The sequence below is a fragment of the Cucurbita pepo genome, chromosome 7 (genome assembly GCF_057944985.1).
Source record: "Cucurbita pepo subsp. pepo isolate OVF chromosome 7, ASM5794498v1, whole genome shotgun sequence".
Classification (NCBI taxonomy): Eukaryota; Viridiplantae; Streptophyta; class Magnoliopsida; order Cucurbitales; family Cucurbitaceae; genus Cucurbita; species Cucurbita pepo.
In genome coordinates, this window is record NC_141804.1 from 2,907,803 (window position 1) to 3,464,388 (window position 556,586).

Consider the following 556,586-nt stretch of genomic DNA (forward strand, 5'->3'; position numbering starts at 1 on the left):
ATATATATATATATATATATATATATATATATATATATATATATATATATATATATTTATATTTATATTTGTTATGTTGATGTCAAATCATAGATTTGTGAAAATATGTGCATGGTGATGAAAATTAAACATCGTGACTAGTGGTATAATAATCTATCTTATCCATATCTATGTGTTGATTAAAAAAATTATAAAAAATAAAGTGTTCATTAATTTTAGTATTATTTCTCCTAATTATTATTTTTTAAATAGAATGGTCATTCTAGAAGGAATTTTAATTCCATTAATTTAAACTTACCTCATGCCCGTTGCTAGTTTGAAAATCAACATTCCTATCGTCTAATATAAAATTGATCCAAAACATAGTTAACGATGGAGTTTTTATGATTGAATATACTTTGTTGGTATAGATAGTAACCTTCAATTCTTTTAAATTTTTCATAACCATTCTATTCTCATAACAGCTCTCATTCGGACGTGACATTTGGTTGATTCATGTACCCCTTATTTACCTAAGTGTGCGTGAGAATGCTTTCAAAAGCTACCATAATAATACCCTTCTGTTAATTTTTTTTTTCAAAAATACATTTATCGATGGTATTTGATGGAAACGAAAAGTACCTTCAAACTTTTTCAATATTATTTAAAAAATACTCTTAAATTTCAATTTTTTTTTAGTTAAAAAATATATTTACTACTGGTATTATATTAAAAAAATACCAATAAAATTTATTAAAAAAAAAAGAAAAGTTATTACCCGTTAATATATATAGAAGAGAATCGCTTGTCTACAATTCATAAATTATCTCCAAAATTTTTAATATTACTTTTCAAAGTTCTGTCCTCAATTATTATACCATTCAAATTATTTATAAGAATATTTTTTATTTGGTAAGTGTTGGATGAAAGTCCCACATGGACTAATTTAGGAAATAATTATGGATTTATAATCAAAGAATAATTGCCGTACAGTAAGAATATATATTTTTTTTTAATTTTTTATTAATTAAAAGATTATTAATGATTTTTGTAAAAAGATATTAATTTTATCCCTTTTTTTTTTTTCTTTTACCGGACTTCTCAACTTTCGATCCTTTCGTTCTGGTTCCGCAAAGAAAAGTTTTCGACGTTTCGCGTATCACGTGCTGTTCTTGTTCTGCAAAATCAGAATCAGATAAGTGGCGGAGGAACATTCCATCGAATAAAAGCGAATATGCTTTGATTATGCCAACGGTTTATGTTCTTCGCGGTTCTTTCATACATGAGTTTCGTTTGCATATCAAATCAGGCTTCCAATTATGGCGTGATCGCTCTCTGATCAATGGAGTCTTCAGGTTGTTCATTACTCAAAATCCATATTGTTGTTAGCTTCTTTCTTTGCATTGAATTGGCTCACTGCTTCTACATTGATTAGGTCGGTGGTTTATCTATCTGGGTTTCGTTTAATAATTGATTAATTGAACTGATTGATTCCGCTTGTTCATGAGATCGTAGTCTTGAAATTTTGTGATCTGGGTTAGTTGTGTGTATAGCTTGCTTTTCTCTTTATTTCTAGGAGTTCTGGAGATATATGATTGGGGATCATTGAGCTAAAACATTGTACGTACAATTTTATGGGGGAGCTTGTACAGGTTGTTATGTGATGGCCAAAGATTTTGAAGTTTTGATTAGGGTGATCTGAGGAATCACAGTTTTTGGACGATGAACGCTGTGGGGATACTAGGTAGCTACATTTCGAAGGGCGTTTATACCGTTGCTGCGCCATTTCATCCGTTTGGCGGAGCTGTGGACATTGTTGTAGTTGAACAGCAGGATGGTAGTTTTAAATCATCGCCTTGGTATGTACGGTTTGGGAAATTTCAAGGTGTTTTGAAGGCAAGGGAGAAGCTGGTCAATATAATTGTAAATGGGGTTGAAGCTAATTTTGCGATGTGTTTGGATCATAATGGAGAAGCTTATTTTTTGAGGGAAGTTGATGTTGAAGGAGAATCTGGACCTTATCCTGAGGGGAAATTGCTGCATGAACTGAATGGTGGGAGGATCCTCAGTTCACAAAGTTGCAAATATGATGCTAGGAGTTCGATTGATGGGATTGAAACGAGTAAGGATAATGGGAAGATCCTGATGAAGACTAGCTCTCGACAACGGATACTTGGATTTGTTTGGGGTCGTAGTAAAACAGTTAAAGAAGATCATCGTGAGGATACATCTATTGCAAGGATAAACTCACTGGAGCGTGCTGAGATTGCAGCTGATCTTTTAGAGGTTAGGTGGTCTACCAATCTAAGCAAACAAAAGCTTGAGAAATCAGATTCTTCCAAGTTTACTTCCATTGATACTTCAAACAGCAAAGATGAAGAAAAGTTGAAGAGAAACGATGGGAACAACCACGTCGCATCAGCAGTCGAAGGTATCATGGGAAATAATCTCAAGAAAGACTGTGATACCTGCAGAGAGCACATAACCAATGACTCTCAATTACCATTGGAAGACGTAGAGCTTAGAGAAATATCAAGTTTAAATTCCAAGGATGGAGTGGTCGAAACTTCCATTATCGGGGAAAAGGCTTTCGACGAGACATATGAAGTGAAATCTGCAGCAATAGATACTGAAAAGAATTCCAAATCCCAAATTTCATCGTCAAAGAACCGTGATTCATATAACGGACACAGGGAGAACTTTATACGAGAGCGCTTATCTGATGAAACAAATATTGTTTCACAAGTATTCAGTATTTCTGAAGACAAGAGTGAACCTGATGCAGTCCGATCCTCAATGTTCTATGAAACTTCCAAGAGCTTAATGTCGACATTGGATGATTCAGTGGTACTGACTCATAAATTCTCCCACCTGGCCAACGGAGGATCCGGGATCGCTGGAGTCCATACTGAGGGATTGCATGTGACAACTGAAGTTCATCCGGAGGTAAGCTCTATTCTGACGTGAACAAAATTCATTCATACATATGTTCCATTAAGCGACTTAGGATTGTAAAATTCAGAGCCTAGTTCTAGCATTTTTACTGATACAGAGAGTTAATAGAAAGAATCTACCATGATCTGTTAAAGTTCGAAAGTTCACTAAATTCTTTTTAATTAGCACTGACATATCAAAAATTTAAAATCAGGATACACATTCTAGCATGGTAGCAGAAGATTTTGAGATAAAGATTGAAAAAGTTGAAGTCCTTATGAACTATTCTCAACAAGTAGATCATTGTAATACTTCTGTCTATGAAGTAAACACAATGGACCAAGGAAAGTCACTGACACTCGAAGCTGCCTATTCTCAAATAGTCTCCACAGAAGAAAGGCCTGGTTCAGTTAAAGAATTGAAGTCTGATAACATAGTTTCAAGTTTCACCTCGGACTTTCAAGATGACGAAAGTGTGGATGGAAGTGTCACAAGCAAGTTCCAAAATTCTTTGAATTCTATTGATAATAGAGTCATAACAAAGGAAAGCCATATAATTCCATCATCAAATTCAGATGATGAAGAATTCCTTTTCAGTAATTTTGATGTTTCAGAAACCGAGGTAAATGGGAATGTAGGGTCAGACAGCCACCATTACAGTGATAAAGAAGAGTATCCATTAGTATATCCAAGTAGCACTGATGAAGAGGATAGATTTGTAACTAAAAGTTTTGAGACATGCACTTCTATTGATAGTCACGAGATCTTCAGTCAGGGGATCGCAAGTCCCATCTCGATTCCTCAAAGCCACGCAATTTCTAATACAGAAGTTGACCGTCTGGCAGCATCATTACCCAATATGCAGGCCGATATTAATAATCCAATTGCCTCTGAGATCAATCATCCTCGAAGCCACTCTGTAGACTCAAATTCCAAACCATTAAAGTGGATGGAATTGTGTAAAGATGGTTCAAGCTCCAAGCTTGGTGGAGATGGAGAAGAGAAAGCGGCAGAGGAATGCTCAAAAACCAAAGAATCCTTGGCTTCAGAAGAACAAAGTCTTCTTCCGAATTCTACAGTGGGTAAGAGACCTATGTTCCAATCAACCCGAAAGCTGATATGATAATTTTAATTATATCAACACTTTAACAGATATCTTATTGTAAAATTTTACCTTTGAGTACTTTCATAAAAAATTTGTAAATGAGTTTAGGCTCTAAAGTATATACATGATCCACCGTGACTTTTAAGAATTATATTGCTTTTTTTTTTTTTTTTTTTTTTGTGATTTATTAACCTGCACGTTGTATATCTTTAAGAACAGCTTTTTTATGTTATAAAGACTCCTTTAGGTAAACTCTTGCCCCCTTAATAGTTAGAAAAGAGAAGCACTTGGTTTATCCAAAAGTGATGCAATTACTTCTCGGGAAACACAACTGTAGGGAACACGCTTAAAAGTTGGCAATCATTCCTTATGGAGTGAGGTTGCCTCTCTTTTTTTTTTTTTTTTTTTTTTTTTTGTGAGGATCATTATAGTTCAGAACATGAATTTATTATCCATTATGAAACATTGTTATAGTTGTTGACCCTATTGAGAAACTCTTACAGGTAGTCCAGCAGAAGCAACGGCTGTCCCAGTTGGAAACTGGAAACTTTGGCCCTTCTCTTTCAAAAGATCTAGTTCTGGAAAAGTAACTCCATCAGCTGTTGATGGTTACACAGATTTTGATACTAAGAAGGGTTCAGATAGGAACATAGGCGTGGATGGAGAAGCGAGCATCTTTAAGCGCAAAGTGGAGAAAAAGATGGTTAGATTCATCTCGCCAACATCTAAGCAGCTGGCATCCTTAAATCTCAAGGAAGGGGGAAACACGGTAACTTTCACATTCTACACTGCAGTGCTGGGGAAACAGGAGGTCGGTTTTCTCTTTATAATTTGTCCTTTTTTTTTTTCTTCATAGGATTCTGGTGATTTCAGCCTTCCCTGTTTTATTCCTTCCTTTGTTTCCCTTTCACGTTTGCATTTCGTGTCTGATTATGTTCCTCAACAGGTTGATGCCAGGATTTATTTGTGGAAATCGAATACTCGCGTAGTGATATCAGATGTGGATGGAACAATAACAAAGTATGGTTTTTCATCCTAGTGATTTTGAATGTGAAATTCTGATTTAAGCATAGAACTCATATTTTGGATTGTTTAATCAAGTTCTTGGCTACTTTCTAATCTTTTTCAGAATGAAAATATTTCACTTGGACTAGTCATTAGTATCTTTCAATGATTTAGTTACTAAAATTAACATCTGCTGGAATCTAGTTTCTTGGATACTTGAGAGTTATTTTCTTTGAATTATTCACTTGGTGATAGGAAGATTTCTCTCTTGTTAACTTCATCATGGACAGACGCTAAACGGTTGTGAACGAACTAAACATGGTAGATAGCTCTTCAACACTTTCCAATTTCCGGGATAAAATTCATTAGTAGGAAGTTTTTGGGGACACAAGCCAACTATATCGCCAGTGCAGGACGATAACTATCTCTGATTTCCTCCTCAAAATTCATGATAGTTAGGAATCAGAAAAGTCCTTTTGTTCTGTTGGCTGTGCGGAGAATGTTTGTTGAATTTTATTTTTGGAGGAGTGATGTCAAAGAAGAGAGGTACCTTTTGGAAATGTCTGGTTTCAGCAGTTTGTTGTTTGGTCACCTGTGTTGACAGAAAAAAGAAGACTCTTAGGAGGATGTGCAACGTAGTTGTTCTAGAGTCCTTTTTTTTTTTTTTTTTGTCAATTTTAGGATTTCTTCTGTACCTACGTACTCTAGGTGGATTCCCCTTTGACAATTTGTTATTACGTCGGTGAACGTCTATCCGCTTTCCATTTTCTTAATAGTTCTTTTCTTAATTATCATATTTTTATTTTCCAATGGAAATGGTAGCATTTCATGCAGTAACTTCTCCTAGCTTCTTTTCTATCGTTTGATCAAATCTAGCTTACTCGTAGCACAATCTATTGAGTTCTTTGTTGTTTGCTACAATGTTTTGATGCAATAAATAGCTTAGGCTCGCTTTGATAACCAACCGTTTAATTTTTTTGTTATTAAAAAATTACACTTGTTTTCTTAGATCTGATGTTCTAGGTCAATTCATGCCCTTTGTTGGAATGGATTGGTCACAAACAGGCGTCACAAATTTATTTTCTGCTATTAAGGTATGTTTTATCTCACCCTCATGGAGTTGGATGATTGGCTTTGATGAAACTATGATGCAATGAACTCTCTACAAGTCTTTGTATTTTCAGGAAAATGGATACCAGTTGCTTTTTCTTAGTGCACGATCAATATCTCAGGCCTATCACACCCGCCAATTTCTTTTCAACCTCAAGCAGGTAATGTATTCACTATTCAGTGCTTAACTTCTTTACTTAATATGCACGCTTGATCTTTACTTGGTTTTCATCAATGCAGGATGGGAAGGCTTTGCCAGAGGGGCCTGTTGTCATCTCCCCTGATGGCCTTTTCCCTTCACTATATCGAGAAGGTTACTGCCTTTTATCCCATATCTTTTCGTTTGAACCATAACATCCGTCCAGTTATGTGACTATGCTTTGAGATGGACCATCCAATACTTCTTCTTTGAAGTCTAGATTTTAGTATCCTTCCCCTTAAATGTTTAGTTTAACAGACATGTGGACCCTTGAGCCTTTTATTACATGGGTGACTATGCTACTTGGTGTGGGTGTGCGGGGTCGGGGGCGGGGAAGAGCATGTATCTATGTATGTATATAGGCCTGCTTGGATTTGTCGCTAACACCTTACAGCTTATTTCCTTCCTCTCAGTTATTCGGCGGGCTCCTCACGAGTTCAAGATTGCCTGCTTGGAGGTCGGTTTTCCTTCTATCCCCTGATAGTTTCATTGTATTTAAACTGATACATATTTTACATTTTTCATTCTCATGTTGTGATGAGCTGTGCTTTCTTGGATGCATGGACTGTTCAAGTTCAAAATATATTACTTGGATATTAAGCATCTTTTATTCACGCCATCGTTCAAATACGAAAACTCGAGTATCATCTCTCACATGGGTTCATAATAAAATGACTCATAATCTGCTTTTTATAACTTACAGAGAATCAGAGAACTATTTCCTCCGGATTGCAATCCATTTTATGCTGGGTTTGGAAACAGGGAAACGGATGAATTCAGCTACCTTAAAGTTGGAATTCCAAAGGGGAAAATCTTCATTATTAATCCCAAGGTGATTGATTTGAGAGGGCATCAACATATTATGTTATTTGGTAGCATCAAAATTCAAAAATGTTCATAATGGTTGTAGGGGGAGGTTGCTGTAAACCGTCGCGTCGACACAAAATCTTACGCTTCGCTTCACACTCTCGTCAATGGCATGTTTCCACCCATTACCTCGTCCGAGCAGGTTGCGTAAGCTTTAAACCGAACTTCGACTAATTCTACATATACTTTTTATCAAATCAATTCCTTGGTTGCTTCACAGGAGGACTTCAATTCATGGAATTACTGGAAATTACCACCTCCCTTGATAGATTTTTAATGTTGCCTCTCTGAAATATTCTCGTTTAAGTTGGAGATCCTTGAATATGGGCTTTACCTGTGCTGGGTTAGTAGATTTTTGATTTTCATTACCTATTTTATGGCATATGCTGAAGTCTTAACATGTGGTGACATGCTCCAGGTGATTTCCCTTGCAAAATTCATTGGTAGAGATTATTAAAACTTCTGGATCAGTAGCTTTGATCCAACCAGTTGGTTCGCACCAAAATTCATGAGCAGAATCAGTTCATATTTCATGCTGATCACTGCGAAGTTGATTTTTTTTTTTTTTTTTTTTTTTTTTTTTTTTTTTTTTTTTTTTTTTTTTTTTTTTTTTTGTGTTGCATGATGGATATAGTATTATTGTACAGTCTGGTGCTTCCATCCAACAAGAGTTTAGCTTTTGTAGGTATGTAAGTTAAATGAAGGTAAATAATTAAGCTCCATAAATTATTTATTTATTTCCATTGATTGAGGGACCTTGAATGTGAATAAGTTCCCATCTTGATGGAGATTTTGTTTTTCTTATAATTATCTTACCTTTGTGTATATATATAGATATATATCTACACCTCATTAATTATTTCTTCGTGTTCGTGATGATTTGGTTGGTATAATCTATGAGTTTGTCAAGCTCAACTCAGTTTCATAGAATGGATTAATTGAGCTTAAAAAATTAAAAGTTTTTGTTATCTCTCTTATGTTGAGAAACCATCTTTTTTTTCATCGGCTCTCTACTAAGTGACATATTTAGATGCTTTTCGTTAAAACTTTTGTAGAGGATTTTCTAGTTTTGCCTTGTACCTGTATTTTTTGGTTTATATGAGCATTTGAGCTAAACTTGTTTGTAACATTGTCGTTTGCTTTTGGGATCTTAGATACAAAATCCTCGATTGTTGAGTTGATTCTCAAACATCAGAGAAAGAGAATTGTAGCTATTTTTTTTTAGTGAGAACACCATCACTGTTTTTGTCGTACTTCTTGATCAATTCATTTGCTTTATTCTCGGCCCAAGCTTGGAGTTTGGGGACATATATTGTTAAACTAAGGCTTTGTTAGTTGGGAGGAAATAATTGTGGATGAAAGAAACCGTTTTTTATAGCAACTAAAAAAGGAACGTTTTGACTTTATAACCTTATTCCTTGAATCAATACTCGTGGCTAGACACACAAATGAAAATATAACGATATGAATAATACTTGTTTGTTTTTCTACTTTGCAAAAAAAAAAAAAAAAAAAAAAAAAAAAAAAAAAAAAAAAAAAAAACATGAATCGCGTGTTTGAAGTATAAGTTTATAAGGTTGGTCATTGAATCGACGCTAGTGCATTGAATCGACGCTAGTGGGAATGAACTTAGAACGATGAGTGTCCCAACGTTAGTATACGAATCTTACATCATAGAATTAAAATCTACTTTTAAGATCATTTTAGTCTTGAAATTAAATAGATTGGGCATGTTACTTTAATGTTACATGTTTATAATATGAAATTTAATTGCCCTATTGAAGATGCAAAGCATTTGCTATACGTTGAATTCCCATTCAAAACATTGTGAATAAAATAAAATTAAAGTACAAATCAACTCAAAGAATCTCATAACATAACTTTAAAACAACATAGAATAAAACAATCTACACATGAAACATTGTAATGTGGACATAAAACATTCTAGATGTGCTGACGTAGTTTTCATTGTACATTTAGTAAACAACCTCGACCATTATCTTGTGTGTGCTTCTCGTTTCTCAAAAAAACATATTTTAGAAAATGTTGAGTTTTCAAATATCGTGTAAGCGACTATATTATTAGATCAATTGGAATTTGCAAATACATGTAACATGATTTATGGAAATTTTCCTCTAACGAAGCATAAAACGTTTCATCTTTTATTTATTTATTTTATAATAATAATTATGTGACACTCGAGTAAATGAGAGATATAGATATGAACCGAGATCGAGACCATATATGAGTGAGAGCGAACATGAAAATAAAATGACTAAGAAAAACTTAAAAGAATTGAATCGCTCTTTATACCAATAAGTTGTACTTTCATTTTCGATGGCTCAATCATAAGAACCTCTAGATGTATGCTTTGCCTATCTGCACTCTTAGAAGTAACGAGTGTTGGCCTATGACAATAGTCTTTACTTTTAGAAATGAGGAGTAAATAATGAGACCATGTAACAGGAGATGCAAGGAAATGTCGGGGCCATCAAGTACTAAATCCATATTTTGAATCTAATCCGAATTATAAACTTTTTTTTTTTTTAGTTACAGTCATGTGTAGACAATTAATCCAAACATTCCTCTCCAAACTACTTGGTATAATAGACCCTTTCTAGGCTTTACCCGGGTAGATGATTAGTTGACATCCGGCCAGCTTTGAGCTAAGCCACGATCTACTAGGTTGTAACGACTTGACTTTTTAGACATAACTATAGATGGTCACCATGTAAAATAATACACTTTCCTCGTAAAAGATATAATTTAATTTATTAAACTACTCAAAATAACATAATATTTAAAGATTGAATATTCAATTGCCTCACAAACAAAATTTTCATTTCATTAGAAAAGTGACGATATTTAAGGTTTAAGATGTAATCACAAGGGTAAAATGGACTTTTGACCCAGCTACAATGATGAACAATTCGTGAACGATCAACTTGGTCTTCAGAGCATAAGAGTGCAACTTTAGGTCTATAGTGAAGTGATATATATTAGTGAATGAAAATTGATTCATTGCTTAAAAAACTCATATCTAAGATTCAAATCATATTTAAAATCCAAATTCGGTACCTAATAGCCCCGTCATTTCCCTACATCTCTGCGACATAGTCCAATTACTTACTCTTTGCTTCTAACGGTGAAGACTGTCTTCACACAGCAACACAAGTCCTTCCAGCATACTTTGTTCTCACTCATATACATTCTAGAAAATTTGGGGTAAAATAGACTTTTGACCTAGCTGCAATTACAAACCATTTGTGAATGATCAACTTGCTTGTAATGATTATATTAATGAACACAACTTGTTCTACAAAGCATACTAGTGCAACTCTAGTGGAGTGACCTATAATTAGTGAATTTATCTTATAGTGGAGTGGTCTATAATTAGTGAATGAAAATTGATTCATTACTGTAACGACCCATACCTAGTATTCATATCAGGATTTAAAATCCAGATTCGACATTTGATGGTCTCGATATTCGCCTACATCGTTGCGGCATAGTCTCATTACTTACTCTTTGCTTCTAACCGTGAAGACTATCTACACAGAGTGACACGAGTCCTTCCAGCATGCTTTGTTCTCTCACTTATATGCATTTTAGGAAATTACGGACACCCCAACATAGAATTGCAGTCACTCCCATTAGAGAGTTTAACTTTTTTATTTATTTTAATTGGAGCTTATATTATAATATATTAATAATTGCAGTAATACTAACCGAATCAAATTAATATTTAATATATTAACTATAAAAGACAAAATATATTTAATTTATTTTTAAATATTGATATTTAATAATTAATTATAATCGATATACTTTGATGGATTAACTTATGATTTATTTGTGCCAATATTTTCACAAAGAGAAATTAACAAAAATAAATAAATAAAAAAACAAATCTTTATTTCCAATTACAAATTATTGATTTACAACAATTTTCTCTTTCTTTTATTTTTAAATAATTCTTTTCAACACGGACTTCAAATAACAATAATCTTCTAATATGAAATTCACGGGAAAGTAGTTTACAAGCTCATTTCTTCTTGATGATTTTACAGGCATAATCTACGAGTTTTTCAAGCTCAGCTTCACTGATAAGACCATCGTTATTAGCATCAGCAAAAGTCATAGCGTACTGAGCCTTGTAGAATGGATTAATTGAGCCTAGAAAGCTAAATGCTTTCGTTACCTCTCTTCTATTGAGAAAACCGTCTTTGTCGCTGTCATAATATTTGAAAATTTTCTTTATCTGCTCTCTACTAAGTGGCACGTTAGATACCTTTTCACCAAAAACTTTTGTCGAGGAGTTTGTAGCTTTGCCTTGTACTTGTATTTTTGGGTTTGTATGAGCATTTGAGCTAAGCTTGTGTGCACCGTTGTCATTTGTTTTTGGAATCTTAGATAAAAACCCTTGATTATTGAGTTGAGTTGATCCTCGAACATCACGGAGAAAGACTTGTAGCTCTTCTTTAGTGAGAACACCATCACCGTTTCTGTCATACTTCTTCATCAATTCATTTGCTTCATTCTCGGCCCAAGCTTGGAGTATGGAGACAGACATTGTTGAACTAAGGCTTCGTTGGTTGGGAGGAAATTTTTGAGGATGGAAGAAATCTTAAGATGGTTCAAGTGTTTTATAGCTACTAAACGATGAACTTTTGACTTTATAACTTTATTCTTTTTTGAGGTGAATGGAATAAAATCTTAGAATCAATACCGTTGCTTTGGAAAAAGATATTGCCCGTGGATATATAAATATATATTTTCCCTTTGCTATACGAATTCAAATTTGTTTCGGTTACTTGTTGAAAACATGTTTTTTTTTAATGTTGGATGGAATTTTATAAAAAGTCAATGTTTAAAGTATCTAAAAATCCATTTATAACAAGTTTTAACCTGAATTCATTGAATGGACACTTTATTAAAGTAAAAGTGAATTTAGAACGTGAAATATCTCGTAAAAAAAAAGAAGTTTAAATTTAAAGAATAACTAGAATGCGATAGATCTCACGGTATTACATGTTTAAAATATGAAATTTAATTGAAAGTATTTGTTATAAACTAAAATACAAAGTGTTCTTAGTATTTGAAGATTTCCATGCACGTTCATAAAAGTTCGAATATAAGTCTTATGAATCAAATATATTTAAGAATCGATTGGAGAGGGGAATAAAACATTCTTTATACGGGTATGGAAACATCTCCCGAGTAGACGCATTTTAAAATTGTGAGGCTAACAACGATATATAACAGGCCAAAACGTATAGTAATTAGTTGGCATCCAGTTAGACTCTTCCGTCGTAATTATAAATGATTACTACTATTGGTATGTAAAAAATAGTGTTTACTCATTAAAAATAGAGAACTTGAATATGTAACGTCTATAATTATCTCCATAGTCTTACTACACTGAATGTCTTGATCACGATCCATGTAGATTCAAGTTTCATATTATACGTACAAGGAGTATAAAAATATTTAATAAGTAGCTCTGCTTGCACGACTGCTGTATCATAAACGTCTATTCATACTTATCTTAAAATACAAAGGTCTGAATTAAATAGGTTTAGTTATACAATTAACTTATGTATTCTCTCGTTGTTATTGCTAGTCGTGGAATAGCTTTGCATACTTGAATCTCATTTAGTCTTTTCGGTCCCATGTTGTTTCTAAATAAGAGTTATTTCTCAATTACATGACGTCTTTCTATTTTTTATTCTATTTTTTACAAGAATTTGCATGGACTTTCTGGAACATAAGTTGCGTTCTCGGTCGAAAAATTTATTTTAGCATTTTGATTTATTTTGTGTCAATATTTCGACTGTGATCATATTAATAAAGATAATATTTTTGTGCTTGCTTCGATATCATTCACAAAGAGAAAATAACAAAAAGTAAGATAACTTCTTTATTTCCGAATGCATATTCTTGATTTACAACTACTTTCTCTTTATTTTATTGTTATCAACGATGACTTCAAGTACAATATGAAAATTCACCGGAAAGTAGTTTATAAGCTCATTTCTTCGGGATGATTTTACTAGCATAATCTATGAGTTTGTCAAGCTCATCTTCATTGATAAGACCATCATTATTAGCATCAGCATAATCCAAAGCGTACTGAGTCCTGTAGTATGGATTAATCGAGCCTAGAAAACTAAAAGCTTTTGTTACCTCTCTTTTGTTGAGAAAACCATCTTTGTCGCTATCGTAATATTTGAAAATCTTCTTTATTTGCTCTCTACTAAGTGGCTCATCAGATGCCTTTTCACTAAGAACTTTTGTATGAGCATTAGAGCTTATCATGTGCGCAGCATTGTCGTTTGTCTTTGGGACCTTATATAAAATTTCTCGATTGTTGAGTCGAGTTGACCCTCGAACATCACGGAGAAAGAATTGTAGCTCTTCTTTACTGAGCACGCCATCACCGTTTTTGTCATACTTCTTCATCAATTCATTTGCTTCATTCTCGGCCCAAGCTTGGAGATTGGAGACAGACATTGTGAAGCTAAGACTTTGTAAGTTTAGAGGAAATGTTTGAAGATGGAAGAAATCTTAAAATGGTTCACGTATTTATAGCGATTCGAGAAAGAACTTTTTCACTTTATAACCTTATTCCTTTTCAGGTGAATGGAACATAATCTTGATAATTATTATTATTATTTTTTTTTTTAAAAAAACTTAGAATCAATACGGTCGATTTGAAAAAAGATGTTGCTCGTGGATAGACATAAATATAAAAATGCTTTGTGTAATATTTGCTTTAATAATTTATTCATGGATTCGTTTGTTGGTATACGTAGTAATAAGTTCCTTGAAGCCTTTTCTAGTCATGCTATTCTCAGAATCACTCTCATTCGTATGTAGTCTCAGTTCATCATGTACTGCTCCTTTACTCGGATATCACAAGCCCACAAAGTTTCGCTTTCATTTGTCTCCAAACCACATCTTATAGGGAGAGGTATCGCTCCAATACAATTTGTAACGGCATATACCTAGGATTCAGATAAGGATTCAACACTTAATGACCTCGTCATTCCCCTGCGTCCCCTGCAACATTGTCACATACCTACTCCTCATTTTTTAAGATGGAAGACTATCCCCACAAACCAACATGAGTCTTTATAGCATGATTTTTCCTGACTCATATGTATCTTAGGAAAATTCACTAGGCCTGACCTAGAATTGTTCTAAGTAAAACACGATGAATCATATAGAGTTCCTATGATTGATCCACTAAAAAGAAAGGTAAACATTGTTGGCATAAGTAGTGTAAATTCTTTTTAATCTTTTCTTAGTTATCCTAGTTTTATGATCATTCTCGTTCAGATGTGGTCTCGGTTCATTCATGTACCCCACCAACTTTCGCCCTTGTTTTCTCCTCGAACCACACTTACTAGGAGAGGGACCACTCTGATACTATTTGTAACGACCCATGCCCAAGATTCAGATCGGGATTCGGAATTCGAATTGAGTACCTAATGACCCTTGTAGTCCCCCATGACATGGTCATGTTACCTACTCATCCCTTCGTAAGAGAGAAGACTATCCCCATGAACCAACACGAGTCCTTCCAGTATCTTTTGAACTCAGTCACATGTGTTAGACGAACACGACTCTCCACAATGGTATGATATTGTCCACTTTGAGCATAAGCTCTCATGGTTTTGCTTTGGGCTTCCCCAAAAGGCCTCATACCAATGGAGTTAGTATTCCTCACTTATAAACCCATGATCATTCCCTAAATTAACCGATGTGGGACTTCCATCATCCAACACCTCCCCTCGAACAAAGTGCGCCTCCCCTTAATCGAGGCTCGACTCCTTTGGAGTCTTAGTCATTTTTGACTGCCTTCGAGGAGGGGCTTGACTCCTTTTCTTTAGGAGTTCTTTGTTCGATATTTGAGGATTTACCAATTTATTGGCACGACTAAGTTTAGGGCATGGCTCTGATACCAATTGTCACGGTCTTACATTCTTGACCGTGCGGCGTCGTGACCGATACACGCTCACGACCAGCCTTAAGGGGAATTAAGCCCCATATATATTTTTCGCCCCGGCTTTGTGGCTTCGTCGGACCTTAGGCGAGGTTTGTCTTCGCCAATCGAACATCGCTTGTGCGGAATCCAAGCTTGTTCAACCACACACGCCGCCTGCGCGTGTATGTTCAATCGTCTGCGACACATCCGACTTGCCTCTACGCTAGGCCAACTCATTCGGCTCGACCTTGCCTCTACTCGGGTCAAGGTCTCTCAATACAACGTCGCATCTCATCTTGCCATCTCGATCTCCATCGACGGAGTCCATATGTCTTGACGCCATCCCAAGTCTCGGGATGTCGTCGACCATCATAACTCGTTCGGTCGTGCCATCGAGAATGGGCCCGCGTGTCGTTCATCTCATTGGGGCTTCCCGAACATCCATCCATCCGGGTTCTATCGAGGCATAGACCCTCCCGTGCCCATGCCGAGTCATTTACGGATACCGTACCGGATAGCGGGTGTATGTAGCAACCTCCAACACGCGGGCTAGGGCGCAATACCGGCACACCCGTGCCGTCCGGTACTGTCCTTCAAAAACCCATTTCAAAGGAAGTCGCCCGAGACACTCGTCTCGGCACGCTCGCCCACACTATGACACACGTATGTGCCACAGGGTAGCTCACTTAGGCCACAGGGCCCAGGGGTGGTGGAGAGCTAACACCATGGTACCCCCTATAGTACATTTTGAGCCATTTTCATTCTACCAGGAGTAGACATGATTTTCGTGAGGTGTCATACGGTGTCGTGCATTGTCCGTCCAATGTCCGATTGACACCAAACTTGGCGAGCATTCATATTTCATATGGACGGACTTAACTCCCGAACCGCATGACCAAATTCCTTCCGAAACCTCGACTTTTGAGGTTAAGGCCCGGGGCCCTACCCGGCCCTTCGACAAGCCTATCTTGTCCTTCATGTCTATGCTGATGTCTCTGTTATGCTTGTGTCTCAACATGTCTTCAATACCCACTTTGCGTGGTGGTGTGTTGGATGATGCATCGTCCTCCTCGATCGCATCATGGCATTCTTCTACGTTGGCCCGTCTCTTGAGGGACACCCCTTTGCTTGTCTTTCGTCAGGTGGCACCACGTTCTGACTCTTGACTTGGTCAGTTGTTGGGTGAACTTGTCCTCACTTAGGCTTCAATACCTACCCACTTTGCGTGGTGGTGTGTTGGATGATGCATCGTCCTCCTCGATCGCATCATGGCATTCTTCTACGTTGGCCCGTCTCTTGAGGGACACCCCTTTGCTTGTCTTTCGTCAGGTGGCACCACGTTCTGACTCTTGACTTGGTCAGTTGTTGGGTGAACTTGTCCTCACTTAGGCTTCAATACCCACTTTGCGTGGTGGTGTGTTGGATGATGCATCGTCCTCCTCGATCGCATCATGGCATTCTTCTACGTTGGCCCGTCTCTTGAGGGACACCCCTTTGCTTGTCTTTCGTCAGGTGGCACCACGTTCTGACTCTTGACTTGGTCAGTTGTTGGGTGAACTTGTCCTGCACCACGTTCTGACTCTTGACTTGGTCAGTTGTTGGGTGAACTTGTCCTCACTTAGGCTTCAATACCCACTTTGCGTGGTGGTGTGTTGGATGATGCATCGTCCTCCTCGATCGCATCATGGCATTCTTCTACGTTGGCCCGTCTCTTGAGGGACACCCCTTTGCTTGTCTTTCGTCAGGTGGCACCACGTTCTGACTCTTGACTTGGTCAGTTGTTGGGTGAACTTGTCCTCACTTAGGCTTGTTCCTTTATCTACGGGTTGTCCTCACTTAGGCTTGTTCCTTTATCTACGGCTATCCCCATTCGGACCTATTTCTGTTGTTCGCCCATCTTGGACTCGGCCACCGAGACTCGCAACGTAGACGTGACTCTTCAGCGTTTGCCATAGTTGTGGGTGAGGCTGACTCTCTTTGCAGACACTCACCAGACAAGTGTGGACTTCAAGGGCACTTTTGCCCTATTTTGGCCAACTTGGCCCCAGTGTGTGTATCCTCTTCGGATCACATAAACTAGTGCACCCCTTGGGGTGGGGCTCGCAAGCCCAACCGCGACACTCTTTGGTCGCGACCACTTCATAATTTATTGGCACGACTAAGTTTAGGGCATGGCTCTGATACCATGTTAGACGAACACGACTCTCCACAATGGTATGATATTGTCCACTTTGAGTGTAAGCTCTCATGGCTTTGCTTTGGGCTTCCCCAAAAGGCCTCATACCAATGGAGTTAGTATTCCTCCATTATAAACCCATGATCATTCCCTAAATTAGTCGATGTGGGACTTCCATCATCCAACAAGGTCCATTTAGAGGAAATTTTGCATAAACCATATTGTAGGTATGTATTAGATTCCTCAACATTTTCTAAACGTGTCATATAGCCTTTGTCGGTATGTTTAGAATGTTTTATGTCCATATGTATGTTTTTTCTACAATGTTTTATTTTATGTTGTTTTATGTTGTTTAGAAGTCACGTGATATGCTTTATATTGTTCTTTTAACCATGAAAAATAATATTTGAGGTAAAAGTTTTAGAAAGTTGGTTTTTTTTTTTCTTTTTTCTTTTTTCTTTTTTCTATAATGTTTATATTCAAATTTATCATACATATTCTATTAAAAAAATCTTCAAATACTTCGAACATTGTATACTTTTAGCATAGAGCAAATACTTTGTATCTTTAATTGGACAATTAAATTTCATAATTTAAACATGAAATATTAAAATCCATCTTTAAAGTAGATTTTGATTGTATGAGGTAAGCTTGAAGATTTTTTTTTTTAATTTTTTTTTTTAAAAACAAATATTAAGCAAAAGTATAGATTCTAAGAACCTTTTAAAAAACAATAATAAAAAATAATAATGAGAGTAAATCAAAAGTTGTTATAAAATATTTGAACCATCTTAAGATTTTTTCCATCATCAAACATTTCATTCAAACTAAAAAAGCCTTCGTTTAACAATGTTTGTTTGCAAACTCCAAGCTTGGACGGAGAATGAAGCAAATGAATTGATCAAGAAGTATGACAAAAACGGTGATGGTGTTCTCACTAAAGGAGAGCTACAATCCTTTCTCATTGACGTTCGAGGATCAACTCAACTCAACTCAACAATCGAGGATTTGTATCTAAGATCCCAAAAGCAAACGATAATGCTACGCACAAATTTAGCTCAACAAAAACACAAGTTCAAGGGAAAGCTACAAATTCCTCGACAAAAGTTCTTAATGAAAAGACATCTAATGTGCCCGTTAGTCGAGAGCAGATAAAGGAGATTTTCAAATATTATGACAGCAACAAAGATGGTTTTCTCAATAAAGGAGAGGTAACAAAAGCTTTTAGTTTTCTAGGCTCAATACATCCACACTACAATCAGTATGCTTTGTCTTACGTTGATGCTAATAAAAATGGTCTTATCGATGAAGCTGAGCTCGACAAACTCATAGATTATGTCTGTAAAATCATTAAGAAGAAATGAGCTTATAAACTACTTTCTCGTGAATCCCATGTGTGAAGATTATTGTAACTTGAAGTCGATCTTTGTAAAGATAATTGAAAATGAAATAAAGAGAAAGTTAGTAGGAAATAAAGATTTCAATCCTACTTTATTATTAATTTTTTTTTTTTTTGTTTTTTTTTGTTAATGTTTCTTTTTGGAGCAAGCACAAGAATGTTGTTAATATGATCATAGTCAAAATATTGTTAATTCATCAAGTATTTAGATTATATAAAAACATCAAAAATAAATAATTGAATACGAAAATAAATAAATAATTTTTGGAGCTTAATTATTTACGTGCATTTAAATTACATGCCTACAAAATCTAAGCTCGTGTATAATACTACCATATCTATTTTGTAAGACAAAATATCTAATACGTACGACAAAAGTTAAAGTTCCTTTTCTTTGATTTCTTCTTTGTTCGTACAACACATGAGTCCTGACGAGGCATTTAATGAAGAAATTATATTGATTCGAGTTAGGTAGGAAAAGATATGAAAATCGAAAGAAATTAAAAAAACTACGAAATCTGGAAAAAGAAATGTAGAAACGCGAGGGCACGTGTAAGCGAAGAGGGGAGACACGTGCCGACCAACCAAGGAGGACACATGTCAGGAAACGACGGTCGACTATCGGGGGAGAAAGCGCAGTTAGGTTACTGCATGACGCATGTCAGTGTCTGGTTGACAAGTGCGAACCCATGGGTGACTCGATCTGAGATTCACAACCGACCGACCCAAACCGTTTACATTCGACTCATGACTTGTGACCGTTCGTTTGTGCCACGGATCACGACAAGATAATTTAAAGATAAATTTGCGTGCCTCTAAGTTAGAATGCACGTCGCCGAAGCTGAAAGAGCTAATCGTTGATCGACACATGTCACCAGCACCAAGCGTGAATAGGCGTGTATCCCTCCTCTGGTTGCGCGTGTTGGAAATCCTCCAAGCATGTGAATAGGCTCGTGAGTATTTGACCTATTCGACCTCTGTTTGTCAGTTCAAGAGCTTCTTAGAGTTTCAATGACAACCTTCGTAGTATCTTGTAAAATCTCTTCCAATTCATGTCCTACTTCCGTTTCAGATAAAGTATATGGAAGACGATTTAGAATTTTATGTATAATAAAATTTGAGGCGACGCTAGGGTAACTTGAGGCCTTCTATACAACAAATTTCGAGGTCGAATAATGAGTCAATTGAGGGGAGAGATATGGGGGAGCGTGTGACTGAAGAAAAATGTGGAGAGGATACTCTTGAACCGTTGTAGTTTCGTAATCGTATCTAAAACTCATTTTCTCATCTATAATAAATTTGAATGACATAGTCGGGTAATTGAATTTGATTTTGTGTTTAATCATAGTGTTGCTGTGAACCCTAAACCCTAAACCCTTAAAATCATTCCATAGATAAGATTAAATTAGTTCGGATTGTATCCCAAATTTATTCTCTTCGGTAATAAATTTGAACATCATCGACTTGTAAAGAGGTTTGTTTTTTATGTAATTGTGGTGTTTGTTGCCTCTATTTCGATTTAAATTTTATTAGATTTTCATATATTACTTTTATTTATATTTGTTTTGGTCGGTGTCTTTTTAATCACCAAATTTGAAGCCTAAAAAATCAGACCATGACACTTATTAATTGCTATTCTTAAATTTTTGTACCCAAAATTTGAATTTCACCAAATTTAGATAAACAAGTGTTAAGAATAAGGATGTTTTGTTTGACCCAACAAAATTCTATCCAACATTAAAAAAAACATGTTGATAACAAGTTACAGATACAAATTTAAATTCATGTTTTAAATTTATGTCTTTTTTTCAAAGTGGCGGTATTGATTCTAATCTTTTTAAAAAATAAAAATAATAATTAAGATTATATTCCTTTCACCTAAAAAAGGAATAAGGTTATAAGGTCAAAAAGTTCTTTTTTGAGTCGCTATAAAATACTTGAACCATCTTAAGATTTCTTTAACCCGCACACATTTCTTCTCAACTAAAAAAGTTTTAGTTTAACAATGTTTGTCTCTAAACTCCAAGCTTGGGCCAAGAATGAAGCAAATGAATCGATCAAGAAGTATGATAAAAACGGTGAAGGTATTCTCACTAAAGAAGAGCTACAATCCTTTCTCCGTGACGTTCGAGGATCAACTCAACTCAACAATTGAGGATTTGTATCTAAGATTCCAAAAGAAAACGATAATGCTACGCACAAGTTTAGCTCAAATGCTCATATAGACCCAAAAATATAAGTACAGGGAAAGCTACAAATTCCTCAACAAAAGTTCTTAATGAAAAGACATCTAATGTGCCATTTAATCGAGAGCAGATAAAGGAGATCTTCAAATATTATAATAATAACCAAGATTGTTTTCTCAACAACAACTTTTAGTTTTCTTAGCTTAATTTGTGAATGATGTTGGAGCATAATATGATCATAGTCGAAATATCGGCTCAAATTAAATCAAAAGTTAGAATGAATTTTCCAATTTAATCCGTTAAGTATTTAGGTTATATAAAAAACTCCTTCACTAAATGGTATAGAAATCTATTTAATAATTAAAAAATGATAATCAATAGATCAATGAGTTAATCTCGAGAAATACAAGTTTATCATATCGTTTGAAATTCTTGAGAGAATCGGCACTATAGCTTACAAATTGGTTACGCCGGTATCTCTTTATAGAATCTATGAATTGCTTTACGTCTCAATATTGTAAAAATGTGATATGAATAAAGAAACATCAATCATACAATATATTTCAACGAAAATATGAAAAAAATGCTCTTGAAATTATCAAAAGATATTTCAATTCATGCCATATGGAAGAAAAATGAAGTTTCATGTGATAAATTTTGGGTAGATTACAATTTAGAGTAATTTAGAGTCATTGTATTTCATTAATATGTTTTAAGACTTTTTATTTACTTTAGGTTACATTTAGATAATGGTTAATTATGTTCGTATGAATGCTACAACTCTTGGAATGCTTTTAATAGTTTCATTTTGAGGCTATATAAAGTCATATACGTTGTATGTTGTATTTGTAAGTAGACTTGGAAAATATAGTAAAAGAAGTATTTGTGCTTTCTTTCGCCAATGATTAAGTTTTTTTTACAATTCTATGTAGTTTAAATTGCATGTAGAATCATTCAAGCTCGACAGGATCAATTTTGTTTGTAGAGTGATTCGAATTTCAAACAATGTTCTTACCTTGAGATATTCGATCAATAAAGTAATCTGAATCTTACTCCCTTGTAGTGATTTTCATATCATTTGATATCAAAGTCTTACCTTGGGTTGATTCCATATGTTAAATTTTTAAGACAAAATTATTCCAAGATTAGAAATTTTTTAGTATAAAAGTTCTTAAGGTGTGAGGATTGTAACATACAACAAATTTGTCTTTAATGTTGATGTGAGATCTATTCAATGACTTATTTAAAATTTTTTAATGACTCGGACCTTCTTAGAAGAAAATTTGACTTTTAAAATTCACCTCTAATAGCTCTAGAAACTTAGAAAAAAAAAAAATAGTAAAAACATAAAAGGGATAAAAACTCTACCACTCAATTTGAAGTTTTGTGCAAGGAGATACTCTTTTGTTGGGGTGTTCCATATTGACTAATTTAGGGAATGATTATGAGTTTATAAATAAGGATTTATATGAGGCAAAGCCATGAGCTCAAAATGGACAATATCCACACCATTGTGGAGATTCGTGATTCCTCTGCCTTTCGAATGTTTAGTGAATGTTATTATTGCTCTGGTTCAAGAAGATGTTCACTCATCTTGAGCTTAACTATCCACTCGAATTCTTGAAACCGGGATGGGGTATCCCGAGTAGAAGTGGAGAAGCTGACGTAAGAAGTCTTCAAAAAAACTTTTGTATAATCAAACTTACATTTTATTGGTCTTAGAGTTTCATTCAAATGGATCTCGTTTTCTTTAGTTGCAACAGAGAAACAAAAACACACTAGTATTGATAATATAGAAAGAAAATTTTATTATTCTAACATACTTCTCTTTATTTTATTTTCAAATCATTCTTTCACAATGATTTACTTGAAGTTACATAACTTCATACATAGAATTCATGAGAAAGTAGCTAACATTTAGGCTCATTTCTTGTTAATAAATTTACTTGCATAATCTATGAGCTTGTCAAGTTCAAATTCACTGATGAGACCATCATGATTAGTATCCGCATAAGCCATAGCATAGTGAGCTTTGTTGAACGGAAGAATTGAGCCTAGAAAACCAAAAGCTTTTGTTACCTCTTTTATGTCGAGAAAACCATCTTTGTTGCTATCATGATTTTTGAAAATCTCTTTCATTTGCTCACGACTAAGTTGCAGCTTAGACATCTCTCCATCAAGAAATTTTGTCGAGGATTTCTTACCTTTGTCTTGTACCTGCTTTTTATGCTTCATGTGAGAGTTTGAGCTATGCTTGTGCACAACATTGTTGCTAGCTTTTGGGATCTTAGATACAAATCCTTGATTATTATTGAGTTGCGTGGAACCCCGAGCCTTGTGGAGGAAGACTTGTAGCTCTTTTTTAGTGAGCATACCATCGCCATTTGTGTCATACTTCTTCATCAATCGATTTGCTTCATCTTCAGCCCAAGTTTGGAATTTGGAGGCAGGCATTGTTAAACTAAAGCTATGTTAGTTTGGATGAAATGTTTGAAGATGGAAGAAATGTTAACATGGTTCAACCATTTTATAGTAACTAAAAAGAAACTAGGCTTAACTTTCTAGCCTTTTAGATGAATAGAAAATAACACTAGTTATTATTATAATTATCATTAGAATCTTATACCATCCCTTTGAAAAAAGATATGGCCCTCGTCCAAACATCTATTCAAAAGGGTTTTATGAACAATATAAGTTTCTTCCCTTTTGAAAAAAAAAAAAAAAGAAAAATCTCTTGTAGACATATTAGCCTCGATTTGACTCATTAGGTGTCGCCATCAGACTCACGATTTTAAAACACTTCTACAAGGGAGAGGTTTCCAAACCTTTATAAGAGATGCTTTATTCCTCTCTCCAACTAATGTGTGATCTCACATGAACTATTAAGATGGGTCGACATTTATATGTGACGATAAGATGATAGATGATCTTTAATGGACTAGATTATAAGAAACAATGAACTCTGAGTATCTAAGGAAACAATAAATTCTAAGGGTAGATTATGATGAATGATTGCAAGGAGTATTAAAGAGTTAATTAACTAGATTATAAAAAATAAAAAAAAGTAATCATAACGAGATAGATGAGTTCCAAGGAGCTATATGGTGATCATTCATGAATGATTTGAGCTCCAAAGAGGCTGGTTATGAAAATTGATGTGCTCCAAAACTTAATAAAGATTTGAAAGTCCAAGTATTTTTAGGATCTATCGATGCTACTTTACATGTTCAGATAGAATTTAAGCTATGCAGTTGAGACGAGAGCGTACACAAGCTATGGTATTATAGAAATCGAGATAGATCTGAATTATGATTCAAACTCTTTGGATTTTACATGAAGATGTTTTTTTATTAATATTTTGTGAACAATGTTGATTTTTATTCTCAGTTTTGTTAGAAAATTCGGATCAAAGTCAAATAAAGAGAAAATTGTTTTATGGTTTACTATTTTTTTTTTTGGTACTGTTTGTACATATTCGTGTAGAAACTGTGGATGTGAATTTGTGTATCTACACTCTGAGTGTTGTTATCGCCCCATAAGCATGTAATTGAAAAGGAAGAAGAAAGATAGAAAAGAAAAACGATCTCCACCGTCGTTGGCACTTGAATCAATCCATTCCGTCAATAAACAAGCAAAAAATGCGAGATTAATCTACGGGTATTTAACTACGATTTACCTTTAACATCTATGAGCTAATGATGAACTATTAGACCGTAAAATTTTAGAATATTTATCTTGGAGTGGATCTCCATAAGTTTTATATAGAAATATGGTAAAGAATCGCCTCCAAAATCAAAAGTAAGACTGAATAAATTCTGTAATTTGAATGTGTTTATTTTAATACGCCGTTGTTTAAAAATTATAAAAAAATTACATTTGGATGGTTAGAGATTTACAACTCTCATCTAGGAATAAAATCATTTTGAGTTAAGAATTAAGAGTTACAAAAATAAAAAGAAAATGGTTTGGAATGCAAAACTCACAAATTCTAACCAAAAAAAAAAAAAAACAAAAAAAAAAAAGAACCTATAGACACATGTCGATCATCGTCCATGGAGGCATGTCTCAAGTCAATGGTGGACACACATCACATGCGTAACAGAGTGACGCATACACTATGTGCACCGATACATGACACAGACCCTCACCCAACCCGACATTGGAGTGCGACTCACACCACAAAGGCGTATCAATCTAGGACATCTATCTTTTCCACATATTTTTTGTAGTTTGTCATATCATATACATCTTTTAAATTCCGATCCTGTCTCTCTTTTAAGAACAAATTGAACACATGTACATGTATACATATTTACATTCATTTTAGATATGTTGTTGAATGTTTTAAAATTACGTGAAATTCTATGGCAAATTTCTATTGTATTCTCCTATATTCTTGTTGCATCACATTATTTTTGGTCTTGACCTAGTTTTTCTCCGAGTCATGACTTAATCTAACTAGCCACAATTATATTATTTACAAGTTTTTTTCTCAACTATAAAATATAAGGACAAGACCAACTTGAATAGAAATCAACTAGTTAAGGTATACACCTTCGACCAACAAGTTAAAAGCTCAAATCACTCCACCTCCACTTGTTTTTTGAACTAAAACTAAGCGTGAACACAAAGATTTAGACTTTCTACTAATAAAGGAAATTGGTTATTCGACAAGTAAATATCTTTATAATATCTAACACGTCGTTGATCACTTTAAAAAAGAAATATTTATTAAATTTTAAGATCAGAGTTTCAAATCTTCGTTCTTATATTTTTTATGATAAAAAAATGAAATGAATAAGAAAAGTATTTTGTGATTACCTTAGAATTGACAATTGTTAGGGTGGGGAAGAAAATGAATTAAAGTATGATTCGAAGAATAAGATTGAAGGATTAGGTAAATAGAACATCACCTTTATTCTCTCAACTTTTTATTATTATTATTATTATTTGTATTTACATTTGGTGGAACTTATGCTTTATATATGAAAATAATATATCATAGAACGTGCGTAAGACCATGGTTATTATAAGTAAATATTTTCATCCTCACTTACACCGGGCCAGTGTCTGGCTCTTATATCATTTGTAATGGCCCAAGTCTACGATATTGTCCTCTTTGAACTTTTCCTTTCGGGCTTTCTCTTAAGGTTTTTAAAACGTGTCTGCTAAGAGAATGTTTTCACACCCTTAAAGAGAATGATTCGTTCTCCTCCCCAATCGGATCTCACAACCTACCTAATTTATTATATTATTGAATGAATAAATAATATTGTTCCACTTTGTGTGTTGTTAGACAATAATATACATGATTATGAGTATCTCAAATCTTCGTTCTGTTAGTCTCTTTCATCATCGTTGTCATTCTAGAATTGTCTCTTATGCCCTCGAGGTGCAACCTGAATGTCGGTGCACCTACAATCTTCGTTCTAGAGAAGGTAATGACCTTCAATCCGAGGTTAAGCTATTAGACCAAATTGGCTAGTTCAAGTTTATATACTTTTCTTGTTTCTTAGTTCCATATCGACCTTTTTTGTTCCACGGCAAAATTGAATATAAAAGAAAAAAATAATACTCAAAAGCCGATTATCACGGGCTGTAAAAAAAAAACATAGATGGCTCGATGGAGCGTTTTGCAGCTTCTTCTCGGATATGAGTTTGTTTCAAGAGCTTTACAACTTATTCTCAAATATGTTGTTCTTAAGGATAAATTGAATTTAATGTTAAAAGAGTGTTCCATCTTCAAGAACTACTTTGGGCCTGGTTTTCGTTATTATTGTTCTCTTTGGCTTGTTTCATATTTCTTTGTGTGTCTTTTTTATTTTTTTCTCAGACACAAAAATAAATTAAAATGATTTTGCAATCTATGAACAAGGTCAAAATCAAGTAGAAAACAGCTTAATCTAAAGGCAAGGGCGATTAGCATTCTCCTCTAGAGGTGTAATAATTTTGCTTTTGCCAACAACCTTCCAAAGGTCTTGTCCTTTTAGATAGAACATCATGCATGTTGTCCACGTAATATAGTTATTGCTCTTGACTTTTTCGATTCCTCCGATGTCTTGGAGATCACCCATCGTGTTGGCAATACCTCAGTACTACCAAACAAGCTAGTTTTCGAGACAGAACTTGCAGAGTCAAGTCACTCACAACAAAAGAAACTCTCTCACTAATAATCTCAAGAAATCCTTTCTGATGTAGAAGATCAAACAAAACTCCGACCATAGAACATACTAAGTAATTCCAAGAGATTTGAAAACCTATACCAACCTTGGTAAAACACCAACACTTTTATTAAGACCAACCAGTTACAGATTACAAGATACGGTGTAGAACACTACTACAATTTTCTTTGATTGGGATTGCTTGGGATAAAAAAACTTAATGGGGCGGAGGGGTGTTAATAATAGAGGTTAAACACGGTAGAACAAATTTATTCTTAAAAGATCTTAATTTTTATTCTGAAATACCTATATCTCTCTCGTAAGATATGTAGACATTGAATTCATAATTATTGGGCTTGATTCTAGTGGGCTAACGATGAACAAATATATCCTACCTGTATAGAATAGGTGCATACATGGCTTGGGTTGGAATTTTTATTTTGGATTCGAGTGTCATGTTGATAATTATATTTATCCACTGTACATGTTGCATAATAACTAAAATCTCATAAAATTTAAAAGTAATTATATAATTCCTATCTCATACATCCATCCATACAAACTAGTAACCTCATTGTGACGATAATGTAAATATTATAGATACACATGGATATATTATACAATAATCATGTTGAAGTTGATATGTAATGTTCCATGTTCAATGAATTCTAAAATCTTATTACTTTTTTTCGATCGCCTCTAACAAATATGATACACCAAAAACATCACTTTATTCGGATTCAAAAAGGAAAAGAAACGAAGAACACTATCATTTTGTTGAGTTCGAATAATTTACAAAGATTTAGTAAACCAAGTCATTCCCATAGAGTTTTTCAGCATAGTCGATGAGTTTGTCAAGCTCAGCCTCACTAATGAGTCCATCTTTATTAGCATCTGCATAAGCTATACCATCACGAGCCTTATAACATGGAAGAATTGGGTCTAAGAAACCAAATGCCATTGTTAGCTCACCATAGTCGAGAAAACCATCACCATCGACATCATGCTCCCTAAAAATCTCCTTTATTTGCTCTCGACTTAAACGCATAAACGACCACTTATTCTTCAAGTCTCTTGGTGGGGCTTTTTGGGCTTTGTCTACTAACTTCTTTGCTGGGTCTTTGTTCCACTTTGAGCTATCTTTGTGCAAAGGATGTTCCTTGGCTTTCCCATCAGGCTTCGTTTTTGGCTCTTTAACCTTGTGTGTGCTTGCATGGCTCTCATCACCTTTGGCTTTGGCCTTCTCTTTGGGCTCTTTTTGAGCCTTTGAGGTCACCTTAGGAGGCTTTGAGTTAACTTTATGTTGGGGAGGTAGGGCTTTAGATGCCTTAGATTGAGCTGAAGAACAAGCTAAGTTAGGGAAAATTCCAGTCAGCTCATCTATGGTGATCACACCATCACCATTTTTGTCATACTTTTTGAAAAAGTCATCTACTTGTTGTTGAGTAAGAAAGGAAAATTGGCTTGGTAGACAAGAATGTGTTGCCATTGTGAAAAGGAAGAACAAGAGAAAAACAATAAGATGCAATGTTTGAAGACAATGAACATGTTTAGGAGAGAATTAGGTTTTATAGTGATTCAATTACGTGAAGAATCTTGTTTACTTTTAATCTAACGCGTACATGCTTGATTTTTTTGAGGTTAGATTCTCATATTGAATGAAATAAGCTAAGATAGCAAGAGGGAATCGAAATCAATTCGAAAAGAATTTTGTAATGAGTTGGACTATACTTAGAATCGTTAAAATGATCTTGATATATTGAATTGGATTGAGTTGGGTTTGGAGAGTTTTTAGGGCAAACCCAATTGTTCGAGTCAGTAAATTTTTTAACCTAAATAACCCTGATTAAATAATGAACCGAACTCAGCCCAATCCAACCATAATATTTTTGGGTTCAGATGGTTAGGGTTTGTGACACTCGAGTAAAGGAGGGATACACGAATTAACCGAGACCACATTTGAATGAGAGCGAACATGAGAATAGAATGACTAAGAAAAGTTTAATAGAATTAAAAATCAATACTACACCAACAAAATGTACCTTCTTTTCGTTGACTCAATTATATGAAAATCATGGTTAAACGAGCTTTAATTAGAGCAATTCTATATTGGGTGACCTAAGAATTTTTCTGAGATGTAGTGAGTGAGGACAAATGAACATGATGCATGTGAATGAAGACAAAACATGTTGGAATGACTACGATGTGCGAACAAATCTGGCTTACAAATTCTAATTCGAATTCTGGACATTGGTTCATTACACGGTTGTTTGAGTAATTTATTCAATTTTTTAAAATAAAATAAAATTATTTTAAGAGTCATAGTAGAATAAATAATAATAAAAATTATAAAATTAAATAATAAAAAAAGAAATATATATATATATATATATATATAACTAAAATCGTATTTTTAAAACATTAAAAATAAATTCGAGTTGATTAACTCACTCATGTTAGTTTGTTTATTTACAAATTTACTTTTAATTTTATGTTACCATGTGAATTTAAACTAATTAAATTCTTTTTTGATGCCCACGTGTTGTCGGTGGAAATGTATGGATAATAATAATATAAATAAATAAAAATATCAGTAAATACCTTTTTATTTTCTTCTCTTTACACGTGGAAGGAATTAGATTCATGATTAGCCTGAAAGAATGTGTTGACATTCTCCATCTTAATTTAAATTTTCTCTTTACAAATTAACTGAAATTCTTATTCTACCCTAATAGCATATAAAATAGTATTAATCACAAATCTCATCGTAGGGGTATTTCTGTAATGTCTTCTTTCTCACCTAGTTTACTTATCGATATTGCTCGACTCATATTCTAGTCATGCATATTCTCTTTCTCTGTATAAAACAACGTATGTTTCACAGCGTAACTATAATTTTTCGTAACATAGTACATACTAATCTAAAAGCGTCCTTTCAAAGTCCTTAACATGAAATTTTTAAGTGCTAGCTCATCCTAAAGATCTTTACGGGTATTACTTGCCTAAAATATGTATGGTTACTTACTTGGATGGCTCCTGCCTTCCCGAGTTTGCTTTTCTGCGTGCTAGGAGCTCCAAGGTTCCAGGAATTTTTCTGGTAGGTTTAATTCAAGTCATAAGAGAGTTAGTATCAAAATCGGGACGAAAAACAGTCGCATGGAGCACAAAACAGACCTCAAGTGCTGCACACGCGCCCAAAATGGCTCCCACGCGCAAGTACACACACGCCAAAGGGAAGAGGATGCACATTCACGACTTGACATGTGGCAACGAGAAGAGACATTCTTCTTTAGTTACATCCCCAGAGAATTGCGATGATGCTAGGTTGTTCCAATCCCTTAATATTAGAAAGGAAAAAAAAAAGACATCTAAGGAACCTGGCCTGGAAGGGGCCCTCCTATTGCATACCGGTTGGAAGTTTGTTCACGATCATCACTATATGGATATTTTAACGTTTCTGAAAGACTGCCATACTTCGAGTCCAATTATCATTCATGCCCATCCAACACCTTGAGGATGGGGTTGGAATAAACTGTACCCATCTTGGTTGTGACTTACATTTCTCACGACTCACTAGACTCATGAAATTTGTCAAAGACCTAGAGGTCATAATAGTCATTCACGCATTCGACTCCCAAGGGTTGAGTTCGATCCTTCATGTGCGTGAAATTTCTCTAGTTGTTCTCGTAACGACACATGGTGCACTAAGGTGAGACAGTTCACAGGTTGGATCAGGCGAATGAATCGAGCCATGCGCTGAATTAGGTTGCATGTAGGTTACAGAGTTGAACGCAAGCGTGGGTCGATCTAAGTCAGACTACCCGAAAAACGTAACCCCTCTGAACAAAATTTTCCAGAAATTGATGGATTTTCTGATTTAACCTATTTTTTTTTTCACATTTTTCTAACTTCTCATACAAAACTCAAATGAACTTGTTATTTTATTTTATTTTTTGGTCAAAATGGTAGAGTTTTAATTCGTCTACACATACATATTTTTCTCGTAATTTATTATCAACTACACATTGAAATAAACACATCGAATATCAACACTAAAAATTAAGAATTTAGTTCCAATAAAAACTCTCAAATTTGAAAGAAAACAAAAATGTTTACATTTCGTTCTTCCTCCCTTCTTGATGGGTTTGAACAAATCGACCTTTTCTTGTGAAGGAAGTCCAATGAAATTCTATCCCGGTTAGACTTTGACCGATTTTTCTCAACTTTTCTCAATTTTCTTCGATATTTTTTCGGAGTTTTTGAGATTTTTATAAACAATTTTTTATTCTACCTTGTCATGTCCCACCTGGGTCGGGAGGAGAAAGAAACACCCTTTATGAGGGTGTGGAAACCTCTCCCTTGTAGACGCGTTTTAAAGCCTTGAGAGAAAGCCCGAAAGAAAAAGCCTAAAAAGAACAATATCTACTAGTGGTGGGCTTCAGCTGTTACGTACCTCCTCTTCAATCCTATTTAATCCCTCACCGGACCTCAGGAACCGGACTCAGAAATCTTAAAAAGATATTTTTGAGACCCTTTCGAAAGTTGAATGGTAGGGTACTTCAAAAAAAAATTTAATAAGTTAAAGGGTTTTTTCCACTAAAGTTTAAAAGTATGGTTGAAACCAAACGCTCACAAATCGAAATACATCGAATTCATAAAACAAGTTTTAATTCTTCGATTGTTTCTCTTTATTCATATTAATCGAGTTCAAGCTAATACAATTTTTTTTTTAAGAGAGCTAATCATTGAACTCTTTATTATAATCCATAGTTCATAATACTTTAAAAATTTAAAACCCTCTCTTCTTTTTGTTGGTTCTCTCAGCATAATCAACAAGTTTTTCAAGCTCCTCCTCACTAATAAGCCCATCTCCATCAGCATCAGCATAAGCTAAACCATAATGAGCTTTGTAGAGTGGAATGATAGAACCAAAGAAACTAAAAGCCTTTGTCAACTCACTAACACTGAGGTACCCATCACCATCGATATCATGCTCCATGAATATCTCCTTGATTTGGCTCCTACTAAGCTTCATACTCGCCCCCTTCTCTTCGGCAGCCTTAGCAGGCACCTTCTGAGCTTTGGGTGCAACATCCTTCTTCTTGGCTTCCGGATTGTGTGATCCTGGGTTCTTAGCTTGGTTGTGGTGGATGGCTGCACTTAGCTCCTCCTTGGAGAGGCTTGAATCAGCATTTTTGTCATAGTTTTGCATGAGCTCTTGAGCTTCAGCTTCAGCTCCATGAGCATGGTCCCTGTGAAGTTGAAGAGAAGCTTCAGCCATTGTTGAGGTTAGGTTTTGTTTGGAGATGGAAGAAAACTCTTGGAAGAATTGGATTTTATAGTGATTTTGAGCAATGTACTTTGTTTTCTTGATTTTGACGTAGAATCTTGTTCCTTTTTCAAGTGGTGAATGAATATTCAAAGTGAATAATTCTATTTAAATTCATAAATTTTGTAATTCATTCAAAGTGAATAATTCTACTTGAGAAAATTTTCATTTGGAGCGTTGACGTGATCTGATATGTGAGATTTCACCTCGGTTGGGATAGAGAACGAAACATTGTTTATAAGGGTGTGGAAATCTCACATATCAGGTCACGTCAACACTCCAAATGAAAATTTTCTCAGTTGGGAAAGAGAACGAAACATTGTTTATAAGGGTGTGAAAATCTCACATATCAGGTCACGTCAACACTCCAAATGAAAATTTTCTCGGTTGGGAAAGAGAACGAAACAATGTTTATAAGGGTGTGAAAATCTCACATATCAAGTCACGTCAACACTCCAAATGAAAATTTTCTCGGTTGGGAAAGAGAACGAAACATTGTTTATAAAGGTATGAAAATCTCTCCCCAGCAGACTCGTTTTAAAAACCTTGAGGAAAAAACCAAAAGGGTGTGAAAATCTCTTCCCCTCAAGATTTTTAATACGCTTCTGCTAAGGAGAGATTTTCACACACTAATAAAAGGTGTTTCGTTCTCCTCCCCAACCAAGGTGGGATCTTACAATGGTAACCCGTCTAATCTAGACTACTATCTCCAAACTACAAGGTTAGGTTGAATTATATATATATATATATATATATATATATATTTAGTTTTGGTTGAGTTGATTTATTTTGGAGAAAATCGAGTAAGTTCGCAGGTTGGCATTTTGTTGGCCGAGCCAACCCGACCAACTCGAAAATAAGGTTACAATTTAACCCAACACTAATTTAAAAATTAGTGTAAAGATTAAGAATATTTGACGTTTGTAATCGATATTAATGATATATTACGACTTGTGAATGTTTGATATTTGAGTTTTATGAGATTTTAATTATTAATGTAACGTGCATGTGGATAAGTAAGATTTTTTTTAAAGATAATTATAAAAAAAAAATAACAATCAAACAACTAAATCTAACCCAATTGGGTTAACTTGTGAACTCTATTAGGGCTGCTTAAGTCACCACCGATCAAACTGTTCCATGTACAAACCCTAAATTTTATTATTCTAACTATATGGTTTTTATGTTAGATAAATGTAGGAGAGACATATTTATATAATTATGGAAGTTAAAAGAATTTAATATTTATTATAATTAAAAATAGAATCATATATTTTTGGAGGCAAACTAATAAAATTTATTGTATTATATAATAATAAATTATATACTTTTCATATTAAAGTTATTCATATTCTAACTCTTTATGTTCCAACGGTTCACATTCGAACTTGGTAATTATTAAATAATATTTTTGTCACGAGTTAGAGAAAGAAATAATCATAAGAATGGGAGAGATGTGGAATTTGATACATTTGAGAACGCATTTCGAGAAATTGGGAGGAAATGGAAGAGATGAAATTGAAATGAAGAATTTGGGGATGTGAGACAATATTTAATTTAATTAGTATTTAAATATGTAAGAACAATTTAAATATTTTCTTCTAAAAAAACAATGTTAATATTATTAAAGAAAAAAACTAACTATAATTTTATAATTTAGGATAATTAATTGTTATTATTATAATTTAGATCTTCGTTGTAAAAAGGTTTTTGTAACCGCTTAAACTCACAACTAGCAGATATTGTCCTTTTTTAGATTTCTATTTTCGATTTTCCTTCAAAAACGCGTCTGCTACGGAGAAGTTTCCACACCACTATAAAGAATGTTTCGTTCTCCTCTCTAATTGATGTGGGGTCTCACAATCCACCTTCCTTCGTGTCCCAACGTCCTTGCTGACACTTGTTCTCTTCTCCAATCAATGTAAAACCCCCAAATCTGCCCTTCAGGGCTCAATGTCCTTGGTAGCACACCGTCTCATGTCCACACTCCTTTGGGGATCAGTCTCTTCGCTGGCATATTGCCCGGTGTCTGGCTCTGATATCATTTGTAAAGTTCATGTATTTTAGGACATATTCTATATATAAGATAATCTCTCATTTGGCCGAGAGAAGATGAGACATGTCTTGTAATTATAAACATTCTAGCTGATCGTCAAACATTTTAGTTTAGATGATTTTTTTATGTAAATCAAAATATTTTTCGTTAAAATTTATTTTGGTCATTACTACGATGCTTTCTTACCTTCTATCATTTTCTTAATATCAATTTTTACACTTTTTTTTTTTTTTTGCCATTTTTATTAATTTATTTACCAATTTACTTTGAATTGGGTAACAATGTGAATTCAAAGTATGTTTTACACATTTTGATATTAATTTGGTTGTGAATTAATAATTTTAGTGGAAATAACATAATTCTCACAAAGGGTATAAATACCCTTATCTTGTCGATAGAATTTATGAAAAAGAATAAAAAAAATAAATATCAATATAAACACTTTTCTTGCATATGGGAGGAATGAGATTCATCTCCTTAATATTCCCAATATTAATTCAATTATCTTATCACAAATCAAGTAAAAATCTTATTTAATATTAAATTAATTTGAGGAGATAATCCACTCGTAGTCATAGCCAACTGTTAGATGAACACGACTCTCTACAATTGTATGATATTGTCCAGTTTGAGCATAAGCTCTCGTGGCTTTACTTTGGCCCCCAAAGGCCTTAGATCAATGAAGATAATATTCTTTGGTTATAAACCCATGATCATTCCTTAAATTAGCCGATGTGGGACTTTCATCGAACATCTCCCCTCGAACAAAGTACGCCTCCCTTTAATTAAGGCTCAACTTCTGTTTCTTTTGGAATCAGTCATTTTTTACTATGCCTTCGAGGAGCCTCGACTTCTTTTTGTTTTGAAGTCCTTTGTTCGACATTTGAGGATTCTATTGACATGACTAATTTAGGGCATGACTCTAATACCACGTTAGATGAACACGACTCTCCACAATGGTATGATGTTGTCCACTTTGAGCATAAACTCTCATGGCTTTGCATTGGGCTTGGCGACTCCAATGGACAATATCATACCATTGTGGAGAGCCGCCAAGTCCAAAGCAAAGTCATGAGAGCTTATGTTCAAAGTGGACAATATCATACCATTTATGGAGAGTCGTGTTCATCTAACACCAACAACCCTCCTAGTCATGTCCTTACCTTTACATGCAAAAAAAATTGATGTAAAAGGTTGAGTATTAAAAATAAATAATAAGTAACATCCTTGCTCGAGTTAGCAAAAATGTATATAAATAAATGAATTTAAAACCGTTCAAAAATTGATTATCTAGTCTATGATCTGGCTCATAAATAGAATTATTTAGTATGTGATCTTAATTGGACCCAAAAATATTGATCAACTAGCTCGTGAGCATATCTTTAAACATGGACCATCTAGCGAGGGGTTAAAATCATATTCGTGTGTTTATAGCCTGAAATCAAGAATTGTAACATAGGTCATCTAATTATTGACCATGGTGGTATATTTAACTTATTCATTCACGTGTAATTTCCACAACTTTATTTCATAAATACTATATCATTCAATGCATGCAAGAGGTCCTATAAACATTTCAAAACAACGTTTTCGTGTATGCATAACCATCACGACAATCCGAGAACAAACAAAATGCATGCATACTTTACTACCACTAAGGCCATCTAATAGGATTTAAGTACAACCTACTTTGCTACAAGTTTACATTTAGATAATGAATACTTCGACAATTCCTAACAACAACATAAATCAACCTTACCCATGAACTTATTTTTAACATTGAAATAAAGTTACTAGTATATGCCTGACTTAATTACAAAATGGGAAGAAATTTTTAAAAACATTTTAAAAGGGTGTCATTAGCTTATATGTTCATAATAAAATTGTTGAACACAAACAATATGAGATTTAAATAAAAATAATGTAGAGAATAAAACAATGTTATGATTCGCTAAAAACAACGTAAAAATGCATCTACCCTAGCTTCAGTCTCATGGTTGATTTTGTAATCCGTGTAGAGATGTCTTGCATTTTCCTAAAAAGTAAGAGTAGTGTGTGACTTGAGTATTTTAAAAAATACTCACTAAGTGACCTCACTACTAGGGTTAAGAAGAGCAATCACACGCAATCATGTTTGGGACCTATCATTTCATAAAACATCATTTCATGACTTTGGTTTCAATTTCTAGTCTGAGCAAAATTGGATGTGTAGTACTTCACACGACTTACGCATGCGCACATGGACCCCAGGTGAGCTCGTTACTATCCCTTGGATCTAGTCTTCTACTAGTGTGCACTCATGCTGACGGTATACCATGGAAGGAAGGGAGCGTGTATTGTATCATAATGTATATAATACCGTATTATAACATCACAGTGTATGTGTCCATACTAATCATAACATGAAAGCATCCTAATACACGTGAACGTACAATATGCATGAGATCCTCATAGTTTAAAATCATAGCATGTATATGTGTTGCAATATATACATTCGTTCATTTCATATGTAACATGATCATTTTATGTCATTTCATAACATAATGTATAACATGGTACCAAACTTTCATAACATAACACGATCATCAATGACATGACGTGTCAATATGATAATCCATAACATGACATATCTCATAATTACAACACATCATAACATAATAAGCAAACATCAACAACTACAAGGTACGACATGTGCAAGGGCTACAAGACATGCACCGTTCATATTTCAAACAATTTTTTCTAAAAAATAAATGTAAATATTGACAATGACCAACATGTTCTCGATATAATAAAAAAAGAATAATAATATCAATCAATGTTCTTTTCTTGTATAGTAGAGGAATTAGATTCAAGATTTGATAGAATCTTGTTAATATTTCAATCTTAATTTAAATCATCATATCAAAACCCATCTAAACTCTTATGTTATTCTAAGAAAATAAATGTGAATTTACGTCTTACTTACGTTCAAGTAATCACAATGAGCTGGAATCGAAGCAATGTTGTTATCCTTTTCATGTTACAAAGAAAGCGTTAAAAAAATTGAAAGTCACTACCTATACCAACAAGGTGTACTTTCTTTTTCAGTGGCTCGATCATAGAAACTTCATGATTAAACATGTTTTACTTGAAAGAATTCTATGTTGGAGTGATCACTTAGGAATTTTCATGAGATGCATGTGAGTGAGAACAAGACAAATTGAAGGACTCATGTTAGTTTGTAGGAATAGTTTTCACTCTTAAGAAGCGTGAATAAGTATCATGCTATGTCCCATGAGAAGTAGGGAAATTTCAGAGCCATTAGATACCAAATCCAAATTTTCAATCTATAATGACCCTAAATTTCAACTTATCTAGAGTCGTTATTGTCATCATTATCTATACTCATATGCGGAATTAAACATTTAAAATTCATTATAAAACATAAACTTTATCTTAAAACACTATCATGGGCTTACGTGTTAAAAAATGACACAACTAAAAACTAAATAAAATAAATAACATTAAAATTAAAGACCCTGCTCTAACCTTAGTCTAAGAAAACAAGTACAGCTGCCCTATGTATGTGTCATGGTCTCAAATTGCGATCTCGTCATCAGCCATATCAAGGCTACTGGACGTCATCAAGGCCACTGGACCTTATACCGACCTTAATTGTCTTTAATAAGGTCCTTTCCGAGTTGCCTGTTACTGGGCCGTTCGCTACCCAATATCGGATCCACCTCATAAATTAAGAAAAGAAACCTTGCATAATCTTTTTCTTCATAATAGTTAGTAACAATCCCTTCAATTTTTTACATACTAGATCTAGTTTATTGTCTTTAATTTTTATATAATTGATTGAGAAGCTTAATCTTTATTACGTGAATTCTAAATTCTAGAGATCTTTTATTCTTTTTACATCATAAATGATACAATTTATAAACTTAAAATAAAAGAACATGTCTCAAGGATGTCTTGAAACTGAGAAACAATAAACAAACATATCTACAAAATACATTCAAAAAACAATTTTTAACAGATACACCAAACGACTTGATCTTTATTTAAATAGAGAAACAAGGGCTACAAAGTGCATACATCAAAGAAAAAGATTAAGATAGATAAATATAATAAACCAAGCAACCATAAGAAGAGTTAAACTCTTTATTCTACCTCATAGTTCATAATATTTTAAAACATAACTTAACAAAACCCTTTCCTTCGACTAACTCTCTCGGCATAATCAACGAGTTTTCCGAGCTCTTCCTCACTGATACGACCATCACCATCAGCATCAGCATAGTTTAGACCATAGTGAGCTTTGTAGAGTGGAAGCATCGAACCTATGAAGCTGAAGGCTTTTGTTAGCTCACTTACGTTGAGATAGCCATCACCGTCAATATCATGCTCTAAGAAGATATCTCTAATCTCGCTCCGACTGAGCCTCATATGTAAGCCCTTATCTTCGGGAACCTTAGCGGGTTTTTTCTTAGGTTTGCACACAATATCCTTAGGAGGTCCTTGTTGTTGAGATGCTTGTTCAAGGATCATTGCGGTTAGCTCATCCTTGGTGAGGATTGAATCGCCATTTTTGTCATACTTCTTAATAAGATTGTTTGCGTCAGCTTCAGACATGTAAGGTCGGTCATGGTGTACGTGGGGAGGATTGATTGACATTGTTAAACTAAGGGTGGAGAAGTTTTTCGATGAAAAATACTTTTAAAAATGATTAAGGTTTTATAGGCATTTTAGGAGCTTGTTTTTTCAACGTAAACATTGGAATCTAATTCCTTTCCAAAGTGATTAATTGGGTATTCAAATTCATCCTCTTGTTGGCTAAAATATTATATTCTAAGTGTTACTTTTGTATATTATATGTAAAGTAAACTAGATTTATGTGTTGGAGTGAAGTCAACTTAAGTTTTTAGTTTAATGGGTGATTTAATGTTAATATTCTTTTCTATCGGATCTCACGTTGGTTCAGGAGGAGAATGAAACACCCTTTATAAGGACGTGAAACCTCTCTCTAGCAGACACGTTTTAAAAACATTTAGGGAAATTTTGAAAGGGAAATCCAAAAAGAAAAATATTTGTTAGCGGTGGGTTTCAACAGTTACATATGGTATCAGAGTCAGACACAGGCGATGTGTCAGCAAGGAGGCTAAGTCTCGAAGGGGGTGGACACGAGATGGTGTGCCAGGAAGAACGCTGGTTCCCGAAGGGGGTGGATTGGGGGTCCCACATCGATTGGAGAAAGGGACGAGTGGTATTAGTTGGGGAGGAGAACAAAACACCCTTATGTTTAAGTAATAATCTAAAGGTTTACCGTCAATGAATTAGGTCAAGTACCTTATCTTTATGAAATCATTAATAGGACCATTTTGTAATTGTTATAAATGATTTGATTCAAATCATCTGTGGATGATCATATATGACTCAATCTTGATCTTGAGCGAGGTATGAACTCCTGTCTATAAGCATTTGTACTTTGATTTGCATGGGTGCTCCTTCCCATATACGACAAGTAGATGAGTAGTTCCTATGTTGATGCAAGATCCATTAGCTCATGATGAACTTAGTTTGTAGTTGAATCATATATAAATTGTACATAATCAATGATACTTAATGTATAAATTATTGTATTCTAAATTTTAAATAATAAAAAAATTATTGTATATCAAATATATTAAATAAAAAATATATTTAAAATTTGAATGAAATTTAAACGGGTTGAATATATTAAATATTATGTCTTAAAATATTAGATATCCAAATATATTATTCTATAGTTCAGCAAAAGTTCTCGAGAATTCTCACCTCTCCCTCTCAAATTCCTTAGATTTTAGTTTAAGAGATTTCAAAAAATATTAGCCTTGTGTTTGACTAAGACTTGTGATCGAGCAAGACGAGTTCAACCGTTGGACGAGTTAGAGCAAGAAGATTAAAGACCAACTTAAACTTTTTTTCATATTTCTTCCATGTAAGTTTGCTTAATCTTTAGTTTCGTTCAATTCTAAATAAAATCAAAGTTGATTCTTATGCTTCTATTACGAAACATTCATTCTCAACATTAATATATAGATAAGATTGAGTGTAGAATGAGAAAGACTGAACCACAAAATATTTAATCTATAGTTAATTGAGAAGATTAATATTTCACAAATGATCGTTTGTAACTCGATCTTAATCTTGGGTGAATCGTAAACTCGTAATTTTTTTTTTTATTTATTTACATGGGTAATAGCGACTTTAGTAACCAGTTAAAAAAAGTCTACCATAAAATGATTCAATCTAATCTAGTTTTGTACTTACTTTTATAAACCTAGGGCAATTAACGCGTGCTAATCTGTGTTTTTTTTTTTTTCTCTCAATGTATAGAGATACGAACATTGTTCGAGAGGTCTAACCGACATCGATTATTCTAATCTCATGACAACCGCGTATGAGTATGCAAATAATAATTTATAGAAAATAAAAGTAAATGACTTATAAATGTCTACAATGTCTAAAAAGATGTAAGAAAAGAATTAAATCTAGCTAGTTAGAGTGTTGCAACACGACAACAACTAGCAAGAAAAAGATAAAGAAGAATATAAGAGAATAAGGTCCTTGTTGTCTTATTGTCAAAAGGGTAAAAAAGTTGAAAGAAAAAAAGCATGAATATTATTCGTTCACTATGAGAGTGAGTACAAAATGGTCGTAGTTTGCGGTTAAAAAAATAAATAAATGAAAAAGACGTCAGACGTATAGTTGCCCTTAATTACCAAAGATCAAGAAGCTCTTTGTTGTGAAGAAGCTACAAAGAAAGAAGAGGAGAATGATGCTATATAAACTACATATAGGTTAGCTACTAGAGACATCCTAGAGCCATGATATTATGTTGTGTAGATCCTTGACAACACAGAGGAAGTTAGAGTAAGGATGAGATAGTTTTGGTGATTATCACAACGTTGTATAATCGATCCCACCTTCGAAAGCTATGACATCATGTTGTGTAGATCCTTGACAACGCAGAGGAAGGCAGAGTAAAGATGGGATAGTTTTGGCAATCATCACAAAGTTGTCTAACCGATCCCATTTTTTTGAGACTGTGTAATGGCCCAAGCCCACAGTTAATATAGATATTGTCCTCCTTGGGCTTTTCCTTTCGATTTTCTCTTTTGGGCTTCCTCTCAGAGTTTTTAAAATGCTCTCCTCCCCAACGGACATAGGATCTCACAAACTGAATTCAAAGCAATTAAATAAGAATGTAAAGATAAAAATAGACACCACAGTTGTCGTCTATGGTCACATGTATTCTTTGTCACTACCATCATACACTCTTACCTTTATATGAAAACATTTTAATAAGATAGAGTATTGGATATATTCATTAAGAAACTTTCTATTGGGATTAGAGGTTACTTACCAGCACTATAGATATTAGATGTTACTTACAAGCACAATAGATATCAAGAAATAACACAAATGAATAGGTGGCACACGACCCTCATGAAGAAGTAACACAATTCCCACACACAAATAAGTAGGTACCCTTGAGGCCACACCATATAATCTAAAGTAATTCTCAAGCATACAACTAGATAAATTACTACAATTTTCATGTACATAGCTAGATAATTGTTTTATGTCATATGAAACTCAATTTTCATGTACATAGCTAGATAATTGTTTTATGTCATATGTAGTTTCATACACACAGTTAGATAATTATCTTACATTAATTACACCACACCTCTATAAATTTAAAGTAATTTTCATGCACACCGTTAGGAAAATTACTATGAAACGTGTCTTTCTGAGGTAGTTGTCCTTGTAAATTATGGTTAGTATTGAAATTGGATGAAAAACTGACAAAGGGCGAACATATCAGAAAATACCTCTCACGTGCCTATCACACGCTTTCCACGCACTCAAGCCAAGCGCACGTACCATGTGCTTGAGGGAAGGGCTATTGTGTTGATTGTGCAACATGTGTCACTTGCTGATTGGCCCGTTCCACTTTAACGGCATGAGTTCAATCCCTAAAGCGTGCAATTTTTCTTCGATTTTCCTTACGTTGACACATGACGCACGTAGGTTCGAGTCGTCAAATGCAAGCGCGGTTCACAGATCAGGTTAGTGGGTCAAGTCTTCGTTGTCGCTGGTGTCACAAAGCGTTGCACGTCTCTTTGATCAGCACGTGTCCCAGAAGACACGTAGGTTCAAATTTGTGCGTCTCTTTGGAATTTTTAATTTCTTATTCCAAATTCGAACCAACATAGTTCATTCATGAAAATTGTAGAGTTTTAATTCATCTCTACATAGATATTGCCCTTGTAATTTTAGGACAATAACGAAAGGAAATAAACACGTCCAAATATTGTCCAAAACTGTAAACTTTACAATCTTGCAAATTCTTGACATTCGCCCTAACACTGCCTTCTAGTTCAAATCAACTCCAACTTCCTTAAAAAAAAAAAAAAAATTGTTCGAAATCTTTCTAATATCAACATACTACAAAGTAAGAACTTTAAAAAAAAAAAAAAAAAAAAAAAAAAAAAAAAAAAAACTCTTGAATGAGAAGGATAACATAAATCAAGAACCCAAAATGTTTAACCATAATACTTACCTTGAGGTAGAGTATAACATTTTTAAGATATGTTGTAAAGTTATGAAACTATAAATTGAGATTGGATAGAGCGAGAGATTCATGACGATGAAAATATAGAAATTGTTGTGAAAATATCATTATTAGCTCAATAAAATAAAACTCAATAATTATACGAGCCCATTGTCTATAAAAATGATTTAGGCGATGTTGGACGACTCAAGCAAGGGACATGGTAGGCGATTCAATATCTTAGGCGATTCAATATCTTATTGACCCTCTAAGTTATTAAATAATGTATCTCATATTAATATTAGGAATATGTTAAGAATCACGACTCTCCACAATGGTATGATATTGTCCAATTTGAGTGTAAGCTCCCACAGTTTTGCTTTAGAATTTTCCAAAAGGCTTCATACCAACAGATCTATTTCTTACCTATAAACCTATGATCGTGTCTTAAATTAGTTGATGTGGAACTCCCAACCATTAACTCCACCAATGAACTAATAGTTATAGGAAGCGTTTTCCATTTTCCATCAAGTTTACATAAACAAAGAAGGCTGGCTGGCTGGCTGGCTAGCAAGCAAGCCAGCCCTTTCCTTTATTGATAACATTCAAAAGCTTAAAACGATAGAGTAGTACAACAAGCCGTTGCCAATTTTCTTAATGCTTCTTGTGCTCAAACCTTTTGGCATAGTCAATCAGTTTCTCCAGCTCGTCTTCTGAAACGAGGCCATCGCAGTTGTCATCAGCAAAAGCTAGTCCATAGTGAGCTTTGTAAAATGGGATAACATGACCGCAAAACCCGAACGCTTTGACGAGCTCGTTGATGTTGAGATAACCATCTCCATCGACGTCGTGCTCTCGGAAGATCTCCTTCATTTCTTCCCTGGAGAGGTGGAGCTTGCCTACAGCACGACCGGCCATTTTTTACGTATGGATTGTGAGTTTGAGCTGTGATGGAGGTGGTGTGATAATGGGGTATTTATAGGATCCATGAACAACCTTTATTCTCACATACTCCATGATGCTCCCATTAAAATAATATGGTCATCATGACTCATGTAAGTACTAAATTGAGATGGTTAATAATAGACCTATTTGATAGGCGTCAAAATTTTGAAAATTTGAAGGACTAAGTGGGCTATGTGGGATCTCAGAATCCACCCGTTTCAGGGCCTAGCGTTCTCGCTAGCACTCGTTCCTTTCTCCAATCGATGTGAGACCCAACAATCCACCCTTCTATAGGACCCAGAGTTCTTACTGGCACACCACCTCGTGTTCACCCCTCTTCGTTGGCACATCGCTCTTCGTTGGCATATTGTTAGCGGATATTGTCCTCCCTGGGCTTTCCTTTTCGGGTTTCCCTTGAAGTTTTTAAAACGCATCTAGGGAGAAGTTTTCACACTGGTTCTCCACACCCTTATTAAGCATGCTAAGCACAACATCGAAAGTTTAGAAATTTAACGAAAAAGAATCCACTTAAGATGGTGACAAAACTCAAACTTTTCATATAACTTACTTTCTTCAAATATATACCTTTGTTAGATCCTCAACAATTTGTGATCATAGAAAAAAAAAACAAAAAAGAATCGAACTTTTATTTTCCTTTTTTCTTGCCCTTAAGGAATTGTTCTATTTTCAGCTGAAGAACGTGGAATCTGCATCGGATGGAAAAGGCCATCCACTTCTATACTATAATTTGAAATGACAACGTAGAAAGCATAATTTTACAACCAATAAACAACAAATAATCGATGAACTTGGATCGAAAGCTGCCCTCCACTTCTATGCCCATTATAAGATTCTTCCCAGTAAAAACAGGTTTGATTTTTTTCCAGTGGTAGAAATTTTTATGTTTAGTTGTTTTTGTTCTTGAAAACTTGTTTATTCAACCATTATTTTTTGGTTGATTGTCACTCTCTCAATGTAAGCTTTGATTGAATCTCAAGGGGCTGTTTCAGCCGCTTATGTATTAGCTCAATTAAATGAGTTGTCAATATCACAAAGGACCCCATTGTTGGAGTATATAACCTAGCTTCTAGCTTCTAGCTTCGGTTCCATGACTGTCACTGCACCGTCGTCGTATAAGGGTGTCTTACCTTTACTTGAAAAATAAGAGTAGCACGTGGCTTGAATATTTTAAGAAATACTCAATAAGTAACTTCATTGTTGGAGTCGGAAAATGCAAGCGATGCAATATGGTGCGACCTATCCTTTCATGAAAACATCATGACATGGTTTTGGACTCCGTTTTTTAGTCTGGACAGGGTTGGATGTCTAATACTTCCCTACACACGACCCACACAAGCATACATAGACCCATGCATGTACCTCGTGGGCCTAGCTCGTCGGGCTAGTACACGCTCACGCTATCGTATGCCACATAGGGAAAGAGCCACATAATATCATGGCTAACATAAATATCGTAGGGTATGCGTCCGTACTAATTATAACAGAGAAATATCCTGATACATGTGACATACATAAATGCATGAGATCTTCATAATTTAAAATCATGGCATAAGTTTGTGATGCAAGTCATCTACCATTCATAAACCAATGAAACATACATATGCATATCTTTTCATATCTTTCATACTTAATATAATTTACATGACACGATATATGGAGGTTTATGCATCATAAATCATCAAATCATAAATATGATTTTACAACATGGCATAGTCATATTATAGCATAACTTATAATATGACATAGCATAACATAGAATAACATGACAACATAGCATAACGTAAAATAACACAACTTAGCACATGTCAAAACAATCATAATCATGACACATGGAGGAGCAATGTGGCACGTGTCATCCTACGTAATACAATTCGTCCAAGCAAGCCAACAGTGAAGTCATTTACTTAGTTAGCCTAAGCTGAAATTAATATTTTATCCTTGATGCTAATCTGAAACTACCTTTGGAGTATGAGTCAACCTATATGCAGATATCTAGTTAGAATATGTTAAAGAGCTTAGTTCACCTAATGGTCTCAAATAATTCTCTATTTAACTTAACACACTTTAAATTGGTGGAAAGTGGTTGTACTTGTTAGGATTATACAATAACGTACACACTATCAATGAACACGTAAAATAAGAGAGCGAAAATACAATTTATGTTGTTGACTTGAGAGAGAATACATTTAGGAGAAATAATGAGTATATATATGGTTTCAATTTATTATATATATATAGCTTTAACAATATAACCACCGGTTATATATAATATCTAATATTTTTACCAATTTTTTACCATAAATATTTGTTCAATGTATATGACTATTTTCTATATATATTTTTAGTATTTATAACAATTGAACAAGCTGGATAAATAGGCATCAATCTCCATAACTCAACCCGGTTTGTCAACCAACAATTTCATTCTCAAACGGCTATCAACATCTTCACTACACCATACAAATTGAGGCTTTGCACAATCTCAATGTTTCAACATCAACACCTTTTATCAACATGTTTGTTTGATTCTTTGCGCCCTATATCTTCTCCAAACACATCATCTTCTACTAACGAGTGAAATCATTTTCTATTAACGAATGAAATGATATCATTTTCTGTGTTTTGTCTTTGAATGATAAACCGAGTTTTTCACCAATTTTATGACACTTTGACTATCTGTATAAACAATCTTCTCGTGCTGCTTCTTGCCCAATTCTTTTAGATACTTTATCATCCATATCATCTCCTTCCCAACTTCAGTTATTGTCATGTACTCACTCTCGGTAGATGAAAATGCAACTCATTTCTAAAGCCTAGACATCCCATCATCCATGGTTTGCTCCCACTTGGTTGTATCCTCCAACTTTAACGCCTCATCAAAAGAACTCTAGTTTCCGTTCATTAGTTATAAGCTCATCTTCATTAACTAAAATTTGTCAGAAAAAGTTATTAACTCAATAAGTTTAAGAAAAATGGTTAATGATTTATTTACTAGAATTGTTAGGAATTGTTAATGGAGAAAAATTAAGACAATTATTAGTGATTTATTTAAGAGAATTGTCAATAATTTTTAAAAAAAAATTAAGAAATTTGTTGATGTTTTTTTTTTTTTTGTTATATGTAAATACTTCTAGCATATATGTTTAGAATAACAATGACAAAAAAAAAAAAAATTGAAAAGCATGTTGTTAACATTTTTGATATAAAGAAACTCTCCTCTCAAATTGTTCTTTCCGGTGTATTTAATTGTTCTTTCTGGTGTATTTATTTGCCAATAATCAACCCAACAAACCTACCCTTCAATCGAAATCTATTCCAAAATAACTAGGCTTTATATATGTATGTATTTGTTTGTTTATGGTAAACATGAGTAATTGTATAGAATATTGAGCCTTTATTTCTACAATGGACATTTTTTCTTGTCCTCATATTTGCACAAGATAAACCAAAAGAACAAAATGGGATGATAAATCCATCACTCTTATTACATTAAAACACACATTAATCTCACTTAACCACTCTCTTTAAACACTTCTTTTTGGAACCACTCTCTTTAAACACTTCTTGTTGGTTTTCTCGAAATAATCAACGAGTTTATCAAGTTCCTCCTCGCTAATAACGCCATCGCCATCACAATCAGCAAGAGCCAAGCCATGACGAGCTTTATGAAATGAGAGCGAAGAACCCATGAAATTGAAGGCCTTAGTTACCTCACCGACACTAAGACAACCATCTCCATCGATGTCGTGTTCTAGGAAAATCTCTTTGATCTCCTCCCGAGTGAGCTGTAGTTTGGAGGGCCTCAAGTCATTCATCAGCTCCTTCTTCTCAAGAACGCCATCTTTGTTGGTATCACGAAGCTTCAGCACACAGTCTGCTTCCTTCTCAGATAGAGGCCTTTGGAGTATTTCTTGAATGCTTTCCATCTCGCTGGCTTAGGGCTTAGTTAGAGATGATTTTGTTTTATGCTTCACCAATGAAAGAGATTGGTATTTATACAATGTTAGAAGCTTCTCTTATTTCAGTGGAATCGTATTCTAGTTCATCTTTTGGCTATTAAAGTTGTGGTTTTGTTGTCCCAACAATAAATTTATGCACCTACTATGCATGTATTGACATTTATCTAGTTCGTAATTCTTATTTATTTGATTTATCTCTCATTTATATGATTCAGATCTCGTAACCGTCCAAGCCCATTGCTAGTAGATATTTTGGCTTTTGGGCGTCCTCTCAAATTTTTTAAAATGAGTATGATAGGAAAAAGTTTACCTACTCTTATAAAAGGTGTTTCGGGATCTCACAATCCACCCGCCTTCGAGGCCCAGCGTCCTCGCTGGCACTCGTTCCTTTCTCCAATTGATGTGGGACCCCCACCAAATTCACCCCCTTTAGGGCCAAGCGTCTTTATGTCTACCCCTTCGGGGAACAACCTCATGTCTACCTACCCCCTTTGGGAAACAGCCTCCGCTGGCACATTGTCCTGTGTCTGACTCTTATATCATTTGTAAGAGCCCAAGTTCACCGTTAGCAAATATTGTTCTCTTTAGCCTTTTTTCCTTTCGGGCTTCCCCTCAAGGATTTTAAAACGCATTTGCTAGGGAAAGGTTTCCACACCCTTATAAAGGGGGTTTCGTTCTCCTCCCCAACCGATGTGGGATCTCGCATAGCCTTTTTGGTTCATCTTCCATTTTGATACATGAATAATCTTGATTCATGTATGACATTAATGCTTCTGTGTCTATATAAAGGATTGTCTAGGATGATTGAGATATATAGAGTTAGATTGAATTTGATTGTTATCTTCTATTTATTGAGTGACATTTGGGACGAACTTTGTTGAGAGAGTTAGTAGTGTGAAAGTATAAGATATACACTTTGTAAACACTTTGATTATTGAGATTGGTTGCTGCTCGTAGATATAGAAAAATTTCTTCTCTCTGAACCACGTAAATCTTTGTGTCTCTTTATTTAATTTCTATTTGTGGATGTGTGAGTACGATCTTGTTTCCGCTTCCGTTACAACACAAAGAACAAAGAACATGTTCATGCAACACATGTTAATAAACAAATATGAAAATCATAAGGATAAAACATTAAAATTTATCCACCCTGTTTAATTGTTTTATGGGCTGTAAATATATTCTTCTTATGTATATCTTCATCCCTTGTGTATTGGGGACTTCTGTCCCATCGATGCACATATTCTAAATTCTTCAGCTGATAGGGTTGAACATCTCTACTAGTGTCATTTATTATTATCTTTACATCCCATCTAGTCAAATAAACTTTCAAAATATTCATTATTATTTTATAGTTTCATATTTGATTTCATTTGGATTTTGAATGTTAATTAAAACTTTCTTAATTCTTTGAATTTGTTTCGGAATAAAAAATTCAGTCGAGTTCCTAAACCTTAAATTGGCTTCCCCTTAATTAATCAGTGTGGGGTTTCAACAATTATAACCCGTAACAGTGGAGATAGTGTCCCCTGCTTATATACCTATGATATTTCCCTTAATTAGGGAGTGTGTGACTCCAATAATTCTCAACCATTTATATACCTATGATATTTCCCTTAATTAGCCTGTGTGAGACTCCAATAATTCTCAACAATTCCTTCCTCCAACAAAGTACACTATTGAGTCTCCCCTTAAATAGGCTCGCAACTTCTTTGTTCGATACTTGAGGGGATTCTATTGACATATTTCTTATCACTGGCAAATATTGTCCTCTTTGAGTTTTTCCTTTCGGGCTCCCCCTCAAGATTTTTAAAACGTGTCTACTAGGGAAAATGTGTCTGCTAGGGAAAGGTAAAAAGGTGTTTCGTTCTCCTCATCAACCAATGTGGGATTCTCACAATGGACCTCTACACTGGTATGATATTGTCCACTTTGAGCATAAGTTCTCAGGGCTCTTATGCTCAGCTCTTCGTTTCCCCAAAATATCTCATACCAATCGAGATAGTTCTCCTTACTTGTATACTTATGATCTTCGCCTTAATTAGCATTATGAGACTCCAACAATCCTCAACACATGTTTCGCCTCAATTAGCAATTGTAGCACCTAAATCTCATCGTAGGTAGGGTTGATTGCCCTATGATTTTTCAATTCTACTCTTAGTGTAAACAAGGTTTGGGGCTAGGGTTCGAGATTTCTCACGGTTGTGCATTCACCACTATTTCTTTGTAGGTCAATGTGGAAGGGAGTTATCGACGTGCATGACCCCATGGGGAGGAGGAATCACGGGCGATTGTATAGTAAACCATCGAGAGAAGCACACATGATCGCACGACATTAATTAACATGTGTACCAACTGTAAAAAAATAATAAATAAAATAAAATAATTAATTAATTAAAAAAAGGCGAAACCGAGTTCCCATCTTCCTAAAATACCTCAGCAAACCCGTTCTCAAACTTCTCATGTTAACGTAAAGTCCCTCTACAGTCGAATTCGAGAGTCCAATCTTTCTTTTATGTAGAACTCACTCTATCAACCATGCCTATTAAACATATTCAACTCCACGGGAAGGGAAGTCATCGCTTGAGCCATCATGATATGTCCTAATCTTTTCCTTTCAATTTGAATTAGAACAAATTTTTACGATAGTCTTCCAATTTTTGGCTAAATAGAAAATATTGGTTGGTCTCCCTTGAAAAATTGTTCTAGATGATCGATCTTTTGTTTTAGAATTTCTATTTATTGGGCTATATCATCATCTCTTTACTTCATCTCCTATAAAAGTTACAAACATGTGAAGCAAATATTAGTGAATTAAAAAATTGTATAAAACTATTGATATATGAGTTAACGTGAGTTAAAGGAAAATATTAGTAAATTGAATGAGTGTTTGTAACACGATGTCGTGGAACTCCTAAAGTGGAATCGAGATTTAAAGAGCATAAATGAGTTAACATGTTGTAATAAAACTATGCTATTTTGTGATCCTGTCATGTTGTATAAAGTTATTATGAAATTGTTAATTTATGATGCATTAACCTCTTAGATCATGAAAGCTATACTATGTATTACAAAATATACGGGAATTTTGTAAACATAATTCACAAACTTAGTATGTTGAGGAAGTTTGTTTTGCATTATAAATAATGTCATGATAATAAAGTATGGGGACCTCATGAATATTTGTGTGGCATGTGAATCGAGATACTTCACTGGTAGGATGAGTATGAGAGCATACATTATGACTAATAATTTACGACATTATGTTTGCCATAATGTTATGAGTTCTTTCCCTCCGTGGTGTTCAGCATAGAGCCCATTAGCGAGTGCTAGCCTGACGAGCTATACCCAGGGGGTGTGGGAGCCTGCCTAGTGAGCCCATGCTCGCACACATGGGTCATGTGTAGAGAAGTATTATACATTCAACCTTGCCTAGATTGAAAGCTGTCTAAGACCATACTATGTTATGTTAAAAGAATAGGTCCTATCATGTTGCATATGTTTGCATTTCCAACCAATAATATGGCTATTTACGGAGTATTTCTTAAACTGTTGAAGTCATGTGCTATTATAGGTAGAAGTGAAACATCTTTGGATGATGGCGGTATCCTGATGAAGATCATAGAACAAGTGTTAGGGTAGTTTTATTTATGTTTTTTTTTTTTTTTTTTTTTTGTCCTTAGATTAGAGGAGGGTATTGTTCTATTTGTTCTTTTTGTTTTTTATTATCTTATTTAAATGTTAGTTGTTTTGTTTTTAAAGATTTTCTTTTGAATGGTTTAAGCCCATGACAGCATTTATGAACTATGTTAAATAAAGTATTTCGTATTTAACAGTCATGCCAAGCACGTCGTAGTAGCTCCGTTTGAATAGAAAAAGTAGGATGTTATAACTTGGATTGATTTGACCTTACAAGCGCACGTTTAGACAAACTAGTTGGTCAGATTCACTTATATCAATATGATTCGGTTCGATTTAGTTGGAGTGATATGGTTCCACCCATTCTTTCAATTATGATTCCAAAGGTTAGTGAGCCTTCATACCCATAAAATTTACCAATTCTCTAAAAGGGGTCCCCATAAAACATACCAATTCTCTAAAAAAAAAAAAAAAAAAAAAAAAAAAGTTTACCATTCCCTCCTTAAACAATGATTTCAAGGTGTATTTGATGACAAATACGAATTGGAGTATGGTTTTAATATAACCGCTCAATTCTACTGGTAGTAGATATTGTTCTCTTTAGGCTTCTCATTTCGGATTTGCTCTCGAGATTTTTAAAACACGTTTATGAGGGAGAGATATTCATACCCTTAAGAAAAATGTTTCGTTCAACTCTGTAATGGAGGTGAAATCTCACATTTAGCGAGTTAGATCGTTACAGAGTTGGAGTTTTGAATGATTCTTGATTTAGGTCAATATTTCATAATTAAATAATTATCAAACTTGTTTTGTTCTTTCATCTAAGATTTAAGATCCATATCCATATGTATCTAACTCATGTTGGTAGTTCGATCCTATCAACACCAACAAAATAAACACAACACATAACATCTATTTGGAAACACAAACACAACATGTTATTCGATCAATGGAAGTACTTCCCATTTAACGGTTAAACCAAACTAGGACTACCTTGCTAGCTCTCCGTTTCTTTTTATTTATACATAACATTATAAGATGAGGAAACTTGATATAGCCTCAGTGCCTCTTATGCTGAAACTTCTCGGCATATTCAACGAGCTTGTCGAGTTCATCCTCATTGATGAAGCCATCGCCATCCGCATCGGCATGAGCCAATCCATAGTGAGCTTTATAGAAAGGAAGAATATTGCCTAGGAACCCGAAGGCCTTTACTAGCTCACTGATGCTCAATTGACCATCTCCATCGATATCGTGCTCTCTAAAGATCTCTTTGATCTCGCATTTGGAGAGCTTTAGCTTGCTTGATCCATAAGACATATTTTGAGATTATTTGATTTTATTGTTTGGTAAAACGCTTGTTCGTGATCGATGCAAGATTGTGGTGTATTTATAGTGAAACTCTTACATTTTTTATAATTACGTAGCCATCATAGATTCTTTTCTGAAAATTAAAATGCTACATAGCGTAGAACTTTTTGTTTTCTTTTTCTAGGAATATGGATTCTCCCATTAACAACGTACATGATACTTGATATTTTTTAGTGGACGGAGAATCTCATAAAAAACAAACCAAACAACTTGGATTCCTCCTAACAAAGATTTTGCTATTTGAAAGAAGTGATGTATTATATTTGAAAATGATGAGAAAACGGTACAAATGTAGTCCTTATATAGGCTATATGGAATGTTTTATTACCGTGATATATGAACAATATAATACATTATTTACCGAATGAATTTAAATCTTATGACTTTTCATTTATTAACTAAGTACATAGATCTCTCGTATACATGTATGTTAAGAATGAGAAACAAAATTGGGATTGAAAGTCTCACTTATGTTTATCATTTTTAACTTGGTATCACAGCAGTGAATGTAACAAGAATGTGTTAAATCAAAATCCAAAATTTTGAAGCTAGATTTAACTGATTCCTCCAAAATGGATATTTAAGAACACCAAGATCGATGTTCCAATCACTTGAGAGGTTTATGTGCACGAGCTACTCTAAGCATCAAGTTCTTGATTTTATGGTTGAGAGGAAAAATATTGATGATTTGCGGTGCTCAATCACGGACAATCGCTATAGAGACCAGAAATTAAATTTTTTGACATGTGAGCTTAAAAGTATAAAGGTGATCCCAATTCATCTGTCGTCCTCTTTTCCGATCTCTATCATTTTTCTCTGTTCTTCCTCCTCTCGTGCTCTGATATCATGTTAAGAATGAGAAGCGAAAGTTGGACTTTCAATCCCACTTCTTAACATTCTTAACATTGTATCCATAAATTCATATATTCATAAAAAGTCGAAAAAACTCAGGATTTTCTTTGAAAAAAACTTAAAAGATAATAACATTTTTCAACTCGGGTGAAACTTTATTTGCACCCATAGTGTCACAATCGCAGTTTCTAGGCAGCGGATTTGGCAATTGTGTGGCACCCACTCTCAGCATTGAGTGGGTCAAGCCTACTTTGAGTTACGTTGCCTACGGTCGAGCAACGTGAATACAAACCTCAGGTCTCGATTTCAAGAGAAGATTTTAGAAAGCGGGGGAGAGAGATTTTGGAAAAAGAGTTTTGAAAGCAATAGAGAGAAATTGAAATGGGTGTGGGAATGTAAGCAAAAGGCAACAACAACGTCTCACTGCATATAACTATCGGGTAGTGAGAAGTTGACAACTAGTCATATCCCTCTATAATACATTTTGAGGTATTTCATGTTACCACGCATAGCCGTGACATTGCCGAAACGTCATATTCCTAAAAAAAAACAAGAAAGAAATAATACAACATAAAGCGGTAAAAGAAAACAATAAAAAAAGTAATAAAGTAGTAGGCAAATGTTTCGTCACGGGCATGCAGCCATGGACAACATGCTTGGACAAGCATGATCGTGACACATGGCATAATAATTCTAACTATTGTTGTTTCTAAGTTTGATAACTACGTTGATTATTATTATTATTATTATTATTATTATTTTTGTATCATTAAACGGTTGGTCCAAGGGAAAGTTTATATATATATATATATATATATATATAATATAATATAATATAATTTTGAACGGGTATTAATTATACTAATTCAAGTTTGAAATCCAATTCGATTCAATTAATGTTCAAAGAAAAATGAGAGAAGATACTTATAACGACCTTAATTTTACTACTGAAATAAAGTTGCTACTAGATGTATGAATTAATGTAAAGACTCCTATTCAGGATTTAGATCAGAATTCGGAATTTGGATTTGGCACAAAGGCTACAACCAACAAGAAATTGTATCTACTTTAGCTTCAATTCTATGGTCGTTACCGCGATGTCGTCATCCGCACAAAGGTGTCTTGCCTACACCGGTAATTTAAGAAATACTCAGTGAGTGACCCCACAGGAAATATAATCACATACAATTGTATTTGGGACCTATCATAAAACATCATTACATGGCCTTAGTCTCATCTTTCAGTTGAATCAAAATTGGATATGTAGTACTGCTCTACACACGGCTGACACACGTACACATGAACCCCAAATAGCTCGATACATTCTCCCTAGACCTGGGCTTTGACTTGCGTACACCCACTCTGTCGGTCGGTATACCACATAGGGATGGGAGCCTGCATAGTATCAGAGTCTACAAACTAAGTGGTTTTGATAGACATTAAGATCCTATAGGTTATTGAGGTTATTTATTCAAATTTTTTATTTTTAATAAAAATAAAATGATTTATATTTAAACATTTAATTACAATATACCACCTCAAGATAGTTAAATAAAAAATAAATTAAAAAAAATTGAGAACATTAATAAAAAAATAATAATTATAGAATTATATATATATATATATATATAAATAGTTTAAAATAAATAATAAATTTAGATGAGTTCAAATCAATCCAAAATAGTTTTAGGAATGAAAAACCTTCCAACCTGTTAAAATTTAAACTGAATCTAACTCAATCAAAAAAAGTTCATAATCTAACTCAAATCATATAAATTGGGTGAATTAAATTTTTTTGGATCATCGAATTTTTTGAGCACCCTACTGATTGGTTTGATTGGTTCGGTCTAACTAGATCTTTTTGGTCTGATTTAACCCATTCAACTTAATGTTTTACAACTTTTTAAGCAGATTTCATGTTACTAATTTTTATTGTTAACTTAGGGTCTAATAATGTGTTAGAATCTATAAACTATGAAAGGCTTTAGTCTAAAACATATAAAATATAATTTCGTACTTGAGTAGGACAATGCATCGTCGTTACACTAAGTTTATAGTTGAATTAAAACATCTCCATGTGTAGCGTGATAGAAAAGTAGCATATAAGTTCGAACATCGATTAAATTAAAATTTTGAAAATTAAAATGGATGGTGAATTAAGTTTAACATAAACCCACGAAACCCAAATATTATAATTGACAACTCATTATTCTTTTTCTTGTCTTTTTTGCTTTATTTTTGTTTTGAGTTCTTATCTTTTTTGCTTTATTCTTACATAAAAGATACCATGCTCCATGTGTTACATTAGATACCACTCATGTCATCCTTTTCGTACCATTTGATAATAACAATGTTCGTATTTATCACAAATTCTAGCTTTTTTTTTTTTCGGCTGAATTTTCGAAGTTAACAAATTTATATTAGAAGTCATATTTGTTATTGATATTACAAAACCCAATATAGAAAACTATACTATGTTTTGTCTTCACTCACATGCATTCTAAAAAACTTTTCAAGAGGTCACCCAATATAGAATTGTTCTAAGTAAAATACGTTTAACCATGAATTTTCTATAATTGAGCTACGTAAAAGAAAGGTACACCTTAAAGGTAAAGGTAGTGACTTTCAATTTTTTTATGTCTTTCTTAGTCATTCTATCCTCAAGATCACTCTCATTCAGATGTGATCTCGATTCATTTATATATCTATCATTTACTCGGGTGTCACAAGCTCACCAGCTTTCGCCTTAGTTCGTTCCTAACCACATCTTACTAAGAGAGGTATTACTCTGATATCATTCAATAACGCACCATGCCCAGAATTCGTATCAAAATTCGGAATCCAAATTCGACAAATGATGGTCTCGACATTCCCCTACATCATGGTTCGTTACTTCCTTCTCACTTTGTAAGAGTGAAGACTATCCCACATACAACACAGGTCATTCCAGTGTGTTTTGTCCTCGTTCACATGCATCTTCCGAGAATTCTCAGGAGGTCACCTATCATAGAATTTTTCTAAGTAAAACATGCTTAACTATGACATTCTTATTATTGAGACTCCTAAAAGAAAGGTGCACCTTGTTCATATATGTAATAACTTTAAATTCTTTTAAGTTTTTCATAATCATCCTATCATAGCTCTCGTTTAGATGTAGTCTTAGTTTGTTCATGTACCCATCTTTTACTCGGGTCTCAGGTAATAAAATATATCTTTGTGAGAAAATATATCACTAAAATATCTAACATAAAGTATAGTATCAACATTCAATTTTTATTATTGTTGTAACAATAATAAAATAGGTTCCATGGGAAGGAATGTCCATGAAAAGGGTTACTTTACTTTAAGCAGCAGGAATGGGTCGTGATGAAAAAAGATAGTGAGAATCGAATTATCTTGAGCGGTGGAAAAATGGAGCGTTTTACCATTATTTCTTAACCAGTTAATCTATGTTTAGTTTAACGAGAGGAAAAATTAAACCTTCTTAGTTATTGTTCTATTTCATTAATCTTTTCATTTTTTAATTAAGAAATTGGATTTATTTTTCATTTTCAGAATTAAAAAGTAGCAAGAAACTTTGCATCTAAAAAAGATGGGATATAGACGGGATCCATTTCTTATCTTGGTACCAAAATAATGACTTTACATATGCTCAAGTTGCGTAATAGGATACGATATAAAATAATTTTATGAACACACGTGATAGGGCTACTCAATGCAGGTATCGGATATGATATACGAGGTCATGCCTTACCTGCTATAACATAATTTATGATATAATCTACGAGGGTATGCTTCATAAAAATGAGACACTAGTAGACTCACCCTATGCATACTTATGATATGATATATGAAGTCATGCCTTATATATTTATGACACACATGACCGGACTAATTTCTGGCATGTTTATAATATAATTTACGAAATTGTGCCTTATGACATGTATGATAAAGCTACTCAGTGCATGAATGTGATATGATCTACATGGTCGTGCCCTACATATATAAGTTATATATAGATCAATCCCTTCATGATTGAGATTATGCGTATAAAACTTGGAGTTCAATTAGCTACGAGGTCTAAAATTCACTAAACATTGAAAAAAGTAAATTGCATTTGACCTGACTAAATCGAAGTAAGAATCCTATCTAAAAATACACTCAGGTAGCCATACTTTTACAGCGAACCATGCAAAAACCGATGATTAAAGATGAAAGGGGCTATAATCCATAAACTACGTAAAGATTTAGTTTAAAACATATGAACAATGAATTCTTGGTTATAATATATAAGTATTGTTATACTTATTTTCTATGAGATTCCACATCAGTTCGGAGGAGAACGAAACACCCTTCATAAAGGTGTGGAAATCTTTCCCTAAGCAGCGCGTTTTAAAAACCTTGAGAAGAAGTCCGAAAGGGAAAGCCCAAATAGGACAATATCTGGTACCTGTGGGCTTGGGCTGTTACAAATGGTATCAGAACCAGCCACGGGGCGATATGCTACATTGGCCCCGAAGGGAGGTGGATTTGGTGGGGTCCCACATCAATTGGAGAAAGAAACGAGAAAGGAACGGTGTCCGTAGGACGTTGGGCTCCGAAGGGGGTGGATTGTGAGAAACAAAACACCGTTTATAAGAGCGTGAAAACCTTTCACTAGCCGACGCATTTTAAAAACCTTGAGGAGAATCCTGGAAGGGAAACCCAAAGAGGACAATATCTACTAGCGGTAGGCTTGAATCGTTGCATTTTCAATACTCTCTTTTTAAAATTAAATTGGAACATATGGCTCATGGCGATGGATATCAAGCAACTATGATCTTATTAACCTCATACACAAGAACATGATGCTGTTAATACTCATCAAATAAACACAAACATACAATTTGATATTTAATACCCAAATGAAAGCAGGATTGACTAGCTAGCTAGCTAGCTAGATAGCCCTCCTTTACTTTTTATTATACAGAATATTAGATCCCCAAACATGAAATTAAACAGCTGCATGAACTTAAACCTTGGAAGTATAATGATGCATGAAACAAAATATATCATTATTAGCGAACGAGAAATTACATTTAACCGCAGCGCTTCCTGTTCTGGAACCTCTCGGCATAGTCCACGAGCCTTTCGAGCTCGTCCTCGTCGATCAAGCCATCGCCATCAGCATCAGCAAGAGCCATTCCATAGTGAGCTTTGTGGTAAGGAAGCATGCAGCCGATGAACCCAAAGGCCTTCATCACCTCATGCATGGAAAGGTGACCATCACCGTCGATGTCATGCTCTCTGAAGATCTCCTTGATCTCCTCTCTCGAGAGTCGCATCCTGTTTGATACACTTGACATCTCTTGAGAAATTATCAAATTTTTTGTGTCTTACAAAATGGTTGTGCCTTTTTTTTTTGGGTTGATCGTTGATGTAAAGTTTTGTGGGTATTTATAGGACAATCCTTACACTTCTTTGCTTGATTCTTTTTTTTTTCAAATTATATTATTTTAAATATTTAGACTTGTTTGTTAAGATAATTAAATTTAAAAATACTATAAAATAGTTTCAATATCTTTACTGATTTTTTTTTTTTTTTTTTTTTTTTTTTTTTTCATTCGCTCAAAAGACCTAATATATCAATGAAAATATTATAAGTATTTTTTTCTCGAATATTTTTGTAACAGTTCGAGCCCTCTGTAGTTTTAAAATGCATATTTTAGGAAGAGATTTTCACACCTTTATAACAAATGTTTCGTTTCTCTCTCCAACATCTCACAATTCATCCCATTACGGGCTAGCATCCTCGATGTCTGGCTCTAATACTATTTGTAACAGTCCGTGCCCATCGCTAGTAGATATTGTTTGTTTTGGTCCGTTACGTATCGCTGTCAGCCTCATAGTTTTAAAACTTGTTTTCTAGGGAGAGGTTTTACACCCTTATAAGGAATGTTTTGTTCCCCTCTCCAACATCTCACAATCCACACCCCCTTAGGGGCCAATGTTCTCGCTAGCACACCGCCCCGTGTCTGACTCTGATACCATTTGTAATAGTCTGTGCCCACCACTAGCAGATATTGTCTGTTTTGGTCTATTACGTATCGCTTTCAGCCTCACGGTTTTAAAATGCGTCTCTAGGGAGAGGTTTTACACCCTTATAAGGAATGTTTCGTTCCCCCCTCCAACATCTCACAATCCTCACCCTCTTAGGGGCCAACGTTCTCGCTAGCACACCATTCGGTGTCTGGCTCTAATACCATTTGTAATAGTCCGTGCCCACCGCTAGCAAATATTGTCTGTTTTGGTCCGTTACGTTTCGCTTTCAGCCTCACAGTTTTAAAACACGTCTTTAGGGAGAGGTTTTATACCCTTATAACGAATGTTTCGTTCCCCTATCCAACATCTCACAATTCGCACCCCTTAGGGGCTAGCATCCTAACTAGCACACTGTTCGATGTCCGACTCTGATACCATTTGTCTTCTTTGGTCTGTTACGTATCGCAGTCAGTCTCATAGTTTTAAAACGCGTTTTCTAGGGAGAGATTTCCACACTCTCATAAGGAATGTTTCTCTCCCCTTCACTCTCATAAGGAATGTTTCTCTCCCCTACCCAACCAATGTAACTTTTTAACTTTTGTAACTATTGTATGATTTATCGATTGAGTTGCTTATTTAAATTTAAAATCTAATTATGTCCGATTTAGTTTGAAAATTAAAATGTACGATAGATTAGGTAAAATTTACTAAGGTCGAGCTATGTGAAAAGAATTTATTCTTTTAATCTTGAGTACTCGCATTAATGTTCCATCCAAGATGGTTGAAGATGCTCTTGTCAATTTGCATTTTTATCTTTTTTGCTTTTTATTTAGTTCTTATCTTTTTTGCATTTATTCTTACATATGTAACCATGTTTGATGCCTTACAATTGATGATAACAATTTTCGTATTCATCACAAATTCCTTCATGCACAAAAACTATAATTTAAAAATTCTTTTTTTTTTCAAAATTAAATAAAAAATAGACAATGGTTATCCTCACAATTTCGTTCCACGATTGGGTTTGGATGAAAAATGGTTCGTATCTAAGTTTGAGAAAAAAAAAAGTGAAATTGGAATGTCACGAGAAAAAAACGAATCTTTGACCCTCTTAATTAAAAGTATATTTCATAACTAGTTGATTTATACTTAAGTCGGTGAAAGGTGAATTTTAATCTTTTGACTTAGCATTTGTTCTATCTAATTAATCTTTTCTTTTTGAGAATTTATAAACGTCTTTCTTTTATTATAATGTTTTAACTTGATCTCCTCTTAGCAACCTCTACTAAGACCATGATTTACAAAGACTTTGAATATTGCGAGGGAGACTAGTCGCCGAACCATTTTAGAATAGGTTAATCGTCGAAGATAGGAGTATACACGAGGTGGGTTAGGCTGGATTGGAAAACTTTTTAGATCAACTCAAAATTTTTGGGTTGGTTGAGTTGGTCACCCATGCAAGCTTCATAGAGTTCACAATCCAATCCAACTCACCCATTGTGAGGTTGTTAAAACTTTAAACCATCGTTTATGATACAAAAATAAAATCGAAGACATATTTAGATATATGTTATGTTCATTTAAAGAGATAATGGGATACGAGATATAAAATATGTACTCAAATGACGACTACATAATATGTGGACTAGACATACGTCTTAGATCAAAATTCCTCTATGACTACTACGCTTCTAAGTACCCCTCGCCCCAACCAGTATGGCCGTGCACTTGAAAAAGAAAATATAGAAAGCAGTGAGTATATTAATATACCTAACAAATAACCTACTTATAGACTTTCATTGCATCATTAAAGCATTTGAGTACTAGTGTTTAGTAGATTACTAACCTTCTTTCATAAAACTATAACTTCACAAATACCAAATCTTGGACATGGTCATTACAAATGGTATCAAAGCTATACCTCTCCTAGTAAGATGTAGTTCAGGGACGAACCAAGGAAGAAGTTGGTAGGCATGTAACACCCAAGTAAAAGAGGAGTACATGAATGAACAAAAACCACATGTAAATGCGAGCGATCATGAGAATAAGATAATTCAGAAAAGCTTAAAACAAATGAAAGTGACTACTTATACCAACAACATGCACCTTCATTTCCGGTGGCTCAATCATAGGAATTCTATAGTTAAACATGTTTTGTTTAGAATAATTCTGTGTTGGGTGATCTCCTAAGAATTTTTCTCGGATGCATGTTAGTGAAGACAAACTATGCTAGAAGGACTCGTGTTGGTTTATGGGATAGTCTCCACTATTAAAAGTAAGAAGTAACGTAATCATGTCGTACGAGAATGTCAGAAAAACTGTACCGTACTTTTCTTATGTATAATTTTTAACATCTATTAATTTGATTGTTGATTCAAATTTAGAATCTGATACGATTTGATTAAATTGAAAGTTCTAAAGTTAAAGATGACGATGAATGCTGATCATAAACTCAGCGTAACGACCCATTATTATTTTCTTATCTCGACTACTCAATTAATCATCTAAGGAAAATGAGAGAAGATGCTCTTGCCAATTTGCATTTGATCCTTATTTGTTTTTTAAGTTCTTATTCTTTTTGCTTTTGTTGATGTGTTACATTAGACACCAATAATGTCCTCTCCTTTCGTTTCATTTGATTATAACAATTTTCGTACTCATCACAAATTCTATCATACACAAAAGTACATTTCGTTTTACCACTTCTCTTTCTCTCTTTTCTACTTAATTTTCAAAGCTAACAAATGCGTTCAAAATTGATATATTCAATATGAATACGACACAACCTTTGCATAGATTCTAATTATAAAAAATATATTAGGGAATTTATAATTGGTGATAAAATTAATTGATATACAGTATCCGATGGAACTGACCTTTTCCTTCAATATGATCACGTTACCAGTTGAGTTGAACTATTTGGAAGAGTGAAAACTAATCCTACGAACCAACATAATTTTTTAACATGTTTTATCCTCACTCACATACTCCTAATTTTTTTTAAGAGATTGCTAATATAATATTGATTGAAACAAAACATGTTTAATTTTGAATTTTATATGATTGAGCCAATGAAAAGAAATGTGAACTTTGTTAGTAAAATTTGTAACTATTTGTAGCACTTGAGTAAATGAAGGGTACCTGAATGAATCGATACCACATCCGAATGAGAGAGATCGTGAGGATATGATGACTAAAAAAGGCTTGAAAGAATTGAAAGCTAGTACCTATATCAACAAGTTGCATCTTCTTTTATGTGGCTCAATCATAAGAGAAATTCATAGTTTAGTGTGTTTTGCTCGGAGCAATCTATGTTAGATGACCTCTCCAAAATTTTCATAAGAAGCATATGAATGAGGAAAAACATGGTGAAATAACTCGTGTTAGTTTATGGAGATAACCTTCATTCTCGGAAGCAAGAAGTAAGTAACGTGACCATGTCGCATGTCATAGGGGATGCAAGGAAATGCTTGGACCATCAGATTTCAAACTCATATTTTGAATCTTGAGGATGGAACGTTACATTATCAATTCTTTTAGGTATTACTTAACCATAATTTAACATTCTTAGTATCACTCTCATTCGGGTGTGATGTTAGTGTGAGATCCCACATCAGTTGGAGAGAGAAGCAAAACATTCTTTATAAATCTATGAAAATCTCTTCTTAGTAAACGCGTGTTAAAAACCTTGAAGAGAAGCCCAAAATGGAAAGAACAAAGAGGACAATATCTACTAGAAGTGGGTTTGAGCTGTTACACTTGGCCATAATTTCATATTACTCATGATCACTCAGACCTAGTTTCAATTCATTCATGTGTGCTCCTTTACTCAAACATCACGTAATTATTTATAAAATAAACTGAACCATTATCCTTTAGGATGGTAAGTGTCACTTTTGGGTTGGGTCAAAAAAATTTCTCAACCTAACCTAACCCAACCCGAACCATGTACACACCCCTAGTAAGTGGTTCCTTATCAACCATTGAGTATATGATAATATATTGCTAAAACGTATACATTTGATATACCATTTTTTAGATATGGACAATTAATGTGACTAAAACACCTATTATAAATCCAAAATGGATAATGGTTATCCTAACAATACGATGCTAATGAAGTGTTTGCAATGTCAACCAATCTTTAAATAGAATAAAGAATCTAGCATCTTGCATGTTCCTTCCAATGATAAGACTTCATTTACTTTGAACATCCCGTAAGGAATGGGTTGTGATGGACAAAGGTTTTTGACCACGACTCAGCCAAAAACTTTTATTGGAACACATACTTTATCCTTGAGTTAACTTTCTTTTATATTATTTTTTAACCTAAGATGAGCTTAACCTAACCCTTGTTGAGTCTAAAAAACAAAGAGAGGTGAACTCGGGTATGATACAAAATTATCATCAGTCTGATGCTTAAATTAGTAATTGAGTCGATAATAGGTATAGAGATACTTATCAAACTTATAGTGTAGCTTAAAAATCATCGTCATGATAAAGCGTCATAATCTAGTTGTCAATCTCACGGCGTATTAAGTATAGTTGGACTGTTATTCAATCTAAATCTTTAATGACGGAAGATGAGTCTCAAGACTTAATATTTGCAACCATTAGCTAAACTTGTGGGGTTGACCTCAAGCGTCGGGTCGACCATGTCCATCCTTGGTTGATCCTATGAGGTTAGCCTTAAGGGCTTCATTCATATCAATGCTTGTGACGATCAGTGTCTCACGCTTGACTGGCTCTTTTCAATTCAATTTTCGACTTTTGAGCTTTTATTATTTGTTCATGGTGAGCTGATAATCACTTTTTTTTTAAATAACTATTTAGAATATAAAACTTGTTTAAAAGTTTGAGCTAAACCTAACTCTTACCGTACTTTAGAATAAAAAAAGCTTGCGTATTTATGAAACAAAAGATTATGCTGGTTGGTATCCATCAAGTTCAAAAAAGAAAGAAAGAAAGAAAAAGAAGTATAACTTTATAGACAAGATATTTATAATATTCTTATTGAAAGTAGACTTAGAATCGTTATCATGTTCTAATGAGGTTCGGTAAAAAAACATCCTGATCTGATACAAACAAGCTTGTGAATATTTCATATTTACATTTAGAGTGGAGCAAGCTTATCGAATATTAAGAAACTTAAGGGTACCTTCCCACTCCATAAGAGTTCATAGTTGTCCTTGTGCTTTAAAATTAATATTCTCAAAAATATTTCTAACAATTTAGATGTTTTATTTTTAGTAGGAAAACTTTAGATCTAGGCTTCATTATTTACGGGGATATGTTTGAGACTCGATTTGACAAACAAGAAACGCTAGTTCTCAACTCTCGAAGGTAATGGTATATAAGCTCACATTATTTAATTTGTGATGAAAATTACAAGAACAAGCAAAGTATGGAGACAAATTACTCTACTATTTCTTTCTTAACGTTGGACAGTAATAAAGTAGTAAGGCATCAGTTGTTCAACGTGTTAAAAGAGCTAGAAGTACGGAGCTTTGAGTCTCATATTATCTCCATTCTTTTGCAATTTTTAGTAATAAGTTTACTAAATGATCTACAAATGTTATCTAGATCTAATAAAATAATTTATTTTGTAATATGTAAATAGATTATAAATTTTGAATGAAAATTTCTTGATATTTATTATGTTATAAAATATTATTTCATGTAGCTCAAAAAAATGCTATTATAGGTTAAAGATACTGCGATATTGTAGCTATATTAAGTATATTATAGCTTTTAAAAATGTTAAGTTGTAGCTTCATACTCTAGGCAGGAACCATTATAGTTATAAAACATTATGAAAAGTTCCAGACTTTTAATAACATTGGTTGTCACCAACTACGAAAAACGTTATAAAAATCTACAATAACGTTTTTCATAAGTTATTATATTCAGTATTTTAGAGTAAAATATGTTATAACTTCACTCAAGAATTAATATATACAAATTACTTTGTCGTGAAACCCTAAACTTTATTATATATTAGAAATGAATCAAAGTTTTGTATAGGGATTGTATAAAGGATTTAGAAGTCTCTTGGTGGCTTGATTAAGACATTGAATAAGTAAATTATATTTAACCCTAACTTGTATGGATAATTATGAAACGAGTCATTATGATTACTAGCTATTTGTCAAGTAAAGAGCTTGTTTTTGATAGATTTGGTGTGTATATATATATATATCCCAAAGTTGGTAGCTAAAGGGTTACGCCCTACCAGACATGAACTTACTGGCGAGTACATTCCTTGCATGTATGTGATGTGATTCTACTAGAGTCGTACCTTTCACGATAACATTGAGTTGTTCTATATATACAAGATCTACTAGAATGGTACCTATATGATAGCATAAGGAGTCACTCCTTATATGTACCAGATCTCTTAGAACGGTTCCCGAACGATATAAGTTTGCATTATGTTCTAAAATTTTTATGGCTTTTGGGACAAAAAAACAGAGAGGATGTCCACTTACTCGGTGCATGTCATGTCCCAATATTTTAGGTTTCGAAATTCGGACAGTGACTAATAGACAAAGACCAAAAATAAATAATAAAAAGTAAAATAAAATGAAAGATAAAAATATGGTTGCATTTAAATTGAAATAAAAGGAGATAAACAACATCAAATAAAAATAACTCATCAAATCCAAGCAAACACAAGATAAAAATAGAATGTTAAGAGATGATGCTCGAATGACAGATGGATCGTCAGTGGAGATGATCAAGCAACAAACAAAGTAGAATGATGGAAAAGATGAACAAAGAAGCTCAAACAGCGGATGATCATCTGAGTTGCTCAAACCATGGAGATACTCGAATAAACAAATTGTAACGGCCCAGATTTATCGCTAGCGAAAATTGTCCTCTTCGAGATTTCCCTTTCGAGCTTTCCCTCAAGGCTTTAAAACGCGTCTGCTAGGGGAAGGTTTCCACACCCTTATAAATGGTGGTTTATTCTCCTCCCCAATCAATGTTGGACATCACAATCCACCCCATTTCGGGGCCATCGTCCTCGTTGGCACTCTTTCCTTCCTCGAATCAATGTGGGACCGCTCCCAAATTCACCCCTTTTGGAGCCAGCGTCCTCGGATCTGGGTCGTGACACAAATGAAGATGAAGCAGAGAAGAAAAAAAGAGAAGGTTGAATGAAAGGAAAAGAATCATGGAACGATGGAAAAAACAAGAGGGATATTGGGGTATGATGACAATTTGAACGATTTTTCCCTTCTTTGTGTTTTTAGTCTTTTTTTTAATGTACCCTCTACTTGAAAATAGTGGGTTGGGTTGTGAACTCTGTTCAGAGTACTCATGTCACCAATCTAACATTCTCGAAATTTCAAATTGGTCCAATAGATTTCTTAAACTAAACTCGTGTACACCCCTCATACAGAGAGAGAAAAAAAACATTAAAAAAAAAGTCTTACGAGTGCCAAACAACATAAGAAAAACATAATCCATGATTTATGCATGAAAGAACAATTTGGTGTGCAATCAATATTTTTGATGCATGCAACTCAAATTTCATCAAAATATTTGTGATGCCGATAAGCACAACCACAATTAGTATTACATCTGAGAATAAGTCAACAAAAGAAAGGAGCATCAAGTTCAAACCATCAATAACATTTCAAATATTCGCCAAAGCTTCCCAAACAAGATAGCCATACACTAACAAGATGGAACCAAGTACTGCTAGCTTGCTCCTTTAACAACCCATCCAGGCATGTGAAATCGTGTCGGTTTCGTGTATTCGAGGGATCAAATGGCTAGTAAATATGGCAAGAACAACTCAAGCTCCATGTTGCCAAGAGAGGAGATAAAAGCAATATTTAAGGAACATGATTTCAATGGCGATGGCTGATTGAGCATCCAAGAATTGTCGAGAGCGTTCGGAATGCTGGGCGCATTTTTACCTCTCTTCCGTGCAGTCCGTGGCATGCTCATTGCTGATGTCAATGGAGATGGATATATCACCGAGCATGAACTGGATAAGGTCGTGGATTATGCTATAAAATGTAAGTATAACATAATCTAATTGTCCTTTCCATCCTGCCCCTGGAGGTTTCCTTGTAAGATGTTAATATCAAATAATGTAGAAGTTTGTGTGTTCAAGGAACCTTCCCAATTGTAACTGCCTTCGCTTATGCAAAGATAATGGAATTTCAAATAAATTCAAATTGTAAGGTGCATGCATGGAGGGTGGCAATTCTATGAAAATATGAATAGTTACGGATTAATAGTATGATTAAGAACTCTGAGATCTCACATCAGTTGGGGGGAGAATGAAACATTGTTTCTATAAGGGTGTAGAAACTTTTTCCTAGTAGACGCATTTTAAAAACCTTAAGGGGAAGCCCGAAAGAGAGGTTGAGTCCCGAAGGGGGTGGACACGAGGCACAGGAGGAGGTTGAGCCCCGAAGGGGGTGGGCATGAGGCACAGGAGGAGGTTGAGTCCCGAAGGGGGTGGACATGAGGCACAGGAGGCTGAGCCCCAAGGGGGGTGGAAGGGGGTGGACACGAGGCACAGGAGGAGGTTGAGCCCCGAAGGGGGTGGGCATGAGGCACAGGAGGAGGTTGAGTCCCGAAGGGGGTGGACATGAGGCACAGGAGGCTGAGCCCCAAGGGGGGTGGACACGAGGCGGTATGCCAGAAAGAATGTTGGGTCCCGAATGGGGTGGATTGGGGGCTTCCACAGGCAATAGGAGAAGGGAACGAGTGTTAGCGAGGACGTTAGGCTCCGAAGGGGGTGGATTGTGAAGCTCTAAAATTTTTTAGGATCTTAAAAAAAGATTATGTGTAATTAAAATTGTGCTACCCAATGGATCCAACATCAAATTATATACACTTTGAGCATAAGCTCTCATGACTTTGCTTTTGGGAAGGCTTTGGGCTTCCCTAAGAGGCCTCATACAAATGGAGATAATATTCTTTGATTATAAACCCATGATCATTCCCTAAATTAGTCGATGTGGGACTTTCATCCAACACCTCCCTTCGAATAAAGTATGGCTCCCCTTAATCGAGCCTCAACTCATTTTATTTTGGAGTCTTAGTCATTTTTTACTATGCCTTCAGACTCACAATACTTTTGTTTGATATTTGAGTATTCTATTGGCATGACTAAGTTTAGGGGCATGACTCTGATACTAAAGCAAAGTCATGAGAGCTTATGTATGCTCAAAGTGGACAATATCATATCAATGTGGAGACTCATGTTCATCTAACAAGTTGATCACATGTCAATCTTGTTTAGTAAGACGAAATTTGATAAAGAAAGGAGAGTGCTCGATCGGGAAAACAACTTTTGAGTGCATACACAATCTAAACTTTGAGAGTTACATCTGCCATCTCCATCTTTTTGGATTTTTCCTTTCGAGATTCCTCTCAAAATTTTTAAAACGCGTCTTCTAGGGGAGAAGTTTCCACATCCTTATAAAAAATGCTCCTGGGCCCAACATCCTCGTTGCCACACCGCCTTGTTGTCCATCCCCCCCCCCCCCTCCACCTCGAGGTTCAATCTCATCGCTATCACATCGCCTGATAATCTGGCTCTGATACCATTTGTAACGGCTCAAACCCATCGTTAGTAGATATTGTCCTCTCTAGACTTTCTCTTTCGTGTTTTCCCTCAATGTTTTTAAAACGTGTCTACTAGAGAGAGGTTTCCACACCCTTTTAAAGAATACTTCATTTTCCTCCCCAACCGTGTAGAATCTCATTATACTCACCTAAAATGACAACCAAAAGCTAAAATGATATAAATTAAAAAAAAAAAAAAAAAAAAAAAAAAAAAAAAAAAATCTAATATCAATACTTTATCTGTTGCTTTCAGTAGTGTTTTCCATTGCCCCATATAGTCACTACTATTGCTATAGAAGATGTTCTTATATCACGAGGTATAGAAACACATATCTATACTTTTACAATTGGTACATATTCTCGATAACCACTTATCATGGATCACGTTCGATAGCGTTCACATATGGTCTCTATTATTGATTTAAAGAACATGTTCTTTCTTTCGTCTCTCGAATAAAAGAACGTGTTCTTCATTTCAAAAGTTTTGATCACAAGGCATCTATATTTGATCAAACATTAGGATGAAAATCAAATTGAGTTGAAGTCTTAGGTGTTTTTAAATTAGAACTTATCAACAACTTAGAAATAAAATGGTTTCAATTATTAATGAATGAGTAGTAGGAAGTCATTGCCCTAGAATCTTTAGTAATTATATTTATCCGTCTACTTTTTGTGTTAGTTTTAGAGTTATAATTCATTTATTTGCAATAAAGTTTAAAACGTCACCTTTCTCGATTTGTCGATATTCAAGTAGAATTGAGGCTAACGAATTTGGTAATTTGTGAGGGTTTAATTCTCGTGGAGATGATACTAGTACTCACACTACTCTATAACTTGTAAGGATTCAGACACTTGCAAAACTATACAATATTATTCAATACATCATAACTTAAAATGTCACGATCTGATTTTTTAAGCTTTGAAGCTCGGAGTGCGATGAAAATGAGAAAACAAAAGCGATAAGATAGGGTAAAATTTAGCATAATTTAAGACAATACAACACCACAGGAGTTCAACATCTATGCCCATACCAACCCTCGAGTGCATTTGGAGAGTTATCCAAAGGTAGAAAGGACCATTTTATCCCTCTAGATTGACTTTAGCCATTTATTCTATTTTTTCCCGTTTGCTTTAATACCTTTTTAGGTTCCTAGGTTCATGTGAGTTTTCTAATTCAATTTGAAATTCAACTCTAAGGAATAAGATTAACAAATTTGAAATTTCAAGAGAAAAGTCGTAAAATATCTTTATACTCCCGGTGTTAAAATCTAAAACATATTGTACGAAGAAATAACGTTATCAAAACGACCCTCCGTCTGGAGTGAAGTCTTCTAAACTAAGAGAAATTTTGGGTTATTTGAAATTGAGTATACAAAATATGTTGCAATGTTTTAAAACGTGTCTGATAGAGAAAGGTTTCCACGCGTATAAGGAATGTTTCGTTCCCCTCTCCAACTGATGTGGGATCTCACAATTCACTCTTCTTGGGGACCCAACGTTCTTTCTAGCACACCGCCCGGTGTTTAGCTCTCATGTCATTTGTAATAGCCCAAGTTCACCGCTAGTAAATATTGTCCTTTTTAAACCTATCTCACTTTTTTTTTTTTTTTTTTTTGGTGATAGTATTGATTTTATAATATTATTGAGCTTCAAATGCAGCAAAAATAAAAACCTAATATGGAAAAATCTTAAGAATTATTTGGTGTTCATCAAAATATTTTATGATGCCGATGAGCACAACCACAATTATTATTACATCTAAGAATAAGACAACAAAAGGACGAAGCATCTCACAAAGTTACATGTTCAAACCATCCATAATATTTCGTATATTCGCCAAAGCTTCCCAAACAAGATAGCCATGCACTAACAAGATAGAGCCAAGTAGTGCTAGCTAGCTTCTTTAAGAACCCATCCATGCCTTCTACTTTTCTTCACAACTCCATAGCCTGTGAAATCGTATCGGTTTCGAGTATTCGAGCGATCAAATGGCTTGCGTATTATATGGCAAGAAGAAATCAACCTCGAGGTTGCCAAGAGAGGAGATAAAAGCAATATTTAGGGAACATGATGTCAATGGCGATGGCCGATTGAGCATCCAAGAATTGTCGAGAGCGTTCGGAATGTTCGGCGCATTTTTACCTCTCTACCGTGCAGCCCGTAGCATGCACAAGGCTGATGTCAATGGAGATGGATTTATCACTGAGCAAGAACTGGATAAGGTCGTGGATTATGCTATAAAATGTAAATATAACATAATCTAATTGTCCTTTCCATTCTGCCAAAGGGAGTTTCCTTGTGAGATGTTAGTAACAAATAATGTACAAGGTTAATGTTTTCAAGAAGCTTTCCCTGTTGTAACTGCCTTTGAAAAGGTGATGGAATTTCCAATAAATTCACGTTATACGGTGCGTGCATGCATGGTGGCAATTTTATGTATATATCAACCGTTATCTAGTAATAAAATGATTAAGAACAAATTAAAAGACTAAATATGTCGAATTTCATCCGTCGTGATGTATATTATATAGGATACACGTATAAATGAACATTCTTATGCAATGATTTTTCGTTGTTAACAATATTGTCTACCATACCAAATCTTCCAAAATCTTATCCAATCTGAAATTTTATGGTTCTAAAAAAAGAATTAGGTTCTTTTGTAATCAAAATTGTGTTACCTAACGGATCCTATCATCAAGTTTCGTATATAGATAAAGATTTATTCTTTGTACCAAATCCAATTTCACAACCCTTCACGGGTTGGTCAAAAGTAAGTCTTGTTTGGTTGGATGAAATTTGACAAAGAAAAGTGATATGAACCACGATCAAGGAATTTCCATACTTCAAGATCCAATTACAAGGACGAGAGCCAAGAAGCTACAACAAACTTTGTACACTTATATTCAAGCTATGGTGAGCTCGTCAAAGGAAATTTTAGAAGACATTAGAGACTTCCCTTATATGTTGTGCAAAGTTGAGCTTCAAGAAAATGAGGCATTAAATGCATTTTAATTTACATTCAATGAACTCAGTTGAATTTATGGAACTAGTCTAGATGGGTTAATAAGCACATTTTATTTATTGCATTTTTTATTTATAATTTTAATATTTGTTTGTCATATTTAAGCTAATTTTTAATAGAGGAGTTAAGGTTATATGGTAACCCATATGTTACCATATTCATCCAATTTTTAATATAGGAGTTAATATATTGTAACCCATAGGTTACCATATTCATCATTAACGAGCTATTTTAATATGGAGGTGATTTGTCACATCGGTTAAGGTTGTAAAGGCTAAAAGCCTTCTTTCTTTCATTGTAGACATCACATTGGAATTAAAAAGAATAGATTTTTCTTTCATTGTAGACATCACAATGAAATTAAAAAGAATAGATTTCTAGTTTTAGCTTTGTTGAGAGCTAATGTTTTACCTTGCAAATTATCGTGTTTAGAACGTGCATCTAGAGTCATTTAGATGGTATTGATCAAACCTCTTGTAGAGTTATTCGAATCACGAATTTAGAAACAAGTTTTTTTTACTCTTGATATTGATCATTAAGGTAATTCGTTCCAAACTTTCCATTGGGTTGATTCCATATCAAAAAGAGTAGTTAATTAGAACAACGACTTTTGGGAGATAAATGTTATATAGAACTTTGATAGTTCCATCTACCACCAGGGTGTCTTATTGAAAGTTACTCCAAAACATGGTTTTACTTATTCAAAATTTGAAGATCAAGCCACAACCCTTCCTTATTCTTTTAGAATGTAAAGACACTACCATCTTCTTTTTCAGTGGTTCAACTATAAGAACTTCATGGCTAAGCGTGCTTTACTAGGAGTAATTTTATGGTCGGTGACCTCTCTAGAAATTTTCTTGAAGAAATGTATGATTCATATTGACTAGAGTTACATGTTAGGAATTTTGTCTGAGTTGTGCCTCAAGACTTAAAAGAAAGAGCTTTTAGAGCTAAAGCTCAAGGAACTTAAGATCCAAAGATGACGCTTCGAGAACAAAGACTATGCCAATAATGCACAACCCAAGCTCTCAGCCTACTATGACATGAAGACGGCTAGATAACACTTTATCAAAGATATCTTAAAGGCCTCCTGATGCGCAGTGCAACATGATCCTATGACACAAACCATGTCACAGAGAACACAAGAAACCTTGGATGTAGGTATTCATACTCTGTCGCACGAACGCATGAAGTCCTAGACATAGATATGCATATTGTATTAGAGGGAACGCATGAAGCCTCCGGCATAGAAACCAAGATTCTATATGATTCCACAAGTCTTTTCAGGAGAGTGTCTAGGAGATAAGAACCAAGATTCTCGCTACAAAACCATATACAAAAGCGGTTATCCCGCGAGGAGAAGACGTGAAAGGAGACGACCAAAACACATATACTTGATGGGCCAATAAGTGAAAAATTGTATGCCAATTGCATGTTGGTTTATGGTTGCATACTTCCTAAGTACTTGACTAACCCAACATACATAGTAGAATACGAGCCGCTACAAGTAACCAAGGACTTAAATTATGAGGAAAGACCGATTAGAATCCTAGTCCAAGAGGTGAGATCAGCTTTACATACCAGAGACACCACCGTTGTCAAAGTACTATACCAAAACTACCAAACGGAAGAAGCTACGTGGAAATAAGAGGATGAGACGAGGGAGAATATCTTGAACAATCCCAAGTATTATAAACCTTCTTATTCCTCACGCCTAACCAACTCGCCCTTTAGAATCTTTAGTTACCTCTAAATATCGATGCTATTGAGATTACTATGTATTATTCATATTTGTTGTTAGCATGGGGTTGGGTCAATTGGGCAGATGTTCTTTCTAATTAATTTCATTCATAGGTAATGGAACCTAAAAGATGCTATGGCAAGTAGTGCAACTTTATGCAGGTGATGTGGTGTGGGCTATAGAAAAAGAACGAATAAATTTGTTAAATAAATTAAATTCAGAATTTTGGAATTTGTAAAGAGAATATATCGATGCAAAGAACTTGCCCATAGGTTTTAAATAGAACATATTTATGGTAAGATGCTATTAGAGAATCGAAAAGACGACTAACTAAAGTATATACCATCAACAAAATTAATTTGATTCATAATTGTAATCTCTACCGGTATTGAATATGTCGTTTCTTGGGTCTGATAGAGTATTATTAGGTTGAGTTTGAGAATGTTTGTTTAAGCCACCCTACCTAATTTGTGTGAAAGTTATCTCATTTATAATCCAATAAATTATAAGGATATGAAAATAACAATAAAGGAAATATACCTAGGGTAAGAAGGCAAATATCTAGATATTTGCCTCATAGAATATCAAATATGATGTATATGGTAAATTATAATTTAGTACTAAATATCCTTAACACTTCCTGCAAGATGAGCGTCGCATTTAAACGAACGTGAACCTTGGATCTGAAAAATTCAAAGAGAGGTCGACAAACACTTTTCGTGAAGATGTCGACCACCTGGTTTGGAGGAGGCGTAGAGAAACACTTTCTCGGCCATCGAAAACTGTAGCGGGACTGTCTTGGCTTCAGCGAGAATATGTCTAACCCATGAAGAGGGATCGTTCGATGCTGCCTTGCTCCAGTGAGAATATGTCTAACCCAAGAAGTAGAAGGGACAAAGACAATGTTGAAGCCGGAAGAGTCGCCACAGTGGGCGAAGAAGCCAATTTTGGCGAGAAGGGAGGCAGCAATTTGGTTGGCGAAGAGGCCAGTGCAGCACTCAGATTCCAAAGGTAAATCTCTGCAAAAGGTCGATAGGTTTAGGTTAGAGTTTCTATGAAGGATGAAGGGAAGATTGGGAAGAAAATGAAAGAGACTATGTTGGTTGAGGGAAAATCGATTGTGTTGGAAAAGGTGAGATTGTATGTACAGAGTTGGTGAATGGTGATTTGGAGGTCAAAAGGGTGGAGCCGAAGAGTAATCAATCGGCTCCGCCTGCGACAGCCATGGCGACTGCCCCTACGGCGTCAAAGTCAGTAGTGCTGGTGGAGAAGAAGAGTTGAAGATTTCATAAGCCATTGAAAAGAAAAGATCGAAGTTGCTAAACTGAAAGGGCTCTGATACCACGAGAATGTTTGATTAAGCCACCACACCTAAATGGTGTGGAAGTTATCTTATTTACAATCAAATAAATTACAAAGATATGGAAATAACAATAAATGGAAAGATACCTACAGTAATATCTAAATACTCTTAACATAGTTCATTAGTTAATAACCGTGGTTTAAATTCAAAATTTTATAATTTGAATAGTTGTTATGAACATCTACCCCACTCCTAAGTCCATACCTATTTTATATATGTAATACCCTATGTTCAAGATTCAGATCCTGATTTGAAATTCGAATTCGGCACTTGATGATCCGATATTTCCTTGCATCCCTTACGACATGATCATGTTACTCTATTTTAGTTATACACTTTATTCACAACAATAAAAAGAATAGAAAAACATAGTGCTTAATATTTTTTAGTACAGAGAAACTCGTCCTTCAAATTGTTCTTTTTGCTTTAATTATTTGTTTTGGTATATTTCGATCGTACCTGGTGAGACACCTTTAAACTTACCATGCCAAAAAATCTCTTAAAACCTTTAATTTAGGGCTCTGATATCAACGGTAGATATTTGATTTAAGGGTATTCTAGTAAAAGTTTTAGACCTCGAACACGCACTTAAACAAGATATCAACAACTAGAATTTTGAAACTCGACTTTCAAGTCTTTAGATCCAAATTTTAGACCTCGAACACGCACTTAAATAAGAGATCAACGACTAGAATCTTGAAACTCGACTTTCAAGTGTTTAGATCCAAATTTTAGACCTCGAACACGCACTTATACATTATTCCGAATTGATAGATGCTGAAAAACAAGAACTTTATTCCTCCAACAATAAAAAATTTGTTAAGTTGCCCTAGAGTATTTATTCCATTTGAAATAATGTGAGGAAGATATCATATAGAACATCGATTTTGCATCTCTCTCCCTCTCTAATGTTTCCTTTTACCAACTCTATATAAGCCCTCCAACCACAAATAAGCTCCAAGGCAAAGAACATTATCTTCAACAATATCATTCGATGGCGCCATTAAGATCCCGATTGCGGATGTCGAGGGAGGAGATGAAGGAGATCTTTAGAGAGCACGACATCGATGGAGATGGCGTCCTTAGCATCAGTGAGCTCACCCACGCCTTCGGCTTCTTAGGCAATATTCTTCCATACTACAAAGCTCACTATGGTCTCGCTTATGCTGACTATGATTGTAATGGCTTTATCACTGAAGATGAGCTTGATAGGCTTGTTGACTATGCCATGAGGTTTCACTCCCCCAAGTGTTGTAACCATGGTAGATCGATCGTGTAATCTTTGTGTTCTATGAAGCACTATGTTATGTAATAAAGAATCCCCTTCCTGTTGTATTGTGGGTTAAAATATCCACAACTATAAGAATATGAAGAGAAATAACCTTTCCAAGATGAACTCCACTTTACAAATTTTGAAATATTGCAACTTGGGTAATCTTATGATGTACTCTTTATGAAAGATTCTTGGTCAATTCTATTCAACTAAGGTAGGAAAAGGGTAGATTTAGAGAATGTTGTGACTATAAAAATAATTTTAGTGAAGATAATTATTCAATTTTCATGTGCTTTAGATACTACTTCTATGGACAATCAAATCTTTTCTCGAAATCTATAATGATATGATGTAGTCTATTTTAAATATTAATGATTGTGACGTTGGTTTTAGTTTTATCCAAAAGGTATCTACTAGAGCTCGAAATATCTAGTGGTAGGGAACCCACCCTTAGAGAAGTTGGCTCGCTAGAGCAAGTGCACATTATGGGAAGCCACAAGTGCCCATGGTCACGTTTTCTGAGATCCCCCATCGGCTGGGGGGAGGTCGAATATTTTTTATAAGGGTGTGAAAACCTCTCCCTAGCATATGCGTTTTAAAAACCTTGAGGGGAAGCATAAAAGGAAAAGCCTGAAGAGTACAATATCTACTAGCGTTGGCCTTTTGGTCAATACAAATGGTATCAAAGCCAGACATCGAACGATGTGCTAGCGAGGAGGCTAAGCCTCGAAGGGGGTGGACACGAGGCAGTGTACCAGCCAAGGACGTTGGGCTTCGGAGGGAGGTGGATTGGGGGATCCCACATCAATTGGATAAGGAAACGAGTGTCAACGAGGACGTTGGGCCCCGAAGGGGGGTGGATTGTGAAATCCCATATCGCTTGGGAAGAAGAACGAAACATTATTTTATAAATGTGTGAAAACCTCTCCCTAACTGACATAGTTGTAAAAAAACTTTAAGGGGAAGCTCAAAAGGGAAAGTCCATACAAAGGACAATATCTACTAGCGGTGGGCTTTGAGTCGTTACAAATAGTATCAGAGCCAGACATTGCACGATGTGCCTACAAGGAGGCTGAGTCCCGAAGGGAAGTGGATACGAGGCGGTATGCCAGTAAGGACGTTGGGCCCCAAAGGGGAGTGGATTGGGGGATCCCACACCAATTGGATAAGGGAACGAGTGTTAGCGAGGACGTTGAGTCTCGAAAGGGGTGGATCGTGAGATCCCACATCAGTTAGGAAGAAAGACGAAACATTCTTTATAAAGGTGTAGAAACCTCTTTTGCATAGGAACATCGTTATCAAAATTGCATGTAGAAACTTCTGGTAAGGTACTCTATTTTTCAACTCTCTTTTCCAATACTACAAGCTTTTTAGAATTTTTGGAGACATCACCAGTCTCAAAGCAAGTTGGATGACCCAACTCAGTATTTAATAAAAAGGGCCTGAACAAGTTGGTAATTGTCACTCCCACTATTATTCGACTCTTGTTTCTTTTTAGGCCTGCCTCTAAGCTTATGAGGCACCGACTACTAAGTTGTTCTACGTCTCATTGATTGAGATGATAAGTGTGATGAAGCATATTTTTATTGACAATTTGTATGTTACATATAAAAATGTTACATATCGTGTGTTTCGAACCCAAATCTTTTTTAATGTTTTTTTTTAGATAATGACAAGGACATATTGATATGAACCAAGAGACATCAATCATACAATATACTTCAATGAAGATGTGAAGAAGATACGGTTGAAATTATCAAAAAATATTTCAATTCATGTCACATTGAACAAAATGAAGTTCCATGTTATAAATTTTGGGTAGATTACAATTTAGAGTAAATTAGAGTTATTGTATTTCATTAATGTATTTTAAGACTTTTTATTTACTTTAGTTACAATTACATAAAGGTTAATTATGGTCATTAAGTATGAATGTTTCAACTCCTTAATGCCTTTAATTGTTTCATTTTGAGGCTATATAAAGCCATGTATGTTGTATTTGTAAGGAGACTTGGAAAATACAGTAAAAAATCATTTATGCTTCTTTTTAGCCAATGGCTAAGTTTCTTTGCAATTCTATGTAGTTTTGTGGAGTGATTCGAATCTCAAACAAGTGTTCTTGCGTTGAGATATTTGATCAACAAGAATCATCAAGCTAGACATGATCAATATTGCTTGTGAAGTGATTCGAATCTCAAACAATGTTCTTGCCTTGAGACATTCGATCAACAAGGTAATTCAAATCTTACTCCCCTTGTAGTGATTCCTTATCTTATCACATATGAAACAAATAATGGTCATAAATATATTTGTACGATATTCTTTTAATTACAATCCCCCCCCCCCCCCCGAAGAATAAAGTTATCATGGTTGTTGGTATAAATAATGACATTCAATTCTTTTAAGTATTTCTATCCTTAGATCTCTCTCATTTAGATATGGTCTCAGTTCATTCATATATCTATCTTCGGCATAGGTAGCGACTTTCAATTATTTTAAGTATTTCTTAGTTATCCTATCCTTCAGATCCCTCTCATTCAGACATGATATCGATTCATTCATGTATCCCTCTTTTACTCAGATGTCGCATTTGTTTAAACAATAACCCTTACTCGAGTTTTACAATATGTTTCTTCCTTCTATATATTCTTGTTGGATGATGGAAGTCCCACATTGGCTAATTTAGGGAATGATCGTGAGTTTATAAGTGAGGAATACTAACTCCATTGGTTTGAGGCCTTTTGGGGAAGCCCAAAGCAAAGCCATAGAGCTTATGCTCAAAGTGGACAATATCATACCATTGTGGAGAGTCGTGTTCATCTAACATGGTATCAGAGCCATGCCCTAAACTTAGTCGTGCCAATGCAATGGTAAATCCTCAAATATCGAACAAAAAACTCCAAAAGAAAAGGAGTCAAGCTTAGTCGTGCCAATGCAATGGTAAATCCTCAAATATCGAACAAAGAACTCCAAAAGAAAAGGAGTCAAGCCTCCTCGAAGTCAGTAAAATATGACTAAGACTCCAAAGGAGTCGAGCCTCGATTAAGGGGAAGCGCCTCCAAAAGAAAAGGAGTCAAGCTTAGTCGTGCCAATGCAATGGTAAATCCTCAAATATCGAACAAAGAACTCCAAAAGAAAAGGAGTCAAGCCTCCTCGAAGTCAGTAAAATATGACTAAGACTCCAAAGGAGTCGAGCCTCGATTAAGGGGAAGCGCACTTTGTTCGAGGGGAGGTGTTGGATGAAGGAAGTCCCACATCGGCTAATTTAGGGAATGATCATGAGTTTATAAGTGAGGAATACTAACTTCATTGGTTAGCAAAGCCATAAGCACTTATGCTCAAAGTGGACAATATCATACCATTGTGGAGAGTCGTGTTCATCTAACAATTCTATCATAACAAAACGAAGTTTAAACTAAGATTTCTATTATAATAAACTCATTTCTCAAATTCAGATTTCAATATTCTTAATTAAAGTGAAAAATTAGATTATCCTAAAAACAATAATTTATTGCCAGCAACCATTAAAAAAAATCATATCCTTTTACCACGCTAGTCTAAGAAAGTATTCTAGACCATCGTTTATACAAATCGTTGTCAATCTTAAGGTAACTTTATAATTAGACAATGATTTTAACTAATCGCCATTTTTTTATTTAAATCTTTTAGTAACTTTTTTTCTTGGATGAAATTTGAACTTGTAGAATTATAATAAATAATATTAAAATTAAAAATATATATATATATTCTTAAGAGGGAAGCATTTTGATTGGACGGCATACGGGCATAGCTATTGGTGGTGATTCGGGCAGCCCATATGCATGGAACACAAGTTATCAAAAAGTGGTGGTCATTTCAATCCTCTCAAGAATATCATTCCAAACTTTCATTGATTTGCCTTTATATTCCTTTTTAAATTGTAAATGCTCCTTAAATAATGACAAGCTTATCCTAAATAATAATTAATTAATTAATAAATAAATGTGATAATGATCCAATTCCTACGTTTACCCGAGTTTGAGTAGGAGCTCGACTCGATGACCCAAACAATTCGGACTATTCAACTCAAATGATAAGGATTAGGCTGCGTTAGATTCTCGAGCTTGAGATTATTGGTCATGTAGAATTCTTTAAATAATTTAAAAAAAAAAAAAAAAAAAAAAGAGCAAGCCGATCATCCAACCTTACCCTATCTGTAAAGGATTGGGTTGAGTTGGATCACGAACTCTAGTCTAGTCTAGTCATTCAAGTTATCATCCCGATCAACTGAAAATTTGAGTTAGTTAAAAAAATATATATTAGATTGATAAGATCTCAAATTTAAATAAAATATATATGACACATAGTAAGGGGAAAAAAAATTAACAACATATATGTAATTTCAACAAATAGTGTATTTACGACCTTTGGTATATTGAATTAGCTTGTTCATCTCGTCCATGCTGACAACACCGTCATGGTTATCATCAACGGTGCGTAGGGCTTCTTCAGCTCTAAAGGCACTGAAACGTGACCCAAGATAGCTAAATGCTTGCTTCAATTCCTCCTTTGATAGCTTTCCGTCTCCGTCTTGATCATGGCTCTTGAATATATCCAATAATTGTTCTTCCGAGATTGGAACTAGAACTCGTTTGTAGGTTTTACTTTTGGAATTCCCCATCGAACAAGGAAGGGATTAATGTGACGTTTGTGTGTGGGTTGAAAGGATTGGTAGGATTATTAGGGGTTTTTATACATAGGGAAAGCATCTCATTCATATGTATAGCTGTATATCTGGTCAACTAATTCGGTCAAAATTTTTGTACTAGGGATCAATTTGGTAAGGAATAAAAGTACAATTAAAACCAATGTTAGAAATCAATGGGCTCGACATGACACGTATCAAATCAATTTTTATGTCAAAACGTGAGACACATTCATGTATTCTGTTGTCTTGTGCCACGATCAAATAATAGTATCGGATGTATGGTAGATGTGTGATACTCAAAAAAAAAATATATATATATATATATGAATGAACGAACGAACGAACTGAGAATAACTAAGAGAATAAAAGACTGATCTCACCAAAGGTATTGTTAGAATAACTATTAGAGTGTTCGTGGATTTTACCATTGGCCAACTTCTATAAGATCGGTCATTTTACCATTGGCCAACCTGAAAGTTGGGTCCACCCCACATGAGTCGGCCTCAAGGACTTCAACCTTGGACAATTCTTACGACACACCACACATTTTTCACTCGAAAAGATATATATAAAAAATATTATTCAACTTTCAAAAAAAAAGAAAAAATAAAAAAGATTGATAGAAAAACAAAAAGGAATATTATTCTAAACATAGAAGCGAATACATATGGGCATTTGGGGGGTGTTGGATTCGATTCGATAGCACATGGGCATAGTTTGTGGTGGCGATTCGAGCAGCCTGTATATTAGAACAAGTTAGCTAAGGGCGGTGGTCATTTCAATATCTTTAATTAAGAATATTATAACCAAATTTTATTAAATTATTTTTTATTTTTGAAATATTTAAAACTCTCATTATAAAAAATAAACAATAAAAAAGAAAAAAAAACATTGGTAGTGAGAAGGAATGTGTGTGTTTATTTAATGTGATAATGATCCATTTGCATGGGTGTTAATTAATTATGATAATAAACTAAGATGTTTGAATCTCACATTTTAATATTTTATATCTCAATTGTGTTAAATATTTTAAATTTAAATTATCTCTTATTAAATCACATCAAACTTTTTTATATTCTGAAATATGAAAGCTTTTATTATACATATAAAAATATATTTATTTGAAATGGGTATTAAAAAAGTTAGTTAAAGTCGAATTCTATGGTCGACATGAAAATAATATTAATATAAATATCCAACGAGCATGTGTTACTTAATGTAACGAAGAGAAGAGACTAGAGGGTTGTGTCATAGGAGATGATAAGATGGAAATTAGAGGGATAGTTCCCCTACAAATGATGAGTGCATACGCGCACAGTATGATGACGAGTAGGGTGATCATGGGGAGAATGACACCAGGGGTTTCACTGACTTCCAAACGTCGCTACAGAGTAGCTTGACCTAGAGAGGGTCCAGGGGTGTGCGAGCCTCCTGGGGACTTACACTCGCACGTGTGGGTCGTGTGTAAGGAAGTACTATACATCCACAGTAGTCCGAGACTGGAGATCACCCCTATATGAGATAGAGATAGATCCCAAGAGCATGATTGCATGTATTTGCATTTGCATGGCCCCTATAGTGAGGCCACTTACTGAATATTGTTTGAAATACTCAAGCAGTGTGCCACATCATTTTTCAGGTAAATGTAAGGTGCACATGTACGGAAGACGTCAGCATCGCGAGTAGAGACTGTGGCAAGTGCAAAATATTTAAATTCCTAGTCTTAGGTTAGACTAGGTTGTTTTGCATTTCTTTGTTTTAAATTATTTTATATTTGTTTTTAATTTCTCTAAATTTCAGTATTTCGTATTTAAACACGTAAGATCATGGCTGTATTCTGCATTTCGTATTTAAACACGTAAGATCATGGCTGTATTCTCAAGAGACAGAAGATGTTTGAAATGTGGTTGTGTTCTCAAGAGATAGAAGATGTTTTAAATGTTGTCGACATTTATATTAGAGATGAGGTTTGTTTTTTTAAGAGTTATACTCTGCATTTTAGCAGAGCATGAGACGTTAGACTTTGAATTTAAATAAAACAAGAACAAATGTAAAATACTGAAACACAAAATAAAACGGGAAACCATGCCATTCTTATGACCTAGTTTGAAAAGACGTACACAAAAATTTAAGAAGGGTTATATGAATACTCTTTTTCGACTTAAAGAAGGAAAACTCTTCCTAATTCCAAAAACTCTTACCATACTAATTTTTCATAAGTTAATTCAAGTATCGAAGTCAAACACTCGAGTGTGCTCATAGTTCTTATTTTGTAGGTGATGTTCTTTCCACTAAAATAAATTTTGCCGTTGTTATCATATGAAGATAACGTGTGTCACTTTATCTATATTTTGGCAACAGCAATTGGCGATGTTTGTGAGAAAGAAAAAACTTGTTGGAAAGATTTACATTACATATTCAAAGGAGGAGTAAGAATATGAAAAATTAAAATTAAAATCTAGACGAAAAAATTCAGATGAAAAATCTGGCATCGAGAATCAAATCAGAGTCGGTCAATACTCGTTGGCTGAGGTCAATCAACACATCTTGGCCAAGGCCAAAGCCGAAACCAATCAACACTCATTCACCAAGGTTAGCCAAGTTATTCAAGCAGTCTTAGATTCGAAATCTGGATTCAATAGATGATGGCTCTATCATTCCCTTCCGACATGGTCACGTCATTTACTCCTTGCTTCTCACAAACCAATATGAATCTTTGGAGCATGCTTTGTCCTCATCCACATGCATCTTAAGAAAATTTCAATGAGGTCACCTAGCATTGAATTGCTCCAAGCAAAACACGCTTAACTAACTATGAAGTTCTTATGATTGAGCCACAGACAAGGAGGGTGTACCCGTTGGTAGAGATAGTAATTTCAATTCTTTTAAGTTTGAGTCATCTTATCCTCAAAATCACTCTAGTTCGAATATGGTCTTGCTTCAGTCAAGTAGCCCTCTTTTACTCAGGTATCACATGTCTACCAAATTTTGTTTCGGAGAGTCACTACTTTAATACAAACCCAACCCAAACTACAAGAATTTCTCGATGGAGTATCGTAGAGAGAGGCCAAGTGGGTGTGAAGCCCGAGGCTTACCAAAAAGTACAACGTGTAAAAGAGTTGGAATCTATTCCTCTCACATCTAGACATGCAAATGAATGTTAGAACCAAACTAAGGCTGAATATAAAGAGAGATTAATTACTTTACATAAAGTTAATGCAACCTTATTCATTTAGTAACATGAAAATATGTTAGGAATAGATCCGATATCATGGTACAAGGATACCGAGAGCCAATTGAAAGAGTAATTGAAGCTACAACTTCTCATAAAATTATTTTTTAAAGAGCGTCTATTAGGTAGATGTTTTCACACCCTTATAAAGAATGTTTCGTTCTTCTCCCCAACCAATGTGGGATCTCACAATCCACCCACCTTCGGGGTCCAGCGTACCAGTGCTTTCCACACCGTTATAAAAAGTGTTTTGTCCGTGGCCCAGTGTACGAGTGCTTTCCGCATTCTTATAAAGAGTGTTTTGTTCTCCTCCCCAACCAATGTGGGATCTCACAATCCACCTCTTTCGAGGCCTAGCGTCCTCATTGGCACTTGTTTTTTTCTTCCATCGATTTGGGACCCCCACCAAATCCACTCGCTCCTTTCTCCAATTGATGTGAGACCCCCCACCAAATCCACTCCCTTCGGGGCCCAGCGTTCTTGCTCGCACATTGCCTCATGTTCACCCCCCTTCAAGGCTTAGCCTCCTCGATGGCACATAGTCCGGTATCTGGCTCTGATACTATTTGTAATAGCTCAAACCCACCACTAACAAATATTGTCCTCTTTGATCTTTCCCTTTCGGACTTATCTTTAAGATTTTTAAAACGCGTCTGTTAGGGGAGAGGTTTCCACACCCTTATAAAGAGTGTTTCGTTCTCCTCTCTAATAGAATCTCACAATTCTAGAAGAGAGTCTTAACCCCGAAAGGACTAGACCTAATCTAAGAGCCACTTACAACCCTAAAATGGTCTCATGCACTCTTTTGACTTAATTTAGAAAGAAGTTGAAAAAACCCTATGTGGGCCATATAAAAACCGTTCTTAGTTCTAACATCATGTGGCTCTAGAGATTGAAGCTTCCAAATAATGGATTCTATGTATTAATAAAGGGTGAAAAAAAAAGATTCTAGGGCGGGTCAGATGGGTAAAAATTGAATACGAACAACATACTTACCCGAATTGGGTAGAGAACCTCATCTTAAAGCGCAAGGGAAAAAAAAGAACTTTGTAATTTTTTTAATGGCATAAAGACGGAGAATCGTGATATAATACATAAACGAAAAAAAATAAAATAAAATAAGATGTCTCGATTCAAATATGGTACCGATTCATATTAATCAACTCAACTCCTAGAATCAGCACAATTTCCTTTGCCCCGATCCCTACACCGCTCTTTAAATGGATTAGTGGAATAGAGGAAATGATATTGATTCTAAGAATTGAGACGATTAATATGAATTGAGATATCTTATTTTTATTTTTTTTTACCTCTAACGGACAAATAGACTGAGATGAACCATAATTTAATGATTAAGATTAAGATATTAACTCAATTGTTCGAGTCTATAGAAACTCATCTAAAGTTTATTCATCATTCAACAAAGAGGGTTATTCCCCCTGAAAATACACTTTGAGACGGACACTCGTGAACCCATAAACAATAAATAACTTGACATCATACCCAAAAATATATCTTCGAAGTTTCAACAGAGAGTATATTTACGGTTTTTGGTATATTGAATTAGCTTGCTCATTTCAGCCATGTTGATGGTACCGTCACCGTCAGCATCAGCAGCGCGTAGAGCTTCATCGGCTCTGAAGGAGCTGAAGCGTGAACCGAGATAGTTGAAGGCTTGCTTCAACTCTTCCTTTGTCAGCTTACCATCTCCGTCTCGGTCGTGGCTCTTGAAAATGCCAGCTAGTTGCTCCTCGGTTAATGGAACCAGTACTCGTTTGTAAGTTTTACTTTTGGAATTACCCATGAAAAAATAAAAAGAACTAGAAGAACAAGACGACCCGACGAAGACGAAATGGGATGAGAGTTTTGTTTGGGTTGGACGGATTGGCATGGTTGTGTGGGGTTTTATACATGGAGAAGCATCTCCCATCTTTGAATTTTATACGAATGATGGAACTTTGTGGGTCGTATTGCACTAATTCGGTCTAAGCTTCTTTTTTTAGTTCAACAACCATACGTGGTTTGATCAAGAATATATACCTTTTTGTATTTGTAAAATCATTAAGGAATATATAATACTCGATTATTGTTGTCTCTCTAAGAATGGTTGCATGTTCTAATGTGATTGTTAACATTTATGTACATATGCTAGTTCATACCAATCTGGGTGTCACTAATGGGATAGAGATGAAGTAATTGCTATCTATATCGGTGCTTTCCAGGTTGTATGGGCTTTGGGTTTCTTGTCCTTCGCTTCCTCTTTTCATGTTTTTATAGAAACGGAAAGCACCAATCAATTTGTACTATTGCACAAAAGTTCTTTCAACGAATCAAGTTCCACAATTTGTTCTTGTACCCTAAGTTATTTGTTCTCATGGTCTAAGGACATATTGTCCTCTTTTTCTTTAGGCATCTCCTCAAAGTTTTTAAAACGCATCTGCTAGGGAGAGATTCCTACACCTTTATAAAGGGTATTTAGTTCTCCTCTTCAACTAATGTGAGATCTTACCATTCACCCCTCTTAATGGTCGAGCGTTCTCGCAGGCACTTGTTCCTTTCTTCAATTGATGTGGGACCCCTACCAAATCTATCCCTTCGGGGCCTAACGCTCTTACTGGCACACCGCCTCGTGTCTATCCCTTCAGGGAACAGCCTCCTCATTGGCACATCGCCTGGTGTCTGGCTTTGATACCATTTGTAACAACCCAAGCCCACCGAGATATTGTCTTCTTTGGGTTTTCTATTTCGGGCTTCCCCTCAAAGTCTTTAAAACGCGTCTGCTAGGGAAAGATTTTTACACCCTTGGGTGTTTCGTTCTCCTCCCCAACCAATCTGAGATCTCACAATCCACTCCCCGTAATGGCCCAGCGTTCTCGCTAGCACTCGTTCCTTTCTCCAATTGATGTGGGACCCTACCAAATCCACCCCCTTCAAGGCCCAACGTCCTTACTGGCACACCACCTCGTGTCTGTCCCCTTCGGGAAACAGCCTCCTCGTTAGCACATCGCCCGGTGTCTAGCTCTGATACCATTTGTAACGACCCAAGCCCACCGCTAGCAGATATTGTCTTCTTTGAGTTTTTCCTTTCAGGCTTCCCCTCAAGGTTTTTAAAATGCGTCTGCTAGGGAGAGATTTTCACACGCTTATAAATGTGTTTCATTCTCTTCCCCAACCAGGTGAGATCTCACAATCCACCCCCCTTAATGGCTCAATGTTCTTGCTGGCACTCGTTCCTTTCTTCAATCGATGTGGGACCCCTACCAAATCCACCCCCTTCGGGGCCCAACGTCCTTACTGGCACACCGCCTCGTGTCTACCCCCTTCGGAAAACAACCTCCTCGCTAGCACATCGTTTGTCGTCTAGCTCTGATACCATTTGTAACGACTCAAGCCCACCGCTAGCAGATATTGTCTTCTTTGTATTTTCCTTTTCGGGATTTCCCTCAAGGTTTTTAAAACGCGTCTGCTAGTGAGAGGTTTTCCCACCTTTATAAAAGATGTTTTATTCTCCTCCCCAATGGTCTACCAAATTTGTTCTTAGAATCAATAAATGGAGGAGGTAGCTTTCATGTTCTTGCTGACTTGCCTTTCAAGGACACAATAGTGTCGGGCCCATGGACAATTCTAGTGTATGGTCAAGCCTCGAGCCACAAAAGTTTTAAAAAATGTAAGCGAGGAAAATCACTCAAAAAAATGTTGAAAGTAAGTAGTGTGAAAGTTAATTGCACTGAAAAACTTGTAGGCAAAAGAGATTGCAATATTTGGTCGGGAGAGGTTGTAGTACATTTTGAGACCATTCATGTCTAACCGGCTTATACATGATTTCGCCGAATAGCCACACAACAGAAATAAGCTCAATAAAATAATACAACATGGAAATAAGTAAAATGGTTTAAAGTGTCATGGGCATGTAGTCATTGACAACACGTCCTGGATGAGCATAACCATGGCAACAAACGTCCCCATTTTCAACCATGCATTGGCAACACATAAATGACCGGAGAAAAAGAAAAAGCTTCCCTTTGTTGAGTATTGGTGACGAGACATCGTACTTAAATGAGATAAGTCTCATGTCCTTGTTTTATAGGCATCTTTAATTATCAAACGTTGAATATTCCATTTTCGAACCTCAAAATAAAATTATTGTCTATTTACAAAGAGATTTATATCATGGATAAGCATACTCTTAATTTTTTTTAAAATAATAATAATAATAATAATAACTATTTAAAAAAAATGAAATCGATCATTCTTTTAATACGAGTCTTTGCTAATAAATTAATGGTTAATTCGGGTCAACTAAACTAGATTAGATGATCAAACACGTTACAAATTATTAAGCTCGCACCAACTTTATATTCGTTGATTCTTCGTTTTTTTTTTTCTTTTTTGACTAAATATTGGTGTGCTATCTGGAATCTTCTAATTTAAGTTTTAACTTTATCTCTTTGTTTGAATTATTGCGCTTAAAAACTACGTAAATTAATATTTCATCGCCTGATGTCACAATCCACCTCCTTTAGGGCCCAACATTCTCGTTGACACTCGTTCTCCTCTCCAACCGATATGAGATTTTACAATCCACTCCCTTAAGGGTCCAACATCCTCGCTGACACTCATTCCCCTCTCCAATCGATGTACGATCTCACAATCTACTCCTTCGGGAACTAGCATCCTTATTGGCACACCGCTCGATGTCCGCCCCACTTCGAGGCTCAGCGTTCTTGCTGGCACACAACCTAGTGTCTATCTTCTTTAGGGCTTAGTGATATGAACCAAGAGACATCAATCATACAATATACTTCAATGAAGATGTGAAGAAAATATTGTTGAAATTATCAAAAGATATATTTCAATTCATGCCACATTAAAGAAAAATGAAGTTTCATGTTATAAATTTTGTAATATGAATGTTACAACTCTTGGAATGCCTTTAATAGTTTTGAGGTTATATGGCAGTTATAAGTAGACTTGGAAAATATAGTAAAAGAAGCCTTTGTGCTCTTCTTTAGCCAATGGCTAAGTTTCTTTGCAATTCTACGTAGTTTAGGTTGCATGTAGAATTATTCAAGCTCGACATGATCACTCTTGCTTGTGCAATGATTCGAATCTCAAACAAGTGTTCTTATGTTGAGATATTTTATCAACAAGAATCATTCAAGCTAGACATGATCGATCTTGCTTGTGGAGTGATTCGAATCTCAAACAATGTTTTTGCCTTGAGATATTCGATCAACAAGGTAATCCGAATCTTACTCCCCTTATAGTGATTTCCACATATCACTTAGTGTTCTCGGTGAACACTCGTTCCTATCTCCAATCGATGTGAGATCTCACAAAAACATTTTAAATGATTATGTGACAAATGTAATTTTAACTATTTTAAAATTACTTTACGTAAACTTTTCATATGTGGAAACATATTAATATTCTTGCATCGACTATGAACATGCTTTGACTTGTTCAAAGCTTGTCCCAATTTTTTCGATTGTTGATACATTCGAGTCCTTGTTACTATGTTTCGAGTTATTGTTGTTACGCTTCGTCATAGACCGTCGCATACATATTCCATTGCTCGAGTTCTCCACACATCACTACCAATCTCGTCACAAACCGAAGTAGTGATTGCTATCTCAGGTAGTTGTCAATCACACACAGTTACTTAGAAAGTACGTTTTTCTCTTATTCATATTTGAATCTATCAGCTTTTATTCGATTTGATTGCAGTTCAAGGTTCTCTTGAACTTTTTAAACGAGATTCATAAATTTTATGTGGTACTTGAGTAAAGAAAAGGTACATGAATGAACCAAAACCACATCCGAATGAGAGTAATTCTACAAATAGAATAACTAAGAAAAACTTACGAAAATTGAAAGTTACTACTTATACCAATAAGATGTACTTTCATTTTCGGTGGCTTAATCATATGAAGTTCATGGTTAAACGTGTTTTACTTGAAGCAATTGACTTCCTAAGAATTTTACGAAGAATGATACGAGTGAGGACAAAAAATAGTGGAATGACTTGTGCTGGTATGTGGGGATAGTCTTCACTCTTAAAAACGATAAGTAAGTAACGTGATCATGTCACAAGGGATGCAGTAAAATGTCGGAACTATTAGGTACGAAATTCGGACTCCAAATCCTAATTTGAACTTTTTAAAAAATTGATTATTACATACTTCATACGTACGTAGCTGACTTGATTAATATCAAACGGTACTCATTATTATATTCAAGTCGAAACATCTAATTAGGTTAAATATCATGATCATGAGTTCATATAATCGAAGTAGAGCATTATTATTTATATCTCAAAGCAAAACGATCGAGATCAAATAACTACACTACCAACAAAATTTCATCTATAGAGATGTTCAAAATATCTGATGACTCTTTTTCCCTCTGGGGTAAGAAAATCATGATCGGGATAGCGGACCCAAAGCTATGGAACTTGGGTGTGGGTCTTTGGTCGAAATGGAATGGCCTTATCTTTTATTTTTTCTTTTTCGTTAATGGGTTAAGGGCGGGGGTTCCGTTATAAATTAAATATAGTATACCCAACCCGAATCAACATATTTTTTTTTGATATACATTATTTTTGTTTACCCTACATATAAATTTATTTATTTTATTTTTATTTAATTTGTAATTGATTCATTATTTAATAAAGGTTGTTTTGATTGAAAAATTTTAGTGTCTAAGAAATGTCTCAACTCGACCCAACTCAATTCACGAACACCCCTATCATTGAAGCAACACGAGCATAGCTCAACTATTAAGACATTTACTCATTTTCTTAATATTGGAAGTTCAAATCTCTACGTCATATATGTTGTACCGAACAAACTATACAAAATCCCGTGACATGAATTTTGTTTATTCGTTTAACGAAGTGGACTATTTCCCCTTCTCAAAATACACACATGAACCATAACTTAACATAGTTTGGAAAGACGACATATAAGTAAGTAGTTTTAACAAAGAGTGTATTTACGACCTTTGGTATATTTAATAAGCTTATTCATCTCGTCCATGCTGATGAAACCATCACCGTTCGTATCCGCAGCACGTAGGGCTTCTTTGACTCTAAAGGAGCTAAAGCGCGAGCCAAGATAGTTGAAGGCTTGCTTCAACTCCTCCTTCGATAGCTTCCCATCACCGTCTCGGTCGTGGCTTTTGAAAATGGCGGCTAGTTGCTCCTCCGTGAATGGAACCAAAACTCGTTTGTAATTTGTACTTTTGGCATTCCCCATGGAAGATGTCAAAGACGACGAGCAAAGGGAAAGGAGATTTTTGTTCGGGTTGATAGCAATCGTATGGGTTGTGTGGCGTTTTATATCGAGGGAAACCTTCTCGCATCTTTGAATTTTAAACGAATTTTGTGTTACATATCCATTTGTTTGTCTAGTTGTTTCTCACTAATTTGGTCAAAAAGTATGTAACAAGAATCAAAATGGTAAGAAAACGACTAACAACAAAAATATTTGATAAACAAATCACTTCGAATGAGAATCATACGTTTCGTGTTGTTTGCTACAAATTATCTGGAATCCATAACTCGTTTTGTCCTCAGCTCATAGAGCAACACATGTCCTTCCAGCATATTTTGTTTTTATGTAACAAACATGTTCTACTAACCTATTTTGTTCTTATGTTCTTATGTAGCAAACATGTTCTTCCAGCATATTTTGTTCTTGCATAGAAAAGTTTTTAGGAAATCACCCATAGAAAACATGTTCTTCCCGCATGTTTTGTTCTTACATAGAAAAAAATTCAGAAAATCACCTGACATATAATTATTCCATGTAAAACATGCTTAGTTCTGAAGTTTCTATAACCAGGTCATCGAAAAGAAAAATGTGCATTGTTGGTAAGGGTAGTAACTTTTAATTCTTTTAGATCTTTCTTAGCCATCTTATGCTCGATATTACTCTTAAATGTGGTTTCAGTTCATTCATGTACCTCTTCTACTCAGATATCATATCCTAAAAAGATGGAGAATCACAACTAAAAAATTAGAAGAGGTTCGTTCCTTACGCGGAAGGCATGTCCATATATGTCTAACAAGTTCTCGTCTTCTAAATTACAGGTCTCTAAACAGGCTAAAAAAGAATAAACTCGGTAAGTGGACTTCCAAGCTTTTGGTAGAATCTTTGGTCCTTTCAAATGTAACTTTTAATTTATATAGTCACTAAAAATTTGTTTTCCTTTTAGGGGAGGGAATTTATAATTGACTAATACAAAGTATTGTTCTAGATTATCGAGTTTTTGACTCGATGTTGGGAAGAATCTACGTTTATAAACATTAAATAAATTTGTATGTATATATATATATATATATATATATATATATATATATATATATATATATATATATATATATATATATATATATATATATATTCTATAATTTTTCGAAGAATCGTGGTCAAAAGTGATGGGAGTTGGGTGTAAAGTAGATGCACGATAGACTGAGCCTATCTCAACAAATGAGTTTCATTATTCAGCTACTTCGAGCTTATCTCAAATATCCAATCAAATGACCTGACCCATGGTTGGATTCATATCCTTTAGCTCATCGAGTTTATCTCAGCCATTGATGTCATGTGGTCATCTCAATCATCGTGTATCATATAGTCTAGCTCTTCTGAGCTCATGTTTCAATTTATTGATGTCTCGTTATCTACTCATTGATTGATTTCTAATCAACCAATTCTAAGCTTTACTCGATCATTAGTGTCACATGTTCTATTTAATGATTGGGTTACGCTGTCTAGCTTCATCGAGCTTATCTCAATCATTAGTGTCACATGATCTCGCTCATCTTAGCTCATAACAAGTGAACTACTATTACTAAACTTGGTGATTAATTACTAGATTACACCGTATGTAATTACCACATAAACATCTGTAATTACCCCATCACCGATATTTTATTACCACAAGGTTATTTACTATTATCTACTTCTAATGACTTTAGTGACTAATTACCTCATCACACAACGTGTAATTACTACTAAATCATTACTATCGCCCATTTTTATGGGCTAATTATCCTATCACACGTGTAATTACCACTAAATCATTATTATTACTACTTTCGTTAGAGTTTGTGGTTAATGACCTAATCATCCAATGTATAATTACCACCTACTATTATTATTCTCATCGAATTTAGTGGTTAATTACCTAATTAATTTCGATTAGGCCCATAAGCATAGTTTAATTAATTAATCTTTCTCTCCATGCTTTCATTCAAATACATTCCCTAACGAGTCAAATCAATTAGTTCGGAATAATTCGACATTCTACCAATTGTTTATTATCTAAGTAAATCAATTTCAATCACTTTCACTGCCTAACAAGCATATATTCAATGACACATCATATTCAAGCATGTCACAAGTTTAGCTCAATGACTCCTACTTACATAACATTAATCATTTTTCCATATATAAATTCAAAAATAATTTATAAACGTGCATAAGCAATGTTTAAATGGGTTCATTTTATTAGCTGTCTGCTTCGATTCGAGCTTAACTTTAGTCAAATTAGGATTTTTTTCCTCATTCAAGTTCGGAAAAATTTTCCAATCATGTCATAAATCAGATTGAATGTTAATACTGTTCGAAATCGACTTGAAAAATGAAGGAAAAATCAAATTTCACTATAGTAGAAAATGTATGCTTCACGATCTGACAAAATAAGAATGAAACAAAATTGAATTCGATATACTTTTATTCCTTTGTTCTAGATTTGTGTTTCCATGCATATGCCTCTAAATTAGCCTAACCAGCTTTAGGATGTGACGTGACTATAATAAACTTAAGCTTAATTTTGAAATTTGTTGCCAAATTTGTCGGCAATAAATACTTTAGTCACACTTGCCAGTAAATATAGAGAAAGTTCTAGTGGGTCTTTAATCTATCTACTCGATCTCCTCCAACAATCGAATCTTATCCATAAAGTCTTAATCGAGAAAATTTCCATAATTTTGTAGAGAATTTTTTAGTTACAGAAAATGTGAGATGCAATTTGTTCAAACAAAATGTTTATTTACAAAAACCGTGGGAGAATCTTTGAAATATTAAGGACAAGCTCTCTCAGGCAGAGTTCGTAACTTAATTAGGATTAAGATTGAGTCACATATGATTATCCCATGAACTATTAATCTTTTCAATTAACATATGTATAAATACAGATTAAATATTTCATGGTCCGATATTATACAAATTGATTGGGTAGGATACCCAACTCACATGTAGCGGTATAAATGATTTGGATCAAATCATTTGTTTTTTTAGAAGGAAAGGAGGATAGTTGTCTTTGGATTGGCCCCAACGACGAGGTTGACTGGAAGTGTGCGGCGGAGGTGGTGATCAGGGGAGGGGCTGAAGAAGGATTGAGACGATGATGAGATTAAACTAAATTTAGTAATACGTTACCCATGGATTGAATCATTTGTATATGAAACCTTAGCCTATAAAAACAAATCCAGAGAGGGGCTGAGAGGCTCTAATGGATGCTGTCCATGCAATGAGGAAGAGGTGGAATCTCCACCGCCTCCCATTTGTGTTCTTTCTATTCTTAGCTTCAATTTTTCACCTCATTTTCGTTATTTTTGCATTTTTTTATCCGCAATTTCCCCTTCCCATTCACCTAGGCTCGTTTCAATTCCGTTTCTCCTCTCCGGTACGCTTCTCTTCCAATTCCATTTTGCGTTCGATTTCTTCTTGTTTCATTATGTTCGTTGTAGATTAGAATCATTTGTTCGTTAATTTGAGTACGTTTCTGAATTCGTGATGTGTTTTTGTTTCTTTTTTCTATAAATGAACGATCGATTTGGTTTCGTTGTTTTGATCGAACCTAATCGGGAAGAACACGTAACCGAATATTTTCGCCTTAGAGAAGTTTGAATCTCGCTGTTGAAAATGATTTCTAGTTTTCACCGAAGATCCGCTTATCTCGGAATTTCAATCTTTGTGGATTTTGAAGAATCTGTTCATAATTTATCGTAGGGTTCTGATTTGTTAATTTCTGGTTTTGTTTGGAACTGGTGTGTTTCTGGTTTTCCATTTCTACTGAATCGGGGGGAATGTAGCTTGACGGTTCGACGATGGCGATTCAACTCAACATGTAACTCCAACGGAAACACAGGATTCAAGAATGCCAGGATCTGAAAGTGAAGCTCCCACTGTAATTGCTTGTAATGGAGACATAGATTTTGAAAGTGGAAGTCTACCAGATCCTGTTGCTAAGGGAGAAAAACATTCTGAAAATCCTGAATTCTGTGCTGCCAAGGATCCACCGGCTGTTATTTCTGAAGTTATTGTTGGCAATCGCCACAAAATCAGTGTATCTTCTGGTTTCTCTTCTAGTATTTGATTTGATTTTGAAGCAATGATGTTGAGAGTGTTCTTGTTGATCAATGTGTTTTGGTGCAGGGAAAGGATAATAACGTTGCAATGGAGGTTCATTCTCCCAGAACTTCCAATCAAGGTGGTTTAAATAGAGGCTTTATTGAAACTAAGGCACCTATTGTATCTGTGAAGGCAGCTGTGTCTAAATTTGGAGGGATTGTTGATTGGAAAGCTCGTCGAGTCTATTCTATGGTGGAGGTACTGATGTTTTTGGCTAGCTTTGTTTCTTTTTTATGCTAGAGTGATATAGACACCATTTTTAGAGTGATATAACAGCTCATGCCCACCACGGCCAGCCAGCCGATGTTGTCTTTTTTGGACTTTCTGGCTTCCCCTCAAGGTTTTTAAAACGTGTTTGCTATAGAGGGAGAGGTTTGCACACCCTTATAAACAATGTTTCATTCTCCTCCCCAACCGATGCGGGATCTCAAAATTCTCCTCCCTTCAGGATCCAGTGTCTTCGCTAGCACTCTTCCCTTCTCCAATCGATGTGGGACCCCAATCCACCTCCTTTAGGGCTCAACGTCCTTATTGGCACACTGCCTTGTATCCATTCTAACTCTGATACCATTTGTAACAGTTCAAGCCCCCACTAGCAGATATTGTCTTCTTTGGGTTTTCCCTTCTGGGCTTCCCCTCAAGACTTTAAAACATGTTTAATAGGGAGAGGTTTTCACACCCTTATAAAGAGTGGTTTGTTTCCTCCCCAACTGATGTGGGATCTCACAGTGTCTTTCTGATTCTACAGAGGAGTAAGACAATGGAGGACAAACTTGAGGATGTACAAGAGGAGATTCTTCAGCTTAGGAAAAGGTCAGAGAAAGCCATGGAGGCAGAATTCGGAGTGTTGAAGGAGCTCGAAAATACTAAACGACGCATAGAAGAATTAACACTTGAAGTTGGGATTGCACAAACAGAAGAGCAACAGGCAAAACAAGATTCAGAACTTGCCAAGCTTAGACTGGAGGAAATGGAGAAAGGAACCGCCGATGAGAATGATGATGCTCTAGCCAAGGCACAGCTTGAAATGGCGATGGCCGGGCATGCTGCTGCAGTTTCGGAACTGAAATCCATTAAAGAAGAATTGGAAGTACTTCGTGATGAATTTTCTTCGTTAGTGTCCGAGAGAGATTTGGCTGTAAGAAACGCTGATGATGCTCTTGCTGCAGCTAAGGATGGTGAGAAGGCACTACAGGAGCTGGTCACAGAGCTGGTAGCTTTAAAGGAATCAATGAAGTCTGCACAAGCTGCCCATTTAGAAGCAGAAGAGCAAAGGATGGTTGCAGAGGTGGCCAAAGAGCTGGATTGTTCAAAATGGAAGAAAGAGCTAGATGATGCGGAAGAAGAGTTTAGTAGACTCAAGTCGAAAGTTCAATCAATTGAAGACCTTAAACTGAAAGTTAATACTGCCTCGACTTTATTATCGAATTTGAAAGTCGAAATGGTCGATTATATGGAATCGGTAATAAAGGAAGAGGAGATAAGTGATGAACAACTCCTGAAAGGTGAAGTTGCTGAAACTGAAGACAAAGAATCAGCGGTTCATTCAACAAAGAAGGAATTGGAAGAAGTAAAGCTCAACATAGAGAAAGCCATTGCAGAAGTGGAATACTTGAAGATGGCTGCTACTTCTCTAAAATCAGAGCTTGAAGAGGAGAAATCTTCTATGGAAACCACAAAGAAGAGAGAAGGCAGACATTCTGATGAAGCTGCATCACTTGAAGCTGAATTAGACAAGAACATGTCCGAGATCATTGTCGTTCAAGGAAACGCAAAAGAAGCTCGAGGAAATAGTGTAGACTTGACCAATCAATTGAAGCAGGCAGCAGTGGAGGCTGATCAGGCGAAGACGGTTGCTATGACGGCTCGTGAAGACCTGCAAAAGGCGAAGATGGAAGTAGAGCAAGCAAAGGCAGAATCAATAGCGATGAAAAGAAGAATAGTTGCAGCTCAGAAGGAGATTGAAGCTTCCAATGCTTCAAAAATGTTGGCGTTATCAGCAATCAAAGCACTGCAAGAGAGTGATTCCACCGAAACCATGAAAGAAGATTCATCAACCACAGTAACTATTTCACTAGAGGAATACAATGAACTCAGTGAACGAGCCCGCAAGGCCGAGGAGCACGCCAGCTTCAAGATGACAGAAGCAATTTCACAAATCGAGGTCGCTAAGGAATCCGAGGCAAAATGTCAAGAAATGCTGGAAGAGGTTAGTCGTGAACTCGTTGCCAGACAGGAAGGGTTGAAAGCTGCAACAGAAAAGGCTAGTGAGGCCAAGGAAGGAAAGTTAGCAGTAGAACAAGATTTGAGATTATGGAGGACAAAACAAGAGCAAAAAAGGAAGGACAATAAAGCTAACCAACAAGTAGCAATTCCTACAACAAACCAAACGAGAAGCGTTGAGGCAAAAGAATCAAGAACTGATAAACAAGCAGATTCTCCTGCTCCCCAACAGCCAATTTCAAAGGAACAGACGCCAAAAAGCTTGGTTAGAGCTGAATCATTGGAAAAACCCAAGGAAGGAAAGAAAAAGAAGAGGTCATTCTTCCCAAGAATTCTAAGATTGTTAGGCAAACATAAGTCAAGTGGAAAGAAGGCTACATAACATGTTAAGTCTAATGACAAGATTCTTCTCTTTTTAATACATTAATACGACCTTCATCTCTTTATTATACTAGCTTAGATCCATGTGTCTTCATGATCTTGCACCCTCTCATCTTTTTCGAGGGTTGTTTTAAGTTTACTGCGAGCAGATATTGTTCGCTTTAGCCCGTTACGTATCATCGCCAACCTCATAGTTTTACAATGCGTGTCTTAGAGAGAGGTTTCCACACCCATATAAAGAATACTTTATTTTTCTCTCTAACCGTGAGATCTCACAATCCCCACTCCTTGGAAGCCAACGTCTTCGCTGACACACCGCCTAGTGTCTAGCTCTGATACCATTTTGCAACAGCTTAAGTCCACCGCTAGTAGATATTGTCCGCTTTGGCCCCATACGTATCACCGTCAACCTCATAGTTTTAAAATGCGTCTTTACGGAAAGGTTTCCACACTCTTATAAGAAATGTTTCGTTCTCCTCTCCAACACTCTTATAAGAAATGTTTCGTTCTCCTCTCCAACCGATGTGGGGTCTTACAATCCACCCCATGGGGGCTGGTGTCCTTCTGACACACTGCCTGGTGTCTAGCTCTGATACTATTGTAACAAGCATATATTGTCCGCTTTGACCGTTATGTATCGTCGTCAGTCTCATAGTTTTAAAACGCGTCTGTTAGGGAGATGTTTCCACACCTTTATAAGTAATTCTTCGTTTTCGACATGGATCTCAAATTGTTTCAGCCTTATCTACTAAGCTAGCTAGGAGTGATTAAACTTGTCTGTGCTGATGTTAGAACATGTGGGTCGATAATGAAGTTGGGTCGATAATGAAGTTGAAGCTAAAATTGATAAAATTGATACTTTTGCTACCCATTCAATATTGGGCTTGGGCTGCTCCAACTTCTGATTTGTAGAAGAACCCATGAATCAATCCATGTCCACAAAACCTCCCACGTGAAAGGGAAATCAATGGCAACCAAAGGAAGAAGATAATGGTGGAGTCGTGTCATTTTCTCGTTCGCAGCTGCTCCTCTGCTCTTCTTCCCGCTCAGAGGTAAGCCACTGGTCCAACATTTGTTGCTTTCCACCATCAATTTTGTACCTCCTAACAGTCATTTTTCATCTTTCTGAATCGTTCATCGAAATTGCCTCTTTGATTACTGTTAAATAACACAACAAGATTGAAATACTGAATTGAATGCTACATCTGAATCTGTTTTCATTAGTTTTCCGATAGAAGTTCATTCACTAAACAAGACCCAAATCCTATATGTTGCAATGCAAAGACAGAACCAGAATGTACTGAAATGTAAAGCATTACTCAGTGTTGGAAAGCTCGAATCGAGAATAATACCCATTTCAATTCCCTTCTGGTTGTCTGAAAACCCGCATGTTCGATTGTCGATTACAAGGCCCGAAGCTCCACCATATCTGAGTATCAGACATGAATTGATGTTCAAGAGTAAACCCAGAGTTGCTGCTGGAAATCAGGGGGGGTTGTCCGACGAAGACGATGATCTTTGCCCTGTAGAATGTGTGAGGGAGTTCAAGACGGATGAAGAGTTCATCAGAATTCTAGACAGGGCAAAGGAAAGTGGAGCGCTGGTGGTTGTGGACTTTTATCGAACATCTTGTGGGAGTTGCAAGTACATAGAACAAGGGTTTGCGAAATTGTGCAGGGGATCTGGAGATCAAGAGGCTCCGGTTATCTTCTTGAAGCACAATGTGAGTAATCCATATCAGAGAAGTTGTTTTGTTGGAGAAATGAATTTGATTCTGGAACTGAATGCTTGTGATTTTAGGTCGTTGATGAATATGATGAACAATCTGAGGTTGCTGAACGACTGAGGATCAAGGTAAGTTTCTTTTCTCCTTCTTAATTAAATTATCTGAATGAACTCGTTGCTTCTGAAAATTTAGAGACTTAAACCATTTCTTAATCCCTTTTTCTAATCTTCAACAAATATCAAGAATGATTACCCATCCTCATCGATGAAAAGGGTATATGATCTGATCATCCTGTAGGTAACGAGGAGTTAGTGGTTTATTTTGTTGACTAATGTTGAAATTTGATGGGTGCAGACAGTGCCACTGTTCCACTTTTATAAAGATGGTGTGTTATTAGAAGCATTTCCCACTAGAGATAAAGAGAGGATTCTTGCAGCCATAACCAAATATTCATCCACTGCTCTTCAATTATGATTTTATCATTGTTCTTCTACACAAAACCTTTCTTATAATATCACCAAACAAACCCAAAATTCCGATACCAACCTCCATCTGTCCCTTCATCTGATATGAGTTCTTTGAACTATGTTCTTGATGAATATATTTGTTGTGAATTGTCACGATGATTTGGTTCATGAATTTCTTGGATTCATGGATGCTTTTGGTACATTTGCCATTTCAATTCATGAATCTATTGGATTCATTTAGTTCATCTCCCATATTGATACATTCTCTCATATTGGTACATGAATCATCTTAATTCGTGTATGAGCATTAGTATTGCTTTGATTCATGTATGAGAATTAATATTGTTAGGTCTGTATAAAGGTTTGTTACTAACATTGTTTTGAGACGTGGAGTTGTTGTCATTTTGTATTTGTCTAAAGACAATTGAGAGGAACTTTGTAAGTGAGACTTTGTAGCGTGAGAGTGTGAGAGATATACTTGTAAACACTTTGTTTATAGTAATTGTGTAACGGTCAACGACCATCGCTAGCAAATATGATCCTCTTTGGGTTTTTCTTTTGGGTTTTTCCTCAGTTTTTAAAACGCGTCTCTAGATGTTTCTACACTCTTATAAAGAATGATTCGTTCTTCGCCCCAAACGATGTGGGTTCTCATAATCCACCCCCTTTCGGGACCCAGTGTCCTTGCTGACGCATCACCTCGTGTCCACCCCCCTTTAGGGCTCAGCCTCCTCACTGGTACATCGCCCGAAATATAGCTTTGATATCATTTGTAACAACTCAAGTCCACCGTTAGTAGATATTGTCCTCTTTTGGTTTCTCTTTCGGGCATCCCCTCAAGGTTTCTAAAATGCGTTTGTTATGAAGAGGTTTCCACACCCTTATAAACAATGGTTCGTTTTCCTCCCCAACTGATGTGGAATCTCACAAATTGTCTACCACCCATGGATGTAGGAGAATTTCTTTTCTCCGAACCACGTAAGTCATTGTGTCTCTTTGTTCATTTATGTTCGTGGATGTGTAAGTGCAGTTAATCTTATTTCCACTTCCGTTACAACATATATATGTATCGAAAGAGAATAAGTGGATTTATCTATTCAAGCAATGAAACCTTCCTCAATTCTTTCATTTGCTATCTTGTTTGAATTTGGCAACAGTGTGAAACGAAGTATTCATTTGTTCTTTCATATGTACCATTTGTAGCTTACAAATTCTCTCCAAAGCCAGATAGCTTATATTTTGGTTCTTCAAGGACTTGAGCTAGCTGGAGAGGGTGTGGATAATAGTGTTGTGCCATGGATTAGAAAGGTGCTCCACAAGGTTATCTATTGGCCCTGTTTGAGTTACATAAGCTTGCACAAAGATCCCCAGCATGGCTACCATTGCAAGCCGTCCTGGAATTTGAAGCAACCAAGATTAGTAGTCTGGGAAAACGAACACGAAGCAATAGACCAAAAATGAGTGCAAAACTTAACCATTCTTTATCTCCTTCAGCTTCCACTCATGTGCGTTCTTGATATCTTTAGCCAGACCCAGAGGATTTAGCAGAGGACCCCCCGGGTATCTGCAAGGAAGTTCAATCCATGAGATAAGTTCCACAAGATAAGTGTTTGTGTGCTCTATTGTAATCTGGATACCCATTGCTAGCAGATATTGTCCTGTTTGTACTTTCTGTTCCAAGCTTTCCCTCAAAGTTTTTAAAACGCGTTTGTTAGGGAGAGATTTTCACATTCCCCTCGAACCGATGTGGGTGTGATCATATCAGAACTAATGCACCGAATACTATCAGGATTTTACAGTTGAACGTGCTTGGACGAGAGTAGTACTAAGTTGGGTGAACACCTGGGAAATCCTTGTGTTTCACTCCTTTTAAAAATCGTGAGGCTGACAGCGATATGTACGAGCCAAAGCGGACAATATCTGTTAGCGGTAGGCTTAAGCTATTACAAATGGTATCAGAACCAGACACCGGGCATTGTACTAGCGAAGAAGACATTGAGCTCCTAAGGGGGGTGGATTGTGAGATCCCACGTTAGTTGAAGAGTGGAACAAAACATTTTTTATAAAGGGTGAGGAAATCTCTCCCTAACAACGTGTTTTAAAACCGTGACACAAACGACGATATGTAAGGGGCCAAAACGGACAATATCAGCTAACAGTGGGCTTGGGCTGTTACAATCATTGTCGTCTTCGCTCGTGTTTTTCTTCTCTTACTCTAATTACACCTCGTTATTACCATAATTTAGATCTAGTTTATTTCTCTGAGTTTCTTAGAGAAACGACCAAATACACATTTAAGATTAGACGAAAGGTTCGTTACCCGGGCTCGAGTCCTTCGAAAGCGGATTCTAATCCAAAGAAAGTCCCTTCTTGTGCTTGAGATCCAGGGCTTTTGAAATCCATATATCTTTTAGTTTCCACAAACCTACAAAAACAGAACAAATGAATACACAGCCACACACATGATGTTACAGATAAGGAAGAGTGCGAACCCCATCAACAGCAGCTGAACAATGAAGAGAGTTTCCTTATTGGCAAAGCCATATTCCACAGCACCCGCATTGTACCAAACTGGCAATTCACTGATTCCTGTTACACGAAGCAGCTGCCACACACACACACACACACACACAATGAAGAACACAAAATCTTTGTAAAATTATTGAAATTCAAGATTGAATTCGATAATGGGATTGAATTTTTAGTTACAGACATCTGTGAGGAGAATTCCAGAGACGCCAAGCATGGCGAAGCGAGAATGAACTAGCTCTGCTTGGACGAACCACTTCAAGCTATGTGGGTCTTCGCCGAGCCCAAGTGGGTCGAACCCAAAATCTCCGGCGAGGGTTCCGTCGAGATGCGGTGGAGGGTCGAGGCCGGGAAGCCATGTTTGGCGAGGCTGAGATTGAGATTGAGCTTGAGCTATTACGGTGCGGCGGGAGGGTGATCGGAGGAGGTGTTGTTTGGGGCTCAATGAGGAACTGTAAAATGAAGAAGAGGGCAGGAGATGGAAGGATGTGGCGGCTGAAAGTGAAACCGCCATTGATGGATGTTCTTCGAGGAATCACAGGATGCTGTTATTCTTGTTGTGTTATCCTGTCTTTGTGTCTTGTCGGATCGAGTCTGTGGACTATGTGTTGATGGGTTGAGTTGTGGATTCAGCCCAATAGCTTTCTGATCACTAAGTTAAATTATTAAAATAATTTTAACGGATAAAAGATATTCTTGTTCTGTTAGTAGTACGTTTTTTAAATTTCTAAGATTAATGTTACCTAACGATCGCGACAGGAAACCCGAGAAGTTTAAAGTAAACCTAAAGTAAAAATGAACTTTCAAATTCGGGAGTTAATGCAATAGAAGATAAGAAAAACTAATATTTCTCTCACTCTGTCACGTGCTCCATCTTCTTATTCTTGTTTACACCATCTTTAGTAGTTCAATGTCGATGCTATCTCTCGATGATTCTGTTGTCATCATCGTTTTTCTTATAATCATATCGTCGTCGGCTACCATTGTCTTGATTTTGATTGTTTTTCCGACTTCTCAAACTACCATGGGCTACCATAATTGAGGCTTATATCGTTTGTATACCTCTTTAGTATCGAAAAACTCACATTGCTGTACAGTTGATACTCTTTTTGTGCTACCATAATTGAACGTCGGTTTCATCGTATGTAAAGTTCTTTAGTCTCTGAAGTGTTGTTTTACTTAGGGGTAATTTATATGGATGCGTTCTAATCTTAGTGTATGTCATCTCAATTTCCAACTCCAGTCGATGTTTGTTCTTTGCCACGAACAAACTAATAGGGTAGTCACCTAACCCTAATTGTCTCACAATATGAAGGTGTCAGAAGAGGAAGCAACTCTCGTATCTATCGGTTTTAATAGTCCTCCACTAGTTATCTTAATCGAACAAACACGTGACATACAATAGACAAAATATAATGCAAACATACCCTTACTCCTACTGTTACATGATTTACCCATTTTCACGCTATTCAATAAATTAACTTATAACATTGCAAATCCATTTTCACGCTATTCAATAAATTAACTTACAACATTGCAAATCTTGCACAATAAACAATAAACTACGCTTTAAAAGCACCTTTCTATGTGTTAGATATGCTTATATGACTTTAATTTAATCACTTGTGATCAAATTCGAACAAGCATGTTTGTCTTATAAGTAGCTTCGAACAAGCATGTTTGTCTTATAAGTAGACTAAAACGAATAGCTACTTATATGTGTCGTAGCTCCCAACTTGATCTAATTTCTTCCATATTCCTCAAATATGTCATGCAATAAATTATGAACGACATTGATATGGGATGAAAAATGGTTAAACCAACCACATTCGCTGCGAACCAACCACACTCGCTCTCTCGCATGACACCAACACGCTCTCTCGCATGACACCAACACACCCACTCACATTCCTCGTGTGTACACACTCATGCACTTTGAGAAAAATACCGTTTATCTTTTATGCTAGATCTTTCGTAAAATTTTAATTTGTAATTAAATTATAACTTTTTATAATTTAACCCAAAAAAAAAATTGTAATGATCAAAATTAAAATTTTAAAAGAAACAAAATCAACTAGAAAGAAAGAAAAAGAAAGAAAAAGAAAAAAAAGGTTTAAGCTTAAAACTGAGCTGAGCAGATCATAGCATACCAAACCAACGCCCTACCAAAGTAGAAACGCTGCTTATATTGGTTCCATTCGCATTTGTTTCCATGAAATCAGCCGTTGACAGTGAAGTTCTAGGGTAGCTTGGTGCAAACCCACTCTTTCCGCTTCCGCCAATCTCCTGTATTTCTCTCCAATTCTTCTCCAACACAGGATTCAAAGCTCAGTATCAATTACTTTGATTTGTTCTTTTTTTTTGTTCTTACTGCAAACTTTGAATGTTTTTCATCATCTTTCTCATTTTTCACCGAAACTATGCAGGTTGAATTCCGGGGAATTCTTGTTATTCCCCTGAATCCGTCTTTGCACTCTGATTGGCACCTGCCCTGCACATTTGGTCCATTTCTGAACAAACCCTTTTCTTGAACTTAAGTGTAGTGTCGCCATGGATGAGGTCTGTGAGGGTAAGGACTTTTCGTTCCCTAAGCACGAGGAGGGTGTGCTTGAGTATTGGTCTGATATCAAGGCGTTTGAGACTCAGCTTGAACGCACCCGGGACCTTCCTGAGTACATTTTTTATGATGGGCCTCCGTTTGCCACTGGTCTCCCACACTATGGTCACATATTGGCGGGGACGATCAAGGATATTGTCACCCGGTATCAGGTCATGACCGGTCATCATGTGACTCGTCGCTTTGGATGGGATTGCCATGGATTGCCTGTTGAGAATGAGATTGATCAGAAGCTGGGGATTAAGAGGAGGGACGATGTGTTGAAGATGGGGATTGAAAAGTACAATGAAGAATGCAGAAGTATAGTTACGAGGTATGTGGGGGAGTGGGAAAAAATCATCACGCGTACTGGACGATGGATTGATTTTAAGAACGATTATAAGACGATGGATTTGAAGTTCATGGAGAGTGTTTGGTGGGTTTTCTCTCAGCTCTACGAGAAGGGTCTTGTCTATAAAGGTTTCAAGGTTAGTTGGTTTATTAATTATCTCCATTTACACAATTCGGCTGATATTCCTGAAGTTTACTTGTATTATGTTATGCGTCGCTTCTTCATTCTTTCATGTCATTTTATTTTATGTGTTGTATTCTTGAGTTTGCAATTGACTATCAAGTGATATGTGCATCGTGTGATCATGATTATTTTGAGCAAAGCAGTTGGGTATGATTTTTCATTGAATATCATTATGGAGTCATTAGTTGTGTCGGAATTAGAAGCGAAAAATATCATAGGATTGTTTTTTTTTGGGAGAAGATATGCGCTTGGACGTGTTGCATTGCATTGCATTGCATTGGATTCTTCTGATAGTGTCATGTATATTATCTCAGAATAAAACGTAATGTTGTGTTAGAGCCTTGGCGTATGTTACATTTGTGAGTTTAAAAGTAAATATGTAATTTTTTTGGGTGGAGCAGGTGGGGGATTTAGTTAGGTAGCTCACTCGGGTATAAGTTCTTATATTTAGCCAATAGTTTTTCAAGCGAAAAGTTATTTGAGATCTCTCGTTGTAGTTCAGAACAATCTTTAATCTCAAACATGAGAAATGTTTTTGTCATAAACTTTCAAATTCATTTGGTGGAGATAAGTAGCGTTGTGATGTCCCACATTGGTTGGGGAGGAGAACAAACCACCATTCATAAGGGGTGGAAATCTTCCCCTAGCAGACGCGTTCTAAAGCCTTGAGGGGAAGCCTGAAAGGGAAAGCCCAAAGAGGACAATATAAGCCTTGAGGGGAAGCCTGAAAGGGAAAGCCCAAAGAGGACAATATCTGCTAGCGGTGGATCTGGGCCGTTACAAATGGTATCAGAGCCAGACACCGGACGATGTGCCAGCCTTCTCGCTGTTCCCTAAAGGGGGGTAGACACGAGGCGGTGTGCCAATAAGGACGCTGGCCCTAAAGGGGGGTGGATTTGAGGGCGGTCCCACATCGATTGGAGGAAGGAAAGAGTGTCAGCGAGGACGCTGGGCCCCGAAGGAGGGTGGATTGTGATGTTCCACATTGGTTGGGGAGGAGAACAAACCACCATTTATAAGGGTGTGGAAACCTTCCCATAGCAGATGCGTTTTAAAGCCTTGAGAGGAAGCCAAAGAGGATAATATCTGCTAGCGGTGGATCTGGGTCGTTACAAGCGTATATTTCAAGATTTTGTAGCATATTTTATTAGTGATGGACTTTGTTTAAGGAATGTAATACCATTTTCTTACCTCTGAAGGGTTTTTTTCTTCTTTTTTTACAACGTTTGATTCGGTTTAGGTTAACTGGAGTAGTTCTCTTAGGGCGAGGTAAGGGGTCTGTAGTTTGCGAGGGGGGAGGAGCTTAGTGGCCATGGACGAGAGGTGAGAGGCCGAAGAGGGGTGTAGTGGAGAGAGAGAGAGGAGGGAGGGTAGAGAGAGTCCATCTATTCAGTTTTTGGTGTAAATTATCGCCCCTTTTCAACGTTATAGTCCGGTTTCTCTTTTGTCCAATTTGAGAAGTTTTTTTGAATCCCTTTGGAATTGAGCCTTCCCTTTCCCTCTTCCTTTCGTTGTTCGACATCCACATCCTTGAAATTGTTTCTATCGAGAAAAAAAAAAAAAAAAAACAAAGCATAACGGCGCACACTTGTAGTAATTGCAGATGTTTATGCCTTTGTGTGTCTCTCTTTCTTGTTTTGCCATGTTTTGAGTAGTATTATTTATAGATATGATTTCCTGTTAAAGGTTCACATGATATTGGAGAATGTGTCTTTGTAAGTTTATTGGTTTTTAGAACTGTGTAAATATGTAACTAACTGCAATTACTTGAATTCAATTATTGGACACAAGTTCATTTATAAATTTGTTTTTGTTTTTGTTTTTGCTTTCTTTAGGTTATGCCGTATAGTACTGGTTGTAAGACACCACTTTCAAACTTCGAAGCTGGTCAGAGCTATAAGGTTTGGGGCTTTTTCTTCCATTGGAAATTTGTCCTTACAATACATATTAATTAGTTCTATTTTATTGATAGAAACCGTGGACATATATGTTTTAGTCGACCCTTTCTGGTATAATTTTCGATATGTAATGAATGAAATATTCGATAAATTTTTTTTGCTAGACAGAGAGGTCTTTTCTTTAAGAAATTGATAAACCATAATTAATCAATTGCACTTAAATCATGGGAAATGGATATCAGTTCGAAGAGTACTTAAATCACGTTGGAATAGATGAGAGATGACATTGAAGATGCAGTACTCTCCTTCTCTCAGTGAAACCTTGTTCTTGTCATCCCTCATCACTCCAATCTACCATCAACTGGAAATAAAACAATAAAGTATTATCGGGTTCTTTTGACAAAGAAAAAAATGGTGGATACATCAAGATCGTGGAAAAACACATTAGATGCTCCTATGAAGTTACAGTCGAACAAATCATTATCCTTTGAGTAGTTGACGTGTTGGAAGCTGATTCAGACCTCAGCTTTCAAAAGACTTTTGTATGACCTTTTAAAAGGAAAAGGGAAAAAACAACATGATTTCTCCATTAGTAGGACAAAAGGCCTTTACCTCTCATAATGTGCCGTTTGTCGAGGCTCTGAAAAATGGTAAAAAACAGAGGAAAAATCGAAGTTTGAAGTTATGGGATGCTTGTGGTTAACAAAGAAGAATCAGACAGAAAAGATGTAAGGCATTTGAATAGGGAAGAAACCATAATTATTACACGAAGGGACATTCATAACAAATGGAGTAAGGTTCTTGAAACCCTCTAAGAATAGACTAAATTCTTTTTCATTATTAACGTCTTTTGACCTGACAAAGCCCTCCTTAAATGCCCTTTGATGGAGTGTGCTCGTATTCTTGTTACCAATAAAGGGCAAGTCACTTTTGGGCCTATTACAATTAGTTTGGAGCTTTGGAACCCCCTCATTCATGGTCGAATTAGTGTAGTCCCTTCTTATGGGAATTAGGTTAAATTACGAAACATCCCCTTGCACATATGGAGTGTGGAAACATTTAAAGCTGTGGGGAAACCTTTGAAGATTTCTTGGATGATTCTAGCTTGAATTCTTGCCTCATTCATCGCTTGGAGGTTGCAATAAAGGTTAAAGGTAACAAATGTGGCTTTATTTCTTTAAAGTTAGATTATTCTTGCCTCAAGCTTGCACTTCTGTAGTTGGTAAATGATTGTGGTCTTATTCATGGCTCAAGCTTGCACTTCTGTAGTTGGTAAATGATTGATTGGAAACGAAGTCAGAGCCCATGGAGGCTTTTTTGCAGGAGGCATATGGAAACTTTTATAGGGAACGAAACGAGTCCTTGACAAATCCCTTGGATGTTTGGAGTTTAAGATGGCATCATGGAGGTCAAAATTTGGTCCTCTACCACCTTGGGAACTATTCCTCAAATTGTTGCCGAATGTCAATTTCAAAAGACACTTCTAGTGGTTAGATCACATGATGTTGAGAAAATGGATTCCATGGCCCTCACAAGAAAAAATGGTCAGCCTAAAAGCGCCATTCCCAACCTTCCAAAGATGCAAAGATGCAAGAAAAGAATTTAAAGGCAAAAGCCCTAGTCCTCGGGATATGGGAAACCGATTGAGATTGAACTTCATTGGACGTCTCCTTGGTTTGTCGGAGTAGTAGAGATGAGGAAGACTTAGTAATCGAATTTCCTATGAGAGAAGACAATGATGACCCTCTGATGTGATTCCGTCATTGCTCTAGACAATATCGTTCCTTACTTATGATGATAGGCAATTCATTTAGTCAGTTAAATCAATACTACTGCCAATATAGAATCCTCAAAGGCTTTTTAGTTGGAAGGAACGATATTGAAGTTTCCCACCTCCAATATGTTGATGATATGATCTATTATCAGCACTAATGTTGAGAACAAGCTGGTGATTTTCTATGCTGATAGTTTTGGTTGCAAGATTGATGTTATGCCTTTCTCTTATATGGGCATCCCGGGGGACTTTTGGAAGAAGTCTTCTTGGGATCTGGTGCTTGAAAGTCTTACTACAAGAATAGAGAAATGAAGTATCCTGATGATTTCTAAGGGAGGTCGCCTCACCCTTGCTTGGTCAGTTATTGATAATCTTCTCCTGTAATTCTTTTCCATCCTCAAAGCTCCAAAGGGACTAATGAGATCGATAGGCTGGTTAGAAATTTGTTTTTGGATGGGGCACCTTTTGTTCTTCTATTAACTTGGTGAATTGGGGGAAAACTTCCTTCCCTTTGCGCTATGGAGGGCCTGGTATTGGTGCTTTTCACTAGAGTAATAATGCCTTGTTACTCAAGTAGTAGTTGAGATTTGCTCAAGAAAAAGGTGCTCTCTAGCATAGAGTTATTTCGAGTATTTACGGTGAAGAGCTAAATGGGAGGAATACTCTCAAGCCCATTGGCATTGTGAGACGTAAGCCATGGTTTGATATTGCCAGCAACTATTCCTTATTCTTCTGGCTTTTGACTTTCGTACTACGAAAGGAAATTTCACCTGTTTTTGGAAGGATAAATGGGTAGGAAGCTTTACTTTAAAGGAGAGATTTTTTAATATTTTCTCCCTTTGAAGTAGTATGCCACTATTTCTGATTGTTGGAACGTGGAAGCGTGATTGAGGCCTTGGCCTCAGAAAAGGCCTTTTCAAAGGGGAGATGGAAATTGGATTGGCCTTCTTAATTCCATTGATGTGGTGCAACTGAGAGTTGGAGATGATAAGTGTGCAGTGATCTCTGGATTCAGAGGACAACTTCTCCACTAAGTCTGTTATTTTGAAGCTAACGAAAACAACCCCAAAAATTAGGTCCTCTCTTATTGATGAAATCTGACACTTCAAATACTAAAGAAAGTGCGGTGATCTCTGGAGTCAAAAGGCAACTTCTCCTCTAAGTCTGTTTTTTGAATCTAACGAAAACAACCCCAAAAGTTAGGCTGCCTCTTCTTGGTGAAATTTGACACTTCAATTACTTGCATTATATTGATTTATCTGTCTTCCTTCTGATATTCAAGAGTTCTACCTTACACAGGATGTTCCTGATCCTGAAATAATGGTAACTTTTCCAGTACTTGAAGATCCCCACAATGCAGCTTTTGTGGCTTGGACAACAACTCCATGGACTCTTCCGAGTAATCTTGCCCTTTGTGTTAATGCAAATTTCATCTATGTGAAGGTCTGATGATGGAAATTTATTTTCAATAAATTACTTTTTGGTGGAGTATACTTTTATGTGGTTTAAATTCTCTTAACCAGATAAGCTTATTGTTTGCTGTTTGTTTTCGAGTTTATAATTTAACTTTGTCAAATCTTTCTGTGAAGTGCTTGCTGATGACTTCTGTTTTACTGCATCTTTGATCAATGATTCAGATGAGCTTTTAAATGTTGTTTTCTCTATTTCATCCTTGTGTATATTACTTGAGTAGTGATTATCTGAACTTGTCAAATTCTTTTATTACTACCTTTTCTCTCTTATTTTACTGAGTGAATGGCTAGCTCTTTGACTGGGGATATTAAGTTTATTTCTTATAAAAATTAATATTTGGAAACAAAAATAGGCACTTTGAAGGCTAAAGATTCTCCTAAATAGGAGCTTTTATATATAGTAGAGATTATAGATTGTAGATATTAGATCAAAGACCATTTAGTATATTAAAACTTTCCTATTTAAAATACAGTCGTAAACTTTTGAATCTATTGGTATTTTCAAAGGATTGGATTTGATATTTAAAATTTCTTTTTGAAACAGACGATAAGAATTGGACTTTTTTATGATACAAATGACAGAACATAAAAAATGTTGAATGTTACATTTTCATGCACTTGATTACTATTTTGTATCATGATTTTCTTTACTTGTACTTCTTTACTTTGTGATGAATTTTTTGTTATTTCTTGTGCTGTTTATATAGTTATCATTGTATGTTCACTATAGCTTCCATCCATCCTCTTAGCATCAAAATTCATGCTTCATGTTGGTAAATCAAGGGGTCTAAAGCCTTTGCTGATATCATTATCGTTGTATGTTGAATTGGAAAGGGCTAGGAATCCTTGAATGCACTTGCCACTTGAAGTGCTTCGATTTCTTTAATCTTACTAATATCCAATACATTATACTCCAACTCCATGTTACACACACGTATGTTTTTTTAATATATTGTGTGCCTTACTGCAAAAATGTGATTTTGCACATTGTGCCTGGGCTCTTAAGAACTATTTATTTATTAATAGATAATCTAATGTATTTGGAAAAAAATAACAGGTTCGCAATAAGGTGTCTGGAAAAGTTTTTGTTGTTGCTAAATCCCGATTATCAGCTCTACCTGTTGAGAAACAAAAAGTGAATGCACCAAATGGCCCAACTGATGTTTCTAAAAAGTCAAATCCTAAGACAAAAGGATCCTCAAATTCAAAGACAGAGAACTCAGTGGAGGATTCATTTGAGATATTGGAGGAAGTATTGGGAGCTTCTCTTGTGGGTAAAAAGTAAGCAATTTGATTAATATTAATGTGTTTCTAGATGATTTTAGCAAGACTGCTAAACTTTTGTCCTGCATGTTTATAAAATAGTATCTATTATGGCGTTGAATAATATTAAATATACTAATTTTCTGCAGGTATGAGCCATTGTTTGATTACTTCAAAGAATTTTCTGACGTGGCATTTAGAGTTGTTGCGGATAGTTATGTTACTGATGATAGTGGTACGGGTATTGTTCATTGTGCTCCTGCATTTGGTGAAGATGATTATCGTGTTTGCATCGAGAACCAAGTAATCAATAAGGTTTGTGTTTCTAGATTCTTTTGTTTTTCATGAATGATTAACACATATTACTCCACATTACATGTTTGCTGATGACCAAGAAACATGATGATGTATTACTTTATGAATATTTTAGCAATTGTGAAGGTTAGTGATATGATATGAGGTGTATTTGTTCAGTGATTTGAGTACAGAACTTTGAAATAAAAAACAAGATATTCGACATGAAACAAAGTTGTATTCTATGTTTGCAATGTTCTTGTATATATATTTGATGATAGATTTAGATATTGGATCTAAATTTGAAAAATCGTTCAAGGTGTGTTTAGTAAGATATTTATATACAATAAAGATATCGGTAGTTACCGACTTAACATTTAGATCTTTAAAATCTTAAATTCATGGTATATTATGTCATACATTTGATTTTATCAAAAAGTGAAATGAGTTTATCACTTGGAATAATATATTTAATTTTTAGTCTTTTAAAATTTATTTAACTTTAAATTTAAAATATGAAGAACACATGAAACGTACAAATGTTGCAGATAGAAAATGAGTAGCCTTACTTTTATAGAGGGAAAAAATACGAAGTAAAAGTGAGAGCCTTAATTTCATAGAGGGTAAAAATTTCTTAGCCTTTCTTCAATTATAATTTTTAAGTGACTTCTACATATATATAGTTTTTAAATGAGAAGCCTTATTTTCATAGAGGATAAAAATTAAAACCAAAACAGGAAGCAAAACAAAAAGCCGAGACTAAAGCCAGAAACATTACTAAAAAAAGGATTTGGGTTGACACTATCAAAGCTTTAGTTTCAGAGATTTTGCTTGAGAAAAACCAAGGATTTTCGAAGACAAGTCTAAAGCTTGGATGGAACGATTCAACATCACTATTTTCAAAGCATCTCATTCGTGTTCTATCTCTGATTTGTACGCTAATTATTTATCTAGTGATATTTGTTTGAGTTGGGAGGTGCTTATTTTTCCTTGGTAGATATTTAAGTTCAATTTTACTTATCTTTATTTTCATTCACTCCCTTTTTTTTTCAAAAAACAAATGCAAAACAGGGCTCCAATTGTTTCTGAGGATAAGTTACTCTATTTTTTCATTTCCTGTCTTGCTTTTGCTTATGTTTTTGCCATTTGCTTATAGGGTGAGAATCTGATTGTTGCTGTTGATGATGATGGTTGCTTTACGACAAAGATTACTGATTTTTCTGGACGTTATGTGAAGGATGCAGACAAGGATATAATTGAAGCTGTGAAGGTATGTTCTGACACACAACGTAGTATGTTCCAGTTGAATTTTTCATGGAATGTATATCGAATCATTACATGCTGAGATAAAATCCCAATATATTCCTACCATCCTATGTGATATAAAAACCCTTGCAAATTGGCAACTCTTTGATGCAATCATGATACGCTTGGGGCATTCAGAAGTGAGCTTGAATTCACTATATGACCTTGGTTCTTGTTTTCATCTTGAGCTATTTTTAGATCTAGAACACTCTTTTCACTGATAAATGAAACGATTGAAAAATGTATGGATCTTGAGCTTGTAAATTCAACTTATGATGAATCTTGAGATCTTGGAGACTAGCTTGATTCCTTGGTTCATATTACTAGTCAAGGATAGTTTATAATAATATCCTATATAGCTTTGTCCTTTGGGATGCATCTACTTGACAATTATGTTTTCATTATGTAATTTTAGATTTATGTTGATCTTCTTGTTGCTTTTGGATTATGAGAAGTGAAAATGAGAGGAAAATAGAACTATTTGAAATATGAATATGTTGGGACCTGGTAAAATTATTAATCATTTCATATTGAATCGTGCATTATTGGTCATAAATCTTTCTATTTCAGGCACAAGGGAGGCTTGTTAAATCGGGAAGCTTCACCCATTCTTATCCCTTCTGCTGGAGATCTGATACTCCCCTTATCTACAGGGCTGTCCCAAGCTGGCAAGTCCATTTATTTATCTATTTTGAAATCTGTTATATGCTTTTGTGTTTGGGTCCATATCTGAATTTCGTTGGTGTTTTTGCGCACGTGTACATTTTGACTTTGCAACTGTTTTCCTCCCACACTCTGAATAAATGAAGAGGGCTGTTGTGTTTGGTTCACACTTTGAACAGTTGTTTGGAAGATAATATTTCTAAAATGGAAAAGAAATTTGGATATCCGTTTTATAGCTTGTTCTTTAAAAAAATCAAAACCGTCATAATAACGACACTTTTATTGAGCACCAAGGGTTGCTATTGTTGAATTTAAATTCGGACTTGATTTAAGTGCTTATATTACTATTTGTTTTTTCTCTTTCTAGATGCATTTCACCTTTGTCCTATCTAATATTCATTCTTGAATGCTGACAAATGTTGTACGGCTTGTTCTCGTTTTCCTCTACAATTTTGTATGGCTTGTTTTTGTTTTCCTCAATTGTTACCATCCTAACCAACTAGACTTCTCTCTAGGTTTGTCCGAGTTGAGAAATTAAAGGAGAAATTACTTGAAAACAACGAGAAGACTTACTGGGTGCCCGACTTTGTGAAGGTTCTATTCATTATGCAAAACTCTTCTGTTAAATATTTATATTTCAATTTTTCTGGCAAGTATTTGTGGGTAAAGGTTGGATGAGGTAGAGTTTTATGCATAGTGTAAAGTGTTAGTATGATATGAATCAAGATGCAAAAGATTGAAATAAGTATCTCGTTGCCATGAAGAAATAACACCCTTGAAATAAGTACTCTTTTAAACTTAAAACTACAAACATTTTAGATGTTCAAGATTGAATCCTAGCATATACTTGTGTTGGAAGAACAAAGCGCTGATGTGAGAAAGAACTGTTTCATGGATCATGGATGTATTTTTTCTTCATCTTTATTTGTCAATGCCAAATTGCAGGAGAAAAGGAACAAGATTTCCAACCTATTTTCAGTTCTATTATTTTCCTATCTCTTGGTGTAAATTGGTCCTCTTGTAATGTCTTTTTTTCATTAAAAAAAATTGCAGGAGAAAAGATTCCATAATTGGCTTGAGAATGCAAGAGATTGGGCTGTCAGTCGAAGTAGATTTTGGGGAACACCTCTCCCTGTCTGGGTTAGCGAGGATGGGGAGGAAATACTGGTCATGGATTCAATTGAGAAACTTGAGAAGCTTTCTGGTGCTAAGGTCTCATTCTTTATTTCCCACCTTTTTATTTGCGAATATAACTGCTCTGGATTGAGTCATCTTTACAGTTAGTTTTATTTATCTTTATCAAACTGTTTGCTACTATGAAAATTTTTCTAGCATACCATAAGAACTTGATCTTTTTGAATTGCTAGTTGGTTACTAGGTACTTCGAAAAGTTGAAAAATATGATCAATATAGGTTGGCTTTGTGGTTAAACTAATGGAAATAATAAAGAGGTTAGAGGAAATTGGTTCAAGCCATTGTAGCCACCTACTTAGAATTTAATATCCTAAGAGTTCTCTTCGCGGTTGTCCCATGAGAATAGTTGAGTGCATGCAACTTGGCCATATTGAAAAAAGTTAAAAATATGATGTAAGATTATGATAGCTTCTAGAAAGTCTAATAGTTTTGTTTTTTATTAGTTGACTGTTGTTAATAAATGTAGTCTTGGAAGATTGGATTTTCACATCCTTTATGCATCATGTTCTTGCCCACTGGATTTGACTGTGTTGGCTTACCTACGGTTTTAAATGAGTATACTTATGTAACCTAAAGAAGTCTCCACTGGTTTCCATGTCTGAGGACATGATTCCTACCATGGAGAACAAAATAAATTGACATCTTCTACCGCAAAATACCGCAAAAATGTTATTCTAATGGTTTGGAAACCCTCATGTAATCTTTTGAGAAGTTTCTTCTTGATCTTCTGGTTGGCACTTTGTGATTTTTTTTTTGCGGGCATCCTTTGTTTTCTATTGTTCAGGTATTTGATCTGCACAGGCACAAGATTGATCACATTACAATTCCTTCCAAAAGAGGTCCTGAATATGGTGTGCTTCGAAGGGTAGATGATGTAAGACCACATAATCTTGTTTTTTTTCCCTTAAATATTATTTTTCTGGTTTAGAAATCAATCAATACTGGCATTTCATACTCTTTTTTTGGAACTATGAAAGTTAAGGTAATTATTTTGTTGCCTTTTACAGCTTAACTTTTTTTTTTTCAAATAAGAAACAAGACGTATATTATGAACAAACCCAAACAAGACGTATATTAACTCCTTTTGTTCACCCACAAATTTTTTTTTACTCAAAAAGGAAGCTCTCCGTGCACAACCACCGAAATTAAAGCCTTTTGCTCACCACCAAGGAAATAAATTGAGCCCTGGTAGCAACTACAGCAAATTCCTCGTGGAAACCTATGATCGAAATAAATGCTCATTACCTAGAAGACAGCCTTAGAATGCTTGATTTCATGTTTCAAGTTCCAGCAAAACGCAGCCCTCAATGGAAGAAAATCAGAAAGCTGGTCTTCAAGCACCTCCTTAGGTATATAAGCTAATGGTGATGATAAAAGTACTCAAATCGGTGATCTGTTGTAAGATTCAATGGTTAGCATTTGAGTTAGTTCAACAGTTCGTTATCCAATTAGGGAGGGTACTTATAACTTGTAAACGGAGAAAAGGGTAGACAACTGTTAGTGAGTATTAGGGAGAAGCCTAAATGATGAAATAGTCACTTTAGTTAATTAATGGTTAGTTAGGAGCTTGGTCTAAAGTAGCCATTGGTATCCTAAACTAGCCGTTAGCTTTATTAACCCACAGGTTGGTTAAACGTAGATATTTAGGAGCTTGGTCTAAAGTAGCCATTTGTACTTGTTCCTTGGATGTAAACAGACTCATTAATAAGATTGCTTCTCAGTTGATTTTCACCAAGATTTGTATGAAGCAACCTCCTTGTAAAGGAGCTTGTTGGCGAACAAAAATTCATTTCCCACTTGGTGTGGTTCATCCCGGCTTAGAATCCATCTTCCCACCTGAAATTCTGTCTTCAAGAATGTCCACTCTTGCTGTTGGTGGAACATTCAGTTGAAGGAATTCACGAAAACTTGGGCGAATGTAACAAATCATGGAAATATTGCAAGGCAACTAGACCAACTCCACCCTAAACCATCCGAATGCCCAGCAAGAACAAAGAAGTTTTAAATAAATGGCAAAGTCACAAATCGAGCAGGATTATATTTCTTGGGGAGGAATTCTGCAGAGACGTTTTTTGGATAATGGGGTTTGGTTACGTTTAAAATTTAAAACATTCCTCCTCTCTCCTTTTTTATTTTCTGGAAGGTGCAACTGCGGGTTGGTATGGGTTTATGTTTTATTAAAGGATTTATTTGCGTAAGTTTCTGTAGTTTTCCTCTCTGAACCACATTTTCTACTTATATATTTCATTATGAAGTTTTATTTTCATATAGTGTTTATACTTATGATATTTTTTGTTCCGTTATCTTTACTGCAGGTGTTTGATTGTTGGTTTGAGAGTGGATCTATGCCATATGCTTATATTCATTATCCATTTGAAAACGTTGAGCTTTTTGAGAAGAACTTTCCTGGGCACTTTGTGGCAGAGGGGCTCGATCAAACTCGTGGATGGTAAGTTTCATGTTATTTGTCTCTTTTACCATATCACATTTCCAAAATATGAATGCGTCAAGTTGTACAATTGTTCTCCTGTTGTTTTGAGTTGTAAATCATTAATTTGAATTTATTTCGTGGCGGAACTTTCAAAGAGTGATATGTTGATTTATTTCCTTTGCTTGTATTCTGATTAGAGTGGTTTGGTGCTTTTTAAAAAGATTTTTTTAATAAGTTTTTGGTTTTTCTTTGCCAATTGACCACAATGAGTTAAGGAGCACACTCCGCCTCGCGTACATGCACACACAATTTGGTTTTACATTCGTGGATCCTTAGGCTTCTCACTCTCTATTATTTTCTCTATACTTCTGCAGGTTCTACACTCTCATGGTTCTGTCTACTGCTTTATTTGGGAAACCAGCATTTAGGAACCTTATTTGTAATGGCCTTGTCCTTGCTGAGGATGGAAAGAAGATGAGTAAAAGGTTGAAAAATTACCCTTCACCAATGGAAATCGTAAATGATTATGGAGCTGTAAGTTCTGTATTATATCTGTGTTCCTTACTTGTCTTGTATTTCTCAGACTTCACTTTTCATCATTCTGTAAGCATTGAAACCATCAAGAGTGGTGTAAATGTACAAACTCTCTTAAAGACTATTGTCTCACAATCCTCATTGGTAGGTGGAGAAGTTTTTTGTAATCCACCTAGGGTGGTTGGAAGGCTCTTTCTTCCTTTTTGGTACAACTTCATTCAGTGAATGAATTTTTGTTTCTTCTTCTTTGACGTCTACAAGGGAAAAAAAAAAAAGAAAGCTCCAAGAGTGTCATTGAATTTTCCTTTTGACTACTTGTGGTTGTAATTTTATGAAGGTTTCTTCCCTTTTTTCTTTTTTTTTCAGGATGCTCTGAGATTATATCTTATAAATTCTCCAGTTGTACGTGCCGAGACTTTACGATTCAAGAAGGAAGGTGTTTTTGGTGTTGTAAGTGTCTTTATTGATGTTTACGTTTAAGATTTTTCTCGGTGCACCACTTCGGTCCTATATTGTCATTAACTTCGGTGTTACTTCATGGAATGCTTTACGGAGACCAGTTTCCTACTCACCCCCCTCCCCCTCTTTTTTAACTGCTTCTTTACAATCCTCAGGTCAGGGACGTTTTCCTGCCATGGTACAATGCATATAGATTCCTTGTCCAGAATGCCAAGAGGCTTGAGATTGAAGGGCTTGCACAATTTTCTCCCCTGGATCAAGCCACCCTTCAAAAGTCATTCAATGTGCTTGACCAATGGATAAACTCTGCCACCCAGAGTTTAGTATATTTTGTCAGGAAAGAAATGGATGCCTACCGACTCTACACGGTTAGCCACCTTTAATTGATAGATATGGCTACCGACTTCTTTTGGATTTGACTAATAAGTAATATTTGATTTATACTTAGTAATTGGTGTAACTTCTAAAATTGAGCCTATGCCTAATGCCTCCTCAAGGACTTATTTTAGATTTCTGTAGGCAGTCTTGTCAATTTTTTTCGTTTTTTTGTTCCTTTTTAATTGAAGTTTTACATTTGGAACTTGCTTTTTTTTTTTTTTTTAAACACTTTTCATCATTAATTGCGCAATGATACTACAGGTAGTTCCGTATCTCTTAAAGTTCCTTGACAACCTTACAAATATCTATGTGAGGTTCAACCGCAAGAGACTAAAAGGCCGTACTGGGGAAGAAGACTGCCGGATAGCTCTTTCTACTCTGTACCATGTATGGGACATATTTTTCCTATATTTAGATAAATGATTGTCCAAGTCTGCATATGTAGTTTCTGATTCTCTGTTATGTTTTTTTCATTGCTATTGGTATCTCTGTAAATTAATATGAAATACTGTACATGACATGCTAGTTTTAGTTTAGAAAACGAACATGGCATTTTCGTAGCTGCTCATGTGCTGCAAGTTTGATAAGATGTAGTTTAATGTAGTTTTTTTGTTTAACACGAATTAATGTTGAAACATACATTTTTTTTAATGAAATATTATATTATCTTGTTTTTTGTTTTTATTTTTTGTAACTCTGTTATTTCCTTGTTGATTCTAGTTTCTATTCATTCTTAACACCCAATATATTGTGTCTTCAGGTCCTTCTAACATCTTGTAAGGTCATGGCTCCATTTACACCGTTTTTCACTGAAGTTTTATATCAAAACTTGCGCAAAGTTTCAGATGGGTCTGAGGAAAGCATTCATTATTGCTCTTATCCTCAAGAAGGAGGAAAGGTATTGATTATCAGTGAACTTATATGCAATATTACTAGTAATTTAATTTCTGGATATTATTTCCTGAGTGGCTAGGTTTAACAGGGCCCTTCTCTTATATAGAGGGGATTGGGCAAGGAAAAGGATCATCCATCCAATGTAGGTAAATATTATGGAGATAATAAGATCATCCACAATTAAAAGACGACTCACTTTCAGCCTATTTCTGCATACCAATTGCCCCATCTCCTGACCTCCAATTGGAATACTTGAGAGGAAGGGGGACTGTATCTAATTTCTGATGTCAAAGAATTGAGAAGCATTTTTGTACCCCTGGGTTCCTGTCATATTTCAAAGGATTGTATTGTTCGTACACTGAATGACAAAACATTACGAAACCTGTTAGAAGTTGATCGACATTAAGCTCTTTACTCGTGCTTCAGAAATCATAAACAAAAAAAAGTGTTCGTGCCTTTTGTTTTTCTTTCTAATGTATAAAAAGAACAGCATCGACACCTACCTTGATTTGAACATAAATTCTCATGAATGCATATTTTTTCGAACTGCATCCAATTTTATTTCTTATTCCTGTTTTTCACTATTTGATATTCTTCATTGAATGCTTAGAGAGGTGAAAGAATCGAAGAAAGCGTTACGAGGATGATGACAATTATTGATCTTGCTCGCAACATTCGGGAGCGTCATAACAAACCTCTTAAAACACCTTTGAGGTTTGCGTTCACTTTCCCGAATTTCTATTATCTACTATGTATATACTTCTGCTTCTCGCTGATTTTTTTCTATATCCTCTTCTTTGCCATTTCTGATTCTCTAATCTCATCAGAGAAATGATAGTGGTTCATCCTGATAAAGATTTTCTTGATGACATAGCCGGAAAGCTAAGAGAGGTATCTATATCTTTTCTTTGATTTGGCATTCTTATTTTTTATGGGGGTCGAATCTTATAACATAAATATACTATAATCCATTTTGTAAGGGTGTTAATTAAGTTTATTATCACAATGAACTTGGAATGTCTAGTTTCTCATATAACATAAATATTTGTGTTAATCCTTTTTTTTTTTTTCTCTGTTTCTGCTTTTTTCTTACTTTTTTACGCTTAAATTTATCTTTTTGTTCCTTAACTAATTGTTTATGGTTTATCTGTACCTAATTGTTCTGCAGTACGTTCTTGAGGAATTAAATATAAGATCTCTTATCCCATGCAATGATACATTGAAGTATGCATCTCTCCGTGCTGAGCCAGACTTTAGGTACTGAAAATTCCTCCTTTTGAAGTGATTATTTCCTCTGTCCAGATGTTTGAACACGATTGTTCTATTCTAGTTTATTGGGAAAGCGTCTTGGAAAAGCTATGGGAGTTGTGGCAAAGGAAGTGAAAGCAATGTCACAGGAAGATATCTTGGCTTTTGAGAAAGTGGGAAATGTCACAATTGCTACCCATTGTTTAAGGTTATCTGAGATAAAGGTATCATTTTCACTTTCAAAATGTACTATGATCTCTGATTGAGTAGCACAAGTGTTCATGAGGTCTAATTACAGGGTTGTTTATATGTATGTGTATGTTGAGATACATATATTTTTGGTATCCCTTGTCCTATATAGCCATCTAATATTAGGTGTCTGTTAATTGAGCTTCTTGGAAGTGGCACTTCTAATTACCTATGCATACCTCGATCATATTATTGAGAAAGAGTGATCGTTTGGTTGGGGAGGAGAACAAAACACCCTTTATAAGGGTGTGGAAACCTTCCCCTAGCAAACACATTTTAAAGCCTTGAAGGGAAGCCCGAAAGGGAAAGTCCAAAGAGGACAATATCTGCTACTGGGCCTGGGTCGTTATAGGTGGGCTCTAGACCCATGGTGTATGAAGAATTTAGTTTGTTAAGCAACCTTGTTATTGCTGATATATCTTACTTTCTTTGTGCTATCCTGGGGGAATTGAGGTGTCATGGTGTAGTTGGTTATCATGTTGGTCTGTGCTCTTGGGGGGCGGGCCATCTTTTTCGACCATTATTTTTTTATTTTGAAGAACTATTTAGATTCTACTCATTACTAACTTACCCTAGAATTCACCGTTATCTTAAGGTTGTCCGGGATTTCAGACGACCCGATGATATGACAGATAAGGAAATAGATGCATCTGGAGATGGTGAGAAACTTTAACAAATCAATGTTATTTAACCATCTAAGGGTCTTAAATCTCACTTTTTTCTTGTACTTCATTTTAGGTGATGTACTTGTGATTTTGGATTTACGTCCAGACGAGTCTCTATTTGAGGCCGGTGTCGCTCGTGAGGTATCTTGCACGTTCCTTGCTTTTGATCTCTATATATGATTTTTAATCTCCCTTGAGTTCGTGTCGGTGACTTAGCACCCCATGGTTTTACTCGCGAGTTCTTCGAATGAATTTATATTTTCTATTTAGAGAAAGTTGGACGTTGTAGTCGGCATCCTTTGTCGAATTGTTAGCCAAATGCTATTCGTTGATACATTTTGTTATGGCAGTGTGGTATCGGTAGCGAAATTTCGTAAGAATTCTGTTATATCCTAACTAACTAGTTATCCATTTTTAGATTGTTAATAGAATCCAGAAGTTGAGGAAGAAAGCTGCCCTTGAACCTACTGACACAGTCGAGGTGTATTTTCAATCACTAGATGATGATATTTCAGTAGCCGAGCGAGTGCTACGTGCACAGGTCAGTAGCAAGCTGCCTATTTTTGAACCTACAATCTTAGCTACTTTACATCTTAAACGTCCTCGGTCCATGACTCAATGAACTGCATTCGTTCGTAGGAACTATACATAAGTGAGGCGATCGGTTCCCCCCTGCTTCCGTCTGCTGTGTTGCCTTCATATGCTGTAAGTTGCATCTTATAGTGAATGATATTAATATTGGCGTTATTCCTTATCTTGATTTGATATTATAAAATATTCAATAGTTTAAACGTGTTGTAAATTAAAAACCTTCGAGTTTGTCAATAACATTAGTCAATGAGTTGCATTAGAAAAGAAGTTTGTTACGGTCTAAGCCCACCGCTAACAGATATTGTCCGTTTTGGCCTGTTACGTATTATTGTCAGCCTCACAATTTTAAAACGTGTATGCTAAGGAGAGGTTTTCACACCCTTGTAAGGAATGCGTTGTTCCCCTCTACAACCAATTTGGGATCTCACAATCCACCCCTTTTGGGGGGCCAGCGTCCTAACTAGCACACCATCCGGCGGTGTCTGGCTTTGATACCATTTGTAACGGCCCCAAGCCACCGCTAGAAGGTATTGTTCGTTTTGGCCTGTTACGTATCGCTGTCAGCCTCATAGTTTTAAAACGCGTTTGCTAGTGAGAAGTTTTCATACCCTTATAAGGAATGTTTCGTTCTCCTCTCCAACCGACGTGGGATCTCACAAGAACCAAACATAGGCTATAATCATTTTTCAGTAGCTCAAATACATTAAAATGATCCACCGAGTTTTCATCTGTTTATCATATTCAATCTATCCATGGTTGCTGAAGAAATGTTGCGTCTAAATCATATTGACGATATGAGTTTATGGTTTTTCGAAATTTGCAGGTCACACTTGCTGAAGAAAGTTTCCACAACGTAGCCGGGATTTCGTTTTCGATTATCTTGGCCAGACCAGTACCAGTGTTCAATTCAGATTCTATAACTGCTTTATATGAAGGTATATAGTATCTCTTGCTCTCTCGCTCTCCTTTCCCTCGTTCTCTCTCTCTTTCTTATGCTCGTGAGAACGGTTTTAGGTAACGACAAATCAGCCCGAGCACTTGAAGTTTACTTGTTATCAAGAGATCTCTCCAACCTGAAGTCGGAGTTTTCCTCCGGAAATGGCAAGGTTTGTTTTAATTTGGCCGGGCCTAAAAGCTTAATGTTCCTCTTATTTATGCCAACTTTTTACTGAGTGTATTAAACTGTTGAGCTTGTTTTGGGTGAAACAGATTAGGGTGGATTTCATCGATGGCCAGCCGGGTGTGGAGGTGGTATTGGGGCAGCATGTTTTCTTGACGGCCGGTGACCAGTTTTTGAAGGCCAAATCTTCTTAGAACTCAATTTTGTATATCTCCTGGTCATTACTTTGATTTATTTTTCTTTTATTATTATTATTATTGGATGATGAAAGTCCCATCTCGACTAATTTAGTGAATAGTCAAGGGTTTATAATCAAGAAATACTATCTTCACTGGTATGAGACCTTTTGGGGAAGCCCAAAGCAAAGCAGCCATGAGAGATTATGCTCAAAGTGGACAATATCATACTATTGTGGAGAGTCGTGTTTGTCTAACAATTGTTACTACATGGGAAAGAATTAAATCTCCCAACGTCAGAGCCCACAATTTTGTATTTTTTTAGCTTTGGAAATATGGAAGAGAATTGTACTAATTTTTTTTTTTTTTCCTAAATTAAAATAATTAATTTGGAAGTCAAGGTCAGATTGTCCTGGTTGTACTTTATTTCAAAGAATATGAGTGAGCATTGGGAATCATGATGATGTGAAGAAGAAAAATTAATCCTATTGAACTCAGATGCTTATTTTTCTTTACAGTTGTAATGAAATATAACAGTATTCAGAAGTGAAGCATTATCTTAAAAGTGATAATAATCTTCATATAATATCAAACTACTGTGGGCAAACCTCATATATATTGTGTAATTTCTTTTCAGCAAAATTTACTCACAGAAGAAGGAAAGTCTTATGCTTCCTGCTTTTGCTCAACTTCTGGTATCACAGTTTCTTGCAAGTCTATTCGACCTGAGCCAACAGTGAAGGTTGAAGGTTGCTATTAAAGAAAGAAAGCAGCTAGAAACCAAGGAAAAAGGGAAAGGGAAGGAGAAGAAAACCATACCCAACAAGGAAACTAGAGACGGTGTTTTCCATGACATGTTCGAATGAATTTCCGTACCTACAAATTTATGTTTGTGTTAATATGTTATTGTTTATTATTATCTACAATAATGGCTCCTCTAACTTTCGAGGCAAAGAGTGTACACATCAGTTTTGAGTATAGCTCAACTAATTAAAAAGTTGAATATCTGACCTAAATGTCTAATATTTGAATCTATTAACTCTGAATGAGCACCATAAATTGTTGAACCAACATGCTAAAAGAATATGAGACAAGTGTTAGAGGAACACGACTCTCCACAATGGTATGATATTGTCCACTTTGAGCATAAGCTCTTATGGCTTTACTTTGGGTTTTCCCAAAATGCCTCGTACCAATGGAGAGGGTATTCTTTGTTTATAAACTCATGATCATTCTCTAAATTAGCCGATGTGAGACTTTTATCATCCAACAACAAGTAAGTAAGTGACATATATAGTTCAATGTACCTGTACTCTCAAGTGATTTGACGTTTGACTTCTTAAAAGTAAATCCAATGAAATTGGTATCTTTTGAAGTTAGCATCTGAAACAAAAAAGAAGAGGTTGAAGGAAAGTGGAAATGGCATAAAATGGGCAATCAAGCAAAAGTAGGCAGCTTAAGGAATAAAAAAAAATAAAAAGAGGTGCAACTTTCAAACTATTCCCCCCCACTGAGTCCCCCAATGTGAATCAAAGAAAAACAGACGAGTTATGGAAGTACCCAATACTTTGCAAACAGAAAGTAGAGTCACGGTCAACAAGAAATCAATAGGCCAAACACACATCACCAAATGATGTTAATCAACAAGTTCTCACAGAAGATTAAAATTGAAGTGTGAAGCAGAGATAATAGCTTAGCAATAAAGCATTCCAACTTATCAAGCGCAAGCACCATTCCACAATCATTCTTGCTGGAAAAGTACGTTATTACCTTCCTCCAAGGGCCAACAGTTGGCATATCTGATGGAGGGTCTTGAACCTACATTTTGGGGAAAGGGAAGGAGAAGAATTTTAGTACAATAAACTTTGAGCAAAAGATTAAGAAAGATTAGACGTGGCAAGTAAGGATTTTCAAGTTCTATTTCTACACCTCAATGGAGGTTTAAAAACTTATGTCAAAAGGAGTACATTTCACAGTATCCGTAAATTACGACAAAGGAAGACAAAGAATCCCATGAAGAACTCACACCATGAGTACCTGTAATTGAAGGTAGAGATGAAATTTCATACTATGACAATCTAGATATGTTATGACTCAGTAATAATTCTTTAATCTTTGGCAGATTTGGAGCTAAATAGGAAGTGAAGGGGTCAAACTATCAATTGTATGCAAGGTTTATTGTCATGCTCACTTCAGGAAATTTCTCAAAGTTCTGAGTGTCTAGTTCTCCAGTGACAGTTGGTTTGTACGCAGCTTCCATCTCGTACAGCTTATCCCACTGAATCCCTTTGAACCATGGATGTGCCTATCAGAATAACTAATCACATGAAAATTACCTCCTAAAAATAAAAGACGAACTCTTTCATCTTTTTTTTTTTTTTTTTTTTTTTTCAATTTGAGAAACTCAATGAATAGAAGCTATTACTCTCCATCCTTGACATAAGTTAAAAGGAAATGTTTTCTTTGTCTGGCTTACCTTTATTTCCTCTACTCCTCGAGTTCCCAACCTGGTTTCAACATCACATAGCAAGTGAGTGATAAGATCCTTGGCTTCCTCTGAGATTTTCGGTTCCTCGGGAAATTTCAGGCAAGTTCTCCAATTTATTATCTGAAAGAAATCCATATGAACGACTGTATACATCATAAACCAGAAACAAAATAGCCTACATTGCTGAACAGATTTTACCTTGCGGAAAGTCATCCTTGGATCATCAGAACAAAAAGGAGGATAACCAGCCAGCATTTCATACATAATAGCCCCTAATGACCACCAATCACACTCCATCCCATATCCTTTCTTAAGCAATACTTCAGGTGCCATGTAATCCAGGGTCCCAACAGTTGAAAAAGCCTGGAGATAAATGGCGTGATTATGAACCTAATAATGTTTAAACAAAGAAGGAAATGTTAGAGCAGATGATAAATCCAATACCAATGCACGGCGATTACGCTTCCACTGTTGAATTTGTTCTTTTGGCATCATCCATTGGGATCCATTAGTGTCAGTATGACCTTGACCTTCACTTTTGGCCTGCTGGGCTGTTAAATCTTCGTCATTCAAAAGTATACTTGAATACTTATCATCCAGAGGCTTGCACAAGCCAAAATCTGAAAGCTTCAGATGGCCATTCTTATCTAGTATCAGGTTATCTGGTTTTATATCCCTGTAAGCCAAGTACTGTTCAAGTAAGAGTAAGCCCCAATATTTACTTGAATATAGAAGCATTTAATCATCTGAATTCAAGATGAAGAATATGACTCTTGGAAAAAGCTCTTATGTCAATGTAAAAAAGGGATATACCTATGTATATAGTTGTGCTGATGAATTGAATGAATAGCTAAAACGCTCTCCGCTATGTAAAAGCGAGCAACATCCTCCGACAGAACGTCTTCTCTCATTAGTAATGTCATAATGTCACCGCCAGGTAAATACTCCATAATAAGGTATAAGAATTCAGAGTCTTGAAAAGAATAGAAGAGTTTTACAATGCATCGACTATCAACCTCTGCAAGTAAATTCCTCTCGGATCGAACATGCTCAACCTGGAACACGTAAAAGAAAAAAAAAATACATCATTAGATACGTGTATGTGTGTTTGTATGTACAGGAAAGGATAGACATTTCATTGATATGATGAGATACATAGATAGGAACTCATCAAGAAATGAGTTCTGAACTCATGACATTAGAAATTCTATGATCCCAATTATTTGTGAAATATATTCCGAACTCATGAGCAAGCTCATTTCTTCACATTCTCCGGAAGTTTCCATATAAGCAAAAGTTTATGTATTCGCCAAGCTACTTTAGTGGCTTAAGAATCATATCAAGTGAATTCATATTCTTCATGATCATAGTTTTATCTGCAACCATACATACTTACGCACCAAAAGAACTAACATTCCAAAATTCTTCTTGTGGACGCGCTGATTATACTACTAATGCACTATTAGGAAGCCAACGCAAAGGCGTTTCTTGAGCAGAGGTGTATGTTTGATTGAGTACAGATACAAGTACATAACATTCCAAATTCACCTGCCCACGGCTAAGCATCTCTGATTTCTTCAGCTTCTTCATGGCAAAAACTTCCCCAGTTCCCTTTGCACGACATAATCTAACCTGCATATGTATAGTAAATGAGAGCGGATACGAGAAAATTGTTAGGGCAATCCTGTCCCAGTTTTAGTAGAACTGAATCGTCAAGCTTAACCAACAAGCAAATAAGCAATTGTTCAGACAAAAAATTGAAATGAAGTTCAAGCACGGCGATCAGAGTTCAAGTTTCTGCAAATAGCATTTTCTCATATACCTCACCGAATGCACCTTTACCGATGACTGTTAACTGTTCAAAGTCATCAATTCCAACTTTACGTCTTTGCAGTCTCATAAATTCTGTTTCTCTGCGTTCCAAATTCCTCAACATCTCTTCCTGTTCTTCAGCTGATACCTGAGCTTCTTGCGCTTTTCGTTGAAGCGTTCTCCGTCTGGAAACACAAAAACACAAAATAAACATCGTCATACTTAGATTTTCCGCAATAATTACGGAGTTCCAATAGAAATCGACACTTTCCACAATTTCTTCTCAAAGTCTCCTCAAGTCCACAAAATTCACAGCAGGCTTAAAATTAAACTCGCCATCAGTCAATCAGAAAATTCACCACAAACAAAAACTCCAGCACAAAACTTCCTCTACAACGAAATATATCTTACCTCTCTTTGCGATCCTGCAGACCTTGGAGATAATTCTTGTAATGATTCTCTATAAACTGTTTAGCAGCGGCGGCTTTCTGCCTGGTCACCGGAGACGAAACAGACACATCAGGTCCCAAATCAAAGCCGCTCCGATCCGGCTTCAAGTTCAGAGCCCCAAGCCTCACAGTTCCATCACCACCATCCATTTTACTCCGCTATAAACTAAAACAACGTCAATTCAATCCGCAAGCTCCCATTCGCCCAAAAGCCACGAATCCAAACAAGTATAGAACCACCTTCTTCCTTGCGCACTTCAAGAAACAAGAGAGAGATCTAGGGAAGACAGAAAGAAGACAGAGAGAGTAAAAGAAAAAATAAAAACAAAAAGAAAAGAAAAACAACGAATTGGCACACGCACAATAAATATACACACGTGTGTATATATATATATTATATATGGATTGCAAATCTGTCCTTTATATTTATACTAATTGGCTGAGGGGTTCCGAAAATAATAATAATTTTTTATTTTTTATTTTTTTAATTTGTTTTTTCCGTTGCTTTCTGGGGAATTGAGTGGGATCTACGCCATCGTTTTCCTCGCAATTTTCCGGAATTCTTCCAAAAACCCAAAAAAATAAAATTAAATAAATAAAAAATGAGGGGAAGAATTTGGAATATGAAAAGTAAAAGGGTCTGCCAATAAAGCCACATGTGTCGGCGGAGATCTATGCAAGCCCAAATCCCGGGGTTACGTGTGATACAGCGCGTGTGTTAATTCACGCGCCTTTTGAAGTGGGTTTGGTGTACGGGTGGTTGGTTGTGAGATTCACGCGGGGGGATGGAAGGTGGGTGAGAGATAATAAAATGATTTTGTTTGAGGGAGGGGTGGGCGGGGGCTGATAAGTTGACAGGTGGTATCATGGAATTTGGGATAAACCAAGACTTTTGTTGTAACTTCTTCGTACAATGTACTTGCCAGCCCATTGTTGGTTGTCAAAGAAGGTCGCATTATAAACGTGCCACGTGTACCCTTTATTTTTAGTAAATACTCAAATGTATTATCTTCAATCTATTATTTATTTATTTATTTTGTTTATTTATTTAGATATCTAATAAATAAGTAAATAATTATTTTTTTTTTAAGGGTGGAATATGTGTTATATTTTTATTTAATATTATTGAATTTATTAACATGTTTTATTTTTAATAGAAATTATATTGAAAAATGAAAATTATTAATTAAAAAATAAAGATAAAATGAATATATATATATATAATAGCAGAAACCTCTTTGTGGGGAACTCAATCCCGGTGAATTTTCGGTAGGGCATCTTTGCCCTGGCTCGGAAAAAAAATTTACGAGATGGTGATTGAAATAGGAGATCGGGACGAAGACGACCCCGACCCTGATCTTCACCCTACATTGTAAACATATCTAGTTGACATGTAGAAGTCGAAGATTTAATCATCAGCTTTAGCAATAATAATAAGTGTATCGAATTAGCTATATTTAATTTACATTTTTTACAAAGGTTGGTGGGAGATTAGAGCCTCTAACCTGTTTATCTTATATATAAATTTTGTGTCAATTATGCTATGCTAGTGTCGATATTTATATGCGACAATATATAATATGAAATTAGAAAAGAAGATAGATTATATAGCTAAGATAGTTGTAGCGTCATAAATCTCGAGATTTATTTACTTCATGAATTAAGCTAATATATTTTAATGTATCTTTTATGTAAGATAGATTGAAACAAGAAAATTATAATAAATAATAAATAATAAATAAAAAAGTACGTGGTTGAAATTTTATTTTTATACTTCTATATATATATATATATATAGATGTATTAGCAAATTAGGTGAGATCGAAGGTGATTAAGATCTAAAAACACTCTCCAACCACAAATATTCACCGAAATTTAAATTATACTAAGAATAGAATCAAAATTAAGATAAAAAGTGAGGGTCACTAATGAACGAACATAGAGGCAAAGATCAATTAAGAAATAGAAGGGGGAGAGTGATAAGAGCTTTACTGGGAGTGCGTTGTGTCTGTGTCTATACAAGTAGATACATTTAATTCATTTATACATTGCTTCTCTATCTATTTGTACAGACACAAAGGGTCAAAATGGTTTTGTTGAAATTATCAATCTTGTTGTGTATGATATTGTTTATCCCTTCCCTTTCGGGGGCTACTTCTCCCACAAACATATTTATCCTTGCTGGTCAGAGCAACATGGCTGGTCGAGGTGGGGTAGAGAACAATACAAAGGGGAATCTTGTGTGGGATGGGAAGGTCCCATTAGATTGTCAATCCGACCCATCCATCCTACGGTTGAACCCTGAGCACCAGTGGGAGATAGCACATGAACCTCTCCATTTGGGGATTGACATCGGCAAAACTCCAGGGATTGGTCCAGGAATAGCATTTGCTCACCAGTTCATAGCAAAAGCTGGACAAAAGGCAGGCGTCGTGGGTTTAGTTCCTTGTGCTAGAGGTGGAACTTTAATTGAACAATGGAGTAAAAACCCTAGCAATACAAGTGCAACTTTTTACCAAAATTTCATTGAACGAATTAAAACATCAGAAAAAGAAGGTGGGGTTGTGCGGGCTTTGTTTTGGTACCAAGGAGAGAGCGATGCGGCTATGAGTGACACTGCTCATAGATACAAAGACAACTTAAAGAAGTTCATCACCGACATTCGCAATGATATAAAACCTAGATTTTTACCTGTCATTATTGTTAAGATATCCATGTATGATTTTTTTATGAAGCACGATACTCATGATTTACCAGCAGTGAGAGCCGCTGAAGATGCAGTCCAAAAAGAGCTTCCAGACATCATTACTATCGACTCTTGGGAGTTGCCTATAAACTTTACCACATATGAAGGCTTTAGCTGGGATCATGGTCATTTTAATAGTGCAACTGAGATTGCTTTGGGTAAATGGTTGGCTGATACCTATCTCTCCCACTATGGTCATTTACTTTGATCCTATTATGTGTCATTCTTTAATCCCTATTGATTGATCGGTTATTCTATCTCAATAAAATCTTCATTTCTCTTGAATCATTATTGTAGCTTTTGTTACCTATGCCAACAAAGTGTCTTTTTGTTACCTAAAATAAAACAAAACCAAATTATGAACTTAATCCAATATCTTATTGAATTTTATAATATAACCAAAAGAAAATATGTGATGTGCTTCCACATTGGTTGGGGAGAAGAACAAACCACCCTTATGGAAACAACCTTCTCCTGATAGATGCGTTTTAAAGAAGCTTGAAAGGATGGTTCTGCTAGTTTGAAAGGGAAAGCCCAAAGAGAACAATATCTGCTAGCAGTAGATTTGGGTCGTTACAAATGATATCAGAGCCAGACACAATGTGCTAGCCTTCTCGCTATTCCATGAAGGGGAGTATCCCTGGCAAACGCGTTTTAAAGCCTCTGTCATTCAATTGACAAGTGGGCTTAAGGCCCATAAAAAGCCCAAAATCACTGGTCCAAATAAAATCAGGCCCATAAAATTCTCTTAAATTAAAAAAATAATAATAATAAAACAATAATAAATAAATGGTGTGAGACTTATGCTCAAAGCCGACATTGGGTAGTCGTGTTAGAAGAATACTGAATAAATGAATATAGCATAATTATAATTAATATTGGTTTCGTCCAATGAATGTGCGCCACGTTTATTTCAACCCTTGTAAGTAACCAGTTAATCCATTATTTATTTATTTATATTTTCCAAAAAAAGAAAAGGATTTTATTGCAATAATTAATAGGTAGAAGGGTGGGACCCATTGCCCATTTACAGGTAAGAGTTAGGTCGGAAGATCCTCTATTTTATTTTTATTTTTTTATTTTTCCAAACCTTCCCCTATTTAACTATCCCACGTTCCCATTTATCCAATTATTAATTTTAACTTTATTACCTCTTAAATAATAATAACTCAAACAAAAATGAATAAATAAATAAATTTTTCTGATATACATTCTACCTGTTAATGGGCTCCTTCCAACCTATTTTGTCCTCACCCACATACATCTCTAATATAGAATTGCTCATTCCTTCCAACATATTTTGTCCTCACCCATATAGAAATTTAAAGTGGGATTGTGTCAATTATACTATAATTCATCTTATTGAAATAAGTAAAAATACTTCAAAACGTCTAATTTAATATGTATAGTTGGGAATAAGAAAAAAACGGGGCAATTCGAGTAGCTAACCTAACCAATTTCAAAATTTTTACTTTATCTAAAAATTGGCAAATTACTTAATAAAAAAATATATTTTTTTTTCCTTCCGTTCAACTCGGAAAGGTGAATTCAAGCTTATGACCTTTTGGTGAATAATGTATGCTTTAAAGTCGATATCTTATCGGCATATATTGTAGTATAAATAATTTTTAAATTATAATTTTTTCATTTCAATTAAACTAAAAGGTTGAAGGTTGAAGGTTAAGAGACTCTTATATATATTTGAATTAAAAAAAATATATACTTATATAGTGAAAAACATTTAATGAACTTGATTGAAATATTCCTAAACCATTTTTTAAATATGTAATGAATTAAAAAAATATATTTTGTTTTAATATAGTGTATTATTTGGGTTGGTTATGTTCGATGAAAGTCTCACGCAGCTAAGGAATGATCATGAGTTTATAATCAATAAATACTATCTTCATTGGTAAGAGACATTCGGGAAACTCAAAACAAACCCATAAAAGCTTATGCTCAAAGTGGACAATATCATACCATTGTGAAGAGTCGTGTTCATCTAACCGATTATGTACTTGTATTATATAATAAACCATATCTTAATACTTGTGCCATTTTTTGTCACGTTTCCATATCAAGACTCAAAATCAAGTCAATATTCGATTAATAAAAAATAAAAAAACAATAATATATAATATTCTCAATATATACACTATTTTAAGTGGATGGGGCGCACAAATGGACAAAAATAATCACCTGTAATCAAGACCATCCCAACTATATTATTTAGCCAATAAAATTCTTCCACGCAATAAATAACTAAATATGAATATTCTTGAATAAAACTACGTTATTTTGTTGGGCTTTTTGTTAAAATTCGAGTTGGTTCGTAGATTGACATTTTTTTAGTCAAATCAACCCAATTAATCCGAAGACAGGGTTACTATCCAACCCAAGATATCTTACTTTTTAAAACTATTATGAATATTAAAAGCATTTGACGTTGGTGACTTAGTTGTCAATATAACATGTTGAGGATTATTGAGAGTGAGTCCTACATAGGTTAATTTAGTAGAAGATCACACGTTTACAAGTGAGGAATATTATCTCCACTGGTAACGAGGCCTTTTGGGGAAGCTCAAAGCAAAGCCATGAGAGCTTATACTCGAGTAGACAATATCATACCATTGTAAAGATCAGTTAGGACAAAATTTGTATTATAAATATCCTTAAATTTTGTCAACTATTTTAAAAAAAATTAATATTTGTTTTTATAAATAGTGGGGAATCAAAATGAAATAGTGGTCCGCGGCGTAGGGGATTGGATCTTGGGTGGATCATGTGCATGCGCTTTTTAACTGTACGAACCGCTGCACTATAAGAAAGAAAAAGGATTAAATAAAAGCAAAGAGAGGGTAAACGTGGACGGTGGAAATAGGGCCACGTTGCAGAAGCCCATTGGGTGATATTCACTTCAAGGCTCATAATGTAGGCGGCCCACTTTCCCATTTATTTTAAAATGGATAATAATATTAAAAAGTATTTAAGTAATTTTAACGCAAACATAGCTCATCTTCTTAACCTACAAATTAAAAAAAATTAGACAAAAAAATAAAATAAATAATAATAATCATAAACCATGAGAGATTGGAAGCAACAGTCGACACTTGGCGCCTCCAGAAAGCCCTAATATAGCGAAGAAGAAGGTACGCAGCCAACTTAGCTACCAGAAAAAAACAATTCGAAGGGGGGAATTTGTATAAAATAAATATAAACATATTATATATATATATATATGTTTATTTTGGATTGTGTTTTCCCTGATTTTTTATTTTTTCTTGCTTGATTTGTGGTGTTTTTCTTGCTTTAGTTCATAGCTTGGGTTGATTACCCCTTTGAATTTGTTGTTCATGGTGTTTCTGTGTTGAACTGGACTTGTAGCTGCGAGGGATTTCTGGGTTTTTGAACTGTTGGTTTGCTGGAAATCTGTTTTGAGTATCTTTGCATGTGGGGTTTGTCTTGTAGTGATTGGAGTTTCAATCTTGGTTCGTAGGCTAAATGATCTTGAATTTCGAGTGATATTTTGGTGGTTCGATCCGATTTCGGGTTTGATTTGATCCCATTTCGTACAACTGCGAAGAGATGAATTTCAAGGATTTTGGGAGTGACCCATCTGCTGGAAACGGCGGAGGAGGTGGGCGGCCTTCTGCTAACCATCCATTAGCGCGGCAATCATCTATCTACTCGCTGACATTCGATGAGTTTCAGAGTATGGGGAGTATAGGGAAGGATTTTGGGTCAATGAACATGGATGAGCTGTTGAAGAACATTTGGAGCGCTGAAGAAATGCAAACGATGGCATCTTCTGCTGCTGTTGTTGCTGCTGCTGCTAAAGAAGGGGCTGGTGGTGTTAATGGTAGTGGTGGGTATTTGCAGAGACAAGGCTCTTTGACACTGCCACGGACACTCAGCCAGAAGAAGGTGGATGAGGTATGGAAGGACATAATGGATGAACATGGTGGTACTAAAGATGGGAATATTGTTGCTTCTGGTTTGCAACAGAGGCAGCAAACTCTTGGGGAGATGATGTTGGAAAGAGGGATAGTGAAAGAGATAGGAATAGATGAGAATAGATAGAAGCTGCAGTGCTTTATTAATGTCTACTGACTTGATGCTTAGAGGGTTACACAATTCCCGTATTTATAGCTAATACAGTGGACCAGAAATAGTAAATCATAGAAATCTAGATAAACTCAAATCTAATAACAATCTCCTAAAATCTTGTTAGTTTGAATATTTGAATCATATCTAACTACTCTAAATCATATCTTGATTTTGAATACTTTGAATCATATCTCAACACTCCCCCATGATTCAAAGTTGCAGATGTAAGTACAGAGCTTTTCTTCTGACAAGACCTTCGTAAGTATGTCTGCTTTAACCCGTACATTGTCTGTCTCAGCTTGTATACCTTTGTTTCTTTGTCTTCCTTTATGAATCCCTCTGGCGGTCTTACATAAACCTCTTCTTGTAAATCTCCATAAAACTTTTCGTTTGGTAGGTAAACCATATCCCATGTTTCATCTTTCTTAAAGGACTGCATCTCTACTGTCATGGCTTTCTTCCCGTCTTCAGTTGCTTCTTCATAATTCATAGGGTCTGAAACAGTAAGAGCAAATTGACATGATGCATATATGTCAGCTAAAGATTTATACTTCCTTGGAGGTGTCTCATCTGAAAGTTCTTCAAGAGAGGAATTGCTGTTAAGTGATTCTGAAGATGATGAATTTGACACACTTTGTGTTGCAGTGGATGCACTGGGAGATGCACTGGAGTTGACCCTTGTCTCTTCATTTGGGGAAACTTCAACTGTAATCTTTTGCTGCTCCTGTTCTTTACTCCAATCCCAACTCACGTTTTCATTAAATATTACATCCCTTCTAACTAAAATCTTTTCACTAACGGGGTTGTATAGTTTATATGCCTTTGATTGAGTACAATAGCCAATGAAAATGCATTTTTCAGATTTTTCATCAAGCTTTTGACGAGTTTGAGGATGTTTCAAAGCATAAGCAACACAACCAAAGATTCGTAAATGACTTACAGATGGTTTCCTTCCATGCCATGCTTCATAAGGAGTTCGATTCATAACCGCCTTTGTTGGTGAGATGTTTAATAGATAAACAGATGTTGCTACGGCTTCGGCCCAAAATTGGTTTGGAAGTCTCCTTGCTTGTAACATACTTCTTGCCATCTCCACAATAGTTCGATTTTTTCGTTCAGCGATTCCATTCTGTTCTGGAGTGTAGGGAGCTGTTAATTCCCTTTGGATGCCCTCTTCTTCACAAAAGAGATTGAAATCTTTAGATACGAACTCGCCACCTCTGTCTGTGCGAAGAACTTTAATGTGACAGCCACTTTGGTTCTCTACCATAGCTTTAAAAATCTGGAACTTCTGAAAAGTTTCTGACTTATGTTGTAGGAAGTAAACCCAGCTCATGCGACTATAGTCATCAACGAATAGTAAAAAGTATATACTTCCACCCAAGGACTTCGTTTGCATTGGCCCACATAAATCAGCATGAATTAGTTCTAGATAATGTGAAGCTCTTTTAGCTTTTCCAACAGGAAAGAACTTCCTAGTCTGCTTGCCATAAATGCATCCTTCACATAAATTAGTTGAGTCAATTCTTGGTAATCCGAAAACCATACCTTTATCCCTGAGTATTTTCAGGCCGTTCATATGAAGATGTCCATATCTGAGATGCCATAATGTTGAATCATCTTTCATGCTAGCAGTAAGAGCAAAATCCTCCATGTTAGAAACATCAAGTGGAAACATCTTATTTGAAGTCATGGCAATTTCAACTTTATGGCCTGATTTCTTATCTGTGATGACACATGTGTTATCATCAAATAGAACTGAGTGTCCTCTGGTCATCAATTGTCCAACACTCAATAAATTGTACCCTAAATCAGGTACAAATTGAACATTATCTAATTGTTTTATCTTACCGTGACTGGTTTCGACTTTCACTGTACCTTTTCCTTCAACTTGCATCTCTTTTGTATTTCCAAGTTGCACCTTAATCTTTTGCGTCTCATCAAGCTCTTTGAATAAGGATTTGGTGCCTGTCATATGGTTCGAGCATCCGCTATCAACAAACCATAAGTTACCTTTTTCTGGATTAGTATCCATGCACGCCACAAACAACTTTTCTTCTTCTTCTTCATTCTCTGCTGCAAAATTCATTCGTTGATTTTTATACCAACAATCAGATTTTGTGTGACCATACCTTCTACAATGGTAACATTGTATGACATTCCTTTGTTCATTAAATTGTCTCTGTCCATCACTTCTCCACCTGTTATCACGACCACCATGGAAGTTGCGAAATCCTCCTCTTCCACGACTTCTACCTGCTAAATGAATATTTTCTCTTTCGTTATTGGTTGTCTCCTTCACTTGTAGTGCCTTTTCTTCGTTTCTTTCTGATGCTCTATTGATTCTTGCCTCATGAGCCTGAAGCGAGCCCATCAGTTCATCAACGGAGAGTATGGATAGATCCTTAGCTTCTTCTATGGCGGCCACCACATGGTCAAACTTTGGAGTCAAGCTTCTCAACACCTTTGCAACAATTGTTTCGTTTGAAATTTTCTCTCCATAGGTACGCATCTGACTGACTATTGCCATTGATCTTGACAAAAAATCAGCAATTGATTCGCCATTCGTCATGAGTAGAGTTTCAAAATCACGTCTTAGAGATTGCAATTTCACTGTCATGACCTTTGAGTCTCCTAGAAACTCCTTCTGTAGAATTGACCATGCCTGCTTTGATGTGGTTGCTGCTGCAATTCGTGAAAAAATAGTCTCATGAACTGCTTGCTGAATAATGAATAGAGCCTTGGCATCGTTTTTCTTGGTTTCTCTTAGTCTCTCCTTTTCTTCTATTGTGGGTTCTAATACATCAGCAAACCCGTGCTCCACCAAGTCCCATAGCTCCTGCGATCTGAGCAAGGTCTTCATCTTGATGCTCCACCACTCGTATTTCTCACCATTAAATATTGGTAACAACGGTGCAGAGGAAGAAAAACCAGCTACTGCCATTTTTGTTTTGTGAAAGAAAATAATCACTCGCCCTCGTGTCGAACGAACCTGGCTCTGATACCAAAATTGTTGGAAAGAGGGATAGTGAAAGAGATAGGAATAGATGAGAATAGATAGAAGCTGCAGTGCTTTATTAATGTCTACTGACTTGATGCTTAGAGGGTTACACAATTCCCGTATTTATAGCTAATACAGTGGACCAGAAATAGTAAATCATAGAAATCTAGATAAACTCAAATCTAATAACAATCTCCTAAAATCTTGTTAGTTTGAATATTTGAATCATATCTAACTACTCTAAATCATATCTTGATTTTGAATACTTTGAATCATATCTCAACAGATGACACTTGAAGAATTTTTGTTGAGAGCTGGAGTTGTGAGAGAGGATACTCAATTGAATGGATGCCCCAACAATGGAGGATTCTTTGGCAATAACAATCATATTCCAATTCAATCTTCGAACTTATTGTTGAATGTTAATGGAGTTAGAGCACATCAGCCACAACCAATATTTCCAAAGCAGCCTACTGAGACCACATATGGGTCTCAGCTGCCTTTGTCTAGTGATGGGATTATGGGGCTTGCGGATCAAGGGTTGAGCTCAAATTTGATGCAAGGCTCTGCACTGCAGGGTGGAAGGATGGGAGTGGTTGGCTTAGCAGCTGGGGCTATGCCTGTTGCAACAGGATCTCCAGCAAACCAGCTATCATCTGATGGGATTGGAAAGAGCAATGGTGATACCTCGTCCTTGTCTCCGGTGCCTTATGCGCTTAATGGAGTGCGGGGGAGGAGATGTAATGGGACTCTGGACAGGGTTGTCGAGAGGAGGCAGCGCAGAATGATAAAGAACAGGGAGTCGGCTGCTCGATCGCGGGCTCGAAAGCAGGTGATCTGTTCTTGTTCATTGTTGTTTACCACATGACTTGAATTCTTGTTGACATGCTTCTATGTGGCTTGTGTACCTGGAGTTGTGATATATGGTTATTTGCAGACTAAAACAATGTGTGAAACCAACCATTTGATGCATTTGTATACCCAACTACTTAAGCATGTCATACCATAAGCTGATCTGTTCTTTATTAGATGCATTCATACATGATTTTGGTTTATACTGAGATTGTGAGATCCCACCATAGTTGGGGAGGAGAACAAAACATTCTTTGTAAGGGGTAGAAATCTCTCCCTAGGAGATACGTTTTAAAACCTTGAGGGGAAGCCCGAAAGGGAAAGCCCAAAGAGAACTATATCTGCTTGTGGTGTGCTTGGACATTACAAATGGTATTAGAGCCAGACACCGGAGGATGTGCCAACGAAGAGGCTGAGGCCCGAAGGGGGTGGACACCAGGTGGTGTGCCAGTAAGGATGCTGGGTCCCGGAAGGGGTGGATTGGGGGTCCCACATTAATTGGAGAAGGGAACGAGTGCCAGCGAAGACGCTGGACCCCAAATACGCGTTTTAAAACTTCTTCCTAGCATACGCGTTTTAAAACTTCTTCCTAGCATACGCGTTTTAAAAACCTCGAGGGAAAATCCGAAAGAGGACAATATCTATTAGCAGTGGGGTAGGGCTGTTACAGAGATTCTCATGTTCATGATTGTTTCTTTGCTCGTACTAGGCTTACACGATTGAGCTGGAAGCGGAGGTGGCGAAGCTAAAAGAGGAGAACCAAGAACTCCGGCAAAAACAGGTACATAAGTTTGTCAATGTCACAAGAGTGAGCTTGAGCTTGTTAATCAAGTAACGGGCATCACCAATTCTCAATTATTATGTTGTGTGGTTGTTGCAGGCAGAAATCATGGAAATGCACAAGAACCGGGTATGCTTTCCCCTTTGATATCTTTAGTAGTAGTGTGGGTGAAACCATTCTACCTTTTAATACTGCAATTGTCTGCATGAGACAACCTCTGCTTTGTATTGTTGTTGATGAACTCTCACATTTGGTTATAGGCATTGAAAGTAATGGATACACAACAAGGAACAAAGAAACGATGCTTAAGACGAACGCTGACTGGTCCGTGGTGATTTCGGAGGACGTTATCCGATCTCGGGCCAAAAGAATAATGCTATAGATGGTGGTGTACATATTCTGCTGAAGGTGTTGGATTTGGTTCTAAGTGGGTCGATCATAAGGACTTCGATCGATCGCTTTCGAACGAACGCAAAGCATGCGTTGTTCGATTCATACAGCTCCTCCACCCTCCTATGGCGCTGCTGCTGCTGCGACGACGGTCGAGTAAATGGCAATCCTGAAAGCAGGATTGAAGAGGTTGAATTCATTGGCTACCATTGCCATATGATTTGCTTTGTAATCTTTTAGTTTTGACTTGTGCTTCGGTTCTAAGCTTCAGATTAGCTCAGCTTAGCCAAACTACAGCATGAGTTTATAAAACCTCTCAGGAGAAACTGTGACGTGATATTGTCCACTTTGAGCATAAGTTATCGTAACTTTGCTTTGTGCTTCTCTGCAAAGCCTCGTACCAATGAAGATCTATTCCTTACTTATAATCTTATGATCATTCCGTACATTAGCGAACGTGGGACGGGACTCCCTCCCAACAATTTCTCCTTCCTCAGACCCACTTTTTGACTTTTTCTTCTTCGGTCGAAATCCAGATAACCTTTACCATGTGATCATGTGACGAAATTTCCTCCCTCCTAACCGTATCGTGGACTAGTTGGTCCTCTAAAAGACAGCTGCCACGGCAAAATAAAAGGGAAGAAAAAACTTGTAGGACAACATACAAGTTTAGATTTCCGTTTATAAAAAGTTCTTTAGTGTTCGTTTTTTTTTATAGAAACCAGTAGTATTTTATTTCAAAAATACCCTTAAACTTAAATTTTTTTTACTTTTAATACCTCTGAAATGCCTATTTATACTTCATAAATTATCTTACTTTAAAATTTTAATGGTATTATCAATAAAAACTTTTAAAACCTTTCTATCCAGATCTGAGGATATTGACGTTATTTATGAAAGTTCATCAAAACTTTTAAAAGTTCAAGTGTATTTTTAAAATAATTTTATAAGTTCACGCGTATTGAGTCAAAGTCGAGAATTCAAGATATTTATTTGAGATGCTAAATTATTTTGAACGGAAACTAAGAATTATGAATCTTGACAAGGGTGATATTAATCGTTAAATCAAATGATATGGGTAGGACACAAAATCTCTTTATGGGACCATATGTTTTTTCAATCATTTTTAGGAGTGAATGAGTAGCTAATTGTTTGTCATTTTCGCATTAGAAAACGTTGATACTCACAGGAAAAATCCAAATATCAAAATTATCCACGTGTTTATTCCATTTTTTCAAGCAATCTTTCAATATTCGACGTTAGGAAAATATCGATAACATAGGAAAAATTAAATATAAATTTAGCCCCTTGTGTCTCAAAATTAATGGATAAGAACAGATGAACGACTCGACAAACTGTGAGTCGATCTGAAGTGCACGTGTCTCAATTAACGAAAATCTATATAGTGTTTTTAATAGTTAGCTATGATGTGGGGTCATTCCCCTATTATGATCGGACAATGTGAGGATTATTAAACAGTCACCAATTAACCTTTAATAGTAACCTGCCTTGATCGACCAGAGTCCACATTTATTTTTTTTTTTTATGATTACAAGTTGATATGGATAGAGTCATGTCATAAGAATACAGTGTGTGAGAATATATACAATGGTGCACACAAGTATATTTTAATTGATAGGCATGATGATTATTCCCTCCTTCGTTGACGACTACATTACGTGCCATATTAGGAAGTTAGCGACTAATCTCTAAGAACGAATCTATTTCGATTGAACTGTTCATAATGTATGATAAGCTACGAGTTGAAACTATAATCATTCACCTCGAGTGCCCATGAATATGTATGATTTGAAGACGATTATCCTAAAACTCTCGATAATAACCAAATGAAACCTGACTCGAACTCTCCTAAACTTACTTCTCTCCATTATTTTCACACCGGTAAAAGTTACACCTATATGATCGAATTGTCTGATAAACGTTTCTAAAGAAAATGGGTTTAAGATTTAGGGTTTAGAGTTTGACAGTGCTCGTACGTTATCTTGCCAACTGACACATCAGGTCAACTTCGAGAAGGAAACACAAACCAACCTAATATTTCTTGTGTGTGTCCGTGGTCCTCTCCTTGGACATTGAGATGTATGCAGACCTTTCTCTATGTTCACCGACAGTACACTTGTGGTTGAAGTTTTCCAAACTTTTTAAGATGGATAAATGGTTAAATAATGCATCCTTCAAAATAATTTCAATGGAAACTAATAATTTTTATATAAAAAATTCAACTATCAAAATACTCGAATCCGATCAAAATCAAAATTGTGTTCGAGTACGCTTAAGTTTAGCTATAAAAATAAAAACCCAGCTGATAAAATGGTCGATATACGAGTTTCATGTAGATTAATGTGTCTAAAAGGTCTAAATTTTTTTTATTAGACACGATTTTTAAAATTAAATGACCTAATAAACATAATGTGAGATCCCACTTTGGTTCGAGAGGGGAACAAAGCATACCCTGTAAGAATGTGAAGACTTCTCTCTAACAAAACATATTTTGTAGAGGTGTAAAAATCTCTCACAAACAGTATGTTTTTAAATTATGAGGCTAATGACGATACGCAACGGGTTAAAGCGGACAATATTTGCTAGTGGTGGACTTGGACTGTTACAAGTGGTATCAGAGCTAGACACGAGATAATGTGCTAACGAGTACGTTGAGCTTCCAAGGGAGGTGGATTGTGAGGTCCCACATCGGTTAGAGAGGAGAATGAAGCATTCCTTATAAGGGTGTGGAAACCTCTCTTAAACACGGGACACTATCTGCTAGCGGTGGACTTGAACTGTTGGTATCAGAGCTAGACACGGGACAATGTGCCAGCAAGTATGTTGAGCTTTCAAGGGAGGTGGATTGTGAGGTCCCACATCGGTTGGAGAGAGGAACGAAGCATTCCTTATAAGGGTGTGGAAACCTCTCCCTTGACGACAATACGTAACAAGCCAAAGCGAACAATATCTGCTAACCGTGGACTTAGAGCGTTACACAACCCAATTAAACAGACACGGAACTTGTAAACTACTTTAAGCGTCTCAATTTTATGAAGTGGGTGTGTTTACAAAAATGGTTGTGAAGTTTGAGTGTGACACCATCATTAAAAGTGCATTAAAATGGAGTAATAAGAGTCAATTTAGCAAGTAACAAGAAGGTTGTGTTTGTAGGGTTAGTAGAGCAAAGAAAAATTAAAGCTTATAAATATGATGGTTTTCCAAATCAATGTGAACCTTTTAAAGGGTTTTAGTAAAATTCAAACCGATTAACATTATTACGAGACGTTCGACAAAAAGAGATGCACGTAAATGAATCATGACCATTTTCGACTCGAAGTGATTATAAGGATAAAAACCCATGATTAAAAAAAGGCTTATACATCGCCTTTTTCGGTAACTTAAATATAAGAACTTAAAAGTTAAACATGTTTGATTTGAGACAATCGTACGCGGTTTCTCAGGTTTAAATTTATGTTATTTATTTTTTGATCTTATTATTTTAATGACTTTATTAATATATTATATGCTTTAATTAATTTAAACAAATAGTTGGAAAAATTCTTTTAAATATTTTTAAACGTAGGTCAGAGTCTGACGTGGAAAAAAGATATTCCAATTATTATTATTATTTTATTTATAAAAAAAAGAAAATGATGGCCCTTTCACATTTTCAAGGTCAATCTCTTGACATGCATTTGCTTCATTTTATGGTAATATTTTTTTAATAATTAATTTCTTTTTTTCAGAATTTACATTTATTTAATATTCCCATCACATGCACATTTTTCAATTAATCTTTTACTTTATTCATTATCACACCACTAACCCCAATTACTTTAATTATAATTTATTTTAATTATATAAAAAATTATTCTAAAATACACATGAATTTACATTCCTACCCTTTTAAAACAATTTCCATACTAAAAAATTAATTTCAAATAATTTCAACAAATATTTATTAAATATAAAATTAGAAATATTATTGGATAATTTTATAATTTTTTTTTGGGCTAAAAATTGAAAAAAATAGAAGGCCAAGTTAGGCAAGCTACTTGGATGCAGACAACTGGGACAGAGGCGCTGCCAGGGCCGCTGATAGATATGTCGGTGCTGCAGTTTTGCTCGCCGTTCAAACGGGAACCCCCCTGAGATTCTATACTTTTTCATCGATTTCTTTACCTTTCCGTTATACAAATCCAAACTATTCCTGGGTTTTTTTTTTTACGGGCGTTAAGAAATATGTCTCTAGTCGGCGGAAACAGAGTGGTTGCTCTGTTTTTTTCTACGCTGAAGTTTGATATTAAATAAGATTCCACGAGGAGCCCATTATCCCAAGAAGTGGAAGCGTTTGTTTATTCTAATCCCCAAGTGTGCAAGAACTTGGACGGATTGTTATCGTCCTTGCATACGGCTCTTTGCGATTCCTTCTCTCTTTTTGGGGATTTTAAGACTGTAATGTATGCAGGGAAGTAGAGTGAAGAAGTTGTCGGAGATGGGGTTTCGAGAACAAACGGCGTTGTCGAGACCAGCTTTCAGAGCTCGGGATTCCAGTCCTGATTCTGTCATTTATGCGCTCGAATCCAGTTTTAGTCTCTTCTCCTCTGCTTCTGCTAGTGTTGAGCGATGTTCTTTTGCATCGGAGGCCCACGATCGCGATTCCCTTATCTCTGAAATCTCTCTTGTAAATCTCGTTTCCTTGTATCTTGTTCTTGCATGGATTCAAATGGGGTTGTTTATTTTCGAGTTTTTTTTGGTGGGGTTTCGTTTTTCTGGGTGATTTCTGAGATTATAATCGATTTGGGATAATGGGGTTGTTTATTTCCTAGTTTGTTCTGATGGGGTTTTCGATTTTACGAGTAATTCCACATGTTGGAAACGATTTGAGGAGATTTCTTTGTATAGACACTGTAATGAAATTAGGGTTTTGTAGATGATTGATGAACAAATATGGATGGAAAAACAGAGGTTTGATTGAAAGCTTTTGTTGTATGATTTTGATTGCAGCATTTGGCAGGGCATGATGAAGATCCAGAACAAAACAAGCCTGCACTAAGCAACAAGCACAGTCGTCTCTATACAAATGGAGAAAAAGCGAAAGGTACAGCTAGTTTTTGAGCTTCGTGGCAAAAGAATAAAAAGAAAAAAAGTAGAATCTCATACCCACAGAAACTTTTAGGCACTTCAAATTCGGTTCTAATTGGTTTTTTCCCAGTTCATAAAGATGAAAGCAATGTCGATTTAGACGACGAGAATCGAACGGTCGATTCAGCGAGGAATTCGTTTTCTCTTGCTCTTAAAGGTATTACAGATCCAACACCTTTCCCTTTCCTCGGTCTTTATCTGCAATGTTTACTTGAACTGGGTTGATTTTACAGAGTGTCAAGATCATAGATCCAGATCTAAAGCTCAATCCGGTAAGCTGGATGAAAAGAAACCTGCTTCGAAGGATCTAAACAACGCTAATACAGCTTCCTCACCTCGTTTAACGGCTGTCAAGAAGAACGTTGTAGTAACGACGCATAAGACTGCAACATTTCCAAGCCCTGGGACGCCGAGTTATCGGCACAATAGCTTTAGTATGCCAAAAGGGTGGAGTTCAGAGCGAGTGCCATTGCAGAACAATGGTGGTCGGAAACATACTAATAACCCTGCATTGCTGACTCTCAACAGCGGTAGAACGTTGCCATCGAAGTGGGAAGATGCTGAAAGGTGGATCTTTAGTCCTATATCCGGTGATGGGGTTGTGAAGACTTCGGCTCAACGTCCTCAACAGCGTCCGAAGTCGAAGAGTGGTCCGCTTGGCCCTCCTGGTACTGCATACTATTCGATGTATTCACCTGCTGCTCCTGCCTATGAAGGAGGGACTTTTAGGAACTTCATTACAGAATCCCCATTTTCAGCTGGAGTTGTATCAACGAATGGTTTGGCTGTTCATTCTGGTGGATATGAAGGGTCCTTTCATGGACAAACAGAGCCCTCCATGGCACGCTCGGTTAGCGTTCATGGCTGCTCTGAAATGTCGGGTCAATTGTCATCAACAACAGGTTTGCAAGAAGGTAAAAGCTGCGCACCAATCATCTTATCTTGCATTATAATTACTTGGACATGTTTTCTTTGTGCAATAGTATAATGGATCTTAATTCTCGAGTAAGGACCTAGCTTAACCGTGTGGATTTAGTATCAACGACATAGGATTACTCTTGACCTTATTGTTGTAACGAAAAAGATGATATCTTGCAGGATCGAGAGAAAACTTAGCTACAGTCAAGAACTCGGGGACAGACGTTTCTCGTGTTGTTTCAAGAAGGGATGTGGCTACACAAATGAGCCCGGAGGATAGCATGCATTCATCTCCAAGGACGAAGTCGTCAATCACTGCCTCCACTTCATCTGCTATGCATATGTTTGAGCTGGGAGCTGTTACTTCTTCTAAGTTGGATATCAGGGACGTGCAAGTCGATAATCAGGTTGCCATGACAAGATGGTCGAAGAAACATAAAGGGTCATTAACTCGGAAAGATTCTCTCGACTACAAGAGGAAGAACGATGCGGATGTGGCTTCTCGTTGTCCAGATTTAGACATTCCTATCATGGGAAAAAGTATTTCAAAGTATGTCTACCTGCCTGTGTGTCATGTATCTGACTAGAACTAAATCCTACAATTCAAATAAGCATATAAAATGATTGCTGACCGACCTCTCGTTGCAGGGTTAAGCGCGAGGAAGCGAAAATAGCAGCATGGGAGAATCTACAGAAAGCGAAGGCCGATGCAGCTATACGAAAGCTAGAGGTTCGAGCCTTCTATATAATTAACATTTCCTATGGTGTTTAGAAATTTAGAAATGTTGGATTATATGTAGTTTTGCTCTTGCTCCTACTCATCGAGCATCGTGCATCGTGCATCAGATGAAGCTGGAGAAGAAGCGAGCGAGCTCGATGCATAAGATCATGAATAAACTGAAATCTGCTCAGAAGAAAGCCCAAGAAATGAGGAACTCAGTGATGGGAAACCAGTCCCTCCAAGATAACAGGACATCTTCTTTCAAGTCTCTATCTTTTAATGGAAGCCGTCATATGAGCTCCCTAAGTGGTTGTTTCACCTGCCATGCTTTTTAGTGCTGCATTCTACCAGGTGACACTTCTTTCTTGGTTAGATCTCTAATGTTCTGTCTCATGTCGTGTTTTCTTTCTTGGTTCGATCTCTAATGTTCTGTCTCATGTCGTGTTTGTTGCTGCATTTGGAGCTCGATCAACCCTCGATCTCCTTTTTACATTCATGTTAAACAATTTCGAAATAGCCACAATCTTTTGTTGGATAGGATTAGGAGTTAGGTGTCACAATTGCACTTCACTTGCGATTGTGCGACATTCACACCCAACACTAAGTGAGTCAAACCAATTTATATTCGCGTTGCATACGGTCGAGCAACGTATGCCAAGCTATTTGCCTTGTTTGAGAAGAAGGTTTTAGAAGAAGGTTTTAGAAAACGAGGCAGAGAGATTTTTGAGAGTGAGTTTGAAAGTAAGAATAAGAGAAGATTTAAAAGCAACCTTATATATAAGCAAAAGGTAACAAAACGGCTTAAATAAAATTTAACTTTCTGGGTAGGGAGAATTTGACAACTAGTTACATCCTCTATAATACATTTTGAGGCGATTCAGGTCTGGTAGGCTTAGACATGATTTTGCCGAACGGTCATACCAAATCAGGAGAGGAGTTGACAACTAGTCACACCCCTTTGTAGTATATTTTCAGGCGATTCAGGTCTGGCAGACCTTGACAAGTAGTCGTACAAACAAAAAAATATAATAGTAAGACAATACAACATTGAATTAAATAAAGGGTTCAGTGTGACATGAGCATGCAGCCACGGGCAACACGCCCTGGATGAGCATGACCGTGACCATTGGACTCCATATATATAGTTTGTTCTTAAACATAAGAGAAATTTTGTTTCGTTTCGATCAAAAGTTTCCAATGAATGTTGATCAATGCAATCATGATCTTGTTTTGACAGATAGATTCGAAATATCAATGAATGGCGTGGGATCAACATTGTATAGATCAACATCAAACGCGGCATCGACGCAGTTTTGTTGTGGCATGGGCTAGCTGTTCTTGTAAAGAATTCAAGTGAACTATGTAACATTCATAGCCAACTTCATTGGAGCTGAAGTAACAAAAGCTTGTGTAGCTTACTTCTATGGAGTCGAAAAGTTCGAGTTTTCGTTAACCCTTGTAACTATAGTAACCCTTCTCTCTCGTTTGTTGTTTTGTGTTTAATACTAAGTTTTATTTCAAATTTATAATTTAACCTTTATTTTATATAAATATACAGTTTTTCTTTTTTTTTCTTTTTTTTTTTTTTGTTATAAAAGAAAAAAGTTTTACACGAGTGGCCCGCACGTATAGATCTATGGAGTCACGTGCGAAACTCTAGAGAGAGAATATATAATATTATTATATATGGTTTAGGGTTTATCGTACGAAGCGAAATGATTGCACGACAAAGATATTATGAAACTTTAAAAAATTGGATGTTTTCCTTTTTAATTTTTTTTTTTTTTAAATTTACCTTTTACCACTCTTTACTGTAAATAGTTATTTGAAGGGAACGTTAATTTTTTTACCTTTTACCTTACCGTCAGTTAAATAATGGTTCGTATTCTTACCACAAAATAATAATAATAATAATAATAATAATAATAATAATAAAATAATATATATATATATAACAAATTAATAAGAAGAATATTTCGGTAATGGTATCCGCTTTATAATATGACACGAGTTTAGTTAGTTGAGACATCTAGGACTGTTCATGTGACATAAACAACTCAAACTTGAATTTTTTAAGAATTGAAAAATTGGTTCAGTTTTCGTATTGAAATTTATTTGGTTAAGTCAACCCAAAATAAGTTTATAATTCGACTCAATAGTGTACTGTTCTAAAATTGTTGTGAAAATGAAAAGTATTTAACATTTGTAACGGATGTTAATGATGCTTGCTACTTGTAAATGTTTTATGTTTGAGTTTCATGAGATTTTAGTTATTTGTGACATCCAAGTAAAGAAGAGGTACATGAATTAACCGAGATTGCATATGAATGAGAGCGATCCTGAGGATAAGATGACTAAAAAAGACTTAAAATAAATGAAAGTTATTATTTATACCAATAAGGTGCATCCTATGTTCAGTGGCTCAATCATGGGAACTCTATAGTTAAACGTACTTTATTTGGAGTAACTTTATGTTGGTATGTGAGATAGTCTTCACTCTTATAAGTGAAAGTAAAGTACTCCTCTCACAGGAGACTATCGGGGTCATTCGGATTTCGAGTCCTGATTATTACAAATGTAGTTTTTCATATTATTATTATTATGATTAGAACGGCTACAAATAGAATGATAGATTAAGCTTAAGTCATTCATAATCTCGTGATATTTAACTTTTTTAGCTTTTTCAAGTGGATTTATTAAACTATAATAGTAGGATCTTTCTCATTCGAATGTGATATTGGTTTGTTCATGTACTTTTTCAATCATAGCAACCATCTTTTAACCAGACAAATTCGAAGCCCAAAAAAGTAGATCCAAAGTTGATAAGCCTAAAAGTTTTTAAAAGTCCAAGCCCACATGCCCATAGAAAGCTCATAGTGAGCTCTCCTAGAAAATGGTAGATCGGATGAGTATTTTTAAAAGCAGCTCTCCTTCCGAACAAAGATAGAGACGACAACAGTGGTGCATTGCTTGAGAACGTAGAGGCATTACTTGCTAAGAGTCTTTTTTAGTCTTCTTTCTCCATTTATTACTTCTTTCTATCATCAGAGAAGATAGCGTTTTAAGTGACCAGACATGGACAAAAAACAGAGAAGGAAAGATCTCAAAGGGATTAGATTTCCCATATTATATATAAAAAACATTGATTCTAGCTCCTCATCCATGGAAAATCCGAGCGAAAGAAGAGAGCAATAAACAGAAGGTAGGATAACTAGTTTCGTTCTTTTGATTGTCCCAAGGCCAGCCAAGCCAATTCATTTTAGATCGGATTACGCTTAAAAGGTGAGCACTTAATTAAGACAATCCGAGGCTTCATCACAACACAAATGAAATTTTAGAAGTATTTATCAAAGAATCTATTTTTATTAATTGAATAAAGAAACAAAGATTAAAGTAATATAATTAGATAGTGATTGTAAGTCAAATCAAACAAATAAAATTATAAAGACTTTATTTTTTTTTTATATTTTTGGTACAATTATAAAGTCAAAGATCATCACATGCATGCATTATTACATGGATTAAAAAAATGCTTGAAATTATGCTTTACTTTACTAATCTCTCACCAATTTCCACGAAATAAATAAAATAATATATATAAATAATTGAATTCAACTAAAACAACAAACATCCAAAAGACAAATTGGCCCCTCTCGACACAATTATTTTACCAATCAGCCATTAATTATGGGCCAAATCACAAATCAGACTCAAAAAATATACGTAATCCATTATTAAGACTAATAATATTACAATCATAACGGGAAAAATGTAATTTTAAATTGTAATTATATTATTATAAATTAATTAATTTGAAAATAAATAATAATAATAATAATAATAAAGTCCACGTCCATTCACGTGTCGCTGCCCGTAAACCAACCTGTATTGCACTACTCGGGCAAACGGGCAGGCAGCTGAAACCCCGTTTCTGTCGCTTATTCCTCTATTGCCCTTTCCCGTTTCCTGTTTGGATGCCGCTTTCGAGCTGTCGCAGTTCGGAACTCCTAGACACCTCAAGAACAAAGAAAACAAGTACTGATTTAATAAATGATGAAGTGATTGATTATCGATTTGGATTTCGTTTTCAGCTGACTGTGCAATTCTTGAGCGACATGGGAACGTTGAGTTTCTTCGGATCGAAAATTATGGGGCAATCGATGTGTCTGTAGAATTTTGGCTTCACTAATTGTCCCAATACGTAGGCTCTGGATCTGATCACGAAGCTCAGTTTCAATGGCACTGGAGTTATAGGACTTCCGGCGGGGCTGCTCAGGCTTTCTCCGCTTCCGTACAGTGGGATTCTTGTGCCGATTACATTGATGGTGAGAGATCTCTGACTCTTACGTGATTGATAGAAATTCTTAACCTGCAAATTCCAATAATTGGTTCAGATTCGATGATGAGAAGTTTGGGGGTTAGGGTTAGGGTTTTGAGAACTTACGGCTCCTGATGCGATTGAGATTTCGAAATAGGTTAAATCGACGGGAGTTGAAGAGACATGGACGCCGAAGAATGTTCCGGTGTTCCTAAATGTGAGTTTCACTGTGGAATTCACTGAGGCCATGTCGGTGGCGACGCCGGTGAAATCTGAACCGGCTTGGACTTTGAATTGATTGAATTTAATGCTCTGCAATTGACGGAAATTAAATCGCTCGCTCTGAGCACAAACAAAAAGCCCTAATTCCAAAAGAGAACTCGACGTCGTACCTTCATTGTGACCTTGGGCTTCATCGGCCTGCTAGCACCCCAGAGAATCAAAGCGAAAAGAGAAAACAGAACAAAAAATCCCAAAACGAAAGCGAGAATATAGCAGCGACGAGTAAGAGATCTCTCCCGATCTTCATCTTCGAGAAGACCTTCCTCTTCAATAACATCGCACTCCTTCCATGGCTTCTGTCCCTTCCGATGGCCGCCGCGAGAGACGTCATTGGGAGAGATCTTCCTGGATCCAGGTTTGAGAGATCCAGAGAATCTGCTGGAGGAAGATTCTCTAGAGTGACGGCCGACGGAGGAGCGAGAATGGGGAGGGGAATCCATGGGACTAGTAAGAACAGGAGTAGAGTGAAACGACGTCGCAGTCTTCTCTCCATCGTTAGAATCCCTGGAAGGGCTCTGAACGTAGTAAACCGGACGGCGGGGAGATCTGGTGGGAGAAGAGAGCTCAATACTGGTGACTTCGGAGTCGGTTTTGGCGTGCATTGTCGGAGTTTGAGAAGGATTCCGGCGGGTCAGTTTGAAGAAGGCAGTGGAGCTGAGCAGTGAGTTGAAGGGAACGGCATTGGAGAGGAGGACGCGTCTTTGTGGAGTTGAGTTAAAAAGGGGGAAGGGTAAAAAGGGAAAGAAGAATATCTGGCGTGAGGTTGAAGAAGGAGATTTTGGGGATGGAATTTATTTAGTGACAGCTATGATACAGTTGGCACCGCCACCAGGAATCTTCATTATTGAACACGCAAAACCTTCCAATTAGACAGAAATGTTTTTGGATTTATTTTGTTTTAATATTATACGGAAATGTTTTGCATTTTCCAACCATAAAACATACTATACTCAACCATTATTTATTTATTTATTTATTTATTTATTTATTTATTTATTTATTTATTTCAAACTTAGAATAAATCTCGTAATCTCGTAGTCCCCATGTTCTAACGTGTGAATTAGGGGTGTGGAACTTTTTCACGGTCATGTTTGTCCAAGACATGTTGCCTACGACTGTATGTCGAATGTCTAGGACATGTTGTCCACGACCATATGCTTGTTCCAAACTCTTTTTACTTACTTTCATGTTGGATAAGTTTTTACTATTCTTGTTGTGTCAATACGGAGTAGGTATATGATTGGTCACCAAAATCATGTATATACCTGTCAAGGCTAAAATGCCTATAGGGGATGTGGCTAGTTGTCAATTCTTCCTATCTGAGTTATATGCTATCAAAATCATTGTGTTACTTATTTGCTTTTAGCCTATAACAATGTTTTCTTTAAAATTAGTTTCAACATATTTTCTCATTCACGTTTTCTAAAATATTTCTCTCAAATCCTATCTGAGTTATATGCTATCAAAATCATTGTGTTACTTATTTGCTTTTAGCCTATAACAATGTTTTCTTTAAAATTAGTTTCAACATATTTTCTCATTCACGTTTTCTAAAATATTTCTCTCAAATGTGATTCAAGGCTCGGCATACGTCGATATTGTCCACGAAGTCCGAATTTCACACGGCTAACTTGTTCTATAGATTATAACAAATGTCGCACAATTGTTGTCCTGCTACCGTAAGAGTGTGATTGTGACATGAACGCCTCCTGAAGTGCCTCTTAAGCTGCCCTAATCAATTGTATATTGGGGTTTTGATAGAGTCCAATTAAATGTTGTAATTGTAACGCGCAAGTAAAAAATAGGTACATAAACGACTTGATCATGTCTGCTTAAAAATGATTCTGAGAATATGATGATTAAGAAAAAAAAACCTAAAAAGAGCTGATAATTACTACTTCTACCAAAAAGAGTACATTTCCTTTTGATGACTCGATCATGAAAACTTTAAAAATCGTGTGTTTGGCTTGAAACAATTGTCAGTTAGAAATAATCTTCAAATTTTATTATTTATTAATTTAGAAAAAAGAAACTAATAAAACCCATATCGTTGTTTTTCTTTAGTCCACGTGATTTTAAATAAAACCTTACATAATAATCCTCATTGTGATGTCTTCATTTAAAATATATATATATATATATATTTCCTATGGATTCTTTTTTTAAAATATCAAATTTTCATAAATATTCAATATTTGATTATGTAACACCCATAAATTTGAAAAAGAAACCCTAATTTTGTCGTCTTTCATTCTGCGGTGTTCAAGGTCTCAAGTCACAACGCAAGGCTTGATGGTTCACATTGGTTGAAAGAGCTACAATTCAATCAAACGTGGGATCTCACAATCCATCTTCTTGGGGCCCAACGTCCTTGTTGAGACATCGTCTGGTGACTGGCTCTGATACCATTTGTAACCGTTCAAGCCCACCACTAGTAAATATTGTCCGTTTTGGCCTGTTACGTATTGTCATTAGCCTCATGGTTTTAAGACGTGTCTGCTAGGGAGAGGTTTCCTCTCCAACCAATGTGGGATCTCACAATCCACCCGGCACATCGCCCGGTGACTGGCTCTGATACCATTTGTAACAACCCAAACCCACCACTAGCAAATATTGTCCGTTTTGGCCCGTTAAGTATCGCCATCAGCCACACGATTTTAAAACGTGTCTGCTAGGGAGAAGTTTCCTCTCCAACCAATGTGAGATCTCACAATCCACCCCCTTGGGAGACACACCGTCCAGTGACTGGCGCCGATACCATTTGTAACAGCCCAAGCCCACCACTAGCAAATAATTGTCCATTTTGGCCCATTATGTATCGCCGTCAGCACCACAGTTTTAAACGCATCTGTTAGGGAGAGGTTTCCACACCCTTATAAAGAATGTTTCGTTCTCCTTTCCAACTAACACGGGATCGCAAACAAACAAACAAACATTCTACAGACCGGCACAATACAACAATGGAGTGTAGTTTGATTGATGATAATGTGAATTGGATATACAAGTTCATGCAGAAGCCTCCCTGTCAGGAAAAGAGCTACATCACCTTAGAGTGTGAGGTTCTCGAGGCTGCTGTTCTTCATGTTCTTGCTTTCTCCACACATGTCGGCTTGCTTGAGTTGCTCCACTTTCATACCCGCTGCTGTCTCCAGATTCATTCACAAGCCTTTCCATGAGCTTTTCCTTTAGCAGCGATCGACCTGGTTGTTCCCGTCCCGCTCTACGATCCTGAAACATTTGGGGCCAGACAATAGTGGATCATAAGACGTATAGAATAATCATGAGTTTATAAAAAACGAATATATCTTCATTGGAACGAGGCCTTTTGGGGAAGCTTAAAAGAAAAGCTTATGCTCAAAATGGACAATATCATATCATTGTGGAGAGTCGTGGTTTCTAACAATAGAAAGAACAAAAACCACGTAGGGTAAAAACATTGTTAACTCACATCTCGGAAAGGGAACTCATCAGCTTCAAGCATATGAATTACATGCCCCATTTTAGGCCTCTTCTGAACGTTAGGATCCACGCACCGTAACGCGACTAACAGAGCACGCTTTAGCACCCTCGACGAAGGCTTCTCGGGCAACTTAGGATCCAGAACTCCCTCGGTGTTCCGATTACTAACCATTGATTTAAGCCACTCAACCAAGTTGACCTGAATGTTAGATCCATGGCCATGAAGGGTTAGGGGGAAATAGGAGCCTGGACTGGCTTAAATATGCAGTGTCAAGTAGTCTGGGTAAGTGAAAACAAACCTCTCCTGAAGGGCGGCTATAATCTACTGGATTTCTCCCTGAAATTATCTCCATAACGAGGATACCAAAGCTATATACATCACTTTTTTCATTCAACATGCCAGTGCTAGCATACTCGGGAGCTACATAGCTACAACACGACCCAGATGGCAACGCTAAGGTACTCGGTCGGGATCATGAATTCAAAATTAGAAACCAAGCGATACGTAAACTAACCCGAAAGTTCCCATCACACGAGTTGTTACATAACTCCTCTCTGATCCAAGAAGCTTAGCTAGGCCGAAGTCGGAGACTTTTGGATTCCATTGCTTGTCAAGCAAAATGTTACTCGACTTGATATCACGGTGAACAACCTTAGGCTCGAGCCCGTCGTGGAGGTACGTTAACCTACGATTTTATGCAGTCAAAACCATGGCAAGAACCTATAGATCAAACAATGTAGAACGTACCCTTTTGCTGTTCCAACAATTATGTTCATTCTAATGTCCCAAGGGAGAGGGCTAGAAAGCCCAACTTCTCCATGAAGCCACTGTTCTAAGTTTCCGTTATCGACGTACTCGTAAATAAGCATTCTACAACAAGACAAGCAGTGACTAATTAAAGGTTGTTCATAAGTTTATAAGTAAGGAATACATCTTCACAGGTATGAGGTCTTTTGAAGAAACCAAAAGCAAAGCCATGAGAGCTTATGCTCAAAGTGAACAATATCATACCATCGCGGAGGGTCGTAGTTTCTAACATGGTATAAGAGGCATGTCCTTAACTTATAGAATCCTCAAATGTCGAACAAACAAATTGTGAGTCTCGAAGGTGTAGTCAAAAGTGACTCAAGTGTCAAATAAATGGTGTACTTTGTTCTAGGGCTCTGAAGGAGTCCAACTTCAATTAAAGAGAGGCTATTCGAGGGCTCCATAGACCTCAGGAGAGGCTCTATGGTATACTTTGCTCGAGAGGAGGATTGTTGGGAGTGAAGTCTCACATCGGCTAGGGCTGATCACGGGTTTATAAGTAAAGAATACATATCCATTGGTATGAGGCCTTTTGGAGAAACCAAAAGCAAAGTTACGAGAGCTTATGCTCAAAGTGGACAATATCATACCATTGTGGAGCGTCGTAGCTCCTAATATAGTATCAGTCATGCCATTAACTATTAACTTAGCCATATCAATAGAATTCTCAAATGTCGAACAAAGAATACCTGTGAGCTCGTTCAGCACAATAGCCAAGCAAACGCACCAGATTCTTGTGTCGAACGCGTCCAATTGCTTCCACTTCAACCTTGAACTCCTTCTCAGCCTGTCCCCTGATCAAACTCAGTAGTGAATCCTTGTAAACTAAGATCAAAACTCGTACTACAATGGCATAACTGCAAGAAATTACAAGTTTCTGATGAAAGAAGAAGAAGAAGAACCTGTTATTGAGCAAGTTTTTGATGGCTACCACAGTGTTGTCCTCAAGAACACCACGGTACACAATTCCATATCCGCCTTCACCAATGACATGTTCATCCGCAAAGCCATTAGTAGAACACTCAAGCTCTCTGAGAGTATACCTATGTCCCCAACCCAAATGCGAAACCACCGACACCTGCTCACCGGACCGAACCTCTCCACTACCGTGACACGAACCGCCGTCCCTCTCCGGGAACGAAATCCGGCGATCCTTCCCAATTTCAATGTGGATTCTACGGCGTCCATTACCTGGGCTCCCTTGTTCCGTCTGAAGCTGTTCTGCCTCCGGCAAGGACTCAGGGTCAGAATGAATCGAGCTGCAAGAATGGTCGATTCGTATTTCCTGGATTTCCTTCGAGACATTTGGGGTAATGGGGTTCAAAGAGGGCTTAGATTTAGACGCCCTGTTGCGCCTGACAATGAACCACAACGAAATGAAGAACAGAACGATAACAATGGCGGCACCCACGCAAATTCCCAGAGCGACCCACAACCGCAAACCAAAAATGGAGATCCTCCTCGAGAGCTGATCGTTCAAGAACGCATAATTAGACATTTCCCCCTTCCTCCTCCTTCTTCTTCTCCACCTCCCCTTCTACAAATGATATCAGGAAATGAGGTGGGGTTCCGCCATTTTTATGAACCAACCCCGTCTCCATTTCAGATTCTTCCTCTGCAAATTTCTTTTATACAGGGATTCCAGTAAAGAAGCCAATGAAACGAACCCGAATCGTTAAGAAAACAGAGCAGTGATGAGGGCTTTTGTTGTATGTGATTGTGATTGGAACAATAATGGTGATGAATTTGGTATAGTTGGAGATTTTGATTTTGTTGGTATGTATAAAGATAGTGATCACGGACTTGGGAGAAATCCGGAAGTGGAGAGATTAATTAAAGTTGTAATCTAGTTTAGACTACTTAATTACTTGCTAACTACCATCATAATTTGTTTTCTTTTCCCTTCTCTAAATATTGCTTAAATTATTAGTAAATTACATTTTTATCATAATATGCATATAAATAACTAAAAAGTTAAATTATAAATTTGGTATTATAGCTCAAAAATTATTATAATTTAAATATGTTTTGATAAAACTTTATAAATAATTAATTCCAATTCATCACTAATTATAACATTTAAATTATTAAAACTAGGTTCAAAATGATAGTGTTCACTAAAGCCTGCTTTAATAATAATAATAATAATATTAATAATATTAATAATATTAATAATAATAATGAAAATAATTATGGGTACCTGGTTGAGTAATAATTGATAATAAATAGTATGAGTTAATGTTACATAATTAATAGAGTTTGACTGTGTCTTCAAATGCCTTTAGTCTTTCTACAGCACCAAACAGGGGTACCCTCCTTTTTAAGGGCACCATCAATGGCCAAGCCTTTTCTTTTCCCTTCCTCTGAAGGGCACCAAAGTTCCATCTTTAATGATATGCCCTTCCCCTTTCTCATATAAGACACTTTATCCCTCTGGCAGATGGGTTCACATCAACTTGGGCTTCTCACTTGTCCTTGTCCTTATTTTTGAAGCGGCAATCTTTTTACTAACGACCCTAGCCCACCGTTAGCATATTGGTCCTCTTTGGGCTTTCACTTTCGGGCTTTCCCTCAAAGTTTTTAATAAAACGTATTTGCTAAGGAGAGGTTTCCATACCGTTGTAAAGAATGTTTCGCTCCCCTCTCCAACCGAAGTGAGATCTCACAATCCACCACCCCATTCGAGGACCAGTGTCCACACTGGACCCTGAAAGAGGGTGGATTGTGAGATCCCACATCGGTTGGAGAGAGGAGCGAAACATTCTTTACAAGGGTGTGAAGACTTCTCCTTAGCAAACGCGTTTTAAAAATCTTTAGAGGAAGCCCATAAGGGAAAGCCGAGAGAGGACGATATCCGCTAGATCAACAGAGCATTACTGGCACTCAACAGCAGCATATGAACAAACTTAAATGGGCATTATGATATAATATGAAGGATATCCTGCAAGGAGCCAGCATAGTTTTTGTTTTTGTGTTCTTGACAGCATTACAAGGAAAAATAAGGACCACCACTTTTGCTTCTCCCCAAAAACATTTGGCAGCTTCTATATCACCTTTCTTATCAGATAGATAAACCAGAAGAGCTAGATTTCTGCATTTCTATGTTTGGCTGTGTAATACTTGACGTTTCTTTAACATATAGAGTCTAAAGGATAAATCTATGTTAAACTATTCTACACTAGATTTCTGGTGAGTGTAAGAATCTATTATCATGTTTTTAGTTCAAAATCTGCAAGGAACGTAAAGGAATTGCTTCATTAGAATGTCATACTCTAGTGAGCAGCTTCCTACGACGCGTTTGCTGAGTCCTTCCGTGTTTGAGCGCAGCAATCTAGCTGCGTGACTGGTTGGGCTTCCTACACATTTGCAAGAAAAACATTGGTACCAATCCCATAATCCATGAAGAAGTTTGTTAATGTTCTTGTTGTGATTACCTTGAAATTAGAGGAAAGGTCGAACTGTCCATCGTAAGCCTGAATTGCCGATTCAAACCCGAATGTGGTTTCTGAGGTTGTGATGTTTGGTACAGAAGGGATGGCTAGTGACTGATCTGAAAGGTTGCATTTATTGGAAAGATTGAATGTCGATTGCATTGGACACGCTTCGTTGCCGGGAGACAACGCGTTTATTCCTCTTCTGGATGCTAGAAATGCATTTCCTACGTCGAAGTCCAACCCCATCTGAGGTAGTTGCATTGGCTGCAGCATTCCTGGCAAGCACATCGGTTGCAAACTCGAGCCATTTCTCATCGATAACATCTGCAATGCCAAATGTCAATGATAACAAGAAGTTTAAATCTGTTCATCCAAATATAGCCATTTTTTATGATCAAGAGAGTAAGAGGGGCATACTCTTAGTTGCTCCATACATTACACAACAAATATATCCCGAAATGAGCAAAAAGGAGGAAAGTTTACACGGAATGATCCAGAGAGGAAGAGTTCCTGATCATCATTACTGAGGTTGGACTTGTTGAATCCGTGAATTATATCATTATCAAATACAAGTCCAACGTTCAGTAAATTTTGAGACATGTTGTAACCGCCCAAGGCCATCACTAGCCGATATTGTCCTCTTCGGCTTTCCCTTCCAGGCTTCCCCTCAAGATTTTAAAACACGTTTGCTAGGGATAGATTTCCACACCCTTATAAAGAATGCTTCGTTCTCCCCTCCAACCGATGTGGGATCTCACAATCCACCCCTCTTGAGGGCCCAGCGTCCTCGCTGGCATACTGCCCAGTGTCAGACTCTGATACCATTTGTAATAACTCAAGTCCACCGATACCAGATATTGCCTCTTTGGGCTTTCCCTCAAGGTTTTGAAACGCGTCTGGTAGGGAGAGATTTCTACAACCTTAGAAGCAATCCTCCGCTCTCCTCTCCAACCGATGTGGGATCTCACAAGAACTATGGGATTTGGATAAATTTCAACCCTTGGAGAATAAATTTCATAATCCTGCAAAAACTCACTCACAGGGGGTTTTCGCCATAAATCTGAATGGTTGGCCAGAAATAAACTTAGAATACAATCCTTCAGTCTTTCAAAGTTCTCTAAATGGTATTCAACCCTGAATCAAGAAGCCTGGCACATTTTACTTGACTCATATCTAGTGGACAAAAAGAACATTACATTTTTGATACATCAGCACATAAGATTTTGTAGCCCAGATTCATGGACTGTTTGTAATTAGTCTCTAATTCAATGAACAAGAACATATAAACAGAGATGATTCCATAGAAAAGTGAAAACGATATCAAATCCTCAGATCCATAACCCCAAAAGAACAAAAGACACCCACCTGAACTTGAAGTTGAAGCTGCTTCAAATACTCAATTGCTTCATCCAACATTGAAGCCTTGTCCGTCTGTCAAAAGCATAACTCCTTGTAAACTCTTGAAAAGTGAGACTGTCATGATCTTGAATTTGACAAACATACCTTGTTTGAATTGGGAATTAGATTTTGAAGGGCTTTCATTTTCTCATTGATCCTCCTCCGTCGTCTCTGTCCCACCCACCAACAACATCAGTAAAAGTTAAGCAATCAAACGCTCTTAGTATAATCTTTGCTTAGACAACCAGGGACCCAATTTGAAACTGACCTTCTCCGACATATTATGGACCTCGGCGCTTCTACTTCTCTTCGATGAACTTGGAGGCAGATCAGTACTGGATGGAGCTTCAGGCACATCGGCACCCTTCAAAAGAGGATCAAATTAGCTTAAAACGAGCAAAAACTTCATGTGGGTACTGGAAAAAAATGGCGAAAACTGAGAAACAGAAGATATATATTGAAGATTCGTATGAATTACCTCGCTATCACAGCTGAAATCCCCAAGATCATTTTCAGATGAAAGACCTCTTCTCTTGAACGGCGCATTTGTATCAGAATCGACAGCGACGGAGGAAGAAAACACGTTATTATCCGAACTTTCTTTGACGAAATCCCCAGGATCCGACAATTTCACGGCGGCGCAAGTGGAGTTCACAGCCAAATACGAAGCGTCGCCAAATCTAGAATCCAACTGAGCGTGATTCAAAACACGACTCAACTGAAACCGAGTCTCGGGAAAATCAAGCATGCAGGACACTCCAGCAACAGAGGTGGACTCCTCCCGCCGCCGCGAAAACAGAGACGAAGAGTGCCAAGGAGGTTGAGAATGCAAGAACGGCATGAACTTGTTCTTGAAGGAAACACAAGTAGGGGAAGAAGCAGAAGAAGTGGTGGTTTGAAGATGCTGATTGATGAAGGAAGAGAAATTTTCAGGGTCATGAGGGAAACCAACAACATCCGAAGAAGGGGATGTTCCATACAGATCCGCCATGATTGAAAGGAAGGATCAAAAGGGGTTGCAAGGAAGGAAGAAGAAAGAAGGATTACGTTGGGTTTGTTGGAAATTGAAGTGGAAATTGTGCGGAAAAACGGTTTGGAGTGGAAGAAAATGGAGATTTGTTTGTTATTGCATTGCTTTGTGTGTACTTTTTCTTGGATTCCGTCTTATCTTATAGCGAATGGATGATTTGTGGGGTGGAAAGCAAAAAGAAGGATTAAGGATTTTCATTAATGGGGTTTTTTTTTTTTTTTTTGAAGCTTTTGCACACTTCTGGTCTGCCTCCCGAGGATCAACTTATCGCCTTAGCTTCTCTTAATCATACCCCTCCCGCCTTAAATCTTCTTTTTCTCCTTCAGATCCCTCTAATGGCTTCTTTTTCAAAATTCGGCCCATTATTTCTTTTATTTACAAACTTTTCCCAAAACGGACCTAATTTCCCTTTTTGTTCTTCTTTTATAATTATGTAATTAATGTGACTCCTTGCTTTTTTATGCTATTCCATTTTTTTTTTTTCTTTTTCTTTTTTCATCAACTTGGATTGGATTAAAATTATAATTAATTATTTTTTATTTAAAAACTTTTTAAAAAATATTCAAATATTGTATTAGGCATGTTCATAAAATAGAAATCACCTAACTTAGTTGGGAAGGATAAACATATTTTCTTTATATGGAAAATAAAAGTAGTTAATAAATAAAGCATTAATTTTTAATTATTAAAAATTGCAGTAAAGGAAACAGTACTAAATGACAGCATGGCAGTCTTATAAAGTCAAACACCTAATAATTATCTATCATTCCTCTTATCCCCACCAAACGTCGCCGTTTCGGTCTCCCTCTACACTTTTCCAATTAATACAATTTCCTCAAATCCATGCCTCACTTTTCTATTTATTTGCCAATTTTTTTAAGTTTTATATTTAATAAGTTAATTAATTAAAAAATTCAGAATTGCCTGAGATATTATAAATGATAAAAATGTTAAGGGTGAAAGTAGTGTCGAGAGCTCAATTTCATTCATCCAAAACCTAATTTTTAGGTATTAATTATGTGGGTATTTATAGCCTCCCCACACAATAAACTTTCTCACCCTTCAAATGTCCACTCCAAGAAGTTGGTCGTGGCCCTTCAAATATCCACTAAAAGGAGATTATGGTCATGATTGACAAGTGGTATCTCACCATTGCGCTTCAAATATCCAATACAAGAAGTTATGAAATTAAAACAATAATTTATTGTCTTCAAAGTTACAGCAACATCTACCCATGATGAACAATCCCTACAATTTCTAACACGTCAAATAGGAGTGAAGGCATAATGGATCGTTAATTTACATTAGAAGAAAGATAATAAATGATTAATAATGATGATAAAGAAAAAAAGTATGCAGATCATTCTCATTTTATCTCCTTTATCAACACTTAATCTGTGATGTCCTACGTTGGTTTGGGGGGAGAACAAAACATCATTTATAAGGATGTGGAAACCTTCCCCTTGCAGACGCGTTTTAAAGCCTTGAAGGGAAGCTCGAAAGGGAAAGCTCAAAGAGAACAATATGATTAAACTTTCCTCCATCTTTACATAATCACCAAAGTCGACCAAGCTTCGCTTGGCTGTGTGTGAATCCGGCACATGATGAAAAAGATCTTCCTGTCAGCGTGTTTAAGCTTTAGAACTAAATGTCTAACCATCTAGATTTTCTTCTCCTCTTTCCTTATTTCAAATCTTTGTCCAACAAGACTACTAAACCAGGAGGAGAGCCCAGAGAAAGCAGGATTGCAACATCATCAACAAGACTTGATCCGAGCTGCAAGCCCCCCAAGTGTCAATAAGCTGGAGAACAGGTTTGCTCCAAGCAAGATGACAGAGTTTCTACAACTGTTTCTGATTGACCACTTTGATCCTATAGCAACCAGAGCTGATCCTATAGCATCTGATCAAGCCTTAATCAATGCTTTAAGATAATTTTCTGCTTATCTGATTTTTTAGTATGACTGGTATTGTTCATACGTGAATTGTTCACTATTTGTAGATTAGCTAGGAGGGAAACAAATATGTCAAGCTTTTATGAGTGTAGTAAAGATTGATGTGGAGAAATTTGATAGAGTGATGCACTTAGGCGTGTGGCAAGAGCAGGTCAGTGATGTGCTGATACAACCTGGATTACACAAGGCTTTGAAGGGAAGATTGAGTGGTGATACTTCTGAAAAGCTAAGCATTGATTCTAGTCCACTGGCAGTTTTAGCAAAGGTTCAAAAACGTCTGGCATGAGTGATGAAGAATAGGAGGACTTAGATTAAAGCGTCGCAAGGGCAATCAAACTAAATTGGCTAAGAATATTTCTTTCAAATATGCATGACATTTTGATAGCCAAAGAGCTTTGAGAGAAGCTTGAAGCAGTGTATTAGGCAAAGAGCATCTCAAATCAACTATACTTAGAAGGAGCAGTTTCACACGGTGTGGATCGAGAACGGTATGAAAATCTCATATCATCTGAGTGTTCTCAATGGCATTGCCTCCGAGATGGAGGAGATTGAAGTGAAGATAGAGGATGAAGATAAAGCATTCAAACTTATCTAACCACTTTCGCCTTCCAAAGAAGCTTTAAATTTGATGAGGCTACAAGTAAACTTCTATTAGTGGAAAGAAGGTTGAAGAGTGAAGGGTGCACTTCACATGAGGATTCAACACTAGTTGTAACGCCCCAGATCCACTGCTAGCAGATATTGTCCTCTTTTGGCTTTCCTTTTCGGGTTTTCCCTCAAAGCTTTAAAACGCGCCTGCTAGGGGAAGGTTTCCACACCCTTTTAAATGGTGGTTTGTTCTCCTCCCCAACCAATGTGGGACATCACACTAGTAGCTAGCAACAGGAAGAAGAAAGACTTTGGGCAAAAGAAAGGCTGCTGGGAATATAGACCATCCAAACACATAAAAAAAAGATATCCTAACCTAGCAGATTCATCTAAGGGCTCTAGGTTGGACGGTAACGTTGTCTCTCTCACCAGAAGAGAAGATGACTGTCTCTAAATAGAGATAATTCATCCTCACGGTATGTCCATGTTACCATGATAAAGGAGGTGGTATTAGCGATTCCACCACTTAGCACACGCCCATTGGCTTAGTGGTCGTGCAAGTGTGTGTGATAGAAATTATGTCGATGACTGAAGAACATCTGGTGAGTCAAGTGGGTGGAAGTTGCACCATAAATTTCAACATGGTCCCTAAACTATAAAACGTATCTAATAATTCCATAGACTTTCAATTTTGTATCTAATCAGAGATTGAACTTTCAATTTTGTGTTAAATAAGTCACCAACTCAACCAAGCATAGAGGGATTATTGCAGGAATCAAAGTGTGAGATCCCACATCAGTTGGAGAGTGAAACGAAACATTTTTTATATGGGTGTGGAAACCTTTACCTAACATACGAGTCTAAAGAGGACAATATTTGCTAGTGGTGCGCTTGGGTTGTTACAAATGGTATCAGAGTTAGGAACTAAGTGGTGTGCTAGTGAGAAGGTTGGGCCCCAAGTGGGTGGATTGTGAGACCCCACGTAAGCTGGAGAGTGAAACGAGACATTCCTTATAAGGGTGTAGAAACTTTTCCCTAACAGACGCGTTTTAAAATCTTGAGGAAAAGTCCAAAATGAAAACTCAAAGAGACAATATCCACGAGGGTTGAGTTTTGACTTATACACAAAATCATTCAGAACATTTTTTTCCCTATGAAACACATATAATGAGAAAGGCAGCAAGGGTTCCAAAGTCAGCAATATCAACAAAACAATCGAAAGGATAGTATACACCATTACTTAAAATCAAATCAGATAAGGATTGTAACTGTGGGAAATCAAACAACATAAAAATAAAAATTAAACCAAATATTCAAAGTCAATTACCTCAAAAAGTAACAATGTAAGCAAGAGAAAGTAAATTTTCCCTCAAGAAAAGAGTATAACACAGTAAAGAAAGTTTCTCACCAACGCTAACCCGAAGAAAGAAGATTTCAGAAGTCGTCGTCGCTGCCGTGCATGAAGGAAAGAACAAACGCCGTCGCTGGAAATCGCTGTCACTAATGCCGTCGTCTGGTAACCAGAAGTGGTTGCTTTGCCCAAGATTGCAGCCTCGCGCGAGAGGAGACGGCGTGCGTGCGCGCGAGAGGGGGAGAAAGTAGGCGAGGGAATTAGGTGATTTCTTTATTGGGGGTAACATTGTAATTTCACAGTCTCAAAAGTCTAATTACCAAAGATGTTTGGATAATGGTTGAAAATGACCCAAAAAGATTTTTGACTTTAGAAAATTGTCCCATTTCTAAAAAGTAATTTGCATGCTCTTTTTAGTTTATTTTATTGTATTTTCTTAATTTTAATTCATATTATTTTTGTCTTTATTTATTAATTGTGGTAAATTACCTCTTTTCTACAAAAAAAAAAAAAAGTTTGTAACACCGAGAGTCAACAAACTAAGAAGTGGTTTTCAATTATTTTTTACAGATACGAAGAGACTCCTCAATGTTGAGATCAGCTAGAAGCGCGTCGAGAGACCTAAAGTCAACCTCAACCTACATCATTGAGTTTGCGAAAAGTCGGTTGATAGAGACGTCAACCAATTGAGTGGGGAGGATGTCACGGTCATCCTCGTCCAAGGCATGTTGTCTATGGCCGCATGTCAGATGTCCTGGTCATGCTTGTCCAGGTTATGTTGTCCATGGTCGCATGCCCGTTCTAAACCCTTTTTACATGCTTCATCTTAGATAGGTTTTTACTGTTTCATGTTAACCATTCACCAATATACAATAGGGATACGACTAATTGTTACTTCTTCCTACCCTGAGTTATAAATGTGATTTAAGCAGAGTGGTGTTCCTTTCTTTCTTCCTCATTTATTGCAAACGTAACTTGAGGCCCGAATATACGTCGATGTCGTTACAACGTTTGAATTTCTCACGTCTAACTTATTCACTAAGCTAGAACAAGTGTCACACAATCGCTGTCTTGCTGTTGCAATAGTGCATTGCAGTGCAATTGTGACACTATGCACGAAGAAATCCTATAACATCCTACACTCCTAATCTGTGTTCGATAAATTTAGATTTCTTGTGGGAGAGCATTGAAAACTCTCAACTCCAAACCATGGTTCCAATAAGCTACGAAAAAGCTATAAAACATACAACGAACAAGCTATAAAATGCATAAAAACCATTTTTTAGAAAAACGGGTCGATTCTTTAAGGCTAGACCGAAACTCCAACCAATACCCACCAAGACGTTTTAAACAAAACCTTGAACCAAACGACCGTGAATAACCGAGCTGAGTAAGGGAAAGTCCGATGATATATTAAGACCAACAATCTCTAATGTCAATGGGAGTAAACATTAATTAGTTTCACTGACCATCATAACCTTAAGCTAACAATTCCTTGCCAATTAGAACCTTGAATTTTTCTTCCAAAATAAAATAAAAAACAAAAAATGGATTGCTTGCATATTTTAAAATTTTACTACTTGTAGAATGTATATAGAGAACTTCAATGTGGCTCTTCGTTTTCCCGACCGAACGTAGAGAATCGACAAGCAACTTCCTAGCATAGCATCCCCCCTCTTCGAGGCGTCCCCTGTTCGGTCGCTTATCTTCGTTCAAGCCACAGGCCACCACGTTCGCTCTACGAGCCAACATTCATTCTCGGCTTGCAAAACCAGTTGTTTTGCAGATGGGACATATATTCTTTTGCATCAGCCATTGCTTGATACATTGTGTGTGGAACTTGTGCCCGCAGTCCAGCATTCCAATGTCTTCCCCTTCTTTGTATTCCTCCTGGAAATCGGTCGGTTTTAGGCTAATGCAGGTTTAAAGACCGATACAAATGAAAACGTATGAGCTCGTGGATACCTGACAAACACAACATGGTTCTTCCTCGACCTGTGGTTCGGGGGCATTGACGTGCTTCGTTCGTTTCAGTCGAGCAACAATCGTCTCTTCGCTTAGTCCAGTGTTGACGTTTCCAATGCGCTCTTCCAAAGCCAACAATTCCTGCACTTGACATACTAATAGATTAACAGAGCAACAAAAAGATGTGAAATAACGGGTTCGGTAGGTTTGTATCAGTCGAACCTCATACGACATGTTGTCAACGTCAAGGCGCATATCCCTGTGCCGATCGTAAATATCAGCCATCCCGAAAAATAGTGACTGGTCCAGGATCATCACATCCTAACAAAACACAATTTTACAGCAACATTAATATTGATACATAAATCATCCACTCCTTGAATATTGAGAGAATATGTTTGATTATTAATTCAAGAGCAAAATGAAGTGAACCATTTGTTTATAAACACAAGACACTGTCATACACCATCACATTGGATATTCATATCACTTATGAACAAAGACTAAGTAGCTGTTTGCTACACATTTACACATTTTAACAAATCTAGACGAAAATCAAACATGTAGCATAATGACTTCTTGTATGCAATCATGTAAATTCGCCAATGCACCCATTGCACATGATATGGCACCGATAAGGAAACTACCTCAACTCGTAAGCTTTCCCCGCGGCGGACAAGGCCCAAGACATTGCGAATCTGCTGCAGACAAAAAAACAATAACATGTGAGCTTCAAATTCGTTTCAGAAGAAGATACTCGAAGAATTCGAAAGCAATCGTCCAGCAAACACCAGCATCCACAAGTGTAATTATAGATATGCAGCACAAATGTACCCATCATAAATCAAAGATGAGATAATAAGATTTAGATATGCATTAAGATATATAGCGGGTATGCGACTAGGGCGTCATTCAGATACACCATGAAGGAAAAATTCAACATACCTCAGATACTAGTCTATTATTGTCGCTTCCTTCACCGGAAGTAGCCAAGGTTCGTAATGAATAGGGAAGACCAAGCCCAGTGTCACCTATTCTTTCCATCCATAATGCGGACCTTGGTTGCAATAAATGGTGCCCCCGACGGCCAGATCCAGATGAAAGAACCATATCCTGGGCAGAAGTAGAACCGGATCGTTGTGAATAATTACTTGTCCTACCACCGGACTCGTTTGTAGCAGAAGAAAATAGCTGCCTACGAACATATTCTGTTAACCTTCGAGGAAACTGTGTTGGACTATTCTCAGGAGGCATCCAAGGTCCAGAAGGAGGGTGGACGCCTGAACTTGAACCAACCCTGGATGTAGAAGCAACAGTTCCAGGAATGGACAGGTTTGAAGATGCTAAACCTCTACTTGATGGATTACGAACCAAATTCCTCAGCTCATTTGCTGGGACAAACATGGGATGTTCAGATACGTTTCTTCCCATGTTGCTTGGTCTCACCTCCTCACGTTGCACCACCTGTCTCTCCCCTGCAGAGCTCGACGAACCGCCACTTCTTGAAGTAGAGCTCCCATTCCACCTATATGGTTGCAGACTTCGAGGTAAAGCAGGCACATGTATCATAAGTGGCTGACCTTGAGCAGATATATTGTCTACAGCTGGTGCTGGCCTCAAGTCTAATACATGCTCAGCAGGTAGAATTCTAGCTGGGAGCTGGGAAGATGAGGCCCCGGGATGTCGAACAGTCATTCCAGTCGGTGCAAAAGAATCTTGTGCATTGGATGAACTAATCCTTATACGATAGTTTCTTTGAGAACTGTCTGAACTTTCTGCAACCATTGACTCAGAGAAGCTGTTGGAAGTCATCTCACCTGCACCTCGTACCGGAGCTTGATTCATTCGTGCTGGTGGAGCAGGAATGGTTAGCCTACTTCCTGTGTTATAGCGACCAGGAAAAACTGGAAGAGTGGGCTCAGCACCACTTTCAATATGCTGAGCATAGTTACTGCTTCCACTTAAAGAGGGCTGTGTAACACTTCCCTCGATAGCTTTTCGTTTACAAGGTGCTCGACGTCCATCCATGGAAGATCCTGCTCTACCATCATTTGCAACCACTGGAAGTCCACTATTTCCAGAAGGAAGTAAAAGAGGATCCGAAGCACTAGAACATAGAGCCCGCCCTTCTTCCGATCCACTAGATTTATACAAGTTAGAACCTTCATTAACTCGGCTACTCTCACCTCCATGACTAGCAAAACTTGCATTTAAATTTAGACTATGAGGTAGTGCATTAGAATTGGAATTTTGTATAATCAGTGGGCTGAAATTCACATGACCCAGTGAAGGATTATTTGACGGCTCACAGAGTCGGGTTTCTGTAACTGGACCATCTGCATCACGAGCCACTGAAGACCATCCAACCTCACCTTTTTGTTCATCAGATAATGCCTCGGTTTGCATATCACAAGAGCTAGGTTCACCTAAGCTCCATCTACTCAAATTCCGTTGCTCATGGCTCACAGAGCTTACATATCCCGTATTTATATCAGTAGTAGGCAACAAATAATCCGGTATTCGGTTTTCTGCTGGATTCCACATGTTATTCCAGTAAGCTGGTTGGCTACCAGGATTATTCGACGAAGATCCATGTTCAAAGTTTATGGTTTCCGACAATGAACCAACACTACTCCTTTGCCCTTGCATTAGAGAAAATGTAAACTTCCCTATCAAATACGAGCCAGGTCAACAAAGTTTTCCAGACAACAAAACAAGTTGCATACACTTGATTGAATCTGAAAATCGATCAAAAACAGCCAATCAGCAAGTAAGAACCGTTAAATAAACAAACTCAAAGCAAACATGGTACTTTTCTTCGCACCAACAAACTCGATACTCGAACCAAAGTACCAAGTAACATTTGCTAGCATTCATAACCATTTCTAAATGAGTTACAGATTCATTCCCTCAAAAGATTGACCTTAGCAGCACATGCAAACACCAAGCAATACTCATTCTCTCTTCTCCAATCGTTTTAGCCATAGCAACACAAGCCAATAGCTTAATAATAAGCAACAAATCAACCTTCAATTTATTTATCTTACGAACAGTTGCATGTAATATGAGTATTACAAGAATTACAGTATTGTGAAGCCTCTAAATTACAATATCAACAACTAGAACATCATGTTAGCATCAAAGAAACACCGATTTCAGCGCTTTGAAACAATGTAAAACTGGAAGCCTGCAATATTGTCTAAATGCTAAATGATATCTTATCCATTAACTACGAGATATTGCAGTCTCATACGATGCCTAGAAATCGATATAACATTATAAGAATGTAAGCGTCCAGAAACAAGAGATAGTAATTAGCAACACAGAGGTGTAATATCATAGTCATAATATTCACTGGAAACGAAACTGTTCTAACATATACATGTTCCTAATCCTATTCACATTGATATCATGGAATAGCACAAGATTGTGGTTATAGAACTCAGCGAAGCCACCACAAGAAGAGAAACAATAAGACATGGAAGCTACAGAAATGAATCCCAGAATCGATGAAATCAGACTCACAAATTAGGCAAAGAACTTAACCCAACTATGATCAAAACAAGTGAAATGAGAAGTTTCAAGTTCAAACAACCTAGAAAATAGCAGTGGTGTAGGGCGGAGGGGCGGAGAAATCAAGGCGGCTCAACTTATATCCATAAATTTTGACGTGATTAGAAGAATCATCATCGCCGAAGTCGCCGATAAGAGATGAGTTCAGAATTCAGATTGGAAGAAGTCAAAAACCAAACCCTTTTCCCTATCGATATACCCTTTAAAAAAATCGAAACGAAAAGGAAAAAATATGTTTAGACGAAGAAGACGAAGAAGACGAAGAAGACGAAGAAGAATATGAGGTTTAAACAGTATTCATATTCAGCTCTCGCATTAAAAACCTCCGCCAGAAAAGAAGACGACAAGCACCTGGGAGATCAAACATTCGATTTACAGAATCATCCATGATGAAGAACAGAAGAAACCCAAGATGAGAAAAAAGGGAAAGGGGAAAGAAAACTTACCAAACAAACAGATGGAAATTTGAAATTTGAAAAGGAGAAGGAGGAGGAAAAGGGTCCGATCTATGAAGAAGGATCTGGGACGAAAACCCAAGAAGCAATCCGTGAAATGGAAGCGAGGGATAAGAAGCTTTAAGCTTGAGGATCTCCCTCTGGATGAAAGTGGGAGCTAACAAAACCCACCGAGTAATGGGTGAGGGAAAGGTGGGGGATGTGAGGTAGACAAAAGACCATGTCCAAGACAAATAGAGATTAAAGAGGGCAGAGTAACCCTTTATTTAATTTAAGAATTAACTCAGAAAGGAGAAATGGAGTAACAGTCCACAGACACAAGGGCAGGCCGTTCCCATTTCCAGACAAAGAATTTAATAAATTAGAGAGACACAATTACACATACACCCAACCCAACAAAAAAAATTAAATTATAAATTCAAAAACAGAGAGAGAGAGAGAGAGAGAGAGAGAGAATAAAAGTGTGTGTCCTGTTGGGCCGCTTACCAAATGGCTCGCCGCTCAGGTTCAAGGGTCTCCATCTTCTTACAACAACAACAACAAATTAAAAAAAAGTTATCTTTTTTTCTCTTACCCTCAAAAGAGGAAGACTAAACACGCAACAAAATTACAGAATTGCGGTTAAAAGACTCGCCCCCCAATGTCCGCCATAGACACCCAGAGACCCACTTGACCACTCTTCTTCTTCTTCTTCTTCATCTTCTTCATCGCTACTGTAGATTCCGGTTAATGGGTGATCCTTTTCCTTTCATGGGTCCCTCCCATTCTTGACTGCCATGGCTGTTTGTGTGCAATTCTTTACCATCTAACAATGATTCAATTTTTTACGAAATGCAGAATCATATAATATAATCATATCCGGTCTTATTTTATACGTTTTGGATTGTATCATCCAGTGGGTAAACAAAACGTTCCTCTCCTCCTTTGCTTAAAGGAAAAAGAAGTGTGAAAGGCTGAAGCTACTTGAGTAATAGGCCAGATTCTAAACCCAACTTCGCTTTTAAAATGAATGGCGACCCCCACCGTTCATATCTCAATTGTGGGCCACTTTGATTCTTTATGGTTTTGGTTGCATTCACACCTTTTTTCTTACTTCTTCTTCTTCCTCTTCCTCTTCTTTTAATTTTTAAATTTGTTACAGTCCTTTAAATGTGGGTTTGCTTTGACATATACCCTTTATTTTTTTTATGCCATAAAACGAGGCCACACAATTATGATACCAATTTCTCCATACCATATGGGCTTTCATTCCAAAAATCAAATGCTTAACAGCTCCTCAAGGCCAAATTAAGAATAATAATCAGACGTTCTAATTATGATAACGAGATGACGATTCTCCCACCATACAGAATATTTACAACATTTCAATCCTTTTGCAAACCCTTTACCTAATCAACAACCCACACGCCTCAGCTCATCAAAAACAGACAAAAATCACAGCCAGAGATCAGGTGATTTCAGGCTCTGCACCTAATTTACCAGGGCGGTAGATATAATTATCAAGGTAAACCAAGATTGCCTTTCTCCTAACCCACCATGATAAGTGGGCATCTTTGTCAGTTGGGCATTTTTCTTCTCAAAATGAGTACACAAAGGAATCAAATGTAATCAAAACGAATGAGTCAAAGGAAGAAAACAGGAAGCAACTTTTGTCAATTATAAAAACCAAAACGGCAGAAAATTGTGGTAATCAAGCCCACCTATAAGCAAAGAACTTTAAATGACATAATTGAAAAAACAGGGAATGGAATTGGTACACCACTGCTGCAATAATAATCACTGAAAGCTGACCTCCCAATCCCTTTCTTTTCTCCTGCAAAATGTTGCAGTAAATATAGTTACCAAACCCCCCAGAGAGTTTAATTACAAAGATTAAGCAAGAGAAGAGGTGAAAATAATAATATCACAATGGGTTCTCTCAACTACCACCTTAAAAATTGCAACACACAGCAATAAAAACCCCTTTTTCATCATTAACTTTCATTGAACTTTGCATTTACAGTTGGAAAAATTTTGAAAGTAAACTGCCTAAGAACCTCCCGTGAGCTGCAAATAGCCAAAAATATTGAGAAACTTCAACATCAAGGGAAGGATGGCACCGCAAGCAAGCATGCGCCCAAGGCATCCAATGCAATTAAAAATGCCATTCTTCCACTAGCCCCATTAATAAATTAAATACACTACTACTACTCCTCCTCCTCCTCCTCCTCCTCATGTTTAACCACAGGTGGGTTTGGTATTAACTACTGGCAACTAACAAAATCCAATTGATTCACCCAACATTTACCCTTGAAACTGTAAAAAACTGTAAAAATTACCGGGAAACTTGAGCCATAAGGTGGAATTGATACCTATGGAGTCCTTGTCTGTAAGTAAAGCATTTGCACGCAGCTTTAGCCTCAAATGTCGGAAGCCACCAGCAGTCCAATCATTGTACAGAGGAAGGTTAAAGCGGCTGCAAGTGGTAATCAAATAATTAGAAGCTTAGGATGGAAATTTGGTGAACTCAAAGGGAAATGGAAGCAAGTTAGAAGAGGCTCATCACAAGACAAAGACGCGTGTGTGATAAGGTTAACATCAAACAGTTTTTTATGTTCTACGTGTGGGCTGAACATTGGCAATTACAAGACAAATAAATGTCCAAACAATTTGAGGTTTGATGTAAAGGCAAACTAATGAAATTGTCTTACTTTTTTCACCCTAAATGACAAATCTAGCTGTCTTCCAAATGGAACACCAAACAACGTTGAATTTGTCAAAGTAGTGACATACCCTCCTGCCCTCAGGCAACTGGTTCGTTTCTAGAAACGTACGCTCTCACGGCTTTGCTTTTTTGGAGATGTGAGGCCTATGGAGCCCTCGAACGAAATACACCAAGAAAAGATTATCAACGTAAAAGCTTTGAGATGTCATTCTTGTACGATCAAAGAATTAGAGAGAAAAAGATTGCAAAAGAAAGTAAGAAACATAGCATGAGGAAATTGTAGGAAATCCGAGAACACTACCTTAAATTTATCGCCACCAATTCAATCATCCAAGTTTATATCGACGGTAGGCGAAGGTAGAGCGGGAGCTGCGGATTTGTCGCTGGGATGTTTCAAATCAAAGACAAGAAATCCAAGAACGCCTATGCTGATCATGGTATAAATCATGCCTAGATATCCGAAAGCTGGGTTTTTTTCGAAAAAGTAGAAACGATATGACTGATGATACCGAATTCATCTAGGTAGAATGGGAATATACACCTTTGGATGCTATTTCACACTATGCTGACAAAACCAAAAAAATGTTCCAGAACACCATCTGCCGTTACACTCCAACGTAGTATCCAAACACACAATGCTAAATTCTGTCTCATTGAAAACTGATATCTCCTGCATTCGAGGAAAGTATCCTCGTCCAGGTTTATTAGTTGTTCATCAGCATGTGTATTGCACTATGGGCATGTAACCGTACAAGCCCACCCCACCGCTAGCAATTGTCCGCTCTAACTATTTACAAGTCACCGTTGTACTCACGATTTAAAATTGGTCTACTAGGGAGAGGTTTCTACATTCTTATGAATGCTTCATTCCCCTCTCCAACTGATGTGGAATCTCACAATATCTGATATGTAACAAGTCAAAGCGTACAATATCTGCTAGCGGTGGGATTGGGCTGTTACAAATGATACCAGAGCCAGACACTGAGCGTTGCCAGCGAGGATGCTAGTTGTCACAACCTAACTATGAAGAGAGTAGGTTGTGACCCTCACGTTGCGACAAGAGAAGCGGCGACCCTCAAGTGGCGCCCATTCGGCCACTTGAGGGCCTAAACGAGTGCCATGATGCGACCGAGGAGGATAGTGCATCATCTAACACACCACAACAGAGTGGGCATTGAAGACAAGCGAGACATAAGCAAGATAGAGACATCGAATAGACAAGAGGGGCAAAGATAGGCTTGTTCAAGGGCCGGGTAAGGTCCTGGGCCTAACCTCAAAAGTCGGGGTTCCGAAAGGAATTCGGGCATACGGTTCTAGAGTTAAGTCTGTCCATACGAAATATGAATGCTCGCCAAATTTAGTGTCAATCGAACACCAGACGGGAGTCCATGGCACCGTATGATCGTTCGCCAAAATCATGTCTATGTCTGATGGTTTAAAAATGGCTCAAAATGTATTAAGCGAGTTATCCAATAGCACATATGTATGTCACAGTAAGAGACGAGCGTGCCGAGACGAGTGTCTTGGGAGACTTCATTTGAAATGGATTTTCCAAGGATAGTACCAGGGCGCACGGGTGTGCCAATATTGTGCCCCAGTCCACGTGTCGAAAGTTGCTACATACACCTACTATCTGGTACGATTTCCATAAATGACATGGTATGGGCACGGGAGGGCCAGTGCCTTGATAGAACCTGGATAGATAGATGTTCGGGACGCCACGATGAGAAGAGAGACACGTGGGCCCGTTCTCGAAGGCCTGACCGAGCGAGCTAGGATGGCTGACGACACCCTAAGACTCGGGATGGCGTCAAGACATATGGGCCATATGTCGATAGGGATCAAGATGACAAGATGAGACGCGACGTTGCATTGAGAGACATGGCCCCGAGCAGAGGTAAAGTCGAGCCAAATGACTTGGCCTAGTGTAGAGGCAAGTCGGTTGTGTCATAGACGATTGAACATGCACATGCATGCAGCGTGTGTGGTCGATCAAACTTGGATTCCCCACAAGCGATGTTCGATTGACGAAGACAAAACTCGCCTAAGGTCTGATGAAGCCACAAAGTCGGGGTGAAAAATATATATGGGACTTAATTCCCCTTAAGGTTGATCTTGAGCGTCGGTTGAAAAAGTAGGACCGTAACACTAAGCCTCCGACTTGTGAGATCCCACAACGCTGTTGTAAAGGGGAACAAACCCATTCCCTATAAGAGCGTGTAAATCTCCCATGGGTCAGTTTGCAATTAAAAATATAGTTTCTTTATGTCAACAACCCCAACTAATTGGGCTTCTTTGTTTACAAATTTGGGCTTGGGCCTCTTATTCCCATAAATAACCAGAAAATTCATATTTTTATTGATTATTAAAAATAAAAAAATATTAATAAAATTTAATAAACTAAAAAAGGATTGTTTTTTAGAATTTTAATAAAGATTTGAAGAAAGATAACATAATTTAAAAAAAAAAAATTCTAATGTTGCCGACCAAGATTTAATTAAATGTTGCCATTTTCATTGGTAACTTATGTAACAACTCAACCCAGTACAAGATTTGGATAAGAATTTGGTACGATGTCCCGTACATTTCGTCCTATGTGGTCACACTCCTTATTTCTAAGAGTGAATATTTCTAGAAATCATGAGTGTTTTGAGGATGTTTTGTCTTCACTGACATGAATCGGTCCTACAATATAAAATTACTTCAAGCAAAACAGACTTAATTATAAAGTTCATATAATTAAATTATTTTTCAATTTTTTTAATCATTTCTTAGTCATCCTATTAACTAAATTAAAATTTTAAAGTACGTGATTAGTCTAAATTTCTCTAATTAAAAATATTTCTGGAAATTTCAATTAAAATTTTAATTCAATTCACCTCTTTTTAAAAAAAATAATTTTACACAAATAATTTATAAAAAAAAAAATAGTAAATGTAAGAGGAATATTTTTAGTCCCGACAGTAATTATAATATGAGCAGGTACTGCATGTTACAGTGTATTTAAATACAAAAATGGGGAATGACATAAGCTATAGATAATGAAAATTAGTAATAATATTTTGTTTTATTTACCAAAAATGTCTCCCTATCATAATCATTGCAAATAGATTGTGGATTATTGTAATAATGAATTAGGATAAATTTGACCAATATCTTGTCATATTTCAATAATCATAATCATTATATTTGAAATTAATGCCCACTCTAACTAATCACCCTCTTAATTCATTTTAAAAAAACATAGATGCAATCAATTTTGTTTAGGTTTTGAAAGTCAACATTTAATATTTTGAGAAAGTAAAGGTTAGGCAAGTAATTTCGTGAGTTATGATTTTCTGGGTTCGGGCCGAAAAACACTGTCACTCTATCGTTATCAAATTGACTGTGATCTTTTTCTGTTTGTGAGGATCCCAAGATAGCGTCTTTCTACTTCTAATAAACCAGATCATGAACTAGATCACAATCATTCTCAATGAGTTCATAAGTGATCCCATCTTTTTCATCGGGTCTGGGTATAGAGACCAAAGGTCTCGAACGTCCAATCCGACATAACAACTCAAACCCACCGTTTGCACATATTGTCTGCTTTGGCCTGTTACTTATTATTGTTACTCTCACAGTTTTAAAATGCATATGTTAGTGAGAGGTTTTCATATTGTGATAAGGAATGCTTCGTTCTCCTCTCCAACTGACATGGGATCTCACGCATCGTTCATTTCTTCACACTCGTTCCAAATTCGAAATACCATTTGTACAAATAAAAACCCCTTTGTTACATGATTTCTTCTTCATACGAAGCAATTACGCAAGTTACGTACTAAATCTAAACGAAGAACACGAATAACAAGGTATTAACCTAAAAACCCATCAATTTTCACAGAATTTTGTTGGGGGGCTTTCATTTGTTTTTTCTTCTTTCTCGAAACTCACATAATTAAAATTAAAAAAAAAAAAAAAAAAAGAAAAAAAAAAAAAAGAAAAGCTGCATGTTCATCATCTGCCTTCTGGGTGCAAAGGGAATAACTCCAGAGTTCTATCTTCAACCAAACAATCAAACCCCCAGTTCATGCACTTCCTCTTGTACGGACTATCTTCCCCTCCCTGCAAATCCCCCCGAACAAACGGTTAAATATGTCCGAGAATTATTGAAAGAAGTAGTCCCATATTAACTAATTACGAGGAAGATGTAAAAAATACTATCAATCAAGAGCTTATGCTCGAAGGGGGACAATATCATGTCATTATGGACGGTCGAGATTACTAACAAAATATACCATAACTCATTACAAAACTATGGTAAACGACGATCCTACCGATGGGTTGAAGGGGATGGCCGTGACGATGGTTGTGGTGGTCGGAGGAGTTATGGGGGAGGAGTGAGCAAGACCAAGAGTATTGCGCTTCTGCTTCTGTCGCTCTCGAGCTTTATGATTCTGAAACCAATAGAACACATTCTTTCCTTCAATCTTCCCGTACTTCCCAAGCTGTGCAGTAATTTGTTCAATCTGTTGAGCATTGGGAGTCCTCATTCCTCTCCTATAAAGCATCTCCAATATCGCTATCTGTTCTTGCGTCGGGTTCCACCGTGTGCCTCCCGGTTGCATTTCCACAACTCCTGTCTACACAAACCAACACGAGTCATTAATAATTTTCATCGAAAAGAAAACGCAAGAGATTAGTAGATGTTAATTACCCGAGGGGAAGACGGGTCTTTCTTAGTATCAGGTTTGATGAAGGTCTTGAGGTCGAAAGCGGTGAGCGTTGATGTGGCGGAGGTGGGCGGAGGAGGACGTAAGCGCTTCGTGCAAGCAAGGGAGAGAGAGGGTTCATCCCAAGAACAAGGGGAGAAGTGATGAAGCTTCATGGTTAATCCCATGGGAGAAGATTCATACGAAAACAAGCGAACTCTTAATATATAGACAAAAAGCAGGAAAAGGTGAGATTGTTTGAAAGTTCTGTTGGATGATGAAAGTCCCACATCAGCTAATTTAACGAATGACCATGGGTTTATGATCATGATATTAGAGTCATGCCCTAAACTTAGTCGTGTCAATAGATTGGTAAATTCTCAAATGTCGAACAAATGACTCCAAAAGAAAAAGAAGTCGAGTATCTTCGAAGGCATAGTAAAAAATGACTAAGAATCTAAAAGAAAAAGGAGTCGAGCCTCGATTAAGGGGAGGTGTACTTTGTTTGAGGGAAGGTATTGGATGATTAAAGTCCCACATCGGCTAAATTAGGGAGAAAAGGAGTCGAGCTTCCTTGCAGGGATAGTAAAAAATAACTAAGACTCTAAAAAAAAGGAAGTCAAGCCTCGAGGAGATGGAATATTATCTCCATTGTTACGAGGCCTTTTGGGAAGTCTAAAACAAAGCCACGAAACTTTATGCTCAAAGTGGAGAATATGATACTATTGTGGAGAATCGTGTTCATCTAAGCTCTATTGTTACGAGACAATATCGTATTATTATGGAGAGTCGTGATTAGAGAAAAGAACAGAGGATGTGAAGGGAAGAAAAGAGAGACCAAATGATGGGGAGAGGTTGACTTGAGGGGAGGGCATGTTTTGGTTTTGAATACATGGGCAGCTGCTCGGCAACAGCGACAGCGACAGCGACTGAGACTGCTGGCAAGTGCAGCTGGGTAAGTGTGAGTATCAGAGAATTGGGCAGTCATATCGGGTCGTGTTTTTTTTTTTTTTTTTTTTTTTTTTTTCTTTCTCTTGCTTTCATCATAACCTCTCTATGCTTTTCGGTGCCCTCTTCTTTCTCTCTCTTACTTTTTGCCATAAAGGTGGAACCCTAAAACTATGAGAGAGAGAGAGACACACACTAGAAAATAAAATTAAAAATATAATTCCTCCAATCCCAAACTCTTTACTATTTACCTTCTTAAAATAATCTTCAATTTAAAATTCAAAATTTTAAAATATATTTATCGTTAGTATATGAACGTGAGATTTCAGATGAGGTACTAGAGATCTCGTACGTCCAACCACCCACGATGCCTACAAAATGCTCCCCATGCAACAACCCATCCGCTTCAAACTTCACTTGCAGTTTGAGAGCGTAGTATACAGAGAGGGAGAAACAGAAGACGAACGGTTTTTTTTTGTAGTGAGACGTCATCGATATCGTTCAATGGAGGACTAACATGTTGTAGGATTCATGTTGCTCTATGGTATTTTCTTATCGCTAGCGATATGTGAGTTATATAGAAGATTGAGACGTTACAAGATTGGTACTGACAGTACTATTTTTCAAAAATTTGAATGTATTTTAAAAAATAATATTTATTTTTATTTTTATTTTTTTACCTTCATATATTAATCATAAAAATATTTAGAATTTTTTTTTAATAAAATTAAGCGTATTAATACTATTTTTTAAAAATTTCAATGTACTTTAGAAAGTAATATTAATTTTTTTAATTTTTTTTACCGGTTTCGTTCATATATTAATCATAAAAATATTTACAACTTTTTTTTTAATAAAATTAAGCGTATTAATTCTATTTTTTAAAAGGGTATAAATGTATTTTTAAATTTAATAAACTTAATTAATTTTTTAATAAAATTAAGCGTATTAATACTATTTTTTATTGTCTATTTTGAGTAATTTTTAATTTTACTTGGTCGGTAAAGGTAAAAACTCGGGATTAATTAACCGTCTACCATTAAGTATGATTTGATTTGGGGTTTACAATCTAAACCAGCTTTTAATCAAAAGGGCACTAGTAACTCACGTGTGGCGGAACGGGGTAAAAAAAAAGAAACGCCATTATAAATCACGTGTACGGAGGCACGACACGTGTGGGGGCTGATTTTAATTTAATTTATTTTAATTTAATTTAATTTAATTTGGACGCTGTTGGGGTCTCAATTATTGAATCCAGCCTTAGATTTTGTGTGTGTTGGGTGGGTAGCTTCATTGTAGGACTAATTATATTTCTAATTATTTTATTTATTTTATTTCTTCTTTTTCATTAGTACGGTTAATTATTATTGTTCCTCACTTTAGACTAAAGTCTTTATTTTCTTTAAATATCATCATTAAAGAAAATCTTAATATAATTTAATTCATATTAAACCGATCGAAATCCAAAACTTACCTATAGTTAAATAGGGGTATATTTGTGAGTTACATTGGTTGGGGAACCGAACAAATCACCATTTATAAAGGTGTTGAAACTTTCCTCTAGCAAACTCGTTTTAAAGCTTTGAGGGGAAGCGCAAAAGGGAAAGCCTGAACAGGACAATATCTGCTCACGGTGGATCTGGGTCGTTACAAATAGTATTAGAGCCAGACATCGGACGATGTGCCAGCTTTCTCGTTGTTCTCTGAAGGGGGTAGACACAAGGTGGTGTGCCAGTAAGGACGCTAAGCCCTAAAGAGGGGTGGATTTGGGGGCGGTCCCACATCGATTGGAGGAAGGAAAGAGTGCCAGCGAGGACGTTGGGCCCCAAAGGAGGGTGGATTATGATGTCCCACATTGTTTGGAGAGGAGAACAAATCACCTTCCTCTAGCCGGGCGCGTTTTAAAGCCTTGAGGGAAAGCCCAAAAAGGACAATATCTGCTAGCGGTGGATTTGGGTCGTTACATAGGTTGAGTCGGGTCGTGATATTTTTTTAAACCCAATTGAAAGTCAATAAGAAAATAGGATAAATATAGCAATTAAGAAAGAATTAAAAAGTACCTTTAAGCTTAACTTTTGTCAAAAATGGTTAAAAGTGAAAAGGACAAAAATGGGTAGGATGATCATGAAGGAGGGAAAAGAAAAATAAGAGAATAATTGAAAATATTGGAATAAAAACCATTCGTTTTTGTCGTATTACATCCAATTTTTCGTACCATTGATTTTTTAGTGAACAATTTGTTTGTAATCAAACTATAGATAAAATCCTTCTCGAGTCAACGAAAGGGTGAATTTCTAATATGAACCAAGAGACATCAATCATACAATATACTTCAATGAAGATGCAAAGAAAATATCGTTGAAATTATCATAACATATTTCAATTCATGCAACGTTGAAGAAGAATGAAGTTTCATGTTATAAATTTTGGGTAGATTACAATTTATAGTAATCTAGAGTTATTCTATATTCTATTCGTAAGTAGACTTGAAAAATACAGTAAAAGAAGCACGTGTACTTTTCTTTAGTCAATAGCTAAGTTTCTTTACAATTCTATATAGTTTTAAGTTGCATGTAGAATCATTCAAGCTCGACATGATCAATCTTACTTGTAGAGTGATTCGAATCTCAAGTAAGCGTTCTTGCGTTGAGATATTTGATGAACAAGAATTATTCAAGCTAGACGTGATCGATCTTACTTGTGGAGTGATTCGAATCTCAAACAAGGTTTTTAGCTTGATCAGTACGTAAGAGAACAACTCATTTAGTTTTCCATAACTGAGATCGGAAATGAATGATGAGCTACGGGTTTGATTTTTATTTAATTTATTTAAAAGAGAGAGAAAAAAAGGGGAAAATGAAGATTGAGATGAATGCGGGGGAATGCATAATAATGATGATAATACATCAAAAACGTTGAAATTAGTATTAACATCATTACTCTTGACTCCATTTCCTCATCTTTTCTTTTTATTTTTCTAAATTATAATAATAATAATAATAATTATAATAATAAGAGGGTTAGAAATAAAGAAGAAAATAATAAAATGGTGAAAAGAAAAAAAGAAAAAAAAAAAAAAAAAAAGAAAGAATGATGACGGTGGCATGGTGGGACCCACACAGTGGAAGAAGCGGTGGAAAATTATGATGATGATTGGGGTAGGACAGACCCATCATGTGCACGTGTCCAGCCACACACATTTTCCACGTAACCACTCAAATCCTTTTATTTATTTATTTATTTATTAATTATGTTTAAATTTGAATTTGAATTTTGTTTGGAAACCTTTATGGGAAGGAAATTGATGGTTGAAATTTATCTCAAAAAAGAAAAATGAAAAAGAAAGTAAAAAATGGTTAATAAAGTGGAGAGAGAGAGGGAAATGATTGTGATTTTGTTGGTGGGCTTCAAATAATATGTTGGGCCCAATGACTTTTTTTCCAAATTTTTTTTATTTTTATTTTTATTTTTATTTTTGTCTCCCAAGAAAGTGAGGGAAAGTTGAAAGAAAAGGGTGAGAATTAGATGGATGCCACTCCCCCACATTACTTTTTCTTACACTCACTTATTCTTTTTGCTTCACAATATTTATTTTATAAAAGAAATTAAAAATCATTTTTAGTTCCTCGACCTACGACCTTTCATAATAGTATGATATTGTTCACTTTGAGCATAAGTGCTCACGACTTTGTTTTGGGTTTCTCCAAAAGGTCTCACACCAATGAAGAGAGTATTATTTGATTATAAGCTCATCATCATTCCCTAAATTAGCCGATGTGGGGCTTTCATCTAATAAACCGAGAATGAGAATGAAGTGAGAATAGATTTCTTTCTATTGTTAAATAGGGCTAAAGACGAAAATTATATTACCCATTTTTATTTTTGCCCCGTTCTCCCCCACCCCACTTTTTATATATATATATATATCAAGACACCAAACTAATTTATTATATATTTATGATGTATTCTTTTTGGGAGTGTTTTTACTTTTTTTTAATAGAAATTAGGTTAAAAAAATAAATTTTTGTTTTTACATTTTTTAGTTATATTTTATTATTTATATGTAAAAAAGGGTTCAAAAACGTCAGGATGGCCGAGTGGTCTAAGGCGCCAGACTCAAGTTCTGGTCTTCGAGAGAGGGCGTGGGTTCAAATCCCACTTCTGACAACACTTTATAATTTTCTTCGTTTTTCTTTTGGCTTGTCCCGTTTGATAACCGGACGACATGACGATCACATTTCGTTCTTGGGCCTTTGGGCCATTTTTTTTTACCAATGAGCTTAGCCCACTACGACATGACGTCTCTGTTAAATGTTAAAATGTAATTTATTTATTTGCAAAGGGAAAAATATAATTTTTCCATTAGATTAGTCTATTAATCAAAAGCATAAGATCTAAAGTTACATCAAGGCCAATTCAATACCCTAAATGATTATTATTTACATTAGATGAAAATCAAGATGAATTATTTACCATAGTGCAATATATATATATATATATATATATATTTTATAATAGTAAAAGAAAAGAAAGTATTAATATGTTTCAATGTTGATTGCAGCTGTTTATTAAAATTTAAAAAAAAATTGGAAAACCCACCAATATAAATTGTTAAAAACAACCTCTTTTGTCTGTCATTTTATGAAAACACCAAGTTTGGGGTTTCCGTTCACCACGGCGACGGCGACGGCGACTTTATACTCTGATTTGTGAACTCCACACGGCGGTTCTCCAGAAGAACTCATCCTTATCATTATCATCTTCTTCTTTCTTCTTGTCCGGAAGATTAAAAAAAAAAAAAAAAGAACAAAAATTAATCCAAAAAGTTAAAAACTAATGCAGAACAAGAGTTAGATTAGTAGTCGGATCCATCAACCAACGAGCTTGCTTTACCATCTCCCCTGGTTCGAAGCTATCAATGAAACAGTGATCGTCAATCAAGCTTTGTCGGAGCTTTCCAGGTCCGGAAACTGGTTCAAATCAGGCTTGTCGGAAATGGGTTTGGATTGGCGTTGAGCAGCATGGTGGGCAGCGGCGTCGACTCTAGCACCGACCTCAATAGCTCTTCTGCGTATTGAAGAAGGGGAAAGATCGAGCAGCTGGTGATTCATGTCCTGTAAGATCAGGTCCGGGAAGTTACGGCGGGCGGATGGTCCTCTCAGGTAAAACACCACCGTGTCGTAGGCTCTGGCAGCGCTCATGGAGTCTCCCGCTTCATTCATAGTACAACTGTGATATCCCACATTGGTTGGGGATGAGAACAAAAGACCCTTTATAAGGATGTGGAAACTTTCCCCTAGCAAACGCATTTTAAAGTCTTGAGAGGAAGCCTGAAAGGAAAAGCCCAAAGAGAACAATATATGCTAGCGGTGGATCTGAGTCGTTACAACAACATCGACTAGATTGAATTCCTTGCGTAAATCCCATAGCAAAAATGAAAAGACCAAAAAGACCGAAAAGAAAAGACTCAAAAGGGGTTAGACTGGGACAAGGACGGGAGGCCTCGCCATTTCATAGAGAAACGTATGATGATATTAAATGGTGACCGACCAGCACGAGTCGTGGATGTTAGAAACTACGACTCTCCACAATGGTATGACATTGTCCACTTTGAGCATAGGCTTTCATGTCTTTACTTTGGACTTCCCCAAAAGATATCCTACCAATATAGATGTATTTCTTACATATAAATCCAGGATCATTCCTCCCAATAATCACACAAATACAAATAGGGACGACAAGGAACCCAAAGATGTTAATGATTAGACGAAACAATAAGACCATATTGAGAGAGACCAATAATAGGTTACTATTTTTTGTATGATGAGAAGAATCATAGCATATAATTTCATTCATTATAAGCCATTGTTCGAGCACAAAACAAGTGGGATTACAACTTAGATAAGGTATACTTTGTTACATAAATTTGAATGAAATAGCTTCATATATAAGATTATAACAACAATCTAAATATACCAAATATAATGATCAACAATTACAGTATCTAGTCAACATGAACCATCCAACTATGCAGAAACCAGAATATTGAGACTTCAAAATGAATTATGAATTCTGTAACTACCAAAGCAATTGAAGGAAGAATATCAGCCTATAGCAAAAAATCCTAACAAGCAAACAAGATGATAAATTATTCTCCCCCCTCCCCAAGCAACAACAACAGTTAAAATGGATGTAACAAGATGATTATTGATCCTGCTAAACTCCTAACCCCGGCAGAATAAACATAAAAGGGTACAAGAAAATCATGATTCTAACCTTGAAACAACTATTAAATGACAACAGAAACATCTTCGTCGGCCCTGCATCAAGCTATTCAACACCTATTTGTGATCCTTGAGCACCACTGCTGCAACGCTTTTCAATGATTCTATAGTCTTCAGCAAATCAGATTCAGAATGGCCAGCAGACACCATCAACCTGATTCCTACTGGTAATCGACATTTATCAACCGTCGATCGTTTAGAAGTCGCAACAAATACAGAGTATTCCTTGAGGGCCTAGAAACACACAAATCTTCAGAATATATGGTGAAAACAGTAAGTTTGTATTAGAGATCAGGTTAAGTTACTTACACGTTCAGCAATGTTTTCAAGGAGTTGTAGATCAATTTGTATTGACCCTGTAGATTTCTCTAATAAGAGAAAGACAATGGGTGATTCTTGATTGCTTCCTAGTTTAAGGCCTGGTATATCTGACAATCCTGCATTTTCCCAAGAAAATGAAGGGTTTATGTTGCATGCAGCATGTATGCCTATCTCTTATCACAATACCAGCAGCTGAATTGATATTCAAGACTAAACAATACAAAATATTCTAAATAGTGAAAGGAGAACATAAAATCTTAACATTTATTACTTTTGGATCAATAAGACTATCTTAAACGTCAAAGGAAGGCCCATATAATAACTTACATAGGTCTTTAGAAGGAAAAAAGAAAAAAAAAACTTATATAGGCATTCTCTTTGATGTTTAATAGTAGGAATCCTGTGTTAAATATAGATAAATTAAGGTCCTACACACGATTAGACATGAGAACAGAACAAACCTTGCCACAAAATAGCTATGTTCTTTTTCAGCTTTGTTAACAGAATAGGATTTTCCTCTATAAGATCTATGGCAGTAATGGCAGCAGAAGCTAAATATGGGGGCAATGAAGCAGAAAAAACATAACCCGAACTGCTCAGGCGCTGCACAATTAAATACAACCAAATTAAGTACTCAAAGCTGTAGGAATGATAACTGCAATCAACTAAATTTGTCAAAAGATTTTGGGGAGCAATAGATAAATTTTATTGATCAAGGTAAACAAAATGGAACAAGATGCGGAGAAACATGAAGTTTTTTTAACCATCAATTGACAATACCTGGTGATCAACGACTCTAGCGCTTCCACTGCAGAATCCTCCTTCTGTAGCCAACGCATGCCCCATAGCGGCAGTTACTATATCTATCTTATCCACCTGCAACATGAAACAATCATCAAGAATCTAAATCTACTAGCAGACAAACCTAAAAATTCTGTTTATAAACATACAGAAACCCCACAGTGTTCTGTGAGACCTCGTCCAGTGCAGCCAAGTACTCCAAAGGAGTTGCTCTCATCCAATATAACACGAAATCGATACTCCTCCTTCAATTTGACAATCTCGTCCAATGGTGCAATTTGACCAGAATTCTACAAAATTAAAAGTAAAATGTCAGAAGGTTTTGGACAAGCCAATTATAACAAATGATAAATTAAAAAGAGAGAGAGAGAGAGAGAGACAGAAAAATAAAAGAAAGGAGAGAGAGACACAGAAAGAAAGCATAAAAAGCTCTAAAGGAAATCCTTTAGTGACACCAAACTAGCAAGATGAGCATCTCAGACAAATTCTTTAAATTATATGAAGATCACCATCTTCACATAGAAGAACTGTGTAATGTTAGGATCATGCTACATCCAACTTGATTTCAGATGTATACTGTAAACACAACATCCAAATTTAATGAGTAGAACAACCTGGTACACTGCTTCAACCACAATATAGCGTCGCAGTTTCTTAGCTCTTTCATTCCCGACAGTGATTTTCTCAAGAGTATCTCTCAAGGATTTCATATCATTGTGCTTGAAATATACAATTGTGCTTCTGGATAGATATAGCCCATTTTGTATTCCCCAATGAACACCCTCATCCCTGCCAAAAGAAAAAGGAATTGCTTTACTCTTTAACACAGTCCTAATCTGCAATCAGTATTTACTCCCACTGTAAAATAATAAGCAGAAGAGAAATAACAATATAGTTGGACCCAACCCAATCTAATAAAAAGATATGAAGACCAAACAATAACAGCATCGTATGCCGTCATAGTACACGGCTCCTAAAGGTAACCCTGTGACATATGGATGAACTCATACAAAAACACTACTCAGAAAAGGAGGGGAAAATGGACAATAAGCTTTCCAATAGCCTTATCAATATTCATCCAAATTAATTTTAAAAAATCCCATTGAACTTGAGCCAGAATTCAGAAAATTAGTTAAAAATACACTATATTTCAGTCCTCTTGAAACCATAGATAAACACAAAACATGTTCATCTTCAGCCCAAAAGAATAAAAGAAAGAGAAAATGTACTAATGTTACTTTTGTCAGAGTTACTAGAAAGTTTCTATATACTGATGTTTTAAATCGAATCATGTTATATGATAAAGGTGACAACACAACAATAATAAATAACAGCACAGGGCCAATTACCAATTGCCTAGTGAAAACAACATATATTAACTTTAAAACAAACTAAAAATTAAGCAATTATGGTACTCACACTACAATGACATCTCCTCTTTTACAAAAAGCTGGAATTGCACTAAACGTAGTAGAAAGTCCATAAGAATACAGAATTGAGTCTGGAGTTCCCAAAAATTTTGCTATTCTGGCTTCACAATCAAGGTGTACATCTGTAACCATATAAAAAACAGTCATGTAATGCAAACTGCCGCAGAAATCAGTTTAAATTCAATACCCAATCTTACCAATTGTCCCATAAAACCCACGAGGACCACATGAACCTACACCATATTTCTCCAATGCATGTGTACATGAATCCTGAGGAAAACAATTACTGTTACTAGTTCTAAAATGCTAAGAATCTGTGCACATTTTAATCAAAATTGCTCACGTACAAGTAACTTCTCGTGGCCTATCAATCCAAGATAATCTGCAGATGAAAAATTCACTACTTCTTTTCCCTTGATAATTGTATGCGGTCCAGCAGAACTGGATAAATGAAATTTGTAAGGAAAATCAGAGAACAGACTATTGAGAAAATAAATAAGAAATTTAATAACTTATCAGTAAAGAGTTAGAATTTGGCATAAACGAATCACAAGGACAGGTTAAACCTCAATAAATTGAACAACAGTAAATTATAGAATTCTATTGTTTTTTTTTTTAAGTATTATTACACAAGAGTTAGAAGTTTGCATAGTTTACAGATGGAAGTACATCGAATGGGTATCCAAATAAGAAATGGTAACTTAAGAAATTCCCCGCAAAATAATTTGCAGTCCGAAAGAGAAAGCTCTAGTCACCTTTCCAACACTGGTGGTTCATACAGCATCTCTTCTGTGAGTGACGGGATAAGTGGCTCTGGAACCCATTCATCACATAACTCATCTATTTCCTACAAGGATCAAGCATAATTATAAGAGAGATTGTGCAATGAAATGTAATGGAATACCAAGTACATATTAAATCACCATAAAAATAGAGGGAAACATATGTACAAGATAGAATGGCAAAAGAACAAAGACAGAAAAACCTTATAAAATGAAAAAGACAAATCAGATACAAAGAGAGTTAGAAGAGGTCTCTCTTTTTAACCAGAAAATGATATTTAGTGCAAGAACTTTCAAGATTAGTACTTCAAACGTAATAAAAAGAAAAGACGAGACTACAAAATTTAAAAAAGAAATCAGAGGCCACTCAGAAACCGTTCAAATTTCAGAAGCATTATAAAAGAAAGTACATTACAGTCTTAATGAAAATAATAATATATCTCGTTTACAGCTAAACAGAAAAAATGCAATAAGCTCTGAAAAATAATGGATTTGAAGTAAAGAATCCTTGAACATTCATTAAATAATATTACCATGTCAACGAGAATCCATCACTTATCAGTTGGGAGAAAAGTTCATATAATCATTTAAACCCAGTTATAACTTGCTAAATCTAGTTTTATCAAAATTTAAGTTTATCTTTTCACATATATTTACTACATTATATTAAAATCATGATAATTTATATGACCCTTCTTCCTTGTTACTCTAATAGTTGATTTTTTCTTCCTTGTTACTCTAATAATTGATCATTGTTGTTGATATTCGGCATGGGTAATAATAACAGAAAAACCAATATGAAGATGGATTGATTTCAGAAAACTAATAACCTGATGTTTGCAAGACTACAAAATTAATAATGATGGATAAAAGGCTATGTTTTTTTAATTGTTCAAACTTTATATACCATTATCTATATATGGCCCTCTTGAACTCAAATCTTAGATCCACCACTGCCAGCCTAACATCTATTCTCTACCAGACAAGAACAGCGAATCCAGCTACTTAATTCATACAAGCATAAAGGAATCATCACATTGGAAAACAATCATGCCTTCACGTATGTAGCTATTTACATTTGACAAGGGCAATAACAATTTGTAATTTGGAACAACTGAAAAACCTTCTTTGTTAAGGGCCGCTTGGGGGGCTTGTAACTCTTCTGGGAAAGGAGAATAATTATAACCACCAAAAGAAGAACCTCCACAAATAAATGTCCTTCAAGAAAGAGGAAGAAATGAATAATTCACCTAACAATTGAGACATAGAGAACAGATATAAACCAAATCCTTTGAGCTAAAATGATACCTCCAATGTGCACACCAAATATAACTGCCCGAGCAGAGGGAGCATCAAGAATCAAGGTTATCCAGTCTAATGTAGATTTCACTACACTTGAAAACATCGATTCCATTACTATCCCCACCTGAATCTAGTTTAACACTAAAAGCTTGAACATCAATTGGACGCATTCACTTGCTTCATGCTTAGCCCAAATACCACAATTCACAACCCTGCATTGTCCATTTTCCTTGTTAACATCATTAAAAAGTTAAAGTGAACCCTGTTAGTAAAGCACTCAGATACTTAAAAGGTGAAAATCAAAGGTTTACTTGGTCCGGAGAAATGGGCCAAGAAGTGAAAAACCCCATTTCTCAGCAATCAAAAACCGTAAATTCTGCATGGTATCGTACTGAAGCAATCAATCGCATGACACTAACTTTCAAAGTGAATTGAGTAACAGGAATATTAAGATGGGTAACGGATCTAAAACCAGAGTGACCCTAGGCTAGCACCGAATCAGCTCAAATCTTACACCGCCGTCCACACATCATGGAGATATCCGAGGAAATAGAAACGGAACAAGATTAAGGAGAAAAAAAAAACAATGAAATTACCAGATAATTTTGGAGAATAGAGAAACATAGAGCCACGATTGACGATGATGAGATGTGGAATTTTCTCTCGTCGAAGATTTGGAAAAATAAATCGAGAGAATGCGTCAAATCTGGAGAGTGCACGTAATTAAAATATGTAAAATTAATTTATTTATTCTTTAATCCCCGTAGCCTTTACCTTGTTTATTCTAATCGTCCAACTTCAAAATAATAATAATAATAAATAATAAATTTGATATCTATTTATTATCTGTTCAAATTAATTTTGATTAAAATTTTAAATATTTCAAAACTTTCTTCAAAAAAAAAATTGAGAAATAACCATAAACGCCTACAATCTTGAAATTTGCAAAGCTAGAGGTCCTCCTAAAATCTTTGCAAAACGTTCACACTAACTTAATGGATTGATTCCAACCAAGAGCTGGTTAGAAAATGAATGACTCTCAGATCGAACTTGGAATCTATGATGGTCACTTTTAGATACCAAGACAATTCACTCCAGAATTAACTTGATCAAAACTAATTCAATGAATCCGTTTAAACATCAAACCTAAAGCAAGGTTTGAAAAAAAATAACACCAACAGTATCAATAAAATACAAAGGTTTTTTTTTTTTTTTTTTTTGCTGTATTCAACAATTCATCCAAACATGAATATTACATGCCTTTAAATAGGCCCAAAAGATAACCTTAAGATAATAAAGTTCAGCCACCTACCACAAATCACTAATAAATGCTATTAAATACAAATTGAAGAAAATAAGACGTTTGTCACTAATAAAGGCTGTTAAATACAAATGGAAGAAAATAAGACATTCATACAAACTATTAATAAATGCTATTAAATATAAATAGAAGAAAAGAAGACATTCATAAATTATCTTAATTGGTTGTTCAACTAACAATGTCAAGTCTTCTAATCACTTTCCAATTACAGACGCTTCTTGTAATTGCTGGGTACATGGAAGTGATCAGTTGTTGGATTCATATCAATATATATATATATATTTAAAATCAAACACAAATCTTTATAAACGCAAAATATTAATATTTTGTATTTAAAAAAAAAAATATTAAATCTCATTACGTGGCATCTCAACAATCTCGAGGGCACGGTGCTCTTTTCCTTTAGATAAAACAATAAATGTCTGAACAATAAAAAAGAATAATACTTTATAGTATTAAGTTGATTTAATCTTTTTTTAATTGACGTGAAAACATGTACGAAATTTAATTTAAGTAGTAACGATTTAAAATATTTAAAATATATAAAAAGTATATTTTTCTTTGGTTTTTTTATGAAATCATCCTCTCCATAATTTGTAGATTCCATAGGTAAAAAAAAAAAAAAAAAAAAAAAAAAAAAAAGGTTTTTAATAATTATAATTAATTACTCAATTAATTGATTTAATTAAATATATAATTAATAATAATGAACTATAATTAATTAAATAATCTATTGTCTTAATTATTTTAAATGTTACTATAAATTCTGTTTTTTATTGTTTTAGTGATAATATTATTTGAAATAATTTACTACATTGGTATTTGATTTTTTTAAATTTAACATGTATAATTAATTATTCACTTTATTATTACAAAAAAAAAAAAAAAAAACTTAGATAATTTTTTAATTTGAGAAGTGTCGAATATTTAAACATTTCAAATTTTTTATTATAATTAAATTAATCAAAAAAGTCCTCTAATAAACAATTTGTTTATGAATTCACGGTAAACTAAGTCTATCAAGTCCATGAGAGGTAGAGCTCCCAAGTTGTGTTTTCAGCTCTCTATTTAATCAAGTCTCAAAAAACGGCAGGCTTATTGACTCGATTACGAAAGCTACTCTAGCCCATGCATATCAAAACACAAGCCCTCAAGGTAGAAGTCTATAACTCACTCGAGATTAAGATCGAGTCACATATGATCATCGATAAAAATTGATATTTCCAATTAACATATTTATAAAAATGGATTAAATAGTTATTAGTCTATATCTTATACAAACTTATCCTACAAGATATACTCATTCACAAACTTTGTCAACCAACAAACCTTATCCATCTACTATCGACACGTTTTAAAACCGTGAGGCTGACGACTATACATAATAGGCCAAAACATACAATATCTGCTAGCGGTGGGTTTGAGGTGTTACAAACAGTATCAGAGTCAAACACCGGGGCAGTATACCAACAAGGACGCTGGCCCCCAAGGGGGTAGACTGCGAGATCTCATATCAGTTAGAAAGGGAACGAAACATTTCTTATAAGGATGTGGAAACCTCTCCCCAGTAGATGAGTTTAAAAATCGAAAGGCTGACAACGATACGTAACGAACCAAAACAGACAATATTTGTTAGCAGTGGGTTTGAGCTTTTATATGTTCAATCTTCAAGAATTTCCCGTCTTTTTACTTTTTAGTTAAACTCTTTGAGTTTGGAGTTTATTGGCGTTGAATCGAACTATCCGGTCTTTCGAGTTTGTTTTATGTTGTACTCGATTACCACATGATCCATTTGACAAGCCTAGACTTACTTGAGTTCGCATCAATCTATTATTGCCATTCATTTATAATGTTTACGGAGAGGCTGCCAAAAGAGGATAGGATCTTATAGGCTAAAAGAAAGAACGGGGCTTACATCAAATCATTAAACGCGTCTATTAAGGAGAAGTTAAGGTCTTTCAAGGGCCGCATACGAACGAGGCGAAGGAGGAACCATATCATGAACTGAAGCAACCGCAGCCACAGTCGGGAGCTTACATGGAACATAGTTGAACGAGTTGGCTCGTGGGCAGCTCCTTGGTTTACAGAAGAACGTGGCGCATTCGGCTGCAGTCTTTTGGCACTGGAAGAGCCCGGAAGGCAGTTTCCTTGGACGTGGAGCCTTTGAGCTGTGATTAACTTCCGGCAGTGTGGGCCGACTCGGGTGAAATAGTTGTTGCTTAGAGTTATGTTGTAGACGTGTGGGAGGCTGCAAAGGGACTCTGGAATGGCTCCGTACAAGTGGTTGTTGGCTAAGTTAAGGATTTGCAAACTGAATAGGCAGCCTAAGGACTTGGGTATTGGACCTGTTATGATGTTTGAGCTGGCGTCCAACACTGTGGCTTTTAGTAAATAGCCTATCTCGAACGGCAGACAACCGGAGAGGCTAGTACCTCGCGTAGAGTCCTCCATGCCCGCCCAATTGTTGGTGGGATTGGACCTGCACCAACCCATCATTTACATTAAACTAACCCATAAGCTTGAAATTTTAAATCTCTCCTCACTCTCGTGCGAAACCACGAACTTCTGCAACGGTATAAGTTCTTGTGACTTTTCTTTTAGTTTTTTCAAAATATCTCATAACACTAATGGAGATATATTTCGTACTTATAAATCCATGATCATCCTCTTAATTAGCTAATGTGGGACTCCCTCTCAACAATCCTTCCATCGAACAATGTAGATCATAGAGTCTCCCTGAGACCTATGAAGCCCTCGACCAGTCGCCCCTTAATCGAGACCCGACTCCTTCTCTAGAGCCCTTGAACAAAATACACCATTTGATTTGTTCGACACTTGACTATACTTTTGAGGCTCACAACTTCTTTGTTCGACCCTTGAGGATTCTATTGACATAACTAAGTTAAAGACACGACTTTGATACCCTCTGACCTCTACAATGGAATAATATTGTCGAGACATAACTAAGTTAAAAACATGACTCTGGTACCATGTTATGAATCAAGGACCTCTACAGTGATCTAGTATTGTCCACTTTAAGCATAAACTCTCGTGTCTTTGTTTTTTGTTTCCCCAAAAAGCATCGTACCAATGGGAGATGTATTCCTCGCTTAAACCCATAATCATCCCCTTAATTAGCCAATATGATATTCCTTTCTAACAATTCTCTCGTCTATTTGGAGCAGGTTTCTATAGACCTCAACAAAGTAAAGTTACCAGAAATTATGCTCAAAGTGACAATATCATATCAATGTAAAGATTCGTAATTGGTATAACTATCCCAAAAACTAAGTGGTGGTGTTAAGAAGGATGGAGGACCTGTAAACTTGTTAGGCAGCAAGTGTGACATAGAGCGCGGGCGTGTTACCGAATGTAGCTGCCGGGATCGTCCCAGTGAACCCATTGTTGTTAATAAACAGCACATCAGTGTCAATATTAAACAACCGATCCGGCACCGAACCATTATAACCATTGAAACGAAGGTCCACAAACGACAATTTATTGGCTCCAACAACAGACCCAGGAAACCCACCAAGGAACTTATTATTACTCAAATCAAGCTCATACAAGAACCGCAACTTCTTAATATTCCGCTTGATAACGCCACTAAAGTTATTCGAATTAGCATGAAAGATAGCAATATCCGGCAGGTTACGTATGAAGCGGTAGAAGTTCAAATGGGTCGTGAGTGATGTTCCTTTTGAGCTCTTGAGTTATGTCAAGGATTGTGGCTCGGTTGGCTAGAGGTCCCGGGTTGCTTTTGGGGCGGCGTGGCATTAGCTTAACGCACCGTGGGATCAGCGGCGGCCTTGGTCGGATTCGCGTTTACGAGTTCAAGAGCAAATTCAATTATTTTCACGACTTAGGATCAAACCGTTATAAGTATTGGAATTTAATTGGTTTATAATGTCAACTCATCGTTACGTTGTAGATTCTTTGTTTTAGCTTTGATTTGGGTGATTCAAAAGGCTTTGGAATCGTTATCCAAGCTCTATACCGTGGACACTTCAAAATACTAAAATTATTAGCAAGGAAGAACACATTTGTTCTTAGCAATTAATTTGATATTAAGAGCCAAAATCCAACATTTATGCCCAAGCTTATGAACACATGTTGTTTCTAACAATCTCAGTGTCTAAACAGAATCAAATCTCAATATCTTAGTTTGGTAAGTGTCAAAGTCATGTTTGTCCAAGACGTGTTCTCCATGAATCTTTGCCACTTTTAACGTACAAGCCCATCATAAGCAATTTGCTTGAAAACGAACTGTAAGAAAAAAGGAGCTCTCTTAGTCCTTCTATTAATTTCGTTGAACGAGGATATTTTAGATTCCATATTTATATCTTCTACGAAGACGAACATCTTTGTGTACCCTTCAAAGTTTAAAAGGGATAGTAATTGGTCATATATTTCTAACAACAAAATCAAGGAATGCAAGGCGTGTGCCATTCACGAGGCTAACCATGTGAACGTAGGGTTCGATCCAAATTCCCATTTTCTCCTTTGCTAAGTGGTTTGTTTTTATTTATTTTTGTATATTGATTTTCTTTACAATTTGAGTTTGTCCTTATAATCTAATTTCACTCGTAACATTTTCTACGAACATATTTACACAAATTTTAAAGTGTAAACACACTTTTGTAGGTAAAATAAACTATAATATAATGTTTGAAATTTAATATTTAATATAAATAATGACTAAATATTATTACTAATATAGGGACATATATTTGTAACGATATTCATAGTTTTATTTCTATGAAAGAAAATAATTGGGCCCGATGGGCCCTGCTCGTGTAATTTTGGCCCATCGTTTTTGGATATGAAGCCCATTATCAGATCGACGACATCCCGGCTAAATTTGGGAGCCGAGAAGAAAGCCGGCGGATTGATTTGGTGATAAAGTCTTCGTTTTTAAGCGAAGGACCGATTTGGCATCATCGCCTTCCTTCGTCAGCGTTGTGATCTCAAAAACGCCGGCGGAGATGGAGTTTTTTGGAATGGACTTCAGTTGTGTTTTCGGATCTCTAAGCGACGGCAAGTTCCCGGAGAAAAATTGCTTGCTACCCCTCATCTCTAAGCTCCTTGGCTATTGCATTGTCGCCGCTTCAACCACCGTCAAACTTCCTCAGGCAAGCTTTTCTCTCTTCCCCCCCTTGGCCGGAGTGTATTTGTTCGAATTTATCGAAGGAAATGTGATGGATTAAGTTTTTATTTTTTATTTTTTAATCTCTAGCATCCGTAATCGATGTTCTTGGTTGTGATCTCTAGTTCCGGTCTGCCCTATATTTTGTGTTATGAAATTTAAGACTCGCGTATTGTTTGTGAACAAATTTTCGGTTGTGTAAAATGGGGATCGGTCATAAATGATTATAGGTTGCATTAATAGAGTAACCAATGGGCATTTGTTACGTCATTGGGTAGTAATTTAGTTATCGTGTTAGGTTGTGACATGAGATTAGTCCAAGTAGGGTGTAGCTAAGAATCGAAACTTGTTCCAAGTTTAGCCATGTGCTAAATTAATCCCTTGAACTTATATCAATAACCGTATAAAATTCCCCACCCTTGTTTTGGAATCAAATTGTTTATTCATTAATTCTTCTCTTCCAGTTCAACGTTTCCGCCTGAATAGTTTTTACTACTTTAATATGTATCCTACGATGAGAAATGTGGCTCCCTGTTCCATTTTCGTTTGTGGGTGCTTAACATTATGCCATCATTGTAATGCACAGTTTGTTTGTACAGATAATGAAGATTTTGAAACATCAGAGTGTCAGAGGACTTAGTGTTCTATCCTTTGAGCTAGAAGTCGTAGGTTACACGATTGCTCTGGCTTATTGTGTCCACAAAGGACTTCCATTTTCAGCTTATGGGGAACTGGCATTTCTCTTGGTTCAAGGTATTGAAAACTACTAAAACCGGCCACTGTAAACTTTTTCTGGAAAAATCTTTCCTGAAATGCGTTACTGATAATAATTAAACATAAAAACGGTCAAAATAGGAAGAAGTGAACTGTATTTGATTATTAGACTGTATTTTTATTATTCCTAACTTAATTTAAGGTTGCCAACTGATTGGGTAGATGATCGTTAGAATGAATTATTGAATACTACTTTTAATGTTAGTATATCGATGTTTTCTTACGTTCTGTACGTGGTGGTTATACATTATGGGTTAGTTGATAGATAATGGTATAGATATAGCTTATTTTAGGAGGACACTTCACACCCTTGTGTACTAGCATACAGTAAAAGGTTTCTTGGAATCTATGACCAAACCTTTTGGTTTTTGGTTGCTTAAAATTATTCTTGTTTTCTCACAATTTCTTTATCATGATTTGAAGGAAACATTTGAATTTTTTAGCTAAATTTCAAAAATAAAAACAGGTTTTTAAATGTTTTTTTTAGTATTAAAAAATCGTCTTGAATTTTGAAAACATCCCCAAAAAGTATATAACGCCAAAGAATCCCATAGGTGGAATTGATGTTTATAAACTTAATTGTCGAAAGGCAAAAAGAAAAAACCAAATGATTATGAAATGGGGTATACATTTTTGACAATTGATACGAGCTTCACCTACTGCACTATGTCAAGCAATGGCATAACGTAGGGCATTCAGGTTCTAGTTCATTTTCTAACTTTATTGCCTTTGATTAAGTTCAACCCAAGTGTAAAGGATAAGTCTTATTGCTTCTAAATCAAATATAGACTTACCGGCTCTTCTCATTCCCTACACTATTCTGTTACTGTTGGTTGTATAGATAAATCAGGTTCTTCATAATAAGGGTACAAAATGGAGTTCTGGAATAGCCAAGCGTACTCTTAGTTCTTAATTTGCTCATTGTGCTAGGTTGCATTTCCAGAACCATTGGTTATATGCTCGCTTGAATTTTGTTTATTCAAATGCATTGATTTATTTATTTTATTTGCTACAAATCAAACCAATTTATCCTCTTTTAATGGACTTTTTTTTTTTTTTTTTTTACTTTTCTTTTGCCACAGCTATAATTTTGGTTGCCGTCATTTACTATTACTCTCAGCCTATTGGTATGACAACGTGGTTCAAGGCATTACTGTATCCTATTTGTTTTTCACTAGTTCAGATTTTGCTTTTTTCCTGTTGCATGCTTTAATAATGAGAAACATGCAACTGTTATCCTCCTATTTTTTATTTATTTATATATTGATTCTGGAAAAAGAAAAAAATAGAGAAACTTGCATCGAGCCTTAACATGGTGGCCACTCAGATATTGTGCTCTAGCACCAACGGTTTTAGCCGGTCAAATTAACCCTGTTCTCTTTGAAGCTCTATACGTAAGTCTCATACTGTTTATTAAGATTACTTAATCCATGTTTTAAGCTTTTCTCCGTTTCTTGTATAATGTTATTTTAGATATTTTTTCTGTCACTAATTTATTTGTTTATTCCTCAAAGGAAGTAAATAAATGAAGAACAATTGAAGACTTACATCTACGTGTATTGAAGTTTTTCTCCCTATACTAAAAGCTTTCCCAATTTGTAAACTACCTTGCAGGCATCTCAACATGCAATTTTTCTCTTCTCGAGGATCCCACAAATATGGAAGAACTTTTCTGTAAGTTTATTTGAAGGTCCTATCATACAATTTCAAATTTTTAATGAATATTATATTTGTTGATCATCATGCGTTGGTGTATTAGTCAACAATAAGAACCATGGTAGCCACTTATGATTTAATTTCCTACAAGTTCTTTAGCAATCAAACATAGTAGATTCAAATGGTTCTGAAAGTGACTTTGGTTTGCGAGTTCAAGCTGAACTTAACGCATGTTTTATTTAACAGACCCACTCACATATATATCAATTTCAGAACCATGGCTGAACTTAACCCATGTTTTATTGATATTTTCTTTCTTTTTTGAAAAGAAACCAATCTTCTATTGAGAAAAAGGGAAGAATATATGAGAACATACGAAGAAAAAAGAAAAAAAAAACCACATAAGGAGTCCAAATGACTAAAAAAAAGGGGAGAGAGAGAGAAAAGATTCCAAGCCAAAAGAATGAAGCTTAGTTGATACCACACAAAAATGTAATAGATATTGATTTTCATACTAGGAAAGCACTTTCTTTGTTCCTCATTTAAGGCGAGATAGTTGCTTGCTTTGTAGCCTTAATACCTAAGAGTTAAAGTACTCGAGACTAAATTGAATTTTTTGGGCACCATCTTCATTGATGTTTATGAATATTTATACAAGTTGTATAACAAATGTTGCTACATCAATGGAATCATGACTCAACCATGGAGGATCACCCTCCTAAAACAAAGGAAATAACTAAAAATAAAAATGAAAATGGAGGAATTCTCCTTACAATACGGAACTGACAACAACACATGAAGAAAAATTCAACCAACAACTAAAGATAATTTAAAATGGTTAGCCTTCAATTATTCTTCTTGTTGTGGCATTGTATCAGTTTGCCTTTATGTTGTTTGAGAGGTGAGAACTAGTTAGACTTGAGAAAATTTTACATTTGCTGAAAGTAGCAATGGTATAGATTAAAACATCGTTGCAGCTAGCCTTCTTTCTTGCCACCTATCTGTGTCATTGCTCTTTTGGTGCTACCATGCTTTTCGGCTAAGAAGCACGGACATTTTAGTTTGGCTAGCATGTTTGTGTACGACATGAGTTGGACACCTAGATGCTCCAACAATTGTTGGACATGTGTAGGACACTTGTTGGGCACATATAGGACACTTGTTGGGCACATATAGGACACTTGTTAGCACTATAGATGTGTTAGATGTCACAATCCACGATGCAACTATGCCCTCAAGAAAATCATGGAGGGCGATGGTCAGTTTAAAGGGGAGAATTTTACAGCCGTATTAAGAAGAGAATAGATTGTGACCCTCATGTGCAGTCAGTCAGAAGCATGGTACCCGTTGGACCACGTGAGGGACCAGAGAGACAAGTGTCATGATGCGATCGAGGAGGATGAAACTAACACATCAAGAATTGTGGGCATGATGCGATCGAGGAGGATGAAACTAACACATCAAGAACTGTGGGCATGATGCTAAGCTATGATATAAGAAAGATTAGAGGCAATGGTGTCATCAAGGGTGTCAGAGACAGGCTTAAAGGGGGCTAGGTAGGACTCTGAGCCATAACCTAAAAATTGGGGTTGTAGCGTCAGTTTTGACTAGTAGCTTTGGAGTTAAGTTTGTATAAGTGTAATGTGGAAGCTCGCTAATTTGGTGTCCATTGGGCATGATGTCAAGCTAAGGTATAAGAAAGGTTAGAGGTAATGGTGTCATCAAGGGTGTCCGATACATGCTTAAATGAGGGGGCTAGGTAGGGCTCCTAGTCATAACCTTAAAAATTGGGGTTCCGGCATGAGTTTTGACAAGTAGCTTTGGAGTTAAGTTAGTATAAGTGAAATGTGGAAGCTCGCTAATTTGGTGTCAATTGGACACCAGATGGACTTTACGAGGCCATATGACGCTTTGCCAAAATGATGTTTACTCCTGCCAAAAGCAAAACACCTTACAATGTACAAGAGGGAGAGACATGGTGTCACTTCTCCATCACCCTTGGGCCCCATAGTCTAAGTGAGCTACCCATGGAACATGCGTGTGTCATAGTGTGGGAAATTGTTGCAGGACGAATGTCTTAGGCGTCTTCTTTTGGGAATGAGTTCTCGAATCTAGTGGCGGGTGGCATGGGTGTGCCAACATTGTGCCTGCCCTTTGAGTCGTTGGTGGATGTATTGAACAGTTCTTCGGCATGGTATGCAACAATGACTCGACATGGACACAGGAGGGCTCATGCCTCAATACTACTCTGATGACTTATGTATGAGATGCTCCGATCATTAAAGTTGACTCATGGGTCGATTCTAGATAAGTGTTCCTAAATGAGCAGCGAAGATTGATGACCTTTTGAGGCTTGGAATGATATCATGAAGCATTGGAGGGACAATAAAGTTCCGGCGTAGCACTGTACAATATCCTAATAGGTCTCAGTAAGTGCTGAAATGACTTGGTAAGCTATGATTGAGCATTTAAGGCCATTTTGACCCAACAAAGGGTCCAAACACATCCGGTTGAAGTTACCGATCTATGTAGAAGCATGTGGGCCATGTTGTTGAGAACCAAGATGATGAATAAGATGTGATGTTGCATTTGAAGGACCTTGACTAAGAGTAGAAGAAAGTCGTCTAGGGTCGCAATCGAATGGAAATACACATACAACAACATGCATGGCAAAGTGAAGCTTAGTTTCTTCTACATAATTCATGTTCAGTCGGCGAAGATGATCCTTGCCTAAGGTCGGACGAAACCATAAAGAGAAGCGAAAAAGTGTAATGAGGCTTGAGTTTCTCATAAGGCGTGTCTAAATCATGATGCCGCACGGTTTGAAAAGTACGCCCGTGCAATGGACACTAGTTAGATAAAGTTGTTCAACATTGTAAAACATGAATCAAATACTTCTTAAGTATACTAAATTGACTTTTAATAATAAATTTTGAGAGTGAAATACATCAAAATCATATATTTAAGCATGTAAATGCATATACGTATGGACAATGAATGTTCTTGTATAAAAATTATATATACTTTAAAGATGTATATTTTAATAAATGTGCCCTTGTCTTAGATTTTGAGATGACTTGTAACAGTATCTGTGTCATGTCGTATCCAAGTCTTGTATTCGTATTCATGTTTCTTAGCTTTCTGTGTCATGTCGTATCCAAGTCTTGTATCCGTATTCATGTTTCTTAGCTTTCAGGTATGTTATATATTATTTATAAATATTATTTTCTTGGCTTGATGACTTGTCTTAATTTTATTTTGTTTTGATCTCTCCGTTGTGAAAGTTCTTGTTAAAAAAATAATCTTCTCTTTACAGAACAAAAGTACTGGGGAGCTTAGCTTTTTAACATCCTTAATGAACTTTGGAGGTTCTATGGGTAAGATGATTGTATAATGAAATTTAGTGGTCGCATCAGTTTCCTTGCGAAGTTATCAAGGTTGCTTTCATTTTTCTCTTGCAGTGAGGGTTTTCACCAGCATCCAAGAAAAAGCTCCAAACAGTGGTATCCTTTTTTTCTTCACTTAAACTGTTTATGTAGTCGTTTTAGTGATGGCATCTTTAGAAGGAATTTGGATTCAAGAATCAGTCGTAGGAACATCACAGAAGTGAAGTCGCATTGTTAAAAAAAAAAAAATCCCAAGGTATTATTAGTTCTCCGAAACTATGATTTTGCAAAATGCAGGTAGTTTTGGATTTTATGGGTTGAATCTTTAACAGAACACTTCTTCTGATTTATTAGCTTCCTTCAGTTTTTTTTTTACTCATCGGCTTTATTACTTGAAAATTATGAACTTGATGGGAAGTTTTTAATATTCCTTTTTTTTTTTTCCCTTTCTGTTTGCAAATATATATGCATAAGTTAAGCCTGATTGCCTATGCAAGCATTGTATTCATCTGCAAACATAATGCGACATTCCTCCTGGTCTTTGAAATCTTGCTTCACTGGCGCTCTCTGGCTTTATGAGTAACCTTTCGTCTTTATTTCCTGTTAATATAATCCATTCAAGTTCTTTTCCTAGTTTATTCATTTTGACAAACTGTGGTCCTTAAACTTGTCAAAGTTCTCTTGGGATCGGCTCTTTCTATTGCAACAAACGGTACCATTTTGAGTCAGATAGCTCTATACCAGAAGAAGGATGAAAAGAAAGGGAAGAAAACAGATTAGAGGATGAAGACTTGCAGTTGTGGCTTTGCCATATTGAAGATTAATGCTTGTATGTAGTAAGTAAAGGTGAACAAAAGTCAACTGTCTTAAAAAGAAAGGTTTTGGACTCTCTACTTCGTGACAGTTTCTCAAGCTTAGTCTTTAGCTTGTTGAACACAACTCCTCCTCAAGATAATCATTTTATTACAAGAAGTCCAGAGTTCTCTTTTCTTTTAATATATAATGGCACATTGATTGCTGGAGTCATTCTAGGTTTTGATTGTGATCTCCGCCTGGTCACCTTCGCCCATAAGTCTGTGTATGGGGTTGTAAAGGGGAAGGAGGTGAAATGTACTTTGCACTAGATTATAGATTTACCTCGATTTTTTTTTTTAAAATCTCAGAATGATATTTGTTTATCTCGATAAACCTTTGGTCGATTTATTGTGAATGCACACACTCCTTTTCAGGAAGATGACTGAAACTAGATCATTGGACTTGGCATTTTGCTAAGTAGTAGAACTATGTAGAGGATATTGTTGTGCAGGTACATTTGAATGGAATTGGTAACTGCTTCTTTTAGCAAAAAGTGGCTAACCTCAAGTTCCAAGTGCTTGTGAAACAAAGTTGCCTTACAAAAGAAAATGTCAAACTATATATCATTAGCAGTCAGGTAGGTAAGATGTTGGTAGAATGTGAAAGTAAACTGCTTTTTCTTCTTGTCATTTTCTTTATTTCCTTGCCTCTTATTCTGATTTGATATCTAGATTCAAATATATTATACAAAAGTACAATAGCTGAGCACCAAAGGAGCAAAGTAGCAAAGTTTTTATTTCTGATACTCTTTTTCTAGTGACTTATTTTTTCTTTCCCGTGTTCTGTGTTCTTAGATGTCATAATTTTGTAGTCCATTGCTAAGCAAAGTTTGCTTTTGTTTCTCTGGGTTACATGGATTGGAAGTTTGGTTTTAGGGTCTCAATTAGCAGATTTACATCATAATTTGGAAACAAAATAGGAGGTGTTAGGAGGAAGAGAGCAGAGCTTGAGATGAAGTTTAAGGTGAGAAAAGGGGGGGTTTGCAATGTGCAGTGGGCTGTTCACTCAACTGGGGGGGGGGGGGGGGGGGGGGGGGCATCACTAGAGGCAGACCATGTACTGATACTTTTGTTGTACTGGTTCTGGATTGTCATGATAATTCTGAAAGGGAGAAAAGCAATGTCAACTCAATTCTCATCATGATGTTTCGTGAACCTTTGTAGCCAACAAATGATTACGACCAACCTCTTAAGAACCATCATCAATGTCCCAAAAATGATTTCCATCCTACTGAAAATCATTAATGGACATGTTTGAAATGAAAGCAGCTTAGAGGAAGAAACTGTTGAAGTTGATAATAGGAATTGTTGTTAGAGGTAAATACAAGTAGCAGAAGAGAAATGTAGTAGGCAAACAGAAAGAAAGACATTAGGTGTTAAAGCCTGAGTCAAGGAGTTGAGTGCAAAGCCTTAACAACAGTGGAGATAGATATATTATTGAATGCAGACAGAGAAGTTAACAGAAGAGACCAAAGTGTTTCAATTCTCTGACACTCACAATAGTTAATAGTCATTGGAGTGAGTAGTAATTATATTGCAATCTTGATTTCAAGAACTTATATGTATATATATATATATATGTTTTTCATGCAAACATGGAAGCAGTAGATGCAGAAAGCAGCAGAAACTTTAGAACAGGTTATTATGTGTTTAGAACTATCATGTTATTGTTCATAGTGGAGGCACAGAATGGATTTTAGAGGAACAAATGATGCATACAATGAGATTGGAAATGGTAATTATTTCCAGAAGGATTGAATTGACACAGTTGTTTTGTTCAGAATCAGAAAAGAAAAGATTAGTGATGTTGAAAGCATGAAATTCCCAGAGAGCAAAGCAGAAAATTTCTGACACCTCTTTAAATTGGGTCTGTTGGATGAATGAATGGGACACAGCTGGAATGGAATGGAATGGAATGGAACAATATTAAGATCCTTAGCTACATATTTCAAACCCTAATTCCTCATTGACCAAGTCAAACCCTGGACTTCCAACCTCCACCCAGTAAAAAAGATGGATTGCAGCTTTTAGAAAAGGGTATTGCATTTTTGTTGATGGAAAGATGTGTTAGTAGCCTGTGTGTCTGAGTTGAGTAACCTCTGTGAAGCAAGCAAGCTGAGTAACCCCTTTTCTCACCTTTCCTGCTATGTCCCACATTAGTTGAGGAGTAGAACAAATCACCATTTATAAGGATGTGGAAACTTTCTCCTAGCAGACACGTTTTAAAGATTTGAGGGGAAGCCCGAAAGGGAAATCCCAAAGAGGACAATATCTGTTAGCGGTGGATCTGGATCGTTACAAATGGTATCAGAGCCAGACACCAGATGATGTGCCAGCCTTCTCGCTGTTCCCCGAAGGGGGGTAGACGTGAGCCAGTGTGCCAGTAAGGATGCTGGCCCCCAAAGTGGGGTGGATTTGGGGGTGGTCCCACATCAATTGGAGTAAGTAAAGAGTGCCAGCAAGGTCGTTGGGCCCCGAAGGGGGGTGGATTGTGATGTCCCACATTGATTGGAGAGGAGAACAAACCACCATTTATAAGGGTGTGGAAACCTTCCCCTAGCAAACGCGTTTTAAAGCATTAAGGGGAAGCCCAAAAGAAAAAATCTAAAGAAGATAATATCTGCTATCGGTTGATCTGTGTTACATTTCCCTTTTGTTTTGTTTCTTGTAGAGTGAGCCCTCGTTCCTCTCCCTCTGTGTGTTCATCGTTTCAGGCTATATATTGCTTCTTCCAACTTAATGAAAAGGAAAAGAAATCAGTCCTTTCGTACGTTAAAGCAGCAGCTATCGTCTTTAATTGCTAGCTGCAAATACTGTAACACCTCAATACTTCAAAATCAATTCAAACTCTTTAACTTTCTTTAAGATTACTGAACATTTAGGAATATTTCTTCTATTAATCCTAGCTGTTGGTACCAGAATCCAGTCACATTTAGACTCGGTTAGGGTGATAGATAGCGGATGCCGTAAATGTTGAGTTGGGTTAGATAGCGGATGACGTGCCCAATTAAGTTTTTAGTTTAAGCATTCTTGTGATTTTATTATATATTTGTTTTTATAGATTAATGTGTGTTTGTTGAATAACTCGGAGTTTATAAACTTTCTACATTTGTTTGAATAACTATGTATTGTGGACGAATATAGGTTTTTCTACATAATTAAGAAAAATAGAACAACCCAAAAATTCACTCCAATTTTACCCAAAAACAAAGTGTTCGATCGTAAACCAATTTCGAGTTACTTGAGTCAGCAAAGTTGCTACCTATTTTAATATGAATTTATGTTTAACGGAATCCTAAATTTTAAAAAAAATATTGAATAAGTCAAAGACTTGTTTGACTTATTAGTCCCTTATAAAAGTTTAAATAGAGATTACATTCTAAAATTAAGAGACGGAACACTACTTCATTGTTATAAGCTATGAGAGATTATTCTCGGAGTGGATAATATCATACCATTGTGAAAGTTCACGGCTACTCTATTACATAAAAATCTTGTATTTTCACTTTCACCCTAGTGAAAAAAAAACTTTTTTTTTTTTTTTTACTATTATTATTATTTGTGTTTTTTGTTTTGTTTTTTTTTTTTTTTTTATGTCTGAATTTGGTGGATATTTTACCTTTTGTTTTGCTTTTGATCCCATTGAGGTTAGGTGGGTGCTGTAAAAATAGTAGCCCTTCAATCTTATTTTTCTTTTCCACCGCATCATAAAAATTTATTTCAATTTAATGTTCATGGAATCTCTAACTTTTATAGAAATACCAATAAAATTTATTTTTATTTATCTATATTAAACTCATTTTAATTCACGACATTCATCGATAATTATGTTACTTATTACTCGTTTCTAATAGTGAAAATTATTCTCACATACCAACACAAGTTCTTCGACATGTTATGTCCTTACGAAGTTATTCATAAAATTTTTATAATTGACAATAAGATGCACCTTGCTGATATAGATAGTGATTTTTAAATTTTAAGTATTTTTTTGTCATCATATCAATATTTATAAAAAAAATTAACATCAAAATACAAAAGAAATAAATAGTATTTTCTTGTGAACTTAATAGAATAAATCTTCAAACAAGATAAAAAGATATTCATAATTACACTATAAATTAAAATCTAAATATTAGTAATTCTAATTTTATTATAAAATAAAATTTGCAAAAAATCAATAATTAATATAAAAAAAAAAAAAAAAAAAAAAAAAAGAACGCAAAAGGTGGAAATCGAATTCACCGAGATTATAGGTAAAGTGTAGCATGGATGCGAGTGACAGCTCATTTCTGAATTTATTTTTTTCAAAATGATATTAATTAATCAATTTATAATAAAAAACAATAATAATTTATTTGAATTTTTTTTTTTTTAAAAAGAAAAATTGTTAATTGGGTTGGGGAGTGCAGAGGCTGAGAAAGCTGAATTGTTTTCACTTTTTGAAATTTGTTTTTATTTTAATTTTGTTTTTTATTTTAATTTATTTTCACGTTGTATCGAACCCTGTGCGAGTGCTTCCTTCCTGGCCACTTTCTCTCTCTCCCCCCCCCCTCATAATTAATAATTCCCATATTATTACATATCATTAAAAAAATAATACAAATCAATTACAAAAAATGTAACGCTCCAGATCCACCGCTAACAGATATTGTCGTTTTTTAATTTTTTCTTCCAGACCTCCCCTCAAGGCTTTAAAACCCGTCTACTAGGGGAAGGTTTCCACACCCTTATGAATCGTGATTTGTGGGGCGTTACAAATGGTATCAGAGTCAGACACCGGACAATGTGCCAGCCTTCTCGCTATTCCCCGAAGGGAGGTAGACACGAGGCGGTGTGCCAGTAAAGACGCTGGCCCCAAAGGGGTTGAATTTGGGGGCGGTCCCACGTTGATTTAGGAAAGAAAGAGTGTCAGCGAGGACGCTGGCCCCAAAACGGGGTGAATTCTAATGTCCGACGGGAGGAGAACAAACCACCATTTATAAGGGTGTGGAAACCTTCCTATAGGAGACGCGTTTTAAAGCATTGAGGGGAAGCCCGAAAGTGAAAACCCAAAGAGGACTAGATCTGGGGCGTTACATATACCAACAAGTTGCATCTTTATTTTCAGTGGCTCGGTCGTAAGAACTCTATGATTTAACATGTTTTGCTCGACCCCTTTAAAAAATTTTCCTAAGATATATATATGAGTGAGGCCAACACATGCTAGATCGATTTGTATAGATATGTAGAGATAGTTTTCACTCCGAGAGTTGACGTTAAGCCTAGTTGTGTTAGGGCAGCAGCAGATTGAGTAGTTTGAATACTTTTTGGTGGGCCAAGCGGCAGCTTCTAAAACCTACCAATAAAATCCCCTTCTACCCTTCACTCGAAGCTTACAGCCATGGCTCACCATTGCTCTTCTCCGCCACTTTCCTCTGTTCTCTCTGTTTCCTTCTCTCACGCCCTACAATGAACCACAATCTCAACCTCTTCTTCCAAGAAGGAGATGGCGCCGCCGTATGCGCTTGATGCTCTGTTCTGCCCGGAGGAGCACTGGGAGGACCAAGAACAAGAACAAGAACAACAACAACAACGTTGTACTAATTTAACAAACGAGGATCTGTTCTGGGAAAACGATGAACTAATTTCTCTTCTTGCTCGTGAGAAGCCTAATGAACTCTTTCAAATCGTTCAGACTAACCCTTCTCTCGCCGCCGCCCGACGAGCCGCCGTCGAGTGGATGCTGAATGTCAATACCCACTACTCCTTCTCTGCTCTCACGGCAGTTCTCGCCGTCGATTACTTCGATAAGTTCTTGTCGTTTTTTCATTTTCAAACAGATAAGCCATGGATGTTTCACCTCGCTGCTGTTGCTTGTCTCTCTGTTGCTGCCAAAGTGGAGGAGACCCATGTGCCTCTTTTGTTGGACCTTCAAGTATGTTTACAATAACCCATCTGCTAAATCGTCGGATTTTGAATATATTCATGATTCAATCTCTGTATAGGTTGAAGACAGTAGATATCTGTTTGAAGCCAAGACAATCAAGAAAATGGAGCTTCTTGTGCTCTCTACGCTTCAATGGCGGATGAATCCTGTTACCCCATTTTCTTTTGTGGATCATATGTCAAGAAGGCTTGGATTCAACGGCCATATCTGCCGGGAAATTCATTGGTGGTGTGAACGAACTATTCTCTCTGTTATTTTAGGTAAAAAAAATCCATTCCTCTGTTCTAATGATTTGTGTTCCTTTAACGAAAAACACCCATAAAAGTAAGCAAAATCAGTGTCTTTTTGAATCACTCGTTTCTTACTTAACTTGCAGAGTCAGATTTCATGTCCTTTCTTCCTTCTGTAATGGCCACCGCCACAATGCTGCACGTTTTCAAAGCAATGGAGCCCCACCTCGACGTTGAATACGATTACCATCTTCTTAACATCCTCAAACTCGACAAGGTCGGTATTTCCCATTCTAATTCCGACCCAAATCGCCAAATCCAACAAATCGATTTGTCGGATAAGTTATAACCAAGTTTTTGATGCTCTGTTTCAAAACAGGGGAATGTTGAGCAATGCTGTAAACTAATCTCGGATGCATCGAGAAGAAACAGCCACCATTTTAAAAAACGCAAATTTGGGTCGGTTCCGAGCAGTCCAAACGGTGTCATGGACGTGTCATTCAGCTCCGACAGCTCGAACGACTCGTGGTCGGTAGCTTCGTCGGTTTCATCCTCGCCGGAGCCATTAACAAAGAAAAACAGAGCATTGGATCAAAATTTCGCCGACATTCCTCGCTAGATCCAGTTTTTTCGTTTTCGTTCCCGTAATCCTTGTATGTTGAATAAGAATTAAGATCAATATTTTCTTGAATTCTGCAAGTTAAATTGCCTAACCATCTCCGCAGTTTATGCCCAAAAAACGCAGAGATGGTCGGCATTTTATCCGGATGCATAGTACATGAGAATATAAAACAATGAAGAACAGCAGTTTCAGAGCTTCAATGATGTGTTTGATTTCCTCCATGGCTACGATGAACCGATCATAAAAATCAAATTTTTACAAATGGGTTTGGCTGGAAACGAATCAAAATAAAACATAATTTGAGGAAGAATGAATCAAAGAGAGTTGCTTTTTGTTTGCATGTGAATGGGGGGAAGAGGGAAGAAGATTTTGTCGGCCACTTGGGGGTTGAGATTTGCAAGACATGATTTGGGGTTTAATCTGAAAATTTGGTAACGACAGCCATTGTGTTTGAAAAAAATGCCTCAATCACTAGGGACCATTGAAGCTTTGGTTGATCACCCACCTCGCCCTTTCCCAGTTTTGGTTCTTGAAATCGCACCTACCATTTGGACACTATGGTCCCCTGTGTTCTTCTGTTTGTCTTCCTAAAAGTACTACAATTTTGGTAGCGGGACAACACACTCTTGTGGTAGAATCACAATCGCACTCTTATGGTAATGGGATAACGATTGTGCAGTACATGTTCTAACCCAACGAACGAGTTAACCGTATGGAAGTTGAACTTTGCAGACAACCTTGATATAAGATCGAGTCTTGGGTCACATTTGAAAAAAAGTGTTTAAAAAAAAAAATGTAAACGAAGAAATGCATTGAAAACAAAAGAAATCAATGTATAAGCAACAACCACAACTTTGATAGCATATAACCAGAGTAGAACGAATTGACAACTAGTACATTTTGGAGCATTTTAGTCATATAGACATGATTTTGGTGACTGATTATACACCCCCCATATTGATAGAACATGAAAACAAGTAAAAGATGTTTGAAACGGACATGCAATCATGAACAACCCGTTCTCGATAAGAATAGCCGAGACATCCGAAATGGATATCAAGAGTGTGGGGGGAGTGCGACAAGTGGAGATGGATGAGTATCCCTCTCAACAGGGAAAGAGTTAATGATGGGTAGAGGCATTTATTCTCAAATTTCCAAATCCAACCAACTCTCCTTCTAATTCAATGCTCATTCCAACTATTTAAACAAAAACATTAATAAACAAAAGAACAACTCATAAACGTACTTTAATCGATCGATGTTAACGTTAAAATCTATATGAAAAAAAAAAAGCATGATCGAAGTTTGAAAAACCAAATTCAAAAAGCAAATCCATAAAAATGAATGTTAAAAAAGAATTAGAATCAAAGTGAGAAGATTCATAAATGTTATAGCTTTTTATTTTGAATCCATAAATGTTATTAACTTAGGATATGCTTTTCGGAAGCTTTAAATGTAAAAGAATCATGAATGTGAAGAACTTTTCCAAATATTATTTAATTTACGTTGTTGGGACAGGGAGCCAAACATATTTGGAAAATATGTCGTAAAGATATGATATATATATAGATATATTTGTTAGATTATATCAGGTAGGTAGATTGTACATTTATCAATAAAACCTTTAGCAAATATTCCTCCTTGAATTTTCTCTCATGTTCTTTGTGTTCATCTTGATCGAGTGTGTGCGATCCTAACAACTGGTATCGATCCTAACATAATATTTTTTCAATCTTCCCGCTCATTATATTGACTAACCCAACATTTTAATTTGAGTCAATGCAAAGGGAAAAGAAAAAAATATAAAGAAATATCAAACAATTTTGCTTTTAAGAGTGATGTTTTTTTTTTTTTTTTGGGGTTTGCTTTGGATAATGGGAGAGGGAATTTCAACTATAAAAGGATAAAGATATGAATGTTTGACCCTTAAAGATGAGAGAGCCTAGAATCAAATACATTCTTCACTCAAATCCCTTTTTTTCTTTATATTTTCCTTTTTCGATTCATATTCTTTTGAAAATAATTTATCTCGAGCTTAAATGTTGACATCTTTGATTCTATGTCTAAGTTGTTTTACCATCAAAGTTTTCATAAAAAAATTATCTGAACTTTGAACTTTGATAAAAAAGAAAAAGAAAAGAAAAGAAAGTAAATCTGTTCATTAGAATTTCGTTCTAAAATTGATTGTTAATGCATGATTTTCTCTGATTTATACGATTTCTCTAATCGGAAGAATTGATATAATGTGATGTCCCACATTGGTTGGGAGAAGAACGAAACATCCTTTGTAAGGGTAGCATACGCGTTTTAAAATCTTGAGGGGAAGCCCGAAAGAGAAAGCTCAAAGAAGACAATATCTGCTAGTGATGGATCTAGGCCTTTACAAATGGTATCAGAGCTAGACACCGGACTATGTGCCAGCGAGTAGGCTGTTCCCTGAAGGAGGATACGAGACGGTGTGCTAGTAAGTACACTGGACTCCGAAGGGGGGTGGATTTGGTGGCGGTCTCACATCGATTGGAGAAAGGAACGAGTATCAGCGGGGACGATGGGCCCTGAAGAGGTAGATTGTGATGTCCCACACTCGTTGGAAAGAGAATTAAACACCCTTTATAAGGACGTGGAAATCTTTCACTAATCGACGTATTATTATTATTTTATTTTTTTCATGGTCAAAAAAATATTTTGCAAGTTTAATTTTTAATTAATTTTTATAAATTTTGAACATATTTGTTTGCTTTGAAATAACTTAAAAAGGAAAAGATATTCACCTCTTCTTTCAATGTACATTCTTTTTGATGTTTTCTATAAAATTGAACCACGATAATGACAAATATTTCCAAATATATTTTCATTAATAATTGTTATAATTCCTTTAAAAATATAAAAATTATTAATTATTAAAATTCTTGTCTCCCAAGAATTTCTAGAAAACACCAAAACATGACATTGATGAATACTATTTTATGGTCTCGGTCCTACTAGAGATCACTTGATTTTACCTGAAAAAATAGTAAGGAAAATATCCAGTAAGTAACCTTATGGTTGGGGTCGGAAAATGCACGCACGTGTAATGTTCAACATGACTAGCGAGACCTAAATCTATGATTGACTTTTGACTATTCTTTAATTTTCAGGTATAATAGTATGCATAGTACTTCTGTACACACGATCCATGTACTCCTAGACTTGGTTACGAGCTTGCATAAAAGAAAGAAACAAGAATAAATAAAATATCATAAATGTATGTGTCTGTACAATGCATGATTGGACAAGTAATCCATAACTAAATAATCATACAACTTGCACGATGTCACACTACTCAAAGAGCCATTCAAGAATATGGTGCAATGAAAAATATATACATGCTTAACAAAATGTTAATATCTCAGGAAATTAGCAACTATATCCATACATGATCATACACGCTCGTGATTGGCTTTTAACATTTAGCATGACTGATAAAACCTAAATTCATGACAAACCTTTGATACTCCGTTTGCTCTCGAGTGTAATTGAATGCATAGTAGTTGTAAGGCATAAAAGCATTAGATTATCTCAAGGGGCTTAGAATAGAAAGGGACAATTCAACACAAGTAGGGTGACGACCCCATTCCATTTAACTTATCTATTTGTAGCCTCTTCAACTCATGAATGCATTGCTTTTGTATATTTGTTTTATCTTCGATTGGCCCGAGACAGATGACTTAAATTTAGGACCTTCATTGAAATTTTATAGGTAATATTTGGACGGTATGGATTCGATACCTTCATTGAAATTTTATAGGTAATATTTGGACGGTATGGATTCGATACCTAATGACTTGAGTAAAGCTTTCTTAACCATTGTCTCACGCCTTAAGGATGACTTTAATTTGATTATGTACTCCTTTTTTATTAAATTGAGCTGACCTATTAGATCTAGTAGCTTAAAATAGCTAGCAACTCAAGAATCGAACATACTCATACCCCAACTTAGCACTTAGAGCATTGGTTAGGTGATTTCGGCTCGGCCTTATAGACTAGTCGGCAAAATTCCACCCTAAATTATTATTCATCAATATACATAGTGTATGTGCGGGCCCTTGCCGCTCAAAGACTTGATTAACTCTAGGGTTCCAGAGTGCGAACTTCTAGTTGTCCCCACATTGTACCACCATAAAAAGAGTATTGTCCCCAAGTAATACACATGTCATGAGTCCCTTAAACATAAACGACAAGAACATACTTGTCACAATTCAAATTTCAAAGTTTCAAAACTCGAATTGGGACTTATAAGACGAAAGCAGAAAAAAATAAAAAAAATAGAAAAAAATGAAAATCCGATAGAGTTTAAATCAAAATAAAAACAACACAAAAATTAAATACAAAATAAAATTCATTTGTAAGACAATGTTGCTCAAATTTATGAGGGGGAAAATGGGTTTGGGATACAATTGCAAAATGTAATACAAAAGACTCAAACACGAAGACAAATTGACATTTCGAAACTACCCCTGTGACCCCTCTTGAATGCTCCTTCATCTCGAACGATAACCTGCAAACACTTGAAAAAAGGTTGGGGTAAGGGTTGAATATGTATATATATGCACATAGTAAGCAACCTACTTATAAGCTCTCATCGCATCCATAACCTAGCAAGTGACCATGAGATTCACTCTGACTTTACGTGTATTCCTCTTGCTGAGCTTTGCCTACGCAGTAGTAACCAATATTCGAAGATGAGGCACTACCTCCATATATACCAAGTGGGGAAAACATGGTGTGTGCCAACTTGTTTGTCATTTATGGGAAATTAGCTAGCAAATCCATTCCACCGGCTATAAAGCTACCCAAGGTTCGGGGATGGTACCTCCGGTATGTGCCAACTCCACTGGCTATCCACGTGATCAACGCCCTTCAATAGGACGGATCCTCCGTGTAGGGTACCCGCATGATCAATACCTACTACAAGACGGATCCACAGCACTAGGTAATCTATCGAACCATTGACTCACACATCCCTAACCAGCCTCCTGTTTAGCTCAACGATATGAGTGGAAAGGGAAGTGAGGGTCCTGAGGGTCCTCAACACTATACCAATAATTATCGGCCTAAGCGGCTACCCCTTTGTTATTCATTTGGAAGTTTGTTAGGTTCTTAAGTACATTTAGGCCGTGTAAATCTCATCTCTCATTTCTAGGGGAGCTGAACCAAATTTTAGGCACATGAATCTGGACCTCTAATCGCTCACGATCTTAGAGTGCAAGGTCTACTAGAAATGTACTAACCTAGGTCAAACATATAACCCATATTAATTGTAATGCTCTAATTTTAAGTGAGTTCTCTCATGCATGCTTTGCTAGGAAGATTTTTTTATCACCTAAGTACGAAATCCATAATTTATATTTCAACTTAATCCTGTCTAAGTATGAGGCATCACCTAAGTACGAAGTCCATAATTTATATTTCAACTTAATCCTGTCGGAAGAAGTATGAGGAATCACCTAAGTACTCCATAATTTATATTTCAACTTAATCCGGTCAGAAGTATGAGGAGGTCTATTAAATTCTTAGAGTGACTAGATGACTAAACACGAACTTCTAACTCAAGGTTGCTATGTTGACTCCTCGAGTCTCTTAGTCTGAGAACACTCTTACCTTTGCTTAAGGTGCTCGCCTTGAACTAAGTAATCATCTAGTCAACCTAACTCTAATGCCCTAACACACTCTATAGAAAGAACGAGCTCACACAATATTTGAGAGATAATGCCCAACAAATGCCCAACAATCATCTGACCAAGCACAAATTACAACAACTCATCCTTCAAGGAAAGGCATATAATACAACATCCATCAGCACAAATCACAAGGAGGAAAGACATATAATACAACATCCATCATATCATAAATCTCATAAGTGGTAATTTCTTACCTCCATATTGCCCAACTCACATGCATATAAGCAAGCTAAAATGCATAAAACAACATGCTATTCAACATTACATACTCATCCAAAGAAGAAGGAATTCAATGGTAGGTGCTCCAAAAAGTTCTGAAATGGAACGAAAAACAAACAAAGGGAGGTCGAACAGATTACACATGCACCAACCTACACCTACACACGCGTAAAAAGAGATGAATCACAATAGTCTATATATGGTTGGATGAAAGTCCCACATCGACTAATTTAGAAAATGATCATGAGTTTATAAGCATGGAATACTATCTCGTATGAGGCCTTTTGGGAAAGGCCAAAGCTCAAAGTGGAGCATATCATACCATTGTCGAGAGTCGTATTCATCTAACCTATAGAACCATTTCCGTGAACATTTCACCTTAGAACACTACGCCGAGTTGTGATCAATTTTGGTTCCATTATTTCACACACTATAATACAAAACTTCAGCTTCCCAGTTGGAACCAGACATTAAATATAAAACAAAACCATTCAACAGTTCATATTACATTACATAATCCATACTTCACTGCTTCGAATCAGTCATCGTTCCTCTCTTTCCCCTTACCAAAAATCGCATCCTTAGCCGAACGAAGAGTATTCGCCACAGCAGCGGCTGCACTACCCAACACCCCACGCCCTTGGCTATCATCTCCTTGCTTTCGAGTTAAATGCACAACCGTTGTCCTTTCATTTCTGGGCTCCTCGCTCTGCCCCGGCGGTGACCGCTCATCGACTGTTTCAACCTTCGTCTCAATGGCTCCTTCTTCATTTATCTTCTCGGACACCTTCAAACAAGACACAATTAGAGGAACTAAGTTGGGTTATGATCATTAGTGATCGAAGATGTAGGAATGGCAAAATTAATACCTGCGATTGGTGCATGTTGTGGAGCTTCCAACAAAATTCAAACGCTTTACCAAGAGATGTTCATGAGTTTCAAAGGGATGGAATGAAATGTTATAATGATATAATTTGGTTAATTTAGGGATGGTGCGGTAGACACGTACGGGATGTGGTGTCAGCTGCCTAGTTACATCATGAAGGAGACACCCAAAACGTGTAGACACATGGCTATGTACTTGTAATTTCAAGGAACCATCTGGGGGAAATTTTTTTTAGATCCATTCCGTCGTTGCCATGTTGTGAGATCCCACATCGGTTGGAGAGGAGAACGAAATATTCTTTATAAAAGTGTGAAACCTCTCCCCAACTACAATGTATTTTAAAAATCTTGAGGGAAAGTCTGAAAAAGAAAGCTAAAAAAATGACAATATCTGCTAGCTGTTAGCGTGTGACGTTATATTACAGGATGGTTTTATACATTTTTTTCCTATTTTCTCCTGCATGTTGCTCCACCAATTTGACTCGATTTATGCCCAACATTTTATAATGTTGAATAATTCTTCGCTTGTTTAACAGGTAAAAAAAACCTAATCGTGGAAAAAGGCGCGAAAATTCCTACTTGTATGTTTGAGAGGAATACAATGGTAAATAAAACGTCTAGCTCTAAAATACCCTACCGAACTTAGAAAAAAATTACTTAGTCGTGGAAAAAAGCTCGAGAATTTTTACTGGTATATTCGAGAGGAATACAATGAAATAGGGATAAAAGTATCAAAACATCATTAAACTATAATAGAAATATTAAAAACTATTTATGAATGACATTACTCCATGACCTCTCCTAGTGTAATCGGGTATAAAGCTCTTGCATTTACTTGAAAAATGTTAAATATAGGATGAGTATTTGAAATAGGAGTGACCTGATTGTTCAACATACTATATGTATCATCATTGGTGGGACCTAATTATATGGCTGTACCATGGGGTTGAATGCATAATACTTTTCTACACATGGATTACTAACGTGTGCATGAATCCATTACGCCGACTAGTTAACGTACACCGAAAGTATGATATGGACTAGTGTACATTCACACTACTGAAAACCGACAAAAAGGAAAGAAACACAAATAATATCGCATGTATGAGGTCTCACTAAAAACGTACGAAGTCCCATATTAAAAATCATGTTTTAATGAAATGATGGATACAATACTTCCATATTAGTCATGCGGTAAATTATAACCTATAACAACATTTATTTACTTTATGAATTAAACTAATATATTTTAATGTGAAAAATCCTCTTTTATTAAAAAAAAAAAACAAAAAACAAAAAACATGTAAGACATATAGAAACAATATAAGAATAATAATTAAAAAAAAAAAAGTGGTTGACATTTTATTTCTATACTTCTATTATTAGATATATTAGACAAATTAGGTGTGATCCAAGATGATTAAGATCGAAAAACACTCCCAATCGGTAAATATAAACTTATTGAAATTTAATTTGAAACTTAAATAATACTAAAATTAGAATAAAAATGAAGTATAAAACACACAGAACACTAATGAAGGAATGGAGAGGCAAAGATCAATTAAGAAATAAAAGTAAGAGTGACAAGAGTTTTGTCGGGGGAGAGTAGTGTGTCTGTGCAAATAGACACACAGAACATTATCTATCGATTCATTTAGACTAGAAAAAGTAGCTTTTAGTTTATTTATACGTTTCTCTGTGTCTATTTGCACAGACACAAGGGTCTATTTGCACCGACACAAGGGGTTAAAATGGTTTTGTTGAAATTATCAATCTTGTTGTGTATGATATTGTTTAGCCCTTTCCTTTCAGGGGCTACTTCTCCCACAAATATATTCATCCTTGCCGGTCAAAGCAACATGGCTGGTCGAGGTGGGGTAGAGAACAATACAAAGGGGAATCTTGTGTGGGATGGGAAGGTCCCATTAGATTGTCAATCCGACCCATCCATCCTACGGTTGAACCCTGAGCGCCAGTGGGAGATAGCACATGAACCTCTCCATTTGGGGATTGACATCGGCAAAACTCCAGGGATTGGTCCAGGAATAGCATTTGCTCACCAGTTCATAGCAAAAGCTGGACAAAAGGCAGGCGTCGTGGGTTTAGTTCCTTGTGCTAGAGGTGGAACTTTAATTGAACAATGGAGTAAAAATCCAAGCAATACAAGTGCAACTTTTTACCAAAATTTCATTGAACGAATTAAAACATCAGAAAAAGAAGGTGGGGTTGTGCGGGCTTTGTTTTGGTACCAAGGAGAGAGCGATGCGGCTATGAGTGACACTGCTCATAGATACAAAGACAACTTAAAGAAGTTCATCACCGACATTCGCAATGATATAAAACCTAGATTTTTACCTGTCATTATTGTTAAGATATCCATGTATGACTTTTTTATGAAGCACGATACTCATGATTTGCCAGCAGTGAGAGCCGCTGAAGATGCAGTCCAAAAAGAGCTTCCAGACATCATTACTATCGACTCTTGGGAGTTGCCTATAAACTTTACCACATATGAAGGCTTTAGCTGGGATCATGGTCATTTTAATAGTGCAACTGAGATTGCTTTGGGTAAATGGTTGGCTGATACCTATCTCTCCCACTATGGTCATTTGCTTTGATCCTATTATGTGTCATTCTTTAATCCCTATCGATTGATCTGTTATTCTATCTCAATAAAATCCTTTAAATCACATCTTTGTTGAACGTTAACATACTTAATACTCCACTTTGATTCAATATTATTTGTGTCTTATTTAAATAATCAAACTTTGTTCATAATAGGATATAAAATTTAGGACTATAAATTGTAACTGGAAACAAAAAATAATAATTTAGTATAAAACAATTTTGGAGACAAATTATGAACTTGTTAGGACTACTGACCTGCCAACTAGTCCTAATTTAGTTGACAAAAGAAAATAAAAATTTGATACTATATGAATTTAAAATGAGACTACCGGCCTCGACATGTCTTGCCACAATTAGGTAATGTAGTCTAATCCTACCTAGTAGTATATGGTATGCCATATGACCGATATGAATTTGATGTATGTTTTGGGTTACCTAGTACTTAAAATAACGTTCTAGGGCGCTAATGAGTGAAGGTTTTAAGACGATTCTGGATTATAGTGTTGAACTACGGTGATGAAGCCTAGAGGGATCGAGGGATAACTGACGTCAAAGAGTGTGAGATATCCTACCCATGCATTTGGGCACGAGATAAAGCACGGTACAAAATTACATATGACCCAACTTCCCATGACCATAACTTTGGTAGCCAAGCATGCTTCCATCCTTATTGTCAAGGTCATACTTTTTCAACCGTGTGGTGTCGTGATTAACAAACACATGCATTTGGGCATGTAGTTTAGCTGACTTAGACCAAGGTCTTTTATAAGCAAAGTTGTATCTCATTATCATCTACCATACATTGTGGGTCAAAGGCGGGTGTTGTGGGTTTAGTGCCTTGTGCCAGATGTGGGACATTGATTGAAGAGTGGATTAAAAATCCTAGCAATCATAATGCAATAAAAATCCTAATCCTAGCAATCATAATGCAACCTTCTACCAAAATTTCATTCAACGAATCAAAGCATCAGAAAAAGATGGTCAGGGTTTCATTATTACTTTATCCCATGCAAATCGTTTGCCTGTAACTATTCAATATCCTTACGAAAAATTAATCGCATCGGAGCGTTTCCGCGGTCGAATCCATTTTGAATTTGATAAATGCATTGCTTGTGAAGTATGTGTTCGTGTATGTCCTATAGATCTCCCCGTTGTTGATTGGAAATTGGAAACGGATATATAAAGACAACCTAAAGAATTTCTTGGTGGACATCCACAATGACATAAAACCTAGATTTTTACCTATCATTCTTGTTAAAATAGCCGTCTATGACACATATATACTCATGATTTACCGTAAGAGCGACAGAAGATGCAGTCCAAACAGAACTACCCGACATATCCAAAAAGAACTACCCGACATAGTGACCATCGACTCCTTGACTTTAGTATTTACCGTAAGAGCGACAGAAGATGCAGTCCAAAAAGAACTACCCGACATAGTGACCATCGACTCCGTGACTTTAGTAAACACCGACACAAATGAAGGCTTTAACCAAAATCTATAATCTAATTATTAGTTTTTATGGAATTAGTTCTACTAGACAAATTAATAGTTTAAATCTCTCTTTTAAGATGGAACACTTCAAACCATATGGTGTCATGAGTAAACACATGAGTTCTACACACTCATGACTAATCTTGAACAGAACTCAAGCTCTATTATATTTTTTACTCAGCTCCATGCCTTCGTCAAACCTTCGAAATGTTCTTTTTAGCTAGACCGAACTTAATTTATGTGAACTAAGTTCTTATTTTCATCATTTAAGCACTTAAAAGTATGACTCACACCCTTCTACAATGATCCTTCCAGAGCATTATTGAGATGTGTTCAACCCTTTGTTTAGTCAAAACAATATTAAAGTGCTTATTTGAAACTTAGTAGCTGATTTCAACCCCTATTGTGACCTATTGGAATATTACAGTACATACTAGGAAAATTTTATGTAAACTAGAGTTTGTCGAGCCATTATAATACTTACCACATACTAACTCAATACAGTGCTAACCAAAAGGTTTCGAGTCTCATGGTGCTTCATGATGTCAACTCGAGCCACCAAATATCATCACTGTATGCAACTTGCTTAGACGTGCTTTTGTAGAACCGACAAACTTCATATTTGAGACCACCCAAACATCTATCCATCTGCGAACTACTGAGATATTAACCATTCCGTGTCCATGTCATGTCATTTTTAAATATCATGTCAGATGACCCTATATTTCAACCTTTGGCTCAACGGCTCAAGGGATGAGCCACATTATCAAAACACTCATGCCACCAACACTGTTTGAGAACCTATTTTCAAATGAAGATGCCCAAACCACTTAACAACAACTTCGAAACCAGATCTCAAATAGCAATATAGAAGGAATATTTAGTGACTTCAACTTAGACCAACAAAATAAGCAAGCTTACGAGTGGAATGCCTTCGGGCTACCTTGGACGAATAGTATGATGTATGTCTAACACGTAACTTGTGGCTTATTTACGCTTTATTATTTGTGATATGATATGTTTTTGATCTATTTTAATGCATGCATTTTTAGTGTATTGACTCATGCATCTTATGATACTATGACCATGTTATTGAAAGTATGGAAGTATGATGTGCATCATAATCACGTACCATGATTCAAAATTCAGGACCTAATATATTTTGTAGATCATGAGTACGAGTTACTTCCTTAGTATGTTATGTACTGATAGTTACACCATATTATGATACATGCTCATTTATTTTTGTTTGTTTTCACAGCAGGCTGAGCGAGCCCTAGCATGTAGCTAGATTAAGGTTAAGTATACGATCACACTAGTGGATTCAAATGCACAACCCTACCCAAAAAAAAAATTAGAGATCATTATAACCTGTTTAGTTAAAGTTTTCTATTATTATCTATAGGATAGGAGGATGATTAAAACAGACAAACGGTTGCAAACCACATATATTCATAGAAAGTTAAATGATACTAAAAATAGTATTAAATTTGAGTATAAAGGAAAAAGATCACAAAGGTAGAGAGGCAAAGGCAAGGATCAGCCAACAAATAACGAGCTATCGAAGTTGGAGAGGTAGAGTGTTGAATGTGCAAATAGTTGTTCGGTGTCTATCTGCACACATACAAGGGATCAAAATGGCTTTGTTGAGATTGGCAATTTGGGTATGTACGATGTTATTTTACCCTTCCCTTTTAGGGGCTACTTCTCCCAAGAACATATTCATTCTCGCTGGTCAGAGCAATATGGCCGGTCGAGGTGGGGTTGAGAAAGATCACACAGGACAACTTGTGTGGGATGGGTATATCCCACCAGAGGCTCAATCTGACCCAACAATCTTACGATTTAGCCCTGAAGGTCAATGGGAGATAGCACTAGAACCTGTCCATGACGGGATCGATATCAACAAGACAGTTGGGGTTGGTTCAGCAATAGTATTTGCTCGCCAACTACAAGCGAAATCTAAGTCAAAGGCGGGCGTTGTGGGTTTAGTGCCTTGTGCTAGAGGTGGCACTTTGATTGAAGAGTGGATTAAAAATCCTAGCAATCCTAAAGCAACCTTCTACCAAAATTTCATTGAACGAATCAAAGCATCAGAAAAAGATGGTGGGGTTGTGCGTGCTCTTATCTGGTTGCAAGGTGAAAGTGATGCGGCTGCGAGTGACACTGCTCGTAGATATAAAGACAACCTAAAGAAATTCTTTATGGACATCCGCAATGACATAAAACCTAGATTTTTACCTATCATTCTTGTCAAAATAGCGGTCTATGACACATATATGAAGCACGATACTCATGATTTACCATCAGTAAGAGCGGCAGAAGATGCCGTCCAAAAGGAGCTACCAGACATAGTGACCATTGACTCCTTAAATTTGGTAAACACGGTCACACATGAAGGGTTTAACCAAGATCATGGTCATTTTAATACCAAGACTCAAATTGCTTTAGGTAAATGGTTGGCTGATACCTACCTTTCCCACTATGGTCAATTCCTGTGATCTTATTATTTGTCTCTACCGAATTGACTTCTATATTACCTCAATTTATAAAATTATATTTTCATTTTCTTATTAAATTTTTAGATATCTAATAAAATTAAAATTATAGCAGTCCCGAGTTCAAGTTGATTATGTTTTGCCTCTTCCTCGGAGAAAGACGATCAAACAATTCCCAAAAAAAAAATCATATTTACATTTTAATCGTACCAACTGAATATAATATGAGCGTGTAATGTTTTCTGAAAGCAATAACACCGTGTACGCCTCAATTGAGGAGGTCATAGAGGCAAATCACGGTAGCTAAATTTTGTAAACGTTGATAAGAGATTATTTTTTCGGTTTTCAACTATTATTTTTATGATGTTATTAGTAAATTTTAAATTAATTAGTGATCATGAGATGCATTAAAGAAAAAATAGAATCGTTGCACTACAAACATACCTCTTATACGCCAATATATAGAAAATATCTAGGTGAACATGTACAAATAATATCGAAGAAAAATTGAAGTGTTCATGTCATGATTTGATTTTCGAGTAGTTTTAATTTGATTTGGAATCTATATTATTCAAATAAATAAATTTTCATTTGCAACCATCTATTAAATTATTAAGTTTGGTGAGATGTGAATTTAATCATATTCAAATAATTTTAAGATGACATTATTTTTCTTCTCAAATCTCAAACTTTAATTAATAAAGATGATACATATTCATTTTGAAAAATAATTATATTATTCATTTTGAAAAATAATTATATTGTTTAAAAGAATTTAGCCCAATTTTAAAAATTAGTTATGGAATATATATTAGATATTCAAAATCATTTTAAAAACTGGTTCTAATTCTATTTCTCATTTTTTATTTAAATCATATTAATTTTGAAAATTGAAAACTAAAAACTATTTTTTTAAAACAAGGTGCTCATATGATTATATTTTTAATTTTTATTTTCCATAAAGTGACAAGGGAGATTCTTTTCATAGTTTATTAATGGTGATCTTTTTTTTTTTCCTCTTAAATTTCATTTATTAGAGTGTTTAAATTATAAACATTGACTTGTGTTTGATTTTTTTAGTTGTTTTTCAGTTGGGATTAGATTGAATCTTTTTTAAAATAGAAAATTCAAATCTGTTCGTAGGTTGATATTTTTTTTTTGCTAAGTCAACTCAGCTACTGTAAAAACTAACGTTTGTAATTGAGGGTTAGGTTGGGCTGTGAACTTTATTTAATTTAGATTGCTCGAATCACCAATCCAATTAACTAGAAATTAATGCAATTTTTTAAATTTTATTGGTAAATTTGGATAAAATCCATCATGTTTATATAATTGATTGGCCTACCTTTTAATTTTTTTTTTTAAAAAAAAGTATATATATTACCTAAAATGATTTTAATACAAATAATTTGATAAAGTTTAGTTAATTAAATTTAAATTTAAAAGGAATAAATGAGACAAAGAAAAAGGAAAAGAAATGGAAGTTACGTGAAAATGGGAAAGCCGGTGGAGGGGTTTTTGGCGGTTTTATTGAGTGAAGGTTGCAAATTCCAGGTGGCAGTACATAATTGGTTGGTAGCAGAGATTACAGGCTGGACTGACATGATAGCAAAGCAAGGGCGTTGTTCCCGCGATTCTGCTACTCAAGTTTTGTCGTTCTCTTGCCAGCTCAGCAACGCATTGCCATTTGTATATATCCTTTTTCAAAATAATATAAAATAATTATTTCCAAATGCTGTCCAGCCTGTCTTAGTCAAACCCCTCCGCTCCTATTATTCTTATCCTTTTTTCTTTTTAATTAAATAAATAAATAAACCACGTTCGAATTTTAATTTAACGTCCTTTTCCAACGGCTCCCTCTTTCCATTTTTTTTAATTAATTTTAATTTTATAATTTTTCAAAATGCGGTTACTTTTTTTTTTTTTTTTTTCTTTTTTACCATTTAACTGCCGTGGTGTATTAGTCTAAATGGGTCCCAGCTACGTCAAAACACGCGCTGTGTTTATTTGACACGTGTCTATAACAGCTGTATGCGATTAACTACATTCCCTCGAAGCATCCTCTACCGGAAACAACCGGCTCAACCGGTCATTCTTATCTTTTCTCATATAAATACCCTTTTTCTTTCTTCACTTGTTCTTCAACAAACAGGGTGAGGCTCCGCCTCCACCGCTTCTCCAAATCCTTCTCTTGTTCTTCTTCTGTACAGATTTTCGTAAGCGTTTCTTTCTTTTTCTTTTTCTTTTTGTGAATTTGAATTTGTTATTTAGTATTATTAGAATCTTTGTTCGATGGATTCGGTGAGGAAGGATTTGGATCGGATTAAGGGTCCGTGGAGTCCTGAAGAGGATGAATCGTTGAAGAGATTGGTTGAAAGCTACGGACCGAGGAATTGGTCGTTGATTAGTAAGTCGATTCCAGGTCGATCTGGAAAATCCTGCCGTCTCCGGTGGTGTAATCAGCTTTCTCCTCAGGTGGAGCATCGAGCGTTTACTGCTGAAGAGGATGAAGCCATTCTCAAAGCTCATGCCAAATTTGGTAATAAATGGGCCACGATTGCTCGTCTTTTGAACGGCCGTACCGATAACGCGATTAAGAATCACTGGAATTCGACGCTGAAGCGTAAATCCTCTGCTATTGGTGAAGATTTCAACGATCCGCCATTGAAGAGATCCGCTAGCGTTGGTCCGGGTCCTGTCGGGTTTGGATTCAACCCGAGTAGTCCATCCGGATCTGATTTGAGCGATTCGTCTCTATCGCCGCCTGTGTATAGACCTTTAGCTAGAAGCGGTTCGATTGTTAACGATCCTCCCACCTCGCTCTGCCTGTCATTGCCAGGATCCAATTCGACATCCGGATACGGGTCAGATTCGGTGGCGAGCCCGACCCTGAAGATACCCGAGGCAACTCCTCTGGTAGGTACTACAAAGGAATCGGAGGTATTCAGTGCGGAGTTCTTGAGTGCGATGCAGGAGATGATCAAAATCGAAGTGAGGAAGTACATGTCTGGGATTGAGGAGAAGGGTTGGAATGTTGTGCAGAGCGAGGGCATCGGAAACGCTGTAGTTAAGCGGATTGGAATAAGCAAGATCGATTAGCAGAAACGCCATAAACTGAACCCCACCCCTCCATGTTCTACAGAAATCACAATAATTTTGGCATTGTACAGAGAAGAAGAGCAATGGATGAAGGTGTTTAGAGTTCAAATTCCATACAAGGATGTTGTTCAAAACTTCTTTTAATCTTTGATTTATTGTAGAGAAGAAGAAAACGAAACAATTCTCTTAAACTTCGTTTAAGTGTTTCAGCCATTGTCATTTGTTTTTGAAAAGCTGCAAATACATATAAAATTGATAGCAAATAAAACCCGAATCTATATAAACGATCCGATACCGTGGAAGATAAGGGAATTTTAAAGCGCACTTAGAACAATCGGCTAATTTAGGGAATGATCATGGGTTTATAATCAATTAATACTATCTCTACTAGTTGTGGATGCCTTTTAGGGAATTCGCCATTGTGGAGAGTCGTGTTCATCTAACATGATATTAGAGTTATGTCCATACCCTTAACTTAGTCATGTTAATAGAAGTCATGTCTGCTCGTGACATAAATTGGGGACAATATTTTAGAGAAGCGTAATTGAAAATGACGTCATTAGGAGCTCACTAGTTGGTCTTTGGACTTATCCTATCTAGTTTTATAAATCATTTTACAATCCATTCCTAGATATCGATTGCTTTTTAAATGGGTAAAACAATCGATATATATCTCTAAAATTAATATTACATCAAATTAAATATTCATAAACTTCTATAAATATCTCTATTTACTACTTTTATTAAATCATGATCGATGTGGGGATTCCCGGTGCGGAGTCGGCAGAGATCGATTTCCATAGTTTAATTTTTTTCTATTTATTATTCTTTTAAAAAATAATTATTTGATAAGTTTTCATTTTCTAAAATTGTAATATATATATATATATATATATATATATATATAGTTTAAATATTACCATTATGTTAGCATGTAAGTACTATGATTTATCTAGAGACATGTCAGTTGAGTAAATCATGAGTACAATAGAAACATGATTGCATAACATTCTATCTCGTGTATATCATATGATTGTCCGATTGTGGTATTAGTAGAGGATTATGAGTTAATATTTAATGAGAGACTTACCACTTATTATGAGGTTCACATACGTATTTTTTAGACTTAGTATGACATATATGCACCTAGCAATGCAATACGTACACTATGTGGGTGCGATTAGAGGATCTCCAATAGGGTCTCTCTCGTGTCACCTTCTCATTGTTATACTACTAGGGTCAGGCCGACTACCTTAGTAGTTTATCTGTGACAAAGAACGTTTCATAATGTATGATAGCAAACTAGATTTGAAAATGAGACAACTTACACTAAAACTAGAATGAAATAACCCAGATTACCCGTGAGTTCAGCAATATCTTGGTCTTATCAAATGGCGGCATGTCATCAATACTTTACTAAGAGCGTGAAAATATAGATAAAATAAGAAAATAAATAATAAAAATAATAAATAGTTCATATAAATTAAATTTTCAAGAAACACAAAAAAGGAAATATTAAATAATAATAGAGAATGTAGTAGTTTGGAAAGTGCTTAGGTGTAAAGTTGTGGTGACCTCCTTGCAACAACTTCAATCATTATACCACAAATTGCCCTACTTCTCGATAACGAGGTCTAGATACTTAAATGAACTGAGACCACGTTAAAGATTTAAAGTAATTTTATGTTGGATGACCTTTATGAATTTTCCTAAAATGCATATGAGTGAGGACAAAACATGTTAGAAGAACTCATGTTCGTATGCTGGGAGGAGTAAGTAACTTGACCAGACAAAACATGTTGGAAGAACTCATGTTGGTATGTTGGGAGGAGTAAGTAACGTGACCATGTCACAGAAGATGCAGGGAAAATTTGAACAAATGAGTTCAAATCTATGGTGACTTATCCCCAAGTCCACCGTTACGGAGATATTTCCGTACTCTTATAACGAATACTTAGTTCTCCTCTCCAACCAATGTGAGATCTTACAATCCATTCCCTTGGGAGGCCAGCGTCCTCGCTCACATACTATCCAGATTAGCATATATGGTTCATTTTGGCCCGTTACATATCGTCGTCAACCTCATAATTTTAAACTGCGTCTGTTAGAGAGAGGCTTCCACACATTTATAAGACATGCTTCATTCTCCTTTCGATGTGAGATCTTACATACTCGAACACTAACATTTTATGAATTATTGGAATGAAATGTTAGTTGGATGCACGTAGACTGGCCCGACATAGTCACATATGTCGTTAAAAGTTTGTGGTTGAGTGTAAGGCCGAAAATGAATTATAGAGATGTTAGAAATTGAGAAGATGATAATTGAGTTGGTATGAAGTGGTTGGGAAGGACAAGGAGTACGAATAGGATATGTACCCTCCATCTCTACTCATACACACTAATATAGTTTCCTTTTATCTTCATCCATCTTATCCTATTCAATAATTCATCATAATGGATCGATGTGGTGCAATAATTTGCATGATCATAGCTTTTAAATTGTTTATCGTTCATTGTAAACACAAAATTAGTATAGTTTTAATTAGAACGATGGATTAAAAAATACATTCTCGTTATAATAAAATCTGTTTTTTTTCGATTCAAGTTAGTCTTTTGTTCGTCACTACTTATATTTTGAGATATGATCCAAAATTCAATCATTAAAGATGGAAAAATAATGAGAGAACGTATATAATTCAAAATTCGAGCACTAAACTATTGATCTCGAGAAAAGCAAACAATGTTTTAGATATGTAAAAGTTATGCTCGTATTGACCCATTTTTCCTTCCATCGTCCTTTTTTTTCTTCATTTCATTCTTAAAAAAAATTCCTCTTTTGGTTGTCAAATAAAATTGAAAGATGTGCAATGAATTGAATGAATATCCCATTAACATGTTCAAAGTGGTGGTTTCTATTAGAATTATCTCCTTCAATATCTCACGATATCATTTATTCATATTTTGGTTGTCACGATTTGATTTTCGAAGATTGGAATTTCGGACGGTGACTAAAAAAGAATAAAGATTAAAAGCAAATAAAATAAAAATAAAAGATAAAAATACAAGTAAAAAAACTATAAAACGGAATCCAATTACAAACTGGTGTTGTTCAAATTTATTATAAACGGGAAAATGGGTTCAAGGTACAATTACTAAACAAAATACAAAAGTCTCAAATACAAAGGACTGACGCCCCACCTCGACCAGCAACTTGTGGACACCTAAAAAAAAGAGGAAAAACGAGCGAATATAAAAATACTCAATAAGTAACCTACTTTTAAGTTCTCACTACATTTTTAACCTAGGTGATATCTACAAACTTTTATCTAGGCTCTAGGAAGTTCGGGCTTAGTCTTTAGAACTATCTGAATTCTTAGGTGCCTCAAAGTTCCAAAAAGGTTTCTAGTTGCTCACCAACTCATTATAGATTCAAAAGAGGTGGTTCACCCATTTCTAACATCGTAGGTCTAGTTGGAGACAAATCTCATCTCTAGAGTAAACTAATTTTCTGTTCTTAGATTTAGGTATCTTGCTTTGCTTACGCAGTGAATAACCGGCATCCCGAGTTGAGGTGCTACTTTATAAGTACTATTAGAACAATATGGTACCTATTAATCTAAACATCATATATGGAAGGTTAGTTGGTACACTCTTCCACACAACCATAAACTTATAAAAAATTTAGAAACTAATTCTAAGAAATCTCCTCAAATTTGAAGGAAAATTGAAACTAAAAATCTAAAATTCTTATCTTCTGTTCTTCCTTAATTCTTGAAGATTTGAGAGATTCAAAAGCCGAGATTGGTTCTCCAAAGGCCATTGAGAATTTATTGTGAGGGATTTACAACCAAAAGGTCTCATACCAATGGATGGAGAGAGTATTCTTTGATTACAAACCCACTATCATTCCCTAAATTAACCGATGTGGGACTAGTGGGATTTTCATCATCCAACACCTCCCCTCGAACAAAGTACGCCTCCCCTTAATCAAGGCTCGACTCCTTTTCTTTTGGAGTCCTTTGTTCGACATTTGAGGATTGACTAAGTTTAGGACATGACTCTGATACCATGTTAAATAGTCATGGCTCTGATACCATATTAGACAAATACGACTCTCCACAATGGTATGATATTGTCCACATTGAGCATAAGCTCTCATGACTTTGCTTTAGGCTTCCCCAAAAGACCTCAAACCAATGGAGAGTGTATTCTTTCATTATAAACCGATAACCATTTCCTAAATTAACCGATATGGGACACTTTCATCCAACAAGGCCAAGAAAGAACCAAATTGGATCGAGGGCACGCATGACCCAAGAAAAGGCCGCAAATCGCCAGCCTGAATCAATCATTTCATACCCAAACACACACTCTAATATCTACAACGCTTCCCCTTTATTCTCATCACTCACTTTATGATCTCTGCATGTTATTTCCAGATACATACATAATCATAATCAATTCTCTTTAAACGAAACTTCCTTGCATCAACGATGACGCCCAAAAGGATGATGAAATTTCACACCAGAAGAACTTCTTCAACAATTATAAATTATATATCAGAAAAAGATACAACCCGCGTGCCGATGGATTGAAGCTGTATGTGATCCATAAAAGTGTGTAATTTTTGCGTCAGATCTTGTGGCGGTGGCCCTGCAAATCAACTTTCTTCCTTTTTCTGACTTTTTCTTCACGTATGAACAACTGGCCTTGTGTTTGGACAAGTCAATGTTCTCTCAGTGGGAAATGAAAAGCAGAGTCAAAGAATTTGGTAGTTTAAATGTATGAACATATTTGGAAGATTCACAAGGAAGGATGAAGCGTTGTTGTGTTGGAGTTTTGGCTGTGATGATACTGTTGGCAATGGTGTTTGTTCATGTGGATTGCAGGGTGCTCACATCGATGGGAGATACACGGGCTGTGGTGATGGGAATTGGCCGGGAGCATGTCGGGAAAGGTAACGCGACTGGGTTCGTTACGTTTGGCGGTGGTCGGAAGGGAAGATGGGCATTCAAGCATGCTTCTGGACCGAGCAAAAGAGGACCAGGACATTAGTTGAAGACATGATTCAAAGAAACTTCTGACCATTCTTTGTTTGTTGTTGGTTTGTGCATTACAAATGAGTTCTTTGTCTTTCTTTCCTTTTTTCCCTCTACAAATGGGTTATATGTACACTTCACACTTTCATCTCTGCCTATGCAAATGTATAAACTTTACATGTTTATGGATTGGCTTTCATTTTCTGGTATTAACATTTCGAGAAGGACTCTCCCACACGAGGGAGAGGTGAGGTACACAGCCTCGTGTCAACCCCTCTTTGGGGCTCAACCTCCTCGCTGGCACATCGCCCGGTGTCTGGCTCTGATACTATTTGTAACGGTCTAAGCCCACCACTAGTAGATATTGTCCTCTTTGGGTTTTTCCTTCCAACTTCCCCTCAAGGTTTTTAAAACGCGTTTGAAACGGGAAGGTACCCTTATAAAAAAATGTTTCGTTCTCCTCTTCAATCAATGTGAGATCTCACAATCCACCCACCTTCGAGGCCCAGCGTCCTCGCTGGCAGTCGTTACTCTCTCCAATCAATATGAGATCTCACAATCCACCTCCTTTCAGGGCTCAGTGAAGCTCTGACAGACTCTATAACAACCCAGACTAGCCAATATTGTCCTCTTTGAACTTTCCCTTTTGAGCTTCCCCTCAAGGTTTTTAAATCGCGTCTACTAGGAGGAGGTTTTCACACCCTCGTAAAAAATATTTCGTTCTCCTCTCCAACCTATGTGGGATCTCACAATCCACCCACCTTTGGGAGACTCGTGGAATCTCACAATCCACCCCCCTTCGGGGCCCAGCACCCTCGCTGGCACACCTATAACAGTCCACCGCTAGTAGATATTGTCCTCTCTGAAATTTCTCTTCCAAGCTTCCCTCAAGATTTTTAAAACATCGTGTGCTAGTGGAAGGTTTCTACACCCTTCTAAAGAATACTTCGTTCTCTTTCCCAAATGATGATGTGAGATCTCATAGACTCATTCACTTCCGAGAAATTACAAACTATCTTCGACACAAATTCTTAGTCAATGATGAATGAGACTACACAATATTCAAAGGGTTTAGGTGCTTTGTTGGGCTAACAACTAATTAGAGTTCTAGAGAGACAAAAGTCCTAGCTAATGGAGGAACAATGGAAGGATTCCAATTCCAAGAAAACGAAGAAGATTCAAGCCACATGAAATTAACCAATGAAGAAATCTCTAGGCAAAAAAACGCTTCCATTTTTCAATGCATTTAAGATCATAGAACGCAGGAAGAACAAATAATGAACAAGCAGATCTCCAGTAAAAGAAGCTCAAACAGGGCAATAAAATTAAGACCAAACAGATAGATATTCAAGTTTCAGTTTCAAAAGTTAGGTTTACCGCCTCAAGCATCCGCTTACTGATCTGCTTAGAGTAGAGACCTGGAGAATGTCGATGCCGTCGTCCATGGTGGCAGGGGAGCCATTGGTAATGGCATACGCCTCCTCCTCGATGTTTAGCGCGACAAAAGCAGCTTCGTCCGCTGGAATAGTGCCGTATCGCTTAGAGAACATGGAAGCGGAGGAAAGGGTTTCGATCAGACGGCTGATAACGGCGTCGCGAGTGCGCTGCGTTGATGGCCATATGCTCGACTCCGGGGTAATTACTGTTAAGGATATTTAAGGCAAATAAGTAGATATTTACTTTAGACTTGCATATTTATTTTTATAATAAAATCAAATATATTGTATTCATTCTTTTTATTATTTTTTCTATGTTATTTATAATTTACCATACCGTAAATGATTATAAACAGAGAATTTTTACTAACATTTAGGTGTAGTTTAACTAAAATTCTCAATTAATAATATCTTATTATATGTTCTAAAAATATTTTTTAAAATTTTTAAATTATTTTAAGTTTTATTGAGATAATTGTTGTAGTCCGCTTGTAACTTGTATAGAACGAATAATTATCTTTAAAATAATATTTCGTAAGCTTACTCCTCGACTACTAATTGACTATATCATAAGAACTTGAGGTTGTGCGCTCGTTTGTGGTAAATACAGCTTATAACTTTTATTGTTCATCTGTTTGCTTCTTGAGTAAGGAAATTATTATTATAATAGTGTCCGTATGATTATTATATTATAGTTATTGTAGCAATTTAAGTATAATTAGTTGACTAGGGCAAATAAATTTTTGCATACGTCGTTGGGAGAAAGAATATTTGTTAGGCAATGCTTGAATATTCTGATACTTAAGTTAGTGACGTGGTCGGAATAGTGAAAGAGTTGAATATATGTAAAATTGTGTATTTTTATGTTGCGCTAGACTTCCATTTACACTACTTTCCCTTTATAAAAGTGTTGTATCGAAAGCATCATTCCTTATTATTCATCACTTAATCCAATTCTATCTATGTACGGGTCAATCTAATCTAACCCTGCTATTTTCTACGGTAATTATGATTGATTGGCAAAGAGGCGAAGAAATAGATTCATCATTCAAATCACTTCAAGAACGATTAATCAGCGCCCCCTTTCTTTTGGGTATGCAGGTATTGAAAGCACTCCAGTCCAGTCGCCTCGTCGGAGTAGTCTTTACACTCATCTATATGGTGGGATTGGTGCCCATTTTACACGGTGCTCAATCATTTGATTATATCTTGACTATGTTGTTGAGTAGTCCCAAATTGTTCTAAACATATGAGGTTTGTTAGCTAGCTTTGAGTCGGTCCTTAACAAATATAGTACTTCAATTAATTTTCCTCAGCTAAAATGTGGAAGAAGGTTGCTTCTAAAATGGTAAAAAAAACCACAAAAAAAAAAAAAAAACATTGATAATTCTCTTATATGAAAATGACAGTACATAAATTCTATTCTTACAAGAGCTACTCCAAACTTATGAACAAGATAAAACATTGCCAACTGACAAACGTTGTTCCTATTCTAACAATAAAATTGTTCCAAAAGCCTCCTAGCCTAATTATCGATTCAAATTTACCTGACATAAGATTGGTCTAAGCAAAACACGCTTAACCCTAAAGTTCTTATGATTGAGCCACCGAAAAAGTAGATGCACCTTTTTTGACATGATTTTGATTCATTTATGTACACATCCTTTACTTGTGTCACACCAAATTTATAATTCAACTTGGAAAATTCACTATGCTCACATGACTTTTAAAGCAAAAAAACACACGTCCTACTCTAAAAGAAAAAAAAAACTTAATTCATCATTAATTATATGGCCGAACATTAACAAATTCATTTGGTAGATATATGGACTAAATTATTAATGTATCATTGTAACAATATCACGTATATTATCTAGATTCGTTATCTAATATTTGATATATGAAATGTCCATGGAATATGCTCCAAAGTTCCGTATAAGGACCACCTATGTAAAAATTTAAAAAAAAATACATTTCTTCCTTCCCAAAATTAAAAAAAAAAGGGTTAGATTTGAGGGAAAAAAAACTAATCATCTCAAAATCAATCACTTAAAGTAAAGAAAATAAAACTAAAGTAGATGACTAATTATCAAACAAACCTCATCCTATCTCATAAAATTGTAACTTTCCATTATCTTCCAAAGAAGTGAAACATCCAGCTGCCTTATCTCATAAGACAAGCCACAGCCACACTTGACACCATACCAGATTACACAATCGCCGTAAAAACTAATCACATAAAAGCTTCTTGTATGATCGAACAGCCAGGCAGCCAGGCAGGCAGCCATCCAAAGACAACCAAAATGTTGTTACATATATATAATATAAAAGTATGAAGATTTTGTTTATATATACCGATGAAAGGAGAAAGAAAAGGAAGAGAAAAGGGGAAGAAAACTCAACGATTGTGGAGTGGATCTGAAGCATTTGGGACCTTCCTCTTACTGGACATGAACACATGGAATGGCCTCATCCTACGTTGCTCTTTCATTTGTCTGTTGCCGTCTTTGGTTACTTGGCTTGGTAGCTTCACGATATTGGTATTGGCTTCCCCATTAATGTCGCCTGAGAGGAGCAGCAGCAGCAGCAGCAGCAAGGCCACCGCCATGAACGGCAGCTTGAAGAACCGCATGGAAAGAGAGGCAGACGGGAAAAGGCGAGTGGGTTTGTCTGTTGGGCAGTGAAGGAAGAGAAAAATGGGTATAAAATGAAATCATGGGCTATGAAATCGAGACGGGGAGTTGAGTAGTTGTAGTGTGGATTTGGCGCTATTCTGGTTCACGGGACTAATAATTTAATTTAACTTTTCTTAATTAATTAGTAATAAGAACAGAAAATGCTGGATATTTAAATGCCTATATCATTTTGTGTTTCCCACTCTTCACTCTTTCTAAAAAGTAAATTCTTTTTTTTTTATGCCTTTTAATTATGTTTGTTTTGTGAAGATCTTCACTTATTTAGTCTTTGAAATAAGTTTTAAATTATTGTGTATTTTTAAATATTTCATTTCACTTCGTGACGTGACGATTTGTGACTCGAATCTCTCCATAAATGAGTTGTTACATGTTGAGGTTTGGCGCATGGGTTGTGTTTTAGTAAATTTTAATTATCTCATTTACAATTGGTTTGATTTGGTCCAATTCAAGGCTTCAACTTTTGTTCAATCTAGTTTTTCACCGCTTGGACTATTTTCTGTTGTTTGCATCTGGTTTGGAAGGTATTTCACTAGTTTTCAAATTAATTTGACTGGTTCTTCAATCCAAGTGTCTTCTCTTCGATTCACTTTTTATTTTGATGAGTTTACTTCAATTTTGTTCGGCTTAACATTACTTTTGGGCATTCTGAATGAGATTTGTGTGTATCAAGTTCAATGATTGTATGTAGTGATTCTGGTGATGAAGTTTGGCCTCTTTTGAGTTTGGTTAGGTTAGTCATGAGCTAGAGAAAAGATAGTCATAAGCTAGAGAAAAAGAATATATTTGTGGGAATCGACATTATTGAAGTGATTTTCCTATTGGATGCTCTTATTGAACGTTAGATACATATATATATATATATGCTTTGTTTGTTTTGTGATTGTTGAGATGATTGTTTCTAATGTTTCGGACAAATCTCTGCATTTGGTCTATTTTACATTAAATTTTTACGTGTATGCATGCATATCTAAATACTTTTATACTCATTTTTTCAAAACTAAGTCAAGGTAAAGGTGTAATGAGGAGCGTAACGAGTAAGGTTGTTAGTTGTGTAATGGGTCTATGTCTTCTTGTTTTTATATTAAGTTTTCATGCGTTTAAAACTTTGCACCGGTTCCATAGTACTTGTTGTGATTTATGTTGGAGATATTTTATTGTAGACTTTGTATCTTCATTTGTTTTAAAAACGGTACTGGTAAAAAACTATATTTTATTTTGTTCGAATTGTCTTATTTGACAGTACTTAAAATTTCTTTCCAACTTTTAAATCACAAAAGTCACATGTGGTCGACCTATGCTTCAAAAAACCGGGTCGTTACACGGCAGATCCAACTTTTTAGCACATTTTATGTTAAACTATGTTTGGAGGACAATATGATTTTCTAAGCTCAAGGAGAAACTTTTGGAGGAGGTATTAGGTTAGCCTTTTTGTAAGCTTTTGATGAAATAGAAAAAGAAGAGAAGTAACAACATAGTATATTGGTATTATTGGGTGTTGTGCAATGCTTTTCTTCAGCCGTCCTTCAAGTGGGCAAATCTTGTCGGATGGCAGTGGGCAGTGGGTTTAAATTTGTTTGCATTTTCAAGGGCCCCTAAGAAATGCGGACACAAATCTTCCCTTTTTCTTATCTATCTTTAATTTGGGCATTGCTTAAAGCAGACGTTTTTGAGTGGTCAAATCCACGCCTAAAACGTACTACAATCTCCCAATTTCCTCTCCTTTCCTTCCTACAACACAATTAATCTCCTTTTGCTTTCTGTGTTAAAGTGGATTCCCTCATCTATCTATCTCAACCTCTGGTTTATTTCAGATGCTTAGGGGTGGATTAGACTTGGATTCGGTAACACTTTTGGACCCAACTTTTTAACACTTCCAGCTCTAACTCTTCAATCCAATTACAAAGTAGTTGGTTTGAGTCTCAAGCTAAGAGACTTCGTAATAGTATGACGACCAACGACGAGACTTCTTTATATACTCACAATGGTATGATATTATTTAGTTCTAAGTTTGAATCAACTTAATTCTTGACGAAAGAAAGAAGAAAGCTTGAAAAAGAATACACCAAAATACCTCATTATGTGGTAATTGTATTCAATTGTAGAATACCCTTTCGTATCCTTTCATCGTCGTTGAAGGACCTGCATACAAATAAAGTTGGCTATCAGTCTCGATATGTTTTGTCTAAGCGTGAAAGATAAGAGAGTTATGGTACTGATATTGTAGCTCTTGAACCAACTAGGTTAGATAAGTGTAAGATTCCACATCAGTTGGGGAGGAGAACGAAACATTCTTTACAAGGGTGTGGAAACCTCTCCCTAGCAAACACGTTTTAAAAACTTTGAGGGGAAGCTCGAAAGGGAAAGCCCAAAGAGAACAATATCTACTAGCAGTGGGCTTGTTGCAATAACTTGGAGAGAAAAGACTATTTTGTTAATAAAAGATTAACAATGCAAATCAAGTTTTCATTAACTACAATGAAACTTGGTCTAAAGGGAGGAAAAAAGAGTTCATATCATAAGAATGAAAACTAAGTTCAGTGTTTGAAAAGGAAGAAATAGAAACAGAAAAAAGTACAAAAGGAAGGCATGCTCACAAATGGTCGCTTTTCCTCAATCCTAAATCCTAAATCTTAATTACCAAACTAGATCACGGACATTAGTGCTTCACTTCACTCATCACATTAAAAAGATTGCTTATTATATCTAACCCCTTTTGAGGAGCTTCATAGCTGGGAGAGAGAGCTTTCATTCCACATGTGCCATGATCCTAATGGGTCATAGGTTAAGTATGAATAATGGAAATCCACCGTAATAGCTCAAGCCCACCGCTAGTAGATATTATCCACTTTGGCTCATTACATAACGCCGTTAGCCTTACAATTTGCTAACCTATTTGCTAGGAAGAAGTTTTCACACCCTTCTAAGGAACGTTTTGTTTCCCTCTACAACCGATGTAGAATCTCACAATTCACCCCTTTGTGTTGGGATATAGAGCCTGATGCCTAGATCTGATAGAGATATATTTGGAGATATTTGGTAGAGATTGGTAGAGATATATTTGGAAGATATTTTGTAAAGATATATATATGGTAGATATTTGGTAAAGATTTGATAGGGATATATTTGTTAGATTATATGGTTTAAATCTTTGGAAGCTATATTTAGTAAATTGAAACCATATATACCGCTCTCAAAATGTACTTCTCTTCATTCTCTGTACATACTTTGAAGTCGTCAATATAAAACCTTTAGCCAATATTCCTCCTTGTATTTTCTCTCTCCTGTTCTTTGTGTTCATCTTGATCGAGTGTGTGCGTTGTTCAGTGATCCTAACCATTGGTATCAGAGCTAACAACTGGTATCGATCCTAACACTTGGGGGCCCAACGTCATTGCTGACACACCGCCTGATGTCTAACTATAATTCCGTTTGTAACAACCCGAGCCACCGCTAGTAGATATTGTCCGCTTTAGCCTATTACGTATCGCCTTTTAAAACGTGTCTACTAGGGAGAGGTATCCACATCCTTATAAATAAAGTTTCTTTCCTCTCCAACCGATTTGGTATCTCACATATGTATACTCGAAAGCCAATCCCTTCTTTAGTTGATTAATCATGTATGTTGCTAAGAATTGTGTGACACAATCTTCACTAAAGTTTCCTTCCAGGTTAAGCTTAAATTTAAGAAGTCTAAAGTTGTATAACATGTACAAGTTTTGATTTCAACTTAAAGAATTGAAATTTTTAAAACATTAAAACAGAACTGAAATAAACTACAACAATCATACAAACAAGACAATTGTTTATACAGAAGAAATTTCACCTGTTCCAGGCAGATATCACTAGGTCGTTGAATCTCCTCAATTGCATGCTTTGATTTTGATCTGAAATAAAAGAAAGCTAAAATTGTCTTCTTGAATGGTTAGTTGGATAAGTTGTATACATGACAGAACCATCGAGTTTTTCATTCAACTAAGAAATATAGGAAGAGGTGCATCAAAATGATCTCTTCATGGCTAAGACAACCTTTGAGATAGTGATACAAAAGAGATTATACTTTTGCTATTAGCAAAGGCTTTGAAACGTCATTTGTGTTTACTAAAAGATAATAACTGGCATGTAATAACATTTCTCTAGCACACCGATGAACATTTATAACATGAAGGTTTTGGTTCCAATTGCAAGTTTAAGATCCCATTTGAATATTGCATACAAGATGAAAGATTTGGGATTGACAGAACAGATAAATTCTAAGTTTGCAAATCACAAGAACTATATCCAAAGACTATTGAACAGGTTTGAACTGGAGCTTGGCCAAGGAGCATTCACCAAAGAACTTACATGAGATAGTAGAGATGAAAGTAACATACCTTATTCAACTGTAGTCGGATGCTTGATAAACATGAAGGTCAGAAAATGAGCAGATTCAACAAATCTTCAATATGGTTAATAGATTTTTAGCTCAACATAGGAAAATGCATTTGAAATTTATAGTGGTCTCGTCACTTCAGCTAAGCTCCAGAGGAAGCTTCCTTCAATTGGATTTCCTTATTCAACTGTAGTCGGATGCTTGATAAACATGAAGGTCAGAAAATGAGCAGATTCAACAAATCTTCAATATGGTTAATAGATTTTTAGCTCAACATAGGAAAATGCATTTGAAATTTATAGTGGTCTCGTCACTTCAGCTAAGCTCCAGAGGAAGCTTCCTTCAATTGGATATCCTCCCAGAATCATCTCTTATTTTACTATCATTTTACTACTGGTGTGGTCTTTTGAATCAATCTAATGTGATGGGTTTTTTTATAAGGCTTGAAGCTCAAACATTCATCAAATCCTTTATGATCCATTTCTTCCATCAAAAGCAAAGATTCATCAGATTAATGCATCTTTGAAGATAAGTTCCTTGGTTGAATAGATCATATTGAACTTAAGAATATCAAAGCTTCTTGTTGTTCTTTTTAAACTCTAATAGTTCTCTGATATACATTCAACCAGCAGGCTTTTTTGTAGGATGTTTTATAATGTGTTTTCCTAGACTTGGCTGCTTTGTCCTTGTGAAAATTTGAGTTTCTTGTTCAGAAAATATAGAAGGCCATGGATGCAATCTTTTCTGTTATTCATATGGTAGTAACTTCCAATTTACAGGTACAAAGGAGTACAAAATGGCCAACTGGTCAAAATAATAAACATATTTCAACTAATATGAACATAGACCCTAATCTTTGAGGTACCAAAATCACCAGTCTGGTTGAGAGCTGAACCCAAATTTTCTTCCCAAATAGCAGAGTGTTAAAATCATGTCTTCATTAGACACCAAGATATCCAATCCGATCCTCTCTAGTCAACTAAATTAGCAAGTAAACTAGATCAAAGACCCTTGTGTCAATCTAAGCTTCTTCAAAATAGGAAAACGGTATCTCAGGGGGTGAAGGCATCATTGCAACACATTTGAACTGTTCCAATCAGAAACATAAACATTAGCATCTTAAACTATCGGCTCTATGTAACTATAGTGGATGAAGTTTCTTACCATATGCAACTTGTATTTCTCTCTCACAGCAATCAGAGACCCTCCTCTTCTGGCCATGTACAAATCATGTAACAAAAGCACAGACGACCTCAGATCAGCTGGCTTGTAGCCTGTGTATTGTTGTATGTTTGAACCCTGCAATTCACATATATATTAGCAAATTACTTCAAGTTCATAGCTACATGAACAAGGGTCTGAAACAAGCTATTACCCAAGGATGCAGCTTTGGGCGCATGATGAATTTTGCAAGAAATACAGCTGAAGCAGCAACCATAGAAGGCAAGAACTTAACAAAATTATAGTCCAGTAGGCTAAGCTCAGCAAGGTAATGACCCAGGAATTCCAATTGCAGACTTGGTGTCTGTTCAGAGCATAAAGGATATCATTAGCAAACAGGAAACTCTAAGCTGATCCAATGTTCAAGCATGATAAAGTGAATAAATATATAAAGAACAGGGCCTACTTTGAAATCTTCTTGAGCAATATTAGTGAACCTCCTGTAGACAAAATAAAGAAGCCAGAACAAACGAGTCAATACAAAAAGCACAGATCAGATTCCAATAAACAGGAAGAATTGCAGTTAAATTACACTTGCCTTAAGAATGTCTTGGCAGTAGGATTTCCCATTTCAAAGTTCAAAGACTTAAGTATATCAGCCTCCATTTTCACAACCTTACAACATAACAAAATCATGTCTCAGAATTGCATATCCAGCAACAAGAACTAGATTTATGATTTTTGAGTTAAGAAGGGAAATATTCACCTCGTCCCTTCTGTAAGTATTATCTGTTATGTAGCAGAAATCTTCCACATGTGGAGGAGTGATCTCTTCATACTTCCTGTTTGATCAAACAAATTCAAGAATTAGGCCTTCAGAGCTTATGATCTAACATTAACAACTTCAATATTGATGAACTTACGAGGCGATCAGCATTGAAGATACGCCCAACAATTGAAGCCTTTGCCTACTGAGGATGTTCATTGATAGGTATCTATCGATGTAAGAGATGGATAGATACAGAGAATCGGGGCCGAGTTTGTATTCCTCAGCAACCTCAACCATCCAATCAACCAAAACACCTCTCATATTGGCACTTACATCCGTCTGGATCTTCTCTATGTAATTAGGAATCGGCCTTCTTTTCGGTTCCGCCTGAAGAGGATCATCACATGAGAAACAACCAAGATCACGAAAACAAAATACACCAAATTCCAAAATCAGAATCCATTTGCACGAGCAAGGTGATTAGTTAGAGAAGAATCTTACCTCCATTTTGCGAAGATAAGAATAGATATCCGATGAATAAGGCCCCTTCATCTCAGGATCGTCCAAGATATCATCAATACTCAACGTCGGTTCATTATCTTCAACAACAACCGTCTTGATCGTCGGAGCAACACCAACCTTACATCTCTTTTTAGGCTTGCATTTGGTAATCTGAGATTTGGCCCTTCTCTTCTGCGGCAGTGAGCCAGTAACGTTCTGAATATTCGAAAGCTCTCCAAGAACCACCCGCTTTTTAGTAGCGGGCTGATCCTCGGGCATGGAAGCCATGGCAGCTCTCTTCTTGGAAGCACGAGTAACACGGACAGAGTTCTGAGTCTCAGCCATTTGATCCTGAACTCAATCGACCTTTCACTGGATCGGAAATTGGAAAGGAAATCGAGAGAGATGGAAGGAGCGAAGGGTGAGATGGAGAAGGAGGTGTGAGGGGGGGACTTTGTAGGGAGGGGAAAAGAATCGAGGAACAAGAAGACCGCCATTTTTTGGGAGAGGATTTGAAAGTGAAAACGCAGAAAAATGGATTTGGCGGTACGAAGATGGCGAGCCAATTTGCATCAAATGATTTTGGATTTTGGGGTTTGAAAAGTTTTGATTTTAATGTTTGGGGATTTCGGTGTTTTCCCGGGTTTTCTATGTTTCCATGGATTGGGATTCGGCGCTCCCAATTTGGCCTTCAAAATGGCGCTAAGTTTTATAAAATTTTGTATTGTTAAATAAAAAATTAAATTCCTCCTAAATCTCATGGTTTCAACCGTTGTGAGACCTCACAATTCACCCCCTTGAGGCCCAGTGTCCTCGTTGGCACGTCGTCTAGTGTTTAGCTCTTATATCATTTGTAATAGTCTAAGCTTACCACTAGAAGATATTGTTTATTTTAGCCCAATTACGTATCACCGCCAACCTTACGATTTTAAAACGTGCCTATTAGGAAGAGGTTTCTACACCATTATAAGGAATATTTTGTTTCACTCCCCAATCGATGTGGATTTGGCATAATATATATATATATATATATATATATATATAGTAGAATGAAATTAAAGTTTTTATCTATACCAACAAGGTGAAGTTTCCTTTTCAGTTACTTAATCACAAGAAGTCACTTCATAGTTAAGCACTTAACCTAGAGCAACTCTATGTTGGGTGACCTCCTACGAATTTTTCTGGGATGTATGTGAGTGGGGTAAAACATGCTGGAATGACTCGTGAGCGAGGAATAGGTAACGTGACTATGTCATAAGAGATGCAATGGAATGTCGGAGCCATCAGGTATCTAAATCTTGGGCATGAGACGTAACAAATGGTATTAGAGCAATACCTCTCCCAATAAGATGTGGTTTGAGGATGAACCAAGGCAGAAACTAGTGGGTACGTGACACCAGAGTCCGAATGAGAGCGATCTTGATGATAGGATGACTAAGAAAGACTTACAAGGTTAAATATGTTTTATTTGAAACAATTTTATATTGGGTGACCTCCTATAAATTCTTCTCAAGATCCAATTCTGTGGACACTTGATTCTATACTCTCCTGCGTTGTATGTTATCAAATGCAAGCTTACCTATATCTTTTTGGGTAGAACTCGTTGCTTTAGACCATCATTTTTGTGAGAAGAACAACTTTTGATATTAAACCGATCCGTACAAATCTCCAAGCGTAACATCTATCGTTCTACAACATATTCTTAGATACCTAACAAATGTAATACATACATACACACAACAAAAGAAAATCTACATGGTTTTAAGCAAGGAATGTCTAGCATTTTCAAGTCTTGAAAGAGCATCCTTCATCGTAATGCGTGTATTAGCATAATCAGCCGTGCATGAGATGCCAACATCAATGACTTCAATCAAGCACTTCATCATCTTATCTTCACTAATTTGTGGACCTTCGTAATGCGAATGGAAGCCATCTCTTTGCATCAAATCTCTTAAGTAACTGGACTGAACCCATTTGGTTAGATTCTGTTCTCCTCTAAAATCTTCATGGGTCGGACTTTTCCCGGTAAAAAGCTCCAATAAAGTTATCCCGAAACTGTATACATCTCCCGCCACCGTTGCCTTTCTTCCCATGCCGTATTCTGTAACCACAATAAAAATACTTTTAAACTTTGTAATATTACATCGATTTTATAAGCTCAATGCTAACCAATTGACTTCTTATATGTACTAAAATGACTCATAGAATATAACAGCTCAAGTCCACCACTAGTAAATTGACTTCTTACTTCTTACATGTACTAAAACGACTCATAGAGTATAATAGGGCCTAAGTCTAGCCCACCGCTAGTAGATATTTTGTCCATTATGTATTTCTGTCAGTCTCACGATTTTAAAACTCATTTATTAGGGAGAGGTTCCACGCTCTTGTGAGGAATGTTTCGCTTCCCTCTCCAATTGACGTGAAATCTCATAATCCACCCTGTTGGGAGCCAGCAAGCCCCTTGCTGGCACATCACCCGTGTATGGCTCTCGATGTGAGATCTCATCGTCCACCTCTTGGGGGCTCATGAGATCTCATAATCCACCCATTGGGGATCCAGCAGGTCTTTCGCTGGCACATCGCCTGATGTTTGGCTCTCAATGTGAGATCTCGTAATTCATCCCTTCGGGGCCTAGAGGGCTTCTCGCTAACACATCTCCAGTGTCTGGCTTTGATACCATTTACAATAGCTCAAGCTCACCCTAGCTGATATTGTCAAATTGACCCATTACCTACAACGGTCAGCCTCACTGTTCTAAAACTCATCTGCTAGGTAAACCAATTTTCACACCCTTATAAGAAATGTTTTGTTTTCCACTCGGATTTAAAACACATCTGCTAACACAGAGGTTTTCACACCTTTACAAGGAATGTTTTGTTTTCCTCTTTAATCAATGTGAGATCTCACGTAAAAACGATGTGATAGGACGACAAGCATCCCAATCATTTCTACGAACTTTTCGTCCAACATTTTACCCGAAAAATTCGAACCTGACCCATCACGAGCATAGAGAACTAAAATAATACTTTAACCAAACCATATAAAAATTTGAATGTGAAAGCACAAACCTGGAGGAATGTAACCAATGGAACCCCTAAGAACATGAGAGTCAGCGATGGAAGAATAAGGGCTCCCTTCATTCTCGATCAACAACCGAGCCAACCCAAAATCCCCAACTTTGGCAGTCATGTCTTCAGCCAAGAGAACATTACAAGGCTTCAAATCACAGTGAACAATGGGCACTTCAGAGCCATGGTGAAGGTACTCCAACACTGAACAAACATCAATGCCAATGTTCAATCGCTCCAAAAACCCCAGCCCACTTCCATCCAAGTGACGTCTCTGCCCATGAATCCACTCCGCCAAGCTTCCATTACTCAAAAACTCATAAACCAGAGCTCTAAAATCCCTTCCTTCAAAGTCTATACTCGAGCACGTCGTAATGAGCTTCACAAGCTTCCGATGCCGCACACTGCGCGAGGCCTCGCACTCCGCAAAAAAGCTTCTAATATACCCAGTTCGTTCAATGTTCAACACCTTGATTGCAACTACGCCCTGTTCTTGATTCAGGTACCCCTTGTAAACTGACCCAAAACTTCCCTTTCCCACTAAATTTTCATGGCTGAAATTTGCTGTGGCGGCTCGAATCTCAGCGTATGAGACTATGTCGTGTTGCCTTTTTAATTCATCTGTTGACAATGGTGGAGTTCTTGGCTTTCTCTTGGTCAGATAAAACCAAGCTCCCATTGTAAAACAGAGTGCTGATATTGAGAAGACGACTGTTAAAGCAATGATTTTGATTCTCTTTTCGTTGTGGGGTTTGTTATTTACACATACCGATGGCAAACAAAGCTTTGGATTTCCTTCTAAATAAACACTTGGGATTCTCTTTAAATCTCCACCTTCAAAAGCTACTCCTTCGAGGTCGTTAAATGAGAGATTCAACAGCTGCAAAGCTGTTCGATTTTGGAGATTCCTAGGAATAGGACCTGTAAGTTTGTTCGAGGAAAGATCCAAAGCTCGCAATCCCAAAATATTTCCAAGACTACTCGGAATTTGACCTGAAAATTCATTCTTCGCCATTATCAACACCTCCAAGCTCTTGCAGTCACTGATCGAAGAAGGAATTTCGCCAGAGATCAGATTCTCAGAGATATCAATTTTCTCAACGTTTTCGAGGAGCTTGATTTCTTCAGGTAAATTCCCACTAAGCATATTGTTGGAGAGATTCAAAATCATGCTCAAACTAGGAAAATTTAGAGCCTCTTTGGGTATTCCCCCACTAAGCTTATTGCTCGACAAATCCATTGCAAGCAAGTTTGTGAAGTTTCCAAAAGAATTGGGGATGTCCCCGACAAGGTTGTTTCCCGACAAATCAATATGGTTTAGTTTCCCAAGGCTTCCCAATGAGCTTGGAATTCTACCAAAGAGCTGATTTTGAGCCAAACCCAGTAGTTGTAATTGCTCCAATTGGCCAATTTGAGGTGGGATTTCCCCAGATAGCTTGTTTTTGTTCAAATTCAGCAAAGTTAAGCTCCGAAGATTGCCAATTGAAGATGGAATATTCCCATATATTCGATTCCCTCCCATGTACAATCTTGAGAAGACTTTGGAAAGGTTTCCAATGGATTCAGGAATCACACCTTCTAAGTAGTTTTCATCAGCTGCTATGAAGGTGAGACGAGAGCTGTTGGTCAAAGACGAGATGAAACTAAGCCCATCTCGACCCGAGCTAACGATCTTGTTGTGTCCAATATAATACATTTGAAGATCAGGCAAATTCTCCAATCCTGGTGGGATTGTTCCTTCGAAAAGATTGTGAGCAAACCGTATAATTCTTATTTGGGTCATATTATGCATTGATTCAGGGATTGTTCCTGAAAATCTATTGAAACAGAAGTTGAAGAACAAAAGATTTGGGAGATTATCTCCAAAATCCTTGGGGAGTGTTCCATGGAGACGATTTGCAGCTAAGATCAAAGTAACCAAAGAAGACATGTTGTAAATGCTTGGGGGAACAAAGCCACTGAAATTGTTAATGGATATCACCAAGTTCTTCAAGTTTTGAAGACGACCCAATTCAGAAGGAATCGAACCACCAACTGAATTGGTCCCTAAATTTAAGGTTATGAGAGAAGAAAGGTTCCCAAAAGATGGGGGAATTGTACCGTAGAGATGATTCTGTCCCAAGTTCAAAACTTTAAGCTTTGTTAATCTGCTGAGTTCTTCTGGAATTTGGCTTGTGATTCTGTTGGAAGTCAAGTCAAGAATCTCAAGCTCTGTCATTCCACTCATGTTGGAGGGGAGGGCACCTCTTATGTAATTGAAGCTCATATTAAGAACTTTCAAGCGAGAAAGATTGCTAATTTGAACAGGAATTGGACCTGTTATTTGGTTGTTTTGAAGTTGAAGAGATTTGAGGGACAAAAGATTGCCAATTTGAATATGTACAGACCCTGCAAGCGCCAACCCAGAAAGATCGAGGCCGATGACTCTTTTGCCATCTTTATCGCAGGAAACGCCTGTCCAATTACAAGGCGATGAGTTTTGATTCCATGAAGATAAAGGGTGGTGAAGATGGAGATGATTGAATCCTGACTTGAGGGAGATTAAAGCTTGCTTGTCTGATTCAAGGGTCGAGATGGATGATCCAAGAGAAGCTGCAAAAGCTAAAATGAAAACACAAAAGAAGTGGATCATCTGTGGAGGAGGAGGAGAATCTGCCATTTTGATTGAAGAGGAATACTTGGTATGCATTCTTTGATATTATAACTCTTGTTGTTTGTTTGAAATGTTATCTTTAGACTTTTTTCTATCTGTCACAGTCCTTGAATTTGGTGAGATGAAAATATTGATAATTCAGCATGTTTACACTTCTATATGCTTATAGTTGTTGGGAAGTCATTTCAATATGAAGAGTGCGCATATCGCTGTCTTTTTCAGTTGGAAGTTTGCTTGTGCTTATGGTTCATGCACCATTGATGGAGTCAAGTTTGTCGTCTCAGAGTATATATAATTGTGAGATCTCACGTTGATTGGAGAGAGGAACGAGTGCCAGCGAGAGCGCTGGGTTCCGAAGGGGGTGGATTATGAGATCCCACATCGGTTGGAGAGGAGAACGAAGCATTCTTTATAAGGGTGTGGAAACCTCTTCTTAGTAGACGCGTTTTAAGAACCTTGAGGGGTAGCCCAAAAGGAAAAGTCCAAAGAGGATAATATTTGCTAGCGGTGAGCTTAGACTGTTACAAATGGTATTAGAGCCAGACACTGAGTGGTGTGCTAGCTAGGACGTTGGGCCCCAAAGGGGGTGGATTGTGAGATCTCACATCGGTTGGAGAGGAGAACGAAACATTTTTTTAGAAGGGTTTGGAAATCTTTCCTTAGCAGACGTGGTTTAAAAACCTTAAGCGGAAGCCTAAAAGGGAAAGTCCAAAGAGGACAACATTTGCTAGCGATGAGCTTGGACTGTTATAAATGGTATTAGAGCCAGACATCGAGGTGTGTGCCAAGGAGAAAGTTGAGCCCAGAAAGGGGGTGGACACCAGTCGGTGTGCCAACGAGGACGTAACCCCGGAAGAAGGGTGGACACCGGGCTGTGTGCCAGCAAGGACGCTGGGCTTCGAAGGGGGGTGGATTGTGAGATCCCACATCGGTGGAGAGGAGAACAAAACATTTCTTGTAAGGATGTGAGACACATTTTAAAAACCTTGAGGGAAAGCCCAAAAGGGAAAGTTCGAAGAAGATAATATATGCTAGTGGTGGGCTTAGAGGGTTACAAATGATATAAGAGCCAGATATCGGGTGGTGTGCTAGCAAGGACCGTGAGCCTTGAAGCAGAGTGGACACCGGGCGATGTGCCAGTTAGGACGCTAAGCCCCAAAAGGGGTGGATACGGAGTAGTGTCCCAGCGAGGACGTTGCGTCCCGAAAGGGGGTGGACACTGAGCGATGTGCCAGTGAGGACGTTGGGCCCTGAAAGGGAGTGGACACCAAACAGTGTGCCGGCAAGGACGCTCGGCCCCAAAGAGGAGTGGATTGATTGGAGAAAGGAACCAGTGCTAAATAGGATGCTGGGCCTCAAAGTGAGTGGGATAGATTGAACGTATAAAATTTGTTAAAAGAGCTTGAGTGTCATTTGCTAAAACCAATCGACAAGTGCTTATGTTTATTAGTTGTACATGAAAATATCAACACTACCACTGTTTTATACTCTCAAATCCTTGCAATGACTGTCCCCAATATCATCAGCAACAAGTGGATGCTTTTTTCACTCATTGTTCCCATCTGAATGATGAACAAGAGTGGCTCTTATCGTCTTGAGCTTTACAAACACATCTTTCATGCTAATACGTTTTTCAGGCGAATTAGCAGTGCAACAGAGTCCAACACCCATGACATCAACCAGACAATCATACTGTTTTCTTGGGTTAATCTCTTGTTCTTCATAGTATAAGTTGAATCGTGATTCTAACAGCGCAGCGTCCACTATTTCATCCATGTTCTTTGGATAACCCAACTCAACCCATTTCATCAAGTTCAGCTCTCCTGAAAACCTTTCGTCAGTTGGACGTTTCCCTGTAAAAAGCTCCACCAATGTCACCCCAAAACTGTACACATCTCCAGCTCTTGTAGGCTTTCTTCCCACTCCATACTCTGCAAAACCAGAAAGCTTACTTAGTTTCGAAAACCCTTTAAAGGATGAGTTTTCTTTTTGAATAAAACACAAAACTTTAACGTTCACAAACCTGGAGGAACATAGCCAATGGAGCCCTTTAAGACACGACTCGAAGTAATGGAAGCAGATTGGTTGGTTTCGCCTTCCATCAGAAAACGAGCTAACCCGAAATCCCCAACTTTTGCAGTCATGTCTTCCGACAGAATAATGTTGCTGGGCTTTAAATCGCAGTGGACAATCGGAACGTCGTAGCCATTGTGGAGGTAATCCAACGCAGAAGCAACGTCAATGGCAATGTTCAACCTCTCCACTAAGTTTAGCCCACTTCCATCTTCATGAAGTTTATGCTTATGAATCCATGAATCCAAGCTTCCATTGCTTAAAAACTCATAAACCAAAGCAAGAAACTCCTGCTGCTTCAAGTCAATGCTGGAGCATGATGTGATTAGTTTAACAAGATTTCGGTGTCTCACATGTCTTAGAGCCTCACACTCAGCAAGAAAGCTCCTCACAGAACCAGCTCTCTCTGTGTTAAACACCTTGACTGCAATACCAATCCCCTGTTCCAAACAGCCTCTGTAGACTGTCCCAAAGCTTCCTTTCCCAATCATATTTTCGGGGCTGAAATTATCCGTTGCCAAACAAAGCTCACGATGGGAGATCATTTCAGGCTTCCCCTTTACCCATTCACTTGATAATGACAATGGAACCTTTGATTTTCTTCTCATGAAGTAAACCAAAGTTCCAAATACAAGAAGTATTGCCAACAATGCTGATAAAACAGAGACGACAACAATTTTAATTACCTTCCCTTTTGTCCCTGTCGCTGCACATGAGAAATATCCATCACAAAGCTTTGGATTGCCTTGCAAATAAAGGTTGGTGATATTTCTAAACTCCATTGGAACAACTCCCTCGAGATCATTAAAAGAAAGGTTAAGAGTTCGAAGAGCATTCAACCGTTGAAGCTCATCAGGAATGGGGCCTGAAAGATGGTTGGAGGAGAGATCCAGAAGCTGGAGGCCTCTAAGATCACCAAACGTTCTTGGAATAGGACCTGAGAGTTTATTCCTCGCCATTATAAATACCTCCAAGCTTTTGCAGCCACTAATTGAAGAAGGAATGTTACCAGAGATATGGTTGTTTGAGATATCAATGGCAACAACATTTTGTAGAGACCCAATTTCTTGAGGGAGAGATCCACTGAGAAGGTTATTGGATAGATTTAGAATCTTGCTTAAAGCAGGCAGAGTGAGTGTCTCTCTCGGTATACTTCCATTGAGCTTATTTTTGGACAAATCCAAGTAGAGCAGATTCTTAAAGTTCCCAAAAGAGGTGGGTATGTTACCAACCAAATCGTTTCCTGATAAATCAATTTGATTCAGCATTCGAAGATCACCCAAAGAACTTGGAATACTACCAGACAATCGATTCCTTGCCATAAGAAGCATTTGAAGCTTATCCAATTTGCCAATTTGAGCTGGGATTTCACCTGATAACGAGTTATCACTCAAATTTAGAAGAGACAAGCCGTGGAGATTAGAGATTGTTGTGGGTATCTTCCCATAAAAACGATTCTCTCCCATATACAGCTTAGAAAGTTCCTTGGAGAGATTCCCAATGGAATCCGGAATCACACCTTCAAAGTTGTTCCCATCAAGAGCTAGAAAGGCAAGGCGAGAGCTGTTTGTCAAGGAAGTGATGAAATTGAGGCCCCCATTTGCATCTGAACCCACAAGCTTGTTGTATCCGATGTTGTACATTGAGAGATGGTTAAGTTTCTCGAGACCTGGTGGGACTGTCCCTTCAAGAAAATTATGTGCGAACCGTATGACTTGTATTCTTGTAATGTTATGCAACGACTCAGGGATTGTTCCTGTAAATTTATTGAAGCAAAAGTTGAATACTAAAAGATTGGGGAGCTTTTCTCCAATATCCTTGGGGAACGTTCCCCAGAGGTGGTTGGAGGCCAAGGCCAGAGTAACCAAGGAAGACATATTGTATATGCCGGGAGGAACAGTCCCAGAAAGGTTGTTAATGGTGATAATCAGGTCCTTCAAGTTTGGAAGGTTGGATAATTGGGTGGGAATGGGTCCGCTGATTGAATTTGTTCCTAAATTTATGGTAACAAGCGATGAAAGATTACCTAAAGATGGTGGGATTTCACCGTAGAGTTGGTTCTGTGCCAAAACAAGAACTTGTAGCTTGGTCAAGCGGCTGAGCTCGTCCGGGAGTCTCCCATTGATCTTGTTGGACATCAAGTCAAGGGTCTCGAGATCAGCCATTGTAGTGATGTTGGAAGGTAATGGGCCTTGTAAATTGTTGAAACTCATATTCAAAACTCTCAAGCGAAAAAGCTTGTTGATTTGATGTGGGATTTGCCCTGTTAGTTGATTGCTCTGGAGTTGAAGTGAGCGAAGGAAGGAGAGGTTCCCAACGTGAGGATCGATGGCGCCAGAGAGTTGAAAGCCGGCGAGATTCAGGGCAACCACTCGGCTTCCATTTGTGTCGCAGGTAACGCCGACCCAGTTGCAGGGAGATGAAGTTTGGTTACTCCAAGAAAACAGGGGATTTGAAGGCGGAATGGTTTGAAATGCTGACTTGATTGCAAGCAAAGCCTGTTTGTCTGTGTCGAGATTCAGGGTGGCCGAGCTAACACCAGGAAGTGCGAGATATTTGAGAAGAACAATGGCAGAAAGAATGGCGAAGTGGAAGTGGGTGGCCATGTCTGAATGTGGAATTGAATGGCAGAGGAGAATGACTTTATAGAGCAGCCTGTTGAAGAATATGATTCAATGGAGAAAGCACAACGGTCAGAATGCTCAGCATGAGAGTTGAATAGAAAGCTCAGTTGGTTGGTGGATGCCTAAGACCAAGTCCAAAGTTAAGTCGGTCACGAGTTCTCGTATAATATAAACTTTAAGGAAGATGTGAAGAAAATATTGTTCAAATTTTCACAAGATATTTCAATTCAGGTCAAGTTAAACAAAAATCAAGTATGACTACAGATTCTTGGCGAAGAATTTAAAGTTATGGTCATAAAATATGAAATTTAGAATTTTTGAAATGGTTTGCGAAAAAGTTGAGCAGTTTCCAATTTGAGGGTATATAAAATCATGTATGTTATATTTATTGTTTAGATTAGTGACTAATAACCATTTATGTTATCCTTATTGCAATTATACATGATTTAGATTGCATGTTTAGAATCATTCAAGCTTTATCTGATCCATCTAACTTGTGAAGTGATTCAAACATCAAATAAGTGTTTTTGTCTTGAAATATTCGATCAACAATATAATATGAATTATATCGCTTAAAGTTTATGGATCAAACTTATACTTTAATCCAACATTTTCTTTTTATTATTTTTGGCATTTTGGAATGTGATCTCAAACTCACCCTACAACATACGTAATTTGACTTGAAGTGATAAAAGGAAGACTTCACTAAATAATTGTTGACTTAAAGATATCATTTAAAATCGGAGTCCTTGAATTATGAAGCAGATCTCTCTATATATAGAGAGAGATCCCATATTAGTTGGAGAGGAGAACGAATTATTTTTTGCAAAGGTGTAGAAACCTCTATCTATCAGATACATTTTAAAACCTTGAGGAGAAGTCAACTAGCGAAAGTCTAAAGATGACAATATCGACTAGCGATAGATTTGGACTGTTACTGTAACGACCCGGGAAAGAAAAAGAAAGAAAAAAAAAAGAAAAAGAAAACGATAAAAAAAAAAAAAAAAACTAAGACGCCGAAAAACTCGTGAGTTTTTCGACGACCGCCGAGTTTCGCGGACCCCACACGAAACGACGGCCACACCACGCCCAGCCTTCAACCCACGACTCCCAGCACCTGTCAGAATACCTGCAAATGGAGAAAAGAAAGAAAATACGAGAGAGAGAGATTTCGGATAAACGTCGGCGAGTTTCCAGTTTCTCCGACGAGCCCCCAAACCACCTGAAAACTGACACCAAACGATCAGTTACCACCACGAGAAGAATCCCTAACGAAAGCACAATAACTCAAGGTGCGTTTTGTGCTTTTTTTCTTAAGTGCCGTCGTCGGTAACCAAGGTTGGAAAAGTGGGTTTTTCTAATCGTTTTTAGATCTGTGGTTTTAGGAACTTTTAGGACGCAAAACTCCAAGGACGACAAATAAAGAGGAAAAGGAAGTAAGAGGATCGAAATCGGCAACGGAAATGCCGCGGGAAGGAGAGAGAAAACTTGCCGAAAAATCGGCCGAAGTCGGGTAAGGAAGGCGAGATCCACGGATCCGAGTCAACCCGAACCCAAAACCCGAGAGAGCCAGCCCATTCTTTCCCTCGGCCTCTGCCTTCGGCCCAGTCCAACTACAGCGGCTCAAACCTCAAACCAGCCCACCTCAAACCAGCCCAGAAGCTACGGTTCAGTTGAACCAACCCGAGACCAGACCCACGGTCCAATCGAGCTGGCCTGCAACCCAAACACTTGCAGCCCAGCCTAGTAAGCCGAGGCCCAACGATTAGTCTTGGCCCAGTAGCCTTCCGCAGCCTGCGACCCGGACCACGACCCGAACCAGACTGCGACCCGCGCTTCGACTCGATGCTACCGCACAACGTGGCTCGCTCTGCTGCTGTCACGTGTCACACAGCGGCGCAAGCGGTCCCTCGGCTCGGCTCGGCGCAAACGGCTCGGGCTCCCTCCGGTGACGCTCCAGCGGCTCTTCCGGCAGCTGTTCGGCTCGGCTCACCTGTTTACAGCCCGATTTCCACTGTTTCAACCCTTTCGAATCTGTTTTCGGCCCCGATTAAGGTATTCAAGACCGTTTTAGAGCCGTATTTCACATTTATTGATTTATAGATAAATTAATTGTGAAATACTAACGGAAAGTGGTGAACGGTGTGATAGGAAACAAACCCCGGCAACGTAGAAAGCAACTCTCATGGAACGGGAGCTTACGTTTAGCTATTTAGGGAGTACTTCAGCCAAGGCCAACCAAGTAAGCGAAATCCAGTAAAGTATTGTACGACAAAACAAAGACTAATTAGATGACTTTGATTAATATACGGATCCTATTGTATCTGTATATGATACACAAAAGTAAGAGTTCCTTTCTTGATTATTTTTATTCATAATAGGAAGTTCCTACGACATGGTAGATCGGTGACCTTTGAAAAAGGGGAAGAAGTCGTTTCTCTATTTATTTGATTTAATAATTATGTAAAAAATCAAATAAATAGAGAAAAGCCGACTATCGGAATCGAACCGATGACCACCGCAATGCTCTAACCTGTGAGCTAAGCGGGCTCACATAACGGAAATGTTACATGCATAGTAATTTACTAAATTACTGGGATCTTATAGGATAGGCTAAAAATTATATGAGTTATGATGATGTATGAATTATGTCGTACGATGCGGTATATGAGTTATGATGATGTATGTGTTATGATGATGTGTGGGTTACGATACTTGATGTTGTGTGCAGTATATATATATATATTTTGATGAATGACGTACTTGATATGTTTGATGCACTTTGTGGCAATATGATGAGTATGATGGTTGCATGACGTTTACCTTAATATGATGATGTTTTCATATTGAGCATGCTATATGATGATGAGTGCCATATTGCATCATGTCGTTAGATCGACATAGGACACAACCCTAAGAGCGTGAAAATGATATTAATATAAATATCCACGAGTATATGTTACCTAGAGTAACAAAGAGATGAGACTAGAGGGTTGTGTCAGAAGAGATATTATGATGGATTTAGAGGGACCTCATGCATATTGTATGTTCATAAGCATAGGGCTACTTCCCCTAGAGATGATGAGTGCGGATGCGCATCATATGATGAGCGCGAATGCGCACAGGTGCGAATGCACACAGATGAGTGTGTTCATGAGGCGCATGACACTATGGGGTTCCGCTGACCTCCGGACGTCGCTACAGATTAGCTTGACTAGAGGGTCCAAGGGGTGTGCGAGCGCCCTGGGGATTCACACTCGCACGTGTGAGTCGTGTGTAGGGAAGTACTACACATCCAATTTGTCCGAGACTGGAGGCCACCCCTAAGATGATCAGAGATAGGTCCCTAATTCATGATTGCATATGTTTGCATTAGCATGCCCCCTATAGTGGGGTCACTTACTGAGTATTTCTTCGAAATACTCAGGCCGTGTGCCATATTGTTTTTCAGGTAAAGGCAAGGCTCCCATGTACGGTTGACGGTGGCATCGTGATCAGAGACTGTGGCGCGTGCATAGGATAGTTGCATATCTAAAATTCCTAGTCTTGGTTAGAATAGGACGTTTGCATTTCATTCATTTAAATTATTTAATTTGTAATTATTTTTATCTTTTTGAACTCCAGCATGATGTTTGAAACACGTAAGACCGACAGTGTTTTCTAATGTTTGAACGTATTTTGAAGCTTTAAATTTTTTCACTAATAAAGATGAGCAGTTTTAGATTTATATTCTGCATTAGAGATGAGCATGAAACGTTAGTAGCCTCTAGATATATGGAAATTTAGGGCCGTTACAGTTATAATATATTTTAATTGCTGAACTATGTTTAAATTAATTCCCACTCGTAATTTTTGAAATAATAATTTGTAATCGTATTTTATAATATGATTTATGAGGTCAGTAATCATAATATGAGTGGTCATTTAGTTAGCTTACTTGACCATGTAAATATTTATTATATGATATATTTGGTGACTAAATTTATTCAATAAAACTAATAAAGACTTTCAATAAAGTCATCTTTAATAAATAAATAAATAAATAAAAAAAAAAACCTTTCTTCCACTGGTTTCTTTAAGAGACCTCGTACTAATAAAGATAATGAATCTTACTTATAAATTCATGATCTTCCTCTTAATTAATCCACGTGGAGTTCCAAGAAATATACCATAGAGTTTTCCTTGATATCTTCTCTCGAGCTCTCAACAACCTCTCTCCTTCAAGCCTTGACTTCTTCTTTGGAGCTCTCGAACAAAATATACCCTTTACTCGACACTTGTAAGCTTCTCCTGATGCCTCTTTCTCTTACGCTCTTGAGCAAATTACACACTTTGTTCAATACTTGAGTCATTATGACTACACTTTTGTGGCTCACAATTTCTTTGTTCGACATAACTAAGTTAAGATAAAGACATGACTTTAATACCATGTTAGAAACAACGGACCTCCACGAGGGTATGATACTATCTACTTTGAGCATAAGCTATCTTGACTCTACTTTTAGTTTCTAAAAAATGTTTCATACCAATAGAGATACAGATAGTATCTGTTGTTTATATACTCATGATCTTCTCCTTAATTAACCAATATGAGACTCCAACAATCCCCGATACTACTTAAGCTTATTAGTTAATGAATATATGCAGGTCGAAAAAGTTCTATTACTAGACTCGTAGCAAGATCAATTTGTTACCCTCTTCGAATTTAGTGAGGTATGGTCGAAAAATGTCTTGATTCATATCAACAACACTTGTTCGGAGGGAGATTTGATGTCTACTTACTTCCATCTATAGTATCTTTCTATACAAATTTACTTCAGTAGGCATGAACATGTAAAAGTCGAGGAGTTATATAGTTACAAAATGACATGTCTAAGCAAATAAATAGAGAACTAATTACTCGACACTGGGATAGCGTCGCTAAGGAGGACTTAGATTTGCTGCCATAAGCAAACATCGCCTTGTACAAGCATGTCGGAGATATTCGCCATACTTTTAACACTTGACGATGTTGTCAATTGTGAAAGCTTGAACTACTCTTTAATCTTCCACGTCCAAGTAGTTCAAGCTTCCAAATCTTTAGCTCATTTCCAAGTTGTTTCTTTCGTGAGGAGTTTGTGACTCTCGATTAGGATCTCTTCATTTTTTTACATCTCGTTGGTTCAGGGTGATGTCAAGTCTGGTGATGGTGTTGCAACGATCATCAACTTGATTTAGGTGAAAATGTTTCAAGTTACTCATATGAATTACTAGATAATTTTTTATCTATGTGGGTAACATGACCACCCTATATAAAGTAACCCTAATCTCGAGAAATTCAACTAGTTCTTCGTACTTTCTATTGTACAAATATTATTGACAGGAAATATTTGATTAACCGGTTAAATTTGAATCATATTTTCTCTTGGAGTAATTTTTCATGGTTTTAAGGTTCTTTAATATATTTAGATTTAAAGATCTTATTTTTTAATAAGGTTATTAAAACAAATTCTTAAGAGTTGCAATGACGGGATGGCTATCACGGTCGTTGATAACATAGTGTGTAGCACCCCAATATTAAAAAAACTAAGAAAAGAAAAAGGAAGAGGGTCAAAGTAATTGAAGGGCATGACGGTCATTTTGCCTCAAGTTACTTTAGGGGTGCACGAAGAGAGAGAAAGTATGACCAGGGTTTTTTTTATCAGAATCCACTTCTCCTAGCTGTTTCGTATGGGATACGTGAGCCTGTGTCGTACAGACCATTTAGCTGGATGGGATAAGGGAAGGGTAGCCCCTTCCCGATGATGGAGACTATTATGGGCCTAGGGGGTTGCAGCTCACTTCCTAGGTAAGATTCCAAGTAGTCTCGTATGCCATGCAGAGGTAGCTCCTCGTAGGTCACCAGTCACTCACAACTCGGCATAAAGGAACTCTTAGGCTTTAAATAAAAGGACGGAGAACCAAAGTAGCAAGCTCCAAATGGCAATCCCCAAAGACATAAGACCAGAACCAGACGTCCTAGAGGTAAAAAGAAGTTCATGAGAATATGAAAGCCTGTAAGTAGGTGGCTTACAAAATATAACTTAATACTCATCCCAATTTTTCTATCTTTTTCAGGTGTTCGCAGGTTGCCGGTCGAGGTGGAGGGGAGTTTGAGGATTGTGTGGTCATAGAGAGGGTCGTTCCGGAGCATCAGTCCTTTCCCGTCTTTTGTATTTTCTTTTATATTTGTAACCTCTTTTAAAAATTTGGAAATTACCGTTCTCTTTCTTCTATTTATTTATTTATTTTCGCTTTCGTCTTATTGGTCACGGTCTGAATCTCGCAGCCTCGAAAATGGGGCCGTGACACAATGACTTGTTCATAATGCTAATTATTGTTTATAACATATGGAAGGAGGGACTCCTAATGCATCTTGGAACGCCAATTGAGACTTATATTTGGTCCATCTTGAAGTCAACAATTGTTTATTTAAGTCTTGGCACGTTGGGTGAGTTCGAGATCAGATTATAAGATTCATTCTCCTCTGCTATTCAATTCAACATCCACCCATGGCTACCCACTTCAAATTTGCCATTCTTTCTGCCATTGTTCTTCTCAAATATTGCGCACTTCCGCCTGTTAGCTCGGCCACTCTGAATCTTGACACAGACAAACAGGCTTTGATTGCAATCAAGTCAGCATTTCAAACCATTCCGCCTCCAAATCCCCTGTTTTCATGGACTAACCAAACATCATCTCCCTGCAACTGGGTCGGCATTACCTGCAACACAGATGAAACCCGAGTGGTTGCCCTGAATCTCGCCGGCTTCCAACTCTCCGGCGCCATCGATCCTCACATTGGGAACCTCTCCTTCCTTCGCTCACTTCAACTCCAGAGCAATCAACTAACAGGGCAAATCCCACATCAAATCAACAAGCTTTTTCGCCTGAGAGTTTTGAATATGAGTTTCAACAATTTACAAGGCCCATTACCTTCCAACATCACGACAATGGCTGATCTCGAGACCCTTGACTTGAGGTCCAACAAAATCATTGACAGACTCCCGGACGAGCTCAGCCGCTTGACCAAGCTACAAGTTCTTGTTCTGGCCGGAAACAGATTCTACGGCGCAATCCCACCATCTTTTGGTAATCTTACCTCGCTTGTTACCATAAATTTAGGAACAAATTCAATCAGTGGATCCATTCCCACCCAATTATCCAACATTCCAAACTTGAAGAACCTGATTATCGCCGTTAACAACCTTTCTGGGACTGTTCCTCCCGGCATATACAATATGTCTTCCTTGGTTACTCTGACCTTGGCCTCCAACCACCTCTGGGGAACATTCCCCAAGGATATTGGAGAAAAACTCCCCAATCTTTTAGTGTTCATCTTTTGCTTCAACAAATTTACAGGAACAATCCCTGAGTCGATGCATAACATTACAAGAATACGAATCATACGGTTCGGAGACAATTTTCTTGAAGGGACAGTCCCACCAGGCCTCGAGAAACTTACCCATCTCTCAATGTACAACATCAGGTACAACAAGCTTGTGGGTTCTGATGCAAATGGGGGCCTCAATTTCATCACTTCCTTGACAAACTGCTCTCGCCTTGCCTTTCTAACTCTCGAGGGGAACAAATTTGAAGGTGTAATTCCGGATTCCATTGGGAATCTCTCCAAGGAACTTTCTAAGCTGTATATGGGAGAGAATCGTTTTTATGGGAAGATACCCACAACAATCTCTAATCTCCACGGCTTGACTCTTCTAAATATGAGTGATAACTCGTTATCAGGTGAAATCCCAGCTCAAATTGGCAAATTGGATAAGCTTCAAGTGCTTCTTATGGCAAGGAATCGATTGTCTGGTAGCATTCCAAGTTCTTTGGGTGATCTTCGAATGTTGAATCAAATTGATTTATCAGGAAACGAGTTGGTTGGTAACATACCCACCTCTTTTGGGAACTTTAAGAATCTGCTCCACTTGGATTTGTCCAAAAACAAGCTCAATGGAAGTATACCGAGAGAGACACTCACTCTGCCTGCTTTAAGCAAGCATCTAAATCTATCCAATAACCTTCTCAGTGGGTCTCTCCCCAAAGAAATTGGGTCTCTACAAAATGTTGTTGCCATTGATATCTCAAATAACCTTATCTCTGGTAACATTCCTCCTTCAATTAGTAGCTGCAAAAGCTTGGAGGTATTGATAATGGCGAGAAATAAACTCTCAGGTCCTATTCCAAGAACGTTTGATGTTCTTAGAGGCCTCCAGCTTCTGGATCTCTCCTCCAACCATCTTTCAGGCCCCATTCCTGATGAGCTTCAACGGTTGAATGCTCTTCGAACTCTTAACCTTTCTTTTAATGATCTCGAGGGAGTTGTTCCAATGGAGTTTAGAAATATCACCAACCTTTATTTGCAAGGCAATCCAAAGCTTTGTGATGGATATTTCTCATGTGCAGCCACAGGGACAAAAGGAAAGGTGATTAAAATTGCTGTCGTCTCTGTTTTATCAGCATTGCTAGCAATGCTTCTTGTATTTGGAACTGTTGTTTACTTCATGAGAAGAAAATCAAAGGTTCCATTGTCATTATCAACTGAATGGGTAAAGGGGAAGCCTGAGATGATCTCCCATCGTGAGCTTTGTTTGGCAACGGATAATTTCTGCCCAGAAAATATGATTGGGAAAGGAAGCTTTGGGACAGTCTACAGAGGCTGTTTGGAACAGGGGATTGGTATTGCAGTCAAGGTGTTTAACACAGAGAGAGCTGGTTCTGTGAGGAGCTTTCTTGCTGAGTGTGAGGCTCTAAGACATGTGAGACACCGAAATCTTGTTAAACTAATCACATCATGCTCCAGCATTGACTTGAAGCAGCAGGAGTTTCTTGCTTTGGTTTATGAGTTTTTAAGCAATGGAAGCTTGGATTCATGGATTCATCAGCATAAACTTCATGAAAATGGAACTGGGCTGAACTTAGTGGAGAGATTGAACATTGCCATTGATGTTGCTTCTGCGATGGATTACCTCCATAATGGCTACGACGTTCCAATTGTCCACTGCGATTTAAAGCCCAGCAACATTATTCTGTCGGAAGACATGACTGCAAAAGTTGGGGATTTCGGGTTATCTCGTTTCCTGATGGAAGGCGAAACCAACCAATCATCTTCCATTACTTCGAGCCGTGTCTTAAAGGGTTCCATTGGCTATGTTCCTCCAGGTTTGTGAACGTTAAAGTTTTGTGTTTTATTCATAAACCTTTAAAGGGTATTCGAAACTAAGCAAGGTGTGTGGTTTTGCAGAGTATGGTGTGGGAAGGAAGGCTACAAGAGCTGGAGATGTGTACAGCTTTGGAGTGACATTGGTGGAGCTTTTTACAGGGAAACGTCCAACTGATGAAGGGTTTTCAGGAGAGCTGAGCTTGATGAAATGGGTTGAGTTGGGTTATCCAAATAACATGGATGAAGTAGTGGACGCTGCCCTGTTGGAATCACGCTTCAACTTATACTATGAAGAACAAGAGATTAGCCCAAGAAAACAGTATGATTGTCTGGTTGATGTCATGGGTGTTGGACTCTGTTGCACTGCTAATTCGCCTGATAAACGTATTAGCATGGAAGATGTGTTTGTAAAGCTCAAGACGATAAGAGCCACTCTTGTTCATCATTCAAATGGGAACCATGAGTGAAAAAAAAACATCAATTTGTTGCTGTCTAAGGGTAACATTCGTTGCAATTTTTTAAGTCGACCGACCCACCGACGGCTAATTATTGTTCGGAGGGAGTCCCACGTTAACTAATTTAGAGGATGATCATGAGTTTATAAATAAAGAATACATCTCGAGAGCTTTATATTCAAAGTGGACAGTATCATGTTATTGTGAAAAGTAGTAGCTATGGATGGTTAGCTCTCCTTGTTAGACGAATACGACTCTTCACAATGGTATGATATTGTCCACTTTGAGCATAAGCTCTCCTGGCTTTGCTTTGGGCTTCCCCAAAAGACCTCATGGCATGAGAGCTTATGCTTAAAGTGGACAATATCATATCATTATGGAGAGTCGTGTTCGTCTAACATGGTATTAGAGTCATGCCCTAAACTTAGTTGTGACAATAGATTGGTAAATCCTCAAATGTCGAACAAAGGACTTCATAAGAAAAGGAGTCGAGCCTCCTCGAAGGCATAGTAAAAAATGACTAAGACAAAGAGTCGAGCCTCAATTAATAAGGGGTGACGTACTTTGTTCGATGAGGTGTTGGATGATAAAAGTTTCAACTTGACTAATTTAGGAATGATCGTGAGTTTATAATGAAAAATACTATCCCATGAGAGGAGAGGCTTTTGTGAAACCTTTAAAGCAAAGTCTTGAAAGCGAGCGCGTCCATCAAATGAGTCTTCTGCAAACCCTTGGCTCCGCTCCGTCATTGATCTCCACCGAAGTTTTGCGCACTTCAAATTAGGTCATCGCTCAGGTTGGTGATCTTTACATTATTAGAATTGTACTCAATATTCTAAATCATGAACTGAGTAATCTTCGCTGCATGAAACGCTTTTGTTAGTAGAACAAATTAGGTTGTCTTTCGCATTTTTAAGCTTTGATAGAGCATCTTTGATGTCAATGCGGTTTGTCGGAGAATTCACTGTACATGAGAGCGCAACTTCAATTGTTTGGATCAAACAACCCTTCTGCTTATCAGAATTTATGATTTGATTTTCGTGTTTCAAATCCACACAAAGCCTTGACAATTTGAAATCTATCACTTCCAACAAATCGTTCGGGAAACATGATTCTACCCACTTTACCAAATTCAGTTCTCCTGTGAAATATTCATCTGTTGGAGTCTTCCCTGTAAAAAGTTCTAACAATGTTACTCCAAAACTGTACACATCTCCTGCTTTTGTTGCCTTTACTCCATAGCCATACTCTGCAGTTTCAAAGTTCTAGATAGTTAGTCACTAAGCATTGATTTTATTCATGTGTTGAGTTGTGTGATGAACAAACCTGGAGGAAGGTAACCAATGGAACCTCTTAGAACATGTGTAGAAGTGATAGAAGATTGAGTGTCTGTACTTTCCATAAGCAACCGAGCCAATCCGAAATCTCCTACTTTTGCAGTCATGTGTTCATCTAAAAGAATGTTGCTGGGCTTTAAATCACAGTGGATTATAGGAAACCTACAATCATGGTGTAAGTAATTTATCGCTGAAGCGATGTCGATGGCGATGTTCACTCGCTCAAGGATATTGAGTCCAATTCCACTTTCATGGCTTCTTTGGCCTTGAATCCATTCGTCCAAACTTCCATGGCTCAAAAGTTCATAAATCAAAGCTCGAAATTCCATGTTTGAGAAGTCTATGCTGGAGCATGCTGTGATGAGTTTAACAAGATTTCGATGTCTCACGTTCCACAAGGCTTCACACTCTGCCAAAAAACTAGTTATAGAACCAGCCCTGTTCATGTCAAGAACCTTGATAGCCACAGGAACTCCTTGCTTTAAATTTCCTTTGTATACTGAACCAAAGCTTCCTTTTCCAATCAAATTCTTCTCATTGAAATTTCTTGTTGCTGAACGCAGCTCATCATAAGTAACCATTTCATATTGCCTCTTCAGCAACTCAGTCGATGGTACAACCATCAATTTCTTCTTCTTGAAACAGATGACCATACCAATCACAAAAAAGAGTGCTAATGTTGAAAATACAACCGTGTAGACTATAACTTTAGTTAGTTTTGCACTCTTAGATCCACTTTCTGGACATGAAGAATACAAGCAAAGCTTTGGATTACCTTCTAAATAAATGTTGTCAATGCTTTCAAATACTCCACCCATAGGGATTGCTCCTTCCAGATCATTAAAAGAGAGATTCAAAAACTGAAGCCCTGCTATATTCTGAAGCTCACTAGGAATGGAGCCTGAAAGATGGTTTGAGGATAGATCGAGACGTCGTAAGCCTCTAAGATCTTGTAAAGCTCTTGGAATGGAGCCTGAGAATTCATTTCTGGCCATTATCAGTACCTCTAAGCTTTTGCAACCACTGATTGAAGAAACAATATTACCAGAGATATGGTTATTAGAGATATCGATGGCAACAACATTTTGTAGCAACCCAATCTCTTTCGGCAGAGACCCACTAAAAAGGTTATTGGATAGGTTTAAAAGCTTGCTTAAATGAGGCAAAGTGAGTGCCTCTTTTGGTACACTTCCTTCCAGCATATTGTTGGACAAGTCCAACGAGAATAGGTTCACAAAGTTCCCAAAAGAAGCTGGTATTTCTCCAATTAAACTGTTTCCTGACAAATCAAATTCAATCAATCTTTGAAGATTTCCTAGTGAGGTTGGGATGTTACCAGAGAATCGATTCCTAGCCAAACCAAGCATTTGTAGCATTCCCAACTTGCCTATTTGAGGTGGGATTTCACCTGATAACAAGTTATCGCTCAAATTTAGCAGAGACAAGTCACGCAAATTAGATATTGAGGGAGGTATGTTGCCATACATACGATTCCCACCCATGTTCAACACTGAAAGATCCTTCGAAAGATTTCCAATAGTTTCTGGAATTAGACCCTCCAACTGATTATCGTCGATTGCCAAGTAATCGAGATGCGAGTTGTTCATCAAAGAACGTATAAAACTAAGTCCATCATCACCGACGCTGACAATCTTATTCGACCCAACATTGTAATATGAAAGTTGAGGGAGATTTTCCAAACCTGGTGGCAGCATTCCATGAAAATAGTTATGAGCAAAGCGTAGGATTTGAATTTTGGTCATGTTGTGGATTGAATGAGGGATTGTTCCAGTAAACTGATTGAAGCAAAAGTGGAAGACTAAAAGATTGGAGAGATTGTCTCCAATGTCAGGTGGAAATGTTCCCTCAAGTCTATTGGAAGCCAAGGCAAGGGTGAGTAATGAGGACTTGTTGAACACGTTGGGTGGAACTAGGCCAGAGAGATGATTGAGACGAAGCACAAGATGCTTGAGATTGTGAAGCTCACCCACTTGGCTTGGTATCGATCCATTCAGAAAATTGGTCCCTAAGTCTAGAGTAACGAGCGAGGAAATGTTCCCAAAGGCTGCGGGGATTGTGCCGTAGAGTTGGTTTCGTGCCAAGTTCAAGACTTGAAGCTTGGTTAAAACACCCATCTCTTTAGGAAGTCGATCTGTGATTTGATTTGATGTCAAGTCAAGACTCTCAAGGGCAGGCATTGCGGTGAAGTTGAATGGAAGCTCACCTTGTAAGTCGTTGAAACTCATGTTTAAAACTCTGAGCTGGGAAAGATTATTGATTTGTGTAGGGATGGTTGCTGTGAATTGGTTGTTTTGAAGTTGGAGAGATTGAAGGAGGGAAAGGTTTCCAATATGAGGATGTATGGAGCCCGACAGCCCCATGCTAGAAAGATGAAGCTTAACAACTCTTCTGCTGCTATATTTGCTGCAGCTGACACCAGTCCAGTTGCAGGGTGAGGAATTTTGGTTCCATGAGGACAGAGAGGTGGCAGCTGAGAAGCCAAGTCGAGACTTGAATGAAAGCAACGCCATTTTGTCGGTGTCGATGGTTGAACCAACGACACCGAGAAGTATGCAGTTGAAGAAAGCTACAGCCTTAATGAAGTGAGCAATTTGAGGAGTAGTAGCCATGTCTATCTAGGAGTTCTTGACAATGGGCGCCAGGATGAACTATGAACTGAATGCTTCTGTTTTAAGCTCCTAACTAAGCTCGCCTGAACACAACGATTCAGAAATAATACGAATTTTCTTTTTCCAAAACACACGCTGACTAGAGACAATCTACCATTGTACTGTTCGTTGATGGATTAATTTTCTGGCCTAACTCTTACTGGTCAACACATTACAAATTTTTCTTTTTCAAGTTAGAAAAAAGCAAACAAAAAAAAAAAAAAAAAAAAGAGAGAGGGAAAAATAGGTCTCTCGGGTTCTGAGATTCCACATTGGTTGGAAAGGGGAACAGAGAAAGCCCAAAGAAGACAATATAAGCTAACAGTGGGGTTGGGTAGCTACAAATGGTATTAGAGCTAGACATCAGGCTGCAGAAACTTTTTCCTAGCGGAATCGTTCGAAACTTTGAGGAAAGTTGAAAGTGAACAATATCTGCTAGCGGGCTTCAAGTGTTTTTTATAAATGAATATTCCACAAGGCGAAAAGACGAAAAAATAAATAGAAAGACTTAAAACACATGCCAAACATGACATTTAGTGGCAAGAAGTTTATTGAGTCAATGAAGTAATATGTAGACCAATTCCAAATTTGATTAAATGGTTGTTTGATGGGGTTGCGTGTAAATAGGATTCACACCCGAACTCAATTCTAATGTTAAGAATATTATAAAGATGATGAATATTTGACGTTTGTAACATATGTTAGTAATGTGTTGTAACTTGTAAATAGTAAATGTTTGATGTTTGAGTTGTATGAAATTTAATAATGAATATTACATATATTTGGATAAGTAGGATCTTCTAAAATTATTTAAAAATAAAAAAAATAAACAACCGACTCAACCCAATTCATCTAAAAAATTTTGAGTTAGGTTGGATTGGGTTGTCGACCTTATTTGAATCGTTCGATTTTAAAAAATCGAAGAACTCGATCAGCTTAACTCAATCTATACCGTTTTCGTTGAGTTATCAACTTATATAGGTTGAATTGATTTATGGATTCCTAATATCCCTAAAATACAAAAACCATAGGGTAGAACCAAACCAACCGCTAATTTTTAATTATTATGATATAATTATATTTATTTTAAATTTATTTAATTCTATAACTTTTTTTATTATCGATTCTTAAGTTTTTTAAAAATATATATTACATTTAATAGTAAATCTTAATTTAATGTTTAAAATTAAATAAATAGATATTTTATATATTAATATTTTATTTTTATTAAAAATAAAAATTTGAGTAAATAATCTAACCATCTAAATGGACCAACTCAAAATATTTTATGGGAGGGTCAATTAAGTTATAATATATATATATATCATAGTTTTTCTATTTATTTAATCGCTTTTTTCTTTAATTATTTAGAAAATGGACTACTTGTTTTAATAAAAATTATTTGACACCTCTTTCAAACAAAATTGAAGAAGGGCCCATGCCCAAAAAATAAATGGCCCATTTATGGCCCAAAACATAAATGGCCCATTTATGGCCCAAAACTGTTAAAATCTTATATATATATATATATATATATATATATATATATTAGTTTTTGCCTCTTAGTTCTTGAACCATATCCTATTGATTTTTTTTTTTATTTGACACAATTTGTAACGTCTCAAAAGATATTGAATCTGAATGAACATGAACGAGTTACATTTTCTAACAATTTGACCGTGAGTGATTTTAATTCAAAGATAGATACTTTAAATCAATTGGGCATTGTAATTGACTAGTCGAGACAAATATTAATTCATTTAAGCATTGAATTTATCGAACATAATACAAATACTAATGTATAAAAATTTATTAAAAAAATTGTAACAACTCCCACAAAGAATTTTTTAAATTTAATCATATAACATCATATATTACCTAATTTCATTTAAATTTGTAATATTTTAATAATATTCAATAAATATAATTTGATAGACCAAACCAAACCATAAAATGGTCAATTTATTTGGGCTAATAAATAAAAATAAATAAAAGAAAAGGGAAAAATCAAACCAAACCAAACGAGTGGTTTGCATATTACATATACGTCTTACTCACTTTTAATTCTTTTTCATTTAATAATTATTTTAAATATTTTATTATTCAAAAAAAGCAATATTTTCCAGAAAATAATTACCACATTCTCCTTCAACTACCATTCATAATTTAATATAATGTATAAACAAATCTTTAAAATATCGTCATTTTCATTAATTTCTTATAAGTATCGCCAACTTTATTAATTTAATTAAAAGCAAAACGACAATAATGGTAAATGGTTAAATTACATCACATACCCTTCAAAGTAAATAAAAAATTGACGTGATATTAATAGAAATGCATGTTTATCTCATGGGACCCTCTCTGAACGAGAGAGAGAGAGAGAGAGAGAGAGAGAGAGAGAATGAGGAAAAATATAAATAACATTCATTACGAGGAACTCGATCCATACCTGATCTACGTGGAAAATCTCTACTTCGATTCCTGTAAAAATAAATTTAAAATTTCAATCCTTATTGGAGAATTAAGCATTATTACCATTTCTATTTTAAAAATAATATAAACTTTTGGCGCATGCTTGCCCACTTGATCATTGAACTGCACACTTTACACACCGCAGGCCAATTTTTACATTTTATGAGAATTATTTACCAAATTTTAATCCTTTTAAATTAAACTTAATATTAATAATTATAGGATGAAAATTGTAATTTAAGTTTCTTTATTTATTCCGGGAATTCAGTCCATGACGGTAAGCGATAGATGTCATGTCGGTCTCTACGAGAGGGTAGAATATCCTTACCGAAATAGAGAATCAAGAGAAATGGAGAGATTTTTACTCGTTAACTAAAATAAATCGAGGGACAAAAATTATAATTCACGTCTCTATTCCTACCTAAATCCCCACTTTGCCTCACCCCGCTCATATATTTTATTTGTTTAATAAAAATTATATGAAAAAATAATTTTTTTTTTTTTTTTTTTTTTTTTTTATAGGTTAAACGAACACAACTCTCCACAATGTTATGATATTGTCCATTTTGAGCGTAAGCTTTCATGGCTTTGCTTTGAGCTTCCTCAAAAGACCTCACACCAATGGAGAAAGTATTCTTTGTTTATAAACCCATGAACTTTTTGTTTATAAACCCATGATCATTCCCTAAATTAGCAGACGTGAGACTTTTATCATCCAACACCTCCCCTCGAACAAAGTGCTTTGGAGTCCTTTGTTCGATATTTGAGGATTTACCAATTTATTGACACGACTAAGTTTAGGGCATGACTCTGATACCATGTTAAACGAACACAACTCTCCGCAATGGTATAATATTGACATAATCTCTTATGACTTTACTCTAGACTTCTCAAAATGCATCATACCAATTGAGAGACTATTCTTTGTTTATAAACCCATCATCATTCCGATGGGACTTTCATCATCCAACCGTTTGAAACTAATATTTTTTAAAAAGAAAATATAAAAATATAGGAAATATTTTTCCTGATAGCTCTATGCCAGAAACGCGCCGCCGTTGTCCCGGCGAACCGGCGGTCTTTTTCCGCAAGATAAGATATCGGCGTCAGATTTCTGTTTCAGCGTCTCCGTCTCGTTTTGTCGTGACGTAGCAGCCTCATTTTCCCAAAATACCAATATCTTTCCTTCTTTAATTCCCCGGAAATATAAAAAAAAAAATAATAATAATAATAATAACGTGCAATGCACGTGAGGATAATGGATATTAATTAATTAATTAATTGTATTTGAGGAAAAATAAAAATTAAATTAATAAAATACCTCTAATTTTATATTTTTACAAAATTATTAATATTTTGTTTTAAAATTATTTTGAAAAAAAAAAAAAAAAAAAACATTGTGGTGAGCGTTTCCTTCTTTCAAACGGCATCACTTTATCTTGTTCCTGGTTTGGTCTGAAACATTGTGTAGCTTATGCTTCTTGTTTGCTTTTTAGCGTGCTTTGTTCCTTCCCACTGTCTGAGAGACTCCTCTGCCACTCCTTTCCTCCATTTTCCTCTGCAATCTTCCAATAACATCACTTTCCCCTGTTTCTCTTCAACCCCTTTCTTGGGTTATGGACACAAAACAGGGCTTCTTCTCCTCCCTTAAACACGAGGTTGTTAGGGGCCTTTCTCCCGGAAAATCCAGACCCAAATCCCCTCTTAGGAGTACCTCTCCGGCCCCCAGTTTGCGCCGCCGGAGGAAGGCTGCCCACCGTCTCTCCCGCCATGAACTCTTCTTCGGGAGATCCGGGAGCTTGAGGCCTGCCGAGGCATTGTCGCCGTTGAAGGAAGGTCCTGATGATACGGACGGCGAGGATCCCAAAATGGAAGGGAGATGGGCGCAATGGATGAAGGGCCAACTCTGTAGAGCTCCCTCTGTTTCTTGCTCTGCTTATAAACGCTCCGATCTACGGCTTTTGCTTGGGGTTTTAGGCGCCCCGCTTGCCCCTGTTCATGTTGCCTCCTCCGAGCCTCTTCCTCATCTCTGCATCAAAGACACCCCCATTGTCAGTCCTTCTCCTCTCTCTTCCGTTTCTTTTGTTCTTAATTTACGCAATTTCTCCACACCCATTTCTTTATTTCATCAAACTTTGGGAGGATTTTGCTACTGATTCAATGCGTTGGGGGAAAACCCAGTTTAGATTGATCCATTCCATATTCACTTGTGATCATGGATTGTTCAGAAATTTAGGATTGTATGTTCTTTTGTGTTTTTTCTGGTTGAATGTTGATTCTTGGAGCTTATTGTATGTCTCAATGGTCTGAATTTTCTGAATAGCATGGTGTTGGATGGATTCATTTGCAGGAAACTTCATCTGCACAGTACATATTACAGCAGTACACTGCTGCTTCTGGAGGCCAAAAGCTTCAAAGCTCTATTCAAAATGCATATGCCATGGGAAAGGTACGAATGGTAGCTTCCAAGTTTGAAACTGCGAACCGAGTTATTAGGAGTCAAAACTCCTCGAAAGATGCCGAGTCGGGAGGGTTTGTTTTATGGCAAATGAATCCAGACATGTGGTATGTAGAGCTTGCACTTGGTGGCAGCAAAGTTCATGCTGGTTGCAATGGGAGGCTTGTATGGAGGCACACACCATGGCTTGGTGCACATTGTGCTAAAGGGCCTGTTAGACCTTTGCGGCGTGCACTTCAGGTGAAGCCACAGAATGCTGTTTTTCGGTCTCTATAACGACACCGTATTCGATCATTTTGCTTATGTATCTCCAATTTTCAGGGACTTGATCCTAAAACAACTGCAAGCATGTTTGCCAATGCAAGATGCACAGGGGAGAAGAAAATAAACAATGAGGATTGCTTCATCCTCAAGCTCTGTGCAGATCCCGCAACGTTGAAGGCCAGGAGCGAAGGGCCAGCCGAGATTATACGACATGTTTTATTTGGTTATTTCAGTCAGAAAACTGGTCTCCTAGTGCACTTGGAAGACTCTCACTTGACTCGCATACAAAACAACGGAGGCGACGCAGTTTACTGGGAGACTACAATCAATTCATTTCTCGATGACTACCGACCCGTTGAGGGGATTATGATCGCACACTCGGGACGTTCGGTAGTAACCCTCTTCAGATTTGGAGACACTGCTATGAGCCACACTAAGACCAGGATGGAAGAAGCTTGGACAATTGAAGAAGTAGCATTCAATGTCCCTGGTTTATCTGTAGATTGCTTCATTCCTCCAGCTGAACTAAAATTCGGTTCAGTGAGTGAAGCTTGTGAGCTCCCTCAGGATCAGATCATTGACAATGCTGTAGCAGCATGTCATGCTAAAGTTGCTGCTCTCGACAAGCTTGGCGACGATACTGTAATCTGGAATACAGACTCGTAAGACGACGACGAAGACGAGAAAGGGATGGACGGGTGATAGTAAATTATTGTACTGATAGCAAGCTAGGTGCGTAGAACTCCATGAGATGATTAAATAGCTCATATAGGAACTGAGATCAATACCCTTTTATATTTGTAAATAGAGCATTGCCATTCATATAATCTTCCACTGTTTCTTTATAAACTGTCAATACTCATCCAAAGAATACTTATGAAATTTAGTTCCCATTGTGCAAGGTCAGATCACTTTGTCTTGTAATCAAATCTCATGTTATTAGTATTAATGCAATCTCCAAGTTGTTCCTAAGCCTTAGATATTGTCTTCTTTAAGCTTTCCCTCGAGATTTTTAAAACGTGTCTACTATATAGAGAGAGAGTCTAGCTCTACTCAGACTAGTGTCTTGCAGTATTCAGTGACTGACTTTGATACCATTTGTAACGGCCCAAACTCACCGCAAATAGATATTGTCTTATTTCGACTTTCCCTCTTGGGCTTCCCCTCAAAGTTTTAAAATGTGTATAGTATAGAGAGGTTTCCATACCTTTATAAGGAATATTTCGTTCTCGTCTTCAACTAATGTGGGATCTCATAATCCACCTCCTTGAGGGTCCAGCATTCTCGCCGGCACACTGCTCAGTGTTTGGCTCTGATACCATTTATAATAGCCCAAGCCTAGATATTGTCCTCCATTTGTAAAAGAGTACAATATCTACTAGCAGTGAGCTTAGACTTTTACAAATGACATCAGAGCTAGATATCGGGCAATGTACCAGCAAAGACGTTGAGCTCCAAAGGGGGTGGATTGTGAGATCCCACATTGGTTGGAGAGGAAAACGAAACATTCCTTATAAGTTGTGAAAACCTCTTCTTACCATACACGTTTTGAACCCTTACATTCTCGATTTGTTGTCATAATCCATCGAAAGTCAGCTTTGGAAGCACTTGTTAGCATAATTGGTGAGTTGTATTCCCATCAAAACAATGATGAATTTGAATGAGCAGAAGGGACTGTTGATCCTGAGATGATGCAATCTGGTGCTGCCATTATTGGGAGGTCTTTTCAAGCAGCTTTTATTACGTATTAGAAGAGAAAATGAGAAGCCATTATTGGAGCTTAAACCTTACACTCTACTGGTACGTACATGTTAAATAATGGAGTCCCATGTTGCTTTCCTTTTTCCTTTTCCACGCAAACTTCAAGCCAAGATCTTTTCAACTGCTGAGGTCCCAATCATTATAATGAGAAGACTAATGCCCACCCACTCATAATCTTAACTGGAATCATTGCAGCTTTAAACGGGGGTTTCTCTATAGCAAACGTGTTTTAAAATTATGAGATTGACAATAATATGTAATGTAATTGGCCAAAGTGGACAATATCTGCCCGCGATAAACTTTGACTGTTATAGTAAGTCTATGGTCCCTCTCCTTTTCTGCACATAGATCCAACTGGTATGCACATTCTTTTTGTACTTGGCACCTAGGTGGTACTATGATGACTGATTTTAAGGTTGTCTAGTATTAAAATATTGATCTAAGATTAAATTTACCATAGCCTATCGACCAAAATTTGTGGATTGATTGGTGATTGGAACTCGGCAACCTCGTGGTTCATTGTATCTTTAAATCTTTTGGAATGTTGGTTTAAGATAGGGGCAGCTAGCTAGCTAGTTAGTTTAGCTCTACACTTGGAACCTAGCTGGTTAGAGGGTTCTTTATTCAGACAATATGATGACAAATTTTACTAGGGAATCTGAAACTTCTGTTTTCTTTGCCCACATCTTCATCGTTTTTCTCCTTTCTTTTGCCTAATGAAAGAAACCCACGTGCCCACAAGACGAGCTGGAATCAAAAAATGTTTCACTGAGTTACCTGATAGCGACGAACATGACGACCATGTCATTGTCCTTAGTACACTTTGGCATGTAGCCATGGCTCAGCCAACTGACAAAGAATACTCTTCTCTTGGTGTGTTTGAATGCATGGGTAGCTTGATTCAAAGGGGCCTAAAGGACAAAAACTGGCTTCTTAGGGTCCAAAATATCTACATCCCCATTGGCTCGAACACCATGCACAAGGCTGAGTTTGAAGAAGAAGCAGTGGAATCAGGAGTTATTCCACCATTAATGGAGCTTTTGAGAGGAAAAATGAGCTGGGTTGAACAGAGAGTCACTGTTCGTGCACTCGGTCACCTCACTCGCTACAACTCAACTTTTGCAGCTCTTAGTGAGTCAACTCGAGCTTTGTGTTACTCAAATCCAACAAATTTTGACAGTAAAAGTTTGTGGAGAAGATCACAGGCTTATGACATGAAAGGAGGGTTAGCAAAGGAGAGCTTGATGGACTGTATAATGTTTGTCAATGGCGGAATGAAGATGGGTGATGAGAGAATCAAGATCCCATATCATGCAGCAGCTAGAATGATTAGCACTTTTTGCATCAGCTAGATTAAAGAACACGAGCTAGCTGAAGTTCGATTAAATATTGCGAGTTCAAGAGATCTGAAACTACACTTAATGGATTTCATAGTGAATATAACGAAAACTAAACGGAAAGTAAAAATTGCAATACTTATAAACTTATTCAAGCTTCTCCAATTAGTACTGTTCGAGATCAAACCCGTGGTGGGTCGAAGCAATCGACGCCGCCAAGGATGAGACAACAAAACATCACCCCTTCCCAGCTTTCAAGATTGTTGCAATCAAACTTTAGAATTGTTGTTATAATTCGTTTGAAATGTAATATTGTGTCAACTCAACAGTCTAGCTCAAAATTTGTACAACTTATATAAGATTATAAACATCAAATAAGTTAGTGACACCAAGAAATTACCGACTGGACACATCCTGAACTCTTCAGCAGCAAAATAGAATTTGGTAAACAGTGCCTTTCAAGTATTTTTCAAGGTTCAACTATGGCTACATAGAAAAAGTTTAATGTACAACACAGCTGTGCTTAACAAACATACCTCGACTTTGGCACGGTCGCTATCCATTGTCCTTGACACTACAAGTTGGTGAAGAAAAATGGCTTCTCATAGCACACGAAGAACAATCAGAACTGCAGAAGGAAAGAACAGAGATAAGTCCCAATTCCTGCTGAGAAAATTGCACCAGAAAAAGAAAAGAAAGCATCCCCCTCCTCTCCTCTAGATTTTATAGAACTAAAGCAGTATTTGAATGTGATGATATGAAAAAAAACAGTCAAAACTACCGCCCACACTACAAGAATGGCAACACGTAACGACCGACAACATCTATGATAGATAGACCATAATTACAAGAGAAATCTGTTGTCCCAAGAATAAACTACATATAAGAATTCAATGTTACAGTTGAAGTACCATTTTAACAAAACCGTGCTCGGTCTTTTGCCCAGAATAAAATGTTTTTACTTCACCACGGGGAAAAAAAGTACCATTAATCAGTCAATTGAATGGGAACAAAATCAATCATTTCTACCACCAGGAGCAACACCCTCACCATGACAAACAAAAATGTGCGAGCTATCATAAATCGATCTGCCAAAAGTGCCTTTTGGGCTTCCTCTCAAGGTTTTAAAACGTGTCTACTAGGAAGAAGTTTTCACACCCTTGTAAGGAATGCTTCATTCCCCTCTCCAACCGACGTGGGTTCTCACAATCCACCCCTCTTGGATCCCGGCATCCTCGCTGGCACACTACCTGGTGTCTGGCTCTGATACCATTTGTTACAACCCAATCCCACCACTAGCAGATAATGTCCTCTTTGGACTTTCCTTTTCGAGCTTCCCCTCAAGGTTTTAAAACGTGTCCACTAGAAAGAAGTTTCCACACTCTTATAAGGAATACTTCGTTTCCCTCTCCAACCGATGTGGGATCTCACAGTTGATCGGTTGGTCAGTGTAACAGTTTCAAAACCAATAAAAATGAACATATAATATTAAGTTTCTAACATTTGGTAAACCTGAAATAGACCAGCCTTGCATCAAACCAACTGCCCCAAAGTTTATTTTGCAGGTTTGATCTTGCACCCAGCACACCCTTTGGCCATTCATCGCAAAGATTATCGACACTGTTTCTCCCAAATCAACACATGTATAGCGTAACGAGCCAAGGAGGACGAATATTAACAGAAATAAACTTTTAATTACAGAAGTTTGTTCTCTACAGTTGAGCGGTTGGAGGTTTGGGGACGAAAATTTTTGCACGTACACCGCTAATAATATTCCCAATAAATTCATATTAGTAGTTCTAAAAAATCGCCCAATTAGCCCCAGGAATTGTTATCAAAGCTCATGGATAACTACAGGACCTCAAAAATACAACTTAACAAAACAGCATTTTCCCAGAAAATAAAGGATGAATCAAATTGCATTCCAAGATTCTAATATACACAGCTATTGCTTCTTGAGACACAGATACAAGATTCAAAAACATGTCAAGAAGAATAAGGCCTGACAGATAAAAGGAAGGCATACCGATTGAGATAACGAGAATCGTTGAGAATGTCACTTGAACAGGCCGACTATACTGCATTTGATATAGAAACCTTTGAAACTGTCTTTGAATAGATCCGTACCAGCCATAGAGTTGCTTATCGTAAAAATCATCGCAACTATCTAAGCAACTCTTACTTCTTTCATATCCAGCAATTATACCCTGCACGGAAAAGAATGGAGCTATAATCTAGTAACTAGACCGGGACATCGAGCTCGTAGTCATCATTATGAAAACAAAAACAATAGAAATACATCCAAAACAACAAAAACAATTGAAAAAATGCATACCCTAGCTGATTGAGGAGATTGCAACAACATCGAACTAGTTTCTTGAGGCCTATCAACTAGTTTCAGCTTCCTAAAGGCATTCTTTGGCCACTTGAATTTTGATGCAGACTCAACAGCATTTAAAAACCCTGAAACACTCGGGATCTTTCGTATAAGTTTCTCGGGTTGTCCACTTAGAGAACATTGTTGGAAATCAACCCCAGAAATTGCAATCTTCCAGGAACCAATGTCAGGACTAGCACTAGCAGTCCTCCGGTGTCCATGGGACTTCTCCTCTATGTAGTCATGAGAATTACTTGAACAAGCTGGTGCCGATTCTTCATCGGTCCCTTGTGGATTTTCAACATCACTAACAACGTTGTTAACGGTTTTGTCTTCTCCTACTGAAGGTCCCGAAAGAAACAACGCAAGCTCGTTGCTTTCACCTTCATCCAGCTGCATCCAAGGCATTGAGGATTCTCCTTTTGATTGAGAAAAGTCTTGTAATGAACTTTGAGTTTTTAAAATCTGATCCTCAATGGCTACAACAAACTCCCGGTGTCTATCTCTCGCATCATCGTTTGTGCTATTAACATAACTCATTTTCACGGCACGTTCGAACTCGTCTAACTGCATTCGCAACACAAGTTATAGCTATTTTAGCAGAACAACGATGCTGATAAGTAGAATATGAAAGAAACTAACGCACAGATAATTAAGATGGGATTCTTGCAGGATGGGGAAGGAAATTAGGGGTGAGATCACCTGCCATTTTGTGGTGCCAAGAGCAGTGCGTAAATCTCTACCGATCTCATCACAGTTCCAAATGCTGGAGGTATCTTTCGTGGCATGTACCCACGTCCTATACGTTGATTCCATTCTGAGATACACAAACCAAAAAGACAAGGCGCCATGATTATCCAATCAATTAAACGGAGGATACCCATACCCTGTTCTACATTCATTTTCTGGGCAAAATCTATGGGCAAATCCCAGAAATCCAAACAAAAACCAAATTAGAATGGAAACCCTTTAGTTTCCTCCGTAAAATTTCGTTTCCTCCATAAGTTTCTCGTCAATATAAAACACAAAAAGTACCTGTCGGCAGATTCTTGAACTTCCTCGGCGGCTGAGAAGAACGGATCCTTTTCCCAGCGATCGAAACTCGAAGCCATATTCGTTTGCACAAGAATCGAAAGAAAAGAAAACGAAAACCCCTAAGCCAATCTGGGACAGAGTAGGGAAGTAGAAAGAGTTTAGATTAGAAAAAAAATGCAGGAAAATGAGGAAGAGGAGAAGAAGCAGCGGCGCGTGGAATTAATAAGGTGCAGAAGGCAGACGAGATTTTGGGAACAACAAAGCGCGTGGTCGACAGAAATCAAACTTTCCGGTGATGGAAACAACCGCGTAGCTCGATCAACTCCCTTAACTCGACGCCGTTTGTCATCTTATCGCCTCCTTTAAAAATCAACCCTTTCTCTAAATTCAACCAAATTCAAACCAACCCATTCCCAAGCACCCGCCTACCTAAATATATATTATATTTATCCTCCGTATATGTTTTATAAAATTCAAATATCAAATATTTATCTGAGATAATATATATTATTAACATTGGTTACCAATTTTAAATATTTTTAAATATTTTTAGGAGTATAATTTGGTTGGACTGTAACTCTATTTTTAGGTTAGTCGATGACTCCACCAAAAAAAATGTTAACCTGCAAATAAACCGAATTTTCGATTTTTCAAAGATTTAACCGGACTCTAATAAAAAAAGATTAACCCAACTCAATGGTTACTATTTGAGTTTGATAGTTCAGATTAGTTAGACTATCGAGTCATATAAACCTCCCTTTTGTTATCTACTGTGATGTCACATTGGTTGGGGAGGAGAACAAACCACCCTTCATAAAGGTGTGGAAACCTTCCCCTAGCAGACGCATTTTAAAGCCTTGAGGGGAAGCTCGAAGGGAAAGCCCAAAGAAGACAATATATGTGTAACGGTGGATCTGGGTCGTTACAAATGGTATCAGAGTCTGACACCGGACGATGTGCTAGCCTTCTCGTTGTTCCTCGAAGGGGGTAGACACAAGGCGGTGTGCCAGTAAGGACGCTGGCCCCAAAGGGGGGGTGGATTTGGGGGCGGTCCCACATCGATTGGAGGAAGGAAAGAGTGTCAGCGAGGACGCTGGGCCTCGAAGGAGGGTGGATTGTGATGTCCCACATTGTCACCCTTTATAAGGGTGTGGAAACCTTCCCCTAGCAGACGCGTTTTAAAGCCTTGAGGAGAAGCCCAAAGAAGACAATATTTGCTAGCGGTGGATTTGGGTCGTTACAATTATTGAACTTTATAGTATTAATTTATTCATGTTTAATAGGTTTATGAATAAAAAAAATGCTAAAAATAAAATATAATTTAAATTTTGTGCCGAATAAAATTATAAATTATAGTTTTTATTTTTATTTTTTTTAATAATACTGTAAAATTAAAAAATTTGATGAGAATGTTCCACCTTTTCAAATGGCGACTTCGGAACCACTTTTAGATGGGCCTATAAAAGCCCATTTAATGTAGTGGGCTACAAGCCCAAACTTCACTTTGCTAACATGCTAGGGCTCACTTTAACGGGCTTCTAACACTCGGTTGCTTTGCTGACTGCTGAGTACAATTTGACGGAGTGCGAGATTACTGCGTCGAGGATTGCTTGGAAGATCATGGACGAGTGCGAGCAACTGTGTCTGGCGGCGCGGGGCGGCGACGCCGACAAACTCCGAGCTCTGATAGATTCCGGAGCTGATGTTTCTGCTTTCGACGCTGCGGGCCTTACCCCTCTTATGCACGCAGCCAAGCATGGCCATGCCGACGTTGTTAAAGCCCTTCTGGAAGCTGGTGCGCCATGGAATGCGCTCTCTCCTTCCAATCTCTCTGCTGGGGATTTTTCTCTCGAGGCTGATCACCAGGAGGTCTTCCAAATTCTTCTTAATGCGGGTACATGGATTGTTATCTCGTTTCTTTCCTTACAACCCCTGCTGATTCTAAACTAGAGTAAATTGATGTTTTGTTGTTCGGCTTGTGCTGTGTGTAACTGTACTGTAGATTGAACATTTCGAATTAAACTAACGTAGAAATTTATGATTAGTTCTTGGGTGAACTTAGCTTATTAGCAAGTACAATAGGTGCAGGTGGTTTCGTTTTTATTCTATTTTAATCTCAACTTTTATGAAGGATCAATTTGGTCCATGCCCATATTTTGTTTGTAAAGGATCAATTTATTCTATTTTGATCGCAACTTCTATGTTTGTTTCGGATCTTGGGCAATCTAATCCCCTTCTTTGAAATTCTGTTTATATCAGACTGGGAATTCTCATAACTTTGTTTCAATGTGAAAGGGATTCAAGCCGAATTGGTTCTTGGGACCATTGCTAGGAAAGAAAGCCAGAATGATGTATGCAATGGGGAGTACTTGGAAGATAGAGTTACTTTTAGTGAAGATAAGGTGATGGATGCTGAAAGCAAAGCTGTCATGATGGCTTGGGAAAAACCATTGATGGAAGCTCATGCTAAGGCTATTTGCATGGGTGGTGGTCACATACTGAACGTTGGATTTGGAATGGGCCTAGTGGACACAGCCATTCAACAATACTCCCCCACTTCACATACAATTGTTGAGGCTCACCCAGAGGTTTATAAACGCATGATCGAAACTGGTTGGGCTGATAAGAACAATGTGAAAATTATATTTGGTCGTTGGCAAGACGTCCTGCCTCAACTTGAATCTTATGATGGTGAGTCATTTATACTTTTATCCATCTTAACCTTAATGTTTCATGTTTCTCTTCAGTATCTAAATTGGTGTAGACTAGTTTGAACTTAATAGTTGGATGAATTTATCCATCTTCATAGTGAATAACTTCGATTTATTTTGCTTATAGTTCTAAACGTTCCGAAACCTTGTAGGCTTTTTATGCTCTCCACTTGTTATCCTTTGTATATATTTTAATATCATTCTAAGAGCTTATTTTAATTTGGTTAGTCATAACTTCTATGGCATACTTTATTTACGATTAATCATACTGAATTTTAAATTTCCTGTTTTTTTATAGATGGAGTCATTGAGAAAAACGTTTTCCAGATGCTTTTCAAATCTTTTGCTGTAAAATATTACATCGTTACCATTATGCTATTAATTTCTTCAACTTAAATGGTTACAATTTTCATCACGTTCTTGCATATTGTCTTTCAAATATAAACATCATTAACTAAAACATATTTTCGATTGCAAAATCATTGATGTGAGTGGAAAAAAGTAACTAAGGCTCCATTTAATAAATATATCCTCAATGTGTCTGTCTGTATATCGCGTTTTGTTTGTCATATACCTGTTTAAAGAGACTTCATACCCTTCTTTTGTAAGAGAAATGTATTTAATTGTAGTTAGCTATTCCTTTGTCAGTTCCAAAGAACTGGTCATTTCAGGTTCAGGCAAAGATGGAAAACTGTTTGCCATAAATGCAGTAGGCATTGGAAGTGAAGCATTGTAATTTTAATCCACTTTTCATGGGTGTTATAAGTTGATGTAAGCTTCCTGCTCTTCAGGTATTTTCTTCGATACGTATGGAGAATACTATGAAGACTTGAGAGAGTTCCACCAACATCTTCCTAAATTGTTGAAGCCTGGGGGAATCTACTCATTTTTTAATGGTCTTTGTGGAGGTAATGCATTTTTCCACGTTGTTTATTGTAATATAGTTTCTCTTGAACTAGAAAATCTGGGCTACTCCACCCAATTCATTCCCTTACCCGTCAAGGATTGTTTGGAGGAAGAAGTCTGGAAAGGAGTTCAGCACAAATATTGGCAACTTGATACATATTACCTTCCTGTTTCTCAGTCTGCTCAAGACTCTGAATCATGAAACCCTTCTTGTTACCATTTACATCCATTTCTTGTACCCTAGAGAATTTGAAGGAATCATATTCTATTTATCTATAACCCTTGCTCCTTTAGGCTGAACATGATTTTTCTATTAATTTTCTCCAAAAGTTAGTCAGATGAGGACAATGTGTGAATCTTACGCACTTGAAATTAGTCTGCTTGTGTCTGTAATGACTGAAGGAAAATATTGACCAAGGAAATTGAAGTTAAGATATATTGTTTTTTTTGCTGGAAAGTTGTTCCATAACTTCACAATTAATGCATTTGGGGACCTAGATTGCCACGAAGAGGTCCTCCCACTTCATGGATTGCGAGATCTCACACACATAGATTCATAGCTTTACAGCCTGCTTGCTTGCTTGCCTACTCAGGCGGCTAATTAAATAGTGGAAAAAAGTTCCAATGATTCATTTTAACAAGCAGGTATGAAATTTAATTCTCCTCAATGTCCTAGCCGCTGGATATTTATTTGAAGGTTCTTCCTTATGAGTGTCTACTTTCAGAATAGCTTCATCCTAATTAATCGTTCTCTTGTCGGTATAGTTGGCTACTTCGTAACATCCTTAGCTGCTCGATATTAATTCTTCGAAGTGCCTACTTTCTGAATAGCTTCATCCTATTTAATTGTTCTCTTGTTGGTATAGTTGGTTACTTTGTAACATCGATACAGATAGCATTTTTATACGAAAAAGAGATTCAAAGTCAATAAGTCGCATTTCATGCATCTCTTACAAATGCTTGACTGCATATCTATCGTGCAAATAATGGTTGCATCCAATTTCAGTGGGATTTTCAAATGGGAGAAATCTTGATTGAAGTTAGAAACTTAAAAAGAAAGCCAATCAACAAGAACACTGTACAATAATTCTCCACCTTTGTGTTCTTTCTTTCATGAATATGATGATATGGTTAAAAATAAAGTAAGGTACAGATGAACAAGCCAAGACATTGGCAGGGCTTGGAGAAGGGATACAGGCTAATAAGTTATTAAGGAGACGAAGGTTTTAGCTTCCATGGAAATGGATTTGCAGAGATTCTTGTGTGTCTATGTCCAGGTGAAAGCAATGGGGCTACCCACTATGTGTTTCCCATCTGACCATTCCAGACGAGCAAAGCTCTCAGTCCCCGACGGCATTGGAGAAGCAATGAAAGTCACTGTATAACTCTTTTGCTCATTTGCCTCTGCAAAACTCAGAGTTTGTGGCTCAACGACAATCTTCACCGACGGACTTTTCGACGTCACAGTGGCCTTATACGTCGATGGGGTGCCTTTGTTGGTCAGTGTTCTTGTGTATTTTATGGTGGTCGGTGCAGCGTTTTCGTCTCCTCTGATGGAAGGGGTCTCCAATGGAACTGCAAAAGATGGGTAGTTCAGATCCTCCAATCTGTACTTGTTCCCACTGCAGGTGAAGTCCTTCTTGGTGATTACTTTGATTTCAAGTGAGGTGTAGTTTAGGGCGCAAAGGAAGGCGAAGTAGTCATTGGTGGTGGTGTCGTAAACAAGGCCGGGATCGAGGGCGGCCATTGGATTCACGTGTCCGGCTCCTATACCGAACGGTGTCGACGGTAATCCCTTGGATATGTCTTGAATTGCTTCGCCATTTTTGTATGTAGAGTATGCTGTGGTCATTAGAGCAGATCTAATAGCGGCTGGGCTCCAATCTGGATGAGCAGCTTTCAGAAGTGCAGCTAATCCACTGATGTGAGGGCAAGACATTGATGTGCCGGAGATTATGTTGAAGGGCACGTGCGGCTTGTCGCTGTCTGAACCGGCCGGAGTGGCGCCACCGATCCATCCGGCTAGAATGTTCACTCCTGGTGCTATTAGATCGGGTTTGAGAATCTGTGGAGTGAGGAAATTAGGGCCTCGAGAACTGAATGCGGCCACCACCGGCGACGGTTTAACTCCCAATCTCGTGGTGCTGCTACTGATCGTTGCTGTTGGATTCGCGTCGGAGGAGATGTAGTTCTTTATTGCGTCGCCGGCTTTTTGGCCAACGGCCGCCGTTGGCAAGAGATGTGCATCGGCTAATTGTTCCTCTCCGTATGTGTCAGTGTTGGCTAGAATCATTCCGACGCCACCGGCGTCTTTCACCACCACCCCTTTCTGGATTCGGGAGTTCCCTCCTCTGTCACAGACGACTATTTTTCCGGCCACCTTCGCCGGATTCAGAGTACTGGTCAAGCAAAGGCTACCACTAGATGAATTACTCGCTTCGGATGCATATACAATTGGTATTAAAGACTCCGACAAGGGCTTTCCACTGTAAAGCGACTCCCCGATGAATTTCTTCCCATTTCCAAGAGTAACGTATGTCGGGAAGTCTCTGTCGAGAGTCCCAGCGCCGACTGTGGTTATCCATGGCGCAACGTTCGACAAGCTACCGGATGACGGGCCGCTATTCCCAGCAGAACATGACACAAAAACTCCCTGAGCCGCAGCAGAGAAGGCTCCAATGGCAACATTGTCTCTGTAGTAATCAGGGGATGATCCACCAAGCGACAACGACAAAACATCGACACCATCTTCTACAGCCTTGTCGATCGCAGCTAAAATATCAGAACCGAAACACCCTCCAAGCCAGCATACCTTATACGTTGCAACCCGAGCTTCCGCTGCCATTCCTCTTGCAGTCCCTGCAGCAAACCCAAAGAGGCTAGCTCCGGTTGCAGGGGATCCAGCAGCAGTCGTTGAAGTATGAGTTCCATGACCATCGTCGTCCCTCGGTGATTTCGACTCCTGGGATTCATCAATCGCGCCAAATGCTGCCTCGTAGCCTCTCGAAAAGTATCTAGCTCCAATCAATTTCCTGTTACAATTAGACGAGTTAAAGTTCTTACCCACTTCACACTCCCCTTTCCAGCTCGGCGGCACTGGTCCAAGCCCTGCATCATTGAAGCTCTCCAATTCAGGCCATACACCAGTGTCAAGAACTCCGACAATCACTCCGCCAACCTTCTCCGATGCAGGGAAGAACGAAACACTCTTCCCAAGTCCAAGAAACTCCGGCGTCCGAGTCGTATGGAGCTCATACTTCACTTCAGGTATAACAGCAAGAATCCCTTCCTGCTTTTCTATTAACTTAGCTTCTTCCACAGTCAATCTCGTGGAGAAGCCATGAACCACTGTATTGTAGGAATAAAGCATTTGAGCTGAATCAGAAACCGACTTCAAAGAAGAATCATACCACTGGAAATGATCATCGAAGGCTCGTGGCATGTCGGTTCGATCCATGTGAATTATGTAAGTCTCCTTCTGTGCTTCTACAAATGAAATCAAGAACAGAAGGAACCATTGCAGCTTCATCTTCTTGGATGTGTTTGAATTATGCATTGTTTGGAGGAGAGGGTCGAGCTAAATAGTTCGTAGCCGAGCTCTGATGAGTGGGTCCATTCCAATCATGTCCACCTACGTGTGGGAAGAAAACACCAATAATTCTAAGGTTTGTTGAAGAACTTGCGTATATTGTCGTTCTTTTTTTCTTATAATGCTTACAATAACACTAATTTCTAATAATCATTCGTTTAAGTAATTATTTTAATTTCCCATTTCTCGTACAACTTTTTAATATTCTAATTTGTCCTCATGGCTATGTTTTTATGGCATAATATCTATAATTTAGAACATAAGTTGCATGTTCAGGATTCGGATTAGAATTCAGAATCCAAATTTGGCATCTAATGACATTGACATTTTCTTGGGATATGATCATGTTACTACTCGTGTCTACTGTATCTTAGGACTAAAGACTTTCTTGAGATATGGTCATGTTACTAGTGTCTTAAGACTAAAGACTATTCGAACAAACTAACACGAGTTTTTTCAACATGTTTTGTCTTCATTCACATGTATCTTAGGAAAAAAAAAAATTTAGGAGGTCACCTGACATAGAATTGCTCAAAGTAAAGCAAGCTTAACTATGCAGTTTCTATGATTGAGTCGCCAAAAATGATGCATCTTGTTGGTATACGTTGTGACTTTTAAATCTTTGTTAACTATTTTATCCTCAGGATTTTTGACATGATATGAAATCATTATTTAGATTATGATTAATTCCATACGAGCATTGTTTAATAGATAAGACAGTAGTTACTATTTTAAGTGGATTGTTTAATTTGATGATATTAATGCATTCATTATTTGAACCACATGGTATGGTAAAGTCTAAGTTGGGTATTACAAAATAATTGCATGTATAAATGAGACCAGAAAAATAGGTAAAATTAAAAAGTGGGTGCAAACTTTTATTTTATTTTATTTTATTTTTATTATTATTATTTATTTTATTTGTGTTTAGTCCAATTTGTTAGAGACCCCTCTGCTTTTAGGGCACCAGAAGTCCACTTTAGGCTGAGTGATTGAAATAATTGCCTAAATCTGTAATCAATTCTGGTGGGTGGGACACTCATTTTGCTTCTCCCTTTCTAGATATTATAACATATCATCCTAAACTTTAACCCGTCGGTCCAAGATTCGGATTAATTGCACCTCGACAGAAAGACCCTATGAAAGCTTCACTGTTCCTTGAGATTGGCTTTGTGCCTTTCCTGCGCAGCTTAGATGGAGGGCAAAGAAGGCCCCCTTTCGAGGGGGCCGAGGGGGCCTGAGCCATCAGTGAGATGCCACACTGGAAGAGCTAGAATTCTAACATTGTGTCAGGACCAACGGGCCAAGAGACAGTCTCATGTAGACGGTTTCTATGGACAAATTATATTAAAACAATCTTGTGTTAATTGGTATGTTAGGACCTATGGGCCAAGGGACAGTCTCACATAGACAGTGGACAAATTCTATTAAAACAATCTTGTGTTAATTGGTGTGTCAGGACCTATGGGCCAAGGGACAGTCTCACATGGACAGTTTCGATGGACAAATTATGTTAAAACAATCTTGTGTTAATTGGCATGGAAATAGTTCAGTACAAGTAGATAACAGACGGGATTATGTCTTCAGGGAATATCGAAAGCATCAGAAACCAATCTAGAAAACAGGACGTTACAAATTATAAAACTCTAAGTTATTTGAATATACATTTTCGTTAGAAGCACCTTTCAAATATCTCGAACTCGAATACGAATTTATGATGAAACGTTATGATAATGTTTATCCTCTTCCTCTTGTTGAGGAAGTTTGATTGAACCATTTCAACAAGCAATTTAATTTCGATCCCGTAAGCTTTATATGCCTATAATCTATCTTCTTTCGCCTCTCAATTCACACCAATTTGGACTCACTACCCATTTTTTTTCGAAAAGGAAAGATTTATGGAATATCATTTCGATCATATACAAAGAGTTGAAAGCCTAACAATATATAGTATTTTAAATGTTAGATTACGATGGCTACTCGTATGTCACATCTAGTCACTTTAATCTTCTTTTCCCTGTTCGTTTTTTTTTATCAACTAAGGATTCCATTCAAACTATACCCGTTCGATTGCAATATTTAATTTGTAATCCTGTTGTTCTTTTTACGAGAATTTTGTGAACATAATTTAAATTTAGAAATTTTTAATCTCAAGATACTTATTTATGAATCAATTTGTTAATTCAATAATTTTTTAAAACATAATTCAACGTTTAAAAATATAATTTTAAAATAGATCAAAGAAAATATGATGACAAAACAGAAATGATTTTATTTTTAATTGAAATTATGATTATTAAGAAAAATCACTGTGGTAACATGAAATATAATCATGAGAAATAAATAATAAATACAATTTTAAAATAAATTTGTATTTATTAATTATAATTTTAGTTTTTAAGATTTTAAAATTTCTAAATTCACACCTTTATCAAACTATTAAACATAAATTAAAATTTATATTTAATAAATAAATAATTAAATTTTTATTAATAAATACAAATTTATTAATTAATAAAGAAAATTTAATAAATGGGGAAGAATTCTAGTTAATCAGCCTTCAAGTGAAGGACGGGCATCAAAGTGTTGGTTTCGGAAGCTGTAATCTAATCAGCTCGCACAAACACTTCTATATCAATCCCGAACCTTTTCTTCCACCTCTCCTTATAATCTTTATCTGCATCAATCTGCTCGCACAAAGACTTCTAAATCAATCTCGAGCCGTTTCTTCCACCTCTCCTTATAATTGAAACTTATAATTTTAATATTCCGACACAAACCCTTAAATTTTTAACTTTAATAATTATATATATATATATATATATATATATATATATATATATATATATATATATATATATATATATAATTTTATAATAAATATAATATAAAGTGAAATTGAGAATATCCAAGTGGACAATTAGCTGGCAGGGGGGCCCACACTGCTTTTGGTGATTCCGAGTTTGTTGCCGTGTTGGACAGAATATCCAACGCTTTCAATCCCACAATTAATTTTGAATTTTCCACGTTTGCAATATTTAATTTTTGTGTCCTTTTTACTACAGTAAAAATAAATTACTTTGAGGCGTAATTAATTTTATCTTTTTAATTAATTATGTCTCATGACAACAGTAAATATTTTTAATTATTGCACTAAGATTAGGATTATACTTGTAATTTGTATCTTAAAATTACTTTTCACTAATAAAAATGGTTTTTTTTACCCTAATAAAAACCTTTTTTTTTTTTTAATTTCACCTAAAATTGTTAAATAAAAAAAATAAACTAATAACTGTATCAATTTAAAATTTAAAATTTCTTAAGTATATTAATTTACACGTGTGAAAATTTATAATTTTATCGATTAAATTCCAAAAAAATGTAATTAAATGATACATGAATACTTTTAAATTAATAAAATTTAAGAATTTAATTATTATAATTATAAAATTACTCCATCTAAATTAATTTTTTAAATTGAAATGTAATTGTTGGCATAATTACTAATTTTATAAAAGTTAAAAATTGAATTAATTTTTACTAGAAAAAATGGGTTGGCGTGGTCTTCAAAGTTGCAGTGAATAATCAAATATCAATAACTTTTGGAAAATTTTGTTTTTATTTAAATATTTTAATGAAAAAAATCAAATAAAAAGTTTTTAATATTAAATTAAACCTTTATGAGAAAAACGCGTAGACCTCCGCTCGGGTCGTTATCTTTTTGGAAAGTTAAAAAGAACCGAATATTTTTTTTATGATAATTTATGTTCAAAGTGGACAATATTGTATCAACGTGAAAGGTCGTTTCTATCAGTGGGATCAAAACTATGCTCTCTCTTAACTTTTTAATTTCAAAATTTTCGGTTTAGAACATAAATCGAATAATTATTTTTATTAATTTAATGTTGATGAAAAATTTAAATTATTATTATTATTATTTTGGTCTAGCGTTTATATTTGCATAAACAAATAGACCGTTCCTTTCGACCCTTATTTGTATAAACATTTGCTATGAAAATCACTACCCATATTAATAACGTGCATCTTCCTTTTCAGTGGCTCAATCATAAGAATTTCTAATTTTTTTTTTTAATAATGAAATTTACGAGAGAGTTTAAAGAGCTTAAAGAGTTGCTGAAATGTCGCAATCGTAACTGAAATAATTCAATAACAAAGCTTTATAAAGTTGGATTATTTGCATTAACATCCATTTTGAATTGACATATGACATCCAATCCACGTTTAATGCCCTTAACTTAGACCCAACACTTCCTCAATCATAGAGCGATATAATCTCTCAAGTTTTGTTCATTAATCGATATACTAATTAATCAACTAAAAATGTGACGTCACGATTGAATACGATATTTTATCAAGCAATAATTTAATGATTCGGATACAGTCAACTAATCAAACGGTTTATAATTTCATTTCAAGATCGTAAATTCGAAACTCAACCCTTTATAAATTTTTTTAGAAACCATATGAGTGAAGAGAAAACATCCGGAAAAGGTCTGTGTTGGTTTGTGACTGTTTTTCACTCTTGGAAGCAATTTAAGACAGTAGATAATGCAGTCATGATGTAAATGATGTCGAGAACGTTGTCACATCTAATTTTTATTATATTTTTTTTATTTAATATTAATGTTTAGGATATTATTTTATAAAAGATGGATTAACAGATAAGGGTCGAAGTGACTTTCGACTATTTGTGGACATTTTTTTCTTGCAAGAAACAAATTCTTAGTTAAAATAAATATAAAAAAATATATTTATATAGTCCCCAAGAAAAAGGGAATAAAAGGACAAAAAAGTCTTTTCACAGGACGATTTCGTAATTATTCGAGTTTTAAAGCCTAAACTTATAAATTGCAATTAAAATGTGAAAATACTTATTTTATTATTATTATTATTATTATTATTTTTTTTTTTTTTTGCAAAAAGTAAATTATTGTGATGTTATGCCATGACATGATAGGCTATGTTATGCTATGTAATGTCACGTTATGCTATGTAATAAAGTTATGTTATTTTGTGATTATGTCATGTTTGTATAAATTTGTTATGAAATTGTTAATTTATGATGCATAAACCTCCTTAAACTATGTCAGGGAAGTAATGCAATGTATTATAGAATGTATGGAAATTATGTAAGCATAATTCATTCTATAGATAAATTGAGATTTGTCTTTCATCATACATTATGTCATGATTATAAGCTAGGGGGACCTCAGACATATTTGTGTGACACATGCATCACCATACTTTTCCACTATGATGAGAATGAATGCATACATTATGACTTATGATTTATGATATGGGCATTTTCCCTCTGTGGTGTTCGGCACAGAGCCTGTTAGCGAGTGCTAGCCCAATGTGCCAATTCCAGGGGGTGTGCGAGCCTGCCTAGTGGGCCTATACTCGCACACATAGGCCGTGTGTAAAGAAGTATTATACATCTAACTTTGCCTAGACTGGAAAGCTACCTAAGGTCATGTATTATATGTACAAAGGATAGGTCACACCATGTCGCATGTGTTTACATTCACTTACTTCAATAATGGAGTTACTTACTGAATATTTCTTAAAATACTCAAGTTATGTGCTACTTTTACATTTCAGGTAAAAGTAAGGAACCTGTGTACGGATGCCGATGGTGGCGCGATGAAAGTCATGAAACCAATGTTAAGGTAGATGTATTCATGTAGTTTATAGCCCTTAGGTTAGATCAGAACATTGTTTTATTCTTTTCTTTGTTTTATTTAAATGTTCACGTTGTTTATTTTCTATTGTTTTATATTAGCATCAAACTCTATCATACATAATGTTCAAAATTTTTACTATATAATCTTTTTTTATTATAATATAATATTGTTGCATGTTCTATTTGATAAAGTTATTGATTAAACATTAATAAATATGAATAATTAAATCAATTAAAGTGCATATAAGTAAGATTTAATACGTTACCAACTATTACCAACTATCAACAGAATTGGTGAGGGCTTAGTGTCACAATCATACTTGTTCTATCAACATAATTGGTGAGGGCTTAGTGTCACAATCATACTTGTTCATAGAACAGACTAAGCCTACACACCTATTCTACTCATCGTATGCCAAAAACGATTTGTCTCAAAATCTATTAAAGTGGGATACAACTAGTTGTCAAATCTTCTTACTTGAATCATATGCTATCAAAAATCGTCACCTGCAATCCAAATTTTAGTTAGCTAACGTATTCGAGAGAAATAATCAATGATACACAATTGTATTACCAATCACAAAAGAAAGCAACTGTGACACTCAAAACACATGATCCAATTTGGTGGAACTCTATACCAATTATTGGATGATGATTTCATTTTTGTTTTCTGTTTTTAAATTTTTATTTTTCAATTTCTTGTAGTCTCAAATAGCTATCAAACAAGATATAAGGCTATTAACACGGCCTAAAGCAATTCCAAGCCAAAAAAAAGTTATAATTTCCATAGTAAGACCTCATAAAAGGAGGGAAAATATACATCGGAGTGAGTAGTAGGAGAATGTCTCAATATTACAGAACACAGAAGAGCCAAGCAACTGTATGAGCTAACCAACCGCCTAGGTGGGTGGGAAAAGAGAGCCTAGGCTTACAACTAACGCCACAATGAGCAAAGTGCTATTAAAATTTAACCTCTACACATCGGGTTATTGCGTTCGCAGCCTGCTGTTCTCCGCAGTTCTCACCTGGAAGAAGTATGGATGAGCCTGCAAACAATCAATTTTCAGATATTAGGAAATCTCTGTCAGACCTGTACAAAAACTTTGCCATACTAAGAGTTAGAACATTTGACTGATGAGTTCTATTTGTGTAACCAGTGGTTTGCAACTAAGTATATGTTATGTATTACAGGTTGCTTGATACAAACTCGCCAATTACATGGCTTCATAAAACCCAAACAAATCAAGTTACACTAAGTCCAAGCTGATGAACCTACCTTTTGAACGAGGCACTGACTTTTATGGTAGATTAGACAAGTTCAAATTTCTGTAATTCTTTTTTTACGAAACGCAAAAAATATTGAACTCTAGAGTTGGTAATAGTAATTGAATGTCAGAGATGGTGGCAGGCTGTATTTCTAGGGTCGGAAAATTAACCAGGGGGACAAAGATGCACCCTAAACCAAACAGAAAAGAAATTGATGAAGAAACTATTAACCGGAACAACGTGATAAATGAGAACACACAGCTTAACTCAAATAGAAGAGAAGTTGATAAGTACCATTGCTTCTCTTGCAGTGAGCCTATCTTGATGGTCGTATCGAAGAAGCTTATCCAGAAAATCAATTGCCTATGCGTAGAGAAGACAACCATAAATGAAAAGTCACACAACGTAAATATAAATAAGAAACTTATTGTAGTAGTCCATTGACTCAAGAACATAACTGACCTCAGGGGATACAAGATGCTGGTTATCACCATTGATAAATCTTGACCATGGCTTACGGCTATGCCTGCATTATAAACCATGGGAAGACAAGTTTTATACAACCAAGGATAGCAGATAAATGATCGAAAAGCATATTCATGCCTAGTCTTGGGAACAGATTGTTCATATCGTGATGAAAACATACATTCTTTGAAAATCATTTTCACAATTTCTGCAACTATGCTAGGGCTATGTTTCCTCTAATTTATGCAAGTACAGAGTTATGGAGCCATGAAGATGTTGAAATATGACATAAATTGAAGTTGATTGGGTCGGTTTAGAAATAGCAGAATTTACAACAGGTTGGTTTCATACAACTAATAATTATAATTAAAGAAACAGCAAAAACTCGATCATTTCCAATAACCGATGAATCCTCTTCAATAACACAAATAAAAAAATTAATCATGCTGCATTAATTTAACTATAAAATTCAACTTTTCGATTTGTCATAGACATTTGATCTTGAATACTAGAGTTGCTTTGAAGCAATAAGTCCATGAGAGAGAGAGAGAGAGAGAGAGAGAGAGAGAGAGAGAGACCTTCCAACAAGGGCTTCAAGTTGTGGATCAAGAATCAGTTGATATTTGTTCAGATACGCATTCAACTCATCTGTCCCCAAAACCTGAGTAATATTCGTTATTCATCATAAATAAAGTGGAGGCAAAGGTGGCAATGAAAGTTAAAATAACCAACCAATATGGAAAAAAAGATGAACAAGTACCTTGGCAATTTTGACAAGCTGGTCATGATTGTCGTGACCATAGAAGAATGGTTCCTTCCGAAAAATCTGCAAGAAAAGAAAAGGGCCTTGAGCAAGCTCATTTCGTCAAAGCCATTTTTTACACCATTTGCATGACCATGAAAAAGAGACCAGACTTTAGTAAGGCTTTTGTAGTCCCAATCCTCACCATTCCAGCAAACATACAACCCAGGCTCCACATATCCAACGAATAGTCATAGTCTTGTAAATCTACAAGAAGTTCCGGTCCTTTGAAATACCTGACAATAATATCAGCAAAATCTATCAATTTAACTTCAAAACGAATTAAGTGATAGTCAGTAAATCAAAAAAGAGTTCACTTACCTAGATGCTACTCGAACATTGTACTCTTTTCCAGGATGGTAGAATTCAGCAAGACCCCAATCAATCAAACGAAGTTTTCGCAGTTCATGGTCAATCATAACATTGTGAGGCTTTACATCTCTATGCATTATGCCTTGAGAATGGCAGTAATCCAATGCCTGCACTTAGAATGCTCAAATCAGAAGCAAGATAAAGACATTAAAACACAAATACTACAACCTTCACAGCCAAGACATGAAGGAATTTGAATGCCTATGGAAAATTCACAACATAAGGCAGGACTGAAGCTTATCTGTTTTAGTAACAATCCCATTATGAACATTTTAGGACCACATACTTTGATCGTTCTTTTTTTTAAAAAAAAAAAAAAAAAAAAAACTACAAACATACCCATTTGCTCATGTATAAGTATGCATATTTTTGGCCATGCCACTGGCTAAAGTACGCTTGAAAATTGGAAACAGCGGGGGGAAAAAGAAGAGAGAGAGAAATAGAGAAGAACATGAAGAAGTATTATACTCAAAGCTCAGGGCACATTGTCATAGGAAGAATAGAAAATCTAAACTATAATGCATTATGATATGACTTCGCAAGCAGAATAATTTAAGGAATAATAGCTTAAATGGATATCATTTATCATTGTATGCTTTTCTAAAAAATAACTATGCTACTTTTCTTTTTCTGTTAGCATTTCAAGCTCACAAATTCTAAGAGGAAAGAAGAAAAGAAGGGGAATTTAGACAAGCATATCAAGAAGTGGTAAGACATATGAAAATACCTTCAAAAGCTCATATATATAGTAGCGAATGTCATAATCGGTCAGCGTAGGGTACAAAATTTTGAAATCTGTACTGTTCACATATTCAAAGATTAAGCTAGGAGTTTTTGAGTGCTGATCTCGGACAATATCCAGCAGTTTCACAACATTTGGGCCACCACAAAGATTCTGTAATATTTTTATCTCCCTCTTTATCTGTATTAACACATGATAACCATATTAGAGCAAGTGACATCAAATTAAAGGAAAACTGGTTGACAGCAGTACTGCAGTAAAAATAAATTACTTTAGAGTATGCATACATGCCATTCATGTATGGCACACATGAAAGATGCAGAATTGGATTTTGATCTATGAAAAGACTGATGTATAGTCATGAAGAAGAAATCCTATAAAAAATAAAATTGCCAAGATAGATCTAAATATAACAAGGATGTACATATACGGAAAAATCAATTTTCCCCTAAACTTGCCATGTTGTATCAATTAATACTCCTACATTTAATTTCATCAAATAGCACCCCAAACTTAGGTACGGGTTGCAATCCTAACCCTAAACTTATGGAAAAAAAAAATGTTGCAATTTAACCCTCTGTTTAATTTTTTTTAAAGAAAGTATTCTCATATGCATTCAATGATTTCTAAAATATAGTATGGTACAAAACTGATCAGATTTAAAAACAAAACTAATAATAACATGAGAGCTATATTTTTATTGAAATGTGTGTATTTTGGAAAGGTAAGTCAATGGTAAATTTTTGCATTGGATCAAATTTAATTTTGTGCAAAACTTGATTCTCTTGAAATTACTAAGTTTATACGTATTTTTAAATTGCGTTTTGTTAAAATTAGTGGGTTAACTAGTGAAATTGAATATTGGATAAAAATTGAAACAGTTGTCTATGTTTAGGGTTTAATTTGATGAAATTGATAGTATGGAGTGAAAAGTCTTACAACTTGATATGTTTAGGGGTCAAGAAGCTCCACATGAATGAGAAACTGAGACACCCCAGCATACAACACTATGTACTTAATTTCTTCAGGATACATAACACCTCCAACATGCACTGGTCTTAAAGAAAACTAGCAGGAAGATGACAAATTGGGAAGAATTGAACAAATATCATACAAAAAGAACACTTTATGCATCAAGCATACATAGTGTCCATCCAAAAACATCATAGATTACGAATAAACGACAATGCTCACCTTCTTCTTCTTGACAGGCTTAAGAATCTTGATAATGCACTTTTCATTGTTGGTGATATTTATACCTTCAAATACCTCACTATACTTTCCTCTTCCAACTTTCCGGACAACCTCATAATCATCCTGACCACTGTTTTAAAAGAGTTCTATTAGCAGCAATGTCTTATAATGAAAACACATGAAAACAATAAATTAAAAGATAATTCATAAAAGGAAAAATGATCAAGCATTTTGAGATCATCTCTTCCCATACCCATTATCAGTATCATTCATAATTACAGAGAGAAACTACTCTAAACTAAAAACTAGAGTTCTCTCTTCCCTTTCCGTGAGTTGGCAGAAACTACACGAAGCACTTGAACCTCTGCTATTTCATGAAAAAAACTACAGATTACTGACTGCATCCACAACATAAAGATGCACTCATGCCAAATTTCCACAGACTCGCATCACGTCTTGGTTCCACATTTTCCAAAGAGGCCATTCATGCTCAAGAGGATGAAACGCCCAGTACCTGAACAGTAGAATATATACAAAGTCTCTTCCTCGGGCTACTGTCGACTCCAAGAGATGAGGTAATAACAGATCAAGTTATAAGGGTTTCTCATAATCTCTTCAACCCAAGGTAGGGATTGATCCCTAACCTTCCCAACTTATGAATATTCATTTCTTTCTTTAAAATGGAAAATAAATAAATAAAATCCCCCTACATTCTTCAATCTAACTCACAGCCAACCCCTTCGACAGCCAAAAACAACATCAATGACGCACGGGTCGAACGCCCGACAACGATCCGCAAGAAACTCCCCGTAAATAAACAAACTACGCAAGAAGCTAAATTAAACGATCCGAACTAGCAAATGAAACCCTAGATCGGATGGACAGAGGGAAAACGAAGGCAAGAACAGAACAAGGATTGAAATAAGAGAAGTAAGAAAAGAGTAATTTAGAGGACTCGCCTCCATTGGACGGCGAGAGACTCGTAATCCCAGTATTCTCTGGGGCGATGAACATTAACGTCGGCGTAAACTCGGGACCTGGACATGATGAAAAGAGTGGAAGGTTGATCGGGAAGTGATCGTAGAGAGGAACAGTGCGGTGGCGGGGATGAAGAAATCTGAGGGAGAGTGGTAGCAACCAGCCGCCCCTTCCCCGAATTAAGGAATTGACAAGAAACAAACGAAACCACTAAACAAAACCCATGACTTTCATTCTTCCTTTTTGCCCCTTTTCTCCACAATCTCTCTCACTTTTTTGTTAGGTTAGGTTAGGTTGTGAGTTTTCAGTTTTTAGATAGCCCAATGGTGTAAATTTAAATTTCTTTTACAACTTCAAAAACAACTATAGGCCCGTTTGATAACCATCGTATGACAATAGCTCTATGTCGATATCCCAACCATATAATCGAGACCTCTATATGTCTATTTGTATGGTTCTCGGTCTAGTCCTTGTTGCATCATAGTAGTTAGTGTTGGATGATAAAAGTCCCACGTTGGCTAATTTAGGGAATGATAATGAGTTTATAATCAAAGAATACTCGGGGAAGTGGGGAAGCCCATAGCAAAATCATGAGAGCTTATGCTCAAAGTGAACAATATCATACCATTGTAGAGAGTCGTGTTCGTCTCACAGTTAGTAGGTGGTTCAAAACCTATGATAAAAGACGAATAGTATTCATATTATAGGACAAGACTCGTTAGTGAGGTCCCTATTGGTAATGCAAAGGTCTACCTCAAAAAACATTTTGATGGAGCAAAGGTTGATTCTTCCCGTGTCAAAAGACCTATTTAATTGATTATAGGAATACCTATTACAATACCCATCAGCCAAAAAATAATCTTTCCAATAGTATCGACCATTTACCTCATTTCATCAAGAGGTCGTGTTAGAGACGTAAACTCTCATGGTGAAATTTTAGATGATATTTGTTCGAATGGGATCAGAGATTGGAAAAATAGGGTTATCAGTGACTATGTGATAAAAGAGTTAGGTAAAAGGATTGGAGCAAATTCGGCCACGTTTTCGTTCGATTTTTTTTTTTTTTATCTATTGACCATTAGACGCATGTTTGGACTAGTTTTGGGCAAGATCCTTTGATTTTGCAATTTGGAGTCCATTGTGAGACAAATTCATGGATTTTGGCGCCAATTCGAGCTCGTTTATTGAGGACTTTCGCTCATTTAAGCTAGACTAAAGTTTCCCTCGAGACAATTTGTGAAGTAGAGCCCTCAAACGTGTTGTCAAATACTCGAGTTTCTCGAGTAAGTTCTTGTGCTTTCAAAGAGAAATTCATCTTCTACACTCGACCAAACCTTAACTTCATAAAACTGAGAAGAAGATTATGTGGAATAACTAACCATTGAAAGTGACCGTGCAAGGAGCTCTTATTCGAGTTTCAATGATACTTATAAGAACTTAATCTGTGAAATTCTCTATCGTTTTTTTTTAGCTTTAAGCCACAATTTTGGCTCTTATGTGTTTGTAGGATTATAGGTTATAACTTTGGAGAAGAAACCAAGTAGAGTCGTAGGCTAAACATGAGAGCGAAGAAGGAATTATAGGAGTCGGAGTTCTATGTAAGAACTTAAATTAGAGGTTTTCCGATAGTGATATTTCTAAGCGATGGATGAAAATTCACAAAACTTGTCACGTTATGTTCTTTAGGTGTAGATCTATAAGTTTATTGAAATGGTTCAAATCAAATCGAAAAAGGAATTAGTTGAACAAAGCGCGTGAACATGCGTCGGTTTAGGGTTTAGGGTAGATGCTTAGGGTAAAAGACATTGCCTATGGTCAGTGGAGCTCGGTCAACGGGCAACCCTACTTATGATCCTTCACTATTTCTAACATATACTAGTCCTCTTAATTCCAATGTTCGATTCATTTTTACTGTTTTCCTACTTTTGACTCAATTTTGAATGTTTTAGTACCTACCGATGATTTATGAGCTTTTGCGATCCTAAATAAGACTCTAATTGACTTGACTAATTTATTGGAACCATGGCTAGTATGATTATGTTTTACCATGATTTACGTGTCTGATAGTTCATAGAAATATATGACGTGGGATGTTAGATATTGTGTAAGAGAGATTGAACCTATCTATATGCATAGGTATGTATGATGATTTACTTACCATGTAAACTAATGGTTTACGAGTATGATAAAGGACTCAGTCATATAAGTTACTATGCCTTGGACAATGAGCCACGGTTGGTGTCATTAAGTTATCATAGTTGACTAGTCTACATGTGGACAGTTAAGGCACGACCCCATCGTGAACTCTACTCAATTGACATAGGTCTACCTATTATAGAGATTTGTGGGGTCACCCACCTACAATTTGTGGATAATATAAGATATTACTGAGAGAGATTTGGTTGCGCTTAGTGGTGAGTCTATCAAGTACTATTAAGAGAAACGACAAGGTTCAGTGGATTGAATGAGCCTGATAGGACTAGGCTGATGAGGGCCGTAGGATTAGCAAACCCTAAAACCCTCAATTAGCTCAGTGGAGTCGGTGTGCCTGTATACCGTCTTTGAATAGCCTATGATACAAACACTTAGTATAATGGACATTGAATGAAAGACAACATTGCTTATAAAAAAAAGTTGTACTCATTCTTACCGTTCTTCGTTTTTTAGATGATCATGAATAAGTGCGACTGTAATGAGACCCTTAAATCTGCATCACTAAGTCCTTTATGGATTTTATCGTTCGTACCACGTGTAAAAATATATCAATTTTACAAAATAACATTAAAAAAAATTATAAATAATAATAATATTTCTATTAAACTTTTTTTTTCTAAAAATAAGGGTATTAATGTTATTTTTTAAAATTTTAAAATTTGATAGAGGTATTTTTATTTTTTATTTTTTTTAAAGAGTTATTAATTATTTATAATTATTTTTGAAACAAATTACTAATCATTTTAATAAAATAAAAAATTTTAAGGTTTATTTTCTTTCAGACAAAATAGAAAAATTTAAAAACAATTTTTATTTGCCGACGTTGGGGTCTGCTTGCTCCCAATTCACAGGCGTGGCTGTCTCGATGATGGCCGACATTAACGTCGTTTTCGCACCCTGAACTCTGAATCGACGCTCTCGAAATCACTGAGCGAGCGAAGGGAATCGGAAGAAAGCTCGTGTAATTCGATGAATAGCTTGTGTCGACGTTGTGGCTTGCTTCTGCGGCCGGTCGCTGCCCGTATCAATGTAATCCCCAAAGCTACCGTCTCTTCTAAGATTCAGTGGAGGGCGTATTTCAGTTTCAGGTCATCTCCTATGGGATTCAGAATTAGAGAAAGTAAAATTTCATGCCAATCTATCTTGCCTTCGTCTCGGCATCGATTCTCTTCCTTCTCTTCTCCATTGAAATCAGGCACTGGAGTTATCCGATGGTATTTAAGGAAACTCGACTCCCACCCGTTTATCACTAAAAGTATCAGTTCTTCGCTCATTTATGTGGCTGCTGATCTAACCTCTCAGGTACAAGATGGTTTTTATGTTTGCATGCAATTCATTTCCGCATTCTTTCAGAATTATTTGGAATTCATGATACAGTTCGTGAAAAAACGAGATCGATTATCCGATAACAATACGAGAAGACACCACCTCTCTCTTAAATGAGGTGGTTTCGTATGAAAGATCATTTACATGCAGAATGATGTTTGGTCGTTACTATCTTTGTGCTTGAAATCTTGACTAGTTGCATTTTGTTGATGTATATAACAATTTGAAGTAGCTTAAGTTCAACAAATCGACATTTAAGCACCTTCTGCCAAGATTTATGTTATAAATACTGTAGGTTTTAGGGTTGGGCAGTTGTCATTCATGGGATGATTTGTGTTGAAAATTTATGATAGGACATATCTCATTGTGATATATTTGGTTTACTTGTTCAACTTTCATCAGTTTTCTATTACACCCGTTGTTGAAATAGCACACCCTTCACAATTACCTTTCTTATACCCTCTTGTTCTGGTTAATTTTGTCTTCTAATTGTTTGGTTTATATCAAATTTTCTCAGATGATTACATTGCCATCTCCTGGCTCTTTTGATTTAATAAGGACAACACGGATGGCTGCTTATGGATTGCTGATATTGGGGCCATCCCAGCATTTGTGGTTTAATTTCATGTCGACGATCTCACCAAGGCGAGATTATTTGTCAACTTTCAAGAAGATTTTTCTAGGGCAGGCTGTGTACGGACCTACTCTTACCTCTATTTTCTTCTCCTATAATGCATCTTTGCAAGGTAATCAGAAAGCTGAAGTTGTAGAACTTCAGATAATTTTTAGCTAAAAATCACTTTTTATCCCTGAACTTAAAAGTAATTGTTTAGTCTCTGAGCATTGATTTGTGACAATTTAGTTCCTCTACTTTCAAATTTATAACCCTTTAGCCCCAAAACTTTAGAATGTAACAACTTTAAGATTTGTAACAATTTAACGGAACTTCTCATTTGGGTAGATCAATAAACCAATTAGGGACCTAATATGTTTATAAGCTACAAAGTCTAAATCTAATAAAAATCGACATTTAATTTTTATGGGTTCTGTTACGGCACGATTAAATTGTTGCAAATTTATCTGTATAAATTGACAGCACATGGACTAAATTGTTACAAATTAAAGTTTGGGGACTAAATTGGCACTTCCATGAGAGTTTAGGGAGGGACCAAAAGTGATTTTTCATTATCTTTCCATAGGTGGCTTGCTTTGATGACCTCCACCCTGGTTTCTTCAACTTCATTGTTAGATGCTTTGATGGAGTGTTCTAATGGATTTTTAGGTCCCCTGTTGTGCACATTTATGAAGTGTGGATTAAGATAGGTGTTTAACTATCAAATGCTGGGCCTTGGTCTTTAGTGCTGAAATTAGAGTGTTCCTTTTTGCTATCAGTTGGTGGTGCTCTAGTCCCTCTGGCTTTTCTAGGCTCAGCTCAAGTATTTGTTACATTTTTCTTGCTATGGTTGGTGGCTTTTGATGACTGCTATCTGGCTTCATCTAGTTCATAATTCTGTTGATAATGAAGTTCTATAATTTATCGAGGCCCCCTTTGGAGAATTAGAGGTAAGTGGGTTGGTTCTATTTGGTTCCATTTTCCTAGAAAGCCAGTATCCGTGTTTGTTTTCTGCTTTTCTTGGACCAATCGGTCTCTATGGCATTAGATTGAACCATTAAGTCCAACGCCAAGCAGATGTATTAGTTGAAGAAAATTTGAAAACTGGTGCAACAACCAACTTCTTGGAAAATGGAACAAATCAAAACCAATCAAAATGAACTGACCGACTAATTTTTTTCTGGAATATTATGAAATCAAACTAACCAACATGTGTGTTGGTTTAAAGTCTGGAACTGAATCAGTTTTTTCACCCGAACGTTTATAAGATGTAGATTAAGAAGATTTCTTATTATCTGCTAATTCTGTGTCTTTTATGCTGAAATCCGTAGCCTCCTAGTTGTAGTCCATATTTGGCTTACTGGCTTCTACAGCCTTGGTATTTGTTACATTCCTCGAAGTCGACCACTATTCTCTCGAAGTACATTCTGTGGTAGATTTATTACTCATGTCTTATACCATATGCTTCTCATAATCTGGACATGATATTATTTAGAACAAATATATTCTGATATTGCTTGCTTCTAAATGCATTATTTCCAAATTCAGGTGAAAGTGGCAGTGAGATTGGTGCTAGATTACAGCGCGATTTACTTCCAACATTGTTAAATGGACTCTTGTTTTGGCCAGTCTGCGATTTTCTCACATACAAATTTGTCCCCGTTCATCTACAGGTACGTTCTCATCACATCCAGACATAAAAAGAGGAATCCTTATATCATATACAAGATGCCACAGTCTAGTCTAGTCTTTGTTTTGATTGCTCTCAGCATAGTCGTTTTGCTCATTTCTCAACCAAACAGATAGAACTCTAAATCCGTTTTTGGATGTCGATTTTGCAGCCATTGACAAACAGTTCGTTCGCATATATATGGACCATTTATCTGACATACATGGCTAACTTAAAAGGAGTTGATATGAATTGAAGCAGTAGTAGATTTGAAGAGACTGCCTTTTGTTTTCATGGCTTGTTTAGCAACTACCTCTATGAAGCAGAAGGCTTCCATATAGTGCTCGGTAAGTAAAGCACTTCCAACTCTTCTACTCGGCTGGATTTAAGCATTGATTATTGCAAATACGTAAAATCTTGGTGATGGGATGGGATTAAGAAACATTTTGACTATGATTCCAATGTTTCATTTATAAATATGTCTGATCCCAATGATCTTGAAATGATTCAATCTGTTTATGTTGCTGTAAATGTGACTACAACGGTCAAAGCCCACCGCTAGCAGATATTGTTCTCTTTGGGCTTCCCCTCAACGCTTTAAAACGCGTCTGCTAAGGAATAGTTTCCACACCCTTATAAAAGGGTGTTTCATGCTCCTCCTCAACCAATATGGGATATCATAATATACACTCCTTCAGGGCCCTCATTCCTTTTTCCAATCGATGTGGGACCCCACGAAATCCACTCCCTTCAGGGCCCAGTGTCCTTATTGGCACACTGCCTCGTGTCTACCCCCTTCAGGGAACAACCTCTTCGCTGGCACATCGCCCACATCGCCTAGTGTCTAGCTCTGATACCATTTGTAACGTCTCAATCCCACCGCTAGCAGATAATATCCTCTTTGGGCTTTTCTTTTCAGGCTTCCCCTCAAGGCTTTAAAACGCGTCTGCTAGGGAAAGGTTTCCACACCCTTATAAAGAGTGTTTCGTTCTCCTCCCCAACCAACGTGGATATCACAAGCAATTACTCCTCATTGCCTTTAACTTGTAACTTTAAATGTGTCTACCCCCTTTTATGTAACTTGTGAATGGCTCTTATAATTCACAAACAGCACTAAATTTGTGTGTCCTGCTGCCACAAAATAACAGAGCGCCCTTCAATTCAAGGGCTTCTCTTAACTCGCGTGACGGCCTGCCGTGCATTTGCTGTATGTTTGATCATGTAATTTTAATGGCGATGTGTCAGACTCATATAGAACCAGCCCTGAGTTTGTGTTTTTGATATATGAAATTAAATTTTAATAAATTTCCAATATGCTTTTAAATTTTAATTTATAAAATCAATTTAACAATTCTAATATAATGCTCGTTTCTTTTTTCAGGTACAGTTGATTACGAGGATTAGAACCTTAGACCTTACGTAAAGAAATACTAAGCTCTCTTTAACCTTATCAAATACCGGGTTTGATACGTTTATTAGATACATTTTGATTAAATTAGTGTGACGCGTCAAAACCCTCTAGACTTCGGTAGAATTTTAATTAGAAGTAGCAAAATAATTGTTCATTAATATTTTTTTTTATGTTAGGTATGAAACTTTTTTTATTTAAAATCCAAAATAAGAGGATAAAAAAAACAAGAAATTTAAATTTTTTAATGTAATATTTCTTACAATGTTTGAGCCATTTGGGATTGGGATTGGGATTTTTTTGTTAAGTAATTAATATTGGTGTAGATAATTCCTAAATTTATGGTTTTAATTTTGCCCTAAAAAAGAAGGAAAATTACTTGAATGCCATTCTATTTTATCGGTCCACAATTCCAACGTTCACTATACTCCGTCTCTTTTTGTCTTTTTGCTTCACGCGTTTCGATGCATACAAAACTCCGTTTACTCGCTCCATTTCAAGACCCTGCATTGGGGCCCACCTGTTTAAGCCACGTTGCAATTCGTCCTCGCGAGTACTGCTGCCCTCCTACTCTCGCGAGTAGTCATTAATACCTTCCCTTCTTATTTCAATTTTTTTTTTTTGTTTCAGAATATTATATAAAATAATTAAATTTTAGCTTTTTCTTAATATATTAAATTTGCAATTTAAGTCGTTCATGACCGTTGTGGATTTCTCAAATCTTCTTTCTCAACTCCTCCTCTCTGTGTTTCTCCGGCGAAACTCTAACGGTCATTTCTTGGAGAACAGTCCAGACTGAGGGTGAGAGCAAAGATTCCAGACTTCTTCCGTTCAGATTCTTCTGAAATTGGTCGTGATTGAGGTTTATTTGTTTCGGTAAGTGCATGATTCTTGATTTGGATTCATGTTGGGGTGATCTGCGGTGTAAATTTAGGGTTTCAGGGTGCGATTTGAACGGGAATAATGGTTGCTGCTGTATCAATGGCGTTGAATACTAATACCGTGGCTCAGACTCCGAGAGTGCCTCACTCTCAAAACCTTACGAGGCCGCCTCTTTTACCTTCTGACCCCGACAATGGCGCAGCGGCTCGACGGCCCAAATCCCGGGAAGTTACTTCTCGGTACTTGTCATCTTCCACTCCCTCTTCTTCTTCTACATCGGTGCTGAGACGATACCCGTCCCCTTCGGTTTCCGGAACGTCTACTTCGACGTCTGTTCTGACTCCGATGCCGTCGTCGTTTAGGCGGTCGGAATCGGTGGAGAGAACTCAGCGAGGGACTCCTCATCCTAATTCGTTGGATCTCAGATTTGGTCATGCTAATGGAAGGGGTGAGATGTCAGCTGCTCAGAAACTGTTGTTCAATTCGACACGGAGCCTATCGGTTTCTTTCCAGGGCGAATCGTTCCCTTTGCAGGTTAGTAGACCAAAGCCTGCGCCGACTCCTGGTATTCGGAAGGGTACGCCGGAGCCGAGAAAAATAGCCACACCAACAAGAGGTGCTGGTGGCGGCGACCAGACTGAGAATATGAAGCCAGTAGATCAGCAGCGGTGGCACAGTGGTCACCGGCAGGCGAATTGTATGAGCAGGAGTTTGGATTGTGTGGATGAACGGAAGAAGGTCGCTGGTGGGTCTGGGAATGTAGTGAGAGCGCTGCAGAGTTCGTTTGTCGATGACAGGACTTCATTTGATGGAAGACTAAGTTCTGATTCTGCAAATATAGAATCGGAGAAGGCGGTAGAGCCTCTTACTGCAGGAACTTCGGCTGATAGTTTAGACGTTTTGTCCGACCCTCTTGCTTCTGATTCTGAGAGTGTTACACTGGAGGGTGGTGCCGGAAAAGCACAGCGTGGCCCTCGAGTCATGGTGGTTCCGGCGAGAGTTTGGCAAGAGACCAACAATCGGTTGCGACGGCAGCCAGAGACGGGGTGTCCAATATCTAAGAACATTGGAGCAAAATCTTCAGTTCCTTCGAAGGTAAACATTCCCAAGAAGCATTCAATGGATAGTCCAGCATCATCTCCTCGCCAGGTTGCTAATAACATGGAGCCGCCGTCATCTCCTCTGTCCCCAAGTAAACTTTTAGTGTCCTCCATATCATCATCACCTTCAAAAGGAAGCCCATCTCGTGTGAGATGCTCAGTGACAAATGGGTTCAGTAATAACTGGAGTAGCACGCCATCGACTTTGAATTTTGCTAATGATACTCGAAGAGGGAAAATGGGGGATACCCGTATGGCTGATGCACATTCATTGAAGACGTTGTATAACAGGCTTTTACAGTGGCGTTTTGTGAATGCTAGAGCAGAGGCCACCTCTTCGATACAGAGTTTGAATGCAGAGGTATTATTACTTGAAATGGGCATTTTCGTTGCTTTCTTTGGAGAAGAATTGTTGATCCTTTCATTCTGAGTTCTAATTTTTCAATCAACCAATTGGCTGCTTTGTATTATAATCTGTAGAGCTTAATTTCAATCAAGGAATCATCATGTTTGCTTATATTGTTTAATTGTTCCTTATGTCAGAGAAACCTCTTCAGTGCTTGGAATAGTATTTCAAAACTGCGTGAATCTGTTGCAGCTAAAAGACATGAGATGCAATTACTACACCACAAACTGAAGTTGGCTTCTATCCTCAAGTCTCAAGTAAGATAAACGGATGCATTTTCCTCTCTTGACCTCCAAGTTTGCACCTGGAAAATTAGTTAGGCTCATATGTTCTTATTTATCAAAGGAGTTTATGAATCTTCATTAGGTTCTTTGTCTTGTCAATTTTCTTTGCTTAGACTGTGTTAAGTATTGTGTTTTACGAATGTAGATGACATGTTTGGACGAGTTGGATCTTCTGGATGAAGACTTCTCCAGCTCTCTATCAGATATCACAGAAGCTTTGGAAGCTAGAACTCTTCGCTTGCCAGTTGATGAAGGGACTAAGGTTGGTGTCTGTGTGTATGGATGTGTACCATCAAGCTTTTTCCTCATTCTTTGTTTATTTATGTATTTATCTTTTGGTCACAGGCGGAAATCCAGGATGTTAAGGATGCAATTTGTTCAGCAGTTGATGTGATGCAAGCAATGGCACCATCCTTAAGCTCATGGCTAACAAAGGTTGCAATCCCACTCTCAGCTGTTTTTCGTTTCTTTATTCATCATTGTCACATCTGTTCTTCTAGTAGTTGAATTTTCGGAGAGGAGTTCCACATCAACTAATTAAGGGGTTGATCATGGGTTTATAAGTAAAGAATACTATCTCAATTGTTATGAGGCCTTTTAGGAAAACTAAAAGCAAAGAGCAAAGCCATGAGAGCTTATGCTCAAAGGGGACAATATCATACCATCGTGAAGGGTTGTGGTTCCTAACATGGTATTATAGTCATGCCCTTAACTTAGCCATGTCAATAGAATCCTCAAATATCGAACAAAGAAGTTGTGAGTCTCGAAGTTGTAGTCAAAAGTAACTCAAGTGTCGAACAAAGGGTGTACTTTGTTCGATAGGAGGATGGTTGGGAGAGGAGTTGATCATGAGTTTATAAGTAGAGAATACTATCTCAACTAGTATGAGGTCTTTTGTGGAAACCAAAAGTAAAGTCATGAGAGCTTATGGTCAAAAGTGGATAATATCATACCATTGTGGAGGGTCGTGGTTCCTAACAACACAAATGACCGGTGTCCTTTTAACTTTTTTTCTGTTTAATCACACCTGTGAATAATGAACACACACACAGCTTAAACATATGACTAAAAAGCATCTCTCATTGATGATGATAGGTTGGAGAGGTGAACTCTGTGGTATCAAAACTTGCAGATGTTAATGCACATGAGCGTGCTTTGCTCGACCAGTGCAACGATTTATTGTCTACAGTAGCATCTATGCAGGTGTCATTTTGTATCCTCTATATCTCTCTCTCTATCCTGTGTTTTTCTGTCTCTCACATGGAACAAAAAAACTTTTCCAGGTAACAGAGTGCAGCCTGAGAACACAAATATTGCAACTAGAACGCCCGCCCACCAGCTTAACAGAACAAGACACCACAAGGGTATAGGTAGCTGATTGTTGTGTTGTGTGCATTATTAGACCGAAGATCTTGCTAGAGAATCGAAACCCATTCTTTTTTTACTTGAATTCATGAAACAAGAAGCAATAATAGATTCATTGATAGTGTTTGGTCATGAGTGAATCATCAAACTTGATAAACATTCATGGTTGAGGAATTGGCCCTCCCCTGCCCATGTCCTATCATTTATGGATACTATATCGGATAACGGGTGTAAAATTCAACCTCTGACATGCGGGTAGGGACGCAATATTGACACACCTGTACCATTCGGTACTGTCTTTAAAAAACTCATTTTTCAAAGGAGTCGTTTGAGACACTCATTTTGGAACGCTCGCCTTCACTGTGACACACACATGTGCTACAGGGTAGTCCGCCCTCATTGTGACACACACAGGGTAGCTCGCTTGGACAGGGCCTACGGGTGGTAGAGAGCTGACACTATACGTTATCTATTGTACATTTTGCAAAGTAGCAGGTATAGACATGATTTTGGTGAACAGTGTCGTGGAGTATCCGTTCAGTGTCCGATTGACACCAAATTTGTTGAGCTTTCATATTTCATATGGACGGACTTTAACTCTAGAACCACATGCCCAAATTTCCTCCATAACCCCAATTTTCAAGGTTAAGACCCGTTTGCATGCCAACTATGTGTAGTGTGTCTAGAACCACATGCCCAAATTTCCTCTAGAACCCCGACTTTCGTGGTTAAGGCCCAGTCGCATGCCCACTATGTGTGGTGTGTTAGATGATGCACCATCTTCCTCAGTCCCATCATGCCACTCATCTAGGCTCTCACGTAGTCAGATGAGCGTTACTTGAGGCTTGTCACTTCTCTTATCATAACGTGAGGGTCAGAACCTTGTGACACTCAACCTCCCGTCATTTTTTAAATACGTCATACACGTTCATTAATCTAAATAAATGATAATTTAACAATAATTGCATTATCTAACATAGTAGAGATGACCAATAGACCAATTTGTTGGTGGAATTTTCGTTGGAAATTTGGTTGTACCCATTCCTCATAGGTTTGGTAAACTTCCAAGAATATCCACTTGAGTTTGTTAATTTTCTCACCCACTTGCTGGGTTGGCCTATGATGATGACTAATCCCTCTTTCAAGTTGCATTATTCAAATAACTAATAAAAATAAATAAATAAATAAATAACCCATTTTTTTTAATTGAAAAAGAATTAATTGAATTTATGATCACTGATACAGAGTTCCAATCTGAATTAACAAACTCAATTCAACTAATTTTGAATTTCGATTCTAATCCCTATTTTCCCCAATTCAGGAAATGGGTCGTCCTAATTCAGCGAGTTCTCCGGTTCCGGCAGCCAAAACAACCGCGGCTTCTTCGTAGGCAGAGGGCTCTCCACCTCCTGGTCGCCGGCGAACAACAGCTTCGGCGACAGAGCCGCTGACGCCGGGATATTCAGGTCGAAATTCCGATGGCTATGGCTGACGGTATGTGTCGAACCCACTCCTTCAGACGAAGTCATCGTAATCCCACTATAGCTCTGACGATTCCCGAAGGCGGCAGAGCCGCCTTCGTAGTGGCGGCGCTTGTGTCCACCCAAGGCCTGCCCAGTGGGAAACGACTTATGACAAACATTACAGACATGAGCCCTTCCACCAGAGGTAGACGTGGTGGTACTCGACGTGGCACCGGAGACCGACGTGGACTGGTCGTCGACAGAAGCCGGTTTCCGGTGGCTAGTTTTGTGGCCACCGAGAGCTTGGTAAGAGGAAAAGACCTTGTCACAAAGTGGACAGTTATAGGCAGACTTGACGGTAGCCACCGGCTTGGGTGGAGAGGGAGAGGCGCCGCCGCGGGCAAGCATGATGAGACAGAGAGCAAGATACTCTTCTTCAGAGGGAGCGCCGTCGAGAGATGGGCGGGGGGAACGCTTGCGCTTGACCCAGGGCTTGAGAGGCTTGTCGAAGGGAGGGGGGGCGGCCATGGTCGGGGAATTGAGAGCTTCGAGCGCCATAGGTGAAGGAAGGGTTCGAATTGGGGAGTTTCAGAGGAATTGAAGAATTCGGAATTTGAGGAGAGAGAGAGGGAGGCGGAGGGATTTATAGAGAGAGAGAGAGAAACAGAGGAAGGAAGTTACGGTGGAAGGACGGCAAGGCAAACACGTTTTGGTTTTAGATGGCGGCGGCTGAGGTTCACTCCAATTCAGTCAAACTTTTGACCCACTGGCTGCGCTGACTTTTTCAACTGCCTTCCACGTAATCCTTTGACTAACTATATCTATCGACCTAAATAATTCTAAATTTTAGTGAACATTTTCTTGGAGAACGTTAGAATTTGGTCCCGACGTTTTTAGTGTTGAGTTATGGAACGTGATGTTTACGTTTATTACCGTGGATTTTTTCCATCATCTTGGTGTTACTGTGTATATTTCTTCATGTTTTTTCTTTTATTCTGTATGTTTTTCATCTCGATGGATGTGGTGTTATGGCTAAAGCTGTGCCAGCTTCTTGTAGATTGAACTCTTTTCTCTTTAATTTAGGATTCGAGTTGTTTTTGGGTGGGATGGTCGGAATGAGCTTCTAACTAGTGGCAATGAAGTTCTTGGTAATTAAGAAGGGGAAGGAAAATCTCCGCTCTATTTAGTGTGGAGTTGGAAGTCAAAGTTTTGACAGTGGCAAAAACGCCGTCGTTTTAGTGGCGAGGATTTGGCATGTGCAAATAGAATAAAATTAGAGGCGGCGTCGGCATTTGGGATGGAAAATTCGTTGTTATTATATTACATTGATGTGAGGTGAGCTACCCATAAGCCCAACCAAACCAAACCATATGGGTTAATTGTTTCAAATAAAATCTTAAATTAATAATTATATATAACGAATTAATTTAGATATCCCATTTGAAATTTATAGTTATTTTCTCGAAAATGGAGGAATTTACGCCGAAGATCGAACCCAAAAAATCCATCATCATAGGAGTGATTTTGTTTCGTCGATTTAGGGTACATCAGCGCACGTTTGAGCTCGTTTCTGTGGGAGAAAGATTCGTAGAGGATTATACTAAGGCGAGGTTGAACCAATTAAGACGAAGGAGTCATGACCGAAGAGAACCATATTCAATTCCCACACCGAAGTCTTCTAGACCTCTTAAGGCATCAAAGGTCAAAATAACTTGAAATAGCTTATAATTTTTTTTTTAATCTTCTAGAACTGATCGATACATGTCTAGAGCACTCAAATAAATGGGTGAAGATGGATTTGCAGTGGATTAAAAATATTTTTAAATACATATAAACCTTTTTAAACATTTATTTGGGTTCATGCACCATTTTAAGTGGGAAATGATTCATGTTCTACTTTTGAATATAAAGTATAAGTTATTGAAATAAAATGAACCAACTATGGTGCCAGCATAGGTCCATTCTGATAAATCAAGTGTCATTAGAAGTTAGTTGACGATTCTTTAATGGTCCTATATCTAGCAAAATACAGTAATTAAAAAAAAAAAACGCTCTTAATTTGGTGTTTATGTGGGTCATTCTTGTAAATCCGGATGCCACTGGAGGCTGACCCTCTAGTGGAGATAAACCTAAGGAGAGAACATAAGGGGAGAACCCGTAGCTGAATCAACCATGGTGCCTACACGAGTCAATTCTATGAGATATAGTATCTATAATAGTCCAAACCCACTTGCAAACAAATACAGTCTTTTTTGAGATTTTCTCAAATTTTTTAAAACGAGTATGTTAGGAGAAGTTTACACATCCTTATGAATAATGGTTCGTTTTTCTCTTCAACTCATATGAGATTTCACGATCCAATCAATACAATAGTTTGAAGAAAAAAAAAATTGTTATTGAAAATAAATTAAAAAATATAAATTATCTAAAAAATTGTACTCACATTCTCCACGTGGCTTTCTCGAATGTCTCCAAATTTACTGGACCAAATTGCCCTCCATAATTCTCTATTAAATATTTAATTTTTATGGAAAAAAAAAAAAAAGAAAAATCCACGCTAAACGAGTCAAGATTCAATTTATTTCTCCTTCATTTTGGTTTCTAGTTCCGATCACAGCCGGCGATGGAAGCAGCCTCGAATCTCAGTTCCTCACTTCCCCTTTCGCCGTCGCGCTACAGGACCACCGCCGTCTTAACTCGTTTTCAGCGGATCGCTTCTTTATCCACAGCCGCCGCCGGAGCTCTCCCGTCGTGTCGCACACATTTGACTCGCCTTCATCAGCGTCGATCCGCGATTTTGCCTCTACGTTGCAATGGTAATTCGAATTTCCGATCTGTTGTGTAAGGTCAATATTCCTCGACGCAGGTCAAAATTGAACTCCTCGCGGAAAAGTTCGGTAATGGGGGTAAGGAACTTTTTAAACGATGGGCAATTTGGTCATATGTGGGTTCTCCGCTTGTTGCTCCAACGTATAAGAAATAATAAATTAAACCTATGGTTTCCGTATTGGCCGCTGCCTTTCTCTCTTTCTCTCTGGTCTTACCTCCCTTGAACTGGGTTTTGATCGAGTGTCCGGCGGCTGTTTGGCAGTGCGGGAGACGGTGTCGGATCAAGAAATGGCGTCTATTGATGTAGAAGACCCACGCATAGCCAAAATCGCCAAGGCCATTCGAGTTATCCCTGATTTTCCCAAACCAGGTACCCATCTCGTTCTTGGCTGATGGGTATTTTGTTGGTAAGGGCTAAATTTCTTTGGGCTGAACATTATCTTCCTTCTTTTGGTAGGGATTTTGTTTCAGGACATTACGACGTTGCTTCTTGATACCAAGGCCTTCAGGGACACTATTGATTTGTTCGTGGAGAGGTACAGAGGGAAAGATATCACTGTGGTTGCTGGTAAATTCTAGTTTCAAAAGGGTGTCATTTAGATCAGGAAGTAATTTTGTAGTTTAACTTGAAGTGAACCAATTGATCTTGTTTGTTCTGTAGGGATTGAGGCGAGGGGTTTCATTTTTGGACCTCCCATAGCTCTGGCTATTGGTGCAAAATTTGTTCCCATGAGAAAACCCAAGAAGTTGCCTGGTACAATCTTGTGCTTGACTCGCGTTTGTTTGTGGCCTTGTGAATCTATTTGTAGTTTCAGCTATCTAGAAACTTTTTAATTTTTAACTAGATTATAGCATAATGTTTCTGGATAGGATTTGCTTTGGGCCTTTCCTGGGTAGCTTAGGTGGAGGGCAAAGAAGGCCCCCTTCCGGGGGTCCGAGCCATTAATGAGATACAACTCTTGGAATAGCTAGAGTTCTAACCTTGTGTCAGGACCTACAGGCGAAGAAGGCCCCCTTCTAGGGGGCCTGAGCTATCAGTGAGATACCACTCTAGAAGAGCTATAGTTCTAACCTTGTGTCAGGACCTACGGGCGAAGAAGGCCCCCTTCCGGGGGGGCCTGAGCCATCAATGAGATACCACCCTGAAAGAGTTAGAACTGAGCTAGAATTCTAACCTTGTATCAGGACCTACAGGTGAAGAGGGGCCCGAGCCACTAGTGAGTTACCACTCTAGAAGAGCTAGAATTCTAACCTTGTGTCCGTGCCAAAGGTTTCCTCGGGCTAGACAGAGATTGGCCCTCGAGTGCCAAAAACTCTTCATGCATATGCTATTAAGTTTAATGTTTGCTATCTTTAACCCGATGGTAAAGAAGCAAGCAATCTGCATGCCTTAGACGTATTCTAGTTTCTAATGCAAGAAACTTGGAGCCTTTAATCGATGTTCCAAGTTACTTTGGTACAATGATACTCAAGAAACTGGATAGTGGCTATTGTGTTGGATTGTCATGGTTAATTTATCTTTGAATACACATGTAAGTAATGATTCTGTTTCTGAAATGCATGTTTACAGGTGAAGTCATTTCAGAAGAGTACTCTTTAGAGTATGGAACAGATAAAATTGAGATGCATGTAGGAGCTGTTGAAGCTGGAGAACGCGCTCTTGTGATAGATGATCTCATTGCAACTGGGGGAACCTTGTGTGCAGCAATAAGACTACTTGGTAGGTTATTTTTAGAGCCAACTTGTTATATTACTTTTTAGCTGATAATGCACAGGCCAGCTAAATAAACCAGCGATGCATTGCGTTTTACTCTTATGTACTCGATGTCATTATCATGGCTGTGATTTTCGAACTTGCTCAGTTCTAGGCCTCAGCTTATTCATTGAATATGGTTAACTGTTATTGTGATTGCGCTTTGGTTTCTATGAAATTTGCTCAGCTTCATTCTTAAGTTGCTGAGAATCTGCTGAGAAATGATAATTCTTTTCTGACTCATGGCTGTGTTGTAGATAGAACCTTAATGTGAGATCCCACATCGGTTGGGGAGGAGAACGAAGCATTCTTTATAAGGGTGTAGAAACCTCCCCTAGCAGACGCATTTTAAAAACCTTGAGGAGAAACCCAAAAGGGAAAGCCCAAAGAGGACAATATCTGCTAGTGGTGGGCTTCGGTCATTACAAATGGTATTAGAGCCAGACACTGGGCAGTGTGCCAGCGAGGACGTTGAGCCTCGAAAAGAGGTGGACACCAGGCGGTGTGCCAGGGAGGACGCTGGGCCTCGAAGGAGGGTGGATTGTGAGATCCCTTTACTGGAGAGAGGAAGGAGTGCTAACGAGGACGTTGAGCCCCGAAGGTGGGTGGATTGTGAGATCCCACATCAGTTGGGGAGGAGAACCAAACATTCTTTATGAGGGTGTGGAAACCTTTTCCTCGCATATGCGTTTTTAAAACTTTGAGGTAAAGCCTAAAGAGGACAATATTTGCTAGCGGTGGGCTTGGGCCGTTACACTTACTATTTTAAACTTTTCTTTAAAGAGTGTAAAGTTATCTTGTTCATGATCTCCTGTTGGTTATATTAATCGGTTGTTATCTATTTATGACAGAGCGAGTTGGCGTGGATGTGGTCGAGTGTGCTTGTGTGATTGAGCTGCACGGACTAAAGGTAAGCCTTTGGAAAAATCTGAGAACAGACCAAAACCTTGTAGTAGACTACTAGTTACAGAACTTCCCATGGATTCTGTCTAGTTGTATGTTTATGACATGATGAGTACTCTCATTTTCATTAGTCTCGAAACCGACTTTAGCCATTTCTTCGTCTTGAATTTTATCAGGGTCGTGAAAGATTGGGAGACAAACCTCTGTTTGTTCTAGTTAACGCAGCAGCATGATCGCAGAGCCTTCTTCTGTAACACGACGTGTTCGGTAATGACAATATTATCACGTATCGCTGCAAGAAGTTGAAGTTTCAAAGTAATGCATAATTTTGAAGCCGAGAGTGTTGCTAGAAATAAAAGGGCTGGTATTAATTTTGAATATCTGCAGAAACTTCTTTATTTTGAAGTTAAGTAGTTTATATGTCTTTCTTTCTCTGAATATGCCTTATTTGAATGAGTTTATAATGATCACTCTTTTCCCAAGCCAATGTGGAACCTTGTATGTACTCCTAGCAATCTTCCCCTTGAAGGTAGTACCTTTTTAGGCTTCTTTGTCGACTTGATCCGACCAATATCTTGTACGACTGCGAATCACATTGTGGGATATTCCCTAATGGTGACGATGACGATCACCTATCGCATCATCTACCACCTCCCCTCGAACGAAGATCTACTCCTCTATTGGGGAGAGTTATTACTTGCTTGTCACCCAAATCACTTTTTGTTTGATGAGGGACCATCCCAATGTTTTAGGAATGTAAAGCGGTAACGGTCCAAGCCCAACGCTAACAGATATTGTTTGTTTTGACCCGTTATGTATCGTCATTAGTTTCATGGTTTCAAAACGCAAAGAGGACATTAGACATAACGGTTACGTATCTGCTAGCTCATTGTGGTTACGTATCGTTGTTAGCTCAAAAAGGATAATATTTGTTAGCGATGGACTTAAGTTGTTACAAATGCTCACTAACTCTCTTTATTTAGAACTTAAAATATCTTCGATACACAATTTGGTTTATACTAGGTTCTTATGCTAATTGACATGTCCATTTTGGACATAAACTTTGTACTAATGGAGATAATTATCTTTTACTTCTATACTCAGGATCATAGGATTTCTTTGGGGAGCTGTAATGGCCTAACTCTACCGCTAGTAAATATTGTTCTCTTTAGGCTTGCTTTTTCTTTTGGGCTTTCCCTCAAGGTTTTTAAAACGGGAGAGAAAGGTTTCCATACCCTCGAAAAGGGTGTTTTATTTCCCCTCCAACTAATGTGGGATCTCACAATTAACCCCCTTTAGGGACCCGTGTCCTCGTCAGTACTCGTTCCTTTATTCAATCGATGTGGGACCCTCCCCCAATCCACCCCCTTCAGGGCCCAGCGTCTTTGCTGGCACATCGTCTCGTGTCCACCCCTCTTTGAAGCTCAGTCTTCTTGCTGGCACATCACCCATCTCGTGTCCACCCCTCTTCGAAACTCAGTCTTCTTGCTGGCACATCACCCAGAGTCTAGCTCTGATACCATTTGTAATGCCTCAAGTCTGCTAGATACCATTTGTAATGTCCCAAGTCTACCGTTAGCAAACATTGTCTCTTTGGACTTTTCCTCAAAGTTTTTAAAACGCGTGCTATGGCTAAAAAGGGTGTTTCATTCCCCTCTCCAACGGGACGTGGGATCTCACTTGAGCTCTCTTTCCTTTTCTTTTTGCTTTTGTCATTTCTTTATATATATAACATACATATCTGTTTTTTCTTATCCCACCCTCTTGAAATTGAATTATAAATTTAAATTTAATGTTTTAGAATAAATAAATATATATTAAAAAATAAATCTTTTTTAATAAAAGAGATAAAAACAATCTAATTCCATCCGACTTACGATATATATATATATATATATATATTACCGTTAGATCGAATTCATTATTTAATAACATTTATTTGAGTTGAATCAAAATATATCTAAATGCAATCATAAATACATTGAGTTTGCCATAGGTGTGCTTCGTCTATATGACTCGAGCCGTACTAGAATTTAGAAGAAAAAAAAATAACACAACCAATAAAAAGAGAAGTCATTAATTAATATAAACGAATAATTTAGGTGAGAATTAAGAATTAATACATTTATTAAATTAGAATTATCTTGATACAAGTTTCTTTCCAATCCATATAATTTGTTTTTAATAATCGGACGACTTGACATTAATATAAATTAATTATCCTTTTTTTCAAAATTAAAAAAAAAAACACATAATAATTAATGATATTAGTTTTCTATATATATAAACAATTTAATATGATAATTTAGAAACAATAGATAATTAAAACGCTAATTAATTAACAAATATGTGTTCAATATTTAAAGCTTGCATGAATAATGCTGTTTATATATTAATTCAATTCTGTGTCACTTCAGGCTTAAATAAATATATTTTTTTTCAATGTCGGAAAATTACAAGAATGTGTATTTTCTATTTTTTTTATTTAAAAAATATTCATATGATTAGCGATTCACGTCATTTTTTATTATCTTAAAAAAAAAAATTCAAACCTCTAACTTTTAAAGATCTATAAATTAACTAACGGAGTTTGAAATATTAAAAACTTTAATCGTAAAATTGTTTGGTTTATATATCTCTAATGTGTTTTGTTTCCGTCACCTAAATAGTTGTTATTACTATTCAATTATTAATTTATTAGTAAAAAACCTAATTAGTATTTTTGTGGTGTTTTTCTTAGATTTAAAAATTATGTTTTCTACGTATAGATTAATTTTATATTTTATTTTCTATGGTTTAAAGTCTTTTATCAACAAAACGTATACATTAAAAAGTTTTTTTTAAATGACTATTTAAAAAAAAAGAATAATAAATAGAAAAAAATATCCGGCAGGAAATTCCTAATTCGATCATTGCAAAAATAAATAGAAAAATTTCGCAGAGACGGAAGATGAAATAGGTGGTAGGGACGGGATTGGGGAAAGTTTTCTCATCCCGTCGTGCCCAATAAATACCTCTAATTCAAGAGTAAACTTTCCCCGGTCTATAGAAAATAAAAGAAAATAAAAGGTTAAATTAAAATTTAAGTTCCACATTTATACCTACAAAGTTAGCATGAATGTGCGATCTCTAAGAATACTTTACACTGCTATATGATTATTATGTGGGCGAAATCAAGGATCTTCGAGGGTCGCTCCCTCTTGTATTTTGATGACTTTATGAACTTATTAGAGAGAGGCCGACTATTCTAATAGTGTTCTTGTCTTAGATGATAATTTACATAATGGTATAATAAGAGTTTTTAGAGTTCGAGCTATGATGACATATAAAGACGTAATCAAACTACTTTTGAACCTAGAACCATAAGAACGCGGTTAGTGCAAAAGGATGAAAATTTTAGAGTTTACCGAGTTAGAACCCTAAGTTGAGCTCAAGTTAGTAAAATCGAAATGCTAGTTTTTTAAAAAGAAACTTATAACTCATGTATATTTAGGTATAAGCAAGACTCGTGAGTAAGTAAAGACAAGTATGAATTTTATGACTGTTTAAACGAGCTGTCATAGTTTCTTATGATATAAGACACGATTGTTGAGCTCCAATGAGTTAAAGAACATGAACTCTAACATGCTACTTGTGTCACACTTTTGTATGGATCGGTAAAGAGCTAGTTATGTTATCCAATGACTCGAACAACCCTAAGAAATTGATGAAATATTATTAGAGAATGAAAGCCATACTAGAAACTTAAGTGAGTCAAGAACTTCGAATAACTCAAGTAAGGTTAACGAGTCCTACCCGTAGTAGAAAACCTATAATCAAGAATATAGGTCATTATTATCAGAGGCGTATTAGTTAGACAAATGATATGTTTATGGATTCAATATAAGAAGAACGTTTAATTAAAGGCTTATCGACGAACTACTCAATGAGTATATTTATATATTCACTTGTGTTGCTTTTCTTTCTTACAGATGAAATTAGAGATACTGACCGATGATTGGAGCGTGATAAGGCTGAGAGGCTATACAGTTTGTTTAGATCAGAGTCGTTTTTCTAGATTTCTATTGTGATTCGTAATTATTATTATTTTTTTTTAATTTCTCTGTGAACTTTCCTTTTACAACTAATTTTAGGGAGACTACAAGGAAAGAGTAACAATATAAGTGACTCGTCTCGTTAAAGAGTTATGCAACAATATCTTAGCTCAACTCAACATCACATTAATCTAAACACCGACTTACGCATCGAAACATGTTAAACATAACGCTACACCATCACGATAAAGATGGAGCTGACGTAGATTTAAGATTAGATTCGATAAATAAAAGATAGTATTTTCTAATAATAATTTATAAAATATAGAGTAATATAATAAAAAGAGGAAATGGACAAAAAGAGGAATTACACGTGGAACTGTTGAAGAATGCGAATCCGAGTTGGCCAAAAAATTGAACACAATGCGAGAGTCTTGGAGGATCAATTTCCCTTTTGTCATTCCCACGTGGAGAATCAACCAAGACGAAGACCAAACACACGTGGAAGACCCCTACACGCCATGTCCACGTACGCACATTAAACAAATCCAAACAAAATACTTCAAAAATACGGTTTCGGTTTTAAGCCCGTACGTAGATTATGGACTCTTTTTCTTTAAATTGGAGCCTCGGTATAGTCTTGGAAGGAAATATTGAATGCCGGTTGGTGCTCTGACGTCGGTCGAACAAAAATTGATCAGGATCGAAACCATTTTCAAGTGCTGGCTACCAATCATACGTGTCGGAGTCATCGCGTTTGAACATTCTTCATAACAATATCGAAAAAATATCAACCGTGACTCAATTTTTTTTTCACGCTCGTACTTCAATCGACCCAATTAATTTATATATATATATATAATAATTTTAAAATTGTGTGTCGGAAATTAATATTGTGAAGGCGTGGGTTTGGTTTGAAAGGTCGTGCAATGGGCGGCGCAATTCCCGAAGACAAAAGAAAACGAGTGGTCCGGCAAATGCGCCGGAATCTGCGGCGGAGAAGAATGACGACACTGTTGAATAACGGACCCCTCCCTCCTTCCATCATGGGGTCCGTTTACAATATTGTGATATTTCGAGGGCCTAAATGAAAAATCAAGACTCCATTATTTTATTTATTTTTTTATTTAATAAAATCTTGTCGGCAAGCTGATTTTCACGCATAATTTTAATTAGTTGATTTTTTTTTTTAATTTAAAATAATTATAATAATGTATAGGGTAGTACTGTCATTTGACTTGCTTCTAACCATTATTATATGCCAACGTGTTTGACTTATGGATTAAGCTTTAATAATAATCCAATTTTAAAAGTCAAACTTATATTTATTTATTCTAAACAAATTTAGATAATTAACTTATATATTATATTATGTAATTTTACTCCGGTTTAGGCTAACATGGTAACTCGCTTTATTGTTGACTTGGTTGGATGACTTAATTGTTGTATGAACGACGTGTACCCTATGGCCCCTGCACATGTCATGATTTTATGATTGTTTGATGTATGTGATGTTATGTTTATGCTATGTTATAAAATATGTCATGAATGGTTATGTTATGGGATTATGTTATGTTATCGAAGTTGTATGATGCATGAACCTCTATATGCCAGGTAAGCTATGTAATAAATTCACTCGTGGCTTATGAGACATTAGAAAGCATAAAGCCATGTACGTTAATTACAAAAGATATGAAAAGCGTTAAGTTATGAAAAGAATAGAGGTATGACTTGCATTATACGTATTTATCAATGAATTGATACTATGTGACCTCATGCATATTGTATGTCACATGTATTGATATGTTTCTCTATTATGATAAGTACAAACGCGTACATTACGATATCTATGTTTTGTCATGATATCATACAAGCTCCTTTTTCTCTGTGGTTCCGACATTGTGAGTGTGCGCTAGCTAAAGGGCAGGCCTAGGGGTATGTCTACGCTTGTCTGGTGAGTCCATGTATGCATGCACGAGTCGTGTGTAAAGAAGTACTACACATTCAAATTGGCTATGAAATGTTTTCATTACTTTGAACTTGTTACTTTCGTTTCCGCTACTTCATTGTGGTTTTAGGAACGTTTAAGTTCATGATATCATTTATGTAATGTTTTAAATGAATTTTTTCACTTAGTTATATCACGCATATAGTTACATCTCTATTTTATTAAGAAAAATAAGGTAATTACATAGATATAACTTAGGGAAAAAAAAATCTTTTGTGGGCGGGATAGGTCTTTAAGGTGTAATGTTACAAACTAAAAAAAGTACCAAATTCAACCTCCTTAGCCTCGACCCATCCATGCTCGATCGTCTAAGTGAGACATGTCTCAAGCCTGCCCCCAACTTAGGATGTCCGTGTTTAATTTGATATGTCTCACTTTTAACTTAATTCACACAGAAAATGTCAAAATTCTACGAGACTTCTTATAGAAATCTTCCTATCTTCAATTCAAAGAAGATAAGCTCTTTCTCGTACTAAAAAATATTGTTACACTCTGGGACAATCATATAACTGTCTTTTTTTTTTTCCTCTTTTTTTGTAGACCATGTTTTTCCAAAAAAGAAAAAAAAAACAATTTCTTTTGAATTTCCTTTGTTGAAATATTGTCACCGAAAACTAGCTGGTATTTACTATTTATTTTGAGTCTCCTTTTCGCCCGTGATTGAATTAGCTTGTAGTTAAAATTTATTGATCACAAATTCGACAAAGAGAACATACTTGAGTCGGAAATTATTCCAAAGTAAATCTGTATTTTTACGACAACTCTCAAAAAATAGATTATGAAAATGTCATTGAACAGAATTCAAACATAATCCCCACTCTCTAAACATAACCCTTGTGATATGATAACTTTAGCGAGTTGAATCTAAGAACCTCACATCTCGCATGAATATGCAAACTCCTCGATCACAAATACTAAAACCCTAAAATCAAGTTGACTTCATTCTAAATGGCTATAACCCTCGAAAATTTAATCTAAATATCTTATTAAGAATTATATAAAATATAAAAAAAAAAAATCCTAAAATAATAAGCAATTCCCCCGAAGAAAAATAATATACGGACAACAAACAACAAATATAATAAATCATATCAAACTTGAATGATTTTAAGCATACAACCGAGTATATATATATATATAAAAATAATAGTTTTTAGTCCCGAAATATAAATATTTAAAAAAGATAATTAGGATGAAAAAAAAGCATGAAAATGAAAGCCGACAAAGAGCGATTTTAACGGTACATTTTTGTCAGAATATAAAAGAATGTCAGACTCCAACCCCCACGATGAGGGTGACCCCTTACATTCCCCTTTTTTGTTTGTTTTATTTAATTATTAATTATTAATTCCTTTTCCCTTTTTTTTTTTTTTTTTTTTTTTATTGTTTTATCCAAACCGAAATTAATCTGTATTTATTGCTATTAACAAAATTCAAAGACACCCCACGTTCTTACATTTTTAGATTATAAAACACAAGTCCAACCCTTTTCCCAAACCATCCTCTTTTAAAAAAATCATCTTTTTATTTTTTTTTTCTATCTTAAACCGTCTCAATTAGGTGAACTCTTATTAAGTCGGATAATCCAAATATCAACTCGTTCAATATTTTTTTCTTTTTTTTTTTCTCATTTATTCACTTTTGAAAATAATTTCAAATGGGGGAGAGAATGTAAAGATACCCTCTCGAAGTATAAGTTTATAATTTTATTATAACGAGAATATTAGACCATAATTATTATATTTTTGCTCCCTATTTACAAAACAATGTTTTAAAATTATATTTTGTATTAAAATGCAAACAAATTACATGACGAAAGAAATAGCAATAAAATGGTCAAAAGGAACAAAAAATAATAAAGAGGGCTTCTTTGTTCTTATTCCTCCTCAAATATTCTTTCTTTTCTTAAATTTCTCAAAATTTTTAATTTTTGTTTTCATCATATTTATATTTTAAAATTATATTTAATCGTATGAATTTTGAAGAATAGATTGTAATATTGTTTTATATTTTTAATAAAAAAAATTAGAATGAATATAAAATTTATCCATTAAAAAATTACAAATTTCTCCATTTTATTACCTCTTCTCTAAAAATAATGTCTACTTCAAAAATTGCTGTCAAAAAATAACAGCTGAAATCCAAACAGTTATCTATCCATTCATGAGGTAGATCAACTGTGACTCTCCCTATACGAAAAAAATTATGCATCATTCTCGTACTGATGGCTGCTTTGAATAGATCATATACCAATTCTCTTTATGTGATGTCCCATGTTGGTTGGGAAGGCGAACAAAACACTCTTTTATAACGGCTTTCTCTAGCTGACGCGTTTTAAAGCCTTGAAGGGAAGCCCGAAAGGGAGAATGGATCTGGGTCGTTACACTTTCTCTAAAGATGTAGAAGAAGGGAGTCAGTGGGTCAATATCCGACATAAAAAGGGTCAAAAACCCATAACAGACGAGAAGCTAGCCGATCTCATAATTAAAATCGATTCTCCGTCCCCTTTCTGGTTCGAACCTTGGTCTCGAGTTGGGGTCTCCTAATTTCATTTGGATGGCATCAGAGTGGACTCTTGATAATAAAATACGACAAAAACAATTAAACAATCACTAATCAATCATTAATAAAAATTCCCTACAAGTCAAAGTCGGTTATCCCATTGCCATCACAGCATTGAGTATAAATATCCCATTTTCTTTCAATCATCCCCAAAACAAAACAAAACAAAACAAAACCAAAGATCTTAGCTTTGATTTCTCTTCATAAAAATGGAAGCTTTGGGAGCTTTTACTGATGGGGAATGGGATTCTTTCACTGCCATCTTCTCATCCCTTCAAGAACTCGATCAATCCCTCATCCCCACTGAGCTTCCATTGCCCAACAATGGCGCCTCTGAGCTTCCTAATAATACCTGGTTCTATTCCTTGGACGCTTTTGATCCCAATTTCCAGAGCTCTGTTCAACAGGACATGAGCTGTAGTAGCTGCACCCCTGTTTGGATTGACCAAGTACAAAACTGTCTCGCCGCCACCGCTGAAGCTTGCGACCATGGCAGCCAGCCGACGCAGCTTGTCGATGGAAATGAACAGACTGCGATGAAAAGAAAAGACAAAAACAGAGAGCTTTCTTCTAATCAGAAGAAGAAAACTCGAATCTCCGGCGATGTAAGCCTTCTTTTTACAAAAAAATTCGTGGGTTTCAATTTTATTCAACATTTTTACAACAATATTTTAAATTTAGGGGCAAAAGAAGAAAACCCAGAAGAAAACAGAGGAAATAGTTGAGGATGCAGGGGTATCAGAAGGACAGAGCTCGAGTTCAGAAGAGGAGGGTCACGGCGGCTCAGCCACCACCTCCGACGGCGGCATGAACGGAAAAAGCAGAGCTAGCAGAGGGTCGGCCACGGATCCACAAAGCCTGTACGCCAGAGTACGCATTTTCTTCTCAATTCTCCTCTGTAAACTCTGTTTTTTTTGCATGAACTCCTATGAAGATTCATTTTTTTGTTGCAGAAACGACGAGAGAGAATCAATGAGCGTTTAAAAATGTTACAGAAACTCGTTCCCAATGGAACCAAGGTGAGGCATCAAATGGGTTTGTTCAGATCTATGAAACAGAGTGAATTGCTGACAGTGTTTTGATTGGGCAGGTTGATATCAGCACCATGCTTGAAGAAGCAGTTCATTATGTCAAGTTCTTGCAGCTCCAAATCAAGGTAAAACGGATTGATTGTTCTTGATTTTCATCAACGAATATCGGCTAGCGGTGAGCTTAATTTACTAAAACGCTATTGTTTTGTGCAGTTATTGAGCTCAGATGATCTATGGATGTTTGCTCCTTTGGCTTACAATGGAATGGACCTTGGTCTTCACCAGAGCCTCTCTCCGTTTCTATCAAATTGAGACATTTTTTTCATTTCCATTTTTACCCTTGTAATGTTTAATTAACTCGGCTTAATTAAGATTAATACAAATATTTTAATCTGAAGTTTAATAAAATTATGATTATGAGGAGAATCCTCAGAAAAACATTACCTTACCTTCTGTCTGGTTTTATTTACTTATTTCGGCTCTCCATTTTTGTTAATTTTTAAAACGGATTTAGTATTGCTCGTTGTCATGCGATGTTATGATTTTAACACGTTGATGACGAGCCTTAAGGGAACTCAAGCTTCATTCACATTTTTCACTTGTTTCCGTGGCTTCGTTAGGCCTTAGACGAGATTCTCCTTCACCAACCGAACGCAACTCATACAGAATCTAAACTTATTCGATCACACATATTGCTCGTGCCTACATGTTCAATCGTCTGTGACTTTAGTTCACTTGTCTATACACTAAGCCTAGTCATTCAGTTTGACGTTGTTTCTTCTCTAGGCTAAGGGCTCTCATGTGTAACATCACATCTTCAGTTATCATCTTGGTTCCCAACAACACAACCATGCATTGTGATGTCATCCCATGTCTTGGGATAGCTCAATCATATTGGCTTGTTTGTACATGTCTATCATAATCGACCGATGTGTGACTCATATTATCAGAACATCCCGATCTCCATCCATTTGAGTTCTCATTGGGGCATGAGCTCTCCTATGTCCATGCTAAGTCATTTATAGTTCTCGCACCGGATAGCGGGTGCATATACCAACCTCTCACACTGCGTTGTGGTGCAATGTCGATGCACCCATGTCGTTAGACATTGTCATTGAAAGACTCATTTCAAAGGAAGAAACCCAAGACGTTCATCTTGCAACACTTGCCCTGACACACGTATGTGCCACATGTAGCTCACTTAGGCCACAAGGCTCATGGGTAGTGGGGAGCTAACACCATGTCTCTCCATATAGTACATTTTGAGACATTTCTAATCTTCTTAGAGTAGACATGATTTTGGCGATCAGTCATAAGGCCCCGTGGAGCGTTCGTCTCATATTCGATTAACTCCAAATTTGGTGAGCTTTCATCTTTCATATAGATGGTCTTAACTCCAAAATCGCATGCCAAAACTCATATCGAAACTCTAACTTCTGAGGTTATGGCCCACGGTCCTATCCATCCCTCTTCGAGCTTGTCTTCAATATTCATATTGTCTCATTCTCTCCAACTTTATTTAAGACTCAACTTGACTTTAATGCACATTCTTCTCGGTGTATTGGATGGTACACTGTCCTCTTTGGTCGCATCACGACCCATGTCTGTCTCAGCCTTCACATGATCAGATGGGCACCACTTGAGGGTCGCCATCTTATCGATCTACGTCTGGAGATCACAACTACGGTCTTCCTAGTATGATTGTGACACTCAAAACTCACACTCACTAGACTCCTCGACCCTCACATGCACGTCCGAAGGCCATGTTGATGGATGGATGGATGGATGCATGCCCTTTGTGGTACCATCCTACTCTAAACCACATATACAAATCAAACACTCCTCTGTTTATTTCTCTCCTCTGTTTCTCCTCTGTTTTTCCCTTTCTTTAATTTCTGTCTTTCAGGTTTCTCAATGGCGGCGATTACCATGGTGGGTTCTAACAGATCGAGGTTGAGAAGGTCTTCGCTGCAATCCTGGGTCAACGGATTCGCCCCTCTCTCTGTCGGCGCTGATGTTCCAGCGGCGGTTCAGGAATTCAGCCGGACTCTGTTCAACATGAGGCCCCCCGACATTTCCCTGTTCGTGTCGAAGGTGATCTTCAGCAGCGATCTCCGGGGAGTTCTCGGGCTGGTGAAAGTCCCTTGTTGCATTATGCAAACCGCTCAAGACGCGTCGGTGCCGGCATCGATGGCTATCTACCTGAGAGACCATCTCGGCGGCCGAAACACCGTGGAGATGCTGGACACCGAAGGCCACCTACCCCATCTCAGTGCCTCTCAGCTACTGGTCCGCAAGCTCCGCCGTGCCCTTTGCCAGTGACTCCGACGTGGCCCCACCGCCGTTACACGATTAACAAAATTGAAGAATTTAATTTTGATTTTGGAAGGGAGGGAAGAAATCAAGTGGTGGAGAATGAGACACGTGGAGGAGTGAATATGTGGAAGTTCTTTAGGCTACGATTTTCCACGTAAAAGGACAAGAATTCCCCACGTGAACATCACGTGATGCCTCTCCTATTTCTTTTTTTCCCACCTTTTTTTTTCTTTTTCCCTCCTTTTTTTATTTTTGTTTGGTCAAAAACAAAATAAATAAAAAAATAAATAGAAATAGATTATTGGATTATATGATATCACAAACCGGTGAGAAATTTCTTTGCATTAGTCAAGTGACGTCGATGACAGAGATTACATTTCTCTTTTACAAATCCATCTCATTTCTTTGCATTAGTTCGGTGGATGTGAGCGTTATTTCAACGACGGTAGGCGGCGGGGTTTCTTCTTCTTCTTCAGTGATAGTGGTACTTTCTATGATAGTTGAAACCCAGCACTATCAGATATTGTCATTTTTGTATTTTTTTCTTTCAAGATTCTTTTAAAAAAATTTAAAGCGTATGCCATACAGAGGTTTTCACACCGTTATAAATAATGTTTTGTTCCTCTCTCCAACTGACGTGAGATTTCCCTATTACCCCTCCTTGGAGCCTAGAGTATTCACTGACACTCATTCCCCCTTCAATCGATCTGGAATCTCACAATCCACCCCTTTCAGGGTCGATGTGGGATCTCACAATCCACCTTCTTTAGGGTCGATGTGGGATCTCACAATCCATCCCCTTCAGGGTCCAGCGTCCTCACACTTTTTCCAACCGATGTAAGATTTCACAATCACCCCTCTTTGGGCCCAATATCCTCATTGACACTCGTTCCTCTCTCCAATCAATATGAAATCTTACTCTCTTTTTCAAATGACAATTGAACTGAAGTCGATACCAAAATCATTTCGGAGCTACATGACTACAAAATTACGAATCCATCTCTTAATTTCAACCGACTAATGTGACGAACGATTCCTTAATCGAGGAGTTCAATCTCTTACCATCCTTAATCTAATCAAACCATTAATGAAGGTGGATCAATAACATCACAAGAAATGCTGAATCAATGGAGTTGATGCAGACAAGACATTAAGAATGTGAATTTGGAGAAGTGACATGGAACCCTCAACCCTAAACCATTCAAAACTTTCCATTTCTTACCAAAACTGGAAACTTTGTTTCCCTTCACATCCGTCCCCAAACCAATCAAAACACAAAAATTTCCGGTAGCCGACCGGCAACTGACCGGCAGTTCGTTGGTCGACGAGCTACCCAGCACCGGTTGTCTGAATCGCCGACACAAAATTAATAAAGCATACGAATTATGAGAAAAATAATTAAAAAGCCATTTAAATGTTTTTTTTTTTTTTAAAGAAAATAATAATAATAATAATTTTTTTTAAAAAAAAAAAGGCATTAAATGATGAGGAACCTTCTGTTGTTTGGTTCACAAGGCACACCACACATGTGCCCCATGTGGAGAATATATAGCTAACAATTAACATTTATTCCTAAGTTTGTGGCCAATAATTTTGATTAATCAATAATTCATTTATTTTTCTATAATTTTATAATTTTGATTATGTTTATATATTTGTTTTGTTAATTATGAAGTGTAATTTCATTTAATAAGATATTTGTGGAGTTTAATTTTTGCATTTAAAATTAAAGTCAATAAAAGAAACAAAACAAGTTCGATATTTAAAATTATAAAATTGTTAAAATATGAAAAGCATCAATACTATCACTTTCCAATTTGCAGACTTTAGAATTATATAAATTAAAAATTATTCCTTTCGTGAAACAAGTCATCCTAATTATATAATAAACTAATTTTATATATATTACTTTCTTTAAAATTTAATAAGTTAAAAGATGATAAAACGTGGTAGGATGAGACGAGAATTGTTATGAATCACGACATTTCACTATGGTATGATATTGTCTACTTTGAGCATAAGCTCTCATGACCTCGTACCAATGGAGATTACAGAAAACTCATGATCATTCCCTAAATTAGCCAATGTAGGACTTACTCCTAACAATTCTCAACAATTCTCCCCTCGAACAAAGTACACTATAAGTCTCTCCGGAGGCTTATGGAGCTTTCGAACAACCTCCCCTTAATCGAGACTCGACTCTTTGATATTGTCCACTTTGAGCATAAGCTCTCATGGTTTTGCTTTGAGATTCTCAAAAGATGTATTCCTTTACTTATAAACACATGATCATTTTCTAAATTAGCGTGGAATTCACTCCCAACAATCCTCAACAAGAATTGGGGTGGAACTGAAAATATAATTTTTGTCTTCCATCCTATTTAGTTAACAAAAATAAATTTCTCTTGAACAGGTCCCCCGAGCTTGACCTGACTTAATTTCAGGTTTTAAAAAGCCCCCTCTCTAAAAAAAAATATCAAACATAATTATTATTATAATAATAATAATAATAATAATAATAATAATAATAAAAATAAAAATAAAAAAAAGAGGGCAGGAGTTTGGACGTTGAATTGAATGATTCAGAAAGGGTGAGGTAAAAGTAGCACATCAGCCGTCAAGGTAGGGGTCCTGGATTGCGACATGTCGGCCTCCGTATTGACTCAACGACCTCCACTCACTTACTCAATATACGACACGTCGCGATTGCCATTTACCTTTTCACCCCCCAATTTAATCATCATTCATAAATACCTCCCCCATGCTACACCTCCTTGTCGGCTATAACTATAATACAAATAAAACGTTAAACACATATTTTTATTCATTTTTTATAATAATTTAATCATTATTTTATTCCTTATTTACTAAATAAAATCCCATTTTCTTCAATTATTGTAGACTCTATTTTTTTCCATATTTTATTATTTTAATTAAATAATAAAATAAAATGCCCCACAGTCAACACATACAGTATTCTCTCTTCTTTTTTCTTTTTTTTTTTTAATAAAAATAAAAATAAAAATAAAAATAAAATCCAATATTCGATTTCTGGGTCGGGCAGGCCACCTCTATTATTAATTTTTTCCATTTACAGGTATTTAAATATATCAAATAATTTCACAAAAACAAACCTCAAAATTCGATCGATTTATCACAACAAACATTAAAAAATAAAAATAAAATTATATATTTACAAGAAAACCTCTCCTCTATTTGTTTTTTTGGGTATGGGGGTCTGCATCGTCATCGTCCACGTGGCCACAACAAAAATTAGACTGACACATCTGAGGTGGTGGCAGCGCAGTTGCCGGATCTTGGTTGCCGTAGAAGCTCTATCAGTTTCTCCGCCTGTCCTCAATTTCACCCACACATAAATACCAATTTTTTTAATTACCACTAATTCTCAATTTAATTCAATTTTTTTAAAAAAATTAAAATGATAAAAACCCGAGAAGAATACTGACGTGGCAGGACAGCCTTCTCTTCGTTTTTTTTTTTTTAAATTAGGAAAAAATGAAATGCCACGTCAGTTATGCCAATTGGTCGGCCTGAGAATGTCAGAGGCAGGTTTTGGCCGGAATATTATCGTACCTTTTGTTTGGCGCGATTGGTGCCGGACTGTGTCAAGGCAATTAGCGGCGGGATTGCTCCTTCACGGGCTACCATTGTACGGTAAAGGACACTGTCCTCGCAAACCTGCAGCAAAATCACCGCCGCGATCTCCTTTTGTCGCTGTGTTCCGTCTTCCACTAATTCCACTAGTACCGGAATTCCGCCTTCTTCTACCAGCGCCGTCCTCGCCTCTGACAACGATACCAATACGCTCAACACAAACGCCGACTTATCCACCATGTTTGACCCGAAATCCGCCATTAATTCCACTAACGGCCTCATGATTCCCGCTTTTACTGCTCTGATTTTGTTTTCCTTAACCGAGCACAGTGAATACAGAGCCGTCGATGCGTCCTTCTTTCCGCGAAATCCGCCGTTCTCTAACAGATTCACCAAAAGCGGAATCGCTCCACACCGTCCGATTGCAATCTTGTTCTCCTCCATTTGCGATAGCCGTAGTAAAGCACAAGCGGCGTTCTCCTTCGCCGTAGGAGTTCCCGACATCAGCGCTCGAACCAGAGGCTTAATCGCACCAGACGCCGCTATTTGCTCCTTGTTCTCGTCGCACAACGAGAGATTCAAAATCGCCGTCACGCCGTACTCTTGAAGCTGCGGATCCGAACACGATATCAACGAAATCAACGGCCTCACCGCTCCAGCTTTCGCGATCTTCAATCGATTCTCCGGTTTGTTCTTAGCGAGAAGTCTAATCTCCATAGCCGCTTGCTTCTGCTCCTCAATCGAACAGGACTCGAGGTCCATAACCAGTTGGCGAATTAGGTCGTCGGAGTTATCAGAAGCACAAGCAATCAAAAGCCGACGGCCCTGCGACGCCGCCGTGGGAAACTCCCCGGATCTATCACTATTACAGTCGCTAAACGCCCCGGAACTATGACCGTTGGTGAGGTCATCAAAGGTCCGGCCCATATAAGTAAAATTAGCGGGACTGTCCGTCCCCATGGCCGGAAACGAATCGGAGTTGTTTGGTTGCAGAAGGAAGAGGAGGCGGGGTGCGGAGGTCGGAGGTTGGAGAGGGGAATCTGGGGAAAGGGGGATTATAAAGGGAAGGGATAAGGGAGAGGGAACACACCTGGAGTGAGGCTCGGGAAGCGGGGCGGAGGTGGGGGACACGTGCGAGAAACGCGTGCAGAGAAGTTAGAAGGTTCGGCATTGGTTGGGGAGGGAAGGGGTGTGGTTTGGGAATTATGGTTAGGGGAATTGGAAGGCGAGCCAGTTTTGTTTTCAATGAAACTTCTTTTCGTTACTTTCAAACCGAACCACCAATCGTAATCCACTGCTACGCTTCCCTATAATTACGGTGCTCCACCGCCTACTTTCTTTTGCCACGTTTACGATACTTCATTTAAATAATAAATCATTTTTTGTTTGGTACCACAATTCATTTTTAAATAATTATTATATTTATTTAAGTAATTTATTATTAATCCATTTTTTTACATTTTTTATTATAACATTATATTATATATTATTTAGACTAAAATAAATTTTAAATTAAAAAAAATCTAAAAAGTACTCTAAAATTTCAAAAATACTTTTAACTTTGAAAAATTGTTTCACTATAAAAGGACTTTATTTTTAATGAACTTTCAAAAAATAATATTAAAAAGGAGATGATTTGTGAGGCGATGATTTTTGTCTATATATTAATATAGTACCGTAATTTTTTTTTTTATACATTTACAAAAAAATGTAAATGATCAATCATAAATTTTTTAATTTAAATGCATTTAACATATTGGGATCTCACATTTTTTGTTATATATATATATAACAAATTACTCTTTAAATGGTATATATTTCAATTTTAGTAATAATTTAGTTCATAAATTAATTTAGTCTTTCTAATTTGTATTAATTTAATTTCTATTTTTAAAAAATAGTATTAAATTTCATAATTTTTTTGGGTAAATTGATTAGAGATTAAATGTATATAAACTACACAAACTAAATCATTATAAAATAAAACTTGACAATTAAATTATGTAATTTTTTTAAGAGATTAAATCGTTACAAAATTTAAATTATATAAGAAACGACACGTGATGATTGAGAGAATTGAAGTTAATATATATATCAACAACGTGTGTGCGTCCTTAACATCGAGCAATTCTAACCTAAAACTCTGAATGAGGAAGGATGTGAATATTTGCTGAATCCAGTACACTTAAATAGTGGTGAGAGTTCTCTTATTTATAATTATTTATAGAATACAGAACTATGGTGAAATACAAATAATATGGAAATAGCAATAAGAGGAAAGAGCAATAAATGAATACAATATATTTGCCTTTAATAAAAAGGCAAATATGGTAACCCGTAATGTAAGTTATCTTTAACCGAGGACAAAACATGGTAAAAGAACCTGTGTTGACCTACAAAGATAGTTTTTATTTTTAAAATCGACAAATAGGTTAAGGGTATATTTGGAAGGTTGAAGAATTAAATATTTAATTTAAAAAAAAACAAAGGGGTCAAGTATTTAATTATGGGGAAAAGAGGAGTTGGGGTTAGGAAATTAATGGACACTTGGACGAAATTCTCCCTTCCTTTATTTTCCTTATTAAAATAATCGCAATTACTTCCATTTTTATTTTAAATGTCAAAATTATAGAAAATGACATTTAATCATCCCTCCCAAATTTTATTTTTTATTTTTTATTTTTTATTTTTTATTTTATTTTAAATTAATTCTATGTCCTCACCTAATCACCCTTATTTTTCCTTTTATTATTATTTTAATAATAATAATTATTATCCTAAAATCATAATATTGTCCATTCGAATATCCTTTTGATTAGCAAATATCCCATTTAATATGAAATTGCTGATCGAATAATCAATTATCGAGCATAGATTAAGTGGTATGATAGAACATGACGAGTCGATTTAGCTTTCCTAGTTTGCTGCTCTTTTCAGACCAAAGAAGAATTTATATTGATAGCGTATTCAAACAATAAGGAATTGTTTCGGTTATTAAAAAACAGACATTTACCTATTTTTTAAGATGTGAGAATTCTTACAATCAGTTGTTGCATGCTATCGAATTTCTAAGCAATAGGAGGATACAACTCTTTCCCGTGTCATTCGAGCTTTCACCCTCTTTTTCTCTTGATCTTGATGGTTCCTCTTGTTGGATGATGGAAGTTCTACATCGGCTAATTTAGGGAATGATCATGGGTTTATAAGCGAGGAATACTAACTCTATTCGTATGAGGTCTTTTGGGGAAGCCCAAAGCAAAGCCATGAGAGCTTATGTGGACAATATCATACCATTGTGGAGAGTCGTGTTCGTCTAACACCTCTCATATGATGTTGAAATTGTTCGTTTAAAAATTTTCTAAAAAATTTATCATAATTTTTCTCTCGGTCGAAATTCATTAGAACCTTCCAGATTTGTTCCTTAAATTGTGAATTTATATTCGATGGAATGTTAAGTCGGAGATTTTGGTCTTTTTTTTTTCTTCTTTTTTTAAAACACTTTTGTTCCGATATAATATTTGGAGAATATATTAGTTATGAAATATTATAATTTGATTAGTAGTATATTTTATTTTATTCTCACTATTTAATAATTTATATTCTCCTTATTTATAAGTATTAGTTGGTAGCTTGTATCCTATTTAAACGACACACCTTTCATCCCAATTTTATTTCTCGTTCTTAACAAATTTAGAGATATAACGGGAATTAAAAATTCCACATAAGTCTATGACAAAGAAAAGTCCATTTTTGAATATATATATATATAATAAACTAATTATCATCTTTATTTATCATTTATTATTTTAAAAGATAAATAAAGTCAATAATAATTGTATACTTCTATCATATTTTTAATACAAGCTTTATATTTATCCAAAATTCCAAGTACTTTTTAAAACTATATTAAAATTGAAAAATTCAAAGAAATTATAAATTTAGCTTTAACATTTCTAAAAAAAAAAATCTGTAAACAATTTTATGTTGAATGATCTCCTAAGAATTTTCTTAGAATGTATGTGAGTGACAACAAAACATCTTTAAAAGATCTATGTTAGTCTGTGAGGATAGTCTCAACTCATAGAAGCGAGAAGTAGCTAACGTGATCATATCGTAGGAGAATGTTAGGACTATCAACGACGGAATCTAGATTTTGAATCATAATCCAAATCTTAAATACGAGTGGTTGGATTGATTGAGTTTGAGATTTTTCCAAATGTTTATGGAAAGATTGAGAAATGGATGATGTTTAGTCAATGGGCTAATGAAGTGGGAAAGCGGTGAGGCTGCCATGTGCCTCTCCATGTGTTACCTTCTACAACCCTTCATTTCTTTTTCTTTCTTCTTTTCTCTCCATAAATCTACCTCTTAACTCCAATTGTAAATGGTAATCATTGCTAACCAATAATTACACCATTTAATCCCCTAAACGTACTCGCCTAAACATAATTTGATATCTAATTCAAACTATATATGAACGTTATCATTCTGTAGAGTTTCAGTATCAGCTATCATGAATGGTTTTAGACTCGAATTCAAATTCGAATCCGTGTTAGCGTAGCAAGTATTAGTTCACATCGGAGTAGGTGTGTAGTGAATGTATAAAAGAAAAAAGAAAGTGTTGATGAGGTTTAATGAGATGTGAGAATGGAGGAATCTTTGTGGGCCAAAAGTAATGTGGATTTTGTGGAAATTGGGTCAATCAATTGGGACAAAGTTTTGGATCTTTATCAAAACAACAAAAAAAAAAAAAAAAAAAAACATGTTCTAATATCAAGATTCTATAAAACTTTTACGAAATTGAAGCTATAAAACATGGTGATTTTGCCAATTTGCTAATAATATTACACGAAAACGGTGTTGGTGTATACTAATCGAGTTGAAAATATCTTTTGGACCCATTCAAGATTTTGAGTTAGTTGAGTTTGTGAGTCGAGCAACTCAAATAGAATTCTCGGGCCAACTCTATGTTTTTTTGGGTTGGGTTGTGTTTGTGTTGTCGGGTTGTTTATTTTTTTAATTATTTAAAAGATCTTATTTATTAGACATTTATAAGTCATTATGTATTACTAAAATCGGTTACAAAATGTTCAATATTCTTTAAAAAAAAAATAATTGAAAGTAGGGTATTGTGAGACGTCCGTTGGAGAGGGGAACGAAACATTCCCGTTTTGACGGCGATAGGTAATAGGCCAAAGCATACAATATCTGTTAGTAGTGACAGACACTAGGTGGTGTGTCAGCGAAGACGCTGGGCCCTCAATGAGTAGATTGTGAGATCCCATATCGGTTGGAAAGAGGAACAAAGCATTCTGGACCCTCAAGGGGTAGATTGTGAGATCCCATATCGGTTGTAAAGAGAAACAAAGCATTCCTTATAAGTGTAAGGACCCAGATACACCGCTAGCAGATATTGTCCTCTTTGGGCTTTCCCTTTCAAGCTCACCCTCAAGCCTTTTAAAACGCATTTGCTAGGGGAAGGTTTCCACACCCTTATAAATGGTGGTTTGTTCTCCTCCACAACCAATGTGGGACATCACAATCCACCCCCCTTCGGGGCCCAGCGTCCTCGCTGGCACTCTTATCTTCCTCCAATCGATGTGGAACCGCCCCGAAATCCACCCCCCCTTTGGGGTCCAGCGTCCTTACTGTACTGGCACACCGCCTCGTGTCTACCCCCCTTCGGGGAACAGTGTCCTTACTGTACTGGCACACCGCCTCGTGTCTACCCCCCTTCGGGGAACAGCATCCTTACTGTACTGGCACACCGCCTCATGTCTACCCCCCTTCGGGGAACAGCGTCCTTACTGTACTGGCACACCGCCTCGTGTCTACCCCCCTTCGGGGAACAGCGAGAAGGCTGGCACATTGTCCGGTGTCTGGCTCTGAGATACCATTTGTAACGACCCAGATACACCGCTGGTAGATATTGTCCTCTTTGGGCTTTCCCTTTCGGGCTCGCCCTCAAGGCTTTAAAATGCATCTGCTAGGGGAAGGTTTCCACACCCTGATAAATGGTGGGTTGTTCTCCTCCCCAACCAATGTGGGACATCACAATAAGGGTGCGAAAACTCCTCCCTAACAGACACGTTTTAAAATCGTGAGGCTGACAACGATACATAACCAGACAAAGTAGACAATATCTGCTAACAATGAGTTTGGATTATTACAGGCACGATTGCGTTAGGACAAAAAATATGTTCACCCGCAAATTGAATTAAATTTTCGACTTTTAAAAAATTCAACCTAATTGAAAGCGAGAAAAGAAAAAATCTAACCCTTGACATGCCTTCGCACTTAAAAAATACTCTCTTAATTGAAATTGAGGGAGAAATATAGGGAATTTTGGATAATGATTAAACATAAATTTAGATAATATATATTAATAAATGTTGAGATTTATTTCTAACGTAACATTTGCATAAGATTGGAAGATAATAATATATTAGTATTAATTATTACCTTAAATAACCAATATCTATTAGAAAACAAATATATTAAATTAAAATAGAAGGGTAAATTGGTAACAAAATATCCAACAAAGCTATAGTTGAAATTAAGTTTTCCAAAACAATTTCCGAATCCTTATTGGGGAGAAACTGTTGGGCTTAAATGGGATTGTTGAATGACAAAAATACCCCTTAACAAATCATAATTATCTCATAATTTTATTCAAATAAAACCAAACTTATCCTCTACGAAATCTATTAAATCAAGGACTCATTTGACATTTGAAAATAGAAAATATATGATAATTAACATTTTATCTAATTGATTAATCAACCTAATTGGAAGAATATTTTCTTATATTCATGATATCAAATTATTTCTTAAACGAAGATTTATAGAAATAATGTATTTGTATCCTTTGTAAGAACTCGTGTTTAAGATTTGGATCAGAATTTGGAATCCAGATGAATCTGGCATTCCCCTTCGTCCACGGGACATTGTTAGGTTACCTACATCTAGTTCTTAAGATTAAGATCGAAGAGTATTCCCATCAACTAACACAACTCCTTCCAACATGTTTTGTTTTCACTTACATGTATCTTAAGAAAATTCCTACGAGGTCGCCTAACATAGAATTGCTCTAAGTAAAACACGTTTAACCATAGAGTTCTTATAATTGAGCTACTGAAAAAGAATGTACACCTGGTTGGTATAGGTACTGACTTTCAATTCTTTAAGCTTTTCTTAGCTATCCTATTCTCAGAATCTTTCTCATTCGGATGCGGTCTTGGTTTATTTATGTACTCCTCATTTACTCCGATAACACATCATATTTTGAGAACTCGAGCAAATCGACATACTTGTTTCAGCCGCAAACAAGTGGTTTATTATCTTGTTTCAGCCACAAACTTCCAACTCATGTAAGAGATTTTATAACTGACCCAAATGAAAAGCAAATAACTATAAATTAACCAAAAAGCAAAGTTCCATAAATGTTCATAACACAAATACATAATTTCTTTTAATTATATTTGAGAGCATAAACTTCTCCATATTTGCATGTCATAGTATAAACATCTTGATACATATTTTCCAATTAACCCATCAGTAGCTCAAATTACCAAAAGCAAAGAACTAGAAATGAGCGGATAACATCACCTCGATTGTCTTCTAGTCTTTCTGTCGCTTCTATTGCCTCCTCCATCAATGTTTACAATCTGTCGGCAAAACCCAAATAAACTAGAAAATTAGAGAAGAAATAGAATTCATTTGACTACAAATGTGTATCACATCACACATAAATATCAAGTTTGAACTTGAAAAAATTGAGTGGAACATTACAACTAATGGACAAAAATTTCCTTTAGTAATTTAGTGGCCGCCTTAGGATTTGATACTAATTATGAAGTTTGATGAATTCAAAGACTATCATCAATGCCATACCATGTGTCCAGTTTTCCATGCTTTTCATTACTTTTTTATTTTTCAACCGAACCTGTTCATCTTCCTTCTGTTTCTTCCTTCCTTCATCATTGTAATTGTCAATCCTTTTATCATATTCCAAGTTGCCCCTAAAAAATTTCCCTCCCAAATAGTTGACTTTCATTAATTTTCCCATCCACAAAACGTCCTTTCCATTTAATAACAGGAAAAACCATGTGAATTAGTGACCCGCCATTGCCTTCTCTTTCAAAGTGGGGCAATAAATTAAGCATATAAGCAAAACCCAATCGCAGGCTGCTGCCGCTTTAAAGACAAATAATATGGCTCATTTTGGCCGTTGTTGCATTGATGGCATATTGAATTGAATTGAATTGAACCCACCCTTTTCACATTCACAACATTCTTACAATGTATAAATGGATAGATTATGAAAGCAAGACTAACCTTTTGGTTTGTAGTTCATTGGTTATGTACAAGGCTGCAAACATGTGATTGACCTTTTGACTCTGAATACCACAAATTGAACTCCCAGCTCCCAAGTCAAAATATTTCTGGAAGTCAAACAGCAATTACCATCAGATGGAACCATCAAAATAAACAGAGAACTAATCCGTTAAGAATATAAAGGCTTTTGAATAAAGGATTGCTAAATGGGCAGATTCAAGAAACGTATAGAAGTTCCTTTGAAGCATTTTTTCATACACATGACAGACTGACCAAAGCAAGAACGAAATTGGGAATAGAACAAAGCAATCTGAACCTGAATCAGAGGGGAAACAAGTCAGGCAGATGCGTACAATTCAGGCACAAATGAGAACCATCTGAAACCACAGCTCCATCTTTCCGGTAGAGAAGGGCATTTGGGAAGCCAATGCCATGTTCTCCTGCTCAATTTGTAATACAAAATCTCCGGCCAAGTGTGGCAACAAAGACAGATGGTTCCCTGATGCCAAAAGCAATAAACGTGCTTGTAATTGTGGTAACAAATCGACATGAACTTCTTACAAATCATCTGCGGCACATTTTCAATTTCCACCCAATTTCTCTGTTCTGAAAACTCCCATAGCTTCAAGCTCCTTGAAATCCCATTCCTACCAATTCCACCGATCATATACAATTTCCTATCTCCATCGCTCACTAATCTAACAAACGTGAGATCCTCGGGCATTACGATATCGGTTTCCTCCCACTCGCCATTTTCCAAATCGAAGGTAACAATAGAAAATGGTTCTGGCGTAACAAAATATAAACGGCCATTATAGCAAGCAGCTTCTTGGCGATGATTATCCCCGAGAATCGGCGCAAAATTGTCGAATCTTCGCCAGGAATGATCCCTGGAATCGAAGACCAATGCGGAAACAGGAGACGAGCCGGAGAAGAGCGTGAAAATCTTGTACCCTAGGGGCACGGAAACCAACGTCAGCAACTCGAATGCGAATGGATGATACGGAAATTCGATCAGTCTCGAGGATTTGGTCAAGAGATTGCAAACAACGAAGGAGCAAGAATTTCGAAGAGAGAAGCAAACGAGGCCGTTGGCAGTAGAAACAAGAGCAGTAGAAGGAATGCCAGAAGGAAGCGAAACGGAAACAGAGAGCGGCAAGCTCCGCCAAGTTCCGAGAGCAGAATCGTACAGAGGTAACTGACGAAAACATTGCGGATGCGCCAGCAAGAGGAAGGAGGAGAAAGAGGAATCAGAATGCTTAGAGACGAAAGAAGGAGAATACAAGAGAGAATCAAAATGCTTACAAGTCGATCTTAGGTTAAAACAGGTTCTGAGAGGGAGAAAAGAGAGTACGTGATCAAGAAGTTCCGGTGGAAGTCGGCTCCAGATGCCAGGATCCATTTCCGGCGACGTGGAGCCTGCCGGAGAAGAAGGAACGTCCTTGGGCTTGGCGGTGACGACGGAGAGTCCACTGAGCTTGGAGAGATATTTGAAGCTCCTGGATTTTTCTCTAATTTTCATATCTGAAATTCTGAAGAACATGACGAAGAGGTATAATGGCGCGGCCTTTTTATATGTCATTCGACGGCAAAATTAGTACATAACGACAAAACATTTTAAATTATCACAATAATTATTTCTTAAAATTATTTTTTTTTTCTCTGTCTATCTCTTTATTATTTATAATTTTGTAATTTGTTTTAGTTATTAAATATCTTAGTTAAATACCCAATATTAAAAATCTTATTTAATTTTATAGAAAGGTGGATTAAACTATTATAATTCCATCTAAGAGTTTATCCCAAAAAAAAAAATCTAATAATTCTGGCGTTTTTTTGTTCTTTCTATTATTCTATTTGATTTCGGGATAGACTAATAAAACTAATGTAATAAGTGAAGTCGTCGTTGATCCATTAGTTCAGACATCAGACTACTCATGTCTGCCTCCATAACCACATAGGCTCACCTAATTGTGATGCAACTCAAGTCCCCGTCCCCTCTTTTCTGCAACTTTTTAATGACTAATTTAATATCTTACCTAATTCTCAAGTTTATATAACCTTGATTTAATAAAACAAAAAAATACTTGAATTTAAGCTTATGAGGTAGTTAGGCTCACTGTTGGAACGCTTGAATTGAATGATTGTGTATGATTTATGTGGTATGTGCACCCTCATGCATGATCGACCAAGACTTATATGATTATTTGTATGTTTATATAAGACATGACGATCTATAAATAATTTATGAACTATAATGGAAAGACTGTGTAACGACTCATGCTCATGATTCAAATTAGAATTCGAAATCCAAATTCGACACCAACTAATCCCGACATTCTTCTGCATACCCCACGACATAGTAGCATTACGAGTGAAGACTATCATCACATACTAACACGAGTCTTTCCAAGATGCAGCATGTTGGTATGGATAATAACCTTCAATTCTTTTAAATTTTTTTCAGTCATTTTATCATCAAGATCGCTCTCGTTTATACATAGTTTTTTGTTCATTCGTGTACCGCTCACTAAAAATAATGAAAAATACATCAAATCGCTAAAACATCGATTAAGTCAACCAATGGATAAGAAAGATTTTTGAATCTGAATGGTATTAAGTCAATGAATTGTGAGGAGTAGAATAAGCATACTCAATTTGAAGGTTCAACAAAACGTGCAATGGCAATGGCTACACATTCATATGGTCTTTATTTTTATGCAACTAGTGGAATTCAAGAGTAATAGAGCTTGGTCTCTCACTATAAACTCCATTAGAATATCACAACTTGCTAGCTTCTGGCCCTCTCTCAGACCCTAAATGCATGCCCACAACGCTGCTTGGCTGGCCTCTGCCCCCTCTAATTAATACACCAACTGATCTTCCTTCACCCTCCCACATAAATTAATGCCTTTTTTTTTTCTGATTTTGATGTTATGAAATGGACAAGATACGACATAAATTAATTTTCATCCATTTTTATAGATGTGTTACTAAAATTAATGCTTGCATCAATGTCTAAATATGTTCTTAGTTTCTAGATATGATGATTAAAAATAGTCAATTAATTAAGCTATAAGTAAAGTTTTATTGACTCGTTCAAACAATTTTCCTCCATCTCCACAATTCTCATAAGTTTTCTCAAAGTCTTCATCAACATTTTCAAAGAGATCGAAATTCAAACATGGTTGCTAGCATATTCCTGGAAAAGTGTAACGACCCAAATCCGCCGCTAGCAGATATTGTCCGATCCAGATCCACCGCTAGCAGATGTTGTCATCTTTAGACTTTCCCTTTCGGGCTTCCCCTCAAGGCTTTAAAAAAGCCGTCTGCTAGGGGGAAGGTTTCCCCGCCCTTATAAAGGGTGGTTTGTTCTCCTCAAGGCTTTAAAAGCCGTTTGCTAGGGGAAGGTTTCCACGCCCTTATAAATGGTGGTTTGTTCTCCTCCCCAATCAATGTGGGACATTACAATCCACCCCCCTTTGGGGTCCAGCGTCCTCGCTCGCTGGCACTCCTTCCTTTAATCGATGTGGGACTGCCACCTAATTCACCCCCCTCCGGGTCCAGCGTCCTTACTGGCACATCACCTCAAGTCTACCCCCTTCGGGGAAGGGCGAGAAGGCTGGCACATCATCTGGTGTCTGGCTCTGATGCCATTTGTAACAACCCAGATCCACCGCTAGCAGATATTGTCCTCTTTAGGCTTAACCTTTCGAGCTTCCCCTCAAAGCTTTAAACGCGTCTGCTAGGGGAAGATTTCTACACCCTTATAAAGGGTGGTTTGTTCTCCTCCCAACCAATGTGGGACATCACAAAAAGTCATACACTAAAATGCTGATCTAAGATTATATCCATGTAACTCACTTTTTCCAAATCATGACAGTTTCATTCTAGAACAAACCCAAGTTTTCAATCATATAATTGCGAATCCAAGACATTATAACAAAGTTACCAAGCTCGATGAAAAAGCTACAAAGTCAAACCCAACGTGGCTTTAGTTTGAAACATGTTTATTACTAATGAACAAGGTGTGGAGTTTTTTCAAGTCCACGCTATAGTATAGTGCACGTCCTAGTTGACAGTTTGTGAAAGAGAGGGCAGAATCATTCAAAGATGATACAAATCTGGAAAGTTATGTACATGGTGGGCAGAGTTTTATGGATGGCATCAGCGTTGAAACCGAACGTCCTTGTCGATGAGGACAATCAGTCGCTCCAGTTATCTTTGTCTGCACTGGATTCCCAATCCTGCGAGTCCACTAAAATGGAATAAGCTACCAGGAAACTTCATTGATATTAATGGAAAGCAAATCAGAGTTATTCAATTCCATTAAATGCAGGGGCATGAGTTCAGAAGATGTACCAGTTCGGTAGAGTCCCGGGATGGTGACCAGACGAGAATTTGTCTATCGTTGCCACCAGTGTACAGTTCCTGAAGAACATTGCAAAATTTTGAAGCAACATTTATCATTTGGTCCACAATTTTTCGAATTCAGTTGAACCAACCGTACCTGATCCTGGAAACTATACAAGCAACAGTTCACAGCTTCGTAATGGCCGCTGAGCGTCAGGGATGCCTTCCCTGTCCACATATCAAATGCCTAAAAGTTCAAGAAGTTAACTAGATTACACGTAAGCTGTAGACACAAAGAAGCAGAAAGATATAGGAAGAAGTATGTACTTTAATATTTGCCATGCATGGAGCAAATACAAGGGCTGAGTCTTGAGATGTGGCTAATTGCAACGGCTTATTGGTATGTAACCTCACGGTTTCATAATTCACGAGCGTATTACACCCGGATTCGACATCCCACAACTTTAACCTTGAATCAGAACCTGGAATCAAAATCCAAATTTAACATCTGATCATTTTATATGGGGGTGGGATGGGGGAATAACAGTATAACATGACTACCTCAACCGATCGTGAAAAAAGAAATTCAAACAAGAAGATATTGCTAATGAATTGTCGTAGGTAGATTTAATTATATCACAAAGCAGATAGAGGGTCTAATAAAGAACTCAATTCTCCAACTATCAAGATTTGTTAGAATAACATTAATGCAGATCTTGTTATTGATATTTCAACACTCCTATCAGCATCATTATCACCAGAAGTAGGGTACATGACTAACATGTACAAAAGGATTTTCAAAATACTCAATTATAGGAATTTTCTTTTATAATCAAAGTCTAATGGCGTTCACATTTTAAATTCCCCTTGTGCTTCAACTTAATCAATCCACTAATTTTTCCTCCATCAAGGCACGATGTCCGGCAGCCGCATACTAGGAAAATCATGGCTTTTAATAGACGATTAATTCAAGAAAAAAATGAATATAACACAGTTGAACTATATTTAATTGGATTGGAAAGGGTTGACAGGGTAACTCCACCTGCACTGAGAAGGTACATGCCATCTCCAGTTACTTTTAATCCAGTAACAGCACCGTAGTGAGAAACTGCTCGATCCTGGCTGGACAAAAGCCCTGGGTGTAGCCTCTGCCTTGTGGATCCCTTAGCTGGCAGTTTACCTGTAGTAGATGATGGCTTTGTTGCGTTTCCATTGGCTAGTTTCTTATGAAGTATGCGAGATTTCAAATTTGAACCTTGGCTGGCCAAGTGGGACTTAGATGTTGATAGCTGAGAAATAATAAAATAAAATCTGTTAATTGACAAACAAAAGAACTGGTGGATACCGTGATATCCAAACTAGGGAGGAGAGGGACCTTATTTGCAGTCCATCCTGAAATAGGTGGACGTCGCCCGAGCTGGGATTGAGACTGATCTAGAACACGAAAACATCCAGCTCGTCTGATGTCCCAAAAACGAATTGCTCCATCACATCCGCCAGTAATCAAAACCCACTCGCTAGAAGCTGACCATTCTACACTCATTACACCATCTGTAAAATGATAATATAAACATTAATGTCAATAGATATGATTTACATAGATAGATAGGCAAAACAGAAAAGACTGGTTGAATAAATTTCATAAACAATCAGGTGTTGCAAATTGTAAAACGGGTAAAGTACTACACAATGGGAAAGTAAAACTGGAAGGGGGCACATGTTTGTCATACAGGTATTGACATCTTCCACAAATTGATTAAAACTACGGACTGCAATTGCTGTAATATTTTGAAACAAAAACAATTGGTACAACTTAAAGACAGCAACAACTCTCTTAGAATTAAAAGTAGAGACCACCACCATACCACGATGTCCAGATAAGGTGTGAGAAAATGCTCCCGATGAAATATCACAAAGGCGGACTTGAACATCTTCCGTTCCAGCAGCAATCAGCATGTGTGATGTTGCCAAAGAGGACATGGCTGTCCTATAGACTTTTCCAGGCAATTTAAAGTTCACCACCACCTACAAGAAGGAAATATTAGTTTATAACAAAATTGCTGGTAAGACCCACATGATCTCTAAGTTACCTACCTGAGTTGTATTTGTATCCCAGACATTAATGTGATGATCATATGAACCTGTGACAAACAATCCAGTATCAATGGGATACCATATGGCCGAGGAAATTGCATATTTATGTCCATGTTCATGCTGCTTATCAACTGCAAAAAGGCATTGGTATTTTGCAATAAGACCCTCAGAATGAGATGCACGTTGAATATCAAAAACAGCAGCCGATGCATCTGATGCTCCAGATAACAAATATCTCCCCTCCGTCAAATCGACCTGATTTCATGACCCAGAATGTCGGTGCTAGATGTTCTTATTAGTTTTATAAGCATGTTATGAAAATGGAACAGAGATACCTACTAAAGAATGAAATCAACAAAAATCAAGCTTATAAAATCCAAACACTCAACTAGCTCTACAACACCAAACTTCCTTTAATAGCCACAAGTGTTCAAGCCAACTTACATGCGCCTTGACTACTCTCAGGGCACAATGTGCTTGGCTCTACAATATTTGATGTCAAGAACTCATGGAATATTTCATATCCTATGAGCCACCATGGTTTAAACCCATGACCTCAAAGACCATCTAGCTTTAAAATTTTTGCTTCTTTAACGATTGGGCCAACCATGGTGGTTGGGCTACAAGACCATAATCGACCTAAAAGAATATTGAAATTCAGAAGAAACAGAATGAGGTAAAATAAATATAAAATATGTTAATAGAGTTATCAATAGAACAATAATTATAAAAGAACACCAATGTCAATCAGATAAAATGCTTACTAAAGATTGCTCTTTGTGACATGTGTTCGAAAATTTTATTGCCTATGCATGACATATACTGAAGTCAAGCTTAAAAAAAGAATAATATTAAGCTAATTCTGCGGGGTAAGTGAAAAACAAAGACCTATATGATGCAACAAATTGAGTTTATATTTTTGTTGTAGTCATAAATCCAAAAAGGATTTCAAGTTGCTCTATAGACTTATCCTTTGTAGTTCTCCACTTGGTTCAAAACAGAATCAGTTTTCCAAAAGGTAAACAAAGTCCAATTATAAACTCAGCAACTTTAGAAAGTTCCAAAATGAAAACTTCTCTATAATCAACAGAAGTTATCCTAACTCCTGATTCTGACTTAGGAGAGCACAATTAAGAACATAAAGTCAATGAAGACCTTATTAAGATGTTGAAGTGTTAAACAACCATTTCAGGAGGATTTTACTACAACTTTTATTATTTTTTTATTAACTTTTGCGTATTCGGCCCTTGTGATCCTTACTTTCTGTTATGTTCATTTAATTTTCATACGCTGCCACTTTTATGGGTTTGTTACCATTAAAGTGTTGATATATTTCAATTTACTATAACCCGTCAACTTAAAGCTAAGCTTTGGAGTTACTTCGGAGTTAATTGGTGATTTAACATGGTATCAAAGAAAGAGCGTTTGTGTTCAAACCCCTATAAAGTTATTCCCCCAATTAATAGTGATTTTCGCTTATAAGTTTCCAAGTCCACAATTGAGGGAAGAGTGTTTAAATGTCGATATACTAAATTTATCATAACCCATCAGCATAAGCTTTTGGGTTCATCGGTGATTTAACCATTACAAGCTTAGCCTATTTAATACAATTTTTCCTCGGTGAATCTTAGCTCATTCACGTTTTCTAAGTTCTTTTGTTGTCTCTCTTCTGCCTCTCCTGGCTCAAGCTTCACGGTATCCTTCTCCCTTCTGGTTTGGGTCCTCCACCGTCAATCGGCAACATCAAATTCCAACTAGAACTACACCGATAGAACCTAGAATTCCAGCTACTCCGGTCGCTACACACGATTAAAGGTTTTTGGTTTCTATGGTAGGTCACAATACTAAATGGAAAAACCACAAACTAGACTTCTCCTTTCCTTTTTCGCGTTGTGCAATTAATAGAAATGAATACAACCCGAGGGCAATAATTAATTATGTCAAGCGTGCGATTAGCAGAAATAGGAAACTTACAATCTAATCCGATAATTACAACAAGTAAATAACACCCCAAACGAATTCAACATGGCCAAAAAAGAACTAAGTTGGACAGCGAAAAGATCTAAACTCAAACCAGAAAGAAACTATAATCGAACAATTTCCAACTTCGTTCATTCAAATCCATTAAAATGCAAATTGTTTGAATGTAGGATAAGAAATCTAGGATTACCTGAAGTGAGTTGACGGAACCTCGATGGGGAGAGACAATGTCCTTATGATTGGAAAGTTGCAGACTGCTGACTCGATCGGATTTAACACGATTAGCAAAAGAATTTGGGCGGAGTTTTCCCGCTTCTCTATCTCTAATATCCTTCCACATTCTCCAAGCATCTTTGCCCTCATGCAAAAACGCTGTATCTTCCTCTCTGTCTCTATCTATTTTCCTGCAACAGTATCTCCCCCACTTGATTCCTTCAAACACTGCGTCGAAAATCTGTCAAGTCCAAGGATGTTTTACCCTTCTCTCCAACCCCAATTCGGAGGCCACCAATTGAAGCTTCCTCTTGATTCGGTGCTCTCTGTTTCTCCTTCTTCGTTATCTCTCTCTCTCTCAATTATTATTGGGACTCGGAGAGACGAAAGATGATCGCTTTGGGCTTCCCTGCGATTAGGGCTAGCAGATCCAAACTTACGCGTACGCAGAACAAACAATTTGGCCCAAACTTCTAACATGCATCTCACTTTGTCTTAATCTGTAATAATTATAAATGCTAAATTAATTAATTATTTTCAATAATATTATATGATTTACTTTTAGGTTAGAATATTTTGTAATTTCTTCATCATTCTCTTCATCCACCCACCCTTTAATTTTACATCCGTGTGAAAAAATTTTCCTAGTAGACACGTTTTAAAATTGTGAAGCTCACGACGATACATAACGAACCAAAGCGGACAGTATCTACTAGTAGTGAGCTTGAGTTATTACAAATAGTATTAGAGTCAGGCACCGAACAGTGTGCTAGCGAGGACGCTGATCCCCCAAGGAGATAGATTGGACACTTGACCAAGCGAACAATATCTGCTAGCGATGGGCTTGAGTTATTACAAATAGTATCAAAGTCAGGCACCGAGCAGTGTGCTAGCGAGGACGCTGATCCCCCAAGGAGATGGATTGGACACTTGACCCCTAAAGGGGTGGATTGTGAGATCTCACATTAGTTGAAAAATAGAACGAAGCATTCAAGGGTATAGAAATCTAGTCTTAGTAGCGCGTTTTAAAACCGTGAGGCTCAAAGCGATACATAACGAGCCGAAGTGAACAATATTTGCTAGCGGTGGGTACAAGAGCATAATAGAATTCCAATCAAAAGCATTAAAATAATAAAATGAAAAACTTTCAAAAAAAAAAAAAAAAAAAAAAAAAAACATTGCCAAAGCAATGTTTGGAGAGAAAACCAACAGATAGAAGTTGTTGGATCATGAAAATATGTGATGTTTGACGCATGAGAAGAACCAAAAAGCCCCTGATTGACCAAAATGACTGGCCATTTACCAGCATGAGGAACCCACCAAGGCCCTTACTTCTGATATCAACAGGTTAAAAATTGAGTAGCAATCTAAAAAAATGGATCTAGCAACTGATATCAACAGGTTGCAATCCTTGGTTGGGACTTGCGATGGTTGCTGGATTTTAACCAGTAAACATCAATATCCAATTGCAATATTATGATCCACAAAAGAATGTAAATAATCAGAAGCTGTTCTATACTTGCTTTTTTACCAATTTTCTTACACGTTAATGATATGATCAGAGAAAAGTTCTTGCCAAGAGAGCAACACACGAGTTTCTTTACAGTAATTGCATATAGAGACATAAGAAGTTAAGTAAAATTTACATGAGAGTAAAGTGTCAAAGAATCTAAGTTCACACACTTATTGCTTTCCTTGATTCATGAATAAACAAATAAACGACCGCAGTTTCATCCAATAACTTCTGTCTTGGGAGACTAGGAGTATAAAGACAAGTTGCTTGGGGTATAAGAGGATCCCAGGAAGGCGGATATATATACAATCTTTTCCATTTATTAACACTGCATAATTGAAGTTTGCACTTTAATAGGGAACCAAACGAGATTCATCAATTGTAATACAAGGGAAAATAGACATCTTCATATAATACATGAAGAAGAGCTCGATTACTTGGAGACGATGTATGAGAGAGAAAGAAAATATAAGACAACCGTTCATGTAACAGCCCAAACCCACCGCTAGCAAATATTGTCCACTTTAGCCCGTTACGTATCGCTGTCAACCTCACGATTTTAAAACGTGTCTGCTAGGGAGAGGTTTCCACACCCTCATAAGGAATGCTTCGATCTCCTCTCCAACCGATGTGGGATCTCACAATCCACCCCTCCTTGGGGGCCAACATCCTCGCTGGCTCACCGCCCGGTGTCTGACTCTGATACCATTTGTAACAGTCCAAGTCCCGCTTTGGCCCGTTACGTATCGTCGTCAACCTCACGATTTTAAAACGCGTCTACTAGGGAGAGGTTTCCACACCCATATAAGGAATGCTTCGTTCCCCTCTCCAACCGATGTTGGATCTCACAATTCAAGTGTCGTAGTTTGTCAAATCCTTCGCCAGACTAACCTACAGAACCTAGGACGAGCCTGACTACAATATATTCCATTTGCACAAACAAGTTATTTCGTTGTCATGGATTGTGGGTGTGGCATAGTGGTACAAAACTTGACTAATCTGATAACGATAAACGTAATGCGCAGAAGAGCTTACTGAACTTAAGCTGCTAGAAATTTCACTTACAGAAAAAAAGAAGAAATGAAGCTGGCCCATAGATTACCGCCTCAGCCCATACTCCACTGCATAAACAAAAACAAGTAGAAAAGTTTTGAATCACTTGCTATATTATCATCTGTTAGCAAACAAGGCCTATCATCAACATGCTCTGATAAACTGCATCTAAAGTGAAACAAATTCTATGAGCGAAAATATTATGGGGTTCTTTTAAGCTATATTACCGACCACAGTAAAGAATCTAAATATAACTGACCATATAATATCAATTAACAAACAACAAACACAACTAGAATTTGAGTGACCTTAAGAACTGGTTCTCCCTTGTTAGCGTTAGCAGATTGCTTTGCATTTGCTGCCATCTGAGCACGTGCAGCTCTTCCTGCAGCAGATTTTTCAAATTCTTCTTGCCTGCAAATATTTATATCATTACAGTACCAAAAAAACATGGATGATTTCAATCATAGCTTTTAATTTGAATTTCTCGTTTCATTTAAGACTGAATGCTCAAATCATCACCAAAAGGAGAAGCTGGAAGTACTTCAATAGTTCAATGTTAACTATAGCAGATACATCCTTAGTATGAATAAGTAATTAATGTATGCCCAAGTGAGCTTTTTAGGAAAAGATTGGTGGGGGCAATTCATTCATCCCAAATTAGAGCACTCATGGCTTCTTTTTCTTGCTTTCTTCCTCGGTTTTCTTTAGGGCACTTAGAATTTTGTAGGAAAAAGTAGTTAAATCTATAAACCTGAAGACTAAGCTTCATTCGATTGCTTTAAAAAAAAAAAAAAATTAAGCAATCTTCGTGACAAAAACATAACGATCAACGATAGCCCTTCATGATAAAAGACCCAAAATTCATTCCCCTAAAGAACTGTCACATCCCAGACCTGTGTTAGACGAACACGACTCTCCACAATGATATGATATTGTCCACTTTGAGTATAAGCTCTCGTGGCTTTGTTTTGGGCTTCCCCAAAAGGCCTCATACGAATGGAGATAGTATTCTTTGATTACAAACCCATGATCATTCCCTAAATTAGCCGATGTGGGACTTTCATCATCAAACACCTCCTCTCGAACAAAGTACGACTCCCCTTAATCGAGGCTCGGATCCTTGTCTTTTGGAGTCCTTTGTTCGACATTTGAGGATTTTATTGGCATGGCTAAGTTTAGGGCATGACTTTGATACCATGTTAGATGAACACGACTCTCCACAATGGTATGATATCGTTCACTTTGAGCATAAGCTCTTATGGCTTTGCTTTGGGCTTACCCAAAAGGCCTCATATCAATGGAGATAGTATTATTATAAATCCATGATCATTCCCTAAATTAGCGAGACTTTCGTCATCCAACCACCTGAACAATTAACATTGACTAACAAGATCGAAGTGCTGATCAAAAAACATAACGATCAACGATAGCCCTAATCAAATGATAAACTGCTCTAATTGTAAAGGATCGATCAAGATGTACAGAAGTTCCGAATGAAAGTTAAAAGTGAGGGAGGAGGAAGCTACCTTCTCTGAGCAGCTTCGGCAGCTTTGGACCGAGCTTCAACGGAGGCCAATCTTTCTTCCTCTTTTCTCTGTTGCTTTTGGTCTTCGTCCAGACAACTCACGCATTGCCCCATCGCTTTGCTTGCAGTTGCAGGTTTTCCCTCGAAATCTCGAATGGGTATTTTCACTATCAATTTTGACTTTCTTGGCATTCGTATTATATTGGACGGTTAGGATTGAATTTACAATACCTAACGTTATCTTACAGCGCCATGTCATTATCCGCTTTACAATCCTCAAAAATTCCGTTTACAGCTCAGATTTCTATTCCTTGCCACGTATTAAATTCCATTTTCAACTTTTTAAGTTTGTGCTATTTTAATTATATCTGGATTAAATTTTAATTATTTATTTTTAATTGCATCTGAATTTTAAAAAAATTAAGGGCGTTCATATTGACACATATTATTATTATTTTATTTTTTTTTATTTTTTTTTTTTTTTTGACTCTAACTCATCTTTAACTATAACTTATTTTTATGCCTTATGACTAGTAAATATTTGATATTTGAAATTTATGACATTTTAATTATTAATGTAACATGTATGGTAAATAATTAAAAAAACAACTTGACAACGCAACCCAACCCTAGGTAGGGTTGGGTTGTGAACTTTATTTGAGTTGCTCGAGTTATCAAACTAATTAACTTGAAATTCGAATGGGTCCCAAAGATTTTTCCAACCCAACCTATGTATTAAGAATAAGTTAGTGAATGAGGGAATTAGGCAAAGCTCGAATTAGAGAATGAACCAACACGCAAGGGCAAAGGAGAGAAAAACCATAACACGAGCGTTAACGAGAGTCAAAGCCAAACCCATAACGCAAACGGGAGCCAAAACTAAAAGCGGTGTTAGTATAACATAATAACATTGTGTCATTTTAGTCATGTTCTTGTTCTTTGCTATCATTATACTATTTTCCCAAGCTTAGTCTATCAATCTTGCATAGTCTATGCATGCTTTTACTACTGCATGGTTATGGGTCGCACTCGGTCTATCACTCTCTATCCGAAAAAAGTCTACTTCAAGCTATCTCTCGATTCCCATCTTGCTCTCATTCTCAATCCACAACCTACTATTTTCTTACTATCAATAAACTCAACTCAATCGTCTCATCACGCTCCAATACACCCAAGTTCTTGACTTTAACAAAATCCTAGCCCCAAATTTAGATCTTTCCTTTTTATAGTTTGCTATCCATGCATAACCTACCCATCATTTGCTCGTTTTGGTGCATATGGCAACACATATGTATACTTAATTCCAAGCTAACAATTATGACTTGAGAGTAAGTGAGTCGCCGAGGATGCAAAAGAGTAAGACCGTGATTAGCTCAAGCTCATGATATGCCCTCATTTGAAATTGAGGTGGGTTGTTTGAGAAAGTAGCAGACTAAATCACGATGTGCAGTTGCTCGAACAACAATAGTTATGATACACATTCACATGTGCAGTTGGTTATGAAGTACAATACAAAACATTATAAAATGTGGTGAAAAAGGGAATTATTCTAGGACATTGGGTGAGCTGTTACATTATTAGCCATTGCATTACTTTTGGAGTATAATATTGATAGGAGGATGATGGGTCCTTATTGGTTTGTGATTTGTGGTGTTCTTTTAATAGCTTTAATGTTGTGCCTTACAAATGAAGAAAGTGTCACTCTAATCATGAAGTAAAGGTGTGTAACAAGCAACTATCAATAGATATGGTTCTTTTTGGACTTTTCCGAGATCCAGCGTTCTTACTAACACACTGCTTGATGTCTGCCCCTTTCAGGGCTCAGCATTCTCGCTAGCACACCACTCGATGTCTGGTGTTGATACCATTTGTAACAATCCAAGCCTGCTATTAGCAAATATTGTCCGCTTTAGCCCGTTACGTATCACCGTCAGCCTCACAATTTTAACACGCGTCTACTAGAGAGAGATTTCCACACCCTTATAAAGAATGTTTCGTTTATCTCTCCAACCGATGTGAGATCTCACAAGAACCTTTTCAAAGTTGGGAAGCAAGCAGGCTATCCGCTAAGGTGCATTGGCTTTTCAAACTTATGGCCCCTCTGGTTCCCATCCTTCCTTTACAGCAAATGCCATCTCCATTCTTTCTTTCAGTTCCTAAAATGTTAGTATCAGTTCATTTTAGTCCTTGAACCTTCTTACGATTTTTTAAGATTTTTTAAGAGATCTCTTCACTTATTACTAACTCTAAGAACTAGACTTTTAAAAGTAACTTAAAAAGCAAGCATGTATGGCACCACGTACGTATAATTTTTCAATAGACTGATACGTTATACGAATTTTTCGTTAGAACATATGATAATACAGAAACCAAACTATAATTTGAACTCTAAGAAACAATTTCTAAAATAATAATCAGTACTAATCAGATTTAGTGTTAAATTTATCATCAATGAATCCTAATCCAAAATAAAGCTATAGTCCACGTACCTGTCATCATGATTGTTTGCTTCCCCCACTGAAATTATATATCCTTTGCTTCATTTTTTCCTATTCTTCCAAACAAAGCTCATTTCTTTCACTGAAGCTTCCACAAAGAAGAAGAAACCTTCACTGCAAGACAATGGCATTTGCAGGCACAACCCAGAAGTGTATGGCTTGTGAAAAGACCGTCTATCTCGTCGACAAGTTGACCGCTGATAACCGTGTCTACCACAAAGCCTGCTTCAGATGTCACCATTGCAAAGGAACTCTCAAGGTAAGACCACCACTGGTTTTTGTTCCTCTTTTTTGTCTGTGACTAATGAAGGAGCTGGAACTTAAACTGAAGTTGTTCATCGGTTTTCAGCTCAGCAACTACAATTCCTTTGAGGGGGTTCTTTACTGCAGGCCACACTTTGATCAGATCTTTAAGAGGACTGGTAGTCTTGACAAAAGCTTTGAAGGTACAAAATTCTTGTTTGAATGGAACTGATTCTTCAGGTTCTTCAGGTTTCGATGCTAATTCTCTGTCGGATCTGTTTCTTTTTCGTGTTTTTAGGGACACCCAAGATCGTAAAACCAGAGAAACCGATTGATGGCGAGGTAATTCCCTGTTTCCCTTGAGCTTGTTACCTGAAGAATTTATTATATCTCTCCCCTTTGATCTCGAAAATGCATCAACAGAAACGGGCAGCGAGCAAGGTTGCAAACATGTTCGGTGGAACAAGAGATAAATGTCTTGGCTGTAATAACACCGTCTTTCCAATAGAAAAGGTAACGACAAGACCCGAGTTTTTCTTCTTCCTCCTTTCGTTTCGTTAACTCAATGAGCAAATCCGATCTCTGTCATATGGTTTCTGTTTCAAGGTTACTGTGAATGGAATTCCATACCATAAAACTTGCTTCAAATGCTGTCATGGAGGATGCACGATCAGCCCTTCAAACTACATCGCTCACGAGGGGCGACTTTACTGCAAGCACCACCATATCCAACTGATCAAGGAGAAAGGAAACTTGAGTCAGCTTGAAGGAGACCATGAAAAGATAACAAGGGAGAAAATCAATGGTGGAGAGGTGGCTTCTGAGGCCTGATCTGCACAATCTAGCTTTCTCTTATAGCTATCAGATCAGACAAGATACCCTTATATCCTCCTCTGCAACCCTCAAGAGTCTTTTAAGGCTATGCACTAAGAAAAATACAAGCATCAGTTGTGTTTCCTGTTAAAAGTGTGTTTTTTGGCCTCTCTGTTTCTTATATATTCAAATAACATGCTCAAACAGATGCCAAGATCTGTTTGATTTTCACCATCTTTCATACTGAAGAAGAGTGGCATGTTTATGAATCTGAATTGTCTTCCTGTCAATTCCAATGGATGCTCATAATTATATGATACGAACCAAGACATCACTCATGCGGTATAAACTTTAAAGAAAATGGGAAGAAAATGTTGTCAAAATTCATGCCACATTGTAGAAGAATCAAGTTCCATTGTTATAAATTTTGGGTGATCATGATCATAATTTTGAGTTATGGTGTTTATTTAATGTATTTTAGGGCTTCTGGTCATGAAATATAGTTACAACTCTTAGAATGCCTCGTGAAGGTTAAAGATTTTTATTTTGAGGCTATATAAAGTCATATATGTTGCCTTTGTAAGATAGACTTGGAAAAATGTAGTAAAAGGAGCATTTGTGCTTTCCTTTAGCCAAAGTTTCGGTGCAATTCTATGTAGTTCAGATTGCATGTAAAATCATTAAACCTTGACATGATCAATCTTGCTTGTGAAGTGATTCGAATCTCAAACAAGTGTTCTTGCCTTAAGACATTTGATCAACAAGATAATCTGAATCTTACTTCCCTTTCCGTGATTCTTTATCATTTGGTATCAGAGCTTTCCTTTGGGCTTCCTTATCATTTGATATCAGAGCTTTCCTTTGAGCTGATTTCATATCACTATACATCTATTTTCTTTCATGGTTTGTTCTTATTTTTGGGCTTCCTTATCATTTGATATCAGAGCTTTCCTTTGGGCTGATTTCATATCACTATACATCTATTTTCTTTCATGGTTTGTTCTTATTTTTGACTCCTCATTATGAAGGTTGGCTGCTTATCCTATAAGTGGCTACTATGTCTTTTGACTAAGCTCACAGCCCGACCTTTCAATCCATGAGGTCAAAAAACCTGTATACAATAGGGAGAAACCATGTTTTCAGATCAACCATGTTAGACGAACACGACTCTACACAATGGTATGATATTGTCCACTTTGAGTATAAGCTCTCATGGCTTTACTTTGGGCTTCCCCAAAATGCCTCATACCAATGGAGTTAGTATTCCTCATTTATAAACCCATGATCATTCCCTAAATTAGCCGATGTGGGACTTCGGTCATCCAACACCTCCTTTCGAACAAAGTATGCCTCCCCTTAATCGAGGCTCGACTCCTTTGGAGTCTTAGTCATTTTTGACTGCCTTCGAGGAGGCTTGGCTCCTTTACCTTTGGAGTTTTTTGTTCGACATTCGAGGATATGCCAATCTATTGGCACGACTAAATTTAGGGCATGGCTCTGATACCATGTTAGACAAACACGACTCTCCACAATGGTATGATATTGTCCACTTTGAGCATAAGCTCTCATGGCTTTACTTTGGGCTTCCCCAAAAGGCCTCATACCAATGGAGTTAGTATTCCTCACTTATAAACCCATGATCATACCCTAAATTAGCCGATATGGGACTTCCATCATCCAACAAACCATTCTAGCTTTACATGCAAAAAGAAAAAGAACAATGTAGTTGTGAACTTTTGACATATCAACCATTCATAATCAATCTGTACATTGTATAAAGAATAATCTTGGCCAAAGAATGCATCAAATCATTACAATGTTAACTAAAAGGAGAATCAATAAACACATTATTCCACAGTATCCAGAATTAAACCATTTCGAGCAATATGCTTCAGGTCTATAATAAAGTTATCCCTAAGGAAACCGAACCCAAAAGTTCCATTATTGTATTGCCAAATTCTTCCCTCGACATTACGAGGATTTGGAATACTTCCAGCCAGGTCCGGTAAGACTAGATCATAACTCGAGTTCACGCAAAGGATGCGAGAAATCTTTTTGTTTTCTATTGAAGGCACTAGCTCTTCAATGTCATTGGCTGGTAGAGGCCGAACATGTATTCGACAGTCATATAAAAGTTCTTCCTCAAGGGAGAATGGAGTTTCCAAGAACGTAGTATTCGATGTCCAAAACACGGGAGCATTACTAGAGAAACGTTCGGACGAGTCCCTAACCCTCCGACAAGAAATGCCACCAATGTCATCATATACAACAAGATAGAAATCCATGCTCATATCATCACTAATTCCCTGCAAGATGAAATAGGAATCCATGCTATATCATCTCACATAACCAGCACTATTGTACCACTCGCAAGAATGAAATTAAAATCAACAAACAGCTGTTCTACTCCTAACCAGCCAAAGAAACGATCAAATTGACAGAAAATACAGCATGTTTCTTCATTTAGCTCAATTGATACAGATATCAGAGCCTAACAATGATCACATCAGCTATACGACATAGAAACATGAATAAACCCACCTGCAATTTCTGAAATCAGATGGTTTGAACGTTTCCAAGCCATTAAATTCTCAAGTTTTGGTAGCATGTTCTTAATATTTTGTTGTATTGTATATATCAAGCTAGTTGAAAGAATACATAAACTCAAGGAGGTAAGAGAGGGAGACAACACCTTCCACAAGCCCTGTAATGGCCGCAATGGTGTGGGCGAGCAATTGACAATTTTAACGAAATGCTCTGGTTCCCATTTCTTCTTTCCTAGTCTTTCCTTCTCCCTCCTCCTTTGCCTCCTTGAGGCTCCAGGACTGGTTCTATTCGCAAAATGCTGATAAATTTCTGACATTAATTGGTCCGGTAAGCTTCCGGGAGAGCCACTTGCCACTTCGTTCACATCAGTTGCGGCGGCCAAATTGGCGAAACTTGAACTCCGGCGGAATCCCTTTTTCCTTTGTTCTGGGGAATTCGGATAAACAAACGTCTGATTTTCCTCGATGACAAAATGATTTTTCCCCATGAAGCTCAAATCGACGGGAACCAAATCGCAATCGGAGAAATCGGATTCTCCCAAATCCGAAAATTTCCCGGCGAAGTCTGAACAGCCCTTGGGGTCAATAAAACCCATGGCCTTACCTTCTGAAGAAAGCCCCAGCCATAGAAATGGAGACTTAACCACATCGTAAGTACCGTTCCTCGATGGAGAAACCCTAAATCCAGCGAGAAAATCCGAGCCCCATTCGAAGAACACCAGCGGCGGCGATGATACGCTAGACGAGCCACTCCGGCGCCAAAAACCTAATAAATTCTCCCATTGAAGAAGAGTTCTATAGAGTAACCTGTAAGTAATGTTTCCTTTTCCCCAATTCTTGATCTGAGTTTTGGATCCCCATCTCCGATCGCACATCGTAAACCACAGTTTCCGATCATTCCTACAGAGCGAGACGACTCTCTTCGATGTACAAGAGAAAGTGACTACATCGGAGGGAGAGAGGAAGGAGAGAATACATAACTGAACATCTTCAGGAAAGTCAGTGAAGGTGAAGGAACCCATCTCATCAAATTCGGAGCTAAGATTCGCCATGTTTGCAGCTCTATGAACAGATTTTCTCGGAAAATCCGGATTTTCCGAATGAAATCAGCAAAATAAACTTGCGTGACAAACTGAGGTTTTCCTGTGCGTGAGGGAAGAGCAAATCTGGAAAAAAAAATGGAGGCAAACTCGAAGATTCCTTATCGGAGTAGGGAATTTATTCCTCGGAAATCCGCCGAGTCAAACTTGTTTACGAGTGTTCCAAGAAACGGCCCAATTCATTTAGAACAAAACTAAATCAAAGTTGATTAAATTGTTACTTAACCAAAAGCTTAGAATCAAATCATAAATTACAAATATTAATTTTACTTTGAATAAATCTAAAAAGTTTGCTTTTTTTATTTGAATTCAATTTTATTTGATAATAGAAAATACAAATTATTTTCTTCCTTTTGATAAAATCCTTGCGAAACTATAAACCAAAGAATATTTCCAATATTGATGGAAATACTTTGCGTGGTCATCAATCATCAAGAACAACCATCACACGTCCTCATTCCAGCACACGCCACGTCATACCTATCTCGATTTCAATGGCCATGTTTTGTCCATCCCACGCCACGTCAGCCCTTGGATTGACCGAAACCCGTTGCTTCCACTTGCCACCCGACCCAGGCCCATTTCTACCTTCAATGTCAAAGGCTCGGCCCACAAAATCGTGGATCGTCTCTAGGCCCAAATTTAGTCTCCAACATTTGATTTGATGGGAGAATCTGATTCATACCCTGCTATTCAAACTAACGATTTACGAGCACGCATAGCCGGAGATGGAGACAGAGAAGACTTCTTGGGCATTCGAAAAATGGTGTCATTAGCTAATTCAAACTAGAGTGAAGCCTTATCCGTCCCTATTCTAGCGAAATTCTCTATTTATTTTAGCAGAAATTCCCTACGGATAATTTTTCTTGGTTTATTATTTTTATAGAAAAATAGTCATTTAATTTTCTATAATGTAATATTCTATATCAGGTTTCTTATTGTTTTTGCTGTAAAAGCACCGATTATACCCTTACATACATAGTTACCACATACCCACCAAGAGGCACATTACAATACTTGTATGCTTCTAGCCGGAATCTTAATAAAAATGGGAGCATATGAATTGATTCGGGTCAATATGGAATACTTTTCATTTTTCAACATAAACTGCAAATTGGTGTTAATTCACTCATGTTATTAGAGATTGGAGTTGAATCATTTTGTTGTAAATTATTGTTTATTGATCAAATTATTTCACCTACGGCCCCTCTCTGATAAGGAGGGAAACGAAAGAATCCCTCTTACTTGAAACTTGCAAATGGAATCTAGAAAATATTTTTTAAAAAAATATTTATATTAGGCAAGACGGGTCAAGGAATTAAGCAAGAACAGGAACATGAATGAAGCACACTGTGCAGGAATTAAGCAAGAACAGGAACAAGGATGAAGAACAGTAGACAAGGATGGAGAAGATAATCCCTGTCTACGGTCCCAGTTATCTCCCGTCCCAGTCACATTTATCTATTGGAGAGAAATTTTTTCTCGCTCCCTCCACGTCCCATGTTAATTTTTGCTTTATTCTTTAAAAGGAAAAGAAATAAAAAAATTGAGAAATTTGGTGAATGTTGGGCATGCCCATAAAAGCTTGGCATTGGGCCAATATAGTAACAGTTATGGATTGTTTTGGGCCAGCGGGAAATATGGAGGTCGCGCGTCGACTATTGAAGCCATTCGTAACTTTCCATTTACGAAACCAACAGTTTACTTGATTCATTTCATTCTTTTTCGGATCTCAAGCAGGCATTGCAGTAGGAACAGAATTTGGAAGCTGTAGCTGGGTGCAACTCCACTCTCGCTGTCAGTGAAGCCGCCCATTGGAAAATGGAGGACGCCTTTTCCAGATCTATCTCTGAGGTTTGCATTGCTCTTTCACTCACCTTGTCTTCCTTCCGCTTCCTTGTATCCGACTTTGAATCAAACTCTACAATTCGCCTTCACAACACCATTGATTCGGAGCACTGGAAGTAAATTACACAGTTTTATTCGAATTGTGGATTAAGACCCATTTGATAATTTATTGAGTTTTGTGTATAATTCCGCTTGTTTTTTTTCGAATTTATTGCTCTCTCCATTCAACAATTATCTTGCATTTTCTGATTTAGCTGTTTGAATTCCTAGTGCAATTTTAAATTCGGTGTTTTATGTTCGAACAGGTCTTGGGATTTTTTGGGGTTGACCCATCACAAGGTCTCACAGACGATCAGGTATTGGGAATCCTACGAGTCATGCAGAATATTGATTGATGCTCATCCAATTTTCTAATTAAGCTGCTGATGGTTAATTTTGTGTAAAAAAACTTCTTTACCATTTCAGGTTTTGCATCATGCTAGAGTTTATGGAAAAAACGGTACATTTTCTGACCCTGGTTCTAGACCGTGAGTCGTACTTCCAAATTTGTTCCTCTCTTTTTTTGACACCAAAGTAAATAAATTTGGTTGATAGTTATCGAATATGCTGGTTATTTCGTATGTTGGTAGTTTACTTAGTGAAAAGTGGAGGCAAAATGTTTGCTGTTTTGAGTATTGTTTTGATCAGATGGACAGTTCATTGGTGAAATGAGATAAAGAACTAAATTAAGTATTCTGTCACTGACTGTTGTTTGTTTGAGTCCTAAAAACTTCTCATAGCAGTATCTACTTTCCAGGATAGTCAATGCTGTAAGGCGGTCTTCTATCATTCTTTTTAGTGCGTTCTATTGATGAATGCGGGATTTCTCTATTGAATTCAATTTTAGTCTACCAAAATGATAAGGAAAAGGTTTTCTTGTAAGGCATACATATTTAGGATGATCCATAGTGATGTTTGACCGTCCTGCAACCATTTTACAGGGTTTTAATGATTTTGGTATTCTAACTAGATTTTCATTGAAACATTTGTTTTCTAAAACAGCACTACACTATGTGCATCGTTCATTGTTTTACAGTATTTAGCATAAAGTGGTTGGAATCCCGATGAAGGTTCTGTTTATTATACGTCTTATAAGCTTGAAGAGGAAAGCATGTGGAAAATTATCCATTCAATTCATGCTTTTAATGGCATACAATTACTTTTTTAAAGTAAAAGAAATTGGGTATACGTGAGGTTACGTCCCCTGCAAAGAAAAAATAAAAGGAACCGGGTTGTTTATTTATAATATGTTGATAACCTATTCCTGTTATGTTGCTTGGTTTGCTTCCAATTAGCCACTTTTCCATCTTTATCTACCAAGTTTGATGTAACATATTATAATTCATTATCTGCTTTCTCTAATGTTTTTGTTTTCTCTTGAATTGCATGATTCATCATCGCTTCCAGTGCTACCTGAGGAGAAAAGTAAGTAGCGGATTTATTGGCTTCTTTATCTGCACGTTTTTTTCTTGCATTCCTTTTCCTTTTGTGTGAAATGATATTTATTTATCTTTTTTATGAGGAAATTTATGCAGTCATTTTTTTCTTCTTTTGATAAGGCTGTATGATGGATCAAAAGTTCTCAAGTGTACAAAGTCTAAATATTGAGCGATTAAAAATTTTCTAGCCAAATCCCAATGAAAAACGGTTTCTCATAAAAAGATAAAAAAAATCTCTAGGCTAAAACCCTATAACGAAGTGTGGTTGTTTAAATGTTGGATTGAAAATACTATTTCCTGCTATTTTTCTAATATATGGTTGCGCCCGTTATTATCACTTTTATCAGTTTTACTATCTTAATATGATTGTCATCTTGCCCAACTCTAGTTTTTGAATCCAGCAACCAGCAGAATTTTACAGCTGTTTTAGGAAATTTGGATGTATTTTATGTTTATTTTCTTTTTTTCCCTATCACCATTGCCTTCAAATACTGTGAAGAGGATTCAGATTTGAAAAAGAATCTTGTTATTTAACAGCTTATATAAACTATTATTTTTATACGTTTTTATGTTGAGCTGCGTCCTTTAATGAGTATCTGTCATTAAATTGATTTAACTCCTTGTGCTTCCCGGCTGAATCTTTCCCATTTATCCACATTTGTACAAAATTATACGAGAGAAGGTGAATGAATTGGGAGAAAAGGACCCCATAAAAGAGAACATACAGGCAATATAATCATATTTTGGAAGGAAGGATTATAAAGATAAGGTGGAAGCAACTGAAGGGGATCATTGTCAATTTAGTGATTCTCTTGAAAACAAACACAAGAACCATTTCTGATCAAGAAATTCATGAGGGAACAAGTTAGACTCTGAAAGCTGGCTCTTAAGGGGTTTCTGGATGTTCCACTATTCATTGCAATCAGAACAAACCAATGGATTAACACTCATACTAAGTAATTACTTCATGCCTCACGATTGCTGTTAAGGTAAAAAACTATAATTGCTCAGCCAAGAGAGCAATATTCTTTCCCAACCGGCAAACCATCCTCTTCAGAAGCTCTTACAACTGGTTCCCACTGAACCAGATGGTCTGTTCTCCTCCCTTTACTCCTTGCAAAAGTCTCTTGTCATTATTTCTGAATTGGCACCGATACAGGAGGGAGTTCTAGATGGGGATAGGATAAGAAATAATGTGAGATGATGATAAATCTTCCCCCAAGAAAAATAGGCTTTCTTTCAACACGAAATACGCTTTCTTTCAACACGAAATACGCTTTCAAACCTTTTCTGCCATTAAAACATAAAAAGAAACCCATCTAGGATATGAATTCTAGGAAGGCCCAATTCACTAAGCTACTTACCGAGCAAAGAAGGTCTACCATTAACATTGATTATAAAATATTTCTCCCAATTCATTTTCCAATCGGTAATAGACAATATATTATGCAAAATCCTAGGAGAATCATCGTTTGGGATGTAATCAGATGGTTTTGTTAGCAAAATGCAATTGATTAACATGAACCTCATCTCCCCCCCACTCAAAAACCTCGCGTTGAGTCAATCACTTAGCCTTACCCTCTACCATCATTCAAAACAAAAAAATTAGCCAAACATAAAAAAATTTCCACCTAAATTCTCCAATGAGATTCCAAATCCTTCTTCAAAAGGACCCTGTCCAAGAAACTCCAATACATTATCATAAATGTTAAAGATGAATCCTTCCCACTTATGAATTTCATAATCCTCAATGGCTTTGAAAGAAATGATGAGTAAAAACCTCATCAAGGTTTTTCTGTCCAGTCCGAAAGACATCTAATTACCACTAGTTGTGTGGGGGGTATGGGATATAATACCTTCTACATTCTATTGGCTAGGGCCGTAGCAATTATTTTATACCAACTAGTCACAAAGATTGTAGGCCGGAAATCCTCTACTTTACGTGCATTCAACCTCTTAAGTAGAGGACAAATGTAATCTCATTCGCGAGTTTTACCCATCTCATAAAATTTGTTAAATATCTTCAGCAAATTCCCACCTCATGACCTCTCAACTAGCCTAGAAAAATGTACAAGTGAAACCATCAGGACTAGACACCCGTAGCCCCTCAAAACTAAGACCATTCTCTGGATCTCTTCCAATGTTATTTGATTTTCTATCAATGAGGACAAGAAGATTGAGAAGGAGAGCAGAGTATAAGGGCTTAGGTAAATCCAGTTCATGTTTAAGGACGAGGAGGGTACCACATCTATCTAAAAGTCAGGATCTCTTGAAAGAATTTCTCCGTTATTTGTAACATGGGAGTCAATCAAGTTTCTGCGTCTCCTAAAATTAGCTATTATAAAGAGTAAGTGTACCGACTCCCTCTTGCATCTGTTACACTCTAGATTTCTATCTCCAACTAGTTTCCTCCTTTTGAAGTAGTAATTCAACTTACCCTTAAGCCTGAGCAAGAAATAGCTATTCAATTGCTCAAGTGAATTGAAGAGATAAAGATTCTAATTTGTAACAGGCTGGTGTTGTGTTTCCTTGTGTAGGAAGTTTACTTTGGTGATTTGGTACCCCTGGATGGAAAGAGGTCAATTTTCTCCTTTTTAATGCAGACATCACTGGAAATGTGAGAGAATTCTAATTTCTCAAGATTGAGATGTACTTCTTTATGAATTTGAAGTCTTTCTACCAATTCACCCTACTAGACCTCCCGATTTTTTTTTTTAAAGGTTGTTGTAGCCACACATTTTTTAAAATAAAAGGACAAAGGTCCCCCTAAACAACATCAGTAGTGGTTAAAATTGGTGTTTACGAGGGTGGTTAAAATTGGTGTTTACGAGGGTATAGAATGGATTGACTCCTATAATAATTAATTTATACGGGAAGAAAATAATGAAGAAATTTTACATGCTTGTTCATATTCTTTGGAGCTGAAACTTCTCTCATACTGTTTGAAGTCTCTCTCTCTCTTTTTTTCTTTTTTTCTTTTTTTTTTTTTTTGATGTGTTTGACTCTCAATTTGCTCGATACAAAGAGTGGTTATAGGGATATGATTGGGGAGTGCCTTTTCCATCCCCCTTTTTGAGAAGGAAAGGTTTTGTCGCAAATGGGCTTGTGTTTTGGTGCTTGTGTGAGGAGAGGAACTATTGGATTGCTAGCGGTTGAGAGGGACATGATGTTTGGTCCTTCTTTAGGTTCTATGTTTCTCTTTAGCGTAGGTGACTAAAGTTTTTTGGAAGTGTTTTAGATCTTTTTACTGATTGGTGCCCCCTTTCTTTAGTTGCACTTCCTTTGAGCTAGTCTCTCCTTTCATCTTTTAAATGAAAAGTTTTGTCTTTGGCTCTTAAACGTTGCGCTTCCTTTCGAGGGCTTTGGCTTTATGGATGTCTTTCTATTCTTTCATTTTATTTTTCTAAATGAAAGTTCAGTTTTTTTTATAAAAAATGTGAGCTTAGAATGAAAGGAACATCGTCTTGCGTGTATGCAGAAACTTAATTGTTTCTCATGTATTCAGGGGCCCCATTTTGGAAACTGATTTTGAAGCAGTTTGATGATTTACTAGTGAAGATATTAATTGTTGCAGCAGTTGTTTCTTTCCTATTGGCTTTGATAAATGGAGAGACAGGCATAATAGCATTTTTGGAGCCTTCAGTAAGATATAATTTCTAGCTTCTCTTATTTATTATTGTCTGTCATTTTGATATTTTGTTTTATGTTTTTATTATTGAGCTTCAATTTTCCTAATCTCTCATACCCATTGTTTAGTTTTTTGTATGCACTCTCCTGCATTTGTCTGTTTTTATTCCTCCATTATGTCTTTGTGGATAAGAACCTTAAGCCGTTCATTAGAAGTGGGAGTATATACAAATGATGGTAGGATGATTAGATACGTTTTCAACTTGAGTTTCAAAGAAGATTTTAGAACACTCTTCATTTAGCATTGATAAGTAAGGGGTATATGTATATATATATATATATATATATATATATATATATAAAAGAATAGAACTTCGCGATTTGAGGGGCCACTCTTAAATGAGAAGCTCCATGTGTATGCTAACATATTTGGTCCCAAAAAAAAAAACATTGGTATCTATCCTTTAAAAATTTGAATTATAATGGAGTGCATTAACTACAACCAACCATAAAATCAAGCATTAATCTTTATCCCTAAAGAGATGGCTGCATTACCAATGAATTTTGATGAGAACCATCAACAGGAGGAATAATTGCGATGTAGAAAGATTTAACTTCCTTTTTGGCGCTTTCACTATTCCATAACCAAATAAAGGTTGGTAGGTGCTTAACAATAGATCTTTCCTCGGCAAATTTGAATGATAAGTACCCTAAAGGTAAATTTTTGTCGATAGCCTGTTTTTGTAGCCTCAATACAGTTCATAGATTGTTGACTAGATGCCTCACCTTGGATTTGTATCCATCTTGATGTTCTCTTTGCTTGGGAGAGCGGGAATGCATTGACCATTTTATTTCATTTGTCCCTTTAACAAGAAGATTTGGAATTCCTTACTACAAAATTTTGATTTATCTGGAGTTATTCACTCTTCTTTAGAAGGAACATGGTGCAATTGTTGTTGTGCAGCTATTCATTAAAGTGAAACAGAGGGAATTATGGGTCGATGCAAATTATGCTTCTTTTGTAATTAACACAAATTAGGCAAGGGAGGCGGGATTTTGTAAGATATATTGTGGAGTGGCATAATACTTAGTCTTTTTGTTGTGGGAATTATTTTGCGACATTTTCCTTATCAATGAAAAGTTTTTTTTTCTTGCTCCTGTTTAGGAAAAAAAAAAAAAAGGTACTGATCTATGTGTTGAGTGATGGAATGGAGCATTTATTTATTGCTTATATTTTTCCTTCTTGTACAGGTAATTCTAATGATATTGGCTGCAAATGCAGCAGTAGGCGTGATTACAGAAACAAATGCCGAAAAGGCTCTTGTGGTTAGTTCTGGAACATTTGAATGGCACCATGAGTTTGATTAATCTCGTAGCATGATTTGGGGTATTGAGTTATTTGAAGTTCAATTCGTAAGATTTATTTCTATTTTGAGCTTCATGATAAGGATCTGTTTTTATAGGAAACAGAAATCATCGCATTTCATTGATGTATGAAATGGATAAAAAACAAGTCCTATATGATAATAATTACAAGAAACACCTTCACTGAGCTATGTTGGTTGTCAAACTATAATTACAAAAGGGAGGAGAACGTTAACTCCACAAAAGAGCAGGATATATAGTAGAATAAATAAAGGAAACAATACTTTCTTGCTTATCTGTGAAGATGCAGGCATTTTTTCCAACCTTAAATCCATACGAAAGCATAGATAAAGTGGTTCCAAAGTATCTTGTTTTCCTTCTTGAAAGGGTGTCCATTGATAGAGAAGTTAAGAAGTGTATAGATATCTCCAGGATGAGAAGTGAACCAACCAAAGCTTGCTGAATATAATTCCAGAAGGATAATGCGTAAGGGCAATAATTAAAGAGATGAATATGGGTTTCGCTGTTCCTTAGACAAAGCTGGCAACAACTAGGAGAAGTGGAAAACCAAGGAGATTTATGTTGAAGCTTGTCAAAAGTTTTAATACATGCATTGCTAGGCTCACAAACAAAGAATTTGACTTTTATGGTAGAACATCCTGTTCATGATGAGGATAACCTGATCAAAATTTTATATTTGGTAGTGTAGTTCTTATAATGTCTTTTAATGGGATGAGGTAAGGGGATGCTATTTCCCTTTATCCTTTTATCCTTGTGGCAGGTCGCATTAGTGGATTAGGGAATTTGTGCTTCACCATTTTTTATGATCAAGACACCTGCCCAGGGCAGGAAAACGATTTTTTTTTTTGACGAGTTCCCTTGTGGCGGTGAGGGTCATTAAGGACTCTAAGGCCTGTTGCCAAAAAGGACTTGGGGTGAGGAATTGTATGAGGTTCACCAATTTTTCTATTTTAGTGAATTGGAGAACCAATGGAGAAACAGTAATTCTATGGAATGGTTAGGCAAGGTGAATTCAAATTATTTTTTAGGCTGCATGTAGTATTATGAACATAGGGATACATTAATTTGCTTGTGAGTCTTGAGAGAAGGCCATGAATGTGCATGTTTGGAGTGTGTTTCATACTTTTATTACACATGGTCTTAGTTAAATGTGTGACTAGTGTATTACAATTAAGCTTGACCTTAGGACTGAGCCTTCGCGACTTTTCAAGAATTTGTTAGTATTCGAGTTGTTATTTTCGTATTTCAAGGTGTATACCTTGGAAGGGATTTATTTTTTTCTTTTTTATAAGAGGCAATTTCATTGATGATTGAAATTTATAAAGGATGTAATATCCATGATGATTACAAAGGACCTCCCAATTTACAATGAGGGAGGTATAACTATAGGAAGTAAAAATATTAGGCAGCTTACACCAATATATAGCTTTGTAAACAACATTGTTGAAGAGCTTTGTATAAGTCTTTTTTATTTCTTTCTTTCCGCATATTCCAAAAGAAAGTCATGTGAGGTTTTTCATAGGGCTTTTGCATTCTTGAATGGGTGGTACGTTAAAGGCCATGTCCAATAGATCCTTTACCTCCCTAGGAAATATGCCCCTAGGAAATATGAGATGCTATCTGAATATATTGAGAATCGTTGTCCAAAAACTCTGAGCGTTTGTGCATTGCATAAATAAGTGATTTTTTGATTCGTTTCCTTTCTTGCATGATGTTCCATTTTCTTTTTGAAAGAAAATATAATGATTTAAGATATTGTTTGAAATGCTTTTGGGTTTTGAGTTTTGAATCATGGAAGAGTCTTGAGCGTGTGTAAAAGTGGTTCATTTGCAAGGCCTCAAATAGGTTTGTTAGAGTGTCACTCAGGGGTTGGCCTTAGGTGAAGGTACAATAGATAATATTTCTCTTTCTATCAATGTGGCTTTGGGAGATCTGATGGTCCTTGTCCTATATCATATCCCAAGTTTAGTCTCAAGTGTTTACTCTTTTATCTTGACCACTGTTTCTGCAGGAACTACGGGCATACCAGGCAGATATTGCTACTGTGATGAGAAATGGTATTGTTTTCTTTTCAAGTGTTTCTATTTTGTTCTTCAATGGTATCACTCTGGTGAGTTCTAATATTTGTTAATGTGAAGAAGGATGTTACTCCAATAACAGCGAAGTGTAGTGCTATTTTGTTCTTGAATGATATCATGCTGTTGAGTTCTAATATTTGTATAGTGAAGAAGGATGTTATTCTAATAACAACGAAGTGTAGAGCTATTTTTGTAAACCCTTGGTTTCTTTTGACCAGCATGCCTGTTTTTGTATATATTTTTCTTCTTTTTTTTCCCTCTTTCTTTTTCCCAAAAAAAAAAAAAAAAAAAAAGAAGACATTTTTTAATGTGAAGAAGGAAACTATTCTAATAACAGCGAAGTGTAGAGCTATTTTGTAAACCCTTGGTTTCTTTTGAAGCAGCTTGCCTGTTTTTGTATACCAAAGCTCTTTCTTTTTCAAAACAACTTTTCATTTTGTTTTTGTATATTTCAATTAACAATGATATTCATTCCTGTTTCAACAATTGTACCAATCAGCTTTACTTATTTAATGGTGGCAATTTCCCCTAATTTAAACTTCATATGTTTGTTGAAATTATAGATTAAAAATGTGATTTTCTCACTTAAAATGCATGTAGTTTTTTTTTTTTTTTTTTTTTTTTTTTTTTTTTTTTTTTAATTTCTCCCTCTCTTGTATTCTTTCATCTTTTAAAAATATTGTTTCTTTCAACTTTAGTACGCCCTCGTATATTCTTTCGTTTTCATATTTTGTATGCCATTATATATATATTTATATCTATCAACGAAAGCTTACTTTCTTATAAAAAACGTATTTGTTTCTTATATGAATAAATCATTTCTCAAATCCTACTCCATTATAGTTTTTCTGTCTTTTATGAATGTGCGGGGTAATCAGTTTATTTAAAGGGAAATTTGGGTTTGTGATGTCCATATTCTTTCAAACCTTTTTGAATGCTTAAGGCAGTACAACTTATTGTTTGGATATTTTATTTTTTTATCTTCTCCCATAATGTTAATGAATTAGTTCGATCAAAAGGGGGAGAAAATGAATTCTAGATGTCAATCTTGTGCCAATCCTGTTACTTCATTTTTTCTGAACAGCTATTCACCGCAAAGTATATTTTGCAGGTTGCTTTTCAATACTTCCGGCTACAGAGCTTGTTCCAGGTGATATTGTAGAAGTTGCTGGTAAGTTTATTCATTCTGAGTGCAAAAGAATTATTTTCCATGAAGGAATTATAATTCATTATCATTTAGAAGAAATTCATTTTCATTTTTATGTGGAATAGTGGGGTGCAAAATTCCAGCTGATATGCGAATGATTGAGATGCTTAGTAATCAGCTGCGTGTTGATCAAGCAATTCTTACAGGTAATCTTTTCATATGAAATATCATGTCTTGAGTCCCAAATTATGAGTCAACTGAATTTTTGAGATAGACGTACAATTTTGAAAGAGAGTGTCTGTTTGTTTGGTAGACAATCTGAAAATCGAATTTTGAAAATAAGGATTAAATGAAAATTGAGTTGTATTTCATGCTTTCAAATATGTGTTTGGTAACAAATTTAGAAATTGGATTTCAGTTTAAACAAATGTTCAAAGTATGTTCTATAATACATATAGACCACGAAACTAGTTCTAGTTGCAAAACTAAATATTAGGTTGAATATAAACCATTATTATTGAACTTATGTTTTTTGATTATGAATTTTGTATAATTTTATTTTACATTATCATGTAATTTATAATATAATATATTATACATATTTTAATTGAACTAAGATAAATTGAATTTATAACATGAAATACTATACTATAAATTGTGATAGATCTGTTTATAACATATATATAAGAAACGGATAACTGGTATATTGAAAATATAAGGAAGCCACAAAAATGAAAGCCTAGGGGACTGGGGTTAGAGAAACCCCCCACCCCAGAAAGAACTATCACAAAAAGGCTTTCCATTTTCTAAGAGTCATGGATATTATCTTGCTTAATGGTCCTTTATAGAAGAGAAGTATATGTTTTACTTTGTACCAATACATCCTCCTTGTGCCTTAATGTTCGTTGTCTATTCTTTTTTTTTTTTTTTTTTTCCTTAAAGAAATATAATCAGTGATATGTTGTATTGTCTGTGTTTGTTGATGATGATAGGTGAGAGTTGCTCTGTTGAAAAAGAGCTGGAGGCCACAAGAGCAGTAAATGCTGTATATCAAGACAAGACAAATATTCTTTTTTCTGTAAGAATTTTATTGTTTAAATTTGAAAATAGGTGAAATCATTGGAGATTAAACATATTTTGTTTCTGTTTCTATTTCTTTTTCAAACAAAAACATGAAGGTAGCACAAAAAACCTAAAAATAAATCACTTTAGGGGAGCTTAAACAGAACATTCGAATTAGTATTAATTATATTGGGACTATAATTGCTAAGAGACTTGGATAAAGCGCCTAGAAGAAGCCTGATATCAAGTCAGTCCTTTGGTTTCTTTGTTACCGAAGTCCCCAAGTGATTTGCTTCCCTAGCATTGATCCACAACGTGTTGGCTCTACATGTAAATCAACGACCACAAAGATATTTTATACTATTGTCTTTAGAATATTTGCCAACACCCATGAGCAACGAACACAGCGACATTTCTGGCTGTACAAACCATGGAAGGAAAGATGCAATTTGTCCACCCTTAGCTTTCATACGTGAATCACAAAGCTTAGAGCAAACTTGGGGAATGTCCTTTGTAGTTGGATGTATTAATACCTGCTGCATGAAAACATTCACATTCTTTGAGGTCTTTTGTCTTCTAATAGGCATTCATAGGGTTGTTCGGTATCAAAGCTTAATTTTAAGTTCCCTAACCACTTCCATTGAGAAAGAACCTGACGGATCAGGCTCCCTGACTCTTTTGTCTTCCCTCCTATCTAGAGATAATCCATCAATCATCTCAAAAAGAGCTTTTACCTCCATTTCCCATCTAGTATATTTCTTCTTTCTACAACTTTTCAAGACTCTTCTTGTTGATCAATATAGTAATCAACCTAGATAGATCTCTTCCTACCCTTTCCAACACCAAAAATTGAGGGCATTTCTGCTAGAATCAAATACCAAAAAGTTGATTATCCTCTTGACATTTCTTTGATAGTATTTGTAATCTCAATCTTCACATTGATTATAATGGGAAGTTAGTATATTTGAGAATTTTAAGAAGAGAGAAACTTCGCAATACACAATTTAAAATTGTTTTCATCTGTTCTTTCAAGTTGACTTTTGGTGCATTATGAAATTTTAGTATTTCAGTAACTTTTCTCAACATGGTCAATGATTGTGTGGAGCTCTGATCTTGGACATGTTTTTATATTAATGATTTTCATCCTTTACTAGGATTTGTAAGTTTTCTATCCTTTTGTTACTATCAGGGCACTGTGGTGGTTGCTGGCAGGGCACGTGCTGTTGTGGTAGGAGTTGGTGCAAATACTGCTATGGGCAATATACGAGATTCTATATTGCAAACGGATGATGTAAGTGCCACTAAGTAGTATCTCTCTCTCTTTCATTCATTCTTTTCATTTTTTAAATAAGTTGCGGTCCTGTTACTGGGGAAAATGTTGGAATCGCGAGTGTCTATTCCATCAAAATGATAATGGAGTTAAAATAAGGCACTTCAAGTTTTTATGATAAATAATTATGTTTACTACTAAACTTTTTTAAAGACAGTAGTCCTAGTATTCCATGCCATACTTCTTCGTAACCACTTATTTTGATTAAAAAAAGAAAAAAGAAAAATTGAAGCCACAAACCAAAAACCAAAAAGACCATTGATTTAGGATTTGGGGCTTCTTTATTTATTCTTGATCTTTTCTATACCCGTGTATGGTTATTTGTTTTATTCCTTTTCTTATATTTTAATTTGTTACTTTCTTGTACAAGCTTTTACCTTACGGTAAATAGCTTCTTTTACCTTACGGTAAATAGCTTCTTTTACCTTTCGATGAGGTAATTAGCCTTAGGTTTAGGTTATTTTCTTCCTATGAAAACAAAGCCTGAATTTCTTTTTGAGCCAATCACAACTTGAGGCATTTCTTTGGAAACTTGAGTGCATCAACCGTTCTATTTATTTGTTCCATTAAGAAGTTAGAAGCTTTTCTATATCTCATACCTTGTTTTCATTAAGTTCCTCGAGTCAAATCAATCCAATTATATCATATTAGATTTAGTTACTAAAAGAAATAATGTACATAATCACTCATTGATAAAATAAAAGAGGAAACTTTTTTGAAATAAAATTATTAGTACATTATCATGAGATATAGGAAAGCTTCTAACCTGGGATATGGCTCTTCCTTGTAAATTCAATCTCTAATGTCTCTATCTGGAACTGTGAAACTATATATACTTTTGACTTATCTAACCTCCTGTGATCTAATTTTGCACCAGTTGCATCTGAAATGACATTGAACCTTTCTTTTTCTCCACCAGTTTACTGTCTTAATTTCATTATTTCAAATCTATTTTCAATTGCAGGAGGTGACACCATTGAAAAAGAAGCTAGATGAATTTGGTACTTTTCTGGCCAAGGTGATGCAAAGTGCACATTAAGTCTTTGATCTTCTTTTCAGTCCTTGGGTCTACTAGCTTCATTAATTTCATTATTTAGACATTTGGATATTCATAGATTTTACATGAGAGAATTAATGTGCACATGCGAGATTGACTTCTGGTGAAAACAATATATATATTATATTATATTATATTTAGTTCAAGCTTGGTCCAGGTTTGGCTTTAATTCGCAAGAGTTAGATATGCCTCTTGTCTATCATATATCTATTGTGATCCATATCAAACTTCTCTCAAAAGCTAGGCCTTTTACTTTCAATCTAGATGATTGGTTCATCAACTGAGATTAAATCATTGAATAATCAGGAGTAATTTCTGAAGTCCACTTCTCAAAGCTCGCTTTTGTTTGTTGATATTCTACATCTACTTTTGGTCTGATCTTTAACTTTTTATTCATTTGTAATCAGGTTATTGCTGGAATTTGTGCACTTGTATGGATAGTGAACATTGGTCACTTTCGTGATCCTTCTCATGGTGGGATTTTGAGTGGTGCAATACACTACTTCAAGGTAATTTTCTTTTTAAAGGATTTGTTATTATAGTTGTTCTTAAATTGAATTCTGTGGCGCTCTTTATGCTAAACTAGACTTTGATAGGGATGTCCCTACATGGATGCATACAATGTAAGGAAATGGATTTTATAAATAGCAGAAAATGGGAAAAGCATTAAAAAAATAAAAAGTAACGCAAGATCCCTTTAAATTTAATGCGCAAAACAGATAAAGAGAGAGTCCTGAATAAGGAAGGTGAAGTCAGAGACAAGTTCTCCTTTTACATAATAAAGACGGAAGTACAACAAAGAAAATGTAAAAATGTATGATGAGATCGTACTGCTATGATTGTTGACACCCTTGGCATACATTTCTTAGGTCACCCACAAAATTTATTGGAGGATGACTATAAAAATGTTAGAAAAAAATACACTTTCGGTCCCTAAAGTTTGGATTTGGTTGTATTTGGGTCCTTAGTTTTTAAACTCAACCATTTTATCCCTTAAGTTTGCATTTGGTAGCATTTTGGTTATTCAATCAGCTGTTTCGTTAATTAGCTAACAGAAAGATGAGTGACATTTTTTTATTAAAAACATATTTATCTTTTTCTCTCTTTTTTTCCCTCTTCTTTCTTCATCCTCCTCCCATCCGTCGTCACCGCCACTGGTGCCATTCCTCTTGCCTTTTCTTCTTCTTTTTCCCCCTTTTCCTCTTCGTCTCTCCTCTCCGTCCCTTTCCTTCTTTTCTTCAACAAGCCCCAATTCTTGACCAAATGCAGCCATGCTTTTCATATGGAATTTATCGACACTTGGCTTTTGACCCATTCGACTTGTCCCCTCTGTCGTGCCATTTTTGGGAATTTGGAGGAGGAAGGAACACCTATAAATAAAGTCTAAGATGTTAAGCACTAACATTTTTGGGATTTTGACGCTTAAAAGCTTGAAAAGGAAGGCTGTGGAAGGTTGAGATAGGGAAGTAAGCGGTTGAAGAAAATTTTGCTAGACAACATATCAGAAGACTCAGAAGACCAGAGTTTTCTTCATTATTCTTTTTTATATAGCACGGGAATATGATGTAATAATTTCAAGCTACTAACTGTTATCGGAGTTATGAAAAGTTTGAAATTTTTTATTCAAACTTTGTGATCACATGTGAAACGTCAAATTTGCAAGTTATAATGATTAGGGCTGCTGGGAATGGTTAGGATTTTTGATACCTGACTTTGTTTGTTGAAGTTTTCTTTTCATAATGTTTGTTTACAACATTTTGTACTATCTTCTAGTCGTACTGACTGAATATCCCTTCCATGGTCAACGACGTTGCACCTGCTTATCTCCCAACTTAGATTGCAGTTGCTCTTGCTGTTGCAGCGATTCCTGAAGGACTTCCTGCCGTTGTCACAACGTAAGTGATTTATTTAAGCTTTCTTAGCGGATAAAGATTTTCCACCTTTCACTTGGTGTATGAAAAATTAAGAATATCAGATCACTGTGTAAAAGTAGACGAGCGTGGAAACCCCTTCTAAGCAATAGTTGCAAACTAAGTGACAACAGGAAATTGCGACAATCTAGAATATTGACAGAACATATAGTGGTGATAAAACTACTTTTTGTCATACATAACCATAATCATTTCTGCAATATGTAATCTAGCATTTTATTCTTATTTACTAACTTTTTATAAATGGAAGCTTAAGATATGGTTGACCATTTGAATGCCTATGAAGCTAATGTTCTAAATACACAATACCTCTCCTGTCCTTGGCCATGGTGCAAGGTTCATATGCATTAAGTATGCCATGTATTGCTTAGCATCATTTTTCCATATTAATGTTTTTTCAGGTTGAAGCTTTAATTCATTCAACTTTATAGTAATTACTCTGCTTCATTCTCAATATCATGATTGCCTAATTTGACTTCTTACTGGGGCAACTTTTATCTTGTCTGAAGATGCTCATAGTTTTCATGTACTACTTGTAGGTGTTTGGCTCTTGGCACCAAAAGAATGGCACGTCTGAATGCAATTGTGAGGTCTTTGCCATCTGTTGAGACTTTAGGCTGCACTACTGTTATATGTAGTGACAAGACTGGAACTTTGACTACGAATATGATGTCTGTCTCAAAGGTGATGCTCTTATGAAATATGAGGTTTAAAAATGCGATTTGATTCAACTTGAGCGTCATCATGTGATTTTCTCTGTTTTTTTTTTTTTTGGTTTGTCTAAAATATTGAAAATTTTCTTTCTTTGTTACTGTCTCTGTTCAGATTTGTGTGGTCCATTCTGTTTTGCATGGTCCACAACTTTCCGAGTACAATGTCAGCGGTACAACATACGCTCCTGATGGTACTATTTTTGACAGCACTGGAGTACAGGTAATTGTACTTTGGTGTAGCTTATGAAATATTTGCATTGCATCTCTCCCTCTTGTAACTTAGATTGGAAATGGGTTGTTGAAACTACTGACATTTTTTTTTTGTTTTCTATCGTGATGTTTTTAGTGAATTAATCATTTATGAATCCAACTGCATTTACTGTCTCGATCTCCATCCTCAGCAACTTGCACTCTGGTTATAATCTGCTAAAACTTATAATGGTAGTTTTAAACTCACTGGCAAATTCAAAAGCTAAATAAACTTGTCTTATTGATTATTTTAATGTTGCACCTCTTTCTACATGGTTTAAGAGCTTTGTCCTACTGGTATGGCCCCTATTTTTCCTTTAAGTAGCCAAGCATGTGGTCAAAATTGGAAGACCTTTTCTTTTTTATACAATTTTAACTTTGTCGAGGCTTCTTTATGAAATTTTCATTCATTTGTTTGATTAACTTTAGCCTGGTTCAAATGTTTGATTTCTGTAGCTTGAGTTTCCAGCTCAATTGCCTTGTATTCTACACATGGCAATGGGCTCTGCCCTCTGCAACGAGTCTACTTTGCAGTATAATCCAGATAAGGGGAACTACGAAAAAATTGGTGAATCAACTGAAGTAGCACTGCGTGTCTTTGCTGAAAAGGTTAGGATCTGTTAGAATGTAATGTCTAAAAATGGTTTTTTTTTTTTTTTTTTTTTTAAACAGTTTTTTTTTTTTTAATTAGAAAAGTGTTTTGGCTGGATTGTTCTTTTAAACAGTTTTCAGAATAAAGAGTAGCAACAAGATGGAAATAATAATTTGTTGCTTTCATATGTTCTCTTTGATTTTTTGCTCTAAATTATCTGTTCATATAAAATCTTCGATTGTTTTTTAAGTGCAAGTTGATTCAGTTGTGTTATAGTTTTAATTAATATACAGAATAAATAAATGAAAAAAAACGCTACAAAAATTATCTTTCTAAACAGTTTTTTATTTTTTAGATTTTTATTCCTTTTGAAAAAAAAAATCAGTTTAAAACAACTGAAAAATATACACACCCGAAACGCCCTTTGATTTTACCGTATTTTGAACACTTCCCAACAGAGAATATAAATACATATGTATAATAAATAAAATAATGTTTCAGGTTGGTCTTCCTGGTTTTACTTCAATGCCTTTTGCTCTAAATATGCTAAGCAAGCATGAGCGCGCATCCTATTGTAACCACCATTGGGAGAACCAGTTCAAGAAGGTTGGTTTCTTTTTACAAGCAAACAATTGATATGCTGTGCAGTATGAAACGGAAGTTAAACGTAAAATATTTGTCATAGTAGTGTTGAAGTATTGATTAACAATTGATATGATGTGCAGTAGTGTTGAAGTATTGATTTTAAATTAAATTAACCATAATCTATTAGTTTATACTTTGGGTTTAGTGGTGATTTGACAGGTATCAGAGCAGATATCCCATATTCAATCCTTGTATTGTAATTTTTTCTCTCATCAATATTGGTACATTTGTTGGACTTTGGGTCTGGTCGTGATTTAATAATATTCGAACAAAGTATTTTTTTGTTTTTTATTTGAGTGAAAAAAGCCCATGTAGATTACGTAGGAGTAAAAGTAACGCCATGCAGGGCTCCATTAATTTGTGAGATGCTACCCATGTAGTATGCTTTCAACGTAACGCATTAATAAAAGGATTGAAATTTTTAAGCAGATGGACAACTTTTCAGGTTGTTGTTTTGGTCATGTTGCTTGCTTATCAAAAGAAACTTTGCAGATTTCTGTATTGGAATTTTCTCGTGATCGCAAGATGATGAGCATTTTATGTAGCAGAAACCAGTCACATATCCTTTTCTCCAAAGGTGCCCCTGAGAGCATTATTTCGAGATGCTCAAGTATCCTTTGCAATGAAGATGGTTCCACCAATGTTTTAACTCCTAGTATTCGTGCTGAACTGGAAGCAAGATTTCAAAGGTTAGAATTTGTGGTTTTTTATCAGCGTAATACATTAATCCTCATGCTCTTCCCCCTTCCTTCCCTCTTTCTGGCTGTATCTTTTTATTTCACCCACCAATGTGCATATGTGCCCCCCATCTTCATATGCTAGAATCTCCCTACTCTTTATTTCCATTGTGCACAAAGAGAAGCAAAGGAAAACATTACTTCCCGGACAGGATTGAATTTACATTATAGTTGTTATTTAGTTCAATAATTTTCTTTTAAAAAAATTACAGGAAAGACAAATAGATAGGTATCGATGTTAAAAGTTGTAAAACAGGAGTTAGATCTCTTTGAAATGGCAATGGACACAATTCAATGGACATTTACCAGAAAACCTCTGGTTACCAGTGATTTAAAAGTCTTTTTTTTGGGTTCATGGCAATGTCGATACACCAATCACAAGGGGTTTATGCTTACCTAAGAATGCATGAAGCAGATGAGTAGTTGTGCCTCATATATTAATGTACTTGCCAGTAAAATTATATGAATGCATGTCTTGGACAGTTTTGCAGGAAATGAAATGCTTAGGTGCCTGGCTATAGCAATCAAATTGCTTCCTGTGAGTCAACAGAGTTTATCATTTGATGATGAGCAAGACCTAACATTCATTGGGTTGGTATGCTTTCTTTTTTAAATAGAATGCTAAGTTTATTTGCTGCCTCATTCTATCTATTGTCTTTATGGAGCTTCTATATGGCTGATGAATACGGATTGTTGCATTCTTACAACTAATTCAATATTTTGCCACATCGTCTACAATTTTGTTCTCTTTAAAATTGTACATCAGTACAAAATTAACAGTTTTATTTATTGTGGAGATAGGAGAATAGTTTGGGTTCTTAAGAGATAGCATTTGGGTAGATGGACAAAGGCAAATACATATCCGCCATATCACTAAGTTCTGTTACCTTTAGTATAAAAGATCTAGGTACTTAGTTGATTGAAGATATATTTCTTTAAGTGCGACCTTGCAGATACTAATTTGAGACTTTTTTTGTCCTGGTTTATTTCACACCTATTTCATAGAATCAGAACTTTGGGTTTTTACATTCTTGTACTTCCATCAAGACTCTAGATCTATCTAGAGGCTGCGTTCTTTGTTTGGATGAATGCTTACTATCTTAAATTTGCTTCAAAACATGCTTGAACCTCACTAGTCTAACAGAAATGTAAAGCTCTTGAGCTTTACAGAAACGTGAAGTAACCTTTCATGCTACACTAAGCGAGATTAGAATGCGCTTAGACTTTAAAAGCTTCATAGAAGAATGATTTTCAACTTTATTTGACATTCATGTGTAGGAAGATCATATAGAAAACGAATCAGAAAACAATATAAATCGAAGCTGATTTTTGGGGAAAAAATGACACTAGATTTGTTGTAATGACCAGAGTAAGGATGGTTGCGACAAATGTTGACCTTTTCCTGAGCTTAGCTTGAAATTATTTATCAAAATTATATAACTTAATAAGTCTATACTATGATCCAAGTAGCTGTCCAAGTTAATCCATCACAGAAGAGTCTTCAAGAAGGAAAATAAAGTGAAGCTATTCAAGAAAATATGGTTGGTATTAATAGCGGAAGTCATCATCAAAATTAATGCTGAAAAGTAAGCATATCCTAATGGTTGCTTTGACGCAATGTATTTAAAGAGTTCATTACAGCTGCAATGCAGTCAAAGAGAGAAATTTGTTGCATGAGAACTGCAGGAGTTTGAGATACATGAATAGCAAGAAAACAACCATGGATGCCATTTACTCCAACGTCTGTTTTGGTTGCTTCTGTTACATATTATTTTGTTGAAAAGGGTTAATAGAATCTTCAATAACAAAGGTGTTGATTGAATAGAAATTTGGGATAAACTTATTGTTGCACGTTAATGTTATAAGTCGTATCAAGGGGATGACAGTGATCTTTACTTGCCTCTGGATTTTTGGAATCTTTTGGGATTTATGCTTATTGCCATTGCTATCTTATTTGTACTGTTTTCCATGTTTTACCATTCTTGTATTTCATTTGACCTAGCTCAAATTTGTCATTGGTCTTCATTTATACTCCTCCTTTGTCTGGCTGGAGCCCCTAAATTTGTTTTGAGTGTCTTTGTTGCGTGATTGTAGTTTCCTTACCGGATTCTTAGAATTTATCTGTTGACCTCTCATTTTAAAGGTTGGAATGCTTGATCCACCGAGAGAGGAAGTGAGAAATGCTATGCTTTCATGTATGAATGCTGGTATACGTGTTATAGTCGTAACTGGGGACAACAAGGTTTCTCTAAATCCAGCCCTTCACTCTATTAATTTTATGTAACTTTCTTTATAGCCAAATCGTTAGAGGTAACTTGCTGACTTAACATGCATTTGTAGTCAACTGCTGAATCACTCTGCCGCAAGATTGGTGCTTTTGACCACTTGGTAGATCTAGCTGATCATTCTTTTACTGCTTCTGAATTTGAAGAGCTACCTGCAATGCAACAAACAATGGCATTGCAACGAATGGCACTCTTCACCAGGTACTTTGGACATTCGTCTATAATTAGAAGCCAAGTACTCGTATATGTCATTTTCTTCAATGAATAATAAATTCTTTTTTCAGTACACGTCTTTAATAGAGTTCATTTTTTTCAGGGTTGAACCTTCTCATAAGCAAATGCTTGTGGAGGCCTTACAACATCAGAATGAAGTGGTAACTTTAAGTCTTTCTCATTAGAAATTTTGCAGGAATATCACTTCATAATTTTAGGCATGTTTGGTCATTTATTCTTTGAATTTTACATGTATTGGTATACTAGTACCAACTAATTACCACTTAACAAATACATTGTAGTATAATAATCGTTTTTTTCCAACATATCTCTAATATGTTCCTTTTGTTTTGACATTTTTTTAAAGTATGAGACAATTTCATTGATATTTGAAATTTACAAAAGGGAAACTAAAAGGAATACTAATCTATATGCATTAACACGCTCATGTATAGATGTTACATTCTTCTAATTTCTCAGTTTTTGTGGATTTCTTAGGTTGCTATGACAGGTGATGGTGTCAATGATGCACCTGCACTGAAGAAAGCTGATATTGGTATTGCCATGGGTTCAGGAACAGCAGTTGCCAAGGTTGGTGTGGTCACTGGCAAATTTTTGTGACGTTCTTTAATTTTTTATGTCTCCAAACCTGTTAATTGGGCTTGCTGCTTTTTTAGCTGTCTCCTTGAATAATTAATATTAAGTTGCCCTTTAATTGTCTAGTACTTCCTTTCAGCACACAATTTGGTAATATGCGTTAGTACTTTAGTTATTTTAAATTTTACACCACCGGGCTTTCTTTTATTATTCTTATTGTTAATGCTAACTATTTTCCTTGCCACTTTTCTTCCTTTTTCTCTATACCTAGAGTGCATCTGATATGGTCTTAGCTGATGACAATTTTGCTACTATTGTTGCGGTAAGCTCCTGCCTCATGTCCTAAAAAAATTTCCGGATAAGGGTGATTGTTTATTTTTTAGTTTATATATTCTTAAACTTTGTGACCGGTTTCAAACTCGATAGGCTGTTGCAGAGGGCAGAGCTATTTACAATAATACTAAGCAGTTCATCAGATACATGATCTCTTCAAATATTGGTGAAGTAGTTTGTATATTTGTGGCAGCTGTTCTTGGAATACCAGAGACGCTTGCCCCTGTACGTTTTTTCAGCTTTTATTTAATGCATCTACTTCTTTGGTAATAGTTAATGTATCTGCAAAAGTTGAGTGTACTTCCATTGAGGTGGCAAAAGAACTTTCCTCATAGAAGAAAATGATTACAGGTGCAACTTCTTTGGGTTAACTTGGTCACTGATGGATTGCCTGCAACTGCAATTGGATTTAATAAGCAAGACTCCGATGTAATGAAATCTAAGCCTCGAAAGGTAATGAATTAGTGAGGCTTGCTTTCTTTAAATGGTTATATAGATTTGTCATCTTTGTGGGATCGTTACTTGTGAAGTTCAGTGATTAACGTAAGATTTATGGTTATATTCTTCCCTTCACGTTCATCTTCTTCACTGCTTTTGCTGTTGGATCTATGATTTCTTGCTTATATGACAGGTTATAAATTTGCGCTCTCTTGTTTATTACTTGTGTGGTGTGCTAACATTGTAGTATCTAGATTCTTCCCCCATGAAGATCTTCTTTACCGTTCTTGTTCCTGTTACATGATGTAAACTGTAACTGATTTTATCTTCTTAAAACAATAGTTTGCCTCTTTTATGAAGGTATTCCTAGTCCAATCGATTTGATCTTGCAGGTGAATGAAGCTGTGGTGACTGGATGGTTGTTCTTTCGTTATTTGGTAATTGGAGGTAGGGCAATGAATGACCTATACTTGGTTTCTTCCATGGAATGTTTGTTGCTAGATATCTATGGCTCTAGCTTGGTATCTTTGTTGTTTCTACGTGCAAAATTTACACTCATTTTGGGACGCAGATTGTGACTGATCCATGTGCCTTGCATGGCTAGATAGACTGCTACTTATGACCGTATACCCACCTTTACTTCTCCTTGTATTTGCTCAACTGTGAAGTAAAACTGAACTGTTGGGATTCAAGTTTATTTCCTCACGACAAATTACTAAAAATTTAATTGGGCTGCAAATTTTTCAAAAGTATAGGTTGCCACACTCTTCTCTTCTATTGGGAAGAAATTGCTTCCATTAGATGAACTTCCTACAATGTCCTCTCTTCTTTTGTTACTTCATTGTTATTTATTCTATCAAGTTCTTGTGGTGAGCCTAATTTTCATCTTATGCATTAATGATAGTTCTCCCAGTGGTACAGAATTTTCAATGTGGAACAGAAATGCTTCTCATTCTTGTTTATGTTGAGCTTTAATTCTCTGCACATTCAAATTAAATGTTGTTCTCAGCTGTTAAAAGCTGGTAAAAAGTTTTTGAATAGTTATATCATTGGTGCAGCGTATGTTGGTCTTGCAACAATTGCTGGCTTCATATGGTGGTTTATATACTCCGACAGTGGTCCTAAGCTACCTTACGCTGAGTTGGTAAGATTTTATTTGTTGCTGTCTTCCTATGGCATTGTGCAGTTTATTCCTGGTTTATCATATGAAGATAAGCATATGCATGTTGGTTATCGTTGCAAATGTGTGGGTGGGTGGGTGGGTGGGGGACATTATACTAACAGGTTATTTTGACTGAGTGACTAAAGGATTGGACCGAAATGCTATTTGACCTAGGTTTTCAAAATAAAGTTCTCCAACCTTTTTAAAACATTTGTTATTATTTTTATTTCTAACTCGATTCCTTCTCCCTCTCGTTCCCTTCTCCCCTCCACTCTCTCCCTCTCGTTTTCTTCTCCCCCTATTCTCACTCTCCTTATTTCCTCTCTCCCTCTCTCACCTGTTTAGCTGCCCCCAGTGATGATTGCTCCTCTCCCTCGTACTGTCTTCTTCCTCTAGCGACCCTCTGGCAGTAGCCACCCCTCTCCCATGTCTTTTCGTCTGGCAGTAGCCACCCCTCTGGAGTTATCTCTAGAAGATGGAGAGTGAAAGGAGGAAGCAAGAGTGAGAGGGAGAGGGAAAGGAGGAGTCTACTGAGAAAAAAGGAGCCAGAGCGAGAGGAAGGGAGCCAGAGCTGTGAGCGAGAGGGAAAAACATTAACAATATTTGTGCATAGAGTTCGAGTGAATCTAAACATGCAACTTGAATTTCTACACTCATCTTTTTCCTTGCGCACTTGTAATTTTCAAGAAAAGAAAAATTGGATTTGGTTTTGGTTTTGGCCCATTCTCAATTTGAAATATTTCTTTCAGATGAGTTTTGATACTTGTTCAACAAGAGCGACAACATACCCTTGCAGTATATTTGAGGATCGGCATCCGTCAACTGTTTCTATGACTGTACTTGTTGTCGTCGAGATGTTCAATGCTTTAAATAATCTAAGCGAAAATCAATCTCTTCTGTAAGTATTCAGTTACATTTATATTTCGAGGTTACTGCAATTTATTAAGTTTGTGAATTGTTGAATGAAGCAAGTGACAATTAAGACGGTGATTTTCCTAAAGTTTTTAATGCTAGCCTAGAAAGCTAGGTTAGTTTTGATCATGTATGTGGTTAATAAGTAGACATATTTTTCAGTGTTATCCCTCCCTGGAGTAATTTATGGCTTGTTGCCTCCATTGTCATAACCATGATCCTTCACATGCTTATTATGTATGTGCGACCACTAGCTGTTCTTTTCTCTGTAAGTTTTTTTCTCTCTTGATCTGCTTGCTTCCTTTCGTGGCAGCTTCATATAATTAAGTGAATCAGTTTGACAAACTGTGAAATTGTTTCCTTACAGGTAACGCCATTATCTTGGGCTGAATGGACGATGGTTTTGTACCTTTCGTTTCCTGTAATATTCGCACCCCTCATTTTTTTCTGTTGTACAATTTCAGTTTTTCTTATTCCCTCAGGATCATGGTTTCAAGATCATGGTTTCGTTTCCTGCAATAACCGTTTTTGCTAAACTCTTGCAAACCCCTCTATGAATGTTCATACTTTATTTATTTCCATGCCTACCAAATTCCGTGTTTTCCTTTCAACTGAAAGGATCTTTTCTTTATCCGATGCAGGTTATAATTATTGATGAGATACTGAAGTTCTTTTCACGACGCTCCAGTGGCAGTATGTTTTCCTCACCTGTTTGATAGCATCTATTATTGTTAATGTTAGAATTCGTGACTCTCCACGATGGTATGATATTCTCCACTTTGAGCTTAAGCTCTCATGACTTTGCTTTGGGCTTTTCCCGAAAGGCCTCATACCAATGGAGATGTATTCCTTATAAACTCATGATCATTTCCTAAATTAGCCAATGTAGGACTCCCTCCCAACAATCCTCCTTTCGAACAAAGTACACACTATAGAGCCTCCCCTGAGGCCAGCCTATGGAGCCCTCAAATAGCCTCCCCTTAATTGAGGCTTGACTCATTTGGTGTCCTCAAACAAAGTACACCCTTTGTTCGACACTTCGGTCAATTTTGACTAGTCCTTCAAGGCTTGCAACTTCTTTGTTTGACATTGAGGATTCTATTGATATGGCTAAGTTAAGGGTATGGCTTTGATACCATATTAGGAATCACGACTCTCCACAATGGTATGATATTGTCCACTTTGATCATTCCTTATAAACTCATGATACCAATGATACCAATGGAGATGTATTCCTTATAAACTCATGATGATTCCTAAATTAGCCAATGTGAGATTTTCTCCCGACCATCCTCAACACAGTTAATGCATGTTTGCTTTATGTCTAAGTATTTATCGTTTATTACAGTATCTATGGTTAGTGAAAGCAATAATCTCTAAACCTTATTCTGTTAATCAGATATTTTGATGCAGTAATAGGCAAAATGTGGTGGAACTTATCGGTTCCTGTTTTGGTTGGATAATTGTAGGGTTGAGGCTTCCATTTAGATTCAAAAGGCATGAGTTGCTTCCAAAGAAGGAATTGCGTGACAAGTAGGAATGACACTACCTTGACATACAACTGGTCACACTACTACTTTGTTATACTCATGGCTGAATAGCAAGCATGAAGATTGATTGATATCATTCTATCATCGAATCTCACGAGTTTGACCCGAGCGTTCACTAGTATTCGTTAATCTTATAATGGAATACCCCCCTCAAGTCTGAAGCTTAACGCCCCTTCGAGCGACGTTCATGAGGAAAAAGCGGCGAAGATGAATGTGGGATTTTACTAATCTTTTTAGTTTTCTCCATCAATTTAAAGTTTATCATAACGTGAAAAATTTACATTGCTGCTTTTGGAATCTTTTTCATATAGCAAGTCTTATATAGAACAATGTTCACTGCAATTTATAATTTCCAATCCCATTATGGACGAGTTTTTGATGATAAATGGGTTCAATTTCAGAGATGATTGGTATGAGCCTTCATCAGCGTTTTTTTAATAAAACTCTATTAAAGCAATTTTTTCTAATTAAACTCTATTAAAAGTACAAAATTTAAAATAGTTATATTTTTTAAAAAAATAAATGGAGAAAAATTAGATGCGAGAATTAATTCCGCAAATTTTCTTTGAGGAATCTTTGATGTGATCTGAAAATAAATGATAAATTTTGTGGGGACAGAGAATGAAAGAAGTGAAAATGGGGGAAGACTTCCATGAACATCTTACAATTAAAAACATGATTGCTCGGAAATGTTTTTATATTCTTTCAAGAATATTTTGTTCTCCTTTCTAACTTCACAAAATTTCGAGTAGAATCTAGGTAGGATCTCGCAAAATTTCGTCTAGAATCTAGCTCCAATCTTAACTAGCAGCGTAGGATCTCACAAAATTTCGTCTACAATCTAGCTCCAAACTTAACCAGCTCACAAAATTTCGTCTACAATCTAGCTCCAAACTTAACCAGCAGCGTAGGATCTCACAAAATTTCGTCTAGAATCTAGCTCCAAACTTAACCAGCAGTGTAGGATCTCACAAAATTTCGTCTAGAATCTAGCTCCAATCTTAACCAGTAGCGTGGGGTCTCACAAAATTTCGAGTAGAATCTAGCTCCAATCTTAACCCACAAAATTCCGAGTAGAATCTAACTTTCAATCTTAACCCACAAAATTCCGAGTAGAATCTAACTTCCAATCTTAACCCACAAAATTCCGAGTAGAATTTAACTCCAATCCTAACCCAGAAAATTTCAAGTAGAATCTAACTCCAATCCTAACGAATGTAGAATCTCACAAAATTTCGAGTAGAATCTAACTCCAATCCGTTCTCCTCTTTAACCAACGTAGAATCTCACGAAATCGCTACAACCAATCTACAAACACATCCCATTATTGTCCTGCACCAAAATTGACATTCCCTCCCTTAGAATTCAAATCATCAAACCAAGAAACTAAAGAGGAAACTCATTTTGTGTCGGCTATTAATGGTTCCAACATCAACTAGAATCATTATCCCACTCTGACGCCAAAATTGAAAACTAAATAAAGTGAACTTCAGATCAATTCAGAATCAACAATTTACTTTCCATGTTTTGATTACAAATAATCTACCATTACCCACAAAATTAAAACAAAAAACTTACAATATTTACATGAACACAGAAGAACAAAACCAACAAAATCCCCAATTAAAGGTAATCCCTCCTCTTCGTTTCCAAATTATTCATAAATTTCAAGAACAATTATGCAAAACAGAGACAACGAAAATCAAGCCCCAGATTTTGTACTCGTCACAGCGTAGCTTCTACTCCTTGGATAAACCAAATCACCCTTCTCCTCCACGCCACCTTCAAACTCGCAAGCACTATCTTCATCAATCCTACCCATTCCAACGCTGCAACTCTTAGGCAGCCCCGTGGACTGTCTCACCCTCTGTGGATAAACAACATCGGCGTCGACATCTTTAATGTCCATACTCCTAACAGAAGCGGCCTTAACAAGCTCTCTGAAATCATCGGTTTCATTGGATCTGCAGGATCGCGAGCTGTAACTTTTGGGCAAGACGGGCATTTGGCCAGATGGGTAGCCATGGCTAACTCTCGGAGCACAATCCATGATGCTTCGTACGTAGAAATCCTTGGCCTTGCCAAGAGCTCTGATGGGTAGTGTAACGAATCGCATAAATTTGCTCCGATTGTGCGCTTTGGTGCTCATTTGGAATGCCCACAAAGTGTTCGATGAAATTACTGAGAGAGATTTGGGAACAGAGATGGTCGATTACAGGGGAGGGAATCGAAGTTGGATGAAATAAATCAAAAAAAGAGGAAAAGTGGGGATTGGAGCAGCCTGATTTGGAAGAAAATTAGGCGATGAAAGCGAGCAGGTGTGGGGAATTGGCGTAAAGCGTCGGCCAGAGCTAGAAATAATGGCGGAGTTGACTTGTGAAGGATTCACAAACAGGTGAATTTTTTAAAAGTTCTTCAGCCTTATCCAACCCATTTTGATGAATCATTCATCGCCTTTCTCAAACTTTAAAAGATCTTAGATTTGAAATTTTCATGCGAATTTGATCTTAGTCAAAATTTTAAACACGAAACCTCTTCTCTGCAATTTAATATTTCAAAGTTCTTGACTTTTTCATTTTTTTTTTTCAGAAATATCTCTAATAAAATAAAATGATTCTATTATTAGCTAAAACCCAATTTGATTTTTGGGAAGTATCACGATCATTTAGAGGAAGGATTTTAATTTTTTCAAATGAACATTTGAAGACATATTGATTCTTACAACTGATTGTAGAGTTGATCATTCGGAACTTTCAATTCATAGATGTGGATCTCGAACCTACGAATGGGGATATTCCCGAAACCCAAGTGAGTTAGACAAAAAGAGAAGAAACTTTGACAAAAAGAAACGAACTTGCTGGATTTTATGTCCTAAAACTCATAGTTTGTAAACAAAAACATATTCTATTTTCAATAAAGTTATTATTATTATTTGTTCAATAAAGATTGTTATTGAATAAAGTGAAACTGAAAAAAAAAAAGGCGAGGTTTTAAAAGAAAAAGGTATACCACCGTGGCTTCTTCCCGTACTAGTTCATGCTCTGGTAATATAGATTTGACACCCTCTTCTTGTCTGTCATCAGACATTTCTTCGTCTCCACCGGCGGTTGTGGTAGATGGCAAGACAGAGGCAGAGGTGCTGCGAGCAAGTTGGCAGCGAGTGCAAGAAGCTGGACCAAACGAAGGGACAGAAAGTGTGGCTGGTACAAAAGAAGCGGGAATCTTTTTTCATGGATAACCTCAGACCAATCAATTGAATATTGATTAATACATAATCAAGCAAACACTACTTGAAAATAAAAATGGCTATTCTCCGCTCAGAAATGAAATGTTCCTTGAAATTCTTGCTTCCATTGAACCATTTGTATTTTTATGCATTAGGATCGAACATTTCTTCTGACCCTTTTTCAAATTTGATAAATGTAGGTTGATCGTATATTTCATTTACGTTCGAAATAGATAATATCATAAAATGATCTCGTATCTACACACCACTATAAATTATCTCAAATAAAGTAAAACAATAAATATTAATTTTGGGCATATGGGCAATGAATGGATATATAAAAAAAAAATAATAATAAATAAATAAAATATTGTTAATTTGCACGTTGGCGGCGGAATTCAAATAAAATCATGAAAAAACCAGCAATTATTAGATAAAGATGAAGCCTTAATAGACCCACAAATTCTGTTGGCAGCCGCATGGAATTGAAATACAATATCTTATCATTAAACCAATAAATATAAATCAAATTTAAAGAGTTACTTTGAATTAATATGATCATGTTCATATCAATCCTAATTAACTTTCATTATTTATATGCATACCTAACTTCATTAATTAATAGCCTTTATAATTGTTTGGTTTAATGCAATTATTATTGATGTGAGTATCTACCATAAAATTCGTTGACATAAAAAGGAATGTATTTACTAACTATTATTAGATGAATACAACCCTTCATAATGGTATGATATTGTCCACTCTGAGCATAAGTTTTCATGACTATTGCTTAGAGCTCCCCAAAAGGCCAATAGAGATAGTATTCATTGATTATAAACTCATGATCATTCCCTAAATTAGTCGATGTGGAACTTTCATCGTCCAAGAACTATATCATATGTAGTTTCATAAATTTCAAAGCGTTCTTCGAATAAATTATTAAATTAGGGTATTCTAGTAGGTTATAACGTGAAAAAAGACGTGTATAAATTTACGTCTTATTTAATATAGGAAGGTTGTTGGCGAAGTGACATTTTAGAGTCTAGTTGTCCAAGTAGAGAGTATCTCGTTCAAAATATCCCACGTATTACTTATATATTAGTTAATTGATAGTTTGACTTTAGCCAATCGCATCAAAGAAGACCGACAAAAAATTAAGATAGTAGAAATTTGTTACTGTATACATGACATGACGTGTCTATTATGCACGAAAAATATCTTCAAAATATTTCATAAACAATGTCATGGACTTATTCTAAGGACATAAACATGCCTTAAAATGGGCCGAAAGCCCAATAGTAGTCACAAAAAGCCCCTACAGACATTAAAATGGGCTTCAACGAAGGCCCAATTAACCCGCAAAATAAAGGCATGCACAAAGCCCAATAGTAGTCACGAAAAGCCCATACAGACACTAAAATGGGCTTCAACGAAGGCCCAATTAATCCGCAAAATAAAGGCATGCACAAAGCCCAATAGTAGTCACGAAAAGCCCATACAGATTAAAATGGGCTTCAACGAAGGCCCAATTAATCCGCAAAATAAAGGCATGCACAGTCAGCACCAGCAGTGGATAAGATCAAACAGCAACGAATCTATTAGATTTTGAAAAACAAGGATTTAAATATTAAATAAATTAATAAATCAGTTTCTGAAAAGGAGATATATATATATATATAATATAAATAAGTTAAATAAATTGTAAAAAGTGCCAGGTGAGCAGGTTTGACCAATTCTGAGATCTAGAAGACCGGTTTTATTTTGTTTACACGACCAAATCTCGGTCTTCGCTATTTGCTTTGACTGCTTTGCTTCACGACCATCTACTGACACGTGTCCTATTATTACCAATAAAAAAAACAAAACCAAGGCCACGTTCCAGCAGATGTTCTTGGACACACACACGAGAGAAGACTGCACGGTCCTTCTGCAGCATTACAAAAATGAAGGCTTTTCTTAGGGTTTTTAAGGGCAGTCTTTGTGGAAGTGTTTAACCCTTCTCCTCCGCTCTGGTGATTTTCTTTTGGTTTCTGTTACTTTTCCGATGTGGGTCATGATTTTTCTGATCTGGGTTTGATTATTTCGTCATTTCCGATGTGGGTCATGATTTTTCTGATCTGGGTTTGACTATTTCGCCATTTTTGAGAGCTTGAATAGGAAGCTTTGGATTAGTGTAATGAAGAAGGAAAACAGGGGAAAGCTCAGATAAAGTAAGAGACGAAAAAAACGAAGAAAAGCAAACATTTTTGCCTGTGATTGTCAATGAGAGCGATACTGTAGTGTAGTGTACACAAGGGTTTTCTATAATGCCGATGTACCAGCCTTCTACTTGGAGAGCAGGGGATCCCAAGCTTGTAGTAGCTTGCGGAGCGCAGATTCTAGATCTGGAAACTGTCGTCAAAGATGGGATTCTCGGCGGCGGTGGCGGCGTTGGCGGTGGCGGTGGCGGTGGGGAGAAGTTAGATCTGAAGGAGATGATTGAGGAGCTGGAATCGTCGATAGAGGTCCCATCGGTGTTCATTTGCCCAATTTCTCTCGAGCCAATGCAAGACCCGGTGACACTCTGTTCTGGGCAGACCTACGAGCGGTGCAACATTCAGAAATGGTTCTCTTTAGGCCATTTGACTTGCCCCACAACAATGCAAGAGCTTTGGGACGATTCCCTGACACCGAATCGGACCCTTCACCAGTTGATTCACACCTGGTTTTCGCAGAAGTTCTTAGCGTTCAAGAAGAAATCAGAGGACGTTCAGGGGAGAGTAACAGAGCTTTTGGATTCATTGAAGAAGGTCAAGGGTCAAGCTAGAGTTCAGTCCCTGAAAGATCTCCGGCATGTCGTCGCCGCCCATTCCTCCGCCAAGAAGATGGTGGTCGACAACGGCGGCGTCGCTGTAATCTCTTCTCTTTTGGGTTCTTTCACTTCCCACGCAGTGGGGTCGGAAGCCGTGGGGATTCTCGTAAATTTGGATCTCGATTCGGAGTTAAAGAACAATTTGATTCAACCCACGAGAATATCACTAATTGCAGATATTTTAAACGAAGGATCCATCGAAACCAAGATCAATTGCACGAAATTCATCAAGAAATTAACGGACGGTGACGATTCAAGAACAGAGAGCGTTTCAAGTTTGAGCTTACTCGTGGGATTGTTAAGAATGGTGAAGGATCAAAAACACCCAAATGGAGTAACGGCCGGACTTAGTTTACTCCGATCGCTCTGTTCAAACGAATCCATAAAAAAGCAACTGGTAAGCATCGGCGCCGTCGCGAAACTCGGCGGTGCTCTGTCCAGTTTCAACGGCGATGGGTTGGAATCAGCGCTTTACATTCTCGAGGTTTTGTCGTCTCTTCCAGAGGGAAGATTAGCGTTGAAAGATTGTGAAGATACGATTAAGAAGTTGGTGAAATTGTTGATGAAAGTATCTGAGATTTGTACTGAATTTGCGTTGTCAATTTTATGGGCGGTTTTCAAGGTGGCGCCGGAGGAATGCGCGGTGGTTGCGGTGGATGCAGGATTGGCGGCGAAGTTGCTGCTAGTGATACAAAGTGGGTGCAATAAAGAGGTAAAACAGAGATCATCAGAGCTATTGAAATTGTGTAGTCTAAATTACCCGGATTCCATTTTCATTTCTAAGTGTAAGCTTACAAGAACTATACAATAAAAGATAAGTTTTTTTTTTTTTTTTTTTTTTTAATTTATGGATCATATTGATGCATAATTAAGAGGACAATATTTGCGGACGACGGTCGAGATGTGTCAACAGAAAGTAGAGCTCTAGCAAGGATGCTGGCCCCGAATGGAATGGATTGGTGGGTCCCATATTGATTGGAGAAGTGAACCAGTGCTAACGAGAACACTGAACACTGGGTTCCAAAGCCCCGAATGGGATGGATTAAGGAGTCCCACGTCAATTGGAGAAGCGAAGAACAAGTGCTAAAGAATACATTGGGTCGGGAGGGAAGAATGAATTTTGGTTTCCTTTTTAGGGGCACATGGTTGGGGGAAATTAATAAAATTAAGGGTTGAATGTTGATATAATTAGAGTCACGTGCAGATGGAGTTGGGTAATTATCAGACACGAGAACATTGCTCGTTGTCGGCCCAAATGCCACCTTCCCCAACTTCACCTTCTCATAAATCATGTGTTCTTCTAATAAATCCATTTCTTTTTTTTTTTTTCTTTTTCTTTTTTTTATGGCAAAAAGAATTTATAATATTCCTCTCCGTACATTCAGTATGAACATGCACTGGACTATAGTCAGGTTTAGTGGTACGATAATGAATTTGTCTCGTAGATTCATGTGCATGTACTGGACCAAATGTAGGGGATTCAAGTTTTTTTTACTCATAAACGTTGAATAGATAATATTTATATATAGTAAGATAATCTATTGATTTACTTATTTGTTATCATCTGAATTAAGAGAATTTACTTATTTACTTGTTTGTTCCTTTACTTATTTATTTATTTGTTACCATGAATCAGGAGAATTTACTTATTTACTTGTTTGTTACATGAATCAAGCAAATCTACTTATTTACTTGTTTGTTACTATGAACGATTATTTGTTACTATGAATTAGGAGGATCTGCTTATTTACTTGTTTGTTACCATGAATCAGGAGATGAATAATTGCTTATATTTGTTTGTTATCTGCTTGCTTATATTTGTTTGTTATCTGCTTATTTACTTGTTTGTTACCATGAATCACGAGATGAATAATCTGCTTATTTACTTGTTTGTTATTGTTATTGTTTGTTATTGTTAACATGAATCAGGAGAATCTACTAATTTACTTGTTTGTTACCATGAATAATGTGCTTATTTACTTGTTAGTTACCATGAATCAGAAGAATCTGATTCACTTTTTTGTTACCATAAATCAAGAGAATCTACTTATTCACTTGTTTTTTACCCTGAATCTAAATCAGGAGAATCTACTTATTTCCTTGTTCTTTTACCCTAAATCTGAATCGATAGAATCTTACTTGTTTTTTTACCATGAATCAGTAGAATCTTACTTGTTTTTTTACTATGAATCAAGAGAATCTTACTTATTTTTTAATCAAAAGAATCTTACTTATTTTTTAATCAAAAGAATCTTACTTGCTTTTTAATGAAGAGAATCTTATGATTTACTTGTTTTAGAAGAATCTACTGATTTTCTTGTTTGTTACCATGAATCTGATTTACGTGTTTGTTTGTTACCATGAATCAAGAGAATCTTACTTGTTTGGAGAATCTACTATTTCATGGTTTGTTACTGTAATTATGGTTTGTTACTGTAATTATGGTTATACATATCTATAAATAGATGAGGTCAGGCACATCTATAATGACCCATACACATCATAGTGCCATTCAACCTAACATGGTATATATGTATCACTTTCATAAACGAATAGTTGTGTGTGCACCACCTTTGTACACATTAGAACCTACAATGCTTGTGCACCACCTTTGTACACATTAGAACCTACAATGCTTGTACCACTTTTATATATGAGTACTTTCATTTTCAAACACATTAACCATACACTAAATATTTTAATGTATAGGTTATGGACCCATAAGAGCCAAAAAAAAGAAGAGAACATTTAATGTCTATATGAAACATAGACGAGGTTCCACATTTGAACATTATAGCTTGCAATAACTAGTATAACAAGACATTTAAAAATGTACGCACGAGTATATCATATCACAATATTCATGATAATTATTAAAATATAACATAATCATTTCATATAGGCATACATCAATAATTTGAAAGAGCCATTAGAGATCCTCTAAGCTTAAGGAAATACTACAAAATGGTTTAATTTAGAGGTAAATTTGGTTTTTTGGTGATGGATTTGCAGCACAATAATAATAATAATAATAATAATAATAATAATAATTTGATTATGAAGTGTAGTAACGAGAGAGGAACAATAATTCATCCAATCATGAGTTGATAGCGTCGGTATAGATGTAATCAGAATGGGCCTCTAAGGTTCTTCTAACCAGGCACTCCTCTGTCTCTCCTCTCTTGCAAACATCTTCATGACCCTTTTGATGATTGATTTGGCTGATGTCGAGGGGGGTGGCGGTGGGCGTTGTGGTGATGGGACGGGCTTCGGCGGAGGAGGAGAGAATGGACATTGTTATGAGTGCTGCGATGGAGAAGAGAGCCACCAGCTTCGACATCTTCGCCTGGAATTGGGTCCTGAAAATGAATGCGGTGAAGCCGTGGAGGATGCCTGTTTTGTTGGGGGGGGGGGGGGGGGGGGGGGGGTTTTATAAGAAGGATTTGGAGATGGTTTCAACGTTACACCGCTTGTTTTGCTGGCTTTACTATATTTATCTTTTCTTTCTTTGTTATTACATGGCTGATCTTCAATTTAACTAAAAATAAAATGGTTAATTAATTGTTTGATTTTTCTTTTTTATACACGTGGCAACTTCTTTTTCCTTTCTGTAATCGAGAATATTTGCTAAAATCATAACGTCAATCTCAAATATTTGTTTAGATCATTTGCTTTAGGACACATTAGACGTATTTTGATAGTAGATTTGAATGGGAGGAAGATTTTGAGTCTTCTGCTCTACTAACTGAGTTATACTGGTCATTTCATTTCCGACACATTAGATGTATTTTCAATAGCGGATTTGAACTGATAACATGAAGATTTTGAGTCATCTGCTCTACTAACTGAGCTATACTGTCCATTTCCTTTCCGACACATTAGACGTATTTCAATAGCGGATTTGAACTGGAAACAGGAAGATTTTGAGTCGTCTGCTCTACTAATTGAGCTATACCGGCTATTTCCTTTCCGACACATTAGACGTATTTTCAATAGCAGATTTGAACCAATGAGACGAAGATTTTCAGTCCTCTACTCTACCAATTGAGCGTTATCGGCCATTTCCTTTCCGACGCATTAGAAACTTATCGAATTGATAGACTTGAAATTTTGAAACAACTCTCTATTGAGAGACGAAAGAAAAGATGCATGTGAATATAAAATCTAAGATTCAATCGACTGTCTACGCAGAAGATTAGAACATCCCAATGTCTTCTTCTGAATTTATAGAATCATCGTCATTCTCTGATTTGTGATTTTGCTTCCTCTTTGTACAATTTGTCCGAAAATGGCATTTTTCTCCACAACTCCAATACTTTATGTTTGGTTTGTTTGGAGATTTTCTATGGTTCTTTGATTTTGATTGCTCATTTAGCGCAGGTAAATGGTGTGTGGAAGTTCTAGATATTTAAGAGTAATAAATAGAGAGAGTAATAAATGTATACTAGATATTTATTTGTAATAAAAGCTTAAATATGATAGTAAGGGTAGCAAATATTTAGATATTTGTTTATAATTAAAGATCAAATAAGATATATATGGTAAAGTATAATTCAGTACTAAATATACTTAATACTAGTCATGGTTTAGCTTACCAGTTTCGGTGGAATTTTTTAATTTAGGGTTTGGTTCATGCAATATTTTGATGTTTTAACCGTGACACATATATTTAGCTCTAACATGATATGCTAGTTATATTAACTAAGAATTATAAAGTAGAATTGGATAACTTGAGTTAGCTACCTCGTGATAAAAAAATTAACGGGCAAATTTACGACTTATAACTGAGTTCTCTTAGGGGGAATAAAACTCATTAGCACACTTGTTCCATTTGAAATTAACCGAATTGACATGTTTTCAATATAACTAACACGTATCGTGGGTGTCAAATTAAAGAAGTTCATGACAACTTATTTGTGACACTTGAATGAGAGTGATCCTGAAGATAAGATGATTAATAAAGGGTTACTGAAATTGAACGTTACTATCTATGCTAACAAGATACTCCTAACTCCATTGGCTTACTAGAATTGAAGTCACTATATATACCAACAAAGTGCACTTTCTTTTCGATGACTCATCATAGAAACTTGATGATTAGACGTGTTTTATCCATGTAAGTGAGAAAAAAACATGGTGAAATGAGTTGTCGTATTGTTTTTGTTGGGTCGTAATCTAATTTATTTATATTGGGAAGCAACACCACACAGTCTTCCCATACATTTCCTACCATTGTTTCTCTTCATTATGTTTTGTGTTTGTTTTGTTTTCAAATGCTCTGTTCAATACGGCACCAATCTCTAATCTCTCATTTATATGCTTCTATTTGTTTTCAATGGATGACAATTGTTCACCATAGATTAGATTTGGATAATTTCATTATTAAATTTGTTAATTTTTTTTAACTTATCTAATTTGGATGGTGTAACGACCCAAGCCCACTACTAACAAATATTGTGTTTTCCCTCTTGGGAACCCTTTCGAGCTTCCCCTCAACGCTTTAAAATGCGTCTACTACGGAGAGGTTTCTACATCTTTATAAAGGGTAATGGTGTTTCGTTCTCCTCCTCTCCAACCAATGTGGGATATCACAATCCACCCCCCTTCAGGAGCCCCTTTCGGGCTTACCTTCAAGGCTTTAAAATGAGTCTATTGGGGAAAGGTTTCCACACCCTTATAAAGGATAAGATCGTTCTCCTCCTCAACTAATGTGGGATATCACAATCCACCCCCTTCAGGGCCTAGCTCCGTTCTCCTCTCCCACCAATGTGGGATATCACAATCCACCCCTTTTAGGACCCAAGCTCCGTTCTCTTCTCCAACCAATGTGGGATATCACAGTCCACTCCCTTCAGGGCCCAAGCTCCCTTCTCCTCTCCAACTAGTGTGGGATATCACAATCCACCCCTTTCAGGGCCAAAGCTCCGTTCTCCTCTTCAACTAATGTGGGATATCACAATCCACCCCCTTCAGGGCCCAGCGTCCTCACTGGCACTCGTTCCTTTCTCCAATCGATGTGGGACCCCCACCAAATCTACCTCCCTTTGGGCCCAGCGTCCTTACTTGCACATCATCTTGTGTCTACCCCCTCTGGGGAACAGCGTCCTCGCTGGCATATAGTCCAGTGTCTGGCTCTGATTCCATTTGTAACGACTCAAGCCTACCGCTAGCAGATATTTCTATTTGGGCTTTCCCTTTCAAGGTTCCAGGCTTTGAAAAGCTTTTACGAGTGAGAGGTTTCCACACCCTTATAAAGGGTGTCACATGCTTACTAGTTTCTATCTGCACTACAAGCTATAAGTCTATGAATAATATGAACACAATTTTACACCAATCGACATATATTCCTTCGATTTACCACCACTACATTATTTCTTTATAACTACGTTTTTCCCCTTATAGAACTAACAAGATGACGATGGATCATTTTTCCATAAGAGAAAATGGAAATTATTTTATAATATTAAATCAATGGAAGATGGAATGCGTGATATACACGATCCACACATGTGAGTATGGACCCACCAATCGATTCGTACACCTCCTGGGTCCCTTTCATGGTCAGACGAGCATTCTCTAGAGCTGTTAATATCGAATTACAATTTTTCATATAAAATTATACACGTTTTAATTTTATTTTTTAAACTATTATATTAAAAAATTTCGCTGCAAAATAAGAAATGCATGTGAGTGGTTGAGAAAATATCCCGAAAATGACCGAATAATTTGATGGTAAATCGCTTCAATTCCTAACTCTTTCTTGTTACGGAATTAGGTGAGGGTGAGGATAGCATAAGAGACATATAAAAATAATTATTAATATTATTTGATTATCAAACTGTATTAATCATGGAGGAATAATAATTTATCCTCATTTTTCAGAGGAATGTGTGGTGAATTATGAACGCAATGGTCGGAATACAGCCACTCATGACTTGGTATCATCGGTATAGATGTAATCGGTATGAGCCTCGAACGTGCTTCTAGCCAGGCACTCCTTTGTCTCTCCTCCCTCGCAAACATCGTCGTGACTCTTTTCAGAAACGACCTAATATACATTAATTTCATGATGGAACTGTTAAGAATCACGGACTTCTAGAATGGCTTTGCTTTGAAGCCTTTATACTCATAGAGATGCATTCCTTATAAACTCATGATTGAAGAGATTTGAGATTTTAGGGTACCTGATGTGCGATATGGTTGAAGTCGAGGGAAGTGGCGGTGGACGTAGCGATGGGACGAGCTTCAGAGAAGGAGAGAAGGGACATTGTCACGAGCGCTACGATGGAGAAGAGAGCCACGAGCTTCGACATCTTCTTGGCCTAGAATTGTGACGTGAAAATGAATGGAAGGGAGGCGTGGAGGGTTTTATATTGGCAAGTGAATCGCTGGCGTAATGATGAGATGGTGACTCTATATAGCCTTAACGCCCCTTGTTTTCCTTTATTTGCATATGGCTCAACTTCTTACTTTTAACCAAAAATTTTAAAACAAAAAATATAAAAAAAAAAAAAAAAAAAAAAAAAACCAAGTCTACCGCTAGTAGATATTGTCCTCTTTGAACTTTATCTTACGAGCTTTCCCTAAGTTTTAAAACGCGTCTGTTAGGGAAAAGTTTTTACACTACAAGAGTATTTCGTTTTTCTCTTCAACCAATGTGGAATATAGTAACTCTTTTAAGTCATAGTTGATAAGCTCGTAGTGCTTAATTTTTATTATTATTTTTTTAACGAATAAGATAGGTTAGTTGATATTGACGTTAGAGAATAGCGAGTCACAATATCGAAACAGTAACCATTTTGTTGGGTCGTAATCCAATTCATTCATATTTGGAAGGAACACCACACACCTTAACCATTCTTCAACCAAGTTTCGTGTTTGTTTTATTTTCGAATACCCTTTTTAATAGGGCACCAACCTCTTAATTACATGCCGCTATTATTATTTTTTTTTTTTTTCATTTGAGGTGGATGTAATTTGAAATGTCGAAATCGTGGAAAACGACATGTCCATCATAGATTGGTTAGGTTTGAATAAGATTTATTTATTTTCAATCGACTTTATTTTATTTAGGTTGGTTTCATTATTTCTAGTCGAAATGAAGTTCTCCGAAATAAAAGAAGCATAGCTTAACAAAAATTGACATTTCTATGCTTTATATTTGTTGTACGGGAAAAAAAATCAATTAAATTATAATAATTTTTTAAACATTTTTTAACATTTATATTTTCAATGCTTTAAAATAATGAATTTAGCTTTTCGTTTCCGTTTGTTTGATCGACTTTTATGAATTTAGTTTCAACTTCGACTTTTAGGTGATTGTAATCATGGTAGGTAAGTAAGTTAGAACATAAATCGTGGATGACGCTCTAAATTCTTATACTATATTAAAATTTAACTCATAACAAACATAATATTTAAATAAAATTTTAGAAAAAAAAAATGGCAAATCTATTATTTTTTCTTTGTTTTGAATGGATTTATGTAAGAAAAAATAAATATAAATAAACAAATAAATAAAAAAGGGGGAATTTCGAGTACAAAAATTAGCAAAGCTGGCGACAAAACAATTGAAAAAAGAAAAGCGCCGTTGCCGGGGATCGAACCCGGGTCACCCGCGTGACAGGCGGGAATACTTACCACTATACTACAACGACCTTGTTGTTCAAGTAATTTAGTTTTCTAAAGTTGATTAATTTCTATTCTCTGTTTTTCGACTGAAGTTTTGTTGCTTCATCGGTTCGAACGCACCGCATTTTCCAGAAAAGAAATCGCGTCACCTGGTCATTATAATCATCTCCTTTCTGTTCTACTGCATAATCTCTCTCAGAACTCGGAGCGTATTCAAACATGTTGTTTCTGCGTTCTTTTTCATTTGTAGAAATTTGAAGCTTCCGGGAGATATGCTCGGAGATGGAGGATTAACTCCTTGCAGGTACGACTGTTGCGTTTCCTTCTCTTTGACTAGAGCCATGACATTAATCATTACTTGCTTCACTGGTATACTCCGTTTCTATGCTTCAAATTCTGGTTCTCAGGTTATTGACAATTGTTTTGTTATATTATCGTTGACATTAATCATTACTAGCCATGACATTAATCTATATGGAACGCTCAAGTGATGATTAATATCAACGAATCTATATTATCGGAGTTTAGTTATATTATCGTTGACGTTGTGATAAATCGTGATCGATGACTAGATGTACGAGAGTTATTGTTATCAGGTTATTGACAATTGTTTTGTTTCGACTAGTTCTACTATCTCAATTCATCCATTAGTGCTGAAGCCTTTCTTGAAGTTGAAGTAAAATAGAAGTATACGGAATTAATGAGGTTCTGTGTTTAATTTGTTGATATGAATTTTTGAGCATGGTTAAGAATCGGACAAGCTGTGGTAGAAGAGCCTGATGCTTCGGATGTTGAAATTGATCCTTGTTTTTGGGCTTAATATACATAATTATGCATAAACTTTGGGCTTGTCATACTGTTGATACATTTCTGGACTTAAGGTTGTACTAGTTCTATTAATTTCAACTTTGTTTCTCTGTGATACAATTGGATTTGTTGAAATTTCAGGGTTATTGTTCAGGTCTTGACAGAGACTGACGATTGCTATTGTGTACTTCTCAATGCACATGATGGTATAGCTTTTCCTGGAAAGGATTATGAAGAAAATTGCAATTCTAGTAATGTTATGGCCTTGGGTATGGATTCTGATTCTCTAAGTACGAAGAATTCCCAGGTTTGAGTTGGTTCACTTTCAATCAGTCTAACTACTATTATTTACTTGTTGTCAAGAGCTTCTATGGAGGGATTCAAACCATTTGAACCTCTAACCTCTTGGTTGAGGCTACTAGATTGTTCGTGCATTGATGTTCATTTGGATCTCATTTTAACATAGTAAATCAAACTTTTATGTTAATGTTAAAATCTTAGTGTTGCTCAACTTCATGCTGGTTTATGTTGAGGTTTTTACTTGAATTGATTGTAGAATGTAGAGCTTTTCTTGTTGTTATTTCTGCAATTTTATCCGAAGGGGCTGCCTGTACTGTTTTGGTGATGGGGAATAATTGTTATGAGTAACACATCTTGCAGAAGGGGGTTCTCCTCGTTAAATATTCTTAATTCAACCTCCCTTGGAATTCAATATTATATATATATATGTGTGTGTGTGTGTGTGTGTGTGTGTGTGTGTGTGTGTGTGTGTGTTTTCCCTTTTCACTGATCTGTAAATTCATGTTATAAGTGAAAGAAGATTTGAACTGTGTTGAAATATGAGTATTGACATCAACCATGAAATCTCCTCATAAGTATTGGGTACAAATACTCACATTGTCCTAAATGCTGCAGATTACTACTCTATACTCTGGATTTGTCAGCTACCAAATGGTTTGTGATGCATATGACGGTATATTTTTTTCTAGAATATCTTTTTTCTTCAATGCGGTATAAATTTATCACACTGAGTTTCCCATTCTGGTTCTTATGGGGAAGAACTTTCTTTTGTTCAAATTTCTCCAGCACGTTTGTGGATATGGGGTGTTGCATTAATGCATTGTTCCTTGGTATGATCTAGGATGTAGGATGTATGTAACTAATCCGTAGTAATGTTTTCTCTGAACTAATAATGGACGTTTCATGTTCTTTAATTTGAATAGAGCCGACCTTCTCTGTTAATTCTAGAGTTTGAACTAGTCTACCATTTGATATCTTTTTCTTTAATATTTATTAATCAAATCCTAAGTTCTTCAATTCTCCGGAAAAGATTTGGGATCTTATTCAGTTGGGTCTGTTTTCTGTTGAGTTGTTCTTGTACCCTAATATGATGTTCAACAGATGGATGGAAAGCACTTTGCATTGCTTCTCCGTTAAGTGTTATTCTGGAAGTTGTATTTATTTATTTTCCCAATGAGCTGAACGCCTATCATCCTGTATATAAAAAGAACTTTTTTCCCCGAAAATTCTACACTTGCTGTCCTGCTTTCAAGTCTCAACTACTTTTAAATTTTATCCACTCTTTCCCTTATTGGAACTTGAGTCCATTTTCATTCATTTCTAGTATTATGGCCAAGGTGCGAGCAGGATCAATGTACTTAGTTAACAAGCTTTTAGAGTTTGTAAGCTACACGGAGGCTTTGGTTTGCCTTTGCCGTATTCCTCGAAGTTCCACAGTAGCTAACTTTATTGTTCTGGCTTGGTCCTCTTAACACACGAGCAATCTGTGCTAAACAATGCTATTCATACCTACCAAGTATGAACGTCGCTTTATTGAGCATATCACCCACTTTTCTGTCGCATCTAGATTAGAATTATATGTGCCATAACAAAGTTATATTTTGCATTGAGATACGCGTTAAAAGTAATCAATTTGTGGCAGTTGGGTTTATAGGAATAACGACTCTCTACAGATATTGTCCACTTTAAGCATAAGTTCTTATGGTTTTGGTTTTGGTTTTCTCAAAATGCCTCATAATGGAGATTGTATTTCTCACTTATAAACTCATAAACATTCCCTAAATTAGTCAATGTGGGATTCCCAACCAACAATCCTCACTAGGCACCTGACGGTGTCAAGGTAGACACATTAGGGTAAATAATGCAGGTAAAAAACTGGCTTCTAATTTGTAATACCATGTTAATTTTGTTCACTTTGTGCAGGTAAAAAGTTCGATTTAGGGGGAGAGGTGCAGAACTTGCATGTTAGCCTCCATTATCGGTAAATCTAGACTCCGTTTCGTAAGCTAAAGGCTAAAAACTAATTGTTAATTGGGAAAGACAACTCAATGAAAACCTGCTGTAAATATAACGTGGAATCTTCTCTACTTGAGATTCGATAATGTGCATGCCATGTTTCGAGGCATGGGGCAAGGCTCCGGATCAAGTGCAAAACAGACCGTACTTTTCAGGGTTAGGTTAAAAAAGCTGCCGTTTTCGATTGAATAAATAGGATTAAAGAAACACACTTCTTAGAAGTTATTTTGTTCTTATAGGTAAGATATGCATGTGTTCTTTGGTCTATAAACTCTAGTTTATGTATAATATGTTGTGCTTCTGCCCATCAAGTTTAGAAATTACTGAAATCTTGCTCAAGTTACATATATGCTAGTAAGAGGTTTCTACACATTTATAAACAACGTTGCATTCTTTTTTTCAACTGATGTTGGATCTCATAATCCATCTCCCTTCAAAGCCAAACATCCTTGTTGGCACATTGCCTCATGTCCACCCTCGGGGCTTAGCCTCATCGCTGGCACATCGTCCGGTGTCTAGCTCTAAGATCATTTGTAATGGTTCATACCCATTATTAGCCGATGTTGTCCTCTATGGATTTTTTCTTTTGAGCTCCTCGTCAAGGTTTCTAAAACACATCAGCTAAAGAGAGGTTTTCACACTTGGAATGTTATTCATTATTCATTTCTCAAATTCTGCTTGTTGATGCATGTATATAGTATATATAGTGGTTTGTATTACATTCTTCATATATGCCCATCCTTAACAGTCAAAATATACCTTGTTGTCTCCACATTGTAGGGACCAAATAAGTATAAGCAGGTTACGCTCCTTCTGAAAGAGGCTATAATCCCTCAAGGCTCTGTTATGACAGAGCTTGTCGATATCGGGATAAAAAATTCAGAATAAAGAACAACTTTTGGGCAATGGGTGTTGGCAACTTTCCCATAAATTGTGCACAGAACAGTTTACCAAAAGCAGGGTGATCGCTTTGGGTTGTGGCTTTCCATTTTAGGCTGCTTTTATAAATTCAATCGTCCATCCAAGTGTCGATGGTTGCAAAGTGATGGGGTTAGCCATACCTCTTCCAACTTTTGATTTCCCATGACAACATGATCTCCACGCCGCCATGTCGTTTTTTGCTTCACTCTTCTTCATTAAGCTAAACCCTAAACACTCTCATATTACTCCTCCTTTTCTCTTAAAGTTAAAGCCAATAATATTTCTGGTCCACTACTCCCCAAAAACTACTACTGTTTATGATGTAGCATTAAGCCAATTCTATATTACTCCTTTCTCATATTTTGCCACATTACCCTCTCTTTTACTATAAGTATCGATGACATGCCCCAAAATTAGTGGTAGATTAAAAATTAGCGGTAGATAAAGTATTATTTGATTCTAACAGTCATTACTATTATTCTTTATTTCAGTATCCTACTAGAATTAAAAATAAATTGTTAATTAGCTAATTAAAACGGAACTTCTTTGTAGTGGCTCCGTTCTATGCCTCATTTCATAGAGAACCTCAAAGTGGCTCTATTTCATTATATTCCATTCATTTAATATCCCGAGATAAGAAATGTCGTTTATAGTCTATTTGTTTCTATTTCTATATATATATGGAAAGTTAAAAAATTATCATATATATAATAAGTCAAAAATTGCAATAGAAAAGAAAAATGGAGGCTTGTGATGATTTTAAAATCTTTTTCCTAGGTAATCTAGTATCCTTATGCACGAAGATAATCAATTCGATGGTTGTGATTCGGACTCTACTATGGATTTCTTACCAGAGTTCTCTTTTTCTTAATCTCATTGGTCGACTTTTCATGGTGATCTTTTTATTACTTATTATGACCTATTGACAAGAAGTGTATCAATTTGGACCATAAATTTCAAATTTCAAATTTAAATAAGAGTTTAATTTGTTCCTTAATTTTAACAAAAATAAATAAATAAATAAATAAGTGGGAAATTGGTTAATTCATTCATTTCAATAAAATAAAATAAAAATAAGTTTAACCAACCCATAATTTAACAAATAAATAATTTTACTAAAATTTAAAAAATGATGATAAAAAAAAAAAAGTTGTTTTTGTCTAAGATTTTATTGATTCAGAAAATAATAACCTTTGATCCTTTATTGTTTAAATTTATTATTACTTTTGTCCAAAAATAAAAATAAAGCTCGAAAGCAATGACAAAAATTCTTTAACATCTTTGTGATGAAACCAATCACGTGCTATTTTAATAGAAATTATATATTTTATTTTTTATTTTTATTTTTTGAATTGGTTGGATAGGTTTAGGTCATGCTTTATTGGGCCCCACGTGTCTCTCCCATTTCTCCCATAAATACCCAACACTCCCTCTTCCTTCATCCCCTTTGCTCTCTCTCCCTCTCTCTCTCTCTCTCTCTCTGAGCTTAGTTTTGTGCTAACCATGGGGGAACAACATGTTGGGTTTCAGAGTGAGGTTCCAGACAACCATGCCTTCACTGCCACTGAAATCCAAGAGCTTTTATCCCTCTTTCTACTCAACCACGCCACCTCCGACTCCCAGGCTTCCAATCCCACCACCACAGACCAGAGGAAGCTCCGCCGTATGTTATCCAACCGGGAGTCTGCCCGCCGCTCGCGGTGGAGGAAGAAGAGGCATTTGGAAGATCTCAACAATGAGTTGAACCGGTTGATGACCCAGAACCGCGACTTGAAGGACCGGCTCGGCCGGATTCTCAACTGCCGTCATGTCGTTTTGAGACAAAATGATTGGTTGTGGATGGAGTCCGTGGGCCTTCGCTCCAGGCTTTCGGATCTTTGCCGGATCTTGACCGCCATGTCATCGCCGTCCAACACGTTCACCTAAAAGTTAAATAGGAAAAATAAAAAATTATTGGAAATAAAAATTTAAAAAAAAAAAATGTTAATGCTTTTTTTTTTTTTCTTTTCTTTTCTTTGAATAAAGGCTGCTTTTGTGGGGGAAAAAATTAAGTAAATTATTTTCTGTTTTAAGTGAAAATTATTATTTTTTTAAATAGTATTTTTCAGACTAAAAAAAAAAAATATATATATATATATATATATATAGTCGAGTTTTTTTATAATATAGTTAACCAATAATTATCTATTTAGCTATGAGGTCTATAATTCAAATATTGACTCAAAAATTGATGAGTGTTACAGATATGTTTGGCAATTTTGTAGTGTTCGTGTGGGAGAAAAAAATTAACAAATATATTGCGCTTTTGTGTTCTAAAGTGTTGGAAGATGAAAGTGTCGGCTAATTTAGGGAATGATCATGGGTTTATAATCAAATAATACTCTCTCCATTGGTGTGAGAAAGCATCATAAGAGTTTATGCTCAAAGTGGACAATATCATACCATTGTGGAGAGTCGTGTTCATCTAACGTGGTATCAAAGCAACGGGCAAAGCCCGTATCGACTTTTTATCTAATAAATGCATCCCTTCCAGAAGTTGGGGTTTGTTGCACGTATTAGCTCTAGAATTACTACGGTTATTCGAGTAGCAAATACGATCAAACAAACTATAACTGATTTAATGAGTCATTCGTAGTTTCACCGTCTGAATTAGTTCATACTTACACATGCATGGCTTAATCTTTGAGATAAACATATGATTACTAGTAGGATCAACCAGATAAAAGTTGATAGGACAGAAATTTGAATGATGAGTCGCCGGCACGACGGTCGTGCAATCGTGACAACTTCATTAAATAATTTATCTAAAATTTTAAAATTTATTATTGTAATGGTTAAGATATGGGTTAATGTTTATGTGGATATATTTTAATTTATCTAATTTACTTATTTTCTATTAAAAAAAAAAGAATCTTGACCAATGAGGAGCCTTCAAAATTTTTAAATATTATCATAAAGCCAATAATTATAAACAATAATAATAAATAAATAATAAAAGGGAATTTGTAAGAAGGGTATCTTTTGGGCGTGGGATGCACGTGACTGACTGTCTGGTGAATCACTGAAACTCATGCCGTTGTCCACAAAATTCTATTTTTACATATTTAATTTTTATTTATTTTAAAAATTAGGATTTTAATTGTTGAAATTTTTATCTAAAATTGTCACGAGTCGAGAGGGTGGCGGAGCCGATTAATGAGTAACACGTTATTACACTTTAAAATCTCAAATAACTCAATGAGACGTGGATTCGACTTTTCTTATTGTCTAAACCTTTGAACTCTCTTCGTCGAAGTTTCCTTTAGAAATAAATGATGGTCCACTACAAGCTCAAATACTTACTACCCGTGTCAGCATAGTTTTTCTGTCTACTTTATGTTGTTTTCATCCTAGCTGTAATCTTTTGAATCACATCATTCATGACTTGGACTGACTTGAGGTGCTAGTAACAGACGTTCACTTATCGAAGACCTACACCTCTTAGGCTCAATGTCTTCTAAAGTTTGATTCAATTGTTCTATTTGACCATCTATCGTGCGAAAATCTAAACAAGTGCTTCAAGCGCTCTATAAACTTCTCCATAAGAGGATCATTGTCGAAGAAAATTGAGGCAAGCACTTGTGCAACCGAAATATCTTTTCCATGTATAACTGTGTTAAATTCTCAATCGAGTTTGACTTGGTGAGTCTATTGATATGAACCAAATCACAAGCAAATCTCTCCGCAAGGAACCAACTAGACTGACCTAGTGGATAAATCAGGAATACAGAAACAAAAACATCAATTGGGCCCGAGAATGCGATTGTATTATAAGGTCGCAATTGAACAGATCGAGCAAGTTCAAATTGATGTAACATGAAACCTATTAGTTCGAAAGCACCGTGGAGAGCAACAAAAGTCCATAGACCACCTAATTGACACCAACGAGTAAAATCTCCTTGTGCTTTAGGACTCCATAGTAACAACAAAGAGTGTGCTAAACTATTAGCACGAGTCGAAACTGCGACGGTTAAGAACTTGCATCCTTCCAAATAGGAACTTGTCAATCCATGGGTGCCATTCTAAGCAACCTCACAATATAAATTTACAGTTGTTTTTTCCATTTTCACTGTGGCACGTTCAAGGGACGCAAAATCTCTTCTCATCTTTGCCTCCATATTTTCTCTTGACTCGTACCGATCAGAATCTGACCCCACAAGAAATTGAGCAAAAGGCTGTTGAATTGGCCTATTTCACTTGCTAGCATGCCAAACATTTACTAATATACTATATTATCTATCTCTTTATAGTATGCCCGCCGTAATACTATTTTAAATCCTGATATATCTTTAAACTACCTAGATGCACAAAAAATAGAGAATTGTGAGCCTAAACCAAACTGTCGAGCACGTAGAGTTTCCTTTGACAAAGGAAACCATTATAAGAACAAGGGACATTCAAATTAATTTCCCTCTAAAACAAAAAATGAAAACAAGAAGAATAGAAGAATTAATCAAATGAGTGAAGTGAAAGAGCTTCATCTCTTCGGGTGATGACTCGAGCAAAGGAGCTCGTGTAGTCCTCACTCGAACAAAAAAATTTCCTTCGTGTTTCCTTTTTCCCTATATATAACAATCAAAATCATGCACAGAGTTGAGCTAATATCAAAACTCGAGATAAGAATGACGTTATCACGTAATATTGTATGGTTCCTACACAACACCATATGAGTCCAAAGTACAATATTCTAGTCGATAACAAAGAAAAGTTACCTGAGTAAAAAAAAAAAAAAAAAAAATCGCTATCAAATGTCAAAAAGTAAAGAAGAAATCGAATCTATTTAGATAAAAACTGTTAATAGTAAAAAAAAAAAAAAAAAATTAAAAGTAATTTTTTTTTTATTAGAAAAAGAAAGGAAAAATGGAAGTATGAGTTCTACGTTCCTTTATAAGCTTTTATAATTCAATAACGCATAGTAATTTCATAACAAATTAGGAAAATGCATTTGTCTCCTTATATTATAACCTTCTATTTTCTTTAAATAAAATGGCCAATAAAAAATTAATTAATTAATTAATTATATTATGAGATTATGAGTGGTAGCTTTTATAATTGATCAATCACACCAGGAAAAAGAAAAAGCTAATTTAATTAATTAAAGTTAAGTTAAGTTAAGAAAAGAAGTTACGGGAAAGTAATCTCCATAATTCAAAGAGGGGAGGGGGCTGCCGACTCTTTTTCCTCGGGTTGCACACGTGGACGGTCCAGATTGAAGGGCTTCAACAGCTAATCAAAAAGCCATAAAGGGATGGGAGATAAAAAAGGAGGGTGGGAATAGGTCAGCCACGTGTGCGTGGTTGACGGAAGGAACTCAGCCTCACAGTTCATGCCATGTCATGTAATCTAATTATCTACGTATCATTTCCTCATTGGTTCCCTTTTTCCTTTTTTTTTCCTTTTAATTTTAATTAAAGCTTAATTTAATCACTTTATTTTGAGGGCAAACAATTTCCATGCTTAAAATAAATTTAATATAATATATATATATATATATATATATATATATATTATATAATTTTACTAGATATAGTCTGACTATTTGTATAAAGAATCTTCTCACGCGGTTTCTTACTTAATTTTTCTAGATAGTTTGTCATACATATCATCTTCTTTGTAACTTCAACTATTGCCACGTACTCAGCTTTAGTAGATGAAAGAGTAATACAATTCTAAACTCATACCATTATCTGTGGCTTGCTCCCACTTGGTTGTATCCTCTAACTGTATGGCCTCATCATCAGATTCCCTTTCATTACCCAGCAACAAATAGTGTAATGGAGGTGAATACCTACTTTGATGGTTCTGATGATTTTCTCAACATCGGCTCAGGTGTCACTTGCTCCACTATAATTCCCCAGCAACAGTCTTAGGAGTTTCTTGAGTATCTGTTATAACATCATTAGGTGAATTTTTCCACTCTAGTTCCTCAGCAACAGTCTTAGGAGTTTCTTGAGTGGAGGTGAATACCTACTCTAATGGTTCTGGATGATTTTCTCAACATCTACTTGAGTGTCACTTGCTCCACTCTAGTTCCTCAACAACAGTCTTAGGAGTTTATTGAGTATCTACTACAGTATCATTAGGTGAATTTTTATGCAACTTAACGTTAACTCCCATTTGTTTCTTTGTCTCGGAACCTTTCTTCTCTTTGTACTTGTACAAAACATTTTCATTCAAGAGTCACGTCACAATGTCTCAAGATTCTTTTGTTCTTGTCATCCGAAAATATGTACCTGAACATGTCAGAATTATAGCCTATAAAATAGCACTTCACAACTTGAGGGTCAAGCTTTTTTTTTTTTTTTTTTTTCGATTTATAAATTTCAAGAGAAAAGTAGGGGAACTTAAAAGTTGGGCCTACATTTAGCCCAAACAAAATATTTGATCCAGTTTAAGGGAAAGAAAGAAAAACGAGGGTATGGAACGTAATATACTGTAGCGAAGAGGGTATTTCAGTAAACAACACATTTTCAAATTGGAGAACCGTTTGAAACACAGATCCCGCCCAGACCAGTTCACTTTGTGATAGAATTCATCAGCCCTAGATCCGAGAAGGAGAAAGTTCAGTGCGAAAGAGAGCTCAATATGGAGAAAATCTGCGTTGCTGTTCGATTGAGGCCATCTGTATCTCAAGATTCAATCCGTGGAACGTACTGGAAGATCGACGATAATCGAATTTCGCTTCACAGAGCTCACGACACGCCAATCTCCGGCAATTCCTTCGCTTTTGGTACATTCTTAGCTTATTTTTTCGTCAAGTTGCTTAAGTTTCTTCTCGTAATAGCTCATATCTTCTTATATTTGATGCTGTCTAACGCTGTGGAACTTCTGTTTTGGACTCTAGATCATGTGTTGGACGAAAGCTGTACGAACGGTAGTGTTTATGAACTTGTTGTTAAGGATATCATTCATGCTGCTGTTGAAGGTTTTAATGGTATGCTTCTCTCTTTCTTCGTTCACCGTTTCATATGCTAAAAGGTGATTGAGGATGTTGTCCTCTTTAGGAGGAAGGTTGTCATATCGAACTATTTGGAATGTATCTTTGTTTGATCGTAGTACTGATCATAATTGCTACGATGATCGTGGTCGGTTTATATGCGTTTGCGTTTATATCTTGACAACGGAACTCATAGTTGAGACATTGCAGGAACCGCGTTCGCTTATGGACAGACCAGTAGTGGTAAAACGTTCACCATGAATGGTTCTGAAAGTGATGCAGGAGTTATTCACAGAGCGGTGAAGGACGTGTTTGAAAAAATTCACACGGTAAATTCTTGTTTTGGATCTTGAAGTCAATATGAAATGCTTACAGTTGCAAGATAAATCTTGTAACTCACCATTTTGCTGTGTTATCAGATGTCAGATCGAGAATTTCTGATTCGAGTTTCCTACATGGAAATTTATAACGAAGAAATTAATGATCTATTAGCAGTCGAGAACAATAAGTTGCCAATTCATGAGAGCCTGGAGGTTGCTATTCACTCCCTATTATCTTCTCATTCTTTTCTGTGGCATCTAAAAACAGAACTGACATGGCTCTCTCTTTAGCGTGGAATATTTGTTGCAGGTCTCAAGGAGGAAATCGTCAATAATGCTGATCAAGTTTTAAAGCTCATCGAGCAGGGTGAAGGTATGGAAGAAAAATGAACTGGGACATTGGTTAAATTTCATTTCTGTAAATTGAAACACTAAGAAATATCTGTAAATTTTTTCCTGCAGTAAATAAACACTTTGGTGAAACAAATATGAATGCCAGGAGTAGTAGGTCGCACACAATATTCAGAATGGTATGTTTATGTTAGGACTTTGGACGGGGAGCTCCTTTTACCAATACCCTTTTACATACGAGTTCATCTTGTGCAGGTAATTGAAAGCAAGGGGAAGGACACCGCTGAGACTTTGAGTGCCGATTCCATACGTGTCTCTGTATTGGTTCGTACATTTCCACCATCCGGCATAAAACTTTGTCAAAGATAATAATTCATGTTTTTTCTGATTGTTTCTGTTTCCTACATTTACGCCCTTTTTTTCACTTGTATTATCGGAAATAGAATTTGGTAGACCTAGCTGGGTCTGAGCGAATTGCTAAAACTGGAGCTGAAGGAACACGTTTGAAAGAAGGCAAGCATATTAATAAGAGTTTAATGATTCTTGGGAACGTTATCAATAAGCTAAGCGAGGGGGTTAGGCAGAGGTAATTTCTTCTCCTGGAAACTCTTGTTCTTTCATGGAAGAACAAGTGATTAATGTTTTACTCTGCCTGTACAGGGGACACATTCCCTATCGAGACAGTAAGCTGACGCGCATACTCCAACCAGCCCTGGGTGGTAATGCAAAAACTTCAATAATATGCACTATAGCTCCAGAAGAGGTATATCCAATGAACTGTTGTTTCAATTCTCTTGTTTAGTGCATAATGGTGTGCATACTTTCAAACGTACACAAACACACATGTACATGTGCCCAACATACCATTGCACAGTCAGTTCAGATTCAAATCTGCTTAAACATATCCTCTTTGCCTTTAATTTGGATATGGGCATTAGGTACATATAGAAGAAACAAAAGGAACTCTCCAGTTTGCTAGCAGAGCAAAGCGCATCACCAATTGTGTTCAAGTGAATGAGGTTGTTCTTACTCTTATTTTCTTCGTATCTTGCACTATACTAGTTTTCTTTATTATCATCATCATGAAGCAGAAACTATAGTGCATGTTTTTATTTCTGTTTATATTTCAGTGTCCGACAATTTTGAAGTTCTGGCTTTGTTTGGTTAGAACTTAAGCTATATGATTACTCTGTCTTTGTTAAAATTATATTCTTTGGGGTTTCTGCCCAACTTTTTCGATATCATGTGTTTAGTTTTATCATCTGTCAAAATTTGGAGTCACTAATTTTGTATCAAATCCAATTATTTTTCTATATTACATATTCTTTGCCTAAGCTAATTCTCCTTATAATTGCCCCAGATTTTGACGGATGCAGCTTTATTGAAGCGTCAGAATCAAGAGATAGAGGAACTGCGTAAAAAACTTCAGGTGCCCTCATATTTGTCTCATTTGAGAAAAGGACTTCAAGTAGTTGACAATTAATTCTTGTGTAGGGATCACATGCGGAAGTACTTGAGCAGGAGGTTTTGAAGTTGAGGAACGATTTGTTGAAGGTAGGTTTTCTTTTCTTTTCTTTTCTTTTCTTTTCTTTCTTTTTTTCTTTTTGTTTTTCCTCAGTAGATCTCAGTGTTTCAGAGCATGTACTGATAATTGTACGTTCTAGGATCTGCAATATGTAATACTAATGCTGATTTCAAATAACCTGCAATATGTAATACTAATGCTGATTTCAAATAACCTGCAATATGTAATACTAATGCTGATTTCAAATAATCCAGTATGAACTTGAACGTGAAAACTTGCAAATGGAACTTGAAGAGGAGAGGAATTCACACAAAGAACGTGATCAACGTATCAGGGAGCAACAGATGAAAATAGAAAGTCTCAATAGTCTTGTCAATCTTTCGGAGTCTGCACAAAACTCCAGTCAAAGTCGAGTATGAAACTAACGCTATATCCTCTAATATTTTGACGTTGACAAGTGTGACTGTGGAATGTATTGTTGCTTGGTGTTGCCTTTATAGGATTAGCTTGCATGCTCTTGGCTGTAATACCGCTGTAAGATTTTTGTTTTGAACGCCAATTCTAAACTTTGTTGCAACAATCTTTTGTATTGTTTTTGCAGGAACAAGGTTCTTTGAAAAATACTCTCAAGGAAGATTTCAGTGGCAGTTGTAATAAAAGCCTTGAAGATGGATTTGTAACACCTTTTTTCAAGGCAGCTCCTAATGCCTTTGTTGCCAGGCGATCTAATTACTCTATGCCTCCTGAGTGTAGCCCTCTTCCGGATACTTTTAGCAACGTTGCCGATGAGGATACTTGGTTGAAATTGAATAAAGGCTTTGTAGCTGATCTTGATTCACTTCAAACGACTCCTGCGATAAAAGTGCAATCGTTTCCATTTAATGATCTAACTCCGGTGAGTGCTTTTCCGTGTAATGAGGTCTCCTATACGTCATTATGTCGAGGCTTTACCTCTGATAGTCTATAGTTATGAAAGGTTCTAATCTTTTTGTTCTTTTTTTTTTCATTAAGTTTGTCTTCCTTGCATAAAAAATGATGAACTCAAATTTAGGTGTTACTACTTTTTATGACATGCTAATATCTAAATTATATGTTAATGATTGTAGATGTGATGCAATTTTAGTTGAATTTCAGGGTCAGGGTCTCTCCAATGAGAACAATAAACAAGAGCTTCAAAATCTCGAGAGACAACTGGAGCATGCCATCATGGAGAAAAATAAACTTCAGGTTGATTTTAACTGTCTTTCTTTCTGTCATTGTTGATTAAATCAGGTTTGAATAAATTCATACTCATTCTATCCCCTTCTTAATATAAAAATATACCATGATGATGTGAGTTTACTCAGGCAATACTTTTTGTGAGACATTTCAACTCAATTACTTGTGCCATTTATTAAAGGGGCTCACACTGGAGCTAAGCCTGACCCAAATTGCTTATTTACTTCTTATTGGTCCTCATGCTCGTTCATCCATTAACCTTTCTGCACGATTGTTGATAAATGCAGGAAAAGCATGAGAAGCAAGTTCTTGTAAACGATAAACTAATGGCAGAGATATCAGAGCTTCAACAAGAAGCACAAGGAATCAAGGAACTTCCGCAAAAGATGTTCAATTCTTTGGCGATTTGTAAAGATGTTTACATGGACATCCTATCTTCCCTGAAGGTACAATTTGATTCTTATATGTACACATCTTCACATCCCTTAGCAGTTTTTAAGAGCATCAGTTAGGTGACACCAATTCTTATTGTATCCTTCTATTACTAGAATACCACACATGACGAGAAATCATCAACTGTAAAATTGCTATCAAGCACCGGCGAAATTGGAACATGCCTTTTTACTACTCTGGAAGCTCATTTAACTACAGCCATGAATGGGCAGAGTGGTCTCCCAGTGAATGATTCACTTAGTCAAGAGCTTCACGATTTACTTCGTTCGAGGGTGAATAGCATAATAGAATCTCTTGTGTTATCAGAAACATCCATTGTTGTTGGTTGTGAGCAAACGATGGATCCCTCGAGCACTCATCATCAGTGCAAGGTAAGCATTGACTACAAATGGTATCTCTTTTAAGGCATTTGAATGATTCAGATAATCGTACTTATTTGTAACTATGAACACTTTGTGACAAAGGGATGTGCTGAGGACGACTTATGGAAGGAAAGGTTGAGTACTGAACTTGATGATATCAGGGAAAGATACCATGGTCTCGAGAAAGAACTAGCATCCAACAACCAACTCTTGGAGTCATCGAAGCAACAATATGACAACTTAGAAAGAGAATTGAAGGTTGTGCAAGATGAAAGAGAGTCTTTGCGTAAAATGGTCTCTGAATCTGTTCAGAAACTGAAGGTGGAGAAGGAGCAGAAAGAAACCGTACTGAAGGAACTGATCACTGAAATCACGAGACGAAAAGATCTAGAAGAAGGGATTAAGCGATTCAGTGCTGCATTTGCCTCTCGACACAGATCATTCATGTCATTCAGCAGCGAGGTAAGGTCCAAAACTGAGGAACTGAAGACCCAGAATCCGGTTGTTGCTGTACCTGTTCCCAAATCTCTTGGGGGTTGAAAATTGGGCATTGATTTAATTAATCGAACTCATGCACGTTTTTTGCCTGTTGTATTATGTTTAGGTGATCATGTATGTACCATTGATTCCTCAAAATGATCCTCCTTGCATGTCAACTTGTGTTGATTCGCCTGGGGAACAAGATTTAATATACAGAAATTATGTTAAAATGGTTTATATTATATTAAAAATTCAACTTCAACTTGTCCCGAGCTTTTGTCAATTTTTTCTATTACCATATGTGGCGTTGATTTAAGGAATGTTCATGGATTTATAATTATAGAATATATGTATTGGCATGAGGTCTTTTGGAGAACCCCCAAGTAAAACCACGAGAGCTTATGTTCAACGTGGACAGTATCACACCATTGTGGAGAGTCGTGTTCATCTAACATTACTCTCATTCAATATCACCTCTCTCTTGAAGATTGTTGGGAGTGAGTTCCACATTGCTAATTCAGTGGAAGATCATGGATTTATAAGTGAGGAATATTATCTTCATTGTATGAGGCATTTTGGGGAAGCCCAAAGTAAAATCGCGATAGCTTATGCTCAAAGTGGACAATATCATACCATTGTGGAGAGTCGTGTTCATCTAACATGGTATCAGAGTCATGCCCTAAACTTAGTCATGTCAATAGAATCCTCAAATATCGAACAAAGAATTGTGACCCTCGAAGGTGTAGTCAAAAGTTACTAAAGTGTCGTACAAGTTATGTACTTTGTTCAAGGGCTCCAGAGAAAGGAGTCGAGCCTCGATTAAGGGGAGACTATTCGAGAGCTCCATAAACCTCAAGGGAAGCTTATAGTGTACTTTGTTCGATGAGAGGATTGTTAAGGATTATTGGGAGTGAGTCCCACGTTGGTTAATTTAGTGGAAGATCATGGGTTTAATTATTTCAAATTAATATTAATATATTAAATATAAAAGTAAAAAATATATTTAAATTTTTATAAAAAAATCTTCTATAATTGTTGTTTCAAACGGCATTTAAATATGACGGTTTTTGCCGTTTTCAAAAAAAAAAAAAAAAAAAAAAAAAAGCCCAACCATGTCAGCCTGGCTTGTTGGACGTGGAGATTTCGTCAAAAAGCTCTATTCAGTGCGGCTAGGGTTTTGAAACAGAATCTATGAAGAACTAGGGTTCATTGTTCTCTATAAATCGCGCCATTGAAGCAAAACGAGTGCATTGCCGTTCCCTCCCCTGCCCTACGCTAAGTTTGTTCAACCTTTTCTCTCCCTGCTTTCTCTATTTTTTTGTTTCGCACATTGGAGATCTAATTGGCTCGTTCCTCCCGCTTCTTACCATTTAGAAATGGATGCTGTGATATAATTTCTCAGATAGCATAGATCTAATTGGTTCTGTGTTCGTATATCTTTCTAGAATCTTGATATCTTTTTGTTGAATTCTTCGAGTTGGTGAAGCATTTTTATTGGATGATTCATTCGATGAAGTTATTCAATCTGTTCTTCGATGCGTATGATAAGGCTTGGTTGCGATGATTATAACATTTTAATGTTCTGAATGCTAATGCCATGGCATGACAGACACTTTACACCCATAGAATATGAGCATCGTGCCTTAATTTTGTTTTTGTTTTTTTCTAATACTTTCTGGTTCTGTTCTTCTCTGCTTTACTTTACTGGAATCTTCCTTAAAAGATTATACCTCTAGCTTCATTAGATTCAATCTGTTCTTCGATGCGTATGATAAGGCTTGGTTGCGATGATTATAAAATTTTCATGTTCTGAATGCTAATGCCATGGCATGACAGACACTTTACACCCATAGAATATGAGCATCGTGCCTTAAATCTGTTTTTTTAGTACCTCTGGTAATGTTCTTCTCTGCTTTACTTCACTGGATTCTTCCTCAAAAGATTATACCTCTAGCTTCATTAGATTCACTCGTTTCATTTGGTTCGTGTTTGTTTAATTTGATTGACTGAGATTCGAGCTGTATATATGTAGCTGTATTGTTTCATTGTTTGTTACTCTAGTTTTGTGTCAGAACCATAGCATATTGTTTCTTGTTCTAATCGTTGGATGAAAGTCCCACGATGGCTAATTTAAGGGGTTTATAATCAAGGAATATTCTCTCTATTGGCATGAGGCCTTTTGGGAAAACTCAGAGCAAAGTCATGAAGTGGATAATATCATACCATTGTGGAGAGTAGTGTTCATTTAACATGGCATCAGAGTCATGCCTTAAACTTAGCCATGTCAATAGAATCTTCAAATGTCGAATAAATGACTCCAAAGAGAAAGGAGTTGAGTGCTCCTTAAAGGCATAGTAAAAATTGACTAAGACTAAAAAAGAAAAAGTAGTTCTAGATTAAGTGGAGGCGAACATTCGTACTTTGTTCGAGGGGAGGCGTTGGATGAAAGTCTTAGACTCATTGGTTTGATTGAGGCCTTTTGGGGAAGCCTAAAGCAAAGCCATGAGAGCTTATGCTCAAGGACACTGTCATCATAACAAAGTAGACAATATCATATCATTGTGGAGAGTGTCATCATAACAAAGTAGACAATATCATATCATTGTGGAGAGTGTCATCATAACAAAGTAGACAATATCATATCATTGTGGAGAGTCGTGTTCGTTAACACTAATGTCTTGGCGTTTAGATGACACTATTTTTGGATATTTTTGTTGGGGATATGATCGTATATTCACAGGGCATGTTCCCGACCTGCATTGTGCGTCTCTGCAAGTCCTATGAAGATATTGGAGGTGCTTAAAGCTCTAACGTAGGCAGTTTTTCTGTATAAGTGTATATTAATGAGCTTTTGTTGTCATACATACAGCCATAAATTCAACCATATGAGTCATAATTTAAATTAATATATTCCAATATATTATGTTTTATCTATATATTAAAAACCAGCGGATTCAAAATCGGGTCGGGTTGACCTTGAATCCGGGGCCCAATAGCTAGCGCAACATAAACTCGCCTCATGGCCCAAGCCCATCGCAGTCTATAATCCAGAACCAGGCAGATGTGGCCCACGACACTTGGGCTAATCTTGTGCCCAATGTCTTCTACGTAGCTTTTTCTATGATCGCAAGCGAACGACCTGTCACCCACACACTGACCCGAGTATACAACCGCGCCTCCCCTACATGTGGCGCGTGCGCTAGCCGTACCTCAACCACGGCTAGACCAACGTTCGTCTCCCATGTTCCTCGGCGGCTCTAACATGTTGCAACTCGGTGGGCCATATAGATTGACTTGTGTTGTAAAGGATAGACTTAAACTATCGGGAGGATAAATGAGTGATTTTGACTTGAACGATTGTTAACATGTTATTTTAATGTATATAAGACATAAGGAAGTGATGTACGCTAAACATTCATGCACCATGCCATATAACATGTTAGGGAAGCCACGTTTACTTGGCGTCAATTCGTGCATTCGACTTCTATTCACATCTGATTTATGCAGTGTTCGATCTTCTCAACTCAATTTTTGTTCATTTATGCTATAGCCATACCTTCATCAATTGATTTCATTTGTCTACCTCCGACCACAATGTTTACAGAACTGATGAAAGTTTCTTAATCTCGATTTTAATTTGATCTTTTGATTCTCAATCTTGCAATCTTGATTTTCTGGTAGTTTACATTTCCTACCTGCAACCTCTTCACCCTCATTATTTCCACTATAACAACTGTCGTCATCCACTACAGTTTTTCCACTTGATATGGATGTCTGTCGTTGTTGCATCCCACTCCAGGGAAGGTCGAATTGATGAGTATTTGTGCATGAGGAGAACTTAGGTTATTTTTAGGTGGGTATTTGCGTATTTGCTGGTTAAAAGGGGATTTGGAGTAGAGTTTGTTGTTTACCCCAAATTGGATTGAGATAAAGTGATTTTTCAACTACATGTTGAAGTAAGAGTTAAATATGTATGCATGTTGAAATATTATTTTGAAATGTTTATGTGACATTTAGCATGTATTGAATGATTAGATGTTTATGAAATAAAGTTATTGTAATTACTCATAAGCCAATAGGTTAATTGTACACTCATTGTCACAAGCTAAATAACTTATGTTTTTGTTTCTCTATCATAGACTAGATGATTAGAATTTTGATGTTCTACCATAGGCTAGATGTTCAGCCGTGAGTTACTTACTAAATATTTTTACTTTCAACTTTTCAAAATATTATTTTAGGTAAAAGTAATTACTTACTAAATATTTTTACTTTCAACTTTTCAAAATATTATTTTAGGTAAAAGTAATTACTTAATATTTTTACTTTCAACTTTTCAAAATATTATTTTAGGTAAAAGTAATTACTTACTAAATATTTTTACTTTCAACTTTTCAAAATATTATTTTAGGTAAAAGTAAGACAATTGTTGATTGCGTCGTGGGTCTACATCCTCATAATTTCGTTTTTGCTTCTAAAAAATCTTTCCAACAGTTTATGAACATTGTTTCTTTATGTGTTGCAAAATTGATTTGTGGTTCCTTGGGTTCAATATGTATTTCTAAGCAAACTTTGTTTATTTTATTAAAAATAATCTTTCTTTTCTCGAGTTTAAAATGACACTAGCATGCATTTAGTAACGATCTTAGTCAATCTAGGTTTAGAAAACTAAATTATTATTAGTTTGGAATCTCGTTTAAATTAAAAAAACGAAAAGTTTGGTAAACACTAAATATTCTAATTTTGTTAGGGATGTTTAGGCTCAAAAGTTTCATAATTCGAGATACGCAAACAGCTAGCTGGAATGAGACGGTTTGACCAAACATGGGCTTTATTAAAAGATCCCTCTTAGAACATCAAATTAATATTATGAAGCAATAATAAGAATCATAAATTTATTTTTCCCATTAAAAACCCAATGCCATTTAATATTAAAACCTACTTTTTTTTATAGAGTAGAGAATAAATAAAAGCTTGGGAATTTAATAATAGATTCATTTCTCGATGGAATAATTAATTATGAAAAATAAAAATAAAAATAAAAGAAATTAGGTTGGAAAGAGATATGGAGAGGGCAGCGAGCCAAGAGCCGATCTCGATATTGCGGCTTGGGTTGGGTTGCAGCTCAAGGGCTTTTATGGGAACTCCAATTTAATTAATTAATTAATTAATGCGTGAGAATATTCGATAATCGAGTCTTTTATTTAATTACAACATTAATTAATATACCATATCGTTATCCTATTCAATTTTATTAATTTTTTTTTTTTTAATTTGTTTTCGATATTAAATTATCTAGGGCTCATGTGGTGACGAATTTTGTTAGTTTGTTTACGACGCTCGTGTTACGAGAATAAAAATGTTGTATTCTATCATCGATCTAAACACAATTCAATGAATATCAAATATCGATATACGATTTGATTTATCTCTTGCACCAGTACATTTGTATATAGGTTTACCGAACACTATAATTTAAGTTCGGAAGGGAGAAAACAGTCAATGAAATAAAGGGTAAGGAGAAATTTCTTCTCATTAGCGGAATAGGATCAGGGACAGAGATTATATTATAACGTGCTTTATTGAATTTAATTTTAATTTTATTTTTTATGAAATATTATTGTTTTTATTAAGATGGGTTTATATTTATATAATTAAAAATTGAAATTTTTGAATGAATACATATTTTTCAAAAACATGTATATTTCCAGTCCTATCCCTACAATCAGTCTTCTATCCTACCACAGGTGCTGTGTCAACCCATTGACTAAGAAGGGGGCGGGCGCAGCAGCTACATGGACCCCTTCCTTTCTGTTGTTGCCAGCGCTTTCCTGGGCCAAGTCGGAATTTTTTATGAGAAAGGGCAGGCAAAGCTCGAAGACTGCTATCCTCGGAGACCCACCAAAGCACGAAAGCCAGAATCTTTATCCCTGCAAGAAAAATGAAAAATTTCAGACATCACTAAAATAGGATAGAGACGTAATTTAATCAAGCTACGTATAATTAATGACGAAAAAAAATTAAGGAATTAATTAAATTATGTTTAATGATTACCTAACACATCCCTAATCAAACTCTACTTAAACCACTCTATTCTATTCTTGTAAGGAGACAGAAATAGAAAGAAAATGTTTAATAATGTCATAAATGTTTTAATTTTCTTTCGAAATTTTTATGATTTTTTTTAAAATAAATTTTATTTGTTACCAGTCTTAATTACATCTTTAGCCCTTCGAAATTATTAAAACTTTACGACATATTTTTAAAAAATATTTTTAAAAAATATAGTCTTGACCGTTATCAAGCAACAAAACGCCACATTATAACAGTTGTATTGAATAATTTTTTTTTCTCTCCACAAATAACATAAATAATTAAACAAAATGTTAAATTATTTAAAAAATCATGTTTTTTTTATTAAAAAAATATTTATTGTTTTCCCATGTTTAAAAATTTTATTTGATATTTTATAAATAATTTTATAAATAATTTAAAACTACAATATACATACATATAATATATACATACAATATACATACATATAATATATACATACAATATATATATATATATACGTACGTAAGAACACCATCCTTCTCTTTCAGAGAGAGAAGAAAAGAAAAAAAAAAAAGGGAAGAGCGAATTCCAAAGAGATTAAAGGGCAAAAGGCATTGAGAAGCCAAGAAAAGTGGCCTAAAAATGAATAGGTTCATTGTTGCTACACGCCTCGGTTTGTGCGAAGGGACACCCTCACCCACACCACACATCGTCTTTAATAAGATAAATCTTTTTGACCAAATCGACAGTAGGGTCACTTACCTGATTACTTGAAGCCATTGTCACTAATTTATTTTTAATGAAAGTTTGATTTTTTCATTTGAAATCCAAGTAACCAATGTGAACTTATAACATCAATTTCATGTTTAAACTTATGCAAAAGCTAATTTTTTCAGTGGTACATGTGTTGGACTTTAGGTAGACTAGACATTAAATATCTGGCATGGTTAGAGTTATTAAAAAGTTTATATGTGCTTGTTATAATATTATTTTCATACCAAAAAAAAAAAAAAAATGCCATTGATACTGCATTATTTCTTAGAATAGGTAAATTGTTCTTAGTATTTAATTTATAACTAAAATTTAAATAATTCCAAAAAAAAAAATAATAATAAAAGGAGAGAAAAATCTAATATATAACCACTTAGTGTCGTTTACTAGAACTCTTTTTTTACTACAATACAAGACATTTGTAGTGAAATTATGACGAAAAGTACAGAAACAATAACATGTGGGCTTGAATCTGTGTAATATAGATGAACAATGTGTTGAAGATTACTGAGAGTGAGTCACACATTTGTTGATTTAGAGGAAGATCATGGGTTTATAAGCGAGGAATACTATCTTCATTGGTACGAGGTTTTTTGGGAAGTCTATGTGGAGAATCATGATTCCGATGTACGTACAGTAGGAAGTTTATAATAATAACATATTTTAATTATAAAGTGATAAAAGTGTGTTGTCAACAAAACGCCCACATCTTATTGATTTAATTCATTTTAAATTCCAAAAGCAAACATATTATAATAAATAAATATAAAAAATGTAAAGGGAGATATGTTAAAAGGGCAACTAAATTTCACGTGCTTCTCTTTATCATATATATATATATATGTAAATAAATAAATAAATATGCTGATATTAGGCCGGGGAGGAGGGACTGGGCCCGGGCCCATTACGAGAGGGTGACGCAAATCCGGACAAGAATCCAGGATGGGGCCCATCCTCATGGCTGTCGGTAAATGGGAAGCTAGCCTCCTCTATACCCATCGTCTTTTTGGTAATTTTCGCCTACTGTACACGTGTCCCCCCACGTGGCACCATCTTCTCAACTCGTACTCGGGTTATCATTCTTTTTTTTTTTTTTTTTAAATATCTTGTCGAGCCAGCTAAGCAACAGCTTGCACAGAGGGTGAATTTGAGTGAGGAGCGTAGAGTATACGCGCGACAAAAGGGATGGGACAAGCAGGGTGAATTTGAATGAGGAGCGTAGGTGATACGCGCGTCCAAAAGGTAGTGAATTTAAAGCGGAGGCGGCGTAGCAAATGCCATTCCCATTTCCACACTTTTCTATGCCTTTTTATTGTCTCTTATTTATCATATATATATATATATATATAATTATTAATAAATAATAATAAATAATAAAAGTAGTAGTAGGAGTAGGAGTAGGAGTAGGGTAGATAGTAATTGAACAAGGAAAGTAAAGGGTGTGGTAGAGAGAAAAGGATGCATGCAATGGGTGATCGCAATTAATAAAAAAGGGTCAGAAGAATGGTAATTACCCTAGTTATTGCTTATCAGAGTTTTGTCTATCGAATTTGTATAAGACCGAACTATGAAATATCTTTGTTATAAATCTATTAATAGAAATGATTAATGTTATATACAACTTAGTCTAACTCTATGACAATGAACTCGTGTGTATAAAAGATTGTTTTTTAATTTGCGTAGCTGAGAATGACTTTTGTAATTGATTTAATATGTCTATTGTAATGACCCGAAATTTTCTACTTAATTTAAGGTTGCTACTGTATCCCTATCATAAAACACGGAAATACTTTATTTGAACTTTCATAAAACATAACTTGAAAATAATAACTTAAAATACTATCAATAAAAATCTAATTAATTGGTGAAAAATGAGATTTGATTATTATACGTTAAAATATTGGATAAAAGAAAGAAGAATCGGATCCTAAATTAATTTTTTTATAACCATAACTATATAAAAAAAAAAAAAAAAAATCTAAAATTGGATTTAGTGTAATAACAGACCAAAATCTCGATTGAAGATAGAGGATGAGGTTGAGATGAGAGGTTAGTGGAGAGAGGTGGATAAGTTTTATTTTATTTATTTTATTCGTTAAGTAATCATTTTTAGTTATTTATTTATAGATTATTATTATTATTATTATTATTATTTGGACGTATATTTTTTTTATAATTAATTTTATTTATTTATTTGTTTATTTTTGGCTATCCACCATTTATTTTAAGGACTTCAAATAGAGAGCTAGAAGCATAATTTTGTGAAATAGAATCGACTGCTTTTCCATATTGGAAAGTAAATGATTAGTTCCATTACATGTTTGATTTCGAGACTTATATAATATTGCTCTACTCTCTCATTGGTTCGAAACAGACTTTAGTTTATAAGTGGATCATAAATAAATTATTTATTAAAAAATTTGTGATGCTTAAGGTGAAAAATGTAATTACAGGATAAAATAGATTTTTGACCAAATTATAATGAGGAAACTATTCATAAATGATAGACTTGTTTGTAATGATTACATCAACGAACATAACATGTTCTATAATCTACCCATAATTATATGCTGAAAAATATATATATTTCATATATTAAATATAAAAGAAAAATATATTTATTATATTTGATGTATTAAATATTAAAATAATTAAAATGATATTCAAATTAGTTAAATATATATTTAGATATTACGTCATTTTTAAATATGATTTAAATAAGATATGGTATTAATATATTAATATATTAAACAATTTATTTGTAATTATGAAGACAAAATGAGAAAAAGTCAAGACACCGATCTATCTCGACCCCTGTAGTCTTTAGAGGTGTACATGGGTCTGTTGGATTGGGTTAAGAAATTTTTTTGAACCAACATAAAAGTTCGAATTGGTTGAATGGGCAAAGAGTTAAGTGGGGACACATTTCGAGAGTCCGGTTGTTAAAAAAATATATTTTTTTAAAAAAACCTTTATTTATGCATAATTTATAATTATTCAATACAATTTTAGATAAAAGATATTAAAAGTTCACAAACAAATATAAATCAATCCATAATCATTCAAACAAATAAATTCTTCGTCAACAACATAGTCACAAAATTGTAATAATAAGAAGAGTCATAAAAAAAACTTTCACAACGTTCTCCCACCAACACAAAGACAGAATTTTCAGTTTTAAGAAATGCATTTAAGAATGCGTAAAATGACAACAATATGCTTTAAAATTACTCAAATATATGTCTAATCTATAAACATTATACACAATACGCTTCAAAATAACTTAAAGGTATGCATAAATCATAATCAATAAACTTATTATAAGTTATGAATTCGAACCCAAGCATTTCAAAACAATACCCAAATACCATTGCAACAAACCCTTTTATATAATTATCTTTCATTTGAGTCCACCAAAATATTATCCTAAGAACTCAAAACTCGAACTAAATTTATTCAGTTTCAGAAAATTAATTCAATTCAACTTAAATTGTTATCTAATCCAACCCAAACCTCTGTAATTCAGTTGGGTCTGTTCGGGTCGTCGAGTTTAATGTAGACCTCTAACAGTCCTGTAGCTTGTGCACTCTTGTTTCGATCCCTCCATCTAGCCCTCATATGAAATGATTGAATATAAAAGTACACGTTAAATAGCTTGCTTGTAGTCATGCTTAAATCTTATCTCATTAATTTGTTTATTTGATGTATTATTCATATTTAGAAGTCTCGTTCTTAAGATATAGGCTTTCCTAGGCTATCCCCACATTAACTTGATTCCTCAGTAGCGTTGTGTTCTATAGAATCTTAATTAACGACCAACTAGTCTCATTCGTCATCATCGTCACCACCAACCTATATATCATAGGTACTCAAGGCATGACTTCGCCGTCAATTCCAACCCAAAGTTCTCAGATTCTTTAGTTGAGTTTAGTTGACATCTCCCTAATAATGCCCCATAACGTAAATATAATAAAGGAGGGAGGAGAACCCATATGCTTGCCAATGCTCATTTCCTGTGTTATCCCTTACTCTCATCTGAACAAGATCACGATTAAAGAGTAGTTGAAGACGGCCCACAAAACTTGCGTAAAATTATCGTAAAGTTCATACATTTCAGAGCTTAACCCAAGTTCTACCAACTCATAATCGTAAAAGCACTACTGCTAACTCTGTTTTTCGAGATAGATTTACTATTAGAAAGTTCATTACAAAACTCCTAATAGTCATTATAGTCAATTAAGATCATTGACAATCGAGCACGAATTTTGATTGAAACCTCAAACAATAGTGTTTAGAAGTTCAATTGAATCTAAATGAAAACGGGTTTTAAAGACAAGAATGAAAAACAAAACGGAATCTGATATGACCGAGGAGAAGTTAGTGTACGATAGAAAGTTGAAGAAAAAAGAAGAAAGCAGCATGTGATTGGAATATAAAATAAGAGATTTGGAATGGTCTTTTAGGCAACAAAAGTAGGAACTCCCCAAACCGACCAAACCAAAGCAATCCCAATCTTGAAGCTATTTCAAGTGCCACACCACACCCAAATATTCTCCCACATGCAACCAAACCATAATATAATAACACGTCCGATGTTAACCGCATTCTTGATAGCAGCTGACTTTCCAACGATAAGTGAGTTAAGCCAATTCGTTCTTACGTCGTCTACGGCCAAGCGACGTATGTTCGAGCCTCTAGCCTCAGTTTAAGAGGAAAGTTTTAGAAAACGAGGGCAAAGAGAGAATAATAACAACAGTTCAGAGTATATAACTATTGTCAGAGAGAAGTTGACTTTTTCGAATGTTTTTCTTATTTATAAATGAATAGAAATTAAATTTTTATCCGAGGGTAAAATTGGAATATCAAGAACGGTCTGGACCGGGGATGAGGGATCACGTGGTGGTTTGATGCAGCCCACCACACCACCGTCCTAACCCAATTTCAATTCTTTTTTTTTTTAAAAAAAATTAAAATTAAAATTCATTTATTTATTTTTTAAAGTCTGGATAATGACAGATTTTGTTCTGTTCTTGTGCAAATTACCGTCCTACCCCTCAAATTTCCAATAATAATAAGAGTGTCCTCATGGGGGATTATAGATTTTTACCTAAAAAGTGAATTTAATTAAAATAATTAATTTAAAAAAAAGAAAGGAAAATCAAAACTAATATTTTGTTAGGCCCAGAAAATAACGCTTTTTATGATTTTGTTTGGCTGACTTTATTGCAGTTTGAGAAACGTAGGAAGTCTTGTTCATCATGTTTGTCCTACTCTCTCTCTCCAATTATTTTTGTTTATTTTCTAAAAAAGATTAAAATGAAAAATCTGAAGCTCTTAAAAATAAAAAGATAAACATCAAATAAAAGCCTTAAACTATCTTCAAATGTGCCTCCTTCAACCTCACCCGGTCGCTCTCTTTTTTGGGCGAAGAACATAATCAATGTCCCGTTTACTCTGTTCAGAGGTTTAGCTGTTCTTGTTTTTCTTTGGAAAAATCTTTGTGGGTTTTGTGGGTTTTGTTGTTTTTGTTGTGTTTGTATGGATTTTGGAGCGGTGGGTTTTGATGGGTTGGTGGTGGGTTCATCGGATATCTCTGGTTTCTCTTCAGATCCTGAAATGAAGCAGAAATGGTACGATTCTGCCTCTGTTTCTGGGTTTTTGCATAAACAGGAGCGATCTGGCAGTGGCGGTGTAGCTGAAATGGAGGATTTGAGAGCCTCTAAGCTCCCTAAAACGTCTGCTTCTTCTTTGCTTAGATCTAATTCCTCTTTCTTTGTCTCTGATTCTAACCAAAATCATCACCAAATGCTCTGTTTTTCATCGACGAAAGCAGAGCCTCCTCCACTTGATAAGACAGCTTCTCTCTCAGCTGCTTCCGCTAATTTCGTCCGATCCTCCGCCCCAAGAAATGCAGGTACGTCCTGCTTTCAATGCTCGCATTCGGTTCTTGCTTTACTCTGTTTTGTCGGTCTTTTCATTCCGACTGCCCCAAGTAGATTTGTGCAACTGTTGTGCTCTGGTTTCTGCCTCGTTTGGTTTTTGAAGCATTTGGGTGTTTTTTGTTTTTGATTTTGTGTTCTACAGGCGGCAGTTATGGAGGTTTGAACGGTGGAAGCATGCACGGCGGTGGGTTTATAGGTGTTAGAGCTCCGTTCACTCCATCTCAATGGATGGAGCTGGAACACCAGGCTTTGATCTACAAATACATTACTGCTAATGTTCATGTTCCTTCTAATTTACTCATTCCCATCAGAAAAGCGCTTGAATCTGCTGGCATTCCGACATTTTCCGGCGGATTTCTCCGACCCACTGCCGGTGAGTTTCCCCTGTTTTTTTTTTTTTTTTTTTTTTTTTTTTTTTTTTTTTTTTTTTTTTTTTCTGTAGATCTCGTGGAAACAGAAAATGGCTTATGTTGGGGTTTTTTTTTGTAGTGGGGTGGGGAGCTTTCAATGTGGGGTTTTCAAATAACAGTGATCCTGAACCGGGAAGGTGCCGTCGGACCGATGGGAAGAAATGGCGGTGCTCAAGAGACGCAGTTGCTGACCAGAAGTACTGTGAACGGCATATGAACAGAGGCCGCCATCGTTCAAGAAAGCCTGTGGAAGGCCAAGCCGGCCACTCCCACTCCGTCGCCGGAGCCTCCAATATTACCACCGCTGCCACCACCACCACCGCCTCTAAACTGATTTCTTCTTCTCCACCTTCCATGACGGCGGTACCCAGCAACGCCTCCCCCAACACCATCTCTTGTGCTGGTACTCATCACTTCAAGAACCTGAACCGCGGTGGATCTCATCCGCCTCCCTCCTCCGCCACCGTCCCTCAAATCAACAGGTAGTAATCTTCATCGCCGCCCTGTTCTGTTCATGATCCCCAATAACCAAACAAATCAAGCCCTGAATCTTTTATTTCGGTTCAATTTTTGTGTTGCAGAATGTTCATAACGAACAAAGAGAATGGCGGCGTTGGGTTGCATGATTCATCTTCCATGAACATGAAAGAATTCAAACAGCTTCCATTTGCCATTCACAAACAGAACCCTTTTGAAGAATCTCCAAGAACAGAGTTTACATCTGTCTCTTCCAATTTCCTCCTCAACCCTTCACAAAAGGCTTCATCTTTGATGACTTACAGAGCTTTCAATCCTTCAGAGGGCCTCACTACTTCTCAACAAGCAGCTGAAACCCAACACTCACTCAATTGGCCTAAGAACCAATCCGATAGCTCATCGGTGTCGTGGTCGAACTGGAATCCTGATCTCCAATCCGATAGGACTCAGCTATCCATATCAATCCCAATGGCTACATCAGATTTCAGATCCTCGACGTCGTCTCCCGTTCACGAGAAACTCACTCTCTCGCCGTTGAGATCTTCGCAGGAGTTCGACCCAATTCAAATGGGATTGGGAGTGGGGAATGTAATGGATGAGGCAAACAACAGGCAGGCAAATTGGATTCCCATCTCGTGGGAGAGCTCCATGGGTGGTCCGCTTGGAGAGGTTCTTCATAGCACGAACAACAACAGCGGGGAATCGAAGAACTCGTCAATACTAAACCTGATGACCGAAGGGTGGGACAACAGTTCGTCGCTCGGGTCGTCGCCCACCGGGGTTCTGCAGAAGACTGCGTTCGGGTCTTTCTCGAACAGCAGCACAGGGAGTAGCCCAAGAACAGATAACAACAAGAAGACTCACGAAGGAGGAGGAGGAGGAGGCAGCCAATGCAGCGATCGTTTGGGGTCCACTTTTGTGAATTCTTCATCATCTTTGCCTAGTGGTTAAGAAACAGGTCGAAGAAGAATTTGAATTATATGTTTGTATGTGCTGACCTTCCATAAATAGTTTGTCAGATGAGTTCATTTTGTGTATGTGAAATTTGGTGTCTTTTATTTCTCCCGACCTGATTTAAGCTTGACATTGTGAAATGATTCGAATCTCAAGGTAAGCCAAAATTTACTTCCCTTATGATTCTCGACGAGATCATATCCGAATGAGAGCAATCTTGAGATTAGGATGGATTAAGAAAGACTCGAAAGAATTGAAAGTCACTGTCTATGTCAATAAGATGTATTTTTCCCGTGACTTATAATCATAGGAACTCCAAGGTTCTATGTTGGATGGACAGTGAATATTAAGAATTTGGATGGACAGTGAATATTAAGAATTTAGGACCGTGAATATTAATATTAAGAATTTATTAGAATTTATGCTTTATGCTTTAATTAGATAATATCATACCACATGAAGCCGTGGAGGTATAATATGAACCGCATCCATGACATCCATTGTGGTTATTTCAATTTCATAAAAAATTCAATTTATTCTAAATATAAAAATAAAAATATAAACCTATAAGAGCCATAATTTTTTTTTTTTCAAATTATATATATTAAAATAACAAATATTATTTGAGGAGCATATTTTTCAGAATTAAATATTATAAGAAGCTTTTTTAATATATATTGAGGATTATTTCCATCCTCTATTATAGCTGAATTTTATTGTAAAATACAAAAAGTATATTTTAAGGAAATAATTAATTCTAGAAAAAAAAAAAAAACCCATTAAATAGATTTCAAAAAATAAAATAAAATAGAAAAACTCATCAATTTTCGTGATCCATTGGATAATGCTGCCTTTGAGGCAGGCTCCGGCCGGAGTCGAACCGGCGACCAAGTTTTCCCTTACCACTCTTCCCTCTCTCAAATTCTCAAACCCTAATCCTTTTCGACGCTCTAAATTTATTCCCAGAAGGAATGCTGCGGAGCCGCTTATCATAGCCCTCTCAAAAGCGGAAGGAGCCGTCGATTCGACGAAACAGGCTCTTTCCAACTCTCCAAGTCTGCCTTCTTCTTCCTCCGACCAGACGGTTTTCGTCGGCGATGAGAGTGTTCCGTTGGAAGGCGTCATTCAGTTTGATAAGCCCGATAGGTCTTCTCGATGGAGAAAATGGAGGTAATTTGGGCGTTTTTATGATTTTTTTTCTTGTTTCATCTGTGAATTTAATATATTGTTCTGTGGTTCTGTGATTCTTCAGCCATGTGGCTCTGCTTGCTGGTGGAGATGTATTGGCTTTGCTTTTGTTCTCCTCAATAGGAAGATTTAGCCATGGTTTCCCTGTTTTTGATTTCGAGACTTTGCGCACGGCGGATCCTTTTATTGCTGGTATGTTTTTATCTGCGCCATAATTTGTAGTTGAATGTTTGTTGGTGGTTCTTTTTTGCTGGATGAATCATTGAAAGTGGATTGTTATAGGTTGGTTTCTGAGTGCTTACTTTCTCGGAGGTTATGGAGAGGATGGGCGTGGTTTAAATGGTTATTCCAAGGCTGTTTTTGCAGCTTCTAAATCATGGGCTTTGGGAATTCCTGTAAGTTTATGACCTTCTTGTGTTTGTCCTTCAGTGCTTCTTAGTTTTGATATCATTTGATCCTGAAAAGTAATGGTTTCCTCCGTTGAACTAAGACTGCGATCACGAAAGAATTCTTGTTTTACTAGTTATGATATCATTTGATATTAGGTATCACGGTTGTAATTGTCCAAGGCGTGTTGTTCATGGCCGCGTGCTCATTACGTGCCAGAACCCTTGCCTTGTATCACTTTATCGCTTTCTTTTACTGCTTTCATGATGTATAACTTCCTTCTAGTCTTTTCTAAGCGTATGACGTTTCGGCAGAATTATGTCTACGCTTGGTAGACATGAAATGCCCCCGAATGTATTCTAGGGGGATGTGACTAGTCGCCGACTCCTCCCATCTAGATTTTGTATGTCCGTTTGGCAAAATCACGTCTAGGCCTGCCAAACTTGAATCGCCTCAAAATGTACTATAGGTGATGCAACTAGTGTCAAATTCTCCTTACCCGAAAAGTCATATGTTATTTAAGCCGTTGTGTTGCCTTTTGCTTGTAGTCATATAACATTGTTTTCCACCTTTCTTCAATCTTGCTTTCAAACTCTATCAAAATCTCTCAGCCCCGTTTTCTAAAACTTTCTTCTCAAAATGGGACCAGAGTCTAGAGCATACGTTGTCCGGTTGTAGGCAACGCGGTCCTAAATTGGTTTGACTCACTTAGGCTGAGAATGAGTGCCATACAATTGCCAAATCCGCTACTAAGGAAAGTGCAACTGTGACACCGGGCATCCCTTGTTGAGATGATTTGTTCTTAACTCATTATAGATAACAGTATCAAGATGATTGTATCTTGACCATCTTATGGATTCTGAAGTTTATGACGTTATATATTGTTCTTTAATCTTTTACTGTACAAAAAGATCACTTTTCTTTGTCTTTTGCAGCTTGGTCTAATAATAAGAGCTGCAACGTCTGGCCATATTCCACCATATAATTTCATAGGGGTAACAATGGGAAGCACGGCTGTCTTGCTCGTTGGATGGAGAGCGATACGATATAAAGTTTTTCCAGTCGATAATGGGAAGAAGAACGATGTATATCGTCGTGGCAACCCATTTGAGCTATTTGAGGTGCGGAAACTTCTTCACTATCAACATCCAAAATGTGCCATATGCTTATTTATGCCATTCCTTTCCATGAATGCTTCCTCGCAAACTGGTTTTCATTTTCATTTTCTTCACTGTTTTCTCATCCATGGGCTTTACTTTTGGTTGATCCTAACAGACGAATTGTCTGTATAAATGGGTGCAGTTGTTGACATCATTGGTGAGAAGATGGTGATGATGGACAAACACCCTCCATTTGCTGTGTTATCTTAAATGGGCTTGGGTCTGGTCTCTAGACCTTACATCTCATGTTGGGTCCTTGGGCGTTTTTGACGGGCTTTTATGTGTGAGGTCGATCTCCAAGTTTGGGCCTTCTCCATTTGGTCAAACGGGCCCAACATAATCCATTGCGCCGGTCCAAGACATGTTGCTTGAGACCGTGTGTTGGATGTCTTGGTCATGCTTGTCCAGGACGTGTTGTCTATGGCTACATGCTCGTTTCAAACCCCTTGCTTTCATGTATAGTTAGGTCTTTACTGTTCATGTCGTGTCAATGCGGAGGTGTACAATCATTCACCAAAATTATATTTATAATAGGATGTGATTAGTCATCAATTCTTCCTACTTAGATTAGCTTTGGTGGTATCTTATTTGGCTTTTTTATATATGTGCACTGTCCATCATTTCGGTATGACCAGCCGACAGTGCCCCCCAATGTCTATGTGGTGCGCACAGCTCCACCACCCTTCTGATATCCTCTGCACCTGACCCACACACACACAGATTTCTCTTGTAAAGTTTCTCAAAATGGAGAGTTTTTGGGTTCCTCCGGGAGAAACCACTTCACTGACCGAACGAATATGACCCATTTCCATAAACCCACAAAAATAGAACAAGCAAGACAGCTTCATTTAGTAAAATCTTTTGCTTATTCTTTGGTCTTAAACCCGAAAAGTGGAGTTTTTATGGCATTCTTTTTCATCATGTTCCTTCCACTACTAGCTTATCCCCACGCCATTGAACAAAAACCCATAACTTCCATAAAAACTAAGCCTTTCCCCCTGCCTCTCTTCCATTTACAAGCAATCAAAATCGGCATTTGTTGTGTATATATATATATATATTCATACTGTTTGAGCGTGGATGTCAATTTAGGGGAATGGTATTGGTGGTGTCATAATAGTTATTCAAAAGTTCAAAGAAAAAGCATCACATGCTTATTCTTTGATAAAAGAATTGGATGTTGTGTTAGCCCGTTTGAATGGATAAATGAAATGTTGAAGATTAAGGGGCCGCTTAGTTTGTGGGGAAAGAGGATGGAAATAGACATGAATTTCTTAAACATCTTCGTTTGTTTTAAATTTTGACATGTGATGTTTCGTAAAAACTTTGTCCTCCCTCGTATGCATGTTAGCATTTTTTAGTCATTCTATCTTTAGAACCGCTCTTATTCAGATGTGTTTTTAGTTTATTCATGTACTCTTTCTTTACACAGGTGTCACATGCTCATCAATTTCATTCTTGGTTCATCTCTGAAGGTTAGTCTCTAAACCACATCTTACTGGGAGAGGTACTGTTTTACCATTTGTAACAACTCATGCCATAATTCATATTTGGATTCGGAATCCAAATTCGACATTTAATGGCTTTGACATTCCTCTGCATCCTCATGCGACATGGTGACGTTACTTACTCATCGCTTCTATGAGTGAAGACTATCCTCACATACCAACACAAGTCCTCCCAACATGTTTTGTTTTCACTCACATGCATCTTAGGAAAACATCCAAGAAGTCGCCCAACATAGAATTGTTTCGAGGAAAACACGTTTAACCATGGAATTCCTATAATTGAGTAATAAAAATAAAGGTACACCTTATTGGTATCGGTAGTAACTCTCATTTCTTTGAAGTCTTTCTTAGTCATCCTATCCTTAGAACCGATCTCATTCAAACATAATCTTGATTCATTCATATACCTTTATTCGAGTGTAAAAGTTTGAATTTATAAAAGTGAGTATTTTCCACCGCTATAAAACAAGTCAAACCTGATTGTAGGGGCGGATGTTTTTGTGGTATGTTAATGTAAAGAATGGCAAGAAAATGAAAAGAGGGAAGGATGTTTGAATGGTGTGTGTTTGTGGGGCATTGTGATATCCAATTGCACATCACATCTCTGCTTAAGACAAACCCTAAACCACACACTGCCCAATCTTATCTTATAACCTTATTTATATTTTATGCTTTCCTTCCTATCATCTTGATGAAACTTTGTGATTCTTGACTCATTTGATTTAGATGAAACTTTGTGATTCTTGACTCATTTGATTTAGCTTCATGAGGTAAGGAGGTAAGGATCAAGATAATTGAAAGATCCTATCCTCGTGATTCCCACCATTCGAATATGATCTTGATTCATTCATGTAGCCATTCTTTACTCAGGTGTCACAATTTTTGTTTAATTTTTAATCTAATTTTTTATGGTTCGTATCGCTTCTATAAATTTAGAATTTATTTAAGAGCTTGGAGAAATTTGAAGCTTGTATCGAACTAATGATCAAAGATGCTTTCGAACCAAGTAAGTAGAACCTCGAAATTTTAGATTAAGAAATGCTGGTAAGACTATTGGAGCATGTTACATGAATTATTATTTGAAAGATTTGGAATGAAATGAGTTAGTATTGCTGATGAAAAGTATGTAGATATATTGTATGCTCGATTTTTATAATTTCGCCAAATTGAACATGAAATTGAATGAAATCAAAAGCATAACTAGGATGAAATCAAAAGCATAACTAGGTATCTATGATTAGATTATCTTACTATATCCGTGTTGATTTCATGCCTGAATTTGTTTGTTTTGTTATACCCTTAATCATGAACTTGCCTCAACTATTGAGGGTTTGTATAGCTTTACTAGTAGTCGGCTATAATGACTTATACTTTGTGGAGGGACTATTAGGGTTTTCTCTGTTAATTCCTAATAGTAAACTTACCCCAATCAATAGAGGTCTGTAGTAGTAGTACGTTTATGATTATCAGTGGGTAGAGATAAAGTTTGGCCATGAAATATACGAACCTAAAAAGAACGTAAAGAGAGCGACCAAATTAGAGCTTTATGTGAATGTCGTAAGGTACAATTACAAGATCTTAAACCACTTGCTAATTATCATCTTGTTCGGAGGAGGGTAAAGGACCACATAGGTAGATAAGTTTTGGCAAGCATAAGGGTTGCCCCCTCTTTATAATTTTTACGTTATGGGACCTACTAAAGAGACACTAACTAAACCCTACTAGCGAATCTGAGAACAATGTCCATAACAGTATGATGAGAACTATAAGTTGGAACCTAGGAGAGGTTGAGCCTCAAGCACCTATGATATGTAGGGTTGATAATGAAAAGCGGTTACATGAGTAGCAAAGTAAATCGGTTGTGAGAAGACCTCGGCCTAACTCGTATACACATTTAAAAAAGCGAGGCTAACCCATATATGGTCCTAAAATAATTTGGGTACAAAGACTTTTGAAGGATAAGGTGTATGTATGATTGTTAATTAAGACAAAGATTTCCAGTTTTTGAATCATTACAATTAAGCTTTAATAAATGAGAGGCAAAAAGCAAACATAATGATATTTGGGGGGTCGACTTTGTTTCATCACTTACTTTTTTAGTTAATTTCCACGATGAACCTATGGTTTTATAGTACGAAAGTAGGGCTCAAAAAGCTCTGAATTCCTCCATTACCACCTCTTTTGCTTTCTCAGTTATGTCAAATATAATAAAAAACTGTACTGTTTTTGGAAAAGATTAAGAAAACAAAACCAAGTAAGATGGAGAGTGCATACACTTTGTATGATATTGTCCGCGTTGAGCGTAAGCTCTCGTTGACTTTCTCAAAAGGCTTCATGCCAATGTTGAAGAGAAACCCAAAAAGGAAACCTAAGAGAGGACAATATCTACTAGCGGTAAGCTTGGATTATTACAAATAGTATAAGAGCCAGACATTGGGCGATATGCCAGCAAGAAGACTGGACCTCGAAGGGGAATGGGCATGAGGCGGTATGCCAGAAAGGACATCGAATGAGGATGGATCGGGGGATCCCACATCGATTGGAGAAGGGGACGAGTGCTAGCGAGAACGTTGGGTCTCGAAAGGGGTTGGATTGTGACATCTTAATATCTAGTTGTTTTAGCTTGCTGTGTTAGAAACCACAACTCTCCACAATGATATGATATTATCCACTTTGAGCATAAGCGTTCATGGCTTTGCTTTGGACTTCTCCAAAAGGTCTCGTACCAATGGAGATGTATTCCTTTACTTATAAACTCACAATAATCCCCTAAATTAGTCGAGGTAGGACTCCCTCCCAATAATCCTCAACAATTGGCCACCATCCATAGTTGTAGGAAAACTTCTCTCTAAACCACGTAAAACTTTGTGTCTCTTTATTTAATTTCTATTTGTGGGTATGTGAGTGTGATCAATCTTACTTCCAATTTAGTTACAACAATTGGATTGTGTCTCTTTATTTAATTTCTATTTGTGGGTATGTGAGTGTGATCAATCTTACTTCCAATTTAGTTACAACAATTGGGTATCAGAACATTTGGTTGTGGTATTAGAGTACAACAAGCGGTATCAAAGTATGGAAGATACGGGTGGGAGGTTGAAAAATGATGATGAAAAGCAGAGAAGAAAAAGAAAAAGGAAGCAGCAGCAGCAGCAAGCACCAAGTATTGTTTGTGACTGAAAAGGTTAATGAAAATGAAAGGGAATAGAAAGAAAGAGAAGTGGGAGTAGTCAAACCCCTTTGGCCGACGCATCCAAACAAAGCTACTCCTGGCGTGGTGGGGCGTCGCATTGCATTGCATTATCCACGCACCATTCTATTCCTGCCTCATCATTACTGCATAATCACAACACAAAACAATCCTTAAAGCTCTCCCATTTTCTCTTTCGACCTTCTAAAATCTATACCCAAATCATTATGGTTTGAATTTCACCATATTATTTGCATGCAACCAACATTCCCACTCACAAACAACCTTAATCAATCAAATTTATAAAACAAACAAACAAACAAAAGCTGTGGAGAAATCTGTAAATTTTTTTTTTTTTTTTTTATTACCATTGTCCCTATCATTCACATCCTAAAAGCAGGCACTAAAGTAAAAGAGATTTTGACTGCTTACCAAAAGAAGGAATATTTGAAACAATGTCTTTTTTACTCATCAAAAATACACAAATCCTATACTTTTACCCATTTCAAATGAATTTGAATTTACACCGAATATAGTTTAATTTTTTAGAGTGTTTGTGTAATAACCCAGATCCACCGCTAGCAAATATTGTCTTCTTTTTAGGCTTTCCCTTGCGGACTTCTCCTCAAGGCTTTAAAATGCGTCTGCTAGGGAAGGTTTCCACATCCTTATCAGAGTGTTTTGTTCTCCCCCAACCAATGTGGGACATCACAGTTTGTGAGCCGTTTAACTTAATTGTTTGTGTTCTAAAATTTCCAAACCAAACAATTAGTTAAACAATGAACTCAACTAAATCTACCTATAAAATTTTGGTTAGAGTTGATTCGGATTAGTATTACCTTTCAAACGTTAAAAATTATTTTTAAAAGTTTTGGAGTATATAAATTTTGATGGGTTGAATTTAACCCAATTAATTTTAGGAGAATTCATGAATCAATATAATTCACGAAGATTTCAATTGTTTGAATTTAACTCAAATAAGTTCACGACCGTACAAGTTGGATTTTCTAAGCGTCGATGTGAGCTCTTGGGGAAGATCAGCCTGTTATCCCTAGAATAACTTTTATCCATTGAGCGACATCCCTTCCACTCGGCACCGTCGGATCACTAAGGCCGACTTTTGTCCCTGCTCGACGGGTGAGTCTTGCAGTCAAGCTCCCTTCTGCCTTTGCACTCAAGGGCCAATCTCCATCTGGCCCGAGGAAACCTTTGCACGCCTCCGTTACCTTTTGGGAGGCCTACACCCCATAGAAACTGTCTACCTAAGACTGTCCCTTGGCCCGTAGGTCTTGACACAAGGTTAGAATTCTAGCTCTTTCAGAGTGGTATCTCTGATGGCTTAGGCCCCCCTCGGAAGGGGACCTTCTTTGCCCTCCACCTAAGCTACGCAGGAAAGGCCCAAAGCCAATCCCAGGGAACAGTGAAGCTTGATAGGGTCTTTCTGTCCAGGTGCAGTGCAGGTAGTCCGCATCGGATTTTGTTGATAAGATTTTTCGTGTCATTGAATTTTTTTTTTTTTTTTTTTTTAATGAAAAAAAGTATCAAAAGAACCAAATTAAAATGGAAAAAAAAAAAAAAAAAAGGAGAAAAAAGAGGCATTTTGGGCATAAAATTAGGAATATTGGGAGTTTGAAGCATATTTGGAGGCCCCATTTTGGTGTGTTTTATATTGAGGAAGGAGTTGACTCCCACACCCAATATACCAATAGGGTTGGAGAAAAGCGAAGCCCAAAGGGAGCCTCTCTTATTTTCACCTCACTTTTTTTTTTCTTTTTCTTTTTCTTTTTTCTCTTTAATTCTAAATAAAATGGGAATTTATCAAAATTATAACCTGAAAAAACAGCTTTTGGAAATTCTATTTTATTCAGAATATTCCATTTAAAGTAAACTCATTGCATTTATCCCAAGAAAAAAGAAAATTAAAAAAAAAAAAGTGTGAAGTGGGGGATATACTGAATCAATTATTGTGTCTAATTTTACATTCTTTTTAAAAAATACATAAGACCCATTACTCAAAAGTTGATAGCTCACGGCACACTCTTTAACTCTCTAATCGATATGAGATCTCACAATCTATTCTCTTCGAGAATTAGTGTTTTCCTTAACACACCGGTGTCTGATTCTGACACCATTTGTAATAGTCTAAGTCCACTGCTAATAATAAATACTGTTTATTTTGGCTCGTTATGTATCGCCGTCAACTTTTACGATTTTAGCCTGTAACAAATGGTATCAAAATCAGACACCGAGCAATATTGAAGGGTCACTAGTAGATGTATGTAACGGTATGTCAATGAGAACGCTAGGCTTCTAAGAGGAGTAGATTGTAAAACCTCTCCTAACAACCACGTTTTAAAAAAACTTGAAAACTCTCGAAGTCCAAATGACAATATCTGATAGTGAAAACAAATGTGTAAAAATAAGATAAAAGGTAAAGTTTAAGGATATTTTTATTAATATAGCGTCAAATCTACTTATACTCTGTATTTAGTGTATTTGCCCATGTGAAAAAAATGTCGCCTTTAAAAGAATAAGAAATTCCCCACTAGTATGGTGGCGATTGAGGATGACTTTATCTTCTCTTTATTATGTAAATTGGATTAAAGAAGAAATTCCCCTATCTTCCTTGTTATGACTATTAGATGAACACGACTCTCCACAATGGTATGATACTGTCCACTTTGAGCATAAGTTCTCGTGACTTTGTTTTGTGCTTCCCAAAATGCATTACACCAATGGAGAGAGTATTTGATTAAAAACCTATGATCATTCCCTAAATCAGCCCGATGTGAGACTTTTATCATCCAATAATGACTACATCACATGTATTATCGAGTCTCTTGAAAAAAAAAAAAGTATTAAAGGATTGAAGAAAAAGAGTTTAGAGAGGAAAAAATGTGGAGTTAATCATTTGGCTAAGCGGAGGTATTTTTTTACTTAAAACACATGATCATTCCCTAAATTAGCCAATGGAGGACTCACTTGCAAGTGAGATTTCTCCCAATTCTTCTTCTGATCTTTCTAGTTTTATCTCTGTTATTAATATTAAGTTAAAACTAGAAGCAGCAGTCTTTTACGTGTCATAATAAAAGTATATCGATGGAGAGTTTATTTGTGCAGTCTGCAATTCCGAAATTTGATGGATACTATGATCATTGGGCGATCCTACTGGGGTTTGACCGAAAATGAAATTCCTACCCCAAGAGAAGACATCGTTTACACAAATGCCTAAGAAAATACATTTAAGATCATAAATTGAAAGATCTTGAAAACATTAGGTTATTTTCATCCAAAATTCAAAGAAATTACATGACAAACATTTGAGTGTCAATTGAAGTGACCTTCACGACCACCACTCACAAAAGGACACCCATCTCAGTCATTCACTCACTCACAAAAATGGTATTAGCCATTTTAATTTCCTGTCAAAAGGGCCTGAAATTTGAGTGAGTTGCAGACCGGGCGTTGCTGCACTGCCCCCCCGCCCTGCCCAGATAGATATCTATTCATAATCTACGCTCACTCTCTGTAACACAAACAAAGTTAGCACACTAATATTATAATTTTCCTTTTTTTTTTTTTTTTTTTTTTTTGGGTAATTTGTCGTTTCTCAAAAGAGGAGGGAAAAATTAGAACTTGTTCTGTGTGATCCTTATTTAAACGCCCTCTCCCCAATCATTGATGAACAACACGAACACGAACACGAACAAGCTCAAGAACAAGAACATGAACACGAACATGAACTCGATGAATGACCATAACAATGGCTGGTTGGGATTCTATGGGATACCCGACTCTGCTGCTGCTGCTGCTGCTATGCACCTAAAATCTGACGCCTCTCTCTGTCTCATGGGGCCTCTTTCAACATCCCAAAATCAAGGTCTTTTTTTGTTCTTCCTCTGTTCTTCCTCTGTTCTTCGTTGATTGTTTTTTTTTTTGGTGGGGTTTTGAAATTTTGTGTTTTCTTTGAAGGGATAGTGCCGAATTCATCACCGAAGCTCGAGGACTTTCTCGGCGGTGCAACAATGGCGGACAGGGAACATTCATTGGACCTTCAAAATCAAGAACATCACCATATTTTGATTCAAAATTCCCATCCCTACTACTCTGCTTTGGTTCCTTCCGACCCACAAATTCTTCCAATCGACGAAAACGAACTCCGTTCCCTTAGAAACTGGGTCTCTCCTCCCTACTACGCCGCCACTCCCCATAATACTCTGGAGCAGCATATTACCGGCGGTGGCGGTGGTTCTGCCTCCATTGCCGGAATGAGCTCCGGGGAACTCCAGTCATTGAGCTTATCCATGAGTCCAGGTTCTCAATCAACCTCGTTCTCTGCTCCCGGTCAGATATCTTCCACCGCCGCCGTGGAAACAAAGAAACGAGGCCCTGGGAAACTCTGCCACAAACAACCCGTTCACCGCAAATCCATTGATACTTTTGGCCAACGAACCTCCCAATATCGCGGAGTTACAAGGTTCCATTATTTCATAATCATTGACTAATCAATTACATGATCTGTTCTTACATGTTAATCATTACCACTCCAATTTTGTTGGAAATGTTGCAGACATAGATGGACAGGGAGGTATGAAGCTCATCTATGGGATAATAGCTGCAAGAAAGAAGGGCAAACAAGGAAAGGAAGACAAGGTTCGTTCGTAAAATTTAAAAAATACCCATTTTGAAATTTGAATTTTTGGATCAAAAGCTTCAATTTTGGTGTGACACTCTCTCACGGATTGTTGTTTCCTGTCATGCCATTCAAATCCAACCATATCATATTACAGTTTATCTGGGTAAGTTCTATTTTTCCTTCAAATTTCATGATTAAATGCTTCAATCTTGTTTCATGGAAGCTAAACTTTGAGTTCATGATTCAAACTTGAAGGAGGATATGATATGGAAGAGAAAGCTGCAAGAGCTTATGATCTTGCCGCTCTCAAATATTGGGGACCCTCCACTCATATAAATTTCACAGTATGACCCAACTGCTCTAAATCAATGAACATGCTTTGATCTTTGTTCATTACCTTTAATTCTCTTTAATGGCAGCTGGAGAATTATCAGACCGAGCTGGAAGAGATGAAGAACATGAGCCGCCAGGAATATGTTGCCCACTTGAGAAGGTAATCGTATGATTCTTGTTAGGAATCACGAACCTTCGTAATGATATGATATTGTCCACTTTGAGTATAAGCTCTCGTGTCTTTGCTTCGCCAAAAGGCCTCATAGCAATGGAGATGTATTCCTTACTTCTAAACTCATGCTCGTTCCCTAAATCCTCCCTTCGAACAAAGTACATTATAGAAGCCTTCCTTGAGGCCTGTGGAGCCCTCGAACAGCCTCTCTCCTTAATCGAGGCTTGACTCCTTCTTTAGAGTCCTCGAACAAAGTACACCTTTTATTCGACACTTAAGTCACTTTACATAACTATGATACCATGTTAGGAATCACGACTCTCCACAATGGTATGATATTGTCCACTTTGAACATATTGAGATTCTCCAAAAGGCGACGTATTCCTTATTTATAAACTTATATCAACCCTTTAATTAACCGAGATCTGGGACTCCTTTCCCAACCATCCTCAACATTCTTTTCGTTTACGTTCGCAGGAAAAGCAGTGGCTTTTCGAGGGGCGCTTCAGTGTTCCGTGGAGTCACAAGGTTGTTTTTCTTAATCAAAATTAAAGCTTTATTAAGTTGATGCTAATGGTGATTAATTATTGATTAAACAGACATCACCAACATGGTAGATGGCAGGCCAGGATTGGGCGAGTTGCTGGAAATAAAGATCTTTATCTTGGAACATTTAGTGAGTTTTTTTTTTTGTTTTTTTTGTTTTTTTTTTTTTAATGTTGGGCTATGAATAATTAATGTTGTTGTCGGAACAAAATAATGTCCGAATTTCTAAAATCTTTGTATGTATGTGTATTAATGTGAATGAATGTCTATAAAGATTTTGAAAAAAATGTTGTCATGTCAGGCACGCAAGAGGAAGCAGCTGAGGCATACGACATAGCAGCAATCAAATTCCGCGGCGTAAATGCAGTCACCAACTTTGACATTTGTAGGTACGATGTCGAGAGAATCATGGCTAGTAGTACTTTACTGGCAGGCGAGCTAGCTCGAAGAAACAAAGAAGTAGACATAACCGTTGCGCCAAACAACAACGGCACCAATTCAAATAGCACCACCGATTGGAAGACGACATTGTATAACAATCAGCAACAACAGTCCATAGCTACATTAGGAGGCTATCGAAACGCGTCGTTTACAATGGCATTACAAGACTTGATCGGAACAGAATCGTTAAACTCAACGAGTGAATTTTCAAATTCATCGTCATTGGTAACAAGAGAAGGCAGCCCGGAGAAGACAAAGGTGGCAGCAGTAAATGGTGTGAGCTCGTGGTACCCATGGCCAGCAGCGATAGCCATGGCACATTTACCTGTTTTTGCAGCTTGGAACGACACTTAAAGAAAAACAAAACCCTTTATTTATTATTGTTTTTTGCATGAAAAGAAAGAAAGAAAGACAAAAATGATGATGATGATGTCGAATTTTGATTAGAACGTGGTTTAAAATTGTGTTTGATTCCAAGAACTGGGAGTGAGTAATGATTAATCTGTGAATGATTTGATGTTAGTGAGATATAAAGTTGATGAATTTGAGCATTAAATAAGAACAATTGTAAACAAAAGGGATTATTGGGGTTTGAATCCCAATGTGAATATCAATCTTATACATTACATAATCATTACAATTCTCTACTTTATTTCATTTGCTTTCCCAAAACTCAAAAACCCAAACAATATTTTATCATTTCTTAGTTTAGTGCTAATTAGTTAGGGCTTAGGTTGGATTTAATTTAGTTTATCGTAATCGTCCCAATCCACGGTCTACTTTAATTTAGTACGTATAACGGTCTGCTCCATAGTTACTTTAATTCAGTACGTATAACGGTCGTTACTTTAATTCGGTACATATAAGGGTATAACTTCGAAGTTATTATTAAATGCTTAATTATTTTAAAAACACGGTTACCCTTTTTCTAGATTTAGTTTCTTGAGAAAAAAGTTCCATTTAGCCAATAAGCCCGTGGAAATCGAGGTTCCACAAGCGGTACTTCCTTACACTTTTTTTGAATTTAGTTTCTTGAAAAAATAGTTCCATTTAGCTAATAAGCCTGTGGATATCGAGGTTCCACAAGCGGTACTTCCTAATACTGTATGTATTTGAAGTAGTGGTTCGAATTCCTTATGATATGCAACTGAAACAAGTTCTTGCGAATGGGAAAAGGGGCGGTTCTTATTTTACCCGAAGGGTTTGAATTAGCCCCGATCGTATTTCTCCCGAGATTAAAGAAAAGATGGGCAATTTGTCTTTTCAGAGCTATCGTTCCACTAAAAAAATAATACTCTTAACTTTTTTTTTAAGAGTTCAAAAATACCTATAAACTTTTAAAAATTACTCTAATACCCTTAATAAAAATTTATTTGTTTATTTATTTATTTATATTTTCTAAAAGAGAATGAGAGGTTGGTGAAAATGTTAGCCTATTTTTGGAACCATATGCAATTATTCTTACTTTTTAAATTACAATTTGATTTTTTTTTCAATAAATCATGAAATTTTCTTGTCTTTTATTCTGCTTTGGTTGAGGACTTTGATACTTTCTATAAAGTATAAAACTAAAAACAAATTATGAATCTTCTTTTTTTAGCAACAAGTTCCAAAATAATTAATTTTCTATTATATTTTAATTATTTTAGAAATTTTTTTTTTATTTTACTTTAGAAATGTTTATATAATTTGATAATTCCATCGACCTGGAGTACTCAACCTATGACATAAAAGGTTAGGTCGGGTTAATGTTTTTTTTTTTTTTTTTTTTTTTTTTATTTGGGTTGGGTTGAATTCTTGAAAAATCGAAAATTTTGGGTTGATTAGTATGTTAACATTTTTTTGTGGTGAAATCAACCCGAGAATAGAGTTACAACTCAACTCAATCCTATTTTACTTTTAAAATTATTATGAAGATTAAAAATATTTGGCATTTGTTATTGATGATAGTGATGTATTGTCACTTAATCTTTGTTATTAATATAACATGTATTATAGATTAGTACAGTTTTTTTTAATAATTAAAGACAACCCGATAACCTAACCCAACTCGAAAATAAAGGGCTAGGTAATTAACTCTATTCGGTCGTTCCGGTTGGTCCAAAAGATTTACTCAATTTAACCCAACTCAACTCATGTATACCTCTGATATTTAAAATATCATACTTAAAATGGTACGATTAACTATTATTTAGGTTAAAATGGTACGAGAAAAAGGTAAAGGAACAACATTAAATATGAGTTAAGACAAACAAAAGGAAGAAAATAATCACATCCCATTGACATTTTTATTGTTTTTTTTAAAAAAAACGTGAAAATAGTCGAAATGGAACTTTGTTTTTGTTGGATTCTATGTGTTTTGAATCAAACCATAGAACAAAAAAAAAACAAAAAAAACAAAAAAAATTGCACTCCCATCTTTTATTTTGGATTGAAGCTAAGATTTTTTTGACTTTATTGAGATGCTTTGCAAAATTCAAAGAATCCAAAAGAAAGAATGAAATCTACAATTCATTGGGTGAAAAGAATATAACAAAAAAGTAAGAACAAGAGTGGAAGCTCATGATCTTAATTCTTTGTTTTTATTTTTGAAGTGTTAGTCAAACAAAAGCATGCATGATTATTGCAAACCCCATGATTATGTTCTTTGGATTGTTATTGATTACTCATAAAGATTGTAATTGTAGAACTCTTTACGAATCTTTCTTAAATAATTAATCATGTTGTCCCTTTCGTTAATCTTCGTTGCCCACGAGCTGGATTGCTCTAATTTTCTGAATTGGGTCGAGACAATCTTTTAGAATAATTTTTGAGATCCCACGTCGATTGTAGAGGTGAACAAATCATTTTTTTGTAAAGGTGTGGAAATCTCTCTCTAAAGGGATATCCGGTTGAGTTCTTACGCTTTCATGTTTACAACTTAGTTGATCCGATTATTATAGAGATGAACCTAATCCAGAGTATGAACCATAAAAGAAAATATCGACTAAACCGATCAGGAATTTCAGTTACAGTACCTATTATCCAAAGAGGAATCCTTCCAATAGTCTCAACCATTTGTCCCACTTCCCTCCCCATTTCATCAAGTGGTCGCGCTAGAGACAGAAACAGTCATAGATAATTATGAGATCGATATCCTTCCGAATGGGATAAAGAGGACAAGATGCGTTTTAAGAAAGAGAAAACCCAAAAAAGACAATATCTGTTAGCGGTGGAGCTTGAGCCATCACAATTCACTGGTGACAATTCATTATTAACATCTATTACAAAGGTCAAATGTTGAGATGACGTCCCAACAAAAAAAAAATGTCATCCCACGAATCAACTCAAAATTTTCCATTTTTAAAAAATTCAACCCAACCCAACTTGTATAGTTTGAGTTGAGATAGTTCCAAATAGTCGAGTTCTCGGATCATATGAACACTCTAATTTATAAAAAAATATATTAACCTAAATAATTTGTTTAGTACGCACAAAACCCAAGAGTTCGATGGGTGAGGGGAATTTTCTCGAAACTTTCGTGTTCAAATTTGATGAATGAGACGTCGTAATCGACTGGGTGCCTAGGGTTCTTCAACATTATTATATATTCATTTAAAGTTTACACAACATGACGAGTGAAGTTGAGAAGAAAGACAACCAAATTTGAGACATTTATTGCCTCAGAGGTAGCAGTTGTCTCCATACAAAACTGCAACGCAAAGGACATCTGCAAAACTTCATCGTTTTTCTTTGTTTGTTTTCTGCTCATTCATACGCATCCATATTATTATTCTTCTTTTAATTTTTATGTTTTTGGGATAAATAAATAAATCAATCAATTTGGTTGTATGTTTCGATTCGGGTTTCTTGTTTCTTCCGAGGAGACGAGACACGGGTTGGTCGTAGATTTGTAAGAACGTGAAGGAGTTGTTCCTGTCTAGTTATTTTATGTCTCAATTGAGGTTTCTTGTTTCTTCCGAGGAGACGAGACATGGGTTGGTCGTAGATTTGTAAGAGTGTGAAGGAGTCGTTTCTGTCTAGTTATTTTATGTTTCAATTGAGTTTTTTTTTTTATTTCTTCCGAGGAGACGAGACACGGGTTGGTTGTAGATTTGTAAGAACGTGAAGGAGCCATTCCTATCTAGGTATTTTATGTTTCAATTGAGGTTTCTTGTTTCTTCCGAGGAGACGAGACGTGGGTTGGTCGTAGATTTGTAAGAACTTGAAGAGCGTTCCTGTCTAGTTATGTTATGTAAATTGGACTAATGTGGACCATGCACCACACTAGTTTCTCATTCAGACTACGTCACAAGATTCTCGATTTTTTTTTTTTTTAAATTCAAATTTCTAACTAATTGATCGAGATATTAATTTGAGTTTAGTTTGGATGAGATACGAACCTCACGAACCATTAGGAGAGCAATTTTAAAGATAAGATAACTAAAAAAGACGTAAGAGAATTGAAAATTATTATTTATATTAACAAAGTACACATTCTTCTTTGGTGTCTCGGTCTTAAAAACTTTAAAGTTAAATGTGTTTTACTTGAAGTAGCTTTATGTTCGGTGACTTCCTGTAAATTATTCTAAGTAGTATATGTGCAAAGACAAAATATGCTGAAGGACTCGTGTTTGTCTACGAGGATAATCTTTGGAGAAATTTTCCTAAAAAGCATGTGAATGAAGACAAATGACTCCTAAAATATGTTCATAGTCGATGGTTTTTCATACATATTCGACAACGCCTTCAACATATTTGACATTGTCTTTTCTTTAATAATGTTGAATGCAACGTTTCTGTGCAGCGTCAACCATCCTTGAGGTTTCACTGTTTCGTGGTCATGGAATTCAACTTCACCCAGACAAGGATTCGTGAAGATCTTCTAGTATAGACACTCTTCGATCTACATCTTCCAAAAACTAAAATCAAATCTATCGAACCTCTCGATCAAATCTTTGAGTTTTTCATCTTCATAGATAGTGGTGAATATCTCACAGCTCTGATACCAATTTTTAGGATCATACAACACTTCACACATTCAATACAGATGAACACAAAGAACAAGAGAGAAAAATGTAAGTAAAAATATTGGTTAAAGGTTTTATAGTGACGACTTCAAGTATGTAAAGTAAAAGTGAATGCAAAAAGTACATTCAAATCACTGTCCGAAGGTAAATAGGATTAAATTTACTTTATATAGTTTTACCAGATATAACCATAGTCTATGATCTCTGACCCTATATCCACTATCCCTTGTCCACCATTGCCAAGCTTGTGCAATTCTTGAGCCCAAGTAGCTGGAATTGGGCCGCTTCTTCTGTTATGACCTTAACCTCGGCTGCACACACCATATCCATTCATATTCATTCCACCTCTCTTGTCCAAGCCCATATGGTGCTAGTATCAATTATGTTCAATCACTTCGACGGAGGTTTCACACTCTTATAAAAAAATGTTTCATTCTCCTCTTCAACTAATGTGGGATCTCACAATTCATCTTCTTTGGAGTCCAGCGTCCTCACTAGCACTCACTTCCTTCTCCAATCGATGTGAGACTCCTCAATCCACCCCCCTTCAGGGCCCAACGTACTTGCTGGCGCACCACCTCGTATCCACCCCTTCGGGGCTCAGCCTCCTTGCTTGCACATCGCTTGGTGTCTAGCTTTGATATCATTTGTAACTGCCCAATTTTACCGCTAGCAGATATTGTCCTCTTTAGGCTTTCCCTTTCGAGCTTCCTCTTAAAATTTTTGAAAAGCGTCTGCTAGGGACAGGTCTCCACGAGATCTCACAAAGCAGCTTTGCTCCTTTGTCCAAGTTAAATGTAAAGGGTATACTAATAAAAAAAGAAAAAAACATCCTTCATGGGATTGGCTTCCTTGGCTTCCTCTTTCTACGAGCACAAGACTTAGTTAAATAGAACCAGAGTCGTTCTTTCTTTCAATCTTATTAGCTTCCTACTATGCAGTTTTTATCGATGAAACTCGCCAATGTTGGTCCAGAATCCAACGAGAAAATTCTACTAACAAATGTAAGTTGAATGGTCATCTATCATGTATGTTTTAGAACTTGATCGGTTTTAGCAATGCTGATCTATATACAACGATTTAGAACTCGAACATTTCGCGGTCGAGGATTCTTCGTACGAAAGGCGACTGGGTCGACAGTCTTCTAGCAATCAATCCTAGAATAGCCACATCTCACACAACATCTCATACTATGTTTCAACGTCATGAAACAATACCAACCATGTCAAGAAGAACATGTCAGCAACTTTCTAGCCTTTCCAAGGTAAGTTCAAGATCTTCAAACACACAACATGTTGTTTCCTTCTACAACGTTAACGAATCCATTCACGTGCAGATGAAACAATAGCTAGATAATCACAAAATGCAGCTGCAAAACTACAGACATGGATGGCAAAAGGTTATGATCTTGTTTTTGGTTGGCAATGGAGAATTGAAACAAAGGGTAAGAAAGAGATGGATATAAAGACAATCAGACCATGATGTTTGAAGGTTCATCAACGGTTGTGATTTGATTTCAAAGTCTCAGAATAAGCTGTCGTGTGTGTTGTATTGTTTCCTTTCATGTCACTGTTAAATTCTACCGACAATCATCTGTCAGTGTCAAGCTAAGACAACTAGATATCAGGATGTCACAATCCACCTCTTTTCGAGCCTCAACGTTCTCGCTGGCAATTGTCCCTTTCTCTAATCAATGTGAGATCCCCAATTCATCTCCCTTCAGGGTCGTTTGTGGCACACCGCCTCGTGTCCATTTCCCTTTGGATCCCGGGTAGTTTGTCAACTTCTCTATTTATTGCAACTTTATTGACTCCTTTCCTTTTTTTTTTTTTTTCCTTTAATCTCAAAATCTCACTCTTTAGGTCCTTTTCATCTACTTTTTCCCTTTCTTTTTCTTTCTTAATTGTCACTTTCTATCAAAATACAATATCAATCGCACTAAATCGATAGTCAGAGGTATGATATGACCCAATTTTATCTATGTCGTTCCATGATTCTAACTATGGATAAGATTTACGCAGCACCATAAATAAAAAATGTACTACAAAATTCGACAAAATGATATGAATGTGTATGATAGCCTCATAAAGTATGTACGTCATGATTTTTTTTTTATTTTTTATGTGGGACCTCATGCATTACCTCTCCAAGTATAATTGTCCGGCCACGTACTTATATATGAATTTAAGTTTTATTCTTTTTGTGGTTCAGCTTCGTGAGAGTATGCAAGCCCATATGCAAACCTAAAATTTACGAGAAAGCAGTATTTGTCTAGTAGATACGCATGCATGTACATAAATTGAACACAGAGACGTCCTATACATCCAAACTCACTCGAAAATGAAATTAGTTCTCAATGGTATAGACACAATTGAGATCGGAAACCATATTGCATGTGAGCGGTGGTTCAGTAGTTGAAGAGGTTGAATTGAAGGGGCCAAACCATTATTTGAATTATAATGGAAGAGGGTTTAAATAATTGAGCATAACCCATTTATGGCCTTTAAATTGCTTCTTCACCCAACAATGAATGCATAACATCATAGGGGTTGCCACCCACCCTCATTCTTTGGACTATCAATCACACCAACCCAACTAGGTGCTTTTCGAGGGAATTTACAGCCAAAAGAGGGGAACAAATCTATTACGAGTTGTCGTATTGATGGTTTGAAACGGTCTAAGTCCACAGTTATTATCTTTCCCTTTTGGGCTTTCTCGAAAAGTTTTAAAACTCGTTTGTTACGGAGAGGTTTCCACACATTTATAAGGAATGTTTTGTTCCACCACTCTCCCACCGATGTGAGATCTCACAATCCACTTCCTTGGGGGCCTAGCGTCTTTGATGACACACCTCCTAGTGTCTGGCTCTGATATCATTTGTAATAGTCAAAACCCACTGGTAGTCAATATTAACCTTTTAGACTTTCTCTCCTCGACTTTCCCTTAGAGTTTTAAGACGAGTTTGCTGGGGAGAGGTTTCTACACCCTTATAAAGAATGTTTCGTTCTCCTCTCCAACCGACGTGGGAACTCACAATCCACCCCCTTGATAGCCTAGTGTCACAACTTAACTATGAAGAGAGTAGGTTGTGACCCTTACGTTGCGACAATAGAAGCGGTGACCCTTACGTTGCGACAATAGAAGCGGCGACCCTCAAGTGGAGCCCATCCAACCACGCAAGGGCCTAGATGAGTGCCATGATGCAACCAAGGAGAACGGTGCATCATCTAACACACCACACGGAGTAGGCATTGAAGACAAGTTGAGACATAAGCAAGATAGAGACATCAAATAGACAATTGGGGCAAAGATAAGCTTGTTGAAGGGACAGGTAGGATCCCGGGCCTTAACCTCGGAAGTCAGAGTTTTGGAGGGAATTTGGGCATGCAGTTCTGGAGTTAAGTCCATCCATTTGAAATATGAATACTCGCCAAGTTTGGTGTCAATCAGACACCGGACGGACATTGCACAATAACAAATGATCATTCACCAAAATCATGTCTATGCCGGGAAGATTGAAAATAGCTCAAAATGTATTATAAGAGATACCATGGTGTTAGCTCTCCACCACTCCTGGGCCCTGTGGCCTGAGTGAACTACCATGTGGCACATACGTGTGTCATAGCATGGGCGAGCGTGCCGAGACGAGTGTCTCGGGAGACTTCCTTTGAAATGGGTTTTTTAAGGATAGTATCGGGCAGCTCTCCACCACTCCTGGGCCCTGTGGCCTAAGTGAACTACCCTGTGGCACATACGTGTGTCACAGTGTGGGCGAGCGTGCCGAGACGAGTGTCTCGGGCGACTTCCTTTGAAATGGGTTTTTTAAGGACAGTATCGGGCAGCTCGGGATGGCGTCAAGACATGGACCATGTCGATGGGGATCGAGATGACAAGATGAGATGCGACGTTGCATTGAGGGACCTTGACCCTGAGCAGAGGCAAAGTCGAGCCGAATAACTTGGCCTAGTGTAGAGGCAAGTTGGATGTGTCGCAGACGATTGAACATGCATGCGTAAGCGGCGTGTGTGGTTGAACAAGCTTGGATTCTGCACAAGCGATGTTTGATTGGCGAACACAAACCTCGCCTAAGGTCCGAAGCCACAAAGCCAGGGCGAAAAATATATATGGAGCTTAATTCCCCTTAAGGCTAGTCGTGAGCATGTCAAGATCATGACACCCAGCGTCCTCATTGGCATACCTCTCATTGCCCGACTCTGATATCATTTGTAATACCCCAAATCTACCGCTAGTAGATATTGTCATCTTTGAACTTTTTTTCTTGGGCTACCATTTTGTGGGTGTTTATGTTAGATAAGAACAAAACCCATCCTTCATGATGAACAAGGAAAATCTTCAAACGTTTGAGAAACATTGAGCCAACATTCATAATGACAGAACTAATGGCATTCACAGGAATTTTATTAACAAAGGGAAGAAAACAGAACATTTAGAACCAAACAAGGAGACAAAGAAAGAACACAGACTGCTCCTATTCTCTATCTGTTCATGTTTGAATCCTCCTATGTTCTTGTAAAGAATTGCCTCCCAAACAAAAGGAATATCAGAAAAGAATCTTGCTTATATCTTCCACACCATCACCATTTCTCTGCTGTTCTCTCTATACTACAATGTTTCTTCTTAGTCGACCAATTCGGTATTCGAAAATGGAACATTGTTGCCAACGGACGTACGTAGTTTTCAACTCCGTGTATTTCTGAACTTAGATGTCATCGGTTTTCGAGTTTTCGTTTCAAACAACCTGCTCGCCGATCAAGTCGAGACCAACGAGGAGAAAGGATATTCCTTGAAACATCAAGAAGTAGAAATGAATCCCTTGAGCTGAGAGAAGGCTTCTAGCTGAGGCTGTTAGGAGAAGGAAAGCCAATGCTAGTTCCTTCATGTATATTCTATTATGCTTCTTCTTCGACAAATTCTTGTCCTGTTTTTGTATTAACTCAATCTCCTCAAGGTTGTTAGCTGATGCACTCTTTTCAGTGTTCAACTCTTTTTTCCCGACCATCGAGACGAGATCACCCTCGGAGGATCGACCTGATTTCTTCGTAACGACCCATTCGTATGCACTGCCGAGTTGAAAAAGTCCCGAAACCATTGCGTTGAACTTTGTTACCGACATTGTGTTCTCGAAAAGGAGGTAAGGGACAATGAAAGGGAAGAACTTTGGTGCTGGAAGAATGTTGAGAAAAGACATGGTGGCTGGAATGTAACATACGACCCACGCAGGTAACACGGCTTCGGGAACGAACATCGTCATCGGAAGAATAATGCAGAAAAGTGTAAACGAATAAAACGGTAATATCAGCTTTCGTAGTAGAAAGAACAGGAAGATCAAGTTGAATTTCTTCCATATGCCAATCTGTATTTGGAGAAACAGAACACAATGTGAGATGATTGAAGCATGGCGCATGACAAAGACGTATCGATCGAATCGAATCGCGTACCTTTGATCGAACGATATCAGGCAAACAAAGACGAAACAATTGCATCGGTCCAGAATGCCATCGGTGCTGTTGTTTTCTATACGCTTCATACGATTCGGGTAATTCACATTGGCACTGAACAAAACAGTAACAAATCAACATCAAATCGCAAACAACAGTTCAGCTGACATTACCGACAAGATACGATACCTCTACATCGTTGAGGAATATGAATTTCCAGCCATGAAGATGAGCACGAACCGCAATGTCCATGTCCTCAACCGTGGTTCTTTCCAGCCATCCACCAGCTTCTTCAAGAGCCTTAATCCTCCAAACACCAGCCGTGCCATTGAATCCAAAGAAACTAAGAAAAACTCCATTAACCTGTTGCTCCACCTCGAAATGGAAGGCTAAGTTAATGTTCTGCAATCGGGTTAACAAGTTCTCGTCCTTGTTAACGAACGACCACCGCGCTTGAACGAGTCCAAGTTCCTCATTATCCTGAAGTTCCAATCATCAACAAAACATTACAATCACTCCAACCTTCCAAACATGATAACAACAACCAGATTACCTTAAAATGAGGAAGTGTTCTTTTAAGGAAATCAGAGGCAGGTTGAAAATCAGCATCAAAGATAGCAACAAATTCATAGTCTTTGACATAGCTGCAACTCATGGCAGACTTGAGATTGCCTGCCTTATACCCCTCTCGAATCACCCTATGTCGGTACACGATGTTGGCGTCGAGTTGCTGCCATTTACGAACCTCCTCTTGGATCAGCAATACGGTGATTGGATCATCCGAGTCGTCGAGAACCTGAATCAGTAACTTGTCTTTTGGCCAGTCTAAGTTGCATACAGCAGCAATTGATTGCTGATAAACCTATAATGAACAAATGAAACAATCAAAACCAGAAAGAATCACCAAAAACAGAGGATATTATGCATCAGAAATGAGCTAAACCTACAAATTTACCTCTTTTTCATTGCACATTGGGATCTGAACAAGAACCATAGGGAAGTAACCAGTCTCTCCAGATTCAAGATCGAACGCCGAAGCATTAGGAACCGGTTTGATTTTCTTGAAGCGGATCCAGAAACAACCCAAACAAAGAATCAACCTATCCAGAGTTTGAATGAGGAACAACACTATACAAACATTGGCCAAAAACTGGAGAGGAGGAGCAAAATAATCCACACGAATCACAACCCATTTCGAGTAAATCCAATCAAAAACATCCTTAACCCCAAATGGGTATGCCCAAAAGTAGTTCAATTCAAGATGGGGTGCGCTAAAATGCCAGCCCTTGTAATACGCCGCCACTTCAAACCCTAACAGACCCACCGACACCCAAAGGAAAATCTTAATAAACAAATAAAACCTGGTTTTGACAGTTGGGTTTTCCCTCACGCCGCTGTCGGCGTTGTCATTGTCGTTCTCGAGGTCGGCATCGGTTTTACCGGAAGCAACACGGCGTTTAACAGCAGCGCCGATGTTAACCAATGCAGAGCCAATGGAGGTTAAACAACCGGCAGCCTTATGAGCTTTAAGAAGAAGAACCCAAGTGAGTTGCTTGGCGTTTTTTCCTCGTCCTTTCTCTCTGATTCTACCCGGCGGCGACTCGGCGGCGATAATGAAGTCATCATCGGAAGGGCCTTGAAGTTCAACCATTGACCAGTTGGGATTCTCCATCTTTACAACAACAGGGGTTCCTTTATGGCTCTCTTTTCTCCACCAATTAGCCATTTCTATAGCCAATGCCTCAAACCCAGTTCAAAAAACAGAAATCTCCGACAAACCCTCAAATTCTCCACACAAACACACACGGATTTCAACTCTCAAACGTTGAAAACGGCAAAAAACAGAGATTTTGGCCTCATGGGTAAAATGAAAAATGGAAGGAAGATTACAGCTGAAATAGAATACAGAGTTATAAAAGAAGAGAGAGGGAGATGTATGAACATAAATAAGAACAGGGCTAGAAGCGTGAGAGAGAGAGAGAGAGAGAGAGAGAAATGGAAATCAGTAAAAAGGGATGGTAACAGCTCAACGCGGCTTCCCTTTGATTCCCTCCATGAGAGAGAAAATAAAGAAAAGGGAAAAACCACCAAAAAAACAAAAAAACAAAAAACAGAGGATTTAAGGAGTTAAAAAAAAAAAACATGTAGATGATTTTGGGTTTTTACCAGGATTGAAGTGAGGAGGAGTACTAGGTTGTGTTGTTGGTTTGATTTGAAACAAATTGAAAAACAGAGTAACAATAAAATTGGAAATGAAAATAGATCCACCGGAGAAACAGATGGAAAAGGACAATAATTAAGCTTTTATTAGATAACGAGATGAACAGTTGCCAGAAAATGACAATTTTAAGAACCCAGAATGAATTTTTTTGTGTTGTTAATCAACAGTGGCGAAGAAGAAACATTACAGATTTATGCTTCCGGGTTTTGTAATTGAAGATTCGCATCGTTGTTTCTCCTTCCATTCAATCTTGGATTGATCAATTTCTTTTTTGGTTTCACAACAAATTAATCTAAACCAAAATGAGGAACAGACAGAGCTTCAAATTGAAACGATCAAAAAGGATGGCCATACGCGAAAGGGGAGATTAAATAAATTATTATCTAAATTAGGAGTTTTTTTTTTTATTTATTTATTTATTTTTTTTTCTGGGCGACATAGAAAATTTAGTGGCCGCCACAATTTCTTTCCTTAAAACCATCAGCCGCATTCTACTAACCTAACAATCAAGGACAATCGTTTCAAAAAATTAATCAGAATTACAATTATTATTAAAAAACAAAAATTAATATTTTATTTTTTTAATTATTAAAAACAAATAGATTATTAACGAGATTTGCTCTTATTTCTGCCACCTATTTCATTTCTCATAAAAATTTTCATTTATATTTATTTTTGCACGAGAAATAGAGAGGGGATCAAAAATACTATCTTCATTAATGTTTACAACGTTTAAATAACATACAATCTACCAAATAATACATAAAAACAAGAGAAAAATATAAACTAACTAAATTTTCGTAATAAAATAAAATATACTACTCATCAAATCTAAGATAAAATATTAACGAAATATTTAAGATATATTGTATAAATAATTATTATAATATATTATCCAAATATTATATATTAATATTATGGCAGAATTCACTCTCATAATTTATATATAATTTATACCAATATAATTTCTCAGCGTTCAAATTTTAATTTTTAATTTTTTTAATATGGTAATATATATATATATATATATATATATATATATATATTTTTTTTTTTTTTTTTTTTTTTTTATGGAAACAAATTAAAATTTGGTAATGTAGGAAAGTCTCACTTACAAATATTTAAAAATAATAATTCTCGAATTTTGATATTTTGATAAATAAATTATTAAATTAAAATTCAAGAACCCTTTTTCTTCTCTAGCGTTAACACTACGCTTCACTAAAGAGCGCTTCAATGCAACGCTGGAAATATTATATTTATAAAATAAATTTAAAATTTTGTCTATATATATATATATATATATTCAATACATTTTAAAGCTCTGAAATTCGATTCTTTTAATATTAGTAATAAATAATAAATAATATATATTTTTTTTATAAGAAATAAATATATACACACGGGATAATATTACATATACGACTTTTTTTTTTCTTTTTCAATTTAATTTTAATAATTTGGTTGAATTTTCAAAATAATATTATTTTGGAACATATTTATAGTAATTAGTAATTAAGGTATGTGTGAATTAATAATTTTCCATATCAGAAAAAGCATGAAAATCTGTATGATTTAATTACATTTTAAATTTGCTATAATTATCTTTAAATCTTTTTTAATTATCTTATTTTTTAAATTATTATCATTCAAATATCAAATATCTACAGGTTACTAACATTATTACAAGTATCAACTTGCAAATTGAACCGAATTATTCCGTTTTCAAAAAATTGAATCTAACCCAAACTGAAAAAAAATCATAAAATAAAGAAATTAATAAGTTGGGATAATAATTATAAATTTAAAAAAATAAATTAAGAAAATAGGAAGAAAAAAAAAATGTGAAAACCGTGGGGGGACATATTAGTAATTTGGAGAAAAGGTTGAGGATTAAAGAGGGATTGAGACAAGGGAAGTGGGGTTGCACCGGCAAGAGGCGCACGTGGGGACAACGTTGATAAAAGCGCGGAGATGAAGACACGTGGGAGGAGTTGACGGTGGATGATCGGACACTCCAATGAACATTTTGTCGGAAAAGTGAAAACCATGGACCTTGGTCTGGCTAACTAATTCTCCTTCCTATGACCATTGGCTACACACTACAAGACAACTCAACCGAATCACGAGTCAATTTTTTTTAGATTTCATTTCATTATGTCACATAATTTATCATTTTAATATTATTATTCTATATTTTGATTTATAGTATAATATTTAATTAATTTATATTTTTTCAAGATATTAGTTGCTAGCTTGTATCCTATTTAAAGTGGATGAACATGAATCAAAATATATATCTTTGATTCCAATTCTATTTTTATTTCTCACTTTATTAGTGAGTTATATGAATATTTTAGAATAATAATTTATATTTTATTCGGTAAATTAAATTTGAATTGATGTATTGTCCATCGAGTTGGGAATAATAGTATTAAATTGGAGTACAGCTCCTCTTTCTTTTTTTAAATTAAAAAAAAAAATTTAAAAAAAACTTTTTCAATGGTGGACATGCTTTTGGGGAGTGTTCTTCAGCATAACCCAAAAATTAAATATTTATTTTCTTAAAAAAAGAAAAAAAAAAAGTGTAAAAAGACAAGTAGGTCCCTTACGAGGGCCGTGGGCGAGATAGAAAATTAATTATAATTTAATTTCGTAAAAGCAAAACTAAAAGCATTTAAATGATCTTAAAATAAAATGTAAGTGCCCTTTTTGGTAATTCTTTCTATTGCCGACACCCAAAAGACACCAAAAATATATAAATATAATTAAATAAAAAAAATTCATTTTCCAAAATTATATACAAAAAAAAAAAAATAATAATTAAACGGACTGAAATTATCAACCAATTCATATTATGACGAGTTAAAAAAAGTTTTTCGACTGATTAATATATTTACTATATAATAAAGGAGTTGAGACTCGACTATTATATTTTTTATTTACTAATATTTGTTTGATAATTAAACTCCCACGTCGGCTAATTTAGAGAATAATTATGGGTTTATAATCAAATAATACTCTCTTCATTGGTGTGAGGTCTTTTGGGAAGCGCCACGAGAGTTTATGCACAAAGTAGACAATATCATACCATTGCTGAGGGTCGTGTTGTCTATCATGTTTTAATTTTGTTTAACTTTAATTGAGATAATTAGGGTTTAGTTCAAACGGTGGTGCGCACTAGGCGGCCTGCTCGTCAGGTCCAGAAACATGCCCAATCAGCCCATTTATTAAAAAATGATGAATAGACATAAAATTTTAAAAAATTAAATACCATGCACAAAATTGAAAATGTAAAAATTTATTAAATAACTTTTATAGAATAACGAGCGTTAGTATATGAACGAAACTATTAGTATCATGTTTAAAAAATACTTATAAACTTTAAAAAATAATGTTAATATCAAAGTTTATAGATGACTTATAAAATGTATATTTTTTTTTTTATATATATAAAGATTAAACATATTTTATATAGCTATGACAATATTGACCTATGTTAGGAGGTTAGAATTCTCGTGAGTATGTTGTTAATTAATAATTTGTTTGTTTGAATAATTATAGATTTATTTGTGTTTGTGCGTGAATAATTATGAATCGTGGAAAAATTAATAAATAAATAAATAAATTATTTAAGTAAATGATATTTATGTTTATTTATGATATAAAATGCCCAAAAATATTTTATAATTATGATGTATTAAGCAACCAACCAATCAAAATTAATGTAATAAATAAAAATAATTACTCCAAAAATATATTTTTTTTCTAAATTAATATTTTTCATTAATTAATTCATTACATTTTTAACATATCTTTACCTAATTAGTTTTTAACTTCAGTAAATCAGTACTAGCATTTATTGAATAAATTATTATCAATTTACTCTAATTAAATAAATAATTATATTATTTTTTACAAATAAATAAATAAATAAAATGTGATTATTATTTTTATTAATGTATTATATAAGTTTTAATATTTTGAACTCTGGTGGGACGTGTCCATGCGTCTGCATCGTCCCTTCCTCAAACTTCAGTCCGCATAACCGAATCTTCTTGACTGCGGCGATCTCTGTGTGGTTGCAGTCTCAGGAACCAGGAAATGATGGTGGATCACTGCGCCTTTGCCTGGATCTTGGCTGCCGTGCTCGGTCTTGTAGTTGCGGTTACTTTCTTTGTCGCTGTTCTGAGGAGGAATCGCCGGGGAGGAACCGATTCCACTGCGAGTAAGGACTGCGTAATAAGTACTGCTATCGCCAATGGAGAATGTAAACCCGACGATGCCGACGCCGACGTTATCATTGTTGGAGCCGGTGTTGCCGGTTCCGCTCTTGCTCATACTCTCGGCAAGGTGTCTTGGTTTTAACGATTTATTTTGATTCTGACTCTGTTCTGTAGTTCTGTTCTTGCTTTCTCTTGCTCATACTTGCGTCGATCATTTTTTTTTATGAAAACTTGGCGTATTTGCGTTCTGTTGATATTTGATGCATAGAAAACCTCGGAATTAAAGAATCTATTGCATAGTTAATAGTTATCAATTATGGATTAGATGAAAAAATGGAAAGGAAGACAAAACGTTGGGGTCTAAGTAACTCTTCCATGTAACGAAAATTGAAGTGATTGGGAGATCAGATTGAATTTTGTAGGACGGTCGTCGAGTTCACGTGATTGAAAGAGACTTGACAGAGCCGGATAGAATCGTTGGTGAATTCTTACAGCCTGGTGGTTACCTCAAATTGATCGAGTTAGGACTTGGAGGTTTGTTTTGGCCTGGGAAATTTCTTTTCCAACTCTACTTTTTAAGTAAGCTATTCATCAGTTATTAAGGAAAAAATGTGTTTATACTGCAGATTGTGTTGAGGAAATTGATGCACAGAAGCTGTATGGCTATGCCCTTTTCAAGGATGGAAAGAACACTCGAGTTTCTTATCCATTGGGAAATTTTCACTCTGATGTATCTGGAAGAAGCTTCCACAATGGGCGCTTCATACAGAGAATGAGGGAGAAGGCTGCTTCCCTTCCCAAGTATGTTCTGTTTTCTGCTCCTTGAATTCTTAAAGAATAAGTTTCAACAACCCCTGTAGTTTTGAAGATCTCACGAATGTCCCGTTATCAGATGTTAAAAGTTAACTTCGATCTCTAGAAGTAATGATTCAATCCATACACTATGTTTCCTTAATACCCTTCTGGGTTACTCTATGATATGAAAATGCTCTTGAAAAGTTAAGAGTGTTTTGATTGAATTGTCAAACATTCATCATTGATTCGCCCTCCATGCTTCAATTCCGTGTTTCTTGTGATCTGGTGATGATCTGTATCCATTTCTTGTAGTGTGAGATTAGAGCAAGGGACAGTTACTTCGCTGCTTGAAACAAAAGGAACGATCAAAGGAGTGCAATATAAGTCTAAAAATGGTGAAGAGAAAACAGCATACGCACCTCTGACTATTGTTTGTGATGGCTGCTTCTCAAACTTACGCCGCTCTCTTTGCAAGCCAATGGTAAGGAGGTTTCAACAATGTAGTGGCACCCCAAAATAGACACTGAGCTTCCCTGCAAAACTGTGAAATCTAGAGTATTCTGGGTGAATATATTTAATAAGTTCTTCAAATTCCGAGCCCATTAACTGCTCTATCTTGTGCAGGTTGATGTTCCCTCTTGTTTTGTGGGATTGGTTCTTGAGAATTGCCAACTCCCTTTTGCTAATCATGGGCATGTTGTTCTCGGAGATCCTTCTCCTATTTTGTTCTATCCCATCAGCAGTACCGAGATCCGTTGTCTAGTTGATGTTCCTGGTCAGAAGGTTCCTTCTATATCAAATGGCGATATGGAGAAGTATTTGAAGACGGTAGTGGCGCCTCAGGTACAAATTTTGAGTTACTGTCTCAATGTTATGACTTCTAGTGCTTTGAACTGATGGATTACCAATACTCGTGCAGGTTCCTCCGCAAATCCATGATGCCTTTATAGCTGCTATTGAAAAGGGTAATATAAGGACAATGCCAAACAGAAGCATGCCTGCTGCTCCCCACCCGACACCCGGTGCCTTACTAATGGGTGATGCATTCAACATGCGCCACCCTCTCAACGGTGGAGGAATGACCGTAGCTTTGTCCGATATTGTTGTGCTCAGGAACCTCCTCAAGCCGCTCAAAGACTTAAATGATGCATCAACTCTCTGCAAGTATCTAGAATCCTTTTATACTCTGCGAAAGGTATGTTTAGCAGTTCATGTTGACATTCCTAAAAGCCATTTTTTGGTAAAGCTAATTTGTTCGTCTCAAACTGCAGCCAGTGGCTTCTACAATCAACACGTTGGCAGGAGCATTATACAAGGTCTTTTGTGCATCACCAGATCAAGCCAGGAAGGAAATGAGACAAGCTTGCTTTGATTATTTGAGCCTTGGAGGAGTATTCTCAAATGGACCTATCTCCTTGCTTGCAGGATTGAATCCTCGCCCATTAAGCCTGGTTCTCCATTTCTCTGCGGTGGCAATATATGGAGTTGGTCGCCTATTGCATCCATTTCCTTCTCTGAAAGGCATCTGGATTGGAGCAAGACTGATCTATGTGAGTTTTTTTAAATATTTCCCTCTGAAAACTTTGAACTTCAATGAGAAATGAATTGGTTTGTTGCAGAGCGCATCAGGAATCATATTGCCAATTATAAAGGCGGAAGGAGTTAGATTCATTCAAGAACCCCTAATAATATACCATAGTCGCTACGTAGATAATCACGATGACAACGTCGTTGATGTAAACCATCATTTAATTATGGACCGACTTCTAGTGAAAATACAATATATCAAGTAAAACGTACAGCTTTGCCATTTCTGCGTGGTATCACGCTCCTATGAAATCAAATATTAATAATACATGGCTGACCCACTCTTATTTTTTGCTTTACTATACTAACAAACTCGGGGGAGGGGTGTTCTAGCAAAAAGCCAATAAAATATCTCATACTGTTAAAAATGGTTCCACCGACGACGAGACGTGCAGTTAGTCTGTCTTACACTACTGCTCTTTCTTTCTAACTTTATGGCGTCATAAGATGTCATCACCTCTTTGAACTTGGCCTCAGCAGCCTCTGCAAAACAATGATCATAAGGAGCTAGCTAGAGTAGAAAATGAAGATGAATATTAGAAAAAGAATGTCGATTATCTTCCATGGTACCTTTATTTTCCTGGTTCTGATCTGGATGAAACTGCTTCGCCTTGGATTGGAATGCTGTCTGTGATCATGAATAGTTCAATTCACAACCCAGGACTTGAACAATAAAATACTTCATCGAAACCGACAGCAAAAGCTTCGACTCTAGTACAATAACATAGGAGGAGCTTAAATGAATTAGAATTAAACATACCTTAATCTCAGCATCTGTGTAAGGTGTTTTTCGACACCTATAGCAGAAATTAAGACAAGATGTCACTTTTAACACAGACAATTGAAACTAAATCCATCAGACCATTTAACACAGACAATTGAAACTAAATCCATCAGACCATAAAACTATTCCAGGGTCCAGCGAATGGAAGGCGACCATACAACGAACGTCACAATATACGAAAAGAGGAACAGTGCCAGGTTTACTCCTCACCAAAATTGGACAGGGAAGGAAAAACTATACGTATTTTAATCGTAAGCAATGTTATCAAACAGTAAATTCACCTGTCGAGACCCAAAACTGTGTAATGATGAGATAACAAGTAACTTGTTCTGACTCTTGGAGTTCCCCTATGATTATTACTTTGTTGCTCTCTGTAAAATGTCTCGGCCTTCCAATACCAATCATCTCGCTGGTGATGCTGATGATATGCACCAGGATCATTCTCTCTCCAGCTTTCATAACCTCTCTTGTATTTGTTCCTCTCTCGGTTGAATACATTCTGCATGCGCCTTATACGCTCCTACATCAAACAGACAAAAAACAAAATGACGAGGTATCAAGAATCCACGGTGAGAAAGAAATAAAATAAAGGTTGCGAAGAGGATAAAATATGTCGTGGTGAGATAAAGAATTTGAAAGCCTTGAACCCCAAAAGTGCCATGACACTATTACTAGCGGCTTGGACTGTTTTGAGATGGCTTCAAAGTCCAGTGTTCAAATCATATGTTGAATACTAAATAACTTAAACATTTGTTTCCTCCTGGAACTGGCCGTGAGTGGGCAAACCATCGTGGGGGATTAGAGGCAGGCCAAGAAGCATTGACACTTAAGTTTGACTAATGTCCACGTTCGACAAACACTCCTAATGATTGATGATTGAAATAGATGGTATCAAAGCGGAATCTCTCCTAGTAGGATGTGGTTTGAGGACAAACCAAGACGGCAGTTGGTGGGCATGTGACGTCCAAGTAAAGGAGGCATAAATAAAGAACCGATATCACTTTTGAATGAGAGTGATATTGAAGATATGATGACTAAGAAATGCCGAAAAGAATTGATAGCTACTTGCTATTCCAACAAGGTACATCTTTCTTTTTTATGACTCAATTATAGAACTTCAAAGTTAAGCGTGTTTAGTTTTTCTAAGAAGCATGTGAGTGAAGACAAAACATGCTAAAAAGATCATTGTTGATTTGTGGGGATAGTCTTCACTCTTAGAAGCAATTCAAGACAGGTAGGTAACATGGTCATGTTGCGGAAGATATAAAGGAATGTCGGAATCATTAGGTGCCGAATCTGGATTTCATATCCTGATCTAAATATTGGGCATGGAGCCTTACACTTGGACACTATAACACTTGTTGCACACTTATTAGCACAATAGAAGAGTCGACAAAGTCAAGATAGGTCCAAATTTTGTAGACACATAACGAACATTTGTTAAGTACACCAAATCGACACATAATGATATAGTAGAAAAAAAATCATAAATTTTGGGATCGAAATACATCAACCTCGTTTTCTTAAGCATATAAATATATAACACACTTTGAATTTCATTATTGTACAAAAATAATATATATTTTAAAAATTGTTTACTTTTATAAACATGTCTTTCCTCGGTCATTATACTAAACTTCTAAAAAATGACACGTCACAATGTCCAAATGTGTCGTGTATGTGGCCTATATCTGTATCCATGCTTCTTAGGAGGTAGGCCATTAACATGATACAAGAAGTGGTGTCCCATATCATGGTCATTAAGTGAGAGATAAAGAGGGAGAGAGAGAGAATTTGGAAAGTTAAATCAAGAACTAAACTTAAGGTTAGCCAACAGGACCAAATAAGATTCTGGCCAAAAAAGCATCTCTAGAGCTTCTCATCAAATTTCAAATTCAAAGAAACAAAGAAAATAATAAATAGCCAGAGAATTCTTACCACCCTCTCCATTTCTTCTTCATACTCCTCTTGCAGCCTACGATTATACCTTTTCCATGCTTCCTCCTGAAACGATGATCGGAAAGAACGGCCATTTCCTCCACTCCATGATGATTTTGACCTGCTCAACTTTTGTCCAACAAAGTTACAAACTCAGCCACAATATTTCAACCGTATATCGCCAAATCCTTTCTTTCCAGTTCTTTTGTGCAAGTTCTTTGTTTCAAACTTAAATCATTATAGGAGCCATGCCAAATATGCCTTAAAAGCAGTAAAAAATGCAAAATGAACTATTTCTCCCTCACATTGCAGCAGCCGATCCATGAACGAGTTTATCGAATATTAGATAGCATCATTAATGTACTCAGGCATATACCTGAGTGTATACCCAATCAACAGTTCTCCGCAGATGACTAACCTGCCCAAGAACAACCAATGTCAAATTAAGCAATAACTCCAAGGACAAAAACTAGTTAATGGAATTAGTTTCCAAATATACCAGAGAATTACTTTAAACTAGTTAATGGAATTAGTTTCCAAATATACCAGAAAATTATTTTACATCACTACAAATATACTCAACTATACAGATTCAGATAATTTCTTATCCTTCATGTGTCAGTTGATAACAGTCATGATCATTTCAATAGCATATACTGATGAAATTAGAATAACGCGTTTCATTACAGATCGAGATTCACATTGCCTATCACTATTCCAATTTCTGTTTTCAAAAAATCGAATGAACGTAGCTCAAAGCTTAAAATTCCATGGCAAGAACGAAGAGAATTAAAATTAAATCACCAGTAGCTAGGCTAAACAACAAAGATTGAGAAAAAGAACTCACGGCAAGAGTGGTGGCAGAGGCACCGATCAAACCGAAGAGAAGAATTCCCCAGAGTTTCGTATCCTCCTCCTCTTTCTGTTGATGCGGTGCTCTTGGCGATTGCCATTGATTATCCTTATCCGATTTGCCATTGTCGTCACTCATCTCCTCTGAATGTTGAAAGTCGCGTTCAGCTGATTATAATAGCAGATGTCGGTCGAATTCGAAACCCTAAAAGCATGGTTTAGGGATTCCTTCTCCCCTCCTCGTCTTTTCAATTCCGCTCTTCTCCCTTCCCCACACCGCCTTGATGAACAAACCCTCGTCTCGTCTCAATTCGCTTGTGCTACTAATTAATGGCTTTCTCTGAGAATTCAGAAGGGTTTAGGAGAAATTCAAAGGAGAAGACGAAGATAAACGAATTGAGAAATGAACGGTGAGAATTAGAAGCTATAAAATGAGGCTAACTTGTAAAATCAACGCTACTACGATTTGCGAGGAATAACTCGAACCAATATTTTATTATGGACCGTGACTAACATCAACACATGAATGCACAAAATAATTTAAGTATGCAATAGAAAAAAAACATTTATTTTTAATAAAATTTCAAACGATAAACAAAAAAAAAAAAAAACAATTAACAGTTTGGAAACAAATTACTAAAGAATGCAGATACAAAATAAAGATTGGATTAACGTCCCGGGACAACCTATTCCTCTGTGACAATCCCCATCTCCATCATGTCTGCCCTTGACCAACGCCTCGCTCTCCTGAAAAAAGAAAACATAGCAAGGATGAGTATAAAAATTATACTCAGTAACCACCTACTTGTAGACTCTCTTCGCATCCTAACTTAACAGGTTCCCACGGTCTCCTAATTTGGTGCTAGGTGGTTCTAATCTTAGTCCCTTGGGGCTTGCCCCTTGGGCTTTATTGGTTCATTGTCCTTTCATTTGATACCTAAAGGTTCCTTATGCCGAGCTAATATGGTCGGTATCTCCCTATGAGGCGTTACTTCTGGCTATCTGAGACTACATGATATCTAGCCTAGGGGTGTGCTAAGTATCTCCTAAGCCCATATAGTTCCCCTATGAGGGGCGCTACCCAACCCGTTCCCATGCACCTAATGGGTTGTACGACGTGAGGACACATTTCCCATGCCAAATGGCTAGGAGAAGTAAGAACTGATCAGGAACCTCTGGTCCTCCCATGAAGCTATAGATACCGTTCACACACTAGCAATCTAGGGAAAGGTTAGGTCTAGCTAGAGTGACTTGTCGCTCCTAACCGCAAATCCCTACTGTAAGGATTCGAATTTTTGTTTTATTTATTTTATGCTAAGATTTTTATTTTTGCTGCCAAAACGAAAAGATATTATGCTGCATTTATTGTCGCTGGAAAATGTATGATTTCTAGCAAGGAAATTTCTACCTTAATGGAAAAGTCATAAAGACCTTTTATATTCCCATATACAACTCTCCTCCTTCCTTGGAAACAATTTTTGCTCTCCAAACGTTTAGGGTTTTCAAGGGTATCTGAGAGTACGAAAAAATCGAGAGGGTTAGCCAAGAAAAACGTGTTTGGTGGTTCGCTGAATTTTCTTCGGTGAGTGGCCGAAGGGAGAAGCGACCGAGGCTATCGGTGTTGAATATCGTTGCGCGTCGGTCGGAATAGGCGAGGGGTGTCGTCGCATCGCCGGAATCGGGGTTGTGACGTCGTCGTTGGCGGCGCAGCAACGATTAGGGTTTTCGTGAGATTTCGGGTAAGGAAGACGAAGGAAAACGGGTCGGGTTCACGTTCGGCCTCTGGACCAGCCCACGGAACGAACGCGGGCCCTGTGCGTTTCGGCCCAACGCGGACGCGCGCTGCAGCCTTGGTCTCGGCTCCGCACGCGTGCTCTCAGCTCGGCTCCGTCAAATCCCGCAGCTCAGCTTGGCGGCTTAATTGGTCGGCTTGGCAGCTTAGCTTGGTGAATCGGTATCACTATAATATATCGATTCCAAGGTTTTCGGCCCTTCCGAAGCCGTTTCTGCCCTTAGTTTTACCATCCGAGGTCAGTATGGCTCCTAAACGTTAAAGACAGATTAGGTCGAGGGTTTATTTTGATAAATAGCATGAGGTTTAGCTAGGGTACCTTATGAAAGGTTCTAAATTTTTATGTGGTTATCATAGGACATACTTAACCGCGGGGATTAGCTCGTTGTGAGTGACTTCAACCAAGACCATCGAGGTAAGTGACCTTACTGTTGGAGTTAGCTTTCTACATGTTGTATGATGGTGCGTGCCCTGTGGCCCCTGCATGCACCATATTTTATGTGATATGATTATGTGATGTATAGATTATGTTGACCGTAGATTGTGTATGTTATGTGACGTATGAACTTGTGTTGACTGTTGACTGTTTATGTTATGTCATGAATGAGATGTTAGTATTGTATGCCATGAATATGTTGTTTGATGCCATAGATACACGTAGAATTATCGAGTCATGTTATGAGATGTTTATGCAACTGGAATGTTATGTAATATGTCATGTAATATAAGTCATGTGAGATGTCATGTGATGTAAGAAACGTAAATGCAATGTTAGCACTGCTTATGTAATGCCATGTTAAATATGTTAAGGGACCTCATGCATATATGTATGTCACGTGCATCGGGATTCTTCCCCTTTACGATACGAAAGAATGAAATACGATATTTATGTTCGGCATGATATCATGCGGGCCCTTTTCTGTTCTGTGGTGTCCGGCTACGTGTAACGTTGTGCCCGACCAAGTCAGGCCCAGGGGGTACGTATAAGAGCCCGCCTGGTGGGTTCATGTACACGTACATGGGCCATGTGTGAAGGAGTACCACACATCCAACCCTACCCGGAATAGAAAAGCGCCCAAGGCTATGAAAAGTTTATGAAAAGTTAGGTCCCGCTCATATGTTGCATGTGTTTGCATTCCTAACCCCAACAGTGGGGTGACTTACTGAGTATTTCATAAAATACTCAAGCCACGTGCTACCTACATTTTTCAGGTAAAGGCAAGGCGCCAATGTACGGTTGACGGCGGAGCTGAGGCCACCATGGAAATTGGAGACGGGATATCTTTAGGAGTTTACTTTTATTAGACTGTTTTAAGTTATAGGATTGAGTATCGTTTTATTTGGATTTATTTTGGATTCAGTATTGAAGGTTTATTTTCGGAGTTTAGGTAATGTTTTGGATTCATGAATTTTATGAAAGACTATTTCAAGGTTATTTATGATGAGCTTCCGCTTAATGAGATAAGTATGCATGGGTGACGTCACTAATTAGGTTAAAGAAAATTAGGGGCGTTACACCTACGCTTATCATAGTAATGGGCCATAGAGAAATAATAGAGTGTGCATGCAACTGTCGTCTAACATCATAATATATAATTCATGCAAATTAGGCACGCAGGCTCAACAACTCATAACAATCAATCATAGAAGGCTACACCTAAGGCAAATAACTAGTATGCATGCAGTCCAAACGAATCCTATAAGTATTTCTTCCTAAACACCGGGAGGTGACTTACTTGGTTGACACGTCCCTTTCGCTAGCGTTTCTATGCCCATGAGGTGTCCAAAAATATTGATTTTCTTCAATTAGGTCTCTTTTCACATAAAAACAGTATTAGAACTTGGATCGGGACAGAAATCAAGCAAATAGAGAACGAGCCAAAACGAGCGTCTCATGCACCGGTTATGCACCAACCACGCGCGAGGAAGTGCACCAATTGCAGGCTACACGCGCGACTACCACGTGCGGCTGCTTCTACACAGTCCCGGGTCGGGCGGTCCAGTTTCGCTCGGGTTTGCAATTCGACTCGAGGTTTGCAAGCGACATGTGTCGTTTCACTAGAGCTGCGTTGCTCCAGCCAACAATCGATGCGTGTGCAGCGCCTGCCGAGCCGCACTCCGCCGCTCGCCGACCGACACGTGTCTGCCATTTTCTGTTTCCTCCCAATTTTCTCTCTAACTTCCTTTTTTTTTTTTTCTCCAGCAGCTTTTTTTTTTCCTTTTGCCGAGGGACAAAATGACATTTTTGCCCCTTTGTTGACTTAGCCAGCTTTATTTGGCATTACAATTATAGATAGTTGAATTATGCTTAAATGTAATATTATTATATGTAACAATGACACTGACTTTCTCAAATTATTCTTTTTCAAAAATTGTACAGAGTAATACACATTTACTTCACGTGACAATAAATAAAATTTGTTTGAGTGAGGAAAATTGAAACTTGCATCCTAATGTGGAGCTTGTTACACCGGCTCCAATGCTTGATATAAACTTGAAATTCAGTATAGCGAGGGTTTTGGAATTACGAGCCGCTTATGTTCTCCAAGTTTAAAAAGAGTTTTTATACGAGCATTGAATAAATATGTATTAAGTTAGAAATGAGTTGATATCTAAGTTCAGGCATGATGAATATGGATATCAATCTCCTTAGGCCATAAATGGATGAACAAAGGTCGTTCCCCAACTTTTTAATTTTTTATTAGGCTGCGATAGTTAGTTTAGCTCATACAGTCAGGACCCATTACTTATCAATGTTAATAGCCGTTTTCAAGAATGGAGATCAACTAGTAAGAATAATTCGTGACTGATTAGTACAGTACAAATCCAAGGGATAGATACCACGCTAGAGAAATGAGTCTTGAATCAGTGAAAGGCTTAGGTGATGCTATGTCTTGTCTCATGATCCATGTTTAGTGGTTAACAGTAATGATTAGACACCCATGTGGGGACGGACAGTCATCGAGCCAACTCACCTCTAATTATGAACTTGTTTCAATGGACGAAAGTCAACATGGTGACGCTAGTTTATGGGGTAACCCCTACAAGTTTTATGATGATGTAGGGACGGAAAGTCAATATGTGCTATAGAAACAACATTTTTTATTTTTCATAATAATCTTAAAAATAAAGTAGGGTTAAATTGAGGTATAATCCTATTTTCGAGTTGATCGAGTTGACCCGACTAAAAAAAATGTCAACCTAGGTTGGTCGGTCTCACGATCGCCCCAACTCACCTCCCTAAAAAACACAATTTTTTTTTATTGTCATGGTAGTCATCCGTCACAATTCCATGAATGTAACACGCAACAATGATTTAAATCACATGTTCATGTCGAGCCAAACCAACATTAATTAATTGCAATGGAGTGTATCTCACATCTCCGGATCCATTAGACTTCAACCAATAAAAAGACGCCACGTGTTCAAAACCTAATTATAAAATTATGGATGGATTACAATTGCAGTATAAAAGAGCGTGGGAAGCCGACAACCAACAGTTAGGACGGTTCTGTAATCGGAGTAAATAACATTCAATCATTGCCCGCCACGTGGAATTTCCGTTGGCCCCGCTCGATCTTTCTCGATTGTGTGATAACCATTCAACGTGGCATTCCTTCGAATGTCGACTAACATTCCGTTTGGACAGCGTATTCCAATTGCTTACCCACTTCCAAACTGTTCTGTTTTTCATTTCTTAATCTGTTTTGAGTTGGTTTGGAAGAAACGGGTGAGACTTTAGGGTTTGATTCGATCTGGGTATTCTTTTTTGAAAAGGGTTTTTTGGATTTTTATCTTTGGAGTTCAAGCAAAGCTGTTCATAACGTATAAGTTTTGTGATTATTTGTTCATATCCCTTTTCTTTCACTTCTAAGTTTTCCCAATTCGATCCTCGATTCATAATCAATATCGATTCCTAGGGTTTCTGCTGTGTTCTTCACCGGGTTTTTCAGGTACTTTTCCCTTTCCCCTGTTCGTTTTGTTCGTAATTTATCTCTGTTTCTTCGTATAAGGGTTGGATTATGCTTGTTTGTTTATGTGGAATGGAAATTTTGGGTGTTCTTGTGGGCAGGAAGAGAGCACAAAAGGTATCGAAAGCCAATCTGAGTGAAGCCTAGTTTTGGGTGATTCTTTGTGTTTATAATTTCATTTGGGACTGTGAGAAAGTAAAGTGAAATGGAATTTTCTGCGCTTCTAACTTCAGTTGGTATCAATATTGGCATCTGTGTGGTGCTTTTCTCTCTGTATTCAATATTACGAAAGCAACCGAGCAACATAACGGTGTATTTCGGTCGAAAGATTGCGTCGAGAAAGTTGAAACACTGTGAAACCTTTTGCTTTGATAGATTTGTTCCTTCCCCTAGTTGGATAGTGAAAGCTTGGGAAACAACTGAGGAAGAAATTTTGGCTCTCGATGGCTTAGATTCTGTGGTTTTTCTCAGGATAATAATCTTCAGGTTGGTTGCAACTCTTATAACATTTGGTTGTAAGCTCATTGTGTTCTTGCAATGTGCTTGTAAATCAACTTCAAATTCCTGTATGTTGAAACAAATTTCAGTTTCCTGATTTTGCTTACTGCAGATGCTAATTGTTTTGCTGTACAGCATTCGGGTTTTTTCAATTGCTGCCATCACTTGCCTGTTTCTAGTGCTTCCAGTAAATTATTACGGTCAAGAAACGACTCACAAGCTGATACCATCCGAGTCGCTCGATGTTTTTTCCATTGAGAACATCAAGGAAAATTCTAAGTGGTATGCGATCTCGACACTCCTTACCTTATGCATTTAACTTGTTGTTATGTTCTTAACTCAACTCTTGATTTTGTCTCCCCTTAATCAGGCTCTGTGCCCATTGTATCGCTTTATACGTCATATGTTGTTCGGCTTGTGTGCTCCTTTACTTTGTAAGTTCCTCAGGATGTTTTATGTACCATGTTTTTGGATTTTCCTATTGAACATTGCCCTTAATTGCACTAATTATTTGCAGGAGTACTTAAGCATAAGTAGAATGAGACTTATCTACATCACTGGTGCTCAAATGAATCCTACTTATTTTACGGTTTTAGTCCGGTCGATTCCGTGGTCTCCAGATGAATCTTATAGTGAAACTGTTCGGAAGTTCTTCACCAATTACCATGAATCCGGTTACTTGTCGCACCAAATGATATATCGGTCGGGTACCGTTCAGAAACTGTTGGTACGTATCTACAAAATATTTTTCAACTCATTCTGCATATTCATCATTGATTTTAAGTTCATTTCCCTCTTTACTATATGTATATAGACCAATTAACATATGTTATATGCTCGAGATTTTGTTTGGAATTAGGAATGAGAAAGATGAATATGTCGTCACTGTGCATCTAATTCACTTCCGGTAGGATGATCGGCTTCATATTTTATAAAACCGAGAACTAAAAACGTACATTGGCTGATGGATCATATGCTGAAGCACATTAGAAATGTCATGAAGCGAGTTTAGGATTGTGAGATCCCACATTGGTTGGAGAGGGGAACGAAACATTCTTTATAAGGGTGTGAAAAGCTCTCACTATTAGATGCATTTTAAAACCGTGAGGTTGACGGCGATACGTAATGGGTCAAAAAGGACAATATCTAATAGTGGTGGGTTTGGGCTGTTACAAATGGTATTGGAGCCAGACACTGAGCGGTGTGCTAGCGAGGACGCTGGCCCCCAAGGGAGGTGGATTGTGAGATCCTACATTGGTTGGAGAAGGGAACAAAACTGTAACGGCCCAGATCTACCGCTAGCAGATATTGTCCTCTTTGGGTTTTCCCTTTCAGGCTTCCCCTCAAGGGTTTAAAACGCGTCTGCTAGGGGAAGGTTTCCAAACCCTTATAAAGGGTGTTTTGTTATCCTCCCCAACCAATGTGGGACACCACAAAAACATTCCTTATAAGGGTGTGGAAACCTCTCCCTAGTAGACACGTTTTAAAACCGTGAGGTTGACAACGATGCGTAACAGGTTAAAACGAACAATATCTACTAGTAGTGGGGTTGGGCTGTTACAAGGACCATGTTATGACATCATTTATTGACGGTTGGGATGTTGAAACACTAGAATTTGAGGATAAACACAGTTGAAACATGGTTTGTACTATCAAGAACTAAGAAGCGTGAACGATTTCTCTAAAAAAAAACTTTAAATTCGTCTTTTCAATGCTTTTCTTTGTTCAGTTTTGGAAGTTCATGACAGAGTTAATTTTCAGAGTGATGCAGAGAAAATGTACAACATGATGAAGGAAAATTCGGTCGAGATGCACTGTCAGAAGTTCAAAGGAGGATGTTTTTGTGCAGGACCAACAAATTCTTTTGCGATTCTTCCAAGTGTAAATGATAGTGTGACAGATAAGAACCTATATGGTGATATGGACATGTTGGCTGGAGAAAAGGTCAGAGATTAGTTATGTTTACATAAAAAAACCGTTCTAAAACGAATCTACGTAATATCTAGTCACGTTTCGTTTTCTAAATCAGGAATGTTCAGCTGCTTTTGTATTCTTCAAGACTCGGTATGCTGCGCTTATGGCTGCGACCGCTCTTCAGTCAGCAAATCCTATGTCGTGGGCGACAGACTTAGCTCCAGCGCCTCATGATGTTTATTGGTCAAACCTTTCTATACCATATCGGCAACTTTGGATTCGAAAGATAGGAACACTGGTTGCTGCTACCGCATTCATGCTCGTGTTTTTGCTTCCTGTAACGCTCGTACAAAGCATGACGCAGCTGGAACAATTACAGCAAGCATTCCCATTCCTTAAAGGCCTCTTGAAAAAGTAAGTGCAAATATTGCAAGTAGAGATCATACAAACATGAATACAAGGAATTTACTCGATCATGTCGTTATGTAGGAAATATATGAGCGAACTGGTGACCGGATACTTACCGAGCGTCATATTGATTCTATTTATGTATCTGGTTCCACCGACAATGATGTCGTTTTCAGCCCTGGAGGGATCTATTTCTCGCAGTGGGCGGAAACGGAGTGCATGCCTTAAAGTCTTGTACTTCACAATATGGAACGTCTTTTTCGTTAACGTATTTACGGGGTCGATTCTTCGTACGTTGAATGTCTTTTTTAGTGTAAAGGATATACCTGCTACATTTGGCAAAGCGGTACCGGCACAGGTGAAATAAAAACGCTCTCTTTGTTCGTTTGTTTGTTTGATTGATTGTGTTACATTGTGCATACTTTTTTATGGCAGGCTAGTTTCTTCTTGACTTATGTTCTATCATCTGGTTGGGCAAGTTTGTCTTGTGAAGTTATGCAACTTTTTCCTCTTACTTGCAATTTGATCAGAAGATGGATTCTTAGAATCAAGAGCGAACCACTTTTCGAAACTCTTTCGTTCCCATATCACACGGAAGTTCCTCGAATTCTCCTGTTCGGTTTCCTCGGCTTCACGTGTTGCATCTTGGCTCCTTTGATCACTCCCTTCTTGCTGTTTTACTTTTTTCTTGCCTACCTCGTTTACAAAAACCAGGTCAGTTCTGTCTCGAAACACCGACTTACATGTTCTGTTTCTTACTGAAAATGGCTGCTACCTTACAAATGGCTGTTCTGAAACATTATTTATCTCAGATTCTCAACGTGTACGTATCGAAATACGAAAGCGGAGGACAATTTTGGCCTATAGCTCACAACACAACCATCTTTGCTATGGTAGTAGCTCAAATAATTGCTCTGGGAGTGTTTGGTCTAAAAGAATCTCCAGTTGCATCAGGTTTCACAATCCCATTAATCATCGGCACGCTCCTATTTCACGAGTATTGCAGGCAGCGATTCGGTCCAATATTCAAAAACACAGCTGCAGAGGTAGCCGAACTCGAAAACGGAACACGTTTTTTTTATTCTTACAAGTGTTCAACCAACCATGCTATTGTTTTTTCAGGTGCTTATTGAAATGGACAGGAAAGATGAACAATGTGGTAGGCTGGAAGAGATGTATAAAAAGTTGCGCACGGCGTATTGCCAGTTCACACTGTTGGCTAAACGAGACACGAGTACGTCGGGATGTTCGAGTAATCACAACAACGAAAACAGCATTATCGACACTGAAAGTGCAAAACCAGGTTACTGTCTAACAACTTCTGACAGTCATTCCTTCGTGAAGAAACCATGTTAAGATAAGTTAAGTGATGTGTTTTTTTTTTTGTTTGTTTTGTTTTGTTTTGTTTGTGGCCATGGTTTGTTTTGTTGCAATTCAGGGAAGCCATTGGAAGTACATGGTTTGTGGAATCCTCCTTTCCATTTAGATGATATGGGTGATTTGGGTGTACCAACACTCACCAATAAATAAATTCGTTGTTACCGTTAAATGTACAAATTTTCTTCCAAACCCCATTTTAATTGAAGGACTTTTCATCCCATTTGAAGCTGTTTTCATTGTTTTACACCAATTTTCTGGGTTTGTATCACTTCTATGCCTTCCTTCAAAATCTCCATCCAATCATATCTCATTTTCTTTCCCTAAACTCCATGAACTCGCTAATTTTATAAGAACTCGTTCAAGAAAACTATATATTTATTGTTTAAAATTGTGAGGCTGATAGTGATATGGGCCAAAGTGGAGATTATCTGTGTTAGCGGTGGGTTTGAGCTGTTACAAATGTTATCAGAGCTAGACACTAGGTTGTATGTTAGCGAGGATGTTGGGTCTCTAAGGGGGTGGATTGTAAGATCTCAAATCGGTTGGAGAGGGAAACGAAACATTCCTTATAAACGGCGTGGAAACTTCTCTCTAATAGATGCGTTTTAAAACCGTGAGGCTGAAGGCGATACGTAATAGGCCAAACCGAATCATATTTGTTAGCGGTGGACTTGAGTTGTTACAAATGGTATCAAAACCAGACACCAGGTCGTGTGCCAACGAGGATGTTGGGTCTCCAAGGGGGTGGATTGTGAGATCCCAAATCGATTGGAGAGAGAAATGAAACATTCCTTATAAGGGTATGGAAACCTCTCCGTAACATGTGCGTTTTAAAATCGTGAGGCTGACGACGATACGTAATAGACCAAAATGAACTATATCTGTTAGTGGTGGACTTGAACTGTTACAAATAGTATTAAAATCAGACACCAGGCGGTGTGCCAGAGGATGTTGAGCCTCTAAGGGGGTAGATTGTGAGATCACAAGCCAGAGGATGTTGAGCCTCTAAGGGGGTGGATTGTGAGATCCCAAATTGATTGGAGAGGGAAACGAAACATTTCTTATAAGGGTATGAAACCTCTCCTTACCATATGTGTTTTAGAACTGTGAGGCCAACAACGATACATAACAGGCCAAAACTAGCAATATCTATTAGTGGTGCACTTGGACCGTTACAATTCGTCATTGCAAATTACTATGTCCTTGAACTACGATTAATGATATGAGATGAGACAATAAAATTATGTTATTGGGTGTGGGAACCATTAGAGAATCTCTATCCCTTAGTCGTGAACTTATTCGAATAAGGACAATAGTTCACATCGATATATACAAGGGAGTTCGTTAATGTCTAATAGTATACACCATGAGTACTATATGGAAGTCGTTAATTAATCTCTAGTAGTACATACTATGACTCCTACATGGGAGTTGTTAATATCAAGTGATACATGTTATGAGTGCAACATGGGAGTCGTTAATCTCTAATAGTTCATGTTATGAGTTGTGAGGTCCCACATTGGAGAGAGAAATAAAACATTCCTTATAAAGGTGTGAAAACTTCTCCCTACAGACACGTTGTAAAACCATGAGGCTAACGGCGATACATAACGGGCCAAAACAGACAATATCCTATTAACGATGAACTTGGGTTTGAGCTGTTACATGAGTACTATAGGAGATTTGTTAATTAATCTAAAGGAATCTATATATAATATCTATATACATTTTATTTTTTTATTGAATTTATTTTGCACTATATCTAAAAAAATTATATATATAAAAAAAAAAAAAAAAAAACACACTCTTACGCCAGTACCCGTTTGAAAAATACCCATGAACTTTTAAAAAATAACATAATTTATGAGATGTTTATAGACAGTTCTTGTCTATATAAGAATTTTTTTAAACTTTTTTTTTTTAATAAAGGTTTTAAAATTTCATAAATATTTTTTAAATATAGTTTTTAAAGTTGATATTTTTGAAACGTCAATAAAATTTAAAGTTATTTTAAAAATAGAATACTATTTTGTAAAATTTATTATTATTTTATTATTTTCATTAAAAAAAAAAGAAAAAAAAAGTGACGAAGGAAGTCGTTGTTTAGCCGTTGGTTTTGGCACATCCTGCGCTGGAATATTGCCCCAATCACGGAATCCATTTAATATATATCTATGTGTGTGTATATATATATACATATATCTATATATATATATACATACATATATATTGAATTGTTTTATGTATTTAAATATATATGAATTTTGGAATTTGGAGCTTACGTGGATTTTTACTGCAACTTAGCTTAAATTATGTATAGTAATTTTGATTAAGTTTCAAAACATCTCTATATTATTTTTATTATTAATAGGATAAAATATGTGAAAGTAAAAAATTAAACGATAAATTATTTTAAGTTTATAAAGGAAGCAAATTCACCTAAAAATTGCATGTATTAGATTATTTACTATTGATTTCAGCTCCGTAAAAAATTGAACGAAGCATGTAGGATAGTGCAAGTTATGAACTTAGAAGTAATTTGTAAAGATTTTGAGACTCGGGAGTGAATATAACACATTTTTTTATATTATAAAGTTAGTTCGGTAACAAAATCGTGAGAATTGATGTATAAAATTATTATGAAATCAAAACTTAATGTTGAGAATCTTGGAATCTTACCAACTCTCTCTAATGGGATTGTGACCAACCCTAAAAGAGATAATGGGTGAATAATTGTATATGCTAAAACAAAAAGTAAACCCCATAGCTTAGGCTTTTCAACATTATTCATTTATAAAAACACTCGTTATGTAATGACCCAGACCCACCGCTAATAGATATTGTCCTCTCTAGGCTTTCCTTTTCGAGTTTCCCCTCAAGACTTTAAAACGTGTCTGCTAGGGGAAGGTTTTCATACCCTTATAAAGGGTGTTTTGTTTTCCTCCCCAACCAATGTGGGACATTACACTTTCTAAAGCATAATAATTTTTAAATGATCTAAGACGGTAGCTTCGAAAATGATCGAGAAAATTTTGTTTTCTATATTGTTTCTCTAAAAATATGTGAGATCCCACATCGGTTGGAGAGGAGAACAAAGTATTCCTTATAAGTCGTGTGGAAACCTCTACTTAGTAGACGCGTTTCAGAACTTTGAGGGGAAAACACAAAAAGGATAATATCTGCTAGCGGTGAGCTTGAGCTGTGAGATCTCACATCGGTTGGAGAGGAGAATGAAGCATTCCTTATAAGGGGTGTGGAAACCTCTCCCCACCACTCAAAAACTTTGAGGGGAAGTCCGGAAGGATCAAAACTTCGAGGGGAAGTCCGAAAGGGAAAGTCCAAAGAGGACAATATCTCCCAATAGTGAACTTGAACTGTTACAAAATGTTACAAGATCAAAATCAAAACCTTGACGGAAGTCCGGAAGGGAAAGTCCAAAGAGAACAATATCTCCTAGCGGTGAGCTTGAACGTCCGAAAGGGAAAGTCCAAAGAGGACAATAACTCCTAACGGCGTCTCCTAGTAGTGGGTTTCAACTGTGTTACAAAATATTACAAGATCAAAATCAAAACCTCGAGGGGAAGTCCAGAAGGGAAAGTCCAAAGAGAACAATATCTCCTAGCGGTGGGTTTGAAGGGAAAGTCCAAAGAGAACAATATCTCCTAGCGGTGGGTTTGAAGGGAAAGTCCAAAGAGAACAATATCTCCTAGCGGTGGGTTTGAACGTCCGAAAGGGAAAGTCCAAAGAGGACAATAACTCCTAACGGTGGGTAGCAGTGGACTTGAACTATTACAAAATATTACAATATCAAAATCGTATTCAAAGAATTTGTCGAAACGATACACACAAAAGCTAATTAGGGTTTTTGAAAGTGGTATGAAAGGAACCAATGGGAAGAAATGATGATGATTGAACATGAAGCAGTGTGTGGGGAGTCAAGGGTAGGAAACAAAACAACATTATTTGTTAAAAAAAAGCAGACAGACAGACAGACAACTGTGGAATGAATTATGGTACTTTTTAGTCAGACAAATATAAGCATACATTAGCTTAGTTCCTTTGACCTTCCAAAGAGATATGTCTTAAACTCAGTCTCGCACCACATGTGCACTCATAAACATTAGGCGGCTTCAACTGCAACACTTTCACCAACCACAAACAACTAACCCTTACCTTTAACCTTCCATTGCCATGGATATCATCCCTTTTTTTGGCTTCATTGCCTATTATTGTTCTTGCTCTTATTGGCATCATGGGAGTTGGTTAGTTCAATTGTTCGATCCACAATTATTTAGTTTCATAACCCTTAAACTAGGGAACTCTACGTTCGTATGATATGGTGCACTTTCAGCATAAGATGATGTCCGTTACTTATATATCGATGATCTTTTTCTTAATTAGCTAACGTAGAACTCAAGAATCACAATATGAGCAAATTACAACAAGGGTAGTTCAGTAATATTCACATGTTCTCCCGCAACTACGTCTTTTGACCTAATCTTAGGCTCTGACTCACTCTCTGAGGACAAACCTTGCAGAGAAACCCTTAAGTATTTGGGTCATTGGATTCTCACCAATGTTTGCGTTACTCAAGCCAGCATTCTCGCCTCTTTTTCTTTTTGAACAGCTCGAGCTAGATGACAAAGCAACCTGTTATGTATGCTCAAACTCCAAGTTCTTTCTCTTCTTTCTTCTTGAGTTTAGTGCAAAACAGTTGTCCAAAATTGCTAGATCGAGCACACAACACACATAGTCTAAAGTTCAAGAGCGGGTTGTCTACTCTTCAACATTTCGACTACTACTTACATGAAGCTTTTGAAAACGCAGTGCACCAGGGCTAACGTCAAATTAATCACGGACAAAACCCTAGCTATGAAATCATTAATCTAACCCGAAATCCAGCTTTCTTACACTTACCCATTTGTCAAAATGGAAGACCAAATATGAGCAAGTTTCAACATATACACAAAAAATGAAAAAGTTGGTGCCTTTATGTTCTCTAAAGTCCAAAGAAACAAAATTAGGTCATACCCTAATTTCGAGAGATTTCATGTAGTGAAAAGCTTGAGATCAAATTGCTAATCCCAATGAAGTTCTAAAATATCTAGCTGTAACCCTTAAGCAATTACACATCACAGCACCCAATTAACACAAAGATCCTTATATATAATAATCAGTTCAAAATCAACAAAAAATAAAAACAAAACAAAATAATAAACATAATAATCTTAGTTATGTTCTTATTGTCACCCTCCAAATCACTACGGCCAAAAAGAGTCCATTTTTATTACTTTACATTACGCCCACCATGGATCATACTGCATTGCTATCCATTATCTTCAAGTGAGTATCATATTCTTGAGTCGTGGTTGACAAATCTTGCAGCATTGCTTCGTAATTTGAAGGGCAAGAAGAAATCAGAGGCCCCATTTCATAGCCATGGCTATTACTAGTACCCATTAGCTGATTATGATGATCTCCATACACAAACTCGAATCCACACAAAACCCTTCTTGGATCATCAAACCCCATGTCATAATTCTCAAGATCCACCATTTGGCTGCTGCTTTGCCCTTGAAGCAATGGAAAATAATACCCATTTCCATATCCATTTGCATTGTTGTTGTTGTACACACTTTGTTCCATAAATTGAGCTCCAAATTTGCTCAAATTCTCAATTGGGTTGATATGGTCAGATGATGGCATGTTGTTATAGTAGCTTGGTGCCACTGGGAGCTGCTGCTGCTGAGGCCAATAAGGAATGGCGCTATTGCTTTTGTTCATCGTCCCGTGATGCCTTAGGGCGTTTCCTCGACGAGTTGCCTGTTGTTGTTGTTGTTGTTGTTGTTGTTGTTGATGATGCTCTTTCCTTTGCTTCCCGAATAGCTTCTTCTTCAACCTCGTGTTCCAGTAGTTCTTTATGTCGTTATCCGTTCTTCCTGGTAACTGTGCTGCAATTATAGACCACCTATTCCATACCAAATCCTTAGAATTGATTTTTTTTTTCGCGAAACTCAAACCCTAATTAAAATGAAACGATTCGAGATTCGGGATTTGATTGAAGAAAAAAAATTACCTGCTTCCAATACTAAGATAGAGACTACAAATGATTCTATCTTCTTCTTCGGAGAAACCTCCATGCTTGATGTTCGGACGGAGATAATTCAGCCATCTCAATCGACAACTTTTTCCACATCTCTTTAGACCTAATTTCGGTTAAACGGCTAAATTTTAACTCCAAAAAACAGAAACCCCAGAAGAAATTGGATCAAAACAAGAAGAAGAAGATGAAAAAGATTGAATTTTTACCAATTTTTTGAGGCAAAGCAATCCAGTTCCCACCAGTTCCATGTTGCTCAATGTAAGACTTGAGCTTGGTGTCTTCTTCAGCCGACCATGGGCCTTTCTTGACATTGGCTTTGTCACAGCAAGGAGCTCTCCCCATGGTTCTCTCTTCCCTCTCTCCTAATCCACAATCAAAGAAATTAGAGAGAAAAGGTCTTCTTGGTCGCTGAAAAAGCTATCTGATTGAATATTAAACTCAAAAAGAAAGAAAAAAAGGGTGTGACATTATGCAATGAGATATTAAATGAAGGGAAAGTAGAGGGTTTTGTTATTATATTTTAAAAAATACGTATTTTGGGAGTTGGGACAAGCTGTTTGAAACAACATTCTACGAACTTTATGTGAAAAAGTAGAATCCACATGTAATAATACCTCAATTTGACCAAAAAGTCCGACCAAAATGTCATTAAGTTTCTTTTTTTTGTTTTTTTAAGGTTAGAAAGTACACAACTAGTAGATATTGTTCACTTTGGCATGTTTACGTATTATTGTTGGTGATTTCTTAAAACGCGTCTATTAGGGAGAGGTTTCCACACCCTTATAAGGAAAGTTTTGTTCCCCTCTCCAATTGATGTGGGTTCTCACTATCCACCCCCTTGGGGATCCAGCGTCCTCATAGGCTCGATACTATTTGTAACAGCCCAAGTTCACGACTAGCACTGATGTGGGATCTCACAATCCACCGCTTTTGGGAGCCCAATGTCCTAGCTGGTACACCGTTTGGTGTTTGACTCTGATATCATTTGTAACAATCCAAGCCCACCGCTAGTAGATAATGTCCATCAGGCTCACTTTTTTTAAAATGTGTTTACTAGGTAGAGATTTCCACACCCTTATAAAGAATGTTTCGTTCTACTCGCCAACTGATATGAGATCTCATAACTTAAGATCGTATGTCGGTATTCAAGAATCTCGAACTAGACTATTGTTAATTACACGGTATACACAACTAAGTATTGTTCTGTAACAATTTGTTCGAATCCAAGAAACGATAGCTATTTAAAATAACAAGAGGGTTGAATTCAACTTCTTACTATTTTTTTTTAAGTACGTTTTGATTTTTACTTCTAATCAAAATCTTAATATTTCATTTAAAAAAAAAAAAAAAGAGAAATCCATGTGTTGGAAAAGAACATGTGATGTCTACTAACATAATTAAGTTTAGATGAAAAAATAATGAAGGGTTTTGTGTATTATTTTTTAGACCCGTAAATTTTTCGACCCAAACAATGTTTATTAAATAATGAACTCATCCTAATCCAACCCAATCATAAATTTTCTGGGTCCGTTCGTTCTTGTTGCTCTTGACATTTATTTAAATTTTTATTTTTAATAAAAATAAAATGTTACGAATTTAAAAAATTAGGTTCCAAATAGTTAAAATTATTTAAATTAATTATGAAATTAAATAAAAATAAAATAAATACGTGTATATAAAAATTATACTGGAAGTAAAAATATATGTTTTAAAATTAATAATAAATTTCGGTGGGTTCTTTTCAACCAATCTAATCTTTGGGAATCATAAACGTAACGCAAGAAGTTTTCATTTATTTGAACTCAATCTAACCTAAATAAGTTCATAACCCGAGTTGAATTGGGTTGAGTTAATTGAGCTTTTTAGATCGTCGAACCGTACGTCAATAATAGAAACCCTAAGGGCGTGTAGCTAAGTAATAGGTGTAGGGTTCTAGAAACTTAGAAAAAATTAATTACCCACTAACTCATTGAAATTGTGTGGAAACTTGTTGCTTTTGTGTTTTCCATCTTGGTAGCTCACCAAATGACCAACGAGACTTTATCCCACCACCTTTCAAAATCAATAAAAAAAAGGTTTTATATTATGAAAGTTCTAAGATCGACACTGCAGGTATGATATGACTAATACGAGTAGAAAATATTCATTTAAAATATTTCATAAAAAGTATCATAAACGGTGACGTTCGTAATAAATACTTTAAAACAACGTTGTCATAAAAATAAAGAGGTAGAATATAATTGACATAAATTTAAATGAAATAAAACAAGTCGTGAGCTAACCTGAGGGCTAACAAACATACATGAATGTGACTACCCTAACTCTAGTTTCATGGCTTTCATCAGGACGTCGTCATCCGTACAGAGTAGCATGTGTCTTGAGTATTTTAAGAAATACTTAGTTGTTTTGGTCGGAAAATGCAAACACATGCGATATGGTGAGACCTATCATTTTAAAAACATCATGGCATGACATTGAGCTCTGCTTTCCACTCCAGACAAGGTTGGGTGTGTAGTACTTCCCTACACATGGCTCATGCATGCGCACATAGACCTACTAGGCGAGCTCGTATATGTACCTGTAGACTTGACTCATTGGACTAGCACTCGCTAATAGGCTACCAAACATCACAGAGGGAAAGGGCCCACATAAGATCATAAGTATGCATCCATACCAATCATACTAGGGAAGTATTCTGTTGAATATGACACACAAAAATTCAGTATTATGATGCATATGACAATGCATTTTTGTGTGTCCCCAAAACTTAAAATCATGGCATACAAGTCAAACCTTCATTCATTAATAACATAACGAGTCTATGAATAAAGATATGGAGAGAGCTAGGGCCAGAGAACACCGAGGGCTGACAACACCGACAACCATAGTAGAACAGAAGCAACGCTATGACTAGATAGAATTATACTATCAATCACCAGTGTGCCATTCACAACAGGCTGACAAATATTGTGGGGACCCAAGTCATGATCAATAGTCAAGTAGATAGGGGGTCAAAGGAGACGAGAGACCCCAGTGCGGCGAGTGTGATAGGTAACACTGGGGCCAATGCTTGGCCCATACTAGAGCATACTTTAGGTGAGGTCAAGAGGGTCATATTGCCAAGAACCCGATTAATCAGCTAAGATGCCTAGGCAGTAGAGGGAGGCCTATGCATACCCACTCCCAAGCAAGAGCATACACCTCCGCCTTATAGAGACGTCATAAACTCTAACGTAATGGTGACAGATACTTTGTCGGTTCTAGGACATCTTGTTCTAACTTCATTTGATTCATAATTTATGCATTTCTTTATATCTGCTACATTTACTAGTCAAACAGAATTTCAGTTGGTACTGTATCCGAGGTAGACTTGATCTCTAGAGATAGAGTGAAAGGTGGTCAAGTGTTAGTATCACGACAAACTCTAGACATAACTCTAATAGTTGTTAATATGACTATTTTTGACGTAATACTAAGATAGATTGGTTGGGACCATCTAAAAGAAGTATTTTTTTTCACCACCCTCAAGAACCAGTTTTAAGTTCAAGGACACCGTAAATACGAAAAAGGAAGAAAAGTTTAAGTCTACAGTGCCAATGGTGAATGGGTTTCTTGATGTATTTCCGGAGGATTTACCAAAAGTACACCCTTCCCGAGTGGTAGACTGTTGTATAGAGCTTTAACTAGGTACTAGCCCTATCTCTAAGGCCTCGTACCGCATAACACCAACAAAACTGAAAGAACTTAAGGTACAGTTGCGTGCTTGTGTATTGGATTTTGCAGGCAGTTAGGACTCTAAGTTGCATCTCATGAAGTTCGTCCACAACAATAGCTTCCAGATTACTATCAACATGTAGCAGCGACTCTGATAAAATAAAATAGGGTCGTTACAAATGTTTTTTTGGATTATATATTCATATCTTATTATAATTTAATCCACGAGTTACTTTATTTTATTCGGGTTGAATTGAAATTTTTTTTTTTTTTTTTTGGTGTGGTTGTATTTGAATCATCTTTTGAAAAAGAGTGTGACCCAACTTTCAAACTCAAACTTATTGGATCATAAATGAGACCATTTGAGTAATTATTAGCAGCTTCAAAGTTGGTTTGACTTGGTTGCCTCTTTTTTCTTTTTCTTTTCATCCTAATAAATTCTATAAATGGACATTACAAGGTTCATCTTTCTTCATTCAATTAGATTCGGGGGAATTTAGGGTTACATTTTTTAAACTTCGATCAGGACTATAAAAATACAAATGCTTCAAAATTGATCTCAACGAAATTTTAGAACAATAACTCGTGACAGGATTTCTGGTGGCAAACTAGCAAAGACTATTGCAATGATGACTTCTCGAACCTAACAATGTATTGTTTTGGGGTTTACGTGGTTCTATCGACGAGTCGAAGAACATGTCAGACCGAACTGAGACTCGATCAAATTGACCTATCGACCTCGATAAAAATCGAATCAATCCATTCATATTGGTATAGAAAGAGAGAATGTTAAATAATTATGAGGAGAAAAGTAGTGAAGAAAAAAATAATTGAAAGAGGCCTAAGAGGCTCAAACAAACCCCTGAGGTAAAAGCTGAAAAAGGTTCATAAATAATAATAATCACAATTATTTGGAAAGTGAAAGGACCCAAACAAATTATATTATATTATATTATATTATATATAAAGAAAGCCGAACGTCTCTCTTTCTCCAATATTTAGCGTTTGTAACCAATATTAGTAGGTTAGGTCGTCTACGTCCTAGTTTAAACATACATGAGAGATGTGAATGGATTTGGGCTATGGTAGCTCAATATACCGAGGACTTTTCCAGTTCGGGTTCAAATCGACCCACACGTTTGTCTTCCTGACTCGATTTCCCTCTAGTTTCCTCTTCGTTTTTTTCATTTCGCTTCTGTTTGTCCTCCAAACTCCTCCGACAATGGCCAACACATCTTCTCCGATCACCACTTACTCCACGAAACCTTTCCTTGTTGAGCATGACCGTAGAAACTCTAATTGAACCCACGACACTACCAATCTTTTCCGTCGATGTGGCAGAATTTCGTGAAGGAGAACGATAGCACGATAGTAATTGATATCTTTATTCATTAGAACATTGGACCAAACTTCGATGTGGCAAAATTTCGTTTTTTAGACTTAATCTATGCAATCGATGTAGTCACTATACATCGTTCCAAGTTACCTCAAGATTAATGTTCGTTTACTATTCTAATAAATTTCTACCTCAATAGTAGTTTTAAAAATTTATGAAATATCATATCATAAATAGTTTGACAACTTACGAAAGAATATGAATATTTTTTAAACTAACAGTAAATTTTATGGGTAACTTTTATAATTTAGCCAATATTATATTTACGGATACAAAATGAAAATAATGGGCAAAATTGGATTCAATTGTCAACTGCTCCCATGGTAAATAGAATTGACTACGGATTTGAGCCATAGCACACAGTTTCATAAAACGGTACAATTTTTCCGATTTAAATAAAGCAGGTTTTACATGAAAAAGATTTGGCTCAGCATGTTCTATTCGAAACGGGTAGGAAAAGAACCCAACTCGGTATTATTAAAAAAATAGAGAAATCAGAACCCCGAGATAATACGATACGGATCAACCCCTCATTTATTATCATGAAAATTTGAGAGAGATTCATACCTTCGTCTCACATTGATTCATCAAAATTTGAGAGAGGTTCATACCTTCCTCCTCTCACATGCTACACACAATTTATGATTCATATCAATAGGCGAAATGAAAACTTAAGAGATCTCAACAGTCCAGCCATTCTTATCCTCGATGGTTCCAGTTTGAATCCCAACAAGAGTTGAGTATAGTTCTTGACATGTTGTCCCAGCACCTGTTTGGTACTCAATCCTGCAGAATTTACATTACAAATTCGTCAAAACTTGCCAATAATCTAGACGGAGGAATGGCAGGGTAATTAGCAGTTAGTTAGTTTACCTTTTATCCATACAAGTGATGCACCCAACAGGAGCCACACCGACAGCAGTTCCCGTGCAGAAAACTTCACGAGCGTCGAACAGTTCATCCATGTCGATAGCCCGTTCCTCAACCTGAATATGATTGTTGTTGCCATTATGTATAAAGGATAAGTATATGGCAGCTGGAAAATCAAACTGTTTTGATAATCACCTCGTAACCGCGATTACGGGCTATATCGATGACGCTTTTCCGGGTTACTCCTGGAAGAATCGTTCCACTTGTAGCAGGAGTCGATATAACATTTCCCTATAGGAATGGAAAATCTTTGCATTACAATCATCATTTATCACACGAGTTTGTCTCTACTTTTTCTAATCAAAGCTCATAAAGCTATCAAACGCTTCGTGTCGATTAAGAATAAAGATACCTTGACAAGAAAAATGTTGCAAGAAGAAACTTCCTCCAGAGTTCTCTTATTCACTGAATCAAGATATAAGACATCAGAAAAGCCTCTACTTTTGGCTCTGGTGATAGCTTTTAAAGCCTACAGAGAAGACAACATCATAAAGTTATGCCATTTTCCACCAGAAAATTGAGTTAAAACTGAGCTCAGCAGCAAAGATTATTCACTTACTGGAGCATAATTTGAGATGGTTTTCACACCTCCAGTTCCACCACGAGATGCACGAACGAACTCGGTCTCGACGTATAGGTTCAAGGCTCCTGAATCTTCCTGTTTTCGAAACCAGGAATGTGCAGATGGATAAATCATGCCCTTTTGATGTAAAGAGAAATTAGCTTCATTGAAAGAATTCCCACCTTGAAATAGTTGCGAACAGGGGAAGCATAAACAAGAAAAGTATATTCAGGCGCCGGAGCCAAGCCGAGAACGGGACCAGTCCCGACGAGCAAAGGCCTCAAGTATAATGATCCTTTCCCAGACGGAGGGACCTGCAAGTGAAATCAATCATGAGGATGAAAAACAAACCAAAGTCAACAGTTTGCATCACAGCTCAAAAGAGAGAACAACCCAACGCCGGTTAGCAATGGCAGTTTGCTTCACAGCATCAACAAATTGTTCGACGGAGGGCGACGGCATACACATTCGTTCGGCACCGGTCCTCATACGAAGAGCATTTTGGTGCGGACGAAAGAGAAGAAGGCCTCCATCTTCTTTCCTATATGCTTTCAGACCTTCAAACAATCCCTGTTCAAATCATCAAAACCATGCCTTAAAACTCTGTCTGGCATTTCGTCAAACAGGTTGTATGCATAATCAATCATATACATGGAAAATGCCTAAACAATGAATCTCAGCTATCCAATCCTCAAAACTAAACAAAATTTACAGTTTCAGAACCAAACCAAATCAAAACAAGGATCAGAAACTGGAAGTTGAAGATACCTGGCCATAATTTAGAACCCCAGCAGCAGGGCTTAACTCAATGTTCCCATAACGACTCAGCTGACCTCGTTCGAAATTCTCATCTTCAGAGCATTTCATAACATACATGTAATCTGTTGGCAACAGCCCAAATCCAAGGCTATCCCAATCAATATCACGGCCCTCATCATCGCTGAAATCAAACCAAACCCAAATTGAGAGTCAATTTCTCAGTCTTTGAACAACTAATAAGACTCCGGCAAGAATAGGTGGAATTAGAAGTACCTGAACGGCGATGACCGGCAAGGCTCCGGCATGGAAGATACAGCCCTAGACGCATCGCCATGGCAGCCGCCTCCAAGCTGCAACAATCAAAAGATTCAAAACCACTTGGGTTTAATATAAATCAAAGATTTTCCCCAAATCAAAGCTCTAATTCCTCGTAATTTAATCCAAATTTGTGGAGGATTATCCTCCGTTTTTTATTCCTAAACATAACATATAGTCCCCTTCACTTAGTCATTAATCATGGCAATAAAATCTTCAAATATAGAATAATCGAAAGTACAGTCAAAAGTGACTCAAAAGTGACTCAAGTATGAAACAAGTAGTGTACTTTGTTCGAGCACTCCAAAGAAAAGTCAAACCTCAATTAAAACAAGACAAGAATTGTTGAGAATTATTAGAATAAAACAAATTCTGACACAAATTTGCCATGCAAACAAGTTCAAACAATTAAAAGAAAGTGGTGTCCATTTAAATTGTTGTCTTATTGCAAAGAGTGACTAATGTTAACCTACGATGACAACTCTTTTAACTTTTTCGATGATGACAAGTTTACTGAAACTACAACCTCGTACACTCCAAATTGTCGGTCCTAGTTCAAATTATATTGAAAAATAAAAATTATATTATTTGAAAAAAAAATCGTTCTATAACCTCACCCTGCCCGACAGACATTTCTTAAGATGATCAAAAATGCATTCTTTTTCTCAGACTCGTAAAAAAGATACAATCAAGATCTAGATCACGGACCCATGTGGATGATTCGTTCACGAAAACTCTCGACACAAAAAGAAGAGAGAAGATCATGACGAGATCGATGATACGTACACATAAACATTTCAAGAAAGAATTGTCAAACCTTTGAGAAAGATGAAGAAAGGCAAGAACGAGGCCAACAAGATGAGGAGAGTAACGAGCGGGGGAAGAGAGCTCTGTGGATCATCATGGTTGATCGATGAAAAGGGTTTCAATGGAGAGTATGCGTTGGGAGATGAGGAAAGAGAGTATTTAAAGGCATTATTCAAACCACACTTGCTTCTAAATCCCTAAAATCCAACATAATTTTTGTCAAATTTGAAATTTTTGGATTTTTGGATTTATGCTTTTATGTGGTCGGATACACTGTATTTATATATATTCACTGTATTTATATATATTCATTGATCTCCTGCAAACTCGACATGGTTATTTAGAAATATCGAACATCGATCTATGTACTCTGTCACGTCCCTCTGCATATCGAGCGACAATTTAGTTTCTCTATCACACATTGCTAGCTGGGCTCGTATATCTTTGCGCAACGTCACTGAGGTTTGTCCCAATTCCCTCCTTCTGACGCTTCTTGAGTCCATAAGGGTGTTCCCTCATGGTTTGCGTCAATGACTCATCGCTAGCAAACCATTAGCTTATCTCTCCACACCACTTGTGGTGTACTCATTATTAGGTCTTTCTGATGTCACTACCAGCTATAGGGTCAAGATGTCGAACTTTACCTCTCGTGATGGTCTTACAAACTCTTGATCGTACCGTGAGTCTAGTTAAGGTACCATAATTCTTGACTTTGTTTTTTAATATTCATAATCACAAATTCATGAAAGATTCATACACGTGATCATGTGTTGGGTTCCTGGGCCGCCTATGCCTAAATCTTGATTCTATGTACCCATGTGATCCCTCACCCTTCCAAGGTGGATTTCTTGAGTGTGGATCATATTCGAGAGCCCAAGTCCATTTCCATATAATACATGTTCATAACTTTTTGAATTTGAGACACTTCCCTACTCGGACCAATCTAGATCACATGGTCAGTACAAAATCGTATGACTACCAATTTAGATAGTATAATCATAATTGGCACCTTATCAATTAAGGTGAGGGTCGTGAGCTCATGGCATATCGAAAGATAAGGAGGTACAAAGTGGTTTTTGGCATAGGTAGGCTAGGTTCAGTTCTTTCCATGGAGTGATACATTACAAGTCCTTAAGAATCCCAACAGTGTACAATCATACATTATAAATCAATTCCATAGTTATCTGGACTACGAGCAATCGAGTCAGGTTTACTATTAGGGGCTGACTGGGAGCCCCTAATTGTCCTCGTTGCATGCATGAGCTAATCATCATCAAGTTATAGTTCAACCTACTTTAAACGTATAACTGTGGATCCCTTACAGCTCATTACAAGTTCACTAAAAGGAAACTAACTGTCAAACTCTTTAATAATCCCAACATTGTACAATCATACATCATAAGTCAATTCTATAGTTATCAGGACCCTTGACGATCCAGGCAAGTTTACAATTAGGGTCATTTGGCGAACTCTTAATCGCTCTCATACAACCGCATAAAAATCAAATACATAAATAGTAGAGACATAACACAGTAACCATAACATAAATACCTAGTCAATGTTTCAATTTTATTCGAAATGTGCATCATATTGTTCATATTGTTAGCGTACTCTTAGATACATCAAATCAACTCATTCCATACTCAAATTTTGATAATATGTTTCTATGACATGTTTTCAATTCAATTTCAAGTAAAAAGTACGATAACCTTTTACGTTCTTTTTCAAATATAAAATCAACTCAAATTTCTATCGTATCAAAATCTGATTGTTGACCATTACCGTTAGATAGTACGGTCGCTCACGTCGCTGCTGCCTTGATAACATCAGTACTGACACACGCCGGCGTCATCCCTTTTTACTTCTTTTTGGAGAATTTTTTTCTCTCTCACGGGCACCATTTTATGGCCTCTGTCTTGGGTGTTCCACTGCTCAAATCAAAATACTTTCTTAATCAAACTTGTAGACCTACATCAAGAACACAATGAAATAAATTTCATAAATTTTCATAAAGAAATGAGGAAGATATAGTGAATCAAAGTTGGGTAAAAACTCAAAAACCAGCCTCTTCAACGCTTCGGACCCGAAAATCAAAGTTGGGTAACAGTGTACAGCGGTCACAGGCGCTTTCTTTTTTCATATTACAGGCAAAAATGAAAAATGGATGTATTATGAAAATTATTACACAAAATTCTTGGTTAGTTTACATGTTTCAAAAGAAATCTGGGCTGGACCTTCCTTAGCAAGATCACTGTGGTGCGTAGGTCTGATCCACTATATACATGGAAACGCCCAGCCCACAATTCTTCTGTTGACGGACCAAATATTGTAATCATTGTCACTTGTTTTGTTAGGTTAGGATTAGGATGTAAGAGCATAACCTACCGCTAACACATATCGTTCTCTTTGGATTGCTCCTCAAGATTTTTAAAATACGTGAGTTAGAGAGAAGTTTCCACACCCTTATAAAAAATGTTTCGTTCCCTTCTCCAACCGACGTGGAATCTTACAATCCACCCCTTTACGGGGCCCAGCGTCCTTACTGGCACATCACCTCGTGTCCACCTTCCTTTGGGGTTCAACGTCTTTACTGGCACACTGTCTGGTGTCCACCCTCCTTTGGGGCTCAGCGTCCTAGCTAACACATCGTCTGGTGTCCACCCTCTTAGGGGCTCAACATCCTTGCTGGCACACCGCTTGGTGTGCACCCACCTTTGGGGCTCAGCGTCCTCACTAGCACACTATCCAGTGTCCACCCTCCTTTGGGGCTCAAGGTTCTTACTAGCACACTGCCCAATATCTTATTCTGACACTATTTGTAACCGTCCAAGCCCACCGTTAACAGATATTATCTTCTTTAGGTTTTCCCTTTCGAGCTTCCCCTCGAAGATTTTTAAATCTGTTTGCTAGGGAAAGATTTTCACACCCTTTTAAAGAATGTTTAGTTCCCCTCTCTAACTAACGTTGGATCTCACATAAGATGTTCTTGCTCTTATTTATAGTGAAGTTTGATTGCTCTCATACAAATTTGCTAAGGAGATGTTTTCACACCTTTGTAAAGAAAAATAACTCATATAACTTTCCGGTCTAAGGGTTTAGGGATTCTATGGACTCACAAACTTGGAGTCAATCACTTATAAGGGCACTCATCTGTGTTGTACCTGTGATTAGTTTTCTGCACAATGTTAATAGAGAGCATATGGAAATGGAAGATAATACCAAATTCTCAAACATCGGAGAAAATCATATTCAAGAAACCACCGAACATGTTGAAATCCATCAATCCTTTTATATCTAAAAACAAGATAGATAGTGAAGTGATTCAACTCAACTATGAATGCATTCGTTAAAATTAGTTTTTTATTATTAGCTTGAAGTATAACACGTGAAGAATTAAGATTCTCCACAATAGTATGATATTGTCCACTTTAAGCATAAGCTTTCATGGATTTACTTTGGGTTTACCCAAAAGGTCTTATGTTAATGGAGATAATATTTCTTACTTATAAACAGATGATCTTTCTCTTCTCCCTTCCAACAATCCACCCCTCGAATAAAGTACACCATAGAGCCCTCGGAGGTCTATGGAGCCCTTAAACGAAATACACCCTTTGTTCGACTCTTGAGTCACTTCTGACTACACCTTCGAGGCTCACAACTTCTTTATTTGACATGTGAGGATTCCATTGACATGGCTCTGATACCATGTAAAGAATCACAACCCTCCACAGTGGTATGATACTGTCCCATTTGAGCATAAGCTCTTATGACTTTGTTTTTCTTTTTTTTTTACCCAAAAGGTCACATGCCAATAGAAATAGTATTCCTTATAAACTATGATCTTACGCTTAATTAGCCAACTGGGTCTCCCTCCCAATAACCCTCACCCCTATATACTTTCAAATTTTGTATAAAAAACTAAAATAACCCTTTTCATAATATTCACAAACCAAAGGGGAACGAACAGATAAAGTGAATAAAACATTTAAAACTCAAAGAATTAAGAAAAAACCAATGTGAAGCAGAAAATGAAATGGTAAGACTAAAGGGTGGATATTATCACTTGACATGCATTTAGGAATATTCACCAACTGAGAGGCAGAATATTATGAGTAAACACAATAAAATAAATACCCTATCATCAACTATTACCCCTTTCCTTTCTTTTTCCTGTTTTATAATCACTAGGGACTAAAAAGAGTTAGCATACCATATAGGATAAGCAGCTAAAACCAAGCTCTGACTTCGAAGCAATGTGAGCTGAATTCCTGTCATGGACCCAAACGGTAATGGGCATCGCCCATGTAATGCCCATCGAAGTAAAAAGTAGCAGCAGCAGCAGCAGTGTTGGGATGGTAAAACCCCTCCATACCCATCAACTGTACATCCTCAGACGGCTTCCAATGCCTTTTCCTCTGGTTTATGAACCAATTATTTATCTGTTTCTGATCCAACCCAGTTGATTCCGCTAGCGCCAACTTCTCTGCCTCCTGCCGCCCCCCACACGCACAAATTAACAGTGTTTTTCAGGTTTTGGTTCTTTGAGGCATTTTCACAAACAGGTTGTGTGCAAGAACAAAAAGAAGCAGAGTGACTTACCGATGGGTATGGCCATTTGCTGTGCACTTCCCACCATCTCAGCAGCTCCTGCCTTGCGTCTTTTGGGAGCTTTCCCTTCTTCTTCTTCTTCGAAAGCTCTTGCTTTAGAGTGCTCAGATACCCACTGTACTTCTTTAGTAAGTGATTCTTTAGCTCTCGCTCGTCTGCTCGTGGGTCGATCTGTTCCGTTGCATCTCTTCCACCGTCCCCGCCCTTCTCCAGCTCCTCCGATGATGATCCCATTCCGTCGCGATTTTCTGTCGCTGCATCTTTAAAATCATCGGCAAATTTAATGATTAAAATAGCTTTCTTTAAATATTTATAAAGAAATTACATCTGTAAAACAAAACAAAACATAATGTGATGTGAAGCCACTAATTATTTTGTCTCATAACATTTAATCCCCAATTAAGACTATAATTAAGCATTAAATCCATCTTAATTAAACCAATTTTTAATCATAAGGGTAAAAAAAAAAAATCCATTCCCATAGACAAAATTGGTAACGAATTAAGTTGAGCAGATGTTGTATTTTTTAGGTTTTTATTCTCGAACTCTCCTCAATATTTTTAAAAACGTGTCAGTTAGGATGAGATTTTCGCACCAATTTTCATCTGCAACAAGTGATGTAGGATCTCACAATCCACACCCTTAGGGACCAGCATCCGACTCGTACTTGTTACCTTTCCAACCGACTTAGGATTTCACAATCCACACCCTTAGGAGTCAGCGTCCCACTAACACTCGTTACTTTTTCCAACCGACTTGGGATCTCACAATCCAAACCCTTAGCGGCCAGCGTCCTACTGGCACTTGTTACCCTTTCCAACTTACTTAGGATCTCACAATCCATACCCTTAAGGGCCAGTGTCCCACGGGCACTCGTTACCCTTTCCAACTTACTTAGGATCTCACAATCCACACCCTTAGGGGGCCCACGTCCCGCTGACACTCGTTACCCTCTCCAACCAACTACAGATCTCACAATCCACACTCTTAGGGCCCAATGTTCTTGCTAACACTCGTTACTCTCTCCAACCAACTAAGGATCTCACAATCCACATCTTTAGGGTCCAGGGTTCTCACTGGCACACGTTACTCTCTCCAACCAACTAAAGATCTCACAATCCACACTCTTAGGGCCCAACGTCCTTGCTAACACTTGTTACTCTCTCCAACCGGCTAAGGATCTCACAATCCACATCTTTAGGGTTCAGGGTTCTCACTAACACTCGTTACTCTCTCCAACCAACTAAATATCTCACAATCCACACCCTTAGGGCCCAGCATCTTCGCTAACACTCCTTGTTCTCTCCAACCGACACACCCTTAGGGTCCAGCATCTTCGCTAACACTCCTTGCTCTCTCCAACCGACACACCCTTAGGGCCCAGCATCTGCGCTAACACTCCTTGCTCTCTCCAACCGACACACCCTTAGGGCCCAGCATCTTCGCTAACACTCCTTGTTCTCTCCAACCGACACGGGATCTCACAAAATCAAATGGGTTCCATGGTAAAATCCAAAAGAAAACAAAAAACAAAAAAAAATTGTGGATGGAGAAGAAGAAGAAGAAGTACCAGAAGCTAAGATTTGGAAGGAGCCATTACAGAGAGTATTGAGCTGAGATTCAACTCTCTCCATGAAATCAGCAGCTTCTTGAATAGGCTTTGTCAGCTCCTCTCTATACTTCACCAACATCCTATAGTAACCTTCCTGTTTCCAATTCAAAGATTCCAAATAATTAATCTTCAATATATCCTTCTTCATAAACTTCAAATAACAACTAATCCATTCACCATGAACTGATCAAGTTCTGGATCACTACAACCCCCACTCGCCGCCATTGAACACCGCCGCCGCTCCTCAAACTCCTCCCCTACCGACCCAAGCTCCGCCGCCACCGCCGCCGGAGCTCCCACCTGAAAAAAAAAAAAAAAAAAAAAAAAAAAACCTCCCTTTAATTAGCTCATCTCATAATCTCAAAATTTTAGAGTGACCCAAGTCAACCTTTTTGCAATCCAAGAAAGCTTGGAGGAGATTAGAGAATTGAGAGTGGGAGATGATTTTGGCCTTCATGATATCAATATCCTTACTACTCCCACCGCTACTTATTTGAAAATCATGAACTTGTTGGTGTTGTTGTTGATGATGATGATAATGAAAATTAGGGTTGTACTGATCTTCCATTAAAACAACAAAAATAACTGAGTAACAGAAGAGAGAGAAAGGAAAATGAAATTATTACAAAACCTTAAAGTGGGGGAATAATTAAACAGTGAAGTAATGGGAAAAAGCTAGCAGTCAATTTCCAAAGAACAGAGCCAAAAAGATTGTTTTTTTTTTTTAATTTTTGAAATGGGTTTTTGATTTTAAAAGATGGGTTTTTATCAAAATTTAGTTTTGAAGGGAACTGAACTGAAACGAGCTGATTTCGGAAATTTCTAGGTTGTTTTTTTTGCCTACTATGGGGTAGCTAGAGAGAGACATGGACGACGGCGAGGCGACGGCGACGGCGACGTCTCCGGCGACTTAGGTGCTGGACAAGACGTTTTCTTTTTTTCCTTTGAATAATATATAAAAAGTGTGATGATGTTGAAAGATTGGACACCTCTTAATGTATGTGTATGGATGGATGGATGTATGTAGATGCATGCATGCATGCCTCCTCTCTATAATTGCTAACCAAAATGGATTTTTTTTTAAGATTATTACATTAAAATTCACTAATATTGGAGAGAAATTTCATGACGTGAAATACGAAAATCAGTGAGAGAACGACAAAAGCATAGATAGCTTTCTGGGTCCCTACTAATGTCGGGGTATGGTGTGAAGCACTCTACTTGAAGTGTACGGTTGCTAGTCCAAAACTCAAAAGAATCGATAGGGTCAGCACCTATTGGTACAAAAATACTTTATACGGTATACTGCAAAACTAATTATTAGATTCTTTCCCTGGTAAATCAATCAATCTTTGAGTAAAATTTATGATAACGATTGGCCAACCAAGATTATGTTCGTAAAACATGCCCTAAAAGATTTGGATAACGTTTTGGTAATATGGTTCTTTATGCAAATTGAATGGATATGGTTTGGGTTTTATATGGACTTTATCTCATCATCTTTCTATCTTTTATTCTTCTCATCCCTTGGTATTGCTAAGAAGAAAAGGTACAAATTTGAAGGGTAAACAGTGAAAAGAAAAGGGCAAATTGATGGAAGGGGGAGGAAAAGGCTGAATTTCTTAAATGAGGGCTGCACCTAATGTTGAAAGGGACCGAAGAAACACAAAACACGGACTCCTAAGGACACGACGGTTAAGAAATACTTAGAATATTTGATAGTTACTATCTATTTCAACCATACGTAACTTTTCTTTTAGTGATTTAGTCATTTAAATTTCACTGTTGAGATGTCACAACCTAACAATGGTTGTGCCCATAAGTAAGTCATCGAGGACGATGAGTAGTTTTAGTGGGAGAGAATGTCACAACCTAACTACGAAGAGAGTAGGTTGTGACCTTCACGTTGCGACAAGAGAAGCGGCGACCTTCAATTGGCGCCCATCTGACCGCACGAGGGCCTAGACGAGTGCCATGATGCGAACGAGGAGAACTGTGCATCATCTAACACACCACACGAAGTGGGCATTGAAGACAAGTTGAGACATAAGCAAGATAGAGACATCGAATAGACAAGAGGGACAAAGATAGACTTGTTGAAGGCCCGAATAGGTATTTAACTTGGAATAATTCTATAACCTTCTAATAATTTTCTGAGGGAACATGAATGTGAGGACAAAGTTCTCTAGACCTAGCCTTTGACTAGTGTATACTCACGTTTTCTGTATACCACAAAAGGAAGGGAGTGCACATAACATCATGGTGTACATAATACAGTATAATCACATCATAGTGCACGCATTCCTACTCATCATGCGTTTGTTCTTCAATTACGAACAAGAATAAGCACATCGAAGACCATTCATTATTCACTCTCTATTGTTTTGTCTAATCAAATAACTTTGGAATCCTTTCCCCTTTATTCACACCTTTTATTTTTCTTTTTTCTTTTTCAAATATCAAGCTCATATTTATTTTATAAATAAATAATATAAATAATTTCAAATGATGTGACAACAAGAATAATATATTTAATTGCAATCCAGTAATCCTTTCCCGGGGAGGTGTAGTATATTTTAAGGGTTGGGTTATTCACTCATTAAAGTGGTACGTGAGATGAGTTCAGAATGATAGAGACAGTCCGTTCATATTGAATGTGAACATTGTATTTTAACCCAAATTATACCAACCGATCCGTGGGTACAGGGACGACTTTCCCGTCTCCCTCCTCACAAAATTTCTCACTTATTTTTATAGAGATCAAGGTGGAGAATACCCATAAAAAATGTTAAGGGATTAGGTTCCCGACAGATAATTTTTTCCAATTTATTATTATTTTAAAAAAATAGTTTTCATTTTTTCAATATAATTTTTATTAGAAAAAAATTGTAAAACATAAATAAAAATTACAATTAGAGTCTCAAAATTAACTATTTATTTATTTAACACCGTCAAAAACATATATTAAAAATATATTTATATTAAACGGGGCAGAATGAGGAATTGGACAGAAATGGAGAATATAATCTCGTCTCCAGTCCTATTTATCTAATGGATAAACAATGTTTCCGCTCCTTTTCCACGAGGTTGAGTCTCACAAATAAATTGAACCTTCTAACGATGAAAATTTATACCAAATAATAACTACGATAATGATCGTGTAACAAAATTATGTTAAATAATTGGAGTATAGACGAGGCAGCTTTATATAGATGGAGCAAGCATGAGGTTGGTGTTGGTGTCATGTCAAATAAAAACACCAAATTAGCTTCAAAATATAAATAACTGTTTATTAATTATTATAATATTAACAATATTATGTAACACCTGCGTCACTTAATTCCTCCTCCCATTTTCCATTTATTAATTAATATTTAACTTTATTTCAAAAATATTGTCGTTTATAATATTACATATTATGTTTTATAATTACACTTTAACTTTAAAAAAAAAAATTAAAAACATTTATTTATTATGTTTAAAAATTTCCATACAATTTTAAAAGTAACATTATCTTTATTTTTGTAAAATAAATGATAAATGTATTTGGTGTTTGCATCAGAAATATTAACAAAATTTCGTATTTTAAACAATTTTACTATATTATTTTGGTTTTAAATAATTAATAAATATTTAAGTGTAATTAACTATTTTACATTATCAAAATAATTTTAACTAATTAAATTTTAATTTAATTTTGATTGATGTATTTTTTTTAGTCTATTTGGTAATAAATCTTAATAATTATCTTCATATAAATGACTTTAGTAAATTATATAAATTTTCAATGATAAATATGGTATATAATAGAGTAAATTATATTAAATGAGATATATTTATAAATCGTATACTATTTTAATTTAATTCTTCATCAATAATTATAATACAAAATTTTAATCATAAATAATTAATTATATGTATTATAGCTCAAAATTCAAATATGATGTATAGTGAAATAAATAATAATAGTAAATTGTAAAATAATAAGAAAAAAAAATAAAGTAAACAAAATCAATATGAAAAAAAAAAACCATGAATTTGAATTTGGAAGTGTTCGAAAAAAAAACGTTCCAAATCTCTAAAAAATCAAAATGATGTTCATCATAATTTAAAAATTTGAAACAAACGTCTTATTTAAAGGCCCCGCCAGAGCTCCACCTAGCATAAACCCTCGAAGTTTGTTTAAGGTAAAAGTTATCCATTTATAATCAAATAAATTATGAAAATATAAAAAAAGTGATAAATAAAAAAATATTTAATTTATACTAAAATATTAAATATGATATATATGGTAAATTAGAGACGACGAACAAAATACATAACTCGAGTAGCCTGCCTGCTGCCTCCTACTGATGTCTTTCCCCAGAGATGTGATGTCTGATGTGATTGTGATGTGATGTCTGATGTGATGTGATGTTCCTCTCTCTGGCCCCATCCATACTTCTACTTAAATTCAGTTTTGTTGAAATGGGGCTATAAAATTTTGGACGTGAACTCTTGGTTGGGCCGTTGGGGTGCTATGACGCCCGTCATCCTAACCCAATCCAACCCAACTCAACCTAAAATTGTTTCACAAACTAAGCTAGAAGATATTGCCCACGACCCGTTACGTATCATAGAATGCGTCTTATAGATATAAGTTTTCATACCCTTATAAAAAATGTTTCGTTCTTCTCTCCAACCGATGTGGGATCTTACAATCCACTCCCTTGGAGGTTCAATGTTCTCGCTAGCACACGCCTAGTATCTAGCTCTAATACCATTTATAACCACTCAAGCCTACTGCTAGCATATATTATTTATTTTGCCCTATTACGTATCATCGTCAGCCTCACAGTTTTAAAACGGGTTTGATATGGAGAGGTTTCCATACGCCTATAAGAAATGTTTCGTTTCCCTCTCCAACCGATGTGAGATCTCACATCAATCATACAATATACTTCAATGAAAATGTGAAGAAAATATTATTGAAATTATCAAAAGATATTTCAATTCATGCCACATTGAAGAAGAATGAAATTTCATGTTATAAATTTTGGGTGGATTACAATTTAAAGTAATCTAGAGTTATTGTATTTCATTAATATATTCTAATACCATTTATAACTCTTGGAATGCGTTTTATTTTGAGGCTATATAAAGCCATGTATGTTGTATTTGTAAGGAGACTTGAAAATACAGTAAAAAAAGCCTTTGTGCTTTTCTTTAGCCAATAACCAAGTTTCTTTGCAATTCTATATAATTTAGGTTGCATGTAGAATCATTCAAACTCGACATGATCAATGTTGTTTGTGGAGTGATTCGAATCTCAATCAAGTGTTATTGCCTTGAGATATTTGATCAACAAGAATCATTCAAGTTAGACATAATCGATCTTATTTGTGGAGTGATTCGAATCATAAACAATATTCTTGTTTTGAGATATTCGTTCAACAAGGTAATCCGATTCTTAGATTAATCTAAATAATAGCGGTATAGTCCACCAACTCCAAGTTTGGTGGTAACATTATCTATTTTATGTTCCTTTTTGAAGCATTATGAATGCAAAGGATAAAAATGGAATGTCATGTCAAAATATCCAACCATTATTATTGCATCTTTTTCATCTTTACTCATTATTGTTGCCAAAAATAAAACAAATGCATTTAATTTAACAATTTTAATTCTAAAATTGTATCAACTGTTAATGCTTTTTTGGATTAACGCTATGGCTTACGATCATAAAATTCTACTTATAAGCATTTCGTCAAATTGACCTCTACGATAATTGTTCTTAATTAAGCATCTAAACGCGTTAAACCGCATAGAATAAAGCCTAATTTTGAAAGTAACGTCCAACTTATCCACTAGATAAAAGAGAACATTAATTAGTGGAATACTTTTTTCAATAAAATTAATTTGTATATTTAAAATTTTGAAGTTTTATCATTAAAAATTTAAAATAATAATAATTTCCACTCAACTTTAAAATAATTTACAAACCTTTTTAAAAAAAATTAAAATACTCTCACCGTTAGAACTGTTAGACGAACACGACTCTCCACAATGGTACTCCACAATGGTATGATATTGTCCACTTTGAGCATAAGTGGACATGGCTTTGCTTTGGGCTTCCCCAAAAGGCCTCATACCAATGAAGTTAGTATTCCTCACTTATCAACCCATGATCATTCCCTAAATTAGTCGATGTGGGACTTCCATCATCCAACACCTCCCCTCGAACAAAGTGCACCTCCCCTTAATCGAGGCTCGACTCCTTGGAGTCTTAGTCATTTTTTACTGCCTTCGAGGAGGGGCTTGGCTCCTTCTCTTTAGGAGTTCTTTGTTCGATATTTGAGGATTTACCAATCTATTGGCACGACTAAGTTTAGGGCATGGCTCTGATACCATGTTAGACGAACACGACTCTCCACAATGGTATGATATTGTCCACTTTGAGCATAAGTGCTCATGGCTTTGTTTTGGGCTTCTCAAAAGGCCTCACCCCAATGGAGTTAGTATTCCTCACTTATAAACCCATGATCATTCCCTAAATTAGTCGATGTGGGACTTCCATCATCCAACAAGAACTATATTTAAAAAACACCCATAAAATTTTAAAACTAGCATTAACACTCTGACTTTTAATTAAAAAAATTAAAAAAATTTTTACAAAAAAAAAAAACTACCTAGCAATATCTCTTAAATTATTTTTAAATTTTTTAATGATATTTTGAAAATTTGAGTATTAATAAGCGTGATATTAAATGTGGTTTTTGAAATTTTAAAAAAGGTTTGAATTTATTAAAGAAATTGAAAAAAAAAACTATTTTTAAGACATTTCCAAAAAATTAAATGTAATTTGAAAATTGTTTTAAAAGTTTAATAATATTTTTAAAAAGATAATGGTATTATTTATTTAATTTAAAGATATTATTATTTAAAAAAATATTTTTATTAATTTAGCATATTTATTATATATAAAATTGTACTAGGCCAATCCGCCATAAAAAAACCAGCCACGTGGAACCTTGTTATGGATAACCCTCTAGGCATTGCCACGCAAGTCTGTCGTCACGGATAAAATCGACCTCCAAAATTTAAAACATTTTATTTTTAATATTTAAATAAATAAAACAAACGGTATGGTCAATGGTCATGATCATGAGAATCTCGAGGAATAACAAAGCTGGAGAAAGATCAAGTGTGCCACGTGGATAATACTTGATGTGAGAAAGCCAAGAATCATGTGGAGAACCAACCCATCACCGCCAAGTAACAGCCACCACGTGGACAAATATCCGAGCTCACCTCATTATCTTCGCCCACGTGGATAATAGAAGAAATCTCCTTATTTTTTTATTTTTGCCTTTTAGGGAAATCCTAAAATTAAAAAATTATTGTCCACCTAAGCCTCCAAGTGTCCCTCAAGCATGTGAGTTTGATGATATTTGTCCACGTCCTTCACATACTTGTCCCATAAAATCCACTCTCATTATAACTTCCTAATATTTTTGTCCACCTATACACCCAACATAATTTAAATCACCATTCATAATTAGATAATTTATTTATTATTATTATTATTTTAATATTGATAATTGAACTCCACCCACAGACACTAACAATTATTTCAAAAGTCAATGATTTAATCTCTATCACACTGTAGATTTAAAATAAAATTTTAAACCATTAAATTATAAATCAAATATAATTATCGTTAAAACTAAAAAAAATTAAATTAATTAATTTAATATTAACTAATATATTTAGAGAGAAAAGTTCATACATTTTAAAAATAAAATTTATTATCTAAATATTTAATTTTAAATAATTTTTATAATTAAATAAAAGAACGAAGATTTATTAGACATGAAATTAAGAAGATAATTATAAATATTTAAAGGGAGACCAAAAAGTCAAACCCATAATTTAATAATTAAAGAAAAAGTACAAATAATGCAATCTTAAATTTGAAGCCAAGAGAGGGAAAAAGGAAAAATAAAAATAAAAATAAAAATAAAAAGAAGCAGGTGTAGGGGATGACAATGGACATGGGAGCAGAGTAGCACACCCCGGGATTTGCTAGATATTTAACGGGACAAAACAGAGCGACTTGGTTGAGTAACCGACGACTGTTGAAATAGCCACCACCGTCTCTTCCGCGCTCCGCCGGAACAAAAGAAAAATCTGGCAGTTTCCAATCCAATTTCCGTCTTTAAAATCCCTCCCCACGGCGTTTCTCTCACACAATTCAATTCACCATGATCACTGAATCAATGCTTCTCAATCCATCCGCCCATTTTTCATCGTGGGACTCCCACGACGATCCCACCGCCGCCGCTACCGCCGGCGCAATCTCCTCCTATCTCACTGGCGGTCACGTGTCGCCGCTTGATTCGCCCACGAGAGCGGTCATGGAGTTCGATTCGTCATTCTGGGAGGAACAGGATATGCCGGCGGCGGTGGACGCGTTCACCTGCGACGATTTTCGTATGTACGAGTTCAAAGTCCGTTCGTGTACACGTGGGAGGTCGCACGATTGGACTAAATGTCCGTACGCTCACGCCGGCGAGAAGGCTCGCCGCCGTGATCCGAGGAAGTTCAACTATTCTGGTACTGAATGCCCTGCTTTACGCCATGGGTGTTGTAACAAAGGGGACGCCTGTGAGTTCGCTCATGGTACATTCGAAATTTGGCTCCACCCAGACCGGTACCGGACTCAGCCGTGCCGTGACGGAATCGCCTGCCGGCGGCGAGTCTGTTTCTTCGCCCATACGTTGGAGCAACTCCGGATTCCGGCGAAACAGAGCCTCATGTCTCCACGGGCGGCTAAGGAAATCGCCGCTGCTGTAACATCGCCGACGTCGATCCTAATCTCGCCGGATTCGCCTCCAATGTCTCCGATCAGCCCTGTAACCACCGGCGGCGAATCGTTCAGCAGATTAGTCCCACTGATGCACAATCTCCAGCTTGACAAATCAAAGAAAAACCCAGCCGTCTCCGGCTTCGATTCAAGCCCCCGGCGGAACTCCGGCGGGTTCGATCTGTGGGACAGAACTTTCGAAGAAGAACCGGCAATGGAGAGAGTGGAATCTGGAAGAAACCTCCGTGCCCAAATGTACGCCAAATTAATGAGAGAGAATTCGGTGGACAGAATCCGGCCACTGATATCGGCCGGATCTCAAAGCTAATTTCAGAATGAAGAAGAAGCCGCCGCCGCCGCCGCCGCCATGGATTCCAATTCTTACATTATCCGAATCGTTTTGTTGTTTCTTTTATGCTAATTTCTGTAAATGGGTTTGATGTTAATACTTGAAGTAAGTGAGTGATTCCATAATTTTCCCCATTTGTAAAGAAACTCAAAGGGAATCAATAAATTTGTTTTAATTCACAATTCACAGAACCGACTCGGTGAGATCGTTATTGTACCCCTAGGTCTGATTGTGGGTTAGCTTATGCTCGCACCGTTAAAAAAAGGACGTCAATAATATCATTCGACATTTGAGGATTTGATACCATATTAGACAAACACGACTCTCCACGATGGTATGATATTGTCCACTTTATAAACCCATATGGGCTTCCCCCAAAAGGCCTCACCCTTGTATTTTTTGATTATAAACCTAGGATCATTTCATAAATTAGCCGGTGTGGGACTTTCATCATCCAACAATCATGACATAATTTCTTTACGAGATGTATGTATATGTTTATGGTATTTCATTCACGGTACATCGTGATGTTTTTGTAAGGCATAAACATGGTCATATCAATATAGCAGACACAATCAAACATAAAAGGAAATACGTTCATCGTATAGTTCATATAAATATCATAACATAAATAATAATGCGTGAATAGGGCCACAAGATACATGTTATTTGTGCATTAAACAATTTCATTCAAGCTACCTCGTTGATGTTCTAACAGTACGTTAGCTTACAATTTCAGGCTTAACTTAGTCCTCCTAAGCTCATCTTAACTTACCGTTCTAGGTTCAGGTCAACCAAAATTCAATTTCACCTAAGATATTCCATTCATTCAGAAAATCGAGTTTAAAGTCTAGTTATTGGAGCCGATATAACTTAAGTACCCTAAACAGTGTTAAAATATTATAATTTTCCAATACTATAGCTATACTAACCTTTTTCTACCTTAATTACATCAGCAGTGACGTCAAAACAGTCTAAAATGGTTAAAACAAGCTAAAATCGAGTCGAGGAAGTCGACTTAATGATATCATTGGGTTTAACCATTTCTTTTACATTATTTTCAGATGTGACTAAAACTCGAAAGACTTATTCTTTGTGTATCCTATGTATTTCTCATTGTAGTGCTTAGAACACGGTAATTTTATTATAGTAAAATCTACATTTACATAAAATTAGAAGTGGTCTCGAGTTTAGAGCGAACAAATATATTTATTATTTTTTTTCAAAACCGTAAAAAAAAAAAAAAAAAAACTCTTACGTCGTTGCTGGTTAGAAATTATGTTTATTTTCTCATCATCTCTAGGATCGATTTTATCTTATAGACCTAATTTTAAAAAATCAAATAGTTAATAAACGCCATCTAAAATATATAAATTTTGTGTTTGAGTTCAGCACGTGGAATATAGCTAACATGCACCTATTATTTTTTGGATGATAGTATATGTCTCAATCAATTGTACTATGTTCAAGTTGACCTAAAACACATCAAATTGAGTTCGAATATAATTGGTGGACTTTTGACATAAAAAAATTCAAATCACGGGTATCATTCGATGCTAATTTCAAAACATTTTATAAGGAGAAAGGCTTACTAATTATGGTCTCTAGCCTCGTCGGTTTACGACCCTCTAGCCCTCTTTTCGAACTTTAACCAAATAGGTTAGAAAACAAGCAAAGATTCTTTAAGAGTCTCCCATTATGGGATGAGCTAAAGCATAGCATGTGAGATGTTGTGAGAAGAATAGAGTATGGTTTTGATATCATTTCCTTATAAAGTAAGTAGTGCACATTTGAGGAAAAAAAGCACTGAACTTGAGCCATTTTGTGAGGGAATATCATTATAGAGTGGACCCATATGCTATTTCACATTCATATGCTTCATTGTTACTTGTGAGAAAACTTGGAACTTTCCTCATCTTCGGACAAAAACTAGTGTCGAAATAGGTCCAAGCCCCGATATTCGTCACTTCCGACGTGGGATCTCACAATCCACCTTCCTTCAGGACCTAGAGTTCTCGCTAGCACTTGTTCTCTTCTACAATCGATGTGAAACCCCCAATCCACCTCCCTTCGAGGCCCAACGTCCTTGCTGGCACACCGCCTCGTATCCACCCTCTTCAGGGCTTAGCATCCTCGTTGACACATTGCCTAGTGTTTGGCTCTTATACAATTTGTAATAATCCAAGCCCACCGCTAGCAGATATTGTCCGTTTTTTACTTTTCCTCGAGGTTTCAAAAATGCGTCTGCTAGGGAGCGATTTTCACACCCTTATAAAGAAAGCTTCATTCTCCCGATCGGGACCCAGCTCCTTGTTGGCACATCGCCTAATGGTTACCCCCTTCGGGGCTCAAATTCTTCGCTGACACGTCATACAGTGTCTGGCTCTGATACCATTTGTAACGGCCCAAGCCCATTGCTAGCAGATATTGTTCTCTTTAGACTTTTTTTCAAGTTTTCCCTCCAGATTTTTAAAATGCGTCTGCTAAGTGAGAAGTTTTCACACCCTTTTAAAGAATGCTGCATTCTCCTCCCCAACCGATATGAGATCTCACAATCCACTTTCCCTTCAAGGGCCTAGCGTCCTCGTTAGTACTCGTTCTCTTCTATAATCGATGTGAGACCCCCTAATCCACCCCCCCTCCTTCAAGACCGAGCATTCTTGCTAATACACCACCTAATGTCTACCCCGTTCGGGCCTCAGATTCCTCGTTGACACATCACTCGGTGTATTTGTAATGACTCAAGCCCACCATTAGCAGGTATTATCTTCTTAAGGCTTTCCCTTTCGAACTTTCCTTCAAGATTTTTAAAACGCGTCTGCTTGAGAGAAGTTTCCACACCCTTATAATAATGCATCGTTCTCTTCCGATAATGAATTATCTTGAGCTAGCTTTAGAAGCATTAGCAGCAAACCCCTCTCCCATTCAACCTTGGGGGGTGAGATAGGGTGAAGAAGCAAGCAGCCATGGGAAGAGCTCCATGTTGTGACAAAGCCAATGTAAAGAAAGGTCCATGGTCTCCTGATGAGGATGCCACTCTCAAACTCTATGTGGAAACTCATGGCACCGCAGGCACCTGGATTGCTCTGCCCACAAAAGCTGGTGAGCTCTCTTTCTTGTTTCCATCTTGAATTACCACCATTTTTGTTTGATATCTCTCTGTTATGTATTAAAAACTGCAGGGCTAAAGAGATGTGGCAAGAGCTGCAGGTTACGGTGGCTAAACTATCTTAGACCCAACATCAAGCATGGAGACTTTACAGAGGAGGAAGACAATCTCATCTTCAATCTCTATAATCAATATGGAAGCAGGCAAGTTTGGTAGTTTTTTCAGCCCTGGATCTATATAGATATGTTTGTTTTTCTCTTTAGAATCTGAAATTTTCGATGTTCTTCTGAAACAAGGATTCGGATTTAAGGTTTTTTTACGTGTGATCTCATCTCGCGGTTGGGGAGGAGAACGAAACATTGTTTATAAGGGTGTGGAAACCTCTCTTTAGCTTTTAAAACTTTGAAGGAAAGCCCAGGCGATGAGCTAGTGAAGAGTCTGAGCCTTGAAGGGAGTAGACATTAGGCGGTGTGTTAGAGTTGAGTTCTGAAAGGGTGTGGATTGTGAGATCCACATCGGTTGGGGAGGACAACAAAACATTTTTTTTATAAGGGTGTGGAAATCTCTATGTAGCAGACATGTTTTAAAACTTTGAGGGAAAGCATGAAAGGGAAAGTCCAAAGAGGACAATATCGGCTAGCAGTGGGCTTGGGGTGTTACAATGGTATCAGAACTGGGAGGTGTGCTAGTGAGAAGGCTGAACTCTGAAGGGGGTGGATAGTAGGTGGTGTGCCAGCAACAAGCTAGGTCCCAAAGGGGTGGATTGTGAGATCCACATCAGTTGGGGAGGAGAACGAATCATTCTTTATAAGGGTGTGAAAACTGCTCTCTATTCCTAGTAGACGCGTTTTAAAAATCTTGAGAGAAAACTCAAAGGGAAAGTCCAAAAATGACAATATTTGCTAGCGGTGAGCTTGAGTGTTACAAATGGTATCAGAGCCGGACATCAGACGATGTGCCAGCGAGTAGGCTGAGCCTCGAAGGAGAGTACACACTAGGCAGTGTGCCAGCAAGGAGCTAGACCTTGAAAGAGTGTGGATTGTGAGATCCACATTGGTTGGGGAGGAGAACGAAGCATTTTTGACAAGGGTGTAGAAACTTCTCCTTAACAAACGCGTCAGTGCTGGATTGTGAGATTCACATCGGTTAGAGAGGAGAACGAAGCATTCATAAGGGTGTGTAAATCTCTCCATAACAAATGCGTTACCTCTGTTTAACAAACGCGTTTTAAAAACTTTGATCGTATTGATTAGTTAAAGTTTTGAGACGAATGTTGTGTTGTGGGTCAGATGGTCTAGCATAGCCTCTCAGCTCCCTGGTAGAACAGACAATGATGTGAAAAACCATTGGAATACTAAACTGAAGAAGAAGAAGAAGAAGCTGTTAGTTGCAGCAGGCAAAACCAAGCTCCAAACCATGAGCAGCACTGAGACCTCACTGCCACAAACAATCTCAAACTCTGCTGGTTTTGACTCTGTTGCTCAGTTTCAGATGCCTAATGTCTCCCCTTCAAGCTTCTCCGACATGGTTCCCGGCGGCACTGGTTATGGTAGAGATGAATGGGGCCTAATGGAAGACTGGGGCTGTGACTTCTCACCCGACATGGTCTGCAGCATGTTTTTTAAGGAGAAAAATGGTAAATTATGTCTCTAACAAACACATATCTCTGTTCGGTTCTTATAATCGGAAGGTTCATATGGAGCCTTCGAACAACCTCTTCCTTAATCGAGACTCGACTCTTCTGGAGCCCTCGAACACAGTACACCATTTTGGCTACACCTTCTAGGTTGACAACTTCTTTGTTCGACTTTTGAGAACTCTATTGACATGATTAAGTTAAGGACATGACTCTGATACCATGTTAGAAACCACGACCCTTCGTAATAGCATGATATTGTTTACTTTGAGTATAAGCTCTCATGACTTTTGGTTTTTCCAAAAGGTCTCGTACCAATTGAGATGTATTCCTTACTTATAAACCCATGATCATCAGGCTACCTAATGTGAGACTTTCTCCTAACAATCCTCGATAGACCAGAGGAGTGACAAATAACATAAACTATGGTCAATATTCTAACAAAAATGAAAGACTGATCTAACTATTAAATCAGATAAAACAACACTGAATATTAGGGTTTAACATCCTTGAAAGCTAATGACTGGTCGGTTGAGGACAAATCTTAGTTCACGGATTTATGAAGCGTTGAATAGTTAACCATTATCGTTACTGCCCTACTAGCTGCTGATAGAGGATTTCAATCGTGAATGAATCGTTCATCAATCTCAATGTCTCTCATATGTAGGCGCATAACATAAAAGGATTGACAGAAGTCGCACAGAATAATTTTGATTATAAATGATACAATTACAGATTAATTTACACAATCTAAAATGAAATAAAGGGCTTTCGATTCTATCAATTCTAGATATTTCTAAACTCTCGTTTCATCCCGACATTCAAGAGTGTGAAGATGGCAGAAAAAGTTCGTGTCAACGATCAAGATAAGATAATAAAGACAAGAACAACCATTAATAACAATTTGAAGAAATCAAATCATTAACTCACATGGGATTATTCTTTAGCATGTTATGATCAAGTGCCAATAATTCATTCGCATCGAGAGTGTTTAGACAACAAACGCTTGGATTTGTACGTGCCATTAAAGCTCAACCTAGAAACCCAAAACTGAACCCGAAAATAACAAAATTTTCCATTTTAATTCGGTTTCCATCACCTTAACACGCAGTTTCTTATCACTCAGTGCATTCGAAATAATGATAAAAGGAAACAAATCAAGTTTGATATCATATTCGGATCGAATATTCGTAAATTTTTCATTTTAATATCTCAGACATTCGAATTTTTAACTGGTTGATTAACCTGTCAACGTTCTTCTTATGAACGGAATCCTAACGATGGATACTTTTAGATCAAAAAAATTTGAACAACTTTCGTGGAGAGCTTTGGTATTCTTCCTTCTCTGTTGAATCTCAAGAAATGTTTCGATCTCAAAGGGAAAAGAACGAAAGGATGTCAACACCAACATATATCTTATCGGTGATGCAAAGAAGAATCTGAATAGAGCCGGACGGACTACCGTCAATTGAAAGCTTAAAAATGAAGTTAAGGATCATTTCCTCCCATGCAATATGGCAATGCTCGCGACTCGTCTACAAATGAGCACTATACTCAATTTACTTAATCTCACATTAATATACAGTATTGACTTTCGACCATAAAAACATTCAAATAATCGAGCGACATCTCTCTCCACAATGGTACGATATTGTCTACTTTGAGTGTAAGCTCTTGTGCCACTAAAATATTTTTACAGTAAATAAAATTTCTAAAGTAACATTAAAACGTTTGTCGATAATTTTAGTATTTTTTAAACATATTACTGACGATATAAATATTTTAATTTTTTTTTTAAAAAAGTCAAAGGATATTAATGAATTTTTTTAATATTGATTGATGTGTTAGATACAAAATTTTATTTCAAAATTAAAAAACCAAATTCAACTAAGAAATATTGCTTCGTTGTCTCTTCTGTTCTTTTATCTCCGCCATCACAGACGTAAAGAAGGTTGAAACAATCATCGCGGCCTCCTCCTCTGATTTCCGTCTTTCCCAGGATCTCAAGCTTCCCTGCTACTCTTAGGTACATCAATTCTTCTTTGTTTCTTTTTTCTGTTCGGAATCGATTACTTTTAACTATATTAGCTCCAGCTCTCTGAATTTTTCTTTTGTGTTTCCGTTTTGGATCTACTGCTAGATCTTTCTCCAATTTCTCGTATTCTCTGGTCTTAATTTTGTAATATTTTGTGATAGATTTCGCAGATCTGCCATGGATTTCATGAAGGTTTTCGATCAAACTGTCCGTGAAATGTGAGGCTCGAACTAGTTCATATTCAATTTGGATACCCAATCTTTTCCCCCGGTTATATTTGTTTAGTTTTCTAGATGGAAGTTAACCTTCTATTAGCTTTAAACTTTGATTTTTGATGTGATTTCCATTTTTATTCTCTCTATTAATTACAGAAAGAGGGAGGTGAATTTGAAGGTCTTGAAGGTTCCGGAAATCGAACAGAAGGTTTGGATAATGCCTTTTCTTTTCGCTGATATCTCGATTTGGATGTTTACCTCGTTATTGTTATGGGTTCTTCCTCCCTTGCCGTTAATAGATCTAAGAAACACTCGAGCTGTTAGTTCAATTATCAATATCCCGCTCCACCTTCCTCTGAAGAATGTGATTCCAGCATCATTTGGGTGGATTTCTGGGAATATTGATGTTGCTTAGTATTGTAGCATTCAACTCCAACAATGGCGATTACTAGGCATGTGGTCCGTGCCCATTTTTGTCCCCAATTCCGGATGGCCCTCAGGGACTTGCCTTTTTAGATACAATGGATTAACTTTCAGAGCAGACCCACCTCCAATGAAGTATTTAATATTGTATTGTTGGAGGATTGAACTTCTCAATGTGATTTTATAACTGGTTGTCATCACTGCTACAGGTGCTGGATGCAACAGATGATGAACCATGGGGTCCTCATGGATCTGCACTGGCAGAAATAGCGCAAGCTACAAAGAAATTGTAAAGTTACAACTCTTTTCATTCCATACCGCTCTTTCCTTCTTCCATCAAGCACTGATTTTTGCTTCACGGTTGATTTTAATTGTTCAGTTCTGAAACTCAGATGGTTATGAGTGTTCTCTGGACAAGATTGAGTGAAACTGGTAAGAATTGGCGTCTTGTCTATAAGGTAAAGTTTTATTTGTTCCCAGTTGAATATGATCTTATTACCTGACAAATAATATCACTCTTGCTTATGAATGGCACTGTCAACTTCTTCAGGCTTTGGCTGTAATAGAATATTTGGTGTCGCATGGATCTGAACGTGCAGTGGATGACATTATTGAACATACTTTCCAGATATCTGTAAGAATGTTTTGAAAATTTGCTTTACAGTGCAGTTCAGCTCTTTAGAGACTGTCTTATTTTTTTTTTTTTTTGTGTGTTTTATTTTGTTGGATAGTCACTCTCGAATTTTGAATATGTTGAGCCAAGTGGCAAGGACATGGGGATAAATGTCAGGAAGAAGGCCGAAACTATTGTTGCCCTTTTGAATGATAAAGATAAAATACAAGAAGTGAGAAATAAAGCTGCTGCAAATCGTGAAAAGTAAGTGAATATTTAAGGAATCTGATTCTATTTTCTTTCTTTAGATTGACTACCTACGAATAGACGGTTATATTTATGAGCTTCTCCTCACACTAATTGATCCTTGGTTAAAATAATAAAAGGGGGTGGAGGGTAAAACCTCTGACCATGTAGTAAATAAATAACATTAACAATTCCCATAATTATAGCATCAGACTATACCAGTTTGCTTGGGCTTTAATCTGGGAGCCGTCCTTAGAGTTAGGGTAATATGCTGCGAGATCGGTTATATTAAATATGTTCGAATGCTCATATCAGCCAAATGAAGATAAGTGTAGCCATTATCGACTTTCATCTATATTTTGCAAGGACTGAATTTCGTGTGCTATCTCTCCTTATAATTACTTTCTTCTACACTAAATTAGTGGATGTAGGCAATTGAACAAGATCTACAGTAAGCCTAGGAGTTTATTTATGCAAATTCTGCTTGTTTCAGTACCAAATTCTCATCATTTTGGTTAATGTTAGAAGTATTGACATAAAATAAAATATTTATCTTATAAAAAAAAGTAGAAATAATTACATTTATTATAACCCATCAACTTAATCTTTTGGATTGTTTGATGATTTAACATGTAACAAAGCAAGAGGTTCTGTATTCAAACCTTCTAATGTCATTTTCTGTCAAATTAATATTGATTTCCTCTTGGGATGTCTTTTACAAATTTTCAAGCTTTCAAGTGAGTGAGAGTTTCCAAGTATTGATATAATTAAATTTATTGTAATCATCAACTTAAGCTTTTTGGTTGATTGATGATTTAAAAGTTCGCTGGGACCTCAGTCACCATGCAAATTGATTTTTCAAAATAACTAATGTACATGTCCATTCTTAGGTACTTTGGACTTTCATCTACTGGGATTACTTACAAGTCAGGCTCAGCCTCGTATGGCAGCAGTAGCTTTAGCAGTGATAGTTATCAAGGTCAGAGTAGCTTTAGAAGCGATAGATTTCGTGATAGGAGCAGCGACAGGGATTCATTTAGGAAGGAAAAAGAAGATCAGGATGACTTTAAAAGGTCAAATTGGTCTACTAAGCAGGATTATAGCAAGGGTTCTGCACAAAACAGCAGGTACGTTTCATGTTGTTTGGTCTTAAATTATTGCGTCTCATATATAAACAGACAGGCATTGCCTCTATATTTCTATATTGTCTTGCTTCCTAATATGGAGAATTCTCTTTCAGCAAGGATCAAAGTAAAACATCATCGGGAACATCGAAGTTCTCAAAAAAGTCAAATGACTCTGCAAATAAGGGTGTCTCCTTCAGTTCTAGTCCCCAAACAAATAATTCTGACGAAGATTTTGATGATTTTGATCCTCGTGGGAATTCCACCACCACCACCACAAGTAAGTGTTTTGAATTTTGAAATGTTTATGCTTGTTTTATTGCAATAAGATAATTGGTGTGTTAATTTTGAACGTGGTTTACTTTTGTAGCTTAAATGCTTAGTGGTGATTTGCCAGTGGATGGACATTCTATACTATATACAAATAGGACCATAAATGAGATTTTTTTTCTACTTTGATTGGTTTTATTTATTTATTCTTAATAATTCAAGTACAACGGTTATTTCCCTCAAATTTTCCATGACATTTCTTCCATTATGTTTATTGGTTACCATTGTTTTGTTGTATTAAGTGAGTATCAAATAATTTTTAGTTTTTTATACTTCCAAAGGAAAGCTAATTAGTAAAATAATGTTATTTTGAAACTAATGAGTAAACTAGAGGTTGTAAAAGAGGTGCTAAGGGTTTGAAATCGTGCTTTACAAATGTCTTCCTCATTTCCTTCAATTTGTGTATATTTTGGTAATTTTGGTATAAGACTTCTTGTAAGTTACATTGGATCAGAAAAGGTGCAAGAAGTTGATTAAAACTAATAGGTGAAATATGGATAAAATCACTATCTTCTTCCTCACAGTTCTGACGTTGGTTTTAGGTAGTGTTTATCCCATGGGGGTGAGTTTGTATAGTCTAGGTTTGAAAAACCAAACCTACATTTAGTACCTGGGCTTACTTATCCGTCTTTCCGAGCTTCAATCTTTCTAATCCCATGAAATACACAACACAAGCTACGCACCAGACTACGAAGTTTCTTGTGTAAACTTCGGTTTATGCTGCCCGTTTCTCTTGACAATCTGAGTACAAATTACACTAGACCAGATTTCCAACTCAATCTTCACAAACCAAAACTTTACTTAAACTATTGACTAAACATGCCCTTACTCTATTATATATTGGATTTAAAACTTTGACCAACCACAAGTCACAATTACAAAAACTAGTGGGGAGAAAGTTTGAGAGTGATTGTTGTTGGAAGAAAGAGTATTAAGACCTCTATAATTGAGAGTAATCCAACAGGACTGAAATACTATACTCCCCTTCCATGTGACCAAAGTTTGTAAATAACAACACGACGTAAAGGGGATAACAAAAGAGAACACAACACTGAAAGTGTACCAGTCGCCCCAAACTTGAGACTGCATCCAGTCTTGCTAGTTCTACTATAATGGAGCATACAAATGACCTTCAAATTCAGGCTAACAATCAACATCAAGAAACCACGACAATGGTTTCCTTGACTTCTAACCACCTCGATGATATTTGCCTAGGATTACACAAAGAAATAAAAGCCTTCAAACCCACACTCAAAATAAAGCTGACTCACTAAAAGGCAGCGTTGCATGCTATGAGCATTGGTATTAAAATGAAGTCCCGCACATGTCTGTTGGCTTGAAGGTCTGATGCAATAGTGTCTCCTTATTCTCCGTTATGGAACACTGCTCTTTTCAAATTGAAGTAGCAACACACACACGGATGTGATTTATTATTGATTGAATACAGGAAGAAGGAAGAAACAATGGCTGACCACATTACTAAATTATATATAGCATGCATTTAATTTCCAACACTTCTCCCATTCTGAATTAACTTTTTGCCAGAAGCTGCTGTACCAAGCCCCAATGGAGTGGATCTTTTTGAAGATAGTTTAATTGGAGATCTCATGGATGCTCCAACACTTGTTCCTCCTGGAAAGCCTGACAGCAATTCTCCGGAGGTCGATCTGTTTGCAGATGCTACTTTTGTATCAGCCTCACTGCCAATGGAAAAGGAACCGAATTCCTCGCTAAAGGTTCTGGATGCTAAAGTATTTTTAGTGGTTTCATTAAATTCCCCAATTAATACATGCTCCTAATACATGCTCCTGTATTTTGTTTACTGCAATCACTGTCTTGCATTTAGCCAAGTTAGAGATTTACCTTTTGATTCAAGAATAGTATTGCATTTAGCTTGAGGTAAGTCATGCATCTTTTTCGATGCACTTGCATTTTGGTCATCAAGGACATTCTCACATATGTGATTGAAAGCTAATCTACTAGAAATTCTCATTTCTTACAAACTAGACTTTGTTTCAGCTGTCTTCATATGTATTTCTTTATGAATAATTGAATAATGACTGAAAAAACATGTAATTCTTTTATCTGTTTTGCTTGGCCTCCTCTATTACTACTTATTTGTATTTTTATCTATCAACGGCCATTTTGATGCTCTAACAATGATTTGGTCTCTTTGCTTCTACTCATTATCTCAACAAAATATTATATTCATGAAAGTGTGTGGAGTTCGTAAGTGCCTCTTTCTGATGTTTAGTTTTTTTTTTTTTCGCTTTTCATTAAAAATAAATTTCTTACCTTTTATCCAGGCTGAGGTTGATCTATTCGCTTCACAACCTGCTTCAGTTTCTACACCAGTTGACTTTTTTGGCTCTCCTGAGCCGGTTGTGCAAACAGGCACCAACTTTGCCGGTGCAGCAAGAGACAGTAAAGCTTCACAACCTGCGTCACTTTCTGCAACATTCGACTTTTTTGCCTCTTCTGAGCCGATTGTCCAAACAGAAACGAACTTTGCTGGTGCAGCAAGAGACATAAAAGCTTCAAAACCTGCTTCTGTTTCTGCACCAATTGACATTTTTGCCTCTCCAGGGCCAGTTTTGCAAACAGAAACCATTGCTAGCACAGCAACAAACAGTAAAGTTGTGGATCCTTTTGCTGCTCTTCCACTTAACTCTTTTGATGGGTCGGATCTTTTCGGTGCATCCTCTTCCCATTCTGAACCAGTGTCATCAGTAGAGCCTTCGCAAAATCCTGTTAGTTGCCCATCTAATAATCCAGATGGAAAATCTATCAACAGTTCATCAGCTCCAGCGAAGAAGAATACTTTCCATGTTAAATCTGGGATTTGGGCAGATTCACTAAGTCGAGGACTGATTGATCTTAATATCTCGGCTCGTAAGTCTATCTTGACTGCCTCAATCCTTTTTACTGGCCTTTCTTTTTTCATTTCTCTCTTTTTCCCTTCTTGAACTAGTTAAAGAGACATTTCGTAGACAATATTCTGGAATAGAAAGTATACCATCTTCAGAATTTTAATAGGATTGGTGCTAATAAGATGGACCTCTGAAATAGAAATGTGCTATAATAGGATTGGTGCTTGATTGAGCATATTACGTTGTGGTAGAAGCAATATCATCTTATTTGTTCTTAAAATATTATATCCTCATCATCACTTCATTGACTCTCTGAAGGCACTTATGGGTTGTTTCATCTTTCAATAGCTCCCTTAACCCATCATTTGCTTGTCTGCATTGCAGCCAAGAAGGTTTCCCTGGTAGACGTCGGTGTTATGGGCGGACTGAGCGATTTCTCAGACGAGCTGGTGAAAGGACCAGCACCTACTTATCACATGGGGCAAGCAATGGGTGCAGGATCTGGTCTTGGTAGGACGGGATCGCAGGCGATGGGAGATGATTTCTTTTCGCAACTTTCGGGTCAGCAATACCAATTTGGCGCTTTCCAGAAGTAATCTGTTCATTCACCTGTACCTCCTTTTTCTTCCTCTCAATCTGCGAAGAGTTTGTGGGAAAACCTCGAGCGTTTTGGTGGCTTTTGTGGAGACGCCACATATTATTTGATTCGAGGAAATACCTTGAATAATATAACATAGTTGCTGCGTTTCTTGTGGTCCTATATCTTACTGTGAATGAAGGAATAGTGTTTTGGTTGCTGCGTTTCTTGTGGTTCTATATCTTACTGTGAATGAAGGAATAGTGTGTTTTTTTATTTAATATGTTGCCGAAGTAAGACTTGAGCAATTTGACTCCTAAAAAGGGACAGAAAGTGATTGCAATACATTACCCATAAATGATTGTGATGTTATAAATCGTGTAAATGTATATATCGTTTCTTCATACGTCTAATTACATGTTCATTATGCATGTTCGTATTTGAGAATACATTAGTTTTTCGTTGAGGTCTGGTTCCCAATCTTGTTGAAGTTCATTCAAATTTTATATGAAATTTAATCTTCAATGCCCGGGGAATGATCATTTTACTCAAGAACAGCTTGACGATGCGTTCTCGAAAGCAAGGTTGAAAATGGTGTTGGTGTCATTTAATTATTTTCTTTTATTAACCTAAAATATGGGGAAAGAAAAAGAATAAAGATAGCTTCAATTCCCTGATTTTGGTTATTTTACGAAAAAGTTCAATACACAGACAACAACCTGTTCAAGAACGAAGAAGAACGAAGAAGAACGAAGCTAGACAGCTATCGTAAAGTTCAATACACAGACAACAAACTGTTCAAGAATGAAGAAGAACGAAGCTAGACAGCTATCAAAATGAAAAACCGATAAAGAAAATTGATAATATGTAGTAACAGTATAGTAATTCAATGAAACTATAACTTAGAAGGGGAAAACAAATTATTGATTGATCAAAACATGCGAATCGTTAATTTGAATTACTTTCTACTATTTCTTTGTTGTTTACCTTTGCTTCCATATTCATATTTTGATTTTGTTTTACCTTTCATGTAAAATTTGCTTCTTAAAAGTAACATACACAAGCGACTTACCAGTATGTAAAGTAATCCCTTCCATTTGAGATAATACTAATAACAGCTGAAATCCTTCCTCATTCGTGCAATGTACAAACACGAAAGTGTTTAAATATTGAGGATTGGGTTCATGTTCATCACAACACAGTTCTTATTCAATCATATTTCAAGCATCCTTCCTCTTAGCATCGCTTCTGCCTTCCTCACCTGCCTCACCGATCCGATGATGAATACCTACACATCACCACAATTACATTCAACAATTCTACTTCCTTACTGGCAGAGAGTTTTAATATACATCAACATTCAACAGCTTTTTGGCTCATACTCGAAACTTCGAGGCAAGCATATAGTGTTCCTGTTTGTTTCTGGGGTTTTTTAACGAAGCACTCGAAACGAGTCTTTTGAGTTCTAGTCTAGGCTGTGGGGTTGAAGCAAATGGAGAAGAATACAGGAGCATACCATAAAAGTTTAAATAGTATCAAGTTATAGGCTTTATAACAGTGGTTTGTTGAAGTGAATGAGAAGAGAGACTAACCTTGTCCGGTGGGCCCTTAGCGCCGCCAATGAGAATTTCCGCACTGCATTTGATGAGTCAAAGGTGAGAAACAAGAGATATGATATTTTTGAGCCTGAAGGATATAAATGAAGTTGAAGAGATTTTGGCTATAAAGAATTACTTGCAGGATTCCTTTATTGACAAAATTGAGGATCCTCTCCTACCAATTACGCGTCCCATCATTCCAGGGGGAACATCTAAGACCGAAAGAATTTCTTCTTCAGGAGCATTGCCCTCTCCTACAAGGTTATCTGCAAGAACATGTTAGACCAATATAAATAATCAATTGACACCATATTAGAGAATTTCTTCTTCAGGAGCATTGCCCTCTACTACAAGGTTATCTGCAAGAACATGTTAGACCAATATAAATAATCAATTGACACCATATTAGACCAATATTTATGAAAGTTTTATTAAACTATGAAGGATGAAATTCTAACTTTAAAAATCACAAGGACTAAGTTCTATATGTAGACTAAATTTATAATCTAACCTAAATATTTTACAAATTTCTAACTATTATTTAAACATATTCTTTGGGTTTCGACGGTAAGGTTCATAGACTACTTTTCATTTGATGCAACTAAAACCTGGCCCGAACAAATTCTAACATTTAAAACCATAGGGACTAAATTCTAACTTTCTCAAAGAGACCACATTTGTAGTTTAACCCAATATTTACAAATTTGAACATATTTGATGTTCAGCAGATTCGATTATTGAATTCTAGATAGTTGAACGAAAAATGGAGAACAACATTTCTCACATTGCTAAATACGTTTTTTAAATTTTGAACCCAATATAATTGTGAAATCATATCATAACAGAAGGCAGACAATATTGAAACATCATATAGAAAATTATTATGATGAAACGGATTCAAAAACTGTACAAGTTGAAAAGTTTGCAATGACAGTTAAAATCAACTTGACATACCAGAAGGTTCAATTTGCCATTATTCTCATTATATAGACTATGCATGGTAAGATGTGTTCTAAAAGAAAACCTGGAACAGAAGGGAGAGGAGGCCAGTCAGTATAATCATTATCACTGATGCAAAAACACCGACAGTACAAAGCACCACGCACTGCAAGGTACCACAGGGATTGTTGATTCAATTTCTCCATCATCTTGTGGTAGATGTAAAGAAGAAAGCGTACATCATCAGCAGCTGCACGGACCATCAATTCAGACAATGGTCTATATGTCCAAAACAGAGGGTCCTGTAAAATATAAATTTAGAATTAAGGATTTATGCAAAGATAGGTATAAACTTGTGGAACAATTGATATCTCCAGTTTCCTGAAATGTTATGTATACAAACTACTTTAATTTTAAAAGCATTTTATCAATATGACCAATCTTTAGGGAATTTCGTTTGTGTAGTTATGCCAAAAATCTGACAGCAAGTTTTCTGTTTTTAATGCCAACGTACACACGTATAACATTATTCTAGATATAGGTTCCTGCAATTTATGATGGCCAAGTGGATGTATAGCATTTTCATAAGGGTCCTGCAATTTTTATTTTTTAATATGCACTAGATTTTATGTATTCAAAAACGCGCTGAAAATAATCTGACTACAAAATTGTTATTTCTGAATAATAATTCTAAAATCATATACAGTCTCATTCTAAGCACAATGTTAATATTATGGTCATAATTATATAGTCTCATTCAAAGCACAATGTTAATATTATGGTCATCACGATATTATACCTGTATATTAGTAATCTTAGTTTCCATGTCATTTTCGTCGACTAAAGACCTGAAATGTCTATATTATACTTGTGCTACTCCAAAAGAAGGATATTACATTTAGGAATTAAGCACATCTGACCTATAAAGCACCACATAACGGAAAACAATGCAAAATTTATAGAACCACAGAACATCTTGCTAGGATTCAAAATTCTGCACAGCAATACAGCTATTATGACCAAACTAACCTGCCTAAGTAGGAGGCGAACCTCTTCCTTCTCCAGATATGATACACCTACATTTAAGAGGGACGATTGCATATTTGTAAGACATAGAATAAAAATGTAAGCATTAGCAGCACAAAGTACTTAAGTTTTAAAAGTTTCTGATATTGGTTAGTCTAGGCAAATGCATTTCATATAACAAAAGCTTATCAATTTCTCCACTGATCATGAGAACTTGACATAGATTCTGGATTATACCTTTCAAAAGTTTCTGATAATTCAGTAAATCAAAAAGTAGATTGGAGATGGGACAATAAAACTTTACAGTTTCCCAGAAAAGGATAACATCAAACACAAAGTCTATTTATTTGGTGTACTGGAAAGGACTACAAAAAAACAAAAAATTAGGTCCTCCGAGCTCTTCCAACTCCAGAACTATCTTCAAGTTTGTTCCTATCCTTCTATTCAGAAAAATGGCCTTCGCCTCTTTCTCCAAAAAGTATAACTCTCGGCACTTTCAAAACTATACACTCACGATTTGAACTACAAAGTCTTCAATGCCACAAGCAGCTCTAATTGCAATGAATGCAAAGGGAATCTATCATCTGACAATAATATATCTTTGAGGTTGCAAATTTACAATTGCAAACAGTCATTCCTCTTTTAATCCCGTCATTCGTGTACATCTTTGAAAAGGTCGCCAAGTAAATAAATACTCATTAGGCACTTTTACCCTGAAAGCACACCGGCACATGAGACAAAAGAAAAATATACAGGCTTTATTATTATTATTATTATTTTCTTTGAGAGGGGAACAAGAGATTTCATAGAAAGATGAGCCCACCAAGGTGGACTACAAGAAAGATTTCCAATTTTTTAGTAAAGTAGGACTATAGTCTTTAAAGGGGTATGAACATTACACCAATATAATGTATTCAAAAATATTAAATCAAAGGAACTCTCAAGAGAGCCACAATTGTTGTTGAAGATCCGTTTGTTCCTTTCATGCCAGAGAGACCCAAAAAAAGAGGAGCGATTGAAAGGATGTCCCACAAAAATCAGCGCATGAACTGCAACATTTTTGGATGGAGAATGCATGAAATACAACTCTCTAACAGAATCTCATGAGAGTGAAACTTCCGGTTCTACTTTACTTAACCTCATGCTTGCAAAGAATGAGCCAAGTGCAAATTAAGTGTGCACGATCAATGAAAGATGGCTTTAGACTCTAAAATCAGGCTCCTAGTTCGGTCATTCTAATTTCCTATTTTACCAGAATTGCAACAACCCACATAACCTTCCCAAATATAATTTAATCACAACTCTCAAGCTTATACTTGGTCCATGAAAGAAAGAACTCGATATTTTTAGAGGAAAAGAGATGAGAATTGGCATAAAACTCTCTGTCCAATTAAAGCCATGTTCTTTACCAATGTCGATGTGATTATAGCATACTGAAGAGAGATGTTTTTATGGGAAACCTCCAAATCCTAAAAATAAGTTCCGAACTCCAAGTTCACCCACAAGCTAGGCTAATTTGGCTTAGAGACTCTACCCTAATTAACCAAGTGCGATTCTTAACCCTCCGCCACACCTTCCAGTAAATTGTTCTGTGAAATCTCCATCCTTTTCTATAATCTTCAAAGAGATTATGGACATTGATATATCATAATATAATTTTTATATTAATGGATTTTGATGCTATTGACTATCAAACAAAAAGAGAGCACAGAAGTGTCATTAATGCAATAGTCATCCTTCAGATCAATGGGAGTGTCACACAGAGACAATGTTCTCAGCTAGGGGTTAAGACAATGTAATAGTTTCCAAATTCCAGTTTCTACTATATATATTATATATATATATATATATATATATTTTTTTTTTTTTTTTTTTTTTTTTTCTGGCAGGAGATTCTTTTGGTTAATTATATATCCCCAACCATGTAGCTCATGGCAACACCAAAATCATAATAAGTAGCAAGTAAGGAGTTGTCTTAACATGAAGATGGCAAGCAATAAATCTAGCTTTTCTGCTTTGGAAGTTTAATAAGCAATTATCAGTTAATACTTGAGTGAGTATAGGTCATTTTATTCGAAGGATTTAGAAAATAAAATGCATAAATTTCCATGATAAAAAAATGGATAATTGCTAATAGGTACCAGGATTTAAATATAATACCACAATAACGTGAATCTGCAAGAAGACTAACAAAGGAGATATAGTTATCAGGTAACTTGGTCCGTCCCTCTTGCTCCTCTATAAGTGAATATGCAATCTGAATCAAGTAATGCAGTTGAAAATTAAAGCAGGAAGATCTAAAGCCTTCCTCCATATTGCAGCTCAATACAAACATTTAACTTCAAGGTAATTACAAGGTAGATCAAACCTAAGAGAAATTGTTTAAATCACTTTTTTTAATCAAGAAAAACAAACTCTTTATTGACATTTGAAAAGTCACAAGATAACCACTCTCCATTTCTTTTTGAAGACATGCATATTTTCAGCCTTAAACCAATTGATAATCATATTGTTTAAATCAGTTTCAGGCTTCTCACAATTGATAATCACCTGAGTATCAATAACATTATTCAACTTGATTCCAAACTGAAAGTACAATGCCTACAGGGAAAAAAGGGGCAAATATTAGCTAAAACATGTCATATTACTGTGAAGGCAATCTGAGATGGGAACAAATTCTGAGAGAAACCTCGCTGTCCCGTTTACAATCATGTATAACTTTTGTGACATATTCGGACTCAAGAGCAGGCTTACAGACTTTCACAAGTTCCTCTCCTCCCTGAACAGCATCAACCAGATACACAGCATCGGGAAATGCAATCTGCCAATAAATGAACACAGATAAAAACTTAATATGCACTAATTATATTCAGTGTTTTAATAGAGCAGAGACAGGATATTCTTGAATGCCAATGCATATGACAGCAGGCAACCCCAGACTCTGTAATTTGAAGGATGAACTACTATCGAGCCACAAATGGGGGTCTATCCAGGTATCTCATTGCTTTATCTATAACAAGAGCCGTTCTCTTGGAAGAATGAAGCAAGGGACTATGAATTGACAATATCACAAGATGAATAGAACAATGAAATTACAAGTTAGAACCATTGACTTCCTCATGAGAAGGTTAGCTAAAACACGCCTCTACCATAAAATTGCATACTCTACACAAGGATGGTAAAACAGTGATTTGTTCTTAGCATTTTATGTACCTGCATTATACAGAGGTTTCCATGGCGACATAGGTCAACACCTTCACAATCAAAGCCAACTACTAGATGCTTTCTAGGCGATGGGTCAACAAATTCTTTAGGGAGTTGAGATGCATGAGTAACAATATGAATAGGAACCAAGGTTGCATTGGCTTCCGGATCAGTCTGATTTTCGCCTGGCATCCACAGAAAATGAAACTCATTGGAAGATAACACAAACATTCGAGCGAAATGATCATACGAAGGTCAGGAGCAGGGGAACGAGGGGTAGAATTAAACTCTCCAGTTCCATTTTAAATCAAACAGTGTGCAAAATCTTAAAACGAAGATAATAACTAAAAAAATTTATGGAACATACGCCAGTGACGCAATCAAGAACTATGCAAGGAAAAGGCAATCCAGAAACCATTCGCGAGTAAAGCAATCAAGAAAACCACAACCTATCCGCAGCAAGTGAAACTAAAACCAAGTGACGTAAAATGACGAAGGAAATATGAAAACAAAGAAAATACTAGCATATACACTAAGAGCGACCTGGAAAATTTCGAAACAAATTCTTCTACTCTAACCATGGATAATTACATCATTGTGATTCCATTGCATCAAAAAATTTAGTTTCCAACATCAGTTAAGTTCATTCCACGAATTCTCATAGGCTAAACAAACACTAATTAAGCTTCGATAAGAGAGAGAACAATGTTCTAGGAAGAATCGCACGTCAATCCATACACCAACAAACTTGCAATAAGTACGCATTCATGAACAGATCAAAGCCAAAACAAAATTGATCGTAAATGAAAATGGAAGTCCAATCTGAAAGAAGACGAGAAAGGGGAAAGAGAGAGTGACCTGAGTCGGAAGGCAGAGGAATATACGTCTGGTGAGGAGGAGGAGTGTTCGCCATTTGAGCGAATCATTCGATTTTCTCTTCGTATTTCTTGCTTTTAATCACCTCCAATTCCAACTTCGGTCTCCAATTTGATACTATTTTCGTTCAATTCTTTATTTTATTATTTATTTTCACATTTTTTATTTATTTATTTTTGTTAAAATTTTAAATATTTTCTTAAAAAAATATATGAAATCCAATGAAAAAAATTAGACCTATATTTTTAATTTTGTATCAAATAAATTTTAAATTTTTTAATTTTGTATTAAATAAATCTACGACATATTCAATATGCTAAAAGTCCCTATTAACTCGGTCTCTCGGCCATAATCATTCTCTAGGAGAGATGGCCGAGTGGTTGAAGGTTAGCATTGGAACTAAAGTTCCACAAAAATGAAAGTTTAGGGTTCCATTAAACATAAAATTCAATTTTATATTTGTTATATTAGTTAAATTTTAAAATTTTTAGTCTACGTCTCGACTTAAAAAAGATTAAAGTAGCATAGATGAATATAAAATTTATTAGCAAGTTTGTAGTTCTCAATTCGTTCTTAGGTCTTATGTCACAGGTTCGTTCGTTCATTCGTTCAGTGTCACATACTGAGGAGTTCATTTCTAAGTTATAGGGTCTCCCTATGCTGCTATCACTCACGGTTTACTAGGTTCTCCTAAGTTCAACTTAGGATCATGGTGTTCTCGTAGTTTATTTTTAGGGTTCTTAGAGTTCTTTTTTAGGGTCATCATCATTGTGAACCTCGTCATCGTTATAATAGACCTATTGACAGTAGATCCTCGAGGCGTGACCTTGACGTCTATATTCTATATTGTCATGGACATTGTTCTCATATTCTTTTAAAGGGTTTTGTTGGCATTCCCCTAATAGACCCTAGAATATAAGTAATGTGAAGAAGGTTGCGACCCTCGATCAAGTCAACATCATCTACCTATGTGGTCCCCCGCTCGCATCTGAGCAAGATCAATGTTAGAGAGTGATTGGAAACCTCCTAACCGCACCCAAAAACTTCTTACTCGGTTCATGTATTTTAGGGCTCTACCCTAGTTCTATCAACTCGTAATATTACTACAGTATTCCCAGAACAAACTCTCACATGCAAGAGTCCGTAACAGACTCTGGATTAAAATTTGGTAAAATATTAATTTTTTCGGTAATAGATTTACAAAAGGATTAGATATTTCATAGTACGATATTATACAAACTCATTGTATAAGATACTCTCCAGGAATGGTTTGATAAAAAATCATTCATAACAATCATAAAATAAGTCGTATCAAAGTGTTACCAGAATAGACACCCAACCTTATTTATATACTATAAATCTTTTAGGTTTTTTTATTTTTTTTTTATTTTTAAAAACATAATTCTCATTTATGTCAACTATATTGATATGAACCACGGCCAAGGAATTTTCATACCTCAAGGTCCAATTACAAGGACGAGAGCCAAGAAGCTACAACAAACCTTGTGCACTTATATTCAAGCTATGGTGAGCTCATCAAAGGAAATTCTAGAAGACTTTGGAAACCTTCCTTATATGTTGGGCAAAGTTGAGCTTTACGGAAGAGATGCATTAAATGTGATGACTAATAAGCACATTTCATCCCTTGCACTTATAATTTAAATATTTGTTTATGCTAGTTTTTAATATAGAAATTAAGGTTATATTGTAACTCACATAGGTTACCATATTCCACCATTAACTAGTCATTTTAACATGGAGGTTGTGAGTATTTCTCATTCACTAGCCAATTTAATTTCGGAGTTATGTGTCACATATGTTAAGGTTGTAAAGGCTATATAAAGTCTTTTTTCTTAGTTTTGTTGAGAGCTAAGATTTTCTTTGCAAATTCTTGTGTTTAGAACTCATATGCTAGAGTCATTCAAGTGATATTAATCAAACCTCTTGTGAAATGATTCAAATCACGAGTTTAGAAACAAGTCTTTTTTACTTTTGATCTTGATCATCAAAGTAATCCGTTTCATACTTTCCCTTGAATAGATTCCATATCATATATATTATTGTTTACAATATTACACTCAAAACACTGGCTTTTTTCTAATGGATTATGTTATATTGCAAATAATACAAATAAAAAAAAACTATTAATTATTAAAATACATACTTTATTCGAAAGTTTTATGACATAAATTCCAACAAATGATAGACGAGTAATTTCGGACCTAAAGAACAAAATCGAGGTCATTCTCGATGTTCCTTATCCACAAAATTATATTTACATTTATTTATTTTATTGATATTTTTTAAAAATCTAGTTTTTACCTTTTTCTTATTTTATAAATAAATAATGACCGGTAGGCATCAAAATTAAATTAATAACAATAAAAAAAAATCAATGTGGATATGTTTCTTTATCGGTAGCCATTTTCTTAATCCAATCATAATTCTTATTTATTATCACTAACCCATCACTTATTTATTTAATTTACTTTAATTATTCTTAATTTATTCATCATCATTCTTATCCAGAAAAAATAAAATAAAATAAAAAACTGGGAATACTTCTTCATTTTTTTTCAATTTGACCATTAAAAAACTGTTTTTTTTTCTGCTGCCAGCTGTGAGACACCGAGGCTGAATAAAAAGGTTTCCACGTGGCAATTAAATTGCACCGTATTACGTGGATGCCGGAATTCATATAGAAAAACACACTAAATAAATTTTTTTAAACATATCTATCTATCCTATATATGTGTTATGGTCTTTAAAGTCGCGATGTGATGTCACCGTTATCGGTGCAAGGGTCATGCTAATTTTATCTGTATTGTTCTAATTCTATTAGATGTCTTCATGTCGCCGTCAATCATGCATGGGAGCCTTATTTTCACCTGAAAAATAAAAGTAGCACGTGACTTGAGTATTTCTATGACTCCACTATTGAGGTTGGATGCAGACACATTCGATACTTATATTATCTTACGTTATTTTTACTTTCTATTTTAATTTTTCAGTTGTTTTGTTTAAAGACTTTTATTAAATAATAAGTCGATGGCAATGTTTTATGATTATGTTTCAAATAATTATTTTCGCATAAAATGGTTGCGTTATATATATATATATATATATACGCGACAGGAAGATATTGATAGCAATATGGGGGAAGTTCCCATCAGGCAACAACGGTTCTGCTTGACCCTACCTAAGCATGCATATTATGTCAGCGAAGACTTGGTGTGAAGCCTTGGAGCTTACGTTAGAAGAGCAAAAGACCCGGGGCTAGGGTAAGCTGAGGGGGACAGCGTAAGTGAGCGAATGTGTGTAACCCAGTCAAAGATGACTGTTCTAAAGGTATGGGAGTTAAAAAAAAGTGTCTCGAGTATGTTACAAGTGTGTTCCTAATGTTATAACTAAGTACGATATTGTATTAGAGATGGTCAATCAACGTTTATCTCGTGCAGAGCTAGTATAGATAATTTAATCACTGGACAATAAAGTCAACGCGTAAGAAAAAAAAAAGGTACTGAAATTGGATATGAGTAAGGCGTACGATCGTGTGGAGCGGACCTCCCGAACATAAGCTATACTTAAAGCTAGGTTGTTGATGATGAGTGAGTTTCTTTTATAGTGGAAGTGAGCCAATTCTCGTTATAGTCCAAAGTCCAAAGGTAACTCATCTTTTGTTTGTGGATGATAGCTTAATTTTCTGATAGCAAATGATTTTAATGGTTTGATTGATAAGTTGACACAATCTCGATCAAGTTTATCTCAACAGTATGATAATATCTTGGTTAACTCATTCAGTTGAAGCAGATATCACTGAAGGTATTATTCACGCCAAGACAACTCATCAAGTGTAGGTTGATCTTCACGATCAATTTTCACCAAAAAAAAAAAAAAAAAAAAAATGCTCCAGCAATTTTTCAGATACAAAAGTCGATAGCAATGATATCACACCAAGCTCAAAGCACTCTGGGATGAATTGGAAGCGTATTGCACACCATTTACCCGTAATCAACACCAAATACATGTTGAACAAGTCGAAGAAAACAAGTTGATGCAACTATTCATGGGACTCAATGTAACAGTCCAGATCCACCGCTAGCAGATATTGTTCTCTTTGGACTTTCCCTTTCGGGCTTCCCACCGCTAGTAGATATTGTCCTCTTTGGGCTTTAAAACGCGTCTGATAGTGGAAGGTTTCCAGACCCTTATAAATGGTGGTTTGTTCTCCTCCCCAACCAAGGTGGGATATCATAATCCACCCCTTTCGAGGCCCAGCGTCCTCGCTGGCACTCTTTCATTCATCCAATCAATGTGGGACCGCCCCCAAATCCACCCCCCTTTGGGGCCCAACGTCTTTACTGGCACACCGCCTCGTGTCTACCCTCCCCCCAATCAATGTGGGACCGCCCTCAAATCCACCCCCTTTTGGGGCCCAGCGTCCTTACTAGCACACCGCCTCGTGTCTACCCCATTTCAGGGAACAGTGAGAAGGCTGACACATCGTTTGGTGACTATCTCTAATACCATTTGTAACAGCCCAGATCCACCGTTAGCAGATATTATCCTCTTTGGGGTTTCCCTTTCGGGCTTCCTCTCAAGGGTTTAAAACGCGTCAGCTAGGGGAAGGTTTTCACACGCTTATAAAGGGTGGTTTGTTCTCCTCTCCAACCAACGTGGGACATCACACTCAAAGAATCTTATAAAATAATGAGATCTAACATATTGATGATAACTCCATTACCGAATATGAGTCAAGCCTATTCATTCTTAACAAAAAAAAAACTTTGAAGCGGTTAGAAATTTTAGTTATATCTTAACTAATTAAATTATATTAGAAATAAAAATAAAATAATGTAGCATGCGTTACATATTTATTTATATGTACATATATGAATTCATATAGTGTTTATTTATTTTATTAATTTTTAAAATTTTTACTAAGTATTGCGTTTGGTAGAAAAACGAAGATCTTGTTTTTATATCTAAAAGGATCTTGTAGCTCAATCCGAAGAGGGCCCACGACTTCGCACTTTTGCCCCTTTTCTCTTCTGGAGTCTATGATTTCAGAGAAATCCATGAATTAAGCCTTACCCCTTCTTCATCTTTCTCTTTCCTCCCGATTCCGTTATTGCGCTATTGATTCTCCTCTTTCATCGTTGTTCTTACTCCGTTGATGTTCTTCCCCTCTCTCTCTTTGTTTTTCAACGATTCATATCCTTCTGCCGTTGTATCCATCAATTTCCGTCTGAAGTTCGAGCTTAATTGGATCGGATTTGAATTCCGGGTAAGTTGTTCTTGATACTGAAACAGACTTCTATTTTGTCCATTGGATTGTTTGTATTTTGGACTACGAAAGTTCGAGTCAAGAAATTTTTAAGATTATGAACTGGTTTTCTGGGGTTTGTAGATTTCCGAGCTGATTTCAGGTGGATAGCTTCTGGTTATTAATGAAATTGGGTTATTGTATAGATTTTATCGACTTATGAGGTTAGTCTTAAGCTTCTTGAGGGGCTAATTTGATATGAGACTGAAATGAGTGGGAAAACATATCTCTGTAATCGTACTTTGCGTTGAATTTGAGCGAAGAACAGATGAAGAGAGGAAGGGATGATGAGAAGAGAATGGAACCTATGTTCCCTAGGCTCCATATTAATGATACCGATAAAGGATGTCCAAGAGCGCCTCCAAGGAATAAGATGGCCCTGTATGAACAGTTCACTGTACCATTAAAACGTTCCAGTCCCGGGGTTTTGCCTCTCCCCACAAACATCTCCAGAAAGCCACTCACCGCACCATCCTCAAGCCAGGTAGATATGAGTTTCTGTTTGATATATTTGAAATTTGACTTTTCAGGGTAGTTCAGCTTTTAATCTGAGTTTATGTTCTTATGTTTAATAACGAGCTAGTTGATTCCTGAGAGTATGATTGTTAAAAAAAATTTCAGGGTAGAGGCACTGATGGAAATCTGCGCCTGCCATTAAACTCGTCTTCCCCGACTCCTCCTAATCAGGTTGGAAATTCACATGCTCACCCATCTAGTGAAGTAAATGTGAATCCTCCATCGGTACAGCTCGAGCGGAGGCAGCAGACAGCAGAAGTAGAAGATGAAGACGATTTTACGGTTCCAGTATACAACCAATCAGAGATGGGTAAAAATAGAGTTCAAAATAGTGACCATAAGGAACAATTGTCTATTCCTGGATCAAAACATTCTGATTGTTCTACAGTTTTGCAATCATCCTCTGTTGCCCAATCAAGTCGAGAAGTAACAACGAGGAAGACAGTGAATGACAAACGTAGGGACCGTTCTGCGAAGTCCACGACAAATTTGTTGGATAGAGAGGGTACTGATGGACTTCAGAAGGAAACTAATGTATCTGAAGATCAAGAATTTCAAGATAAATCGAACATTAGTGTTGACAAATTGCAAGATAGTGATGTTCAATTACAGAGACATTCTAGTTCCAGCATTCAATTGGATGAGAGCGGCCTTGTTGAGGACGTTATTGAGCCTACAAGATTTCGAGTGGTAGACAGTGTTCCCTGCACAAGAGTGGACTCCCATTCCTTGGAAAAGAATGAGAACTTGAACATGCCTGTTGACAACGTCAAGAATCGTGTAGATAGGACTAATAGTTCCGTGCACGTGGGGAATGCAGACAAAAGTGACATTGTCTCTGAGAATTCAATGGTCGACTCAATTTCTGGCTCGGATATCTGTCCAGATGATGTTGTAGGGCTAATAGGTCAAAAACGCTTCTGGAAAGCCAGAAGAGCAATTATTAAGTAAGTTTTCGGCTAAATAGCTCTCTTTTCTGTTTCCGTGGGGCGATATGATTCTAAAGTGCCATGCTTTTTTCTTATAAATGGTATCAAAATTGAATGCTATCTGTGTCTGTGGCGATAAAAATTCAAGAATTTAGATAATATGCATTTCATGTACTAGCAATTCCTTTTCAATGTTCTAATCCCTTGTGAATTTTTTCTCTCACGTCGTCGTTCGTTCGTTTAATTCTTTGTTCAAGAAATAATGTTCGATGTATAGAGGTAGATATTTTTGAATGACGAATCACTTATGCTTTAGAGAAGGTAAGAACTCATAATCTCAGGTACCCATTTAAGTGAATCTTTGTAGCCCTTAATAATATTTTGACATGGCTACTGGATCGTCTTATAGCAGGAACTATGCAATGTGCATACACTTACTTTTTCCGAGCAACCTCCGAGACAACTGATTATCTGATCATTCATTGTCCATTGGATTCCGCTTTGTGTAAATATATATGACTGTCTCGGTTGGGTACTGCTCGGTCTCCCTTTTCTGTATTCACTTGGAAAGAACTTCCATGGCACTTGGGGGCTGAGACCAGAAATGGAGCTCCGTGTGAAGGATTTCAGGAGCGTTCGTTGGTGGATATTTTGACAGTACAGAACTTCTTTAGATTTAGTATAATCGATTTTATTGGTGAAATTCGTGTTTCTTTAGATCTTTCGCTTTTACTAAAGAGTTCACCACTTAAGAAGAGTGTGTATTTGCTAACATTTCTTGTTATTATCATTGGAATGAGCTAAACCTTGCAAATGTCGGTTCAGCCGATTGCTAAGCTCTGTGACGCCTCGTTATGTAGGCGACTACTTTACCGTGATATGTCTATGAACTTATCCTGTTTTCGTGCTATGAATTGATTATTGCTGTTACGTTCAATATGTAGCGATTTGATTTGTTCTTTCAACTTTTGTTACTCTACAGTCAACAAAGAGTGTTTGATGTTCAAGTGTTCGAATTGCATAGACTTATCAAGGTAAAGTGATCTAATTTCTTCAAATAGCAGCTTTTGTGATCGAATTCGCTCACACTCTCTAAACTTGTCTATGCAAACAGGTCCAACGCTTAATTGCTGGATCACCTCATCTTTTATTTGAAGATGGGATTTTTCTGGATAATTCTCCTCCAAGTCGTCTTCCTACGAAGAAACTTAGCTCAGATTACGCCATCAAATCACACGTCGAGCTTAAGCACAACGATGACCCGAAGAAGCCAAAACACAATGTGGAATGTTCAGCAGAGAACGCTGTTGGGAAGACTTCTCTTTCTCCTGCACCGGTTGCACCGGTCGGTTGTCAGCCTTCAACGAACGGGCCTTACAAAGTAAATCGACAGCCAACGTCTGTTTCCTCTGATAATAAATTAAGCAGTTGGTACCAGCCATCTGCAGCACATCAGTGGCTGGTCCCGGTATTGTCTCCATCTGAAGGACTCGTATATAAGCCTTACCCTGCGCCCGGATTCATGTATGGAGGATGTGCACCTTATGGTCCAATGACGCCAATCATGAATCCGTCCTACGGATTTCCAGCTTCTGCTCATCATGGAATCGGGGTGCTTCCTAGTACTCCCATGGTTGGTGGTACTTACTTCCACCCTTATGGCATGCCGGTGATGAATCCTGGTATGTCGGGTTTGCCCCTCGATCAAGTTAACTGGTACACGGGAGATCAGAATCAGTTATCGGGAGGTGTGGCTGCTTACTATATGCAGCATCAAACATCATATGATGTTTCAACACAGAGAGACAGAGATGAAAATCAAGAAACTGTTTCACTAACTGCAAAGTCTCAAGCACCAAAAAGCAATGAGCTACAAGCAAGTACTGCAAGTAGTCCTGCTGGAAAACTGCAAGGAAACGAAGCGAATCGAACCGCTGAAAGCCACGACGTGCTTCCACTTTTCCCTATAGCTCAGCCACTTACAGAGGAAGGTCCTCAACCTTCAGACTCCGACCAAACGAAACGGGTGATTCGAGTCGTGCCACACAATCGGAGATCGGCGAACGAATCAGCTGCTCGTATTTTCCAATCGATTCAAAATGAGAGAAAACAGTATGACTCAATTTAGCCAGTTCTTGTCCCCTCCTTTTTGCTCTCTGTTACCTTAATTTTCTTTGAATTGTCTCACTATGTTGCTTTTTTTGTTCATTTTACAAAACCTCAGCACAGTTTAGTTTATTCATATGTATATATATATCTGGAGATTTACATGTCAATGCACTGGGAAACATGAGTGAGGTATCTATGAATGTTGATTTCAAACCCAGTTGTTCATTTCATGTGTGATTATTAGCCCATTCTTCTATGAATAGTTCATATTATAACGATCGTATTTCAAACACAGACGTTCGGAACTCTATATTAAATAACTTTAATACATAGACTTTCGATACTTATCGACTCTATAGACTTGTTAACTCTCTGTACTAACCAACTCAAGTCTTCATAACTCAACTTAACGTCTCAAAGAGTCGCTTATCAATTATCATCAGGTACTGGGAGAGTTTTCGATATGTGGGTCTGGTGCATCATCAGGTACCGAGAGAGTTTCCAACATGTGGGTGTGGTGCATCATCATGTACCGAGAGAGTTTCCAACATGTGGGTGTGGTGCATCATCAGGTATTGAGAGTTTCCGACATGTAGGTGTGGTGCAGTGGAGATTTTGAAAACCACACTTTTGCGATTCTATTTTTATTTCGTAATGAAAAAGGTATTTTTTAAATATTATTGAAAGTTTCAATAAAGTTATTTTTAGATAAAATATAAAGTCTAGGGTTCTTATTAATTTAGCCTATAAAACAAGATGGAATTTGAATCTTAGACCGGGTCGGGTCGGGTCGGGGTTTGGTTCATGTACTCATACCGAACCCAGAGCCCATGGTGCGTCTTCCCAAATTCTAAATCCAAAATTCCACTTCCACGCATTGTCGAAGTGAAAGTGTGATTAAGCAAAGCCGCTCAAGAATGGTGAATTTTTTGCTTAAGATCAAAGCGGAGCTCGAGAACCTCACGAATCTTCAGCCCCAAGATGGTTGCGATGATCCCAACTTCCCTTACCTTTTCAAAGTATCCCCTTAATAATCATCCAATGTAGTTTTTTTTTTTTTTTTTTTTTTAATCTTTCATTTGATTTCCATTTCTCTGCCGTGGTTTTTCTTGAATCGTTTACTGAATTTGTAAGTCATTCACTTGAACTTGTGGAATTCCCTGTGTACAACCTCCGTAGCTGGAATTTTATTTGTTAGCATGTTCCTCTTCATCATCCTTCTTTTGGTTTGATATAATATGGTCGTTTCTTCAGTTTTTTCCCTAAAATCTTAAATCTGTGTATCGGAACCGATTCGAAGACATCAAGTATTGTATATTTATGGTTCTTGAGTTTGTTCTTTTTCTCTCTGCTGCTACTGATTGGTTATTATATCATCTTATTTGTGTGATGTGTTCGATTTGAAGGTCAAATGCGGGAGATGCGGAGAGTTGAGCCAGAAAGAAACTTGTGTGACCTTGAATGAAACTATTCCTCTCCAAGCGGGTAAAGGGACTACTAATCTCGTTCAAAAGGTAGTTCTCTTCCAAAGATAGTAATATTTAGAAAGTATGTAAACCAGTTTTTGATATAAAGATGATCGTTCCTTGGTTGATCAGAAAATGGAGGGAAAGAGAAGGAAATTTCTGGCTTCCTAATAACCATTGAATTTAGATTCAAAATCAGTATGCCTCTAATCACTATCAGATGCAGATTCCAAATATGTTTTGTAATTCCACTTTCATATATCCAATGATGTAAACTAGCCATGTTGTAGTGATCTATTCATGTAATTTGAACAATGTTAGTAATACGATCCAGGCCTTCCTGATTACAATACTACATGATTTGTTCTTAACTTTTTAACGCTCAAGATCACAAATTCTGAGTTAGCTTATACTGCTTCCGTTCCTTATTGTTTTTTTTTTTTTTTTTTTTTGAAATCAAATAAATGTCATTTTCCTCTACTGTTGTGGGTTTGAAGTAACTTATTACCGTGTCTTTGGAAACTTGGGTCAATAATCAAAATGACATGAAGGTATCAGTTTTCAAGTAATATGGAAATTGAAAGTGTTAATATGTTTCCCAGTATCATTTGATGATGAAATTATAACATTTTTCAGCCTTTCCTGTTTTGTGCGAATATCAGTTCGGAAATTATGGACTTGTGGCGATATCATTGTGATATTCAGTTTACTTTCCACTTCTTTCATGGGGATGCTGAAATTATACAAAGAGAGAGATGTATATTTTTCTTTTTTAATGGAACGGCTTGAAAATTGAACTTATCAGTCATCAGGGATGACTGCCTTGTGTTAAACTATGGTTTATTTCGAATATTAGGCTCAATCGTTTCCATTTGCACTTAAATAATTACCTCCAAACTCAACTGCAATATTCATGCACGTTTTCTTATAGTGCAAGTTCTGTGGGAGGGATGGAACTATTACAATGATTCCGGGGCGAGGTCAACCATTGACTCAGGAAACAAGTGAATCAGGGAAGTCATCTCCCTTGATGTTATTTGACTGCAGAGGTTACGAGCCTGTGGGCTTCATATTTGGACCTGGATGGAAAGCAGAATCTGTAAGTTCTCCAATTTACCAACCTTCCAACTCATGTAATAAACAAGATGTATTTGACATGGTCTACCTGTTTCCTCTGGTAAAGGATATAGTTTTCTGAACTCCATGAACATGCATGCAGATTCACCGCGTTTTAGAGTTGGCATATGAGAGTAGAATATCCTTCCTCTTTCATACTTTTTCCTTCTGTCCTTTTTTTTTTATTAGGGGATTTTGCTTCTCTTTTCTCTTCTTTTTGTTCGAGTTTTCTGTTCTTAATATTGCTCATTATAGATGTCTTTCTTTTAGCTTTGTGTTCCTGATATAGCTCATTATAGATGTCTGTGACTGTATCCTTGATTTGATAAAATAATTTGTTTTTACTGATGAGTGTCGAACGAAGGGTGTACTTTGTTTGATGACTTCAGAGAAGGAAGGGTGTACTTTGTTTGATGACTTCAGAGAAGGAAGGGTGTACTTTGTTTGATGACTTCAGAGAAGGAGGCTGTTTGAGGGCTTCATAGGCCTCAGGAGAGGCTCTATAGTGTACTTTGTTCGAGAGTAAAATTGTTGAGGATTGTTGGGAGGGAGTCTAACTGGCTAATTTTGGGAATGATCATGGATTTATAAGGAATACGTCTCCATTGGCATGAGGTCTTTTGGAAAAACAAAAAACAAAGCCATGAGAGCTTATGCTCAAACTAGACAATATCATACCATTGTGGAGATTCGTGATTCCTAATGTCCAATGAGTGTCATTCTTGATTGAGATTACATCGAGCATTAATATTTCTGAAATAGAGGCGTGAAAATTTAGCACAATGAGATTGAAAACAACGAAGAACATGACTTGATACACTAACCCTTTTATTATAATCATGCTGTCTAACATTTTTTCCCCCAACTCACTAACTATGAACAATGATATTGTCCATATTCTTGCGGCTTTATTATGCATAAAAGTTTGAAAGCAGCTGCCTTCTTTTGCACAGATAGAAGGGACTAAGTTCGAGGACATTGACTTGTCTGGAGGTGAGTATGCAGAGTACGATGAGAAGGGAGAATGCCCTGTGATGATTTCCAATCTAGAGGCCACATTTGAGTCGGTAAAGTAGGAGGTAATCCTCACCTTAGATCTCTGGATGTAAAAAATTGAGCATTTTGATGCTGCTATTGATATCACCCGCTCTTACTTTGATGCATCACTTCACAAAAATAAGTACGAAGTTTGAGGAGTTTGAATGAATGAATGAATGAATGAATGATATCATTATGCAAGATTGTTCATCATGTTTTAAACACAAATCTATGGTATGATCCAAGTGATGGATATTTTCATAACACTATATGTTTTTAGTTATTATTTAGTTCTTTTTAATTAAATTATTGTCGGCCAAATACAATATACAAGTGGGACTTGCACTATGAGCAAGTTGTGCGAAAAAACCGCTGATTTTTGTCGGTTTCGCAACAATTTGGGCGAAATGGGGTTCTATCGGGACATCAGGGATTTTTTAGTTCCATGACCAAAATTTATAATTGATCGATTATTCTTGTTCTTATATTATTCTCTCGAGATTAATTATCCTACATATTTAAACACAATAAATGTTTTTAATCAATCATATATGATTTTATCAATTATTTTTTAAAAATAAAAAAGATTTACTTTTATCTCACTCAATATCTGTTTTTGCTACTCCATTCAATATTGTTTTCTATTATTAATTTTGTGTCAAACTTGATTTTACTTAAATTAGTGAGTTGATCGAGTTTTTTTTTTTTTTTTTTTTTTTTTTTTTTTTTTTTTTTTTGAAATTAGTTAGTGAATTAACAAAAATTGAATATAGGGTATAAATTGCATTTTTTTTTTCTATTTTATAATTATTTAGTCTTTTTCATTTTGTGCTTATTTTTATTTAGTTTTATTGTAACAAAACATTTCAATTCTATAACTAAATTTTAAAATTATAAATTTTGAAACTTAATCCATTTCTTTTAAAACATAACAAAATTAAAAAATAAAATACTAATAAGTTAAATAAGGTTTATTTTTTTAATGGATTTTTAATTTTAAAGTGTTTATAAAATATTTTTTAAATAATAAACAAAATTTAAGAGCATTTTAATATTTAGACGAAAAATAATCACCATATTTTAGAAAAAAACACACACAGCGAGAATCACCAGCCAATCACCCTCATCTGTCATCTCTTAACAACACAGCCCTGTCTCTGTATCACGGGCCCCACACTCCTAACTGCCTTCCACCATTGCTGCACCCTGTGGTCCCCACCCACATTAATTTCGCCCTTTTTTTCTTTATTTCGCTGTTTCAGTCAGTGGCTTTCCGCATCTTTCTTACTCCTTTCCTTTTTATTTAGCGTTGTTTTTCACGCTCTAATCTAGACCGTCCGATTCCACCACAGCTGTTCAATGCTCGTTCGTGTGAGCCACGCGTCATTGTAGCCTCTGGATCGAGGCTAAGAATGTCCCACTTTACAACGGACCAACGAACGTTATACAGGAAACGACGCCGTTTTCAATGTGAAAAAAGGAAAATTTAAATCCTTATCTTACCAATAAACTTTTTGAAAATATTTATTTTATTTTAATTTTTTAATATAGTTCAACAATTATGATTAATATTATTCACATATAATAATATAATAGTTTTGTTAATTTAAAATTTAAAATTTAAAAAAGTGTTAAAAAGCACTTAAAATATTTAAATTAATTGAATTATTAGTTTGTTATCAAAATTGACTATTTTAATTTTTATCTATTTTTAAAAAAATTTAAATTTGTATTTTTTTTAAATTTTATTTATTTTTCCATTTCTTTTTCGGAATAAATTTGTTTGTATTCGGTACTATAAAAAGGCTTTGCGGAAATTCATTTCTCATTTCCAACCAAAGAGGCCTTCTCTCGGTCTCTCATCTTTCAATCCATCTCTTCCTCTCGCCGGAGCCTCAACAAACAAATATCTGAAACAATGGCCACCGTCTCCAAAGCTTATCTTATGGCTCTCATTGCCGTCATCATCGCCGTCGCTTCCGTCGCAGCTCAGGAGGCTCCGGCGCCCAGCCCTGCCTCCCCTGCTTCCTCGATTGCTCCGTCGTTCGTCTCCGCTTGCATCGCCTTCTTCGTCGCTCTCGTCCTTGGATCTACTCTCAGGATCTGAGGTACTGGCGTCTCACGATCTGGTTATTGGTTTTGCCATGATTCGATATATTTGTGCTCTGCTTTCCTTTTTTCTTTTTCGAAGTAACCTTGGGGATTTGTTTTAGGCGTTTTCGTTGGATTTTAATTCCTACGCGTCTGGTACAGAGGACCTCTTTTGTTACACATTCTTATATACAGAATGCAGGTTGTGATGGTTTGATGATGATTTGTGCTGTATTTTGTTGTTATGATTAGTAAATAATTTGTTTCGTTCTTTCGTATCTCTTCTTCTTGCCGCACCTCTTTTGTAATCCATGAAAACTCACTTATTATCGTTCGAATTTCAAATTGCAAAAATAACCTCAAGATTATTCGAGATCTTCCGTTTTAACACCTTTAAGCTTAACCAAAACAACCTGCAACTTGAACATGGAACTCCAAGTTATGTTAGCGTTTGGATCTCACCTGTAGTGGTTTATTTTTTATATTTTATTTTTATATTCCACATTGGAGCGTGGCATCAGAAACTCAGATGAAAAAACCGTAGGAAAACATTCAATATCGAATTTGGCAAATATTCAATTATGCAATTCAAAGATTTGAAGGCATTTATTTATGATTTTCGCCGCAACATAACCTAAACGAATATAATGGAATATATGATGAATTTGTAAGAACACTGAAAATTCTTCTAAAGCAACCTTCGTGATTTTAAAGTCAAACTTACATTCATTTTGAGTTCCTCTTTTATTTTTCATTTTTTAAAATCCATCTTGTTCTTGATTTCTACTTTGATGGACAAAAAATAAAAATAAATAAATAAATAAATAAAACACTACGAACTTTGTGTAGAAATCAAGAACAAGTTACATGGGTTGAAAGAACATGGAATTTATTCATTTATTAGGAACTTGAAATGAGATAGGCTTTTAGTGTGCTACATAAATTTTTTGTTAGACCTATCAAATATTACTTAAATTTAGTGTAGTTGACAAAAAAAAAAAAAAAAAAAAAAAAAAAAAAAAAATAATGTTATATAAATAATTTGATCTATAGTTAGCTTTTTTTGTTGAAGAATTTATTCACTATTATCATTTATTTCTTAGCGAAGCACATTTAATTTGAGAATGTAAAATCAACTTGAATATAATTTAATTTATTAAATACGTAAGGTATTATTTTTTCAACTAAATTATTATAAATTCAAAGCATCACCTTAATTTTTTTAATAAATTATAAAATTGAATTGAATTTTTATAATTTTCAGTATAACTATTACTAGAGACTAATACGAAAAAATAAAAATTAAATTCAAACTTTATTACTAAATTTGTAATTTATCATCACTTTTTTTTTTTTTTTAAATTGTCATATTACAAGAAAGTAAATATATAAATATTAGAAAAAAAGTACAGAAAAAGGAACGGTGTCCGTCAAATTGCCAAAAATAAAATAATAAAAAAGCTGCCTAAATGCATCCAGCTGTCCACTCCTAAAATGCTTTTTAAACTTTAAAAATAATAAATTCCTAATATTTTAAAACTAACTATTTTTATTGTAAATAAAGTTAAATAGTAAAAAAAAAAAACATTTAAAAATTACAATAGTAAAAGTTGGTATTCATAAACTATGCCTTTCCCACTCCGAATCTGACTCCATTTTCACTATTGCTTTAAGCCCTCTTCGTCGCTGCATACAAATAAATAAATAAATAAATAATTATCGAGCCAAATAAAAAAAAAAAAAAAATTATCTGAAGATGAAAGTCCCAAATTCAGTTAATTTATGAATGATTATGGATTTATAAACAAAGAATACTCTCTCCATTGATAAAGTGGACAATATCATACAATTGTAGAGAGTTGTGTTCGTCTAACATAGTACCAGAGTCATGCCCTAAATTTAGTCATGCCAATAAATTGGTAAATCTTCAAATGTCGAACAAAGGACTCCAAACGAGAAAGGAGTCGAGCCTCTTCAAAGGCATAGTAAAAAATGACTAAGACAAAGAGTCGAGCCTCAATTAAGGTGTGACATACTTTGTTCGAGGGTAGGTGTTGGATGATGAAAGTCCCACATCAGCTAACATAGGGAATAATCATGAGTTTATAAACAAAGAATACTCTCTCCATTACTATAAGGCTTTTTGGAAAGCCCAAAACAAATCCAAGCCCAAAATAAATTCATGAGAGCTTTCAAAGTAGACAACATCGTACCATTTACTGTCAAACCATAATAATATATATATATATATTTATTTATTTATTTTATTTCATATTATTCTTTTTATTTTTTTTTTTTAAGTAAAGAAATAATTACCTTTTTAGACATCTTCTTTTCCCTGACTTCGTATCTGTCCAGCGTTAGATCACACAGCCACGTCCCTGGGCTCACCAGCTGCCTCCATTTTTTTATACAAATATATATCAACTCATTAAATAATGCCCTCCAACTTCATATTTATTACACAACTGCCCTTCCCTTAGTACTACTTTAAAGCTCCAATCAAAGCTCTCCACGTGTCACACCCATTCCATTGCCACTCAAAATTATAATTAATTTCAATTATTTACTTATTACCGTCAATAATAATAAATAATAATAATATTAAAATTAAAAGGAAAGTAAGAACCTGGGGCGGGTTAGGTATGTGCTTACATTGATGGTGCGTTGAATAATTTTGGGGCGTTTTTTAGGTCTGAGAGGCGGCTTACACCCTTTGATCGCCATGAAATCTTCTTCCTTCTCTTTGTTCGTTAAGGCTATTACGAACTCCGGCAGCCACACTCCCCCTTCTCCGCCGCCGGACGATGACCCTTCTTTCTCTCTTTCTGATTCACTTCCCCGGCTTTTATGGTGGTTGCCGTGATTACACGCCGCTCTCTTCTCCGGCGGGCTTATTGATCTGCCGCCGCCGTTGGTATTCCCTCTCATCGCATCCGGAATATCGGAGTTTCTGAATCCAATTTTTTAAAAATATATATAAATATAAAAGAAATCTCATTAAAAAAAAAAAAAAAAGAAAGGGTGAAATTACGGAATTGACCTTGGGGGATTGAATTGGATAGGACTTTTAAGTGAGTGATGCAGCTTCTAGGCCTTGGCTCCTTTTGAAGGAGAGAACTGTCTTTTCTAATGGCAACTCTCCCGGGACCTCTCAGCCATTGGATCTCGAATTTTCTAGGCTATGCGTCCATTGGATGATAGCCAGATCTGCCATCGGTGATCCGACGGCTGTTGTTGATTGTTCTATATCTAGAAGGACACGTGGATGAACGGAGGCGTGTCCTAATCAATGAGGCTAAATTACATCATTTTTAAAAAGGTTTCACAAATGACAATTTTAATTTAACAACACAAAATATGATAATTATTATTATTATTATTTAAACAAAAAGTTAAAAAGTTCAATAAATTAATGAATGAGAAATCGGTTGTTGTTCGGGATTCAAATATCCATTTACAAATCATATGGTTGTTCATTATAATCTTGTCTTGATCGGTTCTAATGACACGTCTTTTCACTCAAATTATAGGTTTGTGAACTAGTATGCTTATAACGGGGACGAGCGAAACATCCCTTGCCCTAACCTAGGCTTTCTTACACAGCGTAATAAGTATTGTTTGATCCAAGGATTCCTTACGAAAGAAAAGGTCGATGCCATGGGTTCCTCAACTATAGAACCGAAGTGGGACGATATGATCGGATCAAACTTAGTAGAGATTGAGAAGGAATTAGGAAATAGAAGAGTGACGAGGGATTGGATCTAAAAGCTTTAATTGAGTAAGTAGATGTTGTTATTAGAGGAGATAGTGGAAGTTGAGGTACTCCCAAATTTCAAAGTATAGATTACAATACCCTATACAACAGTAAGAGTAATCCAATATAATATTTAGATACCTATTGATCGTGGATGGAACTTAATGGTGCTTTTAGGTATGATTCTGTGTGAGTATTTTCTTTTTAATTTGACAAGTTCAACACGAGAATGAATCAGAAAGTTGAAGCCAAACTCAATTCATGACTTGGCTGTTGGGAGGAAGAGATCAGTGTAAATTTCAAATGCCCTTGTTGACAATCAACAAGAGACCGAAAGGGAGTTTGTGGGTTATATTACAGTTCAATGATGAAGCTCTTTGGATCCAAGGATACGCTAATGGAACAGCACTCATTATCATAACTGTTGAATGATGAAAGTCCCACATCAGCTAATTTAGGGAATGATTTGGGTTTATAAGTGAGGAATACTTATCTCTATTAGTTTGAGGCCTTTTGCCTTTTGGGGAAACTCAAAGCAAAGCCACGAGAGCTTATGCTCAAAGAGGCCTTTTGGGGAAACTCAAAGCAAAGCCACAAGAGCTTATGCTAAAGAGGCAAAGCCATGAGAGCTTATGCTCAGCATAAATGACAATATCATACGACTGTGGAGAGTCATGTTTGGAAACTCAAAGCAAAGCCACAAGAGCTTATGCTAAAGAGGCAAAGCCATGAGAGCTTATGCTCAGCATAAATGACAATATCATACGACTGTGGAGAGTCATGTTTATCTAACATAGTATTAGAGTCATGCAAAATAGAATCAGTATTAGAGTCATGCCCTAAATGTCGAACAAAGGACTCCAAAAGAAAAGGAGCCGGCACTAAGACTCTAAAAGAAAAAGGAATCGAGCCTCGATTAAGGGAAAACGTACTTTGTTGGAGGGGAGCTATTGGATGATGAAAGTCCCACCTCGGCTAATTTAGGAAATGATCATGGGTTTAAGTGAGGAATACTCTCTCCATTGATTGGAGGCATTTTGGGGAAGCCCAAAGCAAAACCATGAGAATCATGTGGACAATATCATACTATTGTGGAGAGTCATGTTCATCCAACAACTAGATTGCGAGAAAAAAGACTCCTTCAATTCATAGGTACGAAAGAACGTACCACTTATATTGAGTTCATAACAGAAATTATTGAAGTCAAACAAAGCAACGAGTATTCACAACCAATATAAGAAAACTCAAAGAGTCGCACACATATTCCCGACCAGTGGCCGAGATAAGGCCAACCTCGAGTTGAAATCTTCATTTCTTATAAACAGATGCAATACAGCAATAACCCTTCTTATATGCCTTTGTTTCTTCTTTTTCTTACATGATGCCCTGTGGTTGTATTTACAAATTAACCATTCTGGATCCATTTTGAATACATTTTATATAAACAATGGTGACAGAAGCGTACTTCCAAATCAGATAAGTGGGGCTTGGTTTCATCATCATCAAGCAGTGAAGCCCTTGTGCAGAGAACTCCATGGACCCGAGGGGACGCTTACGCAAGCTTGCGCCGAAGCCTCCGCCATCTGCTCCTTGCTGATCCCAGCATTGCAGAAGTTTGCGAAGGACCTCATGTGTTTCATTCCGTATTGGGAGAGGGATCCACAGCGTGCCTCAAAGCTCCTGACCTGTATGCATATCACATCACTTCAGAATGACACAACTTACAATGAATAAAAACACAAGTAAGGATCATTGATGCGTAATCTCTTCGTTACGAGCCATCAAGAAAGAAAGAGGAAATAAGCGAATCCGTTTATATCGACTTTGTACCATATCCTTAAGACAGTCCCAGTCGTTGACAAGGGGTTGTCCAGTGGGTCGGATGGCATTGAGCACCTCAGGACCTTTTTCAATTCCAAATAGCACCTTTCCAATGAGCTTCACACTGTTGTCGATATGAACTCTGTGGGACATTGCCTCCACAAACTTCTTCTGAGCTTCAACTTTCTTGGTGGTGCCTTCAGGAGCTTTGCGAAACTAAAATCAATAACAGGCATGGCGGAGGGATTGTTAGATGGTGTCGAAACAAAGATTGCGAGTAAGGAAAAGCCTAATATTAACCAGTAAAGTACAACAATGGTTATATTAGAAATGTGACAAAGTGGTGTAGCAATTAAATTTCCATTGAAGTCTCCAGATTTGAACTTGTAACAGATAGCAAATAGCAAACACCATCTGAACTGTGCACTTATCACAATTTAAACTTAAGGAAATAAGAATTTGGCAATCCTCAGAATATCTCGTTTTTTACAGTCTACCAAATAGTGTTCAAATATTATCAATTCTAAAATGGAAAAAGAAGAAACTAACCCTTTCCCAAAAGTGGACAAGATCAGCGTCACGCTGATTGGTAACTTTTGCTGTTGGCCTCAAAGAGTTCTCCTCGACAAAAGTATTGTTCTCATTAGCAGGATCAGTACCCAGATATGAGGACAAAGCGTCCTTGCCGAGCGTTAGATCACCATATTGCATGACATGAGAACCATAAGCATAATTGGCATTTAGCGTCTTTTTCTTCACCTGAAGAAACCAGCAGTTATTTCAGGTTCTTTCTAATGCCGAGCATAAATGGAAAATTTTGTGTTTTGATCAACATACAATGAAAGTATCCTTTAGCCTTAAGTGTATAATTTTTGCATTTTCTAAGGATGAAATGTTCAAGAAGCAAAATTTTCATTTTTAAGAACCGTCAGAATTAAATTTAAACTCATAGGAGTTTAACTTCTCCTAAAACAGTAATCCATGGGTTCTTACCAGTTCATATTGTTGGCGTAAAGTTTCCGTCTTCAAATTGTGATTATCACTGTTTACAGACCAAAGTAAAAACCATGAGGTTCTGGATAAATTAATATTTCAATTCATAACTGAATCATGTAGAAAATAAATTAATCATCAAAGTAACCATAATCTCATAGTCCCAGCTTTTGGATCTAAGAATTTAACGATATTCATTCTTCAGCTAGGCTGAATGAATGCTAGAGGCCAAAAGTATGATGGGTGCAGTACTCGACCGATGAGTACAGAGAAGTGAGAACAAATGCCCAAAACTGAAGTTGCACGACAAAAAGAATATTACCTATCGATATTGATATCATTTTTTTAGTCTAAAGTTAAAAGAATTGAGAACAGAGTATACTACAACAACAGAGGCAAGTTTATTATTTATCTTTTACCTGTCTTCCATCCAAGCAACACTGTACAAGTCACCCAAGCAAGTATCATACTCTGGTGGAGGACTAGGATAATCCCCTGGACAGTAAGTACCCCAACTGCTCTCATAAGCATTTGATGCGGTGGTTGTATAAATATTCAAACCTTTGGGAAGAAGGCCTTCAAAGATACTTCCCGATTCACAAGCTTCAAGATAGAATACCTACAATATTAAGTATAGTCCCATTACATAATGACATTCTAAGAATAGCTGCAGTCTCAAGCGATGAACAGTTCAATAATTTACCAGACTTTTGTAGGATCCAGAAGCATGCTTCTTCTTTAAAACGTCATTAAGATCATCAGCATACATATAGGGATAAGTAGGCATCCCTGGGAAAAATGTTTCACAGAGATGAGAAATTTCTATCCATTATCAAGTAATAAAACTAGTTATTTTGAAGATGAGGAATTTATCATGAATAATGACCTTTTATCATTGCTTTTACAATAATAATGACAAAGTGAATTAATTACAACAAATATAAAAAATCCGAGCACAAATTTCATTTTTTACGTTGCAAAGGATCAAAGGCCTTTTTTTTTTTTTTTTTTCTTTCTCCGTGTGTGTGATATGCAAAAAAGAAACAGCACTTCCTAGATGAAGTGAGATGTGCTATCACCTCAAATCAAAGCATGCAAAAGCTTGAATGTAGGCTCCCTGCCTCTATAATGAAATATAGAGAAGTAAACCAATCATTCTATTGCTTACAGACAAATCAAGCATATCAAACAACAAATGTATCCAAAAAAAATGATTGCCGGATAAACATGATAGGTCATTACATGGTATGCGAGCTACATAGAAGTAAGCTACTCACCAAGAACACCAGGGCCACCATGATCACTGTAGTATATGAAAATATGATCATTAGGACCACTGTCAACAACCTTCCCACTACCCCCCGTAAGAGCAGTTCTGTTTCCAAGAATGACAGCAAAAAAGTTGTTCACGTTAACATCCTCACCAGTGTAATCCTGCAGTGAACAAAATCTTAGGTACATAAGAAGCTCTAATCAAATGAATCAGGTGTAAATTTGGAATCTATAAAGCAATAAGAAAACCTTTGGGACTCCATGATAAACATCAGAACCCTGTGGATGATTGATGATGACCCCAGGTCTTGGGTTCTCTGGATTGAAGGCAATGTCATCGTACATGAAAACAATGATGTTTTCATCTTTTAGCCCATTTTTCCGCAATAGTTGATAAGCATGGCAAATATCAGCCTGGTGGAAAATGTGTTAATCATTGTCTGAATCTTTCCAAGTAATCAAACCATCAACAACATTCACCAAATAAAACAAGGTTGAATGCAAAATAGCAGCAAAATTCTATTATCCCGTTTATACTGATCTTCAATGAAAAAACTGCGAGCTTACTACCAGCAGGGGTACACGGATGTAATCCTTTTCCCCCGTTCCTTCTTTCTTTCTTTCTTTCTGGCTTAGAGCATCTAGACTTCATTGGCCCGCGCCCAAAATATACTAAGTTTCTGTTTAACAAATTTATATTAAATCTAAATTATATCGCTCCTCTTTCTTTTCATTAGTAAGTTCAGTTACTGGTAGCGTTTATAGGTCATCTTATCCACCAGAAGAGTCGCAAATTCCTTAAAAGAAAATTTTCTGTTTGGACTTAAACGCTCAGTAACTGGTTCAACATAACAATTCAAAAGAAGGAAAGTTCATTTGAAAACAGCAATAGGCTCGATTAAGTGGTTATCCTGACACCAACATCCAAAATATATATCGCTCACAACTGATAGGAAACGTCAAATGGCAGGGTATTGAAAAAACCATGTTCTTTGAGAATTTCAGCTCTAATTTAACGATTAACACAGAAAGAAACATTGATTAAAAATGGACTTCTGAATACAAAAATCTACGTATCTATATAAGGAAAAGAAAGCCAAAAACAGGAAAAACGAAACAGATAAGAACTGCTACAATAATATTCGAAAAACCAAAAATTCATCAATCCAAAATGTCAACGACGAAAAACAAACACGAAAAGAATATAGACCTAAGTTTAGAGGGGAAATTATTCGATCTCATGCTAAGAAACATCAAAGAAAAAACTGATTACAAGCTTCGAGCTTAAAAATCAAAGAAGTTATTAAAAAAAACAAAAATCAGACAAGGATCGGCAACAGAGATAGCACAGTGGACATTTGGGGGAAAAAAGTATGAAATAGGAAGAAGAAAACGCCAATCAACAACAAATGTCAACATCTAAACAAACACAAAACGCAACACAAATTTGTACTCAAAAAGAAAGAAAAACAATCCAAATTAATGAAGCTTATCAATGTAACAAAAATAACCTGATGCCGGTAGTTCCAGTATCCATTCGAACCGGCGATCAAAACGGCCCATCTCGTTCCCACGGAGTCCTCATCGCTAGCATCGGAGGCTCCTCCGCGAAAAAAATTCAAGGCCTCGGACGGCAACCTCAGAAAATCTCCAGGAAGATCCCGGCCACCGGAAGCCAAGCCGATTACGGCGAGGGAAAAGAAAAGGAGCAAAGCTCCGGTGGAGATGTTAGCCATGATTTGCGGAAAACTTGGGCTATACGCTTGGTATGAATGATGATCACAAAAATTTCTTTATAAACAAATATATAAAGAAATGAACGTAATGACGTAGCGAAATATGAGGGGTATAAATGTAAATTCGGTAGTGCCTTATGGCGAAATGACTTAACTGCCCCTGATGAGCTCACGTAATGTCGAATAATAACCGCACACGTGTATAGATAATCCCGGAGGTCATTTTCGGAAGGTTTCAAGTTGACAGGGTGGGCCCCACCTTCGGTATGGACGAATAGGCAAAGATTCCTTCGAGGATTATGGAATCCAATTATCTGTCTATGATCCTTTGAATCTTCAAAGATATTTATATTATAAAAAAAAAAAAAATTTATTGTTAAAATTAAAATTAAATTAAATTAATAAAAATATCATCCAAATTTTATTTTATATATATATATATTTTGTATTAAAATAAATATTTATCATCAACACCATTTATTAATAAAATAAATATTTAAGATCAGTATGAAATTCCGAACCTTAAACCTTAAAGGGCTCTTGATTCAAGCGTTTATTTATGAATATATAGGAATAAAATATCTGATAATCAAATAATGGTTTGATCAGTAATTTTATTATATTATTTAATTTTAGATAATTAATTTTATAATAAATTTTAATTAGTTTTATTAAATAAATTATTTTAATAAAATTATATATTTTAATTGTAAATATTTAGCAAAACTTATATTTCAAAAATTAAATGGGGGTATATTATGGAATTTATACTTATAAATCTTATTCAATTATAATAATGTATTAATAAAAAATAAAAATAATTCAAAAAGTAATTATGTATAAAATAATTATTATAGTAAAGTATTAATTATAATTTATTATTAATAATTACAAATTTAAATCAATTAATTATACTTCAACATAAAATACACCTAATAAGTTAAAAGAGATATAAAAGAAAAATAATTATTAAAATATTTGATAAGGACGACTCATCTCTCTACCGTTTCACTCGTATTTGTTTAAAAAAAAAAAGTTAATAGGTCGTTTTCTTTTTCCTGTTCTTTTATCACTTAGCTTAGGAGCCGTGCAAGATGAATGTCTCATGCATGGTTTATTTTATTTTTTTATTTAATGTGAGATTCCGCATTGGTTGAAGAGGAGAACAAATCATTTGTGAAAATTTCTCCCTACTAGATGCGT

General features: G+C 36.5%; 64 protein-coding genes, 4 long non-coding RNA genes, 4 other non-coding genes and 10 pseudogenes across 106 annotated transcripts; 43 read left to right on the plus strand and 39 right to left on the minus strand.

The window, feature by feature from the left end:
* Positions 1–1,076: 1,076 nt before the first annotated feature.
* LOC111798705 (phosphatidate phosphatase PAH2) lies at positions 1,077–7,970 on the plus strand. Of its 3 annotated transcripts, none has more exons than XM_087125612.1 (13): positions 1,077–1,414; positions 1,632–2,925; positions 3,128–3,995; positions 4,522–4,829; positions 4,965–5,038; positions 6,033–6,117; positions 6,208–6,294; positions 6,374–6,446; positions 6,746–6,789; positions 7,036–7,164; positions 7,243–7,341; positions 7,420–7,542; positions 7,618–7,970. In XM_087125612.1, exons 2-12 carry the CDS (start codon positions 1,702–1,704, stop codon positions 7,474–7,476), a joined length of 3,048 nt encoding a protein of 1,015 aa, XP_086981738.1. In that variant the 5' UTR covers positions 1,077–1,414; positions 1,632–1,701; the 3' UTR covers positions 7,477–7,542; positions 7,618–7,970. The 3 variants fall into 3 exon arrangements, with proteins under 3 accessions (XP_086981738.1, XP_023537779.2, XP_023537778.2); XM_023682011.2 differs by having other exon boundaries at positions 1,077–1,334; XM_023682010.2 differs by having other exon boundaries at positions 1,077–2,925.
* A 3,123-nt stretch (positions 7,971–11,093) lies between these two features.
* LOC111799192 (putative calcium-binding protein CML17) lies at positions 11,094–11,818 on the minus strand. Its single transcript, XM_023682628.2, has one exon. The coding sequence runs from the start codon at positions 11,770–11,772 to the stop codon at positions 11,245–11,247; it is 528 nt and encodes a 175-aa protein (XP_023538396.2). The 5' UTR covers positions 11,773–11,818; the 3' UTR covers positions 11,094–11,244.
* Positions 11,819–13,229: 1,411 nt separating this feature from the next.
* Positions 13,230–13,712, minus strand: LOC111798243 (uncharacterized). Its single transcript, XM_023681273.2, has one exon. The coding sequence runs from the start codon at positions 13,710–13,712 to the stop codon at positions 13,230–13,232; it is 483 nt and encodes a 160-aa protein (XP_023537041.2).
* Positions 13,713–18,214: 4,502 nt separating this feature from the next.
* Positions 18,215–18,729, plus strand: LOC111798242 (uncharacterized; annotated as a pseudogene).
* A 2,017-nt stretch (positions 18,730–20,746) lies between these two features.
* Positions 20,747–77,007, plus strand: LOC147791606 (uncharacterized; annotated as a pseudogene).
* On the minus strand, positions 22,735–23,436 carry LOC111799284 (uncharacterized). Its single transcript, XM_023682766.2, has one exon. It carries the CDS (start codon positions 23,402–23,404, stop codon positions 22,874–22,876), a length of 531 nt encoding a protein of 176 aa, XP_023538534.2. The 5' UTR covers positions 23,405–23,436; the 3' UTR covers positions 22,735–22,873.
* Positions 77,008–95,125: 18,118 nt separating the features above from the next.
* LOC111798463 (protein WEAK CHLOROPLAST MOVEMENT UNDER BLUE LIGHT 1) lies at positions 95,126–98,908 on the plus strand. Of its 2 annotated transcripts, XM_023681622.2 has the most exons (4): positions 95,126–95,498; positions 95,908–96,161; positions 96,251–96,424; positions 96,975–98,908. In XM_023681622.2, the coding sequence occupies exons 2-4, from the start codon at positions 95,973–95,975 to the stop codon at positions 98,829–98,831; spliced, it is 2,220 nt and encodes a 739-aa protein (XP_023537390.2). In that variant the 5' UTR covers positions 95,126–95,498; positions 95,908–95,972; the 3' UTR covers positions 98,832–98,908. The 2 variants fall into 2 exon arrangements, with proteins under 2 accessions (XP_023537390.2, XP_086981364.1); XM_087125238.1 differs by lacking the exon at positions 95,126–95,498 and having other exon boundaries at positions 95,505–96,161.
* A 790-nt stretch (positions 98,909–99,698) lies between these two features.
* Positions 99,699–101,268, plus strand: LOC111798464 (Thioredoxin superfamily protein). The gene is made up of 4 exons (XM_023681623.2): positions 99,699–99,882; positions 100,055–100,553; positions 100,631–100,684; positions 100,911–101,268. The coding sequence occupies exons 1-4, from the start codon at positions 99,821–99,823 to the stop codon at positions 101,028–101,030; spliced, it is 735 nt and encodes a 244-aa protein (XP_023537391.2). The 5' UTR covers positions 99,699–99,820; the 3' UTR covers positions 101,031–101,268.
* An 822-nt stretch (positions 101,269–102,090) lies between these two features.
* Positions 102,091–104,066, minus strand: LHCA5 (photosystem I light harvesting complex protein 5). Its single transcript, XM_023681218.2, has 5 exons — positions 103,737–104,066; positions 103,516–103,628; positions 103,344–103,448; positions 102,499–102,587; positions 102,091–102,417 (listed from the first exon to the last, which is right to left on the minus strand). Exons 1-5 carry the CDS (start codon positions 104,064–104,066, stop codon positions 102,284–102,286), a joined length of 771 nt encoding a protein of 256 aa, XP_023536986.2. The 3' UTR covers positions 102,091–102,283.
* Positions 104,067–105,688: 1,622 nt separating this feature from the next.
* On the plus strand, positions 105,689–125,788 carry LOC111798343 (isoleucine--tRNA ligase, cytoplasmic). Of its 2 annotated transcripts, none has more exons than XM_023681421.2 (28): positions 105,689–105,840; positions 105,979–106,636; positions 108,519–108,584; positions 111,655–111,798; positions 112,885–113,108; positions 113,240–113,405; positions 114,541–114,654; positions 115,260–115,357; positions 115,868–115,946; positions 116,406–116,564; positions 117,331–117,420; positions 118,862–118,995; positions 119,352–119,511; positions 119,878–119,961; positions 120,126–120,338; positions 120,610–120,735; positions 121,109–121,246; positions 121,853–121,956; positions 122,070–122,133; positions 122,411–122,499; positions 122,573–122,714; positions 123,335–123,398; positions 123,478–123,545; positions 123,823–123,945; positions 124,044–124,109; positions 124,819–124,930; positions 125,010–125,101; positions 125,205–125,788. In XM_023681421.2, exons 2-28 carry the CDS (start codon positions 106,103–106,105, stop codon positions 125,307–125,309), a joined length of 3,558 nt encoding a protein of 1,185 aa, XP_023537189.2. In that variant the 5' UTR covers positions 105,689–105,840; positions 105,979–106,102; the 3' UTR covers positions 125,310–125,788. The 2 variants fall into 2 exon arrangements, with proteins under 2 accessions (XP_023537189.2, XP_086981363.1); XM_087125237.1 differs by having other exon boundaries at positions 105,693–105,878.
* On the minus strand, positions 125,758–130,397 carry LOC111798344 (uncharacterized). Of its 2 annotated transcripts, XM_087125239.1 has the most exons (12): positions 130,003–130,397; positions 129,602–129,776; positions 129,328–129,411; positions 128,593–128,834; positions 128,224–128,455; positions 127,978–128,142; positions 127,768–127,899; positions 127,483–127,596; positions 127,062–127,109; positions 126,599–126,674; positions 126,111–126,167; positions 125,758–126,016 (listed from the first exon to the last, which is right to left on the minus strand). In XM_087125239.1, exons 1-12 carry the CDS (start codon positions 130,188–130,190, stop codon positions 125,958–125,960), a joined length of 1,572 nt encoding a protein of 523 aa, XP_086981365.1. In that variant the 5' UTR covers positions 130,191–130,397; the 3' UTR covers positions 125,758–125,957. The 2 variants fall into 2 exon arrangements, with proteins under 2 accessions (XP_086981365.1, XP_086981366.1); XM_087125240.1 differs by lacking the exons at positions 125,758–126,016; positions 126,111–126,167; positions 126,599–126,674; positions 127,062–127,109 and adding an exon at positions 127,121–127,328.
* A 1,589-nt stretch (positions 130,398–131,986) lies between these two features.
* LOC111798783 (putative carbohydrate esterase At4g34215 pseudogene) lies at positions 131,987–133,009 on the plus strand (annotated as a pseudogene).
* A 2,958-nt stretch (positions 133,010–135,967) lies between these two features.
* LOC111798622 (ABSCISIC ACID-INSENSITIVE 5-like protein 5) lies at positions 135,968–142,345 on the plus strand. Its single transcript, XM_087125242.1, has 5 exons — positions 135,968–136,833; positions 140,181–140,726; positions 141,456–141,527; positions 141,627–141,656; positions 141,788–142,345. The coding sequence occupies exons 1-5, from the start codon at positions 136,372–136,374 to the stop codon at positions 141,860–141,862; spliced, it is 1,185 nt and encodes a 394-aa protein (XP_086981368.1). The 5' UTR covers positions 135,968–136,371; the 3' UTR covers positions 141,863–142,345.
* Positions 142,346–145,941: 3,596 nt separating this feature from the next.
* LOC111785723 (uncharacterized) lies at positions 145,942–150,255 on the plus strand. Of its 3 annotated transcripts, none has more exons than XM_023666104.2 (8): positions 145,945–146,604; positions 146,928–147,021; positions 147,145–147,222; positions 147,299–147,979; positions 148,164–148,533; positions 148,632–148,713; positions 148,830–149,055; positions 149,942–150,255. In XM_023666104.2, exons 1-7 carry the CDS (start codon positions 146,383–146,385, stop codon positions 149,037–149,039), a joined length of 1,737 nt encoding a protein of 578 aa, XP_023521872.2. In that variant the 5' UTR covers positions 145,945–146,382; the 3' UTR covers positions 149,040–149,055; positions 149,942–150,255. The 3 variants fall into 3 exon arrangements, with proteins under 3 accessions (XP_086981937.1, XP_023521872.2, XP_023521871.2); XM_023666103.2 differs by having other exon boundaries at positions 145,946–146,604; positions 147,136–147,222; XM_087125811.1 differs by lacking the exon at positions 149,942–150,255 and having other exon boundaries at positions 145,942–146,604; positions 147,136–147,222; positions 148,784–149,017.
* A 2,029-nt stretch (positions 150,256–152,284) lies between these two features.
* Positions 152,285–154,003, minus strand: LOC111799156 (uncharacterized). The gene is made up of 3 exons (XM_023682575.2): positions 153,415–154,003; positions 153,149–153,334; positions 152,285–153,073 (listed from the first exon to the last, which is right to left on the minus strand). The coding sequence occupies exons 1-3, from the start codon at positions 153,904–153,906 to the stop codon at positions 152,792–152,794; spliced, it is 960 nt and encodes a 319-aa protein (XP_023538343.2). The 5' UTR covers positions 153,907–154,003; the 3' UTR covers positions 152,285–152,791.
* A 2,248-nt stretch (positions 154,004–156,251) lies between these two features.
* Positions 156,252–159,423, minus strand: LOC111798598 (putative serine/threonine-protein kinase At1g01540). Its single transcript, XM_023681845.2, has 7 exons — positions 158,474–159,423; positions 158,261–158,365; positions 157,512–157,634; positions 157,279–157,449; positions 157,063–157,192; positions 156,753–156,962; positions 156,252–156,532 (listed from the first exon to the last, which is right to left on the minus strand). Exons 1-7 carry the CDS (start codon positions 159,067–159,069, stop codon positions 156,347–156,349), a joined length of 1,521 nt encoding a protein of 506 aa, XP_023537613.2. The 5' UTR covers positions 159,070–159,423; the 3' UTR covers positions 156,252–156,346.
* A 329-nt stretch (positions 159,424–159,752) lies between these two features.
* Positions 159,753–163,761, minus strand: LOC111798599 (uncharacterized). Its single transcript, XM_023681846.2, has 6 exons — positions 162,882–163,761; positions 162,672–162,767; positions 162,509–162,574; positions 162,371–162,436; positions 161,006–161,329; positions 159,753–160,927 (listed from the first exon to the last, which is right to left on the minus strand). The coding sequence occupies exons 1-6, from the start codon at positions 163,392–163,394 to the stop codon at positions 160,859–160,861; spliced, it is 1,134 nt and encodes a 377-aa protein (XP_023537614.2). The 5' UTR covers positions 163,395–163,761; the 3' UTR covers positions 159,753–160,858.
* A 4,956-nt stretch (positions 163,762–168,717) lies between these two features.
* On the minus strand, positions 168,718–174,258 carry LOC111798147 (putative E3 ubiquitin-protein ligase RHG1A). 4 transcript variants are annotated; one of them, XM_023681136.2, is made up of 6 exons: positions 173,806–174,258; positions 170,237–172,029; positions 169,939–169,992; positions 169,514–169,612; positions 169,292–169,432; positions 168,718–169,216 (listed from the first exon to the last, which is right to left on the minus strand). In XM_023681136.2, the coding sequence occupies exons 2-6, from the start codon at positions 171,938–171,940 to the stop codon at positions 169,079–169,081; spliced, it is 2,136 nt and encodes a 711-aa protein (XP_023536904.2). In that variant the 5' UTR covers positions 171,941–172,029; positions 173,806–174,258; the 3' UTR covers positions 168,718–169,078. The 4 variants fall into 4 exon arrangements, with proteins under 4 accessions (XP_023536904.2, XP_023536906.2, XP_023536901.2 ...); XM_023681138.2 differs by lacking the exon at positions 173,806–174,258 and adding an exon at positions 173,311–173,749 and having other exon boundaries at positions 169,939–169,989; XM_023681133.2 differs by lacking the exon at positions 173,806–174,258 and adding an exon at positions 173,311–173,746.
* Positions 174,259–179,741: 5,483 nt separating this feature from the next.
* On the minus strand, positions 179,742–180,919 carry LOC111798148 (WUSCHEL-related homeobox 4). Its single transcript, XM_087125648.1, has 3 exons — positions 180,720–180,919; positions 180,340–180,645; positions 179,742–180,127 (listed from the first exon to the last, which is right to left on the minus strand). The coding sequence occupies exons 1-3, from the start codon at positions 180,900–180,902 to the stop codon at positions 180,020–180,022; spliced, it is 597 nt and encodes a 198-aa protein (XP_086981774.1). The 5' UTR covers positions 180,903–180,919; the 3' UTR covers positions 179,742–180,019.
* Positions 180,920–185,745: 4,826 nt separating this feature from the next.
* On the plus strand, positions 185,746–185,829 carry TRNAL-CAA (transfer RNA leucine (anticodon CAA)). Its single transcript has one exon. It is a non-coding gene; the product is annotated as a tRNA-Leu (tRNA).
* A 770-nt stretch (positions 185,830–186,599) lies between these two features.
* On the minus strand, positions 186,600–186,884 carry LOC111798149 (ethylene-responsive transcription factor RAP2-1). Its single transcript, XM_023681140.2, has one exon. It carries the CDS (start codon positions 186,882–186,884, stop codon positions 186,600–186,602), a length of 285 nt encoding a protein of 94 aa, XP_023536908.2.
* Positions 186,885–187,587: 703 nt separating this feature from the next.
* Positions 187,588–193,331, minus strand: LOC111798150 (long chain base biosynthesis protein 1). Its single transcript, XM_023681141.2, has 13 exons — positions 193,179–193,331; positions 192,589–192,794; positions 192,404–192,498; positions 191,254–191,345; positions 190,846–190,939; positions 190,696–190,768; positions 190,488–190,620; positions 189,683–189,857; positions 189,218–189,358; positions 189,048–189,143; positions 188,729–188,870; positions 188,256–188,383; positions 187,588–188,180 (listed from the first exon to the last, which is right to left on the minus strand). Exons 2-13 carry the CDS (start codon positions 192,692–192,694, stop codon positions 188,004–188,006), a joined length of 1,452 nt encoding a protein of 483 aa, XP_023536909.2. The 5' UTR covers positions 192,695–192,794; positions 193,179–193,331; the 3' UTR covers positions 187,588–188,003.
* A 2,520-nt stretch (positions 193,332–195,851) lies between these two features.
* On the minus strand, positions 195,852–197,725 carry LOC111798785 (uncharacterized protein At4g06744 pseudogene; annotated as a pseudogene).
* A 1,037-nt stretch (positions 197,726–198,762) lies between these two features.
* LOC111799069 (Mannose-P-dolichol utilization defect 1 protein) lies at positions 198,763–205,837 on the plus strand. The gene is made up of 8 exons (XM_023682464.2): positions 198,763–199,035; positions 199,649–199,802; positions 200,906–200,978; positions 201,151–201,217; positions 201,438–201,497; positions 204,796–204,856; positions 204,941–204,982; positions 205,542–205,837. Exons 1-8 carry the CDS (start codon positions 198,889–198,891, stop codon positions 205,643–205,645), a joined length of 708 nt encoding a protein of 235 aa, XP_023538232.1. The 5' UTR covers positions 198,763–198,888; the 3' UTR covers positions 205,646–205,837.
* A 5,207-nt stretch (positions 205,838–211,044) lies between these two features.
* LOC111798177 (cyclin-D3-3) lies at positions 211,045–212,700 on the plus strand. Its single transcript, XM_023681178.2, has 4 exons — positions 211,045–211,636; positions 211,707–211,908; positions 212,025–212,155; positions 212,258–212,700. Exons 1-4 carry the CDS (start codon positions 211,208–211,210, stop codon positions 212,495–212,497), a joined length of 1,002 nt encoding a protein of 333 aa, XP_023536946.2. The 5' UTR covers positions 211,045–211,207; the 3' UTR covers positions 212,498–212,700.
* An 8,349-nt stretch (positions 212,701–221,049) lies between these two features.
* Positions 221,050–222,014, plus strand: LOC111798786 (putative carbohydrate esterase At4g34215 pseudogene; annotated as a pseudogene).
* Positions 222,015–224,980: 2,966 nt separating this feature from the next.
* Positions 224,981–226,028, plus strand: LOC111798787 (putative carbohydrate esterase At4g34215 pseudogene; annotated as a pseudogene).
* A 2,045-nt stretch (positions 226,029–228,073) lies between these two features.
* On the plus strand, positions 228,074–229,238 carry LOC111799200 (transcription factor MYB44 pseudogene; annotated as a pseudogene).
* Positions 229,239–232,117: 2,879 nt separating this feature from the next.
* On the minus strand, positions 232,118–237,079 carry LOC111798613 (MFP1 attachment factor 1-like; annotated as a pseudogene). Its single transcript, XR_002815727.2, has 3 exons — positions 237,073–237,079; positions 235,467–235,731; positions 232,118–232,271 (listed from the first exon to the last, which is right to left on the minus strand). The product of XR_002815727.2 is annotated as an MFP1 attachment factor 1-like (transcript).
* A 290-nt stretch (positions 237,080–237,369) lies between these two features.
* LOC147791607 (uncharacterized) lies at positions 237,370–242,764 on the minus strand. The gene is made up of 3 exons (XR_015421675.1): positions 242,045–242,764; positions 240,293–240,360; positions 237,370–238,195 (listed from the first exon to the last, which is right to left on the minus strand). It is a non-coding gene; the product is annotated as an uncharacterized LOC147791607 (long non-coding RNA).
* A 557-nt stretch (positions 242,765–243,321) lies between these two features.
* Positions 243,322–245,563, minus strand: LOC111798614 (putative cyclin-A3-1). The gene is made up of 8 exons (XM_023681860.2): positions 245,022–245,563; positions 244,675–244,907; positions 244,518–244,593; positions 244,350–244,426; positions 244,218–244,251; positions 243,966–244,115; positions 243,755–243,889; positions 243,322–243,677 (listed from the first exon to the last, which is right to left on the minus strand). Exons 1-8 carry the CDS (start codon positions 245,364–245,366, stop codon positions 243,612–243,614), a joined length of 1,116 nt encoding a protein of 371 aa, XP_023537628.2. The 5' UTR covers positions 245,367–245,563; the 3' UTR covers positions 243,322–243,611.
* A 1,107-nt stretch (positions 245,564–246,670) lies between these two features.
* LOC111798618 (uncharacterized) lies at positions 246,671–250,752 on the minus strand. The gene is made up of 2 exons (XM_023681864.2): positions 248,094–250,752; positions 246,671–247,122 (listed from the first exon to the last, which is right to left on the minus strand). Exons 1-2 carry the CDS (start codon positions 250,750–250,752, stop codon positions 246,773–246,775), a joined length of 3,009 nt encoding a protein of 1,002 aa, XP_023537632.2. The 3' UTR covers positions 246,671–246,772.
* On the plus strand, positions 248,455–250,967 carry LOC147791608 (uncharacterized). Its single transcript, XR_015421663.1, has 2 exons — positions 248,455–248,595; positions 250,541–250,967. It is a non-coding gene; the product is annotated as an uncharacterized LOC147791608 (long non-coding RNA).
* Positions 250,968–252,209: 1,242 nt separating this feature from the next.
* On the minus strand, positions 252,210–255,425 carry LOC111798615 (uncharacterized). Its single transcript, XM_023681861.2, has 2 exons — positions 252,770–255,425; positions 252,210–252,677 (listed from the first exon to the last, which is right to left on the minus strand). The coding sequence occupies exons 1-2, from the start codon at positions 255,423–255,425 to the stop codon at positions 252,292–252,294; spliced, it is 3,042 nt and encodes a 1,013-aa protein (XP_023537629.2). The 3' UTR covers positions 252,210–252,291.
* A 6,442-nt stretch (positions 255,426–261,867) lies between these two features.
* Positions 261,868–269,181, plus strand: LOC111798616 (uncharacterized). Of its 2 annotated transcripts, none has more exons than XM_023681863.2 (3): positions 261,868–264,629; positions 264,712–265,881; positions 268,710–269,181. In XM_023681863.2, exons 1-2 carry the CDS (start codon positions 261,974–261,976, stop codon positions 265,095–265,097), a joined length of 3,042 nt encoding a protein of 1,013 aa, XP_023537631.2. In that variant the 5' UTR covers positions 261,868–261,973; the 3' UTR covers positions 265,098–265,881; positions 268,710–269,181. The 2 variants fall into 2 exon arrangements, with proteins under 2 accessions (XP_023537631.2, XP_086981770.1); XM_087125644.1 differs by having other exon boundaries at positions 268,853–269,181.
* Positions 265,878–269,052, minus strand: LOC111798619 (uncharacterized). Its single transcript, XM_023681865.2, has 2 exons — positions 266,412–269,052; positions 265,878–266,334 (listed from the first exon to the last, which is right to left on the minus strand). The coding sequence occupies exons 1-2, from the start codon at positions 269,050–269,052 to the stop codon at positions 265,913–265,915; spliced, it is 3,063 nt and encodes a 1,020-aa protein (XP_023537633.2). The 3' UTR covers positions 265,878–265,912.
* A 3,888-nt stretch (positions 269,182–273,069) lies between the features above and the next one.
* Positions 273,070–275,199, plus strand: LOC111798620 (uncharacterized). Its single transcript, XM_023681866.2, has 3 exons — positions 273,070–273,617; positions 273,917–274,264; positions 274,346–275,199. Exons 1-3 carry the CDS (start codon positions 273,183–273,185, stop codon positions 274,952–274,954), a joined length of 1,392 nt encoding a protein of 463 aa, XP_023537634.2. The 5' UTR covers positions 273,070–273,182; the 3' UTR covers positions 274,955–275,199.
* Positions 275,200–277,668: 2,469 nt separating this feature from the next.
* On the minus strand, positions 277,669–281,225 carry LOC111798621 (uncharacterized). 3 transcript variants are annotated; one of them, XM_023681867.2, is made up of 5 exons: positions 280,799–281,225; positions 280,466–280,580; positions 279,722–280,330; positions 279,413–279,593; positions 277,669–278,014 (listed from the first exon to the last, which is right to left on the minus strand). In XM_023681867.2, exons 1-5 carry the CDS (start codon positions 280,873–280,875, stop codon positions 277,989–277,991), a joined length of 1,008 nt encoding a protein of 335 aa, XP_023537635.2. In that variant the 5' UTR covers positions 280,876–281,225; the 3' UTR covers positions 277,669–277,988. The 3 variants fall into 3 exon arrangements, with proteins under 3 accessions (XP_023537635.2, XP_023537636.2, XP_086981664.1); XM_023681868.2 differs by having other exon boundaries at positions 280,470–280,580; positions 280,799–280,817; XM_087125538.1 differs by lacking the exon at positions 280,799–281,225 and having other exon boundaries at positions 279,722–280,326.
* Positions 281,226–282,347: 1,122 nt separating this feature from the next.
* On the plus strand, positions 282,348–284,863 carry LOC111798359 (ankyrin repeat family protein). 2 transcript variants are annotated; one of them, XM_087125474.1, is made up of 3 exons: positions 282,348–282,692; positions 283,094–283,489; positions 284,158–284,293. In XM_087125474.1, exons 1-3 carry the CDS (start codon positions 282,419–282,421, stop codon positions 284,211–284,213), a joined length of 726 nt encoding a protein of 241 aa, XP_086981600.1. In that variant the 5' UTR covers positions 282,348–282,418; the 3' UTR covers positions 284,214–284,293. The 2 variants fall into 2 exon arrangements, with proteins under 2 accessions (XP_086981600.1, XP_023537218.2); XM_023681450.2 differs by lacking the exon at positions 284,158–284,293 and adding an exon at positions 284,301–284,863 and having other exon boundaries at positions 282,350–282,692.
* A 631-nt stretch (positions 284,864–285,494) lies between these two features.
* Positions 285,495–287,941, minus strand: LOC111798358 (subtilisin-like protease SBT1.7). Its single transcript, XM_023681449.2, has one exon. The coding sequence runs from the start codon at positions 287,870–287,872 to the stop codon at positions 285,683–285,685; it is 2,190 nt and encodes a 729-aa protein (XP_023537217.2). The 5' UTR covers positions 287,873–287,941; the 3' UTR covers positions 285,495–285,682.
* A 6,524-nt stretch (positions 287,942–294,465) lies between these two features.
* On the minus strand, positions 294,466–299,815 carry LOC111799242 (casein kinase II subunit alpha-2). Its single transcript, XM_023682707.2, has 10 exons — positions 299,509–299,815; positions 298,550–298,679; positions 297,341–297,535; positions 296,563–296,720; positions 296,387–296,477; positions 296,200–296,265; positions 296,018–296,100; positions 295,437–295,500; positions 295,269–295,337; positions 294,466–294,754 (listed from the first exon to the last, which is right to left on the minus strand). Exons 1-10 carry the CDS (start codon positions 299,592–299,594, stop codon positions 294,695–294,697), a joined length of 1,002 nt encoding a protein of 333 aa, XP_023538475.1. The 5' UTR covers positions 299,595–299,815; the 3' UTR covers positions 294,466–294,694.
* A 2,740-nt stretch (positions 299,816–302,555) lies between these two features.
* LOC111798925 (protein SYM1) lies at positions 302,556–307,005 on the plus strand. The gene is made up of 5 exons (XM_023682280.2): positions 302,556–303,043; positions 303,585–303,813; positions 305,229–305,353; positions 305,522–305,696; positions 306,731–307,005. The coding sequence occupies exons 1-4, from the start codon at positions 302,711–302,713 to the stop codon at positions 305,603–305,605; spliced, it is 771 nt and encodes a 256-aa protein (XP_023538048.2). The 5' UTR covers positions 302,556–302,710; the 3' UTR covers positions 305,606–305,696; positions 306,731–307,005.
* A 434-nt stretch (positions 307,006–307,439) lies between these two features.
* Positions 307,440–310,913, plus strand: LOC111798253 (QWRF motif-containing protein 2). The gene is made up of 6 exons (XM_087125493.1): positions 307,440–309,100; positions 309,283–309,402; positions 309,575–309,691; positions 309,775–309,864; positions 310,525–310,632; positions 310,713–310,913. Exons 1-6 carry the CDS (start codon positions 307,721–307,723, stop codon positions 310,797–310,799), a joined length of 1,902 nt encoding a protein of 633 aa, XP_086981619.1. The 5' UTR covers positions 307,440–307,720; the 3' UTR covers positions 310,800–310,913.
* A 1,062-nt stretch (positions 310,914–311,975) lies between these two features.
* On the minus strand, positions 311,976–312,971 carry LOC111785099 (zinc finger protein AZF3). The gene has a single exon (XM_023665574.2). It carries the CDS (start codon positions 312,813–312,815, stop codon positions 312,129–312,131), a length of 687 nt encoding a protein of 228 aa, XP_023521342.2. The 5' UTR covers positions 312,816–312,971; the 3' UTR covers positions 311,976–312,128.
* Positions 312,972–314,812: 1,841 nt separating this feature from the next.
* On the plus strand, positions 314,813–318,229 carry LOC111785094 (adenine phosphoribosyltransferase 1). The gene is made up of 7 exons (XM_023665570.2): positions 314,813–315,073; positions 315,349–315,456; positions 315,544–315,654; positions 315,748–315,840; positions 316,657–316,806; positions 317,691–317,749; positions 317,919–318,229. Exons 1-7 carry the CDS (start codon positions 314,881–314,883, stop codon positions 317,973–317,975), a joined length of 771 nt encoding a protein of 256 aa, XP_023521338.2. The 5' UTR covers positions 314,813–314,880; the 3' UTR covers positions 317,976–318,229.
* Positions 318,230–326,519: 8,290 nt separating this feature from the next.
* Positions 326,520–327,771, plus strand: LOC111785098 (uncharacterized). Its single transcript, XM_087125789.1, has 5 exons — positions 326,520–326,951; positions 327,028–327,216; positions 327,300–327,365; positions 327,437–327,502; positions 327,591–327,771. Exons 1-5 carry the CDS (start codon positions 326,556–326,558, stop codon positions 327,687–327,689), a joined length of 816 nt encoding a protein of 271 aa, XP_086981915.1. The 5' UTR covers positions 326,520–326,555; the 3' UTR covers positions 327,690–327,771.
* A 1,520-nt stretch (positions 327,772–329,291) lies between these two features.
* LOC111785691 (strigolactone esterase RMS3 pseudogene) lies at positions 329,292–329,699 on the plus strand (annotated as a pseudogene).
* Positions 329,700–332,724: 3,025 nt separating this feature from the next.
* LOC111798033 (uncharacterized) lies at positions 332,725–334,431 on the minus strand. Its single transcript, XM_023680984.2, has 2 exons — positions 333,288–334,431; positions 332,725–333,044 (listed from the first exon to the last, which is right to left on the minus strand). The coding sequence occupies exons 1-2, from the start codon at positions 334,266–334,268 to the stop codon at positions 332,967–332,969; spliced, it is 1,059 nt and encodes a 352-aa protein (XP_023536752.2). The 5' UTR covers positions 334,269–334,431; the 3' UTR covers positions 332,725–332,966.
* Positions 334,432–340,704: 6,273 nt separating this feature from the next.
* Positions 340,705–343,197, minus strand: LOC111798966 (F-box/kelch-repeat protein At5g43190). Of its 3 annotated transcripts, XM_087125423.1 has the most exons (4): positions 343,000–343,197; positions 341,999–342,843; positions 341,646–341,752; positions 340,705–340,975 (listed from the first exon to the last, which is right to left on the minus strand). In XM_087125423.1, the coding sequence occupies exons 1-3, from the start codon at positions 343,186–343,188 to the stop codon at positions 341,668–341,670; spliced, it is 1,119 nt and encodes a 372-aa protein (XP_086981549.1). In that variant the 5' UTR covers positions 343,189–343,197; the 3' UTR covers positions 340,705–340,975; positions 341,646–341,667. The 3 variants fall into 3 exon arrangements, 2 of the variants coding, with proteins under 2 accessions (XP_086981549.1, XP_086981548.1); XR_015421657.1 differs by having other exon boundaries at positions 341,962–343,196; XM_087125422.1 differs by having other exon boundaries at positions 341,999–343,196.
* A 2,340-nt stretch (positions 343,198–345,537) lies between these two features.
* ATCSA-1 (Transducin/WD40 repeat-like superfamily protein) lies at positions 345,538–350,412 on the minus strand. Of its 4 annotated transcripts, none has more exons than XM_023681728.2 (9): positions 350,263–350,412; positions 348,093–348,347; positions 347,864–348,023; positions 347,374–347,549; positions 347,041–347,287; positions 346,326–346,480; positions 346,156–346,245; positions 346,008–346,076; positions 345,538–345,892 (listed from the first exon to the last, which is right to left on the minus strand). In XM_023681728.2, the coding sequence occupies exons 1-9, from the start codon at positions 350,410–350,412 to the stop codon at positions 345,851–345,853; spliced, it is 1,344 nt and encodes a 447-aa protein (XP_023537496.2). In that variant the 3' UTR covers positions 345,538–345,850. The 4 variants fall into 4 exon arrangements, 2 of the variants coding, with proteins under 2 accessions (XP_023537496.2, XP_023537495.2); XM_023681727.2 differs by having other exon boundaries at positions 345,538–345,903; XR_002815712.2 differs by having other exon boundaries at positions 345,823–345,892; positions 346,156–346,226.
* LOC111798519 (uncharacterized) lies at positions 350,412–354,545 on the minus strand. Of its 4 annotated transcripts, none has more exons than XM_023681732.2 (4): positions 354,381–354,545; positions 353,160–353,265; positions 352,864–352,919; positions 350,412–350,785 (listed from the first exon to the last, which is right to left on the minus strand). In XM_023681732.2, exons 1-3 carry the CDS (start codon positions 354,491–354,493, stop codon positions 352,905–352,907), a joined length of 234 nt encoding a protein of 77 aa, XP_023537500.1. In that variant the 5' UTR covers positions 354,494–354,545; the 3' UTR covers positions 350,412–350,785; positions 352,864–352,904. The 4 variants fall into 4 exon arrangements, with proteins under 4 accessions (XP_023537500.1, XP_023537499.1, XP_086981550.1 ...); XM_023681731.2 differs by lacking the exon at positions 350,412–350,785 and adding an exon at positions 351,568–351,719; XM_087125424.1 differs by lacking the exon at positions 350,412–350,785 and adding an exon at positions 351,778–352,146.
* Positions 354,546–357,000: 2,455 nt separating this feature from the next.
* Positions 357,001–358,216, plus strand: WLIM1 (GATA type zinc finger transcription factor family protein). Its single transcript, XM_023682523.2, has 5 exons — positions 357,001–357,136; positions 357,227–357,323; positions 357,419–357,462; positions 357,544–357,633; positions 357,727–358,216. The coding sequence occupies exons 1-5, from the start codon at positions 357,002–357,004 to the stop codon at positions 357,949–357,951; spliced, it is 591 nt and encodes a 196-aa protein (XP_023538291.2). The 5' UTR covers position 357,001; the 3' UTR covers positions 357,952–358,216.
* Positions 358,217–359,659: 1,443 nt separating this feature from the next.
* On the minus strand, positions 359,660–361,832 carry LOC111799115 (F-box protein At3g12350). Its single transcript, XM_023682521.2, has 2 exons — positions 360,626–361,832; positions 359,660–360,239 (listed from the first exon to the last, which is right to left on the minus strand). Exons 1-2 carry the CDS (start codon positions 361,529–361,531, stop codon positions 359,781–359,783), a joined length of 1,365 nt encoding a protein of 454 aa, XP_023538289.2. The 5' UTR covers positions 361,532–361,832; the 3' UTR covers positions 359,660–359,780.
* A 1,437-nt stretch (positions 361,833–363,269) lies between these two features.
* On the plus strand, positions 363,270–389,365 carry ECA3 (endoplasmic reticulum-type calcium-transporting ATPase 3). Its single transcript, XM_023681825.2, has 34 exons — positions 363,270–363,433; positions 363,733–363,783; positions 363,893–363,926; positions 364,874–364,891; positions 368,411–368,547; positions 369,784–369,858; positions 371,930–371,975; positions 373,108–373,167; positions 373,269–373,349; positions 374,136–374,221; positions 375,395–375,496; positions 376,500–376,553; positions 377,000–377,101; positions 378,429–378,487; positions 379,063–379,207; positions 379,349–379,456; positions 379,942–380,094; positions 380,579–380,683; positions 381,215–381,411; positions 381,943–382,054; positions 383,603–383,701; positions 383,800–383,945; positions 384,061–384,118; positions 384,456–384,548; positions 384,826–384,876; positions 384,981–385,112; positions 385,239–385,340; positions 385,718–385,772; positions 386,384–386,469; positions 387,237–387,385; positions 387,562–387,667; positions 387,767–387,820; positions 388,041–388,092; positions 388,869–389,365. The coding sequence occupies exons 1-34, from the start codon at positions 363,401–363,403 to the stop codon at positions 388,934–388,936; spliced, it is 3,009 nt and encodes a 1,002-aa protein (XP_023537593.2). The 5' UTR covers positions 363,270–363,400; the 3' UTR covers positions 388,937–389,365.
* Positions 389,366–390,415: 1,050 nt separating this feature from the next.
* Positions 390,416–391,288, minus strand: LOC111798173 (Uncharacterized conserved protein UCP031279). The gene has a single exon (XM_023681174.2). The coding sequence runs from the start codon at positions 391,096–391,098 to the stop codon at positions 390,652–390,654; it is 447 nt and encodes a 148-aa protein (XP_023536942.2). The 5' UTR covers positions 391,099–391,288; the 3' UTR covers positions 390,416–390,651.
* Positions 391,289–394,050: 2,762 nt separating this feature from the next.
* LOC111798203 (U-box domain-containing protein 30 pseudogene) lies at positions 394,051–395,851 on the plus strand (annotated as a pseudogene).
* A 2,020-nt stretch (positions 395,852–397,871) lies between these two features.
* On the minus strand, positions 397,872–402,294 carry LOC111799102 (uncharacterized). The gene is made up of 3 exons (XM_087125563.1): positions 402,211–402,294; positions 401,957–402,074; positions 397,872–398,419 (listed from the first exon to the last, which is right to left on the minus strand). The coding sequence occupies exons 1-3, from the start codon at positions 402,292–402,294 to the stop codon at positions 398,124–398,126; spliced, it is 498 nt and encodes a 165-aa protein (XP_086981689.1). The 3' UTR covers positions 397,872–398,123.
* Positions 402,295–403,611: 1,317 nt separating this feature from the next.
* On the minus strand, positions 403,612–403,683 carry TRNAD-GUC (transfer RNA aspartic acid (anticodon GUC)). Its single transcript has one exon. It is a non-coding gene; the product is annotated as a tRNA-Asp (tRNA).
* A 27-nt stretch (positions 403,684–403,710) lies between these two features.
* On the plus strand, positions 403,711–408,069 carry LOC111798043 (uncharacterized). The gene is made up of 5 exons (XM_023680996.2): positions 403,711–403,961; positions 404,606–404,771; positions 405,380–405,437; positions 406,688–406,745; positions 407,561–408,069. The coding sequence occupies exons 1-5, from the start codon at positions 403,930–403,932 to the stop codon at positions 407,595–407,597; spliced, it is 351 nt and encodes a 116-aa protein (XP_023536764.1). The 5' UTR covers positions 403,711–403,929; the 3' UTR covers positions 407,598–408,069.
* A 372-nt stretch (positions 408,070–408,441) lies between these two features.
* On the plus strand, positions 408,442–409,773 carry LOC111798794 (basic leucine zipper 4). The gene is given in 3 exon segments (XM_023682128.2): positions 408,442–408,478; positions 409,066–409,151; positions 409,154–409,773. Coding segments are annotated over 3 exon segments (597 nt in total). The 3' UTR covers positions 409,628–409,773.
* Positions 409,774–414,252: 4,479 nt separating this feature from the next.
* On the plus strand, positions 414,253–419,654 carry ZCF125 (P-loop containing nucleoside triphosphate hydrolases superfamily protein). The gene is made up of 18 exons (XM_023681212.2): positions 414,253–414,470; positions 414,585–414,674; positions 414,888–415,006; positions 415,097–415,210; positions 415,289–415,370; positions 415,460–415,527; positions 415,604–415,672; positions 415,792–415,934; positions 416,009–416,111; positions 416,287–416,367; positions 416,709–416,777; positions 416,843–416,902; positions 417,128–417,286; positions 417,475–417,768; positions 418,008–418,100; positions 418,379–418,537; positions 418,640–418,915; positions 419,009–419,654. Exons 1-18 carry the CDS (start codon positions 414,326–414,328, stop codon positions 419,444–419,446), a joined length of 2,562 nt encoding a protein of 853 aa, XP_023536980.2. The 5' UTR covers positions 414,253–414,325; the 3' UTR covers positions 419,447–419,654.
* Positions 419,655–420,937: 1,283 nt separating this feature from the next.
* LOC111799371 (small nucleolar RNA snoR8a) lies at positions 420,938–421,024 on the plus strand. Its single transcript, XR_002815840.2, has one exon. It is a non-coding gene; the product is annotated as a small nucleolar RNA snoR8a (small nucleolar RNA).
* A 140-nt stretch (positions 421,025–421,164) lies between these two features.
* LOC111799370 (small nucleolar RNA snoR8a) lies at positions 421,165–421,251 on the plus strand. The gene has a single exon (XR_002815839.1). It is a non-coding gene; the product is annotated as a small nucleolar RNA snoR8a (small nucleolar RNA).
* A 10,252-nt stretch (positions 421,252–431,503) lies between these two features.
* LOC111798211 (growth-regulating factor 1) lies at positions 431,504–434,132 on the plus strand. The gene is made up of 4 exons (XM_087125214.1): positions 431,504–432,128; positions 432,299–432,529; positions 432,646–433,048; positions 433,148–434,132. Exons 1-4 carry the CDS (start codon positions 431,753–431,755, stop codon positions 433,992–433,994), a joined length of 1,857 nt encoding a protein of 618 aa, XP_086981340.1. The 5' UTR covers positions 431,504–431,752; the 3' UTR covers positions 433,995–434,132.
* A 672-nt stretch (positions 434,133–434,804) lies between these two features.
* On the plus strand, positions 434,805–439,263 carry LOC111798280 (uncharacterized). Of its 3 annotated transcripts, none has more exons than XM_087125235.1 (5): positions 434,805–435,167; positions 435,250–435,377; positions 435,468–435,580; positions 436,508–436,693; positions 438,165–439,263. In XM_087125235.1, exons 1-5 carry the CDS (start codon positions 434,842–434,844, stop codon positions 438,210–438,212), a joined length of 801 nt encoding a protein of 266 aa, XP_086981361.1. In that variant the 5' UTR covers positions 434,805–434,841; the 3' UTR covers positions 438,213–439,263. The 3 variants fall into 3 exon arrangements, with proteins under 3 accessions (XP_086981361.1, XP_086981360.1, XP_023537100.2); XM_087125234.1 differs by lacking the exon at positions 438,165–439,263 and adding an exon at positions 436,848–437,284; XM_023681332.2 differs by lacking the exon at positions 438,165–439,263 and adding an exon at positions 436,875–437,284 and having other exon boundaries at positions 434,807–435,167.
* Positions 439,264–445,022: 5,759 nt separating this feature from the next.
* Positions 445,023–448,080, plus strand: LOC111798903 (AP2-like ethylene-responsive transcription factor AIL1). Its single transcript, XM_023682251.2, has 9 exons — positions 445,023–445,310; positions 445,403–445,907; positions 446,001–446,083; positions 446,221–446,229; positions 446,322–446,410; positions 446,486–446,559; positions 447,049–447,099; positions 447,171–447,247; positions 447,419–448,080. Exons 1-9 carry the CDS (start codon positions 445,112–445,114, stop codon positions 447,910–447,912), a joined length of 1,581 nt encoding a protein of 526 aa, XP_023538019.2. The 5' UTR covers positions 445,023–445,111; the 3' UTR covers positions 447,913–448,080.
* An 8,876-nt stretch (positions 448,081–456,956) lies between these two features.
* Positions 456,957–460,108, minus strand: LOC111798572 (putative xyloglucan glycosyltransferase 12). Its single transcript, XM_023681811.2, has 5 exons — positions 458,982–460,108; positions 458,580–458,888; positions 458,216–458,506; positions 458,027–458,140; positions 456,957–457,941 (listed from the first exon to the last, which is right to left on the minus strand). The coding sequence occupies exons 1-5, from the start codon at positions 459,750–459,752 to the stop codon at positions 457,318–457,320; spliced, it is 2,109 nt and encodes a 702-aa protein (XP_023537579.2). The 5' UTR covers positions 459,753–460,108; the 3' UTR covers positions 456,957–457,317.
* A 4,209-nt stretch (positions 460,109–464,317) lies between these two features.
* LOC111798368 (squalene epoxidase 3-like) lies at positions 464,318–467,062 on the plus strand. Its single transcript, XM_087125298.1, has 8 exons — positions 464,318–464,600; positions 464,896–465,007; positions 465,100–465,274; positions 465,581–465,749; positions 465,893–466,111; positions 466,188–466,463; positions 466,540–466,818; positions 466,888–467,062. Exons 1-8 carry the CDS (start codon positions 464,352–464,354, stop codon positions 467,059–467,061), a joined length of 1,653 nt encoding a protein of 550 aa, XP_086981424.1. The 5' UTR covers positions 464,318–464,351; the 3' UTR covers position 467,062.
* LOC111798369 (uncharacterized) lies at positions 467,000–470,905 on the minus strand. Of its 2 annotated transcripts, none has more exons than XM_023681463.2 (7): positions 470,425–470,905; positions 469,954–469,990; positions 469,578–469,698; positions 467,921–468,159; positions 467,616–467,652; positions 467,426–467,483; positions 467,000–467,338 (listed from the first exon to the last, which is right to left on the minus strand). In XM_023681463.2, the coding sequence occupies exons 1-7, from the start codon at positions 470,528–470,530 to the stop codon at positions 467,217–467,219; spliced, it is 720 nt and encodes a 239-aa protein (XP_023537231.2). In that variant the 5' UTR covers positions 470,531–470,905; the 3' UTR covers positions 467,000–467,216. The 2 variants fall into 2 exon arrangements, with proteins under 2 accessions (XP_023537231.2, XP_023537230.2); XM_023681462.2 differs by having other exon boundaries at positions 469,578–469,706; positions 469,954–469,995; positions 470,425–470,901.
* Positions 470,906–471,922: 1,017 nt separating this feature from the next.
* LOC147791609 (uncharacterized) lies at positions 471,923–473,647 on the plus strand. Its single transcript, XR_015421763.1, has 3 exons — positions 471,923–472,459; positions 472,579–472,636; positions 473,434–473,647. It is a non-coding gene; the product is annotated as an uncharacterized LOC147791609 (long non-coding RNA).
* Positions 473,648–476,124: 2,477 nt separating this feature from the next.
* On the plus strand, positions 476,125–480,561 carry LOC111786471 (hyperosmolality-gated Ca2+ permeable channel 2.1-like; the record flags this gene model as incomplete). Its single annotated transcript, XM_087125690.1, has 12 exons — positions 476,125–476,174; positions 476,568–476,678; positions 476,826–476,972; positions 477,061–477,124; positions 477,208–477,417; positions 478,452–478,634; positions 478,720–479,018; positions 479,094–479,370; positions 479,448–479,726; positions 479,825–480,058; positions 480,135–480,315; positions 480,451–480,561. Coding segments are annotated over 12 exons (2,127 nt in total), but the record flags the coding sequence as incomplete, so codon positions are not given.
* Positions 480,562–485,461: 4,900 nt separating this feature from the next.
* LOC111799220 (transcription factor MYB36-like) lies at positions 485,462–486,952 on the minus strand. Its single transcript, XM_023682673.2, has 3 exons — positions 486,702–486,952; positions 486,469–486,598; positions 485,462–486,360 (listed from the first exon to the last, which is right to left on the minus strand). The coding sequence occupies exons 1-3, from the start codon at positions 486,835–486,837 to the stop codon at positions 485,706–485,708; spliced, it is 921 nt and encodes a 306-aa protein (XP_023538441.2). The 5' UTR covers positions 486,838–486,952; the 3' UTR covers positions 485,462–485,705.
* Positions 486,953–492,113: 5,161 nt separating this feature from the next.
* On the minus strand, positions 492,114–495,133 carry LOC111798920 (branched-chain amino acid aminotransferase 1, mitochondrial). Its single transcript, XM_023682270.2, has 10 exons — positions 494,989–495,133; positions 494,130–494,206; positions 493,866–494,037; positions 493,491–493,667; positions 493,280–493,411; positions 493,095–493,193; positions 492,888–493,004; positions 492,671–492,766; positions 492,479–492,591; positions 492,114–492,391 (listed from the first exon to the last, which is right to left on the minus strand). Exons 1-10 carry the CDS (start codon positions 495,073–495,075, stop codon positions 492,277–492,279), a joined length of 1,185 nt encoding a protein of 394 aa, XP_023538038.2. The 5' UTR covers positions 495,076–495,133; the 3' UTR covers positions 492,114–492,276.
* Positions 495,134–496,517: 1,384 nt separating this feature from the next.
* LOC111798143 (homeobox protein knotted-1-like 2) lies at positions 496,518–502,154 on the minus strand. 5 transcript variants are annotated; one of them, XR_002815659.2, is made up of 6 exons: positions 501,587–501,754; positions 501,376–501,498; positions 501,157–501,292; positions 499,578–499,846; positions 499,189–499,468; positions 496,518–496,906 (listed from the first exon to the last, which is right to left on the minus strand). XR_002815659.2 is itself a non-coding variant. In XM_087125736.1 (6 exons), exons 2-6 carry the CDS (start codon positions 501,653–501,655, stop codon positions 499,250–499,252), a joined length of 816 nt encoding a protein of 271 aa, XP_086981862.1. In that variant the 5' UTR covers positions 501,656–501,754; positions 502,065–502,154; the 3' UTR covers positions 498,996–499,249. The 5 variants fall into 5 exon arrangements, 3 of the variants coding, with proteins under 3 accessions (XP_086981862.1, XP_023536897.2, XP_023536898.2); XR_002815660.2 differs by having other exon boundaries at positions 496,518–496,946; XM_087125736.1 differs by lacking the exon at positions 496,518–496,906 and adding an exon at positions 502,065–502,154 and having other exon boundaries at positions 498,996–499,468.
* A 6,990-nt stretch (positions 502,155–509,144) lies between these two features.
* Positions 509,145–510,583, plus strand: LOC111798847 (zinc finger CCCH domain-containing protein 20). The gene has a single exon (XM_023682196.2). It carries the CDS (start codon positions 509,442–509,444, stop codon positions 510,369–510,371), a length of 930 nt encoding a protein of 309 aa, XP_023537964.2. The 5' UTR covers positions 509,145–509,441; the 3' UTR covers positions 510,372–510,583.
* A 2,686-nt stretch (positions 510,584–513,269) lies between these two features.
* LOC111798788 (transcription factor RAX2) lies at positions 513,270–515,408 on the plus strand. Its single transcript, XM_023682115.2, has 3 exons — positions 513,270–513,494; positions 513,575–513,704; positions 514,791–515,408. The coding sequence occupies exons 1-3, from the start codon at positions 513,359–513,361 to the stop codon at positions 515,152–515,154; spliced, it is 630 nt and encodes a 209-aa protein (XP_023537883.2). The 5' UTR covers positions 513,270–513,358; the 3' UTR covers positions 515,155–515,408.
* Positions 515,409–517,010: 1,602 nt separating this feature from the next.
* On the plus strand, positions 517,011–523,788 carry LOC111798493 (clathrin interactor EPSIN 1). Of its 2 annotated transcripts, XM_023681674.2 has the most exons (12): positions 517,011–517,163; positions 517,334–517,390; positions 517,544–517,595; positions 518,020–518,099; positions 518,190–518,268; positions 518,361–518,444; positions 518,542–518,687; positions 519,560–519,796; positions 519,910–520,073; positions 521,669–521,859; positions 522,430–523,015; positions 523,378–523,788. In XM_023681674.2, the coding sequence occupies exons 2-12, from the start codon at positions 517,350–517,352 to the stop codon at positions 523,587–523,589; spliced, it is 1,872 nt and encodes a 623-aa protein (XP_023537442.2). In that variant the 5' UTR covers positions 517,011–517,163; positions 517,334–517,349; the 3' UTR covers positions 523,590–523,788. The 2 variants fall into 2 exon arrangements, with proteins under 2 accessions (XP_023537442.2, XP_086981477.1); XM_087125351.1 differs by lacking the exons at positions 517,011–517,163; positions 517,334–517,390; positions 517,544–517,595; ... (1 more) ...; positions 518,190–518,268; positions 518,361–518,444 and having other exon boundaries at positions 518,530–518,687; positions 521,672–521,859.
* Positions 523,789–524,638: 850 nt separating this feature from the next.
* LOC111799013 (uncharacterized) lies at positions 524,639–531,335 on the minus strand. 3 transcript variants are annotated; one of them, XM_023682391.2, is made up of 10 exons: positions 531,196–531,335; positions 530,347–530,522; positions 529,823–529,954; positions 529,684–529,734; positions 529,294–529,390; positions 527,137–527,183; positions 526,193–526,409; positions 525,305–525,434; positions 525,163–525,205; positions 524,639–524,858 (listed from the first exon to the last, which is right to left on the minus strand). In XM_023682391.2, exons 1-10 carry the CDS (start codon positions 531,248–531,250, stop codon positions 524,784–524,786), a joined length of 1,023 nt encoding a protein of 340 aa, XP_023538159.2. In that variant the 5' UTR covers positions 531,251–531,335; the 3' UTR covers positions 524,639–524,783. The 3 variants fall into 3 exon arrangements, 2 of the variants coding, with proteins under 2 accessions (XP_023538159.2, XP_023538160.2); XR_015421638.1 differs by lacking the exon at positions 524,639–524,858 and having other exon boundaries at positions 525,162–525,205; positions 526,123–526,409; XM_023682392.2 differs by lacking the exons at positions 524,639–524,858; positions 525,163–525,205 and having other exon boundaries at positions 525,390–525,527.
* Positions 531,336–536,209: 4,874 nt separating this feature from the next.
* On the plus strand, positions 536,210–540,318 carry LOC111798540 (protein HEADING DATE 3B). 2 transcript variants are annotated; one of them, XM_023681761.2, is made up of 6 exons: positions 536,210–536,500; positions 536,624–536,703; positions 536,808–537,023; positions 537,161–538,002; positions 538,967–539,018; positions 539,099–540,318. In XM_023681761.2, the coding sequence occupies exons 3-6, from the start codon at positions 536,808–536,810 to the stop codon at positions 540,110–540,112; spliced, it is 2,124 nt and encodes a 707-aa protein (XP_023537529.2). In that variant the 5' UTR covers positions 536,210–536,500; positions 536,624–536,703; the 3' UTR covers positions 540,113–540,318. The 2 variants fall into 2 exon arrangements, with proteins under 2 accessions (XP_023537529.2, XP_023537528.2); XM_023681760.2 differs by lacking the exon at positions 536,624–536,703.
* Positions 540,319–540,936: 618 nt separating this feature from the next.
* LOC111797981 (uncharacterized) lies at positions 540,937–543,914 on the plus strand. Its single transcript, XM_023680903.2, has 4 exons — positions 540,937–541,112; positions 541,500–541,607; positions 542,491–542,658; positions 543,629–543,914. Exons 1-4 carry the CDS (start codon positions 541,011–541,013, stop codon positions 543,749–543,751), a joined length of 501 nt encoding a protein of 166 aa, XP_023536671.1. The 5' UTR covers positions 540,937–541,010; the 3' UTR covers positions 543,752–543,914.
* Positions 543,915–547,430: 3,516 nt separating this feature from the next.
* LOC111798796 (uncharacterized) lies at positions 547,431–548,600 on the minus strand. The gene is made up of 3 exons (XR_015421621.1): positions 548,460–548,600; positions 548,121–548,202; positions 547,431–547,490 (listed from the first exon to the last, which is right to left on the minus strand). It is a non-coding gene; the product is annotated as an uncharacterized LOC111798796 (long non-coding RNA).
* A 2,194-nt stretch (positions 548,601–550,794) lies between these two features.
* Positions 550,795–555,433, minus strand: GAMMA-VPE (gamma vacuolar processing enzyme). Its single transcript, XM_023681058.2, has 9 exons — positions 555,159–555,433; positions 553,897–554,061; positions 553,653–553,809; positions 553,079–553,164; positions 552,795–552,994; positions 552,376–552,424; positions 551,932–552,141; positions 551,392–551,598; positions 550,795–551,246 (listed from the first exon to the last, which is right to left on the minus strand). The coding sequence occupies exons 1-9, from the start codon at positions 555,381–555,383 to the stop codon at positions 551,064–551,066; spliced, it is 1,482 nt and encodes a 493-aa protein (XP_023536826.1). The 5' UTR covers positions 555,384–555,433; the 3' UTR covers positions 550,795–551,063.
* Positions 555,434–556,586: the final 1,153 nt, after the last annotated feature.

Excerpts from the sequence above, each read along its gene's own strand:
- LOC111798705 (XM_023682010.2), top strand. The coding sequence starts at position 1,702 with ATGAACGCTGTGGGGATACTAGGTAGCTACATTTCGAAGGGCGTTTAT. Across the intron at positions 6,118-6,207 it reads ATTTATTTTCTGCTATTAAG|GAAAATGGATACCAGTTGCT; the intron begins GTATGTTTTATC and ends TTGTATTTTCAG. Across the intron at positions 6,447-6,745 it reads CCCTTCACTATATCGAGAAG|TTATTCGGCGGGCTCCTCAC; the intron begins GTTACTGCCTTT and ends CCTTCCTCTCAG.
- LOC111799192 (XM_023682628.2), bottom strand. The coding sequence starts at position 11,772 with ATGTCTGTCTCCATACTCCAAGCTTGGGCCGAGAATGAAGCAAATGAA.
- LOC111798243 (XM_023681273.2), bottom strand. The coding sequence starts at position 13,712 with ATGTCTGTCTCCAATCTCCAAGCTTGGGCCGAGAATGAAGCAAATGAA.
- LOC111799284 (XM_023682766.2), bottom strand. The coding sequence starts at position 23,404 with ATGCCTGCCTCCAAATTCCAAACTTGGGCTGAAGATGAAGCAAATCGA.
- LOC111798463 (XM_023681622.2), top strand. The coding sequence starts at position 95,973 with ATGCCAGGATCTGAAAGTGAAGCTCCCACTGTAATTGCTTGTAATGGA. Across the intron at positions 96,162-96,250 it reads GCAATCGCCACAAAATCAGT|GGAAAGGATAATAACGTTGC; the intron begins GTATCTTCTGGT and ends GTTTTGGTGCAG. Across the intron at positions 96,425-96,974 it reads GAGTCTATTCTATGGTGGAG|AGGAGTAAGACAATGGAGGA; the intron begins GTACTGATGTTT and ends CTGATTCTACAG.
- LOC111798464 (XM_023681623.2), top strand. The coding sequence starts at position 99,821 with ATGGTGGAGTCGTGTCATTTTCTCGTTCGCAGCTGCTCCTCTGCTCTT. Across the intron at positions 100,554-100,630 it reads TTATCTTCTTGAAGCACAAT|GTCGTTGATGAATATGATGA; the intron begins GTGAGTAATCCA and ends TTGTGATTTTAG. Across the intron at positions 100,685-100,910 it reads CTGAACGACTGAGGATCAAG|ACAGTGCCACTGTTCCACTT; the intron begins GTAAGTTTCTTT and ends TGATGGGTGCAG.
- LHCA5 (XM_023681218.2), bottom strand. The coding sequence starts at position 104,066 with ATGGCGGTTTCACTTTCAGCCGCCACATCCTTCCATCTCCTGCCCTCT. Across the intron at positions 103,449-103,515 it reads GTTCAGCTGCTGTTGATGGG|GTTTGTGGAAACTAAAAGAT; the intron begins GTTCGCACTCTT and ends CTGTTTTTGTAG. Across the intron at positions 102,418-102,498 it reads GCTGAAGGAGATAAAGAATG|GACGGCTTGCAATGGTAGCC; the intron begins GTTAAGTTTTGC and ends TTCAAATTCCAG.
- LOC111798343 (XM_023681421.2), top strand. The coding sequence starts at position 106,103 with ATGGATGAGGTCTGTGAGGGTAAGGACTTTTCGTTCCCTAAGCACGAG. Across the intron at positions 121,247-121,852 it reads ATCCTCAAGAAGGAGGAAAG|AGAGGTGAAAGAATCGAAGA; the intron begins GTATTGATTATC and ends TTGAATGCTTAG. Across the intron at positions 121,957-122,069 it reads CCTCTTAAAACACCTTTGAG|AGAAATGATAGTGGTTCATC; the intron begins GTTTGCGTTCAC and ends TAATCTCATCAG.
- LOC111798344 (XM_087125239.1), bottom strand. The coding sequence starts at position 130,190 with ATGGATGGTGGTGATGGAACTGTGAGGCTTGGGGCTCTGAACTTGAAG. Across the intron at positions 129,412-129,601 it reads GTAAAGGTGCATTCGGTGAG|GTTAGATTATGTCGTGCAAA; the intron begins GTATATGAGAAA and ends ATACATATGCAG. Across the intron at positions 127,110-127,482 it reads ACTTTGAGAAATTTCCTGAA|GTTCAAGACCCTCCATCAGA; the intron begins GTGAGCATGACA and ends CCCAAAATGTAG.
- LOC111798622 (XM_087125242.1), top strand. The coding sequence starts at position 136,372 with ATGAATTTCAAGGATTTTGGGAGTGACCCATCTGCTGGAAACGGCGGA. Across the intron at positions 136,834-140,180 it reads TGATGTTGGAAAGAGGGATA|ATGACACTTGAAGAATTTTT; the intron begins GTGAAAGAGATA and ends ATATCTCAACAG. Across the intron at positions 141,528-141,626 it reads AAGAACTCCGGCAAAAACAG|GCAGAAATCATGGAAATGCA; the intron begins GTACATAAGTTT and ends TGGTTGTTGCAG.
- LOC111785723 (XM_023666103.2), top strand. The coding sequence starts at position 146,383 with ATGCAGGGAAGTAGAGTGAAGAAGTTGTCGGAGATGGGGTTTCGAGAA. Across the intron at positions 147,022-147,135 it reads AAATGGAGAAAAAGCGAAAG|TTCATAAAGATGAAAGCAAT; the intron begins GTACAGCTAGTT and ends GTTTTTTCCCAG. Across the intron at positions 148,534-148,631 it reads ATGGGAAAAAGTATTTCAAA|GGTTAAGCGCGAGGAAGCGA; the intron begins GTATGTCTACCT and ends CTCTCGTTGCAG.
- LOC111799156 (XM_023682575.2), bottom strand. The coding sequence starts at position 153,906 with ATGCACGCCAAAACCGACTCCGAAGTCACCAGTATTGAGCTCTCTTCT. Across the intron at positions 153,335-153,414 it reads AGCCCAAGGTCACAATGAAG|AGCATTAAATTCAATCAATT; the intron begins GTACGACGTCGA and ends CGTCAATTGCAG. Across the intron at positions 153,074-153,148 it reads TCTCAATCGCATCAGGAGCC|GTTAAGAATTTCTATCAATC; the intron begins GTAAGTTCTCAA and ends TGGAATTTGCAG.
- LOC111798598 (XM_023681845.2), bottom strand. The coding sequence starts at position 159,069 with ATGTCTAATTATGCGTTCTTGAACGATCAGCTCTCGAGGAGGATCTCC. Across the intron at positions 158,366-158,473 it reads AAAAACTTGCTCAATAACAG|GGGACAGGCTGAGAAGGAGT; the intron begins GTTCTTCTTCTT and ends GAGTTTGATCAG. Across the intron at positions 156,533-156,752 it reads ATGAGTTCCCTTTCCGAGAT|GATCGTAGAGCGGGACGGGA; the intron begins GTGAGTTAACAA and ends CAAATGTTTCAG.
- LOC111798599 (XM_023681846.2), bottom strand. The coding sequence starts at position 163,394 with ATGGCGGATCTGTATGGAACATCCCCTTCTTCGGATGTTGTTGGTTTC. Across the intron at positions 162,437-162,508 it reads TAATTCCCAATTCAAACAAG|ACGGACAAGGCTTCAATGTT; the intron begins GTATGTTTGTCA and ends TGCTTTTGACAG. Across the intron at positions 161,330-162,370 it reads AGCTTCAACTTCAAGTTCAG|ATGTTATCGATGAGAAATGG; the intron begins GTGGGTGTCTTT and ends TTGGCATTGCAG.
- LOC111798147 (XM_023681136.2), bottom strand. The coding sequence starts at position 171,940 with ATGCAAGGGCAAAGGAGTAGTGTTGGTTCATTGTCGGAAACCATAAAC. Across the intron at positions 169,613-169,938 it reads GGGAAAGCTTACGAGTTGAG|GATGTGATGATCCTGGACCA; the intron begins GTAGTTTCCTTA and ends GTGTTTTGTTAG. Across the intron at positions 169,217-169,291 it reads AACCATGTTGTGTTTGTCAG|GAGGAATACAAAGAAGGGGA; the intron begins GTATCCACGAGC and ends ACCGATTTCCAG.
- LOC111798148 (XM_087125648.1), bottom strand. The coding sequence starts at position 180,902 with ATGGGATTAACCATGAAGCTTCATCACTTCTCCCCTTGTTCTTGGGAT. Across the intron at positions 180,646-180,719 it reads AAGACCCGTCTTCCCCTCGG|ACAGGAGTTGTGGAAATGCA; the intron begins GTAATTAACATC and ends TGGTTTGTGTAG. Across the intron at positions 180,128-180,339 it reads CCATCCCCTTCAACCCATCG|GGAGGGGAAGATAGTCCGTA; the intron begins GTAGGATCGTCG and ends GGGGATTTGCAG.
- LOC111798149 (XM_023681140.2), bottom strand. The coding sequence starts at position 186,884 with ATGAATGAAGCGGGAGACTCCATGAGCGCTGCCAGAGCCTACGACACG.
- LOC111798150 (XM_023681141.2), bottom strand. The coding sequence starts at position 192,694 with ATGGAATCGATGTTTTCAAGTGTAGTGAAATCTACATTAGACTGGATA. Across the intron at positions 190,621-190,695 it reads TGGGTTTTATGGGACAATTG|ATGTACACCTTGATTGTGAA; the intron begins GTAAGATTGGGT and ends ATATGGTTACAG. Across the intron at positions 188,384-188,728 it reads CATAGCTATTTTGTGGCAAG|GATTGTCAGATATACCAGGC; the intron begins GTTTGTTCTGTT and ends GGGAAAATGCAG.
- LOC111799069 (XM_023682464.2), top strand. The coding sequence starts at position 198,889 with ATGGAGTTTTTTGGAATGGACTTCAGTTGTGTTTTCGGATCTCTAAGC. Across the intron at positions 199,036-199,648 it reads CCACCGTCAAACTTCCTCAG|ATAATGAAGATTTTGAAACA; the intron begins GCAAGCTTTTCT and ends TTGTTTGTACAG. Across the intron at positions 201,498-204,795 it reads AAATATGGAAGAACTTTTCT|AACAAAAGTACTGGGGAGCT; the intron begins GTAAGTTTATTT and ends TTCTCTTTACAG.
- LOC111798177 (XM_023681178.2), top strand. The coding sequence starts at position 211,208 with ATGGCGCCGCCGTATGCGCTTGATGCTCTGTTCTGCCCGGAGGAGCAC. Across the intron at positions 211,637-211,706 it reads CTCTTTTGTTGGACCTTCAA|GTTGAAGACAGTAGATATCT; the intron begins GTATGTTTACAA and ends ATCTCTGTATAG. Across the intron at positions 211,909-212,024 it reads TATTCTCTCTGTTATTTTAG|AGTCAGATTTCATGTCCTTT; the intron begins GTAAAAAAAATC and ends CTTAACTTGCAG.
- LOC111798614 (XM_023681860.2), bottom strand. The coding sequence starts at position 245,366 with ATGGCTGAGACTCAGAACTCTGTCCGTGTTACTCGTGCTTCCAAGAAG. Across the intron at positions 244,908-245,021 it reads CTTATCTTCGCAAAATGGAG|GCGGAACCGAAAAGAAGGCC; the intron begins GTAAGATTCTTC and ends GATCCTCTTCAG. Across the intron at positions 243,678-243,754 it reads AGAAATACAAGTTGCATATG|TTCAAATGTGTTGCAATGAT; the intron begins GTAAGAAACTTC and ends TGATTGGAACAG.
- LOC111798618 (XM_023681864.2), bottom strand. The coding sequence starts at position 250,752 with ATGGCAGATTCTCCTCCTCCTCCACAGATGATCCACTTCTTTTGTGTT. Across the intron at positions 247,123-248,093 it reads CATTGGTTACATTCCTCCAG|AATACGGCATGGGAAGAAAG; the intron begins GTTTGTGCTTTC and ends TTGTGGTTACAG.
- LOC111798615 (XM_023681861.2), bottom strand. The coding sequence starts at position 255,425 with ATGGCCACCCACTTCCACTTCGCCATTCTTTCTGCCATTGTTCTTCTC. Across the intron at positions 252,678-252,769 it reads CATTGGCTATGTTCCTCCAG|AGTATGGAGTGGGAAGAAAG; the intron begins GTTTGTGAACGT and ends CTGGTTTTGCAG.
- LOC111798616 (XM_023681863.2), top strand. The coding sequence starts at position 261,974 with ATGGCTACCCACTTCAAATTTGCCATTCTTTCTGCCATTGTTCTTCTC. Across the intron at positions 264,630-264,711 it reads CATTGGCTATGTTCCTCCAG|AGTATGGTGTGGGAAGGAAG; the intron begins GTTTGTGAACGT and ends GTGGTTTTGCAG.
- LOC111798619 (XM_023681865.2), bottom strand. The coding sequence starts at position 269,052 with ATGGCTACTACTCCTCAAATTGCTCACTTCATTAAGGCTGTAGCTTTC. Across the intron at positions 266,335-266,411 it reads CATTGGTTACCTTCCTCCAG|AGTATGGCTATGGAGTAAAG; the intron begins GTTTGTTCATCA and ends TTGAAACTGCAG.
- LOC111798620 (XM_023681866.2), top strand. The coding sequence starts at position 273,183 with ATGGACACAAAACAGGGCTTCTTCTCCTCCCTTAAACACGAGGTTGTT. Across the intron at positions 273,618-273,916 it reads GCATCAAAGACACCCCCATT|GAAACTTCATCTGCACAGTA; the intron begins GTCAGTCCTTCT and ends ATTCATTTGCAG. Across the intron at positions 274,265-274,345 it reads CTTTGCGGCGTGCACTTCAG|GGACTTGATCCTAAAACAAC; the intron begins GTGAAGCCACAG and ends TCCAATTTTCAG.
- LOC111798621 (XM_023681867.2), bottom strand. The coding sequence starts at position 280,875 with ATGGCTTCGAGTTTCGATCGCTGGGAAAAGGATCCGTTCTTCTCAGCC. Across the intron at positions 280,581-280,798 it reads GTTCAAGAATCTGCCGACAG|AATGGAATCAACGTATAGGA; the intron begins GTACTTTTTGTG and ends TGTGTATCTCAG. Across the intron at positions 278,015-279,412 it reads GATTCTCGTTATCTCAATCG|TTCTGATTGTTCTTCGTGTG; the intron begins GTATGCCTTCCT and ends TTCCTTCTGCAG.
- LOC111798359 (XM_023681450.2), top strand. The coding sequence starts at position 282,419 with ATGGACGAGTGCGAGCAACTGTGTCTGGCGGCGCGGGGCGGCGACGCC. Across the intron at positions 282,693-283,093 it reads CCAAATTCTTCTTAATGCGG|GGATTCAAGCCGAATTGGTT; the intron begins GTACATGGATTG and ends TCAATGTGAAAG. Across the intron at positions 283,490-284,300 it reads TCAACTTGAATCTTATGATG|GTATTTTCTTCGATACGTAT; the intron begins GTGAGTCATTTA and ends CCTGCTCTTCAG.
- LOC111798358 (XM_023681449.2), bottom strand. The coding sequence starts at position 287,872 with ATGGATCGAACCGACATGCCACGAGCCTTCGATGATCATTTCCAGTGG.
- LOC111799242 (XM_023682707.2), bottom strand. The coding sequence starts at position 299,594 with ATGTCCAGGTCCCGAGTTTACGCCGACGTTAATGTTCATCGCCCCAGA. Across the intron at positions 296,721-297,340 it reads ATATATATGAGCTTTTGAAG|GCATTGGATTACTGCCATTC; the intron begins GTATTTTCATAT and ends TTCTAAGTGCAG. Across the intron at positions 296,266-296,386 it reads GTTGTATGTTTGCTGGAATG|ATTTTTCGGAAGGAACCATT; the intron begins GTGAGGATTGGG and ends CTTTTCTTGCAG.
- LOC111798925 (XM_023682280.2), top strand. The coding sequence starts at position 302,711 with ATGAATAGCTTGTGTCGACGTTGTGGCTTGCTTCTGCGGCCGGTCGCT. Across the intron at positions 303,814-305,228 it reads CTATAATGCATCTTTGCAAG|GTGAAAGTGGCAGTGAGATT; the intron begins GTAATCAGAAAG and ends TTCCAAATTCAG. Across the intron at positions 305,354-305,521 it reads TTGTCCCCGTTCATCTACAG|CCATTGACAAACAGTTCGTT; the intron begins GTACGTTCTCAT and ends TCGATTTTGCAG.
- LOC111798253 (XM_087125493.1), top strand. The coding sequence starts at position 307,721 with ATGGTTGCTGCTGTATCAATGGCGTTGAATACTAATACCGTGGCTCAG. Across the intron at positions 309,403-309,574 it reads CTTCTATCCTCAAGTCTCAA|ATGACATGTTTGGACGAGTT; the intron begins GTAAGATAAACG and ends TTACGAATGTAG. Across the intron at positions 310,633-310,712 it reads CTACAGTAGCATCTATGCAG|GTAACAGAGTGCAGCCTGAG; the intron begins GTGTCATTTTGT and ends AAACTTTTCCAG.
- LOC111785099 (XM_023665574.2), bottom strand. The coding sequence starts at position 312,815 with ATGGCGCTCGAAGCTCTCAATTCCCCGACCATGGCCGCCCCCCCTCCC.
- LOC111785094 (XM_023665570.2), top strand. The coding sequence starts at position 314,881 with ATGGAAGCAGCCTCGAATCTCAGTTCCTCACTTCCCCTTTCGCCGTCG. Across the intron at positions 315,841-316,656 it reads AAAACCCAAGAAGTTGCCTG|GTGAAGTCATTTCAGAAGAG; the intron begins GTACAATCTTGT and ends GCATGTTTACAG. Across the intron at positions 316,807-317,690 it reads TGCAGCAATAAGACTACTTG|AGCGAGTTGGCGTGGATGTG; the intron begins GTAGGTTATTTT and ends TATTTATGACAG.
- LOC111785098 (XM_087125789.1), top strand. The coding sequence starts at position 326,556 with ATGGAAGCTTTGGGAGCTTTTACTGATGGGGAATGGGATTCTTTCACT. Across the intron at positions 327,217-327,299 it reads CACAAAGCCTGTACGCCAGA|AAACGACGAGAGAGAATCAA; the intron begins GTACGCATTTTC and ends TTTTTGTTGCAG. Across the intron at positions 327,366-327,436 it reads TCGTTCCCAATGGAACCAAG|GTTGATATCAGCACCATGCT; the intron begins GTGAGGCATCAA and ends TTGATTGGGCAG.
- LOC111798033 (XM_023680984.2), bottom strand. The coding sequence starts at position 334,268 with ATGGGGACGGACAGTCCCGCTAATTTTACTTATATGGGCCGGACCTTT. Across the intron at positions 333,045-333,287 it reads CCAATCGCGCCAAACAAAAG|GCGGAGAAACTGATAGAGCT; the intron begins GTACGATAATAT and ends AATTGAGGACAG.
- LOC111798966 (XM_087125422.1), bottom strand. The coding sequence starts at position 343,188 with ATGTTCTTCAGAATTTCAGATATGAAAATTAGAGAAAAATCCAGGAGC. Across the intron at positions 341,753-341,998 it reads TTCTCATTTGTGCCTGAATT|AAATATTTTGACTTGGGAGC; the intron begins GTACGCATCTGC and ends TTTGACTTCCAG.
- ATCSA-1 (XM_023681727.2), bottom strand. The coding sequence starts at position 350,412 with ATGTGGAAGGATATTAGAGATAGAGAAGCGGGAAAACTCCGCCCAAAT. Across the intron at positions 347,288-347,373 it reads CAGGATGGACTGCAAATAAG|CTATCAACATCTAAGTCCCA; the intron begins GTCCCTCTCCTC and ends ATTATTTCTCAG. Across the intron at positions 346,077-346,155 it reads TGTATAGTTTCCAGGATCAG|GAACTGTACACTGGTGGCAA; the intron begins GTACGGTTGGTT and ends AATGTTCTTCAG.
- LOC111798519 (XM_023681732.2), bottom strand. The coding sequence starts at position 354,493 with ATGGGGCAATGCGTGAGTTGTCTGGACGAAGACCAAAAGCAACAGAGA. Across the intron at positions 353,266-354,380 it reads GCCGAAGCTGCTCAGAGAAG|GCAAGAAGAATTTGAAAAAT; the intron begins GTAGCTTCCTCC and ends AAATATTTGCAG.
- WLIM1 (XM_023682523.2), top strand. The coding sequence starts at position 357,002 with ATGGCATTTGCAGGCACAACCCAGAAGTGTATGGCTTGTGAAAAGACC. Across the intron at positions 357,137-357,226 it reads ATTGCAAAGGAACTCTCAAG|CTCAGCAACTACAATTCCTT; the intron begins GTAAGACCACCA and ends ATCGGTTTTCAG. Across the intron at positions 357,324-357,418 it reads TCTTGACAAAAGCTTTGAAG|GGACACCCAAGATCGTAAAA; the intron begins GTACAAAATTCT and ends TCGTGTTTTTAG.
- LOC111799115 (XM_023682521.2), bottom strand. The coding sequence starts at position 361,531 with ATGGCGAATCTTAGCTCCGAATTTGATGAGATGGGTTCCTTCACCTTC. Across the intron at positions 360,240-360,625 it reads CATTACAGGGCTTGTGGAAG|GGAATTAGTGATGATATGAG; the intron begins GTGTTGTCTCCC and ends TTCATCTTGCAG.
- ECA3 (XM_023681825.2), top strand. The coding sequence starts at position 363,401 with ATGGAGGACGCCTTTTCCAGATCTATCTCTGAG. Across the intron at positions 376,554-376,999 it reads TTGGTACTTTTCTGGCCAAG|GTTATTGCTGGAATTTGTGC; the intron begins GTGATGCAAAGT and ends ATTTGTAATCAG. Across the intron at positions 379,208-379,348 it reads ATATGATGTCTGTCTCAAAG|ATTTGTGTGGTCCATTCTGT; the intron begins GTGATGCTCTTA and ends GTCTCTGTTCAG.
- LOC111798173 (XM_023681174.2), bottom strand. The coding sequence starts at position 391,098 with ATGAGCACCAAAGCGCACAATCGGAGCAAATTTATGCGATTCGTTACA.
- LOC111799102 (XM_087125563.1), bottom strand. The coding sequence starts at position 402,294 with ATGTCCCTTCTCTCCTTCTCTGAAGCTCGTCCCATCGCTACGTCCACC. Across the intron at positions 402,075-402,210 it reads TCAACCATATCGCACATCAG|GTCGTTTCTGAAAAGAGTCA; the intron begins GTACCCTAAAAT and ends AATGTATATTAG. Across the intron at positions 398,420-401,956 it reads TACCGATGATACCAAGTCAT|GCATCCTCCACGGCTTCACC; the intron begins GAGTGGCTGTAT and ends CCAACAAAACAG.
- LOC111798043 (XM_023680996.2), top strand. The coding sequence starts at position 403,930 with ATGCTCGGAGATGGAGGATTAACTCCTTGCAG. Across the intron at positions 405,438-406,687 it reads GGTTTGTGATGCATATGACG|GTAAAAAGTTCGATTTAGGG; the intron begins GTATATTTTTTT and ends CACTTTGTGCAG. Across the intron at positions 406,746-407,560 it reads CATGTTAGCCTCCATTATCG|GGACCAAATAAGTATAAGCA; the intron begins GTAAATCTAGAC and ends TCCACATTGTAG.
- ZCF125 (XM_023681212.2), top strand. The coding sequence starts at position 414,326 with ATGGAGAAAATCTGCGTTGCTGTTCGATTGAGGCCATCTGTATCTCAA. Across the intron at positions 416,903-417,127 it reads TGAGGAACGATTTGTTGAAG|TATGAACTTGAACGTGAAAA; the intron begins GTAGGTTTTCTT and ends CAAATAATCCAG. Across the intron at positions 417,769-418,007 it reads CATTTAATGATCTAACTCCG|GGTCAGGGTCTCTCCAATGA; the intron begins GTGAGTGCTTTT and ends GTTGAATTTCAG.
- LOC111798211 (XM_087125214.1), top strand. The coding sequence starts at position 431,753 with ATGGATTTTGGAGCGGTGGGTTTTGATGGGTTGGTGGTGGGTTCATCG. Across the intron at positions 432,129-432,298 it reads CTCCGCCCCAAGAAATGCAG|GCGGCAGTTATGGAGGTTTG; the intron begins GTACGTCCTGCT and ends TGTGTTCTACAG. Across the intron at positions 433,049-433,147 it reads ACCGTCCCTCAAATCAACAG|AATGTTCATAACGAACAAAG; the intron begins GTAGTAATCTTC and ends TTTGTGTTGCAG.
- LOC111798280 (XM_087125234.1), top strand. The coding sequence starts at position 434,842 with ATGCTGCCTTTGAGGCAGGCTCCGGCCGGAGTCGAACCGGCGACCAAG. Across the intron at positions 435,168-435,249 it reads TCTCGATGGAGAAAATGGAG|CCATGTGGCTCTGCTTGCTG; the intron begins GTAATTTGGGCG and ends GTGATTCTTCAG. Across the intron at positions 436,694-436,847 it reads ACCCATTTGAGCTATTTGAG|ACGAATTGTCTGTATAAATG; the intron begins GTGCGGAAACTT and ends TGATCCTAACAG.
- LOC111798903 (XM_023682251.2), top strand. The coding sequence starts at position 445,112 with ATGAACAACACGAACACGAACACGAACAAGCTCAAGAACAAGAACATG. Across the intron at positions 445,311-445,402 it reads TTCAACATCCCAAAATCAAG|GGATAGTGCCGAATTCATCA; the intron begins GTCTTTTTTTGT and ends TTTTCTTTGAAG. Across the intron at positions 446,411-446,485 it reads CCACTCATATAAATTTCACA|CTGGAGAATTATCAGACCGA; the intron begins GTATGACCCAAC and ends CTTTAATGGCAG.
- LOC111798572 (XM_023681811.2), bottom strand. The coding sequence starts at position 459,752 with ATGGCTAATTGGTGGAGAAAAGAGAGCCATAAAGGAACCCCTGTTGTT. Across the intron at positions 458,889-458,981 it reads CAATGTGCAATGAAAAAGAG|GTTTATCAGCAATCAATTGC; the intron begins GTAAATTTGTAG and ends TGTTCATTATAG. Across the intron at positions 458,141-458,215 it reads TATTCCTCAACGATGTAGAG|TGCCAATGTGAATTACCCGA; the intron begins GTATCGTATCTT and ends TGTTTTGTTCAG.
- LOC111798368 (XM_087125298.1), top strand. The coding sequence starts at position 464,352 with ATGATGGTGGATCACTGCGCCTTTGCCTGGATCTTGGCTGCCGTGCTC. Across the intron at positions 464,601-464,895 it reads TTGCTCATACTCTCGGCAAG|GACGGTCGTCGAGTTCACGT; the intron begins GTGTCTTGGTTT and ends TGAATTTTGTAG. Across the intron at positions 465,750-465,892 it reads GCTCTCTTTGCAAGCCAATG|GTTGATGTTCCCTCTTGTTT; the intron begins GTAAGGAGGTTT and ends TATCTTGTGCAG.
- LOC111798369 (XM_023681462.2), bottom strand. The coding sequence starts at position 470,568 with ATGAGTGACGACAATGGCAAATCGGATAAGGATAATCAATGGCAATCG. Across the intron at positions 468,160-469,577 it reads AAGAAGAAATGGAGAGGGTG|GAGCGTATAAGGCGCATGCA; the intron begins GTAAGAATTCTC and ends TGTTTGATGTAG. Across the intron at positions 467,484-467,615 it reads ACACAGATGCTGAGATTAAG|ACAGCATTCCAATCCAAGGC; the intron begins GTATGTTTAATT and ends TCATGATCACAG.
- LOC111799220 (XM_023682673.2), bottom strand. The coding sequence starts at position 486,837 with ATGGGGAGAGCTCCTTGCTGTGACAAAGCCAATGTCAAGAAAGGCCCA. Across the intron at positions 486,599-486,701 it reads TGCTTTGCCTCAAAAAATTG|GTCTAAAGAGATGTGGAAAA; the intron begins GTAAAAATTCAA and ends AACCGAAATTAG. Across the intron at positions 486,361-486,468 it reads TATCTTAGTATTGGAAGCAG|GTGGTCTATAATTGCAGCAC; the intron begins GTAATTTTTTTT and ends GGTATGGAATAG.
- LOC111798920 (XM_023682270.2), bottom strand. The coding sequence starts at position 495,075 with ATGATGATCCACAGAGCTCTCTTCCCCCGCTCGTTACTCTCCTCATCT. Across the intron at positions 494,207-494,988 it reads TTTCTTCATCTTTCTCAAAG|CTTGGAGGCGGCTGCCATGG; the intron begins GTTTGACAATTC and ends TGATTGTTGCAG. Across the intron at positions 492,392-492,478 it reads ATCACTTGTATGGATAAAAG|GATTGAGTACCAAACAGGTG; the intron begins GTAAACTAACTA and ends TAAATTCTGCAG.
- LOC111798143 (XM_023681129.2), bottom strand. The coding sequence starts at position 501,766 with ATGGAAGATCAGTACAACCCTAATTTTCATTATCATCATCATCAACAA. Across the intron at positions 501,293-501,375 it reads CAGAACTTGATCAGTTCATG|GAAGGTTACTATAGGATGTT; the intron begins GTGAATGGATTA and ends AATTGGAAACAG. Across the intron at positions 499,469-499,577 it reads GCAAATGGCCATACCCATCG|GAGGCAGAGAAGTTGGCGCT; the intron begins GTAAGTCACTCT and ends GGGGGGCGGCAG.
- LOC111798847 (XM_023682196.2), top strand. The coding sequence starts at position 509,442 with ATGATCACTGAATCAATGCTTCTCAATCCATCCGCCCATTTTTCATCG.
- LOC111798788 (XM_023682115.2), top strand. The coding sequence starts at position 513,359 with ATGGGAAGAGCTCCATGTTGTGACAAAGCCAATGTAAAGAAAGGTCCA. Across the intron at positions 513,495-513,574 it reads TGCTCTGCCCACAAAAGCTG|GGCTAAAGAGATGTGGCAAG; the intron begins GTGAGCTCTCTT and ends TAAAAACTGCAG. Across the intron at positions 513,705-514,790 it reads TATAATCAATATGGAAGCAG|ATGGTCTAGCATAGCCTCTC; the intron begins GCAAGTTTGGTA and ends GTTGTGGGTCAG.
- LOC111798493 (XM_023681674.2), top strand. The coding sequence starts at position 517,350 with ATGGATTTCATGAAGGTTTTCGATCAAACTGTCCGTGAAAT. Across the intron at positions 518,100-518,189 it reads GCGCAAGCTACAAAGAAATT|TTCTGAAACTCAGATGGTTA; the intron begins GTAAAGTTACAA and ends TTAATTGTTCAG. Across the intron at positions 519,797-519,909 it reads GGTTCTGCACAAAACAGCAG|CAAGGATCAAAGTAAAACAT; the intron begins GTACGTTTCATG and ends ATTCTCTTTCAG.
- LOC111799013 (XM_023682391.2), bottom strand. The coding sequence starts at position 531,250 with ATGGCGAACACTCCTCCTCCTCACCAGACGTATATTCCTCTGCCTTCC. Across the intron at positions 525,435-526,192 it reads TCCTCTCCCTTCTGTTCCAG|ATAACCTTGTAGGAGAGGGC; the intron begins GTTTTCTTTTAG and ends ATGTTCTTGCAG. Across the intron at positions 525,206-525,304 it reads TCAATAAAGGAATCCTGCAA|TGCGGAAATTCTCATTGGCG; the intron begins GTAATTCTTTAT and ends CATCAAATGCAG.
- LOC111798540 (XM_023681760.2), top strand. The coding sequence starts at position 536,390 with ATGTTCTTCCCCTCTCTCTCTTTGTTTTTCAACGATTCATATCCTTCT. Across the intron at positions 536,501-536,807 it reads GGATCGGATTTGAATTCCGG|ATGAAGAGAGGAAGGGATGA; the intron begins GTAAGTTGTTCT and ends AGCGAAGAACAG. Across the intron at positions 539,019-539,098 it reads AATTGCATAGACTTATCAAG|GTCCAACGCTTAATTGCTGG; the intron begins GTAAAGTGATCT and ends CTATGCAAACAG.
- LOC111797981 (XM_023680903.2), top strand. The coding sequence starts at position 541,011 with ATGGTGAATTTTTTGCTTAAGATCAAAGCGGAGCTCGAGAACCTCACG. Across the intron at positions 541,113-541,499 it reads ACTTCCCTTACCTTTTCAAA|GTCAAATGCGGGAGATGCGG; the intron begins GTATCCCCTTAA and ends TTCGATTTGAAG. Across the intron at positions 541,608-542,490 it reads CTACTAATCTCGTTCAAAAG|TGCAAGTTCTGTGGGAGGGA; the intron begins GTAGTTCTCTTC and ends GTTTTCTTATAG.
- GAMMA-VPE (XM_023681058.2), bottom strand. The coding sequence starts at position 555,383 with ATGGCTAACATCTCCACCGGAGCTTTGCTCCTTTTCTTTTCCCTCGCC. Across the intron at positions 553,165-553,652 it reads TGGTGGCCCTGGTGTTCTTG|GGATGCCTACTTATCCCTAT; the intron begins GTGAGTAGCTTA and ends CATTTTTCCCAG. Across the intron at positions 552,995-553,078 it reads CTGGATCCTACAAAAGTCTG|GTATTCTATCTTGAAGCTTG; the intron begins GTAAATTATTGA and ends TTAATATTGTAG.